This window comes from Phasianus colchicus, chromosome 4, assembly GCF_987193195.1.
Source record: "Phasianus colchicus chromosome 4, bPhaCol1.hap1.1, whole genome shotgun sequence".
Taxonomy (NCBI): domain Eukaryota; kingdom Metazoa; phylum Chordata; class Aves; order Galliformes; family Phasianidae; genus Phasianus; species Phasianus colchicus.
Window position 1 is genome coordinate 3,472,087 of NC_143439.1, and position 576,716 is coordinate 4,048,802.

At 39.3% G+C, this 576,716-nt stretch overlaps 9 protein-coding genes and 3 long non-coding RNA genes across 38 annotated transcripts; 8 read left to right on the forward strand and 4 right to left on the reverse strand.

Moving 5' to 3' along the window:
• Nucleotides 1-21,022: 21,022 nt before the first annotated feature.
• On the reverse strand, nucleotides 21,023-36,985 carry GASK1B (golgi associated kinase 1B). Its single transcript, XM_031614258.2, has 5 exons — nucleotides 36,788-36,985; nucleotides 34,901-36,187; nucleotides 27,105-27,319; nucleotides 23,355-23,581; nucleotides 21,023-23,048 (listed from the first exon to the last, which is right to left on the reverse strand). Exons 2-5 carry the CDS (start codon nucleotides 35,895-35,897, stop codon nucleotides 22,841-22,843), a joined length of 1,647 nt encoding a protein of 548 aa, XP_031470118.2. The 5' UTR covers nucleotides 35,898-36,187; nucleotides 36,788-36,985; the 3' UTR covers nucleotides 21,023-22,840.
• Nucleotides 36,010-54,782, forward strand: TMEM144 (transmembrane protein 144). Of its 10 annotated transcripts, none has more exons than XM_090138446.1 (13): nucleotides 38,380-39,757; nucleotides 41,045-41,094; nucleotides 43,891-44,091; nucleotides 45,165-45,287; nucleotides 45,743-45,842; nucleotides 46,352-46,432; nucleotides 48,060-48,141; nucleotides 48,860-48,933; nucleotides 49,715-49,833; nucleotides 51,174-51,293; nucleotides 51,759-51,856; nucleotides 53,772-53,825; nucleotides 54,550-54,782. In XM_090138446.1, the coding sequence occupies exons 3-13, from the start codon at nucleotides 43,953-43,955 to the stop codon at nucleotides 54,631-54,633; spliced, it is 1,074 nt and encodes a 357-aa protein (XP_089994572.1). In that variant the 5' UTR covers nucleotides 38,380-39,757; nucleotides 41,045-41,094; nucleotides 43,891-43,952; the 3' UTR covers nucleotides 54,634-54,782. The 10 variants fall into 10 exon arrangements, with proteins under 10 accessions (XP_089994566.1, XP_089994567.1, XP_089994568.1 ...); XM_090138444.1 differs by lacking the exon at nucleotides 41,045-41,094 and adding an exon at nucleotides 41,647-42,426; XM_090138445.1 differs by lacking the exon at nucleotides 41,045-41,094 and adding an exon at nucleotides 41,647-41,744.
• Nucleotides 54,783-115,866: 61,084 nt separating this feature from the next.
• On the forward strand, nucleotides 115,867-164,790 carry RXFP1 (relaxin family peptide receptor 1). Of its 4 annotated transcripts, none has more exons than XM_090138452.1 (18): nucleotides 115,867-115,955; nucleotides 134,971-135,126; nucleotides 146,665-146,769; nucleotides 147,526-147,631; nucleotides 149,160-149,231; nucleotides 150,483-150,554; nucleotides 151,718-151,789; nucleotides 152,173-152,244; nucleotides 153,243-153,317; nucleotides 153,598-153,669; nucleotides 154,721-154,792; nucleotides 155,161-155,232; nucleotides 156,644-156,715; nucleotides 158,525-158,596; nucleotides 158,836-159,065; nucleotides 161,132-161,542; nucleotides 162,008-162,226; nucleotides 163,746-164,790. In XM_090138452.1, exons 3-18 carry the CDS (start codon nucleotides 146,727-146,729, stop codon nucleotides 164,045-164,047), a joined length of 2,034 nt encoding a protein of 677 aa, XP_089994578.1. In that variant the 5' UTR covers nucleotides 115,867-115,955; nucleotides 134,971-135,126; nucleotides 146,665-146,726; the 3' UTR covers nucleotides 164,048-164,790. The 4 variants fall into 4 exon arrangements, with proteins under 4 accessions (XP_089994578.1, XP_089994579.1, XP_031470096.1 ...); XM_090138453.1 differs by lacking the exon at nucleotides 115,867-115,955 and adding an exon at nucleotides 116,526-116,608; XM_031614236.2 differs by lacking the exon at nucleotides 115,867-115,955 and adding an exon at nucleotides 119,567-120,186.
• C4H4orf46 (chromosome 4 C4orf46 homolog) lies at nucleotides 147,782-168,255 on the reverse strand. 2 transcript variants are annotated; one of them, XM_031614237.2, is made up of 3 exons: nucleotides 167,914-168,255; nucleotides 166,611-166,758; nucleotides 165,761-166,511 (listed from the first exon to the last, which is right to left on the reverse strand). In XM_031614237.2, the coding sequence occupies exons 1-3, from the start codon at nucleotides 168,253-168,255 to the stop codon at nucleotides 166,483-166,485; spliced, it is 519 nt and encodes a 172-aa protein (XP_031470097.2). In that variant the 3' UTR covers nucleotides 165,761-166,482. The 2 variants fall into 2 exon arrangements, with proteins under 2 accessions (XP_089994580.1, XP_031470097.2); XM_090138454.1 differs by lacking the exons at nucleotides 165,761-166,511; nucleotides 166,611-166,758 and adding an exon at nucleotides 147,782-147,972.
• ETFDH (electron transfer flavoprotein dehydrogenase) lies at nucleotides 168,163-183,513 on the forward strand. The gene is made up of 13 exons (XM_031614231.2): nucleotides 168,163-168,287; nucleotides 170,319-170,465; nucleotides 171,261-171,490; nucleotides 171,703-171,784; nucleotides 172,058-172,176; nucleotides 172,455-172,532; nucleotides 174,300-174,446; nucleotides 176,145-176,285; nucleotides 177,491-177,634; nucleotides 179,708-179,876; nucleotides 181,533-181,715; nucleotides 182,046-182,267; nucleotides 182,550-183,513. The coding sequence occupies exons 1-13, from the start codon at nucleotides 168,254-168,256 to the stop codon at nucleotides 182,711-182,713; spliced, it is 1,860 nt and encodes a 619-aa protein (XP_031470091.1). The 5' UTR covers nucleotides 168,163-168,253; the 3' UTR covers nucleotides 182,714-183,513.
• PPID (peptidylprolyl isomerase D) lies at nucleotides 183,498-194,037 on the reverse strand. The gene is made up of 10 exons (XM_031614232.2): nucleotides 193,878-194,037; nucleotides 193,257-193,397; nucleotides 193,066-193,172; nucleotides 191,394-191,582; nucleotides 191,158-191,280; nucleotides 190,050-190,156; nucleotides 186,727-186,868; nucleotides 184,422-184,508; nucleotides 184,293-184,335; nucleotides 183,498-183,740 (listed from the first exon to the last, which is right to left on the reverse strand). The coding sequence occupies exons 1-10, from the start codon at nucleotides 193,960-193,962 to the stop codon at nucleotides 183,652-183,654; spliced, it is 1,113 nt and encodes a 370-aa protein (XP_031470092.2). The 5' UTR covers nucleotides 193,963-194,037; the 3' UTR covers nucleotides 183,498-183,651.
• Nucleotides 194,038-200,460: 6,423 nt separating this feature from the next.
• FNIP2 (folliculin interacting protein 2) lies at nucleotides 200,461-247,154 on the forward strand. Of its 5 annotated transcripts, none has more exons than XM_031614299.2 (18): nucleotides 200,461-200,742; nucleotides 220,441-220,567; nucleotides 223,014-223,148; nucleotides 224,249-224,349; nucleotides 224,429-224,500; nucleotides 225,126-225,226; nucleotides 225,373-225,462; nucleotides 226,674-226,745; nucleotides 227,376-227,505; nucleotides 230,121-230,322; nucleotides 230,887-230,975; nucleotides 231,807-231,953; nucleotides 232,099-232,268; nucleotides 235,484-236,807; nucleotides 237,519-237,675; nucleotides 238,838-239,038; nucleotides 242,396-242,511; nucleotides 243,186-247,152. In XM_031614299.2, the coding sequence occupies exons 1-18, from the start codon at nucleotides 200,648-200,650 to the stop codon at nucleotides 243,262-243,264; spliced, it is 3,408 nt and encodes a 1,135-aa protein (XP_031470159.1). In that variant the 5' UTR covers nucleotides 200,461-200,647; the 3' UTR covers nucleotides 243,265-247,152. The 5 variants fall into 5 exon arrangements, with proteins under 5 accessions (XP_031470159.1, XP_031470160.1, XP_089994576.1 ...); XM_090138450.1 differs by lacking the exon at nucleotides 200,461-200,742 and adding an exon at nucleotides 200,809-200,905 and having other exon boundaries at nucleotides 243,186-247,154; XM_090138448.1 differs by lacking the exon at nucleotides 200,461-200,742 and adding an exon at nucleotides 209,888-214,048 and having other exon boundaries at nucleotides 243,186-247,153.
• On the reverse strand, nucleotides 241,650-282,609 carry SPMIP2 (sperm microtubule inner protein 2). The gene is made up of 5 exons (XM_031614301.2): nucleotides 282,231-282,609; nucleotides 274,102-274,334; nucleotides 267,692-267,750; nucleotides 250,133-250,285; nucleotides 241,650-241,766 (listed from the first exon to the last, which is right to left on the reverse strand). Exons 1-5 carry the CDS (start codon nucleotides 282,553-282,555, stop codon nucleotides 241,742-241,744), a joined length of 795 nt encoding a protein of 264 aa, XP_031470161.2. The 5' UTR covers nucleotides 282,556-282,609; the 3' UTR covers nucleotides 241,650-241,741.
• LOC116243169 (uncharacterized) lies at nucleotides 282,453-295,214 on the forward strand. 2 transcript variants are annotated; one of them, XR_016465722.1, is made up of 3 exons: nucleotides 282,453-282,538; nucleotides 290,185-290,270; nucleotides 291,924-295,214. It is a non-coding gene; the product is annotated as an uncharacterized LOC116243169 (long non-coding RNA). The 2 variants fall into 2 exon arrangements; XR_016465723.1 differs by lacking the exon at nucleotides 282,453-282,538 and having other exon boundaries at nucleotides 289,434-290,270; nucleotides 291,924-292,294; nucleotides 293,194-295,214.
• A 577-nt stretch (nucleotides 295,215-295,791) lies between these two features.
• Nucleotides 295,792-468,273, forward strand: RAPGEF2 (Rap guanine nucleotide exchange factor 2). 9 transcript variants are annotated; one of them, XM_090138461.1, is made up of 30 exons: nucleotides 295,792-296,026; nucleotides 348,100-348,170; nucleotides 353,040-353,096; nucleotides 367,690-367,773; nucleotides 384,750-384,825; nucleotides 386,769-386,936; nucleotides 389,544-389,561; nucleotides 423,409-423,540; nucleotides 429,821-429,998; nucleotides 431,646-431,782; nucleotides 432,193-432,351; nucleotides 434,029-434,181; nucleotides 435,401-435,565; nucleotides 438,567-438,674; nucleotides 438,760-438,963; nucleotides 439,053-439,161; nucleotides 442,151-442,397; nucleotides 446,523-446,680; nucleotides 450,836-451,076; nucleotides 451,319-451,702; nucleotides 452,438-452,649; nucleotides 452,740-452,863; nucleotides 453,630-453,653; nucleotides 454,694-454,917; nucleotides 455,761-455,946; nucleotides 457,650-457,802; nucleotides 459,889-460,114; nucleotides 461,553-462,112; nucleotides 464,614-464,919; nucleotides 466,143-468,273. In XM_090138461.1, exons 1-30 carry the CDS (start codon nucleotides 295,958-295,960, stop codon nucleotides 466,166-466,168), a joined length of 4,959 nt encoding a protein of 1,652 aa, XP_089994587.1. In that variant the 5' UTR covers nucleotides 295,792-295,957; the 3' UTR covers nucleotides 466,169-468,273. The 9 variants fall into 9 exon arrangements, with proteins under 9 accessions (XP_089994587.1, XP_089994582.1, XP_089994584.1 ...); XM_090138456.1 differs by having other exon boundaries at nucleotides 295,802-296,026; nucleotides 457,668-457,802; XM_090138458.1 differs by having other exon boundaries at nucleotides 295,803-296,026; nucleotides 457,698-457,802.
• A 35,416-nt stretch (nucleotides 468,274-503,689) lies between these two features.
• LOC149918013 (uncharacterized) lies at nucleotides 503,690-513,960 on the forward strand. Its single transcript, XR_016466285.1, has 3 exons — nucleotides 503,690-503,728; nucleotides 512,086-512,203; nucleotides 513,880-513,960. It is a non-coding gene; the product is annotated as an uncharacterized LOC149918013 (long non-coding RNA).
• A 1,718-nt stretch (nucleotides 513,961-515,678) lies between these two features.
• LOC149918014 (uncharacterized) lies at nucleotides 515,679-534,411 on the forward strand. The gene is made up of 3 exons (XR_016466286.1): nucleotides 515,679-515,917; nucleotides 533,297-533,448; nucleotides 534,249-534,411. It is a non-coding gene; the product is annotated as an uncharacterized LOC149918014 (long non-coding RNA).
• The last annotated feature ends 42,305 nt before the right edge of the window (nucleotides 534,412-576,716 follow it).

The following is a 576,716-nucleotide window of genomic DNA, read 5'->3' on the forward strand; positions in this document are numbered from 1 at the left end:
TTTCTAACCCTACAGCTTCTCTAATATCCCTAGAGACATGTTGTCCATTAGCACTGATATTAATTTTCTAGCAGCTTTTCTAGAAAGGTAAAATGCATATTTGTCTCAAAAATCTCATCTCTGCAGTTCTAGTAGAGCACTCTCAAGTTGTCATTATTTTGACCCTAAAATAAATGATCAGTCTTGACAAGAAGCCCTTTCATCAGGAGCAAATTACAACAGTGACACTACTTAACTCTTGTGTGTCACTTCTGCCCCTTTCACCTCTTCCCCTAGCAACTAATATTCCCATAGTTTTCTTTGGCATGCGTGATAGACTATTCATTATTTTCTGTTCTTCAATCCCCTATGGATTTTGGGAAAAAGTCTCATTCGCACTGCATGAAAATAAAATGAGCCATCAGCAGATCCACAGTTATCATCAACAACCACTTGCATCTGTAGATTGAAATTTGTAGTTCTGTATGTATTGTGCAGTGTATTAAAGTCAAAAGAGTATTATTTTGGCCATTGTTACTGCCACAGAAAAGTTGGTATGCTAACATCTCAGAGTGTTGAAAAGTGTTTCAATGAATCGCAGAAAGGCTCTTTCATTGAATAAACCTGAAGTTTATCTACCATATTGGTTGTTTTTTTGTTTTTTTGGTTTTTTTTTATTTCAATTTAAAAGATAAGTGCAACAAGTAAATGAATGAGCGTGTAGGAAAAAAGTGAAAATTGCCAATTTTTTTAAGCCTGCTCATTCGAATTAACATAGGTAATTTACAACAGAGTGGATAGACATGTCCCAGCCGTAGTCCACACAAGCAAAAAACACATCCTCCTAATGTAATATCACAGCTGCACCAGATGCTCAAGGAGAAACTGTGGGAACCAATTGTACCTAAAATAATCTTGGTATAGCCTCCTGTTTTCTGAGTGTCAGCAATAGATAGGCATCTTCAGCAAGAGGCACATCCTGATCAGAGTGTGTACCAGGTACCAAGCCTATCCTGAGTGCATCTAACACTGGCATCTCCAAGCTGGGCACAGAAGAGAACACAAAGGATGACAAAAGGGAAGATGAGTGTAGTACAAAATTGCTTCACAGTGAGAAAGAGCTAGAGAGAGGAGGAGCTACTGGACAGACATGGGAGCCCTTCACTGATAGGAGGATTGGGAGCTATACAAAGTTTTTTAGCTTTGAATCCCGCTCTCTGCCAGATTGACTTCAGAGCTGATGTATATCCTGCAAATGCAGGGTGGGTGGCAGCCCGAGAGGAGATGCCAAAGGCCACTGAATCCAGGGTTGTACTGCAACAAATGCGAACAGCCCAGTCAGTAAATAATAATAGTGTCGTAGCTGAGTCAACTGATCTAATTATTTCTTATAGCTTGATAGGAAGTTTAGGCATCCATAGCTACTTACACAAGACATCACCTTTTTATTATGGGAAAAAAACGAGATATCTGTGGTTGCAGTTCTTCTTTTACATGTTCACATACCATCAAGTAATCCTGTAACTTGAAATAATAGTAACTATTGAGGTGTAAAATCCTCCATGTTCTTTTTATGCAGTCGTGGCAGTAAGAGATGATGATGATACGTATTTGAAATATATAAATTGTGCCAGGGGAGGCTGAGATGGGGTATTAGGAAGAATTGGTCAAGTACTCCAATAGGCTGTCCTGGTAGAGGCCCCATCCCTGGAGATATTTAAAAGACTCGTGGCTGTGGTTCAGGACTTGGTAGGTTAAACTGATGATGTGACAGATGTGGTGATCTTGAAGGTCTTTTCCAACCTTGATGATTGTGTGATTCTATGATACGCCGATTCTATATACTCAGTTCATTTGTGCTCTTGATGACAGATCTAGTTCTACTTCATGAGAATTAGAGCTTACTGTTGGCTCATATAATACACATCAGTTGCAGAAATGGTGTGCACAGTATCAGTAACATCTATAGCCCTTCCTGACTCTATACTTGACCACACTGTTGTGCTGGTAGAAGCAAAATCATATGTTTTTCCCTCCTCTACTGTGCAATCTAGAGTTAAGATCTAATACTGTAAAATGTTTGCCAGTATTGTTGTCCTGTGTTCTCTTCTATCTAAATTCTCTCTCCAAACCCAAGCTTTCTGTCCTTTGGAAGAATGCGGAGGTTGGCACTGGGCAAGTGAGCCATGTGGGTGCCACCTATTGCCTTCCAGATGTCATAGGACTATTTTCTTTTACACAGCTGTCTAACGTGGAAGGTGCACACAGTGACAACGAGCAACACAGACTTTCACTGATGGGTAATTTTTACATTTAGTATTTACTACACAAGCACAATGGGTGCCATCCTGCTCCTCCTAATTACACTCTTACAAGCATGTAGGTTCTCTGACCTCAAAGATCATAGGCTGTGTAGACTGTGACTGTTGTGTACTGCTATCTTGAGTTAAGGAATGTTGCTAAGAATGCTGCCTTGGGCTTTTTCTTTTCCTTTTAACTTCACACCCTACACCTCCTCTCAGTTTTGCTGGTGTTTCCTGACATCTTTCCAGCTCATCAGTGTCTTCCACCTAATGTAGTGCATAGATCTCAGTGTGATTCCTTAAATGTAATAGATTAATAAGGAGAGATAGAGAACCTGTCTTGTTTTATCAGCAGGAATTCAGATATAAGCACCTCAGAAAAGATATGCAAATACTTATGTAGCAGTCACACTCTTCTTCAAATGCAGGTTGACTTTGCTCTTTTCTCAGAATTAGGCTTTTTTTTTCTCTTCTTATAAACACAATTCATAATTGCAATAGCTAGAGAACAATCCTAAAAAAACTTAGTTTTTCTCCAGAGATTTGATATAAAAAGTTAGTAATTTTTATAATTAACTTCTTTTGCACTTGGTGATATTATTTTCTGTTGAAGTTAGTTTGTCTTAGAATTTTTGTGCGTTTTATTTCTCTTCATTGCTGTTTACATTGCCTCCAATCATCATTTGCATCTCGATTAATTAGGATTTTTTTTGATACTTTAATTTAGATCAACCATTACAAAATCCATTACATTCGAGAATTAACATCAAGTCAGTGAATAGGAACATCTGGGAAGAATATAAAGAACATATAAATTATCTCCTTGTTTGTCTTCCAGTTTTGAGAAGAGTGAAACTGCAGAAAGAATACTCAAAGCAAGGACTTTAAAGAGCCAGATTACTCTTTGCTTTAAAAATATCAGCTCTGGGTTTATTCTTGAGATAATTAGAATTGGTGGGGGAAAAAAAAAATTGCAAGAGATTGCCTTAATAGCAATGAATTAGCTGTTTTCTGGGATAATAACAACTCTTATTGTAAATACATTGCACAGAAGGGAAGTGAATGTTTAAGGTGAATAGTTGGAAGGAGAATTAGATTCAGAAAAAAGAAAAAAAAAAGTGATTTTTTTAACCCTTGGGAGCAGCATTGCTCCGGATAAGTATTGGCAGGAAATACAGAGTAGAATAGAAGGGAAATGGTAGAGATTCATATTCATTTTCCATGGCTCAAATTAGCACTGAAAGATTGAGAAGTGATGCTGAGGTGGATGAAAATAGGTGGAGGAGACCTCGCACAGCTAAAATGTCTTACCAGCTCAGCATCCAGTCATTTACAATATGAAAATTAATCTATGCTGAAATGATCACAACTGTTGGTCACTGAAAGCATTAATATGCATTGTTACCTTTCTGCTAATTAGAAAACAACAAATAACCTGTTTACTCCAGCAGAATATGGCATGTCTGAAGTCTATGCATAGAGGTGGAAAAGAAAAAGTTAAATTCTGGTCTTGACTGCATGGAAAAAAAAATTCAGCATACATTATGATGGGACTTTAGATCAATAACGAAGGCAGAAAAATCATGTGCTTGTGGCTTTAACTGCCATATTTTGTTTTGGCTTATGCTATGTTATTTTCAGAGAGCTTTTGGTATGCGCAGCTGTGCGCCTTGGCTTCAGTGGTAACGATGCTAGGATAACTGACAAAGTCTTGTGGGCAAAACTTTGGTTTTCCCAGATCTGATTCATAAAGAATAGCTATGGCTTCACGCTGAAACAGTCATCGCAACAGATCTTGTCTAAACGGTGTCTGCTGGGACATGTTGAAGTATCACTTGAACGCAAAGTTGCGCCCGCTCCAATCAAATCAAAATAAATTCATTAGGTGAATATCATTGGTGTATGCCCTTCCAATACGGCAGTTGTAACTTTGCTGTGTGTATCCAGAGATTTGTGCCTGTGAATGAGCAGTGACCTTCTGCATCAGAAGGTGATGGCTGGACATTAGTGAGGTCCAGTGAATCAAAAGGGGAAAAAACCTCTCCGTTTCCTCCGGCAAATAAATGCCACCATAGACTCTGCTACACGTTTGCTATCCAGCTTATCCAGGCTTTCTAGGTTTATTAAGCCTATTTCACTAGATCAGCCCCTGCTCTTGCTCTTAACATTGCAGCATAAAGAAAGCGTCGGTTGTCAGCCTTAACTTTCCTGATTTTTTTTTTCTTCCCTCTGAGCAAGTCATTACAGTATGTCTGATTATTAGAAACAAGGAACAAACATTTCCCCTCTGTGAAGAACAGGAAACAATGTTTGGAAAACAATCAAGTCAATTCTCCATGGAAAAAAAGAGAAAAAAAAAAAGATGTAGCAACGGGAAAGAGGCTTGACCTTTTTCCAGTTAGAGAAAAACAAGAAAGAAAACCATTTTCATCTGAAGAGGAAATCATCTTATATATTCACCCACACTGACCTCTTCCTGAAGATGTTTTTGATTATAAAGTATATTTAAATATCAAGTATATCAGCAAAAGGAAAGAAAAACATGAGGAGTTTTAGACTAAGTATTTTGCTTTCATCTTGAGAAATCCTTGTTTACATCTGCCTGCCATTGTACATTAAGTTTTCAGCTGAGCATGAAAAACTGCACAAGATGCTAAGGGAGGTCACACATGGATGTGCACTGCCACCTGCTCACAGCTGTAGTTTACATGGGGGAGTCAGCCTGGGAAATAGCAATAGCCAAAGCAAAGCGACTGCTCCGACCGCAGCCCAGCTGTGATCCTGTAAGCATCAACAGTTCTCTTCTCTGCTTTGAGTTTTTCATTTTCTTCTGGATTTCTGTGCATATTTTTTAAAAGCCTAGGGGAAAAAAAAAATAAAAATGAAGAGAGAAGAGACAAACGTGCATGGTGCTGGCACGTGCTGTGGCTTGTGCATCGAATATCTTTACCTCTTCCAGTTTGTGGTCACACATTTGTCTGTCTCCTGCTTCATCCTGTCACACTTTGCACTCCCAATTTTGTGTTGTATTGCATTGATCTCTCATTTAGACTTGTAATTAATTCTTCAGTGTGGGGCAGCATGTAGTTCTGCAGCTAGGGAGCCACAATATTGTTCCCAGTATGGCCCAAAGGGAGGAAGTAATTGATGCCAATCTTTAACGGATGAACAATACTTCCCTGTGTGTCAGCTCAGACATGTGGTTTGTGTATCTGGGAACTAAAAACAAGGGTCAGATGTTCCCACTTGCACCCTGCACTGCAGAAATTTGATGGAATTTTTCTCTGCTCTGTGCTACACGACAGCTGCACTGACCCTCTCAGAACTGTCATACCATCGTGCTCAGCACTCCCTCTCTGGCTCCAGAACAAGTGCCGTGTCACCAAAGTCTCAGAGCATCACTTTTCAGAAGAAAATGCAAGTTTTACCAATTTATGCAGCAATGATATCGCCGAAGCTGATGGTGTTAGTATCAGTTTTGTCATTTGCTGTGTATTTCCCACCTCACTGACTGCAAATAGAAACTCAGGGAGATTTCTCTTTTTGATTGGTTTTGTTTTAGCTTTTTGGGTCTTTTTTTTCCCCAGTTTTTAAGCATATTCCTGGTCTTTTGGCTAGGAAAAAAAAGAGACTGATGAAAATAAACCAGGAGACTACGGGAAAGAAGCTAATGTTCACCTGCCATGTTATCCAATTCACTGTTTTTCATCTGAACACGTGATTTCCATGGGCAAAGCTGTGATTTTTAGAACACAGCAAATGCTCCTTGCAGTCCTGCTGCACACTTAGCACTGACACATCCCTGCTGCCTGGCTCCCAGTTTCCAGGCTTGCTTGACAGGAGCAGTGTAACAGCTCTCACCTTGCCATGCCTCAAAACAAGACACTACAACAGGGGAGCAGGAATGACTGAAAGATGAGAAATGCTTGAACTAAGAGAAGAAATGGCTGTGCAAAGGCGATTGCAATGAGTAGTTCCTGTCAGATGCAAGTTCCTACTCAGAGCTCACAGAAGGCTGCTTCAAGCATTGCCACAGACTGATAATCCGTGAAACTCATTGCCATTGGGTGCTACTGTGCTTAAAACACATCAGGAAAAAGATGAGAGGCCACATGGGTGCATTCAAACATTGGCACATTCCAGGACGTGAAGAAGCAGTACCTGCAGTATGTAACAATTATATTTTTTCCCATAGAAAATAATGCTCCATTGGTGCTTGCCAAGGCACTCAGCCACCAGCTGACATCAGGCTGAGAGCTTGTTGATTAGTATGTGTAGAATAACCTTTCTGGCACATTTCTTTAAAATTACTGGTTGCATTGTAGCCGTGTTTCAGATTTTACTCCCTCTAAAACCAGACAGTCTGTCAAATGAGTTCAGCAAATAATATGTTTACTGAATTTCATGAAGTATTAGAAAGCTATTATTCAAAGGAATGTTCTCAATGGTTCATTCAGCTCTGGTCAAGGCTCTGCCTTATGGGCTGCTGTTGACTAAATCTGCAAATCCTCCTACACATGCAGCAAAATACCAGGGCAACACAAGAACAAGTTAACTTTATGAATCTCATCACCTTTTCACTTTTCTTTAACAAATCTGCTATTGTCTTATTTGCAACATTCCCCATGGTCTATAATGAAGTTTATTCCCAGCGTATGCTCTGATACCACAGAGATCTTAGTATTTTCAGTTTATTTGCAAAATAAACACACCTATAGCAATCAGGCTTGCAAGTTGCTTCTAAAAATGTGGGGGTTGGTTTGTTTGTTTGTTTGTTTGTTTGTCTCAGAAATCTGGTGTCTGGGAGCTAATTTATACAGTGCAAAGATCAAGTTCTCTTAGTTGTCATCTCACTTTCAGTCCTGAGCAAAGCACTGAAAACTGATAATAAGCTGCACTTTTATCATGAACTGTGAGAGTATTCTAGTAAGCTATAATTAGCATTTGTTAATCATGGAAATGACTTAATTTCTCTTTTTGCAGTCCATCCACGTGTTAACGAGTATTATAGACTGGATTCCACGTAGTTTGCAGGTCTTTTCTTTTTTCACTCATTCCATTTATGTAGTTAGAGTTCGATTCCCTCCCAGCTCTTTGGGCTTTTTGCTGAGAACGTCCTTGGCTCTGTACAACTCTGCTTCACAGCAGCTATAAGCATCAGTGCTTTATCCACAGTGTTTTTCTCCTAGAACCAAACTGTAGCATCATACCAGACACTCTGAAGAAGAAAGTTCCATCCCAGCTGAAAGTAAGACAGACATAAAATATCTCAAAAGTGAAACCAGTGTTTGCATTTGATGCGTTAGAGTTTTGAAGGCTGGCAGTGAGATCTGGAGAGGGGTTTTATGTTTGTAAGATTTACTAGCAGTATTATGAATGGAAGCAACGTAGCAACGAGCCAGCACAGCCCAGAGAAAAGGTGTTTCAGGACTTAATACTTGTCATAGGGCTTGTATGAAACACTTAGCTGATGCTGGAGGAGAGAAAGCTGTACCCTAAAGATGCTGCACAGAATTTCAAAGGTGAATTTGCCAGTGAACTGATAAGCCTGAGTGACAAGCTGCCTCCTGATGTTGCTCACAGTGGCAGAGGGACTATCTGCAAGGATTTGAGGAAAAAGATAAGGATCTTCATTAAACTTCAGCCGCTGGCAAGAAAACCATGAGATGGTATCAGAGAGAGGCCAGTCAAAACAAACCAGAGGCCTAGTCTTTCAAGCCAGTTTAGATAATGCAGACAATGAGGAACTGTTTGAAACAATGGTGAACTTTCAGATTGTTTTTATAGTTTGTCTTGTATTTTTCCCAGAAAAGCACCGTGATAACTTGGCGTGAAAAGTAGTGAAAAATGCATACATTTATGCATGTTCAAAGAATAAGGGATATAAGGGAAATGAATTTGTATATATTTGGTGCTAACTTCTAAGCAGGGATGACCCATTTCTGGGAGTTATATGAAACACACATCCTGATTTCCCTTAGCTTGCTGTAAGACGTATAGCACATCTAAATCATGCTTTTTAACGTTTTCTTACTGTCATGACTGAAAATCCTTTCATCACAGAAACATGACTTCACCTTACAAGTGTTTTTTGATTGCAGCTGTTTCCAGCATTTTTTCTTGTTTCCCCATCTTAGACTGTGGCACTGCTTGTTGTACAACTGCATGCTCCTGTCCCACTGGGTTTGTTTCCTTTACATAAAATTGTTCAATTATGAAGTCACGCCTTCAGTGTCTCCTTCTTTTCCAGAAGAGCAAAAGACTCAGAAGGGTTGCTGATCACTTCTGCCAAAGCGAGTGAAAGTTTTCAAGGAGACGCTTTATGGTGCTCATTTTCCACTTGCTGACTTCACTCACCGTGCTCCATTAAGACAGTCTAGTGTAGTAAGCAGGCTTCAGAAATGGAAAATTGTGTCTTACAGTAATTTGGACCCAAAAAAGAAGATTAATTCCTATAGGATATGTGCTGGCACAGTTCCAGGCAGCTGGGCTTACACAAAGCAGCCTTTTTCATTTCATAGATTCTGGCCAAGTTTTGTCCCTCTCTACAGAAATTGCCTGCATTATCCTGGAAATAAAAGTTCAGAAATTGAGCCTGAGCTGATCTGGAGGAAACATAAAAAAGATCTTCTTTTTTTCTTTTTTTTTTTTTTAAGAAATCCAGTCAATTTAGATTCTCAAAGATCATCACAAAAACTTTGTAGCAGAGTATTTGAGAAAACAAAGGAGGCTGCTAGATGCTGTTACCATCCAGTTCATGGTTATGGCCTATTAGGATTCATTGGGATACTCTGCAAGTTTTCTACGTGCATTTCTACAGTTGCACAATAACACTCAAAACAGACTCAGAATTTCCTAATATTCCCTAGTTTCATGCCAGTGAACAACCAAAAGAACTATTAGTGTAGTTTTCTGGGATGCAGGGCTAGGCTTGTAGCATCATCACATTACTTTTGTAAATGCTGGAACAAAAGTGATGCTGCCCTGTGTCCTGAACAGAGATGCTCATCTTGCATTAGAAATGTATTCTGCACCAAAGCTTATTTTAGGGAAAAAAAATCTCCTTGTGTTGAGTAGTCAAAAGAATTAAAGGTTGATTTAATTTTCAGTTAATGCTTTAGCTCTTTAGGGTTTTTTTCTGTTTTCTTTTGTTTTGTTTTTTTCACTGAAGTCAACTTAATAATGTTTATAAAGCTAGCTTAGAAAGCTCAAACACTGATTTCTGCATGGCTGAATTATGGAAAAACAAGCAAAACTAATGTAAGCTGCAATAGATACGATCTACTATCTGTCCTCTTATTTGTTTGTTTTTAATAGCCTATCTTGAAAGCATCACTCTATTTTTAAATGTACTTCTTTCTTTTGAGCAATTGACTTCTAATGATATCAGAAATTTTATATACAAGAACATCACTAATTTCATCCTCAAAATTATATGTATTGCAAGACCCTACTAGTTCTATCTTTATTTGTAGAAAACATGATCAACTGGGATTTAGGAATTGAGAAGAGGCTAAGGAAACATATAATAACAACGAAGAAAGGATATATATCTGATATATGGCTCTCCTTATTGTAGTAAGCACTTTGATTCTTGAGCAAAGCAGTTTAGAGAAATAGGTGATAGCTATGAAGAAAATGTTTGGTAGAGTTTGGAAAAAGGGAAAAAAAATTGGCAAGTATTCAGACTGAAAATTTTAGTTATAATGACAAAGTTGTCTCTTGCAGTTTCCAGGATAGTAGGTCAATACAGTCACCATTTTACTGGTTGTGAAGCAAAGAATCCAAACGATATTCATAAGAATTAGACACATGTAGTTACACATACCTATCTCTTCTTTAGATATTTGCATAGAGACATTTGGGGCACCTGAAGTGGAAGAGACCCAAGCACTTCTACTGGAGGTAAAACCCAAACCCACAACCCCATAGCATAGCCAGGTCTTTCTGCTAAGATTTTGTATAGACATGCAATTATCTTTTTAACTACATGCATCCTGCTTTGGGGCAGAAGGAAAATATTATGGAAAAATAACAATCTTCAAACAAATCTGGAAATCTGTTTTTAAATAAGAGAAACATTGTGCTCAATCTGAATTGTAATTTGAATACTCTGTGTTAAGGATTGTTTCCAAAATTCAAATAAGAAACAAGTAATGAAATGTAGTATTTAAAATGCTCTAGTTTTTCACTCCATCACATTTCATGATTTTTTTTTTTTTTATGTGAGTGAAATGTTTGAGAATGTGAGAAATTTTGTACATGTGATGTACGAGCTCTATCAAAGCCTCAGGAAAGCGGGCACATTGGAAAGGAGATACTTCTCTGGAGCTGTAGATAAATGGCCTAACAGATTAGTTGTCTGCACCCTCTGATGCTGGGCATTAGCATTGATATTCCTAACTCCTGAAACATACTTGAGTCTGTTCTCAGAGCTGCAAAAACATATAGTTGCTACAAGAAAGCTGCTGTGCATAGAGATGTAGGAGAAGTAACCTAAAGAAAAGTAGATGAAAGGACATTTTTGTTGCCAAGAGGCAGGGGAAGCACACAGGGCTTCGTTAACAACCTTCTGGTCCTTGGGGAACTTTGTTTTGCAATCCAACACTCTCAAAAATGCTGGCAGGTATCATCAGTTCCAGAATTTGGCTCTGAATTAGACTGGTGTTATTAAAGATTAATGTTCTCTGCTGAAAATTAACAACTGCTTCACATCTATCAGAGACCGAATTGAAATCGTCTTGTATTTTTACAAGTAAATTAAAGCAGCCTAATTGAGCTGCAGGAATTGCAAGTATCCACCTGAGCATCCTGTGATGATGGTTGATTTGAAGCCATGTTGTCATACACAGCCATATTGTCATTACCCAATTCATTGTCTTTTAAAACTGTTGTCAGCTAAGTCAGTCAGGTATAAGTCACAGAATTTTAGAAATATTTAGCAATAATAACATTAGATATATGAAGCACGTTCTGATCAGAATTTTTCAAATTGTGCCACCTTCAGGGAGAAATCAAATGGAATCCAACAGTTTCTGTGCGTCATACGTCTACTAAAATGAATCTAAATGACAAAGTAAGTAATCTAATTTTAAGAACTTTAGCGTTTATGTCATTTTCTAACTTTATGTGATGTGACATCTAGGATTCTGTCTTCCGTAAAACAGAAGTAAAATGAACTACAGGGAAGGTTTTATGAAAAGGCAGCATCAGAGCTCATTCTCACTTCTGCCCTTTGTTTTCTTTTCCCTCCTGTTGTGCATGTTAGAACTTTAATAAGTTTTGCTCTCAGGATTCTTCGCAATGCTTACATATACATTTTCTATATTTATTTCTTAACGCACAGGAAGAAAGCTTTCACTTTTCATATTCGTTTTGACCACTCTGAAAAAAATTAATTACTCTGTTTTCCAACATCTGTGTGTTGTAAGAAAACCGACCCACAAAAAATTGAGCCTTCCTCGAGAAAATCGCCCAGTTTCCAAATATGTTTCGCTCATTCATCTTCGTCATAATTACATTTAGACTCAGTTTGCTGCATTATTTTAAACCTCCTTTTTTGTCTTTCTTGTTTTTTTCCTGCTTTGATTGTCTACTTGGAATCAATTTCTTAATTAACTTACCCAGCTGGGAAGTATAGAGTATTCTAACTCTCAATCAAGCAGTATTGCATGCCTCAGCCAATGGTTACTATACTCCCCAGGATTGCTGCCATGAGTCTACAAGGAGGTTTCTACCAGATTCAAAATGAGGAATGGCCTTTTGATAAAACATCCAAGCAGATTAGACATCTTGCTTTAGCTAGGAATGCATTCTAAGCCAAAATGATTTGGAGATTTTTTATTTTCTTCTGAAAATATTTTGTTCTACTCGAAGCAAATTGCTTTGCACCTCAAAACTGTAGCTGTATGTAATATGTAGTATGTCCAGTTTAGGAGTTGTTGAACTGATTATGAAAACTGAATGTCTACAGAGATTTCCTCAGGCAAAAAAATAAAATAAAAATAAAATAAATATATTGTGTATATTTGTATTAATTCAGAAGTAAAGGAAAGCATTAATGTCCTTTCTCACAAATCACATTAATAATTTCATATCCTTTCACACAGGATGCTGTTAAATTGATTTAAATGAAAAACAACTCTGAATTGTATTTGCAAAGTGTGTGAAATAATACTTGGATTGTTTGTTAAATGAAAGGTATTGTTAATATAACATGAACCAAAGTGTGGATAAGAGTATAAAGCAGAAATTTCGTATGTGGATAAGAGTATAATGTGTTTGCTTGCTTGTCTGTACTCTTGCAAGACCCTTGGACAGCACTCAAAGAATGTCTCTGAGGGGTAGATTTTTCATCTGGCATTAATGGAAAGATGTGTCACACCATGTCCAATCTAGAAATTCACCATTACCTACTGTGCTTCTGGGGAGTTATTGCTTAATTTAGCAAGTATAGAATGTATTTGGGGATTATTAAACATACTGAAGAATCTTATGCTAATGTTCCTGTAAAGAATTTGCTATTAAAAAACGATTGGTATGAATGAGAATCAGAGCCCCATTAGGAATACATCAAAAGCTAATGTAGGTATTTCAGAATTTCCATTTTTATGAATTAATCCCCAAGGATGTATTAAAACAATGTTAGTATTTAGGGAGGAGCTGGAAAAATTGAGAGAACCTAGATACAGCCTCATATTACCCAATCTTCCTCTAGCTATCTTCTTTCTGATTATATTCCTGAATTTGAGAGTTGAGTCACAAAACACAGCACACTGACTAGGCAATCTCTTAAAATAATCAGAAGAAAATGCTGAAAGTTGAACATCTAATGCACAAACTGGAGGAAATCACTCCTTCCTACTGGGAACTGAGATCCATGAGCTTTGCCAAAGCGGTCCTTTCCCAGAGAATCCTAATGGTTAGAGCACAACTGTGAGTTAAAGAGAACGTGGACTGAAGTTATCTTCTATTAAATAGTATTTGCATCTAGATAACCTAGATCCTGAGTAACAGAAAATCCTAGATTCAGATAGGGTTGAATTCAATAGATTGAATCTTCTTTACAAGGGAAGGAACCACTGCAATTTCTTCTGATGAACCTATTCCAACTGACTCTCAAAAAAAACAGCACTCAGTAGAAAGCTTTGTAGGTCTTTGAGATGCAGAGAAATTAAATTCTTGTCTCTACTATCATTGTTGTCCCTATTAAAAAGACATACGTGGATCTACAGCGCAGCAAGCACGACTCAATAGGAAGACTGAAGGCTTAAGTTTACAGAAATTTCTGTAAAAAGAAAAAGCTTTTTCTCCACAGAAAAATATTAATGTTCCATAATACACGCTACATTTCAGTCCAGAAGGCTTGAGCAGATCTTGGTGTTATTTCTGTGCCATTTGAGAAATGAGAAGCAAAGTTTGGGAATGCAATGAACAACTGCAGAAGTTTCCCTGGTTTGAGCAACTTTGTTATGAATTTGAAACATTCTCAGGAATAGGGCAAAATCTAGCAAAACTAGATAAATTGCTGCAACACAATCATGCTGTAGCTTCAAGACTTGAGGATACTACAATGGCCCCAGAGAAAGAGTTTAGGGGAGAGGAGATTAGAGCTGACCATGTGAAAAACTTGATCCACCAGTGAAAGTCATCCAAAAGACAGGACTTTTCCAGGCTTCTGTTGTCATAGAGTGGCAGGACAACTCATACAAACTTTTGATTGAGGAAATTATCTTGGTTTTCTGAAATATCCACCCAGTCCTTAAAATGTGTAATAGCCTTGACACTGAGCTCCACAAGTTATTTTGGCAAAACTAAATGAATATCGGATCACATTTTTAGATTTACACTTATGGAGTACACTTTTCTCTGGTGATCTGCTGTCACTCCTGACAAGGCACATTTGTATAGCTTTTGGCATGACTTCTCCCCACTGAAAGGGAAAAATGATTTATTTTTTCTTGCTAATTACAGCATTAACTCTACTTAAAATCAAGGAAAGGAAACAGGCTGAAAAACTGGCCCTAAACTGCATGTGGAAGGTAGGATGCCAGGAAGTATTGAAACACATGGAAGTTCTGTTTTCTTAACAGGAAAGGCAGCGACTGTGAATGCTCGAGGACATCTCCACTGGGTGGTAAAGCTGACAGCAGAAAATCAAAGAAATCTTAGTGCTAAGGCAACAGTTTAACAGAAAATATATGTCAGCTCTCCATGCCCATGCAGATTATCGCTCAGATAAGACTGTGATAGAGGTTAAAAATTCTTTCCCAGTACAGTGTTGATACTGCAAAGCTTTAATCTGTTGTTCTTTAGCTTTTTGGATCTCTTGCTTCAGAACACAAACACTAACAATTTGACAAAAGCTGTGTTTGCACATTACGTCCAATTTCAATCTAGCATTTCAAGTTCAAGTTTAGACATACGAGCACGCAAAGCAGAATGAAGTGGAAAGCTACGATTTTAATGGGGATTTAATCTCTTTTGTTCTTTGACCTTTTGTGGCTCTCAGAATACATCAACACTTCTGTCGCATGAATTGTCTTATTGGCATAGAACGTGCTGATGCAGCCAAGCAGGCATTCAAGTGCGATGAGAAGTTTTAAGTTTTTACAGCATTTTGGTCTCTACCTAGCAGTAAGTACTCCATGCACTGCCTTGCATGGTATAAATACTGGGCATCAGCACAGCTCTCAGCTGAGATCCCTTGCGCTGTGATCCCTGCAACTGGATGGAGAGAGCCTCAGTTGGAAAGCAACTGTAGGAAGCAGCTGCTCAGTGCGTTGATTCTGGGGGAACACAAAGCCTACTGAGCATCTCTGTAGAAGGCCAAAGGCAGAATGACACTTGAGCAAGTGCTCAATCAGCACCTCATAATAAAACCTTTCCAAGTCTGATTAATAAGAAAATGACACGCTGCATTTTTAGTGCATGTAACAGACATTTTTTACTTCTTAATTGGCGTCTTTTATTTCCCCTTTCCTTTTATGCTCCAAAGCCTGTTCAGCTAAGTAGAACATCTACAGTGTAAGTACTGCTCACCTACAGTGGAAGTCTCCTAGGTAAAAGTGCAGAAAAAACTGAGTCACTAAGAAAGGAACCCACCTCAGAAGCAGTAAGCTAGCTGAGGCCCTACATAATGGGGATCAGGAAAGCTGGAGGCAGCAGCAATGTGTGGTTAGCTGTTTGATGACAAGTCTTACATTCTCTAAGGCCAGACTCTTCAAAAGAACTGGGCTTCTGGGATTTCTCATCACAGGCTGTATCCCACTCATGCCCTCCTCTCAAAAATTCAGCTATGGCTTAATGATACACTCCAAATAAATGAGATTTTCTTCAGGCAGTTGTGAATCCAGACTGCAATTACTATTCTGGATAGCAGCAGATATATCAGCTGTAATAGGAATATTATATGGAAGAAAAAGCTCTGGTAAGATAAAAAGAGATTACTTTTGTATTAGGAAGCTAAGAGGTGGAACCAATGCTTCACATCATTGAAGATCACCAAATGAAAAGTAGATGAGTACTTACAGACTATAAAAAAGACCTGCAGCTTGTAAGATTCAAGTGCAAAATAAAAGCACGTGTCATCTTGGGAGTTTTTCATTTAAGTGTATCAGTGTATCCAGAGGGAGAAGGATAGGTCAAACCTATTGCATGGAAAGAATCAGCATGATCCAGGAGTATCCTGGGTGTAGAAACCTAGAGAGCTTTCTGAGTTCAGTGGTATTCATGTTATAGGCTGAGACCTGTGCACTAGAGTTGCCAATGTGATGGTGAAAAGAGGGAGCAGAATGAGTTTGGGGAGAGATCTGCTATTGCCATGTGGGTCTGAGCATCACATTGATAAAACGCTTCAGGTTCTTTCCTCACATGGTGAAATTCTTAAGGATAGATCTTGTCATATTTAGCAGGACAAATTCTTTTATTCTTCTTCAGCATGGTGCTTTCATCAGGAGGCTCTAGCTCCCCTTTCAGTACTATCAGTTCCCATGTTTACTGCAGCAATGCCACAGTTGTCTTCAGAGTACACTTTAGTCAGTTCTCATTTTCACTTTTTGACTGAATATTTCTTTCTTCCAGACGTCTTGAGGCATGAAAAAAATTACATGACCAGAAATGACCCTGTCTTAGGAATGTGATATATACCCGTCCATCTGAAAATTAAGATGTATGACTTGCTGTTGTTTCGGAATTCCCAGGGCAGAGGAGCTTGCTGGGCTGCCAGTTTTTGCCATCTGTCAGGCATAGTTCTCACACTTCATGAGGCTGGCTTTCACACTGGTGCTATTTTTCTCAACAGTTAATAAATTCTAACCAAATCCCAAAGTGTTTCACACAGCTAGCTGAAGAATACTTCTGATAAGGCGCTCTTGTGTAGCTTAATAGACATCCAAGGAATGCCATGACAGCTTTTCAATTGAAGGAAATACAGATAATGCTTCTTAGCAGTGAATTCTGAAACTGTATGATTAAATAAATGAATGTACTGTAGAAAGCCAAAAAAGAAAATATTAAAATAGAACTAATTATTTTTTTGAGAAATTCAGCCACCTATTTCAAGATGTGATTTAATTAAGTAATTGAATCTTTACAGCTAGTGCTGAATACAGATAGTACAGTGCAGCACAGTGGCCAATAATAATAGTAATAATAATAATAATAATAATAATAATAATAATAATAATCTGGCTTTTGTGTGCATTTCATCTCTTCCACAATAACAAAATTTGTGGAATGGCTTTTGGAAAACTATCATTAGGTTTTAGAAGATAGGCATCTGTTTTCATTCTTTTCTTTCACTGAAGACTGCTTTGTTGAGACATCTTCATAGATAGGAATACATGGGATTCCCTTCCGTGTCACACCCGTAGGTCGTCCAGCAGTACATCTTAGGCTGTGGCAATGTGAGACAAGCACATGAGCCTGGGGTCCCTTTCCCTTAGATTGCTCAGAATTCAGAATTGTTCTGTTACGAGTGTTACAGGATTCAGGCTTGCCTAGTCTTTATGAAGCCCATATATAGAGAGAGAGACTTGCTGTTTCCACAGTCTCTCATGGCATCAAGTTCAAGAAGCCTAGCTCCTGATGTGTAAATAGCTTTATTTTCTCTCCTTAAAAGAGAAACCAGTTTCATTGGGTACTTCACAACTCTTGTGTTGCAGGATTTGCCAAAGAATTACACCTTCCATGCTCACCCAATTGCTCATCTTCATGATTTTGTAAACCTGAATTACCCAAATCTCCAGCCTTCTCTTCTCCAAACTAAAGAAATCCATCCCTCTCTTTACAAGATAGCCTTTTCAGTCTCAGATCATTTCACTTGCTCTTCTCTCTACTGACTTTAACTTCTGGAGAAGAGGAGAACAGGCTGCACACCCAGTCCAAGATATAATCTCTCCAAAGTTTAAACAGTGACCAAGTCTTTATATAACCTATACTGAAGCTCATCTGCCAGGTTTGACCCACCCCATCTCGTGAGGTTCCTCTAGAGTTCTTCACCATTTGTTGTTGCTCATATACTGTGGAAAACTCATTTCTTTAATAGTGTCAGTTTGAAATACAGTTCAGGTATTTTGTGACAGACCAAGAGAAGGAACTTCTACACTAATTATTTTAATTATTGATCTCACATGTTTATGTTTGGCTAGGTTAGGGCTTCCTATAGAGATACAGATGGAACAGGTAAACAGACTTCAGCTAAATCTTGTAAATCCTGCTTGGAGCCCCCAGATATTAGATTTTACATGCCAGTTCTACATCTGTTCTATATTTAAGGTAACACTCTTATTTGTTTGTCACTCTCCAGAGGTCTCCTTCTGACCTTTGATTTCAGTCATCCAGCCTCTGAGAACATCGATTAGTCTAAGTGAACTAAACAGTTTTATCCAGAATGGAGCAACTCAACAAAAATCACAATGAATGTACACAAATGTATTTGAGATTATTTGCCTGAAGCATGTGGCAACGTGTATAAATAAATAATGCTTTCATAAAACAAATCAAATTACTTTATGTGGGAAAGAGAATGTTTAAAAATGTTTCTGCATCTTTGTGTTTCTCATTAGTCTCTCTTGGACAAGAAAAATGTAAACTTCAGAGGCTGAAAGTTCCTAGGCTACTTTAACTCTGTGCGAGTCTCCATGCCACAGAGGTTTCACCATCCTTCTGCTACTCCTGTACTTTCTCACTGTCTATTATAAAGGTTACCAGTCATTGACGAATGCTTTTCTTCTGGCATCATAAAAGGGCATGGCCTTTTCTGCTCAATGCCTGTGTGAATAGACATTGTCAGCATGGCTAAAGAATACAGTAACAGCAATGGTGCAGGATCCAGAAGCTCCGCAGCCACAGTGAATCAGCTAAGTTAGTTACAAGTCTCATGAGGAAACAGCTAGAAAATTTTTCCACAGGAAGAACTTCATAACGCTTCTTGGATTGTTTCGTCTTGGATTGTTTCTCTGAAGACACAGTTTCAAGGACACAGCTCTTTTTTTAAAAGTATCTAATGATCCACGTATTTCTATAATATGCATTATAGTTTTGTTGCTGCAGTTCAGAGATCTGAAAATAAAACGTGATGAACACACCATTTTATTTTATATATTCAAGGACATCACACAACCATAGCAGCAGAGTCAAACAATTCACAATTTGTGAAAATGCCTTTGCTGTCACTACAAGAGGACAAACAAGTTGAATGTAAAATGCACAAGTTTCAGATGAAACCTCTGCATCTAATGTAAAGACATCTCAGATTTGATAGCACTGTTGTCTGGCTGTTTAACTTAGATAGCTGTTTTTCTTTACAGCTGTAAATAGAAAACTTTTTACACTGCCCAGATGTGTTAGCATGGGAAGAGTTAATGCTTTGAGAACAAAAGATGCATCCATTATAACGCTTTGTTTAGACATTGATTTGTATATACCCACAACTGAACTTACACTCTCCAACAATACAATTCTACATGTAAACAACAACTTGCATACTCACTCTGTGAGTAGAACTGAGCCTTTTATACAAAGAAAGCTAAGATATATATAAGTTATATATATTCATATACACATATGTTCTTATTCACATACACAAACGTGCTTTAAAGCATTCCCAGAATTGCTACTGGAAGCTTGTCCCTTAATGTACCCTAGGCATTTTTGAAACCGTGGAATTTATCTTTCTTTAATATGGTACATTATAGAATGTATGGGGGAAAAAAAAGAAAAAGAAAAAAAGAAAGAAAGAGAACTTTCTCCCACAGTGCTCCACAAAAGTTTTCATGTTCTCAGCTTCTGAAACGTCTTAAGATTATAAACTTGCTGGCAAGCTCCTGAGGAATTTCAAGGCATCTGTGCCTGTGCTACTTATTTTAAGCTCTGTCTTCCAATGTTATGAAATCAGCGAACCCTCCTGATTTTCTTAGTAACTCCATTTTATGTGGTTCTGGCTTTCAGGGAGATTCAAGAATGACATAATCTTCTTTTCCCACCCACAGATTTTGGACTGTTGCCGTTGGTTACACCCTTCCGAGTAATGTGCAACAGGAATATTTGTCTGGTCCCATATGCCCTTAAATGGAAGGCAGCCCAGCAGAAATGACTAAAACCTAGTTTCTTGGCTCTCAGTTGGTCCCTACCATAGGTAGATCAAGGCTTCTTCCTTTTCTTTCTGTCTGTCAATATTACTTAGGCTTCTGTGCAGGAATGTCAGTCCAAGTTCATGATGTTTTATAAGGAAATGGACTGATTTCTCAGTACATTTTAGTCTTTCTACTGAGAGGAGAGCAGATGTCTTGAATGTAGTAGCAGTGAATAAACAAGCTATACAAAGTGCTTCTGTATTTTTTACTTCAAAAAGTACAGAATTCTTCATTTGTGAAAGAAAAAAAAAAAAGAGAACTGGGCTTGTATGTACTCATACACACTCTACCAGTTATTCTTTGTACCAAACTCAAGCACAAAGATACACAACAGTATAAGCGTCAGAAAGAAAAGACACTTCCTGGAGTTTGTTATCAACATTATTGAACTAGGAGCATTTTGCAGTCCCACTGCCAGTCTCCTCAAGCCTTTCCTGACTGTCTGAAGACAAGAAAGTTGGTAGGACTTGGAAATGGGGCATTTTAATACGGTATAGACAGCAACGCTCCCAGCTACATGTAAAATAATACTAAGACATGATTATAAGGTGATTATAAGGTAATACACACCTCCTAGAGCCAAACTCAGAATTTCAGAGAAAGAAGTATTCCTTGGCCCTTGGAAAGAGACAACGCGTGCAGCCGTGGCACAGCTTATCCTGTTTTGTATATTCAATCTGAATTTATTAGTCCCTGCAGAAGTTCTGAGAAGACTTGACAATATAGACTTTCTTCAAAGTCTAGACATCATTCTGCCCTGCAGATTACCTCTTCTCCAGGCTGAACAAACCCAGTTCTCTCAACCTCTCTTCACAGGAGAGATGCTCCAGCTCTCTGCATGTGTTGTCTTAGAACCAGAAGAGGAAAAACTAGAAGAGTTCCAGTCAGGGTTCTTTCATGATCAACTGCAGTACTGTACATTTCCTTGGCCCTCTTCTAAGTTCAGTGCAGCTGAGAGTCACATCTTTCACTCTTACCAGTGTGTGATAATTCAAGCGAAAAGTATCTAGCAGGAAGAAAACTGAGATAGGCTAGAAAAAAGGACAAGTTGATTGTAACAGTCATCAGAGTGAAATTTGTGATAAATACAACAGGAGTACCATGTGAAATGGATCCAGAGGATTATTTCTCTCTCTAGGCTCAGTGAAAATGCAAGCTACACTGATATTTTTGTTTCTGTGATAGAAATTATCTGGTTAACATGTTATAACATTTTAAGAAAGGGATAGTATGAAAACCCTATGGAATTCTACTTTGGTGTTACTAAAAAGTCCAAGGCACTTAAAAACATGTCCTCTCAAGGCAATTGTTAAGTTCTAGGAAATTTTTGAGTATATCTGCCCTTTACTGACAGAATAAAATAAAAGATTATTTAGATGGCCAAGCTCTTCAAATTTTATTAAGTGTCTTTAACTCTGCCTATAATGAGATCCACTTCTTCAGTTGTTAATAGATGTTATGATAATAAGAAAATCTGTTTTAGCTGCAGTGGAATTGCAGTTATTTCAGACATTAACTTCACCCATCCATATTAACATTTCAGTTTCTAATAATGAAAAATATTACACAAGCATTTCCAAAAATATCTATAATGCTCTACACCCTATATTAGTGGGTTGTGGTGTTTTTTTTTTTCACTATACATGAAGAATAGATGAAAGCATTTAACTTCTGCTATTATCTCATGGCAAAAATATGATAGATATTTATTTAGGAAAAACAAAATTAAGAACCTTTCTAAACATATAGGTAGAAGATATATTTTGGGATAGACTTTATCAGTTGATATTTTGCTTCTTGAACAGAATATTTTCTGGAATAGATCCAGGCTGAGAATCTAAAGTGCTTATCCAAGCTTCTCAAACAACCTTACTTATGGGAATACTTGGGCCAAGTCATCAGTTGGAATCAAAATTGTCAGTCTTAACGTAAAACCAGAGCTTGGATTGCTGGCAAGAGCTAAGGAAGCAGCATAAACATTTTCAGTTCTGATTTTAACAACATTTGCATCATTATTACATCTGCCTTTTGATAATATTCTAATAAACTGTGTCAAGAATGTTGCAAAAACAAACATTATACTTAATTTAGCAGCATATTTACACAAAGCTAGAGCTAAATTTCTAAAAAAGAAATGGTGATGCTAAAGGATGATTCTGTGAGTAACACTCAGTTAATCAATAAGCAGAAATATCAGATGATCCAGCCACACAACAAAGCAATCTGCACTGGCAATAGTACATTGTAAAAAATGACTCATGATGAAGTGTGCTCCATATCAGACAGGTGAAAACTGTATTTGCCAAATGAATTATTTTTGTTGAAGCCATGTTTCCCTCTTTCTGATTCTAAATTTTCCTCATGTCCAATGGAAATCTAGCTGCACTTAAAAGAGTTAAGTTCAGTCCTCAGATTTCAAAAGACCAAAATAAAACAAAATAATCATTTGGAAATGTTGGAATTGTAGTGTTCTTAATCAAACAGATGAATTCCTATATGTTACAGCATGTAGATGTGATGGCAATTTTCACTGATGTATGAAGTGACTAAAATCTCTCTTCCCATTTAAATTTGCAATAAAACATTACTGACTTGAATGAGGGAATCCAGACTAATGTACTGAAAATCTTGTTGCTAATTTTCAAATGGTTTAATAGAAGAAGTGTTCATGGTGGCATACTTATTTCTGTATCGTTTATTGTATCATTTGACATTTTTTTTATTTCACTGACGACTAGAAGTGCATTGTGTTGAGCTGCAGCTGATGTTTAAATGATGCTTTTAAACCATGTAAGGCTTCTTATTCAAAAATACATTTGAAAGTTTGGAAAAATAAAAATTAAATAAATCTATGAAACAAATCAATTTTACTCTCAATTTTTGCCCCCACACAAATTATTTTAAAGACTGTCTCTCAGAAACTCATTCATTCATGGGCAGTATTTTGGCTCCGTGTGCATTTATGTAAGTAAGAAGAATTTTGGACCTCCTTTCTATTACATCAATGAGCTTTTCAATTCCTTTTCTGCCTCCTTGGCTCTCCCAGTATACTTTGTCAAGGAACAAAGACTGAAGCAACTTCTCCCGTAAACGCTGGCTCCTCAGCACTGAAACTGCAGACTCAGGGAATCTGGAAGAGCACAAAGAAAATCATCAGTTTTGCCGTCACTTTGAATTGCAATATTCATGTCGTGGTTTAGCAATCAGTTCTATGAATTAGACCGTGACTCAGCAAATGAAGTCCACACATGCCTAACCATACATGAGTTAACTGTATCTTTTACACAAGTAAGATTACTCACACATTTTTAGATGCATCCTGTAATTCATTACATGCTTCTTGGGCTGCTGATATTTATTCCAGTAACTTAGAGTCCCTTGCTTTTTGATTATAATATGGCAACTCATTTTACAAAATTATTAACTTAAAGCTTACTCATTGATTCCTTGCAGTATTTTGAAGTCGAGATTGTCCTCACTTCTGTCAAAGAAACCTTTATTGTCTATAAAGGCCAAGTGCCTTTGATCGTGCCTTCTCTGCACTATGTGCGTCAAGTCAACGGCATCCTGATCACTGCATCTCAGAGCCAGTCCTTGCTGCACACAGGAATCCTCCTTCAGAGGTTTGAATCCACAGCAGTGTCTGTCTAGCCGGTTATAGATCTAAAACCAAGCACAGCAGAGCGCTGAGTGAGAACAGCATCAAAGTATTTGGGGCATGGTGCCACTGTCAGACATTGCTCACTAGCACAGCTGGCAAGAGAACAAGTCCAGAAGAAGCATAATTAAAGGCAGCAGTGAAGTGGCATTAAAGACCCGGTCCACAGATTTCTCATACCGTTAAAAACAATTTGCTAGACTGTGTATTGTATCCATTTTATAGCCATGATTTGTTATGTCAGTAGAAATTCTTTGAAAATAATGGAACAATGCCACTTTGTAACTGAAATAACAATTGTGGAGTTTTTACCAAAGGCTGTAGGTTTTTTTTTTTAACATGTTGTCTGTGGGAGCACAATAGAAATAGCATAGCCTGACAGACACAAAAGGCTTCAATTTTCTATCAGACATGCAAATTTTTTTATTTTTTTTAAAGATGGATAAAGGTCACATTAAACAACCAGAAGCTACCAAATGCAGGAATGAAGAGTAGATTTGTAACCGCAGAGAAGCCTCTCCAAGCTGCCCTGTGATGCATACTTTAACGACATCAAGGTCTGGACTATTGTTTCCCATGGGAACACTCACTCAGTCATCACACAGCACTTAGCTGGAGGAATACATCTGGTCTAACTATAGCAGTGTAAATGCTAAGCATCTCTCCTGACCTAGTCATTTCTGGTCCTCACGTAAACAGTGACAAGAACTAAGCACTCCCTGAGCAAAGGATGCCATTTTAGGCTAACTGTTGAGCATGGAAAGATACATCACACTTCACAGGTACTCCTATTTCCTGCTGACTAGATAACAGTATTGCTAGAACCCTGAGTGCACCACTGGCCTTAATTGCCTTAAACAGTCTCACCTGGGACCTTCACACATTGCCCATGGCCCCAGGAGCCCTATTTAAGCTCAGACTCAGCACTTCAGCTCTCTTTGAGGCCTTACTGGGGGTATATGTGCTTCTTGTCCTGTTATTTGGTGCTACTGGATAGCTGCCTAGGGGTTCTGGCTTGATGGCCCTGTGCCATGTGCTAAACACTGCCAGGCCTGCTTTGTGTGGCTGCCTTCAACTCCAGGCTTGGTTTCTCCTGGGGACCAATCCTATTCTTACTTGTAGGTGTTTTGAAGTAGCAGAAGTGAGGTAAGATGCATTTAGACTTAATGAGTAAACTAATCAATAGTAAATCTTTTTTCTGCCCTTCTTGTTCACTTTATAGTGCTGACCTTTAAAACTGCTCTAGGCGTAAAAATAATACTGCTCATGTAAGCACAAAGCCTTCTAAAATTAGTCTCATTTTTTTGGCACCTCAGTGAAATGAAGTATTGTGACTTCTGATGTAGAACTGATGAATGTTTAAAAGGTCTCCTGTTATTGTTCATCAAATGCAAGCCTGAGAGCTCTTTTTTCATCTGAAACATGTAGCACTGTTGCCACTGGTCTTGGTGGGAGTGTTTATTTTCAACTGAGAAAATCCTGGGAGAAGAACTAGACTTCTTCCTCTCTTTTCTGCTGCGCAGCACTGAGCAGGAACAAAAGACTCTGTTGCTTGCAGTGTCCTAGCTCATTTCCCTTTGAATTCATCATCTAGAAGTGAAGGAGCAGCTTGAAGACTCCTCTTGTACATAGCCCTGTTTCATCCTCACCACTTTTCATTACATGCATTAAATAGACAAGTAGGTTGTGTTCTTACAGATAGCCTTTTGTATGCACTGCAACATTATAGTGCTAAAACAGAGCAAGGTGATACTCTGGAACTGATATTGGAACCCTAACAGCTTAGTACTGACTTTTGATATGTATTTATATATGCACACAAAAATTGAAGAAGTCATTTTTATTTTTCATGTCCTTACTCCACCTGAGTTCTTGAAGAAGGCAAGTAAAGGCCAAAAACAAGCATTTGTCAGCCTGCTCCTATGGTTTGCAGTATATGAATCCAGAGATTAGGGACCTCTTTAACAGCACCAAAGGCATTTCTTTGATGGAATTATGTTTAACCTTTCACTGTAATACTAAATGATTTATGAAGCACTTTTTTACAGCAGTGCTCTGTAGTCTACCAGACTAGGCTTTCGACTATTAAGACACTTTTTTTTCTTGAATCAACTTAAGGTTATTACACCTGATGGCCTCTTTAACTATCTTGAATGGTCTCAGACCATCATGGTGCTTATGCCCCTCAAATTCTAAGATGTTTGATTATCTCCACAACACAGCCACTGTAAGCACATTACACAGGTACCTTAGTTCTTCAAATTCCCTTTCTATTTTCTGCCATTATTCATTTTTATTCAATCTTATATGCAGAGGATAAAAATTCCATCTTAGAAGTGTACTTTAACTGACCTCTCCTTCTAGAAAACAGGAATTCCCTTAAGAAGTTTAAGAACTTGTCTTAGAAGATCTTAAAATTAAAAAACAGCACAGAACTGTTAAGAATTTATAAACTGTTCAACAAGAAAACACTGGCACGAAAAAATTACCTGATGTATTCTGCATTATTTCTGTTGAGGTATGTTGTATTATGTTTAGAACCAAATAATCCACATGTGACTTTATGCCACCTTCTAAGAGTTTCTTGCTCATAGCAGAACTAAAGATGGACTCTTTAAACAACCAACAATATATTTTCAGAGAAAAATTTCATGCTCTGTTTAACAAGACTGCAAAGATGCAAGCATAGGAAGCATTTGTTAATTCTATAACAGACCTGAGAAGGGCAGGGATAGGCTATGCATAAGGCAGAATGATTCTTATATTTCAAGAAATGAAACTCTATTAAAAAGTTGAGTTATATGAGCACTCAATCACAGTGCATAAAACTGGTGCTAAATTCAATTTTAAATACCGATAGCTTTATAGACATCAGTAATTGCTGCAGGATGCTCAGTTACTCACACCGGTCGGGCAGGCAGAGACAATTGGAAGCAATGCAAAGGGAGGCATAAAATCAGCTGCCAGTCATACAAAGTTAGTTCAGCTCAGTCCTTATTAATACAGAGAGCGTATTAATGTCCTGCAGTGTAACTCTTGTCACATTATGATAGCACAAGACAAAGCCCTAGTGTGGTGCTGCTTGGAAAGCAAATGCTGATGTGCGAAACCTAACTGAAAAACAGCAGCTATGGTCATTAAGTCTAAACATTAAACCAATGGCAAATTTTTTAAAAAGTCAAAATTTACTTCTACAGCTCTTGTCTTGACCCCAGTTTCACCTGACCAAAGCTAAGGAGCTGAAGCCTTTCTTATGATAAGTGTTTTACAGCTGTGAGCACTATCAAGAACCATGTGCAGAGAAACACTATGCCTGCCTCAGAGGTGAAGTAATACAAAATATCTTTAAGTGGATCAGTCTGGTTTCTGATCTTTCCTTGACTACAAGTCATTTTGAACATTTTAATCATACACAACCAGGAACAAGTTCAAATTGTGCATAAAAAAAAAAAAAAAAAAGAATTTTCTAAGATCCCACGTGTGTTTAGGTGATTTTTGAGGCAGATATGTGTTCATTAAGTGTTGTACCTGCAGAAGAAAATCGAAGACTGCCATCTTGGACCACTCATGATGATGGATTTCAGTGCAGCCCCACTCATCTTTAGGAACTTTACCATTCTGCCAGCATTTGTGCTTCAATAGTTGCTGATATTTCCCCCAGGTTAATCTCACTGAAGAATGAGTATTGTTATCGGTTGGACTCAGTGAAGAATCCCAGAGAATAACAGGGCAGGCTTGACCAGCTGAAAAAGGAGAAATAGGTTGTAGTTATACTGGGATACTGTCAGACTGACTTTAGACATTGCCTAAGCATCCACGATTACAGTGTTTTACAGATGTGGCAGAAAAAAAATGTTGCCCCAGGCTAATAACTTAACATCCTTTGGTTTATGTGGTCTTATTCCACATCTAAAACCAGACACCAAAAGAATGGAAGAAGCACAGACGTAAATGCCTTCAGTATACAGAAGGCTGTTTTTTCCACTTGAAGGAGATTAACGTATAAAGTCATATACTAAACCAAAGTATTACAAAATGCCCAGGTAGATTAATACCCTAATGCTGCTGTGAACCAATGGTGAAGTTTCTGCAGTGAACTGATGATGATTTACGAGAGCTGAGAACTTCTCTCAAAGTGTATTTTCCCATATAATGGGCATAAAAAGATTATAAATCCTATACTCAAAGTGGATTTATTTTGTTATTTTTAGTATTGTAGGCTTATAATGTATGATTTCACAGTCCTGACGTGATGTATGAGAATACTGTAGTGTTAGCTTAGCATGAATAAACACCTTGACAATTTTTTTTTTTTCAGATACAGATAGAACATGAGAGCTGCTTTGTATAGCAGCTATTTTGACTTTTTTTTTTCTCCCTGTATAGAGAGTATTCCACTTTTCTTTGAAATCACTAAGTCGAGTGTATTAGCACTGGTGAATCCAAGTGTTTGTAGTATCTAGTGGGAAGAAACCACTGAAAAAAGTTTAAAATAAGCTAAGAGATTTTTCACCCTATATCTAATAACAGGCATGTGTGTCCTCTTAGGAAAATCAGACACTTTCACTGCCAATGCAATGCTCCCACTGCTGCCTTAAGCAGGCAAGGACCAAGAACTGACTGTGGTTTATTAAAACTTTAAAATAAAATCTTGTTTTTCAGATACAAAACCAAAATATGATGCCTTGTTAGGAGAATGGGGATCACTTAATTGCAAACCAGTTATTTCCTAGCAGGTGTTCAGATGTGTGCAAAGCTCTAGAATTTATTTATATCCAACTTGAAGGTCTATAAACCTACATGCCAAATGTGTGCAATTCGTGCAGCCTAAACTATCTGTCCTCCATATGTACTTGGACTTGAAGATGTATCTGAAAAGAAACTCTCCTTTTCTCATGCAGGCAACGTGTTCCATGACACCTTCTCCAAAGGCAACCTGGATTGATGTCAGAACATAGAAGATTGGCACCAGTGATGAACAGCAAGGTAGCTAATGTGAATCCTCCATCTGTAAGCATGGTTGATGGATATCCACACAGCACCTTCTGATTGATCATAGTAAGTAAGAAATTTTCTTTGTCAATAATTAGCAGTGAATTATATGTAAAGATCCACCACTGTACTGCCAACAAAACAGAAGTGCCCTCAAAGTAATGCCTCCTATTTTACTGTGTTGGTTCATGATGCCAGAGGAGGATGTTGGTGGTACAGCAGTAGAACCTTCCCACAATTATTCCTTCATATTTTGTTGCCACGTGACAGATAGCAGCATAGGGGCAGTCTAACAAAATGGCATCTGACATGGAAGTGCACGTGTAGCACAGGTTTGCCACTGAATTCTCTGCGTGGGGAAAAACAGCATCATTGACATTAATCAGTGCTTGCTGAATACTTAAGAGATTAAAGTGGATGTGAGCATGGTGAGAGGTGGATGGTGTGCTTCAGCAGTGGTGACTGTGGGTCACCTCTGCTGGTGAAGATTTTGTTGAGTGTGACATGCGGGCTCCTGTTCATCGCCAATGAAAATGCATAGCTAATGGTGGTGACTGTTGAGAGTTTTGTAGCTGAGAATTTGTTCTATCAAATAATGTTATTGTGCTCTTTGTATCTGTTGTAGTGTCCGTGGAAATAAATAGGAGGCATTACTTTCAGAATGACTTTAGGATGTTAGACCCCATGCACAATCATGTCCCAGTGTCAGCTCCTTTAAGAAAAGTAGAGAAAAATAAACTCTTTTCCAACACCAGAATGTACTTGATCTCTCTCTGCCATGGCATATGCATACAAGGTAGTCCTCAAATCAAGGCAAATTGTGGCTTTTTAACTCCCCTCCTTGATTAGATCCTAGATTTGTCCTTAGGAACCCAAAAAGTGCCCTTTCACTATGATCAGCATCATGCATCAGCATGTTTCCTTTGATGGGAGAAGAACAGTGCTGAGCACTCCTGTAAAATCAGGCTTCTTTTCTACTGAGATGTCTGAATGAGTGTTTAGGAGTTTAATTTCCTAATTCCTAGCCATTTCCTAATCTCCTTCACTCTGTCTCCATCACTGATATTGTAGATTACTTTAGTCAAGTCAGGTCAGCCATCAGCTAAACCTTTTTTCCAAGGCAGCTGGAGAAGGTCTATAAAAGCATTGCAAACTGGCACACATGCAAAAAAAAAAAACCAAAAAACAGCTTCCTTCAGGATCAAATCTGATCTTTTGTTTTTGGACCTCTGTCAACAGCTTAAATAAGCAACTTGCAACTTTTTCAACAAATCAAATATGTAAACTGCCTTCTAACAAAGCAAACAACTTTCTACTCAACAGGGGCATGATAAACAATAGTAATACTAATAATAGTACTATTATTATATTATATATTATAATATAAAATTATATATGTAATGGTAACAACAGTAATATAAACAATAGTAATGTACTTGAATAATATCTTAGTTTCCAATATGATAAAAAAAAAAAAGAGCAGGGTTAAATACAGGAAATGTTTGCATTTCAGAGGAAATGAGAGCAGAAAAGAGGAGCAAAAATAAAATTTTTCAAGTCTGTAATGTAAATTGAATTATGGGAATACAAAACAGCAGCTTTGGTAAAGAGCAGCGACTTAAATTTTTGACACTAGCAGGAAAAAACAAATTTGCTGAATTAAAGCAGATAAGGGATGATTCATAGCTATATGACTTGGCATGAACCCATGGAGATAGGCAATTCTTCTGATTCAAACCTCCTGAGGATGGGGCTAGAGTTAACAGAGCAATGGAAAACAAGGTCCAACCAAGAGCACCCAGTCTGAACCAGCCAGAACTGAGGAGGTCCAGCACACTTCAGAATAAATCCATTCGTCCTGAGTGGGCCTCTTCCCTAATCAGTTTTATACAGTAACACAAAGGGTTGCTGTTCTTCTGTTGCTGCAGCTGCACTGTGGCTCTAATTACCAAGAATGCCATGGTTGCCTGTTACTGAAGGACCTAAGGACTGAAAAAACTCCTGAGAAATTCACAGTGAGAGAAGGAAATACTAAGAGGGAGACAGGGAAACTTACTCAAAGCAGATTAACTTCATCTTCTTTTCACCTGCTGCTTTAGATCCATTTAACTAGTTAGCTACCTGAAGATGAAATGATCTGGAAAACTGCATGAAATAGGCTTTCAGAATTTGTACTGGAATCTGCTTCCCAGTAATTTGTGCTGATTTTTCAGCATCAAAATATTTCTAAAAATTTATTCGGCCCTTAGAAGGTCCTTCTTTGGGGAATCCAAAGCTGACTACAGAAACCTCAGGTCACTACATTTGGTTGCCCCAAAGTACTCAGAGCACTTTGTTCACAGTTAAGCAATGTACCACTGCTTGGCTTCTTCTACATCAGCATTATTTCAGAGATCCACGTGCCATGTCACTTCAAAATTGGACTGCATGCTTCTTAACCACGTAGATGCTCTTGCTAATGCTATTCTTCCACCTTGTCTGCTAACTTACAGCCTGAGCATTTTCCCTAACTTTCAAAGAAAATACTTTCAAAGTACCCAAGAGACCTCCAATAAGAAAGCACTTATTTCAGGAGGTACTTGGAGCCCTTTGCAAACTCACTGTTTGCTGCAATGCAGTACGGTTTACTGCTGTCACATTTAAAAGTAACAGTTCAGTTGCCCACATAACTTGATATGGAAAGCTGAGGGGGTCTGACAGCAGCATTTGGACTTGAGAGTTTGTTTTAGGTTACATTCTGAGAAAAAATATAAAATACAGAAGCAGAAAGGATGTGATTTAGGCCATTTATTTGTCCTGCCTGTACATCTTATTCGCAAAATTCGGCCTGTGTGCACATGGACATTCAAATTAAGGAATGCATAAAATATGTATTAGTTGACCTCTAGAATATGGACTTACACACAAACATCTCTAGTCATCAAGATATTGGAAATACACCCTCTGGTACCCCTTGGAGACACGTATGACGTGATGGTGTAAGTGGTTCAGGTTGACAGAAGTAGCACAGATAAACTGAAGCACTTTAAAGCATTTTAAATGCATAAGGCAATGCTAGGTTTTTCTTGTTCTTTGCCCTAAAATTAATGACATTCATAAGACCTTTACCTGCTTTTGTGCAACTTTTGGTGGAATGACAAATGCAGGCTGATAGTGTAAGGTACAACGGTGAAAAACCTGTGGCTCTATTCATCATCTTGTAGAGGCCAGCAAAGCAAAACAAGTATTCCCAGTGAGCTATCTATCTCATGAGTCATTCACCTATTTGCACTTAACTAACCGTGAAAAGTGTTACTCAAAGGAAGATCTTCTGGCACCTTTCAGGAACAAAAAGCAGTTCTGGGCAAACAGTTGGCTCAGTCTCCTAACAGAGGCCCCTCTGAATTGAATACACACGTGCTTGCTTTTCTCACAGGATCAAACATATTTAGCCAAATTTACCATAGAAAACTGTGGGTTAGAGAGGTGGTTGTCAGCATGCAGTAGCTCGGGCTTTAGGCAAAGCGATGTAACAAAGCTGTGCAGCAGTTGCTGTGTGTGAGGAAGGCTGAGTAAGAGCTCAGCATTATGGTAAGGTCCAAGGGGACCCAATTCTCTCCCTTTGGCAATCAGCTGCAGGAAAGGAGCAAAGCCCTCCAGCCGTTATTGCTTCATCCGTGGCTCGAGGCACAGCAAACCCTGGCAGCTGCTGAGCTAGAGAGCTAGAATCTGTGCTGACGTCCATACTTGGCTCGTATGGATTAAAGTTGGTCTGTGACTAAGATGTGCTACATAGGAAGGACACTTAAGGCTCTTCTGTTCTTTAGGTTAGAATCAAATAGTGAAGACTCTCCATCCTGAGGTATACCAGAACTTATACACACAAAGGGCCATTCTCTGCTTTCTTCCGCAGCACCTGGAGTTTTATAGTTCTTGCTGTTTTACAGACAAATCATTTGTTTATAGGTGTTTTGGAGCTGACAATGTGTTCATGCTCTGTAGACAGCAATAGGAGTAATGAGTATCTACTTGTGTATGCCCAGAATCATGCACTGCCTGTAAGATTGAAATTGAAAGGGCTCTTTCTACTTGTACATCCCATGCCACTAAATTACAAAAGTGAGAGAAAGAGTTATCATAACTGATTTGTCTATGCATGATGGAAAAATAATATAATCTTCCCCAAAAAAGTTTTAGTTAACATCTATGAAGGTTTACAATTATTTAAGAAATGAGAGGGCTGTGAACAGAGAACTTGCATACAGTCTTTTGCTAGACTTTTGAAGAAAACCCATCAGTGAGGGAATTGTAGGAATAAAGGAAACAAAACCTGTGTATGGGTTTAGTATGTGATTCTTTGAAACTGCTTTTGACAAAATGAAAGGAAGTTTTGAAAAGCCCATTTTTTAAGATTTTAATGCTACATCAAACATGTCCTGTTGCATCACATCACAAGTGAGGCAAGCTAAAGGGATGTGGCATGGGGAGAGAGATGTCAGTTCAGAAATTGTGTACATTTGTTCACAGTCTTTAATCATGTAGCACTCTCTTTGTGAACAACTATGAACAAACATGAATAACCTAAGCTACCCTGTAATAATCTTAGGAGTGCCCACCTCACCTTAAATGCATGCAAGTTACAGAAATGAGCTCACTAATTGTTGACATTGTTTTTAAGAATACATTTTTGTTAATTTTGTCAACACAAAGATGATTTCAAGATTATGCCAAATACAGGCATGCAAATAGTAGTGAGCTCAAGTAGATATGAGGCATCTGAGCTCCAGAATATTTTGAGGCTAGAGAAATGGAGAGACAAGGTACAGTAACTGTTCCAAATCCTCTGTTCACTCTTTGACTGGAAAAAATGAAGTGGGACCAAAATAATGTTATTTCTCTTCTCATCACCTAGCAACACTCTTCTTGCTATAGGAACATAGCCAGTTATGTGGAAAGGAAAATAAAAGACAGCAGAATGACTCTGTCTGTCTCAGACAGTCCAAAACATACTATAAGGTGACAGACACAGTGTGCAATTAGCCTAATGGCTGTTCACAGAGACTTTCAGTCTGTCATCTTTGCAGCCATGCTGTGCAGAATTCCTCAAACTGAACTACCTTAATTCCTCGTGACAGCTCTATAGCGATAAATCTTGTGCCTAAAAATAGACTAGGCATAATGTATCTTCCATGGCCTGCAAGTATGAATAATATTCAGAAGCCACTGAACTGTTATTCCTAGAGATTCATTCACATTGTTGTGCAGGCTGCCAAAAGGAACATTTACAAAGCAGGAACAAATCAGAGATGACTAGGTCCTCTTCCTGCTATCAGATTTTAGAAAGCCATTCCTGTGTTACTTGTTTCTTTTTTTTAGGACAGGCTGAAATAGAAATATTTTCTTTAAGCTAATTTCAGCAGTAAGAAATGAACAGCAAAAACAAATAGCCAGCCACTTTAGCAATGATTCACTAAAATGCAACGTAGTCCTTTTGGGCTGTGATTTGTGACTGAACAAAAATAGCAATTAGGCTGCAGACATTTAATAAGTAGCTATCTTAGACATAGACTTCTAACTTGCATTGAATGTCTGAATCTATCTTTAATTTCTCTATGGGATAGAAAGCCAAAGTTTTCATTGAAAACTGTTTAAACCAATCGTGTTAACAGGCATATTGCAACATTTCCTGCAAGCATTTCTCTGTCTACATTATATATAATATGTAATGAGCCTCAAAACATCAAGCAGGATTCAATGAGACACAGTAGTTTTTTGAAGCACGAGGAGAGAGGGCATAATATCAATAAATAAATAAATTGTTCCCAGAGGTATTAGTAGCATGCAAGTAGCATCAAGCTTCTTCAGGAAGTCCTCTTACCTTTTTAAGTAAGTTGTTAGCTGACAAATTACAAAGCCCTTTGCCTACCACCTGTTTGACAGATGAATTCTTGTGTTCCCTTTCAATAATATTTTATTAAAGTCAAATCTAAGAGATGAAAAAAATTAAATAAAAGGCAAATATCCAATGGATCAAAAGGAACCTTCTGGAATTTCTTGAGTCAGTCTGTACAATGCCATGCGACATATGCATGACTCCCTCTTTTTTATCATTGCTAATTCTCACAGACAGTGAATCATTACTGCTCTCAGCAACTCAACTGTTTTTATATTTATTCTAAATTCAGAAGTACTGCATCGTTTGGACAGCACAATTACCTGACAGAAACTACAGACACATCAGCTTTACACCCTTCTAACAATGGGATTAGTTCTCAGACTAGCACAAGTTAAAGCTGCTGCTGTCCTGTGGTTAATGTGGGATGGGGGAGCTGAAAATCATAGGAATGCATTACCTTGGAAGAACTCCGATTTCCTGCTTACAGAAGGTAAGCTCCTGTTTAGCCCCAAGATCCTATCCAAATGAAAGGCAAACACTTCACTCATGTCAAGAGGTCTTTTGATGATGCCACAGCGCCCCTGATTACAGGCAGTTCCTGCAGTGCTGGGACCCCTCTCAAATACTACCAGGACAGCTTTATGAGAAGGTAGTTCTTGGATGCTCTCTATCTGAGAATCTGCCAGCATACGCATGCTTAGAATGTCTTCTTTGCTCAGCCACGAGGGAGAGCTCTCGCTGTAAATCCTGATGTTACTTTCTTCAGCCTGAGGCTGTGCCTTAATCCTTCCAGAAATCCCTGGAGGTCTCTGGTGTCCCCTCTCCCTGAGTGCCATTTCTTTATGCTGGCGTATGGCCGGTTGATGGTTTTTTGCCTCCAGAGCTGTTGCTGCTCCTATTGCACCCACAGTGTGAATGTCTCTCCCCGGCTGCTGAAAAAAGATCTCTTTCTGGCCAGGGAAAGCAGCTTTTGGAAAGTGCTGCCCATAGGACAATGGGACTGCATGTTTCTTCCTGCTCTTTGGCTTCACCGTGCCTCGGATATTGGCAGGCTTGCTGCGCTTGGACCGTAGGGTGATATAAACCACGTTAGGTGGCACCAAGGTCCCATTGCCATCCAGATTGGGTTCCTGGAAGCTGGGTGGTGACAGGGTGCTGTCCAGTGGGATGCCCAAATAAGAAGTTTGCACTGCATCCTGGAGACTTCTGGAACTGATCGTTTCGTATCCTCCTCTATGCTGGGGTAAAACGTGGCCCACTTGACTGACAAGGAATCCCAGGTAGATCACACACGCAGTGCCCAGCAGCAGATTCCTCCTTGTCCTCAGGCGCCTGCAAGTCCACAGCCTCAGTGTCCGTGGGGAGCACAGGCAACAAATAAACAAGTTTTTTATTTTACCTGGCTGATCAAAGAAGGTCATTTCTCTAGTGAATCTGCATGATGAAAATGGCATACAGTCTTCTGTACACTCCAGCCAGGATGATGATGATGCATGATTTCCCTTCTCTGTTTTCTATTTCTCCTTTCCCAAAAAGCTTCCTGCATGGGTGATGGACAGAGGCTATGGATATGCCTGGGAATGTGTTTAGTACTAAGGATGCTGACACTCCACCACTGCAAGCCGTTGAATTCTTATCAGCCACCACAGGGTAAGTGATTGGTTTCAGAGAATGAATGGAGCCAGCTACGTAAGCAAAGTTTACTCACTTGTAGTCTGAAATATCTGAAGTTCTTCCTTGCAAACTGCAAAAAGAAAATGGTTAATAGTAACATTTCATTTCATTACACACATTCAGCTTCTGTGGGTCTACATTTAAAGAGACAGAAGTTCTAAATGAGACAATATGCATCTAGAAATGTTCCAGAATACATCTTTCACTTTCTAATTACAATGTAAGTTAAACACCAAAATCATGAAATACAGGCTCAAGCTGTAATCTCAGCTAGCTGTCTTCCAGCATTAGAAGAAAAGCTTATCAAATCCAAATCGTTATCTTTTTCTTATAAAACAGAGTCTTTATTAAAGCTCATATTATGGAAATGCTGTACACACTATTAGCAAGCAGTAACTGTAGTATTTCAATATGCATATACTCAGTAATACAAAAATAAAGTAGCAGTAACAAATTTCCCTAGTTTAATGTAAATACAGTTCATATTACTCATAAACCCACATTAAAAATAAAGATATTTAATTCTTTACACTCTTGTGAAGCCATAAAACAGCACCTAGCAATAGTTTTTCAAATAAAATCACAGTGCCTTATATATCCTTTCAAAGAAACAAAGATAGAATAAGTGCATACAGTATTCTTACTGCTATAAAAGTATAAAACCTCTTACCTATTCAGCTTGACTCATCCTTTGTCCTGGTAAATTCCTTAGGTTAATAAAAATAACTTAGGAGAACTGACGTTCTCAAAGAATTCTAGCCCATATTTCAGTTTTAAGTATAGTTCACATTTATGTACTTCATTACAAGCTAAATACTGTTTGGAACCTAACCGTACTGAGAGGTTGTTTGCATACGAACTGCTATAAACTTACATGAACCTCACGTTATGAAAAAAAAAAAAAAAGCTCTCTTCTATTTTAAATTCTGTAATGAAAAGTTCTGTGGAGTAAGTGCCTTCCAAAAGTACATTCCATCCATTTCTAACTCCTGAGGGCCCTCTAGTGCACTGCACACAAATGAACAGAAGAAATTCTCATTTTTCCAGGGTTTTCTTTTTATAAGAAGGCCCTCTGCATTTTGAAATGTTTGAGAATCATATGCTCTTGTGAGGAGAAACAAACAGTGGCTTTTAAAATACTATTAATATGCTATGAACAGGAGGGTTTTCTATTTGTGCTTTCCAAAATGAGGACAGCACAGTCACTGTACAGATGGGAGAGTCGAGGCAGTAAGAAGAGCTCGTGCAGAGCTGAGCAGTGAGATAATGGTGAAGCTGTGACTTCTGACTCCTAACCTGGTGAAAACACAAAATAATAAATTGGATATGTTTGCTGCAATTAAAGTAATAGGGATATTGCCTGTTCCACAATTAACACCTTAGGGGGATCAGACTGATTAAAGAATAGGCTTATGTTTCACATGGGTCTAATTTGAGTTATAAAACTTTGTAAGTGGATTTTTTTTCACTGACCACCACTTTTCTTTACTTAATTCAAATAGTTCCGGACAAGTCTATCAATATCAGTAAGATATGGCTAATCTTGCTTAAAATTGTTTACACTTTAAAAGGGTTGCACGATATGATCTTCTCAAATCACCCTTACATGTTGGAGGGTCCTGCTGAAAGATGGAATGGTCATTATAGAGGTACCAGCTTTGTGCCCTTTTGACCAAGAGAGAACATAAATGGGTCCTATGAACGGCCTCCTGTGTTCCATCTAAGAAAGATACAAGGTGAGTGCTAAATATCAGCAAGTTATATGGGTAAAATCAGGGCACAGAGCATATTTGCACATACACATAAAATCTTCTGAAATGCTTAAGACAGGTTTCTCACTTTAAAGATAAAAAATGGGAAGTTAAAAATGGGAAGACCATTTAAGCAAACAGTTTGGAAGCAAACAAATCAGCATGAAGCTTGTAACCACTGTACTTCTTTCAACTATCTCAGAATGTTATTATTCTTTTCACCTTGCTTGCCAGTGGCACAGGCCAGGGAATGCATCACACTGCAACAGTATATCTGAATGTCCATTCCTGCATGCAGACAGTACAGTGACCTATCCATGGCAATCCAGCAGTTGTGAAACACTGCCTGTTCCAGTTCCTAACACTTTTCCTTTGGCATGGCATTTCTTTCAAATTTCGTAACCTACGCAATCTTCTTACAGCAATTCTTTAAAGATTATCTGGTAGAAATTATAGGGATACCCACTGATGTGCAGTGTTGACCACTGAAGTTGTTGTTTTTTTTTTTTTTTTTATGATTTCTGTGACTATGACCATAGTACTTCCTTAATTTTTCATGTTCAGGGAAGAGAATTCTTTCTTTAATGACATCTTGTTAAATTTATTGGAATGGGTGGTTGCATATGTTCAACTACATAGGATTCAATATCTTGTTAGCTGCACAGATATTCGCATCTAAATTTCTTTTCTGGATCTTTAAAAGATAACACATTAAGACATTGTTTATTTCAGTGCTTGTATAAAGCTCCAGTGCCCTGCTAGATTTCACAAAATAACCAACAAATGGCTATGGGCTTGTTTGGAAAACAAACTTTTCTTTGTGTTTCAGGAAAGATAAAGACACGTTTGTTCTTTGGTAAAATTCTTCTTGTATAACTACTAACACAAAGATGCAGCAGGGCACAAAAGTGAGCTGAAAGGGTAATTTGACAAAAAATCTGGAGTATTTTTTTGAAAGAACAGACTGAACTATGAGAGTTGTCTCACCAAACACTGACCTCAATTGTTGCACTTTGCCTACCTATACTTAGCCTACAAGTCAGTATTTATTTCTTGCTGCAAACTATTTTTGTGGTATTGCCATCAGTGTCCATTAAAGTCAGCTTCTTCTCATGTCACTTCTTTATATATCAATATTCCACAGCCAGTGTTATCTATTCCTAAGCCTGGGCGCATTGGAATATCCAAGCTAATATTGGATTGGATGGAATGGAAAAGGGCAATGGATGGAAGAGGAGAAATTAGGAAGTAGTTTCTAGTTCTTTTCATTCCTAGGCACAGAACAGCTGAATTACATATTTTCAACCTTTTTTTGACTGGTTATAACTGCTGAAACACACAACCACCAACATGTTCATTTGTAGAAGAAACCAGATCGGTTTGTGTTTGTCACAGGGGCAGATATTCAGGTTGAAATGGCTGAGGAATGGTGCAGTGCTGGCTGCACGGGGCCTACGGGCCTGCAGGAAGAAAAGGAACTCTCATTATTATAGTTCACGTAGACCTGATTTTACAGAGCATTGCTTCTGCTTGTGCTGGGCTTATGCTGTGTTTTTAAGGCTGCCAACGTGAGCTGGCATCTGGGAACTGTACTTTGAGGAGACGGAGATGTTTGCTCCGTTACTAAACATGCTGACTAATACGTCTGTGCGGGTCAAATCCTTACAGGGCAAACAGCGAGAAAGCTCCATGATATACGCGTGAAATATTTCTTTTTTACGACTTGGATTTGATGACTGAACAATGCGGCTGCTTATGGCGGCTGCTCGCCTCACTCAGCCCGGGTTGCACGGATGGACGCCCGCCTCACAGCCGGGGACGGAGGGCGGAGGCGGGCCGATAGGGGGGCGGGGCATGCCGGGCGGGAGGCCGGAGCGGCGGGGCGGCCGGTGAGGCGGTGTGGAGGGGTTGGGGTCGGCAGCGGGGCTCGGGCGCCTGCTGGGGCGGTTGCTGTCGGTTTCTCCACAAGCGGTGTCTGAGCGCTTGGCTTGCGGGAGCGCGAGGAAGCGCAACCGCGCTCTGCTCGCTCGTGTTCCGCCTAATGGCGGCCTTGAGGCAATGGCAGCCTGCTGCTAGGAGGGCAGAGTCTGGCTATGTAGTGAGCACGTTTTTCCGTGCTGCTTGCTTAGTGAAAGTGCTGCCTGTCTTTGGGAAGTGTGGTCGTAGGGAAGAGAAGAAACGCTCAGCTCAACAGGAAAGGGCTTGGAGGATATGGCCTGTGAGGAGAGACTGAAGGAACTGGGGCTGTTCAGTCTGGGGAAAAGGAGGCTGAGGGGAGACCTTGTTGCTCTCTTCAAATACCTGAAAGGTGTTTACAGTGAGAGCAGGGCTGATCTCTTCTCTCTGGTGACAGGACAAGGGGAAATGGCCTCAAGTTGTGCCAGGAAAGGTTTAGATTGGATATCAGGAAAACCTTCTTTACAGAAAGGGTTGTTAAGCACTGGAATAGGCTCCCCAGGGAGGTGGTTGAGTCACCATCCCTGGATATGTTTAAAAACCGTTTGGATGTGGTGCTCAGGGACAGGATTTAGCAGAGGGTTGTTAGATTAGGGTAGGATGATCAGGTCATAGTTGGACTCGATGATCTTCTTTAAGGTCATTTCCAACCTGAGTGACTCTATGAGCAGTGGGCCTGGTGTCACCTGAGCAAGCTGCTGTGTCACCAAGGAGATTCCCTGAATGGGAAATGTGGTATAGGAAAAATGTGCAAATTAGTAACGTTAATTACAGCTTCTAAACAAATTAAATGAGTGTGAGCAGTTTCAGATCGTGGCAGTACTGTGGATCCAACTTGCAATGGGAGCTGGCATCTTGCTTACACAGCTGTTTGTAAGGACTGCACTGCTGTGTTACTGTTGCAGTAAGTGAAGGTAATAGTCACAGAATGGCTTGGCCTGGGAGGGACCCCCAATGGGGCCCACCCTGTCCCAACGCCCTGCAGTGGGCTGGTTGCCCCCCCCACCAGACCAGCTCAGGTTGCCCAAGGCCTCATTTAGTCTGGCCTTGAGCATCTCCAGGGATGGGGCACCCCAACCTTTTCTGGGCAGCCTGTGCCAGGACCTCACCACCCTCAGTGTGAAGGAACATAGAAACAGTGAACATAGAGAACACGAACTTTCAGTGAAGTTAGTGGGTTAAAGCCAATGTATACAAACAAAACTACATTTCCTCTGCAGCTCAGAAACCCTGAAATACCTTTCAGCTACTTACTGAAGAACTTCTTTAGGTAACTGCCATAACTGTCTGTGACTTGCAGATATAACCACTGTGTTCTGACATCCTGGCAACTTCAGCTATAACCCTGCTGTGCATTTGTTAGCTATAAGCTGTTGGAGGTGCATAAGCTTATTCATCTGGCAATTACAGGATTGTAGATAACAAAAGAGGTTTTTCAGGAATCCCCTGAAACTCTCAGAACAAGACTATGATTATTGACCCAGTACATGCGAACAAAAAATGCAGTTGACTTAATGCTGTATGTCAGTATCACAGAATTACAGAATCACCAAGGTTGGAAAAGACCTTCAGTCCAACCATCCTCCTGTCACCAATTGTTCTCACTAAACCATGTCCCTCAACACAAAATCCAACCGTTCCTTGAACACCTCCAGGGTCGGTGACTCCACTGCCTCCCTGGGCAGCCCATTCCAGTGTCTCACCACTCTTTCAAGTAAATTATTTGCTCTTGACACTGGGTCATAGATTAATTTTAATTTAGAAGGGACCTCTGACAGTCGTATAGTTCAAATCCCCACTTAAAGCAGGGCTGTCATTGAAGCGCATCCAGTTGCTCCAGGTCTCGTCCAGCTGAACTTGCTCTTGAAGTCATTAAAATGGAGTTGGAAGTTGGCCCTGATGTTTAGCTAAATTTGGAGAGTAAGTACCCAAAACCTTGGAGAGTTGCAGAGTTTTTATCAGACTGAATGGAGCATGCTCCTCCTCAATTAACTGAAATTTGTGGGTTTTGTGTCATAATTATAGTTTTACAGTAATACTGTTGATTTCAATGTGCATTTTTTTTATATCTGTTGGATACTGTCTTCACCTGCATCACAAGATTTTCTCCTCATGGATATAAAAATGAAGTATTTTTAATGTGACATTTATATGTAGATTAACAAAATCAAAAAGGATGATAAGCCATTTTGAATTCGAAAGGTTCTTAATATTTTACGTGAATAATGACTTATTTATACTTATTTATTTAAAGACTAAAGAACTGAACCCTGTGCTCACAGAGATGCAATGTGACCAGCTTTATTTTTATGTCTTTAATAGCATAAAGGCTTTTCTTGTGGAAAAGCCAGCCTTTGTGCCTTATGTGAATGGCATTTAACATGCTATGAGTCAATCCTGATGGCATGAAGCTAGCTGATATAAGCCTTTATCTATTCTGATTTATTCTTGTGATGTCACAGTGTTTCTCAACCTGTGAGTTCAGTCTTGGAAGAAATCTCAGCCTTATTATTTCCACTGACAAAGGGGAAGTTTTCCCATGCAAAACTACTTTACAGAAGTACAGTAAAAAATCATCTGGTGGAGGTTATCTTCTAAATGGGTAAGGAAGGTGAAGAATAAATGAGAAAAAGAGAACTGAAATACCTGTGCCATTATACCTTTGTAGTATGTCTTCTAGATGTCACTTGTGTTTTTTTTCGTAAGTATTTAATGAAAAAATGATCTTTCAAGGAGAGAAATTACGGAAACTAATTGGTAACAGTACTTATGGGACTGAACTTTTCACTTGCTAATACAACTGATTAAATTCAGCCAGCACTGATGACTCTGCTGAAGCTTAGATAAAAGCACTGCCTCAGCAGATGTGGTTCTCAGTGTCCTAAGGACTGCAGAGGAGCTGAGGCTGGAGGGTTAAGCAAGATGAAAATACATGCTGTGGCTCAGCTCTTCCTTTTTAACAGAGTACAGTTGCAGCACCCCTTAGCTGATTTGGCAAAATTTCCTCCATCCTTTTTTAGCTTCTTTCCTCCAGGCAGCACTTGGTCCACTACATTGGGGAATTTCAAACTGCATTGGGAAGTCATTATAATCAGAATAAGCAGTGTTACATCAACAACAGGATTGTGTACCTCTATAAATATGTCCCTTTATACTCACAGAGTAATTGGTTGGTTTTAACAGTGAAAATCTTTCATCGAAAGAGGAAGTCTAGAGTATAGGATAAAAACACTAAATTATGTATTGCCAGTTAAATATCTTGTTGCAGGTTACAATTCCAAGTGCTTTTCCTATATATTTGTTTCTTATATGTTTGCTTTTCTTATATAGTTGACTTCAGAGCCACTTTTTCTATCAAATCCATATCAGAGGTGTATGGGACACTTCTGTTGAGTGTAATCTCTAGGTGAATCTCCAACTAAAAGAACAAAAGAAGAGGTTATGAGATGAAAAAAATCTATGGCTTTCACTTGTAATTCTAAGAAATGAAAGAAGAAACTTTTGAGGCAGCTTGTCCTTCTACTCAGAGGAAAAGATGAACCTTTATTCCTGCTTTATACCAACTAGAGCAATTCTTGTGGTTTGCTTACAATCCTATGTGAAGCTCACTATGGCAATCTGTTGAATCTCTATGCCTATTCATGACTTGTAGGCAGAGAAATTGCAATTTACTGGTAGCTTCTTCCAGTAATGGTTTGATCTAATTTTCGAATCCGTGCTTTTTTACACACCTGTGTGACTAGTTTGCCTACAGGAGCAAGAATATTATGATACAGTGTCTCCCTAGGCAGCAAGGTTTCCCCTAACTCACAGATTCAAATCATCTGCATTCATGGCATTGTGTTTTCAGACACGATTTCTATGAAGATATGAAATGTGCCAATTATTGTGTGCATCTGTTCTTAATTGGCATGTGATTACAATTGTATGGCATGGGATTCCATGGTTTAGTTCCCAGTTCTTTCAGGCTTCTGAGTGAGAAACTTAGAGTCCTTTGAGTTGCAGGTTTCTGAACTAGAGTGGTATTTTTAATACTCACATATTGAATTCTGCTCTCTGATTTCAGAATCTTTCAAGACCTGCAGCAAAAAGGAAAGCTCTACAAGAAGAGACACCTTCAGAGCAAAAATGAGCTTTGAGAGAGCCTACAATACCTTTAACATCAGCAATAGCACAGATCTTGCTATTGGATTTATTTCTTCCGCAGTAGCTGTTTTTCTATTTGGGACAAATTTTGTGCCAGTTAAAAAATATGATACTGGTGATGGTAAACTTATCTACATTTTTACTTTTATTAATTTTGCTAGTAGGAATAATATTTCACCTGCAAATGTGAATGTTTCTATAGATAGATTTATAAGTATCAGTATAGTCTGTGTGTTTAAACTTCCTTTCTGATGTTAGAGTATAAAGTAGTAATGTATTAGTTCAGGATACAGTAAATCTCTTTTTAACAGTAATGATGATTTCATGAGCATCTTCCAGTAGAATGTGAAATGTCCTTACTTTTACCATGGGGTGGGAATTCTCAAGTACATACAGTGTTATTATAAATAACACTGTAAAAGGTGTTGGTTTTCAGAGCATTGCCCTTTGGTTATGGACCTGAGATAATATGAGACCAATAAGAAAAGGACATTTTTATACTTATAATTAGTAATGCCAGTAAGAGGAAACATCGCTTCTATTTGCTTTTAATTTCCTTAGGATGTTGTCACTTTATGATACTAGTTTCATGTTGTATTTGCATGTTTATGTGAAGCATAAACCAATCCCCAGAGAAATATATATCCACAACTGTGTTCTTTTAATGTTGTTATGTGCATTACAGACTTTTTTTTTTTTTTTGGTACCAAATGCAGTCCTAGAAAGACAAGGATAGTTTAAAGTAAAAGTCTTAGCTGGCATGAAGTTAAACGATCTGCTTAGTTGCCCCTTAGAGGTTCAATGAAGGTTGGAGTGATTTGTCCAAACTTTGTCATCCTCAGTGTTCTGTATTAATGAGCTGGGCTCTGAAGGAGTTTTGTCTTGCTCAGTCACCTGCGCTAGCTGCTACTGGGGTGGTGGGAGAAGCTTCCAGTAACTTAATATCCTCTTTGTCAGAATACTATCAGAACTTTTCATGCATTTGAGGATTGGGCCTGTGTAAACATTGTCCACCAATTTATTTTATTTTATTTTTTTAATAGAGTGCATAGCAGGGAATAGATCGACAGGAATTGACCAAGTTTCATTTTTTTTCGTGTACTGTTTAAGCTAAAAGAGTACATTCAGAGGCAAGAGACTCACACTTGCAATGTTCTGCCATTTCTCTCTTGTGCACATTTGCTTTTTCCATAGGAATGTTCTTCCAGTGGATTCTCTGTGCTTCCATATGGATAGTTTCTTTGGTGGTCAATTTAATCCAGAATTGCCCCCAGTTTTGGCCTTTGGCTATGGTAGGAGGCTTCCTGTGGGCTACAGGTCAGTGTTCTAATCCTTGAAAAACAAAGTAATCCTAAGTCATCACAAAAACAGCAACAAAACCATTTCTGTGTGTGAGGTAATTATTTGGCTTTTCTAGTCCTGCTAATAATAGAGCTTTACTTTTGGAGAAAATGTTATTGTGAATAGTAATACTGCATATGCTGGGTGGACCTACTTAATGCCTCCAGCTTTTTATTTTATAAGCAGCAAATTTGCACCAAAAATAACTTTTAAAATGATGTTGCGGAAAAGTCTGTGATTCAGTGTATTTTTTTATAAAAAAAAAAATGCTGTTGCTACCAACCTGTAATTGCCTCAATTGTATCTCCTTCTGAACATTCTTAGATTAAATTGATAGCTAAAATATGCAAGACCACAATCTGGTTTATAACTGATTTCAATTTTGATGTTGTGGGTCATTGATTTTTTTTTTTTTTTCTTTTCTTTTTCAGGCAACATCACAGTAGTCCCTATTATTAAAACCATAGGCTTAGCTCTTGGTCTTCTGATATGGGCTTCTTTCAATTTGCTGACAGGCTGGGCAAGTTCCAGGTAAGCATTTTAAATCATACATTATTAATGTTTGTCTTTCCTTGTTAACAGTAGAGTGTAAGCACTGTTGCCAATAAAGAGGATACTTAAAAGATCTTTTCTTTCAATATGGAAAGTAGACAGATTAATTATTTTATCTTTTTTGTTTCCTTTGCCTTAGTAGGAAGAAAATGCCCAGTCATGTTTATTAACATAATTGAGTAAATAAATAATGTGGGTTTTTTACATAAAACTAGAGCACTGTCTTCTGCAGCACGGGTTGATAAAACAATTCAAATTAACTTTGATTTTTTAAATACCCAGCTTAAAAAAAAAAAAAATCAATTTCAATTAAGTTAAAGATTTCTTTTGAATAAATGTGAATTTTTGCAAGCCAATTGAAGCATCGATCCAATGTTTCTAATGTAAACTTCAGCTGAATTATGCCTGTGTATAAAGATTTTCAAGACTAGATTATAGTATTTGGTGTGCAATCAGTGCAGCTAAGAGTAAGTAGTTAAATATTCCAGGTTCGGATGGTTTGGAATTGACCCAGAAGAGGTAGCAAGACCAGTCTTAAATTATATTGGAGCCGGACTTTCACTGTTAAGGTAAAAAGTAATGATTAATTTTTGTAACATAAGAATGTATTTTATAACCACAGGAAAAATGTAAGCAGCAGGCAAATGTATTGAACTGTTTTTTGCAAAGTGATTTATCACAAAATTTTTGAGTTGTCCATACCTGCTTTTTTTTTTGTTTGTTTCCAAAAATACCTAGATTTCAGTACAGAAACGTGTTTTTATACTGGTAGACATGGTCAAGACAGATCTGTGGTGCACTCATTGTAGCAGCTCTGTCTACCTTAGCTCCAGTAACTGCCAAACAATGGCTTCCTTTGGGACCTTTGGAAGGACTTCTCATTTTTATTATTAGTTTATTATTTGTATGGGTTCATGTTTTGAGCTAAACATAGAGTAAAGATGGTCTTTGTTAGGCAGCAGTGTCTCTGCTTTCCAGCTGATTGGCTAGGGAGGTCTTTCCAGGAACAAAAGGGTAGCCCTGAATGCAGGGGCAGTAGGCTTGCCATAGGCATGCTGAGCAATAGATGCACAAAATACCCCCCCAAAAATGCACAAAAGATGAGAGTTAAGAACATGGGGAAAGTGGAGACCATCCTTGATTCCTGTGGCTTTTTACCCATTAGCAGTGCATGATTTTGAGAGGTTTTCACTGAATGTAGCAGTGCTACTATTCCTGCCTGATAAATTCATTCAGCTCACCAGCTGCTTCCTGCCTGTTCCTGAGATATGAGAAAAAAGTGATCAACACGGGAAAAGATCCTTACTAGACTTGTTTTCCTGGCAAGCTGCACAAAGCATATGTATATTGTTCTGTAAAGCTCAGAAGCATGTGTTTCATTTTAGCCTCCTGGGTGGGACCTGTGCATATTTACCTAGTCCCTCTGGAGGAAGCTGGCATCTTTTTGTGTCTATCCATATGGCTTCAGCAGGAGATAAATCACTCCTCAAATGGAGGCATTCTGTTTATGACCATGAGAAAGAATTTGTAGAACATTGAATTATCTTGCTGAAAAATAATTTAAAAAAACAATCCAGAACCAGACTGATTACATATACCTACAGTTCTAATTACATATACTTACCTGATTTCTGAGAGCTGGGGGTAAAAGTAGAAGTGTTCCCCTTTCTTCTTCCTTTTAATCAGTCATTGCATTGGAGCACCACTGAGCAATACCCCTTCTCCTTCTGCACGTGCATGAGACCCTGCAGGAGCAGTGCTCTCCCAGTTGCACATGATAGAAGACTCAGAAAGACTAATTTCCCTTGGGCACAAATCCAATTGTGTGCAGTTTTAAGATTTTCCATATAGAATTTCTGTGCAGATGTTTGACCATGTGTGGTGTTGTACAAAAGGGACTGTTATCTACCACAGCTATTATTAGCATGTGTCTATAACTACACACCACAGAGAGGAGACATTTCCATGCCATTATATAGAAGAGAGAACTTTAAAGATTAAAATAAGATCAATCTGTTTACTTCTGCTGAAGTGAGTTGTTAAAACTGTTCAAAGCAATTGCATTTTAAAAATGTATTGAATTGAGTCTAGGATAGTAATGACAATAAACTAATATTCTTCCAAATATACCTTTTGTTTCTGGACACTAAATGTTATATCCTTGTGGTAATCATTGGTATGTTTTTCTCTTCTGAGTGCTGTCATATTTTTTTTTATAAAAACTGAAGTCCAAACTTCTTCAGCTTCATTAGAAAGCACGCCATTACTGAGAGAATATGTAAGTACTCTTTAGTTGTTACTTTACAGCAGTGAAAATATGTAACCATTTAAAAACAACAGCAAAAACTGCTTTAATGCCAACATATTTTGTTAAAGTTCACGGTAAACTACATAAAACTGTATAAATATGCATTGATTATGTTTTAGTTGTATATTCAGTCAAACGTGAGCAACAGAAAAGGCTTTCCCAAATGTTCTTTCTCAGCTTTATGATTTACAAGTAATTATTGCAGAGTTATAGACACTGTGTAATTCTTCCCTCTCTGAGAAGAGGAAGCAATTTTAATAGAAACTTAACTATAATAGCAGGAGAATGCATAGTGGGAAGGCAACTGACTGTTTAAGTGTTCTCCCAGATTTTTGCCACATTACAGAACCAGTCCCTGATCCACAGCACAGGACAAATTTTGAAAGGCAGACCTGTATGTGAATTTTAAAAATGCTCTGTAACGTAGGAAAGCCAAAATCCATAGCCAGTCATTTACAGACTTTGAGATAGATCCAATTATTACTGTTAGGTTCTTTCTTTTTTTTTTTTTTTTCTGAAATGATTTCTCTTTTCTTTATTCAAAGTATCTGTGTAAATTCCTCCTATTTTTCCTTCCATTATCATTTTCTTAGAGCAACACTGCTGTATTAATATGATGTTTGAGATGCTGTTTTCTTTTTAAAGGGAAAAAAGCAGGACTGAGTAAAAAACTCTAATTTTTCTACAGTCTGTTAATGCTTCTGAAGACACCTCTGATGTCTCATGGGTGACCAATCTTTCTCCAGTAAAAAAAAGATTTGTGTAAGTCATTAACAGAGAAAGTAATTAAACACACAATAAGAACAGAATTTGTTTTGAAGTTTTCCAGGCATAGTCATGCACTAATAAACAATACACATATCTGTAGATGAAAAGCTAAGCTAGTTGGATAATTTTCTTCTGTGTTCAGTGTATTTTACCCTATCAAAGAACATTTGCAGAGTAAACATCAATAGCAATTAAGTGATTACAGAGCTGGTTTGTATCATGTTTATTAGCACCCAGCATAGAAGGAACTCATGCTTCCAGGTGTGGTTTCCAGGTGAAAACACCTGGAAAAAGCATGGCAACATGGTAAGTAAACAGCAGAAGTGGTCCAAGGTGGAATTAGTAGCTAGCAAGGCTAGCAAGGGCACTGCTGACAGCCAAGGCCCCAATCGTATGGAAGTGGAGAAGGGGATGCAGTGATCCTGGAAGTCTTTGTATGGAAAACATTGACTGCAAAGTGAAGCTGAGAGTTGGAGCATTTTAACTGTATCTTTTGTTTTCTCCTAGCTTCACTTTTAAAAAAATATTGCGTGGTGAATGTGGTTAATACTGATTGCAGGTTCTTGGCACAAGAACTATCTGTATTACTTGGCTATGAAGTGCAGGAAAACTAAATTACTGTTTTGAACAATTTCTGCTTTAAAAAAATTAAAAATGTGCTAACATATCATTTTTATGGCATTGCTAGCAATTTTCTTAGATGTTTTAAGTGTATTACTTACTTCCCTAATTAACACCAGGCTGTTTTTTTTTCTGATTTTTGCTCTTTTTAAAGAGGATGTAGCCTAGCTGTCATAGCTGGAATACTCTACGGTTCCAGTTTTGTACCAGTACTTTACATCAAGGACCATGGAAGAAGAAATGAAACTATATATGCAAGAGCGAGTCAATTTGGTAAAGGCTAATAAGACCCTTCTGCTTTATATCATTATTACACAGCAGTCTTCTGCTTTCTTAAAGGCACAGGATGAAACTGTACTGCAGGAAGTACAGTGAGAAAATACAAGTTCTGCACTATGTTATGTGTTATCAAGTTTGTTGCTTTCTAAATACTAGAGCTCCCTTTTTCCCAGAGGTGACTTACACCATTAAAAGAACAATGAGAAACTACCCAGAAGATAACCATGCTTATCTCACTTACTAACACTTTCAAAGTACCAGGTTCATATGCCAGGAACGTGAGGGGCAAGAGCTGACTCTGCTGCCAAATTAGTACACTAGTAGTGGAAAAGAAGATAGAACATAATTAATGAGCTGAAGAGATATACAAAAGTTTAAGTAATTAACATGGTATTGTTTTTTAAATGGAAGCCTTTTGTTGAAGATTAACAGTCAACTTAAATGTTTCTCAAGAAGCATTTTCCTGAAGATTTAGTATAAGTTAGCAAGTAGTACCAGCCACAGTTTAAGGGCAGCATACCACTTGGGCAGAGCAATGCTGCCATTAACACTGCTTATTACATCATGTACAGTTTCATTTGAATGCAGCAATTCATGTATTCCCAAACTAGACATCATGTATTATTACTGTAGTTGCCTTTTCTGATGAGGACTCACAGATGGAAGGAGATGGAGATTACCTTGCTACATGCTTCAGCTTTACCACATTCGGAAAGTTTTATTTAGCACCTACCCAATCTGTAAAGGATTTTTGTTAGTGATTATAGAGATCAAAATTGTGATGCATTCTTTAAGATAAGAAAGAAAAAAGAAAAAAAAAGACAAAAAAGACCGTGTTTATCTTCCATAGTATGTGCAGTTATTATGTGCAGTTATCTGTGCAGTCACATGTGCAGTTTTAAATGTATAACATAAAGAAAAGAAATGATTATCTACAGGAGTGCAAATGTAGATGGTTAAGAGAGGATGTGATTATGTAAAACAGCTCCCCATCACTTTTGTGGCCTCGTTTAAGGGTTTTCTCAAGTTTTTTATAAATTAATTCAGTAGCTTGACTAATAGAGTTACAAAAAATAACTCACATGAATGCATAAAGGCTTGTGATAAATGCTAGAATCAGTGCAACATTTAATTCATGTTTAATAGGATATGTATGATTAACCAAATCTTCCACAGTCAGACTGTTATGTTAATCATAACCACAATTGAACTTGAATTGTTAGCAGTAGCATTTTATGTATTTTTGTCTGTGGAATAGAATCAGTGAAATAAATGTAGTTAAAATTAATAGCTGATATTTTAGGGTAATAACAATTTTTCAATTTCTCTTTCAGATTTAGATTATGTTTTTGCACACTTCAGTGGAATATTTCTTACAAGTACTGTCTACTTTTTGATCTACTGTGCAGTCAGGAAAAATAAACCTAATGTTTATCCCCAAGCCATACTACCAGGTATGTTGTACTGTTAAATTAGTAGCTAATGACTGTTAATTCTTTGTACTTCTTTGCAGTGACTACTTCAGTCTGTGTATTGGAGCTGTGGTTAGCCTTTGAAGTCTCTTCATTTGACTTTGTTTTGAAAGATACTGCTATTAGGTTAATTAAGGTTAGGAAAAAACCTTAATTTTGCTCTGCTCTGAAAAGTGACATTGCAAGTGGTGCATTTTCAAAACCTAACTCTGCCTTAGAGGACAACACATTGCCCAGGAAAGTGTGAACTTCAGTGATAATTTGCTGCTTCATTTGAGATAGCTGATTTTATCCCTTGAGCCTGGTCTAGATTATCAGAGCTAGCTTGTTAGAGTAGTTACTGTACTAAAATATTCAGTTTTGCTATTATGCTGTAAATACAGATGTTTCACAAATGGCTGTCTATACTTTTCTGTACATGTTTTTGATCAGAATTTATTTTTCTAGGGTTTGTTTCTGGTTTGCTTTGGGCAATAGCCAATTGCTGCTGGTTCATCGCCAATCACTATCTCAGTGCTGTAGTCAGCTTTCCAATAATTACTGCAGTAAGTATATAACAACAAAATCTCTGACTAGAATTGAAGTGAAAGTTCTTTTTCTGCTGTTTGTGGAATTAAGATGAAATTTTGGCACACCTAGGGCTTTTTTTTTTTTTCCCTCAAGAGTATGCATTGCCTCTTTTGCTTTTGTTTTATTGGAAACTTTCATGACTGTGACAAGCACCATTTTGGCCAGTGAAAAATGGAGGAGTTGAAAGTAAGAGACTTCAAACTGTGTTAAAGCCAATGCTCTGGAAACACAACTGTATCAATATTAAATAGTGAGAGAAGTTACGTATTTTCATCTCACCAAAGTATGTATTGCTCTGGATTTTTTTCAGTTGTTACTTTTAAGTATCAGTTATTATTCTTAATTAAGTATTTTTTACCACAGTTCTTGAACACATCTAACAGCTTTTGAATTGTTGAAAATAATTTCTTTATACCTAGGCAGGGAAAATAGCTGTTTGATTCCTGCTTATGATACTGTACCTTTCAAACAGCTAACATCCAGAAGTTGCATAAATTCCATCACTGTGTATAAATTTGCTGTTACTCTGAGTGGTACTGCAAAGCTGGATAACTTCTGGCAAATTGAAGTTTATAAGTATCAAAATCAAAGTTCTGCAGAACAGCTCTATTTTGGAAAAAAAAAAAAAACTAATGAAACAATAGGGATTAAAGTTTGCTTCAAGATGCAGTTAATCAAAATGAACTCTGCAGTATGCAATGAAAAAAACCTTGCATCATTCTAATTACAAACTGAAGGATTAGTGGAAAGCAGCTTTAGTAACTGTGGTTATCAGCATACATAAATGGCAAGGATATAAAATCACTAAATGAAAAATTTTAAAGACAGCACTGATGAGAAGCTCCCTGTCTTTCACTGCAGTTTTGGAATTGCTGCTTTACTTCATCCTAGAGGGAATTTCAGTTACTCATCACGTCCCTTTAACAATTTGTTTCATTTAAAAAATGCATTCCTCTGGCAATGTAAGTTATCTAGAAAGTGAAATAGCACCTTAGTTATTATGTAAATAATACTTTGCAGTTTCACTCAGAAATAGCATGTGCAAACACACTCAGCATAAGGTACTGTTTTCTCCTGGTATAAATTTTTGTCCTATTGACTTTACTTAAGATAGAGAGAGGAAAATGACTGTCTAAACATCTGTCAAGTGTTTCAGAGAGCAGCTGTAATGGGAAACATTTGCCAAAAGTTTCAGACATTTTCATATCAGACATGAGAATTCAGGTCATTGCACACAGAGGAGATAAACTGTATTACCAGGAATGTCTGGAAATTATCATCGTGTACCACTGCTTGCTGTTAGCTAGGAAACCTGTAAGGCGACATCACAGATAAAACACTAGTTTTCCTGACCTGTCTTAACTGTCTGGCTTTGTGCTTTGTCCAGATCCCTGAAATACAGGAAATAACCTTAATGTTCCAGTGTCTTGATATCATACTGAGTGATAAAATCAAACTTTGTTGAACAGGTTAGTCATAGTAGAGGAAATGTTAAGAATATCCTTGATGGCTGCCAAAAAAAACCTGAATAATCCTCTGAAATGTGGTGAAAGATGAAAGTCTGTATTTGTACATATTATTTGGAGACTCTAAAAGAATGTGTAACAGCTAGTGCAGACTTCACAGTGTAATTTAGAAAGAATTATGCCCTCTGTAATAACAGTCTTTTACTTCTTTAGCCCTTCTTGATTATTTATTGTATCTTACCTCCTAGGGTAAGATACAATCACTTTGGTGATGGTAATGCTTTTTCCGTGAATGCTGTAATTACACAGGATGGAAAGACATAAACTTGCTATCCAATTGAAATGCAAGCACCCTTAAAACAGTAATGAGAATGTGGCACATTTTAAGAAATGCTGTAATGTACAAATGAATCTTATTCTTTAGGGTCCTGGCCTTATTGCTGCAATGTGGGGAGTCCTTGTATTTAAAGAAATCAAGGTAATCTTAGTAGATCTTTCACCTAGTCTCTCTTGTGGTTGTCTCTAGCTTGTAGAGCAGCATTACTTGATAAAGAGCTGTCTCTGTTTGATTTCTCCACCTTACAAGTATTGCATTACGAAGCAGAAAGTCATGACATGCAGTAATAGGTTTTCCAAGAAAAATTAAGAACTTTGAACAAGTCTTACAGGAATGAAGATTGGAATTCCAGAACTATGAGCAGCAGGGGGAGTAAATAAAGGCTGTAGCATTGTCAAGAAATGGGATGCCAAGCATAACCTTTATTTGAGCTAGTTCTTTCAGCAGGGGCAGGGAATTCAGCAATTGTCTCAATAATCACACAGACTAGTAAACCAGGATCAAATTTTCCAAACAGTGAGGCAGAGCACCATGCTGATGGACAATATAGAGATTCTTAAGCTGATATGCACAGAACAGTCTAATTTACTAGATGTTAACATAACACGGCTGAAATTATTTTTCTAATGGAATTTGAAGCATAGCAGTGTAGCCCTAAGATTTCCTTAGCTATTCAGTACAAGATTCATAGATGTGTAATTTGCCATTACAGATGAGATTACCTTTTCATGTAATGGATAGATTTGTTTTATCATAACATTAAATGAAACCCTATTGTTTAAGTTTCCCTTTTTTTTTTTTTTTTTTTTGTGAAGAGATGTAAATTATGATATATTTTTCTTTTTCTCTCCTTTCATCTATCCAGGGCCTGAAAAACTACGTATTACTCTTAGTAGCATTTTGCATCATTTTGGCTGGGTCACTCTCCACAGCTTTTTCTAAAGTTTGAAGATCATCTTACCAGTAGATGGTGCTACTGTCTTGTATAATTAAAAGCACAGCTGTATGTATCAACGATTATTTGCAAAATGCAAAATGCACGTCCAACATTTATCATAACATTTTTCAGGGAAGTTAAAAAAAAAGAAAGAAAGAAAACCTTCAGCATGAAAGAAAATCTGGAAATGTTTATTTCTACACTTCAAGGATATCAAAGGATCTTATTAAATAAAGCCAGATGATTTTACAGTTACTGATTTTGTTGGTTTAGGTATGAAACTTGCATCATCATAAATTCTGGTTCACTGTTGTGATGGTGGAGAAAGGGAGTTAATATTCTGTGTGTGTTTACTAATTCATCTTATTCCAATGCTGTCTTACTGATTTGACTGTATTATGTCTTGGAATATTTATGTTTGGGAACTGATTCAAAGATACAAAACTTGTTTTTTATTTAGAGGCATTATTCTTTAAAGATAACAATTCATATAGAAATCTTCCAATCACTGCACAATTTTGAAGGAAATGCAGGAAAAAAAAAAAAAGGTGCTGAAAAATAAACTAGTGCTTACTGCTACTCTCTTTGTTTAAATGCCATAACATTATGTAGAAATCATGACCATGGTATGAATTGTTGGGGTTTTTACTGAGCTCTTGTAGAGTGGACTAAATCTGTCTAGAAAAGTGCAACACTCAGACTGCAGTCTTAGAAAAAAACAACAGGAGCAGCAGTGTGATTATGTTTTTCATCTACTGTATAAGCTCTTCTCATGGACAGATGTGATAATATGATGTGCTTTAATACCACAGCTTAAAATGTGTAGCATATTGAGATTACATTGTAATTTCATTAAAGTTTTAGTCTGGAAAGATCACAGAATGGATTGGGTTGGAAGGAACCTTAAAAATTATCTAGTTCCCACTGCTGTGTAATCTATCTCCAGCTGTGCTAGGAATAAACAAGCAGCATTGCTTGAACTGGGGGACCTAGTTTACCTCTAACCTTGACCAGCTGTTTCCCATCTTCACTACATGAAGTAGTGCTGTAGGCCCTGTCTGTTTCTGCAGTATCCTTGTTTGGTGCTATGAGTATCCTGAGTGGAGGTGTCTTGGGTTCAGCTTTTTGCTCTCTCTTGAGGGATGCTTGTAAGTTCATGTGTGGTATGGGCCCAGCATTTTTCTACCAGATTGGATTGTAGGAAACATTTTAATCTACAAGGGCAGCAGCACCTTTACACTTCCTCATTTCTGCAAAGCATTAGTTGGCTTTCTGGAACAAACCCACAACAATTGCATATAGATACATGCAATTTTGTACAGCCTTCCAGTCTGTATTGTAAAGCTATGAGATGTGACAACTTAATTGCTTATTGTTAGGGCATTAATTACAATTCTTATCTGGGAAAACTCAAATATTGGCTTTGTTAAATGTTTTTTAGCACATTCCCTATTGGATATGTCTTTTTGCCTTGCAAATAGGAAAATAAAAAAAATGAACAAACCACCATCTCTTCGCAGCTGTTATCTATTAAAAATCCATTGTGTAATGTGTCAGGAAGTTTGGTTTAAACATGTATATATTCTAAACTATGTTTTCAATGTGGTCACGTGGAATATTATGAAGATAAGTATTCCACTGATTTCTGAGATGCTCCTGAAGTTTTGAGTTTGAAATACAGCTTTCATGTTAAAATGCTGAACCCACAGAGTTCTGTTTATAGTGCTGTTTATACACAACAGTCTGACAGTAAATGTCTAATGAGGGAAAATTCTGCAGCTGATCTAAATAATCATGGCTCTGCTTATATCAGCAAAGCTCTGTGTTTTTATATCAGTCAAACAACTGACATGGAATATTTCTTTTTATTGTTGTTGCTTCATTTTTTGTATGTGTAATTGAAAGAAAAATCAAGTAGGACCAAGATGGGAAAATGACACTTCTTGAAGAAAGTTATAATGTTGTATACATGTCTGGGTCTGTTTAATAATTTGTAAGAACATATTTGAGCTTGTTATAAGAATTTTTCTCTGGTAATCCTTAAAAGCAAACTGATCTTTCAAATACAGGTTGACAGGGAATTTCCAAATTAGATTTTTGTGTGGGTGTGGTGTTTGCAACAAAGGTACTCAGCATCACCTGTTTAGAGTTCTCACACCTCATTATTCCTTCCCCTGTATTCATTATCAATTTGCTTGCCTAGGCTCACTGCTCTTCTTCCATAATTCTTTTTATTCCTTCATATTCTTAGTAAAAATTATTATTATCTGGAAAAATAAGTATATTCACTCCTATGTCCTTTAAAGCAGCTAGTGAAATGCAGCCCGTTTATTATCTCTATATATGTTTATGTATTTTATCTACATTAGAATTTTCTTTTTCAATCACAATTCAAGGTTGACTAAATACCAGTTCAACAGTCTGACCTGATCCCTGAGTGTTTTTGCATTTGGAATGAAAATAAAATGATAGTCAAGATGATGCATTCTAGCAATTAACGTCATTTTTTATGCTGACCCCTTGCTTTCAAGTAGAAGGTTGAAATTTAATGTAGTATTCCAGAATTATGCAATGACAGATGGATTCTACTTTAGCTAAATATGTAATCTTCATAGCAAGTGACTGTGAAGTGCAGTATTTTAGCTGAGGAGATGTTTTTCGTGTTCTTGATGCTTACCATAAAATGTGTCTTAAAAATCTAAAAGATTTTTTCTCTTGATTTGTGCTGCTTATTGTACCAAAGGGCCTGTTTGCGAGAGCAACCTGACATTTTGCATTTGTGGACCAAGGAAAAACGGTGGCCTCTAACAGATGACTAATTTTTTCCTTATTTAGGGAGGGGAGGGGTACATTTGTTCAGGAATTGCAGAGCAAAAGCTGCTCCCAGCAGTCCTGCACATCTGAGCTTTGATCCTGGACAAGGAAGAGCCTCAGGAATGCAAAGGCCACAGGCTCCAGGATGCTTTGACTGTGGTTTCCAGTTGCTTTTGTGTGCAATTGCCAGGCTGGAATTTGTTGTGTAAAACCCTATCAGAGTTTGTATCCTCGAAGCATATTGTGCCATCAAGCTCAAAGGAACAGTTCAGGCTGTTGGCTTGTGGTGAGTCCCTAGAGATATATTTGCAAAGGCTATGTGTGCCCTCATCTTTAACTTCTGTTTCAGATGTTTGTGTCTAGCATTTTTAAGTGAAGTAGTTGAAATTTAGTTCTTAAATCCATAAAAAAAGCTACTATTTATAGATAACCAAACCTACATGGGACAAAAAAACGTTTGAATATTTTTGGAGGTTGGCAGCATTTTATATTATGTTTATAATATGAGCAAAAAAATTGAAAAATTCTAAGTTAAGCACTTGCAACTTGCATTTCTAGCAACATACGCAACATTTTCTTGCCTTTTGTGAGGCTATTCACCCTGAACACGTATTGTGCTTTTCCAGCTTTGTAGACATTGAAGTGATTGCCTTCTGTTTTTCCTTTTCCACTGATTATGCTTACTGTACTTTAGTGCCTGTTGTATTCTTGTAACGTGGTAAGGGACAATCGATTTGGTGAAGCAAGGGTATGTACGTGTGTCTATTTGCTCATGTACAATCATACTCTTTTTTTTTGTGGTATCAATCCATTCTATTCTTTAGTATATCATACCTTTTATATTAAATTACTTTGGCAACTGCCATTTTTTCCATATTGGCTGTACCTACTTCAGTGAAGTAAGTTTTAGCATCAAGAAAGACTTGATCTTAATAGACTTCCACCATTTAATTGGGTTTTCACTTGTGTTTCTCATAATGTGGTTTATGTCAGTTTTAGATGTCTGTCATGGACACAGATAGAGCTAGATAACCCCGTGACAAAAGTAAACTCTTAGATGCTTTAAAAAATGGCTTTGCATATGATTTTTATCATATCTTAATATTAAATATTGCATATTAAGCACTGTCTGGTGTAGAGAATTTGTGTTCGTGGTTGGGGCTGTTTAAGTGACTATTGTGTAAAGTTTAATGCTCTCCATCATTTTTAAGTCTTTTTAAAAAGTCTGCAGGATAATTGGAGCTGAAATGACAAGAAAATATCTGCTTCTGGTTTTCCATGAGATCTGCCCTGTCCAGGACTTGGAGAACTTTTATATTACTTTCATGAAGGAAAATAGCAAGATTGGACTCCGTCAGATGGATAATGAGGTGTTGCACTGTGAAATCACTTCTGAAAAATGTAAAGGATGAAAACATTTCAGAAGCCGTAGCTTTTTTGTTTAGTGACAATTTGCTAATGGAAAAATATTCAGAATATCAGATTTTAGGGCTGCCATCAAACAACTGCAAAGGATGTCATCAGTCCAAGATATTGGTATGTCTACAAAGTACAGTAACCCTAACTGTGCAAATATCCGTATGCATATATATAGGCATATAGGATACACTCTAATTTAGATACATAACAACTAAGAAAGAGCATAAGTCATTGCAAGCAGCTGCCTGAAAATGCCAACTTTGTGGTCAGCATGTTTGAAATTACTAAACAGTAAATTGTGGAATCCTTAGAGTTGTAAGAGGCCTTTAAGGTCAGCTGGTCCAACTCCATAGAAGGAGATCTTGCAACAGCAGTATTCCACTGCACAACTTCAGCCCTCCTACTCTCAAAAATAAATGTACAGTGGCATTTTTAGAAGTCATAAATACTGTAACCTTGTAACCTTGTACCCTAATTAAATTTGTTATTTAATTAGAACTCCTCATCCCGAATTAGAGAACCAAAATGGACAAAATGTGCCAGTAAATTATTGTGAATAAGGAATGACTAGTCACTGTGTTGTAATGCAAGAACAACTGACCACACAGCAAAGTTATCTGAGTGAAGATTTATAAGACAAAAGAAAGTGATTTTTCAAAGAAAGCCTAGTTTCCAATTTGAAACTTCTCAGTAGCTGTTGTGTAGGTGAGTATTATAAATAAGCAATCTGAGACAGATCATTTGTAGGCTTCATCTATTGTGCTTTGTGTATAGAACATTTGATACTCATTTTACTAAGATGACAATGTAAATTTTGTGTCTGGATCAAGTACATCAGCACTTTTACTGGGAATTCAGAAAGAGCCTCTGGTTGATGTTATAATGAATATTTCAAGAAGGTGTGTGCAATTCAAACTGTGCCTATGAATGATTACCCTACTTGTTCCTATAGCATCTGCTGTGGCCTCTCTCCTGTTTTTTACTGAAGAGTCAAGATGCTTCACAGGGGGAAAAGCTGTCTGTGGACATTTGTTGAGGCAGGTGGAGAGCTCTTTAGATTAGTGTTGTGGCTTTTTTCCCTACTTTGAGACAGTCGTCCAAATGTAAGCTTGTGTTCTCTTGTGATGGCAAGCAAAAGGAGGAGCCTCAGTTACTGGACAAACTTCAGAAAGCATGAAAAAGATTACTAAGAAAAGCAAAAGAAACAAACTTTTAATTAAGGTATGGAAGCAGGAATTCAATAAGTACGGATGACAAATTGAGCCAAGAGGAAGCAGTAATAAAATTATAAAGCAATGAAGCTGGAGTGAGAGTTTCTCATTATCCGGGTTGAGAAAACTTTCAGCAAATTGATCAGAATCAGGCATATTGCATCAATTAGTCTTGTCTTGTAGGGACTGCATCGTGCTGGAGGTTAATGGGATGGAATAGTAACTCAGAATCTGCCCCTTACAGCCCCACACAGCCCTGCATCGGATGCCAAAGGAAGCGTGACCTCCGCTGCTGCTGTCTGAGAGCAGTGCAGTGTTCCCCCCCTTGGCTACAGTGTGTCATCAGCACATTATTTTCCTAGTTACTCAGATAATAATTCCATTATTTCTCCTCGTGTCTGTTCTCAAAAACAGGACCTGGCACAAATTCCCATTATTTTGTGGACTTCCTTTAGTTATCTGTAGGCACTCAGGCTGGCCAATAATGTTTAAACCTATTAAGGGAGGGACACAGAAGAAAAGCAAAACAGTGTTTTAGTCCTTTTATGACTACTTGAATGACAATCAGAAACAAATTTAATTTTTTTAGAAAAAATATTCTTAAATGCAACTGAAAACATTAATTCAAATTCTAATAATATTTGTCAGTTTCATAATGGAATTAAATGTTTTACTTGCTTACCCAGAAAAGAATCATTCCAGTTAAATTAAGTATATTCCTTAACAAAGATTGCACAACTAATCCATATACCACTGGTCTATTCATTAGGCAGCATTTCATCTTGTTCCTGTTACATCAGAAACAAAGCAGTGACTGAGGAAGAAAATAATTCTACTTCTGCTGCTGTGTTCCAAAATGCTGCTTTTTTAAACATACAAAAGGCTACACGTGATTAACCATTCATTTGCTACCCTGCCATTCTTTCAACTCGGGATCTGCGTCTTCTGCATGAATTCTGTATCCTGGGGAAGCTGTCTGGCATATTTTTAAATATGTCTCAACCCACGAACAATTCCTAGAGACAGCAAATATCACAGAATCGTTTGAGTTCAGAGGGATCCTTGAGGGCCATTTGGTCCAACTCCCTTGCAATGGACAAGGACACCTACAGCTGCATCAGATGCTCAGGGCCCCATCCAACCTGATGTTGAGCATCTCCAAGGATGGGGAATCCACCATATGTGTGTACATACCATACTGATGGCAGTACAGAGGGATTACTGCATTTTCCAGAATCTTTTCTACCATTTAAAAATAAGATTTAGAAGCATATCCTTTAGATGGAGGAGTTTCACAGGAGGTGGCTTGGTCTGGATGAGCAGCTTGAGAGGTGCATCAAGCTGCAGCCACAACAGCGTGCCCACCCAGCTGAGATAGGACAGTCCTGACAGTAGGCTCAGGTGGACAAACTACACGTGCCTAAGCAGTTCCTGGATGGTGGACAGGAATGTGGGAGGTAAGAATATAATTCCCTGAGAAAAGGCCTTAAAGATGCTCTCAAAACGACTTGATAGGCAGAAGCTGGTTGATTTTAAATAGCAGCAGCGTGCTTTGGTCAGGTAATGATAAAAATGCCTCTCCTAGTAGCAGAAATGCCTTAAGATTTTTGGTAAATCACTGCTGTCAGGGCTGGCCTGTTCCTGAAGCCATGCCTCTGACCCCACTGCTGACAGAACCCTAGTGTTGTGAAGAAACCAGAGCAGCTTGTAGGATCACTGTCCCTGAGCTGGATCTTAACAGCATTTGTTAATCAGATTGGAGCAAAGTAAGACCTGAGTGATGTGCTGTATATTTACGTAATGTATGCTTGTAAAGCATCTTAACGTTGTCTCTGTTCTTAGTGATGACCCTGTTACTTGCAGCTCTCTCTAAGCTCTTGCATGCTCTGCTGATCTCACTGCTCTCTTCTCACTCTGCTTACCTCCAAAGTAGTTCAGCAGGAAGGATCTTCTGCAAAGGAGAGGTGTTCCTTGGGCTGGGTGACAAGAACTAAACTTTCCTGGGACAGCTTGTCCTCCCATGCTTTAGTCAGGTAAATTCTCAGTGAAACTGGATTAAGAAGCAAACAATTACTAGTAACTCCAACATGTTTACATAACTGGAGGTTAAACTCTATTGGAAACAATTTACTGAATAACCTGAGTTAACAATCAATTGGGCTGTGGTCCAAGTGTATATTACTTATAGCCAGAAGTCTGGTTATCGAGCAAAATAACTTGCATATTATCAATTATTAGTCAGTCTTGCCCTCTCAGAAGAATTATTTTGATTATTCTCCAAAAAATACAGACATTGTGAGCTGTTTTACAAACCTCATGTGTTTTCTGCCTTCATCCCCACCTCCGTTCTGAAACAAGGCCAATAGTTTTTAGCTGTCATATCATCACTAGAATTAAACAGTAGAATTACTTGTGTATTATCTATTCAAATATCATTAGAATACACAACATATATATGGGCAGCCTCTGGTATTGCTGTCAGCATTCATTTAGAGTTATGTCACACATGCTTGAGCATACCGTAGCAATGAAGAGGCATGTAAATATGCACAGAGGAATAATCACAGGAGGGTTAATGGTAAAATTCGAATTTTACTCACGCAAGTAATATCAGTAATTAAAGTGGAAATAATATGAGATATTTAATAAATGAGTTTGTTACATTGTTTAGAAAACCTGGTGCAAGTTGAATTTTTATACAAACCCACAAAAATTTAAACCTGTAACATTACAGCTATGAGCAAGTCTGTTTAGAACATCCTGTTTAAGGAAGTGCAATTTAATTTCTACGACGTGATAAGAGAGTGTAACAGACCAGCGCAATGGGAAAACGTTACAAAAGAAAGAAGAGAAATGCTCACCCATCTCCAAGGATCTAGGCTCACAGTTAGAAACTCCACAGAGAAGGGATCACCAACAAGAAACCCTTCCAGAGTAGCAGTCAGCCCAGGTCTAAAAGAGGTGAAGCCAGGCTACAGCCCTTCCAGTCACTCAGATGAATTGCCTTCATCTATGCTCCCAGGGCTGGCCATGTCTTGTCTCCAATGGTTCAGGCCATGATTCAGCAGTTCCCATACACTCCATCCGTTAAAGACATGAGCCAATGATTAGGCCAGCTGGAGGGTTAGCTTTCCCTAATACAGAGATCTAACGCACCACAACACTTGTACAATTGCCCATTTTGGTTCAGGTTGACATAATGCAAGATGACTGATGATCAGTTCATGATTGAAGTTCATGTTCTTTCATGGCCCAGTGCTTGATGATGTTACTGGAAGCATATAGAAGCTTGGGACCATGAAATGTTCAGCTTGCATTCCATCAGTCCCATATATTCCACCATCGGGTATCATGTTGATCTAATAGTGATACATGAGTGTCTTGATGTCATGTTCTTCTTCCTGGTGTTCCTGTGGACTCAAAGAGACTCACGGAGAGTAGTATAGGTACCAGAAGTGGAAGATTCACCTTCCATGACAAGATACAGGCCATGTTCCTGTCCTGGGTCAACACTTCTGCTTGCACTGGGGCATGTCCCAGCCATCTGTACCATACCCTCTGGCCTGATATCTGAGGCTGCATACCTGTATTGGGTACCAAAGGGGGAGTCCAGATTTGCCACAGGGATGTGATTAAGGTCCCCTTAGTGATGAAAACTGAAGTGTTGACCATGATATATGCAGACCATGTACCTATTACTGGAGGGATTGCTGATCCCCCACCCTCCAGTAAACTCCCCCAAGGTGCAAGTAGGCCACACCACTTCAGTCCTTCTTGCACCTTCTAAGACCATTCCATTTTATGGGTACTGTGCTCTAGGTATTCTGGGGCAAGGAGCAGGAGATTATTTTCATTGCCAGTGTCTTACCTGACTACCCATGCCAGTAATTTGGATCCTCAGCAGGGAGGTCCGTGTTGTCTGTAGCATCTTCAGGGCACTGGATCTGCTGTCTCTAGGCCTTTCATTCAAGTCCAGCAGAGTTTCATAAAGTCTCTTTTTCCACCTCTGCAGGGACTGAGAGCCTGTCTTCAGGGCAGCCTTAAGAATACTGTTATAGCGTTCAATAAGGCCTGCCCCCATCGGATTATATGGCAAATGGAATCGCCATCCAGTGTTGTTTTCTTCTGCCCAGCACTGTACTATTGTACCAGTAAAATGAGTTCCTTGTTCACACTCAGTGACTTGAAGTATCCTGCAGGCAGCTGTCAACTTGGTGAGTGCCTTGTTGGTGTATATCTGGTTCACCCTAGGCACTGAATAGGCTTGCATTAGCCCACTTGCTGGGTCAAAGCAGGTCAGAGCGTATCTTGCCCCGTCAGGTTGAGGGAGAGGCCCAATGCAATCGGCCTGCCATTGGTAGAGGGAATTGTGTCCTCTAGCAAGATGGAACATGGAGGCTTCCGCACCTGCCATATGGGGGAATCACAGAATCATAGAATTGGTTGGAAAAGACCTTAAAGATCAAGTCCAACCACAACCTAACCATACTACCCTAACTCTCACAGCCCTCTGCTAAATTATGTCTCTGAGCATCACATCCAAACAGTTTTTAAATACATCCAGGGATGGTGACAACCATTTCCCTGGGGAGTCTATTCCACTGCTTCACAACCCTTTCTGTAAAGAAGTGTTTCCTGATATCCAATCTAAACCTTTCCTGGCACAACTTGAGGCCATTTCCCCTCGTCCTGTCACCAGAGAGAAGAGACCAGCCCTGCTCTCGATGTAAGCACCCTTCAGATATTGGAAGAGAGCAATAAGGTCTCCCCTCAGCCTCCTTTTCCCCAGACTGAACAGCCCCAGTTCCTTCAGTCTCTCCTCATAGGCCATATTCTCCAAGCCCTTCCCCAGCCTTGTTGCCCTTCTTTGGCCCTGCTCCAGCACCTCCATGTCCTTTCTGTACTGAGGTGCCCAAAACTGAACACAGCACTCGAGGTGAGGCCTCACCAGTGCCGAGTACTGGGGCAGGAAACTGACAAATTGATTTGGTTGCCAAAGATACCAATAAAAAATGTAATGAGAAATCATCTGCAATATAAGAAAAGAAAAATAAGGCATGTTTTTAATGAACTTTCTTAGTCTGATTCATGATTTAATGCAATCTCCTTTGTAAATTTACCCCATAAAATGTAGGCTGTTATAGCTCCTTTGAGGTCAGTAGAACTCTCATATTTTGCAGTAATTAAAATCTACTTCAAAGATTCATGATGCTAGATGTGAGTAATAATTATCACTGCTATAAAGCTTTGAGATTAATATATTTTAACTATAGATTTAAGAAACAAAGTAAAACAAACTCTTTTATGCATATTTTTTATTTCTGTGGTTATTTACACTTGAAATAATGATGTTGGAGTTCAGTGAAATTCTTTACAGTAGTGCAGTCTCTGCCAGATAAAGTTCTATATTAAAAAGGGAAACAAGGTCTGTAGGTGATGACTTAGGACAGTATTCTGTCTGTTATCAATCCTAAATCTCAGTAATTCAAAGTGAAATGAGTTCAGATTTCATCCAGCTATACCTTTAATATGGGGTCTGATAGGCAACAGACTCTTGTTAGATCCTGCACTCACTGAAGCATGAGTGCTTTCACACACAAAAAAAGACTTTTTTTTTTTTGATTGCAGGCTCTTTATATATCTTCAGTCTTTGCTGATCATCTTAAAGGGGGACAAGTTTTCCAAACAAACTGTGGTCAATATCTATTGTCTTCATGATTTTGTTTGTATCTCTTATTTCAATTTGATTTATGGTAGGGAGAATCAGATACGAATTTATGAACTGGTGAGTTGATGGGGTCATCAGTGAAATTGTGTGGGGTAGCTTTTGCTCCCTTCCATTGCAGGGATGGGCAAGTTCTGCATTAAAAAAATGCGTTGCAAGATGTGTTCTGTCCATTCTAAAAACTTGTAACCAGGTAAGTAACACAGGAGTTGTAGCATGAGGTATGAAAAGAGAAGCAGAATTTAGTAGCTAACAGAGCTGTTGTTCTGTTTCAATTTGTGCACCTTCCATCGACATCCCAAACCAGATCCCTCCCATGTTGGCTAGCAATACTGAAGTGACACGGAAAGCCAAGTATTTTATTGCCATCACACAGTTATTCACTTCCAAAAACATTTATTTTGAAGGATGAATAACTCCAGAATATTTTGTACAGCTTTTTCATTAAGGCGAAATGTCAGGGGAGAGTATTATTTAAACCAAACACAAAGAAGAAAATTCCTGGAACACTACACTCTTTTCTAACATGATATAAAACAGTGTTTGCTTGATGTAGCTTAAATTGTATAGAAAGCGTGCTTTGCCAAAGTTATTTATAGAGCTTGATATTATTATTGTCTTTGGCTTTGTATTTAAAGCTTTATTCACTGACATCATCACCACATGGTCCTTTGATGAAGATACGTTAAGATCTTCCAACTGCATAGTCTTGAAGCTTTTTACCTTTGTATATGTCATGATCTCACGAAGCTGAATTTCATTTAGATGTTTGTTTCAAAAACATTTTCCTGGAATTTCTAAGACAGTAATTTAAAGTGAATTTTCATGTTGTTTCTTTCTTTCTGCTTTCAGTTCCAAACAAGTAGGGGTGTGTACCTACCCATAAACTTTACAGTCAGGGAGCTTTTTTATAACTTAAGAGCAACGACTTTTCTTATGTATGCATCATATATTTTCAAACATGAACATCAACCTGAGGAATATCAAACAAGCAGAAAGTACTCAGGCCCTACCATGGCCATCAGGACTCTTAAAAACAGAGAACTATTTGCAGCCTTTTGCCAAGGAAACATCACACTGATAATTGGGATGGTTTTGCACAGTGAAAAAGAAAATAAAAAAGATAAAAAAGAAAAAAAAGAAGAAAAAAAAAAAGACAAACAAAAAAAAACGTCATATTTCTCCAGTAGAATTCATAGCCTTTCTTTTTTTTCATTCTTTCCATTTGCTAGTTGATTGTTACAAGCACAAATTAGTATAGTCAGATAAATACTTTGTTCCACGTTGCTAAGTAGACTGCTTCTGTGGCACTGAAGATAGGGTTTTCTGCCAAACTCTAACATAATTCCTTCTCTATTTGGTCAGTAAATTGATATAATTATATAAAGTGTGAGTTCTTTATCAAGTAAGCAAAATTCTGAAGATTTTTGGAGTTTCAGCCATGAAGTTTCAGCCCCATACTTTTGGTGTTTTGAGTTCACCTCAATGGCTGGGGTTCTCGTAAATATTGTGATTGGGAAAATGAATGTCTGAGCAATGATCAGTTGTAGAACTGCAGAATAATTTACTACCAGCTCCAGCATCAGTTAGTTACTTCTGGGAAGGTGCCATGTTGTTAGGAGGGGCACATGGATTGGAAACACTGACCCCATGTGAGGGGAGCAATGTTGTCATTTAGTAAAGTGAAAAAGACTGCAGCTTTGGCTTGTAACTGTAGTGATCAGAAGACAAATTTGGTAAACAAAGCTGGCCTTGGGGAGGAGCAAATTGTTCATCAAGGCACCTGATGCTGACGTTCCCAAAATTAGTGCCAGTGCAGATGTAGATAAGGAATGGCTGGGGGTGCAGCTTTGTAAGCTCCTCGTAGGTTTGCTTTTGGAAGCATTAATTTGTTTGTTAATTCTTTTTGTATTTAGGCACACACCTGTGTTTAGTTAACCTCAAAGAGCACAATAAAAACTCCCACTTTTATGGTGTGAGGATTGGGGCTGGGACCCAGCAGCATCACCATTAGAAGTGAGAAATCCTCATCACCATATCACCCTGACCATATCTCCTGCCTGGTTGGCAGGAGCAAAGCTTTTCTTGTTTTAATTGATGCTTACAGTGTAAAGACTGGGGAGGATGGAGGGAGTGTTGAAAACTGCAATAAAAGGTCCTTGTTTTGTCAAGTGAGAGTGAGCTTGGTTTGAGGCAGCTGAAAGCTCCAGTTGAACTCCAAACTTATTTCTGTAGGTGATAGTGAGTTATCTCACGTGCAGACCTAACTTTTGAGGGGATAAGGTCAAAGTTCTGTTTTCTGATGACAGCCAAACCTCTCCTTGGTCCATGGCATGTTAGTGCTGTGAACCTGCCTGCCAGTATTCTGTTATGTGTTATTGCTGTGTGGCAGAAGGCAGCAGAGGGAGTCTGACAAAATGATGTCTGATGTGGAAGAGTGATGGAGCAAAGGTATGGTACTGAATTCCACCATGCAGATATAAATGGCATCCATTGATGTTTTCTGAATGTTGATGGAGACCAAGAAGTGAATGTGAGCACAGTGAGGCTGTGGGTGGTGCATTTCAGCAATGACACCTTCATAGCAGCTGTGAAAAAGTGGGTTTTCTCTGCTGGTGTGGATTTCCATAGTCATGGCATGCAGGCTCTTGTTCATTGCTGGCAAAAATGCATAGCTAATGATTGTGGCTATGGTCAAAAACAGCATTTTATAGTTGAGTATTTACTCTATCAGATTGTATTATTGTGCTTTTTATATCAGTTGTATTTTTTTATGGGAACAAATAGAAGGCATTACTTTTGAAGCAACTTACGTACCTTAGCTGAGTACAAGCCTTGGCTCATGTTGCCTACATTTTGTGTGGGCCCAGAAGCCAAATGGCATAGGCTCTAAATGCTTCTCACTTCAAGGGGGATTGAGGCAAAAGTCTCTTGTGGGTGCTGCCCAAACCCCTCACACCTCCTTGCAGTGTGCTGACCTCAGGTTTGTACTCCCTCACCAGGAAAAGTCAAAAACAAACTAGGAAAATGGCTCAAGCTTCCTCCTGCTTAGGACCCATATAGCAACAATTAGAGTGCAAAACTGAAGAGGAAAAATAAGGACAGACAACGGGTTCCGCTTGTCTCCCAGCAGAACAGCTATACCAGGGTCCAAACATATCAACAGCTTCCAGATGGGGGAGCCTTATACCTGGTTAAATTAACTTGCCTTTAATATAAATAAACTGAAACAGATGGATGCTTGATTATCATGGGACAGCAAGCCAAATAACACCATATCATGTAGTACAATAATTCAAAAATGGTTGAACAATTTGAAAAGATGAAATCAGGTGAAAATGAAAGTAAGTGTCTTTGTAAACTTCAGTTGCAGCACCTAAATCTCTATACCAAAGTTTAGTTTCCCGGTCCTCTGGTACTGTCAAATGCTCTGGCTGATAACCAGGCTAAGGCTTAGATCTCTACATTTCCAAATATGTGAAAAGTCGGGAGAAAAGGGAATGCCCCCCAAGTGAGATGGAACAAGTGTTTTTAGAAATAGCCTCCTTATGCTTGTTCTTGTCATTTTAAAGACTTGTAATGATGAAAATTTGTGAGTAATAACTACTCACTAAAGGGAAGAGTGCAGAGGAACTTCAAACTAACACTCAGTAGTGATAATTCATGACCCAAGAACAGCTCACCTCTTTACAGACAGCCTCCTTGTAGAACTGCTTATGGCAGCAGGACTCTGCCCAATGGATTGTTTGCTAATTTTATTTAAGCACATACTTGTGTCTGATTTGCTTCAATAGGTACAATAAAAATTCCCCAACGCTTCATAAAGACAGTAGAATTTCCTCAATTGTGTTGGAGAGTTTTAGGATTCTCCTTAGTGAAGAGATGTGATATCTTAGATTTCAGTCTTCTGTTATGAGATATTCAGATGAAATTAAGTCTGGTGCTAAGCTGAGGTTATATTAAGAAACTCATAAATTGGACTTGTACAAATGTTTTTGCTGGTCTGCTTTTGCTCTAAAAACATTTGTAATGAAATAGTAGGGCAGTTTCTCCCACACAACAAGTGAAAGCAAATTCCTTACAAAATTAATGTGGAAATAATTCAACCATACCATTCTGAGTGTTTATCTGAAAGGCTGATCCCTATCTGTTTAAATTCCATAGCGTTACACAAAAAGATTTGCATCCAGTATTATTTATGATGCTGTAATGGGAGCATACAAATAACAGTATGATATGCTGTGAACTCTTTCATCTCTCAAGTAGCAGGTATGTAAGTGGGACCTGTGGCGAATCAACCAGGTGCCAAGCAGGACATGTGGTCCTTTGGGAAGGAGCTTCTTTCTCAAACAGGTTACTGGCTTGATCATTTCTAGTGGAAAATCTGTGCCTGCAAATATTATTTCATTCAGTCAGTGAATATCTTTGACCCTAAAGGTTGTTCTCTATGCGTTGCCTAGAATTTTCTGTTTAGGAAACAGTGAAAAATACTTTCAAAGTAATTCCTCACTTGTCCTCTTTGGTGCATCTTTCTGTATAGTATCTCATACTGGAGTAATGTGGAACTGAGCTTAAAATGGTATGGTGTTGCCCAAATTTCTTAGTTCCAAATTCCAAGTTGTTGGAATCCCTTCTTCTGCTCTATAGACACGTCATGCATGACTGTTCCAAGAGACTAGCTAGACCCTTTCTACTTGGAAGGCTGAAGACTAGAAACAAAAGATATCTCCCACCATTGTTATGATTTATCTTTGGTTTCAAATGTTGCTTGGAGAATGGCCACTTAATCAACTGCTTGTGCTACTTACTACACTAAAGAACTTGGTGTTCAATTTTACTCTGCGTGACAGGGAAAAGTAATTTGTGTAATCATTACGCTGGGAATGATGCTAGGCAGGTAAATTTGCAAGAGAATATTACAGTCTTGTCTGCATTCAGGCACATGTGTAGTGCTTCAGTCTACGGATACAGACTGTAGATTTTCAGAGGAAATAAAACTGTGTGCAATTTCTCAATGTCAAACATGGCAGTCTTTCATGACAGGTTACTCACTCACATTTATAATATAATATAATGCAGTACAGAAAGCAGAATGTAACCAAAAGCTTTTCTTCTGTGACCTGTTATCTGATTGGCACACTGGGATCATAGGGGGAAAGAAGTACAATGACAAAAAAGAGGTGTTCTGCAGAGTGCTTGAGTGATAGACACAAAGAGCTAATCATGCTCTATCATGCTGAAAAAATCTAGATATCCCAAAGGACTGACAAGAAGGTACAATCACAAAGTAGTAACTTCACTTGAATTTATACTCCAATATTTGCAAACATCAGATTTGCATGCAAATCTGGAAAGACCTTGGAAACTAAAGCTTTGTCAGAGACAAAGAAGAATATGACCATCAATGTCTATGTAACAGAGGATTATGTTGTGTGATATATTCTCATCTTTTGCTAAAAACTGTAATTAAAAAAAAATAATCAAATTCAGAAAAGGGAAATTACATTAGCTGAATACAGCTGTATTTTGGCAGATAAGGAAAAGCTGTGTGTTTATGGGTAATTTTTTCTTAAAGCTGGAAGGGGCATATTTTGGCACCTTGGCCACCATTTTCAGTTCCTATCTTGTCATTAGAAAAGCTTCTTGAACCTTCTGTCCTGCCTTTCCTCTTGCAGTCTAAATTCATTATGCTATTTTTTTGTTGTTGTTGTTACCTCTCCTTTTTAACCACTTAGTTCCATCCTAGATTATATTTAATCCCCTCCAGTACTGAGCTTCTGGCTTTCTGCTACAGACATCAGGAAACTGAGAACATAAAGATATTGTGAATGCAGAGTAGAGTTGTTTCATAAGGTAGAACTCGTGAGACAAATTCCCAGAGTCCTGTGGAACACTTCTCTATTCCTTAAAAACGTGCTTTTTACTAATATTTTCTGTTATTTCATGCACATTTCCAAACAGGGAATACATTTAGGGCAAGATGTTTGCAGCTGACTCACCAGGTTTCTGTGTTAACCAAGATAAGGCTTTTATTATGTGCAAAATTGGCTTGGATTCCTTGCTTCGAATACCTGTAAAAATGCTGGCATTCACCCATACCATCCATTTGCTTATGTGTTCCTATACAATGGAATGATCTTTCTGAATAAAATTCACTTCCTCAATTAAACTTCATGTTCAAATTATGAATATACTCAGCCTGTGTTTTATGTATTCATTTTAGGAGTATGAGCTGGATTTAGGCTGTGCTGAAGTCTCAACCAGCTTGAACAACATAATTCAGCCAAAACAAAACTGAGAGGCATAAGTAAATTTGTATAGAAAATGGTGAGCATAAATAGTTCAGGGGTGAGACTTTCCCAAAAAAACACTTCTAAAATCACTTCTAAATCACTTTTTTCCATATTGACCACTTCTATGAACTTTCAAATGTGCATACTACTTAGAACTGGATATGGGTACTCTGTGTGTTTTGTTTCTTGACAGAAGTTTACAAAACCATCAACAGTTTTGTAGGTTGTTCTTTCTTTTTCCCTGCTCATAGTTACTCCTGCAATTGTTGACCTCAGTTAACCAATAGCAAATCAGTGAATCAATTGAAGATTAGTATTGTTAGAGTTCTGGAAGACTTGTATTTTCTCCTCCAAGGCTAAATTAAAGCGCTGACAAATATTAGAGATCCACACTGAGCTGGGCAGCCAAAGGGAAGTGAGAAACATGAGGGCCTCTTTACTGATGTTATGAGCTCATGAGTGTCTGCAATCAGCACCTTTTACCTTTTCTTTACCGAAGAGCAGTGCACGTGGGTCAAAAAAGACAAAATTCAGGAGGCAATGTAATGCTGACAGCAAAGTGGAGTTCAGTGTAATTTCATGAGGTAATTTGAAATTTTTTTTGTTGGAGAGTCCAGAAAGTGTATGAAGAAGCAGATGGAGCAATTCATGAGAGGAGAAAGGAGGACACCAAACAAAAGAGAGGAAAGAGAGCCGAAGAGAGGAAGGAACAGTAGCTGTACAACAGGAAAGAAGAGATGTGAGATTGGGTGAGGAAGTTGGAGGAGGGCAAGAATAACTGGAGCCAACAAAGAGATGAAAGGACAATAAAGTAGAAAATTAGGAATGAAAAGTAAGAAAAAGGTGTGAGGCTATGGAGGGAAAGAGTATTATAAAGAGGGAGAAGAACAGAAAAGAGAAGACGAGGGAAGATAATGAGCAGAAGTAGAAGGGGTGAGTGAACTGTGCAGGCCATTTAGAAGCACTGTTGGGATGCTCTCTTTGGGCTTAATGCTGTAAAGTGGTGCACGTGTGCATGAGTGTTCGACAGCGTGGGTGAAACAATCAGCACAAACCTGCTTGCTCTATGAGTCTGCTTAAGTTCTCTACCAGCTGTTAGAATCAGAGAAAAAGGCCCAAATACATGTGAAATCACATTCAGAGCTGCAGGTGAAAGTGCTAAAAGACACAGCTTTGTCCTTGCCACCCTTGTACCACCTTGGGCTGCCAGGGATGTCCAGTATCTGAGACAGGTAACCTCCCAGTCAGCTTATGTTCATTCTCTGAAGTAATCCAGCAAAGAAGAAGCAAGGAGGGAAAAAAAAAATAAAGAGGGGAAAAGCAGAACGGGGAAAAAAAGGAAAAAAAAAAAAACAAAAAAAAAACCCTACATAGAAATGATGTGAAAAAGAATCATCTTTGCAGTCTTAGCAGTTTTTATATTATTTAATTAGAACAGCAGTATTTCCGTAGATGGAGACAGAAATGGACACTGCGCTGGGAATGGGCAGATGTGAGCGTTTCTCAGAGCATCCATTTAGAGGAGGTCAAGCTTCAGAGGGCCCCATGTCTCCCAGTGGTTTCAGTGTTTCTCCAGGCTGGTGGTTACCACAGTGACATAACTGTTTTGTTGTGGTTCACTAGGGAAATAAATGATTTGCTCTCAGCAAATCCCAGTCATCCACCTCCTATTCTTTTCTGTGTCAACATCCTCTCTTTCCCTTCCTGATTTGAAAGTTGTCTCATATTAAATTGAAGAAATAAATATTTCATGAATATTTTAATTCAATCTTGCAAAGGAATACATAAAGCAAGAACCCTCCCCAAATGCATCTCAGGTTACATCTTCAGGTTGGATTTTAAGAACAGGAGGCAAATTCACAATTGAGAATTCTAATGGCTTCCTTCAGAACAGTTTACTTTCAGGCTTGTATTATGCAAAGTAGAGGTTTGTGCTGTTAGTGTTAGTGAGGCATCTCAAGGATGAACAAAACTTTTATTCTCTTATCCCACTGCATCTTTCCCTCCTTTCTTTTTTAATCCTTTTTTTTTCTTTCCAGGCCTTTGTTTTCTACAGTATCACTTTTAATTTTTTAACCTCTATAGCTGAGAGCTGTCATACAGCATTATTAAAACTCAATACACTAAGAATGCAAGCAAGTACTATTTTATAACCTTAAAAGTATCTGTGTGGGGCAGAACGATGGGCTCAATCATAGGCAAGTAAAGCAAGAGATGTTTCCCCATTTCTTCCAATTTTGTTATCGTTTTCTTAGCTTACAGAATTTTTCTTTCTGGTAGTTCCCTAATAACACTATTGTTGTTGTTATAACTATTTATGTGCATGCTCATACTTTAAAGGAAAATTAGTCTAAAGGGGACTTCTGTCAAAGAGATTGTATCAACTGAAGGATTATTTTCCTTCATGCTTTGAAATGATTTTGGCTTTGAAATAGTCTTATCGTTATCCTAAAGATAATGGTGCAGACTAAGTCACAGTCTGATTAGTCAAAGCAACTTAATTAATCTTCAAATGCATATTCTCACATCCTGTGAATCTCAGCACAGTTCAAGCATTAAGTACGTTAGTCATTGCCGTTCAGTAAAAGGCAAAATGAACAACTTTAAGATTTGAGAAGTATGAAAAGTGCTTTAAAAGTGCATCATTTGGGGATCTGAAAGGTTGAGCCTCCAGATGACCAACTTCACAGCAGCGTAACATGGCTGCAGCTGACAGCTGCTCTGTGGCTGATATGAATGGGCACAGTTCAAACCCAGCTGGCAGGTTTCTGTGCAGTAATTACCTCCGCGTGGCACACATCTGTACTTTACTTGGGTAATTCAGTCTGCAGGCCAAAGATCAATCTAAGAGCAGTGGGGTGAAACACATAGGCAGGACAATGTGTGCTGCCTTCCCTATGATGCTTTTTTTGTTGTCGGTGTTTTTTGTTGGTTTTTTTTTTTTGAGCTTAAAAACACAGAAAATTTGCCAGGGAGCTCTGAGATGGATATCTCTCTTCCTTTCATTTTAGCTAAGTATATTAAGTTCAATGTCCATTACGTAAATATCCATTTGCCCTAAAGAGGGGCATTTCTGTTAATGCTTGCTCTTTTGTTTCGCCTTATCTTTTTACTGTTTTAAAGAGATAACATCCATTCACTATTTAAAAAAAAAAGAAAAACCAACACAATTTATAAGCTCTGCATTTGGGTAAGTCATCCCTTAAAAAGAAAGTGCCTGAGTTAAGAAGTTGATCGCAACATTTTTTTCTTCTCTACCATCTTTTTTAAGAAGTGTCGCAGTTTTCTGTGATGGCTTTAACTAGATAACAGGAATTTTTCACTCTCAGCTTTGATGGACTCCTTTCTAGGAAGGCAGATTGCAACTAGTACATATTTTAGTGAAACTGCGTCATAGAATTTTTCATAGCCGCATGCCATGAGGTTGCTGCTGTTGAATTATGATCACTATGCCTCACAGACAAAATGAAACAATGCTAAGCAGATTTTTTTTTTTACAAATGTACTCCGTTTCATATTTTTTTTCTACGTGCAACTCTTTCTTTAATAAACATTCTGCTGCAAATGTTTGACATTGGTGGAAGATGCGCGCATTCTGAGAGCCGCGAAGTCATGCGAATTCACTGTTAATGCAGCCATTCCTTTAATACATGGAATTAGCTTTCTCCATCAGCAACTAGAAAAGAGTTAATTAGATTCTAATCCACCTGCAGAGCTAATAAAGCTCTTAGTTATTGCACCTGACAAAAGACTTGCTTCTTCTCAAGGCTTTACAAAGCATTGCTGCATTTAGGAAGGTTGCTGTTATTTGCTGGTACTTATTAAAACAAGTTGCATGGCCTCGTCTCCTGGGTGTTTTACATGTCTTCTGATAATTGGTAGGTGTTGTTTCAAAGATATTGTTAATCTTAAGTTATATAGTTCTATTTCTTTGGCTTAATTGTAAGACTGAGTTATTTCAGCCATAGTGTCATTTTTTTTTAATTATTAGGAACTTTCTATGTTTTGCTTCTGTATTACAAAAACACTGAATTTTTTTTAAGTCTTGAATCTTATGATTATCGTAAAGAGAAATCAGGTCTATCAGCATACAAATTAAGATTGCGTTAATACTAAAAGCATTTTCAAGTCTGAAAGGGAACCATTACTACGTAGGTATTACATTTCATTAGAAATAAAGAGAACTATGGAAATAAAATGCAGCAAATACATATCTTATACATGCAGAAATACCTATCTCTCTGCAGAATAGAATTCAGTTGAAAATCACTCTTTACAAAACATGATTTTAAAGCACCTTTTGTTAGAATGATACAATGGAAGAAAATGTGACTCTAAGAGGACGGCCTTTGGGAAGGGTGAGTTAAACAAGAGTCATCAAAAAGTTTTCAGTGTCAATTTGTGCCACTTATGTAATGGGATATACTTGTCCTGCAGTGTGATTTTTGCAGAATGCTCTTTCACATCTAAACACTTCTGAAGATCTAGGGAAGACTAATCCTATGTGACAGCTAATAGGCTTCATCACTATTAGTTGTTGCAATACTTTTGAATTTAGAGCTTTCTTTTCTTTGCTTTCTGTCTAATCAGGCATTTTCAAACATAAGTAGTAGAAAACCTGGATTTTAAAATGTAGCAGCTTTTGTGAATATTAAGATTAAAATTACTATGTATTTTCAGCAGATGAACAAGAAATATTAAAAAAAAAAATCCTGGATTGAAAGCACTTTGGGAATCAGGTTATGTAAAGATTGTAGATGGATTTCTTCCCCTCCTTTCTGAAATACCTGGTGCTGTCTCCAGAGGAGCAAGTAAGAAGTTGACAAGATAACAGAGTAACATACTTTTATATCAATTTGTATGATTGTATGGTCACAGTTTCTTCTTCAACTGAACTCATCCCACTTGGTAAATGTTGTTCTCTAACTGCTTGAATATCTCCTCTTGTGCACGTGTTCAGCTTTGAAAGTTGAGCTGAGGAGACTCACAAAGCCTTTGCACCTTTCTCAGTCTGCTTTGCATCAGGTGTAGTTGAATTCCTTCCGTGTGGATCCTTTCGTGGCACAAGAATCAAATCTCTGAGTTGTAGAAGGAACTCGGGCTGGAACGGTGCATGGGGAACAGTTAGAAGGTGACATCCAAATTTACGAAGGGATTTTTACTGCAGCAACAGTGAAGCAGTGAAGCTCTCTGTTAGGGGATCCATTAAGAATGCGTAGCACAGAAATTCTCCACATCTGGCAGAATTACACCTTAATTTATGATTTTTTTTTTTTTTTTGGTAGATGGTAGCTGGCTATTTATTTAAAAATCAAAAACTGAATGCTTCTTAAACTGTTAAATTTGACTTCAAAAGCCAATGTGATCCACTTTGGCAACCCAGAGGACGTGCACAACAAATGAGCTTTTCTAGGAATCGGAGTGAAAGAAAACATTTGAATTCTCCTCCTATTAACCTTACAGTGCCATCCCACAGTCTTTGACTGGAAGGTGTTCTAGCTGTTGTTTTCTAGCTTAGTTTTGTTCTAGCTGGAAGGTTTTCTAGCTTAGTTTTGGGGAAATGACTGATCACAGCGAAGAAGACAGCAAATTTTTATTAAGTTCTGATTTAGGATGAAGGAATTATTTTAGCCTAGAAGAGACTGTCGTGGGAGTTTGTTTAGACAGTTTTCATTTATTACTTTAGTTTTTTTGTTGTACAATGCAGGAGAACTTAGAGAACAGTCAATTACTGTATTTAAACTGAGAGACCACCTAGCTTCATCTACACAATCCTGCCAAAATGGAAGCTGGCACAGTCCGTATAAAATTAATAGGGAATTTTAGGAAATAAATAAAGAGCAAATATGAAAAACTGGAAATTGTATTTGCATATTTATAAAAACATTTGTTCTCACCAATGCATTGGATTTATGGCTGTTAAATCAGCTAAAACAACCTTCCCTTAGCAGTTGTAGTGGAACATTTCTCAAGATTTTTAAACAGTTACAACTGAAATACTGGTGCCAACACAGCCATCTAAACACTGACAGTAAAGGTAACCACAGACTTCCTCTTCTATTGCTTGGTTTCTAGCACAAAGCTCGCATTTTCAGCAAGGTTGGTGTTACCCAGACAGACAACTCTTTTTTCTCTACAAATGCTTTTTCATTTGTCGTCAACTGAGTAAACAAGTGTATCATGTTTGTATAGAATGAGGGTGCATTCTGTTCTGTTGGTTACCAAGACAAACACAGTACAGAAGAATCCCTCAAAGCATTCCCTATTTGGATAAAAGCCCAGGAACACGAGAACTCATCTTCAAGAGCATTATCAGATCTCAAACTTGATGGTACTTAAAAGGTAGGTCATAATTCCCACCAACAGATATCATCCAAAGACCTCATTCTGAATGGCAAAGGGAAAAAACATCAGCACTTCCATCCTTTTATACTGGTTGAAATATATATGGGGGCATAAAGGTATCACTGGATGTGTTCAAGAAATATTTAGACATTGTACTGAGGGACTTGATTAAGTGGGAAATATTAGTGATAGGTGGATGATTGACTGGATGATCTTAAGTCTTTTCCAACCTTGGTGATTCTGTGATTCTATCATTATTTAAGAGCTCTGCATTACTCAGGGCATATTAAATAAGGGAACGTTTTAATTTTTTAATCTCTAATCTCAGCCTTTCTAATCAGTCTTAAGAGATTCAGATCTCTTCTTTTTAGAGTAAACTACACCAACTTTTTAGAGACTACACCAAGGCTGTAGGCTTTGTACAAGTGTTTGTTGCAAGGCTATATTTCCCTTTCTCAAGGGAAGTGTAATAAAATAGCCAATTGCTAACTCTTCCTTACATCTAGGTTGCCTCTGGTTAAAGGATGTGTATTACCCTGATCGTTGCCCAACAGTGTGCTCTCCTCGTACTGTAGTCAGCAAAAGGTTCCCAGCAGAACAAGGAGAGAAAGAAAAATCACTGAGATCTTTGCTCCCAAATTTTTGTGCTTGGCTCTGACACAGGTAAATCAGGGCTGTGCATTCTGTTGGATATTCTATGACACTTATGGAAGCTTGGAGTTCTTTGTGATAGATCTCTCTTTCTCTGTAGCTAATAGAGAAATTGCAGTGCTCTCAGCAATCTAGGAACGGAGTTGTTTTAATTTAAGGTAACCATACACCTTGAACTCTATATTTCAGTGGCTGATAGGGGTGCATAACTAATTTTGTATGTGAAAACTAAAGTCAGACTGTTCAGTGCTCTTCTTGACCCTGATTTTAATTTATTCTAACTCATCTGTGCAAAATTATTCTTCAACTCTCACAGGTAAAATTAGCACAAGTTTTTTGAAGCTGAAACCAGGTTCCAGGTTCTCATTCACCATTGGAAAAAAGAGGAAAAATCCAGATAGCCCCACACACAAAAAGCACCATAAAGAACAACTACAAAAAAAAAAAACAAACACCTGAGAGTTCTGAAATTCCAGTTAAATCTCTGCTCAGTGTATCATACATCAGACTACCACAGTCCTACTTTGTATTTGCTTATGTTGTTACAAGTACTGCAACAGAGAACTTAGTGAGTTTTGTCCATTCTTTTTCACGTTTGCTTTTGTTTAGTTTTACCTGTAAGCTTCCCAGTGTGCTACAGAACACATCTGAAAATCACTTTGTAGTTCAGTCACGTGTGCTGTCAAGTTCTGACCTTCCATAGAGAATATTAGAAAGATGCAAATGAGAAAATATATTCTTAATCAGCAGTTTAGTACATGAAAGAAACGTTTGCTATGCTGAAGATAACACAAACTGTGTTAGGTCATGCAGGTACGAAACCAAAGCATCAGTTCATACTTTAGCATAATGACATAAATTTCTCTGAAAGTAATGTCTCTTCTTGATTTCCGTGGAAAATACAACAGATAGAAAGAACACAATAATACGACCTGATAGAGCAAATTCTCAGCCACAAACTGCTGTTTTGCAATATAGTCACCACCATTCACTATGCATTTTCACCAGTGATAAACAAGAGCTTGCATGCCATGCTTGTAAAAATCTGCATAGCTATCTGGAATGTGGCTTGTCTCTCGTGTTGCTATTGCCACTGCTGAAATGCATTGTTCACCACCTCATGTGCTCACATCCGCTGCTTGCTCTCCATAAACATCCAGCAAGCATGGATGACTGTCAGTGGGTGCCATTTGTTTCCACATGGAGGAATTCAGTGACACACCTTTGCTCTAGATACGTTTCCATGTCAGACATCATTTGTCAGGCTTCCCCTTTGCAGCCATCTGTCACATAAAAAACAACGTGCAATGGAATACTGGTGGGAAGGTTCAACATCTACTGTTGTACCACCACCATCTGCCTCTGATGTCATGGGCCAATGTAATAAAATAGGAGATATTACTTTCAAAGCAATCCTTGTAGGTACAAAATGAAAGCATTATTCAGGAATGTAAACTTTAATTGATATATAAATATTAATTTAAGACATCAGAAGAATTTCTTGGTTTCAAGAAGCCTAAGTGTACTTGCCAGAAAAACATTATTCACTTCTGAGTTAAGTTGCTGGGCTCTGTGTGTTATCTAAAACTGGAACTGACCCACTGCTTTTTACGCTGCTTTTTAATTAGAAATATATGAACTCTATAAGGGAATAGGTGTTTTATAAGTATATATTTTCCCTAGAAAATATCTTCCTTGTTGCTAAAAAAAATATCATCAGTAATGTAGCCTAAAAAAGCATTACTCACATTCTGGAGAAGTACTATGTGATCCCATCTTCTGTTCTTCCTTTGCGTGGTGCCAACAAAGGCATTTGTTTCAAGATGTACTCAATACAGGTCTTGGTTTTGCTACAGTTAGATTATTGATTTATTTCCTTTTTTTTCAGAGCTAGAAAAAATGCAAAAGTAAAAAATAAAATCTTTATCTAGTAAAAGCATGTCAAGGGTGATTTAACTAACAAATACTTTAGTTTAAATCTTTCTTCTGTCACATTTTAATTAGTCCCTTCTGCTTCAAAAAATATAAATACCACTGTTTTTTATCACAGAGAAGAGAATATTGGCTCAGCTGTAAGACCCATCAAAGCAAGAAAAGTTTAGCGAAGATAAAGCAGCTTCTTACTTTGGAGATGTTGATTTCAGAATGTTAGGTGTTGTGAGGTTTCATTAGTTTATTTCATGTACAGTCTGTAAGGCTTGAAGTATTGGTGAATAGAGTAACCTGGGCAAAATACTATTTCAGAATAGGCTGTACCTTCAAGGGAAATAAATTGTATTTATCCAAGAGATGAACAGGATTTGTCTAACTTTATACTGAAGAGAACAATAAAAAATGAATGAATTTTAAAAGTTTCTTATGTCATATTTCAGGTTAATATGCAGGTCAACTGCAGGATGAGGGGAAACGGTTTTAAGTTGAGGGAGGGGAGATTTAGGTTGGACGTCAGGGGGAAATTCTTTACGGAGAGAGTGGTGAGGTGCTGGAACAGCTGCCCAGAGAGGCTGTGGATGCCCCATCCATCCCTGGAGGTGTTCAAAGCCAGGTTGGATGGGGCCCTGGGCAGCCTGGTCTAGCATTAGGTGGGAAGGTTGGTGGCCCTGCATGTGGCAGGGGGGTTGGAGATTCATGATCCTTGAGGTCCCTTCCAACCCTGGCAATTCTGTGATTCTGTCTGTCTTGGAGTGTACTCGGATCCACATACTTCTCGATGGTGAGTGTGTTATCTAAGCATCTTAGTGTTTCCCTGAATTAGAGCACTTTTTGCCCATTATGTGAATATTCACACGTCCCTTTCCCTGGGAAAAGAACAACATGCAGTTTAATGAATTGTGCTTTGGAGATCTGGTTTTGAATGTTTGCTTCAGTGCTTGATTGTTGTCGTCTTTTTTTTTTTTTTTTTTTCCTTTTAGTAATAGCTTTGTCATTTTAGGAGAAAAATACTTTCTTCCACCTTCTTTCTCTGGCCTCCCCCTTATTTTATATTTTGCGACTTACTCCAGCAAAGGTTGGACACACATCTTTCATTCTTGTGAGTGAAGTCAAGAAAGCATAGTCCACAGGTAATAGGGCAAGGTTGTAGAAAAGAGGGATCGTAGATTTTGTTAACCCTGCTCTACTGCTGTGTGTGTTAGAAGAAGCTGGGTGATGATTTCTTGGTGCTGCTATGAGAAAGTAACAGATCTGTATCTGTCCAATTGAAACATAAACAAGTTCTTCAAGTTCTTTTGTCCCTGGAGGCCTCCCTGGAAGGAAGTCTTTTAAGGGATGGTCCAGAAGGACTTCAAAGAAAGAGTGAGGAATTGCTGGTCAAGAAGCTTTGATCTCCAAGTGCAGAAGTACATCATAATGTTTTACTTTGATGTCAAATACCAAGATAAGCTAAGAATTACAGTAGCAAGTAGAACTTATTTGCAACTTGGACAGAGAATCATTGGGTCAGCAGCTAGATCCTGCTTCTGGTGTTCTCCGTGTGGCACAGTATAGCACAGGCATGGAAAAAAAGCTGAAGACTTTTTGCTCCAAAATTTCACAGAAGTGAGAAGGCCCTGAATTCCCAACTTCTTTTGTTTTAATTTGCTAAAATAATCTCTTATCCTTCTGTACGTTTATTTTGGGACTTGTCAACAGTAAGATTTTAGTTCTAGTCAGGAGTAAAGTAAATCTCCCTGTTGTCCCTACTGACAAAACAAGTTAGTCTTGAAATGTACAAACTGGATTCCTTTTGCAGTGCACTTAATACATGTCAGTCCGTAGGACCAGACTTGAGATGATCTGAAGGAAACTTCATCTCTGAAGCACACAGAGCGTATTTTGGTTCTATTGCACAACCTGTTCTGCTCCACATCTGTGTTTGTCCATGGCTGTGGTGTTTGTTAATGCAGATATGGTCTTAATCTTGTGAGAACCTGAGCTCTAGTTGGTTTGGATGTTTGCTTTTCACTTCATGGATACTCTGTCAGGATAACGGCTTCAGATCTTGGCACTATTTCTGCTAAAACCTTTCCTCCAGAAAGATGAGAATGTGGGGAGTAAAGTATCACAGAATCACAGAATGGCCAGGGTTGGAAGGGACCTCAAGGATCATGAATCTGCAACCTCCTGCCACGTGCAGGGCCACCAACCTCCACATTTAAAGTATGTTACTTTTTGCCTACTCTTGGCAATGGAGAAGCATGTTTGATCTCCATGTTTTTTCATTTAAATAGCAAAATCTTTAACTATAGTCACAACCACGTGTCAGCAATAATTAGACAATTTTAGCTCTGAATGTGAGATAGAAGAGGAATTTCTCAAGAACATATGTACATCATAAGATGCACTGACAAAAGCAATAAAATATGTATCATCAGATTCCCAATATATATCAGCATAATTCATTATTTGTACTAATGATGCATCAGTCCAGTTCACTTCATAGTGTGAGATCTAAGATGTAGGTTGAGAGTAAACTTTGGCACATTTAGGGTCAAGGTTTTCCAGAATATGTATTCTAATGTGAGAAGAGAATAAGACTGCTTTAAACAGATGTTGATATGTGCCCTTTAGTGAAAAGGAAACAAAATTATCTTAGACTGAGAGGAGTTATTACACTTTAGAAAAACTAAATGAGAGAGGAAGGCACCCAAAATATTGGGAAGTTTGTCTTCTGCTTTATTACTGCCTGTTAATCTGATGAAAAAGGTAAAATATATGTACTAGATCTTGATTCTTCGGTATTGTGAATATTAACAACAACAACAAAAAGCAGCATTATTGATCTCAAGGGTTTGGCTTCGGAGGATAAATTATTTTTTGCATAAACAACAGTAAAATATTAATTTTCTGAAGGAGGCCCTGCAGTACCTAGAAGCTAGCTTGACTTCCCCCCCTCTGGAGCTATGCAACATTATTCTTTACAAGTGAATTTTCTTTTCTGGTAGATAAATAACTGACTACCAGTCAGATCCACACAGGAGAAAAATTACCAGCCTAATTTTCCTTTCTTTGATCTGTGGGCTGGCTCCAGGCTGCCCTGATCCCAGCCCTGTTCATTTCATTTGACAGCTGGCTTCACCAGGCATGTTCAAGGGCAGATGTAGCTCAGTGACACTGTTGCATCAAAGGCTCTCCTCCACAAGCCAGAGATGGAAGGCCACAGCATAATGCTGACTGTGCTGGCTGCCTGCTTTCCTGGGAGGCTTCTTAACTAAGAGAGAGAAAAAAAAAAAAAGCAGAATAAACAATCTTCTGTTTTACATCATCTGCTTGTACATAGATAAATAATCAATTGTTGGAGGAAAAACATTACTTTGTGATCTGAAGTACTTGCCGTGGAAAAATGCTTTTCAGTCTCTGGTCCATTTCAGAGGTGTTTGTGGAATATAACTACTGGATAGTAAACTTAAATTTGCTATATTTATATCTGAGGAACTCCATGAGTCGAAAACTGTTGAATGCTTCCTAAAATGATTTTGTGATGCAGGCAAGGGTCAGTGTGTAGGAAATATCTTGGTCCTAGATCAAAAGAGAGATCGCTCTGCAGTTCATTCCTGTTGCTGGCATGTGATTTGGGTTGTAGATACATGAATAGGTGGACTGCTTTGAAGTATGGCAGGACAGCTTCAAAAAAAATAACCTTAAAGATCAAGAATATTGCAAATATCCTCTCTCTTGAGAAATAAAATATCAGAGCAATAAGCAATACATTTTTCTTTAGATTATTTTTTATTTTTCCCTCCTTTCTAAGCAGAAGCAAGCAGTTTATTTTCCAGAGGCATGAAAGGTTAATCATTTGCAAGAAAATAAAGATGTGAAGAATAGCTAAATAAAAAGAGCTAACAGTATCAAGTGCCTGGGGATACAGCAAAATAACAAAGCATATGATTTTGTTTTTCAAATTACTGGATATTGTGTCTTTGTACAGAGAAGTAATTGTTTTAGTTTAAATAATGCATCACCTCCTGCATAAAGGGAATCATCACTAGATGCAAAGGAAATAATCATCTCTGAAGTAATAAAAGAATATGATCAGCAGCCAGGCTTTTAGTGAGCCACTGTAGTCCAACAGGCAGTAATGTCCTTTCTTGTTGAAAGCGTTCTCCTGTCTGTGCACAGAGACAGGCAAATTATTTTCAGAGTTGACAAGCCATGAGAGTAATAATTTCTGCATAAGAGGACACTCAGCAGATTAATGGTGGAGTGTATTTAAGGGTGGTTATATAATTCCTCTCCTCATCACCTCACAAGACCAGGAACAATATCTAAGTCAGTACAGGTCAAAATTCATTTTTTGAAATACCCTTTATTTCCTCAAGTAGCTTTTTCTAGGACTTTCCTGAGACATTAAAAAGAGTGACTTTCAAAACTCACTGGGAAATCCTTAGGGCAGATTTGCTACTCAACATTTCAGGACCAGGTTAGATGGGGCTGTATACATCCTCATCTAAGGGGATTTGGAACTAGGTGGTCCTTAAGGTCCCTTCCAACCCAAGCCTTTCTATGATATCAACTGGAAATTTTTAAGATGTGATTTTTCTCATATCATATAGGACCAGAAGAGTTTTCAAGGTTTAGGTTAAAATTCCTGAGTCTCAAATTTTTCTTTTCGATGGATTAATGAGTTGCTTAGGCTTTTCATAATGCTTGACACAGAAAAATTCAGTATGTATTTCACACACTTTTTATAAAGTCCCAAGAAGAGAATAGTATATTAAAAATCTGGATGATCATTCCAGAAATGTGACTGTCAAGTTTCTGTAGCAAAAGATGCTTAGTTTTGGAACCTCCTGATTTCCAGCATGCTCTTGCTATTGGTAATAAGTCTGAGGATACCTTGATTTATTTTTAATTATTTTTTATTTGATTTTTATAAAAAGCTATTTCTGTTTGCTTTTGATTTAATTTGTTTCGACTGTTCTCTTTTTAGCTCCTTCCAATCCCCATAATTCCAAAAAATGTAGCAACTTGGAGAAGCTGGCTTGCAGAAGTTTGACATCTTATGTTCTCCTGATATTTTTTCAAATTTTTGTAATCATTTTCTAATCTACAATTAAATGATTGGAACAGACTGCTTTACTGGCAAATACAAATTTAGTGAAACGCTTTCTAAATCATATTCTGACTACAGACTTTGATCTGCTTTGTAAGCCAAGTTTCTGTTATTTACTGTACTCTGCTTTCCATTGACTTGATTCCTTCAGACCAGTTAGTGTTCCTGGAATCCAAGCCAATCCCCAGATAATCAGACTGAGATTATTTTTTTTTTTTTTGACTGTTGGCCAGTGCATGGCTGACAGTGAAACCATTTAAACAGAAATTGTTTTCCACATAGTTCATTTCGTGATGGAAACCAAATTTATTGCTTATATGACCTGACCCTCACAGTTGGGCCCAATTTGGTTAATTTTTTGAGGTATTGTACATCCTAGGGCAGCGTGTCCCGTGATATAGTAAATGATCTGCCCTATTTTTAAGGTATATCAGAATAGCATTTAATTAAAATGCATATATATTCTGTGTAAGGCAACAACAGAAATGTGGCCAATCCTGGATCGCAAGGAAGTTATCTGCACTAACCAAAAGCCATTTTCCCTCCACACTGTATAACTATTTCTTTTATTAAACTCATTAAAACCAATTTTACCTTTGATGTTCTGTGGCTTTTTGCCTGATATTTCATTAGATGTTATTCATTCACGTAAGAAATACATTTTTGTTTCAGAGCAAATACTGGCACTGCTAAATAATTGATTCCAGTTTTAAACTAAGTGCATTTAAAATGCGTTAAATGGACAGACCAGGAAATGAAACTCTCCTGTGAACTTTATCCACAGAGCAAAATTTGCATATAGAACTCACAGCTCCTTTTTCTCACCCTGAGCCTGCACCTATTAAGTGAGATGGTGGCCCACTTGTTACACCCCAGAAGTTCTTCTTGCAACCTCTTCATCCAGAATCTTGACCAGTGTCCTCTTTGGTTTCCACTGGTTTTAATGATGTGTCACTTTGAATATCCTTATATCTATTATGGCTGTGGAAGTTTATCTTGAGTTTAATTTGAGTAAGAATCTAATCTCAGAGGATGATTCTTCTCTTTCTCCTGCAGGCAATCATGATGGTGGTGGTGGGAATTGATTTCAGAAAGACTTGGTAAAGAAACTTGATGTAGTTCCCTCACCACATCCTTCTCTCTAAATTGGAGAGGTATGGAGATTTGAAGGATGGACTGTCCGATGGATTAGGAATTGGCTGGCTGGATGCAGCCAAAGGGCTGTGATCAATGGTTCTGTGTCAGGGTGGAGGCCGGTCACAAGCGGTGTCCCTCAGGGGTCGGTCTTGGGACCGGTGCTCTTCAGCATCTTCATCACTGACACAGATGGTGGCATCGAGTGCACCCTCAGCAAGTTTGCAGATGACACCAAGCTGAGCGGTGCAGTCGATATATTGGATGGAAGGGAAGTCATCCAGAGGGACCTGGACAGGATGGAGAAGTGGGCCCATGTGAACCTAATGAGGTTCAACAAGGCCAAGTGCAAGGTGCTGCACTTGAGCTGGGGCAATCCCAGGCATTTATACAGACTGGGTGAAGAACCCCTTGAGAGCAGCCCTGCGGAGAAGGACTTGGGGGTCCTGGTGGACGAGAAGCTGGACATGAGCCAGCAGTGTGCGCTTGCAGCCCAGAAGGCCAACTGTGTTCTGGGCTGCATGAAAAAAGGGGTGGCCAGCAGGGAGAGGGAGGTGATTGTCCCCCTCTGCTCGGCTCTTGTGAGGCCCCATCTGCAGCACTGCGTCCAGGCCTGGGCCCCCAGCACAGGAAGGACGTGGAGCTCTTGGAGCGGGTCCAGAGGAGGGCACTGAGATGGTCAGAGGGCTGGAGCACCTCTCCTGTGAGGAAAGGCTGAGGGAACTGGGGTTGTTTAGCTTGGAGAAGAGAAGGCTCTGGGAAGACCTCATTGTGGCCTTCCAGTGCTTGAAGTGAGCTTATAAACAGGAGGGGGAACGGCTGTTTACAATGGTGGATAGTGATAGGACAAGGGGAAATGGTTTTAAACTGAGACTGAGGTTTAGGTTGGATATTAGGAGGAAGTCTTTCACCCAGAGGGTGGTGAGGCACTGTTCACAGGTTTCCCAAGGAGGTTGTGGATGCCCCATCCCTGCAGGCATTCAAGACCAGGCTGGATGTGGCTCTGGGCAGCCTGGTCTGCTGGTTGGCGACCAGCACATAGCAGGGGGTTGGAACTGGATGAGCACTGTGGGCCTTTGCAACCCAGGCCATTCTATGATGATTATATGAAAATGTTGAACACTCAAATCTTTGCATGTGGGATAGATTTCATAACAGATTTCTTCATTTCTCTTTCAAGCCTGTTAGTAATAATGCATTTTTCTTAGACTGACATTTTTCACTGTTATATTATTACATGCAATAATGTTATACTGTCACTTCCAAAGACGTAACAAGTACATCTTGACTATAATTAAGTTTCTAGTCATTTCTAACAGATAATGTTCCACAACTTTTTTGTATCATAGAAACTTTCTCCTCTTACCTGTTCCAAAAATGCATATGACCACCATTAGCTCATTTGTTCTCATTCCAGTACTATTTTACAGCACTTTTCTTTCTTTAGTTTTTAACCCAGAGGACGTATCTACAGGGATTAAATTTATACTCATTTAGGCTCCATTTTCTTCCTGTGCAAAATTATCTGAAAATTTTTTCTGTCTAATTATATGGACAGACTTCATATACCTTCTTCTAATTGTCCTTTTAGTGGTTCCCTACTTACACTGAAGTTTTAAAATTATTGCCCAGAAAGACATATGGGGTTTCAGGTTAACATTTTTAGTATTATTTTTACAGCAGAAGAGAACTCTTCATGGGGTTTGTGAACAGAGAAGTGGACAGCTAAGGATTAACAGACCTCTTCATGTCCTAAACTGGGCTCATTAATCTTAACAGAGCTGAAAGAAGTTAAGGAGAGGACATAGCAGCTTTTTAGAAGCTGAGCTGGGAAAAAAAAACTGACTTGCAATACTTCAGATGCTTCACCCTTCTAAGACTGTAACCTGGCAGGAGCAGGAGAGCTTCTGCTAAAATATGACCACTGAAATATGCTGCCCTAGCTAGGGTCAATCTGAGAAGGAGTCAATTAAGTAATACGAAGCAAAGTCTGAAGTCTGAAAGTATCTTCAAGGTTTGAGGATGTTCTGGAGCGGAGCTGTGGCACCAGAGAGGGTGAAGCTCTTAGTGTTTGAAGTGAAAGAGCAACTCAGAAAGGATGATTAATATGCAGAAAACATATATAAGAGGACAACGTGTTTTTTTGATGTTTAACATACTTTTTTAAAGTACAATTAAACTAATGTATCATAGGGGATCCCTTGTGGGAAAGAGAGTTGAAATTGAAACTGAATGTGAACGTGTTCAGTCTCTTCTATGAATAAGTCACGGTGTCATAAATATTTTTCCTTAAGAATAATTTCTTAAATAACCAAAACATGACTGAATGATTTTAGTCTCAGACCACAGTGTCCCAGCCAAAGTCCAGCTCACACTATTAGCACTGCCACTTTCCCTGTAACTTGCAGTGGAAGCGACAAACTTCCTAATTTTACTTGAAGACCTTGTGGGTCCTGCTGACATCTGCTATGTAACGTGCCAAACAGGCACCTCTGATGAATGGCTGATGTAGCTATTGCATGCTGCCTTCTGATAGGGAAGGAGCTCTTTGGGAGGCATTACATACAATGTAAAATGGTATTTACTTGTTCTTGGAGTAAACAAAAAATCTTTATGTAGCGTTTATATTATTTCCATAAAGAAATTTATCCTTTAGTCATCAGCACATGGTACATTTGATGACATTCTAGACTGAAGCGGAAGGTTCAGTGGCTGTTTGTAGTTCTGTCATCTCTTTTGTTTATATTTCTGTTAAGAAAATGTCACATTTTGTAGTAGAAGTGCCTAGATCTCATCAATGCCACAGCTGCGTTGTTTTGATTACTTTAAGTAAGATCTACAAAAAAAAAAAGTTCTGAGTACCTGCTTGTTCCTGCTTATTCTCAACATTCAAATAAAAAGCACCACATCATGACAAAAACTGGGTGTAAATGTTGGCTTATGCTGAAGAAATAACGTGATTATTGATGGTTCATTTATAAAAATGGTTACGTTTTTCTTGTGCTCTTATAAGGAAGCTCTCCCAGCTGGGCTCTCAGCTTGACTTAGTTCACTTAAGTTGCTCTAAGGAAATTTTGCTCTGTGAATCCGAAAAGAACTGAGCTGCAAGGAATTGACAGAGACAAATTCTTAGAGATAATAAGAGGTAATATACAAACAGGGCAAGTAGCAGGAGATAGGCTAATCAGCAGCTAATCCTTCCACGCACTCCCACACCTCACTAGCAGGTTTTCGGATTGCTGCAACAATAAGAAAAAAAAAGTGTGTGTATATTTGTGTATATATATACACAAATGTGAGTGAATCCTGTTCAAGCTGAATGTCTCTGTGGTCAGGGAGGTGGCACCAGGCATGTTTTCTGATGTTTGCCTCTTCAAATAGTGTTGCCTGCTCTTTTTTTCTGGTTGATGCTCCCTATCCAAGCTGTAGTTTGTGTTCTGAGAGCACTAACAGCCCTCCAACATTTTGACCTTTTTTTTTTTTTCTGAAGAGAAAGTTCATTTCTGAAGAGCCAACAACAAATACTTCTGTAATCTAAATAATTCTTTTCCAAGACTCTTTTCCATTATTTTTCCAAAAGAAAATAAACTGTCATCTTGCCTTGTAAACCTCTCATCATTCTGATCGTTCTCCTAGAGTTTCTATTTGTCTTTTCTTTAAGAACACATTTCAAACTGAATGTTGTCTTGTCGACTGAGATTCCACCATTATAACTAAAAGAATAACCCCTTACTGATGTACTTACTAAAATATCCTGCAGTGCCATGTTGTCTTTCCTGCAACAATGTTAGCTAGCTGATTAACTGATCTTTTTTGGTTCCCAATGACAGCAAAATTATTTTCTGCCATGCTGCTTCATCTGTGCTTCTGTCTCCTAAAAGTACAGTTTTAGTTCCTCTTTCAGCTTCCACCTTTTATTTCTGGGCCGTCTGTTTGACGTACCAATACCACGTTGATCCTCTTCTTTAGAGCTCCTGCAAAACCATTCAAAACATCTGCCTGCATGTTCTGTACACGTGCATCTCCTCCTTTCTTCCCATAGGACAGCTAACCACACTTGCTTTGGTTTATGACGAGACGTATACAATGAAATTCTCCAAGTCTTTCTTCTTGGTTGTAAGAATGTCAGAGAGACTTGTATGATGCCTTCCTGCAGTCAGCTGTCTAGTTTGAGGTAGAACATTTAGCTTGTTCCCCTTGCCTCCCCATGAAGTAGGAGGCATGAGAATTCATTAAGACATAAAAGACACAGAAGGGGAAATAACTTCAAAGATAACGTTTAACCAGAGAAGTAGTGTGCTTTGTCTCAGAAACTTTTTCTCTTTTATGTGATACTTCAAATAATTAAGAATTCATGGAAGAAAATCACAATGTCGTTGATAGTTTATTTATTAAACTTGATAGCATTTCAGTATTTAGGATCTCCTGATATCTTCTGGATTTGCCAATAAAATCCTTGGACAATGGTAACACATAAGGACTTGCTTGCAGCAGAGAGGTTGCAACAAGCAATACTTTGTTCTTTTGTGATCCGAAATCACTTTATTAGGAATTTCTGTAGGTCAGTTCACTGGTTTCATAGCTAAAGATACAAAAGGCAATTCTACAGTGCTTAAATGAAAGCTATTACCTAAGCTAACACTACTGTTGTGAGGGTGTGAGTAATTGTCAAAACCTAACTGAGTTTATGTTGGAGCTGAGATTGATGTAAAGCATAAGAGAATTGAGAGGAAAAACTCCTCCTGCTCTAATCAAAGTCTGTTTCAACCATTTGTATTCTCAGCTGGGTCATAAAGATTAATACAGTCCTCATACAGCACACTCTTCTGTGATATGTCTTTGTTCCTGAGGCTTCTGTGAAGCCTCCATATAAGTGATACTATTAGAATTTTACAACCTCATAGTCCAGGATATCAGATATACATAGGCAGCTCTTTTGTTTTGGTCTCCAATAATTGACACAAACAACCTTCAATGTAGTGATGAATAGAATTAGGGTGACTGTCTGAGAGTCTCACATCTATTTTTTCTATTGACATTTTTGCCAAATCAGCTGCAATTTTGAAATCTTAGCTGAAAGAAAAATGTCGTGGCTTTATGGATTCCACCATTCTTGCATGGTTATGGATGAATTTAAACAGTTCAAGCTTCTGTTTGTCAAATGAAGAACACGCTTAATTTTACTGACTTACAAAACTGAAATTATTTAATTAATTCAAAATACTCATCCACAAGTGCTCAAAATTCTTTAAATAAGAAATGTAACTTTTTATTTTATCCTAGCTCATTTTTTTTTAAAAAAAGAAAAATAGAAAAACTTAAATACTTTAAAATTTGCCTCCATTTCTATTTTAAGAGAAAATTTAATGAGATTTCCTCTTTTCTGTGAATTGTGTTTCTCCTGTACTGAAACTAAAAAGCAAGAGTTGAAGCCTTATTAGTTCACCTTGTTTGCTATTAATCAGTCATAAAGTTTTGCACTCGGTGTACTGAATCTGTTGCTGAACTCCAGGCAATTTAATATTCTCTTTAACAGTTTTGTGTGGTTGATGATTTAATAGCTAAAATAACCCCATCAGAATTCTTGCCTTTAATGTTCCAGCTTGAAAATTTACCATTCTTTAGCGGATTAAAGAGGACAGCATGTTTTCTTGTACTTTGTCAAACATCTCATCAGACCAACACCACTGAATTTTCACAAATCTTAAACTATGAAAGCACCATCATCTGCTTTGTTTCAAAATCTTTTTATAGGTTTTAGCATAGAGGACAGTTTCCTGGAAAAATGAATGTGAAGCCTTAGCATGCTCTGCTCTATTAAAATCTAGTTTAAACTCCATTGTGGTTAATGGGGATAGTTTTCTGCTACCTTTGACAGGAACTAGGTCTGATCTCAGCCCCCTCTGCTCTTGCCCCAGAGAGAAGGGTTATGGGTGTATATAAGGACTTATTGTCCCACTGCTGTGAATGATGACTGAAAATGTAGTCATTTCCATTGCCTATTCTATGTCGTGAAATAAAATAAGAAATTTTCTTCTACTGGGAAATAAGGGTCTCTTTTACTGTGTTTGACTGGTCAGAATATTGCATGTTGTGAGATGACAAAGTGCTCTTATTACAGCATCACCATAGCTGCTCCAAAAACAGCACAGTGCATGATTCCATTTGTTTAGTTCCCCCTCTCTCTTGAAATGGAGGAAATGCAATGCTATTTTTAGTTTACTTCAACTATGCAAGGATCTGAAAAAGTTCACTGAAGGGAAGAAAAAATAAAGGCAGCTCCAGAAGGATTTACAATTCCTAGCAATTTGTACTCTTTCCAGCATGTTTTGGCATGGGTAAGAACCCAATCAGTATATTGTACAAAGACAAAAATCTTCTGAAGCAATTACTCGACAAATGGTGTGGCTCAAGAAGACAGACTGACCCTAAGCTGTACAAGAGAAGAGTGTTCTTTCCAGTAAAACTAGTAAAAATGGCAAATAGCTAAAGACTGTAAAGATGGGCATGTAACAGAACCACCGTTAGGCAAGCATCTGTCTTTGTTGTAATGGTCTGGTGATTCCTACAGCAAGAAGGAGAGGCAGCTGGTCCAGCTGTGGGATGCCCCTCTGCTCCCCACCTGCAGACCCAAAGGCAGCTGCTGATGGGCTCCTGGAGAGGAGGAGAGTTGGCTGTTGGCTAACTGTTGGCTAATCTCCAGTTCAGCTATTTGTCTGAAGTCTCTTTGCTCTTTCACGTGGCATCCTCAAATGAGTACCCAAGACTAATATTAGTTCACAGTAAAGACAGAGATTTACTGGAGATCTATCTGAAATTTTTCTGAGGCATACTGTTATTTTCATTTGCTGCTGTAAGTCACCTAGTTATTGGCAAATTAAAAGCAATGGAAGAGAGAACTGCTGAACAGCTAGTTTGGGAGATATTTTTGTTCAAATCTTTCTCTCTTTTCCACTTCCTTCTGCCACAACATACCTCATACAATTGGATTGGAGATGTTCTATCTTTTGAGCCAGGTTAGTTGCCCAGAGCCTCCTCTCCCAGCTGAGCCCAATGAAACTTTCTGCACTTCCCACATCTTTCTCTCAGCATCTTGCTTGGTTTTCTGGTTAAAACAGTAGTCTGCTGTGAATGTTATGCCTCACATTTTCCTTCCATATCCCTAAGCACTGGAAAGTAACAATTTTCCAAGTATCTAAAAATGTAGGCCTCGAAATGCTGAATTTGTCTAGTTTCCAAAGAAATGCCACAGGTTTCTAGAGATAGATGAGGCTGGACAGCTTCCCTAAACTCAGCCATTCTTTTGTTCACATTCATCTTCCTGACAAATGCCAGAGCTTCAGTGACCTTTCTTTTTCTCCAGTCAGAAAGAGATGTGACAACAAAGGGTTGACTCGATATGCATTAATAAATAATGCATTTCCTAATAAAACTTTTTAATAACCTCAACTAGAAGAGATAAACTGCACACAGGTGTTCTTTTTAAATGGCAAATTCTGTACGTTAACTCCTCAGGCACTTTTTAATTATATTCTGTTACCTTGAGGAAAAAATTGTCATTTGATTTTATTCTATGTTTAACTTAACAGTGAATTATCTTAGATGAGTTAAGCAGCAGTTCTGCCAAAGTCCCTGCCAAAGAAAATGAGAAAGGTATTATAATCATGTCTACAGCCTTTTAATGGGTAGATATAAATACAGTAATCACTCTAGGTCCAGGAACCATCAAAGGAAACACACATCAAGTAAGTGAAGTTCACAAGGCGCAGATAAAAATCCCTTTCAAATGGTCTATACATATAAATTTACATTCTTAAATAAGCTTAGATATGCACAAGGAAAATAGATTCAGCTCTGTCTCATCATGAAGCATCATGGAACGTGTATAAATAGCAAGTAATTTCAGTATCTATTTATCTAACATCAGTAACCCAATAAGACAATAAACAGACACTTAGCAGTGTTAGCAGCACAGACAGTGGGTGTTAAGGGACTTGTTTTCTTTTTGTCTTCTGTCTTGAGGTACTTTTGCAACATATAGTGGGTGAATATTTGGTTTCAGAAAGAGAAAAGAAAACATTTTATTTCCATTTATTTATCCAGGAAGACGTGTTTGGAATATTTTTCTTGGAACATTGAATTACTTCTGGTCATGTTTACATCTGCTTATTCAAGTTATAGATGGAAAATATACATAGAAGAATCCTCTGTCACTCACACCTTGACTTTTCAAATGAGTTTTATTCTGGGAGCATTATGAAGGTGCAGCTGACCTGATTTGATCAGAACTCCTTCCTACACAGGACCCTGAGAAGCCCTAATTGTTCTACAGGTGCATCTGCATTGCAGTAATACGAATAATCTTTCCTGGCAACTAAATGCTGTTTGAAGAATGAGATCATAGGCACCTGAGATACATGCTATAAAAAAATCTGAGAGTAATAAATTCATTTTCTTAGCATAGTTGCCTTTGAAGAGTGTAATAGGGAGCCAAATACCTTAGTTATTTTGCTGTTGCCAAGGTCATCTTTTGTTCTGCTATAAATACTCGATTCCTGTTTGTTTTGCAGTCTGAGGCAAAACGCTGTGTCGTATTTCAGTCAGAAATTTCCTACTCTGAATGGGGAAGCTCCCAAACAGTGCAGATCTACAGAATTACAAGCACGTGTGTATTTCTGCAGTGCCTGGAACTACACAGCTGGTTAGGGCAATGAGTCAGAAAGGCACCATCCCCTTCACTTGCAGATTTTTCTTGAAATTTCTTAATACACTTAGGGAAATTTTTAAGATTCAGAAGTAGGGAACACCATAAGCAAGTTAACTTCGGTCACTGTTCACAATCTCAGACATTCACAAAAGTCATAAGGAGTTTTCTTAAGGAAAATAGGAATCACGTTTTATAGCTGAAAACCACATTAAATATTAAAAAAAAAAAACAAACAACTTTTGCACTATTTTAAATACTGTACTATTTTATTCCTTCTGAACTAAAAAAAAGTAGCCTATAATTCTTAAAGATTGAATGTAGCTAATATTGACAGTTCCTGCATCCCTTTTTATAATTTGCTTTATAATTAGACTATTTGCATACCATTTCCCTCTATTAAATACTCAATTATAAATTGTCATGCTAAATGAACAATCCCAAGGGATTATTATTAAGCAGTAATATCCAAAAGAGAGACTGCTGAAGTCCCCACATCCCCTTATGTCTCAACTCTTATGTGTGCGTTGTTCTTTTATTATTCATTTTATTTTGAAATACTGATGAAATACTAGAGCTCAGAAGAAAACTTATAAGAAAAGCCCTGTTAAATGTTTCTTAAGCCTTCATTATCTCCTATAGATTTCTCAAAGACCTGGAAGGAAGCTTTTTGATTATCTGCCACTGTTTCTTATGATACAAACGACTCAACAGAATCCATTCCATAGAAATCAGTTCCCATATTTCTACTTATCAGTCACACCCCTTCACCCCCCATTCCTTTTGGTGATAGTTTGGTACCCTCCAAATAACTGCACTGTGTTATTTCAATTTGTGCCTTTCTGTACTTCTTGTTAGCCATGTATTTTCATGTTGGCATCATGTGCTCTCCTCAATCTTTTATGGGGACTTTCATCCCCTACTCATTCACCAACTATTTTAAGAAAGCAGCCACACATTCTTTCTTTCTGTTTCTTTCTGTCATGTATCAGGCTGATAAGTAGGATCCTCTTGCCTTTTTCCACTTTCCTAATCATCCTAGCAGGTTTTTTTTTTCTGTGTGTTTGAATCTGAATAACTTGGAATGGCACCCAGGGTATAAAAAGAACTCTGAACAGATCCTCTCTAAGTGTATTAATATTTTCCTAATAGAAATAAAGTGTTTTTTTGTTTGTTTGCTGTTTGTTTTTAAAGGAAATGAAGAACTAAAGCTATAATTTAATTTGCTTTGTCAAGGCTGCACTGTTCAATGTTAATAGGAGAACCATGCTCCCATTTTGTTTTAAAGTGGTCAGAGCATGCACAAACTAAACTCAACAGTGAAATTTTTAAGTTCACCTATTTGAACAGATTTTAAACATTCTCCAAAGCTGTGCTGTTAATATTTGGGAAAAAAAAAATATATATATATATATACACACACACATATATGTATATACTTTATTACCCAAATCCTTCATTTCAATCTATCAACCAAAGAACTTCATTGTATTGTTTTTGGGTAGGATGATCTTCATGTCAGCAAAGCTGAACATGATTTTAGTAACTGTAGTTTATAGAATGCCTGAAATTGGTCACAGATTTATTCCAAGAATGGTCAAAGTAACTAGTTTATTTGTTTGAAAATGCTGAAATTGTTGGCAGAAAAGACAGCAGAGCAGGGAAGCCAATGAGAGCAGCAGTCTGATGTAAGTCTTGTCATATTAAGTCTTAGGACTATAGAAGCTATCAGCTGTATTTAAAGAAATTTTTTAAAAAAAAGAATAAGAAAAAGAAAAAAAAAAATCTCTCTAGGAAATAACAACCACCAACTGATTTCTGAGTGTGTAGTTGACTTTCTCTTAAAAGCTAAGTTGCTTTGGAAACTTCCAGATAGCTTTCTTTTTATTTATTATCTTCTTTATACTTTTCAAATGCAGCTTTTATCCACCTATAAATTGCCCAGTGGCCTTACAAGCAATTCCAGGGACACAGAGTTATTCAGTTTTCTGTAGCAGATGTAGCATGGTGTAGCAGAACACACTGTCTCTAAAATAAAACTAAGTGAAACTGGTTACTCCCCTGTATGGGCATTTTCTTTTAATTGACTAGTGCCTGGCCAAGTGGATGACTGTGAGTAAATCAGTGATTTCTGAAGTGTACCTCAGGGTTTGCTGCCCCTCAGCAGGGCATTGCAGTCTGTGACACCTCCTCACTGGAGATCTCAGCAGATAGCTGAAGCTTGGTGTAATTGGAAGTGGTACTGCTGATGCTGGGGGATATTTTTGGCAGAAGGCACAGAAGAGAGCTTAGCAGAAAATGAAGAATTGTTCAAAGTGTGAAGTACTGTCAATAAAGTCGTGAAATGTAGGATCTAGGGAGTCAGAGGAGTAATGAGGAAAAGGACTAAGAGCAGGTAGCGAGAGTTAGATATGGTAGACATAAGGCACAGGAAAAGCCATTTAGGGTGTTCAAGGTTTAAACAAAATTGATGAAAATGCAACAAAGGAGGAATTTAGCCAAAGGTTTCAAAGATAGAGTAAACCTACCACCAACAGATGTTACAACAGAGCCTCATTTTGAAGGCAAAACTGATAGGGAAGCAGGGATTAACAGAGAAGGTTCTCAGTATGTGTCAGAAGCCAAGTAAACAGTTCAAGTGATGGATGTTTATTTTCCAGGAAGGAGGTTTGCCTTAGTGAGAACAGGTGAGTGACAGAGGCAGAAGCATCACTGCAGGAGAAGAAGGTAGCAGAGTAGCTGTGTCTGAGAAGTAACAGGCATTCTGTGAGAAGGAAACAGGCAGGCCAGGGCGAGGGCACTGCTGGCTGTGCTCTGTTTGACCCCATCCACGAGGCACAGAAGGCAGGGGTGGGAGGAAAGGACGTGGGGAAGGAGAAGCAGCAGAGAATAGTTAGTGGTAAAAATGTGGAAGAGTGGTAAAAATGCGTTACATGAAGTAGCAAAATGGCTTAAAAAAGAAAGGGAAGAGAGTAAGGAAAAGAGGAAATACTGATTCTGATGGTGGAGTAGCATTCCTATAAATGACCAGGCCTGAGAACTGAGAACTATGAGAACACTCTGCACCCTGTGTTGGGTGAGAGGGAGCTGAACAAAGGGAAACTCATGAAATAAACTTTTTTTTTTTTTTTAATTCAAAGCACTGAATTGTAGTGGTGTAATTAAATGTTACTCACTAGATATCTTGTGCATGTCTCATGCCTTCCTTATCTATAAACCATTTTGTTAGCCAGCTATTAACTCATGACTGTTAGATACTGAGAAGTATTATGGAGAGGGAATAGGAGACAACTTTTCTACCATGCTGGTGCCAATAGTCTGTTTAAGGCTTGCTGTCTGACATTATGAATTGCAAGCTGGCCAAATAGCAGCTGTGCCTTGTCTTTTTGCTTCCTCCCTCCCCTCTCCCCTCCTTAAGGTTAGCAACCACACAGCTAACAGACACAGCAGAAGGATTTGATTACAGAGGTCACATTTTTTTTTTTTTTTTGTACCACCCTATTAGTTTTCACTTCTAAGAAGGTCCAAGGGGTGCTGCAGAAATTCAATACCTTATAATGTACCATTGTGGACCCACTGCTAGTTGTTCTGTACCTAGGCATTTAACAGGCATTGAGAGAGTCGGTTAGGTTGTGCTTTATATTTTACCTTGGGAACTAGAGTGAGTTTTGGAGTTAATACTGATTTTTTTTTTTTTTTTTACACACATATATCCAACTTCTGAAATTCTTTATTTGTGGGGAACAAAAAGTTTAAATTCTAAATACTTGTGTACTTATTCCATTGCCATTACCTCGTACTTCAAACTGTAGTTGCTGAGGTACACATTTTTTAATGCTAAGATGTTCCATATTTTCAGTGGAACTAAGAGAAAAGGAAGAGAAAATTAAATAGTTATCTTCAAAGTACACCTTGCACTCAGCCAATATGTGACCTGCAACCTACCCAGGGTGAGCTGCTGAATACAAATAACATCAATTGCTTAGTATCTGTTTCTTAAATTAGGAAAAAAAAAAAAACATAAGGGAATATATGCAAATAAATGTAATACTAGTGTATGGTTTGTGGATGAATGGTGTAATATATGTGTAGTCATAGCAATAGTCTTATGACCTGAAATTGTAGTATTCATTATGCATAGCCCCATCTGAAAAAGGGGTTGAGCATATACCTAAATATAAGCATTACAATATGCATTATGCAAAAATGTTTTCAGGTAAGTATTTGTTGCAGCCCTCCATCTTCATTGACAGAGGCAAGCTACGGAGTGCAGGCTGGCTACATTCAGAGGCTGAATGAAAGTGAATGCTGAGAGAGAAAAAAGTTTTATCTTTTATTTCCCAGCTATAATATAGCAATCAGTAAGGTAATAATATAATTGTTCGAAATATGATTATACCATTTCTCTGGAGCCTGTTAAGTTCATTCAGACGAGTGTTTCATTCCACAGATGCCTTTAAAGTGCCTGAATATTTTTGGCTGGGGTTCTTGGTATTCTGTTCATTGTCACACCGAAGTAACATAATCATAATGCCTGCATAAATCAGCAGTCTTCATCATCTACAGCAACCATCTCTATTGCACTGAAAAATGAAACAGGTGAAAGCGCTAAAGGACGTGAAATAGGTGAAAAGTGCTAAAGGATTATTATCAGCACATCTGACAGTGCCAGTAGCATGGAGCTCGTTCTAGGATTTCTTGGATCACATCACATGCTCACGTAGACATCTGATTGTCATTATAATGAATTACTGTAATGGGGGCTCTTTGTCATTTTAGTTAAGAAAGAGACACTTTGTTCATTACGAAGTTCAGGTGCTTCAGAGATATGCAAGAAATTGACACTATATATATATATAATTATATATATACTATAATATATATTAGTTATATATAATATATATAGCTATATATAATATTATATATATGTTATATATATAATTTTTCTTCTAGATGTACAATGAAGGGGAAATAAGGTTTGAAAATTTAAAAAATTCCAAGGCCTATTGTGAAAGGGAAGATGTCCTTTTATATGGCTGGTAGATGTCACTGAAATAAAGATGAATCTCATTCAGCTATAGGCTGGCAAGTTTCTATACTCTGTGTAGGTGACGAGGAAAACAGTTAATAATCTGTTAACAGTGAATATACTGTGGAGAGATAAAGGTGTATCAAGCTGCCAAAAATATAAAAGCAACAGGTTTAGATTATTTCTACCAACCCTGATGTTAGTAACTTAGAAAGAGCTTTTGTTGTTTTAAGGGAGGTTTGCACTAATTAAAAGATGTTAATATGCACTGAAAGTGATGCTGTGTCCAGAGGCGAAAAATGGCAAGACGTGCACAATGTAAAATGAGGCTCCTGAGTGCCAGAAACTGCAAGCAGGTGGTTAGAAATTCAGAGAGAAATGGAAAGGAGAGGTTTCTCATCTCATCTGATTTCAGTACGTTTACTTAGTCAGAAAAGTCTCAAAGACATTAAACATGATTTCCTGGAAGAGCAGGTGGAAGGAGCTTTACTGTTCTTGGCAAAACTTCATGTTAATTAAAGGAAAAAACTTTGGGGACTGAAAATCTATGAATGATTTCATGAAAAGGTTACCATGGAAAGAAAGACACCCATTCAAGAAGGGTCTGCAAGCCTGACTGATCAAGCCATTGAACTATTTATTTTTGTCCTCTTTGCTTTTAATGATATATTAAAACATTCTATAGTGCTGTGGGATCTGTATAATTTTTGTGTGCCACCTCAGGGAAATGATTTATGGGAATATCTGAAATGAAAATTACTGTGTAAATCAGTGACCTTCATCTCCTTTGCTTTTTATATAAGGTAGGTTATCACACAAATAGAATGTACTTTGAAATCTGGCAAAACCAAGGGCTAACTTGGAGATGAGTGGTTTGAAATTCAATCCAGAATTCTTCCTGTTCATCTCTTATAACAAGCTTTGATCGTGTGAGGCCTACATGCACCCCGGCCCACACTTCAGCTGGGATCTATGTCAATCTTTCCTTCTCCCTTTTAGAAGCCATGTTTAGGCAGTGTGTTACCAGCCCTTTCTCATTACCAGTTTTTCCTTATACTGCTAAGCTGAATCAGCTGCAAGCAAAATGAGTTAAACTGTCTTGGAAGAACAAACGTATGGTTGCTGCACAAATAAATAGCATAGGACAACTGTGGCCGCGGCTTCACGGAATCACAGAATGACCTGGGTTGGAAGGGACCTCAAGGATCATAAATCTCCAACCCCCATCACAGGCAGGGCCACCAACCTCCACATTTAATACTAGACCAGGTTTCAATGAGTCAAGATGAGATCTTCTGGAAAAAGCTGTCATCGATACCATTGGTCAGTGAAGTATGGGGAGGAATTTGCTGCACCTTCCTAAGCAACAACCTTCACTCAGGTAGAACTTTAAGAAAATTGATTGATTCAGTATTAAGATAAAGAAGAAAAGTGCAGTTTTTCAGATGCTCAGAATTCCTCATTATGAATCTTTCATTACAATTCATTTCTGTTACCAGCAGTTATTCTGTTTAGATATTGGGCACTGTGAATTAAACAGGTTTCAGAGATCGGAAAGTGGAAGATAGTCACTAAATCACACGTATGGGCTTTGTCAGTTGCATAAGGTAGCAGTTGTACAGACAATATAACAGGAGTTGCTCCAATAAATTGTATTGCAAGGAATGATGGTGCCCCACTGGAAGAAATACAGATCAGGAAACCGTTTCCTTTTCCTATCCAAGAATTGCCAGTGTGATTTTTCTTCCCCAGTGGGTTTGCCTACACATCAACGTACACAAAAAAGAGCCTCGGTTTAGAAATTCATTATGCAAATTAATGCTCTAATTTTGCATTCCTGTCTTTCATGGGTTTAGCATTTCACGTCCTGCTTCATGCTTTCTCTGTGGTCTGAGATAGTTTTGTTACTTACACATCAAGCATATCTTACTGTTATTTAACACACAGTTTTAACTAAGCACAAGAATGCTTTATTTATTTTAGATCTCTCTAACACGAAAAATATGTAAATAAATCTTAGTGCAGGTTTCCTCTTTCTGGACATCGACCTTGCTGTCCAGACTAAAGAAATGCTTGGTTAGCTTAATGGCAGGCTATCACTCAAAACTATAACAAAAAGAAGAAACACAAGCTTTAATCTGACTTCACAACAGCTATATAAAAAAGTGTAGATGTAGAAAAAGAATAGGATTACCTGTGAAATTCAAGTAAATCTTAAAACAAGGAAATTTGCACATTAATTCAGAAGTTAAATTACATGAAGAGAATAGTTTTGTCTGAATATTTTTAATTGGTAAGAGGTAGATATTTATAATAGCTATCGTGTGAAATTTAATTTGCTAACATTTTTAAAGTGATTGGTAGGTAACATCAGATGCTGAATTTTTATACTCCTACGGTTTGTATTTTACTTTGAGGCTCAGTAAAATTTTTCATAAACAATATTTTCAGCGTTACTGTTGTAATAACATGCTCAGACATGTGGTATTCTGTATTTATAAAACAACTAAATATTCTGTCATTCCCTGTTAAAAATATAGGACAAGCTCACTGAGAATTTTTAAAAGCAGTCAAATGCTAAAATCCTGAAACAATCTGTATGTCTCTTGTTGTTTGGGTTTTTTTTTTTTTTATCTATCACTTTCTGCAGGATGAACAGAGAAATCATGTAGATCAGCTGCAGCTGCTACCATTGTCCTCTACAGCTGGTTAACACGTAAGAATTTTAATCATGGGCCTCAGCAAAGAATCACGGTGAGCTGATTTTTGATCAGACAGAAATTCCATAGTATGTGCAGAGGCAAGAACAGATTGCACTAATGAAGAAGATTCTGTAGAAAACATGGATGTCTATAGCAGTAAAGAAAAAAAAAATACCAGCAATATCTATTTCTTGGGATGGTAATAGAATTATAGATATAATCTTTTTTTTTTAATCTGAAAAGTTTAACAGAAATTCATGAAAATCCTTATTATAATATTCTAAAATTATAATTCCAGAAAGACAGCAAAACCAAATCAATTTTTTTTTTCAAATTTCTGCCAGAACCAGAGGAAATTTAGCTATTAAAGTCTGAGTCCATGAATCCTGTGAAAGTGATGAATAAATCCATGCACACTGATTGCCTCTCTTGGTGTTGACTGGCCAGCATACCTAAGGAAAGACAACATAATGATTTTTCTTGATAACTTTTCTTCAGTTTTCTAATCAATTGACTGAGGAAAATGTCTACCTAAGGGAGTGCTGAGCTTTTTAAAGAAGAGTTTAAAAATATATATATCTGTTTTACAGTGTTGTATTATTGCCCATCTATGTTCTAGCTAGAATTTCACACTGCCAAATCTGATTGCAGGATCAAAGTCATAATTGTTTAACTTTCTCCACAGTAAAAGCATTGCACAAGATGTAATCTTCTTCATTCTTCTTTCCCTTAGATTTAAAATTTCCAGAATCTCCAGAGAACTCGCTGCAGCTTTTTAAGCTAAACATTTTCTTATTTAAGTCACAGTGTCTCTCAGCCTTTATCACCTGCAGAACCCAATACTGTTTTAAGAGAACCTAATAATGTTGGCATGGCATGTTCTCCTGGGAAGCAGCTGGCACTGATGTGAGAATCACACTTATCCCCTTCCTGCTCTTTTCCAACCACCAATTTACAAGGAAAGCAAAGAAAAGCTGAACAGAAAACAAGAATAAAACACCTGCACCTGATGGAAATGGTGTTTGAATGGGTATGGTAGAGACTACATGGATACTGTGGGAAAAGTCCCATGCAGGAACCTGTGTTTGTCTGAAGAGGGACTGGAAGACTCTGCTGCTTCTCTTCCCTGTAGACAATGGGGACAGTTTTCCTTTTTATTTTTCCTTTGTGAAGGTTGTTCTTCTTTTGTAAGGTTCTTTTTTTTTAATAATGTGTGTGTAATCAGTCATGAACCCCTCCAATAAGTCTTTGTGCACATAACATGCTGAAGAAATAAATTGGAGCACGATGCAATCACTCTAAAAATTCGTCTTGACATCCCTCAGGGCTATTCAGTATACTTGTGATATTACCATGCTTTCATTGGCACATGATAGCTTGATGTTGAACTAAACTTTAAGTTCACTTGTATTCTGAGGATAGCTTTTTGCCTTTGTGACTTATATTGCACACGTGGGAGTTCAACTACCATTTTTGACTTGACATGGTGTAGATACTATGAGTGACAGCTAGAAGTGGTATGAAAAGTGCTTGTACAACACAAAAAATGATTGCTTACCACTCCATCTAGAGCTGCAGACTTCAGAGTCACCAAGTTTTTCACTAACTCTTTCATGCTCCCTCCTCTCTGAATCTAATTGAGAGTCAGAGTAATGTTTTAAATGCAAACATTTCTGAGAAACAAGATTAAATAATAAGCACACACGTCTTTTATGAAAGTTTATAGAATTAAATGAAGTATATAAGCCTGAATATTTTGTATTGTGCTGGTTTTTTTCACTGTACTGACTGAAGGCTACCTCGTTGAGGGATGAAAGCACAAAAGCAGATAAAATTATATACCCAACAGCCAATTATTCTTAAAGAGAAAATATGAAAGAAAGCGTTGTTATTCTTACATTCTGATATTAATTGTATTTAAATGACTGTGCCTAACCAAATATTTTAATACTCAAATTTGAATGTTATACTATTCTTTGTACTGTTAAAGATAACTTGGTTGATTTTTTTTTTTAAGCAATATTCTTAATTTAAAAGTAGTTTGGGGCAAGAGCTTGTACCGTTTCCAACAGAAGGAGACTGTGATGTATCCTATTTCCTCAGGACAATCTTTTTCCAGGCAAATACATCTGACATGTGAGGATGGATGCCATAGGTGGAGAGAGGGAAAAAGGAAGAAATATCATCATAGGAATGCCAAGGTGGTTGTTTTTGTCAAGGAGATGAACTTGAGCCATGTTGAAAGCAGTCTGGAAGACATTAATGTGTGATATTACCAACAGTATTTGGTGAGTGTGAGTAAAAATGTAAACACAGTTAAATTTTACTTTACACTGTTCAGCACTTTCTGGCACACTGTAATGGCTGTCTAAGGCTTCTGGGAGGGCATATATAGAAGCTAACCTTTAAGTAAGCTCTTACAGTTCCCTATAGACAGTTGAGGAGTTCAAGAATCTTTGAATAATCCTTGTAAATGCCATGGGATACACACGAGATTTCCTTTACAAACATCTATATTAGGTCTAAATTAGATGCGAATCACCTTTCTTGGTTGCATTAATTTGCATTATTATTTGACAGAAGGATAAGTCAGCACAAAAAACTGTCTTCTGTTTGATACTCTACTTGGGTATAGGGATGTTAGGATATGACAGAACCCCAGGGAGCGGCAGCAGAATGCTGTGTCAGGGGAGGGTCAGGAGGAGTATGAGAAAAAGGTTCTTAGCAGAGGGCTGTGGGCATAGATCAGGCTCCCCAGGGCAGTGGGCATGACCCCAAGCTGCTGGAGTTCAAGCAGCATTTGGACGATGCTCTCCAGCCATATGGAATATTTGCTGCGCTCTCGTGAAAGTCACTGAACAGTAGATGACAGCAGTCTGAGAAAAACTAGCTTATGAGTACTGGCAAACGTCTTCAGTATGACTGTGGCATGCTGCATCTTTCCCAGTGTCCATCTCCTCATAGTACGTGAGGCTGGGAAACCCGTGTCTGATATAATAACACAGGCTTTAATGTCTCAAGGTGGCAAAGGAAACAAGAGATGCAGCTGTCCGTGCCAAGCAGGGAGATTTTGAATGATCAGCTTCTATGCCACACTTCATTTTGCTGATTTTGAGCATTGTACTAATATCTTTCAGAGCTTTAAGGTGCTTGTTGGGTGTCTTTGTTGTGCTCCTACAGAGGGGAAACTGCTAATCCGAGCAGGACATTTATAGCTGGTAAATTTTATAGGCTACATTGAAGAGCAGCTTATGTCTTTGCAGACTAAAATCCCAGTTTAAATCTAACTCTCTGGTTGTTAGCTTAGAAGCATGGAGTCACATTTAATTGGCTTGCATTGATTGTTTGAAAGTGCTTATTCTTTTAATACAGCGTTTTGAGAAAGCAGTAGACTTCTGCTTCCTTTCAATAAATGGAAAGGTAATTACTAACAGAATTCTAGCCAAACTTTTTCACTTCTCTATATATGAATGTACAAAAAAGTGCATTTGTATACTCTAGTTTTTAAGCTATGAACAAATTGGAACCTAAAAAACGAACACACAACAGAAAAATGTAACTTGTTTCTTCCTTATGGGATGCTTCATATTTCTGCATCCCAAGGAAATACCACTGGTTCTGAACTGAGTTAACAGCAGTGCACCAAGAGAATGAAAGAATGGGAGCCCTCAGTTCATTAAGCATTTATAAAATATTTGCAGAAATGTGGATAAATAAAATAGCCCTTCTATCTGTATAGAAATTTTTCAAATCAGTGTCCCATTATTAGTGCGGTGTTCAAACTAAAAACTGCCTTGTCAATTTAATAAGCAACTAAATACTCTGCAAATGGCATCTCCCAAAATGGGGACGAAATACATAGCAAAGTTTTGTTTGTTTTTTTTTTTAATTCATACAAGTATTGAAATAATGCCACTCAATTGCTTGGATTTCAGTCTTGAGTCTTCAGAAGAGGAAAGAGAAAAACAAACTGAACGTCGCCATTCATTCATCTTTGGAACAACTTCTACACTCCTAAGCTTTGCTGTTAGAAAACAAAACAGGTCTGCTGACTGTTTCCAGGGAGAGTAACCACTCCTTTGAAGTCCCAAGCTCTAGCTCAGCAAGCACTTCTCCATACAATACCTTCACTGTAATGTCATATCCCAAGATTTATACTTAAGACTTAATCAAGGGAAAATAGCCTTCCTGTTGCTTCAGTGGTTAGTTAATAGGAATTTTCAGAGTTCCTAACATGGTAAGTTCTGCTTCTATGCAAACTTTCAATAGTAGTACTCACTTGATTAGTGTTGTTTGTTCTATTTTTACACTGGCTTTGCCTGCTGGCTCCAAATAAATTACACATTGACACCTTAAGATGTGTACCTATCTTTCTCTGTTTCTTCTTCACACTTTTAATTGACGTCTCTATTGAACTATTGATAACAATATCCACTAAGCTGTCATGTGGACTGTACTGAATTTTTGCTCGTTACATTATGAAACTTGCAGTTCTACATGTGTCACATACTGGGTTGGACCTTTGCTGAAAAAGGACATTTTTTGCTAAAAAACATGGAGTTCTTAGAGGTATTATTATCGTGGCTTTGTTCTTTGAAATAAAGGAAGAGTATTTTTCTGTATTCCTACTGGCATCTACATAGTATCTATGGATGAATGTGATTCTACATTATAGTATCTGCCGTGCTGCATGACGTGGAACACTTGGCAAATGTTCTATGACATTTTAAGATTTTAAAAGCGTCTAATAATCTAAATGAAATGCCCAAATCTTGGCTAAAATATAGTCGGGTAATAATTAATAATGTGCAGTCTCTGTTCTGTTATGTGCTCTAGATTTCTGCCACGCACCCAAATGAGAAAGCGGATTTAAGCCGTAATCAGCCATGTGGGTAAGTGAGAAGAAATTAACAGATTTTAAGTTCACATGCACTAGCAGGAGGGAGGAAGAAATATCATACACACGGTTCTACAGAAGCTTCCTCCAAAAGAGGCACGAATTTTGAGTATATTGACTAAAGAGCAGCTTATGTGGTACTTCCAATGGTAATTTATTCCACTGATTAATTGTCCTCACTGTTAGAAAGCCACACATTGTTTCCAGTTTGCATCTGTCTGTCTTTCAGCCCTTCACTGCTGCTTTGCATTAGGTCTTTCTCTGTTACATTAAACAGCCCATTCGTATCAAGCTAAAGTAACCACATGAAAGTGTTTATAAACCATAATCAAGTTACCTTTTGATCTCTATTTTGATAAAGTACAGACTATGACTCACTAAAGATCTTTAATTATTTTTAGTATTTTTGCAGCATATTTCCTTAGTTTTTAACTCCCCTTCCCACAGATATTAATTTAAACAAACGAATAGTAAAATAGGTCATGTATTCATGGACTTGCCTGTCTCCAAAGATAACCATTAACCTTTCTAATCAGCTTGGCTAGAAATTCAAGGCAATTTAGAACACAGATTATTGGGCAGGACTGTAGGAATGTATCTGACTTATTTATATATTCTTCAAACTGTAATTTAATGTCTTGACCATAGATCTTGCCCTTTTTGTTTGATCTCCCTGCACTTTTGAGTGAAAAAGTCATTAAATACTTTAAATGCAATTGTGCAAAGAGCCTTCACATTACATTTAGCACGAAGCACGGTCCCAAACCTGTCCTTTGCTTTTCAGTTATGTGCCCAATAATTCCTTGTTCCTCTTGATGCCCCTTGCTAGTTGCACCTCACTTAATCCCCTTGGCTATTCAGATTTTGGGCCTCATGCCTGATCTATACTTTTGAAGTCATCTTCAGCAATCTGATGTCGTTTCCTTTTCCAGTACAGTCCAGTTTTATATGAGAGAGTAACAAAATCAATTTGTTATTATTCTACCTTTCTTCCCCAAACAGTTGCATAGCTTACACTTTAATTCTAAATACTTCATCTCTGAAGAGTTGCCAGATTTTTTCAACTTTTTTTTTTTTTTTTTTTTCAAATCAGTGTCCCAGGAGAGTCCACCTCCAAAACCTCTGATTTATGAAGTCTGCTTTTTTGAAGCTTGCTATTTTTATTCTGCACTGCACCAGTTTTCCAAGCCATAGCTTCCTTGCAGCTGTATTTTCTCCAAACACGTCAGAAGTTTCAGACATTTTTGTTATTGTTAAATTACTTACAGATGCTGTAAAGGAGCAATCTCAATCGTACATGTGATCAACACGCGGGGAACAATTTCTGCCTAAAGGTGGTAGCTTCTTTGTTGAAGTATTTTCTGTTATTTGTTATTTCATTCCATGAGGAAATAAACAGAAGAAACCTGACCTCAAATGCAAAACTGCATGTCACTGCAGCATAGTTGTGACATGAAAAATATGCATGCTGTCACATGGCTAAAACCATATGAGCTGAGCTAAATGGGAATCTTATGCCAAAAGAAACACAAAACTCACTTAAAGTAAAACAAACAAAAAAAATCATTTAAAAAAAAGCTAACAAGTAGTTCATCCCATCTAACGACTTTTCAGGATAGATGCCTGAAGAAAAATTCTTTGAAAAAACTTTTAAGTTCTTATAGTAGGAATTATTCACTAATATCCGTTGATTAAGAGATGTTCTAGAACAGATCTCATCTGTAGCACCTTAACAATGAAAAGATTTCTAAAGAAACAGAACGAGCAGGAATCTCATGCAGAATCTTTCACCTTTCATTCACATAAGCAGATACTGAAAACTTGAGAATAATTCTTTCCTGATCACTGCCTCATACGCACACGTGTAAACACACAAAATCCCAACACAATTTCCTAGAACCTGCAACAAAGAACCTCCATAAATACGCTTCTTGTTTGAAAATCCAGTCCTTCCATCATAGATAATAATCTTGATGCTATAATACTTTATCGTTATCTGAGGTTCCCTTTTACAGAAGTAATCTAATTTCCGATTCCAAACATATTTTCCTTCAAGATGTTTTGCTATGTTGGATGGTCTGAAAGTAATGCTTCCTATTTTATTTTGTTATCCCACAACATCTTGACACCAAAATCCTGTTACGTTTTGTTACTGTGCTACAGATGGCAGCAGAGGGGCGGTCTGGAAATTCCTCCATGTGGAAAAAATGGCATCCACCGACATTCACTGATACTTGTTGAATGTTTCTGGAGACCTAACAGTGGATGTGAATACAGTGAGGCAGTGAATGGTGCATTTCAGCAGTGGTGACAGCGACAGTGGGTCATTTCCATTGGTGCAAATATTTACAGGCATGAGATGCAGGCTCTTGTTCATGACTGGTGACAATCCATAGCCAATGGTGGTGACTATGTTGAAAAACTGTTTTGTAGCAGAGAATTTTTGCTCTATCAAATAGTGTTATTGTACTTTTTCTGTCTGTTGCAGTTTCCATGGAAATAAATAGGAGCCATTGCTTTCAAAGTAACCGATGTATTTGCAAAAGTATATATTTAGGGGAGAAGGAACTATTCCCAAAAATTAAAGATAGTGTGTGCCAGATAATAACATGGTGACTGAATGGTATTCTGTAGCAGACTATTTCAACCACAAAACCCAGTGTCTTCGGCCTTTTCCTTTCAAAGAAATAAGCTTCATGTGACTGCAGGATGAATTAGCTTAAGTCACATCCCCCACTTCAGGATAGAGGTGTCATTATTAACATCAAAGATAAAGCCACAACAATTTGTAATTTATAGAGAGTCATTTTCAAATGCTGCCTGCATTCCTTGAATTAGATAATGGATTAGATTACCAGTGCAACACTTACAGATATCTGTGAAAAGAATTGCTTCATCTGTGATGGAAAATGGAATTGTTAATTGCCACTGGTCAGGTGCTCCTGGTGGGGAGGACAAATTCATTAATGTATCACCCAAGTTTTCACCACCACCTGATATTTCGTATTGCCTGATCCACGCAAGAATTTTGGCAGTTGTTCAGATCACTAGAAAAAGGGGACGAAAGAGTTAAACTAAGGTGAAACATAGGTAAATAATACTGAGCTTTTGTTCATAACTTGAAAATACTATTATGTTTTTCATATTCTTCTGAAAATTAACTTCACAGTTTCATCACTTCTTACTTTTTTTTTTCCATCCTATTTTGTTTCAGAAAGAGATAAAGAAAGTGGAAAGATTTTACACTAAAGGTCAGCTAGAAATAAATGAATCATCACACAAGAACAACCGCTTAAAACTCTTCCCTCTGAAATCTGTCTTTTGGCAGGTGAGAAAGAGTTTTTCTCTCCTTGTGGTTTTCTATGTGGTACAGAATTATGACTGTTCTTGAGGAAGGAATATTTGTAACTGGAGGACGGTATGAAACATGATCTTCGGCCTTCTCACCCTTGGAAGAGAAAAATGTTGATAACCCAGATCTATGCCGTTTTACTTCCTACCTCCTGACAAGGCCCTAGCCCAAAGTGTAGGACACACAGATTTCTGGACACAACATGAGGAATTGCTGGCTGTGACCACAGATAGCCCCTCGAAGGATAGCTGGACTTCCCAGTAGGGAACAATTAGGGATTCTGCTCTCACCATGCCAGAGTTTGTCCCAGGCACCTTCACAGTTACTTCCCAAAGTAAAGAACAACTCCTTTTACCTGCTTTAAAGACATCAGTCTCAACAGGTGCTCCATGTCTCCGGTACTGCAGGATTCACAGGTCAGTGATGTTTGAGTTTTACTCTGTTGCACATGGAGGCAATACTCTAAAGCAAGTGGCTGGAGGAAGAGATAAAAACAGATATGCTTTTCCTTCAATGGTTTCATGAAGAAACGCATCATTCTTGTAGGGAAAAACTATTTCAGGGGAAATTCATGATAGTAAGTGCTGCTCATGCCAGTCCTGGTCAGGAGAGTCCATAAGGCACAACCTTTTCAGCATTTTTGTTAGCACAAATATTATAAGTGCTGAGGGCACGAGTAGACACACCAAATCCTTGACTCGAAACAGGGACGTGGACAGTCCTCATACTGAATGCCTTCTGCTCAGAATGTTGGATTTCTACTCAACATCATTTGAATTTAATTAATTACACTAAAACCATTTCAGCACGCAGTCATTGATTCGTCTTTTGTGATAAAAAAATAGTAAGGCTGTGCGCGCTGATAAATAGAGATCTGGAAGAAGGCAGCTCGCAAGGGCATTGAAATGATGAAATAAAGCAGACATAGACCAGAAAGATAGTAATTATTTCTTCTTAGAACTGAGTCCACGAATTTCTGATTATTTGTTTACCATCTGGGCCAATTATAAAATCAATAAAGAACAATAACTGTTGATTTGTGTTTTCTCATAAGTCTGAAGATAAAAGAAGATGAATAGAAGTGTCTGTAGTCAAAAAAAATGTACACTGATCAAAGCCTGTAGAAAAATACCGTGTATTTTAAGCACTTTATAAAGGCTAAAGCTAAAAAGGGTGCTAGATTACTGAAATCATATAGCTTCTATTGAGTAAAATGCTGTATTACATCTTCTGGGTCACTGCAGATGTGGCCTGTAATGTTTAAGTGAAAGCACCTGAAAGTTTTATTTCGCTCTGCTTCAACAGCATACAGAAACTAGGCATTCATCTGCCTGAGCACACTGAAGACTTAATTTCAGAGCACACCTATGCACCAAAATAGTGTCAGCATCCGTACAAAGCATAATGATGGCTCCTGCTGCTTTCTTTAACATAAGCATGTGTCAGTACTGACCAGTACCGGTCATATTGCTTCCTTTCATGTCATAGACCAACATTTAAAGCTTTTAAGTAGGATGCAGAATATTCGGTTCAATTCTCTCATAACATAGAGGAGCATACAAGGGATCAATGGGAAGATATTGAACTGTTTCCCTTATTGGAGGTACAGTTTGGATCCAAAAATAATCCCGAACTGAGCCAGAAAGGAGAGCACTAATTGCAACACACCACCACAATGCTAGTGATTGCCTATGGTTTTCTAGGGTTTTTGTCTCTACCATGAAGATTTTTTCTTGAATTAACATAGAAATCAGCCTCAGATTAAAAAGAAGGAAAAAAAAAGCCTAAATGTAATATTTAGTTATTGTACTATTCATTAAAATTATAATTTATATTCTTAATAGTGTCAGAACGTTTGGGATAATTAGAATAAAGTATCACCATGGGGAAAATAATATGTAGTGTTAGTCATCCAAACAGTAGGAGAAAATACCGCAATATTTTTGCTTTAATTGCTGATTATGTAAAAGTATCAGTCTTGCAAGCCTAGCAGTTTCAGTTCTATTTAAATATAAAATCTGAAAACAAGTAAGAAAGAATTAGAGATCATAACGTCCTGTGGTTTAACCCTTCATTTTTGAAAATGATTACTTTGAAAGTATTTTCTCCACTTGTATCATGAATAGTGCTTTTGAATTGTATGATTAAATTGAAATCAATTCCTCATGTTGGTTCAAACTGCTCGTAGAAATATTGATTTTTTTCATGAACAACTTAGTTGGAGGAAAGGAAGGAAAGCTCATCTAAATAAATAAATAAATAATCTCTGCTGATGTCAACTGCTTCACCACAGGCTATCAGTGTAACAGCTGTTTCAAAAACCAACATCTCCTCTAGCTCTAACAAGCAATTTTCATTTTATGCTTCTCAAAGACAGCAGTATTAGATAGAAATAAATGCTGTACTTCCTTAGCCGACTGAATCAAATGTGTGTATATGCAAAAGTACAAACCTAAATACAAGCCCAAACAATTTAATTTAGAGCCCCGGTGTATTTAGGTCCTGAATATTTACTAACAGTAGCAAAATGATATTTTATTGGTCACCTGCAATTATATAGTAATGACTTTGGGATTTCTGAATTTCACAGCTCTCCCTCTGCCCTTTCACTTCTGTTTTCTGAAGGCTGTTACAGAAATACAAAATCAGGATTGTAATTTAAGCTGTTAAGTAGAAGCTGTGGGATTAGAACCAGACCTACTTTACAAAAGGTTCATTTTACAGAATTTTATTTTCTTCACAATAATGCAGTAGCAAATTGTGGATATGGATTTTCTTAGAGATAATTTCTCATTTCAGAGGCTCCTTCTTTAACATGGGCTCCACATACCTCCATGGGTGAATAGTCTTGACTCTTATGTTTGCGTAGGGTTAAATGGAAGTGACACAGATGGCATTTTCAAATGTTCATAGCAACCTGTTTTGGTTTTCCCTGTTACTTAGAAGAAATATGCATAATCATAAATTTAGTGGTAGATGGATATTGACTTTAGCTGAATCTTAACACATATAGAAACTACTGACATTTAGACAGTTGATGGAAGTTGAACAGGGTTTTTCACAGTGGTCTTCAAAGGCAGTGCCTTCCTTATGCTTGCTTTACATGGACCCAAATATTCCCTTCATGAACCTTGCTAGGATTGGCCATCCTGGTACCACATGAATATATCTCTCCAACTTTGAAATTGGCTTTGACAGTTATCTGGCACAAAGGTCCTTGTAGTTGAGCTACTGAAACCTTTGTTTTGCCTTCTTGATGCTTAAATACTCCATGTTTTTTAGAGTTCACTCTCTCAAAGCATGACTTAACTGGTACCATCTCATGTTAAAACATCACTACTGAGTGTTCTATGAATCTCACATCTTCCAATATTGTTTATTCAGCTCTTTGCATTTGAAAAGTTTGTCTTCAGCTAAAACCTAAAGGATTGCACCACAGCTGGGAAGTGAACTCCTTTAGCATCACGAAGAGGCAAGGGCAGTTAGTAAGTACAGGGATCAAAAAGCTCTGGAAACAATGCATTGGGAAAATAAGAGGTGCAAGAAGAATCCTGTTCATTGGGAGGATAGATTAACTGACTGAGTATTGATGTTTTTATCTAAGCTGCTTCTTCCCCTTTGTTGTCCTGGACTAATCTTACTCTCTGCTGACCTTCTCCTGTGGCATTACAGCCAAATTTTGTACAATTACTTTAGCTTAAAATAAACGTGGCAGAACTGGTATCTGCCACTTTCTGTTCTGAGACACTTATTGGACATATCTATATGCTGGAGAAAAAAAATTATCTGTGTTATCCTGTAATAAACCCCTCCAAGAGAAAACATTGAGTTCAGATCATTTCTCCAGTAGAGGAAGGTCTCTTTCCTTCCTCCAGAAGCAAATGCCTGTAATCCCAGCTCAGCTGCAGCTGTGCTGATAAGAGCTCAGGAGGGAGAAAGGAGAATTCAGAAGATACTGCTGCAGAGATCCTTCTGTGGTGAGCTTGGACTGTTAGGCCCGGTGCCTTAAGCTCTTTGGATTTTGGAAGGTAAATCCTATTAAATCTCTGCAGCTGCGCAATGGGGAACAGTAATTTTTATGAAAAGATAACATTCTCTTACAATACTGATTGAGCCACAAGTGTCTGAGATAAGTAAAAGCATTGAGTACAGCTTGTAGTTTGGGAAGAACTGCTGTAGATGTGGTACTCTCTCTGCTTATGCTGCTTGCATATTCTTGCACTTTTCCTAGGGACTTCTTTAGCTTACCTTTCTCCAAATTTAGGGAAGTGTTAAATGAAGAGTGTATCCTCCAAAGATACCAGTCACCGTGTAAACTATAAACGTCTTATTCTCAATCACAATATCTGCAAAGCATGCTGATGGGGGCTTTAAAAGCAATGTAAATTAATTATAATTTAGCCAATTAAGTTGGTTTTGCGTAATTAAATGATTGGGATTGTAGGATTGACGTGCATAATGAATTTACATTTTAAATGCTGTGTTCTGAAGTTTTGCCTGTATATTAATTGTTCATTTTGCTGTAATACAGAACCTAAATGCTGTCCATCAAATAGCTGAGAAAGCAAGAGGTTCTCCTTCTTTCTATACAAGAAGTATACATTCTCTGTGGCTGGGTTCCTTTCAGTGGTCATTCTGCACTTCCAGGGTTTCACTGGGGAAGTGAAGCAGTTGACAAAAGGTGACAGCATTTTAATCTAAAGATTTCCTTTGCTTAATGAGAGGCACCATTGACACAGTTACTGTCCATTGACATAGTTATTGTCTTGTCAGTCCTTGATTTAGTATGCAATACAACATCTCTTAATCAAACCAAGCGAAATTCCCACATTAGAAAAGAGTAAAAATAATTTTTAGGTAGGTCTGTGCTACTCAGTACGTGGAGCAGTGCAGTAGCAGGTAGAGTTTATATGCATTTACCTTCTCCCCATAGATTAAAACATAGATTAAAACATAGCAATATCCCTGCTTCCACCTGTAGTGATGAATCTGCTTGAAGTTTATCAGCTGTAATGTATGTATGCCACACTCAGAGTTTGAGATAAAATAGTTGTTAACCTCCAAGGGTGAAGATGTAGCCTGTGGATAAGTATACCTTATTCTCCAAGCTGAAAATAAATTCTACTTTATTTCCACAGTAGCGATGATTTAAAGGCTGGTATTTTATTTAATTGTGATATTTACAAAGGTGATACACACAGGTATGATTTGTTTACTTGTATGACATTCCTTCTTCACAGCATCAAATGTGAACTGTAGAAAATAAGACTATGAAGTGCTGATTTCTTTTCTAGAAATGTTTATCTGAAAGTGCTTCAAAGTTAGGATTATTTTATTCTAGCCCCTGTATACTTCACTAGATTTCTGGTGCTCACATGAGGTGACTCTTCTCAGTAAAATAATAATCGTAATTATTTGGATTTAGTTCATAAATATTTTCTGATAGTTTGTGGCACAGCGTTAGTTGAATGCTTGGGTCTTTTTTCCCCTTTTATCTGACAAACAGCAGTTTTAAGGCTCTGAAATTTTAGACCAACACTAGATATCTGTCAAGACAAAGTCAAACTGCTAGCCTGTATAAGTAAGCAGAAAATAAATAGTTAAATAGTACCTTTTGTTTTGTAGTGCTTTCAGTTTAAGATGAGGTAAAGGAAGCCTCATTTTTTTGGAGGTTGCATTACAGAATTAAGTAGTCATGTAAGCAAATGATGACCATCCTACTGAAGCTGAATGTCTTCTTTAGAGTAATGTGTTATTCTAATATGTTATTTCTTTGCTCTGAAAGGAATTAACATGCAAAGACTATTGTTTTCTTGAAAACAGAACTCTAGAACACCAATATTTATAGCTTTTTATGGTTTAGACAAAAGGTCTTAGAAAGTCCTTACTGCCTTTCTAATGCACAAAAATGTGTAGATGTTTTACAGTAAGGTAAGGCTGCACTATTTTTTTAAAAGCCAGTAATGTCCTATTTAATTTTCTAATAATGAGCTTCCTTCTGCTTCTTTTGCTCCGTATTTCAAAGCATACTTGCTTTTGTCTAATTGTAGCTCCTTGGTTTGAATATAATTACACTGAGGGAAGGGGTGCCTCTCTTAAGGTTCTCTCCTAAAGGCCAGAAAGTTCTGCTGCTTTATGTATTCTTATTAAGAATGTAGATGAAGTTTAGGAGAGGGAAGATCTCAGTGGATTTTCCATAGAGCATGCGTTAGCAACAGAATTAACTCTAATGAGTATACTTGCTAAAGGTCTTTGGAAAAAAAGGAAGGCATTAGCTGGCAGTGACAATTCCCATTGGGGAAGAGCTTCAGAAAACATGTGGGTCATGTGTTTTGCATTTTGTGATATATATATATATATATATTTATTATTATTATTTTTCCACGTTTACTTTGAGCTAGAGAATCTTGAGGTTCTTGTAGTGGATCAGGCTGTCTCTGAAGAAACAGCTCTCTCATTTCACTGTGTTATCATTCCAATCTCAAACGGAGGTGACTAGATGAGAAGGCCGAAGAGGAAACTGTGCTAAAGAGCTTCTCTGGAAGTTTTCTCTAGAATCTATCTCATCCTGCAGTAAAGATGTAGAGCTTTTATTTTATTTTTTTCCAAGTATGTTTATCGAAAGTGTATTTGTCATTCTTCGTGCTTAGACTCTTCCTCTGATTTTCACTCCTTGGAAGCCCATTTTGTATAGCTCAGACATTAGCCATAAGCTGTTTAAGTATAAACATTTGAAAGGTTGTTTGTGGCTTTATTTGAAATGCTTCAAAAGTAGTTTTCACCTTAGAAGATTTCTTTTATATAGTTCCCTAATCCATTTTTATTCAGACACTGCCTAATACTAGCATTGGCATAGTGGATGCCAACAGATCTTTGGAGGGCTCCCATAAGCAAGAACCTTTTGGTTTACCCCCTATATTTTGTCTTCTTTTTAGGTTAGAAACAAGATGACTGACAGTTTGTAATATCTATTTTGCAGACAACTTTGCCATAGCAACAATGCAAGCTTTGCTCTTGCCTATTTTTCCCATTCTCTAAATATGCCTTTTCATGCATGTGTTCATGCATGTGTGTGCTTCCTTAGTCTGAGATGCTTCCTTAGTTTGAGGTGCTTTCTTCCCAAGGACCTGATGTGGCTGGTGACATGTTAGCAGCATTCCCTGGCCTGAGCCATCCTCACAAACTGTTAGAAATACCGAGATTTTTTGAAACAAAATGAAGTCAATATTCAGAATCTCTCTCAGGACAGATAAAATTTAGCTCCTCCCTTTGAGTTCATCCCAGTGCACTGACTCTTTCTGAAATATATCTCACTATACTGGCGACCGTTAGCCTTCACAAGATTGAAAAAGATTTAGAAATATGTGTATATATGTGGTTGAGTTAAGGTGATACCTGCTGGATCTACTGGAACTGCCAAGCCAGGGGGCAGAGGGGAACTTTCAAAGTACTTAAATAAGGAGAGAATCTGAAAAAACTTACTTCTACTTATTATATAATACATCTCTTTGCTCCCTCAGATTAGTTCTTTTAGCTATGGCCGCGATGTGTAAAAATAGTGACATGCTGTTGTTGGAAATAAATTACATTGTGCATTTTTCTGCATTTCAGAGAGGGGCCGGATGGGTAGAAAGGGCTGTGTTTATATATTTCACTTCCCCTTACTCGACAAACCACCAGCTTTTATCTAAACTGTACAAAATATTTAGTTTCAAACAGAGTTGCCTTAATAAAACTGTACTTTTCAGGCTCCTTGCAGTATTGCAACTTCAAAAAAGGAAAAAAAAAAAAAAAAAAACCTAAACGAAACTGGACTATTGATGACAATGATGACAGTTCTCTGGATCTGGCTGTGTTTTGTGCAGCAGCAGCTCTCCCCAGGGTGGACCTGTGTCCATGCACACAGCCCAGCCTTCTCCTGCCACTGAACAGAGCAGCCCTGGTGCGTGTGGCAGAGCTGAGGAGCTGGCATGTCCCCCTGAAACTTTCTCCCCCATCCCTGCTGTGGGGTGTGTTCCTGTGCCAAGGAGGGGGAGAGAGAGACCCAGTGCAAAGGAGAGCAGGCGAGGAAGCCAAGGGAGAGAAGGGAGCTTGTTTCATGCACTGCTGAAGGCTGTCAGAGGCAGAGCGTACCAGCAGCTCACTGGTTGGGGTGCAGTTGAAGGGACAGCGTTTATTGACTTGATCCACTGAATTGCTGAAGGACAGATATGACATCTGACTGGTGCGTCTATGTATTCTTGCTTATTGGAACAAAGGGTAAGTGCATCTGCCTCCTTTTCTTTGAGCATTGCAAAGCATAGAGCTAATAAACTTAAGTAGCAGATTTTGAACTACTACTCAGTGCTATTTTATGCTTCGTGATGGCAATTATTCTTTGATGGAACCTAAGTATAATACAGTCTCTCAGTTTTAATAGCTACACTCTGGGATCAACTGATTTTTTGTTTAATGCTTTGAGGGTTGCTATTACTAATTATGAGCCAGAATGCAAATAAAAGGAACAGTTTAAGCTGCAGACAGGCTCGCTGTAAATATTTCATAAAGGTACCTTTAGAGCCAACTCATTTTATCTGCCTTGAAATCCACATTGTAGACTTCGTTCAGTAGTTTGCCACAATAGTGCACGGTGCTATTGGAACTGGTCGTTCCTGAAAAGTAGATCGTGCTCAGGTAGCAGAAATCTTACCGTCTGATTCAGCATGTGGTATTCAAGTAGCACGAAAGGTGAAGGTCGAATTAAAGTCAAGTTTCCCTTCAGATGCAAAACACTTCAGTAAGGTGGGAGTTTCACCTTCCCTCCTGCTTGCTTTAGTAACATTTTCCTCATTCCAGCTGAGTGCCTGTGTGTAGGTGCTGCTTGCTCCTGGGGTAAAGCTGACCCTGTGCAGCTGCTGATACAGATCTGCACATGGGATTGTTGTAATGGCTATCATCTCCTTCGATTCTGATTTTTATGTTAAATGTTGCTTGTCGTTGCAGTAGTAAACATGAAAGTAATGCTTCAATAATTTTGTAGGGTAGCCAATAGTGTAAGGCTGAATTCTTTTGTATGGAACAACAGCTGGCTCTCTGCTGCTTTTAAATTAAACCTGTTTCAGTTTTCCTGTGCATACTAAGCCATGTAACACAGGATTTATAAGGGACGTTGCTCTCATTAAGAGTGGGAAATACAGTCATATTTATGGTAGCAAAGCTCAGTTAAATCTGTGGGAAAACTGTAGGTTGGTTCTGTAATGTTTTGGAGGAATACATGATTGCTGCAAGTGTGGTGGGAAAAAAAAACAGCAATGTTAATATATTAGGAATTAAGCAGGCTGTGGTAATGAGATCTTAACAAGCCTGTGAGAAAAGTATGGCTTCATATATGTCTGCATTCTCCATGAGCAGTAATTCAGTATTTAAAGATAGTACTTGAAGTTATGCAGAATATAAACTGCAGAATTTCAAACAAATTAAGCCTTTCACATTCTTGTTGCTATAGCAAAGCAGGAAAATGTTGAGACATTCATACAAGGCGTGCAAATTGTTGTTGGCATCATTTTTGTTGCGTTATATTCACCTCAGCTGTAGAATTTATACAATTTAATGAAATATTTTAAAGCATTTTGCAAAATGTACTTGCAGATGGGGTCTGTGAATGACTACAGGCCTTCCAGTGCTGTGTTCTGATGGCCATTCCATTCTCAGGTACCCACTGTCTCTTCGTACCTGGCATATTACAACCATAGGAGAAATGGCTTATCTAGATGTGATAGATGAGCAGTGCAGCTGCAGGTCAGACTGTGCATGCCTAGCTCTCTGCAACCTGTTAGGGCTCTATTTGGCACATTTCTTATTTAGTGCCACTTCTCCTGAACTCACTCAAAGCACAGTCTGTGGCTCCATTGCCCTCCAGAGCTTTGGCCAGCAATTCTGCATTGTAACCTCACTTACACACTTCTTCCACATGATGGATTCAAACCCTGCTTAAGTCTCTAGCTGATTTTAAAACAAACTCTTCTGAAGGAATTATAGTTGTGTTTGGAATTTGATTTTGTTCGTTATGGGCTGCTAGAAGTAAGGATGTATTTATTCATTTTCTTAATTTCCACAACTCACAGATGCTCCTAAAAGAGTTAAATGAGAAATAGGAATCTCTCAGAAGTTACTCTTGCCTGACCCACCCATATCCATTCCATTCTTTTAACATTCATCAGCTACAGTTGCACCTAAATAATTTCAACTGCCCATTCACCTTAGTCTGACTTTAAGTTCTTTATTAAATCTTTTTATGTGAAAACTTTCCATTTTTTCGTTCTTCATAAAAAGAACTAAGAAAAAAAAAAAAAAAAAACAGGAAGCAACTGGTAGAAATGTAGCTTTTTATATACCAGTAAATCTTGGCAACTGCCTGACTGCAGTATAATATCATGCGGGCTATTTTACACTGTATGGAGGATTTTCTTTGAAAACATCTGTACTATGATCTTCACCAGTGTCAAAGTATCAGTTGTGATATGATGACCCTGAAGGGCCAGGTTTTGGAGCTGACAGCATCCCATGGGTACTTAGGATGAATGTCTGCCTGAGTGCTTGCTCGCCTGCTGATGCTCAGAGGCTGCTTAGGCACGTGGTTGGCCCTGCAATGGGTGCTGCTGCATCTTCCCTGTTGTTCAAACCATCAGCTGTCATGATCACAGCGTGGGTATTTGTCTCTAGAGTCATTTTGATTTACCTTCTGGGGACAAAAGCTACTTCAACCTCCTAAACTTGCCATTTCACAGGCAGACCTTCTAACAATCCATTTCTCAACCACTAAGAAAAGCTGAACAGCGTTAGTGTCTAAAACTACTCAAACTGGAATGCAAAAGGGATCGCTTATTGGAATTTGATTTTGTTCGTTATGGGCTGCTAGAAGTAAGGATGTATTTATTCATTTTCTTAATTTCCACCACTCACAGATGCTCCTAAACCTGTGTCTGTCCAGGGATAATTTATCATCTTAAACCTGTGTCTGTCTGTACAATCTGTGCAGGAAAACCTGAAGTTTTCCAATCCTATTTCTTCTTATCCCTATAACTCCCTTTCTTATGTCCTTTTTTCTTTTTCTTTTTCTTTTTTTTTTCCCCTTCCTTTCCTTACCCTCATTTCAAAATGAAAGGGAGGCTTTCTTAAAGCCATCTGAAACTTGTTAGCCCATCTTGCTCTTCCTGCACATGACGGCTGTTTTCAAGGCCAAGATCACTTGTAGCAAATGCTTTCTGTCAAATGTGGGACAGAGACCAACCCAAATCATCTGCAGAAGTGTAATATGATAATGCAGGATAGTGCTCTTGGTTACATTTTATGTAACATATTTTGAGATCGCTTCCCGATTTATAAACAGGAAAGTGAAATTACTCAACCACTGCATGAGCTCTTATCACTGTGTAATAATAATTTTTGGTTAATTTCTCTTTGCTTTCACTTGTGCACCTTGTATATCGATATGTGCAACAAAATACAAGATCCTTACAGCAAATCAGGGATGAACTGAGCAAGTAAAAGCTCTGGAAGTCAGAGCATTATTGTCTGCACAGGCTGTCTGCATCCACCTTTGGGCAAGGCTGCTTCCTCCCCTTTGGTAATAAAGATCAGGGCTACTGACTTGAAAACCTATCTTAACTCTTATAGCAACTCTACCAGGCTTTAATTACTTGCTTTGACATGTGCAATATGGACTTCATTTCTTTTCCACTTTAAATTAAAAGATACTTGTGTAAAGCTGCCAAAAGCACTGGAATTTTCCAGAAAAAAAAAAAAGAGGAATTGATAATTCACACGTTGAATGATTCTGGAAATCTTATATTAATCAAATACTTCTTGCTTGGTATCAGATGCTTGAAATTTGTTGACAAAGAGAATAATCTTGCACCAAAGTGTACTTTCAGCTTTCTATACAAAACTTAGATAACTGACATGCCTACTATAAAGATTTCTGCAACTAATCAATAGAAATTTCAATATTCTGTGCTTCCTAAGTCCAAATTTGAACGTACTGATTTTCCATGCAAAGCAAATTGCCAGTGCACTATCAGCACAGTATGAGGGAGGATACCAAATCCTTTTATGTCCACAGGTATTTTCTCTGATGCTTTGTAATCACTTGGAATCTAATTTTTTTTTTTTTTAATATTTCTTTTCCTCTGTGCTTAAAGTAGGAAATGCCATTTCTTACAAGAATAAGAGCATCTGTAATATTTCTCTGTGAAATCCCTGTGTATGAGAGATGGTGCTCTTACAAGCTGCCCTGCTAGACCAGAAAAGCTTATTCAAGCTTAGTTATGCTCATGTAAAGCTCGGGTAAAAAATTACTTAAAAATCACCAACGGCCTTTTCTGAACCGTAGAGACCAATGTGGAGTCCATCAGAACTGTCACCAGTGATCTCAGAGAGGGTTTCTTGGTAATGCTGTATCCCCTATCTGTTCAAGCCATCAAATCAGGCATCACCACCTCAAACAAGACATTCTGGGGTTACAAGAAGCTGAGAGTCACTGGGGTTGCGTGTGAAAAGCAGAATGGTGAAAACGTATTGGAAAGGACTGAGCAAGTAGAGATTAAAAGGAGGAGGTAGGTCAAGAGAGAAGAGATGTGAAGGGAAAAGTCTAACACTACTTAGAAAAGGAACTGGAAATCAGAAAAGCTGTAAATCTCCAAAGGCAGAAACTGACAAAAAGGCTGTGTAAAAGGGAGCTGGCAGGGAACAGTGAATTAAAGGATGGGGAGCTCAGAGAGGGAACCAGACTGCCTGGAGAATAAGCTGAGAGAATGGTGATCCCATGCTGGCAGGAGGAGATGAGTGGGGGGGAAGTCTGTAGTGGTGCTGGGCAAGAAGAGGTGGAAGTGGGGTAAGCAGCCATGGCCAAGCAGAGAAAAAAGGATCTGTGTTTGCTGTGGTGAGTGGTCTTCTACAAAGCTGGAAAGGAAGCTCAAGATTGTCTCACTGCAAAATGTCTCCACCTCCTGCAGAGTAACATCTCTGATCAGGGGCTGATAATTAAAGCTTTCAGGTTCGGAGAGTTAAAGGTTGTGAACTGGTGATGTGACACGGTGTCATTTTATGAAATGTGGAAAGAAAATTGATTTCCTCTTTAAGAGTCCAGGATGTTATCTGTATCAAACAGCATTATCAATTTTGCAAATGCTGTTTGCATCATCTTGATTCTTATGCTTACTTTATCTTATGTACCCATAGTACATTTTCTTCACACTGTAACTTCCTGAGGATTTGTTCGTTGTGGACTGCATTTGAAAAATGAGTCAGAAATGTGCAGTCAATTATGCTGTCTGTGTGAGTACTTACTAATTTGTGGCAGAAGATAAAGATAAATTATGATTGAGGCTGAGGATTACAGAATGATGTTCCTGGGATGAAGGCGACTGAACTCTGCTTTGGAAAACTGATTTTTCTTCCTGCATCTTGCTCCCAACAGGGATTCTCTAAATGCTTCATAAATAGATAATAATTATATGTCAGGTTTTCTAGTTGTCAGCTTGATAATCCTGATGTAGCAGTGAATGTTTCACATCATTTCAGTGAAATGTGTGAAAGCTGTGCTTTAAGTAACCTATGAAGCTGATTCTGAAACCTAAAATTAGCAGCAACATTTACTATGTTATGTCAATGTCTCAGCTCTCTGTCTGAATAAAAATTCCTTATTCTAAACTGCAATCTGAAGTCTGTGGGGACTTGAAAAAAGAAAGTCTAATTATTGTGGATAATATTCTGTAATTATTGTAGATTTAATACTGTAACTTACAAGTGGGTATGTAGCAGACTAAGCAGCAGGATGCCAGTAATCTGTTGGAAGGGTCATCAAAGTGAAGGGAAAGCATCCATAGCATTATGTGGATGTGCATTTGCAGAAATGTACGAAATTTAAACGTATGTGACAGAATTGCAGAGTACACTCATAACTGATGTTTGCACTTGGTTGCTGTCGTAGGGGAGGAAAAAAAATACGAGGCACAGCTTTGAAAGTGTGTTATAAGCCAAGGCAGCAAGATAATGTGTGATATGAAGAAGTGGCTTTGTATATTCGAAGAAGTAAGACAAAAATAATGTTCATTATCCATCGTGCTTGTCCCCTCATTGCCTGTGGGGGATGCACTGTGCACTTGGCCTGTGTGACAGGTCAATACAGATGCAAGGAAGCATGGCTCCTTAGGAAAAGCGTGGATCTGAAAGAGGCTCCACAGCAATCAGCTGTGGCCTGGTGGGGGGAACTGGCCCTGGGGTAGAGAGTTGTGCCTGCATAGCCTACACTGGGGCAGGAGATGGCCTGGCAGTGAGGAGGGAGAGCCCTCTGATGCTGTGGATGAGGGCACGTGAAACAAATGAGTAGAGCTTATCCAAAAAGGGCACTGAATCACCCAGCCCTATATGTCACAGGCCCCTGCGTTTCCCCCTACGTGTCCAGTAGCAGTCCTGAAGGCTTTGCTCAGAGTGTTTCTTTCTGAAGTAATAGATCTGGCCCAGCAGAGATCGAGTACAACTACAGCACGGCAATAAAAGTGGCGGAGGCCATCAGGCAGCTAAGACTGGAATCATCAAAGCTGAAGGACACCGTCTCTTCCTCCTTCATTCTGCAGAGGAAATCCTGAAATTTGCTTGATTTGGGTGAAGAGTCTTTCTCTGACTAGATGTGGTTGTCAATGCAGTGGGATGTCAGTGCAATGAACGTGGGAGAGGGGGAAAATGCACACTGCTTAGAAAGGTAGGGTTTTGTTGAGTTGGTGTTTTAGGTTGGTTTTTGTTTTGTTTTGTTGTGATTTTGGGTTAGCAAGTCATGAATGTTTTCAGGTTCACTGTTCTGAAATTACAGTTTAATAGGAAGCTTTGGAATAGTTGAGTTAGCAGTAGACTGGCACCACCTTAGAATCAGCTACTGAGGACATAATTGCATGAAGACCTGGCCACAACACAGCTAAGGTTTGTGCTGTATGCCAGGGGGTAGGGAAAAAATGAATTTATATTAGTGTGTCTAAAAATTAGGTGGGTAAAATGTTTTGGATAGACTGACTAGTGGTGTTGCAGATGACAAAGATGATTGGTTTGAGAATGCCCATCTACCATGGAAGTAAACTTACCTACATTGTGTTCTAGTCTCCAATTGCATGCTATGCCATTTAAAATAACTCTTTTCCAGTTTCACCAAGGAGCTATAGACACTGCTTTCTTGTATTCAGGTAACGTGGCAAACCTCTTGTCTGTTGGTGTTTTCTTCAATTTTCAAAGCCCGCTGTATAAGAACATAAGTTTCAAAGTGTTTCTCAACTCATTCCTTTCAAATTCCTCATGTGCCTGGTTTGAAAATAGCGTCCCTTAGAAATGTTGCTTTATCTTTCATACACGTTTTCAGCATCATGCAGAAAGAACAAAGCTGCTTCCTTCTTTCCAAATTCATGTCAGAAATGAATACTGAGCAGTTTGGTTTTTCTACACTCCTAAGGCTTATGTGTAAGTTATGTGAGGTTTTTTTTTTTCTCAATGTATTTTAGAAAAAACTGTTACTTTTTATAAGTGCTTACGGTTTCTCTAGCAAGCATATCTAGACTTTTTATCTTTGTTATATGTATAAGGGTTTTCTTTGTTTGTTTATTTTGAATCTTTTATTTACGTACTCACCACTGCTTTCATATCATTTTCTAGTCAGGTAGGTTTCTTGCCCAGAGAAATAACTCTTGTATCAGTAGATCTGCAGAATTTAAGAGATTTTTAAATATTGCCCGGTTAGAAAGGTTTTGATTTTACTAATCAGTCACGTCAACAGCTGTTCTGAGTACTGGAATGTGATCTCCTAAATTAAAAATACACTATTCTTGATACAGCTGTTATATTCAATCTATAAAACTAAAATAGGGACAGACCGAGATATCTAGTAAAACAAAAACACACCATTGAGAAATTATCTCTGAAATAATGCTGGATGTTTATTATGATACATTTTAGGATTGAGATTTCAGCATTTACTCTCCAGGCATGTCCAACAATATTCTCTATATTATATAGGGAAGCATTAGGAGTAAAAATAGTATATCTTCTCTGGATAGATTATATGTGATAGTATAGGTCAAACAGACTTACCATTTTCCAGCTGAAAATAGCAATAAAATAGTACCACTTGATGAGTAGCATCAAGTAATTGCCCTTGTTTGTTGCCTTTCTTTCATTTTTTTTTTTGTTGCAGCTGTCTCTTAGGACTATGCTACAAGTACTTCTTGTTCATCTCAGAAATAACCTCCTACTTCCGTGCATGCATGGACACATGAGTACACGCATACACAGACCTCTGTTTATGGCAGTGTTCCATGAAAATAAACTATAGCTGTCTTTCCTTCATGGAAACTTAAGATGTCTGCCGTTTGTTAATCTGAATAGATGAGTTTCCACTAATCAGTGTTTCACTTGGCTTAACTATACAATGGCTTATGAGTGACCAAGTTACACTGAACAGCAAGTCTGAGGTGAGCTCCTTCACAGTAATCCCTCATCACCATCACTTTGTATTGGAATTCTGAGCGCTGGTTATCCAGATGTCACGAGTGGTTGTTGCTTAAGGGGCACGGATTTATCAATAAGTAACAGTTCTTATCCTCTTGGCTTAAGTACATCTCGAATTATTTGATTGCTGAGATAAACAAACAGTCATTAACTGTTATAAATGAGGTGTTACAAAAGGGGAGAGGGAAAGGGATTGATTTCTTCTCTCTTCAGGCCTTGGAGAAGCAGCCCAAACCTTCTCCTCGGTGACTGTTACGAAGGATTTGTCTCTGACAGGGGATTTTTTCCTGTTTCAGATGGCTAGTTAAGGCCTTTCTGGGCCTTCCAGGTATACTGCCTGTCTGGTATTACTCTTTAATACATTTACACTGGTGCCTTCATTGTTAGCCTAGGCCCTGCATTTCATATGCCTAGCCTTAGACTTAGTATTCTGCAATATGAAATAAAAATTGGTGACACCAACAGAGAACTGCCAATTAAAAAAAAAAGAAAGAAAGAAAAATGCTAGGGCAAATGAAAACCTACCTTAACATATTGGAAAAGATGTCAGAATACAGGGAGAGAGAGCTTATTTTTTTTACAGAAGTAACAGTCAGACATCACTGTAATTCTGCATATTTGAGGAAAGAAAGAAGAGGGGAATAGAGGTAGCAAAGAGGCATTTTGTCAGATATCATTGAATGTTCATCCTCTGGGAGCGCCTTCCAAAATTTGAGTTTCTAGACAAAGCTCTTAATACTATGTATGGAAATCTTCTCAGACAGTAGTAGGTTTTTAAGATCTTTTTTTATGCATCAGAATCATTTTATCCTCAGTTCTGTGTAAGTGGAACATAAAGGCAAACTAATAAAAGCTGTAGAACCAAATCCTCTGGCAAGGTACCGTTGCTGAATTGCTCTGCTTACAATTTCTGGCCTCAGAGCAGATTTATCTGGCAGTTAGACAAAGAGGATCTTCCAGTGCTATAGCTGGTTTGATTAGACTGAATTATCTGCACTGATAAATAACTTAAGTAATGTTGCTATGAGATTGGAGTCTATATATTTTGCAAAAAGATAAAAGTGCAAATTTTGTGCTTTGGAAACTTCCTAGTACAAAGGCATTTTCATATGCATAGCAAAACATAAAGACAGAACATGAAATTAAAATTCAAGATTGGCATGCCATATAGACAGTCAAATATATGCATCTTTTTTGCTAAAATCCTTGTGTTTAGTGGAGCAAATGTTCTACATGCTATTTAAACTTATGACTGTAGTTCAAGTACTACACATTCCTAGAATTATAGCTGATATGGTCAAGTAAGTGTAAACATGGTGCTTTGCAACTGCAAATTGTAATTCTGATATTGCAGCAGTCAGTATATAAAAAATGAGCAGGGCATTAGAAGTGAAATTGTTGCAACCATTAGAGCTTCTGAATAAATTATAGACGTCAGATTTGAACAGTTAGCAATGGAAAAGAGGAGCAAATTACAGAAAAGCCAATGGTGATGATGACAACAGTTGAATTAATATTCCTGTGGAGACATTGTATGGATGTGGAAATCTTTCAAGCCAGTGATGCCTCCAGGATTAGTATTATACTACCTTTCAGCACTTGAACATGGAATGTACTGGCCTACAATTTTTGCCCTGGGTGGTTACTCCAAATGAACATATTAACAGTGTTCAACCCTGAAAATTGTTTCTTATTCTTGTATAAAAAATAGAATCTGTTTTCAATAATTACTTACTTATTGACAGCTCTTTTTATGTTAATAACTATAACTTTAATAGAATGACATTCTCATTGACAGAAATCACTACTAAGGTTTTCTTAATCAACTTTATTAGAGCCTTTTTAAAATTAAGTGCTGAATGTATTTCCACAGTTTTGATGAGAAATCTGCAGCAAGTCAAATAAAAGCGTACAAAAGTTAATTTTGTATTCTCATCCAGGAACTGGATTAATTTCTTTTTATTCACTTTTTATTTGCCCCCAAATGGTCTTTCGAATGGCAATAAGCTAAATATCATTCATTTCTAGGTATTCCTGCAATGCACAAGTTCAGATAATGGTTCATTTAAAAGACAAAGAAAAGCAGCTGTTTTTGCACAATCATCTCATCTTTTTCCCTGCCAAGTAGTGATTTAAATGCTTCTGATTACATCTCATCAGCCACTTGTTACTATTTTTTAGCACTCACCCTTTTTTTAAGCTAAAGAAATTCAGTTATAAACTTGTTTTATAACCTTATTCTAATTATTTGCGTTTGAACACAAAGGTTGCAATCCCATGAGCTCACCTCCTCTATATCACGCCATAGGTTTTTGGAAGCCAGTTCATAGGCCTTTCAAATATCTTTCAGCAGAAAGGGAATGTTTTTATCTCCTGTCATTTTGAAGTGTTCAGGTTAGTACAAAAACGACAGGTAAAATCAATTTTTACTTGAAGGTTTTCTTTGACTATTTTAGTTGGGGAAGACATTCTTTTTCAAAACAGCTATTTCAAAAGGAAATTTGCAATCCTCTCTTGATCTAATCTATCTGCCACTGTGTCTAGAGGTACTGTAGCAATTTAAAAAGTTGTGGGGTGAAAAAGTCTTAGGATGTGATGAATTCACAGTGGTCTCCAAGGCTTTTGTAAGTAAAATAGCTTTGCATGATAGTAAGTACGGGGTGGATTCTTTGGTACCAAGATTGTCGTCATCTTTTAAGCTTGTAATCTTCTCACTTTAAACCAAAAAAAATTGAATTTCATCAACTTCTGCACTTTCAAACCGATAACTAATTCAAAGTGAAGAAAAACATTAGGTTGCTTAGCTGATGGTATTTGAGAGTCATTTTGGACTGCTGACAGCGACTCTTCATCTGGTTGTTATTTTGGAAAATACAGCAATATTTACTGGACATTATGATACGCCCTTACTTGAACCTACAGTGATACATCTGAGACTCATGTGACTAGCAGGTACCGAGCAGTGAGTCATGATGCTCTGATTAGCTTAATTGCACTGTCTAATCAGCCCAGTCTTGTTTTCATTACCGCGTAACATTCACTTGTTTTATGGCAGCTACGTGTGACTGCATGAACAAGTTGTTCTTCTCTTGGCTTCTCAAAAACTACTTGTGAACCATTGCCTGTTCCCAAGAGCTCATGCAGTTTTGTTGCTTTTTGAGGCTATTTTTTTGTGTGTGTGTTTGTTTTGTTCTGTTTTTAAGAGAATGCACATAAGTAGTGAGCTTCATTAATCAGTTTATTTTGATGGAAAGCTGTGCTCTACTGGGAATGTCTTGTTCTTTGACTTTCCCTGATGTGTTCTCTTGAATGCGTCTTATGAGAGCTTAAAGAAGGGCTGACATGTCCTTTCCACGTTATTTCTGCATCCCTAGGGAAGTCAGGTTTACCTTACACTACATATTAAGCCAAATTTGGTTATTTCTTTAAGAAAGGAAAACTTGGGCAGTGTTAAATTAGTCTCACGTTTTAAAGAACAACAGGAAAAGAGTTTTCTGCATCCTCCAAGGCAAAGAGTACAGATGCTGTAGAAATAAGTGCCTCAAAGCAGCATGTCTGGACAAGCTTGAAAGGTGTACAGCGTGAATTCTTGTTCTCTTTTTGAAAGTTTGAGAGCAATTGGGTTGGTGGGGGGAGATCCTGATCTGCAGAATCATGAATGCATGCTGGATGTGTATGTGAGTGTATAAAACAAAAGAGGTTTATCTTTCAATATTGACACACGTATGCAGCAGTGACCTAACAAGGGTTAAGGAAAGGAGAACAAAATAATCTGTTTCTTTTTTTAGATTTAGCACCAAGGTGAAACAGTTAGAGACATTAATCAATAATTAATAATTATTATTAATAATTAATAATAATTAATCATTAATCAATAATTTTGGAGCTATTATCGGGAAACTTAGGTGCTGGAAAGGACAGCACAAATGAAACATGAGATATGAGAAGAGTGGTTCGGTTTTTTCATATTGGGAGAACAGTAGCAGGTAGGAAGGTTGACTGACACCTTTGATACTGCATGACATGACATGATAGGTCATTTTCTTGACATGATGAACTCCAGATTAAGGACAGTCTGCATTCACAAAACAGGAAGTATAGTTGCGTTTTTTTTTTTTTGCTACTGTTGATGTAACTCTATCATTTTTCTTTTTTCCTCACATAGAAAACACTATTTTACGTTCCTTAATCCTAAAGAGAAACATCTGAATATTGTCTAGCATGTTATGGTGGCTTTTACTTTCTTATCTCCTACCTTCCTTTGTCGACTTGAACAAATAATTCCCAAGAGGTTTCCCACTCATAAATCCCCTATGATCTGTATGGTCCAACCTTCTCTCTCTTTTTTTTCTTTTTTTTGCATAAACAAAATGTTGTTAACAAGTCAGTGGACAAAGACCTGTGCTTTCAGGTCTTTTTGTTTTCCATTCCTATTTGATTCTTGCGTATTGGTGTTTCTTACCAGGTACCTCAGTTGCTCAGATTGTGACAGATTACTGCCTTGATTGTGATTTCTGTGTTTTTGTGCAGCATGAGATTTCAGGCACCAAGGACCACGTGTGTTTCTGTGATGCTGTGTTTGTTTATTTAATGCTATATCATCAGCCTGCTTAAGATTTTTTCTAATTATTATTAAGTGGAATAAGTTAAAACAAAAAACACTGTTAGTATGAGCACAGAGCAGCAGAGCAGATTCAGCCTGGGATTAAAGTGTAGCTTTATCATCAGTACCTCTCTATCCCTGCTGTACGTATAGAGACCTAAAGCAAAAGTCCACTTGAGTCATTATGTAAGTTACAGAGCGGTGCATAGAAGTCAATCAGCTTTTTAAAATCAGAAAATCATACAGTGATTGTTAGCTGGAATATACAGCAGGACACTTCTGATGGCAATGATGGATTCTGTGCCTATGGGAATAACCAAAATATTGATCCCAGAATTTCTTCCTCCTGCTACTCCTACATTTCAGTTCACAAAGGTTGTAAATGTTATCAAGGGTTTAACAGGTGAAAGTTCTTAAAAAAACTATGGGTTTGAAGTATTCAATTAACTTATAGGTGATTCCCTTCGTTTAGGAGAAAACAAGGACAAAAATCGTGTTGTATAAAAACGTTCCCATTCTTAACCATATAAAGCTTCATAGAAGAATCATATTTTGTCCTATGACAGTAGCCTTGAAAAAAAATTTGCAAGTGCAGATACAGTAGTGCCACTTACAAAACGAGTATCCCTTTACCTATAGTAAAGATTGTGTAGAGTCTTTCAGGTGCCCTAAGAAGCAATGAAAATTAAATCAGAACTTTCATCTTTTCACTACAGCATCCACCAAATCAAACGTTACCTATAAAGATTATCTGACGTATTTTGAAAGTACTTCAAAAATGAAATTAGCAGTTCTTTGCAGAATGACACTGCATGAAGCCTTGGGAGTGGGAAGAGCCCCAGGTAGCATTGTGAGCTGGTGATATTTCCCTCTTTTTGATACAATGGAAACAAAATCAATTGCATTTGAGTGTAATTTTAAACTCTGTCGTCTGCTAATAGAAAAAAAAGTTGATATTGAAAGGAAATTCGAGCTAGCACTCTATAAACCACTACAAAAGCTCTTTGTAGATCAGTTGCACTTGTCCTGGAAAACTGTTGACAGTGGCATAATTTGTCCCTAAGGAGTCTGGTAAGGCATTGCGCATCTGTAAACGTGGGGATCTGAAGCTGCTGTCAGATTGAAAGCAGAAGACTGGTAGAATCCAGTTGCTAAATCCTCCAGCTGCCCTGCCTGACCCTCGTTAGCATTTTCCTTCGTTTTTTCCCTGGATTCTTTGAGCAGATTTCCTATAAGCTGTGGACTTAAATGCACAGATCCTGTTTTCTATAAACTTCAGACCAATAAATTCTGAACCGTGCCTCCAAAGATTTTGAACTGGATTTGTGGCTGTGCCTCTGTGTCTTAGTCATTCTTTGGCAAAGCTACGTCTTTGCCAGAGATACTTGCTTACTGTCATTGTTCTTTGATCCTTGAGCAGTTTATGCCCAGTAATTGCTTTAAAATTAGAAGTATATCATTCTGACTTTGTATAAAAAGGATTCGTCCACCCGGGTCTCAAATTGCAGCACAAATTAATATAGTTCCATATCTATATAGCTTATCTGGATTATTACTGTGGTAAATTAATTTTTAGTGCAAAGCAAAATTATCTTTTTAAATATTGGCCTTAGGTCGTTTCTCTTGTTTGATTAGCATTTGCATTTGTTACTGGGATGCATGGGGAGGAATTACCTGGTCGCTTTATATCAAAGTAAATTTTAATTATTCTCACGATATAAAAGTTTTTTTTTTTTTTGCCAAGTGTGTTTAATATTCTCTTGTAATTGCACATCCCATGAACTAGCATGTATTTATGACTTGATATTCACACTCAAATGAAACTGAATATTTATAAAAAACGTAATCTCAATGATCTGTATACTTCTAAGAGCATATCTTAAAGTAAGCATATTTCTTCTGTCTCTATTTAGTCATTCGTGACACTTTGGAAGATCCTGTTTCCAGAGGCAGTGCTGCCTGCCCCTTGGGCTACTTTCCCTGTGGCAATATCACAAAGTGCTTGCCCCAACAACTTCACTGTAATGGTGAGGATGACTGCGGGAATCATGCTGATGAAGACAACTGTGGTACGTTGTTAAGGCTTTTCTTTGTTTCTGACAGTCACTAAAACCCATGCCAAGTGGAACCAAGTGGAAGCCATATTAATATTGCGTGTTTTTCAGAGGATGTAGTAGATATTGGCTTTCCCTGATAAAGCCACTCAACAAGCCATTTGCTAGGAAGAAGGGACTACATTTGCATATCATAGACATTTATCCAATTTTATCATTTTCACGTTTCATTTTGATGTGTACATGTATGTCTGAACTAGAAAAGGCCCGTGCTGTAGAAAGATGGACTTACATGCTGATGGTTTGTAATGCTTGACAAAACTGTTAAAGCTGGCTGGGAAGCATAATTTAAAATAATTTTCAAAGTTGGCCAGAAATCTTTCATGTCCTAAAACAGGTGAAAAAACAGAGCCGTGCTTGTATGAGTTCTGCAAGCTGCAAGGCTGCCAGATTTTGGAAATGTAGATATCTGAGGAAATGCTCATAGGCCGCTGCTGCCTCCATTTCCATGGAGTGAAGCTGCCACATCCAGCCAGGCAATTACTTTTGGCTCTAATCCCATTTAAAAGACCTGTGCCGCCTTCTAGATTTATGTCACTTCCACCATAAACATACTTTTCATTGCCAATGATTTAAATCTTGAACAAAATTGACTCTTGTTCTATTGTTCTTCTGTGTATAAGTTGTCTCTTAAGCAGTTGATGCATGTTCCATTTCTGTAGAGTACCAGAAAGTCTGTTGTGCAAGGACTTGCTAAAAGTGTACAGATTGATCAAGTGGGGATTTGGACACACAGTTTTGCAATGCAACAGGATATACAGGACAATAGAGCCTGCAAAGCAATTTGGCTGCAATATAGAATCCATTTCCAAGTACAACAATGAGCTAGAGACCATTTCTGAGAGCCTAAGCTGTAAAGGATGATGAGTTTTGTACCAGCACTCTGAGAAATTAGTGTTTTCTTCTTGCATCGTAACTCGATATTCTCAAAATGCACACCTTGTATAATGCACTGTGGTCACGTTCAGCTCTAAAGCTGATATAGCAGTCAAATTTTATTGTTTGGCTAAAACAAGAGTAATTACATTGCCTGAGAACTGGAAATGTTCTCTTGGGGTTTCTGTAACATTCCTGCACTGAAGTATACGTGGAAATCATTGTTGGATAGATTTTTTCCAACCATTCATCTTCCTTAAAATCAAAGAAAGTGTTACCAATTAGTTCCCAAGACAAGGATGCTGTCCAGTTATTTCTTTATGCTGCAGTTTCCCAGGACTACTTCAGTGTGCCTGCTATTAAGCCAGGAGTTATAGCTAGTTTTTTATACCCTTTTTTAAAATTTACTTACAGTTTTCAGTTGAAATCATTGCTCCTAGTTACAGAAAAGCAATTAAAATTAAATTATTTCACTGAAGTAATCGTTTTGTGCAGCACTATAGGAACTGTTATTCTTATCCACAAGGTACTCCAATTTAGTAACTCAACTTTTAAATTCTTGCACGCTTCTATCTTGCATAAATTTGAGTAAGACTTTTGAGGTGGTAAGTCTACAACAGTCAAGGCAGCACATGTGGTGGGGATTGAGAAAAAATAGTGCAGGCCCTAAAAGGAATTCAGAAATACTAGATACATGCTTCTCAGGTACAACTAGCTAGAACAACTGCTCCACCAATTATGTCTTCAGTAATGACAAAGCCCTATCTTAAACCTACTGAAAAAATATTATAGCAAAGGTTTGCGTTTATTTTAAACCAGTCTGATAAAGAAAGGAGATGCAAAGCAAAAATAAACAGTAGTCCTTTCTTTGATGGGAAAGATGATATCAATGAAGACAACTTTTTTTTTTTTTTAAAAAGCACTTCTTTTGAAGATAATAATGCCATTGCAAAAATTGGGTGAAATTGCTTGAAAAAAAGAGATACTCTGAACATTATACAACCCAGGGTCCAGCTGTTCAACAGTAACTGCTAGATGTGCAGAGTATTAATAGAAACTGATTACCAAAATAGCACTTTTAAGAAATATCAATGAATTAAACAAGCAGAGAAGTAATTAGCATAAAAGCACACTTAGATACTCCGAGAGAGTTGCTTTGTAAAAACCTTTAAATGACATTACAACAAGAAGGCATAGATTTTTCTTCTATGGTCATCAATTACAGTGAGATACAGAAGCTATCTGGGTAGTCTGGTCTTGCAAATTACTTAAGTTGGAATCTTGAAATTCCACATACAGTATGGTTAATCAGCAGCTTAAAATCTGTCTGCTCAGTAACTTGCAAGATTATTGATTTTCTTGATTTGTTTAATGTTTATTATATGATGTACAAATCCATATTTAGAGCTCACATGGCTGTATGGTAGGCTGGAATTAAAAGTTGAAAGTCTTCTCTCCATGCATTGGTGCAAGAGAGACCGACATAACAGGAGTCTGAAAATACTGACATTAGTTGGTCAGAAGAAGGCTGGTATCTGGACCCTGTTATTAATGGTCCCCATTAACATACTCTGCAAGTTTACCAGGCTACTGAGAATGTGTGTCCCAGTCCCGTGGCCTCTTGGATGTTCCTCTAGACCCAGACATCTTTACTCTGTGCCCCCATTGTATGCATACCACAAGCATTTTATAGATGTAGATCAGAAACCATCAGAGATTTCACTAAATATTCCAGGTATCTTCTGGCAGTTCTGCCCCTTTCCTCTTACCTTGAGCGGAGTTCTGTAGTTTCCCTCTTTATTCTTTATTTATACTTATGTCATTATCTTTGAGAAGGTTTGCAATGGTTGTTCTCTTTCATGCACTGCGTGCCCTATAGCAGTAAAATATGATTACAAATATTTGAAATTAAAAGGATTCTTCACTTGCTGGTAGCTGTCTTCGGTTGTTCAGTAATAGCATTTTCTGTTAAATCCATGCACGTAACAATTAGCTTTGTGGAGCCTCCTTCACATCTGCTTTCTGTTTCCTTTCCACTGAGATCTCTATCAGAATAATAAATTAAAAACTAAGAGATGCATCCTGAAATTAGAATAATGGACAGAATCATATTTAGATCTGAGATGGCAACGGCAGTTCTTAACCTCAGGGTGAGGATGTCCTGTTTGGCAGATAAGCTTCAGCATTTCTTCCACTTCACAACCCTTCTGGAGAGGGAGTATCCAGAATGAAGCTGCTCATGTTTGAAAATTCACATGCCTTTTTCACCCAGTTGGGTTTTCAATCAATAAAGTAGTGTGTGTGATATCCTGATGGGGAAGAGCTTGAGGCAGCTATAAGAGAAGAAGAGCAGCAATTTTTCAAGCCCTAAGTGACGACAGGTTCTTTTCAAACTATCATTAGGTAACCTTAAATGTGCATGGAAAATACAATCTTACCTTATGAACTTGAAAACATAGTCCATCAAGTAGCGGGTGGCTCTGCACATTTTCCATAAATACAATATTTTTAAACAAAAATGATTTATGTAAACTTTTATCATTTGTCATAAATGCTTGTGGTTTTGAGGAATTTTCCTTTCTAAGGTTAAGTATGGCAGTAAATTTTTCCCTGCTCTTCTGCCCTGTACTCATTCTTTCTGAAATACTGAGTTCTTCATAAAGCAACCAAGTATGATGTTTAGCAGTTTAGCCTACATCGTGTTTCTCTTGGAACTATTTTTGTATCTATGTTAACATAATAGTCACAAAGGTAGCAATTCCAGCATCCTTCTGTGCTCAAGCCTGATTTAAGTGCAGTAGGCAAAACAGCTTGAGTTTGATTGTCCCACCGAGGATGTGTTTGATTTCACTCATAATGGCTTCAGCTTAATTTTCAAACTCTGGCCAGGTTGATGTGGGAATTGTCTATGAAGAAAGTAGAATAAAAAGTTATTTCTCACATTGAAGGCTACAGTGTTCTTGCTACTCTAACCTAGCTCTGTGCAAGGCCATTTGAAGCCCAATGGCATGTTGAAAGAGCCAAGTGCATGCTCATGCAGAGAAGCATTTTGAGATCTCTGGCTTGACAGCAATATGTGGTGATAAGCAAAACAGAACTAAAACCAAATGCTAGACAAAAGCAACAGCTGTTGAAATCAAAACAAAAATTATAGTATTTCTGATGTAGCTCTTCAGCAAGTCCACCTGTGTTTTATTATCTTCAAGTACATTTGTTTATATGAACAAATTCTGATGTGACGAACTGCAAAAGCGTATGAAAAGTTAGATCGTAACACAAATGTACTCTTTGGACAGAAAGCAGTAAAGTTGCCAGAAATCATCAATGTATATTTTTCAAATCACCAAGTCTGAGTATCTTTAGACATCTTTTTTTTTTCCCCCTTTAATCTGCTCCTCTATTGAGTGTTACATTTAGAAAACTTCATTGTTCATTTTTATGCAACCTACCTAAGAGGGCTGAATGAGCAAATTTCTGTCCTAGATAAAAGTCAGCTTTCTTTGAATAAATATTTCAATTACTCATAGTGATAAAAAAAATGTAAGGTTGTCAGTCTAATAACCTCTGTGTAATTACCAACTCTAGATAAATCAGTAGGTCGGTTATCCTTTTGCACTCTTATTAGAAGGTACTGCAAAAATTCCCAGTGCAGCTAAACTTTGTGTGTGTGGTACTTCACGTGTGATCTTCTAAGATCTTTGTTGCAATGGACTTTAGTGTTCCTAGCATTCCTCCATGCAATCAATGATTTGTTCATATACGTGTGGAATAGTTGTTTTGCTGATAAGATGGCAGCGAATGGCATATGATGATGGAAAGTCTTCCAGCAAAAGAGCAGAGCTGCTTGCCTCAGTTTTTTGCTCCAAAACCAACCGTTGGCTCTTGAGTTCAGGTTGGTACAAAATTGTACATGGAGAAATACAGAAACGGAATCATGTTCCAAAAGAAGCTTTTCTGCTTCCAGAGAACGCTGTGTTTTACCTGGGCAATTTGAAAGCACGTTATGGTATTTCTTGAAGTCTAAGACAAAGCCCTACTGGTTTGTCTCTGATACATTTAGAACTCTGAGTCTGTTACAGGCTCTGAAAAATCTCTTGGGTGTAAAGTACCGGTGTGCTCACTTCTTTGTAAATAATCCTTCTGCTTTCAGATCTTCACTTTTTCCTCACTTCCATTAGGGTTTCATAGCACACGAGTATACAATCTATATCTATTTAGTTATTGGATAATAACACAACAAAATGTTGTGTTCTAGTTTAGAAATGCAAACAATAAGACCAACATAAAGCTTTCATTCATACCTCCTGGGCTTTGATCACAATATGTTTTAAGAAGTCAGGTGTGCCTGGTGAGGGCTAATCTGGATTGACTCCACTAACATCAATGGAAAGGCTCCCAGTGGCTTCAGTGAGCAAAGATTCGTAACTTCCCTAAATTAGGAAACTAATGAAAAGCTTCAAAGTGCATTTGTGACTCGTGTTAGCATTTCATGCAATTTTTAGAAACGCTGTGCTAGCAGTGATTTATTTTGTTTATTTTTTCTCTTGATGAGATGAATTCTAGATTGTGATCTGCAACCTGTAGTGGAAACAGGAAGTAGAGAATGTGTCCTCTCACATTGTCCATGATAGCAAATATCATAAATAAATGCCTTAATTCTTCTCTTCGACTTAATTTGAAACAGAGTGGATATTGAAATGGATTCTTCATTTATTACTAGCAAACAACCACTAAATCTGCAGACTGCAAATATCAGAAGTAGAATAAAAAATATATTAGGAGTAAAAATTGTAGTAAGCAAATAAAACACTTCAGCATTCATATTCGTTTCGAAGCAAGAAATCTGCATGCGTTGTGCCTAATTAGTTGCATTTCTCTAGGCTGGATTTTTGCGTTGTGAATAAGTCAGTAGAAAAATTACGGTTATGTATTTGACTGTAACTCCACTTAGAAGCAATAATAAAAAGGGAAGAGAAAGAACACCACGCTAAGGTGTTTTATCTTTTGTTCACTAGCAGGATCTTTAATTATGCAACAATTAATGGAAAAAAAAAATTGCTGAAGCTATTTTGAGAGTTTCCTCGGTGTTCAGAAATTTGGCTTCTGGACAATTTAGCTGATAGTTCTGCAAAACTGTTTTTTGGCAGTTAGGCAGTGATTATAGTGTGTGTGCATTTGTTTTTTAATCACAGTGTCATAGCCGCGTTTTTCCAGTCCAGTGAAGCAAGAACAGGCATGCAGGTTTAATTTAAGATGTTTTTGACTCTCCAGAGGAGTTCGTCACTGGCTAAATGCACTTACCATTGTACTGCTCCCAGACCTAACAGGACTCAGAATAAAAGGCAGCATTCAGTTCCCCATAGTTAGCGTTCATGTATGGATGTTTGTTATGGTTTCTCTAGCTACTAAGCTGGATATACAATGGAAATCACAGATGTGGATTGCTGAAAGAACGGAGGCAGTAAACTCTTTGAAGTCTTGCACCTATTTCCATTTACAAGCAATGGCTTCACCTGTTACTGTGTGCCATGCCATCAGGCTGGCTTTACGTCAAGAATTATTACCCCTTTTATAAAAGGGCCCATAAAGTTTGACAGGATGAAAGTAACGAAATTCTGTATAGCTGTCATTGTTTTCCCTCATGTATTTCTTTGAGCATCTACAAGTTTAGAGAGAATTACTGCACTTCGTGGATTTAATACATCGTATTTTAGATTTCCATAGCAGAAAACTAAATTTCTATGGGATGTCTGAAAGATACATGCTTTAATACTGCAAAATTGCTCGTTAAGAAATGGGAAGTTTCAGAGAATACGACATTCTTGGTTTTGCCTCAGCAGATTGCAGACGAGCTGGACAATTCTGTTTTTCAAATAATGAATGATATTTATACTTAGTCTAACGTTTTCCTGGCATGCTGTTTATGTACATAATGCTTAAAATGTGAGATTTAAACATGTGAGACAACACTCAGCTTTGAGCCTGTAAATTTTCTTTATAAAGCAAAAAGAAAATACTTGGAATTCAGCAGCATGTGTTCACAATGTAGCAAATATTTGGTAAAAGATCAGGTCTTTGATAGTCACATTAAATTTTTTATATATGCAGTTGTATATGGACAAGTTTTTTTCTTCTGTCTGCTATTCATCCAGCTGCACATACCACTGAAATTATTAGATTTACGCTGATCTAAAACTATCAAATAGATTTGCTGAAGCTCTGGAGGTTTTTAATCAATCAACCAATCAGATCTTGAAAGACTGTTGATAGCTGAGGGAAGCTCTTTTCTAGACTTTTTTCTCTTTGGGTCTCCAAAGTCATGGCTTACTCATAGTGGATCTTCAGAGCAATGCAAGGTTTATGTACATATCTGTGCTATTAGCTTGTATTAGTTTATTGTCACACTTATTTCAAACCTGGGAAATAGTTCTAGAAAAACGAAACAGGAAAATTGAATAATGTATACAGATCAAAAATTCTGTTCTGTAAACTAGAGAACTCTCTTGTGCAAATGTTTTACGGGAATAAAGGTACAATATTGGGAAGATATTTGTCTTTTGGAAGTTGGAGCCTGCTTATCTCCTTAAATTTGCAGTGGTTTAATGTGGGTACCTTAAAATCAAGAATAAACTCACACAAGCGGGAAATTGAGCTCATTCAGAAAAGCGTAAATCTCATTTGAATTGATATAATTCCTTTTTGTTTGTTTGTTTTTGAGATAACGTTGTCACATATAAATAGGCGTGTTATATTTCAGTTCATTAGCAGGTACAGAAAAGGGTCAGTGTACAGTAACACATCTTGGTGTGGGGCATGTTGCCTTTGCTTTGACAAGTAAGTCAAATTTTCTTCACCTGGATATCTAAACTGGGCTGAGAAATTTACTCTCAGAGTCCAGTGTTCCAGGCACTGCAAGACTCCTCTCTGTAAAATCTCAGTATGGGTTTGGTCTTGCCATAAGTTATTGGAATGCATCAGCATATCCTCATGCTGGAAAAGGGCAATTATGTGAATGTTTTAAAAGGAGTTGCTCCTGCACTCTTGCCCGGAGAAGACAGATTTTCCTTGTTATACTAAAAAGTATTTTTTTAAAAATCCTGAAGTTATTTGTTACAGTGAGAGAAAGTTTATTGGAGTAAATACATCCATGAGTTATGTCCATCGACAGCAAAGGCAAAATCAAAGTGTGTCCCAATGGCTCTTTAGAATGTAGAAGCATTTATGCATTTCACTGATATCATTTCTCTTCGTAGCGACCTGTGAACACATGGTCAAGAGAAGGAGAAAGTTTTATAGAGCATGTTCTTTTTATAAGGCCTGTAGTTCTTTTTATAAGGCCTGTACTTCTATCTTATACAGTGTGTACATATGTTATATGCGAGTTACATTTTTTAATGGAGCAAAAAGGGATATTTTTCTTGGATTTGTCATTGAAAGGATTATTTGACAAGACTAACACACTCATTCCCATCAGAAATGGTAATTGACAACCTCTAGGAAGGAACAGTATGTTAATCTGCCTTCAAATAAGTCCAGTTTACAATAATTTAGTTCATTTCTCCCACACAGGGGAATAGTCGCTCACTCCTTGTTTTCTCAGATCTCCTTCTTACTGAAGTACAGCCAACATAAACTATTTTAGAACTGGCTCGGGAAAAAGTAACTTTTCATCTGAGCTGTACTCCCTCAAACGACAGATTTTGAATTTCAAGACCAGTGCTATTGCCAGTCATTTCTTAAACAGTTTGGAGAACCTCATCTCAACAGTAGTAAACAGGTCGCAAACCTACCATATAAACCCTAAATAATTACAAAGCGTTTTAGAGTTCTGGCATTTGGTGTTCCACTGAATGGTTGCACAAAATAGTTATTCATACAATGCATTCATCTGAGATTTGACAAAACAACTCACGTAAAATAAGGACTGTTCCACACTTAACACAAGACTTGGCCCAAACCAAACATTTTTCAATGTCAAAAAAAAAAAAAAAGGAAAAAAAAAAGCCATAGGGAGGAAAAAAAAAATGTTGTTTTTTTTTTTTTAATATTGAACTTATACATTCTAGACAGCCTGAATGGTTCCACTACAAAATAATCAGTCTTCGTTTTTCTTTTTTTCCCCCTTCTCTTTTATGACCACTCAGAAATACAGAGCTGTCTCTTGACTTCCTTGGAACCACTGGTGAACTTCCACTTCACAGTGAACTGCTCCCTTGTCCCTTTTAGCATAGGAGGCTCTGCTCGTGCCTTCCCTCTGCAAATAAAAACTGCAGGGGTCATCCTTTGTAAATGCTTTGTCACGTGGCAAAAGCATTTAAAAAAATACTAAAAAGTGGAATCAAATTTTATCTATCCACCCTCTAGCATCAGAAGCAGAGAAGTACAGACAAAAAATAAAAATAAAAAAAAAAATTGATGCCTTAAATGTCTATCAGTTTACAAGAGGATTAGAATTTATGGCTTTTAACTATAAATTCAGAGAAGCAGTTAGTTGCCCAAACTTTTCTACGATTCTTATTATGGATTAGAAGTTCCATGTTTTGAGACTGTATTCCTGGCTGCAAAGTGTTTGCTGTGACTATACTCTGAGAATAAACTCAGTTTTAACACGTTTAAAAATCTATTTCACAACCCTCAATGAAAGATTCCTCTTAAATATTACCTCCTCTGTATTCGGGCTATTACTACTAGTTCCACCAGCTCCCCATTTGCTGGGTCCAGTTTTGCAAATGAAAGAGTGAAATCCTTTTTAAAATTAAAAAAAAACCAAAAAAATACAAAAAAAAAAGAGCCACCACCAACAATACAGAAATGGTGGTAGGGGAAACCCCATTACAGCTCTAACTGCAGGACAGGAGGTCTATAATCCCTCACTGCTTGACAAAGGATCTGTTTTCCTCATTTCATCGATTATAGATTCCACATTTCAGGTTTGTAATCCAGTCCTAAAACTGAACTTCTGCTTAATATTTAAAACAAGCAGAGCAGTCTTTCAGCAGATTTAGACTCCCTTCGTTTTGTCCAAAATGAATTATGCAGTTTCTGATAATCAGCTTAATGATCTGACCTGGCAAAATTGCTAATCCTTCAGCAGACACCAGGTGCTCTCAAGGAAGTTAATGAAAAAAGTGCCTTCTCTGGGTGGGAAGCTGACATTCTTGTAGGGCATAGTATGGTTAACATGTATTTTCAATCAAATCTTTTTTTTTTCTTTTTATAAAGCAGTTCCTGAAGACAGAGATTTCTTATTGCCTCATTTTTTTTTTTTTCAATTTATGCATAACAAATGAATAAAAGATTAAAGTTCCTACTCATTCAAAATATCTGTTAATTAGAATGCACAGTGCAGCTTTTCAGCTTAAGCATCTCTCAGAAGAGCTCCATCTGCTGACACTGCGGGCAGATTTAAGGAGATGCTTGCAAGGTAATTTCCCTGTAGAGCTGAGGAAAATGCATTGTAATGTGACATGAGGAATAAGTCACCATTTCAGAATGGGAGAATTTACAAAAAATTAAATACGTTTCACTTCTCCCTACCTATTTTTTGAGACAACTGTTCTTGCTTGAACATAAAAAAAAAAAAAAAAAAAAGTTATAGGAAAATGTTCATGAGGAATGGTATTTAACTAGTATAACTAGACTACCATGCAAAATGGAGGAAGCCAGTGTTAGTATATTAAACAAATGCAACTAAGAGTGTAATAATAAAATCAGCAGAGCCATCCTTGGGTTTCACATGTAAATATTTTTTGACAGCAGGTATCATTACAAATAATGTTTCTAATTACCACTGACACTTCAGCTCACCGAATAGCGAGTGCCATCCTAAGGAGCACTGCTGCTACAGGTGCAAATTTGTTCAAATGAGATGCTTGAAACTAGAAACGTTTGGACATTATCAGAGCTGAAGAGAGGTCAGACCCAAACTAGCAAGACAAAAAGCAGGCCACAGCTGTCAAAAGTTCTTTTTATTTCTTTTTGGTGCAGTGTTGAATACTGCATTGAATGTGTTACAGAATATCGCATGTTGTCTCGAGAAGTGCTGTTTGATTGGCCTCCATCTACATTTTCAGGGAAGAAATTAGAAGTTCAGAAGTGAAATGTCACCCTTCCCCCTTCCCCCTTCCCCCTTCCCCCTTCCCCCTTCCCCCTTCCCCCTTCCCCCTTCCCCCTTCCCCCTTCCCCCTTCCCCCTTCCCCCTTCCCCCTTCCCCCTTCCCCCTTCCCCCTTCCCCCTTCCCCCTTCCCCCTTCCCCCTTCCCCCTTTCCCCTTCCCCCTTCCCCCTTCCCCCTTCCCCCTTCCCCCTTTCCCCTTCCCCCTTTCCCCTTCCCCCTTTCCCCTTCCCCCTTTCCCCTTCCCCTTTTCCTTCTTTCCTTTCCATCACAGAAAGTGCTGAGTTGCTTAAGGCATCAGAAGATATTCCTTCTGTGCAACCTACAAACTCAGTACATAGAATTAATTGGACAGATATATTCAAACAAGGTCATTTACTGTTCTATGAAATCTTCTAGAATAATCACGTTATTGATATAAAAAAGAAAAGCAAAAAATAGATGCTATTGAATTTAGTGAGGGTATTATTCTAATGTCTGTGTTGTTCTTTTTTGTTGTTGTTAGAAGACAACAATGGATGGTCTCTACAGTTTGACAAACATTACGGAAACAACAAATTCAACAAAATGAAATCCCTGTACGCATTTCAGACCAAGACACCGGAGTGCCGTAAGTTGTTGTTATTATTGACGACTCCTGGAAATAAATATTTAGCAAATGCACTTATCAGAAATAGAAATGTAGTGCAGCTTCATTTGTAGTAAAACAGAATTAATGTCTCAGACTAACAAATGTATTTAAGCTAATTTCAGTTGCATTAGGGGTGACTTGTTTTCTATTAGAGGACTGCTAAATGTTTGCCAGTTAGGAGGGCAAGATAAATGTTTAATTGAATACATGAATTCAGCTGAAAAGATCATGAAATGCACATTTTTCAGAGTGAAATGAAGGCAACGTTCGTTCAAATTCACTTTTTCACTCAACAAATATTTATTGAACCCCACTCTCTGTTACACCTACAGTCTTTTGTCCATTCATACAGAAGTGGTCTAGTATGAGCACTAAGATGAATCACAGAGATGGAACTTCGCTCATTCTGGTAGATGTAAAAGAATCAAATAGTCTAAAAAGTTTGAAAAAATATAGCATGCCATCTTCTTGTATCAAGCCTATAGCTCTGTTGTAAAAGCTCTTTCTCTGTGGCTGGGAGTTGAAATACTTTTTAACGTTTATTATTAGGGTATTCCTAGATCTATACAAATGATGTAAAAAAAAGAGTATTCCTTCATTTAAATTCCATTTGACACAGGCTGGTAGATCCATCTTTAGCTTTACTGTTCTTTTTACACTGTATTTCTTTCCTCCGCATTCCATCACAATGCAAACCCAATCTTCCACCACGACCACCCTCATGCCTTCCTGCAGTGGCTGGTGCTGTACCAGCAGAATGTACATGCCAAGGGCTGGAGGTCTCCTGTGATGCTGCCAAACTGCGTGCCGTCCCTTTGGTCCCTTCAAACGTCACCATGATGTGAGTAGAGCATGATGGGGGTCTTGTGCTGTGTTCAGGATTGACAATCAGTTAACAATTCCTCTAAGGTTTGAAGTATAGTTTTTCACTGCATACCACAGGAGAAAAGGAACTGAAAAACTCTGTGTAATGTCGGTATTTATAACAGTGACTTCTGCTTCTTCAGAAAATCTAAAGAAATTTTAAAAATAAATGTTTCATTTAGGACTTTTTCATTGTTTCATTGTTCTACGATCCTGGCAATATTCCCCCTCTGGTATTGCTCTTTGTTTGCCAGCACTTCTTTGAGAGGCCACTTTCTGTATGGTGAAGAGCAGTGTCAAATGTCCCAAGGATCTTTCCTGAAAAATCAAAGTTACAGATCTCTGTTGAGTTTCTGTTTGCGTTTGGGTGGGATTCTTGTTGGTTCACGTTCAGTAGCTCAAATTCAGGTTAGTGCAGAATGTCATATGTATTTAATACGTATTTAAACTGGCTGCTGGCTCAGAGATAGTAAAGGCTTCAAAAATAAAGGTGCAGCTATGACCTTAGGAAAAAGCAGTGAGTCAGGGAAGCTGACTAGGCTTCAACCATGTCCTAAATGGTTTTTGTTCTAGTCAGAACACCTAAGTTAACGCCCAGTGTAGACGGGGACGTAGAGAAACACAAATAGAGAAATAAGCATTTGAGGTTTGAAATAAGTTGTGTATGCATTTGAGGCTTGAAATAAATCTGTGATTTATTTTATACTCAAATATTTTCGATTCTTGGATTTAACTAGTACTTTGTCTTCTTCCTCAAGAACATTGAAGAGTATTCTTAGATGATAAAGTATTGGGCTTACTGCTTAATTGGGTGTGAAACTTGCGTGGTTTTTATTAATTAGCAGTATGAAAGATGCTCTTACAGAGTAAAAAATCATTGCAGCACCGTTGGAAGCTGGTAAGGACTACTTTCCATCCTGACTGGGAATCTGCCAGCTCTCTGGATTGCCCTGTGACACATCTTGGATCAACCGTGTAGTGATAGAGACCTTTCACAGGTCTAACAGATGATATTCTTGGTCTTACACTGTTCAAATTAGTTCATGCTGATTTAATCACATTTTTTTTAATCATCTGGACAGGGAGGATTGAAAGGATACTGTCTGTATGAAAAGTGGAAAATGGGAACAGCTGCTTACGAAATTACAATGAGTAAAATAATTTCTCCTTTCGTGTATTTTCATAGTCTCCATTAACTCAAACTCACTTCTAGCATAAACATTTTACTTGATTTGGTTGATGCAAAAGGATTTGATTCTGTTTAACTTTAAAAAGAGAGTATGACAGCTATGTCTTTTAGTTAATAGGCTATGCAGAGGCAGTCCAAAACATATAACCTGACTCTACTGGAAAAAGCCAATTATTATAGAAATTTCTGCCAAATCGTTTGATTTACTGTGAAAATGCATCAGAATCTGTGAAATCATTTCAAATGTGTGAAATAGGATAAGTTCATCCTCGATATACCTACAGGGCAGATTTACTGTGTGCATTCATTCCTACAGGTCTCTTCAGAAGAATCTGCTAAGAAAACTTTATGCTGACGTTTTCAGAAAATACCAAGACCTTAAAAACCTGTAAGGGAGCATTTAAACTTAAAATATCTATTAAGATCTTTAAATATTCACTCTTTCTCATTCTCTTTGATACACTACACAAGCCTTAATGTGACAGGCCTCAGTTTACACTCCAAATTCTGTTTTGTCTTCCACTCCAGTACTTCACTAATCATGTAAAATGTTTGGTTCAAATAATTTGATTGGCATCTCTTTTTTTTTTTTCTTTCTCAAAGCTGTAATTTCTGTGTATTTAACTTTTCTTATATTGATTGGTTTGCACCAGCAAAATGTTAAAACTTCACCGTGTCTGAATGAAGTTAGATTTATAATGAATAGCAATATGCCAAAGGAAGTGGAAGCATGAATCATTTACTCAGCAAAATCAAAGTTTGGAGAGTTAGCCTTTCCACTGGAATGGGAAGCTTACTCACATGGCATTAGTTTTTACCTCTGAGTGTGTCTGCTACCACTCTGCTGATGTTGTAGAATCATAGAATGATTTGGGTTGGAAGGGACTTTTAAGACCGTCTAGTTCCAACCCCCTGCTATAGGCTCAACTAGTCAAATTATCATAGCAGTATAATAGAGTGTGTGTTTATGATGTGCAGTGCTTTTGTTGTTCAAAAATTGTAGCTTTTAATGAGTTCAATTGATATAAAATTAGTTCCATTAAGGATTACATGCAAAATTCTAAAACCAAACGTTCCTAGGAAATAGACTGGATGTCAACTTTTATGGCAGCTGTTCTGTACTGCAGCACCATCTTGTGTCCACGATGTTAATTAAATACCATTGCCTTAAGGACTTTAAAGATGTCTTTTCATTAAGAGGATAAAAATACCTCCCTGAAGAAGGTATTTGTTGCTAACATTGACTTCACACATCTCTGAGTGTGTTTAGAAAGCTCTTGAGCAGTGAATGTCAGGGACCCGTTTGGTAAAAACTGGTGTTTTTGTCAATGTAGCAGGAATCTCAGGGCTGATCTATCAGGAGATTGAGCATAACCATTTCCTCATTCATTGAAGGCAAACCAAATGTCCCGTTAAACACATTTTATATTTCTGCCACGATTTTTTATTTCTTTTAAAACACCTCTGCAGCCTCTGCAACTCTAGTTCTGAAAAGATTATTGTCAAATTTAGGATGCAAGAAAGTTTGACAGCCTCTTTTCCAGTTTAGCTGATACACTGCAATTCTTTACTTACTCTTCCTTTGACTTTGCATGCTACAGAGAATTGATTTTTTGTTGGTTTTGTTCTATCTTCCTAGGTATCTTCAGGATAACAAAATCAGAGCTGTGTCCAAACATGCTTTCAAAGGTTTATACAACTTGACAAAATTGTAAGTATTGCTTTAGGAATATTTAAGAGAAACTGGGAACAGCTCTGAGAATTGCTGCAGAAATCTCTCTCTCTTATTTGTTTCAACATTAGGGAATTATGTAATGGTCCAAATCTTTATCTCCAGGGTATGAATGAGAAAACAAAGATTGAGAGCTATCTGTGTTCTGTCTATTTACATTTATCTGACAGGATAATACTCTGAAAATATGAGTAGGCTCCATAAATCACTCCTATTGCCCGAAGAAGGATGGAGGAGACAATATGATAGTCAGAAAGAATGGAAAAAGAAGTAAAACACAAGCAAGATCTTGCCCTGAATTAGAACTCTTTAACGTGCTATTCTGGTTCATGGAAGTGAACACGAGCAGCCAGTATCAGTAATGAAAAGAAATTATGTTTTCCCATAATTTTGCATTATCTTTTTGTAAGGCAGTTCGGACTTCTACAGAAAGAGCTGAGTGAAAGAGAAGATGCATAAATTCCATCATTCATTTCAGTCTTTTGTCTCTGCAGTGCTTGTGATGGGATTTTTTTATTTTTTTTAATATTGTACATCTTACATTTCCTTCACAAGTGTGTTTGATTATCTGTTATTGCAGCTGCCTTTATTAGTCTCCCAGATCAGTGCCACCTTTGTTTCCCCACATTTCTTTTTCCACAGTTTGGGCATCTCCATTTGTGACTTATATCCTTAGCAAAGACTGAATGTGACCCCAGAAAATTCATGGAACTAATCACTCCATGTAATGAAACTGAAATGGGGCTCAAAAGTGGCATGGTGAAAAGGCTCAGCGTGCAGTGTTTTCTTATCTATAAGACAAAATATTTCACATAATTGATCAGAATGTCCTTACTGTTGTGAGTTCCTCTCTTGCTGTCTATCTATCTGAGTTGCTCTGGCATTTCAATGAAAGACACATGCCTAAACATCTCCTGATGCCAAAGAAAGCTGGTTTTCCTGGGGAGACAGAGGCTGGAGTCACATACCAGTGTGTGTTTGCTTATAAGTGGGCTATTTTTCAAAAAAAAAAAAAAGGAATTTCCCACAGTCAAAAATAGTAATAATAAGAAATTGCATCAATTATCAAGGAAAAATCTTAAAACACGTTTTCATGCATCTGATGCATCTCATTTGTTTGTCTTTTATTGATCTTGATTCAGATACCTGAGTAACAACAAGATAACCAACTTGAAGCCTCGTGTCTTTGAAGATCTCCATAAACTTGAATGGCTGTACGTAACTTTCTCAGTGATATGTTTGACTTCTCAAGGAGTAATTAAAGCAAGTTCAAGGAAATATTTGGACTGTTTAAACTTTTGTGCATAGCAGTACTATTGTACCAGATAATATTTAAGGAACTCATGCTGCACTTTGTAGGGAAAAAATGGAAAGCAGTTACTTCCTGTAAGTTAAAAATATTTCTAAAAAATATTACATTATTCTGAAAGGAAGTGAATATGAATACCGTGACCTGCTATGCAGTAGTGTGCCAATACTATTTAAGTAGTTTGAATGAGTATTTGAAGAATGCGACTTCAAATTATGTTGTCTTTTCTCATCTGTTTAATTTAAGACTGTTGACAGCTCTCAGTCTGACACGTGCTATAATTTACAGGATAATTGAAAATAATAGGATAAATCGGATCTCTCCATCAACATTTTATGGACTCAAATCACTTATCCTCCTGTAAGTATGGAATAAGAACCAAAAGCATTACTTAAAGGAACAGAAAGGTCATATATAATGAATATATACATCTGATTATAATGGCTGTGATTGCTCATCACACTATATTGTCTGCTGTTGTGGAAGAGCTTCTATTTCAGAAGCATCTCCGCGCATGTGGAGCCCATCTTTTCAGACATAGACTAACTGCCCAACTGTAGTGATGAACTATCACAATCAATAGGAATGGAATTGCTATTCCTGAAGCCACGACAGAGGTCAGAGAGTATGTGTGAGAATTCACTTTGTAAAGTGAATCTACAACAAAAACCCTGGGCAAGCACTAAACTCGCTCCCAAGAAAGTCCACAAAATTTTCCTTGGCACAAATGCAAGCAGGAACCACCTAAAGGATGGCAGTGAATCTGCTGCTTTTTCTTGCATGCCAGAGTAGATTTGGGCATCAGTGGTCATACGTTATCTGGAAAAGTGTAGGAAGATAGGTGGGGAAAGAGAAGCACAAACTTATGGCCCTGAGAGGACAAAAACATGCCAGCTGCAGCAGTGGCTGCCAGTTGCCCACTGGGAGGTGATGGGGAGCCAGCACTGCCCCAGGGCTCCTGCTCTTACTTCCCTTTCCAAGACCCTGCCTATAACCTGGCCCCTGCAGCCCAGAGAGAAGCCTCCCTTCATCTCCCCCTTCCCATGTCACTAAGAGAAGTTACATGTTATGACAGCACAGTCAAAATACTCGCAATGACTTGCTTTGTTTAATTTTAAAAGCTATGAAATAAATATTTTTCCTTTACCCGGTAACTGACGCGACAAGGAAAAAAGCAGCGTTTCACAGAGTTGTATACAATTTTAAGTAAATAATAGTATCCCTAAAGCTGTGAGAAATGAATGAAGCTTTGAGTGCTTTCTGCTTTTTCTTCAAAAGCACAAGTATAAGAGATTTTTTTTCCACAATGTGATTTTTTGCAAATCTAGCCACCTATACTGTTTGTTTGTTGTTTCCAGTGAGATGATGAATAATTCTCTTGCTCATTTGCCTGACAAACCTCTGTGCCAATATATGCCAAGGCTGAACTGGTTGTAAGTATACCTTATTTTCCACTAGAAAAATATTTTCTTTTCTTTATATCGCACTTCTGCAACATTTTTTTTCATAATGGGCAGTGGTACAGAATGCCTGCTGGTTCACAGCAGGGTTGATGACCGGGATTCATTAGTCAGGTGTGCAGAGAAATTAGATGTCTGGTTTCTGTTCTCCTTCTTGCAGTCATGATGTTCTGGTAGTAGCTTTCTTGAATTACATTAGAATAACAGCCTGATTGCAATAAATTTATTTGCATGTTTTGTTTTTATATCCTAGAGACTTGGAAGGAAACCATATTCATCACTTAAGAAACGTCACTTTCATCTCCTGCAGTAATTTAACTGTATTGTAAGTAATAAGGATATTCTAGCTAGAGAGAATGAGCTGAAATTTTCCTTAATATCGTGGTTATTTACATGTAAGGAAACTTAATTATAAATGAGCACCATACAGAATAACCACTGTTTAAATTTGTATCAAAGTTCAGCCTTGAAGTGCCCAGCTGAATTTTGCTGAAGTGATGATGACCAATATTAAGAAGTTTTCAGTCTGACATTTTACTTGGAAAAAGGGAAAAAAAAATACAGAACAAAAAGCAGCAAAAACCACGTGGCTCATTTCTTCACTTCAAAAAGTTCAACAGCCTGGTTGGTTGGCCCAACAATTTTAGAATTGTAGAATTCTCTTCAAAGTTTCTACTGTAATGTCGTGATGACTTCAGTAATCCTGTCAGTCATTTGATAGATTAGTACCCTGCCTATTCACACTTCCAATTTTTAATTCTTCCATGGTACTCCTATTCTTGGTTTTCTCTTTGTTCATTAAATCCAGATTGTTCAGTCAAGGATCAAGTGCAGTAGCAGATGATATATGGGTGAAGGAGGAGTTGCACAGCCATGAGCCTGTGTCCAGAAAGGCTGTTAGGTCCTAAGCCCAGTTTATCTTTTTCCTGCTCTCAGCAGATCTATATTGATCTCCTATGGATAAAGGAAAGTTTGGGGTGAATAAAGTTAAACTAGAATGGCAGCCTTGCTAAATGAGCTTGGCAGTAAGAACAGCCTGAACATTCAAACTTCTCCCAACAATTAGTTTTACTCCTGGAAGAATCTTGAAATCTCAAAGCAATCAGTAGTTAATTGTGCTTCTCTGTTATTCTGCAATACTTTTGTATCTTAGTTGTTGGTAGGTACCAACACAGCTGAAAGAGCACGCAATATATTCACTTACGTGCAACAGAAGTTATTTGTGCAATTGTGTATCTGATGAGCTTGTGAACTGAATAAGTGAGGCTGATTTCTGAAGATCCAGATAAGAAAGAATCTTAAAAGTTTTGGAAAGTTTTCTTCAAAGCCAAGTAGACCTTGAGCAGCAGAAATATATGTTTGTTTTCTCCTTCCAGGGTGATGAGGCAGAATAAAATCAGATCTTTGAACGAAAACAGCTTTTCTTCTCTCCAAATGCTAGACGAACTGTGAGTCCATTTCTTCTCTTTCTTGTAGAACAAGTCACAAACTTTTATAGTTTATTTTCCGTATATCGATTACCATAAATTAAAAGCATTTTACTTTCTTTTTGATGCAAATAAAATAATAATAAATTATGTATCTAATGATGTCTCCGAAATAACTAGACCAAGAGAAATCTGGTGAATCTAGATTTCCGTGTTATTTTAACAGCATATAGTCTTTTATAGTCCAAGTGTTGTATAATCTGTCTAATATGTAATATCCTATTTATCAAATAGAATGAAACTGTGTGTCTTGAAATTACAAAACTCTTCAGCAGAATTGTTGAACCTACTGAGAACTTACTACATCTCACCTATGGCTGTTTCTGCAGGGACTTGGCTAGCAATGAGATTGAATCACTTCCTGCATATGTGTTTAAGGATCTAAAGGAGCTTTCACAACTGTAAGGATTCTTTATTATTATTATTATTATTATTATTATTATTATTATTATTATTATTATTATTATTGTTGTTGTTGTTATTATTTGACTGTACATTACTCGTACAATATGCTTTCATTCATGAATGCCAGGAAAAAAAAAGCATCTCTGTTTGTATGAATCATTTTATCTTTGCCTAAAAATCACTTGACTCAAAAGCAATTTCACACGTCATTTAATTTTGTTTTCCATTTCGCCCAGAATAATTTTGTAAACTATGTACATTTTCATATCCAAAAAGAGAGCAAATTCAAATTCTATTTTTTTCTAGATCTTGTTAGTATATGCAAAATGACCTATGCTAGTTGTATCAGGAGAACTTCATTGTTCTGATGGGAGTTTTTAACATGATGTTATGATTCGGCTCTAAAAATTAAAAGGGTAAGAACTTCATAGAGATGCCTTGTTAGCAAGTCCTTTCCTCTTGTAAAAGAGATTCAAAAAAGTGTAAGATATTATGAAACAAACAAACAAACATAAAAGGCATTATTTCTTTTCCATAGCGTGCATGGAAAAATTCTCAAGTGCTGTAAAGACCCAGTCTTTCTTACATAATCTGCAAGATTATGTCACAAAACTGAAGATCTCTCCACAGAGCTCAGGCCAGCACATTTAATCCTGCATTGATTTTGAACTAGGAACAGAATAGGGGGAGGCAGCAAGACTCCCCAGTGCACTCAACAGCTGTGTAAACCCAATGTACCTTTTAAGAAAGCATTGATTTTTTTTCTTTTTTTTTTTTTTTGTTCATTGCCATGAGCAATAGTTTTACTGGAGGTTAACCCACCTGTGCAAAGTCCCTGTTCTTACCCTTGCCAGACATAACTGAGAAGTTCTCTGTTTCTAGCCAGGACCCAGCATGTGCAATACCTTATTTTTCTGCTTTTCCAGCACTCTTGGGATCAGTCACAACAGGCTGGAATAACCAAGGGTAACCAGCTGAGTTTTCATGTTAAACTTACCTTATCTAAACAAAAACATAAGGAAGAGTTATAGAGAGAAGAAATGAGAACTGTATCTATTTATATTCACAGAAATGATTAGAAAAGATGGATTTTATCAACTACCAGACTAAACTTTGTTTCTAAATGTGTGCAGTTCAACTACATTCTTTTACATAGTCAGGCATCAGAGTGGGGGATGCAGATGTGCATGTGAGTGTATGTGGCAGTAGCATAGCAATGAAGCATCTGGCTACTCTTTCCATTGGAAGAGTACTTAGCAAGCTGAAGAGCCTACACAAATTATGTTATTTATATTCACAACTGCCAATAGAGCAGGTCCTTCCTAGAGGGCTGAAAAGTAGTTTTACTTTATCTTTGAAGAGGCTGTAAAGAAGATGTATTACTTTAAGTCTCTGTTGTATTTACAGGAACCTTTCTTATAATCCAATCAAGAAAATACAAATGGACCAGTTTGATTTTCTAACCAAACTCAAATCCCTGTAAGTATCAAGTTTTTTTATTCAAACTCTTAGCTATGTCATCTTTGTGATAAAGCACATCTTCTTCAGAAGTTCATAATACAAAACGTGTTTTAAAAGAAATTTCCTTTGAACCAGATTGTAGCTATTCAAAAATTTCAGCCTGGAAAGTAACTACTAGCAATATTCACGTATATCTTCATTTAAATACAAGATTCTTAATGGATATTTCTCAAACAAAAAGAAATCATGAGTTCTACTTCACAAGGATATTGTCTTTTCAACTGTTAAAGAGCAAGATTAATGGAACCCAGCTTTGATCTTGCACGACTTGTTCATGGGGTTAAGAGTCATGTGAAGCTCAGTAGGGGCTATTGAATGCCATGGGTAGACAACATTAGAATCAGTAAAGGCAGGAAATCAGAAGGAAATTGATGTATGTACAGGTTTGATTGGGGATCTGTTTCACCTCTTACAGAATTTACTACTAACACCATTAAAAAAAAAAAAAAAAACCACAAAGCAATCATGGTTCGTCTGTCTTGTCAGAGGGGGTGGGATTTTACAAATCTTTTTTAAAGAGTTGAGAGGAAGATTTTGTATATTGGCTACCACAGCAGCTCTAACGCGAATGCTGCCAGCTTGTGAAGACTGTGTGATGTAGTAAGTCTGTACAAATCACAGGAAAAACAAGTATCTGAGCACAGAAAAGAATTATAAGTTACCTCTTTAGCATTCAAGTTGCAGCATATCCTTCATTCATTATTTAACACTCAAAGAACTCGTGCAACTGAGTGATCAGGACCTTCCATATTTCAAGTTAGAAATGCTGATGAACCTTGAGACAGATCTACATGAAACAGTATGTTTCAGCCCTCAGTCTGTAAAATATCCATTGCCTCTTTCCCAGCTTAAAATAGTAGGTATAGCTTGGGAAATAAAGCCCAGAATTAATTTCAGGGCTTAACTAAAATTTACAGGTTTCTATATTTGGGGATTTATTCTTGTACCATAGCAGAACTTTCCAAAACTAAAAACCATGAAGATTGATACTTTTATCCTCTTTTGCCTAAATATACCCAGAACTCACAAGTAGTTTGCACTCAGGGCATTTAAAAATGGATTCAAACAAGGTTCCACACAAGGAAAACCAAAGGTTTTCTCAGGTTACACACCTAATTATTTTAGACTAGAATACAAAAACTGACGTTCTGAAAGAGCAACCTGCACAGTCACACTTTATTGATCTAGTACTGTAGGAGAAATTATAGTGCCATCTTCCACATATTAAAAACAATCAAATAAGAAATCCTATGTATTTGTCACCAGAAGTCCAATGTTTTCCCTAATATGCAGAATTCTGTGTACCAGCTTCCTGCTGCTCTTGACGCAGTAAAATACTGCATTCCTGCAGTGGTGTGTTTGCCTACTAAAGCAGTATTTGGGGTAGAAGGCAGAAATTTAAAATATCACTACTGGAACAAGTTACGATTTTTCCAGGGATGGTGAAAGAACTTTGGTAGAGCAGCAGTTGGAAAAGGCAATCATTGATTGCAGTGCTGAGAGCACCAAAACTGCCTTCTTTGAGATACTGGAAAAATAGCAAGTTTAGTAAAATGAAGTGTGATTCATTTTGTTCCACTTTAGCTTTTATTTAGGGTTTTTATTCAAGTTCCAAAGGAATGATGGAGTAGACACAATTAAGTTCATCTCTAATTTCATAAAATGAATTCACAGTTTCATCATATGAATACAATATAAATGCTCACCAAATTTGTCTTTCTGCTACTGAGTTTCTGTTGCATTTTATTGAGAATATGTTGTTTACAGCAGCTTGGAGGGCATTGAAATTGCAAACATCCAGAGAAGAATGTTCATACCACTTAGAAACCTTTCCCACATGTAAGTAGATCATCATTCCAGCTTGTTTTCTTTGGTTGTAATTTCACAATTTGCAGATTACTGAGTAAGAAAAAATAAAACTGTCAGAAAAGTGGCACACAAACAGTTATCAAATTAGATAATTTAAAATTCATTTTTCTTCTTTTGAGATACGTTTTCTGAATGTTTACCAATGAAGTTTTATATTCTGGCTACAAAGATACAGACATCTATTTTCTGTCTTTCTTTCTCACGACTAGATATTTCAAGAAGTTCCAGTACTGTGGATATGCCCCTCATGTGCGCAGCTGTAAGCCCAATACTGATGGGATTTCATCCCTGGAGAATCTTTTAGCTAGCATTATACAGAGAGTGTTTGTCTGGGTTGTATCTGCCATCACTTGCTTTGGAAATATTTTTGTTATCTGTATGAGGCCTTACATCAGATCGGAAAATAAGCTCCACGGCATCTCAATAATGTCTCTCTGCTGTGAGTATTCCATGCATGAAAGTAGAAAAATATTGTTTTGATCTGCTCATAGTGTGTACAGGATTTGTTATTACAGAACGGTGACACATTTCCAGCATTAGATTTACTGAACCTTCATGCTCTTGTGAATGGCAATACAAAATGCCGTATCTTACACACCAGGAAGTCTTGTTGGATGCTACCTTTGTTCTGTAACAACAAACAGTTGGTAAATTGCAAAGGTTTCACGATTCCAGTTCTGTAGACATTGTGTCAAGTTCTCAATTTCTTCAGCAAGAAGAAAAAATTGAATTTTTTTTCAAAGGCCCAAAAACCTAAATTCTGGTACGTGTGTTTGAGTAAATAGCAAATCGCATGTGTAAACACTATTCACAGCATCACAGAGTGGCTTGGGTAGGAAGGGACCTCAAAGCCCACCCAGCCTCAACCCCTGCTGTAGGCTGGTTAACCCCCACCAGCTCAGCTGCCCAGGGACCCATCCAGCCTGATCTTGAGTTCTTCCAAGAATGGGGTACCCACAGCAATCTGGTCAGCTGTGCCAGGGCCTCACCACCCACTGGGTAAAGAATTTCCTCTTAATGAATCATAGAATCACAAGGTTGGAAACGACCTGTAAGATCATCTAGTCCAACCATCCTCCCATCACCATTGCTACCACAAGCATTAAAACAGATCTTGCAGCTCCTCATCCAGATGCCTCTTGAACACTGCCAGGGACGGCGACTCCACCACCTCCCTGTGCAGCCATTCCAGTGCCTGACCACTCTCGGAGGAAAAAAAGTTCTTCCTTATGTCTAACCTAAACCTCCTCTGGTACAACTTGTGGCCATTTCCTCGGGTCCTGTTTGTTGGCTGGGAGGAGAGGCCAAACCTCTCTTCATCACACCTCCCTTCAGGAAGCTGTAGAGTGCAATGAGGTCTCCTCTGAGTCTCCTCTTTTCTTAGACTAAACAATCTAAACGATTACATGGGATTCTGTTACCATTTCTAATACCCCATCTCAGTACAAAGTTAATATTTCACAAGTGGTATTAGTTGCATTTTTAAATGTAATTGTCAGCAGGGTATAAAATTGCAGCATTTCTGTATACTGCGTGTCAGTGATTCTCAAATTGTTATTGCTTAACCATTGGAAAAATCTGATCACCATGCAAAACTTCTAGTTGCAAACTATATATATAAGCATGTATGTGTGTGTGTATACATGAGACACCTTCAGCTCTGTGTTGACAGCTCCTCTTCAATTTATAGCATTAGCATTACAGAAATATTTGTTACTGGGCCTTTTATTGATAAGTCCGTATAAAATACAATAGGGGAAAGAAGAGGTGTCATGATATTTCAGTATAAGCAACCAAGGCTCATTGTTTCTCTTGTTGCACTAGACTTGAAAATGTGAAGCAAATGCTGGAATTTAATAATTATTTTTACCCTGACATCATTATTGAGCATGTGAGGACTGGTGAGTGCATCCTGAGGGATCTATAATACAAGCTCAGTCAAATGCTCCAAAAGCAGCTCAACGAATGTCACAGCAATCCCTCTAGCGTTACCCTAGGCATGCACAGTAGCTTCCCTCTGCCTTCTGCCTTTCCCTGCTAAGCTAATCAGGAGGAAGAGCACTGTTGTTTGTGTTTGCTGACTGCTTTCAAGTCTTAGTTGAAGCCTGTGCACATCAGTTTTGAATTATTGTAAGATGGACAAATCAAAAGTAAACTGTTAGTCCAACCCAAAAAAGGGTTGAAAGCATATTTCTAAAAATTGCAGTATGCTTTTCCAGCTTGAAAACTTTATTCAAGATTCAATATATAAGTCTGAAAACAACTATGAAACATAGAATATTGGTTCAAACAAAAGCTGACAAAAAGGAGTAACAGAGCTGAATTATGTGGCCTTCACTATGACTCACAGTATCATTCCAACTCTAACATTGGTTTTGTAACTATGTACTAGCTGACTTAAAAATGTGTACTAATGTGTGCATGTCTGTTTTTCAGCAGACATATACACAAAGAGAATGGGAAATTCAGATGTGTAAATAATGATGTTAAGCACTATGCCCACAGGTGCTGACTGTCTGATGGGAATATATTTATTTGTGATTGGAGCTTTTGATCTTAAATATCGTGGAGAATACAACAAGCACGCTCAGTTGTGGATGGACAGTATTCATTGTCAATTGGTGGGATCGCTGGCTATTCTGTCTACAGAGGTGTCAGTCTTACTGTTGACTTACCTGACTTTGGAGAAATACATCTGCATAGTTTATCCTTTTAGGTGTTTGAAGCCCAGAAAATGCAGGACAATTTCCATTTTAGTTCTTATCTGGATAATTGGGTTTGTTGTTGCTTTTATTCCACTGAGCAATAAGGAATTTTTCAGGAACTACTATGGCACCAATGGCGTCTGTTTCCCTCTTCACTCAGAGCAATCAGAAAGTTCAGGAAGTCAGATTTATTCTGTTGTCATTTTTTTAGGTAAGTTGCCTTTCTTCCTGATACATGATTAGAGCCTTCCTTATATACAATTATGGACCTGACTTTCAAACATATTTGACAGCTTTGTTGGGATGTTCATGTTTCACACAGACCTTTTCCATTCTATTTTGTTATATTAGATTGATACGTAGGTATCTTAAAATGTATGAAGGGCTCAGAAGTTGGAAAGAAAGTAGGATCATTGAGTTCCTGAAGGAATAGTTTTTTTGCCAGGGAAGTAAAGAGAAGAACTGCGCTGTTTGGCTCCAATAGCAAACATTTGTCAGGTGATGATAATGTAATTACTGGAGTAGAGATTCCATGTTTGAGTGAAGACTGTTTATTTAATTCTATGGGATTGGCAGTTTAGAGCAAGGATTTTTCTTTATTATCTAACTTGCAAACGAGTGATGTGGAATTGCCATTCTGCTTTTAAGAAGTAACTAATTTAAACTTTTTCAACAGGTGTAAACTTGGCAGCTTTTCTCATCATTGTCTTTTCCTATGGAAGTATGTTCTACAGTGTTCACCAAACAGCTATTATGGCTACTGAAATTCGGAATCATATCAAAAAAGAGATGACTCTTGCCAAACGTTTTTTCTTCATTGTATTTACTGATGCACTTTGTTGGATACCCATTTTTATTTTGAAACTGCTTTCTTTACTGCAAGTAGAAATACCAGGTATGTTCTTCCTTTTGCGCTGCTGTTTTGACTGTGTGTGAAGATAGTTTCTCATTTAGAAGAACAAAGAACTGAATGTACTGAATTATATTACTGTAATGAACTATCTGCTTATTTATTTTCATAGATGAACACACAATATAATGAATTATACTTCTCTTTATTACTGTACTGGACTATATTACTATCATCAACAAGTTTAGTCACATTTAATTTGGACAAAACACAAAAAATAAAATCTTTGAAGTCTGTCCCAATGGAATATCTATAAAATATATCAGATGATTTTGTAAACCAAGCTTGCACTGCATTGGCCTTTCTCATCTTCTGGCTTTTGGAGATTCTGTTGCCTAACTAGGGCTCAAGCCAATACAAAATTTCATACCTCGATTTAACCATATAATTCTTATCCTGAAATAACTTTCAAGCACTGAGTTATGTAAAATTGAGCTTCTTCATGCTAAAAATACACTCCCATGTAAAACCAGTAAAAGATTAAAAACTATACCTTATTTCTTTTTTTCTCTTTTTAATGCTGGCACATGATAGAAGAATAACTTCGTTATGTAAATCCTGTAAACTGTGTTGGAAAGAACATGTTAGCATGAGGACCAGCAGTGTTAGGAGTTACCTTTTCAAAGTTTTGACTTAAATGTCAAATGTCTGAAAATTAGGTTCATCGTGTAAAATAGTTTTCAGTTATGTTAGGTCTTGTAAAATGCTTCTTCATGAAGTTATCTAACAACCTAAGAGATTTTTAAGAGAACACTGCAAGCAGAACCAAATGTATTCTGAGTCAGGAAATGTACAATAAAACTTGCTGAACCACGGGGTGGTCCTGACAAGTAAACATTCTGCATTAGACAGACTAGATTAAATAGTACTAACTCATTTTAACTAACTCAAATGAAAGACATCACAGGTGGTTGTCTAAGATTACAGAAGTTTTAAATGCCATTTCTCTTTTGGGGTTTCTTGTTTCAGTATAATAATCCTGTTCCTTCTCTTGCCTGCTCCTAACATCCCGAACAGTAAAGATGAGAATGGGGTAATGAAGAAATGCACACAGGCACTGACACAGGCAGGAGAACGGGAAACCATGATAAAGGAGGGAAGTGTGAACATGGAGACACCTAGCAACAGGACACCTAGCAAAAGAAAATACAGGTGTATCAAATGCACTGAAAAGAACAGAGTACTGGTGCAGGATCTGAGGGGAAAAAAGGGTTAGGAGATGCAGCTTTGTGGAGGGACTCATAATGAATAATATCTGAGGACAGGGAATATAGATCACAGGCAGTGACAGGAAGCAAAGTAGAGAGAAGATGCGAGAGCAAAGGGTAGTGCATACATAATAGTGAGAAGAAACAACCTGTTGTGATACGAAGCCAACCTGGAAGTGTGCAGCCATCTCTCTAAGCAGGAAGCTCTGTTTCATAAGCATCAAGTGCTCATGTTAATTAATGGATAGAAATGCTATAATGCCTACTACAGCTTCCTTTGTTTTTCTCTCCCCAAGGTACCATAACATCTTGGGTAGTGATATTTATCTTGCCAATAAATAGTGCTCTGAATCCTCTTCTCTACACTTTGACTACACGACCCTTCAAAGAAATGATTCACCAGTTTTGGTACAACTACAGACAAAGAAGATCCAAAAGAGGCAAAGGCAGTCAGAAAGCTTACGGTCCATCCTTCATTTGGGTAGAGATGTGGCCAACGCATGAAATCACACCAAAGCTAACTAAGCCTGTGCTTTGTACGGACTCTTCTGATGCCTCTGTCACTACACAGTCAATAAGACTAAATTCGTACACGTAAATACATTTGGAATCTTCACAGTGACATCTGCACTGTTAGCTTCACGCCCTGTGGAGTTGCTGCTTTACAACGATGATGACAAGTGAAGGAGGTATGACACCCGGGCTCCTGCACACCAGAACTCAAAGCAGAAAGAAGCATAGTGTGGCTGCTTGCAGGTAGAACCAGTATATGAAGTATTATTTCCACCTTGCAGCAGTTCCTGCTATTTTGACAACTCATTCTAGTTCAGAATGAGAAGTCAATCTCTTCTTTCTTTTTTTCCTCCAGCAAGCCAGGAGTGTGGGGAAAAAAAAAATAACGAAGTGATATTTAAAACATCTCACACTGAAATCGGAACATTTCAGAATCATCTATCTTTGGGAGAAAAAAAAAGGCTATTTTCAATAAACTTTTTATAATTTAAAAAAATACCCATTTCAACAGCTATTTTATTTTTCAGAGTTGACAGGTTTCATCTTTAAAAACATACTCCTCTCAAAATTTCTGAGTGGCAGACTTTTTAGACTGCATACAGCTCTTAAAAGCTTTTGGGAATAGCACTAAGAAAATATTTTTGTTTCATAATTGGATGACTTTATTATATTTGTCAAAGTCAAACAGATGGAAACATTATTCCTTTTATCAACTGTTTCACCCATACAATTGTTCTAATTCAAGAAGAACCAGAATATATATATTTTTTAAATGTGTTTCTCAGTTGTGTGTCCTCCAGCTGTTAACTAGAGGAAATTTCTCCCTTCTGAAGAGTTAGGAAGACCAAACTGAGTACCCCCATCTCTTGATGCTGCTCTTCTCCTCACCATTTCATTATGAGCTACACTAAATAGCTCCCAACAGCTTACACACTTCAACAGGTTTCAGCCTTTATCTATCTCTGTATACTGGTAAGTCTTACTAAGTGTCATCACATACACATTCAGTCTGCTTGTATACCTGAATGGATGCATTATGGCTAAAAAAATTTTAGGAACACCACAGTTCAGCACTTTTTGGGCTGCATTTTTCCTTCCTGTAATAGGACAGCACAATAATGTTATCCATCTGAAACAAACCTCTGTACCCCAGAAAAAAGGCGTAAGATGTAGAGGCAGTTCTTTTGCATATACATACCGAAGATCTTTTCCTTTAAGAATTACTATGATTTCTTTTGTTCTTTTAGTACCATACTCATAGCCCAATGGCCTGGAAGCCCAAGAAGGTAAAATAAATTATTTTGTATTGGTGATTTGAAGCTTTTTTTTAAATGAAGTTAAAAGATACTTCTGGTGTTTGCACTTAACTTCTTAATAATGTAAGAAGTAGAATTAAAAATAGTGTGACTCACACTTCAGCTGTTTACAGAACTTTGGATTATCTTGAAATCAAAAGTTAAGTATCTACTGTACGTTCAATCAAAATAAAAGATTGTCCATTGAACAAAATGACTTCTGTTCCAAGTTGTTTGGCAGCATTTTGAGTTACTGGGAAAAAAACAACCAACCAAACAAAAAAACCAACATTCTGCAATGTAGATCACCTTTAACCCAGACACTCAGAACTCAATTCAACAGGGCTTGTGTAATCTAAGGGTCATTCAGAAAGCTGCTCCCCTGCTTTCAAAAAAATGTCTGTCCTTATCAATATTCCTATTTTTCTTTTAAGTTGATTCTGAACACACTCAATGTCATCTTCATTTCTATAAGTAATCCAAGAATATCCATCAGTTCAAAATTTGTTGCAAGAACTTTATTGCTTTGATAACAAAACTACAGCTTCTCTTTAAAATAGCCTTACCAGGGAAAATTTGGCTGATCCAGGGTAGAGCTACATTCTCCTGCAGCTTCCCGTTGTATTTTAGCATTTACAGCTGTGGTAAAGGCACAAGAGTTTCAGTACAGATATTTATTACAGATATTATATATATATAAAGCTGATCTTAAGGACCCAAAGGCCCTGTAAGAGTTAGCATCAAACTAATTAACTAGTAACTGCTTAAGGCAAGACATAAAACAGCATCAAGTAGAAAAAAAGTTCTTTCCCGAGATGGGAGAGTCCATTTCACATGTTCTGTCCTAACTGATGGAAGCTTTTCCTTGTGCTTCAGAACAATTCATCCTAACAGTAAACACTGCTGAGCTGCGTGGACCATCATAAGGCACTTTATTACAACAGGAAATAGTGTAAAATTGATGACAGTAATAAAACTTCTTGTAAAAACAAAAATGCAACCTCATAGAAATATATCACAATAAAAAAATCACGTCTGGGACAGGGGGGTTACCTAAAGCTTGTGAACAAGCCACGACCTGCCACACAATTCCATCCTTTCCATAATGAAAGGGCACGGGCACAGGAAGGCTGGAGGCTGTGGAAGTTCTCACGAAGACATCCAGCAAGGAGGAGTCTTCAAAGGGCCGCAAAACACAGGGAGCAGGGTAACTCCGTGCGCTACTTCAGCACGAACCTGAGATCACCTGAGCCTCTGAGGAAGTCCAAAGTTGCAATGTTATTTCCACGCAATTGCGATTTACGCACACAAAACACACGCCCATATGGCTCGGTCCATCGGCGGTTCACTCACTGGGCTTGAGGGAGTCGTAGCCCTCCTTCAGCAGGTCCCGCCACGTCCGCAGGCAGCGCGCGTTCTCCGAGCAGCGAGCCGCCAGCGCCTCCACCTGTGCTGACACGGCGCTTGTTGCCTGCAGGACGCGGCTCAGCGAGAAGGCGGCCTGAGGGCGGGCAGACAGACAGAATCATAGAATCACAAGGTTGGAAACGACCTGGAAGATCATCTAGTCCAACCATCCTCCCATCGCCATTGCTACCATGAGCACTAAACCATATCTTGTAGCTCCTCATCCAGACGCCTCTTGAACACTGCCAGGGACGGCGACTCCACCACCTCCCTGGGCAGCCATTCCATGACCACTCTGAGAGAAAAAGTTCTTCCTTATGTCTAACCTAAACCTCCTCTGGTACAACTTGTGGCCATTTCCTTGGGTCCTGTTTGTTGGCTGGGAGGAGAGGCCAAACCCCTCCTCATCACAAGCTCCCTTCAGGAAGTTTTAGAGTGCAATGAGGTCTCCCCTGAGCCTCCTCTTCTCCAGACTAAACAATCCCAGCTCCCTCAGCTGCTCCTTATAAGACCTGTACTCCAGATCCCTCACCAGTTTCATTGCCCTTCTCTGGACATATTCCAGGGCCTCAATGTCTTTCTTGCAGTGAGCGGCCCAAAACTGAACACAGCACTCGAGGTGCGGCCTCACCAGTGCTGAGTACAGGGGATGATCACCTCCCTGCTCCTGCTGGCCACACTATTTCTAATGCAGGCCAGGATGCTGTTGGCCCTCTTGGCCACCTGGGCACACTGTCGGCTCATGTTCAGCCGAGCATCAACCAAAACCCCAGGTCCCTTTCCTATTCACCGTCATCCAGCCACTCGTCCCCAAGCCCATAGTGCTGCATGGGGTTGTTGTGGCCAAAGTGCAGGACCTGGCACTTGGCCTTGTTGAACCTCATCCCATTCACCTCAGCCCAGTGAGCCAGCTTATCCAGATCCCTCTGCAAGGCCTCCGTACCCTCAGGCAGATCGACACCACCTGCCAACTTGGTGTCATCTGCAAACTTACTGAGGGTACACTCAATGCCCTCATCTATGTCATCAATAAAGATATTAAACAAGATGGGCCCCAGTCCCATGGGGGACACCACTTGAAACAGGTAACCAGCTGGACTTAACTCCTTAACCACTACCCTAAGGGCACGGCCCTCTAGCCAGTTCCTTACCCAAAGAAGGCTATACCTGTCCAGGCCACGGGCAGCGAGCTTCCCCAGAAGAATACTATGAGACAGTCCCCCCTCCCGCCCACTTAGCGTGCACTCACATCGCCGATCTGCATCTCCACCTCCTCCAGCTGCGGGGCTCCGGCCGGCACCGCTCCCTCACTGCCGCTGCGAACCCGCCGAGGTCCGCTGCTGGGCGAAGCCTCCGCCACGACCCGCACCACGCCCAGCCCCACTCCGACCCCGTCCTGTTTCGCGAGAGCCGTACGCCGTACGCCGTACGCCCCGTCCCGCTCCGATCCCGCCCTGTCTCGCGAGAGCCGCGCGGCACGCCGGGAGCGGTAGTTCTCTCCAAGGGGCGGGGCGAGCGTTGTGGAGTGCGCACGCGCGGCGGGGCAGGGGGCAGATGCCCGCGCTGCTGAGGGGCTGTGTGGTACCGCCATGATGTTTTCCCGCTGTCCGTCCTCCAGCCGAGGTAACTCGGGGAACCGGCCGTAGGGCTGCCCGCACGGCGTGGCGGGGCTGGGGCTTGGCGCGGAATGCGAGCAAAGGTCGCCGCTGCGTGGCAGCCGGTGCCGTTCCCTTGTCTGGCCGGCGGCCCTGGGAGCTCCTCGGTGCTGTCTGAGGGGACTTGTGTGGTAAGGAGCCGCGGTGCGGGTCTGGGCCGTGTAACCCTGAGTGCCCGCAGCCCTGCTGGCTTGTCAGAAGTGAAGCTAAGCGTCCTGTGAAGGCAGGCCGCGGGAACTTGTGCAGCCTGGAGAAGAGAAGGCTCTGGGGAAACATCGCTGTGGCTGTGTAGTACTCGAAAGAAGCTTATAAGTAGAAGGGAAAACAATAGAAGGGAAAACAACTTCTCACACAGAAAAGCTGGAGCTAGGTGGGTTTTGATGTCCTTGTATTGCTTCTCCTAGAACTGTTTGTGTTGGAACAAGCCCTTAAAAGTCACCTAGACCGACTCCCCTGCAGCAAACAGGGGCACCTGCATCTAGATCGGGTTGCTCAGAGTCCGGCCTGACCTTAAATGTCTCCAGTGATGGGGCACCTACCACCTCTCTGAGCAGCTGTCCCAGTGCCTCACTGCTCCTGTTGTGAAAAACTTCTCACTTATATCCAGTCGAAACATTCACTCTTTTAGTTTGCAGCTCTTTTCCTTTGTCCTGTCATGACAGACCTTGCTGAAGAATCTGTCCTCTTCCTTCTTATAGCCCCCATTAGATACTGAAAAACCACTCTCTGGTCTCCCCGGGGCCTTTTCCAGCTCTCTCAGCCTGTCCTTGCAGGAAAGATGTTCTATCTTTGGGATCATTGCTGTGGCCTTCCTCTGGATGAGCTCCAACAGATCCTTATCTCTTCTGCATCGAGAACTCCATATGCAGTACTTCAGGTGAGGTCTCACCAGTGCAGAGTAGACAAGCAGGATCTCCTCCTTTGCCCTGCTGGCCACACTTCTTTCAATGCAGCCCAGAATACAGTTGGCTTTGTGTGCCGTGAGGACACGTTGCTGACTCATGTCCAGGTTGCCATCCACTAGTACTCCCAAATCCTTTTTGGCAGGGCTGTGCTCCATCCTTACATTCCCCAACTTGTACTGGTAATGGAAGGTTGCCATGACCAGGTGCAAGACTTTGCACTTGGGCTTATGGAACCCACAACAGGGGATTGGAACTTGATGATCCACAAGTTCCATTTCAATCTAGGCCATTCTGTGATTCTTGAGGTTCGCCTGGGCCCACTGCTCAAGCCTGTTTAGGTCTCTGAATGTCATCCCATCCCTCGGATGTGTCAGCCACACCACACGGCTTCCAGTTGCAGGCAAGGGATGCTTGAGGGTTGTGAGAAGACAGGGTTATAACTCTTATGCTCTCTTGGCTATGTACAGAATTTGTGTTAAAAATTCATCACAGCCAATGCTTATTACTTGGTGTGTCCTGACTCCTTCTGTGCAGGACTGTGATAGATGTTTTTGTTGGCCTTCTAATCACCTATCATGGTTTCAGCTGTAATGTTTTGGTTTTAGGGGAAAAAACAGTGTTGATAACAGACCAGTGTTCTAGTTGTTGTTGAGCAGTCCTGTGTGGAGTCAAGGATGTTTCAGTTTTTCAGCTTCTCATCTTGCCAGAGCGGGGGCACAGGGAACTGGGAGAAGACAGAACCTGGACAGCCGACCTGAACTGGCCAAAGGGTTACTGTTGAAGTTCAAGGTCAAATAGGAACTTGAAATATATGTTCCCTTTCTATGTGCTTGCTATGCTGTATCAGCATAGCAGCATAGCAGCAGTCAGAAATGGTTGTCTAGTATGTTGAGTGGTATTATGGTAAGAATGTTGAACTGGTTCAATGTGATCCTAACTGTTACAAATCTAGGAATCTGTGTTTGACTCCTCCTTTTCTGGCAGTCTTTTGGGGGAGGAGAGGGACTATCGTATTTGTTGTACTGCTTGTGCTGGGAAAAATTGAAAGTTTTCAAAAAGGACTGTTTTGACAAACCTGTTTTCTGTTTTTGCAGCACGTCAGTGCTTTCATGCTCTGAAGCTCATAAAGAGAGACTGTCTTCCCTCACTGCATACAGCAGGATGGGCATCCACTGCTGCTGTGCCTCGCATAACCACACATTATACCATTCATCCTCGGGACAAAGACAAACGATGGGAAGGTTAGTGGGGAAAAATGCATTCTAAATGCTTTTATTCTGATTGAGCTTTAATAGCACTGAAATTTGTTGCTATTTTTCCTTTTAACAGAAATTGTATTAAGTACAACATTTATATTTCAAATGAAATGTTACGCTTGCCATCTCATGAGTGTCTTTATTGCTCGGAAATGAAATTACATTAAATCCAATCCTAGATATTTCAAGAAAATCTTCAATTAACTTTAGTGTTAGGGACTAACACAGCAAGTTTTAGTTCTGTTATGTATGTGTGTGTTGGACTTCTCCTCAGTTTTGTTTACTGTAAGAGTGTGAGAAAATAAGATGAATATTCATCTCTGGGCATTCCGGTCTCTGCATTTATCAGTTTTAGTGGTTTCACTTCTAGAAAAGTCTCTGATTAGTGTAAAATAAAGGAATTTGTTCTAACTAAGGCTCTTTTTTTTAGTTCTTTTCTCCCTTCCCTAGAATTTCACCAGGTGTCTCTGATGTAGCAAGCCAATTGGGCTCCTAATTAACTTAATATTAAACTTCCTGATATTTATGGTACATAGAGATTGTTTTTCATGGCTTATTTTCTTACAACTTAAAAAGAGCTACTGTTATACTGAAAGGCTAATGTCCTTGTGCACTGTTCCAAGTACTGAGGGGATTCTGTTAAATGTTATCTGCCTTTTACGACAGGTAATACTTCTCAGATACCAAATAGCCAGCATCACTAAACAAGGTTTAGCAGAAAGAGGCTGGGAGAAATTGGAGATTGGATTATCTAATTATCATCTTTTTTTCCTATTAAAGGGGTAAACATGGAAAGATTTGCAGAGGAAGCTGATGTTGTCATTGTTGGAGGAGGCCCTGCAGGTCTTTCTGCTGCTATTCGTCTCAAACAGTTAGCTGCTGAGCAGGGCAAAGAAATCCGTGTCTGTCTGGTGGAAAAGGCATCTCAGATTGGTGCACATACCCTTTCTGGTGCTTGTCTTGAGCCACGATCCTTAGAAGAACTTTTTCCAGACTGGAAGGAGCGGGGGGTATGTATGAACATACAAGCATGTTGCCAGTGTGTAATAAATTCATCCATTTGACTCAATTTTGTGTTGTGTAGTACCGTTTAAAATACGTTGATCTTGCAAGGTGCAAACAGTAATTGGTTTTTTACTTTGCTGTGTTGGATTTTTTTTGTTGGTCTGGATTGGCTGTGAAAACAACGTACTGCTCTGTTACTGTTCTCTTTTTTATGTAGGCTCCACTTCATACTCCTGTAACTGAAGACAAGTTCGGAATTTTAACAAAGAAATCTAGAATTCCAGTACCAATTCTGCCAGGTAAGGTGTGGGGAGGAGCAATTTGTACTACTTAGTTTTCTTTTCAGGTTTTTTGTGCCTCAAACAATTTTGATTCGATGTAGCATTGTGAGTGTATGGAGAATCACTTCCAATGTTTGTATCTATGTAGATGATGGCTGTAATAACACAGTGGTATTATTTTGAAGATAGTAGTTATAGAAAAAGATATAATATCTGATGTATATAGCTGGTGTTTGTTTGCTTAGTGTTCTGTTTCAGGTGTGGTCATATGCTTATTTGTTTCTTGCCCAGGACTTCCAATGGTTAATCATGGGAATTACATAGTACGTCTGGGACACTTTGTGAGATGGTTGGGTGAACAAGCAGAAGCTTTGGGTGTGGAGCTGTATCCAGGCTATGCAGCTGCTGAGGTAATAATGATATCAGCAAGCATACGAGAAGCATTTTGGAACCCCCTCTGCTGCACCCCATATTATTTGTACAGTCACAGCATTTGTACAGTCACAGCATTCAGTGACTTAACCCCCTGGCCCAGATCCAGCAAAGCAGATCATAAAGTACATTAGTAATTACTTTGTCTTCCAATTTGTACCATTAGACAGTGCAAGACATGGTGTTTAGAAGTTGTGTATTAGGTCTTGTGAATGGATGACGGATCATTTAAATGTTTGTTTAAATATTTCCAAAGGTTCTTTTTCATGAAGATGGTAGTGTGAAAGGAATAGCAACTAATGATGTAGGCATTCAAAAGGATGGAGCACCTAAAGTAAGTAGCTATGTTTTCCTTAACTAGAGATCTAATTCTTGTAATTGTGATGTATCTGCTTCTAATGGTGTCGGTGATCTCACTGCAGCCCAAGAAAAATAACAAAATTCAGTGCCTGTTTTTCCTTTCTATATAAAATTGCTTAATTACACAGGAAAGTTTTGGTCTCAGAACATTGTAAATTCCTTCTGAGATTAGCAGAAAAAGCCTTTGAAAAGAGGAGGTTTTACTGTGGATGACTTGAAGGAAAGTCTCAAAGGATGCTTTGACATATGAGAGATCAGGAAACGAGGGAAGGAATTCCAGGAACACCTAGAAGAAAGGTGCAAAGGTGGAACAGAAGCTGTTGTCCAGCTGGTAGCTACCAGTGTATAAAGAGAGTATACTTCTGGCTGATTTATTTTCTTCCATACAACTGCTGCCACATTTGTTGACAGTCTGTCTGCCTCACTGGGGCAAGGTACATTCTCAGTCCTTGTACCTTTGGATGCAGCAGCTGTCCAACCAGCATGAAACGTGACCCTCTGTCCTCAGCTGATTTTTAGAGGAATCCATAACCTATGGTAAGCACGTTTGCTCCTCATGCAGTACACAGGGAGAATTCAGCACCTCAGAATAGCTCAATTTTTGCACAGTTATGAGGCTACAGAAATTCTGAGTGCAAGTTTTTTGTAGTTGTTGTTCCTTAGTCTTAGATGAAGTTTCTTACTAGTTTACATAACATTTCCAAGAAGTATTTACTTTCATGTAAAAAAAAAATGGGCTATTTTTCTCATTTAAGGCAGGGACTGAGAAGAAAAGACTCATGCTTGTTTTAAGAGGCAAAAAAGCAATGGGGCAGAAAGCGGTGGTGGGGAAAAGTGATATATTTTTCCTAGTATAATGTTGTCTGTTTCCCACAGTGGATACAATTTCCAGGTATACATTTCATCCAGTAGGAGGTGCTAGTAATATGCCACAGTAATAAAAGATAGTTTTAGTTCAATTCAGGAGAAAATATGCGGGGCTTTTTTTTTGTTTTTTTTGTTTTAAGGAATTCTGAAGATCTAAATTTTGTTTATTGCCACTCATTCTTGTAGAACATATCTATGAAAATAATATTGTCTGTTAAGTTCATTAATTTATACATAATTAAGGTGCAGCTACAGTAAACTGAGTATCCAGGTGCTTTAGCTGTCAGCTCGTAGTACTTCCTGAGCATTAAGATTCAGATAAATAGACTTTGCATAATCTTCAAAGCAAAATTACCTTCAGTGTGTTTATACATAGCCTAATCAAATACTGTGGTTAACAAATATAGTTTCACCTTGTAGTCAGCACCAGTCAAACAAAAAACAGTGAAGATAAGAATGCATGATTAGTATTTAGATAATGTATATTTAGAATCTAATATCCTTAAATTGCAGAATTAATCTACTAGCCTATTCTAGTCTAATGCTAAAAGTGAAGTTAGAGGTTAAGTTTCTTTGCTCAGTTGGGATTCCTTTGCACGGTGTGAGCAAACTGATCTGATATGAGAGTCCCTTCTAGTACAGAGTGGTGATTCAGTGCAGCGCTGTTCTACTGGAATCCCCTTGCAAGGTTTGCTGGAACTGTATCACAGAAGGCTGTAAAATACAGCTGGACAAGAGCTGTAGCTTGCAGTGGTTTGTGGACTCTGGTCAGGACCACAGAGTACTGTAAAATCATCTTATTGCTCTCCATTTTCTTCCTGGGAGTTTATTGTGACACAGTTGTAACTGCTTATGAGATGCTCTGTTTTTGCAGGCTACTTTTGAACGAGGCTTGGAACTCCATGCTAAGGTCACTGTCTTTGCTGAAGGCTGTCATGGACATCTAGCCAAACAACTGTACGCAAAATACAACCTGAGGGAGAAATGCCAAGCCCAGAGCTATGGCATTGGGTTGAAAGAGGTATGATCTGCATTTTTTAATGATAAAGGAGAATACTGTCAAGGTACAATGTAGTTTGCAAGTCATTGCAATGATTTGAGTAACAGTTTCAGATGTCAGAAGCTTTGCAGTTTTGAAGCTAGTGGCATTCCCTGAATGTCTTAACTGAATGTTTGTTTCAGCTGCTGTTTCTCCTTTTATCTAGAGGTATCTGTAAAACTATTTTCACTTCTTTAAAATCCATCTCATTTGTGAAATCTGCTCTCAGTACTTCTAGTGAGTAAGAGGGGGTTTCTTGCTGCCTAATCTTAGGGTATTTTAATACCAAAGGATGGGAAGAATGGTTGTCTGATTTTCTTGTATATTCATTAGAGAAGAAAGTGCTGTTTCAGATGAGTTGTTCTCTCTAGATGAGCTTCCCATCTTACTTTCTGACCTCACCCCCTCCAATTCTTTCACTGGGCTTGTAAAATCGAGGTAGGGATTGGGTTTTGTTTTCAAAATCTTTTATGTTCAGGAAATATTAGTCATGAAAAATACCTGTTTGTTTTGGGTGTGTTGATCTGTTTATGGTTTGGCTATCATTTCTTTCTTTAGGCATGTACTTCCAACTACAAACTATTTTCTAAGTAATTATTTTCGATTTCTGTAGAGAATAGACAAATTGGTAAATGATCCTACGAGTGATGTAGTCTTAATTAAAATTTCTCTTAAGTTGTACAGATAAGACTGGTTTCAGTATAGCTGTCTGCTTCGGCGAATAGTCCAATAGGAGGTGGAGCTATAAAGTGAAATAAAGTGAAGCTGATGAGCCAATGTCCATGCTATGCACATCTGAGGGTTATTTTTACTTTGGACAAGCTCTGAGTCCTGTGAACTGAGTACTCTTTTGTGACTGGAATGCTTTAGATGGGTTTCTGGAGCCAGTCTTGGAGTTGAGTTTCATCTGAAAGGAATTCAGTTCATGTCTTCTGCATCTGCTCTTTAATGTGAACTAAAGCACAGTAAGTGAGAGCAACCAGGAGTCCAACTTAAAGTGTGCCCTTTAATCCAAACTGAAACATCTATGTATGTGTACCTTCTGTGCTTGAGGTGCTCTGATGGCACTGAGCTGCTGGAAGGAGTAGTTCCATTCCCCTTTAATCATTAGGTTACACTAGACACAGAACTTCATAATGAAGAGATGTTTTGTGAAGAAAGCAGAAAACTGACCTGTTAGTGAAAACATGAAAATCCTTCTGTGAGTATGCCATGGGTTAAATGAGTAGTGGAGATGTGCAGGAGAGGGAAGAGAGGACAGTTGGTTGGGCAGCAACATTTAGGTCAATTCAGCCATGTGGTTAAGCCTGACTTTGAAAATCTTGTGAGGAGTTATAGCGAATCATATGAAAAAAAACAATATTTTAGTTGAAAAAAGTCTCTCATTAAAAGAATCCAATTGTGATTGAATGAGAATTTTGGGTATAACATTGGAGTCTCAGTCATATTTTCTAACATGTAGCTTTTCAAGGAAGAGAAGTGCTGTCAAATTTGTAAATGGTAACCTAAAAAAATATATATACTTTGTTACCTGGCCTGCAGGTGAATGAGTTTATAATTTCAGCAGTAAAATAATTTCTTTTTTTTTTCCCTCAGCACTTAATTGTGTGTTTGTCTTCTATGCTATTGAAAGCTTGTTGCTTTGCAGTATGAAATAATTATTGGTGATCTTCATTTCAGTTATGGACTATTGACGAAAAGAAATGGAAACCAGGAAGAGTAGAACACACCGTAGGCTGGCCTTTAGACAGACATACCTATGGAGGATCCTTTCTTTATCACTTAAATGAGGGTGAACCTTTAGTTGCTCTTGGATTTGTGGTATGTGAAGCTATATTTTTCTCTCATATGTGTTTGTTGTTGTTGTTCAGTCTTCATTTTTATACATTTTCTTTGTTTTAATGTGAAGATGAAAACACAAGAGTGACAACAGACCAAATTTAGTACTTCCACTATTTTGAGTGCACTTAGTCCTATATAAGGCAAGATTAATTCATCACATTAATCTGTCTTTAGATCTAGTGTCTTCTGTTAAGGACAAAATGAAGAACTTAAATGCTTTTTTTTTTTTTGTAAAAGTTACAAATTTTGCTAAAGCCATAAAAAGGTGATTAACCAAAACTGTTCTTGCAAAACTTTGTGAAGTATTTGAAAGTTAAGAAATGTCAAAATCAGGTCACTTCTTGCCTTTGCAGTTGAGGTCTCTGTCAGTCTGAGCTGATTCTTGTACTAGTTACAATATTGCACTTTCAGGAAGCTCAGTAATGAAAGTGGTTGCAAATAGTTCTCTAAGAGCAGGGAACAGATAGAGAAATCAGGGTACTGTTTGATGCTGTCTCATAGGGTATTTTGCTGATTTTTCTCAAATAAAACTGAGAGGATTTGGAAACTATTCCACTGGACAAAAGAGAAAATTGAACAACTTATATTTTTCTGTGACTAAGTTAAAGATGGGAAATGTAGGATATACCTTTGAGCAAGTTCTCAAATGAGTAAAATGCAAATTGTGGGCATTCCCATTTTCTTCTTTCATCATTCTTTCCCCAGTGTTCACCTAATGGGAATTAATTGACTGGGCTAAATGATGTGAACTGTTTTTTTTTTTTTTTTTCAGTATATGAGTGTGAGGAGATAACTATCTAGAAATAATTGTTTACCCCTTCTTTCAGCTTGTCTAGTGCAGTTTTTGAAACACAAATTTGATAGGAGTTTTCCTACTTATCCTACCCATTAAACCGTGCTTAATTTAATTCCACTTATTTATTTCAAAGGCAGGTGGAAGGTGGTTACAATGCAATTAAGTACCTCAGTTCTTCAGGTTTTAGGTAGGTCATAGTCTCATGGCAGCAAATTCTCAGGCTTGCTTGGCACTGTCCTGTTTTTGGTAGTGCTTTAAGTACAAAGATCCTTAGGTTGGTTCAATGTGAAATACCAGTAGTTGATGTGCTAATATGCTGTTGTTTTCTTTTCCTAACTTTTTTGAAATTTCATCATTCATTTTCATTAATGTTACGCTTCTTTTTAAGGTTGGCTTAGATTATCAAAATCCCTATTTGAATCCGTTTAGGGAGTTTCAGAGGTGGAAGCACCATCCTACTGTAGAATCTACTTTGGAGGGTGGAAAAAGGATCGCGTATGGTGCCAGAGCGCTGAATGAAGGTGGTCTCCAGGTAATTGTTTAATGAAGTTATTTACTTACAGATCTTGATAGCCATGTTTGTAGCACTGCAGATTCAGATTGCGTGCTGTGGGGAAATGAGAGAAACGTGTTATCTGGCTGGAGGCAGCTGCTGTGATTTGCTGTGATTTGGATTCTGTAATACTAGCAGCCTTCTGACACAATCACTTCACTTTCTACTTTGTTAATGGGGTATGTATTGCAAGCAAATGTGTTTAACAATGAAAGAGCTACAGATGATTCTTCATTTTGCTTGGAAACCTGGGTGAGAAAGAGGCACCACTTACTATCCTGTTTTTTTGGGTGAGTGGAGGGTGGTGGGATTTTCTTAATTGAGTGTTCTTTTGTGTGCTTGACCCTTAAGACAGTGATGGTAGCCAGGCTGCTATCTTCAGCCAGTTCATGGGGCTGTTTCCCTCTGTTCTCTGACAGCTTTGACTATTCTTTTTAATTTGAATCCCTTCTTTAATACAAATGTGGCGTAAGGCAGCTTTTGCAATACAAGTAGAACTTCAGCAGCAAGATAATTGTTGATGTAATCTTTTGGAGCCTTGATGCAAGTGTGAATGCCTGAGACTGAGTCATGTGGGTTCGTGAAGTAACTCACTGCTCATGCTTGTGATAACATGTTCAGTCAGTCTGCTCTGCAGTCTGAACTGGAAGTACGTTGTGTCATGTTCTTTGCAATGGGTTCGTGATGACTGCAGTGTCACTAGCTTATCTCAGAATAAAGGCTACTCTTTCTAGTGCACTCGTTTCTCCATCATAGAGAGTCATTGAATTTCTGGCTTGGATGAAGTAGTCAGATTCAGAGCACTTGTGTGCTTACAGTGCTTCAAACATACAGCTAAAAAAGAATGTGGTAATTTTATTGCCACTTACAGACATTGGTGGGCTGAGTTACAGGAGGTATAGCTTTTTCACTTCTATGTCTCCAAATCATTGGACTTCTTTTCTGGATTTAAACCAACATGCCCCTTACTTTGCACTACTCCTAATAAAAAAACAAATTTAGCTTTTTAACTTTGTATAGTTAGTTGTCTATTTGATCATGGTGTTATATTTTTAAGTAACTTTATAATATAAAATATAAATAAAATATGTATAACTTATACTCTGTATATGTATTTTTTATAATATATGCAGTTAGTTAAAAAAAAAAGAAAAACTGACAGATGAGTCACTTTTTCACTAAAATTCACTGAAGATTTTTTAAAAAGAGTAACTCTTTGCATATGTTGCTTTGATAACTGCAGCAGTCTGACTCATTTACATTACTGGAGTACAGGAAGATTCACTTACATAAAGTGGTTCTGTAGCTCCACTTTTCATTTTGATGACAGCATTGCATCAAATATAGCTTTTTATTGACCACTGTTTGGATATTCAAAAGTGGGTTGTGAGCAGATACTGACAAAACAAGCAGAAGAAAAGAAACAGTTATTTCAGATTATCTTGAATTCCAGGGATACTTTTGTTTGTAGTTAGTACAAGAGGATAAATGTCTATTAATGAAATACATGTGATGCTTGCAAATCATCTTCATGTTTTAGGTTTGAGTTAATTGTGCTCAATGACATTGTGCTCCTTGTAGGAGTAAGGAAGTGATTTAGCACCAAAACATAGATTTGTTGGCTGCTGAGCAACTTCTCTCAAATAACACATTTTAGGAGAGAGGGCAGTTTAACAGAGATTTGTGAAGTAGAATGAAGATAGCAGTGTGATATACTGTGAGGTGAGACTGTGAGGTGAAAAATGGAAGCACAAATGTAATTTAAAAAAACAATTCACTTGAAATTGAATGTGGAATGTGAAGTTTGTGGGTGACAGTAACCAGTCTTGTTCTTTACTTATACTTTCTTTCTAGTTGCTTTCTTTGTAACAAGTGCTGTTATTTTATATTCAGACCTAGTACAGTGGCTGCGTTCTTATTGGCTTACCATGCAAAAAATAAGCAACTCTAATACATTTTTAGGTAGTACAGATCCAAGTCTCATGCCAGTTTGCCAGAATGTTGTATTCACTTCAAAAACAGAAAACACACTTATTTCTTTTTCCTCTCCAGTCAATACCCAAGCTCACCTTCCCAGGTGGATTGTTAATTGGTTGCAGTCCTGGACTCATGAATGTGCCTAAGATCAAAGGGACACATACTGCAATGAAAAGTGGCATGTTGGCTTCAGAAGCCATCTTTAGCCAATTAACCAATGAAAATCTCCAGTCAAAGACGATAGGTAAGATCACTGCACTGTCACTTGGAGTTGCCTTGTGTTCAGTTGACCCACCAATAGTTTAGGTGTAACTTAATGTCTGAAGGAAATACGAGTAAATCCTGAAATGGTTGTGGTGGTTTAGAAAGATGTATAATGTTTAGTTACTATTTACGTGGTAAATTGATTTAAGAAATAAGCTTTTATTTATTTATTAAAAGTATTGATCCTGCTGCTAGAGCAAAAATAAGCCTCTAACGAGCATCTGAAAAGTAAGTTTACACTGCTTATACAAGAAAACAAGAATGGTATCTTTTCCTACAAATGTTAAAATGTGCTTCTTTATTCAGAAAGTCTTACTGAAAGAGTACAATCAGAAAGCAAAAAATTACATGGAGCTGATGAAATGTAAGCAAAAGAGGGTGCAGTTTCTCTAGTTTATTCTTCACTACTTCATTAGTAGGATCGTTTTTTTTCCTTCTGTGGTAGGATACTTCTTCTGTCTTTGCAGTAGTCTGTGTGAGATTGTGTATTTTCTATTATATAATTTAAACATGCTGAAGTGATCATCTGATCCTGACCACATGTAGTGTTATACTTAAGCCTTGCTTGTTCCCTTAAGTCTGTTAACAAAGGCTGTACAGGAGATAACCTCGTTAAGATTTCAGTTACTCTGGAAGTGGACACCATAGCCACGTGATAATTATTTCAGAAACTTCTTTATAGCAGTGGATCATTCTTAGTGAGCTCTTGTTCAAGTGTAACATGCAGCAAAAGATAGCAGAGAGGTATGCTGAACAAATAAATTAAACTCCTAGTTTAGCATAACATGATAAAATGCTTAGAACCCATCTGAGATAATAATCACTCTTACTGGGTTACTGTGGCACTCACTGATTATCAGCAGATTTTATAAGCTGCTACCAGTTCTGTCAACACAGGGTATTACTGCCCAGTTACTGCTTTGGGCATAGATAAGGAGGTAGAAAATAGAGACCGAAGCACGTTTTCACATACAGATAAACCCTTAGAACTTAATTATTTAGAACATTTAATCCTGTGCAGTAGTAACTGAATGGTGATGGGGAAAGTCTCAGGAAACTTTCTTGATATGAAACTTGTTTTTTTCCTAATCACTTGGCTTTAAGTATACTGTAGTAGATGTGGCATGTGCAGTGTCTATAGTATTTTTAACAAATCAGGAATTTCTAGTCAAATGAACCTTGTTAACTTGCTGGCTCCTGAGGGAGAGAAATAACATTGTCTAGCACTGGTGTCCTTCATTTAGGCCACAGCCAAAGTTACTGACATCTGCATGTTTGTGGTTGCTTCACTTGTAAAGAAAAATCTTGTAACTTGACAATTTAAAATGAAAAACCTGAGTCTTGAATTGCAAGTAAACAGTCCTGGTCAAATCTTAGAATCCAAGAGAGTAGCTGTTTCCAATAGATGGCCAGTTTAGCCATCTGCTCCACAGTTGACACTTGCTGACAAGTGCCAACAAACCAGTCTTTTCAGGAGGCTGAAATACACTGTTTAGGATACTCCTACCTTACTAATTTGAAATTCTGATTTTTGCTCCCTTCGTTGTTAACGACTGTCTTTGTTCAACAATCATTTTCTATGTTAAGGATAGCCTTTACATACTCTAGGTACCTAACAAGTAATGTCCTGCCGTAGGACTTGATGTGCAAGAGTATGAAGAGAACCTGAAAAAGTCCTGGGTCTGGAAAGAGCTGTACTCAGTTAGAAACATCCGACCGTCCTGCCATAGCATGCTTGGTGTGTATGGAGGGATGATTTACACAGGTATATTTTATTGGCTACTCAGAGGAAAGGAACCGTGGACATTAAAACATCCAGGTAATTTCATTATTTCCTGAAAGGAGATGCATGTGTCAGTCTCCTGATCTTAGCTGAAGCTAGAGCATTCGAGGGCAAGTGGCAAGAACTCTAGAACAGTGGCTAATTGGAGAAGCAGACTTGTTACATTACCTAGTGCATCACGTACACAAAGGCATTAAAGCAGTATTCCACTTGGGCATAGGTGTGTCTTTTGAAAAGGACTTCCTCTTAGGAAATAGTTCATTCTGATAAGGAGGGAAGTCAAAAAAAAGCTTGATTAGATTGTTCAAGAATGACTGCAAATTACTGTAATCCTACTCTGAATCTTATTTGTTAAAAATGTATTAGGACCAGATTTTGCTCAGCTCAAGCAAGCCAAAGACTGCACACCTATTGAATACCCAAAGCCTGATGGAAAAATCAGTTTTGATCTCTTGTCATCTGTGGCTTTAAGTGGTACAAATCATGAGCATGACCAGCCTGCTCATTTGACTCTGAAAGATGACAGCATCCCTGTGAGCAGGAATCTGGCTGTATTTGATGGACCAGAACAAAGATTTTGCCCTGCAGGTAGGTAATAAAAACAAAGCATGAGAGATTTTTTGTAAGTTTAAAAAAAAGTATTTCAAGAAAATTCCTCCTGGCCTTCTGAGTACTTCCACTCCTCTTCCCAGAAGAGGGTTCAAGGGGCAATCTTTAAATTTATGTTGTTAAAAATACTTTCATGACAAAAAAGAAAGCTATTCAGTGACACTTTTAATACATTTCTGTCCTTCTGCTTGCAGTGTATTTGACCATACATGCAAGGAAAAACTGGTCAGTGAAGTGACAAACTCTTGTGTTTTTTCCCAGGCGTTTATGAATATATCCCTCTGGAATCAGGAGAAGGATCAAGACTGCAGATAAATGCTCAGAACTGTGTCCACTGCAAAACATGTGATATTAAAGACCCAAGTCAGAACATTAACTGGGTAGTGCCTGAAGGTGGCGGAGGACCAGCTTATAATGGGATGTAAACAGGCAGGAAACTTTTCTGTGACTTCTGATCAACCAGCAGCTAAGTTGGAGTATTTCATGCTGAAGTGTAAAGTACAGCACTGATTTGAATGTTTCAGTTTGAGACTAATGTGCCATTCTCAATTTTAGGTATGACCATTGCATAAAACCGAAGGTCATTGTACTCTGGTTATTTAAATAGAACAACTTTTCAGGAGTCTTGTGGCAGGCAGAAGAAAGTTATTCTCTGGACTAACATATGAACTTTGCATCTTAGATATGTTGCTGAAGTTCAGTGTTGATAGGAGCCATAGCCAAAATCACTGGTGTGGTGTGGTGGAGGAGTTTAGTGACTATCCTTTAAAAAAAAAAAGCCTTTCTCTGTCTACCTGAAGTGCTTTACTTGTAGTCCTACCTCACAGTAGGGAAAATACATTAATCTAGAAAACTGTCACTGTTTGTGTTACACGTTTTACATAAAAGTTAGATGTGTTTCTGTTTTTCTTCCTGATGATGACAGGCAGCCCATCTGCAATACAGTCTGTAAGGAGGTTTAACAAATGCTTAATAGTTGCACCCCTGTGATATGTCTGCCAGCACTTGTTTCTTGCAAGGAATCAGGCCTGCACTAATAAATAAAGAAAAACAAAACAAAACAGAAACTGCCCAAATTGCTTCAGTGGTAAACCAGACTTCTTAGGAAGCACCATTAAGCCACAAAAGCACCATTACTGCTTTTATGCATTAACAATGTATCTGAGTCACCAAACACAAGTTATTTACAGCTTAAAAGAACAGCAACACTTGACCTTTGACCAATGTCTTTATTATTAGACCTGTAAGTTGTAAACACAGAACTGCAGTACAGGGCAAATGAAAGAAGGAACACTTACTTACAGCTCCATTTAGCCTTTTGCATGAGTTAGTGCATAGAATTCAACATTTAGGAATAAAAAAATCAAGCAAACATTTTAGCATAAGCTGCCTTCTCTTTCTCCTTTTGAGCTTTTATCTTCTGTTTGATTTTGAGTGTTTCTGTCTGGATAGCTGTTTGAAAAGAAAATTCATGACACGGTTATAGTAATGTCTTTACATTAGGTTTCTCAGTATGTCAAGATCAGATCTCAGTGCTGCAAATAATATTTGATATACTAGCATTACGTTTCATTTTCTATTAGGTCAGATACTAGCAGCAAACAGACTCTGTCCCACACTTCATTTCACATGGTAAGGTAACCAGGTAGACAAGGATGTAAGAAGCACACTGTTGATATGCATACTGGATTTATGATGTCAGAATCTTTTCCTATTAGATGTTACTGCAACCTGGGAATTATTAAGACCACTTTGAGCTATGCTGTTGACCTCTGTACCTACATAAGCAGGTTGTGCAGGGTGCCAGAAGCATCACTGCTGTACAAGAACATGTTTCCATGTCAGCAGACTTGTGCTTAACACAGCTGCATTTTAAGTTTCAGCAGCCTGTAGAAACCTCCATTTCAGACATCACAGTGGTACGGTTTTCTATGTAAGTATTACCCCAGTTGCTTTGTTACATTCTTGAAATAAGGAATCTGTAAGAAACAGCTTTATTTTTACCTTTGTCCTCGGGGGCAATTTCATGAGCCTTTTTAAGATCAGCCTTAATAGAAAGAGAAATGTAAATGAATCTTCTGATTAAATGTTTATATTAAAATAATGATTATTACTAAATATTGTGATCATTACCAGTGCCTGATCGAGATCTTTTACTCCCTGCCATCCTTGAGCCCGCCTGTAGAGAGCCTTAGTATTCGCTGGATCTATTTGAAGAGCCTGTGAATTTAATAAAGTTGTCACGTTAACATGCAGTACTTCACAGCTCTCATCTCTACAAATGGCACCGTTCCCACCAGTAGACAATCTCCCTGTTTGATTTGAGGGTAAGCTTTCAGAGATTACCAGGAGAAAAAAAAACACTAGAATGTAACACTAGACTAGATGTAATAGCTATCTAATCAGTTCTGCTGCTGCTGTACCACAAGCAGGCTTTTGTCAAGGACCAGCATACATTAAGATAAAATGGAACTGCATCTGTACAGCTGTCAAGGTGTTGCTACAGTTCAAATTATCCTAACCCTGAGGCTCAGCATTCAACTCTCTATGTTACAGCTCCTTCCTCCATGCATAAAAACAAAACTGAAAAATGATATCCTAAGTAAAACAGAATTTTCTGTTCCTATCCTTTGGAGAAAAAACTTTTCACTAGATGATAGGAAGATGCATATAATTGTACGATTCAGGAACCTTATCAAGTTTCAGTTATTGTACCTTTCCTGAGCTGAATGGTTTCATTGATAAACATATTCCACCTGACATGCATGACAGTATCAAAATAGGAAATAAAACAATGAGGAGAAGAAACTGTTCCACTTGTTTATTGCTATTTTTTAAAGCGCTTCAGTTAATTAGGCTACTTCCATTCTTTAAGAGCTTTATGTTCTTGCCCGTGAAAATCAGGTTTTTTTCTTACTACAAAGATAGTTCTGTTATACCTTCTTGAATTTAGAAAATATAGCTTTTTATGATTTAGAGGAAATCTTTGTGTAAACGTGGGGCTTTATTAGTTTTACTAACCTTAACTCATTAGGAAATCTAGACACTAGGAGCGCTATCCAGATCTATTTCCAATCACTTCAGCATCAGCTTTTCATAGAAAGTAAGTATTGTTCTGGAAGTTCGTCGTGATCTGTCTGCTGCAAAGCCTGGAAGCCTCTTTGGAGTCCAGAGTTCAAAAAATGAGGTGCCTGCCCCACGTACACACACGTAGCATTCCTTATTTGTAGCTTACAGCTCATTTAAGGCAAGGTTTGTATGAACAGGTTTAGCTCTTTGTAATTAGTTATTTGCGCCAGATGAATGTATTACTCAAAAAACTTTTGGCTGCAAGAAATCCTAACTAGAAATGTGTAATTTCTCATTAACAATTCCTTGAACTCTACTAGTAGTTACTTCTAGAAAACTGCTGTTCAGATTAAAATACTGACTTATTGTTTTAACATTTGTTATGATACCAAAACAGAGTACATTATCGATATCTACTGTAGTTATGGAGCTGCCTCCAGCAATTTTGCAATTATAATCATATAAAAGTATTTTTCAGACTTGCAAGTATTACAAGTATCGTGATTAATAATTTCTGTCAGTAACACTTAAATGCTATTTTATCATTTTCTAGAGGACAGATGCCATATTACGCTTTATTTCTTCCATCTGTCCATCCTGAATAGCCAGTTGTGAAAATTCTGCAGAACTGCAGAACACCATCAGCAGGCAGAAGAGAGCCAGCTCTTTAAAAACACCTCACATGCAGATCAGCTGAGACTCCTGTTTTCAGCAGGTAGCCCTAGCAGATGCTCATTATGATCCTCTACTAACAGATAAGTGTGCTAATACTCATTTGTTTTTTGCTTCTTTGTTTTCCAAGATTTCAGACTTAGATGAATTATTTCAAGTTTACCAATATGTACTCAGTTCTGTTTTCTCGGTTTTTTTCCTTGCCTCTAATTCTGTTTTTTCAGTATTTCCATTGTTTCCTTCTTTCTTTCTTCCCATTCAGCAATTTCATCACTAAACCCAGCCAAAAGTTTTAGTTAGTTAGAAAACTAACTTCAAGGAATAAAATACAAGCCTATCAAATCTTCAGTGTTTGCTCATAATCTTCTAAAAAAAATAGAATTTTTTTCACCATGGACAATTTAACTCTTTATAGTATAAACATTAGCTCTGTTCTTAGGGAACAAAATTGACAAAGTGTGTATTTTTTTTTTCCTGGCAGTAAGTAACAGCCCTCTTCTGTTTGTTCCTAGTAAGTCATTTACTTTTCAAAATCTTTCTGAAAGGACCAATACTAGAAACTTAGTAGTAACTTCACAATCTGCCTTTTGCTTTGTTTTCAGAGCAGGATGTTGTCATAATACTCTTTAAAAAAGCACTGCGGTTTCAGTCTCCATTCTCTCCATAGGCTAATCAAATTACTTAATGCTAATTTTACCTCTGAACAACTTTCAATGGCTCCCTGCCAATCCAATAGTTTCAGTTTACAAGCGCCAATGTTTAAAACACAGCTTAACCCAATGGTCTTCAGCTTTGGCTTCTCTCCCTCCTCTGCCACTGCTTCAGAAGCTTCTACATACCTGGAGAAAAACAGGTTCACAAAGAACATGTGTTACTATTGCAGCTTCAGTTTTGTTCTGCCCTTAGCTAACTTTCCATGGTTAGGCTCAAGCTGCTTTCTCCAAAGTGGCATTTTTAATGCAGTTACAATTCCATCATTACAAATATTTTTGCACCACAATATGTGAGACTTAACCTAACAAAAGGTGAAATTACAACTGAGTGTAAGAACACGAGAGGAACATACTCCTGTCCCCACGCTGCACTAATAGTATCTTTTTTTTTTCTTAGAAAAGACTGTTTAGATGACACTAAACCATTAGAATTTATCTCTGTGATTGTTTATTCCCAACAACCATATTGTTTACCTGTGTCTGTCACAGGTGAACTGGCAGGTAAGTTGCATTTCCTTTTTCTTAATGAACAGTATGCTAATGCTGGCAGGTTTTGTTTCAAATGTCAAAGGTCTGCTGTGGATATAAAAGTTCTGACTCTTCCAATGACCTACTTACAGAACTTCTTTTTGTTTCAAAATATACAGAGCAAGCTGATCAAAATCATGTTTGCAGACATTCATACTTTCATTGTGCCATGAGTAACACGCAATCTTTGCAGATTAGTGCCAATGTGATTTCAGTTTTGTATTCCTATCTTTTGAGTACTGGTTGGTTCGTATATAATTTTGGAGTATAGAAATAAGCAATGTTTAAAATACAAATTAGACATGATACATTGTTTTGTCTGTTTGCTGTGCATCATGCAAGATATGAAGCCAGAAGAGAGAACAAAGGTGTAAAAGCAATGGAAAAAATAAGAAAATTAGTATGTTCAAAGCAAATAGAGTACACCTATGGGATCTAGACATCACACTAAAGCATGAAAGACCGCAACCATTCTAGAAACAAACTTAGAACTTTCAAGTCAAATAAATCTCTAAGTTCAATATGAAGGGAAACAAGGGAATAATACATCTGCATGAAAACCTGTGAGTTCTTACATTAAAAATAACTGGTTAAGCATCAGAAAGATGGGAAAACAAAGAACTGGAGGTTATAATGGAATCTAAGAAAGAATACACAATGCAACACTGCTTTTAAAACATCGTTGCCAGATGTTGTCGTTGTGTGCTAGGTGAGTTGTAACTAAGACAAGGGAGCTGCCTCTGGTGAGAGCTGTGTCAGAACTATTCCACACTACCTAAAGAGTTAGACTTTATGATAGAATTGTGGGGCATGTCCACTCAAGTATGAAAACAGGTTCCAGCTCTTCTTTATAGATAAAACAGATACGTCTTCTTAGAGAAGCTGCTTTCTATTCACTAGGATAAATAATTAGTATCAAAAAGAGGTCTACACAAACTGAAAGAGCCTTTGTTAGATGTGTTCATGTTGGCATGACAACTAAATGGGAGTGATGGCATAATTATACCTGTTACTTTTCTTAGAACAGTTAGTTAAAACGCAAAGTTCCTTAAGGCTCATTCCAGCCTTCTTTCTTTATGATTTCTAAAAAGTTTCTGTGTCAATCAGTTATTTCACATTTGCTACTCAAGTGTGAAAAGATTCTTGACACCAGGAGAAGTTGTATCTTGAGTTAATATCTATAATTAAAAGATGAACTTTTATGCTTCAGGAAGACATCACTTGTATGAAATCCAGTAATTTAAAACACAGCATTAAGTATTCCTGAACGTTTTCTTTCATTTTCTTTCATTGTTGTTACTGCTGATAAACCAGTGATTATAAAGCAAGTTAAAGGCCAGTATAAAGTTACTGGGAGAACCACATTTAAATGAAACTAATATCATGATAAAGGAGCAGAATGGGAACAAAACCATGAAGATTATGATTTTGAAGGCAAGTCTGATTTATACATGGAGTCAGGATGATGGCATGGCACCTCAAAAAATAGTAACAAATTAAGCATCATGTTAGGGAGTGTTTTCTCTTGAACATCACAATCTCCTAAACCTACTGATTATTAGAAATCTGAGAGGTATCTCCTTCTTTTCATAGAATCATAGAATCACTCAGGTTGGAAAAGACCTTCAAGATCATCAAGTCCAACCACAACCTAACCATACTACCCTAACTCTAACAGCCCTCTGCTAAATCATGTCCCTGAGCACCACATCCAAACAGTTCTTAAACACATCCAGGGATGGTGACTCAACCACCTCCCTGGGGAGTCTATTCCAGTGCTTAACAACCCTTTCTGTAAAGAAGTGTTTCCTGATATCCAACCTAAACCTCTCTTGGTGCAACTTGAGGCCATTTCCCCTCATCCTGTCACCAGTGAGATGAGACCAACCCTGCTCTTGCTGTAAGTACCCTCAGATATTGGAAGAGAGCAATAAGGTCTCCCCTCAGCCTCCTCTTCCCCAGACTGAACAGCCCCAGTTCCTTCAGTCTCTTCTCATAGGCCGTATTCTCCAAGCCCTTCACCAGCCTTGTTGCCCTTCTTTGGCCCTGCTCCAGCACCTCCATGTCCTTTCTGTACTGAGGTGCCAAAACTGAACACAGCACTTGAGGTGAGGCCTCACCAGTGCCGAGCACAGGGGCAGGATGACTTCCCTGGTCCTGCTCACCACTCCATTCCTGATCCAAGCCAGGATGCCACTGGCCTCCCTGGCCACCTGGGCACACTGCTGGCTCATATTCAGCTGAGTGTCCATCAGTGCACCAAGGTCCCTTTCCATCAGGCAGCTTTCCAGCCTCTCCTCCCCAAGCCTGTAGTGTTGCCTGGGCTTGTGACCAGAATGCAGGACCTGATACTTGGCCCTACTGAAACTCATAGTTTACCTTGGCCCATTGATCCAGTCTATCCAGGTCCCTCTGTAGTGCCTTTCTCCTCTCTGGCAGATCAGCACTCCCTCCCTCCCTCCCTCCCTCCTTCCTTTCCCTTCTGAACACCCAGTATACCGCTGTACTTTCCTTCAGCACAGCAGGAGCATTAACAGAGGAACATTTAGCCAATTCTAAACAATGCTTATTGCCTATAGCTCTCACCTAGCAGTAAGCAGAAGACCTACATGAGCAAGTAGCTAAAACTCAATCACATGTCTTCCAAACTCTGAAAGTTATTGTTTAGAACAGAAAAAAAAGCAGAGCACCACGCATTTTTTAAATGCACGTACAATTGCTTGATAGCAATACTGATTTGGATTACAGGAACTACCTCATTTAATGATGATAGCCTTACCGTAAACTTTTACTATACTTTTTAGCTGCCACTGCCCAATTTTGCGATTTGAAGAAAGTATTTCCTATATTCTTTATGTCTTCTGCTATGGCCACAATCTTGTCAACCTAATAGATGGAAAATATAACAGATAAATTTACTTGTGAAAATAGTCTTGGCTTACCTAATTTTTGACAGTTGGATCCCGTGTCCGCTCTCTATGACTACAATGAACTCTCAGAAGTATTTCAGTTTTAGATAAATCCTAGCTTCAAACCACTCCTGTAATATTCTCTACCTTATGGTATGCAGTAGAAAGATTAAACTCGTAATGGGTTTTCTACAGCATAAAGGAGAAAACACCAGAGATAACACAGCAGTTCAACCTTCCCCTAAATGCTATATAAAGCAGTGTTGATCGTTATTCATAGAAAGAATTATATCTCAAAAGTCAAACTACTCATCTAAGACAGCTTTATTTGCAAGGATATTTCACCTTCTGTCTCTGAAAATGGTACCTGAACTCTGCACATTCTAAACTAAAAGTTCTATCAACACACATTTCATTTCTTTTTCTCAAAATGCTTCAAACTTCTATGGAATGAGAAAACTGCCTGTGTGCATCAAATCCATCATTTCTATTTCCAGAGTGGCACATTTTTCAAGTATATAGTAGCACCTAGCTACTATATACTAAAAATATTTGTAAGATTGGTCCTTTGTTATTTTTGTAAGGCAACATTTTAAGGGTGGATATTTTAAAAGCTGCATAAAGTCCGTATGTCTGATATTAAGTTAGTTGTCTCTTGGCTGGAAGTCTAATAATTGCAATTTGTCACTAAAGCACAAGCAAAAAATGAGTAAAAAGAAATGAACAGAAGAAGAAATAAGTACAATATTGTGTTGTTAGTTACTGGGAAAAAAATCAGTTGTAATTAGCACTGAATAAAGAGATAGCAGTTTCCTCCCTCAGCATTCACTGTCCTAAAAATGGACATTACCAGTCAATCAGAATCTTGATTATTAGAAATAAAGGCTGAATGAACACCATCGCAGACACCACGTAACTCGGGGTACTTACAGGTTCTTGTACTCTGTAAAATAAGTACCTTGAAAGAAAAATACTTACATCCTTTAAGTCTACATCTGAATCTTCTGGAAAATCTGGATAAGTGTCTCCTGAACCATCCTGGGGAACAATTCCCCAGTCATCTCCCTCCTTTAGCTCTCCACATTCTGCAATGACACACAACTGGGGAAGAAAAAAAGTGTCAATAGCAGTTTTGCTTATTAAAACAGCTTCTTCCCCTCCCACCCCCCAAAAAAAGCTCCATCTCATCCCTAGCTGCCTTAGATTTTGCTTACCTTAGCAGGATTTTCTCCATTTACTTCAACGTTTTCTAATATTTTTACAACACCCATTCCTTTGATCACTTGGCCGAAGACCACGTGTTTACCATCCAGGTGTGAAGTAGGCACTGTTGTAATAAAGAACTGGGAGCCATTAGTACCAGGTCCTGCATTGGCCATGCTCAGCAGCCCTGGTTTATCATGCTGCATTTGAAAAAAAAAAACACAACAAAAAAAACAATACATCACAACCAACGTATACAAAACCACTGTAATATATGTTGCAAGGACAGACACAATAAAGACTTGGTAAATCACAGTTACACTCAGTTGGCTGCTAATCTTACTTATCATGACCAAAAGGGGCCAACACCCAGTTGTGCATCTCTGCTTGTCACCTAGTGTTCTAGCAAGCAGAGCAAACGACTTGATGCTCTTAACATTTCTTGTCTGCTTCTTGTACAATCAGTGCACCCCACTGAACTGGCACAGAGATGTGAATGGTTTTTTTTTTGTCTTTTTCTTTAATTAGAACTAACACTGACCAATATACAAAAAGCCAACAGTAAGCTCTGGTGTTGTGTTACGCACGCACGTTTTGTCTGTAAAGATTCAGAGAGCAAGGCAGAAAGTTACAGATGGAATCTGGTGGCTCTGATCTTCAGAATATTTCCACGCAGCTCCATTTTGTTTGGGGCCAAGGCTCAGCATCAGTCCCATGAAGAGTCCTACTTACTAGCAAAACTCTTAATAACTTCATCTTAAAACGCATGCATTTTCTTGTTTGGAAAAACAGTGCAGATAAAGTGGCTCTGCCATGATGGTTTCAGCTTTCCTTTGGTATGCTTGCAAAGCAAGTGAAAAGTCTGGAAAAATCAGACTGCGACAGACTCTCAGCTTGCAAACTCTGGCACAATAACAACACTGCACAAAGGGGACTTGCACAATGGCACAGCCATTAGCTGGAGATGTAACACAAAAAAAGCCTTCTGGGAGTAGTCAGGCTTGGTAAGCTTGCCACTGGCCAAGTCTTGCAAATGATTCCAGTTCACAGGTTAACTATATAAATACAACAAAATCAAACAGATAGCAGCTCTGTTGTCCAGCACGAACAAAAGCAGCTGACTGTTGGCCAGGCAGTGGTTTGAAGGCGTCGTTCAGGATTACTAGATACTAAGTACATTGTCCAGTGAATTTCTGTAGAGCAAGTTAACTCCAACTAAAATCCTAACAGACTTTGTCAAGCAACCCACGATGAGGAGAATGGGAAACAAACGCTGTACAAGCCCCAGTGAGCTCTCCAGCTTCTCAATGACACCCTGATATCTTTTGCTACAGAAGCACAGAAGTAGGGATTGTTTTCATTCCATTCAAAATCATCCCCAGATTAGAAAAAAGCAAGGATGCCAAAAGATGTCCTTCATCAGAGCGTTATGGAGTCCTTCAACAAGGGCCAGATAACCTCAGTGCAGCAGTGCTACGGGCACCACCAGACGAAAAGGTCAGACTTAAGAGAACATCTCACAGCTGTCACTGATTGAACTGCACTCAGGGCTTGTTTCAACCACTGGATAGCAATGCCTGCCAGCTGTTCAGCTGTTGTTGTGATGGGGTCTCACACAGCAAGACAACTAAACGCCGCTGGAAATCCAAAACCTGAATGAAATTACACTTTTCAATAGAGTACCTTATAATGAAAGTTTTCATCTTCAAATTTTTCGCCGTATATACTTTCTCCACCTGTGCCATTTTGATTTGAGAAATCTCCACCCTGGACCATGAACTGTTTAATTACTGTAAAAGAGAATATTTTTTATTAGAGCAGCGAGTCAGGAAAGGCACAGAGATTGATGCTTAAGGGAACTTGATGCAACTCACTTCTATGGAAAGGGCACCCTTTGTAATGGAGGGGTTTTCCAGTTGTCGGCCCCGTTCCTTTCTCTCCCGTACATAACGCACGGAAATTTTCGGCAGTTTTAGGTACGATGTCAGCAAATAACTCAAAGACGATTCGTCCGACTGGGAGGACAGAGAGAAAACGATTAACGCGTTAGTTAGTCCCGTCCTCGGGACTGCGTACCGCAGGACAATTAAACCTTTCAGAACGGCCTGTTTTCATTTTGACTGCCGTTACACGTCGGAAATCGCCGGCGCAGGGGCTCCCGAGGCACAGCCGAGGTTCGTGCCGTCCCACGCCGGCCGGACGGCGGCTGATGGCGGCTGATGGCGGCCGCGCCGCACGTGGAGGCGCGCAGAGCCAAGCACGCGGCACCGCCCCGCTCTCGCTCGGCTCCGGTGCGGCTGCCATGTTGCCTTTCCGCCCGTCCTCTCCGCCCCCCCCCCCCCCCCCACCGCTTGACGATTCCAAGCCACGAACGGCGAGGAGCCCACCACCCCGCGCTCCCCCGCTCCGATCCCCTCCCGCGAGCACTCGCTCCGAGACGGGCCCGCTCCCCAGCCCCGCAGCGCTCACGCACGTCCCGAACGCTGCGCGCCCACCTCGCTCTCCCCCGATGTCTACATCGAAGAAAGCGCGGGGGTTGCGGGGGTTACCGGGCCGCTCTGCAGGGGACGGGTGCGACATTCTGCAGCCGCCCGCCGACCGCTCTGGCTCCGCCCGCTCGCCCCCACCCCGTTCCGGCCGCCGCGGGGCCGCGGCCCGCTCCGCCCACCGGCGGCAGTGCGACGAGTGGCGGCCGCGGGGGCTGGGGAGGGCTGTGCTGCCGTGTGGGTGCGCGGAGAGGGGGGGGGAAGGGAGGTTCCCTCGTTTAGTCTGCGTTTACGGTCAATAAATGTTTGGAAACGCTGACAAATCCCGGTTTTCTTAAGGTCTGAAAGCAAAACCCTTGTCAAATCGTGACAAATCTGCTCTGAAGCAGACCGTCGTGTTTGAAGCAAACCACCCCGCGTTGCGGAAGCCATCGGGAAACGCAGACTCTCCTCACAACCTGATTCCCAGACCGAAAGGAGAAATGCGGTAGCGCTGATGTTAATAACCCTGCCAGGACCTGTGCTGATGGTTCCCACAGCCGCCGTGCAGATGTTGGTTGGAGGCGATCAGCACCAAGCTCTCCTGTGTGTCACATCTGGGAAGCCTGGACAGAAGGAAAAGTCATCAAGCCACCATCTGGGAGCGCTTAAGTGAGGAATTAGCGGAACCACGCGAAGGCATTCTGTTTTCTGAGCCAGGCCGTGCAGCTGCGTCAGGGATTTCACATGCCCCAGTGTCAGAGGCCACCAGCGCTGCGAGCCACGTGCGAGTCAGCAGGCATCAGGCCACGGGCACAGGCTGAGGTGTTTTCATCATTACCCTAAGCACAGGCGAGATGCAGAGAGGCAGGACTGACAACATCACTGGGGTAGAACGGTCAAGCCACGAGTGTGGTTGTCTTTGGCAGACATCAGAGTGAAGCACGCTGTGTGTGTGTCCTCCACAAGAGCTGCTGGCAGCTTGCATTCGGGAAGAAGCAGTGATTCATTCCTCCAGCAGCAGGCTCACACGCTGCTGCAGCCATGGCCCTGGCCAAGCTGGAACAGTTTATACTCCAGATTAGTAATTCGTATTACAGTAGTTGCTCAGAAGTCCCCGTGTGCAGTGTACTTTAGAGGTACAACGTGAGAAGCGATCCGTGTCCCAAGCAGCTTGCAGTCCACCAGCTGTGTCTGAGCTAAAGGCAAGAGAAAGATTAAGGGAAAGCAAATACCGCTGTGCTCATTTTGAGATGTGAGCTGAACAAGAGGGAATTGAAGCAACCTTCTCTGAGTCATTAGAGGAGACTGGAAAGTACGTGAGCCAAGCGAGTACCTCCCCAGCACTGCAGCAGTATCATTACACATCAGTGTGTAGCCAGTGACAGACTGTAAAACAAAACATACAGTGTGACTTCTGACAAGAATTTTCAGAGCGATGTTCTTGGGCTGTGTTGACACTGTGAGCAAGTGTGTCTGTTACAATGGAGCCTGGCCAATGCAACTCCACAGAACAACCTGTAAAATTAGGATTGCTTACAATTGCTGGTTGCATAGGTTGACAAACACATGCACGTTCACAGTAAGAGTTTTGGTTATTATTTGTTTGGGTTGTAGCTTTTTTTTTTTTTTTTTGGCCTCCATATTGTATTGGAAAACAGAAGCTCTTAAGTTTCACCTCCCTGCGGAGGAATGCTTCAGCTCAGCACAGAAATGCCTTGGCTAGAGATGCTAACAGCCATATTAGCTTGTGTAAGGCTAATGGTTTTTCGCTGGCTTGCACTGTAACCATCTGACAGGCTGACAGCCCTCCCCATCTTTCCTGTAGGCCCTCCTCAGGTACTGGAAGGCCACTATAACATTCTCCAAAGCCTTTTCTTCTCCAGTCTGCAGAGCCCCAGCTCTCTCAGCCTGTCCTCATAGTGGAGGTTCTCCAGCCCTCTGATCATCTTCATGGCCGTCCTCTGGACCTGCTCCAACAGCTCCGTGTCCTTCTTGTGCTGGGGAACCCAGAACTGGATGCAATACTCCAGATGGGTTCTCACGAGAGCAGAGCAGAGGTACAGAATCACCTCCCTCAACCTGCTGGTCAAACTTCTCTTGATGCAACCCAGGATACAGTTGGCCTTCTGGGCTGCAAGCATGCTTTGTTGGCTCACATTGAATTTTTCATCAATCGACATCCCCCAGATCCTCTGCACAGTTGCTCTCAAGCTGTTCTCTGCCAAATCTGTATCTGTGCTTGGGATTCCTCTCAGCTGAATTAAAATGCAACCAAAGAAAGAATCGTATGCTCTTGCCTCACCATGCTTTAATAAGCAAAGTGTTTGCAGTGCTGACATGCCAGAAATTGAAAGAGAAGTCAGGCAAATACTGGTCACTGACTTTCACATCATTTAGTTAAGAACCAGGCAGAAATAGGAACAATTTGTAATTGCTATTTTATCTCTGCTTAGTGCATGCTGTAGACAAGACCAAGCAGGGCATCACACAGGGATGTGTAGAGGCACAGCAGCATCGCCATGGCTTCTGTTAGTGGTACAAGGCAGGGCTGGGATGAAGGAGAGGTGCAGCGGAGTGTTGGCTGCCCTCTGAGCGCTGGTGTCACTGTGCTAGGGTGGGACATTAATTCTGTAGCTGGGCTCCATGCTTTCTCTTTTGGTACAAATATATGTCCTGTATGCTACTGTAATTCCATGTAAGTGTATGATGCTATTTACTGTTGCTATTGATCATTCAAAATATCCAGTTAGGATAACTATTTGTTATGATATAGAAAGCATGGTGTGGATAGGATGGATGGAGTCCAAGATGAAGCACGTTGACATGGATTTAAAGACAAGAGCACAGCCTCCAAATAGGAAGTTCCACAGTGGATTTTGACTTTGAAAATCTAGGGTAGGAGAATCTCCTGCTAAGCTTTGGATGGAGTCCCAGGCAGGAGGCTGGGAAATACAGTCTGTGGATGCTGACAGTCCTGCTTTATAGAGGAACCAAGCAGGTCCGAGGCAAGTGCTTGAACACCCACAGTCACGTTCATCTCCAGGCACTTCTGTACCTTTGCTTCAGGAAACCTGACAGAATACATAAGTAAAAGCAGTGATTGCAAAGGGCTGTAAATACCTATTAGCCTGCACACAATTCTTCCCAAACTTCAGTATTTGTATTTTGGTGATTGAGAGAAGAGATCCTTTATCTGATCTTCCTATTTTTAATACTGAAGACTGTTACAAACTGAATGTTTCATTTCATACATCAATAATTACTGGTTTTTAAACGATTTCCTTACATTATTGCTTCTCTTTAGTCTTTCCTTTTTAAATGACTGTATCTTCCATGTAAAAAGAGAGAGAAACTGCTTATCTATATTAAGGCAGCATCTCTGTGGCATTTTTCAGGGGCTGGGAAAAGTTGCTGCAGCAACAGCACACATTACATAATGCTCCATTCGGTGAAGGATGATGGAGCTGCTTTGCAGGGGCTGCGGTCCCAGGCGTTCTGTTGCTGTCAGTCTCTACCCATGCCTGAAAAGTGGAATGCATTTTGGAATAGGCTTTTAAAGTTCTCTGTGGAGAGTAATTTGGACTTACTGTGCTAAACAGTAGTAATAACAATATGCTGGAGGCAATAATTCTAGGCATTAATGGATAACACATTTTCCTCGGCAGCAATAAAAATCAGATTGTATGTATTTTACCGAATCCAAAATGTAGCTGATGCTTTACAAAGTGTAGCAAGGTTTAATCTGCCCTTGTGAAACAAACAGTGCAAATCAACAGACAGTAATTAATTACCAAGGTTAGTGAGCCTTTGATAAAACCTTCAGAGCTTACATGTTCTGGCTTCATACTGTGGTCACTCCAAAGCCTAATTCTGACAAGGAAGGTTTAGGGATGCTTATGTGTTTGGGATGGAAAGGAAACAGTTGTAATGGAACTCAAAGTTTCATCTGGGGCTAAGTGACGGCGAGGATGACTCTGACTTAGGAGAGTGGGATTTTGTCAGTTTGTCCTGGCTATAAAGCCTAGTTCTTACATTTTCAGGAGAGAATCTTCAGAGAGATTTATGGTCTGTAGAACACAGAAACAGCATCTAAATACTCCTGGATTTGATGGATCTTTTGAATGTATTGACAGCTTTCTAAGGCAGTATCATATTTTTCTACTATTTTTAAGAATCAATATCTCCTTTTGTGTCCTAAGTTTCATCAATCACAATGTGCTCTCCCTGCCCCTTAGGAGATGTTGTAAATGAGGTTTTGATTCTCCTATGCCGCATTTTTATTTCATGTATTCTAAGGAGAGTGAGGGCTGTAGAAATACAATCTTGCTGTGAATGGTCTTTGCCTGGGAGATGGTGTGGCATTTTTCTTTGTACCTGCTCATATTTTGCACTCCTGGGATAGTAAAAAGTCACTGCATTTTCTTTGTCAGGTCTTCTTTACATCCAAACTTGAATTGGGATGGGATAGTTCATAAAGACTATGAAAATTATTTTCAGATAAAACTAAACCAGGCCTTTTTTTTTTTTTTTGCAGAAACACATTCAACGTGCTGCCATTCATTCTACCCACAGGACCAGTCTACAGCCAGTCCAAAATAAAACCCAGGGAAGTGTTCATGATGTGGGCTTTGGGCTCTCCAAGCCAACTGGTTCAGTCTGCAGTTCTTCCCTCCCTGCCTACCACCACTTTGACGCAGCCCCGCTTGATGTGGTGGCAGTCACAACATTTGCAACTTGAAGTCTCTCAGGACTGTTCAGTGAGAATTACAGTGCAGTGTTTATTTCTGGATCTGGCTGCCCAGCTCCTCACTGACATTGTCTACTCTGCCAGCCACGATGGCTGTCATCTTATATAGCTGCACCCTGCTGCTCATTCACTCGCAGGGCCGCCTGTGCCCTCGTGTTTCTGTCCTTTATTGATGGGTTGGACTGGCTGCAATGACTGGGTGCTGGTGGTGACGGTGGTGGAAATGAAGATTTAAAAGCAGTACATCGGGTGCTCAGTTTCATGGATAAAGCAGCTGAGAACCTTCAGAATGCTCATCTCTTCTGAGGAGGCCAGCTGAGCATTTTCTGGATTCAGCCACGTTTCAGACGGAGGACCTGATCAGGGCTGTCATCTCCTGGCTTTTATTTTAAAGATGCATCAGCTACTCCTGACACTGGAAAGCTGGCTCCAAGGTTTTCTGTGTCTTCTGGCACTGCTGGATGTTGAGTTGATGTCAGGTTTTGTGATGGCCCTGCGTCTGCCTTGCCATTCTCCATGTCCTGTCTCCTAGCTTACCGAAGAAGAGTGGGATTCTGCTTTATTTGCTATCGCTTAGCTGGTTAAAGGCGAGCATTCAGATTTATGTTCTCTTAGTGGCTGGGTGGACATAGGGTCCTGCTGGTGAACAAGACCAACATAAACCTATCAGAGAGCATCCAAAGGAAGGCTACGGAGGTGGTGAAGACTGGAGGGCAAGTTGTATGAGAGGCATCTGTGGTCACTGGGTTTGTTCAGCCCAGAGCAAAGGGGGCTGAGGGAGGAGGCCTGGTGGCAGCTGCAGCTCTGCTCTCAAAGCCTGAGGGCATGGAGCTTTGTCAGGGGAGGGGAGCTGGGGGTTAGGGAAAGGTTCTTCAGCAGAGGGAGGTGGGCATGGAAGGGCAACAGGCATGGCCCTGAGCTGCTGGAGTTCATGCAGCATTTGAATCTCTCTCCCAAACATAGGGCTGGAATACTGGATGTCCAGGGTGGGGCCAAGGGTTGGATTCCATGATCCTTAGGAGCCCCTCCAACTTGGGATGTTCTGCAATTCTATGAAACCATGTTCTGCAATTCTATGAAACCAGCCACGTTAAGCAAACACAAATAGAGGAACATCAGAATGGCATTTGGGTTATAATCACAGAATGACAGAATTGCTAGGGTTGGAAGGGACCTCAAGGATCATGAATCTCCAACCCCCCTGCCACAGGCAGGGCCACCAACCTCCTCATTTAATGCTAGACCAGACTGCCCAGGGCCCCATCCAACCTGGCCTTGAACACCTCCAGGGACGGGGCATCCACAGCCTCTCTGGGCAGCTGTTCCAGCACCTCACCACTCTCATAGTAAAGAACTTCCCCCTCACATCCAACCTAAATCTCCCCTCCCTCAACTTAAAACCGTTTCCCCTTGTCCTGCTGTCACTCACCCTTTCAAAGAGTCGATTCCCCTCCTGTTTGTAGGCTCCCTTTAGGTACTGAAAGGCTGCAATGAGGTCACCCCGCAGCCTTCTTTTCTCCATGCTGAACAAGCCCAGCTCCTTCAGCCTGTCCTCATAGGGGAGGTGCTCCAGTCCCCAGATCATCTTTGTGGCCCTCCTCCGGACCCTCTCCAACATATAAGTTAAGGTATAAATGCATTCACATGCCCACACGCGCAGAGATGCATTATAAGACGTGCATTATACATATATTGCCACGAGTACAAAACCACGTGTGATTCATGTGCACCGTGTGCCGCAGGTAACGCAGCGTGAACTACCCGCGCACACACACAATCGCGCGGGGCTCGTGTCCCTTTAAGGCTGGTTCCCGGCTCTGGGGGCGGGGTCTGGCTCGGTGCCCAGCCAATCGGAGCCGCCCGTGGGGCGCGGTGCCTCCGCGTCCGCGTCCCCGCCGGTGGGCAGCGGGTGCTGTCAGGTGACGGGCGGCTGCCGGCGCCCCTCGCCTCTTCCGCGCGATGCTGGGCGGCTCCGCGGGAATGAAGCCGCGGCCGCCCTCCGCGAACTGAACCGCTCGGCGAGGGGCCGCGGGCGGGGCGGAGCGGCAGCATGGCCCCCACTCTGCTGCAGAAGCTCTTCAACAAAAGGGGCGGCGGCGCGGCGGCCCCCAGCGGCCGGGCTCCAGGGGAGGGACCGGCTTTCAGGTGAGCGGCGGCGGCGGCGGAGCGCGAGGAGCGGCGCGGAGCTCCGCGTGGTTGAACGGCGTCGGGGCGGGCGGGTCGCGGGGCGATCGCTTCGTTACGGAGCGGGGCTGGGCTGTCTGGGCCGGCCGTAACGCCCTGCTGCTTGCTGTGTGTAGCACGTAAGGTATAATCGAGTCTCTCCATTGGAAAGAAGGCATGTTTTCCATGCGTGCCCTGTTATTTAGCGCTCCGGTCCTACCGAGTGCTTTGCATCAGAGGCTTCGTTCCTTCCCTTGGATGCATCGAGGATGTCCACGTTTCCCCGCATTGTGTATCCCCTGTTAAAAGCTGTGTTTCTTCTATTTGCGGTATCTTATGAGCTTAGGGCCTTATATATTTCTTTTTCCTGCTCGCCGGGTAGGATATTCCACGCTGGTTTCAGAGTGTTTAAATGGTATGGCACTTAAAAATAGTCCTAATTAAAATTCTGTTGTAGACACTCATCACTCTTTATCCCCCATCCCAGGAAATCCTTTACGACCTGATTCCTGGTTAGGTTTTGGGGGGACGTTTTTTCCTTTTTTTTTTTGGTGTTTTTTTTTGTGTGTGTGTGTGAATATTGCATTAAAATCCTTCCTCATAACTTCCAAATGTGCTGCAGTAATTTCTATTTTATTTTATTATTTTTTCCAGTGGTCTTTTGGAGTATAATCAGTGGATCTTAAAAGCAACGTTTTTATTAGGCTTCCTGTTGAACAATAATTTCTGACTGAATGGCCGTACGTGATTGGAAGTAGAAGTGAAGTCTTAATCCTTTGGTAACTTCTGTATTAAGCATATTGTGCTGGTCACTGTTAGAGGCAGAGTGGCAGAATTGCTTTCTGGTCTAATGGCAAGCCTATATTTTTAAGGATTTTAGTAAATTTTATTAGTTAATGAGATCATTCCACATTTGGTGTGTGTTTTGCTGTATGTAAATCTCTGGGACCAGTGAGTATCTGTATCCTTGGCCCTTGGATTGTTGCAGAACTCCTGAAAGCCCGAGTGTCTTCATGTGTGCCCCTCACCCAAAGCAGTAACAGACTTGCTGAAAATGATTCCTGTAGATAATAACTCCCCAAGTTTACCTAACTTGACAAGTTTTTTTCCCCTCTCAATACATCACTAGTAAGCCTTGCGTTTTATAGCGTTCCCAGGGTAAGCAGGAGAAGCTTTGTTGCAGAGGGCAACAAAGTCTGTTGGAGCAGACTTGAGGCCTGCCTGTGAAGAGTACTGCTTGTGCTGTTTTCCTTTCACTGGAGCTACAACTTGACCCAGCATCAGAGCTGCTTCCTCTCTTTGGTTCTGGAGAGAAAAGCAAGCTGTCATGGATGCTGCTTACCGAGATGAGCTGGCACAGCCTCATAGGCAAAGAGAGCTGTGCCTATGGCTGAATGTTGAGCCACATGAAATGCTTCTTGGCTGCAGGAGCATTAATGTTTTAATTTGGACCAGGAGCGCTCTTTTAAAGAAATCCTCTCAATTGTCTCCACTTACAGAAGTTTGGCTCCCATAGCTAAGTGGCTTCGTTGTGCAAACTGGATTCCTGTTGGACTGAATGAAATTAGAAAGTGCTCCAAATGTTCGGTCCTCGGAGCAGGCTGCTGCTGACACAGAAAACCTCACAACATGCACAGTGTGGGTGTCAGGTCCTTAGCACCAATTATTTTATTGCTCTGTGTGGATCTAGTCCTGCTGGGCTGCACTGCGTGCTAATGGAAACACAGCCCTTACCTGCTGGGTGAGGAGGAGGTAAACACAAGGTGTAGGCTTTGATGAAGTGCTGTTAGGATAGCAGGACTTACTACTGGCCTACACCACCCTTCAGAATGATGGCATTACAAGGTGGTGAAAGGGCAGTATGTAGAAATGTAGAATATCTTATTTCTCTTCAAAAAAGATAAAAACAGCTGGGGAGCAGACGGGTACTCGTGACGTGATATTATATTTATTCTAAGCAGTTTTGAACACAGGTCTTCGGCTCCTGGTTTTTATTACTACTGGTTTTTTTGCTTCCCTTAAGTAAAAATATCTGCGTGTGTGAATACATACGTATTCCTTATTTGCTTATCAAATGTTACTTCCCTTCCAAGATAGATTTAGAGTAGTTTGTACAGACTTTGGAGTGCTACCAGGTTCGTGTGCGCAGCAGAAGAGCGGCAATTACAGCAGAAACAAAGCATCCTCCTCCCCTAGGATTTCTAATTTAACAACCACAAAGTTTATGCCGAGACTAGAATGTCTCAAGGGCTAAACGTGTTAGTGTTGGTTTTGGGTGGCTTTAAGAAAATTAACTGTTGTGGATAGCTTGTACTTCGGTTTACAGCAGTTTGTAGTTCTCAATGAGATCGCACAGCAGTGTTTTGCTGTTACTTTCAAACACAAAAGATTGAAGTTATCTCTTAAGCAGAGAGCTAAGATTTCACACTTGTTTCATATTTTGTGTGGTTTGTTGCTGTTTTTGATTATGAAGCACCTGTATCCAGGGATATAAGAACAAAAGGAGTTCTTGAGAGATTGCTCTCTCACTGGAAAACATGTAATTTTTGTGCTGCAGCCACTGGTAAGATTTATTTTGTATGTTTCATGAAGAGATGTTGTGAAATAGGCAATAATTTTATTTTACATGGATTCTATAAAAAAAATGTGTTATTTCAGCTGGATTCAAAACTTGCAAACAGGCTCTTACTTCAGCTTTAAATATCAGCCGCTCCTTCTGGTGCCTGTAATGGAACGGATGTCATGTTGTAGCTGCAGGATATCTATCTGCTAACAGTTTGTTAGTGTTGGTATATGAGATCATTTGTCTGGCAGTTGATATTAATAATTCCTTTGGTCATAGCACTGAAATGCTCAGCGAGATGCTACTCACTAGGCATTATTTCACAGCCCTTATTACCAGCCTAGCGTTGTTCCACCCTCTGAAAAAGGAAAGAAAGCAGTGGTGAGCTTTGCATATGCTTGACATGTCTGTTGTATCTTTCTTTGTTACAATGAAACACTCCTCGGTAAATTCCTTTAGCCTAATTAGGTTTCTCTTAAGCTTCTTGCAGCTTTGTAAGTGTCCCACGCAGCAGTTGTGATACTGAGCATACGTGTGCAACTTCATGGAAATGTCACTAAAAATCCGATTGTGAGCCCTTTAAAAAAAGCATTTGGGGGGAAAAAAAAATCCCTATCCTATTGGAAGGGAGATGCAGCCCAGGGCCAGAGCTGGGCATGGGTGTGGGAAGGTTTAAAGCAAGTCTTGGCCTTTTACCTCTTTGCTGATGGCTGAAGGTGAGCCTTAAGGTGCAGCATTATTGCCTCTGTTCTGGCTTGGCCTCTTCTCAGTAATGAGAGCTAAGGAGCTTGCTCTGCACAACCAGATTTATTGCAAGCAGTCTCACCCAAGAAACAGCTTAGTGAGGAAGTGATTGAGAGGATGGTCTTTTGACATGGAAACCACACTTCCAGCCTGGAGCTGTTTTGGAGGAAGACAAAGAAGACCCAAGTCCTCTGGCTTTTGGGATTTGCAGGAACCAAAGCTATTCCCCCTTGTAATGCTGTCTGGCTTTCTGTTCCACCAGAGGCTTCCATCACTGAACAACCTCTGGCTTTGCTCTGAGACTGGCTCCTGTTCTCTCTTAAGGTTGCAAGAAGAAACCCTCTGTGTGGCGTTTCTGTTGGTTTGTTGTTGTTTTCTTTTTACACCACAGTTGACATTGAGAGAGATCACCTTGCTCGTTCTTGCTTGACTGAACAAATTGGTTTTACCAGTGGGTTATCTTGTTTCTGATTTACAGGTAACTTAACCGTGTGGCATAACAAGCTAATAACGTGTTTCCTACATGCTTGACTCCTAAATTGGTGTGCATTTGGATACCAGGTGCTCGGGGCCTGATTCTTAGGGTACTTGTGCTGTTCACATGCCAAAGGCTGCATAGGTGAGTGCTCTGCCACACACTGTGCTGAGTAGAAAATTGGACGTTCACTCATGGAGAAACCAAAAGAAGTGGGGTAGGTTTGCTTTAGTAGACTCTTCAGTAAACTCTGATGAAGTAACAAAAAGCCTTATTAAAAGTTGAGAAGGATGGAAGGTAGCAGAGATTTGACAGGAAGGTTGTAGTCATTAAGTTATGTTTGATGCTGGATGTAGTTGTTCTCGTTTGTAGGAGTGACCTCTCATTGAGATTCAGTGACAGCCCACTGAAAGTCCTGCGAGATCAGGTGTGACAAAATAGCTGGGGTCGGGTGGGCCAGAAAATGGAGTAGTTGTTTCCACAAAAGCAGTGTATCTCTTGTAGTAGCTGCGTACTCATTCCTAGCTATTCCCTGTGATGCTGACAATCGCTTGCTTTCTTCTGTAATCTACTTTGCTCTGGAGCAGCATTCAGGGGTGGCTCCTGAACAGAAGTCTCAGCTTCAGAGCTGCGTGCTCTGTTCTGTATTTGCCAGCTGTTGGTTCTACTAAGTGCACCCACGGTTAGGAGAGCGGCATCGTCTCGAATGCCACTTGGACAAAGTGCTGTAAGAAGAACGTTCTAATGTTATCCTAATTATCATTCTTTGCCACGTGAGGCTTCTCATCAGTACAGTCGCAGCAGTATGTGAGAAAAGGAGGAGTTTGAATGGGGCATTTTGTGTGTGAGGGCACCAAACGTGGCTGGCGTGACCCTTTACAAGCACTTCCTTGCGATGAACTATCCGATTACCACCAGTGTGGTTAACCAGCCTGGACATGGCAATTCCCCATCTCTGCCTGTTGTGAACCACTTCTGTGTGTCTTCTATCTCCAAGTTTTCTTAACCTTCAGGCTCAGGTTCTTCTCCATTTGGCTTTCTCCTCATGTTCTCACCGCCTTTCTTCCAGTGCTCTGTTTGCCCTATTTGCATGCATCAGCTGTGCAAACATTTGTAGCAGTGTCATGCTTTATATACAAGACTGAGCTCACAAAGACAGGCTGCAAGGTGATGTGTTCTTCTGAGGCACCGAGAAGGCTGGCTGAGGGAGTTTGGTTACAGATCTGTCTTTCTAGACCTGATTAGGGCAAGTACTGGTGCTTTCACGTGACTGCAGCCAAAATATTTCTCTTTTGCTGGTCAACACGCATCCTGGATGGTGGGGAGGTGGTTAGAATTGCAGTGATTAATAGATACGAGAGTTTTAAATAACACTTACTGTTGTTAAAACTGACTCACGGTTTTCTTTCTGTGAACTGTGCTGAAATGAAACTTGTGCTACGTTCATGTCATGCAATTATGGGATCGGTTTGGAGCTTTCTCTGCAGTGTGTTCTTATCTAAATGTCACGCGGCTCAATTTTTCTCCTCCCAGGTGCTCAGGGAAGCTTCAGATGTGCTAATGAAATTAGGTGTATTATGTAAACAGATGGTCAATATTGATTTAATTGTCTAATAGAGGTGCTAAGGGCTGAGTTGGATATTAGCACTTTACAATTAGAATTCTGAGTGCTTTACTACAGTATATTTTATAATGAAGTCAGAAAGCTTCTCACACAATATCTCCTAGCTTCTACTAGTATTAAGCATACTGATTTATGAAAGAAAACAGTGGCTTGAACAAATTTGGTGCTTTGGATTTCTGTGCAAAGTGTTTGCAGTGAATTCTGAATCTGAACGTTATCTGACAACTGAAGTTGCTTGACTTGGGGTTATGTGAATGCAAAACTTCAGGAGCATGGGAAATTTGAGCAGTACTACTTAATGGCTTTTGAAGGAAACCCTCAAGAGATTGACTTAGAAACTGTTGAATGCATAATTCTAAGTAGGTTCTTTCATTAAAAGTGGATCACTTCCAGATCAGGCAGTGCTTACAACATTCACATTACAATATTATATTAAGTTCTGAGAAAAGACAGTTAAGGAAATCTTTCAAAATCTGCAACTTGTGAATGAGCCTATGGTCACACAAATTGTCTGTTTTCCTTGTTTCTGTGTGTGGCCACATCAACTCATTCAGCTGTTACTGAATGGAGTGCTTGTATCTGTCGTCTTTCCTTGCTTTTTCCACAAAATGCCATCTATAATCTTCATTCTTAATGCTTTGCTCCATTGGAAAGCTGATGGGTCTTTTATTTCTTATAAGTCACGGCTTTTTAAACGATGTGGGCAGTGACCTGTTCACCTTCCAGAAAGGAAGGTTGGTAACCTGTATGAAGGCATGAAGAAGAAGGGAGTTAGGTGCAGTTTTGTGCAGCAGCAGGGTTGAGTCTGTGTGTGTTCAGGGTCTGCTCTTGGAAAACAGGCTGCAGTGGTGTGGGATGATGTCACTTTCTCCCATGCTAGTTATTCACTGGATACTTGTCACTTCTACAGCAGCGTTGATAGGATAGAGAGTGTTGGAGCCCTTCTCAGCCCTGTCTGTGTAAAGGTTGGTGACACGACCATCTCCTGCAGCACTTTGTGTTAAGCTGTCAGCCTTCACGCAGAAGTAGCTATCGAGGGCTCGTATGTTCTGGTCCTCAGCTGCATTGAGATGACTGTAATAAAGACCTGGGAATTGGTAACCACTTCAGTTCACTTGGCTGATAGCCATGGTCACGTGCATCTGAACCCTTACTGGATGTTGGCTTTGAGACTGGAGGAAGGTTGCTCTCATGTGGCAGTCAGCTCAAACAGATTCAGGAGTGCCAGCTTCTGCCTCACCACCCATGAAATGAGTTTCTAAGTAGCATCAAGCTGAAGAGTTGGAAAAATTAACTCCATTTGTTAGGATAGCATTCATAACATCTGTCTGTACTTACTGAGCACTGAACAGTTTCACGTGCGATTCCAAGTCTGAGAGTGAGTGAATGACATCTGATGACCTGAATATTTCTAATGAGAAGTTTTACAGATACAAATATGTTTGGGAGTAGTTTTGAATGGAGATACAAGAACGAGTATCTAAAATCTAAGCTGCTCTGCCATTTTATGGTGGCATGTGATAACTTCATAAAAGGGCTACATGTACCTAGACTGGATAATGAGTCCAGGCCTAGATTGGGAGTGGAATGGAAAGAGTGAGAAGAGAATATTGGATCTCATAATGGATATGAGTGATTGTTGTGTGTTTTTTTGTCAATCATCTGTGCAAATCTTTCTACACAACTTACACTGCATCTGCCTGATCTTTGTCTGATTTCTGGCCATGTTTTAACTGGAAAAGAAAGTGAGAATTGTGTTGTTTTTTGTTTTTAATGGAGTTGTCCTGAATCTGTAGTGGTTAAGAAGGTTCCTTATAAGCCTGCTCTTGTAGGTTTAATCTCAAGAGAAAGTTATATCTATTATAGAGTACCTGGTTATGCAATGTTTCACTGAGTATCACTGATGGACCTTGAGCAATTCTTACTTGCTCACAAGGAGAATGGTTTCTGATTTAGGTAAATAGACAATTGCTACATGAGTTTGCTGACATTTCAGAAGTTTTAGGTTGTTTCTATTACCAAATGTGTGAAACGTGTTCCTATTGCACAGCAAGGTTGCACGTGGCTCTTTTCTGTGTGTTTCTTGCTTTTGGTCTATGTATTTCATATTTGACACTCTATTTTAGCATGTTTCTGGGCATGAGCAACTTGTACTTACAAACCTGACTGCTTAAACTTTTAATATAATACCATCATATTGGATAAAATGTTCAGGAATCTATGCGAGTAGTTAGAGTGGTTGGCCTACTTTAAGCAAGAGGTTATTTCATAACTTAATGACTATTTATACATTCAAAATCCTATGCAATTGGTATAGTAAACAAAACATAAGTCTGTTGGATAGTGTCTTGCAGTAAGGCTGCATTTGCCATGCCAGGCTGTGGCTAAACTGCGGTTTGTTTGGTTTTGTCTCTCTTGTTTCGTTGAGAAGGTGCTAAATTATAAGTGATTTAACTACTCTGAACTCGTACAGAGTTCTAAGACGTGGCTTCTTTCCTTTGTAGTGAAACATAAAAATAAATACATACACGGCTTTCAGGATTCAGTACCATCTGCAATTGAGGGTTAAGGAAAATGTTTTGGATGGAATAGACAAATGGTCATAACAACAAGAACAAAGAAAAAAACACAATATTTTTGGCCATAACTAATGAAAAACGCCGGAGCTGACGTTATATCCATCTGTGTTATCTCTTCATTCAATCTAAGTCAGGATTTCCTGGCATTCATCTATGGAGAGACGATGGACTTTGCTGTTCATGCTATAGCAACTTTTGGATGATCATGTATTGGCTTCTTGTGCCTGTGTTCTTTCCCATATTGCTGCCAGCAGGGTAAATCAGTAAATTTCAACAAGTATTCATTCTCATTCCCATTATTGCAGGCTAACTTTTCAGTTACCTCTTGATTCTCTTTTTATTTTCCAAAAGAGTTAGGAAGCATCTTGCTCTTACAACAGCTGGCTGTAACTATTTACAGAGAATGTTTTGCTAGCTGACCAATGTGAGCTGCTTCAGCTCTGAGCAGTGCTGGTGTGCCACGTTTGCTATCTTAAGGTTTATATGTCACAGTTAGCAATGAAATACAAAAGTGGAGTTGTGAAACCACAGTGCTGGATATTAAGAAGCAAAGGAAAAAAAAACCTAGCCAAATGAAAAGTGAGACTTTTTTTTTTTAACTTGTGAATTTGATGATACAGTTTGTTACTAAACTGTATTCTACTCAGTTTGACAAGCGTTTTTAGTCACTTTGAGTTCCAAGTGCTGGAGTTCTTATCAAAAGGATGCATTGATGGCTCTGAAAGTAACGCCTCGCATATATTTCCATGGAAACTACAACAGGTACAAAGAGCACAACAACACTATTTGATAGAGCAGATTCTCAGCTATGGAACACTATTTTTCAGTGCGGACACTACGACTAGCTGTGCATTTTTGACAGCGATGAACAACGGCCTGCATGCCACTCTCATGAAAGTCTGCATCAGCAGAGGTGAGCCACTGCTGCCACTACTGAACTGCACTGCTCATGGCCTCATTGTGCTCACACCTGCTGTTTGGTCTCTGTACGTGTTCAGCAGTGTCAATGGGTGCCTTTTTTTTCTGTCTGGAGGACAGTGTGCTCCATGGCACCATTTTGTCAGACGGCCCCTCTGCTGCCACCTGTTGTTGCGCAGCAATGACGTGCAGCGGATAATTGGTGGGGAGGTTCAGCCTGTACTGCCACGCCACCAACAGCCGTCTGTGACTTCGCACACCACCGTAATGACATAGCAGCAGTTCTTTTTTGGCAAGCTGGTCTTTGGATGGCAAGCAGTGCGAACAACGTTGTTCATATCTTTCTGTATCGGTTGGCACGAGGATGCGTTTATTTATTTCTAATAAACGATATTGTTTCTTAATAGCTTTTATTTTTGTGTACTAAACAAATCAGAGTTTTGCAGAAGAAGAGGAAAGAGCAGGCAACCAAGCCAGTGCCTCAGGACGCTGCCTGGAGCTGTGCTGGTGTGGTGTCTGTGTGGGCCTGCTTGCCTGTGTGGATGATAGGTCTGAGATCAGGCCATACTTTCACACAGCGCTGAAATGCTACATCAGCTGGTTCAGCATTATGAATACCGGATTTCGCCTTGCTTTACTGCAATTTTTTTTATTTTTTTCCTGAAATGTGCAACATTCAGTTCTCCTTCCCTCTGTTAAAAGGAGGGTGAAAGCATAGGCAGTAACGCTGGTGGGGTAAGAGACGAATACTGGTCTCGTGTTCTGGCTGAGGCAGCTGCCCAACATGCCTTGGCAGTGTCTGCGTTTAGTAGCTGTGTTCCTGGCTGCCGGCCCAGTCACATGGTGCTGCTGGAGCAAGGGACATGTGAGTGCTGTGTTAGGCCAGACCTGGCGCTGAGGCAGCGGGAGGCGGAGGCCTGCAACCTGCACCGCTCGCTCCTGCCAGGCCGCTGCCGCTTGGCACGGCTGCTTTGGCTCCAGAGGCAGCTGGGAGCTGCTTCCTGGAGGTTTCCTTTCTAAAGCAGAAAAAAGCCCAAAGAATGTGCTGCGGACGAGTGAGCCTTTGGTTCTTTGCCGTCATCAAGATTAATGCTGTGAAACCACTCTTGCAGGATATGTGACTTCATGTGGACAAGCAGATCTGCTAGCTGCTAGAAAGCTACTGGGGTTATGTTACCCCCTAATAACACCCTTGTGCTCTTTCTGCATTGTATTTTGGGGGCTAGCAGCTCAAAACCATTGTCTTGTGCTGGTTACGGTGCTACTTCAAACATGTTGTTCTCGAGAACTGTTTTCTGTGTGTTTTTCTTTATTTTTTTCCTGTTTTATTTAACGTTATCGTTGAGACATGGCCTGCAACCTACCTCCCAGACTTCTGACTTACAGATAAGCCTCTGAACAGTGAATCCAAACTTATGAAAGTTGGCCGAGTTGCGAAATGCTGCTTTTAGTAGGCTCTTCTCATTGGTTGTGAAAAGCTGATGTGGGCAGTTTAGGGTGACTTTAACTTGGCATGGAACAGCTTGTTAGCTTCTATCAGTCGTGTGTCTTCTATGTGTATGTGATGATACTGCTTTTTGACGAAGATGGTGAAAAGTGATTCCAACCTTGCAAAAATTCAGTGTATTCTCTGACAGTAAGCAGATAGTTCAGTTAGTTCTGTGTTTGCAGTGAACATGTACACCCAAGTGTTGTTTTCTTTTTCGTGCAGTAGCATACAAAATTATTCTTCTAAAAAGGCAATGTCTGTGGGCAGTGATTTAATACTGCAAACTGTACCACAACTCTTTCTGTAGGAAAACTCGAGGTGAGGGAAGTGCTGCAAATGACATGTTCCTTCACTTGTTGCGTGACTAATCTGCAATATATCCAGCCTAACTCGTATGGAACTAGTAAGTATGTATCATGCTGGAACAAGGCGGTTCAGCTAAGGTTAAACAGTGCTTTACCATATTAGGATTACTTCAAATGATTGTGGAAAACGAATGGAGTGTGGCATTGGCACAGCTCTTCCAAGGCAGTAAAAAGAAGAGGAAGCAGCTTGGGAGAAGAGAAGGGAAAATACATCTACGTTGTCTATTAAATAGTCTTAAAGAGGGAAATTCATCTTTAAGCAATCCGAAATAGATTTCACTTTGCTTACAAGTATATTCTGGTGCTCATCCCAAATGTCTGGGTTGTGGGCATTGTTTTTTTGTGTATCGGTTCTGCAAGTATGACTCATAAAATGAAATTCTCATTGAAACTGCAGGTATGATGCGAACTTTCTGTTTTCCTGTTTTGTAAAGATATCTGGGAAACAATACCTTGTTGGACACTTCACAAATATTTTATTATTTGAAAACGGTGTTTAGATTTTAGTGGACAACTGTAACTTTTACAGAAAACTCTTAATTAAATAACTTCCATCATGTATATATATATTTCCTCTTCCCACCCCTCGCCTCAGATCTCCTTACTGGGAATGGATTGGAATAACGTATACAACTCTGTAAGAGCTGAGATGAAGGACAGGAAATGACCTACAAACAGAACAGGTAATGTGCTGTCACATTGCCTAGGAAAAGAAGAATGATTTAACTCTGCTTCTCAGAGGATAACTTCTGAGGGTGCCTTCTTCCATTTTCTGTAGTATCTGCTCCTTAGATTCGACATGTTCCGTAGATTTCCAGTCATAATTCCCTCAGTATTTCAGGAGTACAGATGAAATATTGTTGTATAGCTCCCAGGGGGTCTTGTAAAGTTTTAGGGGGCTTTTTGATGTTGTATTTCTAGTCTCTGACACTGGGATTTAACTGGATGTTTTGGAACTCTGCACCCATTTCCCTCATCTGGATCTTGCAGGTCTGTGTGTGTACTCACATAATTTGAACTGTTTTCTTCTTTTTTTTTTTAATTGCTTCAGATTTCCTCCTGTGTGTCTGGGCAAGATGTTCAATGTTACTATGCTCTAGTTGATCACTTGTCTTTTTTCCAGGGTTTAGATTTTGTGGTTTACAGGACGGTAAAGGAGGATGCTATGCTATTCAGCAGGTAGCATGTACCACTGGGTTTTGACACCTTGTCTAACTCTCCTGCTGTGTTTCTGGGTGACCATTAGCAAGGTTAGTTTCCTCTTTTAATTCAGAAGGGGAATAGCTCCTTGGCTGTCATCTCATAAAGTGTCTAAAACTCTACTGATTAGGAAAAAAAAAAAGCTGTGTAAGAGGAGTTACTAGCAGATGTGTGGATGTGTTTGTTTTATTTAGTTTCTTTAAGAGCAGTGCTGGGAAAGAAGGCTCGATTCTCCAGCAGAATTACATGAACTTGAACCAAGTGTGAAGTTCCATTGGTGTGTTTAAAATTTTATGTGATCTTTGCCAGAAGTGTTTTATTAGGTATTTGTCACCAGTACTGCCACTGAACTGTTTTAATAGGCCTGTGACTATAAGTTCTCATAAACGGGCAATATCTATGACAAACTTGTTGTTTTCCCTTCTTTCTAAAAGCTTTTCAAAACGGTACTTCGAAATTCTCCTTCAAGTGTAAATGTCTTTTGTCCTTGAAAGTAAAACCATTACAGTGCAAAACAGCTAGTGTTTCTTGGTGGTAGTTTCCAACCCCCTCCCCCCCCATAAACCATATGGCGATGATGACAGACTCTTATTTGCTCCTGTGCTATATGAGGTTGCTAGGAGTTGTCAGATGACACTTGCTCACATGAGAGCCATTAACAGGGTGTTGTAGCCAGTGTTAGAACAACCTTGCAACGAAGGGCGAGTCACTGCAAAAGCAACTATGCTTTTTTTTTTTTTTTTAAGAGGCCATATGGTTTGGTCTTGTGACTACATAATTGCCAGCTACCTAATCACATACCAGGAAACAAACACAGTTTAAGTCAATATTAGCTGTTGTATCTACTGCAGCTTTGCGCCAGGCTTGGTAGGAAACTAACACAGCAAGAGAATGGCTTCTGAAACTTGGAAGTAGTGTCTGCTCTTCTGTCTGGAATAATTGCATTGGTACTGTAGCTTCAGCTGTATTTCTTCATGAATGGCGTGTATTTGCCTCCTCTTCCTCCAGCAAGAAATCATTGGATTGTGTTCATGTGTAGGGAAGAAATCTGATAGGAATTATCACCGTTAATGGTTGATCTATAGTAAAGAAACGTGCTTGAGGCTGTATCTCCTCAGCTTCTGGCAAGAGGATTTGTAGCAAAAGAAAATGTGCGGGGGTACACCGAAAACTACAAATGCAGGGGAACAGATAGAAAGAGCAAGAAACAACAGCGATGTACCGCTTGGACGTGATTTCTCTTGTACCAAATTAGATGAAAGGATTAGAAAATCTCTGAGAGACAGAAGTGTCAGCTGTGTGAGCAGGGTGACTAGGCTGCTGCAAAACAGGTATGTATGGAATTTTGTTGATGTGTAAGACATTTGATGTTCTCCGAAGGAAAGTGGACTCTTTTCACTTAAGGTTATATAACCTTACCTTCCTTTTCTAATTGCTTTTCCACTTTTTAATTTTTTTGCCACCTTCTGCATTAGTGGGTCAGATAGCACTGGTTTTGCAGGCAGGAGAGAATGCTCTGAAGTGGGGGGGGAAGAATAGGGGGAGGCAACCCTCTGCTTTGCTTGTAAACGATCTCTAGGTCGAGCACTATGTCTAAGTAAACGAGCATCAACAGCATTTATTTATGTTGTGCCTTCTTCAGGTGTGTGCCAGCCTCCTACATGACTATACGTGGAAATGTGGTTGAGGGCAGTCTTTTCCAAATTCTTCTGAAACAACGTTAGAATAACTATTCTACATCCAGTAATGCTTTTAGAAAAAGCAGCAGATCGGTCTGTAGATTTGGGGCTTCTTATTTCTCTAACCTGAAGGTGTTGCACTGAAGTGGTGATTAGTCACTTTCTAAGGTCTGCTGAAGTAATCTTCAAATAGAAATAAATAGGTCACTCTTTTCAGTTACTGCATGCATTCTGATTGCTTTAAAAGTGAGCTAAAAGCCTTTTCTCCTTTTTTTAAAGAGTTTGGAGGTCACTAGATCTCTATTAACTGAGAATACTGATTTAAGACAGTATGGGGCAAGCCTTTGTGGCTTCCAGAAGCAAACAGTTCTGCTTTCCCCTCAGTGAGACTTGAGCCCCAGTGTCTGTGATCTGTAGAAACTGTGAAAAAGCCGAAGGACAGTGACGTATGTGCCACCATAGGAGAAAAAAAGTAAACTTCAATTTAACAGGAATTGTCCTTATTAATGTTGTAAGCATAGGTAAGCTGGTTTTCCTGTTGTATGACCGTAGACAGCTTGATGTTATTTCTTTATTTAGACTTGAGGATGTTGTTTATTCTAGCATCTTTTAGATGTGGGAAAGATCCACTCTGAAGGTGAGATTAGATGAGCTGAATGGTTCAAACAGACTGCTGATGCTGAAGGGAGTAGTGACATTGCCTCTTTGTCCTTTGCTTTCTGGCAACACTTCTGTCCTCTTTCCCTGTTTGCTGGCTCCAGTGGTTCCAAACCTTTTGGAACCGACTTCCCTTAGGGAATCAGCTCACCTTGGTAAGCAGACACCGGGAACAAGGGAACCCAATTAACGTTCTCAGTAGCCTCAATACTTAGTTGAAGTACACAGGGCACTTGCACCCTTTCCTGGAGATAGCCAGCTCCAAGGATGAGGTGAGTTAGTGTAACTCATGCTGCCACCAGGAGGTGGAGGTTGCATTGCCTTCTACTTATCCCCTTTTTCAGCTGCTTTTTTGAGCTGCTTTCTTTTGTCTGGGATAAATTTCTGCTGTTATGGAGACTTTAGCCAGGGTCCAGCAGTTACCACAGCCAACATGAGTGATAGAGGATGGTCACATAGTTAGGAAAAGGGAAGAAAGGATACATTATGCTTTTATATTGATGCTTGACTAAGAAAACTGTTCAGTCCAGTTAGCCTTGTTTAACGCGAAAAAGGATCAACTACACAAAGTCATGTTCATTTGCTGAATTTATCTAATTTTAAAGAATATTTAGGATCTCACATAATGATGGTTTGTAAGCTGAAGTGAAACAAGCTGGTTAGGTTTTAGCTTCTTCACTTTCTTACTTTTCTAAAGCGTGCTGTTACCAGAATTCCATTTGAATGTAGTGCAGTATTTTGATATTCAGAGGGCTTAAAAAACATCAGATAAACAAAACCCTGTTTGTAAAATTTCCTTTTAAATCAAAATGTGCTTTTTAAGCAATAAGCAGTTCTCCCAACACAGAACACGTTGTTTTTGTGTGGGAGACTTTCGCATTGTGTGTTAAGTAGCTCTCTTAAGAATTGAAGATGTAAAATCTTCAGTTGTAAAAATGTTTTATTCTCTTGCGGTTAAACATGGCCATGGCAGGTGGTGGTTCAGTGTTCAATAGAACTTTTTTGGGGAGACTTCTTTAAAAGTAACTGTAAGAAGCAGAAGTTTTTCAGAAGTAATGATTGTATCACATTCTGCACAAAGCGTTATCAAGACTGATGCTTACCTGGGGAATTACCTTGTTTGCTGACAAGAAATAACACTTGATTGTAGGTGCATATGTAAAATAGAACTATCACATAATTTCCCTGGGTACTTAAAGTGTAGTTAGGTCAGCTGTTTTAGACAGAAGCAGAGAAAAAGGAAACAATCAAGAATGTGCCCAATCTGATTTTACCAAACGAGTATAAGGAACACAGCCTTGAGGTGAAGTTGGGAATGGTGTTGAAGAACTGAAAAGGCAATTCTGGTTTGATTAGCTGTCAGCATTTAATAGCTGGGCGTGGAATGAATTGCCAGCATCTTGTCATGTGCTGCAGCCAGAAAGCAGGAGGCTTTTTGTAAGCGTGTTGGGTGTTCATTTTCTAGCCCATAAGCAGAAGAATGAATAAAGCTTTAGGTATGGGTGGTTTTTTATTTTCACTGACAAATGAGAATTTAATAACGTGCAAACTGGTGTAAATTTCTCACATAATGTTTTCTGAATCTTCTGTTTCCCCACCTTATACATATCTTTCATGAGAGTTTTTGTTGCCCTGAAATTAACATCAGTTTACTTTGTCCTCTTGCAACAAGAGGAGAAAGTCTGTTCTTTCCTTCAGGATTTATTTTTGTGATAAGCACAGAAACATATGTCCTTTGGTCAAGCTTGGCAGTGGAAATTGATTAAGAAATGTGTAAATAATCGATCAAGGTCAACACATTGTACACACATAGGAGCTTTTTTTTTTTTCTGTAAGAAAAATAGACTAAAATATCTCTGCTTATTTCAGATATTTTAGTGTCTCTTTTTAGAAACAACTGATGCAAGCATGTGAAAGGGTTTTTCTTTTAGTTAAACATAAAGGAAGTCAAGCTGTGCAATGCAGAAATGAGCTTCATTTTCGAATGAGTGGTACTTTGTGTAAAAGAATCTTCCCTTTTTATCATAAGACATAGGTGAAGGAACAAAAAGAAGCATGTCTTTCAGCATCGCTGTATTAGCTTCTTGCTTATTTAAAGATAAGTAAACAGTGGTTTGGTTTTGGCTTCCACGCACGTGAAATCAGTGTTTGTGTACTGCGAGTCTGCGTACTGTGTATCTTCAGCACTGTTTTTAGGAAATGGTTGAATAGTGCTGTCTTTGTTTTGAGGGCTGTATGTTACACAGGCTGGCTTAAACAATAAGGGGTGGAAGTACTGTAATCGGTCTGCTCATCAGCTTTTGTGTAAGGGGGGAAAAAGTCAGTCATCTGTCTAGTCTTGTGCCTGCTTCCACGTGCAGGTAATGAGATGGTGGATTTATATGCCTGTAAGCTTGCCTGTAGATGTCCTTGAGCTTCCCAAATGATGTTTGATAGGGTGGGTCGTTTCTGTAAAGTGAAAGCTTTGCTAAAATAAGTCTGGTGCTTGCTGAGTACTGCAAGGAGCTTTACCTGAAGTTACTTCCTTATGGATCTGTTACTCACATGAAGCTTTGTATGATGCGTTTTAATAGATGTCTTAACTTGTTGCTTTCTGAAGTTCTGAAAGATTGCAGATATCTTTTAATTCTGCTTTGCTTCATGGAAAAGGCATCTGAGCAGGCTATTAAACTGGCTTCTGCTTCAGCATCTGTTATAAAACCCTGTTTGCTTCTTACTTACATGCAACACAAGTAAAACTGGGCTCCCCAGGTCAAAAAAGACAGGGGCCTCCTAGAGAGTGTCCAGGGAGTGCCTTAGAGATGATGAAGAGCCTTGAAGCATCTCCTATGTGAAGGGAAGCTGAGTAACCTGGGTCTGTGCCTGGGGATGAGAAGACTGAGATGGGACCTGATAAATATTTATAAACATCTAAAAGAAGGTGGGAGGCAAATGGATGAGGCCAGGCTCTTCTCGGTGGTGTGTAGAGACGGGACAGGGAGCAATGACCTAAAACTTGAGCATAGGAAGTTCTGTACTAACATGCAGAAGTGTGGGTGAGGGAGCACTGGAGCAGGATGCCCAGAGAGGCTGTGGAGTCTCTTCCTAAGGAGATATTCAAGACTTATCTGGACACCTATTGTAGGGAACCTGCTTTGGCAGGGGGGTTGGGCTTGATCTCTTGAGTCCTTCAATTCTGAGATGGTGTGATAAGTGTGCTTTTACCTTTGGTGGTCCAGTACAGGACTTCACTGCCTAAATCCGTTCCTGAATGAATGCTTCTCAGTTTCGACTTGCAGTCCTGTGTTCTCAACTATTGACCCTGCTGTGCCCGTCCTGGATTTTTTTTAGTTTTAGGAAGCTTAGTTCTTGCATACGGTTTAAATTAAAGATGTAACGATGTATGTTTTCTTTGTTGTTGAAAGGAAGGGTGACCTCTGGCCTTCTTAATAAAGCAGCACGTTTACTTCAGGAATGCTTACAGTATTATGTGCTACAAAAATGTGTCAGTGAATGATCAACTGTATACTGAAGAGGTATCAGAGCACGAGGTGTTGGAAAGAGCTTAGTTCACTGATTAGAACAGCGTGAAGTCTGTTGATGGCTCTGACTCTTGTATTTGATATAACTGGATTTTGTAATAGAGTTGGTCACCTGGGAAACTATTAAAAAGCTTGTAAAACAGGTGGTTTACTTGCAGCTCTTTGTGTATGTGAGGTGCACAGGCAGCTCTCAGCTGTGGACTCAGGACTGCTGTCCTGCAGGTTAGCGTAATGCTGTCATTCCCTTTCAAAGGGGAAACTTGAAAAGCAATGTCTGGCACTCCTGGAGTTTTTGAGGCAAGGCGTTACAAATGTTTCAAGTTTCCTTACTGTTGATGGCAAAACAGCCTTTAGCATTGTTCCACTATCTAGCTTCGTGTGCCAGGCCGTTAGATATCGTGTATTTGCATCGCCGCTTTAAAGTGGAGATGGGATATGCTGTATTCTGTTCAGACATATTCAAAATCAGGATTAAATCCTCCAGGTGAAGGAAGAAGATGCTCTGGCACGTTCCAGGCGATGATCTCCAGGGGTCCCATCCAACCCTTAGTGCTCTGTGACTCAGCCTTATTTCTTTCTAAGTAGAAAGAGAAGCTGTTCTCTGAAATCCAAGATGAAGTACGAAGAAATTAGGCTGACTTGTCTTGTAATGGCTGTTTGTAGTTCTGAGCATGCTTCAAAAGCAGTTGCCCTGGTTACCTTACCGACTAGCAGGAGCTGATGCTATTACCTCATTGCTGAGTTATGACTACTGGAGCATGGAATCAAAGAAGCCCCTGCCTTCCAGCTGTGTAGCAGTTCTGTGCTCTTTCCTCAGTTCTCCACCTTTGTTCTCCATCAGGCATAATTTGGGGAAATTCCTAAATGGTGGAGATGGGGGTAGCCTTGACTGAAGTCTGTTATGCAATTTGTTAAACCAACAGCTAATAATAACAGTTGTACTCTTACCCCTGGATGTGGACTGTGCAGGTCAGGGATGAGGCAATGTGACTGGGCACCAGGTTGCTGCCAGAGCTGTGTGGCAGTGCTTTATGTAGCACTAGTTTTGTTGTTTTTTTTTTTCATTAATTCCAGCTTGTCAGCTGCAGGATGTGACGAGCATTTTCTGTGGCTGAATCTGGGGCAAAGGAAACCTCCATGCTCCAACATACACCAAATGCATCAAGAATTTGGAAGAAATGTTTCTCACTATTGTAGTCGTGGTCAGTTGTGCTCCTCACATCTCAAGGCCTGCCTCACAGAGGCAGATGCATTCCAGGTTAGGGAATTGTTTTACCTGAGAGAGAATCTCAGCAGTACTGAAGGAGTTTTGTCATTGTCCTGTTAATCCAATGGCTTTTTTTAAACCTGAGACAGCTTGGAGAAGGGAGGGGGGGGATAAAGGATCAACATAAACCTTGTGTTTCGGTTGCAAAATTAAATACCAGAAAAAATCATTACTCGTTGTCATTGAAAAGCTTGAAAAGATTTGGTTTTCTGTTGTTTAGAGAAAATAAAGATGAGGAATTGTGCAAGGCTGTTTTAAAGAGGGTGATAATCCATTGCCTCTTATCACTGCCAAGAGAATTGCATAAAATAGTACATCTAACTTGCAGTGAAATTGATCAAAAAAACTGTGTAAGGAGAATGGAATAAGTTTAATATATTAAAGCACCAGATTACTGAGATGGTGTGTTAGTTCATACTCTTGAAAATCTTGAAAAAGCCTGACTGTGTTGTGTGTCTGTCCTTTGAGTTCCTTCTGAGTCCACGTGCTGTTATCACAGCTTGTAAATGCTGAGCAGAAGATGCGTTTGCTAAATATACTTCAGTTTGCTTAAATGCAAAGCTAGCATTCTATTTTAACATCTTGTTTATAATCTGCAGCTGGTCCTCATCAGAGTTTGACTTGAATGAAATTCGCCTGATAGTTTACCAGGACTGTGAGAGAAGAGGCAGACAGGTCTTATTTGATTCCAAAGCAGTCCGCAAAATTGATGAAGCTGTGATTCAGGTATGAGATGCTAATTTGGCTTTTATTTCCCGTGCAAAAAGCAGGAATTTTAAAATGTCAATTTCTTAATCTTATTTGTGGTGGTTTTTTCTGTGAAAGTTATAATAAGAATGTTAAGTTCCAAGAAGTCTGTGAACACACACTTGTTATTTGGTAGTTTTAAATACAAATATGGTATTGAAACTTAAGAACTTAAGCCTGACTTGCTTCAAAGCCAAGTGATCTTTAAATTGAGTACTACCTTAACCTTTTCAGTGTTGGATGGGATTTGGCTTAGTTGTTAGCTCTTATTGTTCAGGCCTGTTGTTCCAGTGAGGTCTAGTATATCTCTAAATGTGCTAGACTTGCTTTAGTGCTTAGATTAATAGAATTGCTTGTTTTATGTGAATTAAAACAACATTTCAGGTAAAATTTGGTGATTTTGGAAGATGAAGAAAAATAATATATAGCTTTTTTCCTGTGCTAGCTCTGTTTCTTTTCTGCTTTCAATTATTTCTTTTTTTTGTTGTTTGTTTTTAATTCAGAAGTCTTTATTAAATTCAGGAGTTTTAATCCAGGAGGCCAGCATTGTATCACTAGCTATACCCAAATAGCTGTGACTTGTTGAAATTATTTATGCAGATGCTTTAGCAAAACCAGCAATTTCTGACTTCATACTGCAAATATATAATGGTTCCAAATCAGTCAGACTGATGAGCATCACCAGCTGATGACTGATCATCCTCTTATGAGGGTATGTGGGTCAGACTGATGTTAATCTTTCCACCACCCACTGTGATAAGAATCCAAGTATCCAGGCTCTTAGTTTATATCTGCAAGTTGGTTTAAAACACACAACGTGTGAGAAGTAGATGGATAGAAGAAATGTTTCTGGCTCCATTTAAAAGCGCGCATTGTTCTGCTTGCTTTTAACATTTTAAAGGTTAGCTGCAAAAAGTTGTGTCAAAAGCTATGCAACACTGGCATAAAGCAGATTATAACCTTTCTCATGAAAGATGACAAATAATATTGTCTGTTTGCTAGGCAAACACTGGTCTAGGTGCACTTTTAAAAGAAAAAAGTCAAGATCACCCTTAATTGTTTGTGTTACTAGTGAACCTAGAAATTGATTTAATCAAATATAAGAGAATTACTCTGAAAGTCTGTTCTGCTTAAACTGAAGTCAAGATTATGTGTATATACTGTGCACTTACCCACCTTGTTGAAATACAGTAGATCTTTTAACATTAGGTTTTCAAATACATAGCTTGAAAACAGGCAATGCCATCAACTTACCTGTGGTAACTAGCAGATTTATATTCCATTTAACCATACATTTGTTTTATATACTCAGTTTCTTTTCAGTGTTGTTAATGTAGTCTCCTACAAGAAAATAAACCTAATTAACTTGACCTCTGCCAGTGCATATTCCCAATGAAATACAAACTGGGTTGAAATGAGACTTACAAAAGTGCACTTCAATTTAATGTGCACTAAAGGAAGGAATGCTTACATTAATAATGGTATATTGAGGATATATTAACAGAATTAAAATTTCTTAAATGTACAGTTGATGGGTTTCTAAGGCAGTGTAAGCAGCCTTCATTGCAAGGTTAGTTTTGTTCCCTTCAAGCGTGTGCAAAAGATGTTTGTCATGATCTGGTCACTTTAACTTTTCTCCTTGACTTAACTAATCTCCTTGATGTTTAATTTAAAGAAGAACAAACATCATGGAATTGGAAGCTTCATTTTTTCTTTCGTTCAAGAAAACTTCTTGAAAGAAAATTCCATGAATTAAATGCATCTTTTCTTACGAAAAATATACAAACCGTTTAATGTAGTCGATGTTTTTCCAAGGCTTCCATTACATTGTTTTTATCAATTCTAGGATCTTGTGTCATAGTGACTTGACAGTAAACTTAGTCTTAAACAGTTGTCTGGATCTGAGCATCCATTAGATTGTTTTTTTGTAACTCCTATTCAGGTTTAACTAACAGCTGATTCTACCAAATGATGTGTTGTATTCCTTATTTTTTATTGCCTTCTGTTTAAGGATCTGTTGATCAGGGAGCAAAATAATATACAGCTAGAGTGACTAATTGTGCAGATGGTTAGAGAAGTTGGTTTATAAGCAACTCATAAGCTGAGATTTGTTTACATAAACTTTGGCAAACATTACACAGAGTGTGTGTTCATAACAATTGGGAATGCTGTTCCAATATGACTTTGCCTAATTATTCCCTATTGCTGTGAAAATTTGTGTGAGGATCTAAATGTGAGAGTAACCACTTTTTCTGTCTCCTGGGCCTTTTTGTCTTTAGAAACTGGTGTGTGTATTCCAAATAATGACTTTTGTTTCTGTTGCTGAAATGTGTTTTAGGGAAAACTTTTGTCGTGGTATTTCTACAGATGAGAATTTTCATGTTTGCTTTGATTGTTTTCATTGTATTGCCCTGTTTTGACATAGAAAATGGCAGAGGATGCTCCTGTAAAGACTTCTGTCAGGACCTGTCAAGCAAGCAGTGGGAACAACAGTATTTCTCCCCATAATCTCTCAATAAGTGTTACGCAAAATGTCAAAGAGCAAATACCAAAGTATCAGGTAATGTTTCTTACTCTTCTTGTATTTATCTCTTTTACTGAAGAAGTTCATGTAAAAGAGGCTTTAACTTGCAAAGGCTGAACCTATAGTTATACTATAGTACAGGTTTGAGTAGATAGCTCAAGCTTGTGATTATCTTTAAAATCTTTTGAGTAAGAATACATGGATGTATCTTAAAGTTTTATTCTATCTTGGCCTTACCTGTGAAGGCATTACAGAAGTACTTAATAGCATTAATCTGCAAGTCATAGGAAATTGTCACTAGACATTTATCTGTTCTTATAAATATGACTGTCTGTGCTTCAGGTCAGCTGGAAAAAAAAAAAGTTGTTGAGCATGGACCAAAGGGACTCTTAATATATCTTACTGCAACATGAAATTTTTATGATAACTATTTTTAAGGTAGTCTAGCTGTCTTTCAGTGAAAGTGTAAGTATTCCATCTAGTAAAATGTAATTTGAAGCATCCACAGATTAGGGTAGAATTATATTTAAATAGAAGGTAAACTTCCTTCAGAATTGACACCTTCTCTCAATATTTGCTATTGATGATCAGTCTTGGAAACATAAGTAATCAGTCTGATCGTGCTTAGAAACATAGTCTTCACAAAATACTTTCTGATTGAAGATGCTTCCAAGAAGCTTTCTGTGGGGGCTGGGAAGAAGTACTTAAAAATGTATATCAATAAAATGGTTTGATACCTGGGGATCCAGGCCATAGGATCTGGATCCTGCAAGCATCTCTTCTAACACTCCGTTATACAGGAGTGTTGCTGGACATGTAGCTGGTTTTCTTTGGTGTGTTTTTTGTTTGGTTAGTTTAGAAGTATGGTAAATTGTCTTATTTTTTTCTGGAGTCACCCCGGGAAGAGGTGTAACAGTGAACCCTTTGTGGGCAAAATCAACTATTACTCCTTGATTGTACTATTGTCCTTTGATTGTACTTGAATTCACTGTGTTAGAACCACACCAGATCTTAGCTTTTGTGGGAAAGAAGAATTTATTTGTATTCTCCATGCAAAATTCATTCTTATAGCACTACTTGAAATTGAAGTAATATTGAAATAGTCGCTATTGACTCTTCCCTTCTTAACTGTGTAGTACACCAGACCAGCTTCTGACGTCAATATGCTGGGAGAAATGATGTTTGGCTCAGTGGCAATGAGTTACAAAGGCTCCACCTTGAAAATTCACTACATACGGTGAGTGTCCTTTTCTGTGATGTGCTCTGTCAGCCGCTTGGAACTGATGACTCACTGAAATGGCTGTTTATCCTTTCAGCTCTCCCCCACAGCTGATGATAAGTAAAGTCTTCTCAGCCAGGGTAGGAAGCTTCAGTGGAAGCAACAACAAGTAAGAACATCCTTTTTTTTCTTCCTTGGCGCCCTGTTTCCTCTCCAATGCTTTTGTCTTTCCTTCGTCTTTCTTTTTGTACGTCTTCTGTCACTGCTTTTAAAGTTGATTTAGCTCAAGATGTAGAAAACTGAAAATGGAGGCTCTGTTGCAAAGAAGTGTTGACTCGATAGATCTCTGTCAGGCTATTCAAGTTCCAAAAAAAAGAAAAAATTTAGCTTCTGCTGCTAACTTTATCCAAGGCAACAAGCTCCAGAGATTACTTACAGTTTCAAAACTTCTGTCTCTTTGTGCTGCTAGAAGCATGCCACCCTGTATGTTGAAGTAGCTTCAGTTTCCTTTATCATTAACAGAATAGGCACTGTTTCTCACTCGTTCCCTTTTTGTCTCAAAACCTGCAAATTTAAATAAACTCAATCCCACGTGTGATTCGAAGAGGGAATTCACATAGAACATCAGTGACTCTTTCCTTTCAGTTTCAGAAAACATACTGGTTCCTTCAGTTTTATTGTGAAGTTAATCTTCAGCTTTTGTTTTTTTATAAAGTGAACCTACTCTTCAAGCTGATATTCATGACTGTTGATCAAGTTAGAAACTTCCTGTTTTTCACTTGGTTTTCTTATAGCCTACAGGATAGCTTTGAATACATTAACCAAGATCCCAGCCTTGGAAAGTTGAGCTCTAACCAGAATGGCTTGGGTACCTGTCGCAGTGGAAGTAATTTAGGTAAATATTTCCATATTCCGTGTCTTTCTGATACCGTGATACCATCTGTTCATTCAGGGTTGGTTTCTTTTTTTTTTCTCCTGTGCATCACCTTTTTTTTTTTTTTCTTTGCATTGTATTTTCTCTACATTGCTTTTGTTTCCTAGGTGTGTTACAGCTGTGTAGCAGCAAACTGCTGCAGGGTGTGTCTGAAGGAGGTCCCCTCCGGCTCATCCGCAGTGCTTCTTTCTTTGCAGGTTTGTGTGGAATGCCAACCAAAGTGTGACCCATCCATAAGCACACACAAATTCAGCTCTTTCTGAATCCTTGCAAAGAATACATAATCACTCTCTAGAAATAGAAAGGGCTAAGATGGTGACAGCAGAGATCTGGCTCAAAATTTTCAGCAGATCAGCAGAGATCTACTCAAAATATTTCTTAAACAAACAAACAAACCTAGATGGATTAATTGTTTTTTCTTCATCTTTTGTTTATAATTCCAGTATTTAACTTTAAAGATATCTTTATGCAATGTGTCTAATACTGAACAAGCCCTTACGTTTCTTAGAGAACTACTTTTTCCTGCCTTATAGCTGATTTCTTGCTAGTGTGGAGGTGTCTTGCTTTTTCTTTCCTTGTGCCTTACTGCTTCCCCTCCCCCCCCCAAAAATACATATATATGTGTGTGTATATATATGTATATATAAAAATATATATATGGCAGTGGACTTTCAGTATTACTTCTTGAGCGAAGTGTCAGCGTCTTTAAGGTTTTTACAATATCAGTTTCTTTAATTTTCCAAAAATTAAGACTTTACAAAGTGCCCTTTTACAGGCTTATGATGAGCCATGCAGGTGGGTAGATACTGGGCTTAATTAGTTTTGTTAATGGTAAAAAACAAAAACAAACAAAACCAAAACACTAAAATGCCAATGCGTTTCTTCACAGCCTTTGCAAATCTTGCATGCTCTATGATTCTGGTGACTTCACTACTAACACCTCAACATAGCACAACATAAAGTGAATGTTTCTTACTCGTGAGACTTTGTAGTTGATAAATCTACTGCTTGGAGAGTGAATCAGGAGCTTAGTGGACCTCACGTTTGGCTATTCCATTGTAACGTTAACTTCTGTAAAATTATCATCTTGCACACAAAACAAATGTCAAGATTAACAGATGGGAGTACCACCAGTCCACTTTTTCAAAGTGGATCTGATTTCTGGTGAAAGAGAATTCACATTCTTAGGCTTCTTAGAGAAACTTTTAGATTGGGTAAGTAACTAATTTCCTTTGGTAAAATGAAATGAGTATGGAGCATGGAGTTTGCTACTGCCTCTGCTCCCAGCGTAACGTTTCAGGATGTAACTTAAGTATTTTATGACCTTTAATCTTCAACATTTTTTTTTAATGCTGACAAATAATGCAACAAATTAAGTAACATTTTTCTATTGATCTGTTTGTTTTAGCTCATAGTACACCTGTCGATATGCCCAGCAGAGGACAGAATGAGGACAGAGACAGCGGCATTGCTCGGTCAGGTATCTGCTGTTTGTCTTGTTTGCCTACTTTTGTAATTATGTTACAGTTCTTTAACTTGTTGGAATTTAGGCACCTGAAGAACCGAAGTCCAATCTTTTTAGCATCTATTGATTTTTCTTTCTGCTTTTGTCATAAGCCTTTTATGCAAGAATATTTGTTGTTATATTCTTTCTTTTTTTTGCAGTCACAACTTTCTGGCTCTTTACCAGTTTATAATTATAGAAAGAACTGGCTGGAACTTCTGCTATAGCAAGGGAAGAGAAGAGAATTTAGCACTGAGTAGAAAGAGGCAGCTGGGAGACCAAGAGGTCTATCTAGTCTAGTGGGAGTGTAAGCACCTCTTATCTCAGAATGCTTTTACTGAGAATAAGACTGCTTTTAGTATGTTCTAGCAGGGAAGATCTCTGACCCTATATGTAATCATGTCCTAAGATGAGAATAGTTGTTTAAAGTAATCATGCCACTTTTTGCAGTGAGTTAAATGAAAGCTATTCTAGCTGTATCACAAAGATCAGCAAACAAGAACAAATATTTGTGTGAATTTGTTCCCAGGCAATGTATAAAGAAAAGTATTTAACTGGCACTCAGTATAATTCATGTGTTTGCTTTTTTCCTTCTTTTTTTGATAGCATCTCTGAGCAGTCTTCTGGTTACTCCTTTTCCATCTCCAAGCTCTTCATCATCATCTTCTAGCAGCTATCAACGTCGCTGGCTCCGAAGTCAGACAACCAGTTTAGAGAATGGAATTATTCCAAGATGGTGAGTGTAACACCTTTCTGTTTACCATAGCTGCTTGGTGATAAGTTAAGCTAAATAGATCTTAAGCCTCTTTTCTTTAAAATGAGAAATCATGGTTTAAAAAATACTGGCAATTCATTCTGACTTGTCCTTATTATGTAAGATTGCTTATATGAGGAAAGAGTTTTAACTGAATGTGAGCTACAAAGCCTGATTTGGAGTATACTCATTTTTAATGAATGGATAGGCTGTGTTAAAAGACCTCACTCTGAAAAGTAAACTGTTTCTGAAGGAGCAATCAATTGAGATGAAAGCTTGTAACAACACCACTGCCTTAATTATGTTACATTATGATGAAGTCTGACTATTGAGCATTTACTGAAATCTTGGAGTAATAGCCCATGATGGCTCTTTTGGCTGGCACAGGATGTTCCTGGTGTGACTTCTGCCAAAATAGGAGGAGGGAAAGAGCAGTGATTTTAAAAAAAAAAAAAAAAAAAAAAAAAGATTGGCTTCTGTTTTGGAATTTTATTAGCTTTTGCAGCTCAGTGGCACAACAAAGCATGGAATGCAGCAGATCTTTTGTAGCTAATAAGCACATTCTTGTCTTGTCAGCTGCAAAATAGTGAATGGGTCTTGATTATCTGCTCATATGTGCTTGTCTACCTGCACCCAGAGACAGTGTAGAATTAGTGGAGAACTACGAGCAGTTTCTACTGTTTGGCTTGTCTCTCTCTGCTGTCTTTGGTTAGGAGAATCTTAAAAGCTTCTGGTTGAAATGTGGTCAGTCAAAAATAAAAACACATTTTTTTGAAAGGCCCAGTTTGAAATATGTCCTAGCTCAGAGTCAACTTCTTTTCTTAGTTTCAACCCTTCAGTGATTTTTTTGGATGTTCTTGCAGAAATATTTTTAATGTTAATTGTGCAGTTGTGCTCACATAGTGGTCATGTTTTCCAAATCAATCACACTTGCAGTTGAGAATGAGCTAACAAACATTTTGCTTTCAGCAAATGGAAATACTCTTTTGTCTAGTTTCCTAGAGCAGTAAGGCTGTGCGTATATGCAAAGGAAGTTAAAACATTGAGAGGGAAATAAATTATTTCCTCTTTGAAATAATTGAATCTAATACTTCAAGAAACAGAATGTGTTGTTGAAGTGTTAGAAAAATAAAACATTTTTTAAAGGAAAGTGGACTTATTGTTCACTAAACTATCACAGAATGGCCAGGGTTGGAAAAGGACCTCAAGGATCATGAATCTTTCATGAACCCCCCTGCCACATGCAGGGCCACCAACCTCCACATTTAATACCAGCCCAGGCTGCCCAGGGCCCCATCCAACCTGGCCTTGAACACCTCCATGGATGGACGGGGCATCCACAGCCTCTCTGGGCAGCTGTTCCAGCCCCTCACCACTCTCTCTGTAAAGAACTTACTTAAACATTACCCCACTCCTATTGGGCTTGTTACTCAGTAATAGAAATAGCTTGTTTTTATTCCGTGTTGGAGAATCCATGCTGTAGAAAGATCTTGGAAACAGGGCATTATTAGTTCAGCTGTCTAGAATTACCTTTGGCTGAGGGTTCTTTGCAAGCCAAAAGGCCTCTTTGTAATACTTATTGTTTTACGATGGCTTGATGGAGAAACAGTAGGTTTCTGGCTGAATACTTCAATGACAACAGAGCTTGCATTTCAGTTTGTACAGCCAAGATTCTACGGTTTCAGTGAGTGATGTTTTAGGCCAATAGCTCAGAAAATGAGATGTGTAGCTGGAACTTCATGTGGTCAATTGGCAGACAAGCTAGATCAGCTGCTTTGTTGAAAGGCTTTTCTTGCAGACTGTGATTCTTCAATTCCTGTTCCTGGGAAGCAGTACAAATACTTGTGATGTTTCTAAGATGTTCACTGACCCATCCTTTCCAAACTTCCTTGGGAATTTTGTCTCTGCATGCAAGTTCCTGAAGTTCAAATGAGGTTGTGTTTTTGTCTTGAGCTCTAGTTTCCCACAGACTGTTTTTGCTGGGGTTTTTCATTGTTTATTTTTTCCTGTATTCCTGGACTTGTACCTTTGTGATGAGAAACTTTTGTGTATATAACTTTAGTAAACCAATTAAACTGTAAAGCACTTATTTTTAGAGTAAGCCTAGAATGAAAGCTTACGATTCAGACTTTCATCTTGATAATTGCTCCATAGTGGCTTAAAAATGTGACAAGTTTCATTTCAAGATAATTCTGACATTGAAAGCTTTCAAGCATTTAATTATTGCTCCCTGACATTGTAGATTTCATTCACAAAGTCCAAAAGTAAGCTACTTCTCTATAAGCTGCTACGAATGCGTCCATTTCCTGTTCCTGTGGCTTTTTCTTGTCTTTATTTGTAGTTCTCTCCTTACAGTTCCTCAGTGTGGATTAAAAGCAGTTTTTCAGTTAAAACATTCCTTCCAAAAGAAATTTTGACAATATTGTTTTACTTACTGGTATAATATACTTAAAGATAGTTTTTTCAGATTTATGTAAATAGTCAAAGAACACCAAAGAATAAATTCCCTTGTAATGTATAGAGTTAAGGATAGAAGATAAATGACTTATCTATACATAGTTAACTGTTCAAAGAAAAAAAAAACAACTATCTTATAGGTCAACTGAAGAAATGTTTAGTATGGCTGACGAGAGCTGCAGCTCCAATCCTGCAATGGTCCGGAGGAAAAAAATTGCCATCAGCATAATCTTCTCTCTGCCTGAAAAAGAAGATGCACAGAAGAACTTCCAAGATTTCTTTTTCTCTCACTTCCCTCTTTTTGAATCCCACATGAACAAACTGAAGTATGCAATAGAAAAGGTACAGAACGCTGGTTTATTTTAATGTGAAGGCATAACTGTCAAACAGAATGAAGAATTCTAGAGACTGATAGATGAAGAGTGGGAGATGCGTGGCTTGAACCTTCCCTCCCTCGTTATACATGTAGTCTTGAGCCTGTGCCCAGAGTTGGAATTTAGCATTTGCTGAAAAGGAGGTGTGGTTTCCTTTCTATGAAAGTGGAGAGTTTTCTGCTATGGGTGGCTTTTCTTTTGTTCTAGTCATATTTCATTGAGGTTGTCCCCATTCCCTAGAGACTGTGGAAATGATGTTCTATCCTTTTCCTGCTGTTACTAAAAGAGCGACTACAAATTTGTGTTGCTGCCTTCCCCTTACTATCAGCAATGGTTTATTATCTCCCCTTGTTTAGTTTTAGTGATTGGTCTTTCATCATGAGATGGAGGGAGGTTGGCAGCCATTGCTGTCCTAAGTGGCTGCATAAGACTGGGGCTAGATCTCAATTATTTTGACATGTTTATGAAGCTTAAAAAATGAAGAATGCGAGTCCTTTAAGAAGCTGTTTTGTGTCTTTAACTCTTAATCAAGGCCATGATCTCATGTAGAAAAATAGCAGAATCCAGCCAGAGAGTGCAGGTTTATATCAGCCGTGTCATGGATGCCCTGGGAGAATTCAGGTGAGTTGATGGAATTCTGACTTACAAGGAGAGCTGTTTTCATGCATCTCTAAAGATATGTGAATCATAAGCAGTTGATTGCAGGGTTTTGTAATTTAGTTGGTCTTGAATTTATTGTGAATGAACTTTTTGTGCTGAATATTGCATAGATTTTTTTTTTTTAGAAAACTTAAGCAAAACTGTCTTAGCCATTTTTAGAAGGAAAGTGAAACAAATACTTTGTTTTGCTCAACTGTACTTAGGACTGTCAGTTCTTGAAGTCAAAAGTCAAGATTTGACTTTTGCTGATGTCTGTGCAGACAAGTGGATTGATTGTTATATTCAGTCAGATCAGTTGTTTACACCTAACTAGATGCTGGGCAGTGGAACTGACAGGAAAGTTGTTGTGAACTTCTTTTTGATACTTGAGGGAAAAGGGACAATCACACTTCAAGGAAGGCAGGCCAACAGAGAGACAAGGCATTGGTGGGATGCAGGTTCTGTAAAGTCCAGAATATGGAATGAAATTGCTGCAATGAATAGAATGTTATTCCCCCCACAGTAAATGATTTGCACTTCTCTAAATACAAATTCACAGAGGAATGCAAGAGAGAGGAGATGTGATTTGTATGAAGATGCTGCTATTTGTACACAGATTTGAACAGACTGGTTTTGTGGGACACTGGTAATTGGAGATGTTTTCCAGGCAAACACATTTGTTGTCTCCTAACTCTTGCATAAATAAAAAGCATTGGACAACAGAAGAGAAAATGTTCTACTTGTATTTGCAGATTTGACATGTACATGTTAACACCTGACTTTTGGGGGATTTCTTTTGTTTTCTTTGAGCAGAATTACCATCTGGAATTTATATTCTGTTCCAAGGATTGCAGAGCCAGTGTGGCTTAATATGATGTCCAATACCCTGGAAAAGAACCAGCTATGCCAGCGTTTTCTTAAAGAATTTACATTTCTGATAGAACAGATCAACAAAAACCAGTAAGCTTTCTTCTGCTCTATACCTCCCACTGTCGATATTTCCTGAAAGCTTGTGTGCTTCTCAGATATGATCAATATATGATCAATATAATGTGATATTCTTTTGGCCAGTGTTACTTTGGTCACGTTATCTTCTTTTTCCTAGGTTCTTTGCTGCTTTGTTAACTGCGGTGCTGACGTATCATCTGGCTTGGGTTCCGACAGTAATGCCAGTTGACCATCCTCCTATAAAGGCCTTCTCTGAGAAGCGTACTTCGCAGTTTGTGAACATGCTGGCAAAATCCCATCCATATAACCCTCTTTGGGCACAGCTTGGTCAGTGAAAAATTGAAAGCTTCAGTTTTCTCTATAACTATAATCCACTCCTCTTCTGTAAGCTGCTTGGAAGCATGAATTCCTCCATGTCATGTTAAAATCAGATGCTGTTTCTCAGGCTAAACCTGAGCTTCGCTGTCATTGCCATCCTCTGCCACTGACTTGAGGAACTTGAGTAGTAGTAGAACTCTGGATCACATTTGCTAGTTTTCCTTGTTACAAGCTGGGCAGAGTTACAAACAGATGTCTTGAATCAAGCTAAGCAAGTGTATTTGGACATGTTAGTATGGCCTGGTTTTCTTTGTTGTTCTCAGTAACACTGCTTGGTTAGGTAACTTCTTTAGACATCTTAAGAAGGCTGCAAGTGCTGTGAATGACCTGAGCAGTCTGAGAAGAATAAAAGGAAGTAGGCTGGATGGAGAGAATATAATTGGGACTGTCCAGGCTCCCCTTTACTTCGTGGAGCTAGCATGGACACCAAGAAGCAGAGTAAAAGTCTAGCAACTAGCAGTGCCTCCATTTATTCAGAGTTACATGAATGGGGCTTGGGATAGGATTTCTCTTCGTGCCCAGCTCCTTACGCTGTTCTCTAACCTAACACAGCTTACAAATTATCTTGGTAGTGGGGATTAATTAAGTCAAACAAGTAGGTGAAAGAGAGCTGAGAGAATAATGCTGCCAGTGAGAAAATTCTGGGCAACAGAATTGTTGGTGGTCTGGGCAGCAGGTGTGAATTTTACATCAGATCATCCTTAACTTTAAATGGTATACTGTATTGGCATATAAAGTAAAACATGGGCACACCATGGGCTTTCTTGCTTATTGTCTAGTTTAGTTCTCCTCAGTCATTGAGAAGCTAAGAATTGTTACCTCAGAGATGTAGTTGTGGAAGTGTTCCTGTTTCAGTGTGTCTTTAAAAGGTAACACAGAGTAGTAATGGATTAGACTTCCCAGGGAGGAAAAAAACAGAAACTTGCTCAGGTTGTTGAGGATGGAGCCAGACCTGGGGATAAACAAACCAGCTAAAGTGGAGGTGTGAAGTAGGCAGTAGGTCTTATGGTGACTCCCAGAGGTACAACAGTTGACTTGTCAAGAAATTGTTTCTTCCTTTTGCCCTCTTAGGCTGTGTGTTGCTACCAGCCCAGACAAATTCTAAAAGTGCTTTCTGACAGGTTTTATTCTTTCAAAGCCCAGGATTTAGTGTCAAGTGGTTGCAATAACTGATGTGAGAAGTAAGATGTTGCCCTCTGCTGGTCTCTTTCTTTAGAAAGGTGGAAAAAGAAAAAAAATCATGAGGCCTACTGCTTTAAAAATGGAAATGACCTTTCTTGTCAAGTATTTTTATGTACCTGCTTTTCCACCTTCAAAGCTATGTCCCACTATATACTGATTGCAATTGCATATTGGTACAGCTGTAGGTAACGCTGTAAATAAGACAGTCTTTTAAATGTCATCTTCAATCTAATGTGCTTCACAATTGTATATTTTGATGACTGCAGTTTTGAATTTTACTGTCTTATTAATGTCATATTTAAAGTAAATCGTGCAAATGAACACAAATCCTGAATCTGATTTCCATAGTAACTGTGCTCAGCTTGAAAGAAAACATCTTCAATTGCCTTGCCAAACTGCTAGCCCTCATGGCCTACCAGGTACTGATTTTAATGAAATTCCAATTGAATAGTCTGTAGCTCAATTTCCAATACTGAGGAATCAATGTCCTTGCATGTTAATCTGTGGGACTGTGTGCAAAAGCCCATGGGGGAGGACAGGATAGCAGTGCCTCTTTTCTCCAGTGCATTGCTTGCATCATGGGAATTGACAGATCTTGGCAGGGGAGACTGCAAGTGAGAGTGGTGGAACTACTGTCTCATTGATGCTTCTCCTGCAAGAATGAAGTCAGGAGAATATTATTACTTCTGAGTCCTGTATGGCTCACAGGAGGTTAGGCATGCACTTTCTTTCACTGTTTTATCTTCCTCATGTTGAAACCAGACTTCCTCTTGCTCTTGGTAGAAATCTTCCTAAAGGTATGATTGTTTCATTTAGTACTCTTTCATGAGGTCTGTACAAGAATTCTGGTGGGATAATTGGTTCAGAACGTTTGAGCAGCCCTCAGTAAGTGCTTAGTACTTAGAGAAATCTAAGTTAGCTGGCAGCTTATAAAGCCCAGACTAGAGAAACTTGGTTTCAGTGTGAACACTTAGATTGGCTATAGAAAACAGCTTTTGGTAGCAGTTTCCCATCTGCTGGTGTTAACACCAAGCAGTCATTTAGAGGGTGCTCAAGTTAACTCAACCTGGCAGAGGACGTGTCTTGAGTTAGTTCATCTTTGACTAGAGTAGAGTATGCAAAAATTGCCTTATTGGCTGTTTGCCTACGTTTACTTCACTCAGAACATTGGGTGGAAATCCTTCAACTGATAGAAGATAATAGGCAGCTGGAAGATAAATATGTCTTCACAACAAAGGTATTGAAAGTAGAATATAGCAGGTTTTTTTTTTTGAATAAATGAGCTTTTTTATTTCAGATTATGTCCTAATGCCCACCTGTCACGTTATAGTTGTGTTTTGAATAGTAAATATATCTCCATGTCCTCCTCTACTCTCTGTCAAAGTAAAAGGTTCCTACTTGGAGTCAACCTCACTACCATACTGAAGCACGTGTGCCTTGCCCAATAAGGAAGGTTTTTTTTTTCTTTTTTACTTTTTTAAATTTTTTTAATCTCATTTATTAAACTAATACTGGATCTTCCTGTGATTTTTTTGATATCTCAGTCCTGAAAGGTATAGACTCTATCTATATGTTTAACAGAAATGGGAAGAAAAAGTGACTGCAATCAAACAGAGTATCTAAGTGAGGGGAATAAAAAATAGCTAGCAGTAAAATAAGGAATAGCATAGCTGGCTTCAGGGAGAGACTTTTTTTCTTCTTCACCATCTGTTATGTCAATTTCTACACGATAATATCTTGTAACCATTTTATAAATAAAAATCTGAACAGGAAGAAACTGAATAATAACAGCCAAACCCTCACAAGAACAGCAAAAAAACCTTCTGGATGCAAACCAGGTGTGGGAAACGTCAAGGGATTTCTTTTGTTATTCTGTGCTTTAAACTCCTACAAATGACCGTGAAATAAATTGTCTGATTTGTGTCCGTAGTGAATGCTGTTTTACAATGAATTCCATGTGAAATTCTTATTTTCCTGTCTAGGTGATCTCTATGGTGCCATAGGCTCTCCAGTTAGATTGACTCGAACTGTTGTTGTTGGGAAACGTAAAGAGTTGGTGCAGCGCTTGCTCTATGTTCTAACTTACTTCATTCGGTGCTCTGAGCTGCAGGAAAACCAGCTGACATGGAGCGAGGCAGCTGGAGAAGAAGAACAGGTGCTAAATGGAAGCAAGATCACAACTGCACTAGAAAAAGGAGAGATAGAAGAGTCTGACTATGTCGTTGTCACTGTCAAAAATGAACCTGCTCTCGTGCCTCCAATCCTACCTCCAAAAAATGATCGAAGTAAGAATCATACTATTGCAGAGTGGGTATATAACCCAAAAGGCTCTTACACTGTGCCAGTCTCTTCAAAAGAGAAGAAAGAAACCATAGGAAAAGTCAGTCAGAATTCTGAAACATCTGTCGACTGTCTAACTAGCATTTTATGTAAAGGAGCAACTGACAGTGGGAAAAGAACTGTCACTGATGCAGGAACTGTGCCCTACCACTTTGAAGAGCCATCTGATTTGGAGGACTTAACAGATGTAAGGAAGAACAAAAATCAGAATGAAAGAAAAGTGGAAAAGCAGTTGTCTAGTAGGTCATCTGCTTTACCTTGTCCTGAAAGGTCTGGCCGCAGGAGTTCACATTTAGAAAAGGTCACCTTTCGGATTGGAAGCTCTGCATCACCAGAGTCAGACTTAGAAACTCAAAGGAGAGAAATGGAAGAGAATCTGAAGGTATTGAGAAAAAATCCAGAGGTAATAATACACTGTGCCTCAAGTTCTACAAATCTGACTGTGGATGCTTCCCAGAATCAAAAAGAAAGCTGTGAAGCTGCCTCTTTGCCATACAGTAAGCATCGTGTTTGTTATGCACACATCTCATCTTGTGAGGGGCAGGGGAGTATGCTTAATAACCAACGTATGGAAAATAAAGGAACTGAAGTAAATTTAGAGAACACAGTTTCAGGTGAACGACTTTTGTCAGTCCATAACGTAGAAACTGTAACATTGCCAAGCATAAAAGAAACTAGAACTTCATGCTCTGGCAATCTGGAGAGCTATTCGCCTGGCTGTGTAGAAGTAGATTCTGCTGTCAAAATAGAATCCCCTAAACTAGGTGCTAAAGATGTCCCCTGTGGGGATGCTAGAAGAAAAACCCCTTTCAGAGTTGAGGGGGACATTCCAAGGAATGAGAGTTCAGACAGTGCTCTTGGAGCCAGCGACGAAGAAGGTGATTGTTGTATTCCTGATGAAGTGCGTCACGATAACGTCAGCAAGCGGCTTGAAGAGTTTGCAGAAGTGGAACTTCCTCTACCAAGGTAAAGGAGTTTAAATTAACTTAGAACTGAAGGGAGTCAAAAGTTGTTGGTACGCTAAAGGTGTTCAGAATTTGTTTTCAGAAGCCTGAAGACTGCTGGGATGTCAAGTTGCTTGCATTACAGACCCAGACAGTGTATTTCAAAAAGATGACCAAGACCAAGCTGTTATTTGCAGTGAATTTTTTTGACAGTGTTCTTCAGGTGTTTAATAAAAGTGGTGAGGCTGATTGCCTGAAACACTCAGTGTAGACTGTCCTATTTGAAGACGAGCAAACTTCAGTGTTGCTTAAGCTGATTGATGACTAAATGCAACTTTGAATAAGAGCATCCCATTTGAAAACTTTTGATCTTTACTGATGCACGTGGAGCTTCCTGATGCATGTTAGGAAGCTAGAAAGATTTTTGCTGCTTGTGCTGAGTTTGAGAACTCAAATTTAGCAAACCTGTTAAACAGGGATCATACATACCACAGGTTCTAGTGCAGGTAGATTTGCCTTTTCTGAAATTTAAAGGAATCAATACAGCACTGAAGTTACAAAATTATGGTTTCAAAGAGTAATCAATTAATAATTGATTCACAGTTTTTTTAGTACAGTTATTGATTAAAATTTGCAATAAAACCAAGCGGAGGGGGTTAATCAAACATTGTTATAATCTGAATGGAGTCTGTCAAGCAAGAATCCTAACTGCTTTCTATTTTTTTTATTTCAGATCAAACACAGTCAGCAGACAGTGTGTGAAAAACTTCGGGAGATCGCTTCTAGGTGGTTACTGTCATACATATGTGCCTGATCTAGTGCTGCATGGAGTAAATAATGATGAAAAACTTAAGCAGTGTCTACTAGCAGACCTACTTCATGCAATGCATGTGAGTTAAAGTACTGCTCTAAGTCATAGTAGAAGTTGCTGATATTACTGAGAAGCTCCAGAAACGTGGTATTTTGTACTTTAGAACTTGCTTTTTTTTTCCTGTTAGCTAGTTCTTAACAGCCACACCTGACACATCATCTTCCTTGAAAGAAAGCCCCTTAAATCACTGCGTGAGAAACCCATTCACACCAGAATCACTTTTTTTCCTTGTATTCTCTTCAGTTTTCCCTTAAAAGATAAACACAAGGAAAAAATGGCTGCAGCTTGAAGTTACAAGGAAAAATCTCTGAAACCACTTATTTTCAGTCACAATTGGAGACAGTTATCTGTATTTTATGAAGGTGTAAAGTGACTTGTTGGAAACAGCTTGCCACTGAGGGGCATTTGTTGCAAGGCAAATAAGTCTTGTGGAAGCTTGTGTTGTACTAGTCTATAGCAGGAATAACTGACTTAATAAATAAAGTTAGTTGACTGTGGATAGGATCTTTGTGATATTCTTACTCTTAGGTGCACCAAATGATTAATTTATAACTAATCCTTCACTAAAGTAACGTTGAGTGCATCTAGTATGCAATTTACATGTTAGTGTAGTGATTGCTCACTGCTTCTTTGCAGAGCAATTAAGAATTATCCTGCTGGAGTGACTTCAGTGCAGTGTCCAAAACGGTGACATGTGCAATTTATTTTTAAATGTCAAATTGCTTTAATATGATACTGCTTCTTTATGCACACATTATCTTCATCACAAACATGAAACATCAAATTTACTTTCATTGCAGCTGCATCAGTGTAATTAATACCCGATTTGTTTTGAAAGAACTTTCTCATTGAAGCTGGAATACCATTAGTGAAGAAAAAGTATTGGAGTTGAGATTCTGAAGCTCTACTAAAAAAAACTATTTAAATGCCTTTCTCAAATTGACAGTTTATACTTAACAGTGTTACTGGATGTCAAATCTGTCTCTGAAACTGGTGTTCTGTCTCATTTTTTATTGAGATACTTCTGTCTAACTATTGGACAATCTTCCTATTGGACAAAAACATTCATTTGGATCACTTTATAATCCCTAGCTACAAGGTGAATAAGAGTGGAGCAGCAAACTAAGTTGTGGAAACGTGTATGGAAGTGTGGCATAATGTTTGTCTTGTATCTATTGCAGCATCCAGTGCTAGATGAACCAATAGCAGAAGCTGTCTGTATTATTGCAGACACAGATAAATGGAATGTACAAGTAGCTACAAGCCAGAGGAAAATGATGGACAATATGAAGTTAGGCAAAGATGTCTTGGTGTCAAGTCAAGTATCCAGTTTACTCCAGTCTATTTTACAGCTTTATAAACTCAACCTCCCAGCTGACTTTGTAAGTATTACTTTACTGAAAACTGAAGCTAATAGAAATTGTTTAGCTTAGTTAACAAGTGCAGAGTTTTGTATGCTGTGTGTTTTATTGGATCCTGTCAGATATTAGTTTATTGATGTAGGTAAGTTGGTGTAACAGATTTAAAACAAAACAAAAAACAAAAAAAACCTGTAGCACAGACATGCTACAGTTCAGTTACTCATACTGTTTCTAACTTAATTTACTTGCAATAGGTTAAAATCAACTCTGCTCCGAAATAAATGTGACAGAACTAAAGTTACTTAGGCAATTTTAACATGACCCTCACATATTTATGATTAGGGTTGTTAAATTTGACTTGGATTTATTTTTTTTTGTAATCTTCTCAATTCCCTACTGTTGAAAGCTTCTGTCTACCTAAGCCAGTTTCTACCATACAGTTTTCTGTTCTTGGGCAATTCTTTTTTCAAACAACAGCTAGTGGATGCCTTCTCTCTTCCCTCCAAATATGTATACCTGTGGTATACCTGTGTGTGTTTACCTGACCTTTCAATTTTATGCATATTCTAGCCAAATCTGTCAGTCCTGCCTCAGATCACCTTGCTGACATGCTTCCCACTGGATTTCTGGGAGGATACTGAAATCTGAAAACCCTTTGGGTTGGATGGGTTGCAGCAGAGGATGTTATTTCTTTTTATACTGCATAATGCTCTTCCCACAGCATCCTCTCCTATCCTCACTAGTACAGTTCATCAGAGCAAATGAGTAGCTCTTTGAGTTGCTGTAATCAGCCAAAACAGCAAATTACCCCCAGTATGACAGCAATAATTATAACACGGTTTTAAACACACCGTTATATCTGGGGAAAGATGAGGTGTTTAAGTTTTAAGTGAGCAGAATCAGTTTGTTCTACAGCAGATAGCCTTAAAAAGCTTTGTTTGTAGGAAGCCTTGTGAAATGGCTGGGCTAGTAGATGGAAGAGAACGATGGAGCTCAATATTAACAGCTGTAAATATTGAGCTGACACTGTTTGGGATAAAATTAGTGGTATTGATTATTTGAAGTTCTTGAAGTACTAGGGCCAAGAATGTGAATATCAGTGTCCTTTCAGGATCCTTTTGGGCACTGAAAAGCCTGTGGGTTTGGTTAATTGTAGTGCTTGCATAGGAGCACCTTACTCTCTGGCAGTTTTGAGCTCATGAGTTGGTTCTGCAATGAAAGTGTTTTTTCCACTCTTGCTTTGGGATTTTTATATGCAATTTCTGTATGCTTTGAGGAAGTGGAGTATTTTGATTTCCTTTTTTTAACGAATAGTCGCAGTAAAATGACAATCACAGAAGCTTTTTTCTCTAGTCTGCATTAAAGATACTTTGGTCCTTCTGTCAGATTGTACAGATTTTTGCCAGCAGGAGCAGAATAATGAAAGAATGGAGAAGTGGTCCACTGAACTCCAGGGGGAGAAGTGTGGCTCTTCTATCATGGTCATGCTGACAAATTTTGACAAAAGTGTGTGTACTGGTATAGATCAAACATTTACATGATGCTGTATGCTTGAAGATTCTTTTACAAGTGTACGAGCCTGCAGTTACTTCTCACATAATAAGTTTTAAGTTTTTTGTGGTACAGCAGTAATCAAAAGCCAACCTAAGTCTGAATGAAGGACAGGTGGTGATGCCTTGGTGGTGCTTCAGGCTGGCAGCTGTCCTGTAAAGAGCTTTGCAGTATATCAAGGTGAGAGGGTAGTAGAAACTGCAACTGTTGCTTGTCAGCAGCATGTCAAAAAAACCCAAAAGCATGTCACCTGCTTTTTCCAGCTCATTTTAAGCTACTCCTGTGGTTTTTTAAATGTTTTTTGATTCATTTAGTCACTGAGAAGCCACAGAGAACGCTGAATGTCAAAATTAAAAAGAAAAGACTTATGGCTTATTTATTGTACTTTGCTTACATGATTATTTTTAAGCAAAATCGAAGTCAAAAGGGGAAAAAAAAGTATTTAGCTTTCAGGAATAACAGATAATTTTGTGTAAAGAATCTCACTTAAGACAGCGTGCAGGTTGTCTTTAGGTGCTTCCTCAACTTCAAAATAAAAGATTATCTATAATTGTTTAGTTCTAGTGTACTGGAGTTGAAGTGTGTTGAACTGCTACTCTGAGAACCAGCAGCATGTCTTCCTGAAGCACTGGGGAAATGCTAACAGGCTTTCTGCATTAGTGTTACCTGTAGTGGAAAAGATAAGAGTGGCTTTAGGCTAGAATCCAGAAGTGCTATAATTATAATGGCTTGGGTGGAAACTTGTTTGAAACAGATCAAACTGCTGTCAAAAATTGCCTTTCCTCTACTAGTGGCTTATTTTACTGTTATGTAGTGCATTTGATAAAGTGTCTCTTTGCATTTCACAATTAAGACCTGATAAAAATTCAGAGTATCTTTAAGATTCTTAAACTTGCCTCGAGACCATCAGAAAAATACATGATAGGTGACCTACCAGTATGAGTCTTCTTTCTTATTGTTTTATTTAATTAGCAGATCTGCTTTCACAGGATCTCATTTCTAATGCTTATGGTTTCCATTAAACTTAAACTATACGTCGGACAATGGCCTGAAGATGTTTACTGCTGTTTCTAATTGCAGTCTCCACCTGCTGGATGATTATGTATTTGATAATATGAGGCTCTGCATGTGCTTCTTGTTTTCATCTTCTGGAGCTTGGAGAACTGAACTAATTTAACTTCTTTTGAAGTGGACGTCCCTGTGGGAAGAAGGAATATGTTGAATTGAGTTACCTTGTGTTTTGGTGCAAAATACGTGATAAGGCATCCTACCTGCTCACCTTATGAATCACAGAATCACACAGTAACACACGGGGCATGTAAGCAGCCTCTGGAGATCACCTAGTCCAATCTGCCTGATAAAGCAGGTTTCCTAAAGTAGGTTGCACAGGAAAGCATCCAGGTGGGGTTTTGAATATCTCCAGAGAAGGAGACTCCACAACTTCCCTGGGCCACTTGTTCCAGTGTCTTAAGACATCTCATTATGTATCTGACTTTCTTAATTGTCTATAAGCCTGTTTAAAACCAGGTTGGCAAAAAGCTATGTCCGACTTTGAGGGGAATTGGTTGTATTGGGTGTTGTTTCTTTTTGACTCTTGCAACAAGCTTGCTTCCTAAGAAAACTGGAAATGCTCCAATTCCTTGAGGTGAGAAAGGGTGGTGTATTTTTCTTTTTTAAAACTTGCCAGCAGAACTGTAACATCTCCACTTTTTGGAGAGGGGACTTTTGACATGTTCTTGCTAATATATGTCAGTGTATTATTTTAGCTAGTTTCTGTGATGCTGCAGTTTTTCAAGTCATTCTGAAGTTTTTGATCTGTGTTTACAGTGCATAATGCATCTTGAGGATAGACTACAAGAGATGTATCTCAAAAGCAAAATGCTTTCAGAATATCTGCGAGGACATACAAGAGTGCACATAAAAGAACTAGGAATTGTATTAGGGTGAGTATTGTAGAAATCAGTCCTAGCTTATGGTGAAACCAGTTATTTTCCTTTACAGTTTCTAGATGTAATCATTTTGTTCCCATGGGGACTTGCTGCTTATTTCATATTTAGCATTCCCCTTCTCTCATGTGTTTAAAAGTGTAGAAATAATTTCCAGTGAGCCATCTGAAAATCAGCAAGACAGTTCAAAAGCAAGACTTAATCATTAGTCATTCTTAAATGTTAAGAATGAAGAAAGTTTGTGATTTGGTTACTGTGAGGTCATCCAAAAATGGTACTTGAGTGGAGCACAACCTTTAAGGATGCACCTGCTGTGAAAACAGGAGAGGAAGGGGTAAGAAGTGAACATACACACTCAAGCAGATAGTTTTAGCACTGGGGTTAAAACTTAATTTGTCTTTATCCTAGCTGTTCAACATCTCATTCTGAAAAGTGTAGCTTTAAGTAGGGAGACTAGTATTTTTTTTCACTCAAATGATAGTGTACTTCTTGTTTTTTGAAGTACCTTATGCTTTTGTTGATACGTTAGCAATGAATCACTAAGCAGTGGCCTTGGTTACAGTAAGACACTTTGAATTTCCTTAAAGTGGATGAGGAATATCCTCTTGTTTCTATTCTTTTGTGGAAGTGATTGTATATTTTAAAGTCTCTCTTTTTTTTTTTTTCCCCAGGATTGAATCCAATGACTTGCCTTTGTTGGCTGCTATAGCAAGTACTCATTCCCCGTACGTTGCTCAAATACTCTTATAAATTAAAATCTCAGGATAGTCATTCCCTTTAAAATAAAGAATACGGGCATGTTGGAAGAGGAACAGAGGTGCCAAACACTGGTAAATGGGAACACTGAGAAAAGCAGATAACTGTACCTTCTACCACCTTTCCATTCCAATTTCAGCTGGATGTTTGGTTGGAGGACTTCAGTTTACATAACATAAAAGGCATTCAGGTGTTTCTTATAATCTCTCTTCTGACTTAGTGACTGCATCCTTGCATTTTTAATCAAAGGACAAAAGCTAACACTATGTGGCAGACTGCGAGCTGCCATCCAAAACGCTGCTCAAAACCATGAAGTAACAGTTAAAGAACAAGTGGGCTGGAAAGGATTTCATCACACTGTAACTTCTGAGTGTGGTGTGGTGTATGTTTCTTTGCTGGGGAAGAAAAGCTGTAAACTATGTATATAGCATTCCTATACGTAAGTATATTAGATGGAATTTGATTTTTCCTGCAGAGCATAAGCATGATTTTGTATAGTAAAAGTGACCAGCTCAGAAAAAGAATCTGTTTTTAGCAGCCAAATGTTATCTGGAAATGGTGGTATGCATGAGGTGATGTGACTTTCCTTGAAGGACAGGAAATGAAGAAAGCTGCCACTGCTTCTCTTTTAATGAGGTATTCAAATGGCTTATGACTAGAAGTAATTCTACCTGAAAATGGAATGAACTTCTGAGATTTTTTTGTAGGAAAGCCTTATGGAATTTCTGCTACAAGTTTACATTTGTTACTGATGCAACTTCAATACCTTTTTGAGTTTCTGTATGAATTTAACCTGTGTCTCGGTGTCATCAAGTATTGCTATCTCTGAGGAGTATGAATTTGACAAACTTCTGTATGATACCAGTGCTACAGTGCACATGTGTACACACACGTACACCAGACAATTGGCACCAACTGAAGACAATCTTACTGGGGGAAGAATCTTTATGGAACCTTCAGTCAAAAGTATTACTTCTTTCTGGTTATTAATTGGTCATACTAGGTGTAAAAGCATTGCTTAAAGAAAATGAGCATTGCTTAAAGAAATGTAGAGGGCAACCCCCCCCTGATATTTGATATTAATATGAATGTTTGCAGTTACCCTTTTTGATTCTACAGAAATCTTAAACTGTCATACGGGTGCCTTTCCTTAGTAGATTTACTGCTTTGAGACCAGAAACTACTTCTCCATGAGTCGATACTGGCCTTCTATATTTCTAGAAAGCAAAATGAAATTTTGTATTTTACTGTTTTCATGTTGGTGATAACATGAATGTAAAAAAAAAAAAAAAAAAAAAATGCATAAAGCACTGTTGAGCTGGATGTGAAATTACGGACCAGACTGAGGAGAGAAAAGAAATCAAAAGAAGCATTTTTAAGGAAAAGGAAAAACTAATGTTGGACCATTTTGTTCTGAGCCAGCATGAGTGAGGTCTGAAATTGACAGCTTGCAAGTGAGTTGCTGGCAAAACAATTGTTTGGGAATAGCAAACTGAGAAACTTCTGGTCACCAGTTATTTGTTGTCCTCATTGGTGATTGGAGATTTTTAACACTGAAGGGATGCACTTTTATTAAAAGTGGTTTTATTTCATACTACCTTGATGTTTGGACTTTTCTACAGTAAACTTTAAATGATTTGAAACAATGAAATGTTCATTTTGTGAGTTGTTTAAATGTGATTGGGGTCTTGATTAACCTTGTGTTGCTTTTTGAGGGGAAATGGGGAGGCTGACTTACTGTGAAGAGGGGTTGTTTCCAAGTAGAGGGAATATTCTGATACAGAAAAGATTCTAAAGCTGTTCCTTATATGCTGGCTTTCTGATCTGACATTCCAGATGTTTCTTTTATTGTATTTTCATAGATTTGTCTCTAGCCTACAGAGGCTGAAATCTTTCTGTGGTTCAGCTCTACTCCTACCGCAAATAATTAAGCAAATTTTTCATATCTTTGGTCTGTGAATCCTTGTATCTACTAGAAAGCAAGCAAGCTTTTCTCTGCATCTATTTGTTGGCAGATTTCACTCTATTTCATAAGGTCAAGAAGAAGAACCAGAGCAAACTGTGTATTCCTGAGCTGTCCCTGTATGGGGAGCGTGTGGGTGCATGTGTGTAGGACTGTGAAACTCCTTCCCTGAGTGTATATAAAGATTCTCATGTACTTCTATTTCATGTCATTCTTCATTAATGGTTGAATTTATTAAAAGACAGTTCCAGTTCTCCTAAGGCATTGGTAGGCTTTTCATCTGAACAGACTGACAGTTCTTCAAAGTGTGCAGAGACACTTTTGCTATCATAGAGTTGGCTTTGACTTCCTTAGAACACACTTAGTGATTTCAAGGCTAATAACCATAACAAGTAACATCTGATTTTTACTACACAGATTATTAAAAGAAAAAAAAAAATCTGCCTTTTGGCAAGATACTAAACTAATCTAGGGGTGGCATGTGTACTGATGGTCAAAGTGCTTGGATTTCTTCAGCCCAGGCTAAGACTTTATAACTCTCCACTTTACAGTTCTTGCTGCTTTCTCAAACATTTTGCTGCTCTTTAGAAATCATATGAAGAACTACCTTGTTCTGACAGTTTTAGTTTGGGGAGGGGGAATTCAACACGAAATCTGTTTATTACCATTAAAAAAGGTTTTAGTCTAAAGAAAGTTAAACACATATCTCTCCCCTCCACCAAATGTACTACCTCAGTTAATGGGATTCCACCTTCTTGGGCTTCTCTGGCTCAGTCTCTAACTTGTTTTTGGTAGCATCTTGCCATTTATGTGATGTAGTATGGCATGACAGGGCAGTAGGTGTTTACAGATGCTGTTAGACATCTTATAGGGCATGTTTCTGTTTTTGTTTTAATTGAATGAGATGATATGAATGTACAGAAGAGCTGAAAGTTGATTATGTAGCTTAGTTTTTCAATACTCCAAAGTTTTTATCAGTATTATGTAGGTTTTTCTGTCAACTTAATAAATGCATACTTTAAGTGGGAGTGCACACTCTTTCCAGAATCCCACGTAAATGCAGTTTACACAATGCAATTTCAGAATGTATTTTTTTTTCAGGCAAGTCTCAGCATTGATACACAGAGGGGAGGAATGAACTACGAAATTTCGTAGCATTTTAATGAGCTCCTTAACCTAAAACAATACCAAGACTGAATTATTTTAATTTAAGTAAGTACTTTCTGATCTAATGTATGCAAGTGTCTTCTCCCCCAGAAGAAACAATTGCATACTTACTGTATAATTATTTAATTCACATTTCTAATTACATCTTCAGAGTAACAGATCGGACTTTCCCACCTCCTACTGAATGCATTTTTTAAAAGTCAAAAAGCCTTTTTCGATGCATCGAACTCTTGTATATAGTTTACAGAAGATGATCAGTTATTCCTCAAGTATATATTCTACTTGAGTTAAAAGGACCCGGATCAAACTGAAGTCTGAACTGCTGGAATGCATTCTAGATGTGTTTTTTTTAATATCAAGTATGCTAATTTGTCATACACAATAGGATTTCCATATAGATAAAAACATGTGTTGCTATTTTGCATGTTTGGAGAGCACAAGTTTGTTTTTTTTTAATTTAGGAATGACTGAATACTGATGTCAGACTACATGTTTTTGATGGCTTTTTTCATATAGTTGTTTATGTACATTACCACTTTGGTCTATTTCTCTGCGGCATTTGGTGCAATAAACTTTCTGAAATTAATGTAAATGGTATTTGGTATCTTCTTTCTTTAAAATTTACCTCTGAAGAAGTTGTGCTTGTTTTTGTAACTGATGGCTAACAGTGCATCCAATTACCTATTAGTCACGTAAGTGAGAGTTGCAAGAATCATCCAGCAGGAAGGCTTTCCAAGATTTGAGACTTAAATACTATTCACTACTTTGGAAGCCTTACTCTGTTTATATGTATAAGAACTCTAGCAAAGTTTTGCTTTCCATTATTCCTTGCAGTTAGTTAAGACTCTGGCTGTTGGTATGGGTTCTTCAGATGTTCCACGTGTGTGGTTGGCACTGAGCTGAAATGAGTATAAAAAGAGCTGTCAGAAGAATGCCACTATTGCATTCTATGTCCTTTTTCTATTTTGAAATCACCCAATCTAACAGAAAATAAGTGCCACTGTATGTGTACCTGAAAATGAGATTGTTGGTGGGCTTAAACGAATGAATTATTATTATTTAAAACAAGGTAGTCTTCAATTTCTCAAACTCCATGAGCAAAGTTTCAGTTTAGTACTCTAGACTGGAAAAAGCCATGCTGTAAGCACATCCAGCATCCATCTGATCTTAATTTGTGAAAGCTACTCCGTTTAAAACTGTCAGCTGGATGCTGCCTAGAAGGCAATGAGCAGCTCAGGACATGAGAAGCTTGGGATCTGCAGAACACTTCAGGCTCTGCAGCTTAGTGGAAACTCCTTATTTATCAAGTAAAAATGGAAATGAGAGGATCAACTGGAATTATGTTCAATATCTCTGAACAGGTGGGGCTTTCAGTGTGTAAGCACTGACATTTCAGAGGTTTGCTTTGTTGAGCAAGCAAACAAGAATTGTGAGTAGAATAATAAAAAAACAAAAGCAAAGAAAGAAAGCACACACTTTAGTATCAAGGACGTTCTGCAGTGCTGTGAGTATATCTTCTGGCTTTTTGGTCTGGCTGCAGTAGATATCAACTTTGAAGCATTTGAAAATAGATGTACTTATTTGCTTATGGTCAAAGATACTAAATGGTTGCATACACACAGCTGAAGTAAGGGAAAATGTCTGCTGCATTGTCTACTACCACTCCTGTTTGTATGTCTGCACGTATGGTGATGTTCTATAGTTATTAACTAAACTTGGTGTCTGTTTTTTAGTTTGAAAAGCACACTGAAATGGTAGCGTTGTGGTGAACTGTAACTCTAGTCTAGCTCTCCTCTTGGCAAATTGTATAGCTGCCTTCCTTCTGTGCTTAAATGAGAAAGCTTGCAGCAATTTAATACCTAACCACTTGAACGTGGGGAAAACACTGTTACCATGTCCAGCCTTTTATTTCTGTCATGCTAGGTGCATCTGCAAGCTACTGTCACATGCTCTGGAGCTCCCTGGCTCACTTGTGTGCAAATGCAGTGTTCCTGAATTGAAAAAAATATTGATGATTCTCTGGATGAAGAAATAGAATTTGGCTCACGTATAGGGTGAAGGAAGGAGCAGGACCCCTCAGCTAGAAGCAGGAGAAAAGCAACGAGATAGAATCCAACTTCTGATGTTTTTGATAGTTGTTGATCTTTGGATTGGCTCCATGGTTTGTGCAGTGCGGGAACCTTGGCTTCTAATCAGAGTTTGGATGGTCCCATGAAGTTTCTTTGGTCTGACTTACACTGTATATATATATATATTTAAAATAGTTTATTTCTGCTGTTGCTTATGTCAGCAAGCTCTGCTTTTTCTCTAAAGAACACTTAGCCAGTCTCTTCAAGTCTTCATATGGTATGGAAGTCTGGAAGATAAGCAAGAGGCAGACGTACAGACTGACCAGTGTAAGATGGCCAAACACTGGGAGAGAGTAGAGAGCTGTGTTAATAAATATTTGTGGTGTGCCTAAGAGGACAGCCGAAGAGCCTTTAAAGCTGACAGCTGTAAAATAGAAAATAATATTCAGATCTCAAAAATTCCCCGCCCCTAAAACAAGTTCTATGCTTTGTTTAAAAGACAGATGAAAAAGCCACCCCGAAGGCAAACAAAAAAGCCCACAACTTAAATTATTAATGTCACATATAACTGACTTGACTCATCTTCCTTTTCAATAGATGGTGAAGGGGATTGCAGAGCCAGTGAGGAGATCCTCCTTATGATGTGTGATGAGGAATTGAAGGCTATAGCAGACATAAGTAAATATGAACAGTATTGCAAAGCAACCAAGACTGTGCGGTCTTTCTCCCTCTTCACTAAATGAGAAAGTCCTATAAAACAGCAAAGTTTCCTATTCATTGTTCACACACTGTATCCTTTGGCTTTCTGTGTTTATGCAATTGAAGAGAGAGCAGGACTGAGAATGCTAAATGGGATTTTGAACATAAAGGATATGCAGCTGAGTGATAAACCATGGGACTGTGACCTGTAAGGCTTCCAATCCCATATAAAAATAGCTTAAGTGGCCACATGCTAGTAATCCACATGCTGGAAAATTACTCTCGTAATAGTTGCGGTCACTTGTCTGTTTGGAACAATCCCAAAGCTAAAACAGTTTAAGTAGTACAAGTAGCATCTTCTCTAGAAATCCTAAAGGTCAACACAAGGCCAAAGGGCTTAGTAGTGACAGTCGAGCGCTTAAAAATAAATATAATCTCATAAACTGGTTTTCGTCTGCTTGGAGCTTCGGAGATTCCATTGTGATTTACAAAATGGTGGTTGAGAGAGGGCAAGCTCCCACTGCAACAGTAAGCCTATGGGCAGGGAAGTGTTTGTGGGTGCAGAAATATGGGTTGATTCAGAAGTCTGAGGTCTTCCCAGAGCGTGGCTGTGCTCGTGGATAGGAGTGTTGCTGCTTTTTTCTTTTGGCTCTCTAAAGTTCCATGAGGTGGTTAAGTCTCCTGAAGCTTTTCCCTTCAGCTTTGACAACTATAATTGTTTTGAATTACACATTTTTAAACTGTTTTTGATTCGCTAGGGTGTGCAGTTCTTTCGGCGTTTACTTGTGTGGCTGTGCTTTATGTGATACTGCTACTTGTGCATTTCCAAACCAGCAAGATTCTCCTTCCATTTGCAGGTTGCAGATAAGGGTACTGGATGTGTGGTGCAGGAGTCTGAATTCTGCTGGAAGAGATTTTGGAACAATCCCAAAGCTAAAACAGTTTAAGTAGTACAAGGCCTCACCTTTTCCCTTTGTGCTGGTGGCTGGGAGTAGTGTGGGTCGTGACGGGCCGCTTGCTATGGGGTTCAAGGCAGCCTTTGTACCTGCCCAGATCCCAGGCCAGCCGGGCCCGTGCACCGCGGCCTAGATGTTCAAGAACACAGGGAGCTGGCTGCCTGATGGGAACATATAACAAAAACAGAGTTAGTGCTGATAAAAAGGGTTTTTTGTTTTTGTTTTTGTTTTTTAAACTCTTCAGCTCACTGTTTTTAATAATGCCGTGCAGCCCCCTATAGGGGCTTAACTGCCATTTCATCTTGCAGACATCAAATCTGATAACCTGTTGAGCGGGGCCTTCCGCATGCCTTCCTGATGCAATCATAGAATGGCCTGGGTTGAAAAGAACCATAGTGCTCATCTGGTTTCAACCCTCTGCTATGTGCAGTGTCACCAACCAGCAGCCCAGGCTGCCCAGAGCCACATCCAGCCTGGTCTTGAATGCCTGCAGGGATGGGGCATCCACAACCTCCTTGGGCAACCTGTTCCAGTGCCTCACCACCCTCTGAGTGAAAAACTTCCTCCTAATATCTAACCTAAACCTCTCCTATCTCAGTTTAAAACCATTCCCCTTTGCCCTATCACTATCAACCCATGTAAACAGACGTTCCCCTTCCTGTTTATACATTCCCTCCAAGTACTGAAGGCTCCCCAGAGCCTTCTAAACAATCCCAGTTCCCTCAACCTTTCCTCATAACTTTCCTCATAGGAGAGGTGCTCCAGCCCTCTGCTCATCATGGACGCCCTCCTCTAGACTCATTCCAAGAGCTCCATGTCTTTCTTGTACTGGGGGCAACTCCCAAAGTTGGTGAGGAATTGACAAAACTGTATCAGTGCCTTACCATGAGGGACATAACTTAAACACCAGTGTTCAAGTGAGTTTGTCAGGCTCCTGGCATTTAAAACATTTGTGTTAAGCTCAACTATGGCTATACCCTGCAAGGGAGACAGCCTTCACTGGTTTTTCCATGATGCCATTTCCTTCCCACAGGAATGCAGTCATCTTGCCTGTTGCTTAGTAGTGGGGAAACACAAAAGGGCAAAAGATGCAATGCCCATTTGTAATGCTGCCAAATAAATTGAGTGTTGTAGGTAATTCATGGGCTGGTGGGTGTGGTTGAAGGAGTAGTTGTTATGCATTTGCATCAAATGAGCTCTGAAGAAGAGCTGGTGGCTTCCCAGTTAAGAGTGCCCAAGTGCACTCACAGTAGGTAAGAAAGCAGGTAATTCAGGAATGCTGTTCCCATCTTCAAAAAGCTTCCTCTCCTGAGCCTCGTGATGTTTAAACTGCACTGCTGCTAAGTAGCTAATCCAACTAGTTCATCTCTGGGATCATACTAAGCTTCACAGAAAAGCTGGCTTGCCCCTCCCCCCTTGCTTTTTCCTAAATTAGCTTTCTCTGCTTTTGATTAAAATATGTGACATTTTCCTGCCTATCTTGCCTTGCTGATAGCAGCTGCTTTGCCAGCAAGCTGGCACGGAGGCTGCAGCTGGAGCTTAGAAGACTGTAGTCCATGGTCTGATGTGAAAGCTGACAGCTGGGTGGGTTCCATTCCTGGAGACAGTGTGCGTGAAGCAAGAGTCTCTGAAAGCAGCTGTCCCAAAGAACCCCCGTAGCAAACAACACCTACAGGCTGGCTGGTTGCTCATAGCACGAAGTGCCACTCTTTTTCCAGCAGAAGGGAGTGATGCTAAAAAAAGGTATTGTAACCAGTTCTGCACACTGCTAAGCTTGCTATCTGTCAGGGGTGACATCTGTGGCAGCAACAGGCTACATGTGCACACTTCCAGTAATTTGGTGATGATTGGCTGCCATTATGCACGCCCTTGTCCTTAGCTGTGATGCCCAGCAGAACCATGCTGAGGCTGAAACATGACTGTGAACTCCAGAGTGGGCTTTGCTGAACTTTGAGGTGGCTTTGCACACTGCAGTGGGTATAGAACATCCCAATAGCACAGCCTATACCCTGCTTATCAGCGTAGTACAGTAGAGTGTGGCAGTGCTAAGAAGGGCTCTGGAGACACCGTACCTCTCCGCAGTCACCCTGTATTATAGCTTAATCTCAGTGCCATGCTGAGCTAACTGAGCTGATTCACCATTTCAAGTTCTCGAAGAGATCCAACCAGCAGCAGAGCAGGAATTTTCACCCTGTGTCTGCGGCTCAACATCAAAGAAGCTCCTGTTTGTTTTCCTGACATTTTGGTAATGACCGCAGTTCCTCCCAGAAGGATGAGGTGATTGCTAAAGGCATGCAAGGGAGGCTGGGGCTGAGGTTTGCACCTGATCTTCTGAGTCTTAAATTAATGCATTTGTCATCCAGCAGTCCTGCTGGCCGGGCTGGGTGAGTGTGTGTTATGGGGAAGACTGTTCTTCCCTTTTCCCTTCCTAGCAGGTCCTGTAAGAGTCAGAGAAAGCATCTGGCATCCAGGCATCTGTCTATCTTTTGGGAAATAAAAAATGAACTCTCTCATGCTTACATGCTGCTTCAAAAATTTGTGCACAATTGCAAGGGTGCCTGTGAGGGTACAGAGGTTTAGCTGAAAGAATCTAACGTAGATGCTGCCAAAGAAACGTATTTTGATTTTCCAAACACCTGTTTCTTTGCCCTTGTGCATCTTTATTCTTGGCTTAGGATGCATTAATAATGTAGAAAAAGTAACTTGTGACAGGCTGCTGAGCAACACTCAGTGAGAAATAGCAGGAGCTGATGTCTGCTCCAGGATGCGCTTGTTTTCAGGAAAAAAAAAAAAAAAGCAGAAGTGAAAGATGACAGTTGTCTCTGAATGAGCTTCTCATTTGAAGCAGTGGGAAGGTGTTACAGGCAGGCATGTGGAGCGTGCAAGATGTTAACTCACTGCTTATGGGCTAGCTTTTATGCACTGATGTGCAGATATCTGTAATAAACATTCCTCTATGGGAGTGCAGAATCTTAACATCTTTTTATCTGAGTGTAGAAAACTGGTATGATGTCCATTTGCTCTGAAGCACGTGTGTAATCTGAAATCCTGCAACTAATAATATATTGGTTTTAAACTACGTGGAAGGGTAGGGGCAGAAGGGCATCAAATCTGCTTGTAGCCTGAGTTATTCCCAGGTGCGAAGGGAAAGAAGTGCAAGGTTCGACAGCTAGAGAAAGGAAAGGCTTTCTGAGGTGTGTGCTGCGGGAAGGAATGCTGTGGGGACAATGATGTGTTGCTCTGACCTTTGCATTCAGCAAGTTGGGTTTCAGCAAGGTAGGTCTCTGAGCTCCACACTGGGGTGCCTGGGTGCTGCTGCATGTGCCTAGGAAGCGGCCGTCCCCAGTGAGGACAACAGCTCTGCACTTTCAGGTGGGTCCTCTTTGGGCAGTAGTGGGACTGGAGCCCTGCCCTGAGGGTTGGTGAAGCCAACCAAGTCAGAAATCTTCCCTCTCATACAATCTGGGAGCAGGATTCAGAGCTGCTGCTGCTGCTGCTGCTGCCCTGAGAGTCTACAACCAGGTGCAGGGTGAGGGGGAAGCAGAGCTCCCCTTTCTGGTATCACCTGCAGTACTTGAGCTTAGCTGCAACAGGGATGCTGCAGCCTGAAGGACAAGGAAGGTGACAGCTGGCTGTGACACAGCAACACGCATTTTGTAGGACTGCTGCCAACTCAATTCTTTTCCTCAGCCGCAGTCAATGTAAAAGGGTTTCAGGTTGCTTGTCTCGCTCCAGAATGGCATCAAATATCTCAGGCTTACAGACCTTGCTGCCCTTCATGCTACATCGTACTGGAGCTGATTCTCATTCCACTGGAGCACATCTAGGGTATTGTACTGACATACATCCTCATTGCTTCCCTCCAGGCCCTTGCTAGCACTGCAGCCCCCTGTGAGGGTGGGTGTTGTTAACATACCAACCAGTAAAGCTCAGACAAGTACAGGGCACATCCACTTAGTTTCAGATCTCTGACCCTGTTCCTGATGGCTGCGGAGCACGGGTCGGAATGTAGGGGTGAGGCAGCACAGCCCAATGTCTCAGTGGCTGTCAGGGTGTCCTGTGGCCCTGCTTCCAACAGAGGGACTCGTGGAATGGAATGAGAGACTGCTGCGACATGGGGCACACGAGGCTCCTGGTCTGTTAGGTGCAGCAGCTGCAAAATGGCTTCCTGCTGCCTGCCTGGAGATGGGTAAAGTCACTAGAGAGAGAAGATGAGCTAAGCAGTTCAGAAAGCCAAACAAATCCTGGGCTGCATCCAAAGAAGCGTGGCCAGCAGGGCCGGGGAGGTGATCCTGCCCCTCTGTCCTGTGCTGGTGAGGCCTCACCTGGAGCACTGCGTCCAGATGTGGAGTCCTCAGTGCAGAACAAACACGGACCTTTGCAGACCTCTCCTATGAGGACAGGCTGAGAGAGCTGAGACTGCTCAGCTTGGAGAAGGCTTTGGGAGACCTGAGAGAGGCCTTTCAGAACCTAAAGGGGGGCTATAAGAAGGAAGGGGACAGACTCTTTAGCAGGGCTGTTGCGCAGAGAGGTGGTGGGGGAGAACACCATGTAAAAGGCCTTCTGACTTCTTTTGGAGCTACAGCTGTTGTTTGTCAGGTCTGATATTTCTCCATGCAAGGAATTGCAGCCGCTCAGCTCCTTCAGATGGGATCAATGGGGTCAGCTGGAAAAATACATAACAAGAAGGGACAGCTCGAGGAAGCACACAAGCCCTGAGCAGTGGCTGCTAGGAACAAGGTCAAATGATGCCCAAGTGGATGTGGCTGCACTCCAAAGCCTTAAATCTCAGACCCCAGCTATCACAACTGGGTAAACAACGGAGTCTTTGTACCTTTAGCAGTGTGTTATTTCACTTATAATTTAAGCATAGCGAATCTGAAGTTTCTGTAATTTACTAATCACCTCACTTCCTTTGCCCAAGTTACCTGGCAGCTATTAAAAAATTGCCTTTAAACCAGCAACAGAAATAAAGCTGCCTTCTGTCTTTCACTCTTGCTGGCACCCAGGGCTTCTTGGTGCAATGAAAAAACAATTAAAAACTGCCTATAAGTGTGACCAGCTGCACATCTGAACTTTGAAACCTTAAAACTGAAAGGAAAGCATGTTGATAGCCTAACTCTGAAGGCAGGAGGGTATCAGAGGTCACTCAGACCCAAAGGACCTGGCTGCTTTGCTGAGCAGCTGACTCCTATGTGACTACTGCAAAGCAGAAGTGCAGACAGCATTGCAACTGCTCTCTGCTAGAATGCACTAGAAATCATATTGCTTCCTACACTTTTACATGGCACGCTCTTACCAATATCATAAACTGCATACTAGTGACTAAGACTTGCTTCTAGAAATGCAGCTGTATAAAAGCAAGTATATTCTCTATTGGAACTGCTGAGTATGATCTTTTTGTTTCTGATATCTTAATGCAAATCTACATAAGCAAATATCTTCTCTGCTTTGCTCTTACAGGTGCAGTAGGCAGATGCAAACAGCTAAAACAACTGCAGAAATAAGGATTTCACTTTAACTTTAGAGCCCTTGTATTTATTTTTGAGATCAGGTCTCTGTATTTTTCCATTCCAAGGTCGCGAGCGAGGCTTGACCTCGTGGTATCTGAAATCAAAAGATGGGACTTTGCTGTGTCAGCTCTTAGAAGGACTGGGTGGACAACCACAGCCTCCGTTAACACGCAGCTTCTTTCTGTGTGCTGTGGGCTACCAGCAATGTGCTCTGTTGTAAGGGTGCTGCAGTTTGTTGCCCTTCTTTGAGCCCCAAATGCAGCCCCTCTCTTGATCCAGCAGCACAGTGCTCTCAGGCACAGGCAATCAACTGCAGGCCAGGCACAAGAGCTGCTCCTTCAGCTTGATACATCTGTGCTCTTTGTCCATCTCTGTCTGCCTGGGGATTGTAAAGTGCACTGTAAAATTCTCAACAACTGTAATGCCTCTTTCCCAAAGGGATGATGAGGTGAGGGACTGGCTGCTCAGCCTGGCTCTCGGCATGCCTTCCATCAGGCTGCAGGGCAGAGTCCTGGGCTGATTCATTTGATAAATGGCTGTTGTGGTTTAACCCAGCAGGTGGCTCAGCACCATACAGTCCTTTACTCCCTCCTTCCCAGTGGGATGGGAAAGAGAATTAATAAAAAAAAAAAAACAGATCTCCTGAGTTGACATAAAACTATTTACTGTGATAGGGAAGAAAGAAAAGGATACTAGTTATGGCTATAGAAATGTACATGTGATTGTATATAGCAAGTGATGCACTGCCAATTCTTGCTGCCTGCTGACTGATCCCCAGCCAGACCCTGTGCAACAGAAGGAAGAGAGAACTCCCCCCCATTTCCAGAGCTTGCCTTTTGTATGATGTCATATGGTATAGAATATGTCTTTGCCAATTTGACTCAGCTGTCCTGATTCTGTCCCCTGCCAGCTCCTTGCCTCCCCCTCCCCTTGGTAGGACAGTAGAAGAAATTGAGAAAGCTAAACATCCTTGGCTCCATACAGCACTGCACTGCAACAACTGGAAGCATAGGTGTGTTATCAGCATTGTTTTTTTCTCCTAAAAGCACCATCCCAGGCACTATGAAGAAAAAAGCTCTGCCCAAGTTGAAACTAAGACATCTTCTATGAGCCTGCCTGCAGTGATGTGCAGCGCAGCATTGCCTCCCAAACCTCCAGCTAAATCTATGCTTTCCTCACCCAGCCTCTGTGTGATTTCTGCACGTTTTGTAAAGCAGCTGACAGCACTGATAAGCACGATTTACAGGCAGCTGCCTCAGCCCCTTCAGAAAACCAAAGAGGGGTTGCAGTGTGCTCAATCTACACAGCAAACTCCCCCAGCTGGCAGGACACATCCCTGCTTCCTCAGTATGTGAAAAATGCATTCTGTGCTGCAGTGATGTCATGAGCCCAAGCTGGGTTGCTGATGGCTTCCAGCTGCACTGCTGAGTGTGGGGAGGCACTGTGAGGTGAGCACACACAACAGGGAGCTTCCAAACCTGCCTTGTTCCTGATGCCTCCTGACCAAAAGCCCTGATTAGTCAGGAAAGCATGAGCCATCTCTACAGCTGCTTGCTGCTTGTTTTTCTAAGCCCTCCCATGATCTCTCCGTTGGTTCCATGCAGGTAGAGAGGTAGGGGCCATATGTAGAAGGAACTCCTGTTTCAATAAGAGGAGATGCTCTTGCGAGATGTTTAATTACTGAAGATGAAATGGTACGAATGGTAAAAGTTTATATCGTTTGTGTTAGCAACAAGATGTCGTTCTGCACAAGCACACACTGATCAAGTTATTCTCTCACTGACCAGAAGCCTTTCTTTGCTAGCTCTGCCCTCTCCATGGCATTTTCTCCCGCTGCTCATCCCGGCATAACTAAAATTGCATAGCTGAGCAGCTCTCTCAGGCACCTGCCCATGCGTATACAGTTTCGAGGGTACTGTTTGACAGCCACAAATAGATTACTTAGTTCTTTCCCTTACTGTAATGTCTCAAAAGGGAAACTGCTGAGACAAGATCTTTCGGGAATGAAGTGGCTGCCTATACTACAAATGAGGAAACAAAGATGAGCGTCACCCACGTCTAACTCCTGGGGAATGACTCATTTCTAGCTGGATTGTTTTGGGTCAGAACTTCTAAGCCAACAGTTTTCAGTGTGGAGTTAGAAAAATCAGGAATTTTTTTGATGAACGATGTGAGATGTGCTCCTTGCAAGCACTCTTGAGCTGAACATAGCATTCATGTTTGCACACACAGCTTCTCAAGAGTTCTGGCTTTTCCTTTGTGATGAATGTTCCTTGCTAATCCTTTTCACTGAAGACACAATAATTCCTAATCTTTGTGGTTATCCTCCTTTTGAGGTAGGCTGTGTGCAAACTGTGGCGGCACATCCAGGCTACAGTTTCAGAAACGCTGCTTAAATTTAGTGTTGATGAAAATCTGGTGTTCCAACTTTGAGTCAATGCTTCGTGTGTCAGCCCTTCAGCAGCACTGACTTGCCAATACCTATAATAAAATCCTTATCCATCTGTCTATCCTTAACCATAAAACCAGCAAAAAATCTCAACTAACCAGCCCCAAACCTGTTTTCTTACTGAACCAATCTGGCTGTGTCATAAGCCATTTAAAAGCTCATACTGGTAGTAGTTATCATCACTGCTTTTGTTCACATATTTCGCCATTTGGAGCAAAATCTCTCCCTCTAAACTTGCCTTGAGTAGAAGGGTATTTGTTACAACTTTTTGTGTGTGTTGCATGGTTTAATCTTTGATTGATGCTGAAGATAAATGCATGCATATAAACCTGTAACGGGGTGAGAAATTCATATCTGCATACTATTTATTCTGTGATTTCTGGGTTGTCAACTCTTGGTTGATTATTTGCCTTCCTACCACAGCTGGGCTAAGAGATGAGACAAATACAATCCTCTTTTAATGCTGCTGCAGTAGAGATTTTTTATGACGTTGGAAAAAGCAAAATAGCAATAAGGTTGCAGAAGGTGACATTATAGTTATAGTTGGGAATTGAGGGGAATAAGAAAACTTGCTTTTTCCCCATTGGGTTTTAAAGCTGTTTGCTAGCAGTGCTAAGTTGAGGCTCAAGAACTGTCTGTTGATTGTCAGGTTCTGAAGCAAAATGTGTTTGGGAAAGGACTGATTAAAGGAAGACTTTTTCAGTTTCCATCTCTACCTCTCTACTTTCAGCCTTATTTCCTCCTGGCTTACAGCCTTTTCCCCCATACTCTGCTCCTGCTTTTGTTTCGAGGCCCTCCTATTCTCATCTCTTCCCACCTTCACTGCCACCTTCTCTTGATTCTCATTGTTTCCATACCTTCTCACTGTGAGGCCTGGTCTGCCCTTCAGCTGTTCAAAGAACGTGGAGCATATGCAATGTCAGGGAATATTCGCTGCATTCATATGATGAATTTTCCCAGATTTCTCCTGAGGATAACGTCCTGCTTGCCTCGAGCTGTAGGACTTGTTCAGGTAGAAACTGATGAAGTACAACTGCATCATAATGGCAAGCTTGAGAAATTTCAAATCTTTTGTCCAGAGTTGCAAGTTGTGATGTCTAACAAAACCCTTTCACTGATTTTCTTTTTTGGAAGGGGAAAGCAATCTAATTCACTGTTTCCCAATTCTAAGATAAAAACAATCAGTTATCATTGAATCTTTTAGAAATAGAGGCTGCCCACCCACCAGCAGCCATTTTATAGAAGTGGTGAAGTTGGAAAAGATTTAAATCACCAACAAGTAGTTCCTTTATAAGGAGCCATGGTAACAGGTGCAGCAGCCTCTAATACTTGCCATGCAAACACCTGGGCTGCTTTTCAAATATCACTCAGGATAAAGAGAGAAAAAGGGAAGAATAAATATCATAATCCATACTGTTTTCCTCCTCACCTACCTGGACTGGTGAGTACACATCTTTTTGCTCAAATGACATCTTAAAAAGACTAAAATGTAGTCAATGCAATCAGCTCTGCTCTCTTCCTTCATTTACTAACTGCCTAAGAGGTAAATGGGCAAGGAGCTCTTCAGTAAGAGGTTTCCAATTACATAATGCCATGAATTTACCCCCAGGTTAAAAGTGAATTTTCTTGTAGCATAAACATCGCCTTCCATAGGTGCTGGAAGCTTTGCAAGGGCAAAGCTGATAGGAAAACAGGGCAACCTGATAGGAAATAGTGCTTTGGAGCTGTGGATGAGAATGTCCATCTATGGAAACATCTTTATACTCACTGGAAACAGAGTGCTGTGCTGTGGGCATTTGGAAAGGGCATTTGGAAGGGGAGCCTTCCTGAAACTAAAGAAATGTTAGTTTGTGTTAGATACCTAAAAGTTTAGTGCTGAGTCTCCTTGTCCTAAATAAATGCTGTGGAATATTATGTGCAATTATGCTAAAACCAATGAAATATTTTCAGCATAGTTATTGGGGTTTTTTCTCCAAGTTTTTTTTTTTTTTTTTAAATGCTTTTTCTTTCCTGAGGAGACTCTTAACAATGCATTTCTCATATGTAATCCACTCTGTGGAGCTATACGTCTTATTTTTCACGTGCCTCTTTTAAAATATTCAGTAGTACGTATTTTTAATTTATGACTGAATATTTCAGCATCTGAGGAGGTAGGTAAATACTGCTGGTCTCATATTTTGTAGCTGAGGCAGTTAGGGAATAGGCAAGTCGATGCTTTGCGATATGATGTATTGGCATTTTGCTGTGACTAGCAGCCTCCTCAGCACTGAAAGCATGACCTTTTGTGAAACGGTGTTCTTTTACTGAGCCAATGTGTTTTTAATGCATTCTGTTATAGCGGCTCGCTGTTGTGATTATATGAAATTGAACTGCCTTTTGCAAGAGTGAAGACTGCAGTGGGAACAAACGGGCTGAGCTGGTTGTCATTCTTTATCCTCTTCTGCAAATCTGCAAGAAGATTTGTTGTATCCCTCGTAAGTCATCAGCTGCAGATATTAGATCTCAGCTCCTGCTGTTTTGGATAGCCTGAAGTTGGGAGTTACTGAGAAAAGGGAGAAAACAGAGCTGCAATATTTTCTTCATATCTCTTTGAAAGAAGTAAAAAATGTTCAGTCGGGCCAACAGAATCCTTACCGTTTGCTTGGAGCTTTAACTCATGCTATTAACCAGCAGTGGCAGAGAACAGGTTATGTGAGTCCTTTGTGAAACCCCTTTGTGCAAGAGGCAACATCCTATTTCCTTCTGCTGAAGGCTAAGAAATCTGCAGGTCACATTTCTGCTTATAGCAAAGCCTCACTTCCCTGTAGCCCTGCAGCAAGCACAACGTCAGCAGTTGTAATTCCTGACTTTCTGAATTGGAGGCAGGGAGTGAGAAGGGGAGGCAGGGAGTGAGAAGAGGAGAGAAAACCCCGTTGCCGTAGAGGAATGTGGAAGATACGTTCCTTAATGAGAACATATTGGCAGAAGGCACAGATGAGATTTTTTTTTTTTTTTTTTTTTTGCTTGTCGTTTAAAGCAAAAATCTATGTCTTGTACATAAAGAAATTGCCCAAAATATGTTTTTTGTGCAGCTGGCAATATGAGGTAGGAAAACTAACTACGCCTTTGGGAGCAATACAGCAAGGTATGACAGGAGCTGGAACTGTTGCCTTCCTCTCTGAACACAGCCGCATTGTGAACCATTTTGCTGCTGCTCACTCTGAGAGATGTAACTAAATTAAAGGCAAGACTCAAAGGATAGCACCCAAGCCTTACTGCTAGAGGTGGGTGCATCCATGGAGATTAAAGCCACTCAGAAAGTAAATGGCCTATTCATTATAAAGAACTGTGAGATGGTAATTATTGGGATATTAATTATTCCTTTCTGTCTAAAAGGACACGAGCAAGAAAAATGCATTAACACTGGAAGGAGAAAGGCTGAAAAGGCTGACACCAGTAACTTCTGGAATGAAAAGATGAAACAGACGATTCCATTAATGCAGACAGTGGGATATAGAAGAGTGGGTGAGCCCAGTAATCCTTGTGGCATTTGTGACTTGGGTCAGGGCTTGGGGTGGTTCCTGGACCTGATTCTGAGAGAGCATCTGGAGGTGCAGAGTGTGCCTGGCTTTGGCAGATCCTTCCCCTTGCTTTTCCAGCATAACCCCAGCCCTTTTGGGCAGTGTCTCCAAGGTGCAAGTGACCTCTGCACAGGAAGGCAGCTGCCAGCATTTCCTACAGCACTCGTGTGATGGCTGGGTGCAGTTTGGGAGCAGCTTTGTGTGTCTGACTCATGGTACATCTGGGCCTGAGGCTTTGGGTGGTGGTGCTGTTGCTTTGTTTTGCAGCCTTTTTGTGTTTGCATCTAAATTAAATGCGAACGAGTGATGAGGAAGAGGGATGGTCTTGTGGCTCATGTATTCACATGGCACTCTGGAGCTGGGAACTGTTTCTGGCTCTCTTGGTATCCAAACATGTAGTTTAACCTGCCACATGCCCAGGGACAGCAGAGCAGAGGCTAAGTCAGTCATCAGCTATCTAATTGCTATCTATCTAATTGCTATCTATCTAATTGCTCCAATGGGCTTCATGGCACAACTCTGTTAATAATGGAGGAACAGGACATTTATTCATTCTGTTTTTGCTTGCTCTAATGGAAGCAATTCCCCTGAAGTCAACGGGATTGCAGTAAGAGCTGCAGTATCACTTCCTGTGCCCCCAGGCTGATGAGAAAAGTAATCTATGGCCATACTGCAGCAAGCACATTTTAGATATAGAAAAGACCTGAAGGTAGGGAAGTACGCTGTAAGTGGTATAAAGGCAAGAGATTTAGGACATGAGCATTCAAGGCGTGGGTCTGGGGGAGGCTGGCTGTTTGGCCAGTGCATGACAGCCACAGCCCAGCCAGTTTGCTTCTTCTGATCCATTTCCATCGCCAGTGGGGTGATGGAATCAGCAAATACCACTCTGTCATTTATAAATAGGTACCATTGCAGCCCAGCAGCTCCAGTTGATGTGAGCAATGGGTAGGGAACCAAAAAAGACCAGGGTTTGTGGGAGCTGAAAAACTGCTTGGCTTCCATCATGGGTAGCAGGCCCAGCAAGGAGAGAGGGGTAAAGAGAAGGAAGGGTTCACACCTCCCTCTCTTTGCTGCTGATCAGTCTTTTTTTCCCCTATAATAGAGGGTTTGGGTACGTTCCACAAACAGCTCACACCTGATTAGTTAAAGGGGATTATACTAATGCAACTCAGAGTGTTGGCAGTCTTAAATCAGCTTTAACTTTACAGGAACATATTAACTGCAGTGATTTATTTTATTTTATTTTGTTTTTTTGCTATCTACAAGTGTGTCCTCAGAGAAGACTGCAGCAGTTCTACTATACTAACTGAAAGCTTTGTAATCTGTATGAGGGGAAACCCCGTGTGTGTGCCAATTGCACACCTTGATCAGAAAAAAGAAATTCTTTTTTGCGTCTTAATTCAAGCTCAGAGTGACTCACTGAGCAAGTGGCAAATATTTTTTGAGGGGCACCCGCAGGAGGAAGGAACAATTTGCTCCAGATATTGAGGGTGGCAGTTCCTCTTTGTAAAGGTATTGGGAAAGGTAGCAGCACTGGGCTGGAAATGGGGGAATTATTCTGATGTGCAGAGGGAAGAAGGGGAGCAGTGCTGGGGCAGCAGTTGGGCTGGGGATGCTGGTGGATACCTCAGCAGCTACATCACCAGGCCAAAATGTCTGGGTTACTAAAAGCTGCCTACAATTTAGTTATTTGCTTTTTCCAACAAGGAAAATATTATGTCTTGTGGGAAGTCATGAGGATGACTTACCCAAGAACACTGCATAGTTGATCACTAATAATATAAAGTAAGCATCTTTCAAATATTTCCAGCAACATCTGTCCTAGCTTAACTACTGGTTTATGTTGCATTCCTTTATGGAATAATACTCATCTCAGAAAGCAGAGCGTGTGTCACTGCCATCCATTACAAGAATTAAACTTGTGGGATTTTCCTTTTCTGTTAAAGCTGAATTGCCTTCAACCTTTAAAAAATGCTTCCTTCTAATTTTCCAACATTGCATGACCCTGATTCTCCAAAAGTTGGAGTGCTTGCCTATCTAATACTTGGTTTGGATAAAAAGGGAGCAGGGTGAGATACTGATTTTACTCATACTGATGGGAAAATCCAGAAAAATATTCTGCAACTGTTTAGTAGGAATACAAATTTACTTTTCAGAAAAACAAAAAACCAACAAAAAAGCAACTTTGAGCATATGTAAGAGATTAATTAGCCTTGTTCTGCAGAGGGTGAAAGTCAGTATTACACAAAAGTAAAAATAGCAAAGAAGAATGTGAACAGAACTCCTCCTCTAGCTGTGGATGCTGAGGCCACCTGGATGAAGCACGTTTCTCAAGAGCTAAAGTATATTGTGTGCATTAACATAGAAACAAATGTACCAAGTGGGTATTTGTGTTAGCATTTGGGAAGAAAACATTTCATTTTTACTGACAAGCACTGCTTTTTTTTTTTTTTTTTTTTTTTTTTTTGGCAGAAAGAGGAAAAAAAAAAAAAAACACCTTAGGGATTATATAAACTAAAATTTACTATTTTTGCCTAAACCCTAACGTATTTGTTTTACAGTAGAACTTTACAGTACATCCCAGTTGAAACAATTCTAAGTCTGGTAAACTGTAAAAAGAGGGTAACTGAAATGGTGCAGGAGAAAATTCGAATGGGAGAGAGAAAAGCCCAAATTGTGCAATGTGGCAGATGTTCTGACACAAGATGGAGCCAATCTGTTTCTCTGAGATGGCACCAGCTGAATCAGTCCCATGGCAGCAGTTCTATTCATTCATGCAGTTTTCACACACACATACACACACAAAAAAAGAAGGACAAGCAAATCCTCCTGCTGTAAATCTATGGGTTGGGAAAGGGTTGTTTGGCATTTTGGAGCATCAGTGAGCATTCCAGCTTGGTCACTCAACAAAGGAGTGCCCATCTGTATGAGGCAAGGCCTCCCCATGGGGATGCTTGTCCCTGGATGAGCCCAGTTTGCATGCTTGATCTTCTGCATTGATTGTCTGTGCTAACAGCATAAGTTCCCAAACTTCCAGTTGGCACCGAGCTGCCAATATTGTAACCTCTCTGCCCTGTAAAGGCTGCCTTTGGCTACAGAAGTGAGACAAGGGCAGCGAGGAGTGGGATTGAAACAGCACATACAGCTAGGCTTGTTCTTTTTTTCCTCTCTCTCTCTCTCTTTTTTTTTTTTTTGGTAGATTTGATGCAGACTCTGCAAGTCAGAGATAGCAAGATTGACCTCAAGATACAGAGTTAGTTTCCATAGCAATGAGATCTATGAGTTTTCAAAATATTCAAGCTTCTATTAGGCTAGATAAAAATAATTTCCTTACATAAGGGTGTGCCAGATCTCATCCAGCAAAGCATTTGTTTTTAAGCACGTGAATATCAAGATATTGAAGCTCCATCTGTACCTGGCTATTTTTCTTGCCTGGGGAAGGAATGCTTTTGGGCCAAGTGCCTTTTTGTCCCCAGCTAGCTCTTTCTCAACCCTGCCCAGGATATCTGCTTCCTGCTGTTGAGCCATCTTTAATGCAGACTTTGGATTTTCCATGGGGCAGATCAGTTCCTCTCCATCCTTCCTCCAGTATTCTCCTCAGCTCAAACAGGAGGCATTACAGAGAGAGTGGTGAGGTACAGGAACAGGCTGCCCAGATAGGCTGTGGATGCCCCATCCCTGGAGGTGTTCAAGGCCAGGTTGGATGGGGCCCTGGGCAGCCTGGTCTAGCATTAGGTGGGATGGTTGGTGGCCCTGCATGTGGCAGGGGGGTTGGAGATTCATGATCCTTCAGGTCCCTTCCAGCCCTGGCCATTCTGTGAAATTCTGTGAAATCTGAGACCTGTCACCACATGCTCAGGTACGCTTGCAAAGAGGAAGGAGCTCCTTCTGAAAACACATCTGCTGAATAGAACTGTACTCACAGGAGATTTCGGTCCTTCTTCTTTTGTCTCTTTGGAGAGGACCAGGTGGGCTTTTACAGACATTTCTGATCATGCACTGCGTTTCCTGACCTGAGGTTCTACAGAGTTGTAGTGAGGACAGTGCAAGGGGATGGGAAGTCTGCAGCCCCACACCACACAGAGAACACCACTGTGGCACCATGAAGGAGGTACGCCTGGCAAATCTGTGCATAACATCAAGAAATGCCACAGTCCCCTTAGTTAACCTAATGGAAGTGGGACGGAGCTCATGCAGAACAACACTATGAGGGCAGCTCTGCACAGAAGAAATACATCTTCCAACTTTCTTTTGCAGTTATTCTTCCATAAAAAGGCACTGGTGAGCATGCCTGAGTCAAGCCTTTTTCTAAGCAATGGTACTAAATCATGCAACAACTCCTGAAACTGATCTCTGAGAACACCCTGTTCCATTAGAAAAATCTGAAATATGTTCCTTGTACTCATGAACTTGCCAGTTATTTAGCTTAAAAATGTTTTTCACATATTAGTACTGATTATAAGATTGAAGAGAATTGGGGCTGAAAGGTATGGGAAGGGCAGGAAAAAGGCTCTGTTGAAAGTTATTCCCCTGTATATTACAGAGAGTATTAAAAATAATAATAATAGTGTTAATGAGAATCCCAGCACACCAGGAAAAGCTAATTGAATTTTCCATAAGAGCCCCCCCTTTGTGATATGTTCCATTAGCTAATTGAATGCATTTAATTTATTTGGTTCCAACTTGGGTGTCTTTGTTTACTTGTTCACCTTCCTGTGATGAAAAGCAAATAAAGCATTCCCCAACAGCAAACTGCTGCTTCTTTGATCAACAATCAATTTAAACCAGGATTGCTTTCAAAGTGCTTAATAAGACACATGCTTTATGAGTGCTTTACAGCACCGGCGAAGCTGCAGTGCTGTCTGACTGCTGCTGGCAGTTGCCCAGCGATGATATCCAAGATTTTGTGGTAGTCTTTTTGATGCTGCAGCTTGTCACCAGCCTACGAGAGTCTCAACAACACGCTGCTGTAATAACCAAAATAAGCAGCCAGTTCCTAAAGGTTTCGTAATCCTGGTGCAATGGGAAGCATAGCCATGCTGTAGCATAGGGAGTGATGATAGCTATCGAAGACCAGCTGGCTCATCTGTTCCCAGTAGTGCTGCTGACACCAGAGGTACTGAGATCAGCTCAGAGGAGCTGCCCCAGCACCTGAGGCCAGCAGAGCCCATTACTTTGCTGAGCAGGGGCAGGACAGACTTTGGTAGCCCTGGGAGCAGGTGGCATGTGTGGCAACCCACTGTGGGAAGACGTACTTCAGTCATCCCCCACTGATTCCCAGGCTAGCTATAGGGAATTTAAGCATTTCCTGTTTTCCACTGAAGTTCATTGCCTTGTACTCATTAATACTCTATTTTCCAGTGGGAAATTCCAGGGGGAAAGAGAGGAGGTGAAGCAAAACCCCTTGAGCTCTCCTTCTCCATATGCCCCCAGTCCTTCTCACCTCTTCATCTTTAACCTAGGACTCCATTATGAACGCCTCAGTAGTCAAAGCTCTTGGCTGTGGTGAACCTCTTGAAGTCTTATGTATTGCTAGCACAATGCAATCTCTTTTCACCTACATGGTTTTGCTAGAATAACTCTGCCAGTCCCATAAAGGCTTTTTCTACAGTCACTTTACAGTTTCTGTAACAAATTCTCAGCTGAAGATGATTGTTGCTAATCATCACTTTATAAACCTGTGATTTCTTTCAAGATGTATTAATGAAAGTAACTGGAGAAATTTCATCAGAAACTAAATGGGCTTCTGTGAAACAGGACTCTCTCTTCAAAGGGGTTTAAATATTCCCCTGAGACCTCTTCTAGCTGCTTGAAATGCATTGTACTTCAATGCTGGAATACTTTTATTGGTTTATGACAAAATATTAGCTAAACATTGCATTCTCAATGGTTTCTGAAGCACAGGGTGCCAGCAGTAAATTTATGTTAGATCTGTTAAGCTTCAAAGTCAAGTATGCCAATAACTTGCCTACTCCAGGCGTTCCTGAAGAGCATCCTTATACAGTAGCAACTAGAACATATTTTCAATAATTAATAAGTGGTTACCATGGACTTTGGTATCGGTGTGTTGCTTGATCTTCAGCAGCCTGCCAGATCTGTCCTCTCTGTAAAAGAGAAACAGAATCAAATTATGTACAGTGTTAACCTTAAGGTATTATTCTCTGGTAGGACCAGGTCCATTTAAGTGGAGATGTGACAAAGGAACCAGAGATAGTGGAAAATAACAATCATCTCTTGCTTTCATATTGTGCATAGACTGCAGAGATGGTGAGCTTGGCTGCAGTTTGACACCTTTAAATTTTTGGAAAGAGTTATCTAGAGAGGTAATAAAATGTCACTTAGAGAAACGTCGCCCTGCAGTTGTTTGCTGTTATTTTTTTAAGCAGAAGAACAGTGGTTGGAAAGGTGAGGGATTGTTTTAAAAGGCATCGAATGGCCATAACTCAGAAACAGAAGGGGTAATACCAAAAGTGCATGACAAACTGCCTCTGCAATCATGAGGCACAAGGCAGATAGGACAGCAGATATCACTGCTAAGTATGTCATGTTCATCAATAAGAAGTTATTTTTTAAACTTCACTTGCTGAGTGAAATAGCCACATGCATTACACTTGCCCTGGGGAGAGAAGCAGCATGGCACAGTGCATTTGCCAGCAGCATCCACCCTCTAGGCAGTCTTTATATGATCTCCTGTCAGGTTGTATGAGAGCAGGGTGGTGTTGCAGCCCAACTAAAACCATTACACAGAGACAGTTGTATAGGCACTGATGCACGGACCCCAGCACACAGCTTTATCCCATTTGCTGAGATGGACTGGAGCTTTACAGCATGTCTGTGGCTGAGAGGAGGACACGAACCCCCTTCCTACCCCAGGGGCTTCAGGCTGCAGCAGTGGGGACATTTATCACCACATCATTATGAGTAACATTTTTTTGCAGGGTGTTTTCTTCCCTGATAAGGCATGTAGAGAGATAATGGGAGCATGTGGCAGCTTTCTTTATCAGAGATGCCATGGAGATAAACCAGAGCTGTTCTGTGTGCTTCTCTGGAAGACACAAGCAGTGTGCAGACTCTTGTAAAAGGAGCAGCAGCAAATTACTGTGAAAACTTTAATCAGGTTTGATTCTTCTGTGCTGTTTGCACAGAAGGGAGGTGATTCCTGCTTTGGGGAGGTTGATTCTCCCAAGTTACCCTTGCCTAAGGCAGCTTGAAGAACAGAACTCCTCCAGGCATATCCATCCCATCTGCACCAGTTGTATGTGCGTGGTCTCCAGCACACAGCATCAAGTATCACAAACCAGCTGGATTCATATTGCTGTAGGGGGCAAGAGCACGAGTCCCCAGCACCACCTGCCCCATGGTGGTGGGTGTTTCTACATCTGGAGAGGCAGTATAGCTGTTTTAGGAAAGTGTGAGCTACGTCAAGGATCAAGGGGTGTTGGTGAACCAGAAGGCCAGAGCAATAAGCTAACCAGCTTCCGAAATTAGAAGCTATGAAGCATATTTAATCCAGCTGTTGCAGCAGTGACAACTTTACAGTGATGATGGCAAGGATCTGCTAGCTGAGTCAGCAGCCTACTTGCTCCAAATACAAGGTATTTGTTTTCAGTTCTTCTCTGCTGTGGCCATTGAGGGTTACAGAGTGGTTGATTTGCCTCCTCGGATGGATTTGGCATTTGGTCACCCTGCAAAGCTCTCTATCTCAGGAGATGGCTGATCACTGCAGAAGGACATGGGTTGCTATTTTTTGGTACAGTATTATCAAATCAGTGTTTTAAGGGGTTTTGAGTTTGTGGACGTAGCTGTCACAGCAGCAAGGACAATTCAAAAAGAATAAACTGGATGAAAAGTCAAGAAAAAAAAAAAGGCAAAACACAAACTAAGGGGATTGTTACTCTTTGGGTGTAGCCTGGGGCTGATCAGGAAACGGGTGTGGAAAATGACTGCAATTAGACGTAACAAACCAAACTCCACACCTGTTTGTGACTAGCAGATGCATCTCCCATTCAGCTACATGATATGTAGGTTTCCTTAGTACTAGTAAGGTCTTAAGCTGAGCTGTGAACGTGTACGATATGTAGCTGAGGGGGGAAGTTGCTTCACTAGAGTAATTGCTCAACAGGAGCGTGAGAACTTAGTGCAGTGAGGCTGCATGGCACAAAAGACAGCTCTCCTTGGAGGCGAAACAGCAGAGCAAAACTGTACCAAAAAACCCAACAGATATAATTGGAAAAAAAGGAAAAGCATTGTGAGAACTGTTTCAAAATGTTATTTTTTGTTTTGTTTTCAAGTAAAAACAAGTGATTTTGGTTTTCCAACAGTAGAAAAATATTTTTGGTTTTGTTTAGCCAAAATATTTCCTTCTCTGTGTTTTGAAGTTCATTGGCCACATGCAAATAATGGGTTCTTTCATGCTTTTTTGCAAAGACAAAGAGAGTATCTGTGCTGTCTGTTGATCATTTTAACTAAAGAATTCCCTTCGCATTTATTCTAGCTGATTGTTGTCTTTTTTTCTGTCAGAAATGTTACTGTATTATTTATCTTGTAAAGTTCCCTGTACTACAAAATAACATTTATGTCTTTACAAAGGCATTATTTTAAACATCGTCTAGAGAAATCACCCCCAAGAAACCAAAAGCACTTGTCTAAGAAGAGAGTGCGTTTGTTTGGTGCAATCAAGGAGGTATAAATAAGGGCTGCAAAGTGTCATCTCTATGGTGACAACATTGAGGCCATTGTTCAGCATGTAATGTGCTTTCATTTTTCAGAAATTTGGGGGTGTTAACTCCGGCAGAAGCATTGTGAGTTAAGAATTAGCACTTTGTATGACATGTTTGAAAGCCTTGCTCTGATGAGGCTGGTTGTCTTAGATGTGCTTACTTATAGGGTCTCAACAGTGCTTCTATCAAATAAAGGAAAATGAAAGCATAAGCACTGGATTTTAGCTAAAATTGGTTAAAGATTGTATGATAACTAATGAACTAAAAGCTTAATTTTTCCATTAAACTGTTCTAAAAGCTGTTTACTACAACTAAACAATGCAGGTTGATGACTTCTATTATTATTATTCTGTGTTGACAATGCTTAGATGTTTGAGAGAGCTGGAATCTATATCTGCTATTGATTTCATGTGGCAAAAATGATTCTGAACCACTTTCGTAGTATAGAAAGCCTACTTGGCATACAAAGTAGGCTATAAAATCTGTAAATTATTAAAAACAAACAAAAAATCCAGCCTGTTCTGCACTCGAAAGTTCACTCTATATTGGAGAGTTCACTTTGTTAGTAGGCTGCTGCTGCAGGAAAATCCCAGTTCTATTGCAGTACACCTAACTGCTCTGTGCCACCTGGGGAAGTAGGGGGCAAGGCTGGAGGATCTGGGATTAGCTGAGCAAAGCTCAGTGTCTGCCCCTCTGCTGTATCAGGAAGTTTTATGGAGCTTCTTCCAAAACTTGGAAACCTAAAGTCTCCTGGCTCTATTACTGGAATTTACAATGTGTGGTGGCTCATGGCATTGCCTTTGGGATATACTTACTGATGTCAGACAGCTCTTTCCTAAATAGCTGCTACTTCCTAAGACTAGACATCAAGGGATGTGGGCCTGGCAAAGAGTGGCATCAGGACCCTGAACTTTGGAAGAGCAAACTTTAAGCTGTACAGTGGGTTGTTGGCCAAGATCCTCTGGGATGCTGTCTTTAAAAACAAAGATGTTGAGGAGAGCTGGCTACTCTTCAAGGATGCCTTCCTGAGAGCACAAGAGAGTGCTCTTATTCCATTCCTCTGAATAAGAAAGCGGGCAGAGGAGGCAGGAAACCAGAATGGCTCGGTAAGGACCTGCTGGGCAAGCTGAGGGCAAAGAAAGGTGCATACAAGCTCTGGAAACAAGGGCATGTCACCTGGGAAGAATATAGGGATGCCAACTGGACTTGCAGATGTGGGATCAGGAAAACCAAGGTGCAGGCAGAACTGAACTTGGCGAGGAACGTGAAAAACAACAGGAAGACTTTCTACAGGTACATTGGCCAGAAGAGACAGGCCAAAGCGAGTGTACCTCCTTTGGTAAATGTAAAAGGAGAACTGGTTTCAATGGACGGAGAGAAGGCTGAGGTATTGAATGAGCTCATTGCTTCTGTCTTCACTGGCAACCAGGTTTCTAATATTTCTCATTTCTCTGCATCCCTAAACCTCTGGATAGGGACCGGGGCGATAAATTTCCCCCCCACTGTAAGGGCAGAGCAGGTCTGAGACCGCCGCATGAGACTGAATGTGTACAGGTCTATGGGGCCGGATGGCGTGCATCCCAGGGTTCTGAAGAAGCTGGCTGAGGTGGTTGCCGAGCCGCTCTCCATCATATTTGAGAAGTCGTGGCTGTCAGGTGAGGTCCCGGGTGACTGGAAGAAGGGTCACATCACTCCCATTTACAAGAAAGGGAGCAAGGAGGACCCTGGGAACTACAGGCCAGCAAGTCTCACCTCTGTGCCTGGGAAGATCATGGAACAGATCCTCCTGGATGACATGCTTGATCACATGAGGAATAGGCTCAGATCTCAGTGTGATCTGAGACAGCGAGCACAGCTTCACCAGGGGAAGGTCGTGCCTAACCAATCTGGTAGCCTTTTATGATGGAGTGACAGCACTGGTGGAAAAAGGGAAGGCAACTGATGTCATTTACCTGGACTTGAGCAAGGCCTTTAACATGGTCCTCCACCACATCCTTATCTCCAAATTGGAGGGATGTGGATTTGATGGGTGGACCACCCGATGGATAAGAAACTGGTTGAAAGGCCACAGACAGAGGGTGGCCATCAATGGCTCCATGTCCAGGTGGAGGCTGGTAACGAGCGGCGTCCCCCAGGGGTCTGTCTTGGGACCGGTGCTCTTTAACATCTTTATCAATGACATCAATGACGGAATCGAGTGCACCCTCAGCAAGTTTGCTGATGACACCAGGCTGAGTGGTGCAGTTGACACGGTGGGAGGAAGGGATGCCATTCAGAGGGACCTCAACAGGCTTGAAAGGTGGACCGGCTGAATCACATGAAGTTCAACACAGCAAAGTGCAGTGTTTTGCACTTGAGCCGGAGGAATCCCAGGCATTTATACGGACTGGAAGGAGCGGTCCTTGAGAGCAGCCCTGTGGAGAAGAACCTGGGGGTCCTGATGGATGAAAAACTTAAAATGAGCCAGCAGTGTGCTCTTGCAACTCAGAAAGCAAATGGTATCCTGGGCTGCAGTAAAGAAGAGGTGGCCAGCAGGGACAGGGAGGGGATTGTCCCTGTTACTCTGCCCTTGTGAGGCCTCATCTGCAGTACTGTATCCAGGTCTGGAGCCCCAGTACAAGAAAGAGAGAGAGCTGTTGGAGAGAGTCCAGGAGAGCCACAAAGATGATCAGGGGACTGGAGCACCTCCCCTATGAGGACAGGCTGAAAGAGCTGGGCTTGTTCAGCCTGGAGAAAAGAAGGCTGTGGGGTGACCTCATTGCAGCCTTTCAGTACCTAAAGGGAGCCTACAAACAGGGGGGGAATCGACTCTTTGAAAGGGTAGATAACTGCAGGACAAGGGGAAATGGTTTTAAGTTGAAGGAGGGAAGTTTTAGGTTGGATGTCAGGGGGAAGTTCTTTACAGAGAGAGTGGTGAGGTGCTGGAACGGCTGCCCGGAGAGGTTGTGGATGCCCCATCCCTGGCGGTGTTCAAGGCCAGGTTGGATGGGGCCCTGGGCAGCCTGGTCTGGTATTAAATGTGGAGGTTGTTCGCCTTGCCTGTGGCAGGGGGTTGGAGATTCGTGATCCTTGAGGTCCCTTCCAACCCTGGCCATTCTGTGATTCTGTGATACATGGCTCAGTGCAAAGGTTCTAAAGTGCCCTTTTTCGTTAAGAAGGAAGAGAATTTAGCTGCACATCAGTGAATTCTGAAAAGCAATGCCACAAAACTAGTGTTTAGGTAGAACTCGCATACACTGATACATCTAGGCTATGCATGTGTACAATGCATTTACACCCTTATATGTGTTTTCACAAGTTCTGATTCACTCCAGATTGATTTCAGCAGTAAATGTTTGTTGAGTAATGGCAGGAGATGATGGTCAACACAACGGCTATTTACAGGGCTGCACATCTCTTTGGGCTGTGCAGAGAAAGACACCTAACCCTGACCCCTCTGTCCTTGTGGGATGGGTCCTCTCTACCAGGTGTGCTCCTTGTCCAGGAAGCTTTAATTGGCTTTATGGATCACCACAAACACCAGAGGCTTGTTAGATCGCACGCTCTCAAGCAAAACCTTACAAAGATATAACTTGAGGCTTCTGCAGGCTGATAATCAAAGAGCTGTGTTCTCCCTTGCTTAGTCCATGGATGATCTCTGCCCTGGTGACGATCCAGGATGAAAATAGAAAACAGAGCTGGGCTTTGTTCTGCCTTCTGGCACTGTGGTATTTTGGGCTATGAAGTCTTCCTTACCTTGATCTGCGCTCCGCTCTGGAGATTTCTCCAGGTGAAAAAGCTGAGCTCTTTCACTCCCCACCCGATTTCTGTGGCGTACTGACATCGGCGATGCGGTGGGGATGAGAAGCAGGAGGCCGGCCGCCACAAGTAGCCAGCATCACTGCTACCTTCTATTGCTGGAGATGTTGATCCTATGTAGTGAGTGTGCTCGGGCCTCCTTGTTCTGTGATCACGTATAGCATCCGGGCCTTGTGAAGACAGAAAATAATTATTCAGATTGTTTCTGTTTCTCACCCATTTCAGAATGGTTTGCTTTCCTTTATCTTGCTTCTAGTGCAACAGCTATGTAGTTGTTCCACTTTGAAGGTCTGTGTTGTTCCTTTTGTTAGAGTGTCCCCTGGAGTGGGGGTTATAAATGTTTGGTTTTTTCACTGCAATACTCCTTTTTCCTGCCCCAAGAACATGACTGTTGAAAAAGGGCCGTGGCATGGAACAAAATTAGCCATCTGCTTCTGGTAAAACAACTTCTTTGTTATTTTCAATTGGATTTCTCTTTTACATATGCAAACATTCAGAAAATGATCACACTTTGGAAGATATGAATTTAAAATAGCTTTAGCTTACTAAATTAAGTCACGTTAGGCTTTCTAATCCAGAATTAAAGTAGCTTTAATTCATCATAATTGACTTCATTGTTAAGTTAAGGTGTCATTGAGCACAAAGTCACTTTAAATAATGAAGTGCAGTGATTTTTAAGCGATATTTTTCAGGTCATTCAGAGATGTGTATATAGTGTAGAATTAAGGAAGGGTCTGAATTTATAGAACAAAATGCTGTTCCAGCCGGGAAGGTGCAAATCCAAAAGGCAGATAGCTAATCAAACCCATACTCCATGTTCTTGACCTCCAGGTCCTTTCAGTAGTGGAAGGGAACTTACAAGCATGAGAGGGAACTACTTGTTACACCATCTGGTAGTGACAGGATGAGGGGGAATGTCTTCAAACTAAAAAGGGGAAGAATTAGGTTAGAAGTTAGGAAGAAATCTTTACTCCTAGAGTAAGGCCCTGGCACAGCTGCCCAGAGAAGTGGGTGCCCCATCCCTGTAGACATTCAGGGCCAGGCTGGATGGGACCTTGGGCAGCTTGAGATGGTGGGGGGCAGCCCTGCCCGCAGCAGGGAGATGGAACTGGGCTATGAGATCTCTTACAACCTAAGCCATTCGATGACTATGATTCTATGATTCTAAATGGGACATTTGGCTGAAAGGCATCACAGCTCCCAGGCAGACAGAGTACCTGAGTTTTCTTTGACTGAAAATTGAGAAACAGGAGAGTGGAAGCAAAGGCAAATCTGACCTCAGCATTTCATTGCCAGTAGCCTCCACAGCAAAATTTCACAGCCCATAAAATGAAGGCAATTTTGCTCTTAGCCAAGAGTGCTATGAACTTCATAAGATGCTGTTGTGAACTGTATTGACTAAATATAAACAAGTAAACCAAGTATTTAGAAAACGGCTTTTGCAACTCAGATAGCTGGAAACTTAACCTGAATGCAAGCTGTGTCTCTCAGCTGTGCAGACAGGGCACAAGAGTGTCATGCAAACTCATAAATCACCAAAATCCCTGTAGCATCAATTTACAGCCTGGGATTAGTATTGATATTTTTACTGCCCAAGCTGAAGGCTGTTATATCTTGTCAGCAGATAAAAACAGCGTCTGCCTTAATGGTTATTACAACACATTTTGATTATAGCTTCAAAAAGTACTGCAAATTTAGTATGATTCAGTTATGAAGATCACGCTTGACTGAAGGGACAGTCTTGTTACCATTTCCACCACTGCCTCTATAAGGGGGACTTTGTTAGGATTTACCCACCAAACATCATTCAGGAAACAGACCTCACACAGGCTTTCATGTGAGGAGCAAAAACCTGTTGTACATTTGCGGGGAGAAAAAAAACAACAACCAACCCTACAAATATCTAGAAATATTTAATGGCTAGAAGACAGCTCTTCAACCAGAGTTCCTTTTACACTGGAAGCTCATCCCTGAAACTCTGTCACAAAAAGAGATCATCGAGCTCAGTGTGGTTTGGGCCTCTGGGGAAGCCACAAGCCACATTTTTTGTTAAAAGGGCAAACCACCAGAAGTGTGCTGACACAGTCTACTACTGGAGCAGCCACTGATGGTGCCGGACTATTTCACTGCTGGTAAAGAAATCAATTCCCTGCTGGTCTACTGATGTTTATGCTGCTGCTTTAGCTAATAAAGCTATGTCTATCCAATCTGAGGGAGAATAAAAACATTCTCCAAACTACTGTAGGGGGCAGAAAATAAAAATAACGTTGCAAAACAAAGGGTGAGTTTCCACGTGGAGTTTCCTCCCCGAGCAGTTAGTGGAAATGAAGCAAAATGGGAATGGAAAGGATCTCCTTTTGTAAAGTGTTTATTCCAGAATAGCTTCTATAATTATATGTTAATCCAGTTGAACTTTCAAGTGCAGATAATACTTGACTCCTATTACTAGGCAAGGGATTCGTTTCCAAGCCATATGTCCTCTCAGGATTCATATTAACTGAAAATAGATCACTATGTGCAGAGACAGTTGGAGCAAAGACCACACCAACCCAATTAAAAGTCAGGTTAGTCTCCCAATAAAGGCTGATGATTTTGTTTTGGCTGCGTTACCAAGGAAGGGCACCTTTTAAAACCAGATTCCATCTAATTCAGCATAGAAACACATTTTAAGCGTGGAATAGCCCATGCACTGTTTCCTTTAGCACCATGCCCATGTTTCCAGTGTTGTACAATCAGCACTCACAGCCTGCAGGGGAAGTATCACCTGAGTTTTTTCATGTGGGTTGTTAACTGATGCACAGTGTGGATCCACAGCCTCTGCATGATGGGACCATGCTAATTTGTAATGTTTTTCACCATTAGCCAAAGGCGACTGCAGAGACAGTGAATTTCATAGGCGCAAAGGTAACAAGAAGGAAATTCATAAATCTACTTTGCTGCTAGAAAAAATATAGCTGCAATTATGTATGTCCTGATTTTTCCACTGGGTTTATTATTTTTTGCCCCCATAGTGTGAGCTCTCTTTTGACTGTGCATTCCACTTTCTGGAGAAGAATATTCACTAATTTCTTGTGTTATTGTTTGTCCAGACTTTGGAGAAAGCAGTCTTTGGATAATCTGTGGAAATAGAATTGTAATTTATAGAGAGTTAAGTGGTCTCAGTGCTTCTCACTGTGTGATTAATATCCTGCAAAGAATGCCTTCACACTTGTCATAGAGAAAGCAGAGTTTAGACTTTCATTCTTCCTTGCAGAATAAGGGAAAGAGTAAACAAAGAAATCAATGAAGAATGTGCCTTTAATATGGACAAAGATGGAATATATCTGTCACTGGAAAAAAACCCTGGCTTGAATCCTGAGGGACTGCCTCTCTACAGTTTTGGCTTAGTAAAGGCATTTCGGCTGGCTATTCTTGATCAGATAAAGAGAGGCAATGCTGGCACTCTGTGCTCTGTGGAGACTGGAAGTCTCTGCAGTGTGCTGCCTTGCTTGGTCCAGATGCACTGACTCTCTAGACATAGTGAAAGGCATATTTATTTGATCAAGGTTTTGGAGAAAGCTGTGGTTATGCTCCCAGAGCGATGAATGAGGGAGAGAGGGTGCTAAGAATGACAGTCATTCTAATAACTCTGAGGCTAGTTTTCCTTTTGCTTCATGGCCACTGCTGAAATATTAATTATAAGTTAGGGCATCACAGTTTATTATTTTGATGTAAATAAATAATCAGGTCGCTCTTAGCAGTCGCATTTTCAAGCAACCACATGTACTTGTAGGGATTTTTTAAAAGGACATAGAACCAAGTCATGGCTAAATGGGGAACTGCTGCTTGAATTTATACAATCCATTAAGGAATTGGTGTCCTCCCACTCCCTCAACAGTTCATCCTGCTGGCCAGGCAGCAACCTCCAGATGACAATAACTTGACCAGCTGAAGTTGGTGGTTAGGATTATTACTTCTCTAGTTAACATATTTTGTGCAAGATTTCAGAGAGGTGAAAATTAGGAAAGTGGGTCAGAAACATCACCTTGTGATGAATGTCTTTAACGTGATCAGAACAGTATAAACATATACCCAGCATCACAAGTTGTGCTCAGTGTTGCTCTGGTTAGGTTTTTTCAAATGAATTCCATGTGTGGATTTTCTTTTTCTGGAGCAAAGAGTTCCTGGTTCCAGTTTTGCTGGAACACTGCAACAGCTTTCCAGTATAAACAACTGCAGCTGGTGTCATCTTGGAACAGCCATTTCGTGAATTCTTAATAAAAAGCAAAAGCAGGCCCAGGATGTGTGTCTATAGCAGAACCTATTAATTTCCACGAGAGCTGAAGGTGCTTCTGGTGTGCAGGAGCAGTTAGCAGCTCAGAAAGCAGAGCCCTAGGGCCAGCAATTCTCAGCCAAAGATAAAGCAGCTCTCTGTTCTGTCTTGAAATGGATAAGCCAATTCAAGTGGAGTGCTAGATATTAATTTGTGAATGAGAAAATAATAAATATTGAAAGCTTGCAGAATCACAGAATGGCCAGGGTTGGAAGGGACCTCAAGGATCATGAATCTCCAACCCTCTGCCACAGAAAAAAAAAGAAAAAGAAAAAGAAAAGCTTAAGTTCTGTTACAGACTGTAATTTCAAACATTGCTGCAAATGCAAATATGCCTCTCAGTTTTGTTTTATTCCCACTGTTTTCTTAAGAAGGTAAGGGCAGAGACTCAGAATCATGAACTGCTTTCTATCTCTTGACTGCTAAGTGTATCTCCTCCTGAGAAGCACCAAACAGCAATAAGTAATTGGAGGTAAGCACTTGTTAGGGACAGCACAGGCAGCAGGGTGCCTGCCTCACAATTGTTCGGGCCTTTTTTCTGACCCCTTCTAGAGCAAAAGAAAACAACCTCCAGGCTTGGTTAATCAGGGCCAGTGGCAAACACAGCGTGCACCTGTTTGGTGCAGGAGCCCACTCTCTGAGGAGTGTCCAGAGATCAGGACCCGATGTGAGCCGCCAGCACTGGGCCGATGCCACATGCCGTTCATTTCTCCAACAGCTTCAGCTGCTCTGCCTGCCTACCCCTGTCTGCCCATCGCTCTGCAACAACTGTTTCTTAACCGCACAGTAAATGTTTGTTTTTATCCCTGTTTATTTTTAACTCGCATCAGTTCCTTGATCTCATTTTCCATGTGGCCTCGGGGGAGGGAAGCAGTTGTGCCAAAACAAACAGCGCGAGATGTGAGCTGAGGGCAGGAGGTCAGGAGGGCTGAGGGCAGCATCACTCCCAGGAGATCAGAGCCCAGAGCTGTTCTGCAGGTGCAGATGCTCCCCAGTGGAACTGCCCGTGAGCATGGCACTAGAGCCAGCAGCAGAGCAAGGAGGTGTGGAAAGGCAGCCTAAGTCTTTCCATCTGATCAGGAATTGCTCTCGCTCTGTGCAGAGCGTGCAGCATCAGGCCTTTGTACTGCTGTGCTTCTTTAGTGCTGTCCTTCTTTGTGTATATGTTAAGAAAACAGAAATGATGAAGCGCTTAAACACAAGAAGTATCATCTTAATAACACTGTTAGGTGTCTTCCCAAGGTAAATATATCAGCAGAGCGTACCTCAAGTAGCATTAAACTCTGCTTTTATTGTCTTAGCTTTTGCTACTAAATGCGATTCAGAGCTGGTGGCTGGAAGACAAAAGCTAACTTTACTTTTCAGTCTCCTCATTCAAGCAGTTTTTTCAGGATTCTCTACAGTGCAAAGTCCTGTTAAATCAGGTTTATCTGATTTGTTTGTCTGATTTATCATCTTTGCTTCCTTGAGAAGACTTTCTGGAGCTATATGACAATGACAACCCCCCTCTGACCTTTGGCTTGCTGGATGGGTCCGGAGACAAGACTTGAACCATAGAAATTCTATGATGTATCTATGGAAATATGTGAGGGTATTACTTGTGTAAAAACTAGATCATGACAAAAGAGTACTATCTTTTGTTGAAATCAGAAGAAAGAAATTCACAGACATTATTTATTGCAGAAATAAATTCTACTTTATCTTGAAGGAGTTAAGGTAATTTCTAAAAAGTTAATAATTTGATCTTTAAACCACTGGCAGTAAAAGAGTAATCACAGCCCTATCTGGAATATTAGAGACTGGAGACCGCTTGCTTCTTTGACTTACAAGTGCTATAATGCGTGTGAGTAATATGTTAATTTTGAACCAATCTGCTAACTTGTGAATTTGCAATAACATGCTTGTTCCATTACAAGCAAGAGAACATCATAAATAACCAGGTGCAGCTTACTTTTCATTTTACAAGATATCAGTGTCCCTAATAGCAAGCTGTGCATTCTTGATTGGCGATTATGTTGGTACGATTAAGTTACTTCTGGTGCTTTAAAAATAACCTTGGCTGTTACTCTCGTCTCAGAACTGTCTGACAGAGATCCCCCCCAGGAGCAATGCTGCTGTCACACGATGCTGCTGCAGTGTTGTTCAATTAAGGGCAGTCAGCAAGAAGAGTCCAAAGCACTTTCCATGATGAGTTTCTCAGGAAAAAATGCTTTCCCCAGAAAACAGCACTACTAAGAGTGAAAAATCCCCTATCCGCTCAGAGTAACAACAGTTTTACCATTAACTTCATGATATTAGATTTTAAAAAATGGAATATCTCTTTGGTAGAATACCGGAGTATAATGTGCTGCTCTGGTTTTTCATGTTAAGGATCTGTTAAAATGAGAAAATGTTCTGAAAGTGGTTGATGTGGGTGTACGTAGCCACCTGTGCCAGTCCATTACCCTTACCAGCTCAAAATTAATGGTAATCTGGAATCTGGTTTTGACTCTGCTTTTTCAGGAAGCCTGAATACATTTCATTCTCTCCTGCTCTCAGAAATGACCAGCAGGGCTGTTAGATAATATTTGTGAACAAGGTGAACAAGGAACAATCACAACATTTCATAGAGCAAAAACTAGATTTGAATTGCTAGGAATAGACTTGAAACATCAAAGGGAAATCTTTTTCATGGTTCATAGCTAAATTGAGTCACTTTTTGCTGCAAAGAGGCTGTAAAGCAAAAATTGTGAGTAAGATTTCATAGCAATTTTGGAAAGGATATTAGATTATATATGTTCTCAATCTGACCCTAAACTGCAGTATGTATATTCCTGTGACTTATAACTCAGTAGCAGAAGCTACTGCAGTGTGTAACTAACGTACAGACTCATATATTTAGTGAAGTTGAAACGTAGGTACTGTGTTTTAATACAGTGTATGTCATTAAATATTCTGTGTGATATTTTAGCACTTAAGGTAGAAGGAGGATATTGAAGTCATTTGTACGGTTATAGTTATTGCAGGATACAAGTACAATGAAATTCGTTGGTCTCTAAATTTGTATTGCTCAAAAAACACTGTTGGTGTGAATTGATACGCAGACAACTGCTTTAATTGAAATGCAGGCTCCAAGACAAATTCAGATTCAGTTCATAAAAGTACTTCTTTTTTTTAGTCCAACCCTTTTGATTCTTGAGCCTGCTCTTTTGTACTGGTGCATTTGAAATTCAAATGGAGTTGTAGCAGGAAGACATCTTGGTAAGTGCCACTAACCAGGACCAGTGGGGAATCCTGGCTTGCTGTCAGCAGGAGGTTCTCATTCAGCCCCCCAGAAGTGATCCATGCTCCCTCCTCCAGTGCTGTGAGTTTTTCATCGATATGCAGGTGCAGGGCACACTTCTTAAGTGATGAAAGAGAACTGCTGAGTGGAGCACAAAAGCTCTAAATGGAAAGAGACTCCAGTTCACATCACTGTCTCTGACTGTGCATGCGTGCATGTCTTGTGGACAATATGGTTGAAAAATACTTCAATACTTACTTGGTATGGGAAATATAAACAGCAAAAGGAGGGGGGGGGTTTCCCTCTGCTAGTCTCTAGGCATTTGGCAATCCATGAGATGAAATAAAAACTGTGGTGCCAGGTAACAGACATTTTTTATTGGCACTTTCATCTCTCTTGTCCTTATTTCATCTACCTTATTCTCACTTATACCAGCATTGCCCTGTCCCTGCTGGAGCTGCATGCCCCGAGACCCCCAGCATTGCTGCCTACCTGAGAACACCATCCTGCCCTCTGCCAGTGCATGGCACCCGCTGGCTCTGCGAGGGAGCGGGGCCTTCCTGCAGGCTGTCTGTGCCTGGGGAGCCCCACAGCTCTGCTGCACCATGGCTGCTGCACTGATCACCGTGCCAGCAGCTTTTGTGCATGGGCACATTGTGATGTATTGTCCCTTGGGTTCTACTGGGGCCTCTGGTGCTGCTCCTGGAGATGATTCCTGCATGTGTGCTCGGATAGCTGACCTCAAGAGAGGCTGCCTCTGTCTTTTTGGGTGCAATCTGCTGTAAGCTGCTTGTTGACAGGTATAATGATGTATCATTAAGAAACAAGAGTTGTAAAGATCCTAGTTTTTAGGGATTTCTAGGAATTTTCTCTGAGATGATGGTAACACAGCTTGTGAATCTTCAGGATGCTCCACTTGATGAAAGTGGTCTCATGAGGGCATACTGGTCTTTCAACACTAGAGAAAAGTCTCCTCTCTGATTCACTCAGTATTTTATTTTATTTTTTTTTTGTGATGGCAGAAGATACAGAATAAGACTCCCAGACAAAAGCTTTGCTGGCGTGCCTGTCAGAGCTGCCTTATTTTCTGCAGATACTCCAGCTGCTGATTCCATCTGCTGTCTCCTCTTTTTCTTTCATTTGTCAGCACCTTAGGGCACAAGCCATTCCTGTACGTCTGATCCCAAAGGACTCCTGTGGAGTAAAACAAACCTTCAGTGCCACAGCAATACGTGTAATATCTAAATTACTCAGCAGAGATTTCCAATATGTTTCCAACCACGTCTAAGCTGATAAAACTTCTAATTAACAAATAATCAAGGATAACAAAAAGTTCTTTAATATTCTAGTGGAACATATGAGGGCTGCTTTGAAAGTAACACCACTTGTTTTATTATGTCGGCCTGCGATGTCAGAGGCCGATGTTGGTGTTACAGCAGTACAGGTTGAACCTTCCCACCCATATCCTGTTATATTTTGTTGCCGTGTGACAGATGGCAGCAGAGGAGCAGTCTGACAAAATGGCATCTGACATGGAATTGCTTATGGAGCAAAGGTGTGTCACCGAAATGCACCGTTGGCATTCACTGATGCTTGCTGAACATTTCTGGAGACCAAACAGTGGCTGTGAGCATGATGAGGGGTGAGTGGTGCACCCCAGAAATGGCAACAGTGACTGTGGCTCACTCCATTGGTGCATATTTTTATGGGCACAGCATGCAGCCTCCTGTTCATCGATGAAAAAAATGCCCAACTAATGGTGGTTACTGTGTTGAAAAAGAGTGTTTTGTAGCTGAGAATTTGCTCTATCAAGTACTGTTTTTGTACTCTTTGCAGCTGTTGTCATTTCCATGGAAATAAATAGGAGACGTCACTTTTGGAGACACCTATGTACATGACAGCTCTGATTTGTGTGCCAACCTTCCCTAAAGGGCAATGGAGAGTATCAGGAATTGTGGCTGGGGATGCTTGTCTGTGCATGATTATGGCAAATTCTGATGTTCTGAGTAAGCTGGTGGACACTCATCTCTGAATCACCACGGGTTTACTTGCTCAACCACATTTTGCTCCTGGCTCCTCCTCCTGATCCTCCAGCTGCTCCTCCCAGTCTGGTTTGGCTGCTCTCTCATTTTTGCAGCCTGCTCCCTTTCCTCACACCTCTTTCTCCTCCCTGCATCTGCCCTGCAGCTGGATGGCTTCGTGTTCTGTCATGCAAGGGTGGGAGCACAACAAAACCTCCACCCAAAGAGTCCACAGCTTTGCTGTATGCAGCCTCCTGTCAGCATCTCTGCTGATAGGTCCCAGTACTGTGTGACTTGGGGTTGATTTCATCTTGCATCCAGCTCTTGTCTTTACAGAATTAGAATCATTATAGTTGAAAAGACCACCGAGATCGTCTAGTCTAACCATCAACCTATCACCACCCTAGCAGTAAACCATATCCCTCAGTGTGACATCTGCTCTTTTCTTAAAAACCTTCACGGACTCTTTTAGCCATTTACAATGTCAGCATGAATGAAGAGGTGTCGTACCTCCTCATGAGATGCTGTGCTTTGGTATTGCTTACAGAAAAAGAGAGTTTTTATTTTTCTTACACACCTTTATGATAAACTTCTTTTGCAGTCAATGACGTATGTATTTAGGAGACTAAAATCCTCTCTTCTACCTGACATGATTATATTTTGTATAGAAAAACTAATGAGTGATGGAAAGATGGAATACAGGAAAACTTGAGTACTTATGTTTGGTGCACTATGCCATATGATTTCCAAATTTCTAGGAGTGACAAGAATGCAAATTCCATTGTAAAGACTGCACAAGGGCACTCAGTTCTGGAGCAGCAGCATGAGAAGTGTCAGGACTGCCTTGGGCCACACAGCCTCCCTGGAGGATGTGCTGCTGAGGTGAAGGCAGGCCTCAGGGCAATGCAGACAATGAATATGTTAATTAGTTATTAGGACAAGGCGGAGCTTTGTTTAAAAAAAGACCCTGGAGATCTCAGGCAAGTCATTGTTTTAGTGGGCTCTTCTATGAAGCTGCTCTGGTGAGCAGCGGCCAAGCTGGCTGCTCTCCATGGGCTCTCCCAGCAAGCTGTAGGAGGAGGCAGGAGGACTGACAGAAGCCTGGTGCAGACAAACTGCAGGCACATTAATTATTGATTGTGTTAGTTGATGAGTTGTGCTGAATTGATCTGATACAAGATAATGTGAATTAAAAGCTGCTTAAATATTTAATTCGGGGCTTTCTGGCTATGGCAGGGATTTGAATGAAGGATAACGTGTGATTCATGACTGGAATCAGCTTCTCAATAAAGACAAGCTATTAGAATGAGAGGTACTATCTAAATGTAAATTATGATTTATTAGAGGAGAAATCTCTTGTGTGTAAAATTTTAATGAAAGATTAGAAGGCTTTCTAGATTAAATTATCTAAATATATGATAGACATTTTCATGTTATTCGTTCCATCCTTGTGCAATTGACTTAATAAAACTTTGTTGCGTCTGAAGGCATGAGTGAAGCACTGTAGGAAAGAAGCCAGGCAGGCCCCCTCTGGTTGCTCTGGCTGTATTGCACCGAGCCCCAGAATTTTGGGAAGGGTTTGGTGGCAACACTAATGCCAAAGGCTGGCATGCCTTCTTGATTGGCTTAGGTGCTGCAGCTCCGAGGAAAGTCCTGCCTGTTTTCTCCCAGCCTCTCCACATAGAGACGTCCTCAGTGCAAAGCAGACCTGATTCTGAAGCAAAAATGTTTTCTATTTCAGCTTTTAGGGCACACAGGCTTCAATAAGAATAGCAGGCCGCTGCCTACTGTAGTTTCTGCCTCCCCTTCTATCTTGCTTCATTCCTCCATGTACCAGAGAGGGCTTTGGCAGCTGAGGGTGTTAGCCTGATTTTTCTCACCCTTCAGAAAAGCTGTCCTCTGCTTAACATGCGCATTCCTTCCTCCAGAGCCATTTTCCTCCATGGGCTCTCTGGGCTGGCCAGCAGCCAAACAGTAGGGTGAGCTGCATGAGAAGGCCTTGATCACTGACAGGCTGTCTTACAATTTTTTTACTTGTATTCAAGATGCAGATGGATGTCATTAGAAAGGTTTTTACTTTGAATGTGCACAGCTTGTCCACATGCCCAAGCTTAGAGCTCAGTACTTATATAGTGCTTTTCATCCTCAAAAGGGCTTTGCAAGCTCCAGTCCTCAGAACAGTTCTGTGAGGTGGGTGTGTGCATTTTGTAATATGCTTCATAACAAGGAGGGACGCATGTCAGTGTCTCGCTCAAAGATACACTGTGCAGTGAACGTTATAAAGGGAGAAAATCTTTACGCTTCCCTGGGGTTCCTCTCTGATGTTCTGTCTGAAAATCACACGGTTTCACCGTGGGAGCATGTCTTTCCATATGAAAGATGTGATTAGTGACATCAAAAATTAAAATGTATCTCAGGTTACAGTAGTACTAGGTAAATACATAGCATTTCTAAAAGTTGTGAGGCCAGATTTCCTACTGTACTCAGCTTCAATTAACACAGAAGAGCAGGAGCCAAAGGGCATAGTCAAAGAGACCCAAGTTTGATGGAAGATCTGGAGCTGCTTCATGTTGTACTTCTAAACAGAGAGAAATGTTGTTATGAAGAGTGATAAAAATTACTTGTCTTCTCAGTTGAAAGGACAAGGCACGATTAATTTTTTTTCCATTCGAACTGTAGGGTTATAATTAAAGTAGCTACAGTAACAGCAACAGCCCAAGTGTGAACTCAGCTCTATCAAAAGTTTTTGTAATATTGCATCTCATCTAAGTGAGGGGGCTGGAATAAGCTATAGCTATGGCTGGCATTTTTGAAATTTTGCATTCTGTCTCAGTTGTTACTGGCATGACTACCTTGGCACGCTTTACCTTGCACAGGCGAGCCAATAAATGCTTCAAGTGTCATCCAGTAGGAAAAATCTGGCTAGGGATGAGATCACATTGTGAGATGTGGTTACTAAACTAGATGAGTGAGCATTAGGGGGTTTTGCACCTTCAGTGAGCCTCAGAACATGCATAGGTATCTAGAGGAAAAAGGTTTAGCAATCAGTAGTTACCTTATCCCAATAAGGAATTCTTAATAAGGGATGGAGTGGCACTTGGCCTGAATAAACAAGCAGGAGACTGTAAGAAAAAGGATCTGCTTTATAGATCTACAAATCCTTCATGCTTTCTGGGCAAATAGACTGAGAATAGCCTATCTACTTCAAATCATAAGAAGGATGAGTTAAAGGTAGATGGTTAAAACAAGCATTTATTTTAATACTGCTCCACTTTCCCTCTTTTAGTAACGTAATTATGTCCAGTCACAACAGGACTCTGCATCTTCTCAGAAAGATGTTGAGAACTAGTTAATGAGCAACATAGTATGGCAGAGATGCTCACCTTCAATTACTGCATACAGTAGGGTGGAGAAGTGGAACGGAGTAAACAAGTAATGCTTTTTTAACCCCAAAAGGATCTTTTCTTTTTTTCAAGAGAATTCTGTGTTCAGGTATTATCTCCCTCTTGCTGCTCTGGGAAGGGTATCTGGCCCCAGAAATTACTCTGGAGAAATGGGAAATGCAACTTATTTTTTGGTTTTCTAAACATTATGCAGTTTCAGATGAATTCATGGGAATGATGGGCAGAAAAAGTCCCAGAGAATTGCTGTGCGATGAATTACAAGTTATCACTTTTTTATGGATTCCACATCCACAGCCTTTAATGTTGCCTACCCTATTCTGCTTTATAGTTTGTTAAGTGAGTACACCTGGGCCAATTAAGCATTTTCATTTGCCCTTAAATGTTACAAATGCCTGCTAGAGTTGGAAGACTCTGTGATTTAAGCTCAAACATCTGGGGGGTAGAAATGCTCTACCAGGCCTATTCAGCCCCATGTTGTTTTGATGACAAAATACATGTATGCTCATTGCAAAACCATTTGAGTTTTAAATTGCTGCCTTAAAGCTATGCAGATCTCTGGATGCATCCAGCACTTCTATTCCTCTTTAAATCTCACAGTAACAAAGAGTTACAAGCACTGCAGTGTGAGTTCACTTTACCTGTGGACCGCTGCCTAACGGTTGCCTTCACATCTCCATCCACCTACAAATCCCTTTATTGTTTCCCACAAGACTGTCTTTGGAAGCATCAGGTTTGAAGCTCCCACAAAATGAAATGCAGCTCGACTCCTGCATACGTTGGTCTTTCAGGATCTAACCACAGTAGAGAAATACTTCCCCTTGCTTCAGCGTTGCCCTCCAAGTTAAAATTAGCTGAGTACCTGCACCATTTCTGCTGGTATCAGAAAATGTGTAATGCTACTGCTTGAAGGGCCCCTCGTTGCACTTTGGAGATGTGCTGATGTGTGTTTTAACCTATTGTATTTACATTGCCCAGGAGTATTAGCCCACTGTCTGGCTCACATTCATGTGTGTGGGGTGTGGGATCCTTACTAAAAATGTATCGGTGAGGAGTGGAGGTTAAGAATGATAAGTAGTTCAAAGAAAGTCTCAGAAAGTCCATTTGCATTAACAAAATATCTGTGTGAATGCTTAACTTCAGGAGGGTTGGTATTATTTCTGAAGTGCAAAGGACCAAGGCAAATTAATTAAAGATGAAATTTTCTCTTGTACTTGATTTCTTTCCCTTCGTGGTAAGAAGAATCTGCTTTATCCTGAATGCAAGAGTAATGCTAAGGCTTCAGGCAAAATTATAAGCTACTTGCATCCATGGAATGAAGTTGCACAGCTAGCTTCAACCTGGGGACTTATCATTTCATGAGCTGTTGCGTTGCTAACAAGACACAGACGTTGCCGTTGGACAAACAAGGGTAAGATTGTTTCGCTGTTTGTTCTGCAGCCCTTCCCAGCAGCACTGCTGAGCATGACTTAGAGAGAACTCTCTTTCTGGGAGGTTCAAACAGTTCAGTATTTTTTGCTGGAGGTGAAAGGGGGCATACCCATCCTCAGTTGCAACATTATGGAAGTTCCCAGCAACCCCCAACAGGAACCAGGGCCAGGAAGCAGATCCTGAGCTGTTTTAAACACGCAGGAACTAGCTGATCTCCTTGAAATACGTGGGTTTTCATTAGCTGAGGACCTGGAGAAAGGGTCCACTTTTGCCCTACCTCACATGGATGCAATTGTAAACACTCTGGATTCCAGCCTCCACTCTGCAGCATTTTTAGAGGAGGACGCTCGTGAGGGATGCCAAGACTTTCTTGTCCAAAGGACTAAATACACTGTGCTGTCTCCATTCCAGCTAGCTGGAGCCGAAGGAAGAGAAACAAGAACTCAATATGGGTAAATACACGTACAATGTTTTCATCATGCTGGTAAGATGCCAAAATGTCAACAGTATTTTAAGTTGCATGAAAAAGGGAAAAAAATTCCCAGAAAATAACTTCCCCATGACAAAATCTTTAAGGAGTTCATACGTCTTTCAAAATGTCCATCTTCCAAAGCGTCCTTTTGGCTCCCCACAAAAAAAAGTAATCTTCATCTCTACTACTTCTTTTGTACAATTGCTTCCCACATTTCAGTTTCAATTCTGACTTACAAAACACATTTACGAGATATATTTGCTTGGGTGCAGATCTCCTGTTGGCAGCTTCCCCTACTTGAAGCAAAAATGAGAGAGGCATTTATTAATTTTTTTTTTAAATTATTATTTAATAAATTTTGTTCTGGAAATCAAAGGTGAAGCAAGTGGCAGGTTCCCATGTTTTTGCAGTAGTGGTATAAGAAGGTGATGGTGGATGGTCTGACAGAATCAGTTGTTACAGAAGAGCAAAGATGCTGTTTATCACATCTTGCTGCTGAGCATTTAAAGAGTATTATCTGTTTAACAAATGGAAAAGATTGTGAAATGTAAACAAAATAATAGAAGGAAAGTAATTATTTATTTCAAGTCTGCCTTAGAAACAGACCCTGGCAATATAAGTGGCTCATTGTATGAACTTCTGCCCCACGGCTAGTGACAAGTCACCTGTGCTGTGCTGCTTATTTTTGTCAGCTCCTTCGTGTCATTGTTTCCATGTTTATCATGGATTTCTTTCTTTAGATGAATGTAGTCCTTGGATTTGTACAGAGCTAGTAGGAAGTGGAATCTCCACAAGTTTTCTACAAAAAAGACTTGTAGAAAGTCTTGATTTTCACACTGACATCTGATAAATGTATTATTTAGAAAACAAACTTGATCATAACAATATTTTGAACCCTCAGTTTTCCATGATCACATACAAATGTTCTCAGTTAATGGTTGCAGCAGGGCACTCCACATACATGAGGGTAGGTATACTTGTCACTATACTGTCAGGACTGATGAGGGCAATTCTAGGCAATACGTTTAGATTGCTTTGATAGCTTACCTCAGTGTTGATCTATCTCAAATATGTTTTTTAGAAGAAGGAAAAACTAAATTTTAGTTCTGTTTTATTCCAAGTACTAGATGGTTTCTTCTGGAAGCACAACAAACAAACAACAACAACAAAAAGGAACATAAATTGATGAGGTGTGATGTCACTGACTGTAAGTAACAAACATATTAACTTTTTCAGCTTTTACTGATCTTGAAGTTGATTCTATCCACTTAAATTGGTACCTAGTACTTGTCACATTGTGATATAGGTGTGAATATGCACAGCTTAGAAACATTCACTTAAGCTCACACCCACACATCTCCATATGCTTTTGAACAGATCTAAACGATGACTGAAGGAAGAAGAAGGCAGAACCACACAAACATACTACCCAACAGTTATTAATTTTGAAGCAATGGAATAATTTATAAAGGTCACTAGAAAACAATGGAATTGGAAACGCTCTTGCAATGAGTGCCGTTAGTATCAGAGTGGGGAATATTCCTGATGCAGCGTGGTGTGCTGCAGTAGGGGAGAGTGTGGCTGATTCCTATAGAACATGATGACAAGAGTAAAGAGGTGAAACATGAGGGGAATGCGGCATTCGGGGATTCGTTCCAAGAAGCAGTTCCAACACGAGCTCACTGAGCAGTACGGTAAACAATGCTTGGTGGCTGACTGAGGAAAGGCAATATCTGGAATAATTAATCAATAATTCACAACAGAAAAATGCTACCAGCCGTAAACTTAATTTAAAAAAAATTAATGCCCTGCGGTAATGCCAAAAATTATAAATATATATGTATATATAAGGAGTTAGTATAGACCAAAAGCCAAACATGTCAATCATACTTAATAAAAATGATTATCTTAAAAAAGATTTATGATAATGAAAATCAATCAGTGTAGAACCTAATACTGAAAAAAACACAAATTTGCAGTGAAAGGTCTTAGTAACAGAGTTAACAACAAATTTTTCACTTATAAATATTTCACATCTTTGTGTGGAATAAAATTCCACACAAATTCCTACTTCTTTTATGTTTCATTTTCCTTGCAGAGATTTAGATGTTTTCTTAATCATTATGCACGATCTATTAGTGCAACAGATTTAATTTTGTCAACTCTCTGTGTTTTATGAAAAGCAGTATCACTGGATATTAATGAGTATCTGGCTATCTATTGTTCATACTTGAGTTAAATTCTTCCAAAGACTTGGCTGGCTTTGAATAAATAGTAATCCTGTCTAGATTGGCTTCCAGACAATTTCCCCTTTTCATACTTCAGCACAATCATGTAATGTTTACGTTTTAGGAACTTCAAAAGATTATCTTAAACAACTCAATTACTGTTATTTAAGAAAGATTACATATGCATTTTCTTCCAGGAAATATATTGGTTTAAAAACAGAAGACTGAAATGTAAGTTTGAACTCTAATTTGTCCAGTGATGAAAACATGAGTATGAATGAAGTATTTTGTCCTTATTTTGGATGCTACTTAAATATAATATTCGCAAAGCATATGATGCTGAACATATAATTCACAAAATTGTGGTATAATAGATTTCAGCAGACCGAATTACTCCTAATCTTTTACAGTGAGGGCGGTGAGGCACTGGAACAGGTTGGTGCCCCATCCCTGGAGACTCTCAAGGCCAGGCTGGATCAGGCCCTGGGCAACCTGATCTAGCTGTGGTGCCCCTGTTCGTTGCAGGGCCGTTGGACTAGATGCCCTCAGATGTCCCTTTGAACTCTAAGGGTTCTATGACTCTGTGGTTCTAATCCTGCCTGCAATTGTTACAACTGTTCCTCTTTTTACAGGATGAGAAGGCGAAGGGAAATCCTGAAGACCACTCTTCAAGTGGAGGAAGCAGGGCAGAAGACTCATAATCATGTCCTAACAGCACTTCCATGATGGGGAGATGATGGACACACCTGCATCGTGATCACAAGTATGCATGAAGCTTGTGTGAGCCTATCTGAGCTTACTTCAGAAATTCAGGTTGACCTCTGAGAGTTCGTGCTAATATATCTGGTGTTCATTCAGTATCTGGCATAATGGTCCATGATCCATCACTGTGCTCCCAAGGTGTTCCTGCAAGACAGATTTCAGCCACCTTTCCCTTTGTATAGGTTCCTTTACCTGTGAATCTGAATGCTGTGTGGACTGTGAATTCCTCTCAGAAGACAGTGTAAGTATTTGGACAGCTAATTTGTGGAGGTCCCTGAGTTACCACTGCTAGGATTAAGCTCACTAGTTAAAGCTGCTTTAGGTGGATGCAGCCACAGCAAAAGCTGAATGATAAATATTCCCAAATATAACCAAGCAAACTGGCAAACTCTAAATAAATACATGAAATACATCATAGTAGTCACAAACTCTCCTTGTTAATCTCAAGGGGAATAAATTTTGTTTAGAGCCACAAACCAGGCCCTCTTTTACAGCATTTTGGATTTTATGCTGCCTTACAAGTGCAAAGGGACAATAAAGCAATGGTAAATGTTCAAAAAGTACTTTAGCATGGACTGTGTAAACTCACTGATATCTTTCTATCCTACACCACAGGCATACAGGGTGGTGGTTATATACTGTGCTTGTGCACTGGTGATGTCTGGATGAAAATGAGACATGTAGCTATAGGATGTTGTAAAAAAAAAAACCATCAGCCATTCTTTTCATGTTGTGAAAGATAACAAAAAATGGAGTTGGCAATGGTAGTAATCCCATCCATGTGTAAATCTCAATAGAATAGCAACAGCATTCTAGGAAATGTTGTCATCCCAAAAATCCAAGCATAGAAGATAAACCTGTTCAAAGGAGCTGGTCTTCCCCTGGTAGTGGAGATCAGTCATCCTTGACTTAAAATCCAATAAAACTGGATTCTACTCAGTCCAATAGGAACGTACCTTGTTCTCAATGTCAGACATGGAGTGGTCCATCAGATGGACGCCGCAGTTCACCTTTGCATTCCACCTACACAAATGGTTATGAAAGGAACTTCTTATGACTGCAGAGAAGTTGCTAGGTGAGAGCTGGGAAGCAAACAGGCAGTTCTGCATCCTGGAACTCATCTGTGTGAATTTGTTATAGATGCCATGCAATCTTCAGAAGATACAAGAAAATTTAAGACAATTTAAGAAAATAAGACAATTTACCCAGAGAAAGGAGGTGAAAGGACATCCATGGGTTTATATCCTCGCTGATGGTACATATCTTACTGCAATTATAATTATGCGTGTATACATTTATGTATTTACATATATATGTTATATGTATATTTAACTAAAAAGGAAATGCAAAATGAATGGCAGATCCTGGTATATGTGTGTATTGTACTCTACTGTTGATGATAGAAAATGGGAAAGAGTGAACGTGAAGGCTGCAAGAACATATGTGACAGTGTAAATTGTACCTCACCAACATTTGCATGAAAAGTAGGGCTTAGCCTAAATGGTTATTTGATATTTTTTTCCTGCTTAGATGCAAGCACTTCCATAATATTGGCAAGAAAAACAAACATCACGCAGGACAGACTCATATCCACCATAGAAAACATAAAAAATGAGTATTTGAGTAATACTGTATTGCTTACAGAAAGCTAAAGAAAGGGTAAGCAGGTACAACATGTTCTTAAATACTTTTGAGAAAGTGTTGAATGTCTTTGAACATAATTTTCTAGCTTTCATTCCTTGTCATCTCTAACAAGACTGTGGCATGTGATGGGCCTCTGACATACATTGATAGCCATCAAGGTTTGTTACACTAAGCAGAGCATAATCAGAGCACCCAAAATCGTGTCAGTTGAAACTGAGTATCATTGTGAATCACAGGTACTCTGCTAGCAGATAGCACAACAGAAATTAATCGAGGTGAAACACTTCACTTTATGCTGTTAAAGGTAATAGGTCTGGAATTAAAGCTAATTGCATATTCAAATGGAGTGGGTAGCTATGTTTTGATTTAGAGATAGGAACACGTCAGGCAAGCTCGTCTGTAACAGGAGATATTCAGTGCCCTGAAGTGATGGAGGAGAAGAGCCCAGGAGAGCATTCCTCGCATTCCTGTGGCACTCAGCATATACATATGCCCCACAAAAAAAGGAAATCTTAGCGCTCTGGGTTGGTAAGCTGAGCTTCAGAAAAGCTGGCACTTTCATGTAGCTGCAGGCTTGGTTAATTTGAAGAAACGATACTCTCTAATGATGAGTATGAGGAATATTTAAAACTGTTATTATTTTTTTTTTTCAGGGCAAAGGGCATTATATTTTTCAATCTGTTAGTTAAAAAATGAATTCCTGTAAGAACTACAAGTTAGCAACCACTAGCAAGATATGGCTGGGATGTGGAGCTCTGCCTATTTTGTGTCCTGTGGTCTGCCCAGAATGATCAGTATTAGATGCAAAAATGTTTTGCTGACATGTATGAGTAGGATTAGCCAGAGTTATCTTTGTTGATGAACTAAATGCAGAATTTCAAGAGGTTTAAAAGAATACTGTTTGAAGACATGGGCAGTAAGAGGGTCATCTGTGTCTAAAAGGACAAGATTTTGTCTCCTGAGGCATGTAAGAAAAAAAACACCATTCTTCATACTGATGTCCATAAATACTGAAATAAAAATAAACGTTACAAGGCCTTACTTCTGATCAAATATAAATCTATGTCAGTGAGCGAAAATCAATCCAATCCCATTTCCTAATGCCGGTATTATTTACGTTGCGTGATACTTATCAGTGAAAGGTAGACACTGCTTATGAAAGCAAACACAGCAATAGTTTTACACTGCCAGTAATGACACCTTAATAGCAGTCCCACGCTTAGTGTTGCCGGGCTGCTTTTGTGACGTGTTCATGTCAAGTAACAAACAGGCCAACAAACAGAACAGGCCAAGAGACAAGATCACTGCCCTTTACTGACCATGCTTAAGTGAGAGGAAAGGGCCGCTCGGCAGCCCCAAAAGGGGCTCCCTTGCTTGGTTCCCTTCTTGCCTGTGCAGGGACAGCTGGTGGGTCGATGGGGGTCAGTGACGGGAGGAATGGCAACAGGTGGCCCGGCCAAAGCTGCCCATCCAGCTGGTGGGGCTTCAGCGCCCGGCTCGGGGCGGTGCGCACCAGGCGCCTGTCCGAAGCACGTCGGCCCTCGTGCCGCACATCCCTCGGGACTGCGGAGCCCTCCTTTTTAGGATTTCAGCCTCTCAAACGACGGACGCGGACTCTCGGGGCTGGCTTCCCAAGCTGGCCGGCGTGCAGCCGGGCTGAGCTCAGCCCTGCTTCGGCGCAAACCGGCTCGGCCCGGGCCGCTGACCCCGCCAGCCACACTCGGGCGCCGCTTCTCCGGGACAGCGGGACGCGGCTGCACCGCCGTTGCCGAGCCCGGCAGCGCGCACAAAGCGCCGTGCGCGGAGGCGGCGGCCCCCCGCGGTCCGCCCCGCCCCGCCCCGCCCCGGCCGGCCCGCCTCGGCCCCGCCTCCCCGAGCCAGCAACTTCCCCGCGCCGAGACGGGCGCGGAGCCCCCAGCAGCTCGGATGGGAGGCGGCGGAGGTGCCCGTGGGGATGCGGCGGCGCGAGCCGGCGGGAGGCGCAGCGCCGGGTAGAGCGGGAGCGCGCAGCCGCCTCCGCCGGGCGCCTCCAGCCCGCCGGGCGCCCCCGCGCCTCCGGGGCTCGGCCGCGGCCTAAATCCGGGCGGCGGCGCTGCTGAGCCGAAGCGCCGCCGGGGTCCCCGCGCCGCCTCCCTCCGCTCGCCCCGGGCCGCGGCTCCAGGCCGCCGCCGGCCCTCCTCTCCTCTCCTCTCCTCTCTTCTGCCGTCCCGCCCTTCCGAGCCGGGCGGGAGCGGCCGCCGCGCCGGCGGAGCGAGACGCGATGGCGTCCTACGTGGATAACAGCTTCCGCCAGGCGGTGATGAAGAACCCGGCGGAGCGGAGCCCCCAGGTAGGCGGCCCCTTCCCCGCGGGCGTGGAGGCGGGGAGGGTGTCGGGGCGCGGGTCTGCTGGCCGGGCAGCGGAGCGGAGAGGGCGTGCGAGTTTCCTCCCGCTGCCCGGTTTGGGGCGCTTCCGGCGGGCTGATGCTGAGCCCCGTGGCGGGGCGCGCAGCCCGCGGCGGAGACGGGCGCTGCCGGGGCGAGCCGGCACCCCGCCATGAGATCCCACTGCTCCCGGACGGGTGCCGTTGCCAGCTGTCTGCGGGATAATGAGCTTTGCGCTCATCCCCCCCCCCCGTCGCCGCGCTCCGAGCCCAGCGGAGTTACTTTGCTGCGAGTTGCGGTGCCATCTGCCCTATTTTCCCCGCGCCCTGGGAGCCCGTTGCACTCTGGTTTTTAGGAAGGGATGTTTTTGCTGATCATTTTGGCGAGCCTCTGATTGGCTGGCAACGGTTTCAAATTGGGGGCAAAGAGGAAACCTTAACTTTCGGCCTGCGCCCGTAAGTCATTCCTCTTGCTAGAGAGACGTCATTGTGGTCGTGTTATTTTTATCCCTGTGCTGGTGGAATATGTGTGAGAAAACAAAAGCTCCCATGGAAAAACGCTCCAGCTGCATGGACGTTGCGTTAACCTGTCTTCTTTACACATCTTCTAGTCTCCCCCTTATTTTTTTTTTTTTAGCCTACTTCTGGAATGTGGATTTTTTTTTTTTTTTTTTTTTGGAACTCAAGTTGTTCCTTTGTCCTTGATTGACCTTTCCAAATGTCCCCTGAGCTCAGTGCAGGAGGGATCCCTTGGCACCCGCTGGGAGTGCGGTGTTCTGGCAGCCGAGCCGCCCACACTGTGACAGTCCCATGGTGGGAGCCTTGGTGCTGTGCTCACCCTGGGAAGGTGGTTGTGGTGTGGTGGCCGGCTGCCGGTGGGGAGTGACACCACCAGTTGCTCAGGAACCAGTCAGTCAGGTCGTGGGGCCACCAGGCTGAGCACGGGGAGCCAGCCCTTCCCCGTGACAGCTGTGAGCCTGTGCCAGCTGAGGCTGGAGCCTTGGCCCTGCCAGGCCACGCTCTCTGCAAGGGGTGGCTGGAAAGAGCGATGAACAAGTAGGAACTGGTGCAGTGAGGAAATCAGCTGGAAAGCAGGGACGAAGCCGGTGTGAAGGGCACAGAGCTAAATCGGGAACACCAGGGCTGCATTAATGTGCTAAAACTTCAAGAATCAGCAGACTGAAAGCGTGCTGTGGCAGTTGCCACAGGAAAAGAAACCCACCCTGAAATCCACAGAGCTGACTGGCCAAAATAAGCCACAAATAGACCAGGCTGGTGGGAAATAGTGTGTCATCAGAATCATAGAATGGCTTAGGTTGGGAGGAACCTTAAAGATATTGAACTCCAACCCCCTGCTGTGAGTTGGGGTGCCACCCACCAGATCAGGCTGCCCAGGATGGGGCATCTGTAACTTCTTTGGGCAGCCTGTTTGAGCACTGGGGATGCTGGAAGCTGGGGCTCAGGCATGCTTGCCCAGTGCTGCTGATGGGAGTATTATGGTGGGGAGAGATCCCTCTGCTCCATCAGACCTGCTGTCCACAGCTGTGCTGTTGACCAGTCTTCTAGTGTTTGTTTTCCACTCTGGAAGTAGTCTCAGCTTTATCTTCCAGTGCTATTGGAATCTGAAAGAAATGTAGCTATGAGTGATATCTCTGTAATGCAGTTATCAAGTGAAATGAAAAGCGAACAAACAAATGAAGCTTCTGTATGAAGACACAAGGACCTTGTTTTTTCTTGTTCCCTGAAAGTGACTTTTTTCTGTCTCTGTTTTCCTCTGCCTATGTTTTTGTTTCTACGGCTGTCTAGTGAAGATACTTATTTTTAGCTTTTGGGAACTCATTAGGCCAAGTCATTGGGAGCTGACAGAGTGCTGGGAAGAGAAAATATATTTATCGTCTTCATGTCAGTACAGGAAATAACATGACAGTGTTAGTATCATGTTCACTGCCTGCTCATGTTAACCAACTCATTGGGCTCAGCTTCTCCCAAATTAGGCAGATGTGAATTTGCAGCTGACATTACTACTCAGTCCTGCACCAATTTACTACTCACCCTGTCTTCACCGCAGGCTCAGAGCAAGGAGTGCAGTGACAGCAGCACAGTGAGCACTCAGGTGTAGGTACGGCTTCAGTGACTGTTAGAGCTGGTGTAGTCTGTTGGAGAAAGCAAACTAAACTGCATGAGCACATGTAGTGCAGAAACCTCTTGGTAATTTTGGACAAGACTTTTTTTAAATTTTATTTTTGGAAGGCAAACAATTCTGCACCTGCTTTGGGAAGTTCTTAGCACCATACGTCTTCTGTGTGTCCCTGTTTCTTTGTGTTCTACGTACTACAACTCAACACTCCATTGACTAGAACTCTAAATAAAAAAAAAGGAAACATACATAGCCTGTACTTCAGCATGTCTGTTGTGTAACAGAGCTCTCCTCTTTAACTGCTTTATTAAACTATTCATTTTCTCTTTGAAGACTTGAACTGCAAAGTTAATTTAACTACTTTGGGGAATCTAACTTCTTAATGTTCATAAATTACAAATGGTTTTATGCCCTCGAGCTGTGACTAATAACAATCTAGTTTTTTTTTTTTTCCTCCAAATGTCATCTTATATTAAAGCTATAAAATTTCAGTCCTATCAAAACCATTTCCTATTAGCTTCGTAGACCACCTCAGAGAGCATGCAGTTCTGTTCTGGAGGAGTTTAACCTAAAAAAAAACAACAACCCACAAACCCAAAACAGGGCTCCTTTTGCTTTGCAGTAAGAGAACCAGCACTAATCCCTCTCTGCCCTAGCAGCACATTTGCATGGCGTGGTACTCAAAGAGCTCCCTGCCTCAGAAGCTCCACATACTGGCTCACTGTTTGCGTTCTGCACATTGACGTCTGCAGGAAGGGCTGTTTCAATGTATGTATGCTTTAGATATACATTTGATACTTCAAGTTTCCTTCTGGAAGCTGGTGATGTGGTTCGGGCTGGCAGTAGGAAGCCACAGGGGGATGATGGCACCAGGCTGTCTTAGCAGGCGAGGGAAGCGGTGCTGGTGCCCTGGGCTCAGTGCTGGCACGTTGTCATGTGCCAGAAGGCACCAGAGCAGGATGCCACTGCTGGGCAGATGTTCCCACTTCCAGTGCCTGGGAGGAACAATGGTTTAATTATAGGATGTACCTTGGCTTTTTCCAAATAATCTTTCAACTTGTTCTTTAGTGGTGTTATTTTTAACTTGTAGCCACCGACAGTGTGTTTGCGTGCAATATGAAGATAAGCCAGAAATGAACATTTCTTCCTTGCTATAATGATCTCTTAGCAAATAAACAATGGGGTCACAGCAGATAAGCGCTTCATGTGCGAGTCCAATGTGGGGGAATAGATTCAAGTTTCACGCGTGTGAATGTGCCGAATGCACGAGGAGATATTTGTTAGCATCCTCAGAACAGTGTCTGAAGTGGCACTGTCTGGGGCTGAATCTAAATCACTTGGTGCATTCAGCCTAGGGCAGAGGAGCTGAGGGGAGGCCTGATGGCAGATGCAGCACTGAGGGCAGCATTCTGTGACAGCAGCAGGGTCTGAGAGAATGGCATGGAGCTTTGTCAGGGGGGGGGCAGCTGTGGGTTGGGGAGAGGTTCTTCAGCAGAGGGTGGTGGGCATGGAATGGGCTGCCCAGGGCAGTGGGCATGGCCCCGAGCTGCTGGAGTTCAAGGGCTGTTTGGATACTGCTCCTGATACTGCTGTTGGGCATAGGGTTTGGGTTTTGGGTGGTCTGTGTGGAGCCGGGGTTGGCCTCGATGACCCTTGGGGATCCCTTTCAACTCAGGATGTTCTGTGATTCTGCCATAACTAGGAAGGTGGATGCAGGTAATGGGAAGAAGTTAGGACACAGGTGTGCCTTGGCCATAGTTGTTTTTCTTGTCACGTTTCAGCCTGTAACTGGGAGAATAAAAAACCCAAAGTAACAATTTGGGAAAGCGAGGCCTTTACCTGACAGAGCAAGTGATGTTTTTAATAAGGAAGTAAGTTACAGAATCCCTCTGAAGTAGAAGTGCACTTTTTCTCTTGTTGTTTACTCTTGAGCTACAAAATATTTTGCGACAGAATATCCTACTGAACAAACAACTCTACTGCTGGCCCTTCTTGTGCCTGGTAACCCAAACTGCAAGCCCTTGCCCCAGCTCACATTCTTTCCTGCGACCTCACTCATCTCGGTCTGTCAGAAAAGTTCAGGAATGTCTGATTCAGAACTTCCACCATAAATTTCCATGCACTTCCTGAAGCTGAAGACTTGTGTTGTAATGCACTGCTCAGTTGTCTGCACGTTCTTGCAGAAAATCCCTTTATTTCAGGCCTTTCTGAAGGAATTTTCCATAGGTGTTCACAGCTTTGTTGCTAAGAGTTTAGACAATGATAAGAATGTATAAGTTTGAATTTTTTCAATTTTTTTTCATTAATCCTCCCCCATAGCAGTGCCATTCCTCTGTGCACGTGCAGATTTCTGTGTTGTGCAGCATTGAGCTTCGCCTCTGCCTGCAAAGCCCTGGTTGCAATGAGAGCACCTTTATCTGCAGAGCAGAAACAGCTGATTTGAAGCCTTATCCTGAACACGTGCCTGCTTTCTCATTGCATCAGCAGGTCGTGGCTGGGGTAGCTGTACAAATCCAAGCCAACTGGGAACTTGAACTTGGAAATTCACAATTTAACTGTAGCAGTGGGCACAATGAATGCTGAAGCTGGCTAGAAGCAAACCTATCAGTTCAGCTGTAGAGGCAGAAGGGGCTTGGTGTGTTTTTGCCATTGAAGCAGCAACAGATCAGTGGTGTGCAAGTATTTGCCAAAGTCATGTTTTCCCCTTCAGGAGGGAGGGATGTTGTTCCATGGTCTGTCAGGTTATTCACGCTTTGTATCTGTGGAGGGAGAAGAGAAAAAAGATTTAAATGTTTTCTCAGAAGACATGTTGTGTATTTTAGCTAATCTCCCCTACAGCTAATTGCTGTAAGGTGCTTTTTAAAACAGCTACTTTTTTTTTTTTTCTTCAGTGCCAGAGCTTTAAAAGCCTATATTTTTACTTGAATTATTAACATGTGATAGCTACTAATTCATTCTGATGAATCCCTGATTTGATTTTTACGTTGTTTTTTTTTTCCTTAAATCAAGATGCTGCTACTTGATCTATCGCTGTGTTTCGAGAGCAACCATATGTACACTGAACGGATGGTGCGAGGATTCTGACTTCCTCATGGAGGGCTTCATGAGAAAATGTATTTTGGCTTGTGTCTTGGGAACTTTCCCACAGTAGGAGATCTAATTTTTGCAAGGTATTGTTTGGGAATTCAAAAGGAGCGCTGGCAGAAAGATAGCTCCACAAAGAGCCTTTGTGAGAGGCAGCCCAGCCTGCACGCTGCTCGCTGCCGCCAGCGTTGCAGATTTAATTTGCTGGATATATTTTGTGTGAAAGGATGCATTTTAGTAAGTCTCAAAATGGAAGTGGTGCTCCACTTTGCTTCTGAACTTTGTGGAGTTCTCCACTTCTCTTGAAAGCAAGGAGAGAAAGGAGCTCTGTTGCGGAGCTTTTCTTACGGTTTTGTTTTTGGAGTTGAGATAAGCTGTTTAGTCTCCGTGCAGCTCTGTTATGCACATATATCTGTAGATATATTCCTTTGTGTGCCTCTCTATTGTCTGGCCTGAATAAAAGTGATTTAATATCTGGTTTTCAGCGGTTCTGAAGGATTCTGACTAACAATAATGAGCAGTATATATATATCATTAAAACACTGGAGGAAAAAGATAAACTTCAAATATTTCAGTGGTCATGGGGGAGGAAAAAGGTGCCTTTTTTAATCACTGATAAAGCAAAGGAGTTTTTCTATATTAATATTTTTCTGGATAAAAAGATGTTTTTGCCTTATTTATTTTTTTTTTTAAGGATACCCGTGTCTCTATCTGTATTTTACTTGTTCTGTAGTTGATGGGAAAATTTCTGGTAGCCTTTTTCTGTTTGAACAGTCATTCAGACTTCATGTCCTATTAAATAACACCCCCCCACCCAAAAAAACCCACCAAAAATAGAAAATGTAGGGAAGTGAGATAGTATGTTATGCAAATGTGGTTTGTATGCACTTGATGGAAAATGAAGGCTGTACCACCAATACAGTTGGAAGATCCTTCTGTTTGAGATTAGGTTCACTTAAGGAGGAGGCGGCATCTTTAATGGTGCATTGTCTTTTTCTAGTGGCAAAGCTTGTTTAGGGGCTTTGTTTCTCATGGGATGTTTTCTGCTTCCTCATTTATGCTGATCTGCCTGTTTGTGAGGCCAGAATATAAACAGGATAAGTGATACAACCTTGTTGGATGAACAGAAATGACTTACTCCAAGAGGTGGAGCGTGGCTTTTTCTTAGAGATCTGGGTGGTGCAATAGTGTGGTTTAGATTATGGCTCCAAATGTCGGTGTTGGTGCAACTGGAAGTGTGAAGGCTTGTGTTATAAGCTGGAGAGTAAATGCGTATGGCTTTGTGTAGGAATTTCTGAGCAGCCTAACCTCCACAGAGTGAACAGTGCTCTGTTTTCAGACGCTTTCTTAAGGTGTATTAAAAAAAAGGAATATTGTAGGAATTTTTATTCTTGCTGCAATTCCTAGTTGCCCAGAGAGGTGGTGAATGCCCCATCCTTGGAGATGTCCAAGGTCAGGCTGGCTGGGGCTGTGAGCACCTGATGTGGCTGTAGATGTCCCTGTTCACTGCAGGGGGTTGGACTGGATGGCCTTTAAGGGTCACGTCCAACTGAAACGATTCTGTGATTCTAAAATCAGAATGTTTCTTGAACTGATGATGCGTATGTGCAAGATAGGTCTTGAGAGAGCTCTTTGTCTTTATATGCTGTACTGGAGATTAGCTTCAGAGGAAACCTTTGTGAGGACTCTGTTTTGTAGGTGTTTGTTCCCTCATTACTGTGTAGCAGTGGTAAGGAATTTGGCTAGCAACACTACCTTTGTGTACACTGTATTGAGTGAGTAACTGTGCTAATGCCTGATAGGCTTTGTGTGCCTAATACTGACTTCTGTCTGTGTTTGCATTGCTCTGTTGTAGGCAGCTCAGAAATGGATGCTGAGGGCTGTTTCTGAGGGAGATGAAGGGTGTAAAGGGAACCTGCTTTTGTTGGTATGCGTGTCGAGTGACAATGCACGCTTCTCTGTTTCTTATCTGATGGGACATACCTACAGTACAGACCCTGTGGTGTTTCTGTTTTGCCTTTGAGATGAGTGCTTCATCCTGTTAGGAAACTGTTCCTTCTCCTGCACAGAACATGGTCCCAAAATATTTAATCTCACAGCACGTTGCAGTCCTATGGGCAGCCAGCAGGAACTCAAATGGCTGCGTTGGCTTCGGCTTTGTCAGAAGGAGTATCAGAATACACAGCAGTAAATATTTAGCTATATTGTGAATGGATAGAGCGTGCCTTGGCCACGTGCCGTTGCAGATCTCTGTACTCACTGTCAGTGTCCCTGCAGGCACTATCAGTGCCCTCCTCGGTGTGCACAGGGCATGCTGCCCACACCAGTTTGCAGGAAGGTGAGGAAGGAGCAGTCTTATTTACGTAGCTATGTCAGCATTTTGGCATCGTGGCCTTTTGTTGTGTTGATGTATGGTGGCCCTCGGTGGCTCTGGTGTTCTGGATGCCTGGTGCTGCTGAAGCATACTGTGTTGCCAAGATGTTTTATGTCGTGAGGCTTCTTCCAACTTCCATTTGGATGCCAAAAGCTGTGGTGACCCAGTTGGTCTTGACCTGAGTTGTGATTTCCTGATGAGGGTGGCTAATGAATGGCCGCTTCCCTGCTGGCAGCTGTAAATGGCTCATTGATTGAAGTTACATTAGTACTGTGCCTTTGTAAAATATTCATTTAGCTTGTGGATAAAATACAGGTTGAGGGTATAGAGAAGCTCAGTTTGATTGGATTGTTTCCTCTCTGGCTGTAGTCTCAAAGGAATAAGTGGCAAATGTATCTAAAAAAAAATACGGGAGCTATAGTTTATGGAGGATGGTCAATGGAACAAGAAATGAGATTTTGCACCAGTTTGTTACAAGTGCCGGTTATGTGCTCTGATTTATTAAACTCTTTTTTTATTGATGCAGTGGCTAGGTATTTTCTGTTCCCAGCTACAGAGGTAGTGAGTAGTCAGTAAAGACTGAGTAAAGCAGTTTTCACTCTGAACTACAGAAAGGTAATTCTGAAGGTCTCTGAGTTGCATTTCATCTTCTCTGTTGATGTGTGGTTTACGCTATTAGATGATGCACCAAATCTGTCTGTGACACCCTGCTCTGAGAACCGAGCATCTCCTCCTGTGTGATGCAGGTATGGAGCAGCATGTTGACCAGGAGAGCTGTAGTGAGGGTAAAGGTGTTTCCAGCCTTGTTGCACTGCTCCGTGGCAGCTGGGAAATGCTAATTTCAGCTGATGTCTCATTTTAATTTGTGATGATTTACTTGAATGATGCCTGCTCCTTGGTCACAGGCTGCTCGTTGACTTATCAGATGGCAATGCAGCTCAAGCTTGGCTGTTAAAAATGATTTGAGGCAACAACGCCGAGGAGAGAGTAATTGGTGCAGAGGTTTTCAGAGGGGGGAGGAGAGGAGTTTATTGCATCTCTGCTGTGTCTGAGGCAGCCGTCTGTTTTCGTGCTGCTAGCTCTTATTCTGCCAGGCACAGCACTGATGAATTGCTGGTCTCCATTGCTCCTAAATCCTCTTGAAGAAGCTTGTAAGGCTTTTATTTAGGATAACTCTTAGTAAAGTCTCTGTTCAGAAGCTGAACAATATCTAGACAACTGGATATTTCTGGAAAATAGTGGTTATGTATAGATGTGCTGGTGTACAAAATGCTTTGTTAGCTTTATAAAGCAGCATTCAGTGACTGGAGTGGAGAACCTTGAGGTTTGCAGCAGTATGTGCTACTGGTCTGCATGGGAAGATGGTGTATTTCTGAATGCCCAGGTGGAACGTGACTCCTTTATCCATTTCTCCTTTCTCTTACTCGTTGCACCTAGCCTGCTGCTACGGTTTAATATCTGTCCTGATAATTCAATGGCTTCTATTTTTTCCCTTTCTATACCCCTGTTGGTGGTTTTAATTTTGTACCTTTAAGTAACCACCTCCTGTATTTTTCTTATTAGAGCACTTAGAGAAGCACTCAGGTAGTCTTAGCTAATGCTTTCATTCATGTGTATTAATTTCAGAGCGGGAAGGAAATTCCTCTTTACTTACAAAGTACTCTACAGTGTATATTATAGAAAATATTGTCTGCTTGTAGAAGAAATGTAGAAATGCCCTCATACATCCTCATTTGAATGGCATACACCAAACCTTGAACTGTGTAGGGTTGATGAACTGACTTTAAGCTTTTTAAGGTCTAGTGTTTTCTTGTGTGAGTGAATATTCTGTGTGAATGTAAAAGAAAAGTACAAAAAGAAAAAAAAAAAAAGAACTTTCTGTGCAGTCTGTCTTAGCTGGATAGTAAATGAACATTCAGCTGTGACGAAAGTAGCACAGTTTGCAGAGACACAACCTAAATAAACCCAGGAAGGCTTGCTGTTGACATTGGCCCACATCTTAGCACAGGAGTTCCCTTACACGTCTCTTAAACAAAGGGGATTTGTTTGGAACAGGTGCTCTAATGGCTGCCCTGGCCTTCAGAAATAGTTCTTAGGTGAAGTAGTACTGCGCTTAACTGTAGGTAGTTTCATAAGGCATCATGGTTTATTGCATATTTTTTATTCTATTTTTTTCCTCCAAAAAGCAATCTTGGCGATAGCTTCGTGATGCTTGCTCCCCCTTACACAGCTGTATATTTTTAGAAGGTGCTTGGCACAATTTGACAGGCCAGCATGCAGCTGACACCTCTGCAGCTAGACAGCTGCTAAAATGCAGTTCCCAAGATGACTTTTTAGGCTACACGTAATGAATTAATGCCTACCCTGGCTGTTCCAGGGTGCTCTTAGTTGCAGTAGGAAACAGGCAGCTTGAACTTGGCAGCTCTGCTGAATGTGTAGCAAAATTGAGATGCTCGTATTAAATACTGAAACTATACTACAATGCATTAAGTGCAGTTAATGTGGTAGAATGGGCATAAGAGTGCCTTGTGAGTTGCATGAGCACGTGGAAAGACTTGAATTTAATTTACTGAGAGTAGCAAAAGATGATTCTAAATCGGTTTGTTGTAAATAGAGGTAGGAGATGAAGAAGTAGCCGTGCCAGCATCTTATGCTGGTAAGACAGGCTACTGCCACACTGCATTGCTTTAGGAAAATGGTATCTGATTTTAAAAGAAAATCCCACTTTGTACAAGCATTATGTGATACCTTACTTGATTTCTTTCTGATTTCTTCTATTTATAGACATCTTGTTTCAGATTTATCTGGAAGCAAAGGTCAGGAAGTGCTCGATTCCAAAAATGCTACTTGTTGTGGGTTTCTGGCATGTCATCTCCCTGCTCCTTCCCGTGAGGAACTGTACAGAAAAGTATTTTTCCACAGTGAAAGCAGACTTCCTCAGCTCTGCAGATTTCAGGCTCTGCTGCCTGTGGCTTATATTGCTTCACTTCCAATAACAGTACTGTTTTTTCATCATCTCTTGGTGTCCGCATCAGTTATACAAGTGATTGAGCTGCAAAAGATGCTAACTGCTTTATTGGTCCATGTGCGGGTTGGGGTGTGGGGGGCATAGGACCTGGGGCTCATTTCCCATGTGGAGTTTCACACCATCATCATAGAATGGCTTGGGCTGGTAGGGACCTCAAAGCCCACCCAGCCCCAACCCCTGCTATGGGCAGGGCTGCCTCCCATCAGCTCAGGCTGCCCAGGGCCCCATCCAGCCTGGCCTTGAGCACCTGCAGAGATGGGGCACCCACAGCTCTCTGGGCAGCTGTGCCAGGGCCTCACCGCCCTCTGAATAAACAATTTCCTCTTAATGCCTAATCTAAATCTCCCCTCTTTTAGTTTAAACCATCCCCCCCTTGTCCTATCTCTACCAGACAGTGTAAAAAAAAAAAAAAAAAAAAAAAAACTTTTCCCTTCTATTTATAATACTGGAAGGTCATAATGACTTTATTTTAGTCTGGAATATGTACGTACGTGGGAGAAATGCTCTGCCATTCTGTGTACTTCCACCAAGCATTTAGGGGCATGGTCTTGTACCAACATCGCTTTGTCTCTGCCATCTTGGAGGAGATGAGAATACAAAGCCCAAGGTCATGATATGAATAAGGCTTTTTGCTAATTCTAGGGTAGGGAGAGGTTTTTCCCCCCCCCGTGTACAAACAAAAGGCATTCTTTTCAACTAGTCTTCTGAGAGAGTGTGGTAATTCTGAGGGCAGGAAAGATGTGGGATAGAAGTGCAACAAATGCTTTTGACGAATAACTGCTTTTGTGGTGGCTGGAGTTCAGTGCAAGGTCTTAAATGCTGAGCTAATTTCTTGCACAGCACTGCTTAGTCATTCAGGCTTGTGCTGTTGCAGTGCTGACCGAACTTGTATGCTTCTGGTGTGACTACATGAGGCCATCAGTGCTCCAAAGTACTCTTGAGGAACAGGTGTTACTCTAAGGAATTTGAAAGTTAGCTATAATTTAAGTCAAAATTAAAAATGTTTATCTAAGCAAAGGCCGTGCTGCCAAGTCTTCTTGTCACAGTTGGCTATTTTTTGGTTTTTTTTTTGCATTTAATCCTATGTACTTCCTGAGTCTGATGACCTGTAACTCCTCCTGCTTGTGTCAGTGTGTTATAATAACTGGCTTGTACTCTACAGTGACTGTTTGGCCCTTTGACTTGGTTTCGTATTGTTTTGTTCTTCCATAATGCCATAAACTCATGTTTGAAAATCAGGACTGTCAACAATTGTGTAACTTCTTGTGAACTTCAGGTCCCTGTAGCTGGCTGCTTTGTGATTTCTTATAATGGACTTGATTTGTGTTTAGTACTTTCTATTTTCTTTTAATAGACTTTTCCAATCTGTTGCCTTGAACAGGTTTCAAGAAAGCGAATCTGTGAGTTTAGTTGTTGCTATTTGACAACCTCATTCTTAGTGTGTAGCACTGTTTGAAAGAGACTTACAGAACCAGCTTAGTGAACGTACAGCTTCTCTTAGCTGTTACAGGTTGAAATACTGACCAGACTGATTTAAATTTACTCCAATAGGTACTGTGGCATTTGTTAAGAAAGTACAGCGAACAAAATAGTTCTGTGCATTCACCCTGTTTCTGACCTTCTTGTTGCCATGCTGGTTGTGTTATCAATTTTGCATTCTGTATTTAAATAAAACATGAGATTAAAAACAAGTGCCCTTTTGATAGTGAGGGCTTAGGGGCTCAACCAGTGTGTGAGCTACTCCTGCTCCCTTTTCCATACGGTCTGCAGAGGGTGAGGAGCTTGAATGTTCTTAGAGCTTTACAGAATCACAGAATGGTCAGGGTTGGAAGGGACCTCAAGGATCATGAATCTCCAACCCCCCGCCACATGCAGGGCCACCAACCTCCACATTTAATACCAGACCAGGCTGCCCATCCAGCTGGCCTTGAACACCTCCAGGGACGGGGCATCCACAACCTCTCTGGGCAGCCTGTTCTCACTCTTAAATATTCACCACAGTAAGGAGGCTGCTTTATATTTTTCTCCTTTTCCTAATTGCTAAACCTGTAAAATAACAGGGATCTACAATTAAGACAAAAAAACCAGCAACAACAACACTCAAACGTTATTAACTCCATGCCTTTTTTCCAGCTGTAAAATGCAGAAGGCTGGTAAGCATCTTTTCAGACTGTCTGGTGTCTGTTGGAGGCTGGCCTTGAAACCACTGCAGTAAGACTGCATGCAGAAATGAGCAGTTCTGTACTCAGATTAATGAGTAGACCTGGCAGCTGTAAAGTGAGGTGAGAGGCCAGGCGATGAGTGTTGAAAATGATGTTATTTTTGCATTTACTTTCATTCACTTCATATCTTAGTTTTGTATCTAAATGCTCTCTAAAATGTCAGAATGAATTACCTTAAGACAGATGCGTGTTACCAGAAGATGAAGCAGTGACTGTAAGTAGCTGGAGGAACAAGAGCTGGTTGTTCTGTACAGGAGCTGCTACTGCAGCCAGTGACGGAGCTGCAGGCCACACCATGGCGTTTGGCAGCAGGACGCTGAGGTTGAGTCATTTGAGCAAACTCCAGGTCTGACTGTATGGCTCGTGAGAGATCTGCATTGCAGCTGCTTTGGTGAAGAGCCGCGAAAACCTGTTTGGAGAATACCTGCAAAACCTGGTGAGGCTGCAGTTGTGAGTTGAATGCGAAAGCTTGAGTTATGAGCCCACTTGTTTGTGAAGTACATTTATGCAGAGTAGCTCTGAGTTAACTCACTCATGAATTCCCTTCTTTCGGAATATTAAGAAGAAATTCCCAGGGAATTAATTCACCAGTTTACTTAATCGTCTCAGAAGAGCTGTTAAGAACATAAAGTTGTTTTCCTACGATTAAAAAGAATATGAATATAAAAATGAGGCCGCCTGTTAATCTTTGAATTGCATTTTGATCCAAGGTAGGTGGAGAAAATAGAGTGAGAAACTTCCAGGTAGGGGTGAGATAATGACCTGATAGAAAGCCAGGTAAAGAAGAAAAGTCTCTTAGAGTCTCGCAGTTGGTACCAACTGGGAGTCTTTTCCATCCACTCATTCTACTGCTTATTCTCTTCAGTTGCAGTCTTTTCTTTGTGAGGATCTCTATTTCTGATCCCTTTGTGCTGCCAGGATTCAGCTTTATAAAATTCTGAAGCTATTCACTTCGGTAATGAACAATGTAAGAAAAAATGCTTTAGGGATGAAGAGGAATTCAGTCTGTCATAATCGCTAAATTGCACTGCTTATGGAGATGCCTTCCCCAGCCTCAAGAAATGCTTCTCTTGCAAATCCCATACAGTATCAAAATCTGAAGGGTGAGATGGTGATTGCGCTGACATCTATTTGCATCGTGAATTAAGAAAAAAGAAAGCAAGCCCACACTGGGGTTATTTTTTTTGGCTTGTTACTTATGAAGTTTCTGTTCAATCAATAGTCTCGGTGGATTACATTTGCTTTTTATTAAAAAATGAAGTTCCCAGTAATAACAACATGATACTGAAATGACACACATTAGAAATGGTTTCTGACTTTTCGTATGTTAAAAAAATTCTATTCAAACATCTGTTTATACTTGTGTGAAATCAAGAAAATCTATCTGCTATTCTGTGGGGTATATGTGTTTTTTTTTTTCTATTTTACATTAAGAATAAGTGACTTATTGCAATTGAAGCTAACTTAGCAACACTTAAGTTTTATTCATTGATAGCTCGAAATAATTGAAATGGGAATATGCTTTAAATATTCAATTGTGCAAGTTACTTTCTTCTTCTGATATCTTTTTCTAGCTGATCTTTATTTGTTTTTGGTATAGATATAACAGTTTTTAACTATCCTTGGTTCAAACAAGTGAAACCTTTCTTGAAGCATGAAATCAAACTCAAGCGTGTTGTGTAGGAGGCCTGTAAAATACCATACATGAGTGCAAAAAGGATGTTCTTTCCAAACTGGTATTTCAGACTTGGGGTTGTGGGTTGAAAAAGGGCAGCAGTTTATCAGTCTTTCCCTTGTTTTGTTAAGGATGCAATCCTGAACATCGGCTGTAAAAGGAATTATTGAAATTCTACGCCGTCTTTAAAAATATAGATTGTATCCAGAGTTAACTTGTTGTGGGACCCTGGAAAAGTTGTTTTTCTATGCAATTTTGAGAAATAAGCTTTTTCTTGTGCTTTTTCTGTTGACTGCTCCTTGTTTGGCACTTCAGTCAGGACTTGTGGGAAGAACTGTGGATCTGGATCTGAAGAAATGCTTCTTTATTCAGTGTAAAATGAGGGTGAAGAAATATTTTTATGTGTGCAGGGGAATATTTTAGCAACAAGCAGTTTTGCACTCTGCTACTAAAGCTAGAAGAGCGGCTGGAGGACCGAAGTCCTCTTTTTTTCCCATCCAATTTGACTGCTTGCAAATGAACCCTCTGGGATATATTTTTGTGTCCAGCTCCTTTGAGTGTCTCTGGAGGTTGCTTCTGCTTCCAGTGACAGCCATCTAGAAAGAACTTTTAGTTGGTTCTGCATGACAACTCAGTGCTCTTCTGTAATTGCTACCCTGTGGGCAGCCGAGAGGCACTGCCTGCTTAACAAGGCATATCTCAAGGCTTTGCTCTCTTCTGTCCATTGGACTAGCATTAGCTGCTATCTGCAGGGACTTTCTAGCCACCTCAGAGCCATTTAAATTAGTGGAGCCGCTAAGAAGTTAACTTTCAAAACACCATCCTCCTGTCTTTTTGCCACCTAGGTGCTCCTACTTCTAACAGTCCCCTGAAAAAATGCTTTTGTGTGTTGTCTTATTCAAGGATGGCAAATACTCTTTCTGATGCCCTGCAGTGCAACTTACTGTGTGATAGTGTAACTAACGATCAGAGTCCTCAGCAGCTGATGCAGTTGCACATATATGGGTTCTGGGGTCTCTGTGGTTAGCCCATCACTCCAGATCTTGAGGGGGAGAGAAGAGCTTTCACCAGTCAAGCTTAACAACATTACGGTGCTGTGTGTCACCCTGCTGCTTTCACTGTAAGCCTTTGATTTGAAACAACCACCTGTAATACTTCCCTTTTCCAAAACAGAGGAGGTTGATTTGGTGTCGGTGCTTTGCCCTGTTTCTCTGAAGAGAAACTCAGTGCAGCTTATTTGAAGAGAAACAAAAGAAAACTTAGTTTGTATGCTATAATGGCAAGCCTGGAAGTGTTCACTGGGTCACACCTCATGAACAGGTGCAACTGCTTCAGAATAATACGGGCAATAATTACTAGTGCAGAACTTGGAAGTGGTACCTGTAAGTATTCCGAAACGTTAATAACCTTCAACCCACAAGTCCAGCCAGTTTCTTAAGGTTGTTGAAAATGCTAAATGATGAAGTGCAGGGATGTTCACCAAGAGTAATAGAACAGCCAAGTAGATGCTTTGTGTGACTGCTTTGACGTGTGGGTGAATGTTAACCACTTTAGCAGAACCACATCTTTCTTAGAACTTAGTGGTTTTCTCCAGGCTAAGCCCCAGGTGAATGGTACAGGAAAAAGAATAAAATATAAAAGCACTGCAGGTCAGAGCACACAACACATTTCCAGGTATCATCTTTTCCTCCCCACTGTTAACTGTCTCCTCCAGCAACTTATTTGATTTGTAGTTCTTCAGAAAGCTGTATTGTTTCATTTAATGCAGCTGCAGAAGAAAATAACTTCCAGAGGAAGGTTAGATGAGGAGTGTGTTGTGGGCTTTCAGTTCATAGCAGCTGGGCCCATTTTTTTTTTTTTGCTTAAACACATCTGAAGTGTGTTAATTCCAATTTTCACAACTAACTGTGACCATTTTACTACAAGATATTGTGAAGGGCTTTCTCAGTATGACCAAGCTTTTTAACTTATTTCTGTCCGCTCTCTATTTCTATCCAGGTAGAAATGTGCTTTCAGTGCACTCAGATCCTAGCAGCTCCTTGATCTAAGCATATTGACAAGATCATCCATGTACTGACTTAAGAGAATACAGTGCCATAATAAGTTGCATACTGTATGTAGCTGCAGGAGTTAGTCTGAACTGGCATCCTCTATGGTAATGTCTGTGATGCTCTCCTGTGCAGTAGTACAAGTGTAACTGATGCTCTGCTCATCTTTTTTAACCAGCAAAAATACTTTTGATCATTTTATATCACAAAATACTCTATTTGTTCTGAGAAGTGACATATATTGTAGCAGCAGAGCAGCTTTTGCAGATGTCTCCACTCGTGTCAGCTAGCTTTGACTGCCTTTGTAGGCTGTTCTTTTTATAAAACTGTCTGCAGAGAGGGTGTAGGAGTGATAATAGCAGCTTTCATTTTCATGAAATTTAGTGAAGTGTTTGCAGTTTCCCTGATATCTTCCTGTACAAGTATTACTTCAGCAATGAATTACATGACTGTTAAGCTATCTGATCTGCAGGTGTTCCTGAATTTTTGGCTGTCTGTGATGTTGATGGATGTGTCTCATCTCACTGTGCTTCTATTTATAAGAGGTACCAGGAGAAACTGAAACAGCCTTCTTTTTTTCCAATAAATTGCAAAAATATGGTGCGACTGGTTTGAAACCTTTCCTTGAGAATAGAGGAGAATGCTGAGATGATGAATATTGCTATATGAAACATGAAGCCCTTAGGCAAGCTGGCTTAAGGGTTGGACTGCTGACTGTATTTCATATTTCAGAGGGACAATCAGGAGTGTGGGATGATTAGATCCTCTGTAGTATTTCTGGTCTTGCTAAGATGGTATGTTTTGAAAGAGAAAGTGCTACTGGTGTAAAGAGGGAAGGGGGAAAATTGCAGGTTGCATTGATTCATTACTGTCTAGTTATTTGGTGTGCGTGTGAAATTTTTGTGGGAAGATGGAGTGTGGCTATCATAGAATTAGGAACAGAAACAGCCTTTCAGTAGTTTTCTGCTTGGATCCAAAAAAACGCTCATTTAGAAGAAGGGGTAAACTGAGGAGCTAGGTGACCTCATGTCCCATCTTCATTGCCAGTATTGTGTCTGAAAATACAGGTCTGATGCTTTAAGTGTTTGTTGCTTAAGATGTGGCAATGTGGAGTTGAACGTAACACTACTCATGTCAAAAAAAAGTAAAGCAGGAGCTTTGTATCTCTGCTGAAACACTCTTGGTGGAAGGCCGACTTTCTTTGCTTAAGCTCAGGCAAACCTGAAGAAAACCAAAAGAAATTATCTTTGCTGACCTTGATGGGCACTGTCAGCAGTGGAATATGGAAGAGTTCCAAACAGAAGCAGCATCCACAATTTAATGCATGAAATGCAACTTAAGTTGCACGAAGGAAGTAAATATACTTGAAAATCTCTAAGTCTGAATTTCTTCTTTTTGCAGTAAAGCTTATTTCTTATTTCCATGTAGAAACACAACCTGATGTCTCAAAATCCTGTCAGCTTTCCACTGTCCTTAGAAATAGTGTGTTTGCACTCCTTGAGATTTAAGATAGCCAAGCGACGTCTGTAGCTGTAAATAATCTTGGTGTTGGGAGTAGGATGTGGGTTTGTTGTCGGGATGCTTTTGTTCTCTTAAAGTCTGTTGTATGCATTGGGTGGGGGAAATGAAAACCATAGCATAATGTTCATGAATATGCTTAGAAAGAAAATTCCTTCTGAATTTCTGGTAGCAGACTTTACTGTGGAAAGACATATTCCTATAGTCTGGAAACTGAACTGTTGCCATCATGGCTGAACAGTAATTTCAGAGACAATGCTTGCTGGGTAAACTATAGTGGCAAAAAATAGACTTTCTGTAGTCCATGACTGCTTTGTTTCTTGCAGCTGCATTGTTGCATATAGGAGGCCTCGCTATTTAATTGAACCTTGCTCTGTAAACAGAGGATAAAGCTACAATTTTTTCTACCTGATGATAATTTTTTTTATACCCTTTGAAAACTACACTGCCCAATTTGCCAGTAAAACTGACAGTATTTTTAACATCTGAAGTTAAGGAGCAACTTCTTTAAGTAGTTGTAACCTAGATTTACCATATTTAGAAGTGAATCATTTCAACACTTCTGACAGGCTGCATTTAGCAGCACGTGTCGAGCGTAGCAAAGAGCCAGCAGTGAGCAGATGAGCGGTCCGTCAGCAGCTGCCACGAGTGAATGCTGGTTTAAGCCATAGCTATTAATGAGTTCTGCCATGAGCAGGACGAAAATGCATCGAAAGCCTTTAGGGTGTTAGGAGAGTCAATTTCTTTACTCTACAAAACAGAAAAAACAGACTTTTTGTAGTCACGTAGGGCCTTAAGTTGCCTCTGATAGCGGAGTTGTGCTTAAACTGTTTCTTTTGTGGACTTCATTTTTTGCCAAAACTTTAATAAAGGGTACATGTGGAAGCTCAGCTGAAATATCAGACATTAATGGATGATCTTTCAGACAATCCCATCTGTGTAGTTCTGAGTTGAAGTTTTTTTCTTCCCAGAGTGGAGAAAGGGGGACACGAACCAGAGTTGGTTCTGTTGGTTATGTACAGTCTTGCTAGTTCACTTTCCCTACGTTCCTGTATGAAGTTTCTTTTGAAGATAAGACAGGCATTTCTAAGTTGTGAACTGTAAGATATCAAAAAATAAGATATCAAAAATCCCTGAGAAATCCTTTAATTCTGTGCTGTTGTTAATAAGTTATAAGCTGTGACGAAGTAAAGGTAGAACTCCAGAAGTGCTTATGTTTGTGGAACCTGAAGAAATTCTTTCTGGTTTACATAAGCTGCTCATACTGCTTAACTTCAGCAGATTTAAAGAGATCAGAGTTTATTAAAGTTGAAAAAGGCTTCTGAGATCTAGTCCATCACCACCTTGCCTGTGTGTGCCATTTGTACACAGCTGTACCTAGCAAAACCCCTACGGAGAGCCACAAACATTTCCCTCAGCAAACTTGGGATGTTCTTCTTCAGGAAGCCAAGTATAAACTGTGAGGAGACCAAAAATTCTTGAGTTAATATTCAGTTTTAATTGGAGAAATGAGATGATTAACTCCTTGAAAATAACTGTCAAGTGTGAGCCAGTAGCAGGTGTACAGGCTTTGAAAGATATTTGGGATGTTGTTCTAGGTCACTAATGCTAAAATAGATGCGGTGATTAGGCATAGGTATAATTAGAACAAGTGTTTATTTTGATTAATGTCTTTAAATGGGAAGTAGGGATTTGAACCTGGGAATGGGGTAGTATTTCTCATGTATGCTCAACTCAAATAAAAGCTGGATTTTTCTTGTGCATTGGCTGTTCTGCACAGGCTGAAAATTAAAGCTGTTCTTTGGAAATGTAAAGAATGGCAACCTGCCAGCAGGCAAAACATTGCCTCTGTTCCATTAAAATTGTTGAATTCAAAATAAAAACTTCTGGATCTTCTAATGTAGATTATAATACTAGAAAAATACCTGTTCTGCAGCATTGGGTCGCTATGAATATTTGCTCATTTGGAGTGCTACAGGGAGCACCCAATACAGACCTTGGAATTTTTAAATAATGTTTTGTGGATAGACTATCAATGCTTCCGATTTTGTACCAGATCTTCGAATAAAATGTATTCTTAGTATGGAAATAAATCTTACCACAAGTATTTGTTTCCTTCCAAATTAACAGAATTATACAAGTCAGTTTCCCCCTTATTACTGTAGTTTCTTGAAAGCTGTTGACAAAAAAAAAAAGACCTGTTTACATGTTTTTTCATGTTTGTGAAGATAGCTGGACACATTTGGTAAGGTAAAGGGATTTTTTTTCTTTGTATTGTCATGGCCTCAGCATTTCTGTTGTGTATGGCTTTATCATAGTATGAGAGAAAAATGACTCTGCAACTGTGCAATGAGAAGAATTTCATGCCTTCAATGAGATGTAGTGTCCACAAAGGTAAATTTGCACCTACTTTGAGGTAAGAAGCTAGAAAAATGGAATCTCAGGGCTAGTGGAAAAGCTGAGCCTGTTTCTGAGAGAATCACAGAATCACAGAATGGCCAGGGTTGGAAGGGACCTCAAGGATCATGAATCTCCAACCCCCCTGCCACATGCAGGGCCACCAACCATCCCTCCTAATGCTAGACCAGGCTGCCCAGGGCCCCATCCAATCTGGCCTTGAACACCTCCAGGGATGGAGAATGAAGAAGCTACCAATAGTGATTAGAACTACTGCTTTCTTTGGAAACTATTGGGAATGCTACAAAAATGACTTATTTCAGAACAGTGTCTTTTTAGGCTTTCTTAACCTTTCACAAATTCCTGGTTTGGCTGCAACAGTGGCTGGAGGGGAGTCTTAACGAAGGAGAATCTTAAATTAGTACAAAGGGCATGTGACGAGGCATGTCACTGGTATTTCTCTTAGTTCTGGCCCTCCTCATGTTTTTTACATTCTGCTTAGCAATTATGCTGTCAGGGATGCTAGCTGATGGACAGCTATACTTTGCATACTGGACAAGTGAATGCCTTGAACAAAACAGCCTTTGTGGCTTTGAGAAAGGGTCTGATTTGTACTGGGTGAAATATATGCAATTTTATGCCATTACTTAAAACGCACAGTTCAATTAAAAAACGGATGCCAGTTCACATGTGTAGCAAATAGGAAGGAGATAAACATGGTAAAATAAACATGCAGATGTAGTCTTGTGTTCTACACTTATTAACTTGTTATGATGATATGATACCATTATGCAAGGCTTTAATGACAAAGCTAACCATCCTAGCAATCTTGTCTGGACAAGGTCGGTAACAGTAACTTCTTTTGGTGATTATTCCACCATCTCAACTCATGAGGAAGCTAGAAAGTAGTGGTATTGTGGGAGAAAAATTAATAGAAGTTGAATATTATACTGTATTTAAATATCAAGTTAATGCATGTGACCTAATGCCCCTCTACTTTGCCCTCGTGAGACCCCATCAGGAATACTGCCTCCAGTTCTGGGATTCTTGATGCAAGAAGGACATGGAGCTGTTGGAGCGGGTCCAGAGGAGGGCCATGAAGATGATCAGAGGGCTGGAGCACCTCTGCTATGGGAACAGGCTGGAGAAGAGAAGGCTCTGGAGGGATCCTTACAGTGGCCTTCCAGTCCCTGAAGGGGGCCTACAGGAAAGCTGGGGAGGAACTTTTTATGAGGAAATGGCTTCAAACTGGAAGAGGGTAGATTTAGACTACATATCAGGAAGAAATTCTTTCCTGAGGTCTTCACCTGGGGGTGGTGAGATGCTGGAACAAGTTGCCCAGAGAGCTTATGTCCCTGGAAGCACCCAAGGCCAGGCTGGATGGGGCTTTGAGCAACATGGTTACAGGGAGGTGACCCTGCATATGGCAATGGGGTTGGATCTAGATGATCTTAAAGGGTCCTTCCAACCCAAACCATTCTGTGATTAATAGAAGGCAAGCTACTGTTTGCCTGCAAAGTTCAAGGCTTAGTACTGTCCTTGCTGATACTGATAGAAGCCTTTTTTTGCTAAGTTCCATCTTTCTGATAGTGTTAGGAGGCTTAGCTGAAGCTTCTGCAGTCTTCATTCATTTTGCTCTATTTACTTCTTTCTTCCATCTTTTTTTCCAGGTGCAGAGCTTTCTAAGGTGAGCTGCCAGGTGTCTGTGCAGTGCATGGGCTGGAAATGGTGCTGCTGAAGCACTCATATTTGTCTGCACAATAAAAGCTATGTTGCATCCTTCAAAGCGCATTTTTGATGTATATTATCTTGATAGTTATTTCTGCTGATTTCATAACATGTTAAGAAGAGTGTAGAACATATCAGGGTACGTAGAACAGGCTCCCTAATAGTTTGTATGTGTACAAATTTCAGGTGGACTAAAACTGTTTAAAGACCAATTCCTTTGAAAGGAAACACAGGGTTTTCTTTTAATCACTTGTAATAAGGATTCTTGAGCTCTGCAGTGTGATTACACCAACTATTATGCACAGCAGTTATAGTGTAATTAAATGAAGCCTAAAAAGATAGCCCTCTTAAGTCATGAACCCTGTAAATTGATCCAGCTTATAATCTCAGTATTTCAGTTAAGAAGCTTCTATAATGCTTGGATTTTGTGATGTCACCTAAATGGCTTCCTCGAATGCTTTTCAACAGTGAAACAGCCGTTCTAAGGATATAAATTGTAAATTTTTGGTTGGCATCTGCCATCTATCACCTTGATCTCTGAGCTCCCATCTTCACTAAAAGTGGCACTGACCCTTGAGAGTTTTGTTTGCTTTTGGTAGCCTTTGTGGATACCACGGGCCAAGACCTGCAAGGTTTTGAAATAAGGTGCTTTAAATCCTTTAGTGTGATTTCGTGGCCTTGCTTTATATAAAATGATGCTACAGTAACGATTTTAATTGCATGCAAAGAGAAAATGAGATCTTACTGCCAACAAAATATGCTATCTGTGTTGTCTGAGAGAACTTAGAATTTGCTTGCAGTTCTAAATGTCATCTGTCAAATATCTAACTTTATGGCTTTCTTTTCCACAAAAATATCTTTGTGTTGTTGTGATGTGAAAACAGTGACCATTTTCCTATATTTTCGTGCAGCTCTAAACAAAAAATGCATCCTGTTGGTTGTGCATATCCAATGAATGTCTACTTAAAAAAGAAAAGCTGCTTTTTAGAAGATAAGAGGTGGGGTCATGGATTTTTTTCTTTAAATTTTGTGTAATGAAAGGTTACTGGAAGTTGACCACGAGTCAGGATGAGCGCACGGTTGTGATGGAGTATTAGAGACATGCTGTAAAAGCTGTTGATATGTGCTATTGATAGCTAGTGAGAAAGAGGAAATGACAACATCTGACAATGTCTTTTAGCATATCAAAGCCATACCTGCTGCAGTAGGTGAGTTTCTGGCATGCTTGCTGGATCAGTGTACTCAAGGAAATGAGTTTCTGTGGAGCAAAACAGAAGACCACTGAATTGTATCTCACCTGAATAAGTTGCTGCCAAAGGTGGTTCTGATGTAGAGCACTTGGGTCTTCAATGGCTTGTCTTCAAAGTTCTGTCTAACACTATCTCTGTTTCACTTCTCACCTTCTTGTCATGACTGTTTACCTGCTTGGGCTCTGATTTGCTGTAGCTTTGTTGATAGACCTTGTAGAGGGTTCCCATATTCTTCCTTTTGAGTTTGATGTTAAAGGAGGTAAGTATGGGAAGGGTCAATGTTTGGATGTTTAGCTATTTGTCTCAATTGGGTGGTGATGTAAGGGAGAAGGAAAGATTATTGCGATGACTTGCAGGTGTTTCCAGGCCTTGAGTTCAGCAAATCCTAGAATGAAAAAAAAAAAAAAGTTGTTTATAGTATTAATGAAAAGGGAGACAAAATGACTATTCAGAAAACATGTTTCTAATGAGATACTGCACACTGAACGTTTCCTTGAGGAGCCCATCACAAACCACACCGAGTCACTTGAGGCTCAGTTGTGCCAAGCAGCCGAGGCTGCGTTGCACAGATGTGTGTGCAAGCACTAGCAGAGGATGTGCCCGATGGTTGGTAGTCATCTTTTTTGGCTCTTCATTCCTCTGTGTTAGAGCACAGCTGCTGCGAGGGATTTACTTCTGCTGGACTACTGCAGTATTCGTGAAGCCCAAGTGAATGGGAATCGTTTGCTGGAAGGCAGGTTAGAGATAATAAACGGTAATTGTTTGGTAATGAGAGAGAGATCACTTTGCAAATGAGCTTAAGCTGCAGTTTTCATTTAAGCAACTGTAGCCCTTTGTTTGCCACAGCAAATGACAATTTTTACATAATAGAAAAAGGTGTACAGAAATTATCCTAACTCTGAATAAATCTATTGAAGAACGATCTCGTTCAGATCACTGCTTTTTCCTTATCTAAAGTAAGAGTTACAGACTTTAGAAGTATGACATGACACTGCTGCCTACCCAGACTGTGCTTTAGTGCGTTTTGTTCGGGGCCTCTTGCACCCTTTGAAGCTTTTGCTTGCTCTAAGCAACAAAAACTTGTTGTTTTCAGCTGAGCTAAACCAAAACAGTTGGGATTTTTCAGATTTTAGTGAAGCTTGGAAAAAATGGAATAATGTGTTTGTTAGAACCACTAATTCTGGGTAGTGGGAGTTGCTGCTCTAGCTATGCAGAGGATAAACAATGTGCTCCTAATGTCAATACTTTAAAGGCTGGATTCACTGTGAATGCTACTTAATGCTGAAAAATGAGTTTAATGCAGGAAATCCTGTTTAGTGCCACTGGGAGGATGACAAAGGAATGCATTTCAGAAACGAACTGATTTGGCAGAGCCAACAGCTGGTTTTGAGCCCTGTTGGCAGACATTTTGATAGCTCTGACTGTCTGGGTTTTTTCATGTTAATATTGCGGCTGTGATTTTCATGTTACTTTTTCTTTGTTTTGTATTGGCTTTCTTCTTTCTGAATATTATTTTCAATAAGAACTCCATGGCACAACTTTGTAACTGCCCCATTGCATTCCAGGTCATAGACTCCTGTGAAATAAGAGCAATGTCATCTTGCAGTTTTACATTGCTGCTATTCTTTCTTTTCTCGTGCCGGTGTGTGAATGTTAGATGTGTTAACTGGGGCATGTGAAATAAACTTATGGATGAGGCGACGTTCTGTTGGAGAACTGCATGTCTGATGTACACATAGAAAAGACAGTTACGTGAATGAGGTGAGCTCTGTTTGAGATTTTTACTTCCCTTCCCATGGACTTTTACTTCTGTGGGGAGGCAACTTGGTTAGCAGAAGCCTGCGGTCTCTTTCTGTGTAGTGCTGCTAGACCACAAGCTAAATGGAAGAAATTCAGAATCTTTTAGATTACATTTAGAATTGGAGAAAAGCGTAGCTCTCAGTACTCGAGGGAGGGGATTGCTGGGACCACAGCAGTCTCTCATACCTGAAATCACAAACTGGCTGCTATTCTTAAAGTATATTGTTAGATGTGATGTGCTGCATAGGGCCGATCAGATGCCGGTTCTGTGTTCAACGCTGATAAAGAGCACACTGTGAATTCCAGCCCTCGCTCCTTCTGGAATGCTTTGAGGTATTTGGCATGGCTTGGTTGCAGTCCAGCTTTATGCCACAGAAGTGTTTAATGGAGATGGATGACTGTACTTGGTGTATGTTATCTTGATGTTCTCTAAAGTATCCCATAAACCAGAAAGATTTGTATACTTGTCCAGATTAGCTGGGCTCTGGATTTAGTGTTTGACTGAATTGTATTTGTCCTGAATTTCTCACTTTGGATTGATAGACTCTGTGCTTATAACAACACAGAGCTTTCATTAGCAGCGTAGAATTTTAACTATAACTTCATTTAGCTACACTAAATTGCTTTCATAAATTTATTGTTGTGTGCCTGCCTGGTCTCACTTCTAGGTGCAGAACTACAAGTTCACAGCTTCGTCTCCCCCTTCTCCCTTAATTCACAGGCATTTGTTCAGAATTCAATGACACAAATAACTTGCCAGCATCATTTATCTCAAGCTGTGTAACTGCTGTGAAACATGAAAGCTGAAGAGCTGAGTAAATATTCAAAGGTGCTGTTCTTCTGGCTTGGGTTGGCTTTGCCCTTCTTTGCTTCTTATGAATGAGCAGAGTAAATGGAAATTTTCATTTACAGTAAATACAGTTGACAGGAAAAAAAAAAAGGATAAATTAGAATAATTTTTCATCTTTAAAAAAAAAAAATAAATTACAAGTTCTGCTTTCTTGTGGATTGTGGTAAGCTCAGTGAGTGCTGAACTATACAGGAGTTGTTAGAGAAGGAACGCTGCCTCCATTCTGACCTGAAGTTCTGATCAGAAAGGCTGCAGCTAAGGAAATATGCTGATTCTGCATGAACAAATGCTGTGAAGTAATGCTTGAACTTGAGTTTCTGAAGAACTGAAATCAAGTACTATTCCTCTCTGTCTGTTTTCGGAGGGCTCACTGTTATATGGGCAGGTTATGTTTCCTTCTCAGTAGTGCTGGCCTGCCCTGATCTCTCTTTCTATCCTGATGCGTTCCCCTAATATTTGTTTTTCTTAACATAGCAGAGTATGTTTGAGTGCACGTGTGCCTTCAGCTAGGACACGAGTTCAAAACAACTGTAACTAGTTCTGCATTCCTATGTGGTAACTTAAATTAGCCCAGTGCTAATGGGAGGAGGAGAGAAAGAGGAGTAATGCTTTTTCTGCCATGCCGATTGTGCTGCAGGTTATCGTTGCATGCAGCTTCTGAGAAGTCCAAGTTGTGTTGGTCTCCGGGACACGTAGCCTTGATTATACCCTCTGAAACACTGGTTGTTCTAGTTTATCTCAGTCCTGCCTTTCTACATTCTTTTCAGTATTATTCCAGTGTTGGAGCTGAAGGAGCACGCTCTTCTTTCACAGGCACAAGTGGACTTCTGTATTCAGTGCCCCACAGCACTGGTGTAGGTGGGAGTTTCAGGGAAAGGAGATGCTTAGCTAAGATGCTCAGCACCCAGACAGACTGTATATTGACTGTGGCAGTTGAGTAGTGAGAGGGGGGAAAAAAAGACCCTAACACTCCAGCTTAAAATCATGCTCATTAGAGGAACCTTTTAGTAAGTGTTTAGATTTTTATCTTGTTCAACGATAACTCTGTATGATGGAGATATTTACTTCTGGAACTTTTAATTTAGGGATCGACAGGGTCAAGTAAGCAGTTTGTTTAAAATGTGTGTTCTGAAAGCTTTAAAGGCAGGGAGAGCATTCACCTGATTGTAAGCTGTGGCTCTCAGGAACAGCCTGGTACAGGCTGAGAAGGACTGTCTCAGGTGTGCCTGAGATCTAAGACTTCTTTCATTCTGGATCTGGAAAATGATTTGAGGTTAATTTTGTTTCATTTTTCTGCCTTATCCATTCAGCCTGAATAACAGGGAAGGGTGAGTGCCAGAGCTGAAAGGAGTATGAAAGACCAGTTCAAGAGTCCTGAAACCAATTAAAATGCCCACCCTCATCCTTACTGATGAGGAACTGGGGCCATAGTTCTCCTTGGTAGTATTAACATAACAAGGCTCAAGCTGACACTTGAGTGTAATCCCAAGAGTCTGTCACTCATTCGCCCCCCTGTGTGTGCTGTTTCATACCAAGGGGCATGGCTTGGGGCAGGCAGTGGGCAGGGAGGTGCAAAGAACATGCTGCAGATTGAGGGGAGGGCAGACTGGGGCACACAGCTTGCAGAGCTGACTGGGGCTTCTGGCCAGCACTCGGTATTGCCCTGCTGGAGTTGCACAAGCTGCCCAATGCCTCTATTAAACTGTGGCTGCTGTTCCAAATGGTAACGGCCTGCAACCATGAAACCTCTCCAGTTAAGTTTCCCTGTGTAAAGCAGGATGCTAGCCCGTCTTTTAATGGCATGAAATGAATTGGTGAAGTTCTTTTACAGAAATGCATCTCTAAGATGGGCTGTGGCATGTGGCTTGAGCGAAACAACACTCACTTCTATTCTGCTCCTGGTGGTTTTTAGTCTTTAAGTTTTTTAAATGACTGTCCCCTGTATTAGAAGTGACTGAGTAAGACTTTTTGGGAACAGTAAGAGTTGAACTCACTGTGCTTTTGCATACTTAATAAAGTGCGGGTACATTCTATTCATTTTACAGTGAGAACAGCCTAGACCTCAAAAGCTAAACATCCTAGGTGGTGAGGCAGCCAATTGTTGAAGTAACCCCTCAGGGCAGAGTCTTTGTCCCTTCTCCAGCAGGTGCTCTCTGATGAAGGGCAGGTGGCTGATGTTACTGACTCTTTAGGGACAGCAAAGTAGGGGAAGGTGAGTGCAGCCTATTGCTTCTGGGGTGTAAGTTGAACTCGGTGTAATTTCGTTCTTTTAAAGGCTTCTCCTTGTTTCTGTCCTTGCTGAAAACTTTAAAAAGTTGATTTAGTTCTTATTAAAAGCAAAACTAAGCAATAACACAAGCAATAAGTAGTACCAAATTGCCTGGCAGGCCACTCCGACTATGAAACTGGCTTATTAATGAAAGGGGAGGGAGAGTTTGTTTTGTTTTTGTAACATAATGCACTTGAGCTTTGTTGTAGGACTGAAGTAGGAGACACCCTGGGTGACTAAATCCATCTTTTTGCAGTTGCCAGGCTATTACGAAGCAGAGCATCTCCTGAACTGTCAGTGTTCCTTCCCTAATTCCCATGGCAGTGATGCTGACATTGTTAGCTCTGTAGCTTTGTCTTTTAGTCATCTTCTGTATATTCTGTTTGCCTTTCTTTCTAGAGAGCTGTGGTTTCCTTGGACCTCTTTTGTGTGCTAACAAAGCCAACTTTTTGGGAGCCCTCTCTAAAACTGGCTCTGCAGCTTCTCTGATTCTGAACTAATTTGAACGAAATTAATAGGTAAAGTCATGAGTAGTTTGCAGGCTGCTAAATAGTTCTACTCTAATCTTAGAACTGACTTTTTTTTTGTGGCTGCATTATAGCTCTTGGAGCTATTATGTTCTCAAGTAATAGCCACTTATTTTTCATTTGTTCATAAATGTTTTTACATTACAGGTGGCTGATTTTTTTTTTTAATGATTAAAATCCTTTTCTTTAGGTACGATTTGCCTTTTGACTGTGCTTTTAACTTTTAACAAATACCTTTTTTTTGTCATAAACTTGGAAAAAATGGTCAGTAATGACAAGATAGGATATAAAATCAGTCCAGAAAGATAGTCCAGTAATTTCTTTCTGAGGTACTTTCTGTAATTCTTTGCTGTATTCCCTTTGATTAAATAAGTCCTTGGGTTTTGTGTTCCTGTTTTGCTATAAACAGTCACATTCTCCAACTTTACTCGCTTTCAACGTGGCACTGTATTCAATGTGATGTTCATTAAAAGCAACTAATCTTCCTGGATTTTGTCTAAGAGAGGGGGAAAAAAAAAATCCACCCAAGTATAACCAAAATACAACAAAAAATCTGGTTTTGGTTATACTGTTGGCTGTGCTGTAATAGCTTATGTTTTTTCTCTCTGACCTTAAGATTTGTTCCAAAGCCTTCTATGCCTGGAGATAAGAGTAACAGTTGAAAAGCCTGGCTTCTTGTTTCCTGTTTAAATGAAGCTACTGCAGGTGATATTTTGTTCTGTATGTATTTATCCATCAGGTGATGGACATGTTGGAAATCCCTGCATGGGCGATTTGCTATGTTTGAGTATTATGGAATGAAAATGGTCCAACCTTCTGATTTAGCGCGCCAACCTCTTCACCTTTTGTTTGCTCCTCTGTCCTTTTTCTCCATTTTGCCTGTTACATCTGTGCTGTGTTTCATCCTTGTTTATATAGATGCAGTTCAATTTGAAGACTGCGTTTTATCTTCAGCTACAGATGTTACAGAAGGTTTGATTGTACCAGTGAGTGTTTTCAGAAAGTGTACTATAGGCAAAGAAAAGAATAGGAAATGCAGATGCTTGTTCATTCACCATAGATGAGTTCAGAGGAATGCTGGGCTGGTGATCACCTGTATATTGTGCAGTGCTTTTGCATTCAAATCCCAAATGCGAGTACGGAGTAAATTTGACCATAAGTGTCAATGCTGTTTAAAGGAATATGCAGTGGTGTTAAAGGAGCAGTGATCATAATGCAGAAGTGTAAAAAGGCTGGCTGTGTATAAACAAACCACTTGTGTAGAAGTAGCTGGGGGTGGGGAGGCATGCAGGGAGGAAAGGAAGGAAGGAGGATGGCGGCTCCCTTAATTTGCTGGCGCTCGAGGATACCCTTGAGAAATAAAAAAAAAAGCCCAAACAGAGCAGTACAGGTCATGGTCTTTCCTGATGATATCTTTGTTGTGACGGAAGTGTTCAGATGAGCTGTAGCACTATAGCTGTTCTGAAATGTTTGTTTCGCTGGGAAGTCAAAATGTGTCCTCATGCAATGCCCACAGGTTTTTGCCTTCCTGCTGCAGCTGCTTTGCTTGAATTCACCTTCCCTATTTTTTGTTCTTTCCCTCGTTAACACAGCGATGCTTTCTGCTGTCAGTAGCGCACGCTTAATGATACGACCTCAATGACTGCAGTCTTGCACATTTTACATGTATCAGAGTAGGAAAACAGGTGTGGAGAAGGAGTTGCTTTGTACTGAGACACAAGAAATAGCAAGGTTAAGGTGTTCTGTCTAGAGATGACCTGGCAGCTTCAGATCTGGGCAGCTGGAAATACTTCTTTCCAATAGGAACTTCACGCAGAGCGTACATGCAGGGAACAGTCCTACGAAAAGACTTGCAGATATTCAGCTTAGTCATGTTATATATGGTACTTAATGCAGATAATATGTGCAGTGCTGCTGTAGCTCGTCTGGTATTTGGTTTAAGTGGATCTAGTGTACTACTGCTATGCTTTGAACGTGTGCTAAAGAAACGATGCTTTCTGCTGTAGTCTAATACAAATACTGTCAAGCTGAGCTTAAACTAGAAGAATTCCTCTTAGTTGTGCTATATTGTACTTCATAAACGTGGCAGTGTTTATTTGGAGGAATGTGTTCAAAGGGTAATTGGAAAAGAGAACTTTAGACTTGAAGAATTCTGTGTTTTTTCCTAAAAAATAAGGCCTTTTTTCTTTTTTTCCCCAGGAAAAAGCCAAGCAGCTAAGTGGCAAATAAGTATTGCAGTAAGACAACTTGGTAATGTCAAGTCTTTGACACGCTGCTGTAGAAGCTGATGTTTTTGACTTCACAGTTATCTATTTGATGAATTTATTATAAGCTACTGTAATGCAATTTGTTTTTTAGTAGCCTGAAAGCTATCACAAGTCCTTGAAATCCCTTCTTCGATTTGGAACTGTGATTTTTTTTTCTTTAAAAGAGTTGGAAAAAATACAATCCTTTCTGAAAAATGATGCAAGAACTTGCACATGATGCAACGTGGAAGTATTTATGTAGTGTCCTCTTCCAAGCTAATAAGTGACTTAGCTTGTTTTCAGATAGGATTTTATGGCAGCACCCAGATGTTTGTAGACCAGTGAGTTGGCAGAATTTACTTTAAGGTGGCTCTTGCAGTGACTAGGATGGAACTAAATCAGTAGTAGTCAGAGACTGTGAAGTGATGCTGTTTGATTTTGAACCTCGGCGTGTTCCTCAACTGGAATATTTGTCAGGGGGTCAATGTGGAGGCAGCACAATTTGCTGTAAACAGTCTGAATAATTTTCCTTAATATAAATGTGCCAGTTAGTTATCTAAAGAGTACTGTAAGGAATTTGGTGAATATGGAGTTTCCCTTGTTATTCCTGGTGGAAAAAGCATTTATTGGTTCTGGAAGCCTGTGGCAGTGTTGTGGTGTATAGAAGGAAGATTTTCCTGTTAGCAAGTTTCCTTTTGCATAATGCAGGAAAATAGATGAAAAAGCAAAACAGAGTTGCATTCTTTTCTGTTGTTGCTTTGTTTATAACTGATCTTTAAGCACATTCCATTATCTGTTGGTTTGTGCTGTTATTCTAATATGCTTATAGCTTTCATTCTGATGACTGCAACTTTTTCCTTAAGTGCTTCTTCTCCCTACCCACATGGGTTTTTTTTCTTTTTCTGGAGGCATGCCTACCTTACAAGTGTATACAGACAACCCAAAATTTAAACTCTGTGTTTGCCACAATGATGTGTAAAGACACATCATGCAGGTGCAGACAAACTGCCAAATATAACTTGTCAGGAAGAAACAGATAATTATTTATAATCCATGTAGGACAGGTGTAGTCTTGATCAACTCAGCTGCTCCTGACTTACAGCCCTACAGGGATGTATTTGCCTGCCTGGCAGGCTGTCTTTTGCAGATGTACCTTGAGAGACACCACTTCATTCTGCAGGGCCTGGTTTCCCAATATGGGGAGCCAACGTGGGGTCCCAGTTCCCCCCCCCTGGTAGCAGCCTGGCTGTGCTGGGGCTGCTTGGAGCCCTGGAAGTGAGCTGGAGTGGGGGCACACAGCAGCCCTGGATGATGTAAGGGCCGCTGCGTTGTTGTGATGCTTTCTCAAAGAGAAACACAAATTATATGTTTGTGAATGAAGGGTGCCAGTGAAATATCTAAGCTTTCCTAATGAAACGTGACTGTTAATAGCACTAATTTGGATTAGTGGCTGATGTGATTTACAGTACTTGGTGCCATCAGGAAAGAAAATAGTATACATCAGAGAGGAGATCTCTGATATGTGACAGTAAAGCTTTCAAACCTATGACAAGAGTAGTGGCTTTCTCCTTCTCCCCTCTCTGTGGCTTCCCTTCTATTTATGACATGAGAATCTATCCACAGACTGATGCTCAAGCCACCTGGGTTTCTTTGTCCATCTGTACTTGTCTCTTCTGGCCAGACAGGGGGTAGCTCTCAGTGCTTGTGTACCACACCTCAAACCAACCTGCAGGTACCAATAAATGCTTCCTGAACTTACTCTCCTGATAAACTGTAGCACTTCCCTTCCCTTGGCTGGCTAATGACAGACTTCTATGCTGGCTTTTTCTCTGTTCTTCTTGAAAATCTGAGGTACGACTGAAATCACAGAGTGGCTTGGGTTGGAAGGGATCTTAAAGATCATTGAATTCCTTCCCTCTGAAATACAGGTAAGTAAGACCTGCCAAACACAAAAATCTTAATGAAGACTGAGGTTTCCTCTTTCCCACTGATGCTTTAAAGTACATGGGATGTACAAGGTGAAGGACAGCCTCACATGACATTAAAATCCCACACCAAGTCCATTGTCCAGCAGTTTGCTGTTCCTGGTCAAGTTTCCTTTCTGTAAAGAATAATAGAATCACAGAATGGTCTGGATTGGAAGGGACCACAAGGATCATGAAGCTCCAGCCCCCCAGGTGCATGCAGGGCCACCAACCTCACAGGGCCCCATCCAACCTGGCCTGAACACAACCTGTCAAGAAGTTGGAGCGTATGAGAGGTGACTTGCATTAACTATTGTACTTTTTTTCTGGTTGTCTTTTTGGTCCTTTATTTAAGATGGAAGGCTTCTTGATTCCAGGAAAGGGGAAAAAAATACACCTCCACCCTTGCTTTTAATCTTCTCGTGTAACTGATTGACTGCTGACACAATAGCAGTCACATCTGATATAACAACATCTTATTTATAGATGGAAGCAGCTGCATCCTCTGTCTTCGCATGCAAGAAACTCTATTGTTTTCAAATCACCAGGTTAATGGGACTGTGGGAAAATGAAGGCATGCTATAAAGGTATTATTAAAGATAATTATTTAACACAAAAAGGAAGGGAGGATGTGGCTGGTACGACTTGCTTTTAAAACTTGAGTTAGGCGTGGTTAAATGTAGGCACTGAGAAGTGAGGGAATGATATACAGCCTTGCTTCCTCCAGTTGGCTCTTGTGTCACCCTTCGGTTTGGCAATGTTAAATCATCTGCTTCTAAAGGTTTGCAGCTTCTGGTGACCAAGAGTTGAACATCAAACAAATTCAGCATGTGGGGAAGAGGCACTGCCCCTCGTACCCTTCTTGCACCCTGAATGCTTCCTACTCTTGTGCTCCCTTCAGGTGAGAGGAGCACTGCAAGGTGACAGCAGGCAATGCGATGGCCTTGTGGGGGCTGCAGGGACTGCCTGGTGTCAGGGCTTGCTTGAGCTGGGAAAGGTTCTCCTCTGGGAACTGTGGCCAGCTGGCCTGCCTCTGAAACTGGAGCACAGAGTTTGGGAGCTATCATAACTCATTAATCCCTCTGTTGTCGTCCTTGCTTTTTTCCTTCTGGATGCCCTAGATGGAAGGAGGAATTTCTCTCTTCGTGCACATGCTTTTCCAGGCTTGAGAGCAGCTTCAGCTTCATTACAGGTCCTTGGAAGCCTTTAGAACTGGCAACTGTCTCTAATCTAGTTCATGCCATATGAATTAAAAACTAGTACTGCCAAGTGGAAAATATGGGATGGCAGGAACAGTAAGGGTGAGAACGCATTCGGTGCAAACTCAAGGGACATCAGTTCTTGATTATCTTAAGGTCCTTTGCGTGAAATGGGATTCTTGTTGAGACCATACCTCTAGAATTTGTGCATGTGGAAGTCTCAGAAACTCAGACTGATGTTAGTACAACACACAGAAACACCTATAGCATCTTCTGCACTATACCTATAATTCACTGTGAATGCACCTTTAGAAAACTATCTGATCCTGGTGTAAGTGAGGGGATTTTCTGCATTCTTTCGGTAAGCTGGCTGAATGTTTAACAGCAGTCTACAACAACAACAACAACAACAGAGTCCAATGGTCCCTTAAATTCCTAGTTGGAATCATCTTGTTCCAGGTTTTGGGTTATTGAATTCACTGCATCACCTTCTGTTAAACTGTAGTTGTGATATCTATCACATGGCACTGTAGATGATTATCGAGCCTCAAGACCTCAGAGCCTTCTTTCAGTTCAGCTAGGTTCAGCTGATGAGCTATCTTGTTTCCTTTTTCTCCTAAGCTTGGTGAAAGCTTTATGTCCTAGAACCAATGGGTTATTTTTCTTTTCCTTTTGAAGTGATTACAGTAGCTTTTAAGAAAGAATCCCATACTTGCGTTGTGAAAAACCTGGAATAAATAGTTCCCACAATTATTGGGGATTTTTTTTTTAATAATTTCAATTAAAATTTGGATTCAGTTTACTGAATTGAGATATGCTGCTCTAAGATATGGAGTCCTTTTTTGGGTGTGTGTGTGTTTTAGGTTGTTTTTTGGCGTTCATTCTTTAGATGTAATTAAAGGAGGGGACTTATTTTACTGGTCAGCTCGTTACTTGGCTTATTTTTTAATGTGTTTTACTGTAATTTTGACTCCTGATTTAATTCGTATGTAATTTTTAAATTAGGCTGTTTTAAATTAAACGTTGGCAGGGTAGAACCTTTTTCCTCTGGAACATATTTTTATTTTTAGAAGAAGCCATTATTAGGGAGATGTTTTGCACTCTCCAGGTCTCTTGACCCTTCTTATCTTGTTGAAAATCTAGCTTCAGTAATCTTCTGGTATTAGACTGCTTTGTTGCACAGATTCTTTGGTAAATAGATTAATCTCTGGGTCTTGTGACTGTATTAATCTTACTCTTGCTGCTTAGGTTTGTTCAGGGATTTCTAATAATTAGGGCGTCTTTGTGCTCTTTCTCAAAACAGTTACTGTGTGTGCTGGGGTTCAAATGGTGAGGTAGGAAATGGTGCAGACAGTCAGATGAAGTAACAGTAAGAGGTTCTTCGGTTACTTTTGCTTCCAGTGTTGTGTAAAACAAACAAACAAACTTATTTAACCAGATATAACTCCTGTTTCAGGTCAGTATCTTACAAAAGCTTGTAAAATCATGCTAACTGTGGGATTCAGCTGCAATATTGGCATGCGTTCATGAAGGAGAGTTTAAAACAGGCTAAATCAAGTACCTTTATAATGCCAGGATGCTTCTGCAGTAACAGGATTCTTCTTTAACGGTGGCTGGGAATTTGGATGATTACATGGTGTAATTTCGTACTGAAAAACCTGTTCTTATCGAATGAGCTTGTTAGATCTGCCTCCCAATGCCATTTGTTAATAAAGTACACTGAATAAAGATTTTGACACCAGAGGCAGTGGGAGATGTCCTATGAAGAAATGAAAGCATTTGAGTGCATGTTTATATGCAAGCCTGTTGTGATATACTACTTCCAATTACTTTCAGAATTTTATTCTTCTCTATTCAGCAAATAGTGAATGCAAGAATCATTTGCTTGCTTTGTGTGGTGCTGCTTGCTCAGTTATTGTGTTTTTTTTAATATATATTTTTGTGTAAGTGGGCTTCCAGTAAACCTTTTTTCATGCAGTGTGTATTCGTGCTCAGTAATGCACGTGCTTACCAACTACGTGTGCTCCAAGGGTTAATCTGAATACATGGTAGCAGTGGCTGTGCTGTGAATTTATCCTGGGTTTCTTGGACTTTACTGGCTTGAGGTCAGAAATAAAACTTATTCTTGGTAATAGTCATATTAATAGTCAAACAGCAGGCTGTTCCAATGAATGAAATGACATTAACCAGAAGGGCAATGGAAGCATTTCTTGGTTTTAATTTGCTTAGCAGAATGAGATTACAGCCAGAAAATTGTCTTGTCAGCCAGCCAGATATTGACTTCTTGGTCTTGCATTGCCAAATGATCAAGCTTCTTGTACTCCTCTGCCAGCTCACTGTAAAGCCAAGAATGAAAGCTTGGGCAGTTCATTTCTTTGAACAAATTGTTACTAGGAAAGACCCAAGCATTACTTCTCACTCGTAAGTTCTGAGAATTTGGGTAGGCTGTTTTTGCTTGAAGACCAACAGAGCTCTGTTTTTCTGGAAATCACTTTTCATTTGAACACGCTATAAATGTATATTGTAAGAGAGTAGGGTATTATGATTTGCTAATATGTGAACCACTTTTATAACCAAGCTAAGGAGAGGTCAGTATTAAATTACAACTTGGAAAAGCTGAACTTTTGTTTCAGGTCAGGTGTTTTAGTGTGAAGTACTTGACATGTTTTTTAATTCTTTAAAAAAGAGGTTATTCTGCAAGCACAAGAATATGTGTAAATATTTGTGTTTTCAAGTGTTTGATGTTCCCTCTGTGCTTCCCAACCCTTTTGAAATCTTTGTTTCCAGTTTCTTAAAAATTCTTGATTTCTTCATCTTTTATTCCTGCCAGAAATCTCTTTCAGTCTGTCAGATTGGGTTATAATAAGCTAGCAGTTAAGAAAACAGAGGAATACACCTTGCGCTCAGAAGTAAATTAATGAAAAGAAATCAAAAGAATAAAGGTGTTGAAGCAAAAGGTTCGATCCTCAATTCATGTGTTTGATAAGTACCTTTTAAAAACTACTTCTTTCTGTCAAGCTTAACTTTAGAAGAAAAGACAAAAAGATTTTGTTGACTTAATTTTGAAATCAGGTTTGCAGATTTCACCAGTTCCTGTAAAGCTATTAGTGCAGTATTTCAGTTTTCTTCTGCCAAAGTATAAAATCAAGCTTAAAAATAGGCTTTCTCTGACCAACCATGATCATTTCCCTCAACTTACTCCTGTAAAGTGATTTTCTGAAAGACTTTTCTAGATTTAACTGAATGAGAAAGAACTGTGGGCATCTTCTGAAAAGTCTGTGTGCAGTCAAACCTTGTGCAACTCAGTTTATCACAGAAGGTTGTGCTTCCTTCTCAGGATCTGCCTTTTGATTAGTTGTATTTGCTTCCCTTCCCTTGTTTTGAAGGAATCCTAACTCACTTATAGCAAAACTGAAGGTGCTTGGCTCCCGTTTCTAACAGGAGAGAACATCCCCTTGCCACAAGGTGGTCAGCTACTGCCAAAGACTTAAAAGGAGAAATACCAAAGGATCTACTGTGCAGTGCTGTAGCTCTAAAAATAATTCATTCCACTGCTTAAAATAGAAAAAAAATGGTATAATTCATTCCCAATTCATTTAGTATTTTCAGAGTAAATCCAGAGAGCTTTTGCATAGTAGAGAACCGACCAGTAGCCTGAATATAGTATTGTCACATTGCAGGCATTGAAATCTGTTTTCCTGCAGTGTGGTTGAGAAGCAAGTCTAGCTTTTCTAAATTTCCTCTCTGTTTTGTAACTGGGCAAGAAAAAGTTGTGAAAATCTCAGTGTTTTCCTGCTGCTGTTAGCAGTTTTCATTCTTGCACTGCTTGTAAGCTCCTGTGGAAGAATCTAAAGGAGAGTCTGGTCACAGTCTTATCTGACTGAGGTCTGGTGTGAACAAACAATCTTCTCTGCACCCTCATCCTTGGGATCATTCCCCAAAATGCTGGAGGAACCCTCTGCCTCCCACTACCCCAGCAATGATGATGTTAAGCACATATTGTTGACCCTAAACTACCTGGTTCACCGAAGGGCTGATAGTCCTTCAGTGGCCACCTGTGCTCTGTACTTGTACTGTGTGTGACTGCAACCTTACACCTAGTGAATAGCTAACCTCCAACTTCTTACTTGGCTGGTGTGTTCCGTGAATTCTCTCTCTGTGAGTTAATGATTTCAGAGACTTTGAATTCTTGCTTTCAGTCTAGAGTTCTAACTTTTTTTTTTGATGTGCCATTGAAAACAAAATCAAGGTATCGAATGGAAGCTATTCTATAATTGCAGTTTAAATGGGTTGAAATCGACATTTTCTTGATTTACTGAAGGAAACAGAAAAATATGCAAACCCCAAGGCATTTACTGTTCTTGACTATTGCGTTCATTGAGTCTTCCAAAAAAGCAAGAATCACACAGAAGTGCCAGTCAATGTCAAACAAAAAAAAGAATTGCAGAACCGTCCTCTGAGATGTGGTGAGACAACTGTACAGAGTCAGCTAAATCACAGCTGTAATGCTGGAGAATGTCTTCTGGCAAATCTGGAGGAAACCTGAGCAGTGACCGTCTCTGTCATTCAGGCTGTCCTTCATCTGTGCATTACCAGCTGTGCAGGACTGGCAGGAAAAGATGCATGCTGTGCTGTTCTGGTACATTGTTTGAGGTGATAAAATGGTCTCTGGCAGACTGCAAAAAGGTGTTCCCAATTCCCAGGGTCTAAGTTTCAATTTGGGTGGCAGAGGAGGGAGCAAAGCCACTATTGGGTGCTGGATCCCTGGAAATACAGAGAACATGTAAGTAGCATATTCTAAGGTCATTGCAAATAGGAAGTGGAAACAGTTGTTTGAGATTTGGCTCAGGGCAGGTCATGCAGTGAGTGGTGGCAGTTGGAGAACCTGGCAATCAGAGCTCCTGAGCAGTGTGTGAGCCCTGCTGTTGTTTGTGCAAGTGAGTGTTGAGCTGGGTCTGCAAAGGTGGAGCTAAGGTGCAACGAGAGCTGCAGGCCACTGAATTCTGTTGCTTGTGACAGCGATCTGTTGCCAAGTCTTGCTTTACTTCTCCTGGAAGAATAAGCACCAGGAATAAGCAGTGTGATCATGGTATTCTGCACTCTAAAGAGAAGCTGTGGGGTTCCCTATTTCTATGAACAGCCATAAACAAAGTTTTCAAGAAAATATTGCTCCGTTGATTGCTTCCCCAGAAACATACAGCTGATGAGCTTGTTGTAGAATTCCCAGCTGCCTTCTGCACCTTCATAAGAGCCAAATGGCTTTAGTTAGCAGTACAGCTGGAACTTACATAGAACTTTTACCAGACTTTGCAAGGTTTGTCTGGCCATAAAATGTGTGGGGCCTTGGACCTGCTGCTACGTCCAGTCTTTTTCTAGCATCTGCCAAGAAAGGTGACAATTTCTTTCCTCATCTGGTGGTTATTTAAGCTGTGCACTTGCCCTGTAGCAGCTGCTACAGAAGGCAGAGGGACTAACGTGGCAAGGTAGGAACTTCTTTCAACAGAAGTACTCAGCTGGGTCGTGCACGTAGGAAAAATGACTAAGTGCCACCTGAAAGTGCTGTGGTTGTACAACCCACTGGTGACGAAATGTTGACAGTCTGATTGCTGTTTCTTGAACCAGTTTGCCTGAGGCTGTTAATCACTTGCAGATTAAATAGATAAAATCAGACAAACAAGCCACCCTTTGGATATGGTGGTCACCTAGACATAATCATCATAATCTGTGCTAAGCCTGACTGAGGGAGGAAAGGAAGAAGTCCCACCCCTGGAAGGCTGCCTCCTCAGTTAATATCTGGATTACGTGTGCTGCAGGGATCTTTCAGAGAAGTCAGGTCCTGCCACATGCCTGAGCTGAGATGGAACAGCACGTGGAGGCACAAGGAGTGCTCTGAGGAAAGGCTGTGACAATGTAGGGTTGACTGAGTAACTCCTGAGCTGAGTTTCTAGACCTGGGGCAGCGAGAACGATGCAGAGACACCCTGGGTTTCCACAGTGGGAGTTATCATCCAGTTCTGTTACTCCTGAGCTGATTTTCTATGGATCTGCCTTTTACACCTCATTCTCTGGGGTTTCTGTGGCTTATTTCTCCAGCAGAGAAATGCTGTGTAAATATGTGGAGACTGTCTTGGTGTCATCAGGTTCCTGACTTAATGAGCCACTGGACAGTGAGGAAGACAAGCAGCAATTAACTCTGCTGGTACCAGCGTGAGGCCAGTGGAGGCCGCAGCTAATGACAGGCCTGCCTGCATCTCGGTTCTTCGTGCCCAACACCACAGGGCTGTGCCTTACCCTCCCAGTGTTCTGCAGCCAAGCAGATCGTGCAACTCAGCCACTGTGCCCAGCCTTTGCAAAACAAAAAACCTGTGCTTTTAGTCACACTGTCATTAGTAGTAGCCCCTCTCCCTCCATGCCCAAAGCTCAGGTGTGCCAGTGAGTGCCGTGCGGCCATGAGTTGCAATGGCTGCTCCTGGAGCCAACCTCCTTGTCCACTGCCCTGTTCCGTGGCTGTTGTGTCATCAGAAAATATTTGCTGCCCTTTGGGATCCCTCTTGTCACTACTATGGTCTTGTGCTAGACTCAGAAGAATGAGTGGAAAGGTGTTTGCCTCTTTCTCTTGTTTTAGAACGCTCTAGGCCTGTGGGAACGGGTAATTAACGTTAGTCATGTTTCTTAGCACACTCTTAGGAATGTGTAGATACTGATGTGGTGCCTGGCTGTGTTTACAGTAGGATTTCTAGTGGTATTACAAGGGCTCACGTGGGGTACTCTGAAGAGAGAACTTGTCTGCTACCCACTTTGGGGAGATGTGTGGTGTTTCACTCTGCTGCTAGAGCTGGGCTCTCCTTGGGGGTGCTTTCCATGGTAAAGAAGTGTGCTTTCAGACTTGGTAGTAAATTACTGGTCTCTAATGAGGAATGCACGTGCTTTAGTGTGCAGTTTTGTAGTTCAAACACGTGCTGCTGTGAAGGTAAGCACTCAGTGTTTAAGAGCAAACATCACTTTTTCATCAGTTGATAAGCAGTATCTTAAGATTTTGTAAATTGATGGCTGTCATGCTCAGTCTAAACAGTCTGCAAAATAACTGGTAGGCTTTTTTGTGTTAAGACTTAACTAAGTTATCTTATACTAAGCAAAGAATATAAAATCTGATGGCACTCTGAAAAGACTGTCAAGTTTTAAAACTTGTTTGCCTTCAGTTGGGGTGAATTAAGATGCTGAAAGACAGCCTGCTGCTCTCCTGTGTGGAGTTTTCAGGTGGTGGAGTGCCGGATTTTTCCATTCAGCAAAACCTGCTGCCAGTCCTTTGGCAGCTGCCATACCTGCTGACCTGTAGATGTTGGTTGGTATTTGTTAGAACTGGAGAACGAGGTGGGGAGAAGTGCTAGTACAACACATGAATGTTCTTGGAAACTTAATAAAATAAGTAAAAATAATAAAAATAAATAAATCAGTTGTGATTTGACGAACACTTATCTTGGTAGCAGTTATTAGAAATTAAGCTGTAGTTCAGTAGACAGCTTGTAGATCAGAGGTAAACAGTCACTGCTGTTGGACAGAATAACTCCTGATTCCAATATAGTGTTTTAAGGTGTGGAATTTGAGATTCAGTAATGAATATAGGTGTTGGGTATTGGATTTGGGAGTCTGATGCAAGAAGTGGGTTTGGATCTGAGAGTGTGATAAGATAAAAGGGACTTTAGAATAGTGAGGAAGGGCTATCTAGAGTGCTAATGGGGAATGATAAAGAGAAAAGCGTTTCCAAATTCCTTCAGACAATTCAAGCCAAACCAACTTGCATGGCTTGTTCTCTCTAAAATGCAGTTTTTCTTGACTGGTGGAGTGTTGTAGGGAAACGTTATGCTTGACTTCTCTCTAGTATTTTTTTTTGAGCTACCGTTCCTGATGGTTTTCCCTTGTGGATGCAGCACTGGATGAAGCTGAATGAAGGGAAATAAGCCCTTCCCCTGCGGGGCAGTGATCCATTTTATCTGCTGAAGCTGTGTCACTTCACCTTAGCAGGCACAGGCAGAGCAGATGGGCTGAGCCCTGCTCATCTTTTGGTCTTGTCTGCTCCTCGTGCCATGGGCAGCCTCACATGGGCTGGGTGTGGGCATGTGCATAGCCTCACTGGACTTAAACCATTAAAGGGTCAACACAGTAGCCTGAACCTTCAGGATGTGGCTTTGGCAGATGGGATTGGCTCACTGAGGACTCAGACGTGGCCACTGTCAGAGTGAAAGGAAATCTAACCATTGGAAACAAAAAATGCTAGGTGTTTTTTTTTTTTCCCCCCTATCTTATTTTGTGGTACTCAGAGCTGCATTTAGGTGCAGAATGGTGACCGAAGAGGGACGGCACTTCAACACTGCCATAACACTGCAGTGCTTAATCACTGAATGTTTTGCAATTTGATGTGAAAATGTCTTTGTCTGGAAGCCGTTCTGCTTCGAAGGCTATGACAATCTACCCACGTCAGATCAGAGAAATGTCTCCAATCAGCCCACCTAAGGTATGGAAACTGATTCATCCCGAGGTTATGTTTAAGACAAGACCTTTCAGAATCCTACAATTCCTTATGGGAAGGAAAGAAAACCCAAAAACTCAGCTCCAAACCCAGAAGATAAAAACGTGGAATTATTAAATGCAGCCCCTGCTTCAGGAAACACCTGAGCTAGCAAATTGAGGCTTGGAGAGGCTGTTCCGTGGAAAGTACTTCAGCATTTTTCTAATCACCTCATTTGCACAGAGGAGTAATCGCAGCTCTGGGAGGATGTGACCGCTAGCAGCTTGCGAGGTGAACTGTGGGGTGCAAATTGATTTGACATGCAAATACGTACTTCAGTGTGATCATTTGCTTGATTGTTTGGGAATAATTTTCCTGTGACCTATTGCTGATGCTTGGAGGAAGATTAATATCTGTCGGAAGAAACGCTCAAAAAACCTCTCGCATTTTGCTGCTATCTCCTTTTTAAACAGGAAATCAAATGATACAGCTTTTGTTTGAGTTATAAACTGAACTAAGAGGAGCCGAATGTTTGAATTTTGGCAGCCTAAACGAATTTTAACGCATTGTTTAAACATGAGAAAAAAGTTGCATATCGCACTTCTGAAGCCTTTGTGAAATCAGCAGTGGTGTAATCCTATCTCCTCCTTTCCTTGTGCTTTTATGTATTTCTTTATGTATGTAAAGAAGCTGAGACATAGGATTTTTCTCAAGTGAAAATAGAACTGTCCGTGCCATGAAGGAGCTGTGCAGTTCTGCTGCAGTTAGTGCTCCAGTCAGCAGCTGGAGAGGCAAGCTTTCTTGTTTTGTTTTCTGTTTTTTGCTTGGGTTGATTGTAAGCCAGCAATACAAAATGGTTGCAGGCCAGTGATATAAATTAACTTGCTCTTTTCTGTTGATTATAGTACTGCCGAGATATTTCTGTTGTAAGTTCTGGCAGAGCGCTGCTTCCAGCGCACTTGGTTTCTTTTGTTTTCTGCCTGCAAGTTGTCATGGTAATCAGGCAGGCAGCTCACCAGTCCCTGAGGATGCTGATGTCAGTCTGCAGCAAGGAACCTCGGGAGAGCACTTGGGGCTATTGGGGTTCTCCTTGGAGACCTCTAGGAATCCCGGTTTTCATGGTTGTGGTTGGTTGTTTCTTTGCTTTCCTTTTTAAATTATTATTATTATTAATAATAATTTTTATTCCTGTGTGGCAAAGGAAAAATGCAGAAAGTCATGGGTGGAGTTTGCTGGCTTTCAGCACTCGGGACAGTGCTGAAAAAGGCTGTGCTTCACAGCTGGGCTTGGAGCTTCTAATGCACAGCAAAGCTATGCGAAGCCTTGTTTCAAAAAAAGATAAAGGAAAATGGGAGTATTCTGGAGAAATTAGACAAGACAAGAGTAGTTGGGCTCTGGCTTTGTCTGATTGTGCTGGTGTAGTTTACCAGGCTGGCCATTCATCAGTTGAGCATCATTGCCTTCTTAGCCTGTTAATACATTTATAGCTTGTTTGTTATGGTGAACATAAAATCTTTACTTGAATGACTATCGCAGATCAGTTGGCAACAAATGGCAGCTCTTTAATGTCACTGTAATTTATTGGCTTGTGGCTGGGAACAGCCGCCCCTCCCAACAAGTGTGATGCTCTGTGAGTACCAGCATGGTGTACGCTGGGACTTGTAATGATCACAATAGTTGTAGTGATGTGTTTGAAGAAAGGATGCCATGTAGATGTGCTTGGCTGTGATGTTAAAGTACTGTGACCTAAGCTTTATAGAAATTCATGTTTCTCAGGCAATAGAGGGCTCTTGCCCACTGCAGAGAAAGTGTATCAGGATTTAAACAAGACCAAGTTGGGAGGGGGGATGGGGTGTCTTTACTTTGTGGGGATTGGTTTGACTGGTTCAGTTATGCCAGAGTTGTTTGGATTGTAGTCCTTGTGGTTAAACTGGTGTCATGGATCTAATCTGTGAACTAATGAAGCTAAGAAAAAAAAATCCCAAAAAACCCAAATTGCTGTCCAAAAACTGTCAACCATTATAATTTTAAGTGATTAGTTACATTTCTGTTGCAAATGGTTATTTCGAAATAAGTCCCACTTTATTTATTAGCTGATACTTGTTACAAGACTGATTTTCTTGTAGTAGATATTGAATGTTATACTATATAAATAATGGAAAATGTGGGACAAATAACATGGTCTCAAAACAATATTAGGGTCGTCTTAGCGTTATGAAAAGAAAATGAAACCAAACCCCTGGGGTTTGGCCTAAGTGCAACAAAATACGTGAACTTTGGTACAATGAATGTGAAATGGGTAGAACAGATTTAATGCAAGCTTCCAACTGTTGGCTATAAATATTGAAAAGGCATGAAAAGGCAATTATATATACTTCAAATAGTGAGTAACGTAAGTGCCTTTTATAATTATGAACTGTGCAATCAGTAGGAGAGATCTTTTGTGGTGAAACCATTTTGTTTACATTCGGATGTGCGACCAAAGATTGGATTTTTGACTACAGAACTTATAGTTTTTGTGTTAAGCATTTAATTGTCTGACTTCCGAGAGTCTGGAAAGCAGAAAGGAAATGCACAGCACTACCCTGTAATTTCCTATGCTCATTAGTTTATGCACTGACTTCAATGAGATGGCAGGCTTTAATTTCCCGTCTACCCTTTCCACACATAACCCCATCATATAGGATGGTTATATTCACGACTGTCTTAATTTCTTCACTCAGCTGAAAGCTTTCTGACCAGCATGTTATGTTAAATCAATTGTACTAATTTTGAGCCAAGGTTAAAAGTCTGTTCCTGTGGGGTGGGAACTTTCCGACTCCATTTTAGATGTTTGAGCAGGTTTTGCTGGTTGAGATTGAAAACCAGCAACTGCTCAAATGATTATATGTGAATCTCTGAGGCATTACGTGGGAGCAGAGGTTTATAACCCAGTTTTTGTTAGGGGGAAAAAAAAAAAAGCATAAATGGAGATGAATGACATTTTCTTTCACGAGGAACTCGTTTAAACAAACTATTCACAACCCAAACAAAATATATGTGAAAGAGAGGAAGGCTGAATTAAGTATCCCACTGAAACACCTTGTTTCTCCACATTTGTTTTGCCATGATCCTATAGTATTTCTCCAGCTTCTGAATTTTAGAAGTAATAATGCAACTGAAGGCTTTGCAGAAGGATGCTTTTGTTCTGAGCCTGGGACAGTGCCCAGTTAAGACAGACCATGAAAATGGGAATTTTCCATTTTCTTTAGGAGGTTTTGGAGTTGTTCCTGATGACCTTCACGTACGGGTGCTTCAGTTCCAGATAGAAATTGCCTGCTTTTCCTCTTGCCAATTGGGTTTGAAAATTCCTTTCCTAACCCAGAACAAATATCCTTTCTCACAGCGTAGCTAATAATAACAATTTTTGTCTCAACAAGCCTGAGCAAGATCAATACAGTGCCTGTATTCCTTTCCCACCACATAGCCAAAGCAGAGGAAGTGAAGACTTGTGCTTGGTTACTGCCCTTCTGATGGAGGCTGGTTCTCAAGCTTAGTCATGCCTGGTTACTGAGGAGTCATGCTTTGTCATAGGTTTCCTGAAATATGATGCGTGCTAGTTAAGACAAATTCATACAGGTTGAAGATGGCAACATTTTTCAGAACTTTGGCCCCCAACAGGTTTAGCTAATGTTCTAAAATAACTATTGTAACACTTGATGTCTCTAGAAGACCCTTGCATTCAAAAGTTGCCTTTTGATCCCAGTCACCCATTCTGAGTATGGCTGAGAAGGCACTTGTTTTTAGGAACTTCCATTCGAGTCCTCTTCTCGTTGTCCCGTAGCTTTGAGAAAATCCAACCTAGTGCTTGGATCCTTTGTACGAGAGGGACGTGTTGGGCTGGGTGAGGTGCTCCGTGTCTTAGGTGGCACTTGGAAATCCAGTACATGAAGAATTATCAGTTTTATTCTGTGTTCAGAGATAAACTATTAGTCGCTGATCGTTTGCTTTGCTTTTCCCACTGTTCAGAATGAGATCTGTCTAGCTGCCAATTGGGTCACCTTGTTCTGAAGAGAGAAATTTTTTTTGAAAGCCACAGATCTCTTTCTATGTTGTACAGTAGGGATAACTTTTGGAAAAAATGTGATAGCTTACAGTGAAGTTAAAAAAGACTAATTTAACTTACAGTCATGTGTTACTTAGGATTACGCCTGGCTTTCCATGTGGTGGACACCCATCCCCTGAGTGTGAAGGCCCTGATGTGAGGAAGACAATGTCAGTACTGCATGACAAATACTTCATTTTAATCTCTTCGGTGAATGACTCCTGGTATGGCTCACTGATAAATACTCACATACCTGGACATGTTCCTGCAAAGCAACTATGAGGAAGTTTAATTTTTTTCCTGCTGTTGGGAAGCTAGAAGTAAAGTATTTCATCTTCCTTTGTGCATGGCAGGGATTTTAGTATCAGCAACGCTGGATTTTTGCGTCGTGGCGTAAGTCTGTTCAGTCTGTGGTTTTGCTCTTGCTTTTTTGACAGCTTAATATTTGCAAAGCATGAGCTCACTTTCAGGGTAACGTCTTGCCATACCTTTGGGTTTGGCTGGGACAACCCAAGTTGCTTCCTCTCCGCCTGCCTGTCCTTTCCTCAGGAGCTGCTGGCTCTGATGGCAGGAAGCCTGCAAGTCCTTCTGAACAGCTTGTGGTGAGCGTGACACAGCTGCTGGAACCCACTTGTGTGCACAGACGTGCTGGGAAGGAGGAACCTCTTCTGTGGCACGGGTGCTTCTAGTTGAGCCTGATGAGTGGCTGCAGTAATCCAGTCTGTTTCTTTTGGCAGCACTGGCACTGCTTTGGCCTTGGAGCTGGTACAGGCAGCTAGACAGATGGGTGCTGAATTGAATGCTAGAAGGGCAAAAAAGAAATGCTTGGAATAGCTACATGAATGACTGAAAGTTTCAGGTGCTGGGTGCAAGGAAAAAAATTGGAAAAGGATCCTACAGCTACAAAGAAAGAGAAGATGGATGCGATGTTGGTTTCAATTACAGCTTAATTCTTCAGTCTCTCCTTACGGTTGCTTATGGGGGAGACATTAGAACACTGGAAGAGAAAAGGAAGTTTCAGTTTCAAGCTAATTCTTCTGTCAGCCATGCTGAAACTACCAGCACTCACTCCTGCTAGCTGTTACAGTGTGCATAAGCCAGCAGAAGTATGCCAGGTTCCACCTCCGTCTCCCCAACACCCGTGCAGCACCCAGCTGCTCTGCCGGGCTCCTTCATGGCAAGGTCTCAAGCTGAGCAGTGCTGAGCCAGATGAGTGGCAGGGCTGGGAGCTCCCATTTTCACAATGCTGAAACTGCGTGGCTGGGGCACTGCCAAGGCCTGGAGCTGTGAGCGGGGTGCAGCCGCCTGTCCCCAAGCCGCCTCTGCTCTCTGTCTGTCTTCTGTTGTTTGCTCCTCACTGCCTCAATCTGAGTGATGGTGGCAAGGGCCAGCCTCTTGGAAACGGTCCTAGAGTCAGTAGGCTGGTAGTTTTGAGCTCGAGGTGGATATCAGGTGCTTTGAGGAGCCTTTCCCACCGTGGTGTGGTGAATGAAGGAATTAGCTTGTATTTTGTTCTTACCCTTGGATTTAAAATCAATGTCTTGGAGCACTTTTGACTGTAGGAATAGTTGAGTTAGGCTGGTAGTTTAACGTCTTAATGCAAAGCAGAACTGAAATCAGCAGAGGTTAAAATATATAAGGTGGCATGCTTTTTTAAGCCACAGCTAGTGAATTTTGAGGTGCATACATGACTGAAGTGAACGTTTTTAAAGCTAGAGTGAATTTGGGGTCAGCATTTTGGTTTTGGCTTGTGTAAGCAACGTCGCATTTGTTTCAAGCGTGTTGCCAACATCTGTATGTAAATATCTGTTGGTTTTTGTTACAAGTGAGAGCAAAGGTAGGGTTGCAGATGTTTGTTTTGCAGTTCTAAATGAAACTGAGCTGTGTTAAATCTCATGTTTTCTTCCATAGCCCAGTCAGAAAATTAACGTGAGCCAGCACCACTGAAACAAATCAAGAAATATCAGCGAATTAAATTTCAGTCTGCTCCACGTACAGCAACTAAGCATACAACTTTGGCTGTGCCACGAGTTGAAGTACAGATTAGTCTTCTGCCTTTCAGCCCGTTTCTTCATTTAAATAAGGAAAATGCTTTAAAACTCTGCTAATTTGTTCTCTGCTTTAACATAATCTCTGCTTTTAGAGCTTCCATTGACCTTTTTTTTTCTAACCATTGTCAAGGCCTTTATGTAGACTGGAATTCTTGTAGTAGGATCTGCTCAATCTTTGCTTTGTTTTTGCTTTCATCTTTTTCCTATGGATAAAGTTAGAAAGCAGAAAGTTATTGGTTTGTAGCAGGATGTTGAACAACTTACATCAGATGCAGCTTGCATAGGACTTTATAAGCTGTTATAAAGTATTGATTGCTTTTTAAAATAAGAGGAAGAACTGTGTAAAGAATTGCAGTCTTAGAACTTTTGATGGCTCAGGCTGCCACCGTGTGGTAATTGAAATACATCTACTGCAGGAGAAAAAGTACAACACACAGCATATATGTAATTTAATTGCAGCTTTTAATGTTTTGCTCAGTGATTCTGCATAAATGTAAGGCACGTTGTGTCCTCCTTGAAACAAAATCCTTTCCCTAAGAACTTTGGGTCTTCTGCTGGTTTTTCTATGCTGTCAAAACTAAAAACATCCAACCTTAGGTGGTATATATGAAGGTGAGAAGCTTTGGGGAACGGAGGGGATGGCAGGTGGGTGAGATGGCTGTTATTTTGCCACTGTTTCAAGCATTCTGACTCCAGTTGGGATTTGACAAGGCTTGGTACAAATGTTTTTGAGGGACTTTTATATTCCATTAACTCATTTCTAACTAAGAAGTTCAAACAACAGTTAAACATCTGTGTTCGCTAAGTAAGCAAAGCACAGCTTTCCAGAGATAAACAGAAAATGGAGGTGACACACAGTGATACCTATTCAATACACTGATTATTTTCAAATAGCTTTCCTATTTGCTAATGCTGCAAACCGAATGGGAGAGTGGAGTATGAGAAAATATATATGAAAAATACAGCCAATGCTCTTAGCTGGCTCTGCTGTGGGTTTTTTTTGGTTTTGTTTTTAGTTAGGGGAATTTAGTGACTGGATTGATACTGGAATTTGTAATTTGTCAATGAACATTTGTGGTGCTAGAGGGAGCTGTTTGCTGTTGAACACCTTCTGGAGGGAGACTGCAGCACTTGTGAGGAGCAGCTGATCTGGCACTGCTGCACATCAGCTGCAGTGTAATAATGCCAGTGTGCTTTGACAAGAAAGCAAGATGTCTGTGGACACTGTGCTGCCACTTGAATCTGTGGATTCCCTTAAGTCAGAGTTTCTAGTGGTTCTTCAGTTAGCCTGTGAATCATTCCCTGCATGTTAAATCCATGCCACTTGAGGGAAATCGCAGTGCCAGCCCTGATGGCAAAGGGTTAGAGAAGAACTCCTGTGCCTGCCCACTGCTGCTGAAAATGTCAGGCAGTTCAGAATTAAAGCCTTCTGACCAGGCCCTTGCCCACAGTAGTTGTTATGTGGAGATGTGATCTCCTCTCAGCTCTCCACAGTGAGTGCAGGCCCCCAAATAAACCTCTCCTTCACCCCAAGCCTGTCAGCAAGTGAGCAGCAGGCATGAGCTTTCACATGCTTTCATTAGTATTAAAAGAAAAAAAACAAACACTGCAAGTGACTGCTGTATTTTGTTCTCAAAGCTGTATGTGCAAGGTCCCTCCGTTCCAACCCATACACAGTGGTTTTTTGTCCTTGATGCATCGTCTGCTCCTCACAGGAGGACCAAAACCCCCAAAGAGGAACAGAAGGACCAGAACAGAAGCAAAATCGAAATTCTGACTTGTGTGTTTCTTCCACTTTGTCAAAGTATTGGCTTTTTTTTTGAGTACAGTTACACTTGTGCAATAATATACTGAACTAGAACAGCTTGGGGGGGTGGTGGACTAGATATCTCTAGAGGTCTCTTCCATCCCCTACGATTCTGTGATTCTGTGATCATTTTAACTTTTCTCACTTTAACTTCTCTTTGAGGCTTCAGCACTGAAGTCTCTCTCCAATTACCATCTCTCTCCAAACACCACGCTCTTTCATTACATCTATAAACTGTATTTCACATCCAATTTCAAATAAAGTTTCCCAATTTTTCCAGCACTTTCCCATTTCCCTATTTTTTTTTTAAAGTTAATAGCTTTCATAGGTTCTATTACTAGGAAACATAATCTAACAGTGAGTTACGATAGCATTGGTTTGTTTGTTCTCAGCTTTCTGTCTGCTTCAGATAGTGTGGGCAACTGCTTTGATTTACAATGAATTGTAGATCATGTTGTTTCTTAGCCAACAAGTTAAAAAAAAAAAAAAATAAATGGTGAAACAGTATCAAATCCACCAACTAAGGTTAAATTGTCCTAGAGATTGAGTTGAACTGAAATGTTCTGAAGTGCTGCGAAGGTATAACATTATCAATGCTTTTAGACTGATGTTAGTGTTTCCATCGCTGTATCTTGGGAAGTTTTAGTCTTGGGTGTTGGTTTTTGTGCTGGTTGTCAGAGGTCTGCGTTGGTTATCTGTAGGTTGAATTTAAAATTTATCATATAACTAGCATTTTTGTTTATGGGGGTTTTTTTGTTGTCATTTTGTGGCAATAGTTTTCTGTTTGCTTCACCTTTTTCCCACTTAAGCTCATGGTTTAGTTTCCATTCGAAGATATTTTATAAACCTTTATTTACATTGGGTGATTTTGGCTCACTGTTTTGTACCTTTTTTCCACTGCATAAGGAAGGACTGTTTTTCCTGTTACATTCCTTTATGGAGCAAGTGAAGGGTTTTGGGTGCTCTGCCATTGAGAAGCAGGACAGTTGCAAAGTAGCTCCATAGAGTTCTGGACCAGGCTTGCTTACTGAGCAAAAGCATAAAGGTTTCCTGTGTTTGAATTTTATGATGTGAGCGTATTAATAATACTTTCCTGTGCCAGTTTCCAAAGGGGAATCAAAGATTTTCATGAAGCTTGCCCTTAGTTGCCCGTAAACATGTTATTTCCAATATTCCTGTGGCCTGGAATAGGAGAGCTCTGGATGAACTATAAAAACAGTATTTTAACAGCTTGTACCAAACTGAGAATCCTAATTGTGTTTTTTATCTGTTTGTAGGATTTGGAGATTGTGTATTCGTATTTACATGGAATGGAAGCCTTGTCTAATCTGAGAGAACATCAGCTAAGGTATGATGCTGTATAGATGCTACTGTTTGTGTGTGGAGAAGAGGTTTACACAATTTTATAAAGATATGCATTTCTTACAGACGTGTTAATCTTCTATTAAAAGTATTTTTTATATAAAGCATAGAAATAATATTTTAAGCGTCTCTTGCACTTGACTTCACATCAAAAAAGGGCCAAGAAGTTTGTTGCTGAAGAAGTTCTGCTGCCAACGTTTTTATTATGCATGTATTTTATTAAAACAGAATTTCATGCTTTATATGAAGGAGTTCATAACGTTTATCACTTTTTTTTTTACACAAGCTTTGAACTTTCATAGGAAGAGATATCATCCAAGTTAAATATTGTCAAGATAGAGTGTTTCTACTTGAGAACGTTTTCAGCTAATTATAGATTTGTCCATGTTTTGAACTCTTCTGTCTGAAACTACTTCTATGCAGGGTATGAGCCCAGCCCTGAATGCCTTCAGAAAGGCCAATTAGAAATAATTTTGAACTGCTTCTGAGCATGGAGTGTTGTGCTACTCCCTCTTCTCTGCTCTCCACTGAATAATAAAAAAAAAGTCTACTGAAATTCATTACATCCTTCAGTCTCTAAGTCTTATGTCATCTTGAGTGTCTGGACAGCCAAAAGTTTGGACTGGAAACACGCGCTCTACTTAGGCAGCTTTATTGACAGACTTGCTGCTGTGGTTATCCTGTTTCTTTATGAGATTTCATACTGGAAAATTACCAACAGAGAAGCAAATAGAGGAGAGAGAGATGATAGTCTTGAAGGGTGTAGAGGGAGAGCTACTGCAGAGTAAAGAGGCTAGTCTTCTCCCTGCAATGGAAAGAGAAGAACTGGGCTGAAGATGAGTGCAATTTGCCTGTTACCAGAAAACTGAATTTTCCTACTGTTCTAGGAATGGTTTTTACACTTTATATCTTCTTGCATAATCTTCATTCTTACTTATTTAAAGGAAAGCATTTAACGATCTTTTTGTTTTCATTGAGGGTTAAATGTAAAGTTGAGTACTTTACAGTAAGGTATTGCATGAATGCACGATGGCAAATGCAGCAATGTTATTTAGAGATTAAAACTTTGATTAAAACAAGTATAAAGATATTGCTTTCTTTGGCCATACAGTTAAGTTTGTTCTAGGAAAAGCTATTAAACTCTCAAGTAAAGAAGTGAAGATTTGAAGTTATATGCCATAATTGTAGCAACAGCTTTCTTACATGTAATCAATTTTATTTCATTATTTCTGAAATATTTAAGGTATTAAAATAACGTATATTAATGCACTAATAAAAATAAGTGAATAGAATGTTTATTAACTATACATGACTGTTGTGTACCATACCTTGCATTCCAAAGCTCGCTGCATATCTTTACTCAATTTTTTATTGTCTTAACAATTTCTTCGTGTAGGTGTTATTGTTTATATACCTGCATGCTTCTTTTGGTTTACATATTTTTACATTATGGTTTTGTTTTTCTTGTTTAAGCTTTCAGGCTGGAAGTAAATGCTTTACATACAGTGTACAGGTTCCAGTCTTGAACAAAAGTTGGTGCATAGTCCATTTCTAGGATGTAATAATCACAAAAGCAGCTTGTTGTTTGGGTTCTGTTTCAGTTCGTGTTTGCTTTTGTGCTGAACTTTAAGGAAAGTGCTATGCAAATGATACTTAGTCATAAACTACTAATAAATGTAATTGGATTTGCCTCATAAAGCATTCTAATAAAATAATAAAAACTTCCAGATAAATTTTATATTTTTAAAAGACTAGTTTATTTGATTTTAATTCATTGCTCCAGTTGTCTTCACACAAACATCTTACTACCAGCTGAGGCTTTTTAGGGTGTTTGAACAACATTAGTTTGCAGCTGATAGATATTAATAAAAAAAAAAAAAGAAAAAAGGACCATCATGTCTCCTGTATGTTCTATAAAGAAAGAGGTTAAATCACTGTATTGCATCATGAAGCTTGTCAGCTTTTGCCACACCTGAAGTTGCTGAAGCAACTCTGATTAACGCTGTTACAATTTCTGGTTTCCTTCTTCATCACTCTGTCAGAGTCTGCATTCCCAAGCCAGTGTTCTGTAATTGTGAGAAAATAGAAGTGGGATTTTCTTTCTCCCAATCTGCATTTTGTAATGTGGATGTTGACTTCAAAGTAGATGTGTAATTACTTCTACTTTGGAAGCATTCCGCAGTCACATTCAGTAAAGTTTTTCGTGTTTTGCTATCATATGCAAGTCTTTTAGAATATCAAGTTTTGCAGACTTGGAGTTGATGTTAACTTGTTTATAGAGATCAAAGTGTTCACATGTGGTTGCATGGTTGTGTTGATTTGTGCTTTTTGGCTTCCTGTGCCAAATGAGGTTCTTGCTTAGGAATGTGTGGAACTTGAGCTAGCTCTCCCAGCACAGTACATTCCTAGAAGAGAGTTTCTGTTTATAGTTCCATACATGGCAAAGGCTGGAATCTCTGCAGATGTGGGACAAAAAACTTTTATAGCATCCTTTAAGATACGGCTTTTATTGCAGCTGTGGAACAACACAGAAACTTGAGATGAATTAAAATATTGGTATTAAATATAGCCTAAATATATACAATATAATATAAATATAATACATATATTTATGCTATTTTATTATATATGTTTTATATATTTAAAAATAGCAAATAGCTTTCTTATAGTTTTCTGACGATCTCATCTTGGATTTATTAAGTATATTCAGGAATTGGACTAGAACACATTTGAGTGAAAATTATACACCGAGATCTAAGTACATTTTTTAAATAGTTGAGGAAATGGTCTAGGTTTTGATATTCTGCAACTGTAACTTCTAATTATTTCAGCTTAGCACAAGAATTTAAGCACTTGTCTACCTTCTCATTGCCATCATAATGGTTCCAAAGGGCTGTGAAACTCAGAGAGCCAGTCACAAGCTTGCGTGACTTTGTCAAGAATGTACTTCCTTTCCCTCAAATTCACATGGGAACAAAACTTGCTTGTTAAAGGGATTCTGTTTCCTGTAACTCCTACTCCTAAATGGCGCGTTGCCCACAATCTTCTCAGACCAGTAGTTAGTATGTTCCTTAAGCAGTATTCTCATTTTAAAATCTGATAGCTGGCGATGACTTTCCATGTATTTTCTTCTGATATCTTATCTCCGCTAATCTCGTGTCTGTTCTTCATGTCCCTCTCAAAGCAGAGGACCCAAGGAAGAAAGTGATGGACCCAGTGGTGGGAGCAGACAGTAGCAATTTGGTGTCTGTAGGTCTCGGCAAGACTTCATTCTAGGGTGGGAACTGGTGTTTGAAAAAGAGGAAGCCCTGTGGTTTAGAAGCTTCTTGCTGTGCAAGGAAGACAGAAGTTATTTTCTTTAGCAGAAATTCGTATACAGTACACAAGACTTGGAAACAATTCAAGCACTGTTTATAAATAAGTTATCAGAGATCTCTGGGTGAAGGGTCATAATAATGGAACTCTGAGCAAACAGAATTAAGTTTCCAATTCATCTCTACGAAAAGTTTGAATGTCAAGGTACCTCTTTAAGCCTGCCATTTATGGACAGAATCACAGAATGGCCAGGGTTGGAAGGGACCTCAAGGATCATGAATCTCCAACTCCCCTGCCACATGCAGGGCCACCAACCTTCCCACCTAATGCTAGACCAGGCTGCATCATTTCTTAGTAAGCAGGTCTAACGAGTAAAATCTTGAAAGAGATGAGGGTGAAGGTGACTTTTAGTAATCTACTGGCTATTGAAATGTAGAAATTGAGAAGTTAGGAGAAATGAGAACAAGGAGTTTTCAAATGTCACACCAAACCCAGAGCAACTCTTCAAACCCTCAGATCAACTTCTTTGAGACTTTCTTGCCTGATCAAGAAGCTGTGAGTAGTAGCTGGTCAGTGGTATGCTGAGGTTCTTAGGGAATGAGAATTTATTTCCTAAATCTAAATATAGTCCCTCATTTGAATATTCACATGAGCCTTTTAAGCAAATCTCTATATGATGATCTGTCAAAGCACCGGGGTGTTTGTAGTTTATTTCAGCGCCCAGGATGTTCAAGGGAGGTGGTGGGTTTTATTTCCTTCCCACCTGCAATGATTTGCTGAACCCATTTCTTCCAGGCAATAGACAGAAATGGTATATTCGTTTCCAACCCTCCCCCCTCCACTAAGTTAACATTGTGTTTCCTAATATGTGTTAAGTTCTGTTATGGTTGCTGTCTGTTATGGGTTCGTTCTGCCTGACAAATATAGTAGAAGTGTTTTAATCCTTTCTAGACAGGAGATTTTTCTGCAGGAAATTCATGTTGTGCCCTCTAGGATTTCAGCATTAAAATCTCTTGGTAATTTTTAAGTTAAGTTGCTGGATTCCAGCGAAATGAGAAGCAGTGATTTACCATGCAGTATCAATTCTCATATTGTCTCCTGGGCAGCAATGAGAAATGTGATTTTTCAGTTAAAAGCAACAACGAAAACAAAACAAAAAAAACCCAAACAGTTTTTATATCATGGCATCTGTGAGTGTTACGTATTGTAAATTTCTACCAACTACTAAAATTCTGAATTGTTTCTTTATAAAGCAACTTTTATCAAATAACCTTATAGCACGAGATCACCATCATTTTTTTCATGGCAGCAATTGTGTGTCACATCTTAAGTCAGATCTGATCTTGGATAAACTAATAACTTTAATGGATAGACTTAATAACAACTTACTTTCCTAAATTAAAAATTGTCTTAGCTTTGAATTGATGGTTAGCTTCTGTAAGAGCTGGAGGCAAATGTGAAATTGCTGGCTGAGTTCAGAAAGTGAAGTCCTGTGATGCTGATATAAATTGTAATTAAAAATGACTTCTTTCTCTTTCAGACTGATGTGTGAAACTGTTCGATATGAAAGGCACGAAGCAAATGAAGTTCTGTACTAGTAAGTGGTTCCTCTTCCTTTCATACGATGTTAGTTCTAATTATATTCCGTATGATTAGAATAGATACTTTATATTAACATTCTATATTCATTCTAGAGTGCGTTAAGGACAGTGTTTAAAGCCAGCTCTCTCACCCAGGGTAGAGTCTGTGAACATAAATAGGCCACTTCATTTTGATCAAACAGTTTAGGAATTTGCTTGTAACTAGGGGAGAGCTAATACTGACTCTTGCTTGGTGAAATTAATCTCACAGGTTACAAAAATTATATAGAATTAAGGGACATGGGATGCCATTTTATTAGAGTAAGATGTCATTTGGTTTCACATCAATTTTGTTGAAGTAGAAGCGACTAGCTGCTTGTGCCAGAGATGCCAAATCAATAAATCTAACATGGTTTATAATTAGCAGGGATGTGATCTAATGTCATATCAGATTTACAATACGTATCTGAGAGCTGCAGTTTCTTTATTTACACAAGCAGCTTACTGAAACGATTTTATCAGATTTTGACTCAATGTGGCTAATCTAGGCTCTAAATGAAGATTTGCTGGGTTGTCTGATATCCTTTGAACATTCGTGCAGGCAAAGAAATGTACCTGCATGCCTCCTTTTATGCATATGTATTTTTTCCTACATTGACCACTGTGAAGTAGAGTTGATTGAACAAGTTTTAATGCTGAGCCATAGCTGTTCTGCAAGGTTGAGTTAATGTCAACTGAAACACATTAATTGGTTATGTGTGGAAAATGCTCAAGGTCAGAATCTATTGGTGGGTAAATTATTCTGTAATCAGACCAATATAATCTTTGTAATTAATTTTACAAATTAATTTGGTAGAGACCATTGTACTGGTTGCTTTGTCCTTGTATAGGCAGTTGGGTTTTGCCTGTTATGTGTTGTGAAGTGTTCAGACTCGATGTCTTGGCTAATTCCAACTGCTGGTTTAAATTAGAATTATACAATTAATCAGGGCTGCTACTTGCATCAAAGCAGGCAAATGTAACAAGGAAATATATGTCTAGAAAAATATAATCTGCAAACAGAAAACCATGGATCCTGGGATAACTTCAAGTGCTTTTTGCCATTCCTTTGCACTGATTTACCTTGTCAGTGCTTTTGTGTGACTTCACTTGGGTTTTTTTTTTGCCTGTCGTTCCTATTTACTCACTTCTTGACATTTGTTTCCCCATGATTTATTCAGTAGATTTAATTGGCAGTTTTGCAGTTTCTGGGTTTAGATGCTAATGCTTACTCTCTAGCATTTCACATCACTGATTTTTTTGCTTACCTGTCTAAACCTGATAGATAAGACTGAATGACTTTATCAAAATTCTTCGATGTTTTGAAGATATAAGTGTGTGTATGTATGCACAATTGTACAAGTGTGTGTGCATGTATCTAGTGTCATCTGAGTTGTTCTGTATTTTATTCTAATGGGCAATTTGAGATCTGTTTAGTGGGGAAAGTAACTTGGAACTTGTAATCAAGTTTCAATATATTAGCATAATAAACACGGAGAAATGTTTTTGCTTCATAAATTCAACATATACACAGGGAGATACAGTCTTCTAAGCAGAATTCCAATTTCATAATGTACACATTTTGAAGAAGTAGAGTACAGCTGGAGATGAGCAATATGATATGGTAGGTGTTAGAGTCAGTGCACTTGGTTATAAGCTGTAGGAAATGGACTTGGAGCACACAGTCTGGTCATTTGCATTGAATAGGCCAGAACTCTTTTCTCAGAGTTCTTGTTTTGGTGATGGAGGCTAAGTTTGTTGTTGGTTTTGCTTTCCTTGATGAAATTTGAAGTCTGATAGCTTTTCTTTTTTTTTTTTCCCAGCAATATGATTTGCATTAAAATTTGAAATTGGGTGCTAATCTTCTGCATTCATTAGAAAAATCTATTAAAATAGCTGCAATTGTTGCAGCTGTTAATTGACCTGTGTGTGTGACCTCCCTGAGGCACAACTTAATGTCTCAGCAAGAAGAAGCTAAAGCCTTATCCCTGAGTGCTAGCATTAAAACTAATGCTGTTGCTCCATTTATTTGATGAAATTTCATTCATTGTTGAAATTGTGTTGTTAGCTGCATTTGTAGAAAGGTAAGTTTGTTTTGCATATATGCAATGCCAAAAATAATTATCCACATTCAGTATAAATAGTTAACTTTTTATCCTCCTTTTTTTCCCTTTCTTTTTTAAATGGCCAAAGGGATAAAACAAAGCACATTGTTTAAAATTGGCTTATCTGCAGTTACTTTACTATCAGTGGGAGTGCATGGTAGTGACAAATTCTCAAACCCTACGGCCATATCACTGTTTAAATGGAAACTGGGTTATTAAAAGTGGCAGTTCAGCTCGACTTATTCTCCATTTGCCAGTCATTCTACTACTTGTGTTTGATTGGAAGGTAATGATCAAAGGACTTAAAACCTTCAAGGCAAAATTTCAGAATTGAGATTTCACTTGACACTCATACCTGGCTTTCTTACCTGCTTTCTTTATTCAAATCTACTTAAAGATCCATTTAAAAAGTATTTATTTTGGCCACCTCACACATTACATGTAGTTGGAAGAACAAAGTTGTTTGAAAGCTGCACAGTAGTCAGACCTGTCATTTCCTTAAGTAAGATTCTAATTCATATTCTGTTTGGAAATTTTAGCAGATTCATAGGTAGTGCTTATACCTCTTGATAGTTAAACACACTTTTTGGGGGGTTAAAATCAAAATGTTTGCTATGATGATAGAGAAAAGTAAGTGTTTTGCATGTGAGCTTTTAATGAATATGCTTCTAGTAGGATAAGCACCATTTTTTTCTCTCTCGTTAGTCATACTGTGGCTGGATTTGGTTTTCAGTTGTGCTGTTCAGTATTTCTGTATGTATTTGGCAGCATCTCATTGTGAGCATCCTCACAAGTCCTCCATGACAACTGTCTTATTCCTGCAGTTTAATGCTATAATGAAAAATCATGACCATTTGAAAGATAGCTTATAATCAGCTTCTGTTTTAGATGAAACAAAATCATTGCCATACCTAAAGATATGCTTTAAATTGTGCCAATTTTTCTAGTATATATTACAGAAGGATTGGACTGACTGTATGAATGCCATTGCATAGATGCTTTTATATAGATGAGTGGTGTTAGGCTTACTCCTTCTGTAAGAAAGACTTGTATGTCTTTAAGCTTCGCTTATTTTCTTCCCTAAAGATATGTGACTGGCAAAAAAACATTTAAGTTTTGATGACCTGAAGCCAGTCAGTAATAAAACCCTCGGTGTTTCTGAATTGCCATGCTGTAGCACAGCATGTTGTTGTGCTCTTATTGACTGGTGGGCACCAGGCTGAGCTTCCTCAGCACAGCTCAGGCATGGCACACGCACACATGAGGGAGGACTTTGGACACAGTTTGTAAAATGCCTGGGTATGTTCTAACCAAACTGCTAAACTGCAGTTTTCTTTGCAGCTGTAGGTCTGTGTAATTATGGCACCAGTGCTCAAGGTCGTATGAGGAATGGATCTGTGAGGATTCTTAAAGGTTTCCAGTCTTCCAGCCCTACAAAAAAAAACTGATGATGAGCCAAAAAAAAAGCCAAAGTGGCTGCACAACTACTAAGAGCCTAGCTTAACTGTGCAAAATAAAGGATGGAAAGATGAGCTAAAAGCTCGTTCTTTAGCTACTGGTACATTGTCTTTAATTAGAACAGCTCAGAGGAGACCACCTCACTGAAATTCTGTTGAGACATACAACTGTGTTAGAGGGGTGTGCTGGTATGGTCTGCACGTGATCTTAATAGTGCCAGTGATTGATGTTAGTCTGTTGGCTTTGCACAGTCAGTTCTGAATTTGTGTTAATGTTTGACCTGATTTTTGAGCTTTCATTAAGACTAAAGTAAGGTTTTTGAAGTGACTTAAATTTTCAGCTTCCGTACTGTATGTTTTACTAACGGTTATTGAGTTTTTGTTTTTGCTGAACTTTTGAGATTAAGAACCTTAAGGTGCTTTTTTTTAATATTGCAAACATAAAATTCAAAAGAAGGATTGTTAGAATGACCACAAAATGTTTTGGGTGCAAGATCATATTATTTTACTACTAGTGCCATCATTTTCTTGATGATTCAAGAGACCATGACTACTTCTATACTCAGTTTCTCTTCTCTGGTATCAAGGGCTCATTCACTGTATGAGTTTGGCACCAAGACTGCAGTGACAATATACCAATTAAATAGCATGTACACACAGTTGCTTCATATATTTAGTGGCTGCCTGTTTAATCAGCTAACTATGAAACTGGCACTCGCTAATGATGCTACAGTAATATTTGGTTTGACTGAATTTTCTTTTGTTTTACTGATGGTCTATTTAAAAAAATATATATACATATATATATATCAATATATATTACAAATAAATGAAATATTCTAAAGAAAATCACGCTCCTCATTGTTTGTTTTCATATACACTGAGGAATTGTTTCCTGTTGCTGAATGCTCCGTTTATTCTTTATTTCCCACTCTAGCTACCATGAGACAAGAATCCAGTTTTCACCTACTGCCCATTAGTAAAAGATAACATTTTACATGAGTTGAAATATTCACTTTAAGCTACCTATTCAGTGAAAATTAGCTCTAATTTGATTAACAGTTATGTCTCTGGATGTTTTGCCTTTTTTCTAATGTTTAAAGATAAGGAGTAAGAATAAACATAGCTATAATGTGTTCTTTTTTTTTTTTTGAAAAAAGTTTATTTAGAAATGTAGTGGAACTGGTGTGTTCAGTACCAGAGCTGTATTTGGGATATGCCTCTTAATGTCATGAAGCATATCTAAAACAACGTGACAGATAGCTGATAACTCTTTAGCTAGCTTATTAAGGAAGGTTAAAGACAGTGCTGACAATGAGTAAGTGATTTTCTGATTATCTTGAGAATTGCAAGGAAAATATGCTAGTGGGCAGGCCTATGGGCAAGGAGATGTCTTCCAGTTTAACAGTCTACCTGAGAGAACATGTTTGATGTCCCAAACCACTCCAGGGCCGATGTCTAATGGCAGCAGCAGTTATTAAATTAAACAAATGCTTCACTACATACAGGTTTCAGCATACAGACAATAGCCCAGATGAGCAAAGAGGAACAGACAGAGTGATCTGCTGAAACAATATCCTATGGAGCATAAGCCTGCAGAGCAATGTTCTTCCTAATTTCTTCTTATGTAGCACTTAAATGCCTGACGAAGGTCCCAGTTCTGACAAGTCAAATTTCCTTTGTTCCACAAGTGGGTACTTGAGAGTATGAACAGTATCTCTTCTGAATTACTGTATGTACATGCTGAAACACATTCAGCTTTCATACTGAGTATGAAATCATAAAAATATGATCTGCTAGTTGCATCTTGGTTTGAGATATCATTTCTTCTATCAAAATAACTACATAAGTCATAGCTCTAGGAGTACTGCCATATGCTGTTTAAATACAAGCCTTGAATCCTCTAGGGGCTTAAATTTTAATGATCCATAAAGAGAATAACTCAAAGTAGATCTTACACATCAAGGAAATTATCTTACCAATTTCATGGTGGTGTGTTTTTTTTGTTTTTTTTTTGTTTTTTTGTGTGTGTGTGAAGGAAAAGACAGAACCTTCTGAATTAGAAAAGAACTTTGGGTGCTGTTGTTTCATTTAGTGGTCCTTCTTGTGTTGTTGGGTTCCTGGGTTGAATATCCAGTGTTGGAGGGAGAGCACGTGTTCTGGTGCTCAGGATAAGGGCATGTTGTAAAAGGAATAGAAGTGGTAGTTGTATGGAATCAGTTTCCATGCTTGCTTTCACTGAAAAATGCATAACTTTTCCTGCTGTTTTAAAAGGGTTAGCTGAGGAATGTGATGTAGTCAAAGCAGAAAAGACTTATGTTTACCACATGCTTTCAAGTCCAGATGCTGAACATTACCATGCAAGTTGTCTCCTTTGATGGAATTGAAGTATGTTTGACAGTAGTCATCACTAAAGACCAACAAGATCTTGCCACTGTACATCTGTATGACACTCACAGTCCTAGTGAAACCATGTATGCAAGTAGGCCTAAACTGAATGTGATCTGTTACAGAGCTTCTAGTGTGCTCTGTTGTGACTTGAGGAGAACTAAATGGATTGCTATGACCCCAAAATTTAGCTATTACTAAGAAATTTTAAAGAAGACAGACATCAAGTTTTGCTAGGGTAGTGAAGGATTTACTAGACAGAGTGTGGCTATTGGTATTTGAGTCTTTCAGCAGGTTGAGTTGAGTCTTCATTTTACACGAGTGCTTTGGGATGTTTTTCAGCATATTGTGATCAGAAAAGCTGAAAGTTAACATTGGTAGAACACTTAGAATAATGTCCTTTAGAATCACTACGTGTGGAGCATGTAATTTTTGTGCATGCCTTTTTTTATATCCTGTTAACATTGATCCGGGTTTGTAGTTTCAAACCTGGTGTACAAGTAGTACAGATTGTTTTTAATAAAAATACATACAATTAGGAAAAAACCTTCATTGTTGAGGAGTAGCTAGTTGGGAGTCTGGGAAATAAGCTGCAGTTTCAAGTAGAATAAGTACATGACCGCATGAAGAACTTCTTACAAGTGCTAAAGGCTGAGAGAGCCTACGAATTTTTTGGAGATAAACACTACAGTGTATTATAAGCACTTATAAACTTGGAGTACCTCTGATGTCTCAAATAACAGTCATATGCTAGAAGAATGTGAAGACAAAGTCTTAAAATACTTTCCAACCTCACAGCGGTGTGAGCATATTGAGGCCTTCAAAGACATCAATAATTGTGTACCTGAACTGTTCAAACAGAACAGGTTGAGTAACAGCTGTGAATTTACATGGCAGTATCTGTCACTATGATAGTTGGTAAGTGCTGTTTGGCTTCAGACTGTAGTTGCATGAAAAGGAATACGTCAAGGAAGCTGAGGAGGGAAATGTAATGGAAAAATGTTACAAACCAGTCTCTGAATTTCCTGTTCTAGCTCCTGAATTCCTGTAAATAATGCTCCTTTTCATTCTGGGAAATTAAATATCCATTCCTCAGGAAATCCTCTGCTCTCACAAGGGCTGTGATATTAGAGTTGAGTTTAAACTTGATGACCCATATGGGTCTCTTCCAACTGGATATATTCTATGATTCTGTGATCCTATGATTTAAATTTTCTACAACTAACTTAAGTAGAGACTAGGAATGAACTCTTCTGATCGGCAACTATTTCTTATTGGCTTTGTTTTGTACCATTTTCAGGTTACTACTAGATTTTGAGTGTTCCGAAAACTGTATTGGTATATCATAGAATTTAGAATCGTAGAATTGCCAAGGTTGGAAAAGACCTTAAAGATCATCAAGTCCAACCTAACCATCCTACCCTAACTCTAACAACACTTCACTAAATCATGTGCGTGAGCATCACATCCAAATGGTTTTTAAACACATCCAGGGATGGTGACTCAACCACCTCCCTGGGGAGCCTATTCCAGTGCTTAACAACCCTTCCTGTAGAGAAGGTTTTCCTGATATCCAGCCTAAACTCACCCTGGCGCAACTTGAGGCCATTTCCCCTTGACCTGTCACCAGTGAGAAGAGACCAACCCTGCTTTTGTTGTAAGCACCTTTCAGGTATTGGAAGAGAGCAATATGGTCTCCCCTCAGCCTCCTCTTCCGCGGACTAAACAGCCCCAGTTACTTCAGTCTCTCCTCACAGGCCATATTCTCCAAGCCCTTCCCCAGCCTTGCTGCCCTTCTTTGGCCCTGCTCCAGCACCTCCATGTCCTTTCTGTACTGAGGTGCCCAAAACTGAACACAGCACTCGAGGTGAGGCCTCACCAGTGCCGAGTACAGGGGCAGGATGACTTCCCTGGTCCTGCTCACCACTCCATTCCTGATCCAAGCCAGGATGCCATTGGCCTTCTTGGCCACCTGGGCACACTGCTGGCTCATATTCAGCTGAGTGTCCATCAGTGCACCAAGGTCCCTTTCCATCAGGCAGCTTTCCACCCGCTCCTCCCCAAGCTTGTAGAGTCTTCTGGGATTGTTGTGACCAAAATGCAGGACCTGACACTTGGCCCTATTGAAACTCATGCAGTTTACCTTGGCCCATTGATCCAGTCTATCCAGATCCCTCTGTAATGCCTTTCTCCCCTCTGGCAAATCAACACTTCCTCCCAACTTGGTGTCGTCTGCAAACTTACTGAGGATGAACTCAATCCCCTCATCAAGTCATTAATGAAGATGTTAAATAGAAGCAGATCCAGTACTGAGCCCTGGGGGATGCCACCCGTGAGTGGCTGCCAACTGGATTTAACTCCACTCTTTGGACCACAACTCTTTGGGCCTCGCCATCCAGCCAGTTTCATCCAGTGGAGCTTGTGTTCGTCCAAACTGTAGGCAGCCAGCTTCTCCATGAGGATGCTGTGGGGGACAGTGTCAAAGGCTTTACTGAAGTCCACATGAACCACATCAACAGCCTTACCTTCATCCACTGAGCGGGTCACCTTGTCATAGAATGAAATCTGCTTTGTCAGAGAGGATCTACCATTTGTAAACACCTGCTGACTGGGCCTGATCCCCTGGTTAGCATTTGATTGATCCGTGATGGCTCCTGAGATGATCCATTCCATAACCTTCCCTGGCACCGAGGTGAGACTGATAGGTCTGTAGCTACCAGGGTCATCTTTCTGGCCCTTTCTGAAAGTGAACATCACGTTTGCCGGTCTCCAGTCCACTGGGACATCCCTGGTAAGCCAGGACTGTTGAGGCGTGAAGGAGAGTGCTTGGCAACCACATTCACCAAGTCTTTCAGTACTCTGGGTGCAACCCATCTGGCCCCATGCACTTGTGAGTGTCCAGTTTTTGAAGAAAGAACATTATGTTTTGGTAGCTGAATCCTTTTGTTGTCTTCACAGAAGAAAAATCCTTTCTTCTGGTCGATGATTTGCTCTTGAATTCTAGACTTTTCTCTGCACTGCCTTTGGGTGCTTTCAATGGTTGTAGATGTGTGAGCAGTAGTATAGTCCTAGTGTGCAACTGGTAACACAAGTGATAATTCTAGTGTGACTAGGATGCTGTCCACAGCTCTGGTGATTCTGTAAATCTTGGATGGGACTCCCTGATGTCTCACTGGGGGTTCTTGTTGGCTTTTAAAGAAGCTAAGCCAGAGTGAGTGTGCATTAATTTTGTCACCTTGCTTCCCCTTGGGATTTGAGTTTCGGGTTGATTTTGTTCTGATCCCCTACAAATTGCTTGTACCATCTTTTCCCTTATAGTTCCCCTGTAGTTGCTTGTAGGCAGAAAAATCCTGAGAAATGTAGGACGTGTTGTTAATCAGATGTCAAGTGTAGTACAGAAAACGTGGAAAGTTGATTGAAAGCCACCTTCGGTTTGAATAGTGTTTTGTAAAGCACAGGATCTTCAAAATGAAAAAAAGTGCATTGTTTGTATAATAGCACTGTCTAGCAAAAGAGTTTGCTTCCAAAATAGCTTTGTTAAGGTTTAATTCTAAACAAATGGAAGTGTAGCAAGGGGTGAGGAGCACAAGAGTTAAATATATTTTCATATAAAAGGAATAGGTCGGTATTTCACTAGTCTGCACTTTACTTTGGAAGGAAACGCGTGTTTTAGAAGAAAGAATGTATTTTCCATGTGTGAAGCTTTTCAAAGATGTTTGGTTCAAGCCTAAATTCGGACATCAGTGACTATATAAGGATGAAGAGAGTGAAAATACATCAGTGTTCTTTGATCTTGAAGTTTGTCCTGGAGATATTTATGAAGTTTTGTTGGCTGGCAATGAATGCCTAAAAGAATGAGCAGTATCTTTGAGGAAGATATCTTAAATGTATTTATCGTCTGTGGTAACCTTCCCCAGTTGTGATACAGCAATATTGAAGAGACACGTTTATTTGAATAATTAAGTAGTTTATTTTGTCTTACACAGTGTGATAGAAGTGCCTTAGGAGAACTTTGAGGTTACTGTAAAAATAGTTACTGAAGTACAGATGAAGCAAAAGGAAAACAAAACCAGACAGGTAATAAAAATTAAACTTGAACAATTCTATCCTTCTTAGCTTTCTATAAAGAGATTCCAGCAGAGATTTTTTCTTTCTTTCTTTTTTTTTTTTTTTTTTAACACTACACATTTATACTTAGTTATTCTGCCAATTTTTTTTGAAAAGGAGCTGAAAAATCCCACCAGCAACAACAATATCAACACTGCAGTGTGCATGTGAAGTTGTCATGGAAATCCTGACAGAGTTGTATCCCAGCATCTTGGTCAATCAGTTTAACAAATCAGTCTGACAGCTGTTGCTGAAAATGACTATTTCTAAGCTGCTTTCAACCATGCTCACTATTGCAGATTGTTAGTATTTAGAATATCTATTAAAAATGGCAACACCACAGCAGACTTGCACTTGAGCAGCAATGCTGGCTATTTATCTGCCAACTTAGAACTTCTGTGAGGGAATGTATGTTTGAAGGTGTAACTTCACTGAGGTGCATGTTTATGCTTTTGAGAATGACCGTCTCTTCGGAGTGGTGGTTTTCTCTGCATTAATCTGGTCATCTTTGTGCAATATTGATTTTTTTGGACTGATGTGCTTGATGGCAAGACACTTGAATTCAGCAACAAAACACTGCCTTCCAGAGAGCTTTCATGCCTTTTTTTTTTTTTTTAAATAAATTAACTGGTTGACTGTGAATTGATACTGAACAAGGTACTGCTACATTGGAGGCAATTATCTTCTATGACTTGCTATGATACTTGCATACTTTGCAGGATTAGATAATTAGTGGAGTTTACATTGCATTTCAAGATTGAATCTCATATTTAACTTTGTTTAGGAGTGGTTCATAGAAGTTGTCACCTGCTTATTTTTGACTGGCCTGTGGAACAGGCTTTTAATGTTTGATAAATCTTCTGTATCGAATGAATGAATACAACTGAATGCTATTTAGGTATTTGTGGACAAACCCAGGTTGGAATATGTACCTGTATTCCTAGGGAGGTTCACGAGTGGTATGCACAAGGTGTGTAGAGGAGCACTGGTGTAGCTTAAGTTGCCAAAAGCTTTCAAGTTTGATTAAGCTTGCAGTCATTTCTTATAGTATCATGGAGCTGGTAGTTTTCTCTAGTGAGCTTATGCATGTTTGTGTTTTCAACATCAACAATAACTATTTCATATTAAAAAAAAAAATCTACCTCCAGCATTTGCTTAATGTTCTCAAATTCTTGTATTTAGATTAACTTCTGGGTACACCCTTAACAAAAAGTTGGAGGTTATCAAGAGTGGTGAAGGTACGTGAGTTCTGTTGGTGATGTTAGCTGTCTTAGGAACTAAACTTTCTGAGCCATCAGTACTTGCACACTTGAAAATCATGATGTCATTCCCTAGTATGTAACTGCAGTTACAACTAACTGAATCGTGGCCACAAGACATCAGCAGAATTCAGATATCTCTAAAGTAAGCATAGGTGAAAAGTAGAGCAAGAGAGAGGAGATGAGTTTAACTGGAATTAAGATTGACAACTATTTCACTTCAGTTTAGAGTAGCACAAAAACTGTAGAAAATGTTCGCAGAAATCTTGTCATATATCTGTGTTCAGTTTACTGATCCTGTGATAGAAAACACAGGCTTCAACATCTTGAAGCATTACTCCCACTTTTAAAAAAAGGAAAAAGGGAGACCTGGGGAACTATATGTGGGTGAGCCTCACCTCTGTGCCTGGGAAGATCATGGAGCAGATCCTCCTAGAAGCTATGTTAAGGCACATACGAGATAAAGAGGTGATCTGAGACAGCCAGCATGGCTTCACCAAGGGCAGATCTTGCCTGACCAATGTGGTGGGCTTCTATGATGGAGTGACAGCATTGCTGGATGGGGGAAGGGCGGTGGATGTCATCTGTCTGAACTTCTGCAAAGTCTTCGACATGGTCCCTCACCACATCCTTCCCTCTTAATTGGGGAGATATGGATTTGAAGGATGGACTGTTTGGATTAGGAATTGGCTGGCTGGATGCAGCCAAAGGGCTGTGATCAATGGTTCTGTGTCAGGCTGGAGGCCGGTCACAAGCGGTGTCCCTCAGGGGTCGGTCTTGGGACCGGTGCTCTTCAGCATCTTCATCAATGACACAGATGGTGGCATCGAGTGCACCTTCAGCAAGTCTGCAGATGACACCAAGCTGAGCGGTGCAGTCGATACATTGGAGGGAAGGGAAACCATCCAGAGGAACCTGGGCAGGAAGGGGAAGTGGGCGCATGAGAACCTAAAGAGGTTCAACAAGGCCAAGTGCAGGGTACTGCACTTGGGTTGGGGCAATCCCAGGTGTTTATACAACTGGGAGAAGAACCCCTTGAGAGCAGCCCTGCAGAGAAGGACTTGGGGGTCCTGGTGGCCGAGAAGCTGGACATGAGCCAGCAGTGTGCATCTGCAGCCCAGAAGGCCAACTGTGTGCTGGGCTGCATGAAAAAAGGGGTGGCCAGCAGGGAGAGGGAGGTGATTGTCCCCCTCTGCTCGGCTCTTGTGAGGCCCCATCTGCAGCACTGCGTCCAGGCCTGGGGCCCCCAGCACAGGAAGGATGTGGAGCTCTTGGAGCGGGTCCAGAGGAGGGCACTGAGATGGTCAGAGGGCTGGAGCAGCTCTCCTGTGAGGAAAGGTTGAGGAAACTGGGCTTGTTTAGCTTGGAGAAGGCTCCTCCAATGAGGGAGACCTCATTGTGGCCTTCCAGAACTTGAAGGGAGCATGCAAACAGGAGGGGGATATGACTGTTACAAGGGTAGACAGTGATAAAACAAGGGGGAATGGTTTTAAACTGAGACAGGGGAGGTTTAGGTTGGATATTAGGAGGAAGTTTTTCAGCCAGAGGGTGGTGAGGCACTGGAACAGGTTGCCCAAGGAGGCTGTGGATGCCCCATCCCTGCAGGCATTCAAGGCCAGGCTGGATGTGGCTCTGGGCAGCCTGGTCTGCTGGTTGGCGACCCTGCATGGAGCAGGGGGTTGGAACTAGATGATCATTGTGGTCCTTTTCAACCCAGGCCATTCTATGATTCTATGATTTTGGTCAATTCCAGAGTTTTTGATCATAGATAACGTCCTCAATGTCAGTGGGAACAATTTTTTCCACATGGAGGAATTTGGTGAGGCATCTTTGCTTCGTGCATACTTACCTGTCTGATGCCATTCTGTCAGACTGCCCTTCTGTTTTTATTGTTACGTGGCAACAGCATGGAACGGGATATTGGTGAGAAGATTCAACCTCTATTGCCATACCACCAACATCTCCCTGTGTCATTGTGGGCTGATGTAATCCGAGCAGTCCTTGTAGCTTCATCTTTCCCTTTGAAAGAGTGCTGAGGAAATAGTACTCTTCTTTAAGAGACCCTGTCATGCAGGTGCTTTTTAAAATCTTGTTTCCTCAGATGAAAAACACGCTGTTAACTGCACATAACCTACTTAGATTTGAGGTTGGATTTTAATACTATGCTGTCATCACTATTAAAGGATGTGGGCTGTTCTTGCTTGAAGTTGGAACTAATTGTTGCTAAAGACTTGAGACATATAATTTTAAAAAAATGAAGGTGCTGTGGATTAATTAAGTAATCTGCATCTCTTGGAGTGTCACTGGAGACATGGTTTTCAGCTAAGAATGCTAGTGCAGTTGCTAATTGAATTCAAGTATGCTGTTATGAACTGCTTTGGAAGAAGCAGTAGGAGTGGTAAAGACTCAAGCGAGGTAAGGATATTTTCAGTATAGAAGGATGAAATGGCACAAGATTTCTACTGCAGCTGTTTCAAGTACTTTAGGAAACTACATTGTTTTCCTCTAAATATTACTTGCACTTACCCAAGGAGAATTTAAGCCCATGAGAAAGAATGTCGATTACTCAAGAAGCAAGATCTGAATCTACAGTAGAACGAACTGGATGACAAAATCTTAATTTGGTCCCTTATAATAGGTAAGAGGAGGGAAAATGAAGTTTGTCCCTTTTATCAGGAATTTATTCATGTACTGTGAATAAGCACAAAAGAGAATGAGTTTAGCAGCAGATAATGTTGACCACAGATCTCATGAAGGTTTATATCTGTAAGTTTGTCCCGTGCTTTCTTACTGTGTGGAAAGGCAGAATGATGGCAAGGGGTGAATTGCTGCCTTGAGGTAAGGGAAAAGAAGATTTCTGTAACTCAGAAAGAAGGCCTTATTTATAGAGAGGAAGATGTTATGGTTCTCTTCAGGTAGAGGAAAATAACATTCAACAGAATGTAATACCATATTTTTACTATAACTTGGCTTCCTTTTGATAACTTTCAGATGTATTACACTGGATTTTTCCGATGTTCCTAAATGAATAGTTATGCTTTTTTTTTTTTCTTCAATGAAATAAGTGGTATCAGACATTCTAATAAAATATTCTAATAATGTATGTGTTCTCAGGTGGAAACTGGAATTGGTTTGTAATTGACTGAACTGTGGCTTTCTTCCGGAATTTTGAGCATTTTTGGCTCTTTGTGATGTTCTTTTCTACTGGAAATTTGGTAGTGGTAGTGTCTTACTCTGTTCTCTCTTTTATTGCAGCCCTGATGATATTGGTACCTGTTGGTACATCCTGCTGTCTGGCTCAGTCTTCATTAAAGAATCTATGTTTCTTCCAAGGAGCAGGTATGTCAACTATGGATACACTACATTCAAGCACAACTGATGAGATAGATGCCTTTTAATTATTAAGTCTGATACTTAACAAAAGTGCAGAAGTACACACACATGCTTTTCCTTCCTTTACTAACTGGGGCATTTATGTGATGCCTACAGCTAGACTTGAAAGCCCATTATTATGTGCACTGTACAAACACCAAAAGTGTCATGAAAAGACTGACAATTTTAAAAATACGTCCCTTCAACTCAACAAATAGAATGAAGTACTGACTAGTCTGTTCCTATGAGTAATCAAACGTTAATCATAGGAGGTGCTAGAGCTTTTATGATGCTTTCCTGAGACTTTGCACAAGTCCTCAGTGCATGTTTTGGCGTATGCTTATATCATGCCACTGCCAGTTTTGTTACCTCTGTTTAAGGTTATCCTTCATGTAAGCGAATTTGCAATAAAAAGTGATATTTTAAATGGGAAAAAATATAAGTTTGAGTGTGAGACTGTTGGAATTTGTAACACTAAAATTTAAAAGAAAAAAAAAAGTTATTTTGAGGTAGGGAAAAAATGCAAGGATTTTAGTGGAAGCAGAACAGATTCACTTTAAAGTGCTGATTATATGCATATTCATTCAAACTACTAAAAAAGTTCCTTTGAAGTAAATAACATGTTATAAAATCTGTGAAAGGCAGAATGAAGGAATGACCGTTCTCTGTATAGTATGATGAGAATAAAGGAACCAGGAATTTCCTTACAGCTTTAAATGGTGGGAAGTCAATTGAAAGCTATCATCAGTTGCTATATGAACAATTACATATCCAGATCTGCCTTTCGGTGAGAGAGGGATGCTGACCTTGGGACTTCCATTTATGATGGTGTCCGTTTTGGCCTAAGCAAATATCTTGCATATTTAGGAAGACAGGCTCTGCTGATGAAAAGGCATATTTGATGTGCCATCAAACAGTACAGTATGTGATAAAGGTGCAAAATTGCTTATTGTAAAAAGTAGCACAACAACAAATTATAGGATCCCTGCTGCCAGCAGATGGAAGAAAATTGTCCCATATGTCACCCCTGAAGAGGCAATGCCAGAAAAAAAGCTGGCAGAAAATGCTACCTTTAGATGCCAGGAGAAGGGACGTATGAAATCCGAATTAATGTACAATGGTTGCATGTCATCTGTGGCAAGAATCCTCTATTCTTTTGAAATACAGCAAAACTTGTGCTTTAGGCATTTTTTGATGCTCTATAAAAGGTGAGATTTAATAATATAAACAATGAGCTTGTGAATCTTCCTGGTAGAATAAACAGAGAAGTATATGTCTTGCCTGTGTAGAGAAGCATTCAAGGATTGCTCACCCAGACTAATGCAGAAACAACACGTGCAATGCAGTGTTGCAAGGCTTCATAAATGTGGATGGAGTCCAGTAGCTGCCAAAGCTGATATCTTCGGGAGCAGATCTGAGAGAGATGATTTGTTAATTAACAAAGATAGCATGAGAAGTCCATAAAAGCAAAATTTAGAATCTTCAACGTAATGACGTGAGAGAAGGTATGACTGGAGAGCAGAGACATGCGTTCTAGTAAGAGGTTTTGCTCAGCAGAGGAGTTGTGGTTAATAAGAGGATAGATAAGGACTTCATTTAAATTTAGGACAGAGCTTGTTAGGATTTCTACTTTGTAAATGAGTAAGGTGGAATATCTGGACCTTTGACTCATCCATGAACAAGAAGTTTGGGGAAAATGAGAGAAGGCTTAAATCAAGCTAAATTCCAGATTTGGAATACTGGTAGGTAATAAGAAATTTTCAGTAGTGTGGGTTTTTTCTTGCTTTTGTGAATGAAACTAAGTTGTTCGGCTTTACTTATGTTGTCAGTGGAATCTTCTCAAGGAAGTAGTAAGCTGCTCCTTATACTGGGATTAGGTGCAGGAGATTTATTAATAATGATGCAGAAAAGTTGTGTCTCATGAGTATAGAAGTAGTTGTCAAAGCAGTGCTGGTGTATAAGACAAACTAGAGGGATCTGGATGCATCTGAAGGGGCTAAAGCCAAAGTTTATGGTGCTCAGTAAAAAGAGGATGAAACCTTTCCAAAAGGCTGCTGATGAGAAAGCACTGGTAGGGGAAGGTATTTGGAAATGCAAAGAGTAAAGTCAAATTAGGCAAAAGGAAGTTAGTGGGTAACAGTTGGCTTAAATTGGCCTTTTGCACACAAAGAGAAATGACTGTTTCAAGAGCCTTTTGGGTCATTGTGTAGCTTGGGAATCTTGATGTCTTTCCACTGCTTCAAAGAAAACAAAATAAAAAACCTCCCACAGAAATAGTACCATGAAAATTGAGGGATTTGTTACATTCTGGTAAATCAAGCAAGGTTTTGTGAATAACTGACTTTAATACCAAGAGATCTAAGTATTACTAGGTGGAGATCATCTGATTTTGATCTTCTTGTTTGGCCAAAACAAGCTTACAGTAAATTCATATTTAGATTAGTTGTTTTTCAAGTTCTCTCCATTTCATCTTTGTCAGTCTAGAAAGTTGCTAGGAGATAATTTTGCAACATGTACAGCTGTGAGTAAGAGAGGATGGAGCTGAGAAGAGTGCGTAGGAGCAGCAAGAATCTTCCTCTCCACTACATCTGAGTGACTCAGAAAGCCCTCTTTCCCTAACTTTTCCCAGTGCTCAGGTTGCCCTATTGTCCAGCCCCTTCTATCCCTACACCTCTCAACATCCACAACACCTCATGTTTTCCTTCTTCAGAAGTATCCTCTTGCCTTTTAAGCTTAGTCCAATGTGCCACACGTACACAAAATCCCTTTGTCCAGCTTCCTTTCAAATAATATTGAGTGAATGTTCCACACTTTGTTGGAAATAGCGTGTTTGACTGCATATGTTTATTATGTGTGTTATATATGTGTATTATTCACATCTGTGACCTTTATTAGCTAATTTAACTGCATTAGAATTAGGCTGCATTAGTATGCTGATCACTTTTGGATAGCACCAAAAGTGTTGTTTCATGTATTTTTTGAGCATTTTATGTCAAGGAATCTTATTTTTCTTTTTTTCCTTCAAAATATCGTTCCTAAGTCTAGTACAAATAGTGCTTAAGATTATTCGAGGAGAGGAAAAGATGACTACAGCTTGCAGACTGATCATAGATAGCTGAGAAGAGGAATTTCTTAAAAGTAAATAAAAACTGAAGTAATCAAAAATCCTGGGAAATTACCACCCTTCTGTTTTCCCATTCAAACCACAAGTATATAATGGTACAGCACTCCAAAAATAAGCAGTTATGTAACACACTTTATATGGTCAAATAGCCACTAATTGAAATACTTTCTAAAGAGTGACACAGCTGCTGATTTTGCCAAAGTTATGTAATTTACTGTGTGACTAAAATATACTTGCACCTAACTTCTCAACGAGTCTTTAATTTCAAGGTTTTAAAATAATGTTCAAGGCAGAATACACAAAGTCCTGAATTAAGTCATTTGTTTTGGGAATTTTTGTTTCTACAGGATGTCTTTTTTGTGAAAACAGTTAAAGTAAATCCATTTATTTGCCTATTACAATATAGCTTAAGCTGTATTTGAAAAAAAAAAAAAGTCAATTGTTCTAAATTGTTCTAAATCTAATATTGTTCTAAAGGGCTGAATTCTATTCAGTTGATTTATTATTTTGGGAAAACTTGCAATTCAGAAGTTTTACAGAATTTAGACCTTACACCCGAATTAAGCTGTTATATTTGTGGTTAAATAAGGTAAAGCTTAATCTTGCTCTCTTATTCAATGTTTTTAAGTTGAAGCAATGGGTTTTATTCTTGCAGCTTAATGCAAGGAAGTCTTGCCTCCCATAATTTAATATTACATTTTTTCATACTGTTTTTTTCCTTAATTTAAGCATTTCAAGCAAATATTACAGTCAAATGAAACACTTTTCAACTTCTTCCCACCAAACTAGTGCAAATTAGCACTTACTTCCCTCATTGCTTCCCTTGAGCTTCTGTGCCTGGAAGCTGCTCATGTGGTAGACAGAGTGAAGTTTATGTATTAAGTCTAGAAAATAAATGAGCAGAAGTTACAGTTCCCTGAAGGTTGTCCCGGCTCTCCTGCATCTTCACGTGGTCACTGTCGGCAGTAATGTGACAGTCACTCAAAATATCTTTGGAATTGCCTCCAGCATGGCTGGGTCAGGTCTGTGCTCTCATTGCATTTGCTCAGCTGCTCAGACTTCCTGTGTAGTCTTTGTTCCAGAACTTGCTTTCTAATGGGAATTTTACCATCTTCCTTCATCTTATTTGATTTGGAGCTGCAGTACAAAAACACCTCCAGATCTCCCACAGCTTCATGCTTGCCCATGGCCTCCACAACTGGAGGATGCAGCTGACCTTTATCAGCAAGGTATGGAATTGCTTGAAGTATTTTCTCAGATGGGTAGGCTGTGGTGCTTGTACTTCTTTTCTGCCTCTTGAAGATTTTCAAAGGTAGGCTGAGCAGTGCTTGCTGTGCTGCTCAGACACACCTCAGTGCTGACCTGCCGTGTGCATACCTGGTTGTCCTGGGGTTTTGTTTAGTTACCTGCACTATTTAGTTCCTGCAGCTTCTTGTCCTTCCTTACTGCCATGGCCACCCTGCTGTCCTCTCACTATTTAACGTATGGCAGTGAGAAGCTGCACTCCTTTGGGCAAGTTTACCAGACCTACATAGGAAAGCAATTTAAGCCTTTTCCTCTAATTAAAAGATGAACTTTTGAAGTTGAGAGAACGTCTGCTTTTTCTCTCTCCAAAATTACATCAGTTTAAATATTGATGATTTAGCCCTCTAGTCTCCTATAGCAAATCAAGTAAAAATAGAATTGGATATTCTATTCCATTTTTGACTTGTTTTGCTATAGAAAAGACTAGCAGGCTAAATCACAAATGTACTGGAGAATCAATGAAGAAATTATGGACTCGCTTTGAATCTGTTTAAAGCAATAATAAAATCAGTTAGTGCAGAAGTATATCTTGCTTAGTGTTATGAATGGTTTTTCTCAGATGTTTGCTTTCCTCTTCTATCTCAGGCAGGCAGTAGTGAATCTTGTTCTTCTATTTACTGCATTTGATACATTTATAAAATCTTTAATATGTGCCTCATGATTGTTCAGTAGCTTAATTAACAATTATATTTATAAAACTTCACTCCTTAAAAGGCATGAACCTGGAAATGTTTTTTTTTTTTCCATTGCAGTGTGTGGGTTTTTTTTGTCAGCATCTCTACTTTCTGATATAGAGAATATAATTTAAATTTTACTTTCTTGTCATCCTTCCAAGAATTATGAAGTGGTTTTATAGTTTTCTGTTTGGCCATTTTTCAAATGGAAGAAATTAATAGGAAAGAGCTCATTTTAACTGTTTAAATACTCTTGCCCTAATCATAAAGACTGACATATCTGTAGCACATTGATCCTAATCTATTAGTACTAACATATTTGCAACAGGATGTTTATTAATAATGGCTGTTACTGGCTGAAACTTCTGAGATCTTCGAATCCAACTGGTAATTTGTCTAAAAGATAGAGGTCAGTATAAACAAATGTTTAAATCATTACACGTCTTGAATTTGGCTCCAAGGAGATTTTTTTGCTCTGAGCAGGAAATGATTTTTAAAGGAGGCAAAAAAAATGAAGGATTTGAGGGGTGCTCAGAGCTGGGAGCAGGGAGCAGATTGAGTGCTTTGCTGAGCTTACTGAGCTTTTTCCTATTTCTGAGTTTTAATGGTTAAGGATTTTCACCATAATGACAGAAACATGAAGAGATATGTTATGGAGCGTTATAAAGATAGCATCCCGGGTCATGCTTTCAAATCTATTTAAGAAATTACTTAATGTGATTTTGTTGTAGCTTGTTCTTTAATATTAAAAATATTTCTTCTGCTGCTAGTTGCTGCTGCCAGGTTTTAAGCCATGACCTGTTGCTTCACTATTTCTGTATGCACCTAATGCTGTTTCGAAGCTGCCCTTGTGATGTACCAGGAGAAACCAATGGGGAGTGCTGACTACTTCACTGGTGTGGCTGATGGCTGGTGCTGTATGTCTGCTGGCTGGTTTAAGTGACTTAGTCCAGCATTTCAGTCCATCATCTGAAGTTGGGGTGTGAAGGAGAACGATCTTGGATTTTAATCTAGTGAAGACTGACTTAAGGAATTGAAGAAAAGTTGGAAGAAGTGGAGATGTTTGTCTCTTTATGATTGTGTACGCCTACCATGAATTATTCACAATGGATTTTAGATACTGAAAGTAACCCACACTGCTTTGTATCATCTTTTCCCATAGTAAAAGGCTGCTTCCAGCAATCTGAATCTGGCATCTTCACTTTAACCAAATTTACACTCAACATCTGAATTAGCCGAGCCATAAATGTAACCAGGCCTTGCCATGTGTTGTTGCAGCAAAGTTCATGATGCAGGGCACATGCTACTTCTACCACCAATGTCATCATAAACCATCCTCATTCACAGAAATAAAAAAAAAAGTGTTTTTTACAGCTAAATGAATTAGGTATTACATACATTTTGCTTTATTGCACCCATCTCCTCTTCATCTCCTCTTCTGCTGAATAATTTAGAGTTCATTGAGGTTTGAAATTGGCAGCACACTTGGAAGATGACCAGAATCTGAGGTGTTGGGAAATAAGAGAGGACACGGTTTCTAACTGATGAGATTGGGTGGTGTCTGGTCTTGTTCCTGTCAAAACAATTATTTCAATGCTACTGGAATTTTGTTCTCGCACAACTGATAAAATGCTAAGGGACTTAATCTATTAGGCTGGCATCCTTTGAAAATAAAAATAGAAGGCTAGTGTAGTAGTAGTGCTGCCAGGCTTCCTTCCAAGTTTCTAATAAGGAGATGAGAAGGTAACAGAAGCGGAAGCAGACAAATGACCTGAATAACTTCCAGGGGAGCCTGACTACTAGGAAAGGAACAAAATGGAGAATTCCTCATGAGATGACAAGTGCTGGATTTCTAATGATTTCTGGATTTGCATCCTAGAGCTGGAGATTTTTGTCTTTACAAAAGACGTGGTGATGGCCTCGAGAGTTTCTGGATCGTGGGAGGAGGCTGAGGGGAGACCTTATTGCTCTCTTCCAGTACCTGAAAGGTGCTTACAGCAAGAGCGGGGTTGGTCTCTTCTCACTGGTGACAGGGTGAGGGGAAATGGCCTCAAGTTGCACCAGGAGAGGTTTAGGTTGGATATCAGAAAACCTTCCTTACAGAAAGGGTTGTGAAGCACTGGAATAGGCTCCCCAGGGAAATGGTTGTCACCATCCCTGGATGTGTTTAAGAACCATTTGGATGTGGTGCCCAGGGACAGGATTTAGGGGAGGGTTGTTAGAGTTAGGGTAGGATGGTCAGGTTGTGGTTGGACTCCATGATCTTTAAGGTCTTTTCCAACCTGAGTAATTCTTTGAAACAGGAGGGGGTACAACTCTTTACAGGAGCTGGTAATGAATAGGACAAGGGGCAATGGTTTTAAACTGTGATGCAGGACGTTTAGGTTAGGTATTAGGAGGAAGTTTTTCAGCCAGAGGGTGGTGAGGCACTGGAACAGGTTGCCCAAGGAGGCTGTGGATGCCCCATCCCTGCAGGCATTCAAGGCCAGGCTGGATGTGGCTCTGGGCAGCCTGGTCTGCTGGTGGGCGACCCTGCATGGAGCAGGGGGTTGGAACTAGATGAGCACTGTGGTCCTTTTCAACCCAGGCCCTTCTATGATTCTGTGAAAACTCTTGATGCAAGTTTGGTATGAATCTGTTACAGAATGGCTCTGACTGCACTGGAGGTTGGGGTTCAAGTGGGGAAGAGCATTTTCTCCTCATTCGAAACTCAGGTGATCTACAATCCTATAGGCTTCCTTTGCTGAAGGATGAACTTGTTAAGCTGAAGTAATGACTCATTTACTTACATATTTGTAAGACTTGAGAGAGCTGGAATGAATCAGTAAGAGTATTTAGATGATTAGCATGGTCCTGCTACCATAATTCTTCAACAAATGTGGTGGTTTTTTTTAATAAACAGAACTGTTTGTTTTTTTTTTTAAAAAGTTACTCAGTGCTATACAGAACTTTAAAATGCCTGAGAGTTTTCCTTCAGATAAGGCTAAAAGTTTCAAATATTTCAGAAAAATAAATCCAGTTACGCTTGACATAGTACAGCATGCTAAATGAGGGGTAATTAATTTGCAAATGATCATCTAAGTAACTAAAACACGGCTCTCAGAATAACTTTTTTTTCCAGTTTCTTTATTCATTTACAGTTATGGGGCTTCTATTACAAAGTTATGTTGAATGCATTTCACTAAGATTTATGGAAACTGATTTAGTGAGGCCATGTGTTTAGCCCTACATCAATGAATAGCTTGTACTGAATGAACTAGGCACATCAGTGAGGGTGGGAAGTGCCCCTATGTATGGTTTCATTTTACTGCTGAAGACTCGGATGACGTCAAGTTACCCATTTTATATTTGTTCAGAAAGTTCAAGAAGATTATGTTTTCTGGTAACTTCATTATGAAAATCTGTAAGGGAACTTAAGAAGCTTACTGACTATTTTTCAGTGTAAGAAAAGGACGGAACATCTAAAGACTGGAAAAATACTTCTCTGTTGTAACGAATTTCATGAATGTTAATTAGACTATTCAGACAAGGTCTTGCCTCTGAAGTAATGTTTTCCTATGACTTCTCCTTCCTTGAGTCTATTATACAGATCTCATGGTGTCACAGTAATGTTCATGGCAATGCAGACGTCATTAAGACAAAGCATAAGCAAAGCTGACTTTGTTCAAACCATTCATTAAAGTGCTTTATTTTATTGCAAAATAATCAGGTTTTTTAAAAGAAAGCTCTCATCTTTGAGTATTTCCCATAAATTATTGAGGCTTTCTATTGATTTATTCCTAAAAAAAAAAAAAATCTTTCCTGTTACTGTTCTTCTGATGTAGCTGCCTTCTAGCTTTCTATACAGATGCTGCAAAGTTATATTGCAAAGCTACATTTGTTTTCATTACTACTTCTTTCCAGTTTTATTTATATATTTGTGTATGTACAGTCAAAATGCAGATAGTGAATATCAAGGAGAAATCTTATAAGCTCATTTCTGTTCTCAGTATACCTGAAATGGTCATAAAGAATTGTTAAGTGGTATTCCAGTCTGAGATCTATTTGAGATTACCTGCTGCTATAAAGGCCCAGAGCATCTACCATCATCTGCAGTACGCTTGTGAAACAATATAGGAATCTTTGCAACACTTCAGGGAATTTCAGATTGACTTTCTGACCGTTTTTCAACTTTAACTTTTAGAAGGTTAAAGTGAAAAGCAACAAATCTGAAACTTCATGTAGCTTTTTTAACGTGAAATAAGGTAGTCAAACTCACAGCCATGTTCAGTCTAATAATGAGGTGGAATTTAAAAATTAGACAAACTTTAAAAATATTTATCTTTTCTAAAAGAAAAAAACCGAACACATATTTATTTTGAGGACTGTCTGAATGGCCTTTCTCTGGAAGGATCTAGCTAACTTCAAATTATTCTCTGTGGGCTTTCAGGAACTTCTTTTGAAGTGCATGTGCTGTATGCTACTAGGTCAATCTTACCTAGATCTGGGTTTTATTGTGCATAAGAAATAAGAAAGTGCTTGTAATTATGAAGATAAAATACTATGATCTGTTATCTGTAAAGATGCTGACCGAATGCATTCAAAATACTGAAGAAACCTGGTATGGCTTTCAGCTTGTCTGCATCAATTTCAACACAGTTTCAGTGGGAATTAGTTAAAGCATTAATATGCCCAGAGCATATGCCCTTGTGATATTATTATCCTGGCTGTTGTTGGGCGTTCTCTATAGGACTTGCTGGATTCATCCCTGCTTGACATCCTTCTGCTGCAGTAGGGTTACTGACCTGGATGCCATCATTCTTATTAGCCCACGGATAGTGATTTAGGTTGCAAGTTGAGCAGGGGGCTGCAGTGATGTGGTTTTAAGCTTTTCCCTTTTGAGCTTCCCCCCCCCCACTGCTTAGCTGTGGTGTTACAAGCAACTTCTTTCCCTGATATTGGAGCTGTTGACTCTGAGAGTGTAAACACCTAAGCTATCATGTGACACTGGGTAAGTCTAATCATCCTTATCCATGGTGTTTAGTGAGCTCACGTCTCAGAATTTCAAAGGAGTGACAGGTCTGCAAATGCCTTTTCAATTCAATCCAGTTGCCAACATCTCAATTTTCCTCTCACCTGGAAAGTGAATCTTTAAAGAAGCAGTTTGCTTTTGCTGAAAACAGTCATAAATATAATGTGAGAAGAGGTTTAAAAAAAAAAACAACAACCAAAACTCTTGATTATTTTGATATACAGATGACTATCAAGTTTTAATTTAAAGTAATATTTAACACAAGGCAGAGCAACTCTGGGCTTCACTTGCATACTTGTTTTTTCTAAGGCGTTAAGTGTAATGAGAATCAGAGATGTCTGATATTGCCTATATTGCACTGTTCAAATTCTGTGATAACAAGCCCCTGACTTTCAGTGGACAAATCCATGCTTTCATGGTTTTTTAGCATGCATCTTTAACTCGGGAAGCCTGCTGCTACCTTCCCCCCGTGCATCATCCCCAGCGCTGCTCGCATTAGAGCTGCTCTGCATGCATGAAGGGTTCTGCCTTTTATCCAAGGGGTCAGAAGCTGGCCATGCCAAATTTAGTTTTCTTCAGAACACTTAAGCGTTTCCCTAGGGATGGCTGGCATGTGTACGTGCCCTTCCTACTAGTAACTTCTTTTTGCCCTTCATCCCTGTCGAGGGAGACTTGGGTGGAGGAGTGATCTGAATTTCGTGTCATCCAGCATGGTGATGTGAAACAAAGCTAAAACTAGCAAGATTAGAATTAGATTAGCCATTAAAAGAGGACTTTTTTTTTTTTAAATCTGGGCGTATCAAAACAAGAAGTGATGTTTGGGGGGGAAGGGAGGGGGAAGGAAGAAGTGGGAGAACTTGACTGTATCCCTTATTGCCTCCTCCCTAAGAGACAGATAGAAAATAGAGTCCCTGTTGTTTTTTTCTGTCTGGTTCACATTCTAAAGATACTTAGCACGATCCTTGTGTATTTCATTTGGGCGGTTTTCTCTGATTCTCCTCAATCTAGATGTCAAATGAGCAGTGTGATTTTTCTCAAAAATAGTTGGACAGTACTGATTTATGCAGATAGAGATGCGCTGCATGCAGACATTAAAAGCTTGGGAAACTGATCCACGCCACACATTTTGCCTTATGTGTACAGATTTAGTCAGGTGCAGGCTGGAAGAGAGAAGGATTAGTTTCAGGGAAGGTAGGGGGAGGAGGAGGGAAGGCATTTATTTTAATCTCCACACTGAGATATCTCCTGCACTGGTAAATATTGCAAAGCAGTGATCTGACACCATAGGCGTAGTTGTGCGTCGTGTTTGAAAACTTGAGGAGAAATGAGGTGTTTGAATATCTGATTGCTAAAGTTTTGGCGTGAATTATTGACTGCACTTCTAATATTTTGTACATCTAGGTAAAGAAAATAAGCCAGACAATTTATATGGCACATAATTGTTTGCATGTACCTCTACCACAGGAATTTTGGTGAACTCTAGAAGCAAGGAAGATCTACCTATATTTTTCATTATGTTGGAACTAAATTTCTAAATGGAATATGCTTTCTGGATTAGAGGAAATGGGAATTAATTAGAGTTGGTTCTAAAGCAGCAGCTTGGCTCTGAGTATTGCATTTACAGATGCATCCAACTGCCCGTGCTTTGTGGAGCTTTCTCTGTAAGACTTAAATGTCATCTTGGTACCACTTGTAGTTCATACATGAATTAATTACTTTAAGCTAATGCAAGGTGGTAAATGTAACAGAAAATTAAGCTTCAATAAAAAGGGCAAAACTACAGTTTTGTATGTTCTGTGCATGTAAGTGCTTAGAAAAATTAATGGGGTGTGCTTAGCATTGGATGTTTCACTTGGTTGAAAGTACTTATTTTTAAGTTTTTATTTTTTTTAACCTCAAGTTATTCTCATTTTGCTTTTAGTCACTGGCATCTTTGCATTAATTGTAATTCAGTTATCGTAAAGACTTCACATTTTCAATTTTCATTTAAAAAACAAAAACTGGGGATATAAAAACTCTTAGCTTTCACTTAAAAGGTTTCTTCTATTAACCAGAACGTTGTAAACTGCAATACATCAGTCCCTTGTATGGGTGTATATGAGTTAAATATAAATAGTTTATATATAATATAATACATATATATGTGTGTGTGTGTGTGTATATATATAATATATAATATATATATGTGTGTGTGTGTATATATATATACACATTATATTTATGGATACTTAAGGAGAAGGGAAGTATCATCCACAGTGTGAGCTCAATTTCAGAATTCATAGCAATGGAAAAATTCATAGCAATGGAAATAAAGTTGTAAATGACTTCTATGGATTAGATTACCTGCCTTTTTATTTGTGTGTATATATATACACACATACATACAAATATATATATATATATATGTATACATACATACATACAAATATTTATATGTATATATATGTGTGTGTGTGTGTATATATATATATATAGTGAGCAAAATGTTTGTAACAATGAATTTATTTGGAGGTGATGCCTTTGAATATTCAAGTGACAGAGTTCTCTTGATCACCAGTTGTTCACCAATTGTTCTCTTCTTCACCAATTATTTTGGGAAATGTTAGGGAGTGTTGCTTGGGAAAAATATCCATATATTTTTATCATCTGATTTCAAAATTGTTATGCCAAGACTTACTAGAAAGCTTATTCCTGCAAATAAAATAGTTGGTATATCTTAAAGGACTTTTTTTTTATTGTAGATTTATATTCACATCATGCATCCAGTAGCTTTATGGGGAAAAAAAAAAAAACAACTAACTGTGATATAAAAGGACTTCAGAAGCAAAATTGCCTCCAGGACAGGTAGTGAGGAGAGCATCTGTGAGGTTTAACACTCGAGAGGCCCCAAGTCAGAACTTATATCGTAGCAGGAAAGAAGTGTTGGAAGAACTGCTGCAAAACAAGGTTCTTTGGGGAATTCAGGTGGGGCAGCAACATCCTAACCCAACAGCCTCTTGGCTGTCTACATTATTGTCAACATCTGCATCCCCTAGTGACAGCCACCAGCACAGAGATAGCTTTAAAGTGCTTTAGCTTGGGTGTAATCCTCATGCACATCACTGATAGAGGGAAAATAGCTGTAAAGCTGGAATTCTCTCAGGTGCACTGTGGACTTAGCTGCAAACGGGTTATTTTTAGGAGCTGAAATTAATAAGGGTTAGGTAGGAAAAGAAGATTTTAGCTTTATGCAGCAAGGCACGTTAGAATGAAATGCCTAAGGAGTGATAGAACCAAATGCAGTGTGTATACGATGCAGAATTCTCTACTGCATTTTAAACATAAAAATGTGGTTTAATCTTAAGATCTCCGGTGAAATCAAATATCCATAACCTTATTCCACGCTACAGTAAGGAAAGGAATAAATTTGATCCTAGTCCTAGGAAATCCACTCGTAAGGGCTTTCTACGTTTTACATTATCCAGCCAGTGCTCCTGTAGACTGCATGTTTTGTGATAAATCTGGGTAGTCACACTCATTTTATCTAAGTCTAGCATCAAAATCTGGGAAGAACAGTATTGAGCAAAAGTTACTAAAACGGGGCTGCTGTTCTGAAGGTCATGTCAGTCCCTGAAGGACTCAACGTTTGACTCTGCAGGCGGAGTTCTGTGCTAGGAGGAAAACCTAACGAGTTTCTTAAAAACCCAAAGACCTTGAGTGTGATCCCAGGGATGACACTCTCCCATAAGAGGACAGGCTGGAGAGCTGGGGCTCTTCAATCAGAGAGGGGAAGGCTCTAGGGGGACCTTAGAATGGCCTTTCAGTACCTGGTGAGTGGCTACAGGAAAGCTGGGGAGGAACTTTTTATAAGCGCAGGTAGCGAGAGGATGGTCCTACCAGAAATGGTGTTAAACTGGAGGGTAAAAAAGAGGGTAGATTTAGACTAGATAGTGGGGAAAAATTCTTTCATGTGAGGGTGGTGAGACTCTGGAACAATGATGCTGTGGATGCCCCCTCCCTGGAAGCATTCAAGGCCAGGCTGGATGGCTGTGAGCAACCTGGTGTAGAGGGAGATGTCCCTGCCTATAGCAGGGGGTTGGATCTAGATGATCTTACAGATCTCTTCCAACTCATTTCTCTGGTGTTTTATAGAAGCTTGCACTTCTTGATTAGCTTGGTGAATAGGCTGTATTGTGTGTTGGTTATTCGGTTCTTTCTGGTTCTTACTCATTTTTGTTCAATTATATGAAGTTTGTTTGGTGTTTACCTGATGGCTAGTTATTTTAGCAGAGGATTTGGAGCAGAGAAGAGCGTCCTTTTTTTGGTCTTTACTTTTCACTCTTGTATCAAGAACTGATAAATTAATTTTGATTTAAATCAAACAGTTTTTTTTTTTGATGTCAGTCTTCTGAATTGAATCAGTGGGATTGGCAGTGCCCTAAGATTTCAGCTGTTTCTCAGTTGTGTGCTAGCACACGTTTGTATGGCTCTGTGTAGTTAATCAGATGTGGCTCTGGTACAGGTAGCATGCAAATACTGCCCTGAATGTTGCACCACCATCAGAGCTGGTCATAGTTGAGCATGTGTAGAAGCAGTGGGCTCCTCCTCCTCACTGATGACTTGAGCTCCTTGCTGATAATGTGCTGTCAGTAGCAGATTGGAGGTCAGGAGGTTCAGTTGCAATGGCCCATCTGAGGAGAGAACTGCAACACTTGAAATATCGTTGCATTTTTTTGGCCTTGATTTACTTGCTGTCATAAATGCAGTGTTTAATAAAGATGACGGTTTGTTTATAACCTGAAGTGACTTGACGTCTTTGTTCAAGGATTGTGTGCTCTGATAAATGTGCTGTCGTAGGAATAAAACATCTACAGTCTCCTTTCTCTTTGCTCTTTCCTCCCTCTCCAGTGAGATTTTAAGGAAGCACTGTGCCTCGCATCACGTTAATGGCCAAGAAAATAAGTTTGTCACTTCTTCAGTGGTCTAAGGAATAGAGACATGGCTTCATTTTTTTTTTTTTGTACCTTTAAGAGTTGAAATTCTGTAAAAATCCAGGAGGGCACTGCAGAGTGAAGCACCCCGTGGTTTGTCGCAGGACTGTAGAGGGAAGCATGTGTTTGCCTCTAGGAAAATATGCATTTTGTTGAGAGACTTCTTTATTGAGTGTTTCTTTTCAAGAGGCTTAGTATTCTGGAAAATTTTTTCTATTGTCAAAGTCCCGTGTACCATTAAACACGATTATTTTTTTGATGAATAAGCACAGCTGGCATTTCTTTTCAATATGTGACTGCCTTCTTTTGGAGCTATAACGTGCTGTTGTTAAGAGATTAGCCTTTGGGGTAGCAAGTTAAATTGTTCATTTCCACTAATCGCCAGGCAGGACAGGAGAGCAGACATAAACTGGTTAGACGTGCTGTTCAGATTGATACACGAGCTTCTGAAGTTTGCTTATTAGGAAATGCTTTTTAAAAAGTTACTTTTCACCAACTCTGTGTGCGTGTCACTGTGCCTGCATATTACACAAGTGCTTAAAATGTAGATCTTACAATCTTTTTTAGTCTGATTTGTTTTTCTTAAGCTTCCTTAATAGTGGTCTTCTGAAGTTCTTCAATCCTTTTTCCTGTGCCTTTTATTTTTGTGTGTGTTCTCATTAATTTTTGCATGAAAATATGTGTGTATACACGCACATATCCATATTCTTTTCCATGCTGGATATAAGAGAATTTGAGGAAAGAAAGATGTCTTTTGAAAAGCCTGAGGAACATTTGGAAGCCCAGTGCCTTGCAAATAGCTTGGCTGCATAGGGATAAGGTCAAGGCAAGGCTTTCCATGCTTTCTTGAGCCCAATACTGCAGTAACGAAAAGGCCAAATGATTACATCAGCTTGTGGGAGATAGATGTTAGAACAGGCTGCAAGGTGAGTCCAGAATTACTATGTCTCCCATTGTCCTGTTTGCAACAGGAAAGGTCTGGCATTGACCTGTCAGGTCTAAATAGGAGCTAACCAGATGGATGGGGATGGGTAGTGGTAGGACACACCTCACAAACAATCTTCAGCTGTTTTTTTCTTCCACCTGGACTGCATATCTAATCGTAGGAGGGCTTGTATTGGATTTCACTGAATTATGTACTGTGTCTCTATGCTGCACCTCTGCTGCTGCATTTCCCTGATTCTTTGCACTTGAGCTTGCAGAAACACACTTATTTAATACAGGCAAGCACTTCAGAAATAGAAACTAGAGTTGCTATTTTATTTTATCCTATAGGAAGCAAAAATATTATCCTTCTTAATTGTTGTGCTAACGTGGGAATATGTAATGGAAGAACAAGCTTTTGCCCTTATCTGTCCAGTTTGGGAATACTCTTACATTCAGAGCACTTCATTAATTTATTTTGAGTTAAAAACCAAACCCAAACAAAAAAGCTAATTGAAGTTGATCAGACTTCTTATTCTTTCATTTACATGCTAGTTAGCTTTCTTTACAGAAATGCAGATGGTTTAAGTAACTTAATACTGTAATGCCAGAAGAAGATACTAGATCAAACTCCAATGTAGTTCAGAATCAGCCATGCATCTTAAGTACCCTGTGCCTGACTGACATTTGTTTTAGTGCTAATGGAATTATTTAGCAGTTACTCTCAGTAAACTATGTGAATCAAAAATACACCGCTGCTGGTGTCACTGGGTAGCAGCTCTGTGTAGGAGGCCGTATGCACGAAACTGTTATGTTGTGAATAGGTATGTATGTATTTTTCTGTACTTTGTAAGATCTGGGTAGAATGTAAATATGCTTATGGATTTTATTATGGATCTGACTTTTGTTCTGATGGACATATTTTTGTTCTTCAGTTTTGGCAAGCGTTCTGCAGGAAGCTTCAGGCGTGGCTGTGAATGCATTGTTTTAGAGCCATCTGAAATGATTGTGGTAAGAATATTTTCATTCAATTTCTTCATTTTTATTTTTATTTTCAGAATAGAGCTTTATTTTACAGACCAGCCTTGATAAACACTTCAGTTTTCAACGAAACGTGTTGATCTGTGTGCGTGTTAGCATTTATAAATGCAAGATGCCATGCATAACTTTCTTGTCTTTTCTTGCATACCATACTTAAGTGAGAGACATCTTTTTGTGCTGTTGCAGTTTCCTTGTAATCCTACAAATTTTGCTTGTGTTAACAGAATAACAGAATACGTATATGTATTTAAAAGCTGCTTTACTCAGGCTTGTTTAAGTAATTGTTTGATTAAATGAAATGTATTTTCAGCAAGTTCTAAGAAGCAGTTTGAAAATTTTGAAGTACTTTTCTACGTGCAAGTTGTTCTGTCAGTGGTGTCTGCTGTAGTCTAGGAGCAGAAGAGCATCATTTTTTTAGGCTTCACAGGCACACAAGTTTTTAGTCATCACATGAGGGTATGTAGTCTGAACAAATGGTCACCTCTCCCGTTTCTACTCGAGAAACCTGTCTTATGAGGTTAATTCAGTACAGAAAGAGAAATGGAATGGTGTGTGTAAGAAATGCTAATTGCTTTTTCCTTAGCCATAAAGCTCTCTGTAATACTCCCTTCCTTAGAAGCAGCTCCTCAGCAGCAGCCCACTGCTAATGTCCTCTTCCAGCCCCATGGTTTATCTTGCCTTTTTGTGTCACTGATGTCTGACCACAAGTTCAGGAGAGGATATGTGGTCCCAAGGTTGTTCTCTGCTGGGATATAGCTGGGTTATGCGAGCGTCCATCTGTCTTGTCCATTTCTACAGTGATAAGTTTTTGGGAAGTGTAAGCACTTTTCAAATGTAAGCATAAGGAAAATAGAAGTAAACTTCTGGATGGGCAGTGTTACCAGCTGGTAAACCAGGTAAAGTGTGCTCACACCCTTGTATTGGTACACTGAAAGTTACGTTCAGTGATGTGAGCTGGTTAGTATGTGACACTTCTGACTGATTTGCTGCAAATCCTTGGGAGTGTTTGGCTAATATTTATTTTTCTTACTGAAAAATACAGAGGGCCCTTGCTAGGTGCCTGGTAATCCCTTCTCTGCACCTCTACCTTTATCCCTGGCACGTTCAACTCAATTGAAGAATGGATTAACTGAATCCCCATGTGTGGCCACTAATGAAAAGCTTTCTCTTGTTGCCCTGTTAGTGTGGAGCAGTGTTTCTGTTGATAGGATGAACACAGAAGGGATGTTGACTCTTAGCCAAAAAAAGAATGTTCTTTCAGGAAAGCCAGAATTCTTAGTTGAAACATTTTTCTTTGCAGTGTGCTGTTGTTTAGCAATTTAGGACTATGAAGGATCTGAAACTGAGAAGCTTTACTTTAGCTTCTTATTAGGATAAACCTAATAGGTATCTTTGTTCTCCCTGTTATTATTTTGAATTTGTTTTTATATTAATCCAATCTGTTAGAAAATGAGTTTTATGCTCTTCAAAATATAGAAGTAAATAATAACAAACAGTGCTGCTTGTTGAAAAGCAAAGTTTTTGCCATACGTTGATTAGGAAAGATCTACAGTGTCAAAGAGAAGTCAGTGGGAAAACTACCAAGTACTCTCCTACTATACAAGTTTTTTAATAATGTCTTTAGCAGTAGGGAATTTGTTTCAGCACAAGAAAAAGAACTGAGAAGGGATGGAGACAACATTTTTGAAAGAAGTATTGATACTCGGTACTTCTGTTCATAGCTATCTTTTGTTATTATCTCTCTGGGCATTTGATTTTTATTTTTTTTTTGTAATGCCTTCACTCTTTGTAGTGCTGAAATGCAGGAAATTCACAGCTAACTGCTGTTTTTGAAATAGAATTAGTTATATTTCTAACATGCAAAAGCATTTTTATTTCTTATGGGAGATGATGCTTCCTTGTATCTATTATAGGTTGATTATATGGATGAAAATGAAGAATATTTTCAGCGTCAAGCTTCTCACAGGCAATCTCGAAGGAGGTTTAGGAAAATCAACCAAAAAGGGGAGCGACAAACAATTATTGATACTGTTGATCCTTATCCTGTGGGGAAGCCACCTCTGCCCAGAGGCTACCATACGGTAAGCTATCTGTATTTGTTTCACAACAGCATAAAAAGGAAAAGTACTGACTATAAAAATCAAAATGTTTAAATGTGTTGGTATCTTTAAACTGCATGTTTCTGCAGGGGAGGAGTTTCCCCTTAACGTACTGTGAATTTGCTTCTATCAGTAGGTGAGTGTGTGCACCTTCCCTTTTAGTTCAGAGTTGAAAGCATGGTTTCTGACTGTGAATGTCATCTATTATTTCCTAGTGTTCCAGTCATTACTATGTGAAATTGTGGGAAAAAACCTGCTCTAATTTCTATTTGGTATTAGATTACAGTACAAGGGGTTCAATGTGCAGTGCTCTTGGTAACTTGGTGAAGCACTCATCCACATCCATGATAAGTGCTGTTGCAGAAGAAAGACTGTACTGCATAGCAGTAGGCCAGATTCTTGGCTTAATTCTGTTGTTTCTTCTTGGAATCTAGAGCTTAGATGTCAAATTACTCTTTATTGATATCTGCATCGAGCCCTTCATATGCATGAGTTTCAGTCAGCTATGTATTCTGCCCCTCATTAGGGAGATCATTTGATCATTTTAGTTGATTTCTTTTTATTGGATAATCTTATGTTGAAAGCTTATGGACTTTTTCCTGGGATCAAAATATTAATTCAATTGTATTCTACAGAAGGTTTTGTTATATGTCTTTTAAACTGGGGAAATGTCTCTGAGATTAATGTTTGTATTGATTTCAACTGTAAACAAAATACTGGCAAAGCTGTTTGTCTTGATTGCTTAAGCCTTCAAATCTGCAAAAACCATAAAGGCATGGATGCAAATAACTTTGTGCATATTCAGTCTTGGTGAGTTCATTTGGCTGAGTTTTGCACAGTGTAAACCACGTGCATATAAACGTGCAGGATTAGAGCTTTAGCTTTTAAAATAGCCATCTTTGGTCCAGTGCAGAGTTGTAGGCTTCTTCCTTTTTTTTTTTTTTCCTTTATCCTTATTCTTCGATTTCTTTGGCCTTTCAAAGTATATTTAGTGTGTGTCTCTAAGTGTGTAGATGTTTGTTGTAGATCTCTTGTTAATTACACAGGCTTTTCCTCATAAGTTGAATCATTTCTTATGCCAACAATTTGTTTTTTGTTTATACAACAGTTTTTAATGGTTTAATTTTCAGTGCAGTTTTAATTGCCTCTAAATTTAATATGATTTGAACCAGTTCACTTGATTTGAAGATGAAACTGATTTTATTCTTGGAAAATAAAAATGCAGAATTGTACTTCATAGGACTTAGGAGCACAGGAAAAATTTTTCCTGTTGATATTGATGTTTACAGTGAGCCTAGCAAACCATTCTGGTGTGATTTTTTATTTAAAACATAGGATAATATTTAGATAATATGAATGCAAATGGCATTGTATAGGTCTATGCCTGTTTTGTAAACTTCACTTTAGGTATACATAGTGAGTTTTTCTAAGTTTAATTTTGGCAGTGAGAGCAAAAGCCCATTTTGTACTGCTTTTGTTGTGTTCATAAAGATTTTGTGTATGTGCTGGTGAATTCATTGCAAGAGGGATTTCTTTTTGATTTGGAAGAGATTACCAAACAAACCATAAAATCTGCAATAATTGCGGCAGAACGTTGCTTTGAAAAGTAATATGATGTGTATGAGTGACTTTATATTTCTCAAAGCAAATACTGAGTCAAACAAAACTCAAATGAGTTTTACAGTGTAGTAAAGGCTCTCCATGTTCAATAATTCCTTCCTATTTTTACAGCATTTAGTACATCTTGTACACACGCTCTCCCATTCTCTTTTCTTGTCAATACCTTTTCTGTTGCTTCAAACACACATCTTAGAGACTGCATTGTCTCTTCTCCCAGCCTATTTTCTATCCCCTGAGCTCATATTTTTTAGTCTTCATTTCTTGACAAATCAACTAAAGAAATTATGGATTAAAAAACAACAACACAGGAATTCAGAGCATATTGTAGCACAGACCTTAAGGGCTTATTAGTCAGCATTTGTCGGGGTCTCATCTTTGGTTCTGCTTAGGAATGAACAGTGAGCAGCATTTAAAATAAATAGATGTACAAATACTGCAGTAAATAATGTTAAAGGCACTGAAAATGAATGAATGCAATGGATTTGTTTTGAAATTTGCTCTTCATTGTGGATGGAATCTTGTTTAGGTGTTAGATGCATGTCTAAAATAATTAGAGCTGCTTTGATAGCACCCTCAAAATCATTATTAAATGTACTAAATTTATGATTGCTTATTTTTTTTCCTCTGAATTCAAACTCTTACTTATCACGTAGTATGAATTTGGTTGATAAATCACTAATGCTGTATTTCCAGTACTTTTCTTCAGGAAGTTCAAACTGTTTTCTGAGGAAAGTTTTATGGAAATGTAGAGGGAAATACGAAGCTATCTTAAATGCATGGCTGTGCTTTTCAGTGCTCTTAGTTGTGGCATGACTTTCTGCACATGAAGCCAAAATGTAGGGGGGAGTGGACCCTCCTTAGCATAATTTTAACATTATCTTCATAGTTGTGGAATGTACTATGGCATGTCTGATAATGTTCATCTTTTCCTTTCCTCCTATATGGCATTCATTTCATTTTGGCTCACAGGAATGCACTAAACCTCAGGTATTGTAACTTACTGTGTATGGTCCACTAACGATGTACTTGTGGGTTTGCAGTGTGATGTGATAATGCTGATGCAGTGTTCTAACTGAAAGTGCCTTTGCTCTGACACCTGAACGGTCTCGCTATTACATTCAAAATACTGATGTGAACGTGGAGTTTGGTGACTCCTGCCCAGCCTGACTGACCTTTCTTCATTGCTTTCATGTCTTGTGATTTAGAGAAAACGGATTGATGAATCAAAGGGGAAAAAAATAAAACATTTAGTTATTGATGATGATTTTACTCATGTATCTTTTCTGTCACACGGGCCTGAATCTTTGATTCTTGATTCCAAAAATAAGGACTCTTGTAGTTGTTTTCTACTTTTGTCATTAGAAGAATGGAGTGTGGCAGGATGAGAAGCAAAGATAAGCACTTGCACGAGTGCCTTTTGCACATCTTCTTTCCTGATGGTGTGCACAGATCTTGTAAAAAGCAGTTGGATTTTGTGGGCTTGGTTTTGTTGGGTTTTTTTTTTGTAGGTTTTGTGAGATGTATACATGGCCAGTATTTTATACATGGCCAGTATTTGAAAGGCTGAAGGACTGGGCTTGCTAGGTAGGGAGGAAAGTTTGCTCAAGTGAGTCAAGTATCACAGAATGACACCAAAAATAAAGAAGTTTTGGCTGACGTCAGATCTCAAATGCAGATATAGTAATTTGAAGACCTGAGTGCTGCCTTTGGCAGATGAGTTGCCTTTGCCAGTGTCTAAGTAAGCAAATAGTAAGCATCCAGCAAATCCAGTATTTGCTAAGAATGAGTCTCATCAAACTGTTCAGTGTCTCCACTGTTATGTTTGAGAAATCTCTTGTGATAGAGCTGAAAACAAAACTATTTTCTTCATCTTCACAAATCTTTCCTGCCTTCAGTTATTGATTTAATCAGTTCTTCTGAAATTGTATCATAAAAGGTATTTATTTCAAAAGTTTTGTCCATCCCACATTGCTCAGTGAATTGTTTAAACGACTTCAGATTTCAATACAATTCCATTGTCAGACACAGCTGACTTGTGTGCTGGAATTATTTCTTCAGTAAGCATGATACCTTTTTTTCCAGGAAGCTAGTTCTTCATCTGGAGAACAGTTTTCACCAATATTTTAGTGGGTTTGTGAATCCTGGTTGACACATGATAATAAAATATAATGGCAAAGTGTGATAGTTTGGTTCTCAAATCATGAAATGAATTTTGACTACTTCACATTGTTTTGATAACTTAAGCTAGGTCTTTAAGGACCCTTTGAAATAATATCTAATGTTGAATATTGTACAAAGGTGTGTGAATTTTGGAACTTGGTTTCTAGGGTAAAAACAACCACAACAAAAACAACTTGTTAGCATGTGGAAATAAAATGGCATCCTTTTCTCCACCAGTTTTAGTTCAGTAAAAAGAATTTGTTCTGAGAAGGTGAGGCTCAGCTACTTTTACTTAATTTTTGGGAAATGTTGTATGGATTTTTTGATAGAAAATAATTTTTACTTGTTCTTGTGCTGTCTGAAACTGTCTTTAACTAGATTAATACCTCCCAACTTAGTATTAGAAATTGTATTTTAACTTTAAACATAAATTGTCTTCTGCTTGCATCTATCCTGAAGATGATTTAACTTGGTTATTAGCTCTTGTTGTGTGTGGCTGAAAAGAATGTGGGCTCTACCTTCTAAGAAACAGTTCAGCTTTCCTGCTTTATACTGACTTTTTTTTGCTTGTAACTTCAAAATAGAGTAGTAGAAGTATTGGTAGACCCATAGATAAAATGCTGAAGCACCAGCCCTGAACCAAATCCATAGCATGCATTTTTTCCTCTCCATGATAATCTGAGAGGGTTTGGGTTATTTAATATCTTTATGAAAATTGCTGCTGGTGCATCCTCAGCCAGACTCGTTTAAGCTGCCTGCTGAAGCCCGGCATGATTCCTGCTGCCTTCAGGAGGCTTTCTTATCCTGCTCAGCTTGAGGTTCACCAGAGGCAATCTACTTATCCTGTGAATGTTGGAAGGAAAAGAGCAGTGGGTGCGAGCCCAATGATAACCTCTGCTTTTCCCTCAGGTTACAATTATTTTTGTAATAATACAAAAATAATAATTTCATCCTCACATGCTGTGTGCTTGGGGGCCATTCATCCCAGTGATAGCATTACGGGCAGACAAGTATTGTCCTTTGGGATTTTTTTGAATGGAGTGACTGAAAATTTGAATGAGGCTGGAAATGAAACCGTTTCTGTCCTGGGAGAGTCTCATGAAAAAAGTATGTGAAAATAAGGTGGCTTTTTTGACTTCTTAAAGTATTAGAAATTGCTCATTTTAAAAGTCAGGAGCAAATGAAAAATTTGTAGGAACCTTGCTTCCCTGTCCCGAACTCCTCTTGCAATTGAAATTTACTTCAAATGATTGGATGACCCTGGGAGCTACCAACCTGTTACTCTCACCACTGTGCTGGGAAAGATCATGGAGCAGATTCTCTTGGAAGTTATGCTAAGGCAAAGCAGGAAAGCAGGGAGCTGATACGGGAGAACCAGCATGGCTTCACCAAGGTCAAATCCTGGTTGACCAACCTAGTGGCCTTTTATGATGGTGTCACTGCATCAGTGAGCAAGGGAAGAGCCACTGATGTCATCTGTCTTGACTTCAGTAAGGCTTTTGACACGGTACCCCCCAACATCCTTCTCTCCAAATTGGAAAGAAACGGATTTGATGGGTGGAGCGTTCAAAGGACGATGAACTGGCTGCAGGGTTGAATCCAGAGAGTAGTGGTCACTGGCTCCATGTCTGGATGGAGATCAGTGACAAATGGTGTCCCCCACGGATCTGTGCCAGGACCTTTTAATATCTTCAAATGCATTGACAGTGGGATTGTGTGCATTCTGTAGGATGCAGTCAGCACACCAGAAGGATGGGATGCCATCCAGAGGGACCCAGGCAGGCTTGAGCAGTGGGCCCAGATGAACCTCATGAGGTTCAACAAATCCAAGTGCAAGGTCTTGCACCTGGATTGGGGCAACATCTGCTACCAATACAAGCTGGCGGATGAAAGGATTGAGTGCAGACCTGCCAAGAAAGACCTGGGGGTTCTGGTGGATGGGAAGCTGGACGTGAGGCAACACTGTGCCCTTGCAGCCCAGAAAACCAATGATATCCTTGGGCTGCATCAAAAGAAACGTGGCCAACGGGGCGAGGGAGGTGATCCTGCCCCTATGCTCTGCACTGGTGAGACCTCACCTGAAGTACTGCATCCAGATGTGGAGTCCTCAGCACTGGAGAGACATGGACCTGTTGGAGTGTATCCAAAGGAGGGCCAAAAAAACCATCCAAGGGATGGAACGCTTCTCCTGTGAAGACAGGTTGAGGGAGCTGGGGCTGCTCAGCCTGGAGAAGAGAAGGCTGTGAGATAACCTGATAGCAGCCTTTTGGTATCCAAAGGGGAGCTACAGGAAAGAAGGGGACAGGTTGTTTAGCAGGGTGATAGAACAAGGGGAAATGGTTTCAAGCTTAATGAGGGTAGATTTAACTTAGAAGGAAAAAGTCTTTTACAGTGAGGGTGGTGAGGTGTGCTGGAAAGGGTTGCCCAGAGATGTGGTGAGTGCCCCATCCGTGGAGACTTTCAAGGTAAGGCTGGAGATAAGGGGCTAAGCAACCTGATTTAGCCCCTATTCATTGCAGGGGAGTTGGACTAGGTGATCTTTTAAAGGTCCCAGCTCTCAGGATTCTATGATTCTGCTGGCAAAGTAGCCTTTTTTTTTTTTTCTGATGCTATTCTGCAATTGCATTATAGGCTGCTCAACTATCTCACTATTACTGTTATTGTGATATGCTTTACTATAAAGTATTCTTGTTATACATTGTATTCTATATCCACAAATAATGCTGTAATGACAGTATTATTTCCTGTCCCTATGTGGCAAAATGAAACCTCGGAACCACACAGGCTTCCTTCCTTCATTTATTCTGTAAGGAATCTGTTAATATATGAGCAACGCTGTTGTTTTAATTTTGTGTAAGACCTGCAGCAAAGCAAAATTGTTAGATCTTCCTCCTTTTAGAAATATCTGCTGGCAAACTAATGCAAAATTAATGACACGCAGTGCGTTATTTACTCAACTAGCAGCTTCTGTCAAAGCATGTCTATTTTGGCATATTACATCATCCCTGCTGCAGAACTCATGTATCCATTGGGATTTACTGTTCTTTCATTCCCTTTAGAAGGGTTTACACTGATGTTGTAACTGGATTTGTAATTGTGATTGGATTTGGAAATTCAAAGAGCAACATACTTCAAATTATGTAGTATTTTATGCAACTGGGGTGTCAGTAATTTTACTGCCAGTTCCATTGCTTAGATACATTACTAACATTGGATCTTGTTTACGGATTGTAGAGCTTGACAAGAGTTTATGAACACACACGTGATACTTTGGTTAATAGCAGCAAAGATTTTCCAGTATGGCATAAGATTTTTCTGTTGTGGTATTCTTTTTTATTATCATACATGGTACTGCTTTTCTGAGATGTGGAGTAAAGGACTAAAACCCAACTAAATGTGATGTTGATCATTAAAATGGAATGTTGTTCATGTAGCAGAAAACTCTTTTGTAACTCTTTCCAAAGTTGATCATTGCATAGTATAACTAATGACAAATATGGAATTTCTGCTATTTAAGCTTGATTAGAGTTAAGGTCAATTTAAATACAAAACAAAACCCTACATGTTATAAAATATTTCGTACATACGTTATCTTAATTAGCATAAAGTTGTTTTAGGAATGATGGTTGCATGTCAGATGTGTAGAGGGAAATGGGAGTTAGATATAGATTGTATTTGTGTTAAGCATATGATATTTGTATCTCTGCAGAGATGGACATCAGAAGTGATGGTGTTAGCCCCCTAAAGCATGGCCAGCTCATTTTCCCAAGCATCTGAGCCACTGTTAATGTGAGCTGTGCTTGACATAGTGACTTAAAGATAAAATTACTAGCGCTTGGCATCAATCTGTCCTCTAAATGTTCTGTTTCTGAGAACTTTTAAAGGTACTTCTGAATTCAGATTGTTTAAAATGGACATTTTAAGTAAATTTTAAATACCTTGAGCAACTACTCTGTTCAGCAGATGTTTATATCAGAGCCCTGTCTTGTCTTGACAAGTTGAACAGTTTTCTTTGCTTGTACTTCACTTTACATGCCACCCAGTTTTGGGGAGCTAACTGCTAAATAAGATGAAGTAGTTGCTTTGAATTTGCTACAAGGCTGGCGTGTAAATTCTTTCCTTTTCCTTACCATTCTAGTAATGTGCTCCTGTAGCCACACTCAGTTCACTGAGGAGCTAAGTCATCTTAAAACAACCTTGAGAACTTTTTTTCTTAATTCCTGGCATCTACGGATCTGTGATGGAAGGATATTTGATACAACAGGAAAATAAAAAATCTTTTATATAAGATCTACTTAGTGTGTTAGTATTATGTTGCATGCTTATAATCAGTTTTGGGAGTTTATTCCTTATCAGTTAGCCTTAATTATCTGGCAATTCAAAGACAATAAAGTTTTGACACGCACCTGGAACATCTGGCAGTGTTATGTGTGTTGTTGATATGCCTGGTATAAAAACTGCACAATGTTCCTGTGCTATTTTGCTTCCTTTGTATGTGTGCATGTGTGTGCATGCACACGTTGAAATTTTATCATATTTTACCTCATCTTTCCATTTGACTCCATTATACTCCTCACCAGTGGTTCATTCTTCTCTTGAGTGCTGTAATTTGTGTATAAAGGCACGCAGTGCAACTAACTGGTTTTTTAAGCCTACAAAAGTTCCCAGCATGCAAAAGATGATCCTAACACTAAGCACGCTGATGTTTTCAGATAAGAATCTTCTAATTTTCCAATACAAAACAACAGAGACCCAATTTGGTAGATGCACCTTATTTTACTGCATATCCGCATAACCAATATTAAAATTGCAAGGGAAAAATCTAGTGTTAAATTTGCAAAATAAGACCTCTGTCAGTGGATGGTAGTTGGCTCCCTGATTTACTTAATATTCACATGAAAGGGCTGAGAGAAATGGTACTTAGAATTTCATTTTAAGGTCTCTGGAAGATGTAATGCTGTTTTTTGACTCTTTCAAAATGGGTCACTTCTTTTATTTTTAAAAAATAATTATCAGAAATATTTGAGGTTGTATGTAGTTGTTACTGATGTAAGCAAAAGATCTGGATAAATATTTCCGTGCAGTTGCTAGAACACAAGGCTCTCAGGGTATGATAGAGCATGCTGTATATTACACAAGGGAGAAATTGCAGCAACGTGAAGAGAGAGTTCTCCAAAAAGAAAATGATCTTATGCTGCTAAACTATGGTTAGTGTTGGTTTTAATTGGGAACCCCTGGAGTAGGCTCCAGGGAGAACCTCCCTGGATAAAACTGTGTCTGAAGTCAAAAGCAAAAGTTATTTCCTTCCAGCAGATAACTAAAGTGAATGAAAATCCTCTCTAATAGCATCCAGCACTATCAAAGTTGCAGTTCCTTAAAATAACAGCAATGCTTAGGTATCTACCACAGGAGATGTCCAAATAAACAGTCAAGAGGACAGACAGAAAGCAGTCAATATCAGATATGGTAGAAAAACGACAGCTTCCACCAGCATGGGAGGAATCTGGAAACCTAGTGGAAGATGGAGGTTTATTGCCAGTCAGCTGTCTGTTTGCACCTTGAGAACACAGTGATGGGAATTTCACAGTCTCTCTTAAAGCTTCCATATAAGTTCAAGGAAAAGTGCTGGAAAACATCTCGTATTTCCTTAAAGCAAAAATATCCTTCCACTACTGCCAGAATCTCACAAGTGACAAACCAATGAACGAACAAACAAAATAACAAAAGCAGCTAGTGTTTAGGTGAGATTAGGAAAAAAATGGAGTGCCTTTTGTTAGTTTTTTAATTCGTTAGCATTTAATACTGGAACTCCTGCCCTGGTGGTCTCAGGTGCATTGAATTCTGTGGCAGAACAAGTATCATTTGTAATTCAAACGTGTCAGCTTGTTGCGAGTAGCAGTTATAGGATTTAGGGAGGCTGGTGAAGAACTTAATGGGCTACAACTTGAGTGGTTAACTGACCTTAAAAAAGTCCTTGATTTTTGTTCTTCCTCTCAACTGTGTGGCAGTAGGATGCACATGAAAGAGGTATTCCATTATCCAGAGCTGTAACGTTTTCCTGCTTTAAGTGTGCAGTAAGAGTATGAAATGTGAGGGCACCTCACGTAAATGAAGAACCTGTGTCCCTGAAATTCCTGCTGTGAATTTGTTAGGAACAAAATGATACAATTTACGTTTGCTTTGTTTTTGCCCCAAGCCGGTGTCTCGGCAGCAAACCTTTGTCCAAACAGGCACCATTTACATCTGGCAGAGGAGCCTTGCTAGTTGTGTACGCCATCAATTCTTGACCTTGGAAGAAGCATTTGCTTTTTGGCTCATGTACTTTTTTTTCACAATTTAAAACCAAAAGCCATGTTCCTCTTGTTCTCTGATTTGATTAATACTATTTTAAACTCTTGTCCTTACACCAAAGAAGAGAGAAAACGTTGGAAAAACTTCCAGTATTTTGCTAGAATGCGTTTTCCACTCCTGAAGTTCTGCAACAGTTAAGGAAACTCATCTGTGACCGTTCTGCTAGTTGAAATCATTAAAATCTTCTAGTTTAATGTCCAGTTCTTAGTATTAAATAATGATAACGTATGCTTTTAAAGCCTTGTTAATGGCATAAAACTTGAGGCTTATGTAACCAGTAGTCAACAAGTAAATCAGTAAAACATTACGTTGTAAAATGACTTTGCAAGCACTCATAATCAAAATTCTTTTTGTGCAGATAAGATTTAACAAGTACAACAGCAGTATATGTTGCAGGAACACAGGATGTGTTACATTTGTTTTTGAAGAAAAAATTAGATATAAAGCTTGGTTAAATGCAGAGCACAGATGAGTTTCTCTGTGCTCTTACTGTGGTTATTCTTTGCTCAAGTAGGTTTTGGAAGATTTGGATGTTCTGAAGATGGGATGCTGCCACATTTGGGATGAATAGTCATTATGTCTGTTCTAGCTTAAAAAAAAGTCATCTGTCATAAAAGAGAATTTGATGGCAAGAGTTTTAGAGCAAGGTTATAACTTGCTCTACTTTGAACTGGCTGGCCCACATACTGGAAGCTTGCTGCTCTGATGCCAGAGCTATGCTGGAGGTGAAAAATCAGCCTGTGGTCACAGGGAAGATTGGTGGCTGTTGTACATCCTCCCTGCTCAGGCACCAGCCTGCCAGCTCCAGGCTCATTGTTCTCTTAAAGATCCAGATTACAGGTTCATCTGCAGCAGCAACTCAGCAGAAGGGCATTTGTTCAAATGGTTTGGACCATCAATAAACATGCTATCAAAGCAGCACAGGTTGCTCCATTTAAACGAGACTTTGGTGTTGCCAGCAGTGTAGTGAATGTCAGTGTAATGATGGTGACGTATCAACTAAAACATTTATTTGACAAATGCTGTTGCCTTCTCCTACAGCCATGTGTAATGTCTGTGTAATTGCCCCTTTGCTGTGTTTTGAGGGCATGTAATGATTGTGGAGCTCGTGCCTTATTACTTTAGTCTTCTTTTCTAGATCACTTCTGTTTTTATCTTACTGAAGTCATAAAGTGACAGTAAATTTGGTGATTGAGAAAATTTTGATGTCTTTTGACTTAGATTTTGAACAAGAAGGAAATGATTCTTTATACAGTGCTCAAAGGAAAAGGGAAGAGATCTGATAACTTCTGTCTATGAGATAAAAAGAATATTTGGCGTGTATGGAATCTGTATCAAATTTTAAATGCTCCTGCAAATAGTTGTGAGTTAAAATGATTGTTTGAAATTGAAGATTTGAGGAAACCTGTTGTTGCAGCATTAGTCATTAATCTAAAAAGGTTTAGTAGTCCAAGCAATATTGGCACCATATAGGAGAATGTCTGTGAGATGATAATCCGGATTGTAAAATAGTTTAGAGGCATTATTTAGATAGAAACTGGTACAGATCTCAGCAGTGTGCAGTATCTTAAATTCAGAACTACTGTTCATGAATTCTGAATTCCATCCAAGGAAGTCCTAACATCTGTAGTTGCATTTATTAGGAATTTTTTAAACATTTTTTTTATGAGGCTCAGGGAGAGATGCCAGCTTTCTTATTCGCATAATACTTTGAAAGCTGTTGAGGATGACTCATTCTGTTCTATTATTGCACACCAGGTTCATGAGCATCTCACTTCACCTACAAAAGCATTTGCAAAAAAAAACCTGTTACTCTTGTCAAACTTTAAGTCTAAACTAAGAGTTTGTACATGAACTTTGAAATGCACGTGAATGCAAAGTTGCATTTAGGCTTTGTAGTGGCTGCATACTTGTTTATGATATAAACTTTTCAGTATAGAATCCTCTAGTGTCTATAACCAATTTAAATGCCCTTCATTCTTTACTGAAAGATGCAAAAATTGATTGAACTACTTCTTTATTTAATTTTTATGAAGTGTAATTTATGTGATTATGTGGGTAGCTCTGAAAGTAATGCTTCCTATTTTTTTCCGTGGAAACCACAGCAGATGCAAAGAGCACAATAACACTTGACAAAACAAACTCTCAGCTACAAAACATCATTTTACAACGTAAAATGCATTTTTCATCAGTGATGAACCAAGAGCCTGCATAGCACGGTTGTAAAAATCTGCATCATGGGAGGTGATCCACTGTTGCTGTCACCACTGCTGAAATGCACCACACTCCATCTCATTTTGCTCACCTCCACTGTTTGGTCTGTAGAAACATTAAGTATCGATGAATGTCAGTGGGTGCCATTTTTTTTTTCTGCATGGGGTGGTTCAAAGATGTGCCTTTTTGCTTCGTACTCATTGTCATATGCTGATTTATCAGACTGCCCCTCTGCTGCCATCTGTCGTGTGGAAACAAAATGTAACATTGCATTGGTGGGAAGGTTCTACCTCTACTACCATATCACCAGCATTTAGCTCTGATGTCATAGGCCAACATAATAAAAACAAGAGGCATTACTTTTGGAGCAGCCTTCATTTGTTTTCTGAAGTGATAATAGGAAGTACACGTTTAAATTGCTCCACTGTACCTGGGTTGGAAAGGACCTCAAAGCCCACCCAACCCCTGCCATGGGCAGGACTGCTCCTGCCACTTCAGGCTGCCCAAGGCCCCATCCAACCTGGCCTTGAGCATCTCCAGGGATGGGGCACCCACAGCTCTCTGGGCAGCTGTGCCAGGGCCTCACTGCCCTCTGAATAAACAGTTTCCTCTTAATGCCTAATCTAAATCTCCTCTCTTTTAGTTTAAACCATTCCCCCCCTGTTCCATAAGCAGATACATGTTTGTAGCTCGGTTAAGTACATAACAGTCCAGAAAGTGTTGTGTTTCCTTCCTACGCTGCTGAGTAATTTTTGTCTTGGCAGAAATTCTTTTTTCTTTTTTTTTTTTTTTCTGATATGAGCTTGTAGCACTAAACTCAGATTCTGGTTGTGCTGTTATACACTAGGTCACTGAATTGGGAAGTTTTTTGTTTGTTTTTTCAACAAGTGGCAGTTTTTAATTTTGTACTAGGTGGGTTTTGTTGGAACTTCCCAAAGTGAATATCTTTTCCTATTTCGGTTCAGAACTTCATCAGAAAACTGATGGTGCTAAGCATTTCACAGTTTTACAGGGCTCGAGCATGATCCAACACTTTAAAGTCATCTGTTAGGTGGCATTGGCATGTCACAAAGACTTTAAAAAACTTATTTTTGTAATTCAGACAAGAGTAACTTCTCTTTGGCAGAAAGTTTTTAGCATATACCAGGAAACCAAGGGCACAAGTCATAAACTTTCATGAATGTAAATAGATTCAGTTTCAAATATGCTGCGTATGAAGTGGTGTCCTTAGAGTAACTGTGAAAAATAAAGATCAGATTGGTTTTCATTAAATTTATAGCCTCATTTCCTAGCAATCTTTGTCCGCGCAGAAAGAAATCGCTCCACAATTATCAGTGGCCGTGTATTTTGGTGGAAGGCAGCTGCACCATTAGGTTATGTGGTACTCTGCAGCATTCATTTCTTCCTGTGCGTTTACGCCTTTGTAACAACTGTTAAATCCTTTTCCCTCCTATTATTTAAGGAAATAAAAAAAGACTTTGAAGTGGCTTTAAGCACAGATGGTCTCTGATTTGACAAGAATATGCTGTAAACATGCCCCGAGAAGGCTGAGGCTTGCTTGGGCAGGTGGCACCATCCCGTTGGCCCTGTCTGTATCTCCAGTGCCAGGTGCCATGGATCTGGGCTCTGTGGTGAGGGTTGCCCACTGGCTTTGCTGCTGCAGCCCGGCCTCTGTGCTTCGGCTCCTTTGCGGCCTGGTGCTGGCAGCGTGCAACCAGCAGCACAGCCCTGCCAGGGGAGGCACCGGGAGATTTCCCAGTTTAAGATGCAATTACGGTCGGAGAGGGGGATTATAAAAGCCATATGTATGTCAGTCTCTTTCACATCTTGCATCCCCTTTTGTTTTCTGGGGGATTTTGTGTGTGCAGAGAAGCAAGGTCTATATTCAGAAAGAAAAATTGCGTTTTAAGAGGATCTTGACGTTCACGGGCTACAGGCCATGGATGTCTGTGGCCTGCCTAACAGCGAAACAGCTGAAAATCTGCAAGAACTTGTCAACTGCACTGTTTATAAATACTCGATAACAGCGTTTACAGCTCTGCAGCAGCACTCTTTTGGGTGGGGGGGAAAAGGAAGCTGATGTGAAACCAGCTTTGCCTTCATCTTCCTGAGAAGTCCCGCTTGGTGGAGGTACATGCTGGTCCTTACCCTGGCAGCGCCCTCAGGAGCAGCCGTGAGCACATCCCTCCCCCTGGGGTTGCCTTCATCTTCAGGGGCTGACATCATACAGGCAAGAGCTGCTCGTTTTCTCTGCGTTGTCCACCCCTACCTTAATGAGTGAAATGGTTAAGTGTTGGAGGGGACGAGCCTCGAGGAATGTGTCTTCCATTTGACTCAAATATTTCAGTGGATAAAGGGAGAGGGAGGGAGAGAGTGAGTGAGAAATGCACTTACATCACTAGGACCGCATTGAGTGTGCCTGAGCAGGTTAAGAGACAGACTACAGTCTCTTTGCTTTCTGCAGGAAGCAGCAATGCCGTTTGTATCCTAAGAGGAGTTTTTTATTTAGAAAAGGAAGCATTCTTTCTGCCCAGGAAATGGCTTTCCTTGTGCGTTGCTATGCCAACTGCCTGCAGCCATGGTCTTCCAAAGTAAGCACAATAACGTAATTATATTGGCGTATTGCATTCAGACTCATGATTCTCTGGGTTTTTGTGTGTGTTACTGTGTTGTATTTCTGTTGCTGGCTCTCCTGCTGGGTAGATGTGCTCATCTCGATTGTCAGGAGCGGGCGTCATAAAATCCAATGTCCGTCAATGTCACGCTGCCGAGATTAATTGTGCAAACTTGGTTAGCTGAGCGGCGCACGGATCACCGGTCACTACTGCCGGTAGCGCTGGCAGCCAGGGGAGGAGGTCCCTGCTCGCATGCTCTGCCCTGATTTTGGGGGAGTGGAGGGTGGTGGCGGGGAGGGGGGGGGCTGCGTGTGTGAGCGTGTGCGGTCGCAAATGAAACAGGAGTATTAACAATGCTTGGCTGGGTGCTGGGGCTGGTTCCTGCACCCTGACTAACATAATACTCTATTAAGCCTTTTTGAGGGAGTCTCTGTGCAGTCAGCCATTTTAGCTTTTTTCCTCCTTTTTTTTTTTTTTTTTCTTTTTTCTCCCCTTCCCATTTCTCCGTCTCGGGGAATGGTTTTGTTCCCTTGGATGAGCGCTGGATATGTAGGGTTTCATCAGGCTCTTTGCATCCTGACATGGTTAGACTTTCTGTGTTACAAAAATGGAGACTAACGCTGTCGTTTGGATTGCTTCTCTGCACTACAAGTGTGAGGGGTTTTTTGAGCTTACCCGTAGTGACACTTTTAGCTCCGGCTTGCTTCCCCCCCTCCTCCTCGTTTTAATTTAATGCTGTAGAGGGTGACTTGCCATCCATAAGAAATTGGTACATGATGTGTAAATTCAGTTCAGCTTCTGTTTCTTCATTATGAAACCACTTGCAATCCCAGCTAACCATGGAGTTATGGGCCAGCAGGAGAAACACTCAGTAAGTATTGCAAATTCTGTTTGTTCTATCAATAACCTGTCACAGGCGAGCTGCATGGAAAATTGGAACTGCTTGTGTCGTTATCCTTGCGTACTTCTCCTGGTCTGGGAATTTAATAGCGGGTTTTTCAGGGAAAGCTGTACCTGAGGTGGCGTTAGAATCTGTGTCTGTGCTTAAGGCTGTTTTTTAGCTTGGAAAAGGCAACTCTGTCGGTTTTTTGAAGGTTAGAAGTGCACTCGGGAAATATTGACATACTTTTTTTTTTGGTCACGAAGCTACGAGCATTCAGTTAAAAGGACCGTGCGTTTGTTGAAACTTTAAAGAGGTGTTTGAGCTTTATAACAAGTGGTTTAATTGTAGCTGGTGATAAGAATAGATTTATTCTGTGTGATGTGTGGCACAGGCGTGCTGTTGCCTTGTGACATGGCATTGAACATCTGTGGTAGACTTGCACTGAAAATGCAGAAACTGTTGGTAAAACACGGCCTGAACAAAAGGCATAAGTACTGATGCTTTATAATTGATCCCGTGAGTCAGCTACACCTTTGTCAGGCCTTAATCCCATGGGCTGCCCGTGTTTATTGTTTGTTATAAATGCATTCATAAGCAGAACAGCAAACATAATCTAACAAGGCCTCAGGTGTCAGAAACTGGAAATCTGGGCTTGACAGTAGAAAAAGATGATACAAATAGATTCTCATCACTTTGCTGACATTAATATCTTCATGGTGGATTTTATGTGGCTAGATGTAACTTAATTTCACTATTTCTTTCTTGTAAATCTCTACATTCTGTGCTTAGTGTGTATATGGGAGTCTGCATGGGAATGCGTGCAGTATATTCAGGGTAATCATAAATAGTGTGGAAAATGTGGTATCAGAAACTTCTTAAAGGAAGAATATTTTGATCATGAATTCAGCTTTGATTTTGTGTAGAAACACAGAAACCAATCTAGAATCATTTCAGAAAATGGCTAGTAAATTTATTTTTATGCATGCAGCAGATGTATCGCAGTTTCTTATTGTGGACTGTCTTGTTCCTTTCTCTCCTTAATTACATTCCAAGTATGAAGGAGTTCATGTTACCAAATCGTTGGTGTTCATGAAATATTTAGAACTTAATCTAAGAAAAAACCCCACCACAACTCCATTTTTCCTGAAACTCAAGTACTGAAGAACCTGAAATAGAATAGGATACCCTGAATTTGCAAACTGAAATAAAATGAGACAGATGCATATGTATTCTTTTTGCTCTCCAGAGAAGATTAACGAAAGTTTCTGGATGGATTCTTCTAACATAGCAAGCCTAATGTAAAATAATTGCTTATAAATGAGGGGAAAAAAATAACTCAGTAGCTTAGAGACCTTACATTCTAAAGTCTGACACGTTTTAAATGCATTATTCTGAATTAATTAAATCACAGAGATAAATTTCACTCTATGGGCCAAAATACCAGAATGATGAAAGGTAAAAGTTAATAATCATAGTATAACAAAATTAATTTGCTGTAAGAAATGCTGACATATAAATGAAAAAAATATATATATATATTTTTGACATTGAGCTGGCACACAATTGCAGATTTTGCATTAACAAAATCCGTAGATAAGGGCTTGTACAGTTTAAAATGAAACTGTTAGGACACGTGTAGCTCAGTCAAACACTACTTTGGCAATGAAACTTTTCATGCTTGTTCTCTCCAGGTAGAGGCTGGAAAATGGAATTCAAAGATCTGAGTTATTGTAGGGAGGGAAGGCAAGTTCAGAGTTTTATGATATACAGGCTTTGTGTTGCTTTGCCAGAAAGGAAAACTGACTGAATTAATCGTTTTTGAGGAGAAGTTATTTTCATGTTCGTATGTTTCCAGAATCCTGAATCTTTTATTGATGTCTAATGGTTCCTGACTTCAAGAAAAGAACCCTAGTCACTTCTGTGACATCCCCACCTGCATCTTGCAGCTTGATTTGCTGAGACAAGCTGGAAACGAGTGCAAAAATCTCTTGTGCTAGGTTTCACAAAATTCTGTAAACTAATTGTAGTTAATGCTGTTAGGTTCCTAATTTAACACTAGTTTAATAGGCAATAAGTTTACTGTTCTGTGAAAAATGGTGTGCAAAATGACCATTACGTTCATGATGGTTGGACTGGAGGGAGGTGAAGTGAAAACTTACATTTCGTAGGTTAATTAATGCAAGAAATTAAAGATCAGTAGCATCCATGAAGAGTACAGGTCTTATATATCTTTCATAAATTGGAAGGGGTTGAGGCAGTGCTGCAGCTGCCTGTGTGTGCTGGGTGCTGTGTGGATGATGTTCCTTGAATTACTATCAGCTGCCCAGCAGCTATCTCATTCCTCCTTTTCTGTTCTACGTGTTGTTCGTGGTGTGCAGTAAGGGTGTAGGATGCTTTCCTAAGACACATGAAACGTTATAGCAGAAGCACAGTTTTCTCTTTCTGGAAGGGATAATCAGTACTGTTTTAGAACTCAGAAAATAAACATAGTCAGGGATAGTTGCTTGCCCTTTTGGGAAAGCATCGCACACTGCAAGGAAGAAGAGTATAAGCTGTGCTTGATAAGCTGTGCTTGATAAGCTGAACAATCCAAGATGACTTGACCATACGTGTTAATAAGTATGCACACACACTTATTAACATATGTACACACATACACACACAGTCACAAGGAAAAAAAGTTATATAAACAAACATATATATGAAAAAGCCTACCTCCAACTTGATAGTAATCTATCTGCTTTAGCAGTTGGTGATTTTGGTCTTGTCTGTCTCAATGAAGTGCACTACCTTGGGACTTGATGGAGTTGTTTTTTAAGGGACGTCTGTTTTTGTTGCTTGTTGACAAACAAGATTTGTTTTATTCCCTTCAGATTGTTCCTTTCCATTTCATTAGTGTGTTTTGAAAAAGGTTCTCTCTGCAGACTAATAACGTAGTTGTGCATTTTTTTTTTTTAATGATTAGGAGTATTTATTTCATATTTCAATTGTGCACTTTAATATAGTCTTTAATTGTGCATGGTCACATACAGTTTTTTCCTTAAAATTCATTTCAAGATGGATAAGCTTTGGTATGTATTTGATATTTTGTGTTAGGTTTGTTGCTTTAACGGTCAGACTGTGTTTATTGCATACTATTCAAGTCCTATTCAGAAGATAAAAGTATTATTTTTTCCTTCTCTGGCTTTTTATGGAGTTTGTAACTGTGGTGTTAATGTGATTCATAGATGTGGCACAGAGTGACGTTATCTTCATTTTTCAGTTAGTTCTAATGAAGCAAATCTTTGGCAAAATCTAAGGACAGAGTTCTGAAAGCTTCAAATGTTTATTTATCATTGTAGGTTGACTTTAGTAAGTGCTCAAAGTATGGACTTTTACTGATTTTTCTGTATTTTGGCCCAGGTCAGGCACTCAGACACATGGTCTAATGATTTTCTGAAAGGTTAATTTTAAGTGGCTTGCTTGGCATCATACCAGCAATCTGTGATAGAGTCTGGATAAATTCTTATTCTCCAGGACAACATTGAATGGCAAATTTTTTCAAAAGCTTATCATTGGCATAATGTGGGTCACCTCATATGAGTGACAGTGGGTGCTTTAGTGACCTGTACAGATGGCAATGAAAATGTCTTCAGCACGTAGTATATGTCATGCCATTTTTCTGTTACTGTACCAAGGCTTGGAGACTGTACAACGTGCACGTTTTTGTGTGCTTGTGTTGTTTATGTGGAAATATATATTTAAAAAATATATACCATCTACTTTTTGAAAAGGTGAAAAAGCAGATTATGTATGTATGTATGTTTATATAGATGTTTATAAACATTAAAAAAGGCAAGCAGTTGGCTTTCTCTGCCTTCTTGAGAAACAGGCAGATTTTTTCAAGTCAGAGAGTTGACATCAGAAGGAATTTTGGAAAGAATTTAGAATGATAGAATGGTCTGGTTAGGAAGAGACCATAAAGGCTATGAAGTGCTGGTCCCCTACAATGGGCAATAACACCTTTAACTATCTCAGGTTACCCAGGGCCCAATCCAACCTTGGCATTGAAGACTTTCAGGGATGGCGGTGCCACCCACAGCTTCTCTGGCATTTATAAAGTGGAAAAAGTTCACAGCACTACCAGTATTACCAGCACTCTTTTATATTCCCAAGTGATCAATCCTAATGGTGTTATTAAAGTGCTTATGAAGTCATTTTATTGTGGTCTATATTGAAACCAGGTTATAGCCAAAATACAGGAGTCAACCTAAAAGGGAATCTGAGTTTATTCTGAAATGCTCTTTTGGACCAACTGACTAAATATATATGTTATTACTGAGTTGTAGATACTTCTGCCTTATCTTCAGACAAGTTGAAAACCCAGCTAATATTGAGAGCTGCTGGTACCCAGCAATCAAAAAACAAAAAACCAAAAATCCAGACCTCTAAAGAAAGAAAACAAGAAGTCCTTAAAGCCCTCAAGGTACCATTGGTTTGCTTCTGAAACTACAAGTTAAAAGTCAGAGGAATAACAGAAGCTCTAAAATGTAGAGGATATTAGAATGCTGTGCTAAGTAGGGGAATGAATTATCAATATGCAAATAGAGTAACATGAAGCCCATCCTTACTTGAAGGATGTGTACTCAGCTAAGAAAATCCTGTGCCTCAGTATCTCAAGCATCTTGCACCTGAAAAATATTTGCACTCCTTGCAGAATTCTTGGTGAAGAGGTTTGAAATGATGGTGTGGTACTTGTGTTCAGGCTTATTTCCAGTTGATGTAGTCTCTAATAAACAGTTTAGTAAATGGACCTATAAGAATATTCCAGCAAGATGGAGTAAATTAGATTTTTGGAAGCTCCGTTTTTAATTACATAAGGCAGGGCACCTCAAATAGTGATACGCAAAGAAATACTTGGTTTGTGAGAAGATTAGAAACTGCTGTTGGTGGTGTTGCTTGTTATGACTGCCACTGGTACTACTCCAGCATGCAGGAGTGAGGGGGAAGCGTGTCTCATGGTCTGTACTCTGCTGCTAAGATGACCTGGAGCTTATCTGAAAAATTCTTCCATGTGTGATGGTATTGCAGGTCTGCAGAACTGGAGATGTAATTATCTGTGCCGAAAGACAACAGCGCGTGATTTAGCAATTAGAAATCACAGTTCCCTAATGCTCAGTTCTGTTAACTGGAATTGGATCAACATATAAACCGTTCTCTGACCATCAGTGATTGCACAAATGGTTTTTGTGCTGCAAAATAATTTTTATCTGGTTTGGTTTTCTTATTGTGGGCTTTAAATTACGACAAATCAGTCTTTAACAACATCCTTGGTGTTTGAGAAGCTGTACTAGTTTTACTAGCTCTCTCAGAAATACACAGATCTGTGGTTGTTATCTGAAATAAATACAAGATTTTCAGGGTTTCAGGATATTTTTATTAAAATCTGATATTAATTTTCTCCTATCCTAGTTGCAGTAGTTTGTATGTAGTTAGACTTCTCTTCAGTTACTATGACTGACGCTTTCTTATTAGCAATCTCTGAACTTAATAATGAATAGAAGAGTACTAAAAGAAAAAAAATCATGATAGTAGGGTATTTCAAGAGTTCACGTGGGATAATCCTGAAGCAGTGTTGCCAATATTTTTTGTTGTCAGTGGTGACAAGTACAACTGATTGTGATGACCCCACGTGATGAGCAGAGTCAATGTTAAGGATTTGAGAAAAATGAGAAAGATGTCTCAAGATTTGCCCTTGACCAAAGGATCTTGTACCTGATTGCATTTCATTTTCAGTGGTGTATTCATCAGCGTCCATAGCACAAAAAAAAAAAAAAAAGAAAAAAAGAAGTGTGGGTTGACTTGTGCAGGTCTGCAGGCTCTTTAGGATTCCAACCATTAGTGTGCTTAACCTGTCAGTCCGTCCCTGAAAAGTAACTGACACTTGTGCACTACTCCAGCAATGGATGGTTGGCTGTTCTTCCCATTTTGATACCTTGCCAGTAGTTGGTTTTGTTTTTTTCTGCTGTTCATTTTGAAATGCTGATGATTCAGCAGAGAAGCACAGGAAGAATAAACTGTACTGAAGGGTTACCTGAGTACTGCTCACTGAGTTGTTTGTGAAAGCTGATCCTATGCCCAGGAGCTGGAATTTATACCAGTGTTTGTCATACCTTCCTAAATCTGTTATATGGGGATGTGAGGAGGGTAGATGAAGGACAACAGATTGCAAAGCTTTTATGCAGATGATGTTGAAGGTAAATAGCCTTGTATTAACATATTACCTGACCCAAATGATGTTGATGTGTAACCCTTAATATAACTAAGAGTTTTGTCTTATTTTTTTTTTTTAAATTGGAGAAGATAAGCATCATAACCATTATATCTGGTGAAATAACTGGAAGATTGGAGAAAATCTTGGGTAGATGTAGTTTGTATTCTGCACTTGTGCTATGCAGCTGCTCAGGTGGTGCTGCACAAGAACAAGCACAGCCTCTGGTCTAAAGGCCCTATATTTTGGGATGCTCTCACCACCAGCATGCATCTTAACACCATGAACTGACTTGACTGTACTTAGTTAACTTAGCATCCTCTACTTGGTCTAAATCTTAACACAGCAAAAAAAACTGAAATAAGGGCAGCAGTCTTTTTGTGATCTCCATCACAACCATTGGAGGATTTTTCTAGATGGGGAGTAGCTTGCTAAGCTAGCAGCTTGGATTGGGTACTATTCTAGCTGTTCTGGAGTCCCGTGTTACAGGCAGTCAAATTGTTGTCTCCTGTAAGATGCCATTCCTCTCAATGCCAGACTGGAGCACCTTAGAAAGGTGTAAAAAAATTTGGCCTTTTCCAAAGTTAAGAAGTGTGTTGTGGCCCCTGGGGTGGGAGTGAGTGGGAGAATGAATGTCTCTCCTTGAGCTGGGAATCTGATCCTGAATTTTCTTCACGTGGCGTAAGTGCAAATTCAGTTAGGCACTATAGTGACTACAGAAATCTTTGTACTATTTGACAAAATGCAGACATTTTGCTTTAATGGGAAGATGTCTCTCTGTGCTCACGTATATAAATACTTCCATGGATTTTATAGCTTATAGTGGACATGGTGCTTCTCTTTTGGAATGGGAGCATGAAAACCGATTTAACACTTTTCAGCCCAGGTTTCTTGGCTTGATTCAGCAATCAATTTCTTTTCTAAATCGAAGAAAAAACAAGCTCATGAGTTGTAAAGCTCTGCACTTGTTTGCATCCTATTATAGCTGCATTTAATATCTGTTAATAAGTTAATGCTAACGCAGTCATGAAATGAAGCTCCATGTGGCACTTGTAATTTCTGATCTGTAGATAATTTAGTACAGGTCCAGCTGAGCCCATTGCTGATGTTTGGTTGCAGCAGTGCATTTTCTTGGTAACTACAGCTACCTGATCCTCAGAAGTTTATGAGCAGCCTGGGAAGGGCCATCACAGTGACCCAGACCCTTATTCCTCAGTCTGTGATCTCTTTTACCCTTTGAAAGTGCAGTCTATCAGCTTGCTTTCTTACTAGCACAGGTGCTGTGCACTGGATCATTTGAATGTCAATAGAGGTGGGATTTTTTAGTTTATAGCCCGACTCCAAACTGTGATTTTTGCAAGTAAGAAAAATAGATAATAGCCTTTTTTTTTTTTTTTCCTTCTATGAAGAATGATTTCATAGAAATGACGTTGTGCTGTTTTGTAGGTCTGCTCCCTTTGTGCATTTAGTCATGTTGGCTTTCTTTATAGTTAAAAATAGGCTTTCACTGTACTATGTGGCTGTTATTCCTGCAGAGTCAAGAGAATGGGAGCTGGATTGTGTTCTTAGGACTCCACCCATGGCATTGTTTCCTAAATTCCTATCCGCTGCTGCATGCCTGCCAACTCCTGAATGCAGTAGGAGTTGCATGAGTGTCAGAAAAGTCTGATGGGAGATTTTCTGCAGGGCCACAGCAGGAGGAGGGGATGTGGCTGTGGTACTGGAACCTAAATTTAATCTTGGTAGTGGGATTGATGGCTTGGAAGTGGGGTGATGGAGAACATCATGCTTGAAAGCTGGATGCATTCAGCTGTGGTCAAAAGTAATAATCAGACTAGATTTTGGGAAAGGGAAACCAAAACTGTGGAATCTATTTTTCAATTGACCCGACTACAGTTTTTGTTCTCCTGATTGTTATTATTTTCCTTCAAACTACACACAAGCAGATAAAAGTGCTTCAAAACTTGCACTGTATGGAGTTTGCCTGTGCTGCTTCCCTGATCAGGATACAGCTTGACCTCTAAATCTTAATTTATTCCTGATAGCAAGCTAGGAGGAAAAAAAAAATCTTTCAAATACTTGGCAGGCATTAGCCTCTCTTCTGTTCTGTGTTGCTCAGGAAAGAGCCAGATGCCTTCCTGGTGTGTCTGTATTTTCAGTTTTGACCCACATTGCTACTGGATTGTTAGCTGGGTTGTTTGGTCTTTGGTAGAGAAGTTCTTATTTGAAAGATTCTTACATAAAGATCGTTTGTTTTTTTCCTTCCCCTCAAATCCTTACTGCAGAGGAACCATGAGGAAAAGGAAAACGAACGCATTTAGTGACTTAAGAGCCTTTGTAATGTGTAATTTGAATAATTAGCTCTGAGTCTGGAAATGGTGTCCCACTGCTTTTTTTTTTCATGGCAACAGTGAAGAATATATATATATTTAACAAAAACTTAAGTGTTGCAGCTGAACAAAACACAAACTAAAATGAAAACTATTTGTTTCTGCTAATTACTGTAGAAGTCTGTATACTTATGCATGTTGTGTCTATACACCTGCTGGTGTATAACTTCTGCAATTGCTTTTTGTTGTCTGTCTCCAGGGATTTCTACTCTGTTTGATCTTGGTTGATTCCAAAGAATATGTTCTTTTAATTGCTAACAAGTATTTTTTACTTCCTCGTTTTATGAGAGATTTCTTGCACCTCACAGGAAAGGAATTCAGATAATTCATTCAGCAGTTTCCAAGATTCCCAAATACAGCTGGTATTCCATGAAGGGTTAGTTTGCTGAACAGTGACATGCATGTCAACAGTAGTATACAGAAAATCTACTTATCTGTCTGTTCCTGCTGAAGGAAGAGGTTGTTTAGATAGATGTCACTCCTACACCTGACACTTCCATTATTATTGTGTGTTATTATTACTTCTGTGGGGATGGTACTCTGGGAAAACTGAATTTATGAATTCCTTTGTTATTTCCTATGTTAATATGATGTTTTCTTGAGTGGAGCTGGGATTTTATCACTTAGGCATGCAAAGATAACACAGTTAATATAGTAAATGACTAAAAGATCTATCACTTAGCCAAGACCATTTGGATACTGTCAGGAATCAGTGGTTAGAATTTGGCTCTCAAATTCTCTCATTATCACAACATGGCCTAATGAAAGAAGGGATGTGCACACATGCATTATAGGTCTCTGTAGCTAATCTTCTGTTCAATGGGAGAAAAAAATAAAGATAAAATTTACTGATGTGGCTTAGTGGGAAAATATTGGTGGTAGGTGGACAGTTGGACTGGATGGTTTTGGAGGTATGTTTTCCAGTTGGTGATTCTATGATTCTAAATGCATTTCTTTCAAATTTCTAATGTATTTCTATATTTACTATTTTTCTGCAGTTTGGCAATCTGAAATGTCTCTTTCTATATAGGCATCACTGAAATTGGTTGTGGTATCAGTTGAATATGTGTTGCTACATGGATTGATATTATTTATTTATTAGTAGCTGTTTTCCTAAGAAAGGAGTACAAGAGCTGATTTAAAGTTTGTGTGCATTGCTGTACAGACACAGATTTCTAGAAGCCACATCTGAATGTCAGCATTTTATGCAGACTAACACGACCCTTCAGTTGACTGTTTCCTTAATCTGAAGAGGTTCTGGTTTTCAGCAGGTACCACGTAGTTCCTTTTAGCTGCATTGATAAAGATTTTTGGGAAACCATTATGCTGTGAATGTGTGGGTATTTAGAAACGTTAGGGTATGACAAGGCTGGTCTGGTTGAACTTAGCATTTGATATTAGTATATTGAATAACACTTTGGCTGTAAAGTAAACCAGGAGGTTGATTCAGAATTCAGTGGACGTAGTGTTGATGTACAAGAAGGGTCTGTATTGAGTTGTGTAAACAAACTCGTGTCTCTGCACAGGGATCCTGAATTTAGTGGAACGCTTATACTTACCTAGAGATTGTCCAAAAGGAAGACAAATAGGGTTTTTTTTTCCTCTTTTTGTATGATCACACACAACGAGGACTTCTGTCCATTTAAATCAAATAGTCACAGTTATTTAAAGAACTTTAAATCTTGTTCTGTGAGCACAGAACAGATACACGAGGGGTATTAGGACTGCATGTTACCATACACAGTCCTAAATGCTCGTGTCAGTGTGAAACATTTTCATTCTTTTCTTTGGGTACCATCAAAAAGAAAGCATAAGCAATGCATAGGTAATAAACCTGCAGGTATCACTGCAACATTCTCTGCCATTATATTGCCATACCATAAGTACTGTTGTAATTTCAGAATGATAAAAGTAAGTAATAAAGCTGTTTGACTAGTAGGTTGGCGTAGCATTAAAAATCAGTGTTAAGGTAAAAACATTATGTTAGGATTTTGCAGCATTAACCATGCAGAAAGAGAGAAGCTTATTTAAAAATAATGTGTCATCTAGCTGCTGTGCTATTTTTACACTATCAGAAAAACCTTGAGACATTATATGGACTAATTTCACAATGCAAATATGAAACCTTACTCTCCCTACATTAATCTCAAAGGGATTCTCCTTTTACTTTAGTATGTTCTACAGAAACCTTTCTTTTAAAAATCTTCAAGTAAGAGCATCCTCTTTTTTTTTTTTTTTAAAAGCAAAATTATTTGCCTCTCATTCTTTCAAGCAATTTGTAAGATTTTGTTTCCAATCATTATTTAGGAATGCTCACTTTATGCGAGTAGGAATCTCCAAAATACAACTCTGGGAATACACATTTCTGCTCTGTCTTAAAAAACACTACAAGCATGATATTCTTATTAAAAAGTTTTAGTGGTCCTTTGCTCATTTGTGTATTGAGGTATGCATCTTGCAGTATTACAATTCTTCAGTTACCTTGGGGGTGAAGTAGAAGTGTGAATCTTGTACTGATGAGTGAGGAAAATAAGAGTAAGCACGTGGAAACAAGTAGGAGTGGAAGAATTGTATGCTTTCCTCCTATATCCTAAGTTATGGAAAAGCAAAGCTATCTTAGGAGTTCTTTTTCTCATGAGATGTACTGTAGAGAGCAAATATAATCCCTTAGTTAAAACTCCAATAGTGGTGTTGATGTTAATTTTAAATAGCAAAGAAAAAAAAAAAGCCACAGAAAGAAACCTCCACCATGTAACTTCTGAATTCTCATGTCTATTTCATCAAATTTTTATTTGGTATTTTATAGAGATGCAACTCCATGTGAGATTGTAATCTTCAGTTTTCATGTTTACGTAGAAACTATTGACATATCTATATTTTAAAAAATATTTTTTCCTTGCAAGTTTAGAGAATACGTGTCTTTACTGAGAAACTGCAAGTGGTTAAAATCTAAAATGTAACGTTAATCGTGTTCACTCTTGTGAGTTTTTCCTCCTTTGGGTAGTCTGTTTCTCAGTGAAAATGAGGAAAACCAAGCTGGCCGCTGCTTTTTCTGCTTGGACAAATGATGTGGACCTGGAAGGGATTTTCTGGGTCACTGCCTTTATGCACAGCATGCTCAGGACTTTGCTTCAGTTTGAAATCTCCTCTACCACAGCTCGTGTCCAGTGTGGTTTTGAGAATCTGTGTTTCGCTAGGCAACAACTTTCTTTCAGCTTTTTGCTCATTAGTTTTTGCATTTTTACCGTAAATGCTTCTTTTTGTCCTTCCTATTTCTTGGTAGTGATAATATGCTTTCTCAGCTGATGCTAAAAGGTGCTTTATACACCTTCTCAAACTACTACCAGTGATAATTTTGCTAGTTCTTTGCATCTTTTCAAACGTGTGACTTTAAGTTCACCTTTATTGAAAACACACAGCTGGGAATGTGTGCAAGCTTTCAGGGAAAATCTCTCCTGGAGCCAAAGATAAGAGCCCCAAACTAATGTGTTTCTGGATGATGCATGCAGTGATCTCATTGGGTTCCTTTTCTGCCGCATCACCTTAAACAGTTCAGTCACCTAATCAGTTAGCTGACTGGAATTGTTTTCATGATCCTTTCTGACAGATAAATTCCTAGGCTGCGATTGTTTTGTTTTGTTTTTCTCTAATTGCTTGACCTTGCATCTTCTATACAGCACACTGACCAGTCCTTAGCTCCACGTAGGCATCGTATTGCTCTCATGGACGTGTCCTGCTCATCCTTTGTGCTGTCAGTATCTCTTTGTGCTGTACCAGCAGGATTTGCCACCATGTTTGTGATGCATCCCCATCTTTATCAGTTTCTATGCTTTTTCCCCCCTGCTTGGAAAGATTTACTGCTTGGTTTGCCCTTTGTTTTGTCTGTGATTGGGCATGAAACAAAATCAACACGAGGTGTAAGAAAGCCCTTCTCATGAAATCTTCAACACTTGACATTGCATCCATACCATACATTTTTAGTATTGCTCGAGACTCTTTGCTTTTCTGTAGTGGTTTTCAAAGCACCTCAGTCATGTTTTAAAGCCAAAAATAAAGTCTTGTCTGTAGGTTCCTTCAGTTTTCACCTCTGCTGGCCCTCGTATGCGTTTTAGAATGCTGCTTAAGAAAACTACACTGAGTCTGAATACAAGGTGTACTTGGGCATCCCATCATTTATGAAAACATAATGCAGGATTTAAAACATTTTGTTTGAAAATGTTTGAATTCCCATTTCCTGTAAACATACGTATACACTTACAGTATTCTTGAACCTTTTTTACTTTTACAACTTTAAACATAATTCTTTTTCTGATTTCCTAAGGAAGCAGAATTGGTAACCATGCTGTCTGATCCTTCCTCTTCCACAAGTGCATCTACCAGGTCAAAGAGTTTAGCATTTACAGATCTCCAAAACTCCTGAAAGTAGGCTATTTAGTTTCTAGTTCAGCAACAGACATTTGCAAATGAAACAACAAAGCAGCCACGAGACCAAGTACTTAGAAATATCATCAACTGGAACATGTGTTACATTAGTATGGAAATCAATTATTCCCAGGAGACAAATCTCTGCAAAGCCAGGCTTTATTAATTTTGCCCTCCACATCTACTGCTATTAAATAACAGGAGCTTTTGCTGAAGTGAAGTGGCTGAGCTCATTAAGTGGACAGAGCAGTTGGTCACTAGGTGACCTCTTTTCAGAATTGTTAACCGAGCTCACAGCAATGCAGAAATCTTTGTATTCCTGAAAGTAGGATACTTACTGCTGTATGACCTAGCTTAACCATTGTCTAGGCCACTGAGTTTTGTAAAATGTTTAGAGTCTTTTGCTTGATGGTCACGGGTACAGTTCTCTACCATTTTACCTACAGAGCAGTATGGTTTTTGTTGGGACAGTACATTTCTTTAAAGGAGATAATTAAAACACTGTGGTGTTAGAGTGATTTTATTATTTACTTCTTTTCAACTCTTCCACCTTCAAGATATTCCAGATGAAAATTGAGCTGTCTCACAGTGGTCTGCAGTTGTAGCTGAGGCCTCTTTGTCAGTTTTCATTATTTCCACAGTATCTTCCCAATTTTAGTCAGTGTTTGAGGGAAGCTGTTAGCTTGTAGGTAGCTGTGGGCTGTACACAGCACAGGCTCCAGGATTGTAAATAGGAATGCTTGCTGAGGGTAATTCCAAGCTGTCTGATGCAGCATTACACAAGGCTGAAATGCTGGAACAGAGATCTTGCTTTTTACCATCTGAGCATTAGTTCAGTGTGACAAGGAGTAGAACCCTGTGTAGACTTCAGATGCTTTTTAAAACAGAAGGAATTGACCAATATGAAATACCCAATGCTATGAATGGAAAACCAGCAGTAAGACCTGCAAATCCTACCTCCTCATTTCTGCAGCGTTTCAACTCTGCTGCTTGGGAGAGAATGTTAGCAGATAGAGCAAAAATCTTGCAGCAATTAAGCTGCAGATGCAGACAGAATTGTACGTCTTCTCAGTGAAGTAGATTAAAAGAATGTGCACAGGGCCTGAATTAGGGCAGTTATTCTCTGCAAAATCAACGTGGCTGCTAAGACAAGGTGAGGCAACATGACCTAGATGGTGTGAGAGGGCAGGTCTTCTGTCTTGCGTGCAGCTGAGGTTCAAAGAGTTGTCTCCACGTGCATCTATACCCACAGTCAGCAGTTGAGGAATACGTTTTTTATTTTGATCCTTTGGGCAGAACTGCTCCAACATTAAAAACAACAGAGCCAGCTTATTAAAAGTACCAAATTATCTTTTGTTGCCAAATGAAGAAGACACGCTTTTTCTGAGTGAGACAGAATTCTGAATAAAGTTCTAAATTGAAATCCTCTGATCTTGCAGAACTGTTGCTTCAGACAGCAGAATTGTTACTAATGGATAGAATATATTACAATGCTTTGTGTTCAGAATCTCAGGAACCTGACCAGGAACTTTGGAGAATTATATCCTCAGTTCAATATGTTTTAGTTCAAATCCACTACACTTTTGTTTGTTTGTTTGTTTGTATTCTTGATTCTCTGTCACTATAAATATCTGTGTGATACTTTTTTTTTTTCTTTTTTCATACATCATTTGAGTTGATGCCAATAAATTTGTTTGCCAAAGGAATAATGCTTACGTGAAATTTCCTGCAAAAGATGCTTGAATATAGAACATTATATTAAATCTGTGGCACTAAAGCTGTCAAAAAAAAGGCTAGTCTTACAGACCTGGTTCTGCAGCAGATAAGGCAGTTAAGTTAAAGAAGCATAAGCATGTGTTAGTGATCCATTTTGTACTTCTCTTTTGAAAAGGATTGTCCCTGAGAGCTTTTCTCCATTCCCCTGATACCCATTTACATTTCACCACCTCTGTCCCTGTGCAGAAGTCAATAGTCCTCCAAGCAAGGGATAATTATGTTCGATGCATTAAACGCTCATAGGATTAGCTGCTGAGAGCTATGAGATGTACATTAAGTGGCAGGCGTTGTGTGTTTTGTGAGGGAAACAAAATGAAGTTCCCACATGTGCTACATCTTGCTCATTCTCTCCCTGAGACCAGCAGGGCACATTGCATTGCACTAAGCCCCCAAATAGTTTGATGGGGGTGTATTTACAGAAAAGTGTTAGTGCAGGACAATTCTGAAGGGCTTGCCTGACAAGGTCCTTGCAGGTCTGCGTTGCTTTCTGTTGTTGTTAGAGAGTTTTTGTCATGGGCTTTGTGTGTAAACAGTCTGCTCAACAGATTGCACAAATGCAGTATTTTCAGAACGTGGATTACATCTCAAATGTTGTGCTCAAGATGAAGAATGTTTTTAAGAATAAGTCTGCATGAGCTTTGAGTCACCGCTTCACACTAAGATGTCTGTTTGATTGGGGAAAATATCTGGGTTCAGGATGCATGAGCTACTTTTGCATAAAGTGAGCAATGTACAAAATTGATCGTTCAACTCAGAAGGTTCTTGTTTCATCTGTTTTTATCATTTAACTCTTCTCTTGCTGAAGTTAGCAGAGAAAATACATAAATACTTCAGATTTTCCATCCCACCCCTATATAAAAGGAAATCCTGCTTCCATGGGAATTGCATCCAAGTTTGAACTGTGTAGCTTGAACTCTTTTTTTAATTTAACTCTGTGCTGGACATGTCAGCTTGCATCACGTCCTTAGGCAGAATCAATAGAAGTTACTTTATTATTCTGTAATTACTTACATTGACTGCTGTGTTTTAAATTACCGAACCATAAAAAATTGTTTTCCTTGATGTCTCTCTTGGTTTGAGAAAGAATGATGTTGAAATAGCACACAAATAGCATGCTGATGAATACTTAACATCAGTAGAAATGTTTCTTACTTCAGTCATTAGATATGATAAACGTGAGTGTATCAAAAGAAAAAGCATAAGCAGATTTACAGACATTTAATAGAAAATTAAATGTTTACATAAAATAGTGAAATAAGATGTTACTGTATTGATAGGATGTAAAGAATGCTGGGTTTGTAAGCTAGTCTACAATACAGTATAACTTCTATTTTCAATAGAGAAAAATGGGGAAGACTAAAGTCATAGTATTTATTGTGTATGATGGTGTTTATTACTCTCTCATTAGTTAGAAGGCTTAAGATGTGCATTTAGTAACAGCATTCCAAGAATTAATGTTTTTCATAGCAGTACGGTGTCTGTTGTAACACCTGTTGCCTAACAAAATAATGCAAAGTGCAGAGATGTTTGTGTTTAGAGGCTGAAGAATTAATATGTGTTCTTCTTTAAGCTCAGAAATTGTAAGCATGTCATTAAGGAGACATTTTTTGTTGTCTCGTGTCCTCCATACTTGCTTTGCCTACCTCAGGTTGCCTAATTACCTTCCAGCCTCTGCAATTCTGTGATCTTGTACTGGTTTGTTCAGTAGGGTGAACCCAACGAGCTCAAGTGCTTGATAAGGAGGAGGATGAACGTGGCACAGTCCCTGCAGTGGCACATAGTCATGGCCTCTTGTTAGAAAGGCGTGCTGAAGAATAGGAGAAAGTCATGATGTTCCTAAAATAGGAGGAAAACATTCAGAGCAAAGTAATTGTTAGCTTTGCATGCATGGAATGGTGACTCATTTAGAGGGTGGAAGTAATAAAATGCTGCTTTTAAGATAGACAGTTATGATATGGTTTAAGGTATGTATGTTTCAACATGGAGATACAGCTTGTCCTTAAGAAAGTTTCCCAGAATTGTTTTTTTTTTTTCCCCTTTGTTTTATTATTTTCAAATAGTAAATGCTTGAAGTTCCCGGATCCTTTCTCCTCCATTTTATCTATGTGCATGTAAACCACTGACATATGTCCATCTATACATGCACTCTTTCCAAGAGCTACAAGCATGTGCGTTGTTCTAAACTTCCTTTTCCCAGCTACGTTACAGCTTAGTATTTTTCACTTCCCAAGTCCTTGGAAATTGGTTAACAAGACAGTTATCTGGTCCTTGTCATGGCTATTAATTATTTAATATAGTGTCCATGTAATGTTTTAAACTTATGTTTACTGAAGAATGAATCATGCATTTATTTTTGTAGTCTGCCATGTTTTCGTTCCATCTGCTAGTTCATCCTGATGCTGTGACTGCGAGCCTTTGATAACAAGGTTCAGAGTCACTGTAAGTTGCTGGCTTCAGCAGAGCTGTAGTTTGGTGTTGTTGCAGGGCTTATCATACGGAATACACAAGTTGCATTTCTCCCCTTGTTACTTTGAAGGATTCCTTAAAACTAGCCATGTTTTAATAGAAATGCAAAAAAGAATGTACAAGGTGCTCTTTGGCTCTGATGGCCTTGGTAGTGCCTGAAGTCCCTCATAGCTGATGGCTGCATGGAGAAAGCAGTGTGCCCTTAGGTTTTCTCATATTATGGCGGGATCCAGAGGATAAATGCTGTATCCAGCCTTTATGCACTTACAATGCTACAAGTCAACCTTTACTCTAAATGCTAAAGGCAGTCTTAAAGCTGTTGAATGGAATGCTAGTTGAAAACAAGCATGCGTGCTTGAATTTCACAAGAAAGAGATATTCCGTAACACTACAAATAGATCCATAGCAGTAGACTGGAAAGTCTTCCAAAGGCAGGAACTGATGTTCTTAGTCATTTTTTGACTGGGTATAAGAGCGGAGATTCCTGATGTTACTTTCGAATCACGTTCTCTTTTTTGCTGCAAGTAGGAAATTAAGTCTAAATACTGTGGTTTGGGCCAGACAGCTTTGTGCAGGTTGCTGGCACTGCTCAGGGTGTTGAAAGCTGCGTTTTATTCTTGCACTGCTTACTGAAAACTGTTTACCCGATGTCATCCTCTGCAATAGAAAGGGCTGTCAAATCTTATCTCGAAGATTTAGACGCATGCTTTTTTCGCTGTCATCAGTACCTTTGCTTTTTCCCATGGTCTGCAGCTCTGTCTGTTAGATAATTTAAATAGGAGCGTGTGACTAAGACAGAAATGCATGCACTCTGCACTTCTCACACTCTCTTTGTTGAGCTCACAATTTAAATGTTTCAACTTCTACACCGTCTTTTATTTCTTCTCCCACAGCTTCTCACCTTAACTTGTCTGGGGGTAGGGCAGTTGAACTGGATGTCGCTTTTGGGCATGTTGCACAGAGATGTAGTATTCTGCAAAGATGTGAGCATGTGCTTCCTGCTTGTGAATAGTCCTATTTGATTAAGATCAAAGTGACTGGCTGGGTTGCCCTAAGTAAAATGCCTGCTTCTGATCTGCTGCTGTCACCACTTGGCAAGCCCATCACATGCGGCATGGCTTTGACTCTGGGAGCTGTTCTGAGACCAGTAGTCACCAGACGTTCAGCTGATTGTCTACAGCCAAAATTCAGAAGGCTTGCTTTTTATTTGCCTTGTTTTTCATCAGTTGCGGTGCAACCTCCTGCCTCTTCTATCCCCTCTTCTGTCCCCTATGGAGGAACAAAACAAAGATCCACTTAAAACACTAATTGCAGCCATTATGCTAAACAAAGATGGATCTCTTTTTCTTTTAAACGTACCAACTGGCTTTGCTTTGATGTAAGGTTTTAAAGAATTGTTATTGCATTGATTAAAAATAAATGCAATTATTAGTCACTTGGAGACATTTGAAGGGCACTATGAAAAATGAATGTGTTTGGCTGAACTCAAGACTGCTGATAATCAGCTTCCTTTGGAGTTAATGTTTGTTTGTGATTGAAACAGTTACTGATTCCTGAAATAAAAATCTTTCAAAATGTTATACAATACCTATTTTGTGAGTTCTCGTTAGGCACGTCCACACATTAAAATAATATATAGGATTTGCAAATATCCCTGGAATACTTTGATTCTAGGGGATTGTATTTTCTGAACCAAGTGGAATGTTCAATGACACGCCATGGAGGCTCACTTCCTCCCCATTCTATGTAAGAATATATTCTGATTTTTAGAATGATCTGAATTCAAGAGGCACCTGGATGAGGAGCTGCAAGATATGGTTTAGTGCTTGTGGTAGCAATGGTGATGAGAAGACAGTTGGACTAGATGATCTTAGAGGTCGTTTCCAGCCTTGTGATTCTATGAATTGTGATCAGAAATTAATACAGTGGCCTGAATATCAGTACATCCTCTGTAGTATTGTGCTGATTCAAACGGAAGGAATGAAAAAGGAAGTAGCAGGATCAACAGATTGGAATAGGAAATGCCAGTCAGTCAAAATACGACTGAGGTTTCTGGCTGCCTGTGGTTTCACCACACATCCTGAAGTCAGGGTTCTTTCAGGGCACGTACTATAAACAGCCTTATGTCAGGCATGCAGCTGTAAAACCTTTCAGTACCTCTAACTGTATCAAGCCAGTCATTTTCTGAAGCACAGCTGTTCTTATGACTTACAGCTGACTTTCTGCCTAACCTTTCCTACTGATTGACTTATTCTGTCTTGATGTTTTGGATGAGCTCTTAATTCCGTTTCCATCCAGGGCAAATGGTAGTCATGCCAAGGTAGCATTAAAAACTGACATGGGTGGACAATTCTGCATTATTACTCTGTTGAGATGTGCATCTTCCTTGTCTGAGTTGAAACATTAAAAAAATGAACAAAGGGTTTTGTGTTTTTTTTGTTTGTTCGTTTGTTTTTCCAATGATTGAAGCATTTGTTGCATGTCAGACTGATAGTTCAACATACTTTTATTAGTTATCAAGGGGATGAAAGCTTTTTGGGGAGAGGAGAAATAGCATTTAAAGGTTTATTCATCCAATCTTTCCTTTCTGCAATCTGGTAGGGTTTACAGTTCTTACAGATTTTGACGGGAGCTGTGTGTGTAAAGCAATTGTAAAGTATATGTCACAGATCTTTGCTGAATGACTGCTAAAAGATCAAATGCACTGTTTTGTTGCATTCTTCAGCAAAGCACGTTAGCAAACTCATTTCAGGATTGCAGCTCTTTGCTGTTGTATTGGTCTTTCCATGTTTCCTTTTTGCCACCATATTCTTTCACCCAAAGTAGAACAGATGGTCCAGTGGCTTGGGTTTTACTTTACTTGTCTGTAATGCACCCTGTCTGCTTCAGAAGCTAGACTGAACAGTCTTTGCTGTAATTCTGTGACTTTACTCACTGTTAATCCTAGTCTAAAGGAAACCATTGACGTTGCCAGCAGTGTAACATTCATATGAAGTTGAATTCTACCCAGAGTACATAGTAAGAAACTAGAGCATCTTGGCACAAAAGTTATTGCTTCAGTTACGTTTGTTTTCAGCCTTTTTTCTTTTTGCATCTGTTCTTGTATTTCAGCACCTGCATTGTGTTGCTGACTTCTTCACCAATGTAAAAAAAGCTGTAGAAATTTTATGCTTTCTCCTTGGACCCCAATGGTTTTCTTAGTGCAGTTGGTACTGGCAGAGAGTAAAGCGCGACGTAAATGATTTAAATTCATTTGTCTGTGTATCTCTGTCAAATTGTAATGATGCTTTTTCTGCTCCACCTGTAGCTTCCTGCAGATTTCACAAAGCTGCACCTTACTGACAGTCTCCACCCACAGGTGACCCACGTTTCGTCCAGTCACTCAGGATGTAGCATCACAAGTGATTCGGGAAGCAGCAGCCTTTCTGATATCTACCAGGTAAGACTGGAGTGCACCAGCTGGGAGGTGTTAATGGAGGTGTCAATGCCTGGATCACCATGTATTGTCAATTCTTGTCTGAAGAAGCGTCTCATAGATTTCAAAAGACAAATTTTGATTTGAATCAGCATAATTTCAAGATTTGATCTACTACTTAATAGATATGATGTTGCAAAACTCAGCAGGTAACCTGTTGCACGGTGACATGTATTTCCTTTGTTTGTCACCTTCAATGTAGGGGTAAATAGTGTTTTGCAAGTTTTCAGGATTCAACTTCATGAATTTTGTTTGCATTTTGTGATTTTTTTGGAGAGGAAATGTCCTGAAATGCAGTTTGGAGATCCAGTGCTTCACTTCTGCAGGGCTTTCTGGTGGGACTTAGAGCAACAAAGGAACTCTGGTTCTGATGCCAGCACAGCACCACACCTCACCTTTTCTGAGCATCTGTTTTGCCATTTGCAGAACAACAGCTGTGATTTTTGCTGCCACTTCGATACAACTTTGAGATCTGTGGACAAAAAGTGCCCTGAGCTGGCATTATGGTTAAAAGCCAGATCAGAATTTCAAAATTCTAGATTTAGAATCTTGTATTTTTCTGAATGATGTATCAGTTCTGATATGAATTGGCTTCGAATTCTGAAACATACTTAAAACATTCTCAGTGAGAGGAACCTGACTTGAGGGATGAATCCCATATCTCCACCCTTTGGAAACCTGGTGCTAGGACTGGTGAGATTTCAGGTTGTTGTACTGCTGGGTGGAGGCTCTTGTTGCAACATCCTGTGCTCTTTGTTTGGAGTAGCCTGAGTTTTGAGGCATTTAACGTGAAACAGATCCTAAGGGTGTCTAGGATGTTTGAGATGCACATACTTGTTATATTTATAAGTTAAAACAAAAGTTAGATAAAATAGTTTGAGGAAGTCGAGCTGCTCCTCTTGATATTTTTATCTCTTGCCACGTCCTCTAATAGGAAACCATAGCAATTTCTGAAAAGGTGAATCAAATTTAATTTAAACCAATCTATCGAAAGGCTATACTGTGGAGAAACGTCAGAGAAACACTTCTTGTAGTTGCCAATTTGATACATGACTCCTGTAGTAAGTTTACAAAAATGGAATCATCAGGATAGTAGAGAGAAACTACTGATTTTTTTTTAAAGTATTTACATGGAGAATATTTACTATTATAAGATACAAAAAATAATTTAAAGTCTAATTAAAAAGAGAACACTTAGTCACATGCTTAAAAATATCTTCTGATTTTGTCAATTAATCTTCAGTTAATTCCTCATTTAAAAAATTCTTGGCACAGATTTATTGTAATCTGTATAATCACACAATGTCCGAGAATTTATTAAAATAACCTATGTCCCTGCAGACATCAAGTACTATGAGCATTTATTGTGGAATATTTTATGTTAGAACATGTAGTTTAGCCCTATAGTTTCAAGAACAGCAATAAAAATACATTCATGGCCTTTTCAGACTTTTTTTTTTAATAAATCATGAAGCTGAATCTTTAGATGCTTTCAGCATTGAGCTGAGATCATTTCCTTTTAAATATTAATGCTGTAACTAAATTTGTTTGTCAAATGCTGCACATGAAAGAACTTCTTTTTAAGATAAGAATTATTTACCAAAATAAAACAAGTAATCCTTTGTCTTTGCCTCACCTAAGTCTAAAAATACATTTCAGGTGCCCATCAGGATGGCATTAAACGCTAGAACTTTTATTTTAGGAAATCAGTTCACAGAGGGACTGTAATGTGGCTGCAGAGGAACGTGATGCAGAGTGTTGGTAGCTTGTGTGCAGACTGGTGTTGTCCAAGAACAGTACTTTGCTTTTGCCTTGTGTTAGTTGCAGCTTCTCCTGTTTAGTCATGTATCTCTTCCTATACACTTTTTAAATGCTTCCTATCCCTAACATGTTTATCATCAGCTAATGATCCCGCTTAGGGAGTGTGATTTAAGCCTGTGAATTTGTGGCTTCCCCTCTCTCTCTTGGGAAGGCATTGTTGTGTTGTTGGAGGTCTTTCCTTCGTCAGCCTTTCTTTACCTTATCCTGTCCTTATGCTGGTGGCTTCCTGTTGGCCCTACGTGCCCTCCCATCTGTCCCAAACTCTCCCAGCAGTAAAGGAAGTGGGTAACATCCTTTCCACGACCCTCCCAGGATGCCTGTAGCACTAGGATATTGTCAAGATGTCAGCTTTGTTTTCCCACGAGTCTGATACGGATCCTCTTTGAAGCAAGGTCTGTGTAGGATTTTCATGGCCACTTGCCCTCTTCGCAGTGCTGTTTTAAGAAAATAATTGGACAACCTTAGAGTTGTGTAAGGTTTGTATGTTTGCAGTAGTTAAAATTGATTGCAATGTGTATTATAGTAATTGTATAACACACAATTTCATATTGCAATTAGTTATAGGGGTTGAATTTTCATGGCAGTTCATTGATATTGTAGTGTCAGTATCCTTGGTGTTTTGCACTGTCCTTTTTTTATCCTTTGGTGTTTATACAATAAAAGTAAAAAAAGGAATATTTTTGCTAATAAACATTCTTCGTTTCACTTTTCCTGTGTACTTTTAGCCCTTTGACCTTGATAACGACAATGATTTAAAAAAAAAAAAAGAGTGGGATATTTTTGAATGAGGCTTGTCTGTTGTCTTTATTAACTAGAAATACAGCATAGATGAACCTACTTTTGATCTGTACAATAAGAGTCTTGATTTTTCTCCACTATTTTTCTCTTGCATGTTCACATACTCTGCGTTTTTCTGTTAATGCTGGTCATAGAGGGGCATTCATTTTTCAAAATTGATGAATTTCTTTTTTCTTTTTTCACCTTAAAAGGTGGAACATTTCTCCATTCTCTTCCCCCTTAAGTGTGCATTAAACACAGCACAGCCAGTCACAGGAGAAGATAACCCCACTACATCTAGGGTTGGTTGGACTCACCTTGAATATTGCTTGCAGTTTTGGGACACCTTCTGATAAGCCAGTTTTCTCAAAAACCCAACCAGCCTGGCCACAAACACCTTCAGGATGGTTCTCTTGTGCTGAACTACTCTGTTCTTTCTTTACTAATGTAAAGAGCATTTGTTTGCTGTATGTGCATGCATTGAGCAAGGAAGTAGTTACTCTGCGAGCTGCTTGATGATAAAGAGACAGATTTGTTGAATGAGCACATATCCTCTGGACCTCTTCTCACCTGTTCCTTAACAGATATCCAAATCAGTTGGAGAAGGAGACGTAAAAGCAGTCATCTTCCTTAGCTGTTCATGCTGTCCATCCCTTCTCATGTTATGTTCATGTTACCTCCATGAAAAGTTGAGCTTAATCACTTTCCTCACAGTCAAACAAAACCAACAAGGTTTTCATTCTCCAGTCTGCCAAGTTTGGCCGAATGAGAACAACAGTCTTTTTATTAATGTTTTTCCCTACAAAAATAATTCAAAGAGGCAACGGCTATCTGAGGAAAACTTACTCAGTGCCCATTTACTTTTCATATTTTTGTCTTCGTTTTACTATATTTACTTAATTAACTTTTACCACTTAAATTTAGAACTAACTTTGGTCTTGGGCACAGCAACTTGAAGCAAGCATTTTTGTATTACTTCATTATTAGTCTTAATAGGCACAGCTTAGAAATAGGTGGGTCTCTTCATGCAAGTGAAATAACACTTCGCCTCAAGGCTGAGAATCTCAACCTCCTGAGTTTCTTGTTGGTGATGTGACAAATGAAATCCCAGGCTGTCACTGTTGCATGATTCCTTTGGAAGCTTCAGCAAAATTTTTTGTGACATCTTTTCAACCGTGAAGGAAATTTTCATCGTTACTGGTATTCCGATTTTGGAGAGACATTCTCTTGAATTTAAGCTGCAACCAGCATTTTTCATATATAAATGTAAAAAGAGTGCATGAGAGTAAAGGGCTCAACACGTACCTATGACATTGTACAGTGTTCTGAGGTGTATTTCACCCTTGTTAAAAATGCCTTGGAAATCTTTAAGCCCCACCACTGAGCATAGGATAAACTCTGCAGGATACGCATCTTGTTTTCTGGATTTTCTCTTGTTACAAAGAAGCCCCTATCCCCAATGGAGCTCACTAATTTTCCTTTACTCTTACACAAATGTATGGCTCTGTTTCCATAACTAAGAGTTCCTATGCAGGCACTGCATTTTCTCACTCATGGTGGAGTAAAAAAAGTGGAACTAGATTGAGACGAGGTTCAGTGTGGCAGTTAAGAGGACACTGAACACTTGATGCTATATTTAATGTTATTAAGCCTTAAGCACCTAATTTATTTGGAGCAGATACATGGATGAGTGCTTCTAACATGAAGGCACATCCAATTATTCTACATAACGTAGTGAAACCCACGCAAAACTTTTGCATATATGAACCTGGAAGGTGAATTTGTGGGAAGAGGTTCTTTACTGTTTTCTACAACAAATACGTGTTGCCTACGTGCAAAGGCTGCATATTTGTGTAATAACTACACGATGCTTGAAAAAGTGCATCTTTCTCTTGCATGGTAAAGATGTCTTACATTTTACTGCTACTCTCTGTGGGTTGCTGTATTCAGTTCTGAATTTCAAGGATTTGTACTTTTTGATAACTATTAAACTATCTGAATGATAAAGCAACTGTTCCTGCTTCTGTCAATGGCTCTGGTTGCTACAAGGATTTCATTAGCTCTGTAGGATGTGATCATCCCTCAGGAAATACTTGTATCCTTTAGTTACAGTGTTTGTATTTTCTGAATACAAAGTTGCATTTAATTTGTGTTTGTTATGTTTTGTTTTTAATATGACATCCTTCTTTTTTTCCTTAGGGCTTCTATCTTAAAGCAATAAACTGAAAGTGGGCAGTCAACTTTTTTTAAAAAAAAAAAACAAAACAGGTTTTTTTTTGTACAATATGTGGAATTTTCTAGGATTCCAGAGTACCTCTTATATGTTATGGCTGTGTGACTAAGCTTAATTTTGTATTCAGCTTTCCATCCTGCTTTTGAGAAAGCTTATTCTGAGCAGGTAAGAGTGGCACTCGTTAGTAAAGGGAGGATTTGCAAAACCAACTTGTGAATTAGTCACACCGTCTCTGGAATTGTCACAGCTGGAGACTTATTCTGACAGATCAGTGTCATAAGCTGCAAGTCTACTGACTCATCATGGCTAATTTTTCCACCAGTCTTTTTTTGATGAAATGTGTTTTGTAAGAGTAGTTAGAGCAACTGCTTAAAATGTATCACAGGGAGTGTTGATGTTAAACACAGCAAGACTGCTAATGAAAGCACTGCTAGCAGTATTGCATTTCTGTGATTTCTTTATATGCTGATAACAGCCTCCTTTATCCTGTTCCAGGAATGCTCAGCATTTTTTTTTTTTTTTCTCCTTTTAAAAGCTTTTAAAAGCATAGTAAGAATAACACGAATATTGCCTAGGTGCTGCTGTGATGATTTTCATGTTAGCAGATGATAGTGTGAAAGCTTGCTACAAACGTGTGTTGTTATGTTGTAGGGTTGAAGTGTTTAGGAGCATTGCTGGTTGGTCTGATCCCTCTCCAGCCATGTGCCATCACTTGCAAGGAGGTTGTATGCAATGTCATTAAAGTAACAACAGTCAGCCATGCCTTGTCAGGCATTAAGTATGGAAGAATTCTATTGAAATACAAATACAATTTTACAATTTGTCTTACTTTGTCTGTGTTTAAAGGGCAACCTATTTTTTTTTTTAATTGTAAATCACAGCAATGAAACAGGCTTTGGTATCTGTGCTTGTCCCATGTAGTATTTTTAAAGACATGGAGGCATTTTTTGCATTCATGCAACATCTGAAAAACTTGATTTTGTCAAGCCATAGCTTAAAACTTTCTCAGTAGAAGACTGCATTCATAAATGTCTGAAAATTTAATGTTGGGGCAGGAGCATAAAATGTTCTAAATTAACTTTTTTTGATTTTCTTCTTATCTATTTTTTGTCTATTTTGAGGAACAATTTATTGAGATAAATTGCTTTCAGTTCTCCCAGGACATACTAATTAAATAATGTATGTTGAATCCTGTTTATGTATGACTGATTAAAATATTTTGAAAGCTGTTTAAACATTGTTTTGGGGTTGATTTTGTTTTCAGTCGTTTTAAAAAGAAATAAAAATATATATATATAAAAATCAGTTGAGAGATCAAATAGAATTTATGTCTATATTTTAAGTGTGAAACTGGAGCAGTGACAAGCATATTTGAATATTAAAAAAAAAAAAATGTTTATACTTGAATTTTAGGCTACAGAAAGTGAGGCTGGTGATATGGATCTCAGTGGGTTGCCAGAGACAGCAGTGGATTCTGAGGATGATGATGATGAAGAAGACATTGAAAGGGCATCGGATCCTTTGATGAGTAGAGATATTGTCAGAGATTGCTTGGAGAAAGACCCAATAGACAGGACAGATGATGACATTGGTAAGTATTACAGTGTAGTAAAATACTGTCAAATCTATTTTGACTTCACCACAAAAGTGTACTTTTGAAATGTGAGGATTTTAGTTTTTGGCATTTGTAGTTGGTAAGCTTTGTGTTTATTCTTATTATTAGTTGGTTATTCTTATTATTAGTTGACTCATGCAGAACAGTGAATGAGTACAGCCAAAGGTGCAGAAAATGCACGTGGTATGGGTGCAAACAATCAGTGCTGGCCTTCTATGTTTCAATGTTCAATTTCTAATTGATATCAGGACTGGTTTATGAAGTAAGTATTTTTTGCTTTTATTTATTCAGCATAAGGAGGCATAAGACCTTTCACATAAACGTGAATCTACTAAAACTAATTTGCTATGTTAATGTACAGACTAATATCTTGAAAGCAAAGCAATGCATAACTAGAATTATAATAATTACCATTTCTAATTGAATTTGTTTTACTGGCTCGGGGTTTTGTTTTTTATTTTTTTTTCTTTAATCAAAGTATAACTAAATGATGATTAAGTTTGATTATGAGATAATTAAAGGGGCTAGAACATCTCTCATATGAGCAAAGGCTGAGAGAGCTGGAACTGTTCATCCTGGAGAAAAGAAATCTCAGGGTGTTCTCTTCCACGCACACAGATACCTGAAGTGAGGGTGCAAAGAGGGCAGAACTGAGCTCTTTTCAGTGATACCCAGTGCCAGGACAAGAGGCAGTGGGCACAAAGTGAAACGTAAGGGATTCTGTCTGAACACCAGGCAGCACTTCTGTGCTATGCAGGTGCTGGAGCCCTGGCACAGGCTGCCCAGAGAGGCTGTGGATCCCCTCCTCCTTGGAGATCTCCCAAAGCCACCTGGACACGGGCCTGGGCAGCTGCTATGGGTGGCCCTGCTGCAGCCGGGCTGGGCCTGGTGGACCTGGCAGCCCTGCCAGCCTCAGCCATCATGGGATTATGCATAAATAAAACTTGAGGAAAAAGATGGACTATTTCCAATACGCTTAGATAAAAATAAATGCAAAAACGTCTAGTGTTTAGGGCATACAATCCCTCTCTATTAAGGAGAAAAATGAGCTCTATCTAGCTATGAGCTGTGTGAAAAATCAAAACATGGGAGAAGCTCATCACTGAGAACACAGAAGACAGAACAACACCAATCCTGTTCTATCTAGTCCATCCTAAGGTAGCTTTTGAACATTTCAAGTTACAACCATGTACAAATTACTGTTAAGTCTAGACTGGATGCAGAAGGAATGGACTTATCAAGAAACTTGCCCAATTTTGTGAAATTTCCTTTCTTAATATTTTAATGTGTTTTAGATAGGCCTGTCTTAATTTTAATGGAGTTGTTGGTCTGGCTGAATGGAGAATTAGTTCTTTGGCTGTATTCAGAGCTCTTGATTGCATTACAATTCTTCCACTATGCTGACTTTTACTTTGCAGGGTTTCTATTGATGATATTACCAGCTAGTCTATGCCTACAAAATACTCAGTAATTACAACAGGCCACTGTATATGATTTATTAGTATACAGAAACGATTGTGCAGCATTTTAGCTTAAGTAGCCTTAGGCATCTTTCTGAAGAACCGTCTTTGCTGTGCTTTGTTGTTTTGACATGCATGACTCAGTGGGCTTTTTCTCCTTCAGAACAACTACTGGAATTCATGCATCAGTTGCCTGCTTTTGCCAACATGACAATGTCAGTGAGGAGAGAGCTCTGTGCTGTAATGGTGTTTGCAGTTGTGGAGAGAGCAGGAACTATTGTACTGAACGATGGGGAAGAGGTCAGTGGGTGTAACTTTTGACTCTCCTGTTATACCAGACATCCCAGATTCTACAGTGTTAAGGTCCTGTCAAAAAAAAAAACAACCAACAAATAAAAGTAACATTGAGCAGGTAAAAGCTGCCTCTTCTTGATCTGCTTTAACAAGCTTTTCATAAGTACTTATGCAGTGTTTCTTGTTCAGTAAAAGTCTAAGAAAATGGTCTTCATAACCACGCATTGCTCCTTGCCTCTTAGAGCTGATTTTGGAAGTATATTTCAGTGTTTTAAAGCCTAGTATATACATCTTGTTAATAGAGGCAGAAGAAAGGACTGTTCCTTTGGGGAGGAAAAAAAAAGCCTGGGGATTGTATCTGTATTGTACGATATCACAATGTTAAGTGATTCATTCTTCCAACATTTACTTTGTAGCTGGATTCCTGGTCAGTCATTCTGAATGGCTCTGTGGAAGTGACGTATCCTGATGGAAGAACAGAGATACTGTGCATGGGAAACAGTTTTGGAGTTTCCCCTACCATGGAAAAGGAATATATGAAAGGAGTGATGAGAACCAAAGTGGATGACTGCCAGGTAGAGTGTATAATTGTACAAGCAAAACCACATGCATATAGAAGTAATAAAACGGGGCAGCCAGACACAGCTTTATTTTAAATTGGAGTGTATGTATAAGATTTCCAGTGCATAAGCAGTGCAGTACAGGAGAAATATGGCTCCTGTGTTTGTATGTGCCATCTAGGAAATTGAATTCTCTTCATCCGGATAGGGATTGTTTTGAATGATGAGGTTTATGTGCTTTCTCTAGAGCTTAAGGCCCAGCAACCTGCTACATATATCCATTGCTTCACTTTTCTTTTCCATTGCATATATCCTTGCTTTTCAGTTTCATTCTTTTAGTAGAATGTCAAGGTCCATTACCCGTTAAAAGCTCTTTTACTTCTGTAGATAATAGCCATTCTTCCTCACTGGACTCAGCTACTGAATCTTAGAGGAATGCATCTCTATGTCTTCTGGTTTTAAGAGTAGATATTTTAGTTTCAGCCAGCCTGGCCTTTCAAGGAAAATGTCTTGGCATTTGCTGTAACACAGGCAGTCAGTTGTAAGGTGTGCCTCTTGGAGCATAAAATAACCAGCTCAATCTGGACATGTACTGTTTGTTGACTTAATGTAGGTAAATTAAGAATTTTTGTTGGTTTTGATGGCTAATTAGCTTTCATGAGATGTCCTTTGAAATAGGTGAAAACGTACTAATGGAGTCACCTGGTTTGGGTTGTGCATCTAATTTTGAATAAACACATAAATGGCAGTTTGTTAGAATAACGTTCTGCAACCAATCCAGATTGTAGGAGCTCTGTTTCAGCTCCTGATAACTACTAGAAACAGAAAAGTTACGTTGATTCATTATGAAGAGTGAGAGAGAAATTCTACCTGAGAATCTCATGCCAAAACTATCATACACAATGATTTTGCAACTTGTCAAGTAAGAGAAACACTGTAATTTCCTTTCTGTTGATAGCCCAGGCTTATTTAAGACAGTTTAATCTCAAATATTTGAAAAAAAAACAAAAGAACCCCCACCAAAGTTGTAAAACTTAGATTTTTTTTTTTTCCAAGTTGTAGTGAGTGGTCACATTTGGATTGTGTAGGTGCTGGAATATTCTTAAGATATATCTTCTAGTGCTTACTTTTGGCTGAGTAGAGGATCTTTCTTTCCTGCAGTATGCTTTAATCCAGAATTGATATGTTTATGTGGTTGCTTTCATGAAAAAGAATAAATGGTAGCTTTCTTGATGATTGACTTTTTTTAACAATAAATGAAAATAATCTGGAATAGTAATAAACACACACACAAAATAAAACAAAAGCAAAGTTTTTCTTTCAATCTCTTTCACCCCTTTTAAATAGCACACAAAAGGGCTAACAGAAGGGCACAATATCAGCTATAGGATATTGAGCTTCATCTCTAGAAGCAGGGCGGTTGTAGCTGCTGAACAAAAATGGCTGGTAATGCTAAGTCATCTTGCTCTGATCAATCTTGGGCTCCTCTAATTGCAAGATTGTATTGGAAGTACTGTGTATTCATCTGCTTACTACAGCTGAACTGCTGGTAAGACAAATTTGGCTGACTGCAGTTTGAACAACTACTTTTTTGCTGATGGAGTATTTGCATCATAAGTCTAAATGTTTGTTGTTGTTTTTTTTTTTTTAAGACTTTACCTTTTAATACTGGTGTGTGATGATTCTTTCCAGTTTGTTTGTATAGCTCAGCAAGATTATTGCCGCATCCTCAATCAAGTGGAAAAGAACATGCAGAAGGTAGAAGAGGAAGGAGAGATTGTGATGGTTAAGGAGCACAGAGAGCTTGATCGCACTGGAACAAGAAAAGGTCACATTGTCATCAAGGTAAGAGCAGAAAGGGGGAAAGTCTTGCAAAGGTCTGTGTTTATAAACCTCTGTACTTGGCAGAGGAAGGAAGGGATGCCATTCAGAGGGACCTCGAGAGGCTAGAAAGGTGGGCCCAGATGAATCTAATGAAGCTCAACACTGCAAAGTGCAAGGTTTTGCTCTTGGGCCGGAGAAATCCCAGGCATCTATAAAGACTGAAAGGAGCAGTCCTTGAGAGCAGCCCTGCAGACAAGGACCTGGGGGTCCCGATGGATGAAAAGCTTAACATGAGCCAGCAGTGTGCTCTTGCAGCTTGGAAAGCAAATGGGATCCTGGGCTGCATTAAAGAAGAGGTGGCCAGCAGGGACAGGGAGGGGATTGTCCCTCTCTACTGTGTCCTTGTGAGGCCCCATCTGCAGTACTGTGTCCAGGTCTGGAGTCCCCAGTACAAGAAAGACAGAGAGCTGTTGGAGAGGGTCCATAGGAGAGCCACAAAGATGATCAAGGGGCTGGAGCACCTCCCCTACGAAGACAGGCTGAGGGAGCTGGGCTTGTTCAGCCTAGAGAAAAGAAGGCTGACCTCATTGTAGCCTTCCAGTACCTAAAGGGAGCCTACAAACAGGAGGGGAATCAACTCTTTGAAAGGGTAGATAACAGCAGGACAGGGGAAAATGGTTTTAAGTTGAAGGAGGGAAGATTTAGGTTGGATGTCAGGGGATATGAGAGTGGTGAGGTGCTGGAACAGCTGCCCAGAGAGGCTGTGATGCCCCGTTCCTGGAGGTGTTCAAGGCCAGGTTGGATGGGGCCCTGGGCAGCCTGGTCTGGTATTGAATGTGGAGATTGTTGGCCATGCATGTGGCAGGGGGGGTTGGAGATTCATGATCCTTGAGGTCCCTTCCAACCCTGGCCATTCTGATTCTGCGATTGGAAAGTGAGGCTCCAGATTAGTTTAGATGTGTTATAAAACTATGTATTTGAAATTAAAAGATGTGAAATTATATTTTTTATTTTTAAAATGTTATGCACATGATTAACTACATGATTTTTCTAAAACATGATTGCAGAATTTTTTTTTTTACATTTCTTATAAAAATGGTTAAACTGTGATGTTTATCTCATCAGTCAATAGCGTCAGTATTGTTCTGTCTAGTGTAATTCATCTTCAGTATGCTATGAGAAAACAAATATTCATTTGTTGAATATATATTTTAATAATTAAGGTTTAATTTCTCTATAGGGAACAGCGGAAAGGTTAACAATGCATTTGGTGGAAGAACACTCTGTGGTAGACCCAACCTTTATAGAAGACTTCCTGTTGACATATCGGACCTTTCTTTCCAGCCCAATGGAAGTGGGGAAAAAGTTGTTGGAGTGGTTCAATGACCCCAGCCTCAGGGATAAGGTTAAAATCCCCCTGAAATTTACATACCTTTAATCATATACATGAAAAAATAAGCCATTAGTAATGAAAATATTTTTGAGTGATTAAACTGAGTAAGATATAAATAGCTGGTGAAGTATTTTAATGGCAAAATGCATGGATAAGAGTAAGAATGACAATGTTCGACATACATAAGCTGTATTTCACATTTTTTGTTTCTACAACAAAATTCAAGTGCTGCTAGTACAAGAAAAGCTTTTTTCCCCAATTATTAGCATATTTATTTAATATAGTTCAATGGAGTTCTGTAGTGCCTGGAAATCTGAGCATATAATGAAGTTCTATGTTTTCTGTTATAATACTAGTTAATACATCTTGGCAAACATTTGGTGATAATTTATTCTTACATAAAGACTCTAGAAAATATAGCCATTGTTAGAAATCCGCTGAGCCTTGCACAGTATTAGGAAAAAAATACAGCAATCAAACAGCTCCTTCCCCAGACAAGACTACCATGATGGAAGAGCAAGGCCATGTCCATCCAGCTCTGGCATACTAATAGCTACACAATGTCTATTGAAGCCAATTTGTGCTTCACACTGTAATGCTTTATTTACAATTTAATACATTTTTCGAATGTAAAACACTAGTTGGAAAATACACTTTTTTTTTTTGAAGATCTGAAACCAAGGAAATAATATTAAAAAGGGTTAAAGAAAAGTTTGCTTTTTGACTTGTATTGAAACCCAGATATTTCTTTGACTAGAAATGTTAGTGTATTTGTGCCTTGTGTCTGTGCCTCTCTTGGCAGAAGGTTAGGCTTTGCTTCAGGGAAGTACTAGCTGTTCCTGTGAAAATCTGATTGCTATGTACACTGGAAAGCTGCAGCTAATATTGTTTAGCACAGACTTGCTAGAGCTTCAAAGCTCTAATACCAGAGTTCATCTTTAAACTTATTTTTCCTGTCCTCCTATGGCTAATCCTCTCAGCCCCTAAGAACATAAGCAAGTGTAGTTGCTGTCAGGACTGGAAACAGAGCAGCTCTTTGTTCTGCCATCTCAAGAACCAACCCTCTGACACTGAGCAGCGCTGACAAAAAGGCTGCTTGGTTCAAGTGCAGGAAAGACAATAGCTTGGGAAGAGCAAAAATCAGTGGCAAACAAGATCTGGAGGATCTTGGCTGTTTTCTATTGGGAGCTGGCAGATGGTGAGGAGAGGGAAATGAATGAGTAAAACACTGTGAGTACCATCAGTACTTGGTAGTCAGTTGGGATATTTGAGATCTAGCCTTTCTTTTGTGGTTTTGCCCAGTGTCAGGGTACTTGATTTTAAAGCTTTAATCCTTTTTTTTTTTTTTTTTTAATAGTGTTACTCTGCTGGTACCAATGCTAGTAATGACATTATTCTGGAAGTCACTGCTCAAACCATTTCAGTGCTGTGTCTGTTGAATACAGCACAAAGTCCCAACTTTGAAAGCAGTATTGATGTCGAAGCTTTCCCTGCAATGATTTAAAATACATTACTTGGCTCACAACTTCCCAGATGATTTTAAAAATTTGTGGTTGCTCCAAATTTATCTAAACATGATCTGTATCTTCCAGTGTGATCTGCGTGAATGAAAAACGGCGCTTAACAAAAAAGAAGTTTGTCTTCTGTTTTAAAGATGGAAAAATCTCAAATATGTCAGAAATGCTACTCCTAGCCTAATTTCTGGGGGCTGTAGAACAGATAGTGTGTAATTATTCCCTATTAGAATCCAGTCTCTCTAAAACAGTTGATTAGTTTGGTCGAGAACTTCAACAATTCTTCTCGATTCACTTTGTTTTCGGAGTAAAAGGGAACCCACTTGGAAACAGTGTAAATACAAACTATATGGCTCCCATGAGGGTGCTGAGGTTCGCTTTTGAATGCTTTGTCTCAGATCTTTAGCACAAGAAACTGCAGGGGTCTATATTTTGTGCAGAGACAAAGAACTGACGGTGGCTAGCTTTGCAATTAGAATTTGTATGAGATTCTGTTCTAAGCTTTGGTTTTTGACGTGTTTAGTTCTTTTGCCTACTGAGTTGCCTTCCCATCATAACCCAAGAAATACTGTGCTTCTGAGATCTCTGGGTGGCACAACCATTTTTGATTCAGGAGTCTCTTAAAAATGGTGTGAATGAATTTCAATTCTAAACATCAGAGATCTTGTATTTTGTGAGGACAAGAGCTGCTGGTCTTCTAGGTCAAATCGTGCACTAAGATGAAATTTTGCAGTGGAAACCTACATTAAAAAAAAAGCTTTTTTTCTTTTTTTAAATAGCTCTTGGGTTTTTTTTTTGCTTTACTTTTACTAATATTAATTGATAGATAGCATCCCTATTTTTCCCCAACAAATTGTAAAGTATGAACTAATATCCATTTGAACTTGATAATCACAGTAGCACGGGGAGAGTAAGGATGAAGAGAGAGGAAAAGGTGTAAGCTGGGAGATTGAATGTAAGGAAGAAAATTGCATGTATTCAGTGTTAAGACCTCTTTCCTGCTCCTCACAGTAGCTCCTTTTTCTTGCCTCTGTAAATGTACAATAGCTCTTTTACATAGGCAAATGCCCAATGAAGTTAATGGTGGCTTATATCAAGTTTTGTGAGTTTCAGGAGGAAAACATCAGAAACTTTATGAACACGTGCTTGAAGATTTAAGCAGGTTTTGAAATATATGCAGACAGGAAACTGTTGATGTCAGTCATAAACTGATCTATGTCAATGCCTTATACATGTGTATCCTCTATTCCCTCCCCCAAACAAATCTGATTCAGCCAGTGCCAACTTTTTAGCTTCAGTAATCTTTGTGAAATACAACTCAAGCAATTTTTCCGCTTCATTCTTTCCTCCTGGTAAATGATTGCATGTGAATGAAGTTAGGATATATAACACTTAGGATCCTGATGAAAACTTTCAGAAGCTGTAAGCAGTTTTTTGTTTTTTTTTAAAGAACTTAGCAATAGTTCTGTTTGGTAATGAGTTAATTACTTAATTTTCAGGTTACACGGGTAGTATTGTTGTGGGTGAACAATCACTTCAATGATTTTGAAGGAGATCCTGCTATGACTCGATTTCTGGAAGAATTTGAGAACAATTTGGAGAGGGAGGTAAGAAGTTTTTTTCTGACAGTTTGAGATAGCAAGGAATAGGCTGTTATTCTATATAACTCATTGTGCTCTTCTTTTTTTGTAGAAAATGGGTGGACATTTGAGGCTGTTAAATATCGCTTGCGCCGCTAAAGCGAAAAGAAGATTGATAACCTTAACAAAGCCATCTCGAGAAGCCCCTTTGCCTTTTATCTTACTGGGAGGGTCAGAAAAGGGGTTTGGAATCTTTGTTGACAGTGTAGATTTTGGTAGTAAAGCTACAGAAGCAGGCCTGAAACGTGGAGACCAGGTATGTATTTTAAACTGTGTGTTTTTTTCCTTTTTCTCCTCCATTCTCTGCACTAAATTAAAATAATACTGATTTCTTTGTATTGTTAGATATTGGAAGTGAATGGTCAAAACTTCGAAAATGTTCAGCTGTCAAAAGCCATGGAAATCCTTAGAAATAACACTCATCTGTCTATCACTGTGAAAACCAATTTATTCGGTAGGTTCACATGTGCTTTTTGTTCTAATTTAGATGATGTTTTTCATTTTGTACAGAAGACATTTGGAAATGATTTAAAATAATTACTTGAAATATTTCTGAGGTGGAAAGAATTGGAACAGGAGCTTTGCATGTCCTAAAGTGTCTGAATTCAAAATGGCAGAGAAAAATTTACAAATAAAGTTGCTTGAGGTCACTTAACTCTCAGAAGTGCTTATGTTTGGGTTAAGAGGCAGGAACCGCAGCGGCCATTCAGCTTGAATTTATGAAGCACATTGGCACTTGTAAGATCTAGCTCTGTCTCAAGAAAGAAGCCTTTTTTGGCAGTTCATTTGTCTAGTGATCTTAATCTGTATTTTTGCATACTTCTTCGTTCTGTGCTGTAAGATGAGTACAGTAGGATTAATAAAAACTTTTTTGTCAGATAGGCAATAACAATCTCACTACCCTCTAAGTCTATTCTCTTTCTAACAAGTACCCAAACAGTTCTGAAGGAGTCTTTAAGCAACTCAGGACCTCTGTTACTATCATAAGAAATAGATCTTGTGCATTTTACATGTTTGGTTTTTTTTTTCCTCCACTAGGTACTTAGATTGTTTATATGATTAGTGATATGTTCCCTAAGTATTTCTTCCATGATGATGTTCTTCACTGTAAATAAGTAGGGCAGAATATTTCCACAGGATGCCACTGCACTAATTAATTGATGGTTAAATATGCATAGGCTATTTCCAAAAGTTATTTGTGAAATCTATATCCTGAGGCTTTTCTTTTTTCTTTCCAATGATGATTCTGATATTTCAATTATTTATAATAAAGCATTTATTAATGTAGCTGTATATGCTTATGTAGCTGTATGTGCTTGTTTCTCTGCAAATTATTTGCAAAAATACTTCTGGATTTTTTTAGTTACGTGCGTTGCTTTAGTCTTAAGGCTAAACCTGATTTCTTAAGTTGTGCTTTCTAAGTTTTGAATCCACTCCAAATACTGAAATTGCATCACAGTAGAGTATCAAAACAGCTGTATTGCATGCAATATTCCTATCAATAATTTTCCAAAGGAAATTCCTATTTCTTAAGGGCATTTTCCTGTATGTTATTTAACTAGTCTCTCTAGCCCCCAGCTCCTTTTCTACAATACTGTTATTAGGTTTTCTTTGCTTTTCTTTTAGTCATATTTGAAGCTTTTAAGATGACCTGGTAATTTCTTGTGTACCACTGGAGGAAAAGATTAGTAAGGGCAAAAATGGATACAGTGGAGTAAAGCCTTGCTTTGAATACTCATTCTTAACTGCTTACCATTTTTTCCCATTTCTTCCACAATTCCTTACTTTTAATCATCAATTTCACAGAAAATGCCAGAGAAACAATGACTTCTTTCTTTGCTTTTGTTTTTCTTCATTATTGAGAGACATTCCTGTTGTTTATTTAACATGGCCTTCTGCAGTAAGTACCAGTTGGCCAACATGAATTTCTATTTCTTAGTTTACCTTATCAAAATCTGTGCTAGCTCAAACTCTTGGGTTGAATATTCTTTTTTTTTCTTACTCATTCCCTTTCTTAAAATATCTTCCTTCTTTATGATGATTTTCTTTGGAGATATTCTACTTCTAAGCTGTTAAAATACAGAGAACTTCTCTTTTCCCTGAGATTAAAATTATTCACACTTAAAAAAAAATAATCCATTGGACTATTTCTGTACAGACAAGTTATTCTTTGCAAAGACATGTAAATAACTGAAGTCTTTCTTACATCAGTGTCCTATATACAAGACCGTGCATGAATTGTTACTTTCTGTATGTTCTATACTAGACCCACAGCAGTGCCTGTTTGTTCAGAAAAACAGAATCATAGACTCATAGACTGCTTTGTGTTGGAAGGGCCCTTTGAGATCACCTAATTCCAGCCCCCCTGCTGTAGGCAGGGACACCTCCCTCTGGACCAGGTTGCTCACAGCCCCATCCAACTTGGTCTTCAATGCTTACAGGGAGGGAGCATCTTCAACCTCTCTGGGTAAACTCCTAAAAAACCTTTCTCTTCTTGCTTCCTAGGAGAGATTTGTGCATCCCTTTTATCTGAACTCCAGTGTTAATCTTGCAGTTTGTTCTAACATGGGTTCATATCTCTCAGAAGTATGTCTACCATTACAAATCAAATCATCAGATATGATATTTTTTTCTATTTATCTATAGGTACTGTCTTATTTCAAACTGATCTGGATTCACTGTCACATCAGTTTTTTTAATATATTGAAATATATTGACATTTTGGTTAAGTTTAAAGCTGTGGTAGAAGAAATGATTCACAAATTCATCAGGTATTTCTGCCTTGTAGATGTTTTTTTGCTAGTGTGATGTGGGAGAAATTTGGGAGCAGTATTAAGTTTGGCATTCCGACTTTTGCTATATTCAGCCTGTTAGCTTTCTAAGATTCCAGGTGTTCTTGTACATCTGGCAGATGGCCACAACAGCCAAGAGGTCAGGGAATTTTCATAGCATCTCGTTCTATTATTTTTTTTAACAATTTGGTGAGTTTCCCCTCTGATTTCTGACTTTTGATGTTGCTAATTATTGCCCACATCTGAGCTTTCATTGCTGGCCATCAGCTTAAAATTTTCCTTCAAAGTTGTTAATTTTCTTGCCTGTTTTTCTTTTTAATTTGTTCTCTTTTTAATATGCTATTATCCCACATAAGTCCTTATCCTTAGACTGAAAAGTCAGATTTCTTCTATCGACAACATCCAGGCAACAATATGATTATCTAGTGTATTTCTTTTTCATGCTGGGCTCATTTTCAGATTTTTCTGATATTTACTACAGTAAATTATTGTCCTCTTAAAAATCTGTAAATTACTTAATCATATCTCTAAATTCAGTTAATATTTGAATTAACAGAAGGTGCTATTGATCAATAGTGAACTGGTCAGCTGTGCAGTGTTTTCTTTTATGTTTTTTTTTTGTTCTTCTTTCATTCCTTTTGTCTTGTACAGTTTTTAAAGAACTTTTAACACGGTTGTCAGAGGAAAAACGAAATGGTGCTCCTCACTTGCCTAAAATTGGTGATATTAAAAAGGCGAGCCGTTATTCCATCCCAGATCTGGCTGTTGATGTGGAACAGGTTATAGGATTAGAAAAAGTAAATAAGAAAAGTAAAGCCAACACAGTTGGGGGAAGAAATAAGTTAAAGAAGATACTTGACAAGACTCGAATCAGCATCCTGCCTCAGAAACCATACAAGTGAGTTTTTGGATTTCTTTTAAGTATTTGCTTTGTGTTACATATTAATAACTTCTTGTGATACTTGTAATGTGTTGTGATTTTTAGTACTTTTAGTTATTAATGCAAAACGCTTTTATATCTTCAATATACAGGGGAATGTTAGTTGGAACATGCAGTTTGTGGTGTCAATGTGAATGTATTTAATTCTTACAGGTACAGCAATGGCATGCTTTGTTATTTACAGTTGTCTCTTAAGATGACTGTTAATTGGAAGCACCCCAGGCAATTAATTTTTGTGTAACTCTGCAAAGCAGATTTGCTTGCAAATCCCTGATAGGGGTAAGAATTTCTATCTGTACACAATCCAGTGGTGTGTAAGAATTTAAGCACGCTACCATCAAGGGGAGACTGAGGTTAAAACCTGGGTTCTTTGATAAAAGTGAGTATTTCTTATGAAAGCTAAATATTTTGTCTGGTACCTTTTCTCCTACAAGCATATTTTAGAGATAGAGTTCTGATGAAGATTGTTGGAAGCCATTAGTTTTATATGGGAACCTAGAACTTGTCCTAGACAAGTGCCCTCAATGGGAGGAACATGAAAACAGCAAAGCTGAACTGTAGAGGGTAGTTGATGTCTAATAAAAGTTTTGTCCTGTATTTTCCTTTCTGCATGCCATTGAAAAAAATCTTTTCAAAATGTATTAAAAAGATGCTTCTGCCAAAAATTTAGGTTCTTTTCCTGCTAATGACTAGTACTGTCAAAAAAGAATACTCTTCTGAAACATTAGCAATGAGATAAATAGGATGTTACTGATATATGGAGATTAAAGAGATATAAAAGATTATATCTAAATAATGATTTTTTTTCTAAAATTGCAGGGGGTAGGTTTCAGTAGAGGAGCATATGTAAATCCTCATTTTATGCTGTTTGTCTTTAGAATGTTCTCTTTTGTTTTCTTATATGTTTCTTCCTGTGATGAGCCATGCATATTGCTGATGTGATTTTTGCACTGCTCATGATTCATAGCTTTGACATCAAATTCTCTTGTTGGTTTTCCCTTTGTTTTGTTTTGTTTGTGCATGTTTTCTGTTCAGGGATATCTTTGGGTAAGAGACAAAAAAAAACCAAAAACCAAACAGTACACTTGACCTATTTTGTTTTCCTTTTGCTAGCGTTACTTCATGTGTTATATATAGCAATTTATCTGCAAAGCCTCTTGACGTTTTGCCTGCCTGTTGCTGTTTGCCTGCACAGTTCTACATAGAGATGTGTAGCTGTAGGTCTGCTTGTTTGTGTATTTTTCTTTCACGTTCTGTAGAAACTTCTATCTTGTTCTTCCTAATTATGTTTGCTGTGGCATATACGAGGGGACTTTACTTATTCTCAGAAGTTTTTAAAAGCAACAGTAAAGAGGATGAAAAAGCTGATTTACTTATTTTAGAGTAGGTATTTAAAGACTTCATGAGTCAGTTAGCCAGCTTATGAGGTGAAGATAACCTACCTTGTCTTGAAAGTGAACACAGCGTGTGTTTTCATTATGTAGCCAAATGAAATCAGTCTTCACTAAACTGAAGTAACTTATCAGTTTTGTGAGACATCAAGCCAGTATCGAAGACAAATCATTCTGATCAGGAGATAGATTCCTTCAGTCTTGCTTTTCATTCTGATAATGTTGAGTAACTTCCCAAATTGAGCAAATAGTTCCATTTCAATTGGGGCTACTAGGAAATCTCCTCCTCGTAGGCACTTCTCGAGCACCTTGGTTGCAGCACTTGACACCACTTGGCATCCAGGAGTGGTTTTCCTTAAATAAGAACTAAGTACCATCACCCTTCCAGCTCTAACAGATCTCTGCTTGGTTCACAGTGCAGCACCCCAGGTTAGGAGGAAGCCCCCCTATCTCTTCTCTATTTGCAGCCCTTCGGTGGGATGCTCAGCATGCTATACTGAAGCAAGAAGCATTTGGACACTTCTGCCATTCCTCTACCCATTCTACCACATTTGTCATTCAGCAGGGAAGTCATTTATCAGTTAATGCTATCTCTGCACAGCAAGCATTACAGAAAATAACATAAATGCTTTCCTTTAAAAGCACAATTTCCTTTCACCCAGAAAATGAAATATTTTGCCTAGTGATGAGAGCAGTTGGTCTTCGTGGGACCTGGGGTCCTCCGGTGCTGTAATTTATATCTGAAATTTTTTAGGTTCATTTCTTGTTTGTGTAACTTGAGATCGGAATTGGGGGAGTGTTCTGTGTTTTTAAAAATAGAGTCAGCTGAGTAACTTCTTTTCAGTTTAGCTTAGGGGGAAGGTAGAAGAAGTTTAGGAACATTTCTCTGAATTTTTTAAAGCCTGATGTTTGTCAGCTGATCCACTTTAGCGAAGCTACTTCGGTTATGACGCACAGGATTGGTGCAGTAAAACATGACGAGGTTATATAACACTGACAGACCCAAAAAGGAATATGTGATGTAACTGAATCTACTTAATGTAAGGGGGGAGAGGGGGGGCACATTGTCTTCCTTTGACTTAATTTCGAGAAAAACTCGTGTTAGCACTTCTATGAACTACATTGCATAGTTTCTGTAATCGCCAGAAAGCATTTTGTTCGTCCTGTTTGTTTGTTTGTGTGCTTTTTTGTGTGTAGAGAGTGGCTCCTACTTGAAAAACCAAGCTTGGATTGCTGGGAATGCTTTTTAGTACTAGCAGAGTTTATTTGTGGCTTGGCGTAAGGGTGCTGTGCTGTGTTGCACACTGCTTGTCACAGCATTTTGTGCTTTATGTGGAAGTACAGAAATACAGATGTTCAGATTCAGCTTGTCTTACGGCTGAGAAACTCCAGCAACTCTTTTTTGGTTTTGAGTATTTTCATCTCATGACACTTCACAAAACATTTTTGTAATGCTGGGCTGCCTTGCTTTGTAAAGAACGAACAAAAACTCACCTCAAAATAACAAAAACACAGATGCTTTCAAGTGACGTTGCCTTCTACAAAGCAGTGTCTGTGTAATTCACATGGTGCAGATACCATCCTTGCTCCCCAGAATGCTTTCCACTTCACAGCACTTAAAGAAGTGGTACAAGAGCAGACTGGGCAAAGTGATCCTCCTGTGAACACAAAAGGATGCTTATGCTGTAACAGCTCTACAGGGATAATTATCAGGCCCTTAATTACATCTGTGTGGGCTTTCTGAGGATGGATAGAAAACTAGACAAAAACCAAAGTGCCCCTCGATTGGGGTACAAAAGGCCATTTGTGTTCTGTCATCTAATTTACTAGCTTGACATTGAGTGGCATCATTTTGCAATGGAATTGAAGTTGTGATTCATGCTTTATTTACATGTGTAGATGGCAGATTTAGATGTGTTAATCTTTTAAAAAGTCTTTTCCTATAATGGCTGAGTTTTAAATCATTTTCAATCTCTATAGCATCTGCATTTCAACATTTTCACACTCAGTATTTTACTAAGGATGTGCAGCTATGTATTTTTAGAGAAGCTCATTGCCTAGTTTCTCAACTCGGCATGCAATAAGCAGATAGCACCTGCTGTAGTATGATGATTCTGTCCCTGATCCATCTCTAACACTGCTGACCTTTGAGACCCAGCATTTCACAGTTTAGTAGACAAAGTCTTTCACCTTTATCTCAGAATACTTCATTTGCAGTTAGACACTTTGAAGGGGATACCAGTAGCACCCAGCTGTGGTTACATACCATAGCCTTTCAAGTCAGCTGGCATCGTTTCGATCACATACAGTGAAGAGGAACTCTGAGAGGGTGATAGAGGGTAGAAGGGCCTGAAGGATGTGCTCAATAATATCTATCTGTGAATAGATTGTACTATACTATATAGCTACAGTAACTCCCAACGTACAGTTGCAAATACATGCACCACCCTTTCAGTAAGAATAGCAGCTCCTCAGAGCTGAGTGGTAAGCATAGGAATCTTCTGTCAGCACAAAAAGGCTGATGTGCACATTTGGGTGCTGTTGACGAAGCTAGACAGCAGTCCCTGTCTTCTGGAGAATATTGATTCATAAATAGTAATTCCTGAGGGTCTGGAAAACGTAGTATTACAGACACCCTTGCATCCCCTCGCTACAGTCCAAGCTCTGAACATTTGTTTCTTTCCGGATGCAGTGACATTGGAATTGGCCAGTCTCAGGATGACAGCATTGTAGGACTGAGGCAAACAAAGCACATTCCTCCTGCTTTACCTGTCAGTGGAACCCTGTCATCCAGTAATCCTGATCTACTGCAGTCTCATCACCGCATCTTGGACTTCAATACAACTCCAGGTAAGGATCCTTTTTTGTTCTCTACTGTATAATTTTGTTTCTTTTATTATTTTTATTTTTTTTCTGGGCTTTGGAGTCTGATGTACATGCGAGGTTTCTATTACCTATACACTGTCATCCTCATTAGCCATTTATGACTGCTCATTATATTCCTCCACTCTGCCCAGTTGTGTACAGGTGAATGTTTTGGAAGTATGTTGCATACAGAGCATCTCTTCCTGACTGAATACTCCTGGCTAATGAAAACTTCTGCATGGTGCTTCATAATCTGCTGTGATACATCAGTCTTTATAAGACTGCAGTATTTTCAAACAGCATGGGAGATGGCAAGCTTACAATAAAACAGAAGGGCATTGAGCTTGGACGCACTGTGTGTTTTGGTCTTTTTCTGAACACACTTCTTATATAATCTTGTAAGGCATAGAGTTTCTGAGTTGCCTATTAATCATCCTGCCCTGCAGAAGTGTCTACAGCTGAGTTCTGAATGTTTTGTATATAGTGATTTGAAATCCATTCTCAGTAATGATTTAAAAATCCCCCATCAAACAAAATTATCAAGCCAACACACATTTAGTAGAGAGGAACAAACTATGAGGGGGAAGTGAGGGTGAGAAAGGGAGAGAATATGACAACCTTGAGAGCCTTATCATATGAGAAGGGCTTAGCTGGAACTCCTGGAGAGTTGGGATTTGGGCTCTTATCTGGCTTCAGGGAAAGTTCTTAAAGTGAATCTTTCTCTGTATTAGGTATATGATTCTTTATTGTTAAAATGTATCTTCTGAAGGATGATATGCTGGTGGTAGCTGTGTGGGTACTGGGTTATTTTTAGTGTTTTTCTCAAAAATAGAACCAAAAATTGAGTGCCCTCTAAGTCCAAGGGATTTCAGACCTTACCTAAAAGGACATTGCTTGAATGTCAGTCTGCAGACTGTCAAAGTTTGTGCAGTTTTTTACTCTTGAAACTGTGACGCTGAGCATCACTTATATAATGGGGAGAGGGAGGACATGACTAGAGAAGGATGCAACAAACTTTTGTGTGGTAGTAATTTTTTTTTAATTTGTTTTCCTGTTGATGTTTTTGGTGTTATTTTTTTGTCCCAATGCCTAAGATTGCTTCTTAGAGAGTGGGAAGATTATTTTTTAATCTAACAACTAATGTCCAATACTTCGAAGATATTGTATCAATAAGAGCCTATAACTCTTCAATCGGTGCTGTGGCTATAAATGTTATGTAACTGTGTGTAAAATCCATTTTCTAGCTTGCTATTTTGCTAGACTGGGCAATTTCCAGCATGTGCCAAGTACTGTGAGTGGCTCACTTCCAGAACTGTGGGGAGTGCTGTCTCAGAGCTCAAGCAAATCCCATTTCATTTTATTTATTTATTTTTGCTTAAAACTCATTCAAATGCCCACCTACTGAATATTTTTGAATTACTTTGCAGCTCTGATTTTTTTTTTTTCTTCAGTGAGAAGTAGGGGGATGGAGATTCGTGATCCTTGAGGTCCCTTCCAACCCTGGCCATTCTGTGATAGGGGAATGGGAGGTCTGAAATCAAAAGCATGTACCTTAAGGACCTCAGAGGTGGTTGTGCAGGAGATAAGAGTTGAGTTATGCCACTATACACTTTAAGACAGGGAAACAATTAAATCCTACAATTTTAATTTCTTTTATTACCTTAGGCTAAATTAAAGATGGAGATGGAGGCAGCTTGCAAGAAATTGAATGCATCAGAGAAGAAGGAGAATAGTAGTAAACTGGCCATCCTTTGAGGATTTAAGGGATATCTCTCAGGGAAAAAAAAAATAAAACAGCTCATTTTGAAAGGGTAGTCTTTGAGGAGGAAATGAGGATGTAATTCCTTGAAATTGCTTAAAAACTGCACGGAGTCATTTTAGTTCTTCTCAATTGCACAGATGTTTTCCAATACATACTTACAAAGGTTTATTTTTAAACATGCATATAGTCAATAATACTTTGATTTCTCTTCTCTTGTGCTGTCTTTGATTGGAACCAAAATAATGTAGTAACAATGACCTCTCAGTCACTGATACTCTTCCCCAACTTTTCTATGGGACTAGACTGCTATCATAAAGCATTGCTTTCTTGTGTCTGCCACTCCACACTTTCCTTTTTAAAAAGGAGTGAAGGGGATAATTACAATTCTTTTCAAGATCTGTTTTACTTAAAAACTCATGTGCTGAATTACTTGTTAATACTGCTGCATTTGTAATCGTTTTGATTGTTAGTAGGCTTCTCTGTATGCTGCCTAGTGCTTTGCTACCAGCTCTGATAGGTATGCATGCTTAATAATTCATATTAAGTTCACTGATTTAGCAGAGCAGGGTTTCTCCTTGTGCCAAATACTTGTTTCTTTTGAGTATTAAGTGAGTTCCAATTGTGTGCAACAGCTTCCCATCTTCATAACAGTTCTTTGAGTGGCAAGGATTTCTGTAACAGCAAGACCCAACAGGATCTACAGAGCATTCTGATTCTTAGCAATTCCTCTGAATGGTTGTGTCTTTGGCATCTGCCTTCCCTACAATGTCAAAGCATGTTGAAATGTCTTCAGGCCCTGCTCTGTGTCCCTTTTCAACTAATTACTGTAGACAGATGGGTCAGTGAGTTGGTGATGATGGGCAAAATTGACTTGCTGGTTGTCAAAGGTATTCATAAATTTCACTCAAGTACTTGGGAATGGCTTAAAATTGGCCTGCACTGTTGTGTGTTATGGGTAAATAATAATGTAATCACTTAATCATAATGTGCTTGAGTAGTAGTGCTCCTCAAGATGCAAAAAAATATTACCGTGAGCTTGACAGTTATGGGCTGGGTTCCATTTATGTCTAAACAGCCTTTTTAGCACGTATGCCCATTCATATCAGAAGGATTTACCTTGCTGCTTTCAAATGATCTTAGAGAAATGGAACAGTAGTGGGAAGACATGAATTTTTGTTCTTTTCTCACAAGATTTCTGTTGCTTAATATAAGTTTTATACAGTACCTTAAATATGTATTATGCACTTTCAGGTCTCTTTTTCCGTAAGTCGTCAAATAAGGCCTTTATTTTATCAGCATGCATGTTTCCATCTCTTTCTTTTTTTCAGTATGTCATTTTTTCCAGTATCTTTTAAGATAATGATCACTTATGGCTGTACATTCAGAAGACTTTCTGTTACTTTCTATTTTCTTCTTCATATGACCTTTATAATCTTAAAAAAAAATAATAGTTCTAATCAGATAAAGATGACCAGATATCATACTGTACAATACTAGAAAAGGTTATTTGTAATAAAGAGAAAAAATTAAATTAAATTAATCGAAAGTACTTTATCTTGTCATTTAAAAGCTAAAAATAATAATGCTGGACAGCAGTACAATTTTAGTTCTTTGTTTTCTTTTTATAATACAATTACAACAATCTAACTTCAGCTGATTAATGGGTCTAGATTTCAAACCTTTAATGAGGTGGTAGAAATACCAAATGCAGCCTTGGAATTAGGATGATAATTCTCCAGGTTTCCTAAAAACAGCTTTCTTGTTCACATTCACTTCAGGAATTGTCATCAATTGAAACAATAATATTTGAAAGCTAAATGCTTAGAAAAGGTTTCTTTCTTTGACTGCTTAACTCTTACACCCTGTGCCAACATCTTAGTGATGACATTTTCAATCATTTACACATTTGATACAGTGAGTTAAATTTATCAGGGATAGAGACTTTTTGGTAGTTAAGAACTTGGATGCATTAACACCACAGCAGTCTATTTGTGCATACAGCTGGCTATTGTATGTGCATTTCTAGCTACACCCAGACTTATATGGAATTTACCAGCACTCAACACCTGTGAAAATCCCATTAGCTCATCTGTCCATACGTGGGAAATGTTTGCATATTTTTGTAGCTTTCCCCTTTGATAGCTGTATTTTTCTGAATGTTGGCAGAACTAGTCTTTCATTTAAAAACAAAACAACTAGAATAAAAAATAAACAGCATTCCTGTTCCATGGGAATGGGAGATAACAGTGATACTGAAATAAAGAGAAATAGCATTAAGAGTTTGATTCAATGTGACTGATATTGTTGCTTGTTCTTACGCTCTTTTTATTTTTCCTCTCATCACTGAATTGTACCTCTTGCATGCAACTTTTTTTCAGACTTACCAGATCAAGTTCTGAGGGTTTTCAAGGCGGATCAGCAAAGTCGCTACATCATGATCAGTAAGGACACAACAGCAAAAGAAGTGGTCATCCAGGCCATCAGGGAGTTTGCTCTCACTGCAACTCCTGATGCGTATTCACTGTGTGAAGTCTCTGTCACACCTGAGGGTGTAATCAAACAAAGGAGGCTTCCTGATCAGTTATCCAAGCTTGCTGACAGGATACAGCTAAGTGGCAGGTGAGATTAGAGACTAAGCTAGAGCTGACTATGCTAGTTTATTAAGTAAGAATCCTGTTAATAGAAGCATTATTTAATGACTATCATTCCGTTTCTTTACAAGAAATCACCTCTTATGTGATTTCTAATTAATATCAAAGCATGATAAAATTCAATTTATTCTATGTCTACAGCAAGGCATTAATTTTCACTAGTATTTGAATATACTGTATCAAGTCTGTTTCGGAATTTTGTTTTTACAGGTATTACCTGAAGAACAACATGGAAACGGAAACTCTTTGTTCAGATGAAGATGCTCAAGAGTTATTAAGAGAGAGTCAAATTTCCCTACTACAGCTCAGTACCATTGAGGTGGCTACCCAGCTCTCCATGAGAAACTTTGAGCTATTCCGTAACATTGAACCCACAGAATACATAGATGACTTGTTTAAACTCAAATCAAAAACAGGCTGCACTAATCTAAAGAAGTTTGAAGAAGTGATAAATCAAGAAACGTTCTGGGTAGCTTCGGAGATTCTAAGAGAAACCAACCAGTTAAAAAGGATGAAAATCATCAAGCATTTCATTAAGATAGCACTGCACTGCAGAGAATGCAAGAATTTCAACTCAATGTTTGCTATCATTAGGTACTGAATGTCAAATTCTATTTTGAGTAAAAAGAAAAAAGAAAAGCCTTACCTATCTCTGTTTAAAAAATGCATTAAATTCATAGTGCTAGCAGTGGCACTTGACAATCCAATAAGGAAGGTATTTGAACTTGACACTGTAATGTTTGCTGAAATACTATTAGAAATGCTACTATACCAAATTTTTCAAGAGTTAGAAATTATAAACAAGACGTGCTAGCCACTGCATTAGGTACTGTCTTCAATGACATTGTTAAGGAGAAGAAAATTGTTTTTTTTAGTACCAGCTGCAGCTTTAGAATAACCTCAAATATATGGAGTCTTTCATAGCAAAATTTGAGCTAGACACAATCAAGTCAGCTGGATTATTGCAGCAAGAAGGTGGGTCCCTGTGCTGTCATCACCTAAGTGTTACTCAGATGACGTTTCTGGGAATCTGGAAATAATTGATACTGAGGTACTCCTATATTTACAACATTGTTATCCAGTGCAGAAGCTGTTCCAAAGTAGTAAGAATAAATACGTATTCTCTAAAATGTTTAAAACTACTGGTAATGTTATTAATTTTTTTGCAATGCACACTGGAAAAGGAAGTTTTCAGTTTTGTGGCTTTATTGGTATTGTGCTATGCTATTCTGGTTATGTGATATTTTTCCCTAAAAGTGGAGCATGGCCTTTTTTTTTTTTTTTTTTCTATTGTTCTTTAACTTCTTGCACTTTTTTGTTTGTTTCAAGTGGCCTGAATTTGGCACCGGTTGCAAGGCTCCGAACTACTTGGGAAAAGCTTCCAAGCAAGTATGAAAAACTGTTCCAAGATCTACAGGACTTGTTTGATCCATCCAGGAACATGGCAAAATACCGTAATGTCCTTAACAGCCAAAATCTGCAGCCCCCTATTATTCCCCTGTTTCCCGTTATCAAAAAAGACCTTACATTCCTTCATGAAGGTAAAAGCATAAGTGCTTCATCTCTTACCAGCTAAGAAAAACTCACTTTGGCACCCAGTCACTGGTGATGTTAATTGTTGTTAATTTTAGGAAACGATTCCAAAGTGGAGGGCTTAGTCAACTTTGAGAAGCTGAGAATGATTGCGAAGGAAATTCGCCACGTTGGTCGCATGGCATCCGTCAACATGGATCCTGCTTTAATGTTTAGAACTAGGTAAGCCTGTTGTAGATGGCAGAGCTTTTACCCAGTTTGGAGAAGGCTGAGTATCAGCAAGAGGTGCTTTTCACTTGCCTCTCCATGTGCTTGGAGGGTAAAGGATATGTTTGTCTTCCTGTCAGCAGGTCCTTGGCAGTTGTTCAGTGAGCTCTGTATGAACAGGAAGTGTTACTGATTTTCAGGGCTGATGTCTAACTCTTCTGAGTCCCTTTGATGCATTGGAGCAGTATGAGAGTTTTTTTTGTTGTTAACAATTAACCAAAACTGTGTATTGTATATATCAAAGGAACTTCTGAAACTGGAGAAATCATTAAATTCTGTGATTTTTCACACAAACACACACAGACACACCATATATGGATGTTTCTATTATTTCTTAGCTGCTGGTTATTTTATTCCAAAAAAAAGATTGCATCAGCTGAAGGGTGGGGAGATGTGTTATTTGCTTGAAGTGTCGATGTGTGAGACCTTTATCATTTTGATTTAATAAATGGGATTGTATTTGAAACAGCTTAAGCTAGAGTCATTAAAAATGTGGAGTGAATGGTCTTTTCCTTCATGTTAGACCAGCTTATTGCATATTATTTTCCTTAATTTGAACTTAGAGGAGTTTGTAATATCTGACTCTGTAGCTGAATCTTTTTAGTGTTTGTGGGCTTCTAGAAACTGCTTGTCCTTAGATCTGGTCTTTTTCTTTCTGAGCTTGTGATCTTTCTGTCTCTTCTTAAACCCATGCTTTACTCTTCCTGGCTCTCACTTGCAGGAAGAAGAAATGGAGGAGTTTGGGGTAAGTGGTTGTAGACAATGCACACAGCCATTCATTCTTCCCTTGCCATTTGCATTACTTCCTACTTGCCATCTTTAATTTTCTGGTGCTTTGATACTTTCTTTTGTTAACCCCGTTTTGTTTTGTTTTAGCTGACAGTATGTTTTAGATCAGGAGTGCTTTTGAGGTTAATACACAAAAGCTGTAAAATACTCAAGTGACTGTAAATAGCAGTGGTGTGTTATTCCCACCACCTCCAATTTCTGTTGCCAAAAAGGTGACTTTAAGTAAAAGGGAAATTGTGAAGTGGGAAGTTAGCAACTACTAAAAATTGGTGTTAACTTTCTTAGGGCTGATAAACAATTACCACAGTCAAATAGAAACGTTGTAACTCCAGTACCTGCTAAACTTTTTTCCCACTACAATTCCACCATAACTTTTATTTTTATCAATTCAGGAAAAATGCATAGCTTGTATGTTGATGTACATACATTAAAATCTGCACGACTTTTATGTCAGCATGAACTAGCAAATCATTTTTAAGATAAAGCTATTTTCAACCTAGGAAGTAACAAGTAAGTTTTATTCCTTAAAGCTGTGTTATACATTCTGTATATGGTGAGACTGAAAGCTCCCGAGATACTTTTAAAAAATGCCTTCTGTTACGTGTCTTGAAATATAAACTTCAGCTGTAGGCTTCTGTCAGCATTGCCTTATTGCATGAGCTTTTCCTAATGCCCCAGTCTTCTCAATAGCTGGCTTATGTGAGAGAGCTGGCTTGAATGCTTTTCTTGATGTGTGAAGTGATACTGCCTAGTTGGAGCAGAAAAGGTTAAAATATTTATGTAATCAAAGTAGTGCCTGTAACCAAGTAAAAAGATTTTCCTGATCCTCATCCTTCTATCTGTTATAGCTGTTTGACTTACTGGAATGAGGCATGTGAGCTTTGACCATAGACTGACATTCATGCAATCTTTTGCATGTTTCATGCTTGTGAAGTAGTGATTCTGTGTCGGACTAACTCATACTTTCCCCTTCTTATCCCCCTTCATTCACTCCAGGTCTCTCAGCCAGGGCAGTACAAATGCAGCTGTGCTTGATGTCGCACAAGCGGGGGGTCATAAAAAGAGGGTCCGCCGCAGCTCCTTCCTTAATGCTAAAAAACTGTATGAAGATGCTCAGATGGCACGGAAAGTAAAGCAGTATCTCTCAAACTTGGATCTGGAAATGGATGAAGAAAGCCTCCAGACTCTGTCTCTACAGTGTGAGCCAGCCACCAACACATGTGAGCATTACCATTCGCTGTGGGTTGTAAGGAGGCTGTGAAATGTATTTCTTTCTAATGCAAGGAATTATTTAGGAATGGCAACTAGACAGTGAGGCAGAAAATTATCTGACTGATCATGGGCAAGTACTGGGTATCTTTGAATCTTAAGGGAGTCATCTTAGAGGTTAACAGCATAGAAATTTATGTAGGCTTTTCGGATGGTGTAATGCTGAAGTGCACAAGAGTTCTTTTGATTTGTCTGTGTGAAGGATCCAGAAAGACCAAAAGATCCTCTACAGTTCTGATGCGCTCAGGGTATTGGTATGAATAGGGCTGGTCATCCCAGATGACCTCATCCTGAGAGAGAAAAAGGAATTCCATCATGTCCAGGTATTTTAGAGACATGGTGAGGGAAGCAGAACTGGAAATCTGTCGCACTTTAATTAGAGAGTGCTGTATCTTATGCTTTTCCATTCCTTCAGGATAGCAAAAAATGCTAATTATGATATTAGGATACAAAATTGTATTGTATCAATTATATCTGCCCTAAACCAACTACAGTCCTTATCATAGCTCAGTATATTTCTGGTCACATTGTGAGAACTATCACAATAGTCAATATATGAGAGTTTTATTTTAAGAAAGAGGAAAGGTTCTTTGATAATGTACAGATGTAAAATGAAATTAAATCTCCTTTTCCTCCTCTCTGTTTATCCCTAGATGTATCCTCTTGCATTTGTGGTTTCAGTATTTTATCACTTTCTTAACTATTAATTGGAGGGCTTGGCACTTCTCAGCTTAGAACTCCCACTGTATTTGTGGTTGACAGTCATTCTTTGCTTTCTCCCATTTCTTGCAAAGTGCCAAAGAATACAGGAGACAAGCGATCTGGAAAATCTGAAACATCACCAGTGGCTCCCCGGGCAGGAATTCAGCAGAAAGTGCAGCAGCAGCAGCAACATAAAGTAAACCAAGCACTGCAGGTCCCTGCTGTATCTCTTTATCCCTCACGCAAGAAAGTGCCCGTCAAAGACCTCCCACCATTTGGTAAGTCAAACAAAGAAGCATTCAGTGGGAGTACTCTGAGGTTTCTTTGCTCATGTCAGGGAAGCACTTTAATCAAATGAGATGGAGACTTTAATTTGTGGTAGTATTATAGGAGAATTATGCTGTTTCATGCAGCGTATGTGTAAAATTATCTTCTCTAGAAATGGGAAGAAAGAAATCTGCCAGGAAAGCATCCTTGTCAATTTAATCAGTGTAATTATTTACCTCCTAATAGCAGGTGGAAATAATGAATTTTTCTGGCTATCTGCACTAACACCTTGGCTTTTCCAAGTGGATTAACAACCATCAGGTTTTTCAGTGATCTGAAGTGCCTCAGAAGTTCTAGTGGCTTTTTTACTTTGGTTTTTGTTGTTGTTTGTTCTGTTTTGTTCTCTTTTTAAAGTTGAACATTCAATGAGAAATTCAGTTGTGCTAGACTAATTACAGAAGTGGTGTCCTCACCATTACAAACGTGGGCCTGAAGTTCCAATCAGAGAATTGTTTCTCTGGATTCTGTTCCCTAGTGCTTTTTACTGTTAAGCTGGTGCTGCTGCCTGCATCTCATGCTAAAAGATGCAGGAGTATAGGAATTACTTCCAATTTGTCTTCCAAATCTATGTTCCTTTATATGTAGGTAACGTGAATTTTTAAGATCTGCTTAAGAGCTGAAATAGTCTCTCACTTTTTATTAGTTTATCTGTGCACAGCTTAGACTGCTAGAGAAGAATTAAAAGCAGCAAAATGGGCAAGAAACAATTCAATCTTCATATAGTTCTTAATTTTACCATTAAATTTTAATATTAAAAGGATTTTGAAGCTACAAAGATGGTACTTTTGCTCATGGTGGGAAAGTTTCTGAAAAGTTGACTGGGTTATGTTGATGAACGAGCTGTGAATTATTGATAGCAGCATTGTGATCCAACAGATCAAAGGAGAAGTCTGTAGAAGGCTTGAAAATATCCTCTACCACAAAACAGAAATTTACAAAACTGTCAGAGAAGCTCCATCTTTGCTTTTAAGTGTATGCCAGGATGTATTTTTTGAGGGGAGGAGAGGGTGGAAAAAGACAAAGATAAGTGTTGCCTCAGAAAAGCAATTCTTTATGCCCTAGATCTTTACATCATACATCATCTTAAAGATGTTGTTATTCTTTGGTTTCCCAAAATAAACCGGTGCAGAAATAATTCTCTAAAGGGAGAAAGGCAACTGCAGGATGGCCTTATTTTGTAAGCCAATCTTCTTAATCTGTCCAGCTTCCTTTGCCCTTCTGGGCTGCTCTGTGTCTGGAAAAGAAACAAAGCTGTTTCACTTCTCACAATGTAAACCTTAACTGAGCATTGAGCATTGTGTGTCCTCATCGTTTCAGTTCATTTGCCAGAAACCACTACTGTGCTTATTCCTGATTTGTATGCTGTGCAGGCAGTATTACAAAGCACCACCTCTGGATTATATTTTCTGTGACAAAATATTTCTTTTCGGTGGCAAAAAATGAAAGACTGGTTTCACTAAGTTACAGGCATACAGCTCTATGTTTTGAACAGTAGGATTAAAATTTTGCTTCGTTTCAGCCACTGTTAGAAACTCGCAAATTAAAGAGAAAAGTGTTTTTTCTTACATGATGTTCCCTCCGTAAATGTACTGCGAAATGGGAAGATGTATTTATATTAAAGTTTACATCTGCTTACATTCATTCTTACTTAAAGGCATTAACTCCCCACAAGCTTTAAAGAAAATTCTTTCATTATCTGAAGAAGGAAGTCTGGACCGCCACAAGAAACAATCTGAAGACGCAGTATCAAGTGCATCTTCACATCTGTCTTCTCCTCCCACCTCACCACAGAGTTCTCCAAGGAAAGGTACTAGATGCAGAACGTTTCTCATTCTGTTTCCTGAAGGTCGTAGGCTTTGGAAGTTTCTGTACATTCAGAATACATTACTGCTCGTGTTTCAGGCACATATGGTCAGCAAGAGAGCAGGAGGTGCTCAAGTGGGACAGCTGAAGGCCCTGTTTGATAGCAATAGGCAAGGAAGCCTGAACTGATACAGGTTGTGATGCATTAGGTCACTCTCATTACAGCTGCTTCTGACAAATTTATTCCCATCAGAGCATCTTCTGCCAGTGGCAGTACGTGCAGATTGCTGTACAAGATTTTAAACTTCATTGAGCTCATTAACCTATTAAAGGAATTATTTACTCTGTCACCCGGCTGGGTGGGAAATGACCTATGTATGACAGGCAAGCTTAAGATAGTTGGGATACAAATCACTAACAGTCATTTTAATAGAAGCATAATTAATTATTCAAACATGGATATTTGAGGAATGGTATTGCACATTGGAACTTTTTTGGTGGTGTTAATTTTTGAAAGTTTTTGGTTACATTTAAAATGAATTTAAAATGCATATATTGAGGTTGAGTTCCTGTAATAAAATGCCAAAGCGATGCATGTGTTGGAGGCTTTGCTGTAGAAGTAACTTTCCCCAAATTGGATGGAGATTATAAGGTTTTGAAACATGCATGTATCAATTTTTCTACTTTCTTATGGATAGCTAAACCCTTTCCTTAACGTGGTAGGTGGCAGCACTCTGTAACCGAGACCCTGTGGTTCCAAACTAATGGACCCAACCACATCCTTTTCTCTTTTTGGAATTGAGAGCAGTAGCAAGAATATCAATTCACTATAGACCTCTGGGATAGATGGAGTTAATGGAAACCAAAGGGAGAAAAATAAGTCCAACTGGGTAAGCTGGGGAGAGATAAATAGAGCATAGAAGTACGTACAAAAGCCTATCCAAAATCTCTATTGAAGTGATCTATATTAAGGTTGGAAGAAGGAGAATGCTATGTGAAGAAGTCAGGTTATCATCTTGAGCCCTCATGAGATCTCAGCCCGATTTCTCCCAAAAGCTGTCTTAGCAAAAAGTGAATTTAGGTAATTTTGGTCAGGGCTGCGACTAAAAGGTATTTTACTGTTTAAAAAGCAAATCATAAAGATGCTTTTAAATTTTAGATTTAAAAGCTTGGTGGTGACACTAAGCTAATGATATGTACTTTCAGAAAGTCTGACAGCGTTAATTCCATATTCTCAGCAGGTTTGAATGGAGACGGATCACTCCAAGTCATCTTGACACTTAATATAGATAGAAACAAAAAAAAAATTGTAGATGTGTGTTGTTTAATGACCTTCAGCCTAGCTTGTAAGAGCATTTTGTCAGTGTTGAAACAAAAGCTGAATTTACCTATGTGACTTTTTGTTGTTTGCAGGTTTTATTACAGTCTGGCAGTGTCAGTGCTACTCCAAATGATGGTGTAATTCTCACAGTTCACAGATATTGTCTTTTGGAATGTAATTAGTTAGCCAGGTACCACAAAGAAAGCTTGAAAACCTTGAATATTTTTAAAAAAAAACATTTTAGGCCTTTTATTCACCAAGATATGTAATAAACAGTGAGTCCAGACATATGTGCTTCACACTGCATACGTTGTTCACCTCTGAAGGGCAGTGTTGCAGAACACAAAAACTGTATGAGGGAGTCTTATGGATAACTTTTGAGCATTATTCTTGTCTGATGCACCTCTTCTGTTCCAAACTTGGTGGCAGTGTTTATGTATAGGCTGTTTTTTTTTTCATGAAAAGTGAGATTTCACGATGTAGGAACACAAATACAATGCATTTGAAAATTTGGGGGAGGAAGGTAGAGGGGAAGGAAGGTGAGTGGCTGGTTTCTAAATGAGTGTTTCACATTCCCTTCAATCTTAAACCCCTTTTCAAGAGATAGGGCATGCAGAATTTATAAAGCTATGCTGCTTTTTTTTTTTTTTTTCAGTGCTTCTTCTGTGTGTAAAACGTAAATACTTTTGATTTACTACAGTTGCAGCAGTGAAACTTGCCAGCTGAGTGGGCCTCTAAGAGACTGATTAAAGTGATGTTCCCTTTGCAGGTTACACTTTGGCTCCCAGTGGCACAGTGGATAACTTTTCAGACTCTGGTCACAGCGAAATTTCTTCCAGATCTAGTATTGTCAGCAATTCCTCTTTTGACTCCATGCCAGCGTCCCTGCATGATGAGAGGAGACAGAGGCATTCTGTCAGCATTGTGGAGACTAATCTTGGCGTGGGAAGAATTGATAGAAGGATCGTGATTGAACCAGATCAATACAGCTTAGGGTAGGAATTTTATTCTTACTTAAATTATACTTTCATAGAGTGTGTGGCACGTATATTTGTTTATATAACTTTCCTTGTACCTCTCTCAAATTTTCCTTTTCTCCTCTGTTCTTAAATTCCATTATTTCACTACTGAATTTTGTGATCATGTTCTGTTTTCTTACAAGAAAATGTTTTGCCCTCACACGTGTTTTTTGAGGTCTATGGCAGTAAGACCTTTCTTCCAGTAGACCTTATCTGAGCACTTAGTATTTCTGTAGACTCCTCTCTGTAGCAGATGAGTATTCTAGCCATTTTTTTAGGTGGGGAATTAACTGAGTTAGATGACAAATTATTGATGCAGTTACTTGGGAATGGCACTGTGAGCAGAAATAGCTAGTAATTTTCCAGTCTGTTTTTACAGAAAAGTGCAGTTTTATCTAACTCAGAAATTCTATTTTACCCCAAATCTCGCTCCTACTCAACAATAATTGGAAGCTAAAATTCACGTTTGGCTGTTGGCTCCCTAAGTAATTTTCTAGATAATTAACTTCTGTAAAAGTGGGTAAGGTAGAGCTGCAAGGAGTTCTCTGAATCTCTGTCAGTGAGCCTGAGAACCAGTTGCTTTTCTGAGCTATTATCTGGAAACCTTAGCTCTAGTTTTGAGTCATGTAGATGACAGGCCAGTTCTGAAAGTGGTGTGCTTCGGATCTGGGAATCCCAGGCTATGCAAGCTCTTTAATCAGATGTGTAAAATCAGATGAGGGTCCCAATCTGCATAGCGAGCTGCCCTCAAACCACAACTCACAGCAGTCCTAATAGTTGCTAAACGAAGCTGACACTTGATCAGTTTTCACTGCTGCTATGTAAGTGATACTGTCAGACTTGATCAGCCACCAGAAGGCTACAGAGAAATGTACTTGCTCTAGGAAGTAGTATGTTTTTCCAGAAGTAACTTCAAAGTCTTTCCTTTGCAAGAAATACTGATAAGTTGTCATTCAAAGTTGTGAATGAGCAGAAGCCTAAATCTGAGTTTCAGTCACTTCCTGATAAATCTCAGTTTCTAACTTTGAGTTATTTGCACTGCTTGTCTGGAAAAGCGGTAGGAACCTATCTATCAGTCTGCTCCCTTTTATTCTGTGTGTCTCAGTGGTGTTTGCTTGCCTTAAAGGACTGCTGCAAAGTTAAGATTTTACATTCTGAGGTGGCTCCACTAATGTGTTACGTTTCATCAAGAGAGCTGCCCAGTGATTATTCCTATTGGTTCTATTAAGGATGAGCTTAAAAGGAAAGTGTTCTGTGCTTAAAATCAGATTAGTCTTTTAAGCAAGTACAACATAAATTGCATCAAAACTTTCAATATGCTCATTTTTTTTTTGTTAGTTCTTTGTGTGCTTTGTAAAGGATCTCTGCTTTCAACGCTGGATGTTTTTTTCCCCTCTCTTCATTGTGCATCTAGATCTTATGCACCACTGTCCGAGAACAGAGGCCTGTACGCTGGAGCTACTGTTCTGTCTTCTCCTAGCACAGAAGAACTGTCACAGGATCAGGGGGACAGAGCTTCACTCGATGCAGCTGACAGTGGCCGTGGTAGCTGGACTTCTTGCTCAAGTGGTTCACATGACAACATCCAAACAATACAGCACCAGAGAAGCTGGGAGACGCTGCCTTTTGGACACGCTCATTTTGATAATTCAGGCGATGGGGCAGGACTGTGGGCCTCAGGCAGTCATGTGGACCAACTGATGTTTTCTGATCATGGCACAAAGTATAGCCGGCAAAGTCAAGGTAGGGAGGGCCTCGAGCAAGCACAGTCCAGAGCAAGCTGGGCATCCTCAACGGGCTACTGGGGAGAGGACTCAGAAGGTGACACAGGTACCATAAAGCGAAGGGGAGGGAAGGATGTTTCTATTGAAGCTGAAACCAGCTGCGTAGCATCCATACCAGCAGAGGAGGCAAAGCCTGCTCCCATGCCTGCTCACATACCAGTAACATCAAGTACTACAAAGGGGCTTATTGGTAAGTTAAATTTATTTTAATTCACTTACCTACAGTGTTTAGTGTTGTTTTAAACCTACTTTTCTTTTGTCTGGTTTGATTTTAAAGCAGAACGGAACATTTTGTAGTCTCAGTTTTTGCCCTCTAACTCTGTTTTTACTGCTAGAGAAATTATCGCTTACAGCTGCTTCTCAGTTCTGGCAGCTCTTTTGTGTTTCAAGACAGCCTGCCATACATCATTAAAAAAAAACCACCAACTAGCTCAACTGCTGGACAGTGTTTTGAGTTGATGTGTATAGGTGTCTGTTCTGAAATGTGCATTCTCTTCACAGTAAGGCTCTGTATTCTATATTTAGGTATCTTTATAAATGTGTCCTGATTTATTTTTTTTAGAAGTGTTTTCCTTTCTACATTTGTGTAACTAGTCTGATGATTCCTTACTTTTGAATGTTCCTTACTTCTAAAAATGGGGTCGCTTTGTGTTTAGACACCAGCTGAGGCATTTCTTTAGATTACTTCAATTGAAGAGATTCCTTAAGTAATTAGGGCTCTATTACATTTATAATCATCCAGTGAGGTAATAATGTTTAAATCAATACGAAAGTTAGCTTTGGCAGTGTTTTAACACTTCTCATATTTTTCCTTCTACACATCCCAGATGTCATAGGGCCATCCAAGACCCCTCTACATTTTTTGCATCTTTCATTTCCCTTTGCTGTGAGTGCCTTTCCTCAGGTTATTATGAAGAGCTATCTGAAAGCCATTTTGCTTTGACACAGCTGAAAAAGTCTGCCACATTGAAGTCATGCTGAGACCATTGTGATAAGCTGCTTTTCCATTTTCTGCCCAAATATATTGCTTAGCAATGGCCTATTGCTGCAAAGCTTGGGTGCAGCTCTGGATCCTTGAACTGTGAATAGGAGGAAGCTGCTCAGTTCAGGACTCGAGGTTCTGATTTGTGCCAGTCTCTAATTTTACTCTTTGATGCACTTGGTTTCACCAACAGTGTGCTTCCAGACTTGCCTTTCGTGTCTGAGCTTGCCACTACACTTATATGCATTTATAGACTTTGGAGAATGTGAAGAAGATCCAAAAATTGCAGCTGTATAACTTCCATGCATTCAGTACTATTAACTGTGCTTGCAGCTCTGGGTATCATTGATCTCTTGCAGTAGATTTTTTCAACAGAACTTATTCTATGTCAAAATTACTTAAAATCAAAATTTCTGAAATCTTTGAATTAAAATTCTCAGAAGTTTCTTCATGTTGCTTTGTTCAGTTGCATGCATTTGTGCAAGAAAAGCATTTGGATTCCATATGAGACGATTTGGTTGCTAATAGTAAAAGCAAAAACCCACCAGCCCAGTAAAGCCAGCTGTGAGCTGGTACTGCCCTTTCAGTCAATTTCATACTGCATAATGCAGAGTGATACTGTCCTCATCACTTGTGCAAGAATATAGAAGGTATGACAAGACAGGAAGAGTAAATTTGCTGTGCCAGGCTTTTTTACCTGCTGTGTTTGCCTTTGTACTGTAAGTAGTCACATAAAAGGGTTAGACTCACAAAAACTGTTCAGGATCAAAGTCCTAATTAACATCTTGAAATATGAAATTCCACGGTACAGAATCATGAAATCAATGCCCATCTGGTCTGTTCCTGAAGGTGTTTAAAACTCTTCATCATTCTTTCTTCCCTTGAATCTCTCTGCAAGGGTACGCTGGGTAAGGCCAGAGTTAACTCTTGTTCAGGTAAACAGGTAAACCTCAATGAGATCCATGAAGTATGTGAGCTTTCCTTCTCCTGTACAAAACGTTACTCAATTAGTGTTCTTTCAGGAATGATTTCCAGACTTAATTTTGCAGAAATTTAAAAAATAAAAGCAGTGGTCAGTGATGCATGCAAAAAGCACGAGAATGAGGTCCATTACTCTTACCTCATTTGGAGTTTTGCCTTAGTTAGTAAGGTTTGTAGAAAGAAATCAGGTCCTTTTTTCTTTTTTTTTCCTTTTTTTTTTCTTTTTTCCTTTTTTTTTTTTTCCTTTTTTCCTTTGCCTGCAAGCTGCTAAGAACAAAAGAGATGAGCTTTTAGGGACAAAGTCCATCTTCAAGATTAAGACAGACATGCTTTTGGGGAGACACTGATATTCATGATGGCTGTCACTTTTGTGGACTCTTGTGTCTTCTGCAACACTGGTCTCTGACCAATGAATGTTTCATTCTGTGTAATTGATGGAGCAGCTTCAGCTGCTAAGTTAGAGCAAATTCCTCATGTAATTTGGTGAATTTATTTTCATTAATACTTCACTACTGGAAGAATAATGGTGTTGTGCATATGTTGTATATTATTGGTTTTCTCATATGGTTTATTTTTCAGTATCTCATTATGTACTATGTAGCATTTAACTTTCATCCTTCTTCAGGATTTTTCCTCCTGGGACTGTGAGTTGATCAATGTTTAACTCTCACTGTTTAATTTGAGCAGTTTTCATCCCATTACTTTATAATAATCTGCTTTTCTTGCAGCACGAAAAGAAGGTCGGTATCGGGAACCACCTCCAACTCCTCCTGGTTATGTAGGAATACCTATTGCTGAGTTTGCAGAAGGTGTTTCCCATCCAACTAGAAAGCCTCCGGATTACAACGTAGCACTTCAGAGGTCTAGAATGGTGGCACGGACGTGTGAGACCCATGGGACGTCGGCTCAACAGCAACAGTCACACGGCCATTCAACTAGCAGGCCTGTGAACAAACCTCAGTGGCATAAACCAAACGAGTCAGATCCACGTCTTGCTCACTATCAATCTCAAGGGTTTCCCACAGAGGAAGATGGTAAATTTCTAATTGTTAAATTTTAAGCGTGCTGCATGCAAATGTGTTCATTGTTTTCACAGTCACAAAGCAGATTATGCAAGTGATTACTGCAGTAGAAATTCTTGCTATAATTTGAGTTTCCATCTTTCAAACCTTGTCTGTTTACTTTTTGGAAGGAGGATTCAGTTCACTCAAAACATCATTTAAAATTTGGAATGTATGTCCGCCTTGAATCTTAGACAACCAAGCTTAGGTAACTTCTTTTGAGGTGCCTGCATTCTAGGTAAAAAGAGCTGGCTGCCCTGAAAATATCCAGTGTTTGGCACTTGCTCAAAACATCCATCTCAGTCTACAAATGCCTACCCCAGAGAGCATCATTAGTCAGGTTTAGATGGATAATCACTCAGCATTCTAGCTGAAACTCTTACACTGTGGACGCTGGGTCTTCCATACCAACTGCTTCACATGATTTTGCTATCTTGCTTGCCAATCTTTATGCTCAGCTCAGCTATTGCAATATAAAGACCATGCACACATAGTCTTTCTGTTACTCTGTGGAGTGTAGCTGGATTGCATCTTCCAAGCTAGATGCTTGCAGCTTAAGCTCAAGTCATGCATCTGAATCTTTGATGCTCCGTTTTGTCTAATGGTAGAAAGGCTGTCTCCTTCCCTCCTTAACTGCTTAGTTACTAGAGCTCTATGTGCAGCATGAACTCTGCAATCAAACGTGACAAAAAAGATGAGATCCCTTTAATAGAGTTACCTCAAACTTTAGGAACTACTGTGTCAGTTTGAGAATTTTAATTGTATTTTACCAGTGGCAACGAAAGCCACGGCCATTTTTATGCAACCTTAATTCAAATATACCACTAAGAAATAGTGACTTCTGTCAGATATATTCAAGGAAAAATGTAAGAACTGCTTTATGAAGCTATTAGATATTCAGGAGTAGCTGTCACATTCTTGACCTGAGAATACTGCACCTAGCTCAGAATAGCAATTGTCTTATTTTCTTTGAGAATAAAATTTCAGAGAAGTGCTTCTCATGAGACCTGAAATGTAAAGATACTCAGATAGTCTTTTTTTTTTTTTTTAGTTTCCTTTTTTTTCTTTTCTTTTTTTAATATACCTAACAGAGAGGAACAGAAAGCACGTGAACACAGTACAGGTTGTTTCATTTAGTAGCAGTCTTCATCTACGTGAACTAAATGATATTTTCCCCTGTCCTATTGTGTTTGCAGAAGATGAACAAGTCTCTGCTGTTTAAGACTTGGGGCTTTTCTGGATCCAGAGTGAACCACCTTAAAGGAGAGCACAAGAAGACGTCCCTAGAATAGGAGCCTTGGAACTATAGTTAAAGGATGGTGGACCTGTTTGCCTCCTTCCCTGCCTTAAAGCAGCATGGGGCTTCTTCCTCCACCCCCATCCCCTCAAACCCCCCTTCTGTCCCCCCTCCCCTTGCATGTGAAATACTGTGAAGAAATCGCCCTGGCACTTTTCAAACTGTGTTGCTTGAAATGCACAGTGCAGCAATCTCCAAGCTACCACTGTCGCTGTCTGCCACATCACACAGTATCATTCCAAATTCCAAGATCATCACATCAGGATGATAACTCTGGCTGCACTTCCCAATGCCTGGAAGGGTTTTTTAATCTTCCTTTTCAATTTTAATCGTGATCCTAGCACTTAGTCTCATTGGGATAATGAGATAAGCTAGTTGTCAATTTACGTTTGGCCTTTAACCTACCAAGAGTGGAATGCATTGAAATCCTTCGAGGAGGCAGTGCTTATTTGCTTGTTTACAATGCCTTTGTTACAGTTTCGTACGTTTGCGTTCAGAGATCAAATACTGCATCTGCCTAGTAACGACAGTATTATTTTATTTCCTACCTGTAAGTAGGGTTGCCAGCCTCAGCTCCCAGATAGCATCTACCTGCCGCGTGGCTGAGCAGGGCAGAAGGGAAGGCAGAGGCTGCAGGACGCAGCCGTTCCCGACCATCTAGCTTCTCTCTTAGCGTGTCCCCCACCCTGGAAGCTTCCAGACTCGTGCCCGTTAGTGGGGACGGCGTTGGGTCTAGGATCAGTGCAGAGCCATGCGCTTACAGCTCTCCAATGAAGGAACAGCGGACACCATGCCTCGTACCTGTGCCTTGTGGGATACAGGACGGCGTGCTCAAAACAAAGTATCCCATTCTAACGAGACAGACGGCAACCTCACCTTTAAGTTATATATTATTTCTATTTTTGTTGTTGTTTTTACTCTATAGTAGTTATGTTACGAGAAAAATTAACTGGATAACGTTGCAGTGAAGGCAAGCTGGGATGTCACAGCTCCTGACAGCTGTTAATATTGATTTAATAACCTCCATCTATTGACTTGGCATTAGGGGGATAAACAAGCCTTTAAGTAAAGAAGAATAACCTTTTTAGATACGCCAGCCTTTGCAATGCAGAAATAGTCACAACTGTTAATGGCTTTGTGGAACACTGCATGTGTAGAGAAGGCCAATGTGTAGCAACCACCTGCTCACAGCTGCTATTAACCTATAACGACTGAAATGACCCTCCCCTCTATTTTTGTGTTGTTTTTGCACAGACTCCGGAGAAGTGAAGGCTGCCAATCCGAGTAGTACTCAAATGTGAGGAACTGCTGGTCTTGGATTTTTTTTTTTTTGTTTGTTTCCATTGAACTCAGCTGATCATATTGATCAGTAGATAAACGTAAATAACTTCAACTTTTAAAGATCAAAATGCAGTGTTTTTTCACTGTATCAGGCAAATGTCAGTGCTTTATTTAATTCTCTCTCCTGTAATCATAGCTTTTTGTCTATTTGCTTATATATCACATCGTCAATTACGCGTTTGTAATTTTACATGCAATATGCATTATTTGCCAGTTTTATTCTCAAGGCTATGGACCTCATGTGCATATAGAAATACAAAATCCTAGCTCTATCACAAGTTGCACAAATGTTATATAAGCATAAAGTAATTGTAGACCATAGGACTGCTAATCTCAGTTCGCTCTGTGATGTCAAGTGCAGAATGTACAATTAACTGGTGATTTCCTCATACTTTTGATACTACTTGTACCTGTATGTCTTTTAGAAAGACATTGGTGGAGTCTGTATCCCTTTTGTATTTTTAATACAATAATTGTACATATTGGTTATATTTTTGTTGAAAATGGTAGAAATGTACTATGTTTATGCTTCTACATCCAGTTTGTATGAAGCTGGAAAATAAATAAATATAACATTAATGATGTCCATATTGATTCTTATGCATTTTACATGTTCCACATACTTGAACGAATTTATGAAAAAGATTTACTTCTCTGTGTATTAATATTAAAGGGACATTGCCAAGTGACGTTGGGCAAACTATCAGCGTGGAGTTTTTCTTGATATACACTTGTGCCACTGCTAATTAAGAAAAAGTTTGTATGTGTTCTGCTGAATGAGCGACTGTGGTGTATCCCCAGCAGGAAGAGTTTGGGAGCCAAAAAGGGGAGTTCCTATGGGAATGCTTTTACTTCTGTATAGCATGTAAATAGGTACAAAGGAAGGCTCACGTTGATTTCATACTCTGCATGGTGTGAAAGTGAAGAATGTGCATTGTACAGTTTGGATAGAGAGAAGGGGGAAAAAATAATCCATTTGTGAGAGTTGTGCCTGAAAAAGGTATTTCAAGTAATATAGGCCACTTAATAGCATCCTCAATGATAAAAGTTGATGTTAAACTCAACCCAGTGTCCAACCTTGGCCATCTGAAGAAGCTTGCATGCTTTATTTTACTTAATTTACTTAATTCAGGGAACCCTCATATAATCCACTTGATACACATTCAGTCTTGGGACAAGAGGGCTTCTCTTGCTGCTTGTATGGAAGGCTTTGCACAGCCCCAGTAGTCAAAAGGTGATGCTGACATTATTGTCACGTGAAACTTCTCTTAGATTAAATAATACTCTTCCTTTCTTCTTTTTCTTCTTTTTCTTACTGTGGTTTTAGGTTCATCCTGTCCCTGTCAGATTAAGTCAGGCTTAAGTAGGACAGGAGTGGGAGCTTGTGCAATGCCTCTGCATCTTGCATAGTTGGATATATTTTTTTAATGTGTATAACCAAAACTGCTGGTTTTAAGTGCTTTGTTGGCAAAGAAAGGGTGTCCTTAGCTGCTTTTCCTCTTTCTAGCACAAATGTCCTTTTTCATTGCTCACGCCTCTTTGTTGTTTTTCGGATGCCTCATTCTCCCTCCCATTAACCTGTTCCTGTTGCTTATCTTTGCTGCTTTCTCACATAGCCTCTCTGCTTCTGTGCAGAGCACAGTACCACCCATTTCCTTCCTCTCCAGACGTGGTTTGTGTGCAGTCTCCAGAAACAATGCCGGGAGGTGACACTTCAACATTCAGAAAGCCAGAAGTGCTTCCAGGTAGGGCAAGCTCAGGCTTTGGGATCGAACTCAATCTCTAGAGGTCCCTCCCAACCCCTGCAATTCTATGATTCATTTCTTTGTCTGCACAAACATAGCCCTACAATTAACCATAGTGTTACACTCGCTCTGCTGCTTTTAATCATGTTTGACCAATATACACTCTCTCAGGAAAAACATGCTCCTTTCTAGATTCCAGAAACTGATTGCAGAACTGGTATTGCTAGTGACCCTGCAGGACTATGGGGCCTTCATTTCAGGTGCTGGACGCTTGCTCAGATGGAAGGACTTCATTCTGGCACTCCCGATGGCCAGCTTTCAGAGGGACGGACAGAAGCCTTCTTTCAGGTGCAGTTCTCTGTTTGGATCGTCATCAAAATGGGCACGTGGCAGGTTTATTTAACACCTCTGATATCTTCCTGTATCTCCTGTCCTTCCTTAAAGATAGTTTTCAGCTCCTGGACATTTATGCTGCAGATGTTAAGGAGCCAATGTGTTGCTTTCTCCCCCTTTTTTGGTGACGTATAATGTCATACAGCAATTTCAGCTGGTTTGGGGTAGCTTTCAAATTCTAATAATTTCTGAATAGCTAAAGTGAGATAATGTCTTTAGGCACCTAGCATCACACTTGCCCTACAGGGGATTGGATTAAGGCTTGCAAACATCAGCAAGTGTCCCATAAAGCAGTAGTGCAGTCAGTTTTCATTTTCTAAGTAACTTCTGACAGGTATTTGAAGATGTGTCTGTAGTTCCCTTTGTGTTATCTTTATGTTAGGGACCCCAAATGCCATCACTTGTGAGCACAGCTCCCTTAAAGGCTTATTGCACATCTGGTGAATACCTTGAGGACAAATGTTCTCAAAATGTCTCCCCACTTGCAGTTACTCTCTTTATTCAGCCTATCCTTATCACCAGCTAGGGGTTAAGCTGGTTTCCTGTTCACTTCGATTGTCTGAACCCAATGCTGGCATGGTTTTGGTGTATTTACGACTGCTGGCTTGGGAGTTAGGTGCCTGATTGCAGCAATTTTGCCTTTGTTTCCCAGGATTTGGCTTTTCCTTTGAGTGCAGTGAGTTCTTCCTGTGGCAGGTGCTGGGCTCTCTGTGTCTTGTCAAATCTTGGCATGCCTCTGAGCTGCTGGGATATCATGCTCCATTGTTTTTGTTCTTGCTATATTTCTAGATTATGTTTTGCTCATCCATTTTATGAATCATTTGTCAGGTTTGGGGACATGGGAGATTCTCATTTTGCATGGTTTAACTGAAAGCAGGAGTGTGTGGTGGTTTTGTAGTACCTGCAGGGTTAGCCTTTCTTCCTTCTTCGTTGAAAACTTGTGCTTGGTTGTAGTGTTGTCCTGATGAGTGTGTCCTCACACTTTTAATAGCTTTGAAATTTGACCATCTCCTGCATACTGTTGAAGAATTCATTGCACCTAATGCCAACTGATGCGTTGGTGTTCTGTTCCTCTGCATCTCATCCAAGTGTCACAAGCAGCTTTTTCCCTGTTCTGAAGCACATCAATGCAATGTGTTTGATCTATACCTGACACCTGGGCTTACCTTGGGCATGTTCTCATTTGTAATTGTCAGTGGTTTTGGCCAGTGAGCAGGGCATTTTCTTGTCAGGATGCTTCTTGATACACAGAACAATTCTGGCACTGTTTAGTCTGGAGAAGGGGAGGCTCAGAGAGACCTTATTGCTATCTACAACTACCTGAAGGGGAGGTTATGGAGAAGTGGGCATCAGCCTCTTCCCCCAGATGATAACAGAGATAGGATGAGAGGTGATGGCCTTAAGTTGCTCTGGGGAGGTTCACGTTGGACATGGGGAAGATTTATTCTTATTGATGCCCCATCCTAGAGATGTTCAAGGCCAGATTGGATGGGGCCCTGGGCAGCCTGGTCCAGTATTAAATGTGGAGGTTGGTGGCCCTGCATGTGGCAGATTCATGATCCTTGTGGTCCCTTCCAACCCTGGCCATTCTGTGGTTCTGTGGAAAAAGTGGTGAGGTGCTGGTGCAATATCAGGGAGGTGGTGGAGTCACCATGTGGAGGTTTTCAAGGACGTGTGAATGTGGCTCTGAGGAATGCAGTCTGGGACAGTCCCAGGCATGGGCTGATGGTTGAACTTGATGATCTTTGTGGTCTTCCCAGTCTTAATGGTTTTATGATTCTATAAGATGGCTATGAAGGGGAATGCTGAATTTTTCTCCAGCACTCTGGAAAGGATTGGCTTATACAGTTACAATTCTCAGTTTCTCACAAACTGCCTGTATGTGGTTTTCTTTAGTTCCCTATTTGCAACATGGAGAACATGAAGTTACTTCTGTGTGCAGTTGGCATTCCCCAGGCTTGATGTGGAATGGAGAAAATGTGCTGATTTGTGAAAGGTGGAAAAATGATTGTGCTGTTTTGTTTCTTTTTTGTTTGTTTGTTGTTGTTTTTTGCAATATTTCTGTTAGAATCCTTGCAATCCTTTTTTTCCCCTCCCTCCCTAACATTGCAGCTGCATCATCCCGTGTTTCAAAGGATAAGATAATCTCATTGAGATGGCAACTTGAGTCATGTTTTGTTCCAGGGTGTACCCAAGGACTATATTATTTGCTATATAATTGTTCTGTAGCAAAAAGTTCTGGTTGGTTCACCCTGTAGCAACCCATGCTCTGTAAGTGAGAAAATCCTGCCCTCAGCCCTTCTGCATGCTCATTAAGGTCACCTCTTGGTGTGGGTCACCCCAAAACAGCGGAATGGCTGAAAGCAGCAGCTTTGAGGGATTTCTGATTCTCTGAAAGTGCATGTAAATAAGAGGGTGGGGGAAGAATGCAAATTGCTGGCCTACTGAGAGTGGTCATGTCCCCTCATCACGTGGAGCGAGCTGCTTGACAGCAGTTCAAGCACCAGTGGCACCAGGTGCCATGTCCCAGTGTACTGTGAGCCCCTGACACCCAGAGTCCATGCAGGGACAAGGACACAGGGCTGGCATAACATGGTCATCAGCAATGATGCTTTGATTTATTCACCTTGGAGTGTCAAACAAATTGCCATTTCTGCTGTTTGGGGCTTGTAAGTTAATGTCTTATATGTTATTTCACTGCTTCCCATCTCCCTTCAGCTGTGCTTCTTGGAATCTTTGTGCATTTATTTAACCTCCACCAATATTTACTTAATATCTGAGCTTTCCATGTGCTGTCAGCACAATCTGCCCTTCGGTCCCTTCCTTGCTGTTTACCTTTGCTTACTACATCAAAATACATAATTTAGACTGAAGGCCCCTTGAGAAAGGCAATGCATGTTTGTAAAGTAACATCTATGTTAATTTTTATTTGTTTCCCCAACAAAGAAAACTTTCTTCTTTCTGGAAGCATGCTCAGCATCGTCAAGATTTAAAAAAACAAAACAAACATCTCTACTGATTTCTTGAATTATACATACGCAGGTAAATCATTTTTAAAAAGCGCTGCTTGCTTGGTGAAGGTCACCTTCTTTCACCTGAGCTATTATTTTATAAATGAAATGTGCTGGGATTTTAGGAACATGGAATTGGCCAGATGTACCCAATCAATACCTTTCACAAATCTGCTAAAAATATGCACTTAATAGAATGCTGCATACTGATGACATTGCTTTTTTTTTTTTTTTTCCTATTACAATAAATTATGTTTTTTGAAGATGAGAGTTCAGCTAAATTTATCGACCTCTTGCTTGGCCTTACACCTAGGGAAGAAAAACAGTAATGGAATGACTAAAAACTCTGATATTACAAAGGTCTGCAGAATGTCTACATACATATTTCACTCTTCACCTTTTACGTGTTACAAGTACAATAGATCAGTTCTTCCTAGAATCATTAAGGTTGGAAAAGACCTCTAAGATCATCTCACCCAACCATCAACCCATCCCTCTGTGCCCACTAACCACGTCCCTCAGTGCCACATCTACACAGTTCTAGAGCAACCACAGGGACAGTGAGCCTCTGTGTCACTGTGCAGCCACTGGAGATGCCTGGAAAGCTATTCTGGGGTTTCTCTGCTTGTAAAAGTGTTACATGGCTCTTGATACCTAAGAATTTCATTCCTTTCCTAGTTCATCTCCTATCGTTGCTGATGGAAAACCCTATAATTCTTATAGTTTCTAAATAAAATGGGATCTCTTCCTTCACTAGGATAGGAACATAACTAGAAGAAGTGCTGGCTTTTTATAGAAGGCTGTTCCCCACACATATTCACTACTTGAAGAGACACCATTTGCTGTGGTGCGTAATGAGATACTGGAGTTGTATTTATTTATCCTTCCTTATGCGTGTTGTTTATAGCCCAAAAAACACCAACGTGGTGCTTGTGGGCCAGCTCTGAGTTGCTGTTTGTGATCAGCATGCCCATGGAGAATGGAAGAGTTAACGATGCTCTAAACCATAATAACCACAATCCTACTCAGCCGTTACAGTGTCCAACTTTGACATCTTTACTATACAGTTTTGAGCAGCCTGCCTTCAAACCTGTGGAAGATTCTGCCTACATTTGGAGGAATTGCGTGACCTCAGTGAGTGAAATCACTCTTTGAAATGGTTTATAGAAACCTTGGCAGGGGGGGAAAGTGAAAATCTTATTGCAACAAAAAGGAGCTCGTATGGCAGGAAAATACAGCCACTAGCTAATAAGTAATCTCTGGAACTTATGTCTCTTTTCTGGAATGAGGTATTGGTGTCTTCAAACTTATTTCAGTTGCATTGGCTTTCTGTTATCTATTCATTTGATGTGAAGTGGAGGCCACGTGCAATTTGAATTTTTTTGGTCATTCTAGGCATATATACTGGGTGTTGCTGCACCAGTATCAGAAGAAACAACCTGAAAACAGGACAGCAATTGTAGGAGGAAATAAAACATTTTTTATCCTTGTCTACTGTATGGATTTTCTGAGATTTGAAGGCCAGCATTCTTTCTCCTATGATTTTCTGTATGTAATATGAATGCAAGTAACGTGCCTGAGGGATGCTCTGATATTTCAGAGGGATGTGAGTAATATTGTGCAGAAAACTTTGGTTACTCAGGTGAAGATGCAATGCATTATGAGGGTGAAAAAAAAAATTATGGATTTTCTTTGGTAATAATGCCCGGAGGAGCAATTATCTTCTCCAAAACATGCTTTTGCAAAGCATGTTTCGATCTCTGTTATACTATCAGAACTGGAAAGCAAAAATCTGGACGTTGGAGCTTTTTGGAAAAAACATGCACCAAATGCTGGGAGCGTTGCTTAGAAAAACAAAATCGTGCAAGCTGACAGCAGGGGCTGTCTTCAACTTGCTTTATCGGCAGCAAGTGCATCACTGGCGGATTCTTGGAGGTCTGCAGGCTGTCTTGGATGAGAGCTGGTATACAGGCATTTGCAAACAAGTCAACGTTCCAACAAGCTTTACTCCCAAGCTGGTGTTCTAGTTGACTGTTCAGTCACTGATTTTAGAAGAAAAGACTTAATGTGCAATTACTTTTCAGTGGGGGAAGATGCACAGCAACAGTGACCTGGGGTAAGTGTTGCCAATAGCAGGACAAAAAATGCGTTGCTCTGGGAGGTACAACCCATTATGACCGAACTGACAACTTCAAAGTCAGACAGAAACAGAACAGCCCAACAGATCTCAAAGTCATGCATAAATGCGGCTTAGAAAAAATGGCTTTTAGAGAGCCCACATGATGAGGGATTTAAATAAAAACCTTCCTCATCAGCTAATTTAAACCATTTGCATTTGTGCACATTGTCGTACATAGATCTAAGTTACGTGTTGATATTCAGAGTCTTTTTCACAGCTGCGCTTGCAAATTCCTTCTGAATGATGTTCAGCCTTTTCTGTGTACACGTTTCCATTTCCTAAAAGCATGCAGTACTTGTGAAGAGGTTTGTATAAGATTGCAAAGAATCCCATGATGGCTGAGGCCTGCCAGGTCCATCAGGCCCAGCCCCAGCTGCATGCTGCCACCCATAGCAGTGCCCAGGCCCATGTCCAGGTGTTAGCCTTTCCTCATAGGAGAGGTGCTCCAGTCTCTCATGAGGACCTTTCTGGCCATTCTTTAGATCCAGTCCTGTATGTCCAGGTCTCTCTTGTATTATGGAGGCCAGATCTGGACACAGCATTCCAGATGTAGCCTCATCAGCAAGGGAAGCATTGTCTCCTCTGACTTGCTGGCATCATTCCTCTTTAGCTAGCCTAGGAAACCATTGGCCTTCTTAGCTTTTAGGGCACTGCTGGCCTAAAAGCATGGTGCCTCTGGGAGACACCATGACTGGTGTATCTGCCACTCTTTCCAATTTTGTGTCAACAGCAAAACTGCTGAATGTGCACTCTGCCCATCATCCAGAGCATTAATGAAGATGTTAAGCAGGACTGGAGCCAGTCCTGAACCGCTAATTATTGGTCTTCAATTGGACTTTTAACCTCTGATATCCGTGCCCTAGTCCTGGCTGTCCAGCCAGTTTTCAGTGCAGTCATGTTCTGCTCACCCAGCTCAATGCTTCAACAGCTTCTCTGCGAGGATCTTAAGGATCACAGTGCTAAAGGTCTCCCTGATGTCCAGGGAAAGAGACACAGGGGATGAGATACTTTAAATGTCCTCAGTGTGGAAAGAAAAGTAATTCTGAATTGAAGCTGCACCAGTGCATCCACATAGGAAAAGGGACCCTACGAGTGTCCTGAGTGTGAGAAGAGCTTTAAAAGGAATATTCACTGCTCTTCTCTCATCTCTTAGGCTATTTATTTCAACATAGAAGTTCATCAAGATGATCCAGCTTGTTGAACACATGTTGACTACTCCTGATGACATCTATGTTTTTCACATGCCTGCAAATGATTTCCAGGCCTTGCTGTGTTGTCATCTTTCCAATGATCAAGGTAAGGCTGACCACCTGTGCTTCCTCCCATTCCTTCCTCTTGCTATTATTGAAAATAGGAGCAACATTTGCTTTCTTTCAGTCTTTGGGCACTTTTTCCAAATGACACGACTGATCAAAGGTTGTCAAAAGTGATCTTGTGATGACTTCTGCTAACTCCCTCAGCATTAACATGCGCACCCCATCACAGCAATTGGACGTATCCAGTTTGCCAGCTCAGTATTGCCTTACCTGATCCTCTTCCACCAGGAGTTATGTTGTCTTTGCTCCGGATCTTCCCCTTATTCTCCATTCCTGAAGACTGGTCTTGCTGGCGAACAACAGGGCGAGATATTCAACCTTTCCTATTCTGAGTGTCATCATTGTCCCCACTTGATTCAGCAGTGGGCCCAAGTGGCCCCTCATCTGTGCATGCAATCAAATTCCTAACAATGTTCACAGGCAATATTTTCAGAGGATTTACCTTTGAAAAAACTTACTATATTAACAAAAGGGCCTTGCCACAAGCACTGCGTACAAGCAAAGCTCTCTTTTCTGTCACTGTATTGACATAAGGGCCTTATTATAAGCAAGCCCATCTCTTCTGTTTCACAATCTGTTACATTATAATTGTGCTCTACAGGCTGTTATTGCTGTTGGGGATGGATCCAGCTGGTACTTATTATCTGAACAGATTCATTGTGTAATAGGAAGCTTCATGCACTTGTACCAGTTGACTATAACCTACTTTAAGAATAGAAAAACAGGATTGATTTAGTGGGATATTGGCCACCAAAAAAAAAAAAAAAAAAAAAGGTTTTCCTCCTCATTGGTATTGGCATTTGTACAGGAATTTTATTTTTATAACGTTTCTTTGAATTGTGAAGTAATAATTAGTTCAAACATTCAAGGACTGGATTTGTGGAATAACATCAGCCAAGTTTGGGTGGCTTCATTTGATACTGTACATCTCCATGCACACAGCTAGTGATGTATGCATGGAAGCTGAATGTCTGCAGCTGCCAATCTCTGTATAGGTTTAAAAAAGCTGTGCTTCTGTTCCAAAGTAGCATATATCAGCAGGTTCATTTGCAAGCCAGAGAAATTTTTTACCTTCGAACAAGATCCTTCATATAGACGTCATGTTAATGCTGGGTAATGTAAGAATATATTTTTCAATCCTCAAATATGAGATGTTAAATAATTCAAAAGAACCTGTTCTATTTTAAGAAAGGACTTTTTTGGGGAGGCTGAGGGGGGAGAGTTGGCAACTTTAATCCAAAATAGTGCTTAAAGCAGTGCACTCTTTCTGTGCATTTTAAATGGAAAATGTTCTTGAGTTTCTCTTTCATTACCAATATCATCTTTCTCTGCTTCTGCTTCTCTCTCTACTTCTTCCCCTGCTCCCTCCGACCCACTGTGTGCAGCTTTGCATTATTATTTAAGCCAATCCAAGCACTAGCAACCTTGGAAATGGGTGGACCCATCTTTGGCAAGGTGTTTCAGCAGGCACGTAATATGAGAAATGAAGAGAAAATGATGCAACTGAAAACAACTTCGGGGGGAAAAAAATTAGCTGGATCGGTTTTCTGTAACGAGTGGTGCCACAGAAGGAGAGAAGGCAACATGTGGACAAGAAGGGGAACAGAAAATAGCAGTGACCTGATTTTGGCAACTATGGCAACAGCATTCACTCACCCTGCGGTTCTTTATCATCCCTACTTCTGTTACCTTGGGATGGTGCTGGTTTGTTCCCCGGCTGCATGGCTGTGTGCAGAACCTCCCTGGTCCTGCCACCTTGTGGAGTTTTGCACAGGCAGCTGGTGCAGCTGGGTCCGTGCTTCAGAATATGCTCTCATGCACAAAAAGTCTTCACTTAAATAAGGTCTTGTTTAAATTATACGATCTGTGTGTCCCCCCAAAATGAGCAGTTTTAATTATTTAAGAGAGGAAATATGTCATAAAATACATTTCCCCCTTAATTCACAGATAAGGAGGTGTGCCGATTGGAAAATGTGGAGATTGCTTTGACCTCGGAACCATTTACAGCACAGTTGAGCTCTTAGCTTCAAGTAGCCAGTTTTGGAATGGCTCACTTCACTACAGCTCTCAGCACCTCAGAGCTAAACTCTCATCTGGAAGAAGGTGTAAGGATGTATGCAATCAAAATATCTTGTATTGCGTGAAGACACTAAGTCTCATTCAGTAAAGTGAAGGAAATATGGAGAAATAAGGCACAGTCTGAGGCAATGGCCCCAAGCTGCACCAGGGGAGAGGTTCAGGAAAAATAAATTAATATTAAATTTGGAAAATTGATTCTCTGAAAGAGTGGTGAGGCACTGGAATGCCTGGGGAGGTGGCAGGAGTCACTGGAACGGGCTGCCTAGGGAGCTGGTGAACTCACTGTCCTTGGAGGTGTTCAAGAACTGTGCGGATGTGGCTCTGAGGGATGTGGTTCGGAGCCTTCACAGGCATGGGCTGATGGTTGAACCTGATGGTTTCAGTGGTCTTTCCAATGTTAATGATTCTACGACTCTATGAAATGGAATTCTGTTCAGAACACGCAGGTTGCCTCTAGTGACAACGTCTTTCTTTCTTTCTAAACTTGCTTTCTATTGCTTCCTACAAGACTTTCTAAGCTTCATGACATTGCAGCCTCCTCTTATCTCATGGGACATGACGTTTTTCACCACAGTGGGTGACACTTGGTATATTAACCAAGAATACCAGTACAAATGAGTACTATTTAATTTTGCAGACAGGGCCCATGTAAGACCTGCAGTGCCCAGTGCTTTATGACAGCCACTGTGCCAGCTTGTTGCCCCTCACTTGGAAGACCTGCAGTGGGGCAAAGCCAGCACGTGATGCTCTGCAGACACCCATCAGGAAGCAGCTGTTTGTGGCACTAATAGCACGGTGAGATCAGGGTGTCTGTGTGTCACAGCAGGCGGAAGACCTACAAGAATGCAACCCCCCAACAAATTATTGGCAATATTTTAGTATACACACTTAGTAAGTACACTTGGTAACATTGCTGACCCTTTCTTTTCCATTGTTTTTGAGAGTCCCAGGGCTGGGGGGGAGGTGCTGCTCCTTGCTGTCAGTATTTGAAGCGCAATTACATGCTGTAGGCGCTAACTCAGAGAGCTATTAGAGCTAATTGTTTTTTGTTTCAGTTACTTTGAGGCTCACATAATCTCTGTCTTATCTCGCTGTGTCTGCCCTTAGCTTACGGTGGGTAACATCTCCCCGTTGTGGCGGCTTGCAGTAACTACAGGCTGTTCGAATCAGTTCTTCAGCCTCACACCTAAGACGTTTAAAGTATGCTACGATCCACCTACATTTTAAGGATGCACGCTCAGAAGCTGTTTTATCAGTTATTAACTGCGCAGTCTAAACCTCACCTCTTTAGGTAAGACTTCAAGTGTATCATTAGTATGAATAAGTCACATTAAAAAGCTTACACCTGTGAGCTACTGTAAATGGCATGGAAAATATGCTACAGCAGCAACCATAATCTCTAGCCATATATATGAATATATTTAAAGAAAGAAACATAATTCTGGCTTATTTTTAATACACTATCTAGTGCAGTGGTAATATTACAGGTTCACATCCTACACATAGGCAGTCTCTATGTGTGATGCTATTTTACCATAAAACAGTAAAAATATACAAAAAAATATATATATATATAAATTTGACTATAAAATATGGCTGAACGCTGAGTAGTTTCCCAGTAAGGTTAGATTATTAGATACTAACATTGTTTAATGAGTAATTGCATTACTCCCCATTCAGGCAGCTGGTTCAAAGCCTGCTTTCTGCAATGTAAGCTTAGACAAGTAACTTCCAGATTATTTAGGATCACTTTATCTGGAATCAAACTTACACTTGGGGTCCAGTTCAGCTGTTCTCACACTGGTACTTATTGGAGGTGCTGCAGGTTATCATCCTATCTGGTCTCTAATTGTTTTTCCAGGAAGGTACAGATCTATCAGGTGTATCCAGCGCTGTGTTGAGCATGTGTGGGCCACCCTTGGACATAAGGTAGGGGAAACTAAAAGTCCTAAGCATTTTCTGTTCAAAATAACTACCTCAAATACTGGCCATTCTCTTTCTTCCTTTTGCTAGTCTTCCTAGTAGTTGAGAACACTTTTCTGACTGAATTTTTGTTGCGTTTGTTTCGATATTTCTAAATCAAGCTTTGAATTATCTGTTCAAATACATCTTCAACTCCTGATGAAATGCCACATATTAGCTATAAATATTAGATTTAGCCAAAAACAGGAAACTGTTTCAAATTTCAAAAATCATTTTACTGTTAAAAATAGAACATTCAAAGCATCTGCTCAACCATTGACCTTCCAGGTGACCTGGAAGCCTCTGATAATGGAGTTAACTGATCTGAACAGCTCAGGACTTGCCACTTGCAATGACTGACTATTATTACCTAGTATTAGCATGTGGCAGTACCCAAATGATCCAGCTCAGAATGGACTATTCTGTAGCTTGTATTGTTATTAAAATATATATATAAAATGGGGATGCCTGCCTGACAGGGGGGTCCAACTCTAGCTTCTGGATTCAAACAGAAGTTGGGAAGAAGAATAAATGCATTTGAGTAGAACAGAGTTCAGTGTTTGAATACTACACTGATGTGCTTCTTGGGGTTGTGCTTTCCAAGTTATCCTGTGTCCTGTCCCCACATACAGCCCTTTGCTTTGCATCTGGGAGCAGTCTGTGAGAATGGGCATCCATTCCTCTTGGATGAAAGAGCACTAGAAGAAATACTCCAGGAGCCACCTGATGTTCATCAGCCACACACAGCTGTTCAGTTTGCGAGGAAAGACAAGAGTTAGTCCAAAGTAAATAAACAGGCAAACCCTAGCTGCATTTAGGACGGGTGTCAAGTCCTCAGGATCAAGTGGTTTTCACCAGGTATCTGCTCCTCTTGGCCTGGTGTTCTGCAGTGCCATGCTGCCATATGCTGCCATGCTCCATAGGTGGTGTACGAGTCTGCAGAATGTGGTTGACAGAAATGCCTGCAGTCCTTGGTAAGAGCTTACCAGAAATAGATACCAGGCTATTAAGTAACCTGAAGCTTCAAGCTGAAGCAGACTGGTATTATTTTGGGGGGGAGGGGAAGAGGGAGGAAAGGGGTGAGATCTTAAATACGTGAAATAGTGACTTTCCAATATTTTTACTGGATGGAAGCAAATAGATTTGCACATGAATTGTGTCCTCTGACGGAATTAAAATGTATTAGTAGCATCTTCTCTGTTACTGGCAAGAAAGTCATTAGCGTAATAGGAAATCATTGTTATGACTGAAAGCATGCATCTATTATGAGTTTAGTAGTCATATGAAAAACGGATGTCTGAGGTGTGTGTTGCACTTTATATTAAAGTTTAATCTATTACCAAAAAATAGCAACAAGATCACAGGGGTCCTTGCGGCCCCACAGTGTAAATTTTTCTTCTCACCAGACGATTATTAAAAGGAAGAGGGCTATTCCTTTTTGTTTCCTCTTGGCTGGTGGATGTTATTCACATCCTTAACATTGTTATTTTATACGTGTCCCTGCAGCATCGTAAAGTCTTCTGCAGTGCTTTCATAAAGCATATCATACGTAGTTCCACAGATGCCTAAAATAAAGGGCCAGCGTTCTGCAATTCTAGCAAAATGAGAATGGAATTGTGTAGTAGTGGCTGCTGTCAAATTCTGTTATGACAGTGATAAGGAGTTCGAATGCATTTGCTGTGAAATTTGGCTGTCAAATCTTGGTGTATGACAGGGAACATACTCTTGGTACGAGGGCAGGCAAGCCAATGATTAATCAGTGTGTTTAAGGGCTGCTGCTGTTCTCTGGTCCCTGGACCTACCTGGAACACACCTGGAGTCAACTCAACCTTTCAGTGCTTGGAAAATCAGTAGGGAGCTGGCCTATGCATTTGGGTTTTCTCATGTAGCAAGACCAGTGGTGTAGATGAGGCTGTGTGTTCACAGATGATTCTTTAGAGTATCCAGTAGCATAACCTCAAGCACCTTACATCTGTGAGTCCTGTTCCACCATTTTGTTCCAAAATCGACTTCCTTTTTGGTGTGGACCCTTAAAGCTGATGTGAAAATATTTCACTTCTTCCCAGCTGTTGACTGCTGAATTAACCATCTAGTGAGGTTGCTCTCCCTGCCTTTGCTGAGGAGAGAGGCTGACTTGAGTGATTTGTAGCTCACTTAAATGCTCTGAAGTGACCCAGAAAGGGCCTTCTTTGTTTCTCTTAACTGCAGGAAGACCTTTGGTCTGCTTGGTTTAGGTAATATGAACTGTGCTGACAATGCTGCATTCAAGTTATTTCCAGTATCTGCAAATTATTTTCATATTTTCATATATTCACACATTTATTTGTTTCCAATAGTTCCCTCCCCTATCCATGGAGATTTTTTTTTCTCTAAAACTGCTGAAGGAAGATGTTCTCTACTAACCAGGCCTTGAGTGACACTGGAACATGAAGAAAACAAACCAGGAAAGCCCCAAGTGGAGCAGCTAAAGCTCTGGCTGTCACCAAGATGCTCCTGAATCTGGTAGGCAAGGGGAGCCTACTTTACTAATTGTAAGAAGTTGTGGCTATAAATTAAAAAGCATTCTAAGATGGTTGGACTTAACAGATGGTTTTAAGCCTTTCTGGCAGTTACCACTTCCCTTTTGCCTGCTAGAGGAGCAGTTTCTATGTCTGCACCCTTTTCATCTCAGTCACCAGGCTGGATTTGGAAAGAGATTTGAGTAAATGGATGTCTATCAGAGTACACAAAGACTCCTACTTGATTTCTGGACGTGCCATACCTGCGTTATAGTGGCTGACCCTGTGCTAATTAGTGTCTCTGCAAAGCTGGTTGTGTTGGCAGCATGCTGTGGGGATGCTGCTGTATCAATTCTGATGCTGGGGCAGGTTTGGGGATGCAGACACCGCTCTTCTGTGCAACGTGGATGTGCCTTGCATATAACTGCTGCATATAACTTGCATAACAGCACTGTCACAGGAAATAATCTTCAAATCTTAGGATGTTGACATCCCAGATAGTGGCATAATTTGGAGAAATAAGCAACACTTAAGGAACTTGAGATGGGGGTGTTGAGATAAGTGAGTCAGGTGTTCGCCTAAAAGCATCACCTTTGTCAGGCAGTGGTGACAGGTACAGGTTGAAGCCAATTCAGTCTGTGAGCCAGGGAATGCCACAGCCAAGGTGTGGGGTGGCAGTGCCACTGTGACAGCAGAGCCTGCTGTGTGTTGGGGTTTCTGGATGTTAAGTAAGGAGAACTGGCTGTCTGGAATCATTTGCAAACTGCTGTGGGAAGGACTGCTGAACGAAGAGTCACATTCAGCAGGAATGAATTTAACCTCGAGCAATGATATAGCTATGATGTAATGTTGTATCAGTGAGGTCTGTCTACTGGCACTGCTACCTTTTATTCTAGTAGCTGCGTTTAGCCTGGTGGTTACTTATTTTTCTGATATCGTCTCCTTTGGAATAGCTGCTATTTCCATCTGTGTATGAACACACAGTGATCTCAAACCTGTTAATACATGACCCTGACTTTCTGGGCTCTATGTTTAATGAATTGTGAACTGGTACCAAAATGTGAGATGGCATGATAAAAAGTAAAGCCCAAAGTAGTTCCTGTAACAGATTTGCATGCGGTGTGAAGTAACTGTCTCTGTCTGGATGACTTTACCTGCGTTTTTTGGTCAAAAGGACAGCTGTAATTTGAAGGTATTGCATTTTTAGCTCGGTGTCAGGCTTTCTAGGAAGGAATCAGAGAGAGTGATACAACTGCGGCGCACTTCCAAATAGAAATTCTTTTTCCAATTCGTTTCTGAGACAGTGAAATAAATACGTGCAATCTGGCTTGGTAATTCTAAGCACCACAGTAGCACTCATCAAAGCTTTTTGTTGTGTAAGGCCTCCATGAGTGCATATTATTGCAAGGCGGTTTATAGAGCGAACAATAGCTAGTGTCACTGTACAGTATTGAGCACTAAATCAGTGAGAGGTGCTTTTGGCTTTAATCTTGCACAGGTTCACAAATGGATGGGTTCACTTCAGTCTCAGAAGTTGGCTGTGAGGTGTGTTATCCTACCAGGGATGATTAGTGTTTCTTTGATCTAGGACATGTAGGGACCTTGCTAACAGAGGATGCTATTGATTAAAATAACCCTATGTTTTTTTTTCTTGCTTTTCTTCTTTTTAAGCATCGCAGAGTAGCTCATTGGTTTGGTATCCTCATTAAAAACATTCAAACTATTCCAGTGGGTTTTACAGGGAAATACAATTGATTCAATGCGCTGTACTCCATTCCTTTATCTAATGCGTTGTAATGAGAGTGACCACCATTACTGATGGAAGTCACTGTTTGGTGCTGAAAACCTGTAGCAGTTTGAACAGTTAAACTCAAGTTACCTTGGGTAATATCAAATTTGGTGCCAAAGTCCCATTTTCTATATTAAAAACTAAGTATAAAATACAGGAGTGGGAAAAACCTCTCAGGATATAAGATAAAGATAAAAAAATAATTTGGATAACTAACTTCAAAACTTTTTTGCCTTGTAACTAAGTCAGATATTTCTCAAAATCTTGAGCCACTCTTGCCTCTCTTCTCAACCTGCAGTGTTTCTGCCCCTTCTTTCAGCCCATTTTCCAGGGAAGTTTGCATTCCCATTGTACCTACTGCAGCCAGAAGAGATGATAGAATCATAGAATGGTTTGAGTTGGACGGACCTTTAAGTCCTCTCAAGCCTGTCTAGGTCCCTCTGGATGGCATCCTGCCCTTCCTCCAGCAAAAGATGGATGAAACCCTGAAGCCACTCCTGACACCACCTTGCTGTAGGGAGTTTCTGGTGTCTCCAAGGACCTTCCCCATACCAGGGATGCCCAAGGACCTGGATCAAGCACTTTGTCTGGCAGAGGCACCTCAGCTTGAGGCTGGTTTCAGGAGGAGGTACCTGATGGTGTGTGCAGCACTACAGGAGCTGGACTTTGCCTGCCCTGTGCAGCTCTCATCTTCCTACCTCCCACCCAGCCTGGGCTTGCAGCCAGACATGAGGTCACTCCGAGGGACACAGTGCTTGTGTCTGCTTTGTGTGAATCACCTTGCCGTGCCTTTACTGGCTGTAGATTGCATTTTGCTGTTGCTAGATGGCAATGTGCCTTCAGGAAAGGAGGGCTGTGGAGTTCTGGGGAAGGAGGTTTTGCTGTGGCACTCAGAGGTGACAGGGTAGGGGAAGAAGCTGCAGGCTTTCCTCATCCCCACTTTTTTGGGGCAAAGGGGAATCTGGCTTAAACACTATATATATATGTATACACACATTTATGCACACAACCTTTTATTATTTAATCTATGTTTGTTAGCTGGGGAGATGAAACTAATCCCCATACTGCTTTAAGCTAATTTAGCACCCAGGGCACAGAGGGATGTAGCAACCAAGGTGCAAAGTGACAGCGGGAGCAGCAGTTGCTCCTCAGCCCAGGGGCTGCCATAGCCCAGAGGTTTGGTGCTTATAACTTAACATATTGTAATGCAGCTATCGATAGGAATAGGCTACTGCTTCAGAGGCTGATGATTTTTATGTTTATTTTCCAACTAGGAATATGCTGCAAGATGTAAGCTGGAGATGCCCTGAAATCTTCCTGCTCACGAGTTCATTTCCATTAGAGTTTCTCTCCTCCTGGCTGTCCTCCTCTCTGTAAGAAGGCTTTGTGTTACTTGACTAAACATAGATTAAATTACTTGGTGCTAATATATTTGCTGGAGATATAGCTTTTACTGGAGAGTAAGACAGTCCTGCATTCCCAAAGAGAAAGCTTTGCTCCATATAAACAAATGCCATTTGTATAGATGGTGTGATATGTCCCAGCTTTATTTGGTCTGAGCAAGAGGTGCCAAGGATACATCCAGTATTTTTTTAAAGCTGGCAGTTGGGGACGGAAGGGAAATTTCTTTTCATCCGTTTGATCTTGGTTCCTATTTACAGAGAAATGACAATTATTGTAAGGAGAATTAATTATGAGCCAGTCACAGAACTCAGTTCAGCGCAGCTGGTTGGCAACGATTGACTCAAATATCGTAATTATTGCAAGTTTGGAAAGAGAGCTGAAATAATCCAGATGGTTTAGCCTGATTAAACTGATCCAAAAGTCACCAGAAGTAGTGTTAATCCTTTACTTCTGCTGGATGCAACAGTCCATACAGACCTGTGACAGCAGCAAACAGGTGCTGTTGAGAGCTGTCCCATGAAGACATCCAATTGGGCAGAATTCTGAAGCCACTGAGTTGGTGGGGATGAGAAGCTGAGAAGTTAAAACATAGACACAGAGTGAAATAGACCCCTCTGTCAGTTTCTGCGTGGTTACTGGCCTGTGCAAGGCAAAGGGATAAAAGAAACTAAGAAAATAACCTGAGAAGGAAAATGAGGGTGAGAAGAATCCCATTCACAGCTGAAGCTCCCTGGAAAATAATCAGGACAAAGTTTATGCAGTGTTTTGTTTTCTGTCGTATCTGCACAAGCTCTATATCCATATGACAAAAACAAACAAGCAAAAAAACCAAACCAAAACAAAAACCAAATGAAATCTATCAGTGGTCTTCAAGTATGATTAGTTTTGGAGGTTTTATGTACTCTGGCAATATTAGCTGGCAATATTATTGTACACATTACTGTACTAATGTGTACAAATAGCTGCTTCCTTGTGATAGAAAGAAGCACATGACAAATATTTAAAAGGAGTGAGGAAAACAGCCAAAAGTACATCAGTGTGAAAACATATTAAGTGTGGTAATAGTAGGAGAAAATAGTAGGAGAAATAGTAGGAGAAAAAAAGATGCTGTGAGGATCCTTGATATTGAAAAATATAAGGGAAGGATCATAGATGCCTTTTGCTTTCTTCAGCTAAAGGATGGCATTAAGGAAACTTCTAGGTTGCTTCAAAAAAATAGATCCCTTCATGGGAAACAGCTGCAGTAGTATGGGGAGTGACTTTTTATAAGGGCACCTGAAGATGAGAGGAAATAGTTTTAAAATGGAAGAGAGTAGATTTAGACTAGATATCAGGAAGAAATTCTTTCCTGTGAGGGTGGTGAGATACTGGAACAGGTTGCCCAGCAAGACTGGGGATGCCCCTTTCCTGGAGGCATTCAAGGCCAGTCTGGATGGGGCTGTGAGCAACCTGGTCTAGAGGAGGTGTCCCTGCCTATAGCAGGGGGTTGGAAGTAGGTGATCTTAAAGGTCCCTTCCAATCCAAACCAGTCTAGGATTCTATGAATCTATGATAATATCAGAGGATGCACCAGTATTGGTGTAGAATGGATAGTCCATCGTTTTATATGTAATGACTTAGTGGAAAATGACTTGGTTGATAAGGAAAGAAAACAATGGAGTGTCTACTGGAGTGTTGTGTAGCTTCAGACTGTGCTCTCTCAGCTCTACCACAATGCACAATGCAGACAGCGAAATATAGTTTGCTATTTTTAATTTTTTAATGAAATGGGAATAGAAAAGAAAAAAAAAAGACTCCATAATTAAAAAAAAAGAAAAGATAACAGCAAAAAAGATGTCCGGGCTGGCAGGGAATTGCAGATGGTTATGGAGGCAAGTAAGGTAAATCCTACCAAACCTTGGTATGCTTTGTGATTCCTTGAGATACGCTTGGTCAATAACGATAAGGCTGGAAGAACTTGCAATAGAAAACAAAGGCTGTAAACAGCAAGAGAATCTTGAGCGGCGGCCACGGGATTGGATAAGATTGTTATTTCAGATGGTGACATGTTATGCAGTTACAGTTTCTACAGACTCCAGATGGAAGCAAGACAGGGGTTCTAAATTTGTTGGTTTAACTGAGGGATAGGCAACAGACGGAGCAGTTTTAATCTGTAAGACTAATTATCTTGTTATCATCTGGTAGCTGTGGTGCCCACAGGACTGGGAGGTCACAAGAAAATGAAAGGATCCATAGGGACATTTGGAACATTGCTGTTATGTATTTCTGATGTTGAATTACATATCAGCTGGTGGCTAATTGCTGTATTTCCATGAAGTTAAGATATGGTGAAGTCCTTAAAAGTTTCTGGAACGAGCTGCTCATCACTGTGTGACTGCACATGCTGACTGATGTGCTAGATGTCTGATGCCAAATGAAAGTGCCCTCTCCTTAACTTGGATTTCTAAGTTCTGCAACGTGCACAAGACAAGTGAATATGCCCCTAACAGACATATCATGCCAGTCAGTCCTCCGTAAGGAAGACTAAATTCCAACACAGTAATTGCTTTTTGTAAAGCATTAATTTGGTTTAGATGAGGTTGTCCAACAATCTGTAATATGCTTATTATATTTAGGACAATGCAATCAGACAGTCTTCCTTCAAAGAAACTTATCTCACTGTGCAGTGTACTTAGCGGTACAGAGCAAGAGGGTATCAGTATCTGCATTGTGCTGTTGATTCCATTTATTTCTCTCTCTATATTTTACAGTTATATATTATAGTTATTCAATTTGGGTAATTACCTGTAAAGTCAAAAATAACTGACTGTTGTTGACAGGCAGTAATGACTTAAATCAGCATTGTATTTGCAGTGCTTCTCTTAAAATGAAAGCACTTATAAGAGCATATTCATAACTTTGCCTAGCCACAGCACAAATATATTAAAAAATAGAGTCTTTGCTTCGAGAAATATCTGTTAAACAGATACTGAGCCAGCATGGACACCAAATCAAACAGAAGAGATAGGGAAGGACATTAAGCGAAAGGATTAAGTTATTCATCTCTGAATGGCATTTCCATTACTGTGAAACTACTTTGAATGAAATGGGCAAATAGCTTTGAAGAACAAATAGCTACATTGTAGTGATATCATTTGCTTGGGTTATTACGTGATGACTTTGATTTGGAGAAAGGGTGAAGAAGAGTTGGAAAAGAATTTCAATCAGAGCTGTTAGCAGTAAGAAAAAGGAAGGACAGAATGTAAGCGATTCATTCAGCGGAGCACACCCTGGGAAATTGGCATTTGCACAGCTGGAAAGACTGTCAGTTGCTTTCTTCTTCCTCTTTGGGCGTTGCTTTCTTCTTCTTCTTTCTAGGCAGACTGTGAACACACAGCAAACCCTTTCACAGTTCCACGTGCAGCCTCCCTAGACCTCCATCTCTGCTGCTTGCTTTGCAAGGACAGCCACATGCTGCACTGCTCTGATCTGAGCACGGAAGAAAGAGGAGTTTGTTGAAATGCAAAGAAGGATGGTCAGAGGCAGGAAACACCACTACGAAGCTCCTGCTTTGATCAGAGATGGTATTATCTGGTGACCTAAGCAAAGGGTCTGGATTTGCCTGGGTTTGTTCAGCCCTTACAGTGAATGGCAGTGGGCAGTGGGGGAACCAAACCCCACTGAGGTGAATTTGACTGGAATTGAGCACGGAGATAAGGGCAAAAATGGTGCTTTGTTTTTTCCTCTTCCCTGAGCCTTCATTAAAGAAACTAGTTTGTGTTCAGTTATTGCAATGAGGTCTTCATAAAAATGAAGCAGAAACTGTTCTGAATGACCTGGAATCTTCAGGGCCTGAAAAAGTGCATCCTCTTGTCCTTTGCCATTGCATGGAAGAACTAAACTCTTCAGGAGCAAAGGGAGGGCTTACATGTGGGTGCCAGGTTGCATTTTGGAATCCTCAGTCTTCTCAGTATCAGGAAGGATGATCTAGCTGCTGTTTTCACTATCTGAGAAAAGTGGGAGAGCTTATGCTAAGTGGTAGGGGTACAGTTAACACGTACTAAGAGGTGTTGTAAAAGTGCTTGATTTCTCTCGTACTTCTCGTCATTTCCTGATTTTTGAATCTCTTCAGTACTCTTATTCTACTTAAGTGTTCATACCTGGCAAACAGATCGAGATGAGATGAATTTCTTACTGGGAAGCAGGTATCCTGGAACCAAACAGGCACAGCGGTCTCAGGATGGAGTGGAAGCAGCTTAGAAGCAGAGACGTAGTTTCTGCTTCCTTGCCCACCGGGACATTATCAGTGTCAGAGGAAACACAGAAAATTGCTCAGTGTGGTTTATTGCTTCTCTGTAGTATTTCTGGGTTGGTTTATTGTTCTTCTAAACTGTTTTAAAAGGTTTCAGTTCTGTAGGGTTTTAATGCCTTCAGAGACACAGTCTTGAGCTAAAGCTAAATTTCTTTTATATTTACTATTTAATTTCAATCTATATGTTTATTTCAAAAGGCTGGGTGTTATTTATTAAATCTCACTGCTGTCAAGTAATGTGTTTTGCAGATTGGGTTGGCTCTGTAAGCAAGGCAGGCAGGGCACCACAGGAACAGCAGAAGTGAAACAGAAGGGTGATAAATGGTTTGCTGCATGACTTGGAGGAGACACAGAGAGTCTGGATTAATGAGAGATCTTTGAAAGAATATTTGGTATTCTCAGCCTAGGAAAGAAGATATATAGCTAGATCATAGTCCAAATATCCACAGTTGCCATCATAGGGCATATATGTTACCCTACTCTGCAATGTACAGAGGTTTGTAAGCTCCATATGTTTCCTCAGTGCTTGGACATAGAATGCTCTGCTGGCTTGCTGTTATGCTCACTATGATGCTCAGAAATTGCTCAGCTTTGATTTTAGTCTTTAACTTTTTGGATCTAGCTGTTACCTTTCCCAGAAGGTCCGCTATACTAAATACAACATGGTTTTGTAACATCTTGTGACTTTGCACAACCCTCGTAAACAGAGACAATATTGAAAGAAACATACAGTAAAATGAGTAATGTAAATTATTACTTATACATTTCTGTGGCCTTCTGTGAAGCACTGATTTCACACAGTGAGCATCTATAAATTAAAGTGTACAAATACAACGTTCAGCTTGCCTCCAAAACTAACCAGATAGGAATAAGAAGATACTTTTATTCCCATGACTGTGCTATACTATTTGGATAATCTCTTGAAGTTTATTTCCAATCTACAAGTTAGTGTAATTCCTTACACATTCAGATTCTTTCTTGTTATCTTGTTATTCTGAGAGTCTAGTTTAACTAGCTTCTACTAGATCCACTAATGTAAAACAGAAAATCTCTCCTTTTTCTTGCTTGCCTGCTTTGGAAGTTACATATTTATGCATTGTATTGAGCCATCCATGGAATGTTTAATCCTGTTTTCAAGCAAATTCTAGGACTCCAACAGATTCAGTTTCTGATATGCATTACTTACATGCATGTGCTGCAAAATCTTTTCACTTCCCATCTTCCTGATGATTTGTCACCTGCTGATTGGTCAGATGTTTTTTTTTCTGCATTGTGACTCTGCAAGAGAAAATTATAGCTGTGTAATACCACATAAATTAACACAAAAACATGCAAAACCTGGAGTTTGATTTTATCAATATGCTCACATATTTAAACCCAAACTTAATTCTTTTCAGAAGGCTGTTTCAATGATTAAAGCGTTTTTGATCATTTCCATAAGAAAATGCAAATTACTTTTTTATAGCAGTGTTTTCAAGGAAATTCCACCTTTATGACCAAGACATTTTGCACTCTGCAACCACGTATGAATGAATCTGGTCCTTAGTGTTAGATAAGTCAGTGTATTGCATTCCACGTCAAAGTTTGTGCATTATCTGCCATTATCTTTTCGCTATTCCAAGTTTAGAACCTGTAAATCTCAGATTTGTAGAATAATTTCAGTGTGACAGCAGACCTGTGACTAGGTCTGAGCCGTATTGAATTAGCGTTTTTTTCTCTCTCACGGGATGTGTTCTGCTGATGAATCATTTTTCATGTTGAGGCAAAAGGAAAGGTATAACATACATGTGTATGCAAAAAAGGCGACAATGACGATTTTACAGTTAGGTTTGTTTGAAAGCTATATATTCAGTAAAAAGATGATCTTAGTTTTCACAAGTTTTCTCAGAGCAGATTTACACTGTATGTAATCCTCTCGCGTATCCTGAAAAAATAAACTCTATATCTTCTTTCCAGTGTAGATTTTACCTATTTGCAGCCATTCTGCGGCAGCTGCTGTGGTTCCCCAGAGATGCATTTTTGGATTTCTTTTTATTTTCATTGTGCTATCGCTATTTATACTGTTCATCTCTGGATTATTGTTTTTTTTTCCAGGCTTTGAAAAATGTTACATCTTCATATGATCAGAAAAATCTGGTAGAATACCATAGAGTATCCATGGTGGTACTTCCTCAAAGATATGCATACAGGTATGTATATATAATATATGTACTTAAGTGCAGATCTGAATTTTAAAGCTGGGCAGACGTGGCCTCAATAATACATATTTACAATAAATCAAGTAAACTTGGCCAAAAGGGTTTTGGAAAGAATCTGCTGGGAAACAAACGAACAAGAAAACATGACCTTATTTTACTTTGTTGGCAAAGATAGGAATAAATCTTGCATGAGGCTATGTGGAGCACCGGCCCTCTAAAATGAAAGAGAAGGTTCAGAAATTGCAATGTCAAAACATTCCAAGTAGCAGGCAAAAGCAGAGCCAGGCAAAGCTGGATGAAAGCAGGCCTCCCAACATTCAGGCTTTTGCAAGTTCTCCGTGTAGGAATTTCTTCAGAAATCTTGGAGAAGATCCCTAATAGTTAAATGCTCCAGAGAATAAAACTAACAGTTTGGGATTGAAACAGATGATATACTTATATATTTTTTTGGGGAAAAAAACATTATAATAAAATATGAATAATAGAACAGGACAAGAACTGTCCCCAAAAAAGATCAAATTCTTTCACTTTGATGATAAAAAGCACAAAGTAGACTATTCTGATTAAATGCGACCATCTTTAAAGCCATTTTGATCAATTTCAGAGCTTTTTTTTATGACAGTGAAAGCTTCTTAGTTATAAAGATATTCTATAGTTGTCTTGAGTTCGCAAGGGCAAAGAGTTGAAACTCCACTCAGTTTTGTTATAGAAATGCAGAACTGTCAAGTTTTGGTAATTGCTGGAAGAATGTATAAGATCTGAAAAACAAACAAACGAGCAAAAAAATGTTGAACACAAACTACTTGTTTGACCTGCCTACTGCTGTCATGGCAAATCCTCTGTTGCTTCAGCAAACTTTGCTTGGATGCATGCATTCATGTGAAATACCCATTAAAATCAGGAAGGAGTCTGTGGGGACGCAGAAGTTTTTCGAGTATGGAATTTACTGCAGGGTTATTGATGAAACTGCCCCCCTAAGCAGGTATGGATGAAATATAGATCTGTCTTTGACAGTACCAAATGCAGAAGGCCTCATTTCATGCTTTCATTTAAAACAAGACACGTAATCCAGAAGGAGAGTAGATAAATTAGTCGTCGTGGCAAGTCAAAATGTTGTGTTGTGCTGCCTATTATTTAGCTCTTTTCCAAACTTCAGTTTTTACCTTTAATATGTGATTCGTCCTATCTATCTATCTATCTATCTATCTATCTATCTATCTATCTATCTATCTATCTATCTATTTATCCTGGATGAGAAAAAGAGGAGATGCCAAATCTTTGGCTGACCTTGGCGCGTAAGTAATTGATGCTCCTTTGAAATAAAGAGGACGATGAAAAGATGAACTTTAAAGCTGTAGAAATAATATCGAAGCGTTTGTTCTTTGGACAGGCAAGGCAATGTTTTCATTTTGCAACAAAATTAGGGTGAGCAAGCAGTTAACTTTTATAGGATGAGAAATCTATGCATCTGAGGAGAGGTCCGTATAAAATGGCTGCCCGAAGCCTTAAGCGTTAATTAGCTGCAATACCGGTTCAGCAACCGCGGCTGAGTTTTCCGCGACCTCATCGGTGTGGCATCTGGGCAATTATCTTTGGGATAATGGGCCCTTTCATCCATAGCAGAACAACAACATTACACTCAGCTTGCGGAAGATCAGAGCCAATCTGCTGCTCATCAGGGTGCCTGCCATCCCCTTCGTATCACACCTTATTTCAAACCTAACCTTTCACATCTTGCATTAATTGTTTTTAGATTAAAAAAGAGTGAATCCTCTTTAGCAGCACAGGGGGAGGAGAGGGAGGCTAATAAGCACCAGGTATCATCTGCGCAGTAATTTGGATCTGAAGTATTCCTGCCTGAGTTTCAAAAAGAAAGAGAAACAACATTCTAGATCACTGCTTACAAATGATGGTCATCTTTTTCATCTCTAAAGCAATGTAATTAACAGGTTCTTCTTCCTCAGTGTACATTTTTTTTGAAAATAACTCTTGCCGTCTATTCACTTAATGCACAAAAATTATTGAAACGAACAGCGAAACACCATACCTTCTTTCTTGTTCTTTTATATTGGCACCATGCTGTAGAGCAAAGCTTTTCAAATGTTTGACCCTTTGCAGAGGTTTGCCCCTTATTTCATTTCATTCTTAAAGGGCAGCGTGAAGACCTGTTTGATTCCACTGAACACGTTGTGGCTAAATTTCTCTAAGACTATTCTTTCATGTTTATTGATGAGTAATGAAGATTTTTCTCGTGCTTGGAAGAGTACTTGCGATGGTACAGAGCAGTTTCACGAGGCATGGCAATCAGAACAGGAGAGTGATGTGTGCTGTTAAACTTTCAAATCTCTTTGTTTTAGCAAAGTATAAATAGGAAATACAGAAGTTAGAATTCTGTCTCCATTCTCTCGATTTTGCTGAGTCTGGGTGACTTCAGCTCCTCTTCTCTACTTGTATAGTTAGGCTTCTTCTATGGACTTGGGTTAAACTGAAAGGCAGAGAATTATGGTTTAATTTTCCTCACAGTCTGGGGCAAGGGCACTTCCTCCAGCCAGGAGAAGTTATTGAGTTTCTTTGAGATGGCAGCCAGAAAGGTACTCACTGCCTAATATAGAGCAGCAGTGTCAACTTTCGTTCCATTGTCTATTGTTTTTGTTTAATATAAGCAAATCATCAAGTCGTGAGAGCTACAGGCTCTGAAAATTCCTTCCTCATTTTTATTCACATGGCTATCTTAAATTTGCTTTTATGCTCATTCAGCTGTAACTCTCTACTTATGGTTTTATATGTCATTGAAATGTTAGTATCATAAGTCTTGTTTTTCTTTTTTTTGACTCTAACTAATTAAAATACAAGTAATTCATACGCTTCTAACCTGCAGTTATTTCATTACTGCATTGAGTAGGTGAGAAACTAATAGACTACTGCGTGTAGGATGGTTTCCTTAAGAAATCCAGAGCATTTTTTAGTTTTTTACTTTAGAAAATGTATGAAATTCTAAGTCATTCAGTAATGATCCTCTGCAAAGCTGGAGTGTTACTTTGAATTTCAGGTGTTTGATCTTTGAGAGCTGTAAGTTGAGAAGCCCATTTTAAATACTTGATGGACTTCACACAGGCAAATCAAAGGCTAGGTGTTTAACCTCAGAAGTTAACTGTAAATCATTCTGCAGCTCAGCTTTCTGAGTCTGGTTTCCAAGCAGTCTTATGAGCAATAATGGTAATGTTTTGAGAAAGGAATGTATTACACCGGACTGCCCCTGCCTCACTAGCCAGTGCTGATGCCTTCTGATGGCTTTTTCCCTCAAAAGCTGTCTCTTTATTTTGGATGCCCAAAGGGTGCAGCTTCTGTTGCCATTTGCCCTTTTTCTAGCAATCATTGGTGAAGTCTCTCCGATCAATTGCTCAGTTCCATTTACCCTCTCAAGTGCTGCCAAAGTTTTGATGAGGGAAAGGATTAAAAAAAAAAAAAAGTCTGTCATCACCTGCAAACATTCTTCCTTTTTAGTGGATAGTTAATTTTGTGCATAGGCTCTGTTGCCATTAACATCCCCCTTATGAATCTCTGAGACATCACAAATGTGCAAGGCGTAAATACGATGGACAATACCTCGCTCCACAAAGGTTAATGAAGACAGCCTATTAGTATCCTGCTGAGTTTGTTGTTGAGTACCATAGTAATGTGGCCAGACAGAGTGCTTACAGGTTCATACACAAGACTGACAAAAGAAGGGCAATTGAGACCACTGATGGATTGAAAAAAATCAAGCCTACAAGAGCCATTCCCTGTCTCTTGCTTTGCCAAGGTGGCACAGGAAATGGGTAAGTTGTTAAGGACATGGCTTGAAAAGGGAAGCAGAGGAAGTCTTGTACATAAATGAAAATGTAGTCTAAAAGAATATCTGAGGCTACTTTTGAAGGTGTTGGAGGTACTTTGCGCTGTAACTGTCCTAGTTGAGCCAGTATTAATCCAACCTCAAGGGGAGAGACTGGGATAAAAATGGGTGACATTTCTTGCAAAAGTGAGCAGAAATGACTGGGTAAGGCTTACTGCTTCTGAGATGGCAGAAGATGCTCATCTGAGAGGAACTCCCTCTTCGACACCACACTTCGAAAGTACCATTTCCTTGTTTTTTGTCTTATTTATACCCAAGTGCAGGGAGTGGAATGAAACAGGAAAATTGTAAGCACAGTAGTTTCAAGGCATTATCTGTCTGTAATCAAAGCTATCCTCTTGTACATTCAAGGTGACTCCTGTGCATACAGGGTTCGAGTCAATTCTATGGAAGACAGTGAGTTGCAGAGGAAAACTCAATTTTTCTTACAATTATGCTTTTCTCTCAGAGGGTGCTCAGGCACTGGAATGGCTGCACAGGGAGGTGGTGGAGTCGCCGTCCCTGCAGTGTTCAAGAGGCGTCTGGATGAGGAGCTGTGAGATCTGGTTTAGTGCTCGTGGTAGCAATGGTGATGGGAGGATGGTTGGACTAGATGATCTTGTAGGTCCTTTTCAACCTTGTGATTCTATGATTCTACAATTCTGCACTTGCTTTCCCTTGCAGTGGAAAACCACAGTTCTTTAGCTTTTGTGACATATCAACACAGAGAATCTTAAGAGCTCTTTCCATACCTTACCAACTGTGTTACTTGTGTCCAGCTTAACTTATTTCAAACCTTAGGGTGTTTTCTTCAGCTGTGTGGAGCACTGACACCGACTGACTTATGCACATTAGGTGTGCTATCATTTACAGTGTAGTTGAGCTCCGACAAAATGCGTCCGGGTTTTACATTTAATTTCTGCTTGCTCACAGAGACTGGACAGGCTTGAGCATGTGACTGTGTAATCCACTGAAGGATTGTTCTCACTGGCCTTACATTCTCTTGTTCAGGATTTCAAAGTAGCACTTTATGGAACAACAGGAATAACAGGATGCAATATAAAATAATGAACGTGTCCAAGACTGTGAGTTATGGTGGCTGTGGGAACCATAAATTTGCATTTCCTGACTTCTGAGTGTTAAGATGGGCTTTGAATTCCTCGTCGTGCTAGCATTAATGTAGTTTAGCACAATGAATAACTTTCCTGCCCCTCCCCTCTTTTTCTTCTAGATCCTACCACCGATTTCACTGGGCTCTGCGGGTGAATGAACTAAATTCTCACTTTACACATGGCTAATTCTTGCTCCACCTGATTTAATGAGTGCAGGTTGTACTTTCGATATGATAACCCTCAGTTTAGAATTAAGGTGGTGATGAGAAGATGGTGGGCCTAGACTCGACTACTGCTTCTGGAAGAGTTTTGATCTTAACAGGAACACACGTTTCCTTGTTTACTTCTTTGATTCAGAATGAATGTTTGAAACAGTGATGTTGAATAGAAAAAAATCTTCTGCCTTCACAAAACCCTTACTAATCTTTAAATCATTAGTACAGGGATATAAAAGAGACTTGAAGAATGAGCTTTTACTGCCTGACCCATTTCCTTTCTGAAATGTTGGCTCATGCAACTGCAGAGTTCTATGCTGAAATTAAACTCTTGACACTGCTTCAAAAGAGTGTAAAAATATTCGGTGTTCTTGATACTTCTAAGGGCACTTCAATTTCTCTCTTTTCCCTGTTTTGTCTGTCTTCCTACTCATTGTGAAGTGAGTAGGAAGACAGTTTTGTTTTGTCCCATAAATATCTAATTTGTCCACCTTAATCGTGGGTGGTCACTGTGATTGGAAAAAAATTCTAGCCTACAGTCACATATTATGTGCCTAGTTCAGAGTATTTTGTTTTAATGTGGATAGAGAATCGTAGTTACAAAAAGATAATGCAATGCTGGATATGCTGTTGTAGTATTTAGCAGAATGCTAGGTTCGGTAATTCCGGTAATCGTTTATTCTTTTAGTCCATTTCATTTTATTGCATCTTCTTAATTTTGCCACTCCTAGCACTCATGATTGCTGTACCAGTGCAGAATTGATCAAATGCTCAAATCACCAATAATCGCATTTGTTAGGTTGCGCATCGTACAGTGAGGGTATACAATTACACTGGAGACAATACCTTAATTCTATGTACTTTCATTTCATTACAGGGATGCAGTCGCTACTCTACCCTTTTCATATTAACTTCCGTTTTTCACTTGAGTTCCATCTGTTAGCTTTATGCCACTGAAGCATCATATCTTACCTTGGTTCACAGCACTTCTCTTTCTGTATTGAATCAATGTTTCTGATGTTTTCAGCTCTGCTCTTTGTTTTAGTTAAACTTTAGACATTTGGGAACTTCCGTTATCACTTCTCTTTTCTTTGTTGTGTCACACTTTGGAGTTTTGTATCGTTTCCTAGAGTTTCCCCAATGAAAAAGTGAATGCCCCAGCATCAGTGTTATTCCTTAAGCAGTAAGGCTTGTGCTGCGTGGCTGTCAGTTTCTCAGTAATATTTTTCAAACTGTCACCATATTGATGGACCGTAGAGGTCACAGCCTCAGCCAATACGTGAGCACATGAGTGCCCAGAGTGGGGGAAGCCTAGATCTACTCTTCTTCTCTCTCTCCCCATCTCAGCAGTGCTTCCAGAAGCACGTATGCAGTCAGAGTCTACGTGGGTCTTCCCCCACTCTCCGGTGCCAGAGTTTGAACCAGAGAAGGCTGCATTCCTCCACTCATTCTTTTCTTACAAACTGTTGCTGGGAGGGGTGAGTTAATCCCTCTTTCTTTGATATCTTGCTCTTCTATAGCACCTGTATCTCAAATAAAGGCCCTGTCATCGCCCTTGCTTTACACCAAGACACAGGCAGAGATGAACTTGGCAAGTGATGTTAAAAACAATAAGATGTTCTACAGGTACATTGGCCAGAAGAGACAGGCCAAAGTCAGTGTACCTCCTTTGGTAAATGTAATAGGAGAGCTTCTGGATGAAGAGAAGGCTGAGGTACTGAATGAGTTCTTTGCCTCGCTCTTCACTGGGAACCAGGATTCTAATATTTCTCATGTCCCTGAATCCTGCATCCCTAAACCTCTGGATAGGGACCAGGGGAGTAAATTCTACTGCAGTTTAAGGGCAAAGCAAGTCCAAGACTGCCTCATGAGATTGGACATGTACAAGTCTATGGGGCCAGGTGGCATGCATCCCAGGGTTCTGAAGGAGATGAATGAGGTGGTTTTCTGAGTCGCTCTCCATCATATTTGAAAAGTCGTGGCTGTCAGGTGAGGTCCTGGGTGACTGGAAGAAGAGTTACATAATTCCCATTTATAAGAAAGGGAGCAAGGAGGACCTGGGGTACTACAGGCCGGTGAGTCTCACCTCTGTACCTGGGAAGATCATGGAACAGATCCTCCTGGATGACATGCTTGATCACATGAGGAATGACTGTGTGATCTGAGACAGCGAGCACAGCTTCACCAGGGGAAGGTCATGCCTAATCAATCTGGTGGCCTTCTATGATGGAGTGACAGCACTGGTGGAAAAAGGGAAGGCAACTGATGTCATTTACCTGGACTTGAGCAAGGCCTTTGACATGGTCCCCCACCACATCCTTATCTCCAAATTGGAGGGATGTGGATTTGATGGGTTGACCACTCAATGGATAAGAAACTGGTTGAAAGGCCGCAGACAGAGGGTGGTCATCAATGGCTCTGTGTCCAGGTGGAGGCCGGTAACGAGTGACATCCTCCAGGGGTCTGTCTTGGGACCGGTGCTCTTTAACATCTTTATCAATGACATCAATGATGGAATCAAGTGCGCCCTCAGCAAGTTTGCTGATGACACCAGGCTGAGTGGTGCAGTTGACACGGTGGGAGGAAGGGATGCCATTCAGTGGGACCTCAACAGGCTTGAAAAGTGGGCCTGGGTGAACCTAATGAAGTTCAACACAGTAAAGTGCAAGGTTTGGCACTTGGGCCGGAGGAATCCCAGGCATCCCTACAGGCTGGAAGGAGCGGTCCTTGAGAGCAGCCCTGTGGAGAAGGACCTGGGGGTCTTGATGGATAAAAAACTTAACATGAGCCAGCAGTGTGCTCTTGCAGCTCGGAAAGCAAATGGTATCCTCGTCTGCATTAAAAAAGTGGTGGTCAGCAGGGACAGGGAGGTGACTGTCCCTCTCTACTCTGCCCTTGTGAGGCCCCATCTGCAGTACTGTGTCCAGGTCTGGAGCCCCCAGTACAAGAAAGACAGAGAGCTGTTGGAGAGGGTCCAGAGGAGAGCCATAAAGATGATCAAGGGATGGAGCACCTCCCCTACGAAGACAGGCTGAGGGAGCTGGGCTTGTTCAGCCTGGAGAAAAGAAGGCTGTGGGGTGACCTCATTGCAGCCTTTCAGTACCTAAAGGGAGCCTACAAACAGGAGGGGAATCAACTCTTTGAAAGAGTAGATAACAGCAGGACAAGGGGAAATGGTTTTAAGTTGGAAGGAAGATTTAGGTTGGATGTCAGGGGGAAGTTCTTTACAGAGAGAGTGGTGAGGTGCTGGAACAGCAGCCCAGAGAGGCTGTGGATGCCCCATCCATCCCTGGAGGTGTTCAAGGCCAGGTTGGATGGGGCCCTGAGCAGCCTGGTCAAGTATTAGATATGGAGGTTGACGGCTCTACTGGCAAGGGGTTGGAACTTGATGATCGCTTCCAACCCAAGACATTCTATGATTCTAGGATTCAATGTTTCTATGATTCTATTCAATAATCATTGCTTCATATTGCCTTTGCATATATGTTAATCCACGTTCTTGTGTGTTTTAATAACAGTGAAGAGGGATCTGTATCTTATTTACCTTCAGTGTAAATTTTAATTCAATAATTTCTTCATAGCGTTTCCAGTTGCAGAGGTTGATGGCAGGCCTTTCCTAGCCAGAGGGTTCATTTTGCAGTTCAGAGATGCTCTACCTGCTCTAATCACTGGTTAACTTCCAGCTTATAGACTTCTCCTTCTGTCACTATGCACTTGGCTGCTGCTGAGGGTCTCACTAGCAGAAGCCCTGTTGCGCTGTGGCTGTTCTGTGATCTGCTACCAAAGGCTGTCTTTGTAAATGGAGTCTTTTGAGAAAATGAAGCTGCTCAGTAATCTCCAGCTGAAATAAAAATAATGATGATAAATAAAATGGAGCGTTTAAAGAAAAGGAAAGATATTTTGGGCTAATACATTCTTTCCTAGATTTTTTTTAAGGTGTCACATAGACCTTGAAAGATTTCATAAAAAAAAAATAATCCAATCTTGTCCATTTTAAAATTTCATCCAAATAATTTTCTTCTACCTCCCAGCTGTGCTTGACTCACTACATTCTTTTCCCCAAGAAAGTCTTTTTTTTTTTTTTTTAATCCTTTCTCTTCTTCATTGAAATTGAGACTTTTAGGATTGCTTTCCTGCAAGGCTGCTCCGTTTTATTAATCACTGCCTGAATTAATCTTCAGATCTGCTCATCGTAGTCTAAGCAGCAGGTACGGGCTCTGCAGCTTTGTTGGAAAAAAACATCCCATTCTTTCTAATTGCAAACTAAAAGAATGGAAGAAGCGTAGATTAGACTAGTCAGGTTCATGGGGTGACAAAGTGTCCTCTCAGCCTACACAGTACCGAGTTTGAAGGCTAACATAACTCGGGTCTGACTTCTTGCCGCATTTTTTTTCTTTCCTAATGACTCCATCTTGCTGAACAAGAATAAGATTCCTCTGAGTTACGCTGGCTTGTTAGAGCAAAGTCTGAGCTTTGCTCTCTGACCTCTGAAGAAAGAGAAAATGAAAAGAAAAATATTCTCTTTTGTGAAGACAAAAAGAAAGCATTGGCTAGATTGCTTTAACCAAATGCTGACCAGAGATTAAAAGGAAATGTCAAAGGAGTTAAGCAGAGCTAAAACTGGAATGACATGAAAATCAGTGCTTTAGATTGATGTGGAAATTTAGGCTTTAATCATGTTTTTCAGGAAATACCTTAACTGTATTCAGAAAACATTAGGCACATTTGTGAAAATGCTTTACATGTACTTTTCAGATAGGTGCAGGTTTTGACCCATTGGTTGTTTGGAAACAATGAGAGAAAAAGGAGAACGTGTTGATGTAGATTTGCAAGATTGGGTTGAAAGAAACATTGCCACGTTGGCAAAGGAAATCAGATTGACTCGCTGTTCAGTTTAATGGTGGCTATGTATTTCCATGTCCGTGTGAATTATAAAATACTCTTGCATTTTTGATTACAGCTTTATTCTTTTTGAATTGTTTGCAATCTCCTCAACAGATTTTAAAACTATGCGAGTGCAGAGAATTAGTTTCAGTTTATGTTTTTCTGTATCAGTTGGACAAAGGTAGGTAATAAGTCTTAAACTATTATTTGCTTAGTAAATGGGGAAAAAAGAATAACAAAAGCATATTCAGAAAAGGAATTATGCAGTCCAGAAGGGCATATGTATCAATATAGTTATTTGTCTTTCCATAGTTTTTCGTGTATAATCTAGGTGTGTTAAAGATGTGGTGAAGCTGATGTCTACACCGTAATAATAAATCTTGGGTGTTTATAGATTGCATATAATAAGGCAACAAGGCCTGGATTATAATCAGCGCATTTACTTTGTTACTAATAGTTTATATATTGTTAAAGTTGCAGTAATAGCATAAATGAGCACCTCCTTTTTCTATTCAAATACGTAAAATGAATATATCTTATAATAGAAAAAGACTTTTAGCAGTGCTTTCATCTATTCCCAACACCATTTTCCTGATATGAATTCATAAAGAAGAAAATATTTCTGAAGAACGCTTTGCAGTACGGAAAATGGAGAACATCTTTTTGAGCAGCAAAAGTTAGAATTTGAAATTTTGGGGACAAATTGCTGCCTTGAGTCAGTTCATGTAGTTTTTTTCTTGTGCCATTGAAGACAATGCAAAAAGTGTATTTCTAACACTGAACACGTGGCATGTTTTGTTTATTGTGGTCACTGTAAGGAAGGGAGAATTGCCTGTCCAACAGGTACATAAAATTGTTAAGTTCATAGGATTTTGTAATGGTCTTACCCTGCAGAATTCTGCGTGTCTCCCAAGATAGATGTGATGTGGCAGAGACTGTACAGCCTCTCTGGGTAATGTGTTCAAGTTGCTGTCACTGTCAAAAATACTAGGAGATTTTAAAAACAGGCAATATAGTATTCTTTCCACAGTACACTTGGCATCTTGGAATGGGAAGGAGGATGAACTAGGCTGTAAGTTATTCTGAATCTGTGTGTATACAATTTAGGTTGTGACCATTACTTAAAACAACACATTCATTTTTATTTTGAATTTTAATTACAGCAGGAAAAGCATCAAGAGAGCTCAAGAAGTAAAGGTAAGTGCTTTCTGTTTTCAAAATGTGTGATTCTTGTAGCTGTCAAAAATCTGACATTTGTTCTTAGGAAAAAAACAACAACGACAACAAAGCAAAACATATACCTGTGACTGCTAAGTATTTGGTATTTGAAATGACAAGTGTATATCCAGGAAAGGGGAACAAAATGTACATATCTAAAGTACTATTTCTGGATAGCTTTGATACAAACAAACAAGGCTGAGTGCCTTTTTTGAGTTGCCTATATTTTATACAGGATTTACTGTGTCTTCTTACTGAGTTCACGAACCAGACTGTGGAAACATTGGTACAGTCACTTTAGCTTCCTATTCTGTACACCTGTAATTGGATGTGATGATAATTTATTCACAAATGATTTGTGTCCTTAGTAGGATGTCTTTCAAAAGTAGTTGTGCTTTTACATAAGTTTTTCGTAGTTTCACTGCACCTAGCTGTACCTATCTTATGGACTCAGTACTGGGCCAGCTTCTGTTTAACATTTTTATTAATGTTGATCTTGATGAGGGGATTGAGTGCATCCTCAGTAAGTTTGCAGATGACACCAAGTTGGGAAGAAGTGTTGATTTTCCAGAGGGGAGAAGGGCATTACAGAGGGACCTGGATAGACTGGATCAATGGGCCAAGGTAAACTGTGTGAGTTTCAGTAGGGCCAAGCGTCAGGCCCTGTGTTTTTGTCACATCAAGCCCAGGCAACACTACAGGCTTGGGGAGGAGCAGCTGGAAAGCTGCCTGATGGAAAGGGACCTTGGTGTACTGATGGACAGTCAGATGAATATGAGCCAGCAGTGTGCCCAGGTGGCCAAGAAGGGCAATGGCATCCTGGCTTGGATCAGGAATGGAGTGGTGAGCAGGACCAGGGAAGTCATCCTGCCCCTGTACTCGGCACTGGTGAGGCCTCACCTCGAGTGCTGTGTTCAGTTTTGGGCACCTCAGTACAGAAAGGACATGGAGGTACTGGAGCAGGGCCAAAGAAGGGCAACAAGGCTGGTGAAGGGCTTGGAGAACATGGCCTATGAGGAGTAACCAAAGGAACTGGGGTTGTTCAGTCTGCGGAAGGGAACTGAAACGTGCTTACAGCAAGAGTGGGGTTGGTCTCTTCCTTCTGGTGAGAGGTGGCAGGATGAGGGGAAATGGCCTCAAGTTGTGCCAGGGAATGACAAAATTAAAGCATTATCCTATATTAGTGTTCTAAACAGTAGAACCTACTGCAAGGTGGTTCGTAGACTCATAGAATCAAAAAGGCAGAAAATGCCTGTAAATATGAATGTATATGTATATTGATCGGCACAATGGAAATAGTGCTGATAAGTAACAATCACATCCTTCAGATAGGCAAAGCTCATCTACAGCCTGATAATGGAAGGCGGAGGAATGACATTAATTTTAGTACAAAAATAATTTTAGTGTTTGCTTTAGCCGAGGGACAAAAGAACAGAACTAGTCCCCAGACTCTGTGGCAGGGAACCTATGGAGCAGCCTCAGTTCTCTAACGTGCTTATGCTAAATGTATGATGTACTGGAGTTGTTCTTACTGGCAGCCTTAATACATGAGGTATAGATAAGAATCCTCCATGGTTTTTTTTTTTTTTTTTTTTTTTTAAGGACCAGATTAAATATTGATGGTGATTGTAAAAATCCTGTTTCCCTTCAAAAGGCTAGGATTCGGTTTACACTGTTGTGCAATCATAGAATCACAGAATAGCTTGGAGTTTGAGTTGGAAGGGGCCCCCAGGATCATCAAGTTCCAAACCCCATGTCTTTTACACAGATATCCTGCCAAATACATGAATGAAAAAGCATTCTAAAAATTTGAGAAAGTTTGTTATTGTTGTGAATGAATGTGTCATTACAGCAAGCGGGCTAACATACATGTATGTAAAAAAAAAAAGCAAAAAAATACGTTCATTTATTTGCTTGCCTACAACTTACGTATGAAACACAGTCAAAGAACATATTGATATTATTACCTTTTTGCTTAATAGAACTGAATTGAAACAAGTGTCTCTCCAGCTGAGTTTTGCACGGTACGTTGATTTTTTCAAATGGCAGAAGAAATGAGTGATCCAAATTTGCTTTGAAAAAAAACCAAAAATAATAGCTGTCCAAACAATGAAGCTGTCTAAGTCTCTTGTTCAATTCAAAGCTAAAATAAGAAGCCATTCTTTAAAATAGCTCATCAGAGAGCTGAAGTGTAAATAACTATTTTTTCCAGCTCTCTGGAGGAATATGCATGTGGTTTAAGCATTAATTCAGCCCTGAAAATTATTTGACTGTACTTATAAAGGACATTCTGACCCCCGCCCAAAAAAAGAAAAGAAGAGAGGAAAAGAAAAAGGAATGGAGAAATTCATCTGACTGTGACTTTATCAGTGTCAGTATAACGAGAACGAAGAGGAGTTAACACAGTATAACCTGTCCTGAAGGAAATGAGGCTTTGACATGTGAAGGCTTTTGCTGATGTTAACATCATACAGAACAGCCTGCAAGAGCCATGCAGAGTGGATAAGTGCATCAAGAAATATGCAACCATTGCCAAGCTACCTGTCATCTAACTGTGATACACAGAATCCGTGCTGGTGCTAACATCCTCTAACTGCTTTAAGTGGGGAAGGAAGAGACAACTTTATTGATGTTAAGGCTTTTGCTTTCTTCTATAAAAATAGATCTTGCCTGGAACTTTGGGCTGTCAAAATATGATTTCTGGAAAAAGCAGAGGACAGAGAAGCAGTGACTTCTACTGAGACACTGCAGAGAGGGTGCAGCTGGTGAAAACCCAGGAGGACTGATGGCCCATTTAATTCAGCACACAATTCTTTAAACCTTTTGATCAGTGCAGCTAGACATGGAACCAGCAAATTCATTTACCTGAAACCAGAGAAGTAGTCAACACAGCTCCACAGCTCTTAACAGAGGTTCCCTCATTGTTTCTGACAGCCTTGGAGGCCGGTAGTGCTTCACATCTATGGCCATGCCTCCACGTATGTCTTTCACCATTGCAGATGCTGAAAGATTTGCCCTGAACTTGACTGTTCCGGGGTCCTGGCCCTGTTTGGTTCCTTCCCAGCCAGTTGTGTGGCTGTGCTTCAGACATACAGTCCTAACACCTTTTTCTCTTCTCCTTCCATATGGGAAAGGTGAAATGATGACCGGAGCGTGAAGGTGCTTTTACAAATTGAAGCTCACCTCTGATTTGCCTTCTCCTTAATATGTGCTTGCTAATATGTGTTTGTTGCAATGGGAAGGCCTTTTTTTAGCTCTTTTCCTGAAATCTTAGGTCACCTTTTTAGGATCAGCAGACTTGGTGGAACTGCTTCAAGGTTTTCCTATCTCAGATCTATCTCTTAGTTTCCTTCCTCTTCTTCCCTGTCTAAGTAATCATTATATACATCTGGGTAGCATTTAAGCACATTGGTCAATAGATAATTTATTGAATAGCATTTGTTTCATATTTCTTTGTACATTTTCTTTTCCCCCAACTGAAATAACACCGTTTGAATACAGTAAAAATAAGTTTGAATAAAGCTAGCTGGAAGTCTAGATTCTCCTTCATTGAGTATTTATAGCCTCCCTCTCTATAAATAGGCACTCATAAAAATTAAAGAATACTAACATTGAATAAGAACAGCAGAAGAGAGAAAGAATAACTGCTTCCCTTTCTCAGTGCTGTTTCAGAGGTGCTGAGTTACTGACCTCAGGTTGCAACTGGTCAGAATGCAACAAGTTGTGTTACCGCAGAGGAAATAGATAGTCATCACATTTTTATTAGAAACGTGTGCATCTCTCTTTATCTGCTTGGTTTGTATCGAGATCTACTGAAGGAATTAATTTGTTTTCTGAGATGAATGAGTGAACACGTCAGCTGCGCCAGGAGAAGGAATTACTTTCCTGAAGCTGCCTGTCTGTCAGAGATTATCTGTCCCATTGGTTAAATAGCAGGGACTGCTGAGAACTTGCATAGTCACTACAACTAAAAGTAGCCTGATTCACATACACTTTTTAAATAGTTGATCTTTGATAGCTTGGCTCAGGTTGTGAGTGTAGCCTTAGAAATTGTAGAAACAAATTTTTTTTACCAAATGTCGAGTGCTGTCCGTATCTGATTACAGATACGCTAGAGATACAGCAAACATATCTTTTAATTCTGGTGGCTAAGGCTGATGTAGAAAGTGAATCAATGCATGGTAAAAAGTGGCTGGAGATAATGTGGAACAAAGACAACAGCCAAACTAAAGCGGAGAGAAAACTGTAGGAAGGAAGAAGATTTGCTACATTGGGCCAGAAGAGGCAGGCTGGGCTGCCGCTGTACGTACACTCTTTGCTCTTTTAATTCAAGAAATCTGAAGAGGATGTACCACATGGTTAATGAAGCTCATTCAACATGGCTCCCAGGAAAGATAAATCTCCAGGTTTCCTTTGGAGCTGGATGGAGGATGGTCGATGCGATAAGAAATTTTGGCATTATCAAATTCTGCAGCCCAACTTTCTTTGCATTCATAATGCACACTGTACCTACAGCAGATTGCACTCATCCGATTTGTATTTAACCTGTCAAAAGCTCAGACCTGGGATAATGCTGACTAAATTTTGAACTTGCTGATCTTCTACAGTCAAGGGTGTGTTAAAACAAAAGCTTTTGCACAGTGCCTATTTCTGAACTGGAACCACACTGTTTTATGATCTCTCGTGCACAAGTGCTGTCACAAACATTAAAGTAACCACCTTGCCAAATGGCTGTGAGCTTGAAAGCTTGACCTTTTGCTTTCAAATCTGCAGTTTGACTATGAAAAATGGCATCAGGTAAAGCTTTATGCCGATTAACAAAGAAAGACTGAAAACTTTCTTCACTTCAGTTTCTCACCTCGGTCGCTGCAGACTGCAGTAACATTGAGCTTTTGTATCCCCTCAGCAGTCTCCTGACATGAGACTTAGCAAAAAAAAAACCAACCAACACCAAGGAGATAGAGCTGGGGAAAACTACTTTTCAGTTTCAACTGCTTATTGCAAGTTGTGGACTGTATTTATTGGAAATTTGCAAATGATTGGTGGTAACTACTCTGGTTTGGCTGCATAGTTTTAATTTCTTCCTGTAGGAACATGACCCAGAATACAACTGCAACTCTATATGTGCTACTGCTGTTTTACTTCCCTTTCACAAAGATGTTTTCAGTGACCTGCTGCATACTTCTGGACTAATCAGAGTACCTACATCCTATGCAATTTTAACTCTCTATCTGAAATAGTTTTTTTTTTTTTTCCCTGTTACATTTTTTCCATAATCCCTGAAGAAAGTGTTCAGCATGAGCAAAGAATTAGAAACTTTGAAGTAAAGTGGATCCACCTAAGTTGATTTTTATGTTGACAGAGTAAAATGTATAGAGTCTTTCGATTACTTGTTTCTTAGTTTGATTAAAAAAATTAAAAAAAAAAAAAAAAAAAAAAAAAAGGAATTACAAAGGAAGGCATAATTTGCAATCTAAATAGTTGTGATGGTTTGTTACATAAGAGCTGTAGAAGATGATGTACCAATACGCTTATACTCACCGCTGAGATATAGGCATTTCAAGTCCAGAAAGCCACAGATAGGAACTTTGGTTTCAGTCCTCTTATTTTGGATCTGACTGCTGTACTCAAAGTGTTCTAGAAGTTAAATGCTGCTGAGATTTTAAAATGAAAAATGAGGTTCTCTAGTCTTAGGTGCAGTTACTAGTAGTACTAATCTAATGAACTCCTGCTATCACAATAAGATATTTACAACCAGGAATGAGAACAACAAAATTTTTTTGAATCTTGCCAGCAATGCTCCAGAGATCAGGCACAATTCAGGCGTACTATTTGCTGTCCTAGGAATTTTTTGGTTACTGGGTAGAACTGTTATTGACAGATATCTGGGCTTTTCCCAAACAGGCCTGCAGAACCAGCCTAAAATAAAAGAAATCTTTCTTAGCTCCATAGAGAAAACTGGAGAATTTAGAATTATAAAAGAAAAAGATAGTGATGTCGGTCACAATTCGGAACGTAACCATATCAATTGTTATAAATTATGGCAAACTTCTTAAAGAACACAAGAAATCGACAATGGGGGGAGAGTTCTCCACATAAGATTTTTTGTATGTTGTTCAGTGTCTAGTTTCCGTACCTGCCTTTTTTGTACCTACCTATTTTGAGGAAGATATGAACCAACTGCTGGATAATCATACCCCTAGTCAAATGCAGGAGAGAGTAACAGAGTGGTTAAAGGAGTAGTTGTTGAAAAGCATAAACTTTATACACTGTGAGCAGTTGATAGTGCTATTAGTCATTCCCTTTTCATTTTTGTGAAATATGGAGCTGATTCAGTCAAACAAACTTGGGATTCAGTCAAAAAGCACTTGGGAATTTTATTGCCCTCAATCCATCAATATAGTCTCCACAGCTTTATCATTAGTAACAGTTTGGAGGTCTTGTAAAGACCTGTCATTCTAGTGATATTGTGAAGGACTTAGATAGAAAGAAGAACTCTTTTGAAAATATTCCATTCGTATTTGAGCAGAGAAGTGGTCATAGGCCTTAGTGATTTAATCTACTGAACTGCTTTGTTTCTTCTTTTTTTCCTACTTTGGTTTTCTTCATACTTGGATATAAGCAGAGACTGATTCTCTCAGTTTGGTTCTTTCATTAAAAAGATAAAGGTGAGTATGTAGTATGCACGCAGTTAAATTGTGTTGATAAAAAAGCACTGTGAGAAGACCATTTTTATAGTTGGGGAGATCTCATACAGAGAAATTTAATAGTAAAATTTATTCCTAAATTTGCATGACATGATCATTTTTAATTTTTAAAATTTTTAAAAAATTTTAAATATTTCTTTATATATATAATGCTTTATGATTAAGAAAAGATATAATATTCGAATAATTACACACAAGATGAAGATGGTATTCTGTTGTTTTTCTGATCATGTCTTGACTACTGAATTGCCCAAACTTGATGGTGAATTGAGGACGATGAAAGAAGAGATGAGAAAAGACTCTTCTGGTTCTTTTGTTGTTTGCTCTATCTCAGCTACGATAAAATATAGACTAGAAAAATTACTAAGGTGGTAACTGTATTTGGGTAATGGGACAGAGAGCAGAGAGTGTTGAAAAGTGCTGGGGACTGATGTTTTATCTATCGCTAACCATAGAGAAGCGCCTACTTCGTAATGAAATGTGTTAGCAGCAAATTTGTGTGATTTATTTTAAGCATTCAATATGTGCGTGCGTATCACTGATTGTTCCTACTGAACAGGTCAAGTCAAAGTTCCAGATGAAATGACTCACGCTTTAAATGGAGAAAATAGATGAAAGTCACACATGCAGACATTGTATGCTCCAAACTTTCAGATGCCCTCTGGGTTCAAATGCCAGTTACCTCGAGAAATGCAGTCCTGGTTTCCTTTGTGGCTTCCACTAGCAGAGATCAGAGAATTAACGATGTTTGCCTGTCCAGGATATCACCTACAAAGTTTTCTTTTTATCATCAGTATCTCATATTGGAATTACTAAATTTTGTCTTTGGCTTTCTTCATTTCTGTTATGGGGTGCTTAAAAAACAGACTCCTTGATGTTGTCGCTTCCAGTGTATGAAATTCATTACTCTGACATTTAATCAGTTTAAGATCACGGCCCCAGTTTCTCTGACTCTACTTGACCGACATTGTAAGTGGTCCAACATCAGAGTAAAGGTACACTCCACAATTTGGCTTACAAATGAAAGTTTTATGAATTGGAGTCCTTAAGCACAGAGTTACTCTGAGTTTAGGTCCTACCAACTTCAGAAGGAGTACACTCTTTTTCTTCAATGTTTGATCAGAGAGAACATCAAATCCTGGCCTTTTATGCATCTCTTTCTAATTAGAAGCTTGGAAGACAAATGACTGGTATGTGATTACCAAGTAACCTTTGTGTCATTTTACAAGGAGCTCCACTACTCCCACTTATACTTAGAACTGGAAATCTTTCAAGATCATCAACTATTACGGACAGAACGTGAATTTGCTAGAAAAGCCAAAGGGACAAATTCAGGAGCTGATGTGCACAGAGTACAGAAAAAGAACATTTTGCTAACAGGGGTCTTGATAGGATGCTGAGGGAGAAAAAAGGAAGGACATATTTAAGTGTCTCTAAAGATCAGCTGAAAAATGTCAGAGACGTTTAGAAAATTAGATTTTATGTATATATGTATATATATTTATATTTTTATATATGTATATATATATTTATGTATATAATATATCTTCCAGCATGGATGAGATGTTGCTGAATGGGTTATTAAAAAAGAACAGTACTGAAGCTTGCAAACATATTTGCTGCTTACAGATACGGGAGAATCTGGAACCCAAGAAGATCCACAGAAGTAAAGAAGCAGTCTGGTGCCTGGTGCTCTTCAGAACCCATGCATGAATAGCTAGTGGAAATACCCAAACCAGATTAATAGGTAATGCACTTAGGTGCCTTCTCAAGGGGAAATTCACATCCTCTGGTGTGTCTTTTCCCACTTCATTGTCAGTTATTCTGCATTTTATAAAAAGACTGATGTAATTATCTTACACTGACAAACTGCTGTTTCATTTTCAGCATTTAAATGCCCTACTCACCAGGTATCGTTGTTTTACTTGTGAAGGAAAAAGAAGCTGTAATTAATAGTAAGAGTCTTTCATGATTTCGTTGTACAGATTTGCTAGAGCATTTTTTCCATTGCGATATTTTCTTTTATCTAGGATTCATTTGTTTCATTTCCTTATGGAGGGTCACTGATGACAGACTAGCTTCTTTTTGCAACACTGTTAAATTCATCCTGCATTAAACTGTGTTAACAGTGACTTTTTTTTCCTGTAACAAATCCTAACTGTGAAGAACAGGTTTCACAGAAATACCAAGGTTGGAAAAGACCTACAAGATCATCCAGTCCAACCATCCACCTATCACCAATAGTTCTCACTAAACCATGTCCCTCAACACAGCGTCCAAAATGAAACATCCATTTCTCTATGGGCAGTCTTTTTCTCACTGAACTACTAACATTTTAAAATTTAATTTCTAGTGGGAAGTTAGAGTACTTGTGCTCCTTTTGCTATGAAGCTGACAACTAGCTACTTCATTTTTCTTTCATCTTAATTGGTACAGAGCTGAAGAGAGTACTTGCATAAAATACAATATAAACATACTTGCTAGGCTTGTACTGAAAAAAAAAAAAACATTTTTATTGCAAGAAGACAATTTGAACTAAAAGTTTTGTGAGTCACCATAGATGTGTCCTCAAGCGTATGGCTTATTTTTAAATCAGAAGTAAGAAGGAGGGCATGCATCACCTTCATCAAATAAAGTACTATTTTAGTTTGTCTGAGAAAACAATGGCTTACTTTTCCTGTTTCTCTCAACACAGGTTATTATATTTCCTGATAGTGACTGTGAGGGAGTGTTAGGCAGCATTCCATTCCATGGAAATGCATAGGCATAGTGTTAGTGTTTCTTTGCAAAAAACCTTCTCTGGCAATTACATAATTAGGAGCTCCATAAAAAAGAAAGTCTAAATGATGAGCTGGATGACTAGGAGAAGCTTTTTGGAAAGCCAAAGAATGAAACCTCATGGTTTGCTCATGGAAGGAGCAAAGTTTAAAGAGGCAAACGAAAATGATAGGGGAGCACCTGGAAAACAGCCTCTGCTATATTTTATGCAGAAAAAAACTCTGACTTACTTGGTTGTTTTGGAAGGGGAAAGACAAGTAAGGTATCTTGAAATACTGTTGTTATAAATGACAAGTTGTAAATTAAGTTCTGTGAGATTAAAATGATTAAAATTGATAGATGTAACAGTAGTTTTTCAATGTGAAAAACAGAATAAAAAAATTCTTTATCTTAAGTTGTGGCTTGGAAATTTTAGCGATGGCCTGCTCTTAAGGGCACCTGGTCCTTAAAACGTTTAGATGAAGAATTTGTTTGAGTTCAGTTGACTGTATTGGACAGGGTGAAAAAAGGGGAGAGAGAGGGAAAAAATAAGTTGTAGCCAAAGAAACAACAGGTAGCAGAACATTTAGAAAAACCCTAATTGGGTTTTTTCCCTAATTGGGAATTAAGTGATGCGACAAAGAAACTTCTGATTTTGTTCTGCAGGCATCCCCTGGCTTTACAGTATAGTGGGATCAATGGTTGATGAGGCAACACCAAGGGGCCAGAAAGCAGAAGATGGAGGCAATGTGGTACTATTTATCTGAGGAACTGAACAAAAAGGGGAAAGAGAGGGTAAGGAGCGTGGAGATTGATTATGAAATTTGCCTGGAAGAGGATGAAATCACTGACAGGATTGCCTCTGAGTTTCTCTGCTTCTTATGCATAGAGATAGCATACAAACAGATGGTAGCATACAGAGTGTTTCCAGAGCTCCTTTGCATAACTAAATTAAAGGTGCAAGGAAAAGAGGAAATTGCTGTACAAGAGTTCATATTCATTACTGTTTGCATAGATGACAAACTATAACATTGATTAAGCTTCAAGACTTCTAAATGTCTTGATTTTTCTAAAAATGTATATGTACTGCTGTCACGTTTCTGATAAATGACCATAGTCTGTGCTATGAATGATGAATGTCAGCATTGATGTCTATGGTATCCATTTTTGTAATGTTTTTAATAATTTGTCTCAATCCTTGGTGTTCTCAATTGCTTCATTTTTTTTATTATTATTATTATTTTTTTAGCGGGCAACCAACACCAAGCTTTGTATAGGATAAGGAAAATTTTATGTAACAACATGATATTTTCATCATTCTGTTCTATCTCATGCTGTGAGTAATCTAACACATGGCTTACATGATATTACTGAAGTAGGAGCTGAGAAGCTGATGGTGATGTGCAGACCACTTTTCAAATAAGAGTGATTAATTCATCTGTTAAAATGTTGTTAAAATCTGCTTAAATTAACCATTTCAAGGTGTTTTCATATGTATAATAATAGTCCAACACGTTTTAATGATCAGTTAATTCCAAAGATGAATCTAAGAGGGTTGTGTTATGCGTAGAATCTACAAAAGGAAGCTCGATAGGAAGGTTTTTCAAAGCTGGTCTAAAACAAGGAATTCTACCTTCCGCCTTCAAAGTTGTGGAGCTTAATTCTTAAAGCTTAAAGGCAGGAAATGCTAAGCTTAGGGTGAGCACAGGTTTCTACCTGCCCTGCAGGCAGAGAGCTCTATAGCCCTCGGCTAAAAATCAGCTGATACTTCTGCTTTAATATAGCAGAGGCACCGTCACTCTTGTGAGCATATCTGCTGTGAGGGGAATAGCAAAACTACGCAAATGACTTTAAATCTGTTGTATGAACTGCAACATTTGGTGATATATTCTAATGTGTGAACAACTGGGACGGTGTTTATGCTGAGTTTCACGATCATTTTATATCCCTCATTTTTCTCCATGTGGATCAGTATTTCTCCTTGTCTAAAAGAAGAAGGTTAGGTTAAAGTTGTCTGTGTTGGTAAAGATTCAAATTAAGCCAGCAAAATTCTGGTGCGACAAGAGCAGATGATGTTGGAAGCAGTGTGAAACCAAGGCAAAGTCTAACTGTTTTCTGAGAGCAATATGAACACCAGGAGGTAGGTTTGGGGAGCATCTTCAGCTATCTTGGAACAGAGCAATATATCAGCGAGACAAACACTGGGCCTAAAAGTGGAAGACTGTTAAAATGATGCAAGGTTAGGGCTAAGAATTACTTTGACAGCAAGGCAATTCTATTGGAAGTTGTGAAATGTATCTTATGTGACTCGAAGAAATACTCAACTCATTCTATGTAACGTATGAATAGAACCAGGTAAATGATGATAAGATGTATGTGACGTATTCTTGGGTTTGTCTTTTGCCTTTTCAGTTTAGAGTTTATTAGCTGCTACTCCAGGCCTTGGAAGGTGATCCTTTGTGATTTCCAGATCTGAGGAGACCTGCAAGTTTTGAGAGTGTCTGGGAGCCTGCCCGAGTCCAATGAAACTGCAGAATTCCATCTGTCTTCAAAACAGGATATATAAAGGCCTGGAGGTAGAGATGTGCTGCAGTAGTTGAATGTGTGAACGGAACCACTCTGCTTCCACCCACACTGACTCCATGTCTATAGGATGATTCCTTATAACCAGACAAGTCTCGATCACCCTGATGTTTCCAACAAGGTCAGCAAGTCTTTGCACAGTGGCATGTCTTGTAGATGGCAATAATTTTTTTTTCTTTTTTTTTCACACTTGGTAAACGTGTGATCATGATACTGATGAGTCCCAGATGATACAAAAGCAAGCTGAGAGAAGCACTTACTGAGATTTTGCTACTGCTAGTAAAAAGTACATATATGTAGCTGTATGTAACGGGAGCGAAATGTCCTCCAAACAGCTGTAGAAGAAATACTCTCAATTGACATTTAATAACAGGAAAAAATTTTGTTTCCATGTGGGGCAAATCAATCAAAGGGGAAAAACTTTTTTCTTAATTACTATACGTCTTCTAATAGGACGAGAACTGTGAGGAGAAGGCTTCAGAAACAGCAACAAACTGTGTAAACTTCCCCTGGCAACTTAAAATGGAAAAAGAACCATTTGTATCATTCAGTATCATGTTCAACCTATCGCTGTCTTTCCTAAAGGCAAAAAGAGAAATTATTAAGATAGCTTTTACCTGTTCACCTACAGAGAATTTTCAATTAATTCAAATATAAAAAGTGTTTCTTACTTTTCTTCAATTGACAGATAATGTTTTCTCTCCCACTCCCCCCTGTAACACTACTTTGATGTGACATACCTATACATATTTTAATGAATTCCTTCACGCTGTATTCAAATTTGAAATCAAGGGCGATCTGGACACACTGTTTTGGAGCATCTGTCTGATATCAGGGAGTAGAATGTTGGTCCTTCTCACTCTACCAGTACACAGGAAAACTATTTGGTGCCAAGTCCAGTTTCAGTCATCTGTTTGCAATCATGCAAACAGCTGGTACAGTAAGTTTTGCAAATATCTGCTAACATGCCATGGTATGCCACTTGGAACAAAACGTTCTTGATTAGCGCAGAACATTCGGATTTGTAGGACAAGGGCCAAGGCACAAATGTAGCGAGTCTCAAAAAGACAATGCAAATGATCACCAGTGTCCCACATCCTGCACCATTATGGTATTTGTTAAACTCGCACCTGAATTTAGCCTATGCTGCCACACGCTACAGCGAGGAATGTGGAAATGTAGATTAAAATTCAACCAGTGAATGCCACGGACCAACCACAGGGAAATCATTCATTTCTGACTCTGATTAGGTCATTACCAGTCCTCTTGGATACATGGTTTGGATAAATCCCATAGCATATAACTTCTTTGGCAGACGTAGCTAACCAGGAAAGCTTCTATGAAGAATAAGAGCTCTTATGACAAACAAATCTTTTATCCATTTATAAAATGCATTCTATAAACCTATTGGTCTGTATTTCAAAGTTATAGATTTTTATTTTTTTTTTTAAAGCTTTCATTACTCTATTTGGAATCCTCTTCCTGAACTTTTAGGGATGCGTTTACAGTTGATTTATTACTATACGATCTTGTGCAGATAGTATTAGTTTTGTAATCTGTATTGCAATTCTTTGCAGTTATTGCAGTTAAGGTTCATCTTCATTAAAACTATTTGACCAGAACAGTACGCAAAAAAAAAAATTGACCAGAACAGTTCCTCTCACGACAAATGTCTTTCCTCACACATTTGTGAATTCATTAGCTCATTCATAGCTTTGGATGGAAATGATCATCCTCAAGTAGGCAGACAAACGTACCTCCTTTTTCTTGTTCTGTTTTGTTTTTTAATCTATGCAATCAACTTCTTCCACAAGTAGAGGTATCTGCTCTTTCTACCCTTGTATAACGATCTCATTTTATCAGTCTAATCAATACAGTAATATCCTCTGCTAATTTCATCTGCGTTGTTCCTTATGATCTTTGAATAACTTATTAAACAGGATGTCTGCTTGATAAAACAGCTAGCAACCTCTCCTTATATCGTGGCCTCCTGGGCAATTCTCTGTTGATACCTCTAGCCTTAGCGGCTTTAGGAATGTATTAGCACCTGCCTTCTTCACCTTTAGCAAATCTTTTCTGTGTGTAAACTGTATCAAATCCCTGATTTAAATCCCTGATAAATAATGTTCTACTGTCTAATAAATCAGGTATCTTGGAATAGGAGAGGTTAGATTGATCTATGGTGATCTACTGTTGGTAAAGCCACGTTGTAATTTATACTGTTTTCCTTTTCTCTGTGCCTTAATTCTTCCTTCAAAATCTGTCCAAAGACTTAGTTTTGACGAAGTCAGTTAATATGTCTAGTTCCAGAATTATTTGTACCCGTTCTTTTGAATGTAGTACTCACATTTACTGATTTCAGTTCATAAGACACCTCCAAATAGACTAGCTACTACTTACAATATTAAATATGAATATACTATATAATATAGCATTATATATTATAATACAACAGGACATGCAGTCTTGCTTGACTATTCCATACATCTATATTCTAATGGGGAGATTATTCAGCTCTTCTTATGTTTGCTTTAGGAGGTATTAAGAACATTAACATTTATTTCTCTCTCAGGTATCATAATTTCTGATGTCCTATCTTTATTTTCATTCTTTACTCCACTAATGTCCCCATCATTAACTTTATAGAAAATTGATGCAAAATATGCATTTAATATGTGGGTTGGTATTAATCTCTACACTATATTTGCAGTGCTGCATTTTTTTTCTTTCAGATGCTTCTTTATTTTAAAATGTTTGTAAAGAATTGTTGTTAAGTGTAAAGTCTAGCTGAAGAAATCTCTCAGCCGTTTTTCTTTGACTTCCTGCATTCTTTGGCTTCTGAGAAACAGTGCTCTTTGTTCTTAGATTTGCATGAGTACAAAAGGAGCCGATTTAGTGAAGAAATGCCATAAGCTTTTTTTCTAGTAGCTTTTTCTCTGGTTTGCAGTGCAAACTATAAATAGCATCTGGCCTTTGATTTAAATTCCTAAATTTTTATGTTTTAAAAGCTTTGTGTTCCTGAATTCGTGCTGTATGGTTTCTTTAATTTCTTCTAAAATCCCAAATGTTACTCATGGGCAGACCTGTTGTGTGTCTTGCAGTTTGATAAAGACTGATTCAGCTCACAATCACCCAACTCATGATTGTTTTCTATTGCTGCGGAGAATAGCTACAGGGCAGGTAAGACTGCACTGGGCAAGGCTGAGAAAAAGCTCTTTTTAGGGCTTTTTTGAAGCCTACAACAGCTCTGTTCTTGTGCTGGAGGGCTGGCAGCTTGTGGGTGGGCTGCTGAGGGTGTGTAAGTGTTGTCCTTCTTTGCTCAGGAGACCAGCTCTCCTCTTGGCAGTCTGAGACCATAGGCTTAGATATGGTATCCACAAAACAGCGGGCTTGCACTAAAAAAACTATGGCTACTCAGATAGATGTCCTGCCCAGAAACGTGGATGTTCAGGTCTCTGGCTGCAAGGAGTGTTGCCAGGAGGAGGGTGGCAGGGATTCCACTTGTGTGAGCTGGTGGATGAGCTGCTTGTTCTGGTGGTGGAGCTCAAGGAGGAGGTGGAGAGGCTAAGGGCCATCAGGGAGTGTGAGCAGGAGATTGACTGGTGGAGTGACTCACTGGCGTGCCAGAGGGAAGGGTGTCAGGGAGATACTCCCAGAAAAGCTATCAAAATGGATTTCAGGGGTTTAGGGTGAATGGTTGAAGGAGTGGGTGCACAAGTGGTATTTTCCTCTCTCCATTCTGGGGTGGTGAGGGATACAGAGCGGTCTAGGAAAATGCAGACTTTGAATAAGTGGCTGAAAAGTTGGAGGAACTTTGGGTTCTTTGACCATGGGGCAGTTTACTTGGTGCCTGGACTGATGGCTGCGTATGGGTCTTGCCTGTCTCTGAGGGGAGAATGGATTCTAGCCCAGGAGCTGGCAGGGCTCATTGAGAGAGCTTTAAAGTAGGTATGAAGGGGGATGGGGATAAAATGACACTCTCTGGGATGGAGCAAGTAATTCAGAATTTTCAACTAGATTTGATGGGGGAAGCGGGTGGTGGTCGGTGGGACAGAGAAGGGCCTGGGGATGTTCCTGTTGTAGGAGATGGGTGGTGGTCAGTGGGACAGAGAAGGGCCTGGGGATGTTCCTGTTGTAGGAGATGGCAGGGATAAGCCTCTGAACTGTTCTGTAGGGTCTTCCGGGAACTCCTTGGAAGAGGTAATGTTGCTGTCTCCCTGTCTGAAACCTTCAGGAAGTGGTGGAGGAAAACTTCAGAATTCTTTCGGAGGTTTGAGGGAGGGACCCTCCAGAAAGGTAGTGTGCCAGAAAGCCCAGATGAAGTGCCTTTACACTAATGCATGCAGCATGGGAAATAAGCAGGGGGAGTTGGAAACCGTGATGTACCTGGAAAATTATGATCTGGTTGCTATCACAGAAATGTGGTGGGATGAATCCCACTGATTGGGATTCATCTGGAACACTCTGATTGAAGGCTACAGGCTCTTCAGAAGGGATAGACAGGGTAGGAAGGGATGGGGCATTGCCTTCTATGTTACGAAGTGGATAGATTGTGAAGAGCTGTATCTAAGTAACAGCCATGACCAGGCTGAGAGCTTACAGGTGAAAATCAGGTATTGGCCCAATAAAGGGTGTCTAGTGATTGGGGTCTGCTATAGGCCACCTGATGAGGGATTTCAACCACCCAGATATCTGCTGGGAGAGCAGCACAGCAGGTGTCAGACAATCCAGGAGATTCCTGGAGTCTGTTGAGGATAACTTCCTGGTCTAGGTATTAGATGGACCAACCCAAAGTGAAGCCTTACTGGACTTGGTGCTCACCAATGTGGAGAAGAGCATTAGAGAGGTTAAGACTGGAGGCAGCCTGGGCTGTAGTGACTGTGATATGGTGGAGTTTGTGAAAGGTGGAAAAATTATCCACAAAAAGTTTGCTAAATTATACATTTGAAATTTAAATAAAAATGAAATGTTCTATGCTGCATTTGCAAATGATACTTTCTTTATTTGTCCTGACTGTTGATTTTCATGTTCCATTTCTATTCAACGTTATATGAGAGCTGTAAAAAATTTTTCTACAAAGTATATGAATAAATTTCAAGATATGAATCAATGAAAACAGAACCATATTTAAAAGCTTTCTTTAAAAATAATAATGAATATCTGACGTGAAAGAAATAGTTAGAACATCTAGGTGAAATTTTCAAAAGTGTTGTATGACTGCTCATTCAAAATAACATTAGCTGTTAGCTATTGTAATGTTAATTATTAGTTTTAGCTATTAACACTGAGATGTTTACCAGTATGAGAGATTTATTCTGAAATTGTTTACATGTTTTAGCAAATCTCATCTATTGTGATTTGACAGTTGAATTTCTCTGCTACAAAAAGGAGTCAAAGACTAAAAGCTATCCACAGTAGACATAATTCATCCAAAAATACTTGTAAATTTTGAAAGCTTCGCACGCTAGTATTATGGCAAATGAAATAATTCAACATGGCCGGCAGACTTGCAGAAAATTTTGTTTTCAGAGTTCACTGATAACAATTGGTTTGATCAGGACTAGGCAGAGACCCAGTGCTAACGAGGGCACTGTCTGCTGTAGTTCCTTGTTTACTGTTGTTAGAACCAAGTTTATGCATGGATGTGCACATGGCTCATAGCTGGAATAACTGTATCCAGGATGAGAAATACATTCCTGTAACCTGTGTTCTAAAGAAGCAATGTTTTAGTAGTTGGTGTTCTGGTAAAATTCAGCTCAAGTCTTAAAAGTGACCAGAAATAGATCCATCATTCCAGATCCTAATAAGTACTTTGCACAGTGACAGGATGGCCTCCTAAATGAGGCTGAAATGTATTAGTGAGAGAATTTGTGTTTCTCTTGAACTTATTTTGGAGGGAATGAAGCCTTTTCAGCATTTTGTTTCTATTCCAATTTTCCTTTTAGCGACTGCTGTCTCTCCCTAGATATTCCATGATAATAGCTTTATGCCTATGCATCTGCGACGCAAATATCTTGTTGAGGTTCAGCAAGACTGAGTGCCGAATCCTCTATCCCTCCAGTTATAGAAAATGAAACATGGTGGGCCAATGGATTAATACCAGGCTCCAACCCCAGCAAGGGTTTGGGTTTTTTGACCTCTTCTCTATTTACATGAGTCCAGGCCTGCTGACAACAAATAGGAGTAGCTTATCCCACCACTGGAAAGGGTCTTAAGACAGGAGTTGGAAAGGTTCATTGATAGAGCTTCAAACTAGGTACGAAGGGAGGTGGGGGTGTAACTGGGGTCACTAGAACAAAGCCTGTATGTATATATAGGGTATATATAGGTTGGAAAACATCTGGGGCATAGTGATCATGAGACGCTAGATTTCTTGATCTTTGTTGAACCATGGAGGGAAGTCAGCAGAACTGCCACCTTGGACTTCCGGAGAGTAGACTTCAGCCTCTTTAGGACCATGGTTGAGAGGGTCCCTTGGGAGGTAGGAGGTAGTTTTGGAGAGCATGGGAGCTCAGGAAGGCTGGGAATAGGTGCAGGAGCTGACCATCCCCAAGTCATGGAAGATGAACCGACAGGCAAGGAGGCTGGACTGGCTGAACAGAGAACTTTGGCTGGAACTCAAGAACAAAAGGAAAGTTGATGGTCTTCGGAAGAGTAGGCAAGCTATTTATGGTGATTATAACTATGTAGCGAAGCTGTGCATGGAGAAAATTAGAAAGGCCAAAACCCAGGTAGAACTGACCTTGGCAGTGAGCATGGTGGGGATGGGTGGACTCGGTGATCTTAGAGTCTTTTCCAGCCTTAATGATTTTATGATTGTATATGTCTTTTGGAGTCAATTATAATTTGTGCTGATGTAAATACTGTGAACTGTTTCGAGCTATTTAATGAATTTGTTTCAAACAACCTGCCTCCATCTTTTCTTCTATTCTTGCTCTCCAGGTAGCTTGAAAATCCCAGATGTTTGCAGAATGCAAGTCCTCAGTTTTCACGTGCTGAGGGAAAGTGTTTACTTGAAGTTGCACAGAAGCTGTTTGATATGCCTGTAGGCTCACGCAGTAAGGAGAATTTGCGAACATCCTGCAACATATCTGACCAACTGCAGATGAACAGAGCTTGGATTTTAAACTATTTTGGTTTAGTGATGAGGTCAATATTTTATCAATTTGAATTAAATCTGAGTATTGAATTCAAACAAGTGGTAGCCTTCTGGCAGTATGTCCTGAGCCTCCACTGTGTCAGTATGACTGAATAAATTGTTCTGTGAGAATTATTCAGTGAGCTGTCTTTGCTGTGTACAGGAATATTCAAAACTTTCCTGCACTTGTCTGATATAAGACAGCCTGACTTTCTGGCTTCACATGCTGCTGCTCCACAGTGTGATAGAATTAGACAGAGATAGCTCTGAAGTTACTGTATGCCCATATTGCAACGCTTGTGTATTTTGAAGGCAGCAGACCAGCTCCAGAGAAGGATTTGTGAAGCCTTTGAAGCAGTAGTTTTGTAATTTACTGCTGGATCCTTCAGGAGTATGTGACAACCTCAAAATAACTGCTGCAGTGCTGAGATCGGTTTGCTTTTTGGTTCAGCTGGAGCTTCTCCAGATGGTCTACTACCTCTATGGCAACTGGGAACTGCACTTGGAAAATATTCAGCAAACTGCAGATTGTTGTTGCTTTTTTCTGCCAAAAAAGTTAAGATCTGTTGAAGCCCTGACAGCTGTATGTTGTCATGGAGAAAATCCTCTGAAGAAAAAAACATTGACCATTAATCTTGCTATTAGATTACTGTCTGATGATTAGTTACATCTTGTACATCAGTTTTTACCACCCAGATAATGCTGTTATTGTTTTCCTGAACAACCACTGGAAGGGAATTGATCTCTGTGAATCAGCCCTGAAGCTTCATATATATACAAATATATATGTGAACATATATATATACATTTTTACATTTAGTGAAAAAACCACCATAGGATGTTATTTGAATCCAAGGGGGGTTTGTTTAAATAATGGAGTCACTGAAGAACATTTTGAAAATAAGACTGGTTCTGAAACTACCTGTAAAATGCTTGACAGCAAATGGCTGATTGACTATGATAAAAAACACCTTGCAAAAAGCAGCATTTGTATTTCAATGTCGCTGTTGACATTCACGTATTCACGTGGTGCCTGAGAGCAAAATATCTGAATAACATTTGGATTGACTATTAAGTATTACCTATTTTTGTAAAGGCCTATTGGGAAGTTTTCTTTTGATGTAGTGGCTTCATGGTGCACAGCTTAACTTGACTGATTTTTCTGCAGCTATAAAATTAAACGAATTGCATGATTCATACTGAGAACAACTGAATTCGTACTATCTTCTCTCTTCTTTGAAGTGCCCTCGGTCATGCAGGAGTACTTGCATGTCTGTGAAGTGAATGCTAGAAATATGAGCAAAAATATTCATGCCAAGTCACTTTATCTGACTGTCAAGTGTGTAAGAATGGGGTAATGTAACACCATTGCAATTACTGCTGGATTAGTGTTGTAGGAAATTAGTCACGTGAGCCCTATATAATATATTTGAGGGCTAGATCTAGCAAGGCTCTTAACCATCGTTCTATTTGAAAGATAATTTTTTCATTACACTTCACTCTTCTTCTCATTTACTTTGGCTCTGCAGTTCTGCCCTTCTCTCATGCCAGGTTTGATTCCTGCCAGATACTTCTGGTAGCCAACTAACTTCCGTAAAACAGGAGAAAGCATCCCTTCTTTATTGGAATTAGTTTTTTTTGCTAGATTAGTGCTTGTAATTCTGTTATGGGGAAAGCCATCAAATGCCAGGGCTGGTGCAAGGCTGATGCAAGCTTGCAGTAGTGGTGCAGGTGAAGGAAACTGTGAGATCAGTGCTTACTGGAGGGAGTGATCTTCTGGGTAGTAGTATCACCCAGTCCTGTGGTTTCTTTGGGAAGTAAGAAAATGAGAAACAGACTCCTCAAAGTTCTTCCAGTAGTCTGAGAACAGCTAACTACTGCAAGTGTCTGGCAACAGCTCAGTTCCTCCAAAGTCAGGGGAAAAAAAAAAAAAAAAGATTTAGAACAGACGTTTTGGTTAGTTCTCACACCTCATCTCTAGAGGCGTTGAACTGTTGCCATCTCAGGGTGCCAGTAAAACAAAAGAATTTGAGAAATTCTCTTATGGAATAACTTTCCCAGCAACTGTGTGCTAAGTCCCTATTCTGACACTACAGATGGAGCAGTTTCAGTTGAGTTCAGTCTTTAAAATTGTGTGTAATATGGTGGGGTGCAATTAGGTCTGTTAGCTTTGATGTAGACGGTAAACCCCAGGAGGAGAAGTCAATGATAATACCTAGTATTAAGATATATTGGTAAACAGGTAATTCTGTAATTGAAATTCCTCTTCGTGATACCAGTACTGTCTATGTGATAGAATATAATAACCTCATACTTTTGACCCAAACGGTCAATTTTAAAGGAGGCTTATGAGTTCATCCCAAGAGGGGAATAAACTGATAATGGAATCGTATTTCTTCCATGTTACAGTGATCATTTCAAAGAAAGAAGAAAAACTCTGTTCCTCTGAACGCAGTTTGAACCAAACAGTGAGAAGTGATGGCCTTTTTTTGCAGTTCAGAGCATCTTTCCAGATGATACTTTATCTATCTAATTTTTTTTTTTTTTTTTTTTTTTTCTAGCTGCTTGGTATTCGAATGCCATGGATTTCTTGTTGCTTTTTTCTCTGTGGCTATCTTGTCAGCCTCCTGTGTCTCCTATCTTAAGAGGTCCCTGAGAGTGCTCCTTTGTTTCAAGACTGCTTATTAAGAAAGTTATCATCAGATTTATTGTCATCTGCAGACAGAAAGTGAAACTGGCAGGAGATTTTCAGTCACTTTCACTGGCAGCTTAGGTACGTATGAATGGCAAGTAAAGAAAGCAGAGATCCCAAGTCTTCAGCAGCCTGCATGAAGATACTAAGTAAATTTCAATACAGTTCTCCTGACAGCAGCGATATGTTTGTCATTTCAAGTTCCTGGTGGAAAATGGTCAATTTCTCAGATCTTTTTAGTGCTGTGAAAAACAGGAGGAGGATATTTCTTAGAGTATCATGTAGACTGAGTATTTTTAGCCACCAGTAATGTTGGATAATGTTCAAGAATGGCTGAGGTTCAGTCTCAACAGTCATTCCAGCGTTGTGGTCAGCCTCCATCTTATGAAGAGTCTTTTCATCCATGTTTAATTTACTTCATATTCCTTGTCTTTTCTAACACAGAATTTTAGTTGGGTGACATCCATGTCTTCATGTGTATAGAAAAGGTAAACTGAGTGACTAATTAATAAGCATAATGCCACACGCAGAATGAATGCATCCCCTGTGATGTAACAACATTGATCTCCCTCATACCTGAAATGATTACATTCTGGAAAAAAATAACTTGATCTCTGCAATTTATTGCGTGCTTCACACACTGGGATGAAAATTTTGAAGAGAATCTCTCCTGACTGCTTTGGGAATTTAAAAACAGGAAAAGATGATTGGGGCTGAATTGAATAGCTTGGATGCATCAGAATGCCCTCACTAGTAAACTTACTGTTAATTACTAAGCAATATCTTAAGAATAGCATCATGACAGTTTTAGGGAATATCCTGCATAAACTGGTTAGAGTATGTTTAACCAGAATGATAATTTAGTATGGTCTGCCTTGCCTTGCCTTGCCTTGCCTTGCCTTGCCTTGCCTTGCCTTGCCTTGCCTTGCCTTGCCTTGCCTTGCCTTGCCTTGCCTTGCCTTGCCTTGCCTTGCCTTGCCTTGCCTTGCCTTGCCTTGCCTTGCCTTGCCTTGCCTTGCCTTCCCTTCCCTTCCCTTCCCTTCCCTTCCCTTCCCTTCCCTTCCCTTCCCTTCCCTTCCCTTCCCTTCCCTTCCCTTCCCTTCCCTTCCCTTCCCTTCCCTTCCCTTCCCTTCCCTTCCCTTCCCTTCCCTTCCCTTCCCTTCCCTTCCCTTCCCTTCCCTTCCCTTCCCTTCCCTTCCCTTCCCTTCCCTTCCCTTCCCTTCCCTTCCCTTCCCTTCCCTTCCCTTCCCTTCCCTTCCCTTCCCTTCCCTTCCCCCTCCATCCTTATTTTATCAAGTTCTTCTTGTTTTCATGCTCTGAAATATACTTTATTATATTTACCAAAGTTTTTTGTTGCCTGTGAAGGAAATTCTTGTCTTGCAGGAAATCAGAGCCATTGAGCTCAGTTAAGATGTTCTCAGCAGTATGAGGGTTTGGATATTTAACTGACTGTTAACTCTTAATTATTATGGTTTGCTTAACTAACTTGAGATTACTGTGCTTTTCAAAACCTCAGTACAGGATATCTGCAACATGAGCAAGTGAGGGAGGAAAGATTTTATGTGACAGAAAGGGAATAATCTGAATTTCCTCTAGGTGGCAGTGAGTCATAATTTCTTCGCACGTTCTGCAGAGAGGCTTTCTGGCAGTCTGAAATTTGTTTAACTTTAAATCCATTTTGGATACATCTTGAAATCCTAAAAGCACTGTGTTGCAGTAGGATATACATGGTTGCAAATCAGTTTGGTCCTGGAAATACGGATAAATACGACACACAGTTTGTGTACCATGAATTGACAGGTCTCTGCTGCGTGCTTTCAGGGACCACAGGATGTGCAGCCTGCCCAGCTTGTTTGCAGTGGCTGTTGTCCACCCATAGAAACAGCTGAAAGCATGTGTTGCATATGCATGGTAAATCTGGATATACAACGTGGTGAACTGCACGTTTGTGTGAACACTACTCGGATAAAACCTTCTGGTAGAATACAAGAACATGCACAGAAACACCTGGAGCCGGCAGACTTCTTTGGGCCAGATCCTTTCTCTCCTTTCAGATCATGAAATGGAGTGCCTCTTAGTTATTATCACTAGTAACATCAGTGGCTCTGCATAGATCTCCCTTTCTCCAGAGACAAACATCTCCAGTTTTCTTTACATTTTTGCATATTTTGCATGCTGATGTGGCTGCACACAAGAACAAATTGCTTTCAGGATGTTCACATAGCTTTTTGGGCTTGGTGGAATGGTGGTGTTGTAAAGCAAACAAAAGCCATAACAGCCATTATTTGAGATACAGAGCAAGATGTCAAAGAAAGAGGAACCAACTCACTCCTCCCAGAAACAGGAAAGAAGGGTGTGCTGAGGAACACAGCCCTCTTTTGTTTGAACTCTGGTGTGCCAGGAGAAGGAAGCAGAAGGGGGAAACCCACGTAGACTCAGATTGCATCCATGCTCCAGGAAGCACGGCTGAGACGGGAGGAGAGTTTTGATCAGTTTTGTCTCTTGAGCATCCTGAGAGTTGAGTGTAGTAGTAGAAATGGTTTGTGGAGTGTTTCAAACAATGTAAGAGGTGAAATGAGTAAACAATTTTAAACCGACTGAGAAGTATATAAGATGTTTGGTGGAGATTTCTGATAGAATACTTTTTGGCATTAAAATTTAAGTCTGAATGCAACTCTTTTATAAAACGTTGTGATGAAAGACTTAGCAGCTTGATGGAAGTGAGTGGGTAAGTCTCACAGATTGAGATAACACAACTGGGATTTTGCATTATCGTACAGTTATAAATCATACAGTATAAATCATACTGTTATATGTTTAAAACTAAGTACTGGGAATGAATGCGTAGTGTATAATATTTCATTGTCTTCTGCTCTCAGTCCAGCACTATCACACTACATCACAAATCTGAGCGTGGGTAGATTCTGCCCATCCTCCCCAAGAAACAGCTCACCATTATTTAATGAACTACCATGATTTTTTGCACCACGTAGTAATGGAAATATAAGAGACGGTGCAGAATTCTGTTACCAAAGATGATGAAGGAAATAATATTACTGAAACCTTTCTTTTATTTAAGCCACTGTTTCACTGAAGCTTTACTATAAAAAGAGTTTTTCCGTCTTTAATGTAATTGCCATATTCAGGACATATTCTAATTTCATATTCACACTGATTTCAGAATGTTGTCTCTGGTGAGGTGGAAATTTCCTATGACTGAGCAAACACTATTAAAGATGTATCCTAAATGCTGTCTTCTCTAAATGTAAAATTTATAAACTAAGTTCTCTGAAATTACCAATGGAAAAATATGTAGCATCCTCCTTTACTCTTTTCCTCACACGTACATGAAGAAAAATGAGAAGAATATGCAGATACTGATGGACTATCAGTTTGATATGTGTACAAAGGCAGTAGTTTCAGAAAAACTGACGTTTGTGTTCCATTATAAATCTACTGTGGTTTTCAAATATTCCACATTTTGTATCAAGGGCAGCATGTTGGTACAGATATGACTCCTTCATCAATTTTATTAATTCAGCAAGAAGTTTCTGTAAAGCCATTTTGATTATTATTGGATGACTTTCCAGCATTCAGAGCAGGTTACATTTGTGCCTCAAACTACGAATAATTCTAGTTTATTAATAATAATTCTAGTTTCCTGCATGAAAGATTTTCAGAAAAGGAACGAGAATGGCTTTGTGAACCTCTCAGGAAAGATCTCAACACACTGCTAGCAAATATTTCTGAGAGTCTTGCAATTCGGACTACATGGAGCTCTGCTACAGGCCAAAGCCATAGTTTCCTCATGAAAATCTGGCTTAGAAGTCTAATGTCACCTAACTAATTTACTCAAAATATTGTGTGCTCATAAACTTGGACCTTCCTTATGCTTTCCTGTAAATAAATAAATGATAACAGTTCTTTGTGGGCGTTATTATCTTGTTATATGCTTCCTCAAGGACAGGTGAACGGATGTAAAATGAAGAAAAATCTGTACATTTAGGCCGAGGCTTGTGGGAAGGATTTAAATAAGAGCCCTCTAAGAAATCACTTTCTCCTCAAAGCAATTGTCAACCAAAGTTGTCAAAATGCTTCTTGATTCTCCTTTAATTTGTCTGTGCTCATCTCCATAGTTATTTTGATCTTTTCTTGTATGCTTTCATACCATCAGCAGGTAGGTAATAGTGAAAAATGAAGATATTGGAGTGCTGGTTGAAGTGTTTTCTATAAACTGTATTGTCTTCAAAAAATACTGTTTCAAGGGTGTTGGTTGATTACGATGACATTTGAGTATTTCTGAATCTTCAGATTCTTTTAATAATTTTAATCAGACAAAAAGAGAGTGGGAGGAGGAGAAATATTAAGTAAAACCAAAACAGCTAAACCTGAATTCTTGTTTAGATGTGGATTCTGCAGCAATATTTGAAAGTCTTTAGTTTTGTCCCAGATTATTGTCAAAATTCTCTCTAATTCATCAACTTCCTTTTGTTGTTGTTGTTGTTGTTGTTTCCTCTTTTTTTTTCTCTTCTTTTTTTCTCCTTCATTGTTACTCCTGACTGATAAGCAAGGTTTAGTTAGGTACATGAGCAAAGTCAATCACTGCTTTTTGCCTCTTTTTTTTTTTTTTTTATTTGGTACTTCCCAGACTACCAAATGTGAATGTTTATTAAAAAAAACAAAAAACAAAAAAAAAAAAACAAAGCAGGAGATAATTCTGAATTAGAAAAAAACTTTAAATCTCTTTGGGTTTTGGTGATGATCAATGTGGTATTTACATCCAATTTTTCCACATAAAACACGTTCTTCCTATTTCCCATCCAGTTATAAGGAGCTGCATTCAGCACTAATTTAAGGCAGGTCCATTCTTCCTAATTAATTGCAGTGCAGCAGATCTTATGCGACCAGTTGAAATCATAAGATTTTGACACTTATTTCATCTTAATAATGACCTTAGGTCTTGCCTCTAGTCATGCATAGTTTAGAACAAAATATATAGTGAGTCCTTCCAACTTTTTTATTTTTTTTTTTATTATAAACTATTTATTATAAACTACCCATTTTATCATCTTAATCTGAGGAGGCAGTAGATATTTCATAATATAAGAAAAAACAAACAAACACTAATGGTATTCATTCAAATGTATAATGTCTGTTTTATGTGAGCTTACTGGTTGCCAGATATTATAGTCCACCCAGACAATTAACAGATTTACATCTGGTTGTTGCCTTGCTGTACATATCCCACTTTGCATTACAGCTGAGACACAAATGGGTGCCTTTTGGTTTTGTTGAATAGAGCAGCTATAAACTAAATCTATCTCCTTACTAGCAGATAACAAAGGAGTGGCTCTGCAAAGATTGTGTCAAGTGAACGCTGAGTTTTGATTTCACTGTTTGAATTTCTCAGTAATCTTCATTCAATAGTGTCTGTGCATGTTAACTTCCTAGCTACCACCCTGGGCATTCAGCTATGCTACATCTTTTTGCTACAGGCAAAATGAAGCTTTAGTGCAAAATGAGTGCATCTCTTCAATATGTCCTTCTGTTATGATAAATAGTTTGGTTTGGCAGTTGTGGTATCCAAAAACAGTGCAACTGAAGGCATCTGGTTATTTGTAATGAAATTGTGCAATGAATAAATTACCAGAAGTAATATTATTATGGAAAGGAAAATGCAGCTTTTCTATTCTCCTTCAACATTTATATTCTGCTTAGTGTAGAAACTGCCATATTAAAACCAGGACGTGAATCTGTGTGAGACTTTGGGGTAAGATGTAAATCAGGTTAATTAACAGTATTTTCTTTCTATAGTTGCAAAGAATCCAGTTGCCAGTGTGAGTATACAAAAGCCAAATGCTCTGGAATCTGTCTCTTGTAAATTATTATTGAAAAGGTTTAATGTTTTATACCAGTGATATGTATTTTTTGTTTGTTTGTTTGTTTTTTGCTAGTTGATCTTTGGTAACTGGGCATGAAAGATTTGGCTTATACCCATGTGGTGAAGTGGTTTAGAAGTCTGTCAAGCTTGGTTTAAACCATGTCGTATCGCATGTTTAACTGAAATATATCTAAAGTTGTGTGTTCTTGCCTTTTAGGTACATCTAGTACCACAGAAGCTAAGAAACAGGATAAGCTAGCCCTTATTTAGTGCAGTGCTGACAAGCTGGACTGAGCATTTAAAAACTAGTTTAGACGTTGTTATATTGAAATAAGATGCCAAAGCTTGCCGCAAAGGAAGTAAAGACTGTCTTTCTCCCTTTCTCTTCCTTCTCTTCAAAGTCAACTGCTGCTTTGGTACCCCTGACTCAGTCTTGGTTATTCTTTTGTTCTTGTTTTGCACTGTTTATGGTTCCTTTTGGTCTTTCTCATATGGTTCCTTTTGGTCTTTCTCATGCCTAGCGCATGAGATATGAGAAAGCACAATATTGTGTTCCATAAACATCTGGTAGATGTTTGTCACTGCTGCTGGGATTTCCAGAGCATCTACAAGTGTTGTGTGCCTAACTTTCATTGTACCCATGCTCCCACACAGACTCCTTTGAAACCTCCTCCTTGGGTTGATATTCGTCTACCCACTGTAGTCATCCCAACCCTGAAGAACAGTTTCTTGCTGCCAAAGGATGCAGCACATATCAGACTTCTCCAGTGGTATAAATGCTCCCATTCAATCATCTTCCTTCCTGCCTTTGTTCTGCAGTGCCTTAACATTCCGCTGTCATTCTTTGTGCAGTCATGCTCCAGAGCAATTCGATTTAAACAACAACAGGCCACCCACCACATTAAATAGTCTTCCCACGTAGAGGCGAGTGCATGACTTGGGCCTAGAGGGAGCAGGTGTATTCTTAAAATTGCTTTGGTTTTGAAGAAATTACAATGTAGGACCATAGCCGAAGACGTTTCTGAGCATGAAAAGATTGCCTGTGATTGCTGTAGAGAAAATTGTTAGGAATAAGTTAAATACTCTCTCTGCCCCCAATATGTAAAGGTAGTGTATTATCTCAGGAGAAACTTGCGGATTTTTTATTTGGATTATGCCAGAAAACCCTACTCTGGAAGGTTTTTTATTAATATATTTCTTTTTTAAAAAAAGTAAGATCAGATTAGCTAGAGATTTTTCTGCTTGCTAGAGCTAGCTAGAATGATGATAGCACCACCTCAGAGCAAGAAACACTGTGATGATGACATAATATATGTCTGAAATGATCTAGTGTTTTCACAAATCACAGGATGAAGGGATAGCTTATCTTCAGATTTTAGCAGTTGCTACTGCAGCATGAATTATGCTGTATAATCTTTACTTCCATTCTGAAAATTGTCTGCAGTAGCATATATTCAATTTAAGGGAAAAGCGCATCAAGTAAATTAGGTTAAAAGAACTCCCAGCTGTCTGTATTTTGTGATGCTGATTTAATAGAAAGCAGCCCAAAAAGAATATAGTAATGACAGGACAGAAATATTATGTATAAATAAATATAACGCGTAAGCTTACTTCCAAATTTGTTTTACCAACTGCATTAGGATTGATGTCCCAGTGACTATAAATACAGAATATCTGGCAAAGGCCTGGCAAACAAGAAGATGATCAAAAAGCAGATGATGGGAAATCATGTAAAGTTCAATGCATCTTTTTTGAATAACATTTTTTTTTTATCTCCTGCTTGGTGCAGATGAGATTGGTTGCAATGATGAACACCGTAGGTCTGCCTGGAAGCAGAGGAGTGGGAGCTGGAGGAAGGCCATGTCTGGGACTCTTCTGAGGATGTTGGAGAACGTTCAGGAAACAAACTCGGGAGAAAGGAAGGAGCAGATGGTGTATAAGGTAAACCACAGGATTTGTGAATAGCCTGACTACCGGATTCAGAAATTGAAGATGCCTCTGTACAAGAAAAGGTTTCATTTTTTATCCTAATAAAATATATGTAGAAGTTAGAGGTTACAATTACTTGATCCAACCCAGACAAAAGTCTTACGTTCATTTTCTTTCTCTTTTCTTTATATTTGGAATTGCAGGGTGATGAGATTTTGTGGTATAAAACCATGAAGAACTCAATTAAAAATTAAATGAGACTGGAAAACTACAATAAGCTATCGTTCTCTGATTTAATGACAATAATGAATCAGGGAGGCAGTTTTGACAATAATCTAGTAAACAGGAGTAATTATTATATTATTATTCGCTGTCTTATGTGTTGAAGATATTCATTAATTGTAGTTTACATTTTCTATTTAGATTAATGCTTAGGTAGATTTAACCAAATGTATGTTCTGCTTAGAGCTTTTAAATTAAACAAAGAATAAATTTTGCTTCTAAATTACAGTAAACCAAGATGAATACAAAGATCAATAATTTAATTTTCAGATGTGTTAAAAATGTCTGTGAAATATATATTCTGGCATCTCCTGCAGTCCGATTTGTATTTTTAGGCAATTCTAGAGAAGAAAAGGTGACATAATGATACTAATTGCCCTATCTGATGACAAGTTGTTTTGCAGATGGTGGCTGCTTTGGAGACTGTGAAAATTAAACTAAGATCATTTTATATTTGGAGAATACAGGCTCTTAGGTTTGCAGTCAAAACCATTAGCAAAAATTGGTCTGTTTATTTTGTTTATAAGCAGAGGTGATCTGCAGCAGATTTTACCTTGGGAACAAGAGAAGAGAGATGTCCCACAGGGTGGAGGCACCAGAAGCCACTGAAGGTCAGCACCATGGGTGCAAGCAGGACTCCCTGATTTTGGCAGCTGGCCACTAGGTACCCAAGAGCAGCTTTCCAGAGGTTGGATCTCTTACAGAAGGATAGCAAAGTGAAAATTTTCCTTGGATGGAAAATGTGATTTATAAATCAGAACAAAAAAAAAAAAAAGAAAAGAAAAAAGAAAAAAAATCAGAAAAAGAAAAAGAAAAAAAGGCAGGAGCAGATGTAACATCTGAAAGTATTTTCTTTTAAACTGTGTTCAGGGGCCAGGGCGGGGGAGATGACATCAAATTCTTAATATTTCAAGTTGGCAGCACCCTGTTAAATTGCTTTGTGAGAGCTATGCTCTGTCTGATGAATGCATACTCTGCAGTATGTGGTTCCATGCATATAAAATGGTTTATTGAACAAAATAAACAATTCTTTGCAGTCTTTGACAGACAATTCTACATTTCTCTGCAGTCTCATAAATGACAGCAATGACCAGTCAAAGTCAAGCCTACCTCTGTGTTTGCAACAACTTCTCTCTGTTTCGTATAGTTTAACCCTAAATACCTCCTCAGTAGTAGAACATCTTTCACTTGTTTTGTCATTTGGAACATTTTGAAACTCTCAGTCTTAATAATGTGATATTTTTCTGCCCCCTCACATCAAAATGATGATTTATTTTCCATTGTGGAGGCATGAATCATATTTTTAATTAATACTCAACTGTGAAGTTTAGGCTTTCATAGACATTCAATTTATCTTTCTAATATCTGAAGTTGTTGCTGCTTTCTAATTGGAATATATCTAATTTTTCAACTCAGTATTTTCAGTTTGCATAGGGAGGAATCAGGCAGTATGTACTATTTAGTGGTTGCTTTTCAAGAAACAAAATTTGTGGAATTTACTTTGACCATCCAGTTTTCTTCTTTTCTACATGTATAAGTGGCAGTTGGGACCACACTTAACAAGTTTTGTTCTCATTTGAGAATTTATTTTGTATCTGCTACAGTGCATAGTCTTAGTCTATCCTTGCCATTGATTTTGTCTGTGCCAAAATACAAGCAGAGTTCTAAAATTTAAACTAGTCTCATTTTTCTTTTGCACAGTCCTTAACAGGATAAGAATTCTGCACTTGGAGACTCACCCAGCATCCTTCATTAGGACTAAGTATACTGAAAATGAAATGTACAGTATCTATGTCTCACTGATAACTAAGCAGTTCTGTGCTCATTATTTTTGAAAGCTGCACAGAATCAGTATTTTGTTAAAGATAAAAGGTTGATCAAGATTAAGCTAGTCTTTTTCAAGTATTGCAACTAAACAATATACGTGGTCTGTTGGTAGATACTTGGAAATTTTTGTGTTAATAAAGAAAATTCAGATGTTAAAAATAGGTGTACAAGGCTGACTCTGTGAAAGCTGTTGCATGGTTTCTGTTGGGGCCGACCACCTTCAGCATTTCTGAAAGGAGAAAACCCTTTGAAAGTGTTATTTTATGACTGGTAGATTTCAAAACTCTTCGCAAAAGGGAAAAGTGAGCATATTCCAAATCTACACAAAATAGTTGAAATTTAGGCAAATTCCCTGCTTTGGGAATGACCTTTTTCCAGAAGCCTGTGGAAAAAAGTCACTGAGTTATAGAGAAACCCAGGGTCTGTGCTGACAGAGGAACTGCAGACAAAGCAATGTGTTTTCTTTGTGGTAGCTAATGATATCCTGAGTTAGTGTCAACAACAAGATGCCAGCAGGAGGCTGGGTCATTGCTCTCTCTCTTTCTCTTTTTTTTAATGGTGTTAGGAAAAAAAGGCTTCATACTATGAATATTACATGTGAGAGAGATGCATTAATTTCAGAGCACTGGTGAGACCTTAGAGTTTTATCATTTCTATCTGACATCGTCTGCACCCTTGTGGCTTAAAATCCAAGTCCAGTTCCCTAATAAAACTATTAATTTATAAGTGTCATGAAGTTCCACAGCATGGACAATATTGATTTTGTACTGGTTTTGAGTTGCTAAAATAGGCAATGTTTTTATTTATTTATTTATTATTATTATTTAGTAAATTATATTTAATTATTGCTTGAATCTTATTGCTGTATTTTGAGCGTTTGAAGACTCCTGTGAAGACTTCATCAGACTTGCCTAAGGCAACACAGAATAGTTTTTATAGTTTTTTTAATAGTTTTTACTCAAAGAATTCAGCATGAGGAGTAAGTCAGTTTCATTTATTCCTTTTATTATTTATTATTATATTATATATTATTATATATATATTATTATTATTATAAATAACAGAACAATTAACTGTTTGAGCAATTAATAATTCTAGGCTTTCATGGGCAGATTATTTAGATCCATTTGGGTCACATTGCTATATAGGCCAGGAGTGTAATATTGGTCTGTCACATCATGGTACCACAGAATTTGACACTCGTCTGCAATTATCTGGGGGATGTGACAACTTCCAGGGATATCTCAGATGTCATCAGTGTATTCAAAACTTTTGTGCAGAACTGGCATATTTGACACAAGACCGACAGAAGAACCGTGTTCTTCTTGAACAACAACTGGAGGCCAACCTAGAAGTCCCAAACAATCTGAAATGGCACTAAATGCCACGTACAGTCCAAGCATATCAACCCTAATAGAAAGAGTTGTACAACAGATTGGTGTTCATATTGAATCCTTGAGTGGAATAGTTAGAGTGTATGATTTTTATTCTACTTTGCTTCCCATATGTCTGTCCTCTACTGAAATTCAGAGACAGTAGCTGATGCAGTGTGAGGTACTCTGTTTTATGGCAGAATAATAGATATGCCCTGTCCAAACAGTATTTTTCTTTCCCTATGATGAGCAGAGAAAGAAAGCAAAGGAAAGCTCATTGCTATATCTCCCTAATCTAATGGTTATTCCTGATAATAACCTACTATTTTAATACATTTTCCGTAAGAGAAGACAGAATTTAATTGAAAGAAAGCTGCAATTAAAGTACTTGGAAAGGAAATACTTTCACTCTTCATTAAAAGAATTTCCTTGGCACTCAGAATACAGGATTTGGTTTACATATCAGCAAACAGAACTTGAAAACAAATGGCAGGCCTGGGTAAGGATTTCTCACCTGAGAGTTCCGCATGAACTGCTGCCTATCAGAGCATTCCTGACGCCAGTGTAGTTTGATGGTGCCAGTAAACAGCTGGAGAATTGATGGTTAATGTAAACTTTACTGATTCATCAGTATTAGAAACAGCACCTTTGAGACTCAGAAACACGAGTGAACTCTGATGTTCCTGTGCCCATGGATCTCAGATGGATATCTCAATGGAAATTGTTGGGTGTTTATAACCTCCGTATCACTAAGCAGAAACAAAAACGTGTTATTATAGTGATAATGAAAGTGGGGAAGGAGGGTGTGGGTTTCTAATAACTTCACTGTGGTGATAGTGAATACATTCTTCTTGTCACTTCTTTTTTTTTTTTTTTTTTTTTTGGTTCACCTGAAAAAACATATGCTGTATTCCTTGTCCAGTAGTTTTCTGAATTAAATTACATGGACTTCTTACAGGCAATTTGAATGAAAAAAAAGTCTCTACTGGGAATCATCTTCTTTTCACTTGATTTCTTTTTAAGTGAAGGATGTAACTGCAGTTAATGCAAAATAAGGAAAATACTAACACGTGATGTGTCTAATAATCTGCATATCAGATATGTCTGAACTTTACTGGGTTGTCTGTTTTCTTCTGTTCAAGAGCTGTACAAAACAAACATGATAACCCCTCAGTTAAGCTTCTTTTTAGCCTCACCAGGGAAACGTGAGGATGTTGGAATGCATAAAGGACTTCCTTTGTCTTCACTTTGTCTTGTTCCTCGTGCACACTCTGTTACCTGTTGCTTCTCACCATCTCTGAAGACTACATCTGATAGAAAGAGTAGCTCAAGCAAAGAAATATTTATGTTTAATGATTCCTTTTGCTGCTGTTCTTCCAAACTGAAGGCTTTGGTCTCAGTAGGCAGAGGGAATACAGTTATCTCCCTAGCAGAAACTCACAAAGCATTGGTCCATTTTCAACGTGGAGATAACTTCACATTCGTCTCGATTGGAAGAAACAGAACTGAAGGCATCCTACCCTATAGTAATGAGGAATAGACAAATAAAGACAGTAAATAACCTTGGTAAGTATTCCCTGAGTCTTCAGTTCCAAAGAAAGAAGAAAGATATTAAAAAAAAAAAAGAAAAAAAAAAAGCACTGGTAGAAAATCAGAGTAAACTAACATGTAAGCAGTTGAAATTATTCTAGTGATTCTTAACAGAAAGGATCTTAAGTATGAAAGAAATCGTGTTGAACTGGAAGCATTAATCAGTATCAGAAACAAATCCTTGGTATTTTCTAGTTTCAACAGTTCCATCAATAATCTTTTATCAGAGAAGAGAACTGCCTGAATCCTAACTTCTGAAAACCTGTGTTTTATGTAATTTTAACTCAGGTTTACCTTTTCTGCACCAAATTAAAGCACTAGTAGCTTGTAACCACTGACTGTTAAGATGATCATAAGAGTCTTGGTAATTTTTAAAACACTTTTTCTTTTGTTAGATTGTCAAAAGCCTGCATATTTAACTGCCAGTCTGTTGCTCTGGGGTTCATTTTTCCTCATACCAGAGAGAACTGAAATTTTTGCATCTAGGTTATCTAGAATAACTGCAATATTATTTGAGAAATGTCTTAAAGGATCCATTTCCAAATTAAATCTAATTAACACAGAGTGCCCATTTTTTATTAAGACATATTAAATATTGTAAAAGTAGATTAAAAATGCCTCAATGCACCGCAAGGAGATGGAATTCTGTTTCATGCAAAAAGCAGCTTATTCTTTACAATGGAGCCAGCAACAAAGCTCCAGAACTCATTAAATCCTATTGAATAAAAAGTGCACTCTTAGTGTGGTGAAAGGGTGTTGTGTGATCACTGTTGTAGTCGCTATGGAGTTGTGTAGTTGTATTCCAGGAGCAGGTAGGAGCCACAGGTGGGCTCTCAGTCTCTTTGTGCTAGGCATAATATGGGCATCTAAGAGGAACAGTTCCTGGAGGAACTGTTGAGGTGTGCAGAGCTTTACATTTGTACCACCAGCTCCTGAAAATAATAATTTAAAAATGTAAAAATAATTAATAATAATTAAAAAAAAAAATCACCTCAAATTTTAGCTTAATGGAACTTAGTATAGCTTGTGTGTGATATGTGCTTATATGTATATATACGTGTTGAGATTTTTGAAATGACAAATTCCTGCCCGAAACAACTAGTCATTAAATTTGCTTGTGAATACAATGCAGGCAGAATATCAGATCTAACAGAAGTTGAGATTCTTTCTTTTTCTACCTGAGCTCTAGAAGATCTCTGCTCAACCAAATAAACCTGTTGCCCCACCTGCATGACTTCTGACATTTCAGAATTACCTCTTCCTGAGCCCATAAGAGGTGGTACTTCAAACGGGACCGTCAGTGCTAGACCTGATGCTTTCAAAAATGGTTTCCCAGTTGACCTTCCCAACTAGCTCCATGAGCAGTCTGGATTCTGCTCTGTCCATAGATTTCAAGTTTTGTTAACAGTTTTCCTCCTGTCACTGAAGATTTCTGCTTTTGTACCACCGTAGTCTTTGATTCATCCACTGAGATCTTAAAAACGTAACCTAAATACCTAAGTTACCTGAGTTTTCTACTAAAATCAGCAGAGGTGATAGACATTCTAAAATACAACTCACTGAATTGAAGATGTGGGCTGCCTTCTGGAGTGTCCATTTCTAACCCATTTTTAACAGGCAGCCCAGACTAAGTTCATTCCTAATTTAAAATGATTCGAATTCTAGATGTTGTGTCTCAGTGCTGTGCAGTAGAAAGAGGCTAATATGAAGCAGACACTTTAAAAGTTGTGGATATCTGGAGGCATGTGTGTACCTAGTATTGATAGAGCTATTTTCTCCAAATTTAAATCAAGTGCTGGAAATGCACAGTTTCTAGCTGTAAATAATTTTGTGAAGATTAATGGCTATACAATATTCAAAGACACAAAACACTGAATAAATGATATTTTCTATTATGTTTTTTGTTTATTTTTTGTTCTGTTTTGTGGAGGGGGAAAAAAAAAAAAAAAAGGGATTTCCTAAACTGTGAGCCAGATGAAACAAATACAAAAGATGTGTCCAGAACAGTGATTGTGCTTTGTGATTAAGGAAGTGCCAAGTGGTTCAGTGCTCTTAAATGTACAGGAGTCACGCTTCTGTTCATCTCATTCTGAAGTGAAATGCTCTGGAAATTGAGTATATGAGCAATGCCAAGTAGTCAGGTAGAGCATGCTAGAATAAAGTAAGTTGCTTGAAATTAATTTTTTGGGAGGTGTTTTGCAAACCAGAACTGTAAAGGAAGTAAAATTTTCAGCTGATAAGTTAAAATGAGGATAATATTCATTAAAGTATCTGACTTCTTGATAGATTGCTAGTGTGTTATTTCAGAGAGAACTGAGTTACTTGATTCCCTTTCTGATTTCAGGCACCACATACCAAAACACAAAACTAATCGACCAAACAAAAACCCTTTACACCCCGTCCTTATTACTCAGGCAACAAATTCAATTTTTAAAAGTACTACGGCTTTACAGTCACTGCAATTTATTGTTCTCCAAATGCCTACATAACTTCTAAAGTTCAATGTGTATTAAATGTATTTACATTCCACATATAGTACGTGCTTTATTTATTTAGGAGTTCCACTAGAAAGACACTCAAATACCTGAGCAGGGTTAGATTTGTGGTATTCTCCCATGAGAATTGCTATTGACACTAAAGAAAAGAGTGTAAGTAAACAGAGTGTAAGTAAAATCTCCAATGTTAAGCAGGCAGCCAAATGGGAGTTCTCATCCTTGCAATTTAAAATTGGAGCATCTGTATTTTACCTTTTCACATCATATCTTTCTCTCTCTCTATATATAGGTTGCTGCAGCAGATCTACAGTATTTGGACCTGGTGCTGGGTAGGGCATTACAAGTCAAGGTACCAGACTGTTTGGAAGTACAAGTTGTCAGCACTGCTTAACTTGATGAAGTGCAATTGCAGTGATGCCATGTGGCAGGGGGTCATACTGGTGTATTGTGGTTTGTTTAATTCTGTCTTCAGAAACTTATGGTCTGTTTGCTATAAATAGTGCCCTTCACGGTAAATTTTGCAACATAGAGCAGCTATCTTCAGCAGAAATAATTTTATTCTGAGTCAAAGTCAAATTTCAATGTCAGTGGCTACAGGAGAAGCTATGAGTTCAATCAATAATCTTCCTCTCCCCCTGTTTCTGTACAGACGTTGATTCATTGTGTACCCAGATTCTTTCAGTTTCCTAATTAAGAAGCAATGAATTGAAAACTGGCATTGGCTTTTCAGAATACTGTGAGGGCTAGATCCCCTTGGCTTTCTGTCCCTCTTGCAACTCAATACTTCAGCCTTCAAAAAATTTGTTTTGACTTCTGAAGTAGGAATGTCATATCATTTTGCGGTGGTGAGTGTTTCTTCCCACTTGCAGAAATGTGGAAATCACTGCAGGGACCAAGATTGTTGAAGTGTTCAGCAAGAAAAGCTATATCCTGTTCATAAATCTCTAAGTCAAGTCTGAAATAAAAGTCATGCAGCAAACCAGAAAATGAATTTCATTTTAAATCAAAACAGCGATCAGCAGATATACCCTGGGATTTAGAAATGATTAAGTGTAAGATTCAGTTAAGAAGTTTCACCTCTCAAGAAAATATAAAGCAAACACTCTTATTTGTGACCTATAGATCTTTACTGTGTTCTGCATAACAAAATGACTGATCCAATCATGTACTGATGCAGCACATCTTGGAACATTATTACTGAGAGATGAGTCAGTGATAGATCTTGTGGTTTGGGCTTTTCTTTTCTGATTTCATGCTGTTTAGCTTCAGCTCTTCTCCCCCTGAATTGTATGTCCAACTGGTAGTTGTCAGAATGTGCTAAAGGCAATGCTTCATCTAATCTTTGCTAATGTTAACTGGGATGTATTTAGATAGCAATCCTGTAGATCCAAACGTGCTTGCTGCATTTATTTATTGTGATGTAAAGTCAGATCCAGAAGAGAAATCTAGATTGAGAAGGAAACGTATTGAATAAAATATGTAAATCCAATGTCCTAAGTGGATAAAATTAGAAAATTAAATTGATACTGTGTCTAATTGATTCATCGTGCGCTTGCAGTTTTCAGCTTTGAAACTTAAAATTATTTTCGGTCTGCCTAATTCTACCTTCTAGGGGTCTCCTCCCCGCCCCAACTATTAACTAGATTCCTGCTTTATTCTTGAATTTCTGTTGGTTTTTAGGGTTTGGATCATGTCTTCCTCTGTTGTAACCAAGATGAGTCCTTTTATATCTTGTTTTTCCAAATGCAGCAGCCTTTACATACACACAAGCACAACTTGACTTATGGTACAGATAACTTTGCCACATTTGGCTCCTGTTTACTTAATTTGTTCTAAATAAGGAAAGAACTGATATTTGAGTTTAGCATAGCTTGTGTGGTGCGTAGGGAACGTGTTCTACCTGTGCTGCTGATCACCATCAGAGAAACTTTCAAATAACCTTATAAATCCTGTGCATAAATTATGCATGAGCATGAGTTCCAGTGAACAATTTGACTGATTCTGTAAAAAATACACGGTGGAGAGTGGCTTTTCCCATTTCAAGGAGGAGGATGCTCATACTTTTGACGTGAAAAACTTTGGTTCCACAAAGTAATCCGATAGATTGCAGCACTCCTCTTTCTGCTACCAAATATAGAAATGAAGGTCTCAGGCATTAATCCCAGTCTTCAGCTGTCACTGGAGCTCGTGTGAAAAAACCCATTCTCAGAAACAGGAGAGAGTTTCAAGGTTGGATTTCTGGACACGCACACAGAGGATGCATTGCATGTTCAGAGTGCCTGGATTCTCGCAGAGCAGTTTTTCCTGTGGAGAGAGTAGAGAGGGCAAACCCTAAAAGACAGTTTTGGGAAGGGTGTTAAGGTTAGGCATTTTGATCTGTGGGAGTAGGAAACAAGATTCCTTCCTGTGTGTAGGAGTCTTATGTTTTTTTGAAATTTCCTTGTGCTCACTCCTGCCTTTGCTTTTCCTCTTCTGATGAATTCCTGGGAGTGGAAAGTACATTTTATCAGTTTCTGAATCACTCTGTGCCTCACTGAAGAGGAGAGGTTTTAGCCCCCATTTCATGTAGATTCTTGCCAGACAAAATTCTGCTCGCTTTGACATTTTCCTGTGAACCAGAGCAAGGGATGCTACATTTGATTTGATATTATCTCCATTTAGCTTTGTCTGATTTGAGACAGAATCACTGGAGCAGCAATTTCTAGCTCTGAAGTAAGTCTGTGCAAGCCAAAGTTCTTCCTGAGAAGCTGGTGCATAGGCTGGCAGATCTGTCAAAACTGACTTTAATCCATCAGTGGTCTTCCTACAATTCACTTAGGCGTTATTTACCATTCACCAGCCTATTAAAAATGCATCTCCAGTGAACAATTATACTGCAGTCTGAAACTCAGAAAGTAATGATTTCAGTATTCCGGAGCCTCAGCCTGACATCAGGGTGATGTACTGTATTAATCACACAATGGCCAGGGTCATCTCTAACAAGTGAAATCGCTGCTAGAATTTGTGATGAAGTATTTTGACATATTACGTTGAAATAATTTTGCTTAAAATACCAATGCTTGTTTTGGTTTTCAAATTTAAAAATAGTACTGTAAAAGGGGAAAAAAGCACATACTTCAGTTTGAGCAGAAAAGTATTAATACTAAAATGTGCTGCTGCATCAAATCTGTTGTTAATAGACTTATGCATCTGGAAACGAAGATGTGCTAGGACTAAGCTTCTCTAATAGAACTGGGATCATAGAGCTGAGGGGATTGAAAAAATATGCTTAGCTTTGCTTCATGATGAATTAAGCATTTATTATTAATTAATGCTTGGGAAGATAATGGTATAATAATGGCTTGAAAAGATCAAAGGGTATAAATTTTCCAGGTTTCAATTCATGAAGCTTTTATACAATGAAATTTGTCTGGAGAACCAATGTCATGAAGTTTGGCATTAAGGTTGAGTAGGGAATTCAAAAGGAAATTCTAGGGATAATGTTTCAAGATCAGCTATTGTTTGGATTAAAATGAATTATGACTATTATGATAATATTTGTTTGTGATGCCCTTCATCAAATCATCACATTATTACTTTTGCTGCAGGCTATTTTTTCTTTCATCTACACCCAGGCTTCTCAAGGACAACTCTGCTGAAATTAGATTGAGCAAGCTGGTCTGAAATCAATTTTGACCCTGAGCTCTGAGTGTCAGGTTGGACTAAAGGACTTCCTTAAATCCCTTCCAACTTGAATTATTCTTTGATCCTGTACCGTACTGATGGGAGACCAGACTAAGGCCTGAATAACTCGGAATGTATTTGAAATTTCAGGTACATTGGAAATGAGACAGCTGCCATCGCACAGGAGTATAGTTATTTTTTGCTAAAAAAGGAAAAAGACCACACAGCAGCAGAAGAGGAGAAACAGACTGGAGTGTGATAAGTGAGAAATATGTTGGTGAGATGCTTTGATCTACTGAATTATGTTTCAATTACATTGTCCTGTAAATGTATTAATAAGGTTTAGGGACTTTATTTAGGAAGGATTAGGTACTAGCTCGTGTTTTGTAAGGGGTACACTAGCTGGAAAATAGGCAGCATGGCAGTGAGCCACGAGGGACTTCTGTGTGCTGCATCAAAGATGCTGTACACTATCGCCTATGTGGAGTGGGCAAAATGAGTTAGATTGCTTTCTGTATGAGGCAGGAAAATTTCAGCTATATTTTCACCTCTAATCCTTCTTCACTTCCCCCTCACCACTCTCCCCTTCTTTCCTCTTGGTATTGAAGCATTGTTTTTTTCAAAGGTAACTCCAGTATTTTCTTTGCTCACCCTGACTGACTCAGTTGTCAGTGGTAGTCATCAGCACCTGTATTTTGTGCACTGACCTTTTCTACCCACTCAGGACAAACTTTTTTTTCACCCCAGCAGAAACAGGCACTTTCTTCATCAGTAGTGAACATGTCAGTTTAAAGCTAAGTGGGAGAACTCAGTGCTAGCGTACCAGTTAAGGCAGGCAGCCTTAATTTATATGCCAACAGGTTGAATAGATTTACAGCACTCTTTTTATGCAGAACAAAAATGAATGGTTGCCGTGGTTACCATGAAATCACAAGATACTATGCAAAACTGGGAGAGAAAAAAGCATTATCATTAAAAGACACATTTGCCAGTGAATAGTGAACAGTTCTTTCCTTTCAATAATGTTTCAACCAATAGAGCAGTGATGAGATGTCTGGTGACATTCACAGTGATATCTGTTAGAGTATTGAACCCTTCCTGGTGTGACCATAAAGCTAGTGTATGTCCAAATCTATCTCGTGCATCCCTGGAATGTTTCTAGGAGCCATACTGAAAAAGACCGGTGGTTGTTACTTCTCTTGTAGTAAAAAACTTTCTCTGTGTGGAGGGAATATACTTGTTTTCCCATGCTTACAAAATATTTTCACACTCGCAGTATATAATTTTTGCTTCTTAATGTCTTGATACTCCAGCAAAATGTCTCAACTGTCATGGCAGTTGCACTGCTGCTGAAATCAGTGAATTCTGAATATATCAAAACTTTTGCAGTCTAGTTAAAAAAGACACAATTGTGCTTTCTCTGATTTGTTTTGACAGGAAGCAAATATCCATACATTTCAGGTTGTCCATGGCAGTATGAATTCTTTCTAGAGAATAAATGACCTCAATTTAGGTAAGACTCCTTGGAGAGCTTTACTGCAGTATTTTTAAGACTGTGAAGAGCAACTGAGGAAAGGTAAGATGTTGACAAATCTGCTCAGAAGATTAAGCATAGAGGAAATTTTCTACACTGCAAAGGAGAGGAAATATTGAAGGGAGCATATATAAACAGGAAGGGGAACAGCTGTTTACGAGGGTAGATAGTGATAGGACAAAGGGGAATGGTTTTAAACTGAGACAGGAGAGATTTAGGTTAGATATTAGGAGGAAGTTTTTCACACAGAGGGTGGTGAGGCACTGGAACAGGTTGCCCAAGGAGGCTGTGGATGCCCCATCCCTGCAGGCATTCAAGGCCAGGCTGGATGTGGCTCTGGGCAGCCTGGTCTGCTGGTTGGTGACCCTGCACATAGCAGGGGATTGAAACCAGATGGTCATTGTGGTCCTTTTCAACTCAGACTATTCTGTGATTCTATAATTCTATGAAGTATGCTATCCATCAGCATGTATAGATAGCTTTGAGGAAGATTGTGCTAGATAAAGACAATTTAATATTGTTTAGCCATTCCACTGGAAGTTACCTTTGCAGTGAGTTCTCTGTTAGGAAATAACAGAACCAAGTTTACCTTTATGTCCTTTTTTAAGAAGGATCTGTAACTGTCTGTTAATTTTTTCCTGCTTTGAATTATCTATCCTTTTTGTGATCAGTTAGGTCTTTCCCTTCAGCTTAGTTGTATAGCCATACTTGACATGGTTATTGAAGGTCAAAATCTTTCCGAGTGACTTCATTATGAAATACAGGTTATGATTTGCAGAAGTACTTAGCTATATTAGTTGTTATGATAGGGTGTAGAAATATACGTTTTTGAGGTCAACATTACACAGAACAGTCACTGGTTACCTTGAAAACTAATTAAGTCTAATTATGATATTGGATATCACTAACAAAAGAGTCCAACAATCACTGAATAAGCTAGACACTTAATAAAATCCTGTAAGATGGGTGAAAATGAATGGATTACGTTGCCTCCTTAAAAAGAAATCTATGTGTCAGTTTGACTTAACGGTTAGCACAAGTTCACATTAAACACTGAAAACCTTTTAAACTCTCTACAAGTAAATTACCAGCCAGACTTTTTTTTCTTATAGAAATAGTATTGAACTTGCTTCATTTCTTAAAAAGGTGACGAGGATCTTTGTGGTAGCCTGCTCTGTGGTGTTCAGCAGAGCTCTGGTGACAGAGGTCTTGTCTGTCTAGGGTTTCTTGGAGTCCTTGCAAGGTGCCAGCAAGCATATCAATAGGATAAACCAGTCTGCTAAAGTAAAATAGGAAAACCTTCTAAAATAATAAGGCAACCCTTCTCGTTAAGGGCTTTTAATGCATCTGTGGGACATGAGGAAGGATCTTAGCAAGGATTAATAGTTGGCTGAAAGATGAATAAATGAATGTCTTGGTTAGAGATGAACACTTGTGAAAGTCATGAAGTTTGCGGACAATTCCATGTAATTGAAAGTAGCAAGAGGAGCAGACAGCATAGACTCATAACAGGACTTCTCAAGACCAAGGTAAAAATAAAATGATAGTCAAAGGATGAATGTTAAGTGAGCTACTGAGAAAAACAGCCTGTGCTTTGTATACAACGTGATGGGTCTGAACTGGACATCTCCCTGTGTTTTCCATTGTGATTATTGCAGATGTTGTCAGTTTTAAGTGGGACCCATACATGTTTGGAATGAATGGGAAGTAAATAACCCTATGTGTGCACTGCAGGAAGAAGAGATCCTTTTCTCAAAGGCTGTGCATGGTTATTTCTGAGGAAGGTCTTGAATCATACTGTAACCTTTTCCATTAACTGAGTAGCATAGTAATTCCCATTAGATCAATTCACAGGGTGCGGCAAGGGAGAAATTTCATTGCCTTCCCAGTACAGTCTGGGTTTGACTGTTTATATGGGCATTCTAATTATTGCCCCTCCATCCCTTATTTATGCAGGAAAATTTATTCAAGAAAATGTGTTTTTCGGCACAGACCCAAGATTTTTGAGTAAAACAGCACTGCATACGACAGAAAACAGAACCATTTCAAATGATTATGTCACCCAAACAGGGAAAGAAAACAATTTGATGTCAAGAACCAGATGATTGAATATTCATGAGAACAAAACCTATTTAAGCTGAAATTGTTCCAATCAGCCATTTATAAGCAATCCACAGGTTGAAAATTTTATAACATAGCTATTCAATAAACAACTGGAGATTGCAAACAATGAAATTAAAGACAGGCAAATAGATGATACAACAGTAGTTGAAAGGGCAACATACAGAAGATTATTTTTTTTTTCCTGAAATTGTCTGTGTTATTTTAATATATTGTACATCTAGAATATAACCTTCAGCAGAGCCTTGTTTAGTGGATATGGGATGCAGCTTTGCAATCTTAATTTCTGATGCCCCTAGGAGTTGATTCTGTTGGCAGGTAGCTGTATCACTGATTATTATAGTATGGAGTAGGTCCTGTCTTGTGGCTGGTGAGTAGGGCTGGGGGACATGCGTGACTCATTTGGAGACACAGTCCAGCACAGTAAACACTTCAGATTAATTCCTTGCTTGGCATTGCAGGTATATCTGAGTGCATTTTTATTGCTTACCTTGCGAATTATTAAGGAATGCTGTCTGTTTACCACAGCAAAAACCCTTGACATGGGGAGAAAACTAATACATACACAGAAGCTGTTATTGTCCAAGCTCCTCTAGCAAAACCAAGACAAGAACAGAAACTACCTGTCTAATTTGTGAAGAGTAGTCCTCTGTCTAGCTCTTAGCCATGTACACTGCTTGTGCCTTTTGATCTGGCTCAGTTATTTGCACTGTTGGTTATCATACCTCACATCCAGCTTGTAAACCACAAGTTTTTTGAGAAATCTTTGTGGCCATGGCATCAATACATTAATAATTCTCTTATTTCAGCACTGTACATAGAACTTCTTGTATTTCTTTTTTAACTGAACTGTGGGATAGAACGGCTGTGAACTGTAACTGGTATAATACAAGCTAATGAGATCCTTCCCCTCCTTTGGGATATAAAGAAGTATTTTCTGAGAGAATATAGTCAGATGAGCTGAAATCACCTTTTTAAAAACAAACAGTGATTCTTATTTACTGTTTCAGAATACCGGTTCCAGAAATACAAAATACTACTTAGAGAATGTTTTCCTAGAGCATTATTTAACTACTTTGGTAATATAATGCAAACTCTATTATATGACATAACAAATGACAATAGTATCAAATGGGAACAGCATTTCCATTTGATAATCCATAATCCGTGGATTAAAAATAATTGAAAGAATGTCAATTCTGAAGACAGAGATTGGAAGCAAGGGTGTCTCTCTTTCCTGCTCCTCCTCTTTCCCCTGCAGTACTGGTTTAAATGGCATCATTAATGTGGTCTGTGCTGTTGTATACATATATACATATGTGTAAACATCCTTTAAGCATCCCAATGGATAAGTCTCTTCTAAAGTCTCCAGGTGGATCTGATGTGCTATCCACATGACACAGGGATCATAACACTATTTAGTCAGAACAGTGAGAGGTTGGGTTACTGCAGACAACCAACTTTATGAAAGTAAAAAAAAAAAAAAAAGGATTTTTTAAAGTTTTGTTGCAGAGACAAACTACTCTGGATCAGACTGTTAGCCTTTGAATATTATCTATCTACAAAGTAGTAGCGAAACTACAATGGGTGTAATCGTGGTCCTATCTGAAAAGGATGTTAATATAGATGAGAGTATAATGGAAGTTAATGCCAGATACTCACAGGACCTGGATGTTTTTCCTATTTTGAATTCTTTGATTGGAAACATAACTATGATTTTGCATCACCTTACTTGGAAAAGTTGAAGTCTTTAACACAGAGATGTAAGTAATTTAGAAACACTCATCAGAGCTTGCTTTAAACTGTCCTCTCTGCAAATGTCTACTCAGTCCTAAAAAAGAGACAGTGCAGCATAACCCCTGTGCAGCTGAGAGCTAATTCAAAGTTGGAAACATAGAAGAATGAACTGCTTAAGTTCAGACCATATTGGAAAAAACAGTTGTTGATCTAAAAGTATGTGAAAGAATATTGTATTGGGAAAACAACATGAAACAGACCAAACTAATACTTTGAAAATACAAGAGACATATTTGTCAAATTACGCATTATTTATATATTATTATCCACTTGTTCCCATGTTGCATTTATGTAACTGTGTTGTAAAGAGGCTAGATGTCTTGCCTGATAATAACACCTCTATTATAACTTCCTAGCTGAAAATGTTTAGGTAAAGAGCACTATATATCCAAAAGGTAGAAAACTAATATTTTCCCAAATTAATTGCTAAATAAGTCTATCTTTGATCATAATGATTAACTTTAAATAACAAACTAATACAACAACAAGTTACATTTCTGCACCGTTTTTCAGAGCTTAGAAGGAATAGCTCCAGCTGTTTCCAGCACAGAGCATCTCATGGTCAACAGCTAAAGAAATTAAATAGTAAGCCTCTTGTACACACCTGGAACTCATTACTTTTCTTTAATAAAGTATTTCTCTTAACTAATTCACTGTAAGAAGAGAAATAAATTTCCTAAAGGGAAAACAATACTCTTTATTCTTGTATAGAAACTTGGCACATTAAAACTTGGGACAGAGGGATATTGGCCTGAAGAACAGGAAGAACTTATTGGATCTTAAAATTGACTTAGGAAGAAGGAGCAAATAGACTTGATGTAGATGTTTCAATTATACAGATAAAAAGCTGAGTTTATATCAGAAGAATGTTAAAAGCTATACCGAGGGTCCACTGTATGCATTTGATGATTAATGGTTATATAGTGATATGCTTAGGAAAACTGTAAACACCAAAAGCACTTAATAAGTACATCTGATTACAAGTTTTTTAACTGTCAAACACTAAAATAAGATTTACAAAGCCAACATAAAGGAACAACAAATGAACCAGGAGCATCTCACCCAATGTCATAGAATTTTTAATATCTCTTTTCTTTATCTACATGAGTGAACTATCAAATTAGTATACTTAATCTAGCTGTGTTTTCACTTGGGAGCTTTTATTTCCATGTTACATAGTTGTGGAGCAAGGGAAGGCAACGATGCTGCCTTTTACCAGCACACAAACACATTAGTAAAGGTATTTGTCAAGATACAGTTCAGAAGACAATGCAGAGACAAGTGGCTTACCCTTTCCAAAGTTCAGTGAAGACTCCAGAAAGGGTGATCTCTAAATAGAGATCCAACTCCCTCAGCTGCTAACCTTTAAATGAGAGTAAGGAGATGTGAAGCCTGGATCTACCCCTTCCAGTCACCCAGGGACATTCCTTGCACCTGTATGCCCTGGGTTAGCCACATCTTCTCACCTGCCACTCAAACACTGGTTCAGGCTGTGATCTGGAAATCTCCACACAGTACTTCTAAAGAAATTCCCTGATGAGGGCTGTGCAATATCCGATGATGTTTCTTCCACTGATAACCTGTTTACTGCTGGCTGTTGTTTGTTGAGATGTTCTGCCTTCTAAGGCTCATCAGCTGTTTCCATTCTTTCACACTGAGAAGTTTAATTAGTGGCATACAAATAGCTTTCACTTCTAGAAGTACTGTCTTTGGGAATAATCAGTGCTAGTACAACTCATTCAGTTTCATGAAGCCTGCAGAAGATAACAGCAAGCACTGGTAATTCTTTAAAGAATATTTCTAAAAAAGACTTTTAATGTTAGCATAACTTTCATGCCTTGGCTATCAAACAACTTAAAACTCAATAAACTTAACTTAAAAATTAATTGCTCTTATATTCAGGTGCATCAGCAAATCCATCAATATTAAGATACTGGACTCTGCATTCTTTAAAGGTCTGCTCTTTTATCTCAATTAAAACACAATCAATAGAATCTCACTTTCACTAGGTTGTATACGAGTTATCAGCCAGCTGCAGGCATACTAATTCATTTCTGTGTTCTACTAGAATAATTCATGAATCTATTTCGTGACAACCTAAAGTCATTTTGTCATCTGTAAATTTTTATAAAATAGTAGAGGTTTTTCTTTGCCAGTAATTACCAGGTAACAAGAGCTCTTACGATTAGGACTAAGGCTGGATTACGTCCAGAAAACACAAAACTGAAGAGGTGCAAAAATTATTCTCACAGTACCTAGAGAAGAAGCTCCAGCTTCATGAAAAATCCAAGAATACTAGATTACAATTAATAAAATCAATGCAGATGTTACCTGTTTTTCTGATTGATAACCATCTAGCTTCCTGTTGGCTGCTTGCTAGTTGATCCAAAAGCTGTCTTGCTGCTACACTGATTTCATTCCTTTGGTGTGAGAGTTCAGTACCCTTTCTCTTGATTTTATGTCACCTAGCTTGACCCAACAAAAAAAAAGATATCCAGTGAGAACGAAGATGTAAAACCTAGGCCTTACTAATATGATTTGCACACGTGTATCTTTGAAACTGCCAATATTTAAAATATAAAGATTTTTTCCTATGATTCCTTTGATATTTCCAAGCTGGAAAACTCTGAAAAGACAAAATTTTGAATAGTGACAGTATTGGCCACTATACAGCAAGCAACCTATGGTCTGTGATTTAATCTGTGACGTTTATTCCAGCTTGCCAAAAGTTAGGTCACATCTTCCAAAATATGCTTTTTTTTAAAATTATTTTTGGTAAAGCAGATTTTACAGAAATACATTTAACAATTTGAAATGCTTTTACTAGAAGATATAGTCAGTCAAGGACAAAAAAAAATAGGGTAAACGTGTAGTGGCCTGTTTTAGACATTCATGGCAATATGTTACATTATATGCTATGCATTCCTGAGCTTTTGCAGGTATTTTGACTCTTGACACTTTATTCTTTTAAATCAAAATATGTTAAACAAGGAAAGCCAATTCATCACATTTCTGAAAGCATTTTTTTTTTCTTTTCTTCAATGATTGTGAAGTACATAATTAGATGCAGTGTATACCAATAGGCTAGCTGCAACTGTTGAATATTAAATATTTTCACATTTTTTAGTTACACATTTGGCATTTAATTGACCTTTCCAAAATAGTGCATGCATGAAAGTACATGACGTCTACTTGTTGAAGTTATCATTTTTCTAATTCTTGATTGAAGTGATATGCTAGAAATACATGATTAGCTGATTTTTGTTTCCCTTCATATTTGTGTTAATTAGCTATAGGACTTTTTTTTTTTTTTTTTTTATGACTTCATTTATTCATCACTTAAAATTAAAATGATGAAAAGAGAAAGATTTCAAAGAGGAATAAGGTTCCTTATTCCAAGTTGCTCTCATTACTGGGCTCTGCCTGGGTGGCAGACTAAGTGGATCTAGACAGGAACATAGACTGTGGAAATCATACATATTCCATGAAAACCATGTAATCCTCAAATCAATCTCTTGCATATTTTTGTAAGCCTCCTTCCAAGAAACAATTACCTCCAGTTTGGCCAGAAAACCTACTGATGCAGGCAGATTAGCCAATTATATACTGATTTGCATGTCAGTACAATCGAGACTGCTGGTATCTCCAGGTTTGTAGGGGTGCATTACTAAAGCATTTTTAGCAATTCTCTTGTGCAGATGAATCATTGGAATCTTTCAGATCTGTCATTGCATGCATTGTTTATACTATTGTTCTGCAATGTTACCACCTTCCTAGAGCATTGCTCCTTCTCACATGCTGCATGGGAATTCTTTGGTGTCTGTTTGGTGAATTTTCAGCAGACATCACAGTAATGGAGGAAAATGTATTCTGGACATGGAATTCACTGCATTTCTTCTGATTTGTGGTCTAGTTTGTAGTTCTGCACGTCGCCTCTTCTCTTCAGGATTATCATCTCAGAGAACTTTGTGATTCTCAGGAAATTTCAACAGTAGAACTAGCTCAGACAGATCTTCACTAGTCTCCTTTTTGTTGGTTTGTTTTTCTCTCTGTTGCTCACTTTGTTTGCTTGATCCACTGGTGTTATTTGACATATAAACTCCTCACATAATTGGTTTCTAACTTCAGATGTGCTACATTTAGCTGGTGCAAGGTGAATAGAGAAACTGAAATCTCAAACTTTCTCTTGAAGAAAAGAGAGCAACAGAAATTGAGAATGACCCTGTCGAAGTGTTTTCACTATTAACTCCATTACTGACATTGCCAGACTATACTCTATTGATGCTCTGTCCTTTTTTTCAAGTGAGTAGCTGGAACTGGGAAAAGATTTCAGTGAAACATCTCCGGGACTCTTTATGCTGAATATAAGCATTTCTGTAGTGTATTTTAATGTTTCAGATCACTCACATGTAAACATTTAAAATCAAGGCGTGCATACTTCTGTCTTCTTGCATACTTTACATTCATTTTGCATTACTTAAAAAATCTTTCTATAAAACAAAAGGTCTGTTGCACACTATTATATCTGAGAAACAAGGGCACATTTTCATTTCATAACAGACAGTTATGTGCGGACACAGATTTAAACTTGCCATTAGTACATATTGAATGACTCATTCTAAAAGCTTCATCTCCTTTATTTCCTTCAACATATGTTTCACTCCTGTTTACAGAAAGTTGGTTTTTCAGAGAAAATTGGCCACTGGAAGCACAAGGCTATCTAGAAACAAAGCTGGGGAAAAGTATTATTTTATATCAATTATAGAGATAGCAACCTCTGGCTGGGTTCTTAACATCTTAAAGCCTCTGATGGAGAGATGAAGACCAGGTTCTGCAGGCTAAAGATGAGTAACAAAGAAATTAAAATATACATGGCCAGCATAACACATAAGACATATCTAGATTCGCAGAGCTAACTTATTGACACTAATCAAAACTAGTCAAATACTTACATGCTTGGTTTGATTTGTGTTGTTTTTGTTGTTGCTTGCATTGTAACTTGAAATTCAGACAGGTTTTCCAATTTTGTTTGAAAATGAATCAGATTGAGATACAATAGGTGTTCTATGTGTAAAGGTTAGTTGTATTTTTTCACTCCTATATGTTGCGCTCTAAATGCACAGAGCACACTGATGTGTGGATAAAATAACCCTGTTTTTTTTATGTGAGCATTTATGAAGATACTGCCTTGGTGTTACTGACGTATAATTAAGAATTATGCAGAATATCTTGAAAAGATATAGAGCTGGTCATTTGAATGCAATTATTATTCATCTTTGTCTCTTTTTTGGAGAGTAATACAAGAGAAAAAACATCACTTATCATAATGTCGCATGGCAAAATACAAAGATGCTCCAAGACTGAAAATATCTGCTTTTTCTAGACAGTCAATGAAAGTACTATCTTAACGTAAAATTTGGTAACTTTGAAGACCAAAAATCAGTAATATGTTCTTGAAGTAATTGTATATTTTCAGTGTTGTAAGACACTGTCTTCAGAAGTATAGGAATAGCAAGTCTTTGCCTTATCTCACATTATGAATGTTTTAAAGATTCCATTCAGCAAATAACTGAGATTGTAATTCTAACATATACCCAAGTATGATTTTTCCAGACAATGTTATAAAAGTTTTTGAAGTGCAGCTGTGCTTGTAGGACCACATTCACATTGTATCACAGAAAACGACTAGAGTTATAGATGTATTCTTAATGCCTGTCAAGGTTTCTTACAAATTAAATCAAGATTAATCATTTTCAGGTATTTCTAAAAATGATAAATTATACTTCTGAGTACGAAATTGTATACCTGGCTACTTACAATAATTTTTATCAGCCTCCTCACATAATTAGAAAACCATTATAGTTCTCATAGGGAAAGAAAAATGCAGCCTCTCTGAGCTGGAGAGCAAGACATGGAGAACAAACTGCCCTGAAGGATTTAGGGCTGATGATAACAGCAGGATGAACTGTGCTTACAAAAAATCCCTGGTTTTATTCTTTATAAACTTTGTTACTACACACAATGCCGTATTTCTTGAGCTCTTTTTCTCATTAAAAATTAAAATAAAATACCGGATGCTTTGCAATTTATCTGTGTTTCAATTTCCCCTTCCAACTCAACTTATTAAACATCCATTTATAGGGCATCTGTAATAACTACCACGTATTTCTCCACTTCCCAATTTAGTGAACTTCAGTGAGCAAGATGGTTCTTTCCCAATCTGTTATTCTGGTGTTCTCTGTACCAAAGCTGTGCTGCCGTGCTCCTGTGGGCTACATTTTTAAAAGTCTTTTTTCAAGCCCTAAATCCTCTTGTCTGTATTAGCCTTATCAGGGTCGATGTTTAGAGCGCCTTCCTTAATCAAAAGCGCAGGGAGAAACAGCTCTGCCAAAAGTTCACCTTTGGGCTTAACACAGATAGCAAGCAACAGTCAAAGCAGAAGAAACCAAGCTTAGATATTGCTGCCCAGTCCTTCCATGATTTCGCTATGGTCTTTACCTACTATAAAGGAACTTGGAGCCCCTAGGAATGTGATTACCTTCTGGTCCCATGGTCTTTAGGTTAACCACACTCTTGCTCTTCAGCTGCCAGGAATGTTCAGTAAGAGTGAACACTATGTAGTGAATACTCTATAGTGAATCACAATGATAGTAAGATGGATACCCAGGAAAGCCAACAAACACAGCAGATCAGATAGAGAGCTAGCAAGCTCCCTTTTTCTAAGCCAAGCAGTATAATTTAGCATGTAATAACACAGAATTAAATTAACTTGTGATATATAAGATCTAACAACAGCATAAGGCTCACCTTTTCTTCCATCTTCATATGAAATTCACATTGCCAGAGCCTCTCTCTAAAAATAGGGTAGCAGACAACTAAGCACTCAGTATGCAGTTTTTCCTGAAGCTTATACAACTTTACAAGCTTCCTTCATTTCTCTGCATGCCAGCTGTCCAGTATGCTGAAATCAAAGCAAAACAAGAACAAATAATTCCCTAGGTTATTTTTCTTTGCATGAGTTGTTTTAGTTAAGTAATAGAAAAGAGATATGCAGGGGAATTACATAGGCAGGTGAGTAAAACAACTATATGCTTAGTGTTTGCGTGATTAATTTTTCCTTCATGTACACCTGTCTAACTTTGTGTGTCTGGGCTTTCAGACATTCAGTGAATTCAAAGACGTTCTTTATTGATAAAAACGTACCTCAGAATGACAGAAAAACTGACAGTGGTTAGGTTGATTTGACTCAAAGCTGGCAAATGACAAGGAAGAAGTAGATCCTTGGTTAAAGTTATGCAGCACAATGAAAGCATTCAGTTCTATGCAGAACTCTAAGAACACTGCTCTGCTTACAGGTCACTGCTGCTTTAATGTCATTCCTCTCCAGGTACAAGGCACTTTGATTTTGTCACATGAAATGCTGTATCATATCTATTCACTGTATGATTCCAGACACAATAAAAGTTTCGAAGCTTCTTAGTTGAAAAGTCCTTGGCTGAGCATACATCTCTATTTCTTCGCTTGAGTATTGATGTTTGTATATGAAAGAAGTTGAAATCTGACACATCAGCAAGCGTTGCCCCTGGTTGTAATTTAATGCAAAATTAAAACTTTTTTATTTTATTCACTAATAGTACTTAGCTGCCAGGTGGCTTGTTGGAACAAGATTAAATCCCTAGGCAAAAACCCCATCAATCTGAGCGATGGCAGTGCACTGGTGGTTGTCACTGCACATATCCTTTTATCCTTAATGAATGCCAGGATCAACTTTAAAGTCAGATTCTAATAAAGTAGTAGCCACGATACAAGTAAGCATCTTAAAAAAAAAGTTGAAAAAAAGGACAAAAAGCATCAACACTACTCAAGGTGTTTTTCATTTGAAATGACAGGTTGGCAATCTGTAGTTCATTGCTGACAAGCAGAATTGCAAGTGTTTTAAAACTATGAGCAGATTCTGAAATTGTTGACTCTGACTAAAACTCTGGTTTGTCTGTAGCATTGACTAAATTCATTATTTACTGTAAAAACCATGCAGACTGACATTTGTTCTGATCTGAGAAAAGCTATGGCAGAATGATTGTTATCCCTACCATCGGACTTTTTAAAATACTGAGGAGAAAAGAAAGTTAGAACTACAATAAGTGCCCTTGAGGCAAAACCAGAGAGTTTTTAATGGTTTAGGGGATGGTAGGTGCAACCTGAAGTGTAGTGCTTAGTGGGAGAAGGCTTAAGGTTAGCAGTGGTATTTTGTGACAGTGCTTGTCTGACAGATGCTTGGGGCAAGAGGAGAGGGGTATTGATCTAAAGGTCAGCTGAAATAGAAATGCCTGTATTTTCCTGTCACTTATGTGAGTTTTGGTCTTTTAATTCTTCAGCAAATATTTATTTTCTAATCCAGCCTTCTAGCAGGAGTTAATACTTTTATATTTCCTACTCTAGGGGGGGAAAGCATATATTTTAAAAAAATGTGAATTTAAGTATAAATTCAAATAATTGTTAATTTAGATGCAAACTTGCATAGGATGAGATAAAAATACTGTATAATTAATGAATATACCGATGTTATGGTATAGCAGCTGTACAATTAATGAATATACAGAACAACAGGAGAATTGCCTTCACCTGTGCTCCCAGGGCTGACTCATTGCTCGCCTCAGGTGATCAGTCAGAGGTTCAGGCCGTGATTCAGCAGTCCCCATACAAATGCTATTTATATAAATTAATCCTATTTTGAGGACAAACATATATACTTTCATTTGCTTAAATTAGTTCGGGGACAATGCAATTCAATAGATTCCTTTGAAAAGGGATATGAATTAATTTATTGCTGTTACACTAACACGTGTTAACATATGAGCTTTAGTGTTTTTGATGATTGATGATGATGCAAAGGTTTTTCTCCCTCTATCTTGCTGTGATTTGAAATTAGAAGCAAGTGATGAATGAAGTATATATGAAGGGTAGCTGGTGGGATAATCTCTCACAAAACTGAAACGCTACATGTTGGTAAAGGCCTGTGGAAGTGAGATGAAAAAGCTGTATGATCTTCGGGTTTGTAGGGCTGAGGACTGATGAGAATGGTTGCATCTAGAAGGAAAAAAGAAAATGAAATGTTTTAAATTTTCATTTTGAAATATCTTGTTTAGATGTTCACCTTGAGGTAGGTGACAACCGCTTTAAAACCTCTGACAAAAATTAAAATTAAGGACTTGAGCATATTTTTCGGGATGAAAATCAACAGTCAACGTGTTTGTTGTTGTTGTTGTTTCTGTTATCTCTTCTATAAACTGTTTTTGGTTTGGCCATCAAATTTCATTAGCAATAAAAAGTACACAAGAATTCTCATCCTATGTGTGGCTGGGAATTTGCTACTCAGCTCTTATAGGCCTTGCAGTTAGAGCTTACCTTTTCTCCAGTTTCATTCTGGACTAATTCTTGAACTGTATGGGAACTACAACACCTGTTTCAAAGGACCATTTTATGTTCTTTACCACCTCTTCATATTAGAACTGTGCTATGGAATGAAACAAGACAAATGATTTTTCATTTTAAACACTGGAGATTTTTGAGGGATATGAATATTTGTTGTTAAACTATGGTTCAGAAAGTCTTTTAAATGGATGCAATTTAACAGTAAACTTGGCTTGTTAAAGTAGAGAATGTGATGGAACATATGATCCAGTAGTAAGAATACGTAATACCTGTAGAATCATCCCCTTTCTCTACTTACCACATTTATTTTTATTGCATTTTAAGTAATTCTACTCTTTAATTTTGGATATCATTCTCCAATTTCAGAGTATGAATTTCAAAGGCTCAGTCACATAACTCTCCATTTTTACCCCAGCTTCTCTTAGCCATCTTTATCACCGGATGGCAATGCTGCATACTTAAATTTTTGATCATATCTTACATTATCATCATACCTACATGGGACAAGAGATTTTGCAAAGTCCTATCACCTTCTCTTCATGTGTACTACAACAGAACTGATACAGGTATACTGCAACAGAACTTTTGATCTTCTACCAAGGAAATATATGCAGTGAAGATCCTGTGGCACTGGAATGAGTGAAAGTAGTACATCTTAAAACCTGTAGTCCTCCATATTTTTGCACATTCACTAAAGTTAGATGGTTTTCCTAGTTCACCCTGCAGCTTCTCTAGTTATCTGCTTTCAAGCTCTCAATTTAAATTGCAAGAAGAAATATTATGTAATCAGAATGCTTTTTTCTTGATCAGAACCTATTAAGAACCCTAAAAAGTCAAGTGCTCTTATTTACCCCTACGTCTGTAACTAGAAGCGTGATTGAATAACAGTGAAAAGAAAATAGGTCACCCTGTCATCTCCTCTTGCCTCACTAGTAGGAGTTTTCTGTGCCTCATTAGCATGAGTGCTTATTGATGATTTCTGCTGCTATTTTTAATAATACGCGATAATTCAAAACATCCTATTTCTGGGATATAGAAGCAGTTGAAGACTATTTTTGGATGACCAATCTGCCAGCACAGCCCTCTTTCAGAGTATTTTAAAATCGACTGGTAAGTTAAATTATTATTTTGAGATTAGCTGAGCCAGATGTACATTCAGAGGTAGAAGAGACAGTCATGCTTGTGAAGTGTTGACTGCATAAAACTTTCTGCAATAATATATCAAACTAGAGATGAGTTCTATTCATAAAACATTATGAATGATTAACTCTCAGCATACAGCAGTCTTTTATCCCATCAGCAACCACAGCAAGCCAGGTTCTGAAGATGTGATCAGAAAAACGCTCAGTTGAAAGAAAGGACTAAATTTCAAAGTATAGTGAATCAGCAAAAAGCTGAATCATCTTTCTATCTGAATTTTTTTCTTCCCAGTATTCCACTTTTCTAGGAACTCTGCTTCACAATTGCCTTATGGGACGATAAGCAGAGCCATGTGCAGGTCACCCTTACTGCTTGGACAGGAATCTGTTCACAGTCTTTTGACATGCCTGAAGCATGCTGCTACACCTCCCCGTCTCCTAGATGGGAAGCTATTTTGTCATGCAGTGGATCAGAATCCCTGGGAGCACAACTGCATTGGCTTGAGCAGCCTAACCTTGATTTCCCAAAAGTGATGGCTTCATGCTCATACTTGCCTATTTTCTCGGTTTGGCAAATCAATACTCCAGTGAAGATGACCTGTCAACACCATGCCCAGGATCTGCTTTTAAATTCAGGTCAGTGAAAGGATTGATGGAATTTTATTTCATTTTTTTTTTTCTTGTAACTTATTCCAATACTTTTAACATGACAGACGAAAATCCAATGTCAGCTGCAATTTTTCTTTAGGAATATGACAGCAACACCTGTGGCTAACTTCTGTGATTGTTTAAGCATGGCCAGTGGCAGCAATAAATCTATAGTGTGTCAGTGCAGACTTAATAGTCCATGCGAAGTCTAAAACTTCCCTTAAACTTTCCAGTAACTTCCTTCATGACTAAGTTGTTGGGCAGAGAAACCAAGCTAGCCTGATTGCTCATTGCAGGACCTGGATCTCCCTCAGTGTTTCTGTGTTATGGTGTCTCTGTTGCACTGGAGATCACTCTATATAACATAACTGTTGATTCTTGCCTGAGCAGATTCAGATTCTGGCCCCACAGCTAAAGCACTTTTGTTTGCAAAATGAAAACTAATGTAACCTAAGTTATTTTTGCCTTTGTAATCAGCTTACCTTTCAGTATGCTGTTTCTAGACAGTATTAATGGAAGAAATATTCTCTTTGTCCTTACCTTCTTCATCTTTCAGTGTTCTTGTGTCATTTTCCATATGTGTCTCTCCTTCTCCAGACTCTTCCAATGACTTCAGTGGACATCTACTGAGTATTTTGTTGAAAGTGTGGACTTCACTGACTCTTCCTGCAGATGTTTAGCACAAGGCTCGACCTCCAGTAAGCCCTTTTTGCAGTCAAAGCCATCTGCTAGACTGTGACAAATAATTGTTTATATGGAGTGATTTTTCTGAGGGAAAAAAGAACAAAAATATTCTTCACTGAACATTGAGAAGATTGCCCTTTTTCCAAGAAGCACTGACTTTTTACATTTTTCCTTAAATGAATGAAAATTCTATAATTTTGTTGGACAAACATTATGAAAAGTGGAAATGAGCTTAAATTAGGCTCTGGGACTTAGCAAAACGTCTTTTTTTTTTAATTGTTAAAAAAAAATAGTGTGTCATTTACTGATTGGAAACAAATCAGAGAGCTGTTATCGCCAGGGAAAAAAAATAAAGCTCACTATGTGAAGGCATTTGATTGCCTATTGTACTTGTGCAACATTTCATCCTTTCTATGCCATTTCTGATGACAAAATGAAAAAGTTTTCTTCATATTGCTCCCAAACACAACATGATGTGGAACTTTTTAGTTAAAATCCTTTAAACTTGAGTTTAAAAGAATTATTTAAGTAGATCTTGTCTTTATTATCCTCATAAATGGTGCAAATCTATACAGAAATACACCTTTTTTTTTTTTTTTTTAATCCATTGAAGTATATATCTTTATGCCACTGTTCAGAGAAATCGTTATTTATGATTATTTTTCACTCACAGAGAAAGTCAACGTAGAAGTAAATAGGATTCAGAGTAAAAAAAAGCTTTCTGGCATTATTTAAACATAATATGCTCCACAAAGAAAACCTGCTGAGGCACTTACATAAGGCTGGCAATAAGTAATCTAGATTGGTGTTATCTGTACTATGTTTATATTTTAGTCAGTGAACCAGATGCTATAGAAGAGGTGAACAATGTCAACAAGTCATGGATTTCAGCCGGACCATGTAATTAAAAAATCTAGCTTGAGTGTTAGAACAGTGAGTAGCTTACGGAAATCCATGGACCTACAAGAGTTTAACTCTCAGATTTGTGGAAAAAGAATGGCACTTCCTACAGACATTTGTACAAAACAGGAAAATTCAATATTATTCAAAAATAGTAGCCTACTGTGCACCTCATACCGTCAAAGCCAAGCTGTAAAGTGAACCACAACAGATATAAAACAAAAATCAGAACGACCCTTACCCTCAGAATGGAAGTACCTCCACACAAATCCAGATCTCGCAGTTGTGAAGCTGACATAAATATCTTGACCTTTAAGATAAATATATATCCGGTTGTCTTTGTTTCCTATTTTATTCTTGTATTTTTCTTCTTCTTCTTCTTTTTTTCAGGATTTACCCAATTTGAAGGAAAAAAAAAGAAGAAGAAGAAGAAGAAGAAAGGTGAGTCTAGTAGTCCAGTTGAATAATCACAGAATCACAGAATCACTAAGGTTGGAAAAGACCTATAAGATCATCCAGTCCAACCATCCACCTATCACCAATGGTTCTCGCTAAACCATATCCCTGAAATGAAATGTATTCAGGTCTTGAAAGAACAAACAACAAAAGGAAATATTATGTTGTAATGGAGTAAGTGTGCTTGTAATTCACAAAAATAGGCTCCATTCTACCAATAGGTTTTGTTTTTTTTCTGTTCTATATAAGGTGAATATTGCATTTGTGTATCCGCTGTTCTTTAAATCCAAGTCATGAGACTGAATTTCCAAACACAGACAGCTATTTTTCTGCCAAAAACTTTTGAGAACCAAATTACATTGAGATACCTGTTGTAGTGAATTGTTACAGCAATAACAGAATGGGCACATTTCTTCTGAGGCGTTTTCAAGTGTTAACATTTTTGTTATTTAAATTAATATATTACTAATATTACATTGAGTCCAACCAGCTCTATGAAATGATCAAAAAATAATTGAGTTTGTCTGATGGATAAATTATATCCTTACAGTCTCTGCAAGAAATGCTTTCAGAATTAATTAGAAAAAAAAACAAATCCAAAAACAAAACAAAGTCTAGTAATACTAATGAAATAGAAAGCTGACTTGTGCATACTTATAAAGCAGAAGAGAAGTCATATTTTGGCTGCCATTAACACAGTGACTTTATTGATTATCCTAGTAGTATTAATACATATTTTGAAATCAGAACATTTCTGCTACCTCTAAGCAACTTACTCCATGTCATTAACACACGATTCTTTGCTAATGTAAGAAAAATTACAGAATTTTCTTCTGAAGTTGTGTTATGCACATGAAGTAGCACTTCAAAACTAGAACATGGAATCTTGCAAATAACAGCTTAAATATGCACTGGCACGTTACATTAAACAATACGCATGGCAGGAAGGATACACAATACTTTTTAGGTGAGAAGAACTCTCTGTCACCTCTTCTTTTTCTTCTTTTCCTTTTTTTTTTTTTTTTGCATGTAAGTGAAATTTTGCTCACATGAATGTCCTGGCAGAAAGGTACTCAGTTTAAAGAAACATTACAGGAATGTTTAATAATGAATTACTTTTATTCTGGTGTTACTGTAGCAACACTAGAAAATATACTGATTTGATATTCTCTCTTTTTTTTTTTTTAAATCATAAACAAAGTAATTACACAGGGACTATTTTTGCATTAATTTATCAACATTGTCAGCATGAAATTGTTGGAGTAGCTATATTAGGTTCTCCTCTGTAAACTTGGGAGCAATTTTATTGCTGGTCATATAGGATATGCTTATTCTACTGGATAATACAGATTTATTAAAGATTAATTTAAATAAACTGTTAGAAGATTGTACTAGATATTTATGAATCTTTATGTATGCTACAAGGTAAGCAATATGTCTTATTGTGCTGTAAAATTATCTTTGTTTTCAATGCCTCCAGTAAATATTTCAGACATTTTGTGTTATTTCTGTAGTTTCATCTGCTTTTTATGTTGGATTGCCTATGTTACAGGACATATTGTTTAACGTAAGTACTGCTGTCACATAACCTCACTAATTGGATAAACAATATTATTCTTAGCATTAGGCAGTAGTTGCTTGGAAAAATTCTCAGTGATGCTGCATCAGACATATTTTATCTCAGTCACTTTTCTGTAGCTCTGGTGGTTACACCACTTTTAGCTCTGGAAATAGTGGTACTCTACCTGCCCCTCTGAGGCCATAACCCTGATAAAAATTCAGGAATTAGTCTGTTCTGGCTCTAATTTATAATGACACACAGTAAGATAATTTGCTTTGCTTCAGTCAGATGTTGTTTTGGGGTCTGTGGCTCTATCGTGTGCAGAGCTTCCAGTGTTTATGAGTGTGAGACAGACCTTTCATAGCTTGTGTATTAGGCATCAGACAAGCGTTTCAGTACCTGAACATAAAATGGACCCTTTGATCCAGTTACAAATGACAATCTTTCACACTGCTGCAGTTTGGAGATATTTTTTTTTGTTGAAAACATGGAAGATGAAGGCAACTCTGGGGCTGTTATTATTGAACAAACATCTACGAGCAGCACAGCTCACAGATTGGGCAGTGGGGAGTTGTTCTGTTTGGCACAGGCTGCCAGGCCATGGCTGTACAAAGGTGATGTGTGGGATATGTGATGTTTCAGAGAGGGAATGAGAACGTAATCTAAACAGAGAAAGCAATCTTAACAAAGGTTTATTTCCAATCACTTTTCTTTTCTTCTTTTTTTTTTTTTTTTTTTTTTTCCTGCTTGCTGTCACATTTCCACTACAAACACTACAAATATTACTGCTGTGCTTAGCTGTTCCTTTTTAAGGTGATAAATCCCAGACCTCTTGGAAATGACAGCAAATGCTTCACTCAACTACTGATTGTGAATTTAGGTGCTTCCTGAGACCAGTGGGAAACACTGAAACTAATGCAAGAAGAAAAGCCACTTTCAAGGCCTTGACCTGGTTACTTTATTAAATTCTGGTTATCTAAAGGAAGCCTAGAGTAGTTTGAAAAGTAGGGAGGTTGCTTTAGAAGAAAATGCCAAAAAAAATGTCTTTTTCTATCTAGCAAAGCAAAGGCTGAGAGATTATATAATTGCTGGCTAGACATTCAGAAAAACAAACAAACAAACAAAAAAAACCAATCCACAGTGCTGGCCAAAGAGCAAATGGAAGACAAAGCGTCAAGGGCAATAAAAGCAAACATGACAAATATTAGAATAAAGGCATACTACTTATTAAAAATAATAGAAGAATGAGTTTTTGAAGTAGCTTCGTTAGGTGTTCATTGGTGATAACGCCTAACTAATTTGATGTGGGAGGATAGGAATGGGGCAAAGGGACAATATTACCTAGGGCAATCTACATTTCTGTTAGATGTGATGGCAGCAGAAGCTGTTTCCAATGTTGTACTCTTAAAATAATGTCTTAAGGCACCTTGTACCAAGTTTGCTGTTATTTACAGGTGGCTGCTCTTGGTTCTCTTTTAGCTCAGATATATGGCATACATTACATACAGTAAAATTCTGGATGTTGTCAATGTGGCTGCATTACATTACTTCAGGGCTTATCTTGCTCCAATAGCTTGTAATTCATTCAAGCTGTTATGTTTATAGCAGTTATTGGAGTTAGGTGTCTAAATCACACTGATGCTGCACATAAATAAACATCAGCAGTTAGATATATTGGCTCAAAGTCTGCATTCCTTGGCTGCGAATAATTTGTGATGTAACACTGCAAGTTTGGCTTTTGAAAAATGGCTTTCCAGTCTTAATATTATATTTAACTTATATTTCAATACATTGATTAGCATTGCTAATTAAGTGCCATAATTAGAACAGAAGTCCCAGTTGTCCCTATTTTAATGCTCGTAAATTAGTTTGTGTTTGAGAGTTTCTATTTGAGCAGTATTTAGGCTGAAGCCAACTGCGAATACTTCTAATTGAGCTTCTACTGAATATATTTTTATTTTTATTTTTAAAGTAAAAATGATGTTTTTGTCTCTTTTTTCCAAAGAAAAGAATATATTTAGGTATTTGACATTCTGGGGCTGTCAGTGCCATTCTCTGTGCTCACATGCATGTAAATTTTTCTGTGGCTACTGCTCTGCAGATGATTTACGTGCAGCTGTGCCAAAATCCCTTGGATCTTGCTACTCCAAAACAACCACAAGTATCACAGAGAATGTGATATCATTATAGTATTACATTATTGATTCTCCTTATAAATGTGTCTGGTCCCAGTTTTGAACTGGGATTATTTTTCTTTGGGAAATAGCTCCAGAAAGGTTCTATAAAAAGCCATCTTTCTTCTTTTCTGTGCGAAGAAAATGTAATTGCTTTAAAAAAACTTTCTTTCTGAAGCATTGAAAATTTTCAGTTGAAAGAACTGTGATAAGTCAAGTCCAGTAACATTATTGTGGTAACAAGAGGCAAGGATGAAATGCTTGTCAAGTTGCATATGTCTTCTGTTACTCTTTGGCAACATCTCTGTGTGTTTGTCTTTGCCTATATGCATGACTGTAAATATAGGTAATTTTATGGATCTACATGTTCACATGCATCAAACATCCCAGCATCCAAGCTCCTCCTACTTAACTTTTTATTACCCTTTTTCTTATCCAGGGCATTTTCAGGTTGTTTTATGCTTTGTCTAGAATATGGGATTAAAGGAAAAAAAGAATTCAGAATAACTTTTGCATAGCAAAACAAAGGTATGCAAGTGATTGTAAAAGTGTGTTACTCAAGTTGTCAATAGCTGTCTTATCTTTAGTATTGAATGATCTATGTACACAATTTTGACCTAGATCACCTAAAGCCCATTCACATTTTGGTTAGTATAGCCAGAACTCATCATAGGGCTTTTGCTAGATTAAGTTGTCTTAGAGAGAAGAGACAGTGCCTAATCCAGTCCAAGAAAGTACAAACAATGTCAAAAAAAAACTTCTTCACAATAATCAAGTCACAAATTATTTGTAGCAATTAATACATTGTGAATCATTCCTTCTTGTAGTCATTTCCCCACACCCCCTTCATGAAATAACTTAGGAAACAGAAGTGAAATCTGAAATTTACAGCATCCACCAAATTGAATTCACCCACAGAAATACAGCAAAGATCATCACTTGCTCAGTTCTGTATACTGTTAGCTGCACTGAGTCACACAGAATAAAGCATAGGAATAATATCGTAATAAACTATATATTACAGTAATTAACTCTGTACGTGTAATGTTTAAAGGAAACCTAATAACCAAAATCAGTATACCCACAAAACAAAGAATAGGCTCAACATGAATCAGTAAAAAGGAAATAAGAAGGCATGTTTATCTCAACATGGTATGTTTTGCACTTTCCTAGTTGGGAACATACTTATTGCACAACTACTGGAAGATGTTCCTTGAACTGGTCTTAAAGCAAATGCTGGAGCAAGTTTTTGCATATGCAAATCCACCAGTGTTAATTGCTAAATGCTCTTACTTATTAGCAAGCACGGTACCTGTAGAATTTATACAAGGTTTGACTGCCCATTTTATTTTATTCCATCTCATATTTCAGCGAGGTGTCGTTTATTTCCTTGTAAGCAAGTTTATCAGCATCTGCTTTGGTGTGCTTCCTACTCATTGAAGTTGCATACTTTGTGATACATTCGTTCACTCCTGGATGGAAAAATAACCAAATGTGAAATGATTATCATTAAACAAAAGTATTCGTTTTTGTGTGGGTCAATTTACGTTGTTCACTGCCTCATTTTCTACAGAAAATGTCACTGTTTTACACTGAGATTTCAGTTCATAAGGATAAAAGGCCTTTTGATTAGCAGAACTAGACTATCCTGTGCAATCTGTAAGTATGTTTGATTTACTTTGACCACTGTCTCATTTTTTCTCTCTTCAGATCATAGATCTCATGAAAATGAACTCTTTAGAGCTGTAAATTCCTTGTAGTTTTTTGATTAATTGGCTCACATGTTTAAAACTGGTGCATTTGGTATTAATAAAATTTATCTGTATTAGCTAAAATTATTTTTTATTCCATAACATTTTGATAACAGAGTTTGTCACGGTAAAAATAATTATATGATGAACAAAAATCTCCCAGAAGGAAAACCTGAGTCCTTTAACAGTTTCAGTAATTCCTATTCTTCTTGTTTTTTCTTTATTTTATTTTTGTGTATGTGTGTTTGTTGCCTTTTTCTTTTTTCTTTTTTCTTTTTTCTTTTTTCTTCTTTCTTCTTACTTTTTTCTTTTTTCTTTTTTCTTTTTTAAGTTAAGCAGTGTTAGGTGTTAGTATACCAGCTATTCTTCTTGAGAAAGAAGAAAATCTTGCAGGAAGACTTGAAAAGCCACAAGAAAGACAGAAACCGAACCAGAAAGTACAGGAGACTGTTAGACAAAACAAACCAGAACTCAGAAGATGGAAAACAGAATGTGTGAATGAGGCTATAGGGTGAAAGGCATAGCTGAGGCTGTGAGTAGTGCAAATAAGATAGTTCTGGTTATGTGGCTCTACAGAATCTACACAGCAAAATATGAAGTGGGAAAAAAAAACTAGCTGAGAAAAAGGTCATCTCAGAATCTGTTCAGTGAAATCTGGGACCAAATAACTCTAAGTGAAAATGGCATTAAAGTAATGTGGAAGAGGAAATTTTAAAAATACCATGCAGAAACATTCTATCTGTCCATGTACTCTAGTATTCTGTTTTTAGCAGTGGTATAATGTGTTTCAAAGAGAGGTACATGAAGACATGTGGTAAGCAATTATCCTGAGGATAAAGTTTCCTCATGCACCCCAGCACTTACAGGTTTGCTTATGCCCTGAGGCATGAAGATGAATATTCCCTTCAAATGCTTTTGTTTTATAAAACTTTAATGTTTCATGTTGATACTCTTTTTATTTTAATTATTATTTCTAAACCCACTGGCCCTCTGGAGCCAGGAGTGCCTGCACCTACAAATTCCACCACATAATTATTTATTGTTTGCCAGAAATACATTTTTACATCTTTAAAGAGCAGCTGAAAGAACAGGGTGCTTGCTCCCTGAGACTTACTGAGATCATCACCAGCCAAAAACAGGGACAAAATGGATTTAAAGCACAAGCCATACGGTGAGGGAAGGAGAGAGAACAGACAACAGCGCTGTTTCACCCAAGTAGTTGCCATTTTTTTCTGGTCCTTACAACTGCCACTTACAGACATAAAATGTGACAAACACTACAAGCAGTTGCATGTACTAATCTATTCAGTTACTCTCTAATTTTCAGTAAAGATGACTTTAGTTAAAATGAAACTTCCAAACCCCACAGTCTTAGGTTATCACTAGAGTACCTGCAGCAAGCGTGGGAAGGAGATAGAAGGCTTGCAACTCTTGTCTGGACAGAATAATATTATATTCACTAAGCTTACTCAATGTATGTACTATAAGTAAACAAAGTGAAAATATACCCATGCTTACAGTGATATGTTTTCTGAAGCCATTGCTCTACAACAAAAAGCTAAATCCTGAAAATGTGCCTGTGTGCCTAACTCAATAAATATACTTCATCAAGACATCCAGTGCTTATAAGTTTATTTCTACAACCAGAAGTCTGTAAACTGCAGGGGGGATCTACAATGAAAGAACCCTTCTAAAGAGCCAGGTAAGGAGATTATTTTTTTTCCCCATTGTTTTATGCCTTATGTACAAAATGGACTGTAGTGGCTTACCTTAGCTGGCTTAGCATTAGAAACTAAATAAAGCCTGTCACAGTGTCAGTTTTTAAAGACTTCAGTATTTTGTATTTTCCTCTCAAAAGATCTTAAGAGTTAATTTTTATTACTGTTATTGGTTATTTTGCTATTTTTCAGGTAGACAAGAAAAGTGCATATTATCTGCTTTTTAAATGATGTGCATCTGATGTAAAATCATATATGTAAAGAACAGGAATCTTCTGATAAATATCGAGTGTTATGGGAGTTCTAAAAAAAATTCTAAGACATAGTAATTCTACAGTGCTCCATGTCCACCTAAGATAATCTGAAATGCACACTGCTTAAAAGAATCTCTCCTTGCCCAAGTGCTTTGCATCTGAGAAAAACAAAGCGAGAGAAAGAACGGATGTTACAGAAGGATAGGAAAAAATGGGAACACAATGACAAATAAAGGTCTTAGCTGTGGCATTTAACCACAGAGCTACAGTGGAGGTAATGAAAAGCTCTCTTGCTTCTGGTGGTGCTTAGGGAGCAATTATAGAAAGATAACCTTCTTGAGTTCCGGGTGCCAAAGAGCTCTGCTGCTGATGTCAGTCTTTTAAATGGCCTGTGTGGCCTCCAAGCAGTGACCTACAGAAAAACAAGAGAGATGTTGCCTTCTGCTTGCTACCTGCAGCAATGCATGTCCCATGGCTATGCAAATCGAAAGTCTTTCCTTTATTCTCCGTTACCCTCTTCATGATACCAGTAGCTATTTGTAAAGGAATTACAGATATAGATAGTATTTGAAGTAACTCCCAACTCATACAATATTTTAGCATCACAGATATTTGCAATCTGTTTTGCAATTCTCTTTTTATTGCTATGCCTATGTCAAAAAACCGATACCAGGTTCCAGCTGAGAAGATCTTGTAGTTTAGGTTTTTCTTGAAGTCTTAGGGACTCATTTCATTTGCAAATGGATCCTTTTTTTACTGACCCTGGCAACAAATAACACTGAAAGCTGTACTGTGTGGATTATTTTTTGCCTTTTGTTTTTTTCCTATTTTTCTCTCTAATTACTTGAGCGGATATTTTCTGCTCATTATGTGAGAGCAGATTTTTTTCTCAGGCAAGAGGAGGTTGCTGTTTTGTATTTGTGAGTATAACATTTAAAAGAACTTTAAAAAATGGATTTCTTTTATTCCTAGAATCATAGTACTCACTTAACTCTAATTAACAGTTTCAGTTGTAATTTAACTGAATTGAATGATCTAAGCCTTGAGAACTGATAGATTTAATGTCTTCCCTAATATTTTCATCAGGTTTCACTTTCAGTGAAGCAGGTTTGTTAGAAAAGGCTTAGCTGTATAAACAGCAAAATTGAACAGGACACTGACTGTATCATAAAGCTGACTGATAGGTGCATAATGATGAGCTATTGCCCATTAACTGCAATGTGCATTTAAGCAAGTCCATTTCTAATCAGGAGAGCCCTTTGGCACCTGTGTCTCTTTAATTATTCCTGTAAGACCCACTGGCTTAGATCCCTGCTTTTGAGCAGGAATATATTCCTGATAATAGGGCATGAATAACTGGTTTTGTACTGAATGCTCATTTTAAGCATCATAAACCAAAGCATCCTAGACCCCAATTATTTTAGAAACAGGTGTTGTTCCCTGTCCTAAACCATATTCATGTTGTGTGATTTACGTCGTTATCTGCAATCTACACACTGCCATTAAGGTCAAAAATCCATAGTTAAAGCTACTAAAAGGCAGATTCACTGTTGAAATAGTGTGTAACAGCTAGGAAGGAGCTCAAGATCTGCTTAAAATCACCAGCAATTAGCAGGATTTTTGAAATTCCAGAAAAGCAAGCAAACAAACAAACTAAAACGCATCAAAAAAACTAAAAAACAACCAGCCAAAAGAAACACTAAAACAAACAAACAAACAAAAAAATCCCACCAAACTCTTTTCTATTTTAAAAGATGACTTCAACTAGAATTTGCATAGGATTTTGTGTGTGTTCTGAATATTGTGGTTTGAGAAGGTTTTATTTTCTCTTTTACTCCACTTGTTTCTATTATGAGATATTCACTCTCTTCACAGATTAAGAATCCAGTATGCTTTTTTAGTTTTATGCATCTTGGGCATAGTTCACCAGATCACGTAAAAACCAAATAAGGAACTGCAATAAGAGGGGAAAAGTTGTATAGAATGAGAAGACATTTTTTAAGAGAGCGGGAGAAAAATGACATGGACAATTACTGGCAACAGCAGTTCAACTTCTGTCAGAAGACTTCAAGAATCTTTCTTCAGGAAACTTAACTAAAGATGTAGAGTTAAATGGAAAATGGCACAAAGACAATATGGATTAACAAGAGGTAATGCATATCACAAAGACACGGCGTCTTTCCTGGGTAGGAGGATTGATTTTATTGGGAAGAAAAATACAATAGAGCTAATCTATCTTGAGTTCAGTGTAGCATATGATTTAGTGACTCAAGGACAATTATTTCAACTTGAGAAGATAGAGCATCTTTGTGGGGCGAATAATGGATTAACTTAAAAGAAAGGTGAAACAGGTAATGTTGAAAAGGGAAGGAGCAGCTTGAAAATTAGTTTCCAGTAGAAATTCAGTAGGCCTGATCTTAAGAATGATTAAATTGAATGCTATTGCTAATGACTCTGGCATATGTGATTAGAGCACGTTGGTGGAGATTGCTACTAAAACGACTTCCATGCTAGTGCAGAGGGAGATTAGAATTCTCATCAGGTAAATTTTAGCGTAGCAGTCTGCTAAAAAGTGCAGGATTTTATGAGGGACCTTTGTAAATACAAATGTGACGAGTGCAGTAACACTGGTTAATGAAGACTTAAATTTGTTCAGCTGAATTTTTTTTTTTCCCTAGACTTTTTCAGTAATACCATTCAAAAGTAACTTGTTTATAGGAAGACTGGAAAGTTGAGAAGATTATATTTGGAGATTCGTGCTGGTTGATCTATAAGAAAGGTGTAATTGTTGCCATTTCATATTTCACTAATGAGGTCTTTTTCAGTACTTTTCGGAAAAGAAAAAGGAATGTATAACCTCAAACACATCAAATGATCACTGAAGTGGAAAGGTGCAAGAAAAGAAAAGTAGGGCACAAAGGCATTTCGTTTCAGAACTACTGTTTTTCAGAATGCATTAATTTGCAATTGAACAAAAAAAAATGCTATATATGAGCCAGGAATCTCAGTGCAGGCAATAAATTCTGAACACAGAGAGATTATCTTAGAGCAACGTGAATCTATACAGGAGGAGGTCGGGACTTCTCCATACATAATGAACATAATGAAATGTGCATTGCTGCACTTTTCCTGCTGTTTGTCTGCAACTAATGGACCTCGATTTTTACATGTATCTGGATTTCTCAATACACGATGAGAACTTTTCTCAACGTACACTTCCATTATTTTGAAAACTTTCATTTGTATTCTGAATATAATCTAGTTTGCTCTGAAATTTCAGAGACTATTAAGTAAACTGGGAGATTTTGTGTTTCATACACTTGCAGCCATTGTCCTAAGCTTGGGATCTCTTGCTGAGTGACTAGGCCAGACAATGTAATAATGCAGTATCCTTCTGAATCAAATTTAATTTTAGCTATGCATGCCAGTTCTATGTTCTTGAGTAACCTAGAATTTGTTATAGGTGTTTTTTTAAAAAAAGTACTTCTAACCAGAGATTCTTGATTGGAATCATCTCTGTAAGTTATCACGGAGCTTTCATGAATCAGACACAGAATAATCTGAGCTTAAGGAAAAGTGGAGAATGGAAAGACTTGTTTCCTGGATATAAATGTAATGAAGCTGCACAGTGAACTGAGACACAGAAATGTAACATAATGCTCAAAATTTACTCATACAAATTTCCAAAGTAAGCATGGCATATGCTATGCTTACCAAGTTTTGTCATAGCAATCCTTTATTGCATGAAATAAATAGACTTTTGCTAGTGATGACATGATTATAGTTGTAGCACATTATAAAGAAACAAGGTATATTTGCAATAAAATTACTGGTAGGCCACTTAAAAATGATTGCAGAATGTTTTTCTCAGAAAATATGCACACACAGCACGGAATTGATTGCAATAATATTTTTGGAACATAAACTTCCAGGCTTGCGAAAGTAAATAAGATTTGATTTTCCAGAATAAATGAATGGGGTGTAAAGTTAAAGAATGCATGGGACTTTGGTCTGTCCTCTCTGTTGCAGCAGGGAAGTGCAACTTCTGTTGTGAAAAATTATGCCATGGCATTTTGGTATCTATTGCACTTTCATATGTAGGAGCATTTCCTACTTCAACCCCATCTAGTCTCTATCAGCTCCTTCCAGCCATCTTGGCCTTCATGGAGGATGTGGTTCTTTTCCTTAGTGTTGAAGTGTCAGCAATTACAGTGATTACAGCTGTCCTGAAAGAAAAAGACACTTCTCCCAATCTGCTCACGTTAAGCCAGAGATTTTTCAATAGTTGTATGTACCATGTGAGAAGGATGTTGCACTTGCAAGAAAAATGGAGTTCTGCTTGGTTTTAAAGCTGTGTCAATAGTAATGGAATCCATAATATCTGTAAAGAGCTGTTTAAGATGCTATTGTCAGCTGCACTTTGCAGAATACCATTACAGAGTGATATTTACTACACAAAAATATTCTTAAAAAGCAAAGTCAGCTACAAAATAAAATCAATGATAGGGCTTTCTTTAGATGAGTTCAGTTTTGAGATGCAATTGTATCTGCTTTCACTGGAATTAGTTGTGGCTGGAGAGCATTCACAGTATATGGCTTTGCCTCGGGATATCATCTAACAAAGTGTTAGTCTGGAACTAATACTAGCATGAGAATTTTTGTCCAGAGCTTAAGCAGATAATAGCATTTACTGGTCTGTTGCTTAGGTGCTGTATTTGTTTCATTCTGTGCAGTAAAGTCATTTTTGGCCACTAGATGGGACTAAACAACTTCACGCAATAGTATTAACAGCACCGTTTGAGAGTTTGTTTCCCTTGCAATCAAAGTTTTTTCCATGAGTCTTTACTGAAAATTGTGTACCCTTCCTTTTCAAAATGTGAAAACAGCAGAAACTTCCAATGAGAATCTCCTTAATGCTAATGAGAACAAAAAAAATCCCAAACATTACAGTCTATCCCAATAAAAGAGCCAGCAGGCACAGAAGCCAGTTTTAGTTGCAAAAAATAAGATTACCCTCTCTGGAGAATAACATTGCAATCATGCTGCTTGACAATACCCTAGCACTACATTTCTCATCTTCATCATCTTTTTCTTTAGAGTACTATTATCTTAGTTAACAACTGAGTCTGACTTTCTAAACTATGCATTGTACAAGTTTCTTTTTAATCTTGAACTCAAAGTTCTGTGATATTTTATTCATATTAAGATGGCGTAAGAAGTAAAAGAAATGAAAGCCAGTTATGCCTTTTTCAACTAATTCATTACGTTCTCCTTTAGATTTCTTGTGATTAGTTTCAGACTGATCTACAGTCTGATGTAGCAGTAAAGCACTTTCCACTTTGATGAACTCAGCAGGCTTTATTTCATCGTGAAAAAATATTTTTCAGATGGAAAACTGATCTCGTTTGACTGTTGTGATTGTAATGCTTATTTTTCCTTTTTTTTTTTTTTCCTCGTTCTCAGTCTCAGAGTAGTAATTGCATATGGTTCATTTTGTCTGACGTCTAAAGATATTAAATTTAATCAGCATAGGAGAACACATTTTAATCCCAAGGCTATTTTAATCTGAAATATGCAGGAAAGATCTTAACCCTGATAGGGTTGTTGCCAAATTTATTTTGGTTTCTTGATAGAAATGTGACCGCTGAGCTCTTTGACCATCTGTTTAAAAGCTAAATGAAAGGTAACAAATCAGAAAGTTTATTTATTTATTGGATATGTAATAAGAACACGTGGAGCACACTTACAGCTCTAGGGTCAAGTCTAATAAGATAGATTGTGATTTTACTTATCCAGTCTTCCCATGGAATACACTACATAAACTGCTGTTATATCTACACTGCATATTTAACAAGGCTTTTATCATCCAAGCTCAGGCACT

Excerpts from the sequence above, each read along its gene's own strand:
- GASK1B (XM_031614258.2), bottom strand. The coding sequence starts at position 35,897 with ATGCCATTTTCATCATGCAGATTCACTAGAGAAATGACCTTCTTTGAT. Across the intron at positions 23,582-27,104 it reads TCTTCGATTTTCTTCTGCAG|ATCTATAACCGGCTAGACAG; the intron begins GTACAACACTTA and ends GCTTGGTTTTAG. Across the intron at positions 23,049-23,354 it reads ATACTGCAAGGAATCAATGA|ATTCCCTGAGTCTGCAGTTT; the intron begins GTAAGCTTTAAG and ends GTGCTCTTCCAG.
- TMEM144 (XM_090138440.1), top strand. The coding sequence starts at position 36,024 with ATGTGTTTAGTACTAAGGATGCTGACACTCCACCACTGCAAGCCGTTG. Across the intron at positions 45,288-45,742 it reads AGGCTTCCTGTGGGCTACAG|GCAACATCACAGTAGTCCCT; the intron begins GTCAGTGTTCTA and ends TTTCTTTTTCAG. Across the intron at positions 51,294-51,758 it reads TCCCCAAGCCATACTACCAG|GGTTTGTTTCTGGTTTGCTT; the intron begins GTATGTTGTACT and ends TTATTTTTCTAG.
- RXFP1 (XM_031614236.2), top strand. The coding sequence starts at position 120,138 with ATGACATCTGACTGGTGCGTCTATGTATTCTTGCTTATTGGAACAAAG. Across the intron at positions 158,597-158,835 it reads CTTAGAAACCTTTCCCACAT|ATATTTCAAGAAGTTCCAGT; the intron begins GTAAGTAGATCA and ends TCTCACGACTAG. Across the intron at positions 159,066-161,131 it reads CTCAATAATGTCTCTCTGCT|GTGCTGACTGTCTGATGGGA; the intron begins GTGAGTATTCCA and ends CTATGCCCACAG.
- ETFDH (XM_031614231.2), top strand. The coding sequence starts at position 168,254 with ATGATGTTTTCCCGCTGTCCGTCCTCCAGCCGAG. Across the intron at positions 168,288-170,318 it reads CTGTCCGTCCTCCAGCCGAG|CACGTCAGTGCTTTCATGCT; the intron begins GTAACTCGGGGA and ends CTGTTTTTGCAG. Across the intron at positions 182,268-182,549 it reads ACAAAGATTTTGCCCTGCAG|GCGTTTATGAATATATCCCT; the intron begins GTAGGTAATAAA and ends GTTTTTTCCCAG.
- C4H4orf46 (XM_031614237.2), bottom strand. The coding sequence starts at position 168,255 with ATGGCGGTACCACACAGCCCCTCAGCAGCGCGGGCATCTGCCCCCTGC. Across the intron at positions 166,759-167,913 it reads TGGAGATGCAGATCGGCGAT|GCCGCCTTCTCGCTGAGCCG; the intron begins GTGAGTGCACGC and ends GCCCGCCCTCAG. Across the intron at positions 166,512-166,610 it reads CTACGACTCCCTCAAGCCCA|AGGCTCAGGTGATCTCAGGT; the intron begins GTGAGTGAACCG and ends GGACTTCCTCAG.
- PPID (XM_031614232.2), bottom strand. The coding sequence starts at position 193,962 with ATGTCGCACCCGTCCCCTGCAGAGCGGCCCGGTAACCCCCGCAACCCC. Across the intron at positions 193,398-193,877 it reads AGACATCGGGGGAGAGCGAG|TCGGACGAATCGTCTTTGAG; the intron begins GTGGGCGCGCAG and ends CTGTCCTCCCAG. Across the intron at positions 191,281-191,393 it reads ATGGAGAAAATCCTGCTAAG|TTGTGTGTCATTGCAGAATG; the intron begins GTAAGCAAAATC and ends TTTCTTCCCCAG.
- FNIP2 (XM_090138448.1), top strand. The coding sequence starts at position 213,867 with ATGTGCGGGGGTACACCGAAAACTACAAATGCAGGGGAACAGATAGAA. Across the intron at positions 223,149-224,248 it reads AGCAAATACCAAAGTATCAG|TACACCAGACCAGCTTCTGA; the intron begins GTAATGTTTCTT and ends TTAACTGTGTAG. Across the intron at positions 239,039-242,395 it reads TCAACCTCCCAGCTGACTTT|TGCATAATGCATCTTGAGGA; the intron begins GTAAGTATTACT and ends CTGTGTTTACAG.
- SPMIP2 (XM_031614301.2), bottom strand. The coding sequence starts at position 282,555 with ATGATACATCATTATACCTGTCAACAAGCAGCTTACAGCAGATTGCAC. Across the intron at positions 274,335-282,230 it reads GGGCAGGATGGTGTTCTCAG|GCCCGGATGCTATACGTGAT; the intron begins GTAGGCAGCAAT and ends TGTCTTCACAAG. Across the intron at positions 267,751-274,101 it reads AGAGCGGAGCGCAGATCAAG|AGAGGACAGATCTGGCAGGC; the intron begins GTAAGGAAGACT and ends TCTCTTTTACAG.
- RAPGEF2 (XM_090138461.1), top strand. The coding sequence starts at position 295,958 with ATGGCGTCCTACGTGGATAACAGCTTCCGCCAGGCGGTGATGAAGAAC. Across the intron at positions 384,826-386,768 it reads AGCCATCTGAAATGATTGTG|GTTGATTATATGGATGAAAA; the intron begins GTAAGAATATTT and ends TATCTATTATAG. Across the intron at positions 453,654-454,693 it reads AAGAAATGGAGGAGTTTGGG|GTCTCTCAGCCAGGGCAGTA; the intron begins GTAAGTGGTTGT and ends CATTCACTCCAG.